This window comes from Grus americana, chromosome 11, assembly GCF_028858705.1.
Source record: "Grus americana isolate bGruAme1 chromosome 11, bGruAme1.mat, whole genome shotgun sequence".
Classification (NCBI taxonomy): Eukaryota; Metazoa; Chordata; class Aves; order Gruiformes; family Gruidae; genus Grus; species Grus americana.
Window position 1 is genome coordinate 1,215,667 of NC_072862.1, and position 576,716 is coordinate 1,792,382.

The following is a 576,716-nucleotide window of genomic DNA, read 5'->3' on the forward strand; positions in this document are numbered from 1 at the left end:
GTGGGTTGGATCCCGCTCTGGTGCAGAGGCAGAAAGTCGCCTTTGACATAAATCCAGGTATTTCCCACGTTCGCACGGCAGCTGTAACTGGCCAGATGGGAGATTCCCTGTGTGATGCAGTGTCCTGGTGCCGGCCGGGAGGAAGGGAAGGTGCCTTCCAGGGACTGAGTCGGGCTTGGGAGAAACCTGGGAAGTCTGGGCTCTCGACAGGCTGTACATCCCTAGCTTTCACATACGCTGAGCGTGAATATCAGCCTGTCAAAACCCCATAGGAAAGAAATCGACCTCATTTGCAGGTAGCTAAAAAGAAATTTCTTCTCAGGCTCACAATATTATGAACATTTGTTGTTCACAGAAGCCATCAAATGTGACACAAACTGTATATACGTAGGAAAAATCGCTTATTTTTCATTTTCTTCACCTAATTCTTCCATTTTTGCTAGATCAAAATGCGAGTGGAATAAACAAATCCTGTCTGCCTGCCGTCAGGGCTGGATTCGGGGTATGGTGTGAGTCCAGACGGGACTTACCCTGCGTTTGAGCATTGCCCAGGTGGGCCCTCAGGCACCCGGCAGGAAGCCCTGACCCCGTGGCATTTACTGCGGTGGGAGCACGAATTCGGTCGTCTTCTCCCAGCTGGCTGATATTTGTATCGAAGCTGTCCAAACCTAACAACAGACTGTAATAACCTAACCTCTGCTGCGTGCGACAGAAGTTGGCTGCAAACAGGCAGAAAGGCCGATGCTGCCTGCGGACATACGTGTGAGCAGCGAGATGGCGTCTCCTGCATTTCCATAGGAAACGGGCTAAATAGCTCTCTGGTGTCGGTGAGGAGGACGGGCAGAAGGTCTGAATGGGTCACAGGGATTAACCTCTTTTCTCAATTGCAAGAGATTCTTCCCCCAGACCAGGAGTGTGTTTGGGGTCTAGGAGATGCCGCTGTTTCCAGAGTGCCGTAAATAAGCCCAAACAGGTGGGTGCCTGTGGGACCTGTTGCTGAGGTGATAGAAATGGTCTTTTGCTGCAGCTGCTGAAGAGGACAGGTCAGCAGGAGGTGTTCAAATGGAGCTGAATTCAAACCTTTTTACATTCCTTCAACCTGAAAGAGAAGATAAAGAATTTTGTGTCATGTTGAATAAAATGGTTCATAAACACCGATGTGTGAAAAGGCACTAGGTGAGAAAGTTTGCTTTTCTGTCATTGCACTTTGTAGCGGTTAGTGTAGTGGATAAGGCACCTGGCATAAACACCTGGAGGAGCAATTCTGAAAGTAGTTCAATCTTCTCAGGATTTTTTCGAGGCTGGATCACCCTTGGGATCCTTTAGTTTAATCAGTTACTGGGAGTTGGACTCGATGATCCCCAGGAGTCTCTTCCAACTTGAGACACTCTGTGATTTACTTCTTGAAATACTGATAGATAACCTAAACTCTCACGTTTCTCCTGATGTTATGCTGATTGACATGAGGCAAACTCAGAGGCAGGAGGGCTACCTTTGGGTAGACAGCTCTGCCTACGTGGAGTCAACAGAAGGGGACAAGATGGTCAACTCGAGATCTATAGGGTAAATTCCCTCTGTACTTTCCGTATGTCTAGAACTTGCATCACTGCTAATTTTTTTCCCCAAATAACTTGTGGGTTATGGTCATAGAGCAATTGGGACATGTGAAAATTTAGATGATAACTCTGTAGCCAGTTGGTTAGGACTTTCATGTGATATGTGAAATATGAAGATTAGCAGAATTAAATATCAAATTTGCCACTAAAATATTGTTTCTAAAAAGCTTAAGATATGAACAGGTGCTTAATTCCAGAGAAAAAAAGCATGTTTACTTTGTGAATGGAAATGGCAAGATTGAGTCTTTTTGACTTAGAGGGGGCAAAGTAATTTAAAACAGAAGGGTGAAATTTGGTTGCTTTGGGTTAAGTGTAAATAAGTCTAGTTTCTGTAAATAAGTCACTGTTACAAGAGCTTAAAAAAATCCCATGATGTCAAATGTTTCAGAAGCCAACATCAAATCATTTAAAATATTGAAAATCTTTTGTGATCCATACTGTAACCTCCAGACATTGAGCATGCTCAGGATTTGTAAGATTGATCCCAAAATGGCATAGAAGAACAAAAAAGCCAACAACAACAACAACAAATAGTCAATTAGACATCGTGAGATGCCAGAACAAAATGTTGCAACCTTGTATCTTGGTCTTGTGTTGCCGTTAATTGAAAGTGTGTAGATGCTTTTAATGTTGGTACCACCTCATCCTGTGTCCATTGAAGGTAACACTGGAACTCTCTTTTGACTATAATGCTAGAGGAACAGACTAGAAACATGTGTTCAGATGTGTATAACTGTAGCAAGATTTAAGATAATAAAGTAGAATTAGTCAATTCTGAATCATCCATATAGCAAATGAAATATTTCTAAATGTAGAAATAGCTGCTGAAGGCAGCCCCTGAGCCGGGGTCCCTTCTAGTTCAAACAAAAGCATGATTCTGTGCATCTGCAAAAATGTCTTTTAAAATAAGGTGGTGCTTGAGAGAGGAAAATTAGTCTTACACAATGTATTTCCTTTGTAGTCTGTTTTTTTGTGCTTACTGTGCAGTTGTAAATGAAAGCGCTGAGACGGAAGGTTTCTAATGGTTGAGTTTATCATATATTGGAAGAGTAAATTTTTGATGATTCCTTTGCACCGTGTTACCACTCAGCTTTGTCATGTTTGCCATCTGAGTTACCCCGCTGGAAATGAATGTTCTTTCAGTACTTGAACAAATAAATAACTACAAAGGCGTGCCAGTACATTTTCTTTGTTTGTGGCATGGCACTTGACACTAGCTAAGAAGTCACCTTCCTCTTGGCAAATATCTGTTTAGTTTTGCTTATCTTAAAGCTAGGCAGAACTGCAGGAAAAGGTAGTATCTTTAATTAGGTGGAACCGATGTAGTTGGAAAAACAGAAGCACTTTCAGGCTTAGGTCTGATGGGACTATAAGCCTTAAAGCTTGTCCTTTTGCTCCAGCTGTCTCAGCAGTTTTGATATTAGATATCATCTCTCATCTCTCCTTCCCAAGCCTGACTTGTCTTTTAGGTTGTTTCAGATAGCCGGGTTATTACTTCTATGCCTGTCTAAGTAGGAAACCAGATTTTTTTAAGGGGTTGCAAGGTTCTGGACACACACTGCTAGTTCTGCAGTGCTCATACGGTAAGACTGACGCTCCTCACCTTGAGCCTTCTGCATCCTGGCGGAGAAACCCCTGGGAGCAGATTGCAGGTCCCAGGGCTCAAGACTCGATCCCATACCCATGCGCAGTGTCATCATTCTGACTAGTGCTCCAGATAGGATCCTAAACCGGTGTAAATTAGTGCAGCTGCAGTAATGCTACCTCAGTTGAAACGCTGCATTTTGGTTTGCTTGTTTGTTTTTTAAAGAGAAATATTTTTATTACTTATCTTGAGATGCCACAGGGCTCCTGTTGTACTCTACTTGGAAATGAAGATACCTCCACGTAGTGCAGTCAGATGCAAGCTCTCGTCCTGAACTCCCGGTGCGCCACCGTGACCCATGCTGCCAGGAAAAAGCAATGCTGCTGCCTGCGTTGCGGTTGATGCTCTCCGTTTCTCAGCAGGACCTCGGAGGTCAAGCACGGAGCCGTGGTGGTGTGGCTGTCCAGTTCCAGGATCTGCGCTGGCTCGTCCAGAGAGTTGGAGCATGGCCAGAATGAACCCCTTACTTACAGACCTACCCATTCTCACTGATATATTGTCTTCATTTTCTGCAGCAGCACCACAGGCTCACGTACTGGCTCCATTGTCAGGAGATAAAATTTGCTTTTATTTATATCTTAGCTGCATGACCCAGTGAGTCTGCTAGTCTAGTGTCTGTCACACATAATTCAAAGTAAATAGATTCCAAGGTAGTTAATCATATATTGGGCACAAATCATTTACAAATTCAAACAGAACGTTCCCTTTTTTGAAGGTTTAGCAATGGGGAAATTTAAAACCAGAGTATTTGAGCTGAGTGTCAGGTTTAATTTTCACTTACTAAGAATATTAGTTTGGATGATATTTATTTAAGAAATTTGACATTAAGAATTTATTCATAGCAAATGCAAGTACCTTTGAAACCTTTGTTCCCAGTTGAAACAAAATGCTTTGTGGGATTACTAAATGCTACTCTGTGAGCTTTGAATTTCAAATAAGAGTTGGGTTCAAAAGCGTCCCAGTGGATTGAAGAGTAGATGGAAGAGAGCAACCACAGACCTGCTGTCTGACCTTGAACAAGTCGCTTCAGTGCGTGATGCTTCAGTTTGCACCTTGATCTGTGCAGTAGAGATAATTACACTTACCTGGCTTCGTAAAAGTGAAACTAAAATTAATTTTTATTCCCTGCAGCATAACTTTAGAATACTTTTGTTGGTATCAGAAGGAGTATATGAGGCCACTTTGCAGTTAGTGTTGTACATTAAAAACTGGGCAGTCTGGATTTGATCCTTGATTCTTCCCCAGTTTTCCTGTATGACTTTAGAAGATGTCTGATCTTGTCGTATCTTGATGCCCCTTGGTGTTTTTTTTCTCTTAATCTTCCCCTTTCTTGTTTCTGGAAACTGTAGAAGGAAGGGAGATGGTTGGACACAATTTGTGAGAGCAAAGTTGATGCTACCATGGTTTTGAGTCCCCAGGCACGTTATTAGTGTTGAATCCAGTTCACCTCGCAGTTTTGCACTTCAGTGACCTCCTCTGTGTTATTACAGTACAATTAAAAATGAATAGACTTCTCCTCCCTCTTCAGTATTAGTTAAATTCTCCATATGCTGGTAGGTTAAATGAGTATTGAACTGTTTAACTTTAATTAAACAGCAAAGTCTGGGGAGAAGCCAGGAGCACACTGTCAAATTAAAGCAGTTGCCTGTGTAAACAGCTGCCCATAAATCAGATTCTCTTGTATACATAACAGTTGTTAATTGAATAATTACCTAAATTTCATGTCTTAATTTTTTCCTCAGGAAATGCATTACACTTACTTGGAAGTATTGGATTTTTTAGCATGTTTTGTATCAGCAAAGCTTAAGGTGCAAGGTACACGCTGGCAGGTATGCAGAAGTGATTGTGTCCTGCCTGCTGTTCTGCAACGGCCTCCGCAGGGCAGCCCCTATCGTGCTCCGGTCCTCGGGCAATCCCGGCAGGACACCGCTAACAAATCTGTGGGATGCCTTCTCTGTCCAATAGAGTCGGTCATTCGGAGGGGTCTGTGCGGTACGGGACCTGATGAAACACGGAGCCAAATGGAGTCTGCTGCTACTCGAGGTTGGGTAAATCGTGAAGAAATGCATTAGAAATGGTGGTGCCTGTCTGGTGATGGGGAGGGGGCTCGATGCAGCTCTCCACGTGGAGTGAGGAAACGTGCGCTGTTTGCAGTGCGGAGCAGGTTTCACTTGTGCGGCCGTGTCCCTGCCTGATGGCAGACTTACGGGGTTCTCTATAGTCAGACCTACCTTGACTGCAGAAATGCTCAAAGATATCTTTTCCTAAAAATAGGAACAGCTTAACAATTCCATTTCAGGAGTGGAGTTAGAAAACAATCACAAACCAGTGCTAGTATGGGAAACATTTGCTTTGTATTTTCTGCACTAAAAATAAAAGGGAGCTGAAAATGTTTGCCTTGCTCTACTGATATCCCTCATGAACTCTTCCTGGGATGAGTAAGACCGTATCTTCCTGCAGAACTGTTTTAAGCAAGCTGCTACTTATGGGCTGCTGTTTCCAACATGGACATCATCTCGCTTCCCTGTGCATCTTCAGGTGCATAGGTAGAAACCAGCACAGTTCAGCTCTATCCCAGCCAGAACCGATACAGCGATGAACTCCCATAAAGGGAGCCTGGCTCATCATGAGCGTGACTGCTGGAGAAATGTCCATCTGGTCAGATGAATCCCATACCCCGTGGTTTTTTGGGAAGTGACTCAAAGCAATCCATCATGCTGTGGACCGTGGCAGCTCAACGTGGGCCTGATGTTTTCCGATAGGTAGCAGGCAATTCTCAATGTGCACAAAAATATAAAACCTGATCTTTATTGAGCAGTTCATGTTTGCTGTTTTCCCCTAGACAGAGCAACAAATCTGCTGCTCGCTTTCTGGTCAAGAGGAGAAAATACATGTCTTTGCAAAAGCCTCTTGCCTTCTCCAAGGCTCTGTCTGTATCCCGTGGCTTTATAAACACGAAGGTGCTATGAAATCTCTCTCTCTCTGGGGAGATACTCTTCTCTTTGCTTGTGTCTGTGTGCCTGTGCGTCAGTCCTTTGCAGGGATGTAGTCTGGCCATGAAAGCCGCAGCCTTGGGGACAAGATCTAGTATTTAGCTCTGCCCGCGGTTTCACTGAGTCCCGCTGGCTCGCAGGATGCCACCTGTCCCTCCTGCCTTAGGGCACACCGGAGCATCACCACGGGTTTCCTTCCCCGCCAGCCCCACAGGTTCAGGTCAGGCTAAACCGTCTCCAAAGTGTCGAGGGGAATTCTGAAGTTAGGAGCGTGCAGCCCGACACGTGTCTGTGAGGTCCTCGCCATGCAGTTGTGAAACTCATGCAGCCTGAACACAGCTCGCGTTGCTGCCTTGAGGCTGTGGAGCTGTGTGAGTAAATGAGAGACAAAGATCTGAGTAGCTGTGAGAGAAATCAATAGGGTAGCGCTCCTCAAAGCATCGGGCACGCAGGGTAGCATGGCCTTGGGAAACCAGCTGAGAAGGAGAGACACTTGAATCTGCAAGCGAAGTAGCACTCTTGCTTTGCCATTGTTTTGGGCACCAAAAGCAAAGCGACAGGAAGGAGTATAAGCTTAGGAAAAATGACTTGTGAAGGAGATTAAACAAACTTAAGTTCTTTATAATAAGTGAAGGCAAGCTGGAGCAAAGTGCGGAAGGCGATCGGATGCCTAAATACTTCAGGAAGAAAAGCAGCAACCTCTCCACACCCCTGGTGAGGAGGGTGAGGGGCAACACGCTTTGCAGGAGATGTTGGGAAAGAGAGGACTGGGCCGAACGAAGACATTCTGAGTCTCCAGCACGAGGGCTCCTTGAGCACAGATTGGGCAAGCGTCCGTCAGGATTGACAGAGGTATGGTCTGAGCGGCCTGGGGTGGGAGAGAGGGTGCTGGGGTGGCGGAGAGGGTCTCCAGCCCCCTTTGCTACAGCTGTGTAAGTCTTCTGCAATCAGGTTGGCCGAAGGTCCTTCGGTTTTCAGTGCGCAGCTGAAATCGTACACCTCAAATGGCGCACCTTTTGCGGGCGCACAGCAGAAATCTCCTGAGCTAACCTGAGAGCAGCACTCTGAAGCGCGGATAGCAGAATGCTTTTAACGTATGATGGAAATAGCTGTCTCATGGAGCATAACTGTGCTCCTAGGACGGCTCTTTTGTCAGGGGCAACGCGGCGTCTTTGTAGCATGCAACTGCAGCAGTCGGTCTGACGGTGTGTTCCTGGCTGCCTCTTCGCACAGCCAGCACCCTCTCCTCTTGGGCTGGGTTTGTGCTTCGGTGCGTGCACTTAAGAATCTCGCACAGCAACAGAGACTAATAACTCTTATTTCAATATATTGACATGTCCGGCAGTGAAACCTTTCCTTAGCCAACCCAGGCAAGATTTGACATTAGGGAAGTGTCTCAGCTCCTGCTATTCAAACATGCATACTTTTTCTCTGTCACTGTTCAAAAATTCTGAGTTCCTTTAAGCTCAGATTCAAAACAAGGATTTACCATGTATTTCAGTTTTTTTAATGTGATCTGGGAGAAAAGCATCAATTTCTGTTTGTTCTTGGTGTGCTGGATATGGCTCCCTTAGGTATGTCAGTGAGCCTCTGGCACTGTGTGGAAGAGCACCCCAAGGTTAGTAAAGCTTTTATCTGTCCCATTCGTTTTAGAATATAAAAGAAAAATCTGAGTCTGCATCTTTAGCTGCCTTAAGTTTGTGGAATTCCTTTGAAGTTTGCTCTCTAGTATGCATATATAAAGAATCATGATGATTTTAGTGAAAATCTGCTAATACTGATGTCTTCTTTATAAGAATAATGATGAATTTTGATCAATCCTAAACAAAATCAAAAGATGTCACCCTCTCCTCTGTGTTTTATCAGTATAATGAAAACACAAATATACTTAAAACACTTCAAATGATCGAGCTCACGGTAGCTGAAAGGAACCTCAACTGTCTGAATTATACATTAGTATCCGAGCTGTAATAACCCAGATTGTTTGTGCTGTATGTATTTTGCTGAAAGGGAAAGTGCTAAGATGGCTACAGTAAATTCAGTAATGTTTTCTGCAGCACTTGAAATAGTCAATGTGCATGGATGTATTCAGCAAGCAAAGGTCTCTTTCTTGAAACCGCCCAGCAATGGCAAATAAGGGGGGGTTTCACTTCTAACGGGGGCAGCAAAAATACATGCTGCTGGTGGTGACGGGCTTGTAGCGGCATGGGCGGCATGGCATGGGTGCTCATGGATTCTGACGGCGAGGTTTGGATCGGGTTCTGGAACGTCCTGGCAATCATGAGTCGAAGAGTGATGGCTGGTAAAGTGCGGGGCCAGCGGACATCCAGCCTTTTAGCGCTGGTCTTACCGCTCCGGGGGAAAGTGGGTATTCATAGACACTGCCCAGAAACATGCAGAAAATTTTGCACTGATGCTCAGGACAAATTTTGAAAAGATAAGGTCTATTCTTCCTGTAAAAGTTTGGAGCAAAACTGTACATTTTCAGTCTTGAACAGCAGATTTCCCTTTTTAGTTATTTTTTACTAATTATTATACAGTCAAGAAGAGCTGTGCAAAACAATATGCACACACTTATTTTTTGTGTTTATTTTTATGAACAGCTGAGAGCAGTGAAAGGTAAGCCATACTTAAACTCATAAAGCAAGATCGTAACAATTTTATACAATTTATAGGGTTTATTTAATGAGCTTGGGTAATACGGAATGAAAATTGTTCCCAAAGGGCCTCAATCAACTAGAATATTGAACTGGAAAGCAGACTGTAAATTGTGGTTTAACTAATGTCATGCGGCTATATACTTTTTATGGAACACGGTTTCCTTCGTGGAGAAGCAGCGTTGCGCAGTGGCGTCACACACACACCTTGGTGGGTCTGACCCAACGCGTTTCGCTTGGGCTGAACCCATCCGGGACGGTGCGAGGCTGTGGCTCTGCGTACCTGGTAAGCGGTGGGCTCGAAAGAGCAACGTGTCTTCGGGGATCTCTCAACTTCGCCTGTGCCCTTGCAGGTTTAGGCTGTGCGTGGTGAGAGGAGGGGAGGCGGGGGGCTGCCGGGCTGTCGCTGGTCCCGGCAGAGGAGCCGCTACCCCGGCTGCTGCTTGCGCCCCCAGGGACAGCCAAAGGTGTTTCGGTTCCCCAGCGGGCACCCCTTACGGAGCAGGCTTCGCCTGGAGATGGGGCAGAGGGAGAAGGGACTGTGACTGCAAATCACAAAGCCTTTACCTTGGCGAACACGGAGAGCGGTTGACTTTTGTGGGCTTCTTAAAGTGTGACTTCTTTTTTTTTTTGTGCTAATGCTGGAAAGACACACGCAGTAGCTGTGCTAATGAGGTTTTATGCCTGAGAACTTGACTAGGACAGTATATAAAGAAGGGTAGTTCTCTGGGCTTTTTCCTGTGATAAATATGAGTATTTTACTGAGAAAGGTGTTTTTTTCAGCAGTGAAGCTGTAGCCTCTCTTTATTCTGGTCTTCTCCCAAATCCCTCACTTCTCAGACTTGCATCAGGAACAGTATGGGAACACTTCAGTGTTAAAAAGTGCAGGAATGGTATCAGTCTTACACGTTAGTATGTGTTTAGTGTTTAAGTATAAAATCTCATAATCATGAGGGCACAGTTTGAAGGATTTACCAATCTGAAACTCTTTTCAGATCAGTTTTCCTCAGTGATGTGTTTGATTATTTTTTTTAATCTGACTTTTGAGTTCAGCCAGGAGATGTGAATGTGAATCTTTAGGAGATACAAAGTGTAATTCTAGCAGTGTTGGTTTGTGTTTGCATTTTTCTGACAACTTACTCTTTGTAGTTGTTCCCTTAACTGATGACAGACACTGAGAAACAAATTGAGTGAAATGAACTTGTGTGAGAATTTGAATGAAAGAAGATTATATATTATTTAGGTCTGCTGATATTTGGGGACTCATTGTTACACAGCTATCATCTCAAAATGAGTAAACATAATCTAAATAATCAAGTGTGCAATTCAGGTCTGATTGAAGGCAATGAAACTGAAATCCCGTTGGCTTCAGTGGATAGAAACAACAGGGCACTTCCGTGCAAACGGAAGAAGAGCAAGAGATTTCTCAAGGAGTAGGGTGAGCAACAGGAGTAATTGCGCTGCCGTCCCAATAGCGTCAGCGCAGCGAGGACACGGCTCTGGCTTATTTTCCCTGGAGAAACTGGAGTGTTCTGAGTCCTGCCCTCTCCCCCATTCCAGTCGTGCTCTGTTCCAGCGGACCCGCAGCAAGGCAGGACAGCCGTACCTGGGACGGCGGCGTTCTGCCCCTGCCTGGCCAGGCCAGGTGCCTTCGCAGAACAGGAAGGACACCACGGTCCAAAGCTCGTGCATTTTGCTACCTGGAGGCTGTCCAGGCCCGAGGGAAAGTCTTGGGAATGAGGCAAAGCACCAGCACTGCTTTGTTCTGGCACAGCCCTCCTCTGGTTTGGGTGTCGATGAATCGATGCGACGTGGTCCCAGGCAGACCTGCGCTGGCGAAACGGAGCTCTGGTTGGTGGCCAGGCAAGATGGCAGCATGGTGGGCCTCTGAAATCCCATCAGGAGGGATGTCATGGCATTTATATTTAATATAGACACGCTGGACTGTGCTGGCGATAGCGAACTGAGTGTGGTGGAGGAAATGAGCACAGGGACGGCTGCATGCCAGGTACCCGCTGCAAATGCATCTCTGTCAGAGAGACAAGGCGACTCTGTCACCCTTTCATCAGATGTAATTGAATGCCTACAGAGGTGGTAATTACAAATACCATCCAGGCTGCACAGACTCATTTGTCTTTGTTTATCATCAGAGCAAGTATATTGATCATTACTAAAGCATTAAGTATCTTTGGAGAGGGACAGGAAAATCAGATTAATAAAGCCTGATGTGCATTGTAAAATGCACTTCCCCATGAAAGTCAGGTTTGGTAAATACACAAATGACAAATGAAATTACTCTTTTAGCACTCCGTTGACCTAGTAGTGTTATCCTGGGAGAAACGGCATCTCAGAGAAAGCCACCCTGGATTTTTATTACTCAGGTCTGTCTTTGTATTTTGGAGCCAACTGAGTCACTTTGTGTTTAACTGTGTATGTACAGCTTTGAGATTTAATATACTCTCTGGATTATGAACCTGACTGCAGTGGAGTTAGTGGTATGAGACCAGTGTGATGGAATTGTAATGAAAAGCTGGTGAATAAAACTCTCCAGTAGAGACTGTGGCTCAAAGCCTGTTTAAGAAGGCAAGGTAGTACGTGCTCGAAGGATGGCAGACCCGTCAGGAATTCAAGGGGCGAATTACGGGAATGGTTGCCTGTTTACGTTGGTGTAAACAAATGGAGTTTGATCTTTTGCACATTGTTCTGATATCAGATGTTACGCTTTTATCTCAGGCAGCAGAACATGGGCATTTTTAGTCCAAACTGGTATTTCCCTCACTGCGCTCTTAGAAACAATTTTGCCAGTAGTTTCACTAGTACCTTTTAGCTAACAGCTAGTGGTTACCAATTTTCCTTATATGCTCCCTATTACCTAATAACAATATTTTTAGAGAAATGGGCAGGAATATACCATGCAGGCTCAGTTTTTCTCATGCTGAATTTTGTGAACTGTTGATGTGCTATAGCAAGAACAAAGTTTCTCATATTCAGTTCTAGTGAGCCTTCATCAGTGCTATATATACAGAAGAATTAATTTACAGTATGTAAAAGTGCTTTGAAATCTGGCTTAGCTCAAATACTCCTTAGAAAAAATTTGGGTGGTTGTCAGATGCTTAAAGTCCTTCGTCTCCCAAAGTTAAGACCTATTCTCACTAACATCTACTGCAATCTGGATAAAGTTGTTCATGCAGATATTCCCATTTGATAGAGCAGTCTTCTGTTAGATTATTTGTTTGGCATGCAGATGAATCCAGCAGATGAAAATAAAGATATCCACTTGTTAAATTGGCAGTTTCTTAAGCTTTCTTTACGTTACAAAGTAGGAAACGTTAAGACACGTGCTCAGCTGGTAGGTAGGTAACATCATCTCTAAGTTGTCCTCAGTGGTTCTGTGTTACTTTACGCTTGGCTGAAGATTTGGTACATTAGTGTTCCCCCGTGGGCTGGTTTTATGCACGCTATATCCAGTTTGTCTTCCTTCTCAGCTGTTTTTTAACAATTTGGGTGTCGATTTACACATGGACCCAAGTTAGTGCTCTTTCTTCAAATGAGTCGTGAGATTGCATGATACGCTTGTATCACTTCCAAAGCCACCCATTATTAACGGAAATAAATTCAGAGGTTAACTGCCATATTTAGCATATTCCAAGCTGACTTGTAAATGACTTCTCACAATTAGTCATGTGGAAATGTTACAGGTGTTCAGTGGGCACTCAGCATCTCTTGGAGCCCAGTCGTACTGTGGTGTGGTTTATCTGGGTGGCCACGTGAAGATCAGACGGGTTCCTGCAGCTCTAGAACACGTGCCGACCTGCCAGCGTTGTCAGAGTTGGAGAGACGGCTGACCTGCGCATCCTTTTTTTTTAATATGGGTACCTTCTTTTAAAACTCTGCTAAAAATCTCCAGATTAGTTTAATAGGATATTTCTATCTCTATGCAAAAATGTGTACAAAGCAAGGGACACCACCAAAGAGCTAATGGGAACTTTACCAGCCGCTGCAGCCATCTTTCCGGCTTTGATTTGAAGTGTGGCCTTTCATTTCTTGAAAATACGTGGAGTATTGCTAGTGGGCTCAAGTATTCCCTAACAGATTGGTAATTATAAGATATAGAATCGTTCAGTCAGGTAGAAAAGACACTACCCCTAGCCTGAGGCTTCTCTTCAGGGGAGGCTGCTGTAAGAGCCCATGCGGCAGCGGAATGGTCAGAACCGCCTGTCTCCCAGGACGGGGGCCCAGCTTTACAGACGGAGTTGCTTTCAAATATCCATAATCAGCAAAAGACTTTAATCACTGAGTTTTAGCCTCAATTTGGATTTTCATGCATGCCAATTAGTAGAACTTTGTTTTCTAAAGATACGATCTTTCCTATTTTGAAAGCTTGACAGTTCTAATGCTTTAAAATTATTGAAGCTGACACATCTCCTCAAGAACTGTTTAATCTGTCAGATCCTTCATTCTTTTATCGTCTCAATCATTTAACGACTAAAAAAAAAAAAAAAAGAAAAACCTCCCAATGAGTTATTTTTTGCCTTCTTTAACTCGCCAATAATTGTAAAGATTTTTACTTGTGGTAGGAATTTCTCTTCAGACACAGAGAAGAGCTAATTACAAATGCCCAGTATCCTAAATTATGAATGATGGTGGAGCGCAGAGCAGTTTGCAGGTGGCAATGTCAGCGTGGGCTGGGGGTAACGATTTGCTTGTCAGAGGGATGCTGAAAAGATCAGACGCTCACAGCCAGCTGACTGCTGATGCTGGCTGCACCGTGCACTGCTCCTCCTGGGCCAGGACTGGGCTGTTGCAGACCTGCACGGACTCTTCTGGAGAAAGGGCATTTCTGGTTAAAACACAATTGTCTTTTCTTTCCAGAGATACCCAACTCCAATGCACTGAGATTCTGATTTGTGTGCTCAAACACGGCATTCTGAAGGAGGTCTAAAGTACTTTGTTTCCAATAATTGTTAACTGATTGAATAAATAAATAAAATCCCTCATACTGACACAGTTTAAATTATAAACTGGATTTTTAAAAAAATTTGTATTAGTGTTTTCCTTCATGTTCTTACAGGCAAATTTCATTTTTCTTGGTATGGGAATCCTAGTAATTTTGTTGAATATTCTTTTTCAGTTGAGTTCCCATCAGTTTGTTGGAATGAATTGGCAGATTTGGCACAAACGGGCAATCTTTTCCCTGGGGAGGGCCAAAGATGAACTAGCAGAAATGGCGAAGATGGGCATCCCTTGGCAACACGGACTGGACAGCTCACACAGCGTGGGATGCGAGCAGCACCTCGCTGCGATGTCACACTGTCTGTGTGTGAGCTAGACGCTTTCTTTGGTGCGGGGTGAGTCACGTCTTCCTCACAAGACTATCCCCAGAGCAGCGGGAGCTCGTTGCGGGGCAGGGCTGGTGTGGGTTTGAGCCGGTTCCTGCCCCAAGCCCTGATGAGACGTCGCTCGCTGAGCTGGTGGTGGATGGAGCGATGGCTGTGCACGCGGCGGCTGCGGCGTTTGACATCCGCTCTGCGGTTTTACTAAAAGCAGTAAACCGTGTAGATTATGAGTTAGAACCTTATAACTTCATAATCCTTCACACCGATTCAAAGCAAGGCTTCGGGTTTAACCGTGCTTTGCAGTCACCTTTGCAGTCCTTTCTGACTGCTGTAAATTGCTGCAGGAGCACCAGCGCAGTACTGGGAAGATCGTAACACTTAGTGGGATCTGCTGAGATGAAAGAAAATACACGAATGGATGATATCAGCACCGTTAGTTTTCTTTGCTCCTTAAGTGAAACCAATTATTGATTGTAGTGGGAGTTGGACTGAATAATAGATGATGTGAAGTGGGGGAGAGTAAGAACATCCGGATTTGATTTTAGCACGCTCAGAGAACCAGTTGTCGTTTACATGGTGGTTCGCTTGCTTAGTCATAGCCAGAAGACTGTATTTATTATTCTGTGGAGGGATAGCAACGGATTATTATGCATTAACAATCTAGATTCCTAATTAAAAACAAACAAGAGATCCAAACTCTCACAATCAAAAGCGTTTAATCTGTGGAGGTTTAATTTTTCTCATGCTTTTAATCCTCTACATCTGCATATATAACGGCAGGTAAATATCCCATTGTAAATGACTGATGTGGCAATATAAACAGAAGCAACTTTGATATATGACTTAAAGTACCTTTCAAGTGATTTAAAAATAGCCTCTCCAGTGGGCACCTTCCATTGCAAAGGCACCGGCACAGAGTGCAGGATTCCACTGGAGCTTCTCATTGCTGTTTACAAAAATAAATAACTTGACACAGTTTGCCCTCATTCATTCCTTTAATTCTAGCGTTCTCCGCAGAAGCAGAGGCTCTTACAGATCAGGTGGTGAGAGGATGGGCAGTAGTGCCCACCTTGTCCCTAGTGCCCTGAGAAGACGTGGAGGCAACGGGTACCTCTGAAACGCTGCTTTGCCAGCAGGAGCATCTGGAGAAGTGGCAACCGCTATGGTGTCCTGCCTGTCCCTGAGCTGGGACCTGGAGTGGGCACAGGGGGAGAGGTGGGAGGTGGAGATGGGAGGAAGGCAGGGTTCCCTGGTGGTCCTGTCCTGGGGGGGCGCGTGGGGGTGCGGGAGTTACAGGCTTTGGCTGGAGAGCAGAGCTGGTGGCGAGGAGGGTTTCGGCTAAGTTGCTTGTATGCAGGTGCTGGTGTCTTTCCATCCTAATATTTATGGTATGTCAAGTGAAATGAAGCCTTTCAAGGCTTTTTTTGGTATTGTTTTTTAAATAGAAACAGTATTTAGTAGAAACAGCTGGGGGGGCTGCCAGAGGACCTGCCTTAGAGAAGAAACAGAAAAGCCGGGTGTGGTGGCTTCAGGAATGGGACTTTTTTTGGCATCTTGTTTTGTTTCAGAGGTGCTGGAAAAGGGCAGGGGTGTCTGTCTGGGGGTGTCTTGCCTGCTGCACTGCTGCCATCCAGCGCCAGCCCACTTTCCATCTGAGCTTTCCTTCCTGAGAGAAAATTGAGGGAGGAACCCTTGCTTTTCAGTTCATTCCACCAAAACCGAAAGAATCCACCTGCTTTCGTTTTCACTGGGCTTTGTCTGAAAAAGACGATGGTTTTTACCGGAATGGTGTTTGGGTATGGCAGTGGATTTATTTGCACGTTTCTATTAATCGGTGGAGCTTTCCTGGCATGGGCCAACCTCTTACTGTCCCTTGCCTGTGCGCACGGTCCCCAGTTCTGGTCTCACGGGGCTGCCCGGTGCAGGACCGTGTTCTAACTTGTGGCTGGGTGGCTCTCACACCTTTGAGCATGTTTCCCCAGCATGTTGCAGAGCCAGGGCAGTTGCAGGCGCCCCCGGGCTCCGGTGCCCGTAAAGTCCCGGTACAAAGCCCCTGGCCTGCCCCTCCAGCCCTTTCCTCCCAGCCGCCGGCCTTCCCCGCTGCTCGTGGCCTTGCCCCCGTGGGCGATGAGGAGTCGGCCACCCGTGCTGCTCACCGGCCCTCCCCATCGATGCCTCGCAAGTCCGTCATATTGTCACTCTGTACGTTTGAAAATTAACATTTTATTTTCAACTCCCAGTTTCAGCCTGAACCTCACCTCACCACGCAGGGTTGCCGGTGTTTTCTAGCTCATCCGCCTTGGCTTGGTAGACCCCAGCGCTTTGTGGGGAATGGGCTTGGGGATGGAGAGGTGCTGGAGATGTGACCGCACGTTTGCACACTTGTAGTCTGCTGGCTCAGCCATGCTGTGAGTTACCTGCCAATTTTATTTTCAATTAAACTTTCCTCTGGATCTTGTGCTGTTTAATCCAAGACGTGTTATCAAGCTTTATGCTGTCCCAGACAGCTCCCCAATTACTTTTCCGCTCTCCTGAGCCTTCTACTGGAACTGTAACTAGTAGATACGCATCCTTTAAATACTCAAGAGACTTTCACCATCAACTCCCATGGTCTCCAAATCAGACCCAGGATGAATAAGGCATTGCAGTGTTATCTGCTAGATTGTCAGTGGATATAAATGGGTGTAGTCAGTGAATTTAGCCTCACATCACCTGAGGATCAGTCCTTGTTTGTTCTACAAGAAGCTGTATTCCATGTTTACTTACTAGAAACAACAAGGAATGTGTATAGTGGGACAAAATACAATGGCACAAAAGTTCAGAGCAGAATAAACAATGCTGAGCTGTGTGATGAGCATGTACTCAGTTGGGAAATGCAAAATGATAAAGACATTTATGCTAAGGAAGAATCCTAATTGCTAAGAGCTGCTGAGCAGAGAGTATAAATAACCAGACCTTCCCACCTCAGAGCTAATAAAATCTTCATCTGCGCCGAGGGAAGCCCGTATGCAGTATGCTCGCTGCTGCTCAGCAGGTTCTAAATTTTTGCCTTTGAGAACAAAGGCCAAGCACTATGTCCTTTGGAGTAAGCGGGGAAGTTCTGGTCACGTACTGATGCAAGGGGGACCAGGGAAGGTAAGCTTGGTGGATTGACTCAGCAGCAATGGGATGTAGGCACGGCCGTCTCCTTTGTGTGCACGCCTCTTGTTTTCCTGCAGCACCGGCGCAGTGAAAGTGAGGTTTAAATATTTTATGAACATGGACGTTAGACAATGGAAGTCTATTAAAACAGAAATTCGCATCACTTTGTATGTCACTTAATTGTGTAACGGGAGTCATTCTAGGTAGTAATAAGCCATCACTGAGCAAAGTGTACATACTCGTTTTGCATACTGGGGCCCAGGGGAAGAGGACTGATTCTACTAAAACTCTATGAAAGTGATTCAGGATTAGATCCCAGAGAAGTGTCCTAGAAATAACCTGCAGGACAGAAGCTGTCACAGTTCAGCAACCTAACAGTAGTGAGAATCAAAGATCTGTGTTTTCTTCCTAGGTAGATTACTCATTGCTTATTCTTTACAGTTATTAATGATGCTTGCATTAATATGACAAGGTGCGATGGTTTAACTCGGCCAGCAGCTAAAACAACCACACAGCTGTTTGCTCACTGCCCCTGGTGCGATGGGGGAGAGAATTGCAAAGGAAAAAAAAAGGTAAAACTCATGGGTTGAGATAAAGACAGTTTAATAGGACAGAAAAGGAAAATAATAATAGTAACAATAATAATGCACAATATACAAATATATATACAAAATGTACAAAAATAGTTATACATATATACAAACCAAGTGATGCACAGCACAAGTGCTCACCACCCAAAGCAAATACTCAGCTAGTTCCTGAGCTGCGCTGCCTCCCGGCCCAGCCCCAGTTCTATAGGGCACATGAGGCCGTATGGTATGGAATGTCCCTGGGGGCACTTGGGGGCAGCTGTCCTGGCCGTGTCCCCTCCCAGCTCCTTGCCCCCCCCCCCCCCACCTCCTCGTTGGCAGGGCAGGGTGAGAAGCTGAAAAGTCCCTGACCGCTGGGCAACAACTAAACCATCCGTGTGTTATCACCGTTATTCTCACCCTAAATCCAAAGCACAGCACTAACCAGCTGCTAGGCGGAACGTTAGCTCTGTCCCTGCCGAAACCAGGACACCAGGCAAAACCTGCGCTCTACAACTGTAAGCAAATCGATCAGCCCCACTACTCCCGAGGCTGCGTATAACCTCACAGTGCCAGGAAGCCGTGTCACAGTGGCTACCTCTCTGGTTTTTCACCAGCATGCCGTGTGAAGCTCCTGCTGGGAGAGCAGTGATTTACTTGGGCACATTCAATTTCTGGGTTCTACTGCATTACTTGGAGAGAGGGAAGTTGGTGATATTTTAGGGCTTTTTGCCCCCCAATACTCATGTTTAATACAATGGCTGACAAACTCTGCGAATATGATGTAACTCATGTGACCAAAACCAGAAAATGATGTGGAGTGCAGGTAGCACCAGTGCAGGAACATCCAGGCGCATGACTTGGTGCTCGATTGTAGTTTGTAGTGATGGGATCCCTGCACACCTTCATGTAACCTTCTGACCCACCCCTTTCAGGTACCGCGTTTTATCTCCTCCTGAGTGTGGATCCTTATGGTGGGGTCTGATAGCCAGCTGCTGTGAATAGGACACTTGTGAGGAATTCAGTGCAAGCTCAAGAGTAAAAACAATGGAAAGATTTGGAATAATGCAGCTGTAAATCATTTATGGGCAAAAAGAAAAGCAAATGATGCCTTGCTTCCCATAACAGTCTGTGGCAGGAGGTACTTCTTACTATTCTTGTATTATGAGGAGAATGTGGTTCAAGGTCTGCTAATGGAGTTTTGTTTGTGCTGCCTCTTCCACAGAGGTGCTTTTTGGAATAATTTGCTAGATTCTGCTCCTGTTATTTGCAAGTAGAGAAAAATAAGATTCTGAGGCTTACTTTGAGTCTGATGCTGCAGGGAAAAGGAACACTAATAGCATATGAATAATTAGCGTGTTGTTCTGAGTTCATATTCTGGGTTAATGCCGTCAGCGCGTGTCTGTGCTATCACAGAGATTGTATGGCAGCTCTGATAGCATTACCTCTTGCTAAGGTTGCCTGACACCGCTCATTAGAAGAATATCTTTTCAGAAATAACACTTAGTGATATGAATTGCATGCCAAATGTAGGCATATGTGATATTTTCAAAATGCCAACAAAAATGCATTTCCTGTACAGAGTTTTCTTCCCCGCAGTACATCTTTCAGCTTGCACTTCAGTTGTAAGCCGCTTTTGAAGAGTGGCTTGGTCAGGAGGGTTCATTTGCATAAGTGGATATCACAAATACTTGTGTCAGGTGACGGCACCAAGGCAGACACTATGAAAATGTGTTTTAACCAATTTCTCAACCTGTTGTTATGGATTGCATTAAACTGTACTAGGATTGACAGCTTTTTGTGGAGGAAGAATGTGAAGATCAGGTATACCTTCACTGAAATACAGCCCACTCTCAAGAAAGAGTACCGTGCCCTCTGGGGCTAAGGGGCTCGGCTGGTTAATGGGTCGGTGAGAGTGAGTGGAGGAGGAAAGCAGAAAGAAACAGCAGAAAGAAAGTGAGAAAGGGGCCAAGAATGGGCACATGGCCTGAGCGAGTGGAGGAGCAGCCTGGAGAGCAGGCTCTGCAGAGTGACCGGGGGTGGCCCTGGGGAAAGGACTTTGTACACGTCTTGTATTCAGCCTTCCCAGCCACCTCAGCCACGGACTTCTGCAGAGATGGAGTTTATCTTCTTGGCTTTTCCCTCATAAATGGGGAGTTTAATTAGATGTACAACTCAAGCACAATGAATGTCCAGATGGGAAGTGATAGGAAGTTTCCTTGGTTTATTTGATGATATTTCCTTAAAGAGCATGGGCCAGACTGTGTCCTGAATCTGTAGTGCAGTGCATCTCTGCTTATTCCCTTTCTGGACGCAGCTACAACCCCTCTCCGTGCAGGCTCCTGCCTTCCAGCTGCGTTCCTATTGTGACCAGGCTACTCATGTCCCCCTGTCCTCTTCAGGCACTGTCAGCGGCTGGTGTGAAATCACTCCTTTGCCTTTCTTAACTCATCGTCCCCCCAGTGTAAGAAGATATCTCAAGGTCAGGTTGGTGCACGCGGTGGTGTGCAGCTGTGCACCACCTCCTCTGAAGCTGTGCAGCGTTTCTCAGTATGAGCGAAAGACTGGCTGATGCTGTTTGGCGTTTCTGCAATGAATGCAAGGTGACATATGGAAGCGACTATATTGAAAGAAGCTTATGTGCTGGACCATAACGGTCAAGCTGACTCTGCTGCTTGGATTCTGTAACCCTACTGAAAATTAATTGTGTGGCAGCTATCATCTTTTAAAGGCAGAAGTTCCTTGTCAGGGTCATCATCTTTTCAGTGACACAGCCTGCCAGTTTTGGGTTATGCCTGCAAAGCCCTCCGAGTCACGGTCAGACGACTGTGTTTGTCACACTTAACCACACGTGCGGTATGAAGGGTTAATAGTCACACCAGAGCAAATCAGTCCAATCGCTCTTAATCGTGTTTGGCCAAGCAATTACGAAAGCAGATGCCTGACCCTCATGGTTGTGAGACACAGCTGCCAGCTCTGTAGTGAGCAAAGCAGTTCACGTTGGACAAAGTAGATACCTCAGAAAAGCAGTGGCAGATAGATGTAAGAAAATAGTTGTACAAGGGACTTAAAGGCTACTTGATGGTTTTTCACCTTTTTTAAATGCTAACCTGAAATGTGATGTGTTGCTTACAATTGTTTGTAGAATCACTGAATTTCAAGCTGTATGTTGTGACCAAATATGCCAGCAGTGTAGTACCTGCAACCTACATGCACCAGCCTTCTTCAAAGAGTGACAAGGTTGCAAGCAGAGCTCGGTTGGGTGTCTGTGCAGTGTCCACTTAGACCTCAGATGTGCTGTATACATTTTACCATAGTTTTTAGTTTCCAGGCTTCTCTGGGCTGTTCATCCTTATGGTCATCTTCATCTTCTGCAACTCAGCCTCGTGTCCTATTTTTGTCTCGGACACTGATGGCTGCACGATTCGGGAAAGGGGAAAGCAGAGTGAGGTGAACATCAGATGAACAAACAAGTCCGCTTCTCTGTCGAGAAGGTGTCCTTGGCCACTAGTTCCTCTGGCTGTTTTAGAAGGCAGACAGGCCTTCCTTTCCTTTGAATTGCTATCAAGTGAGGGAGGTAACTCCTGAGGGTCTTTGGTGTAATGCTACTTCACCACCTCAACATTCAGTAGCTGTACTATTGCTGTAATTCCTATTTGTGCTTTAGCTTCCCAAGACTCCTTACTCATCACAGCTCCTAAAACTGTTTTTCAATTTGCCCTCTTTTCCACCCTCATTTTGTATTTTCATGCTGATGGAAGGCTGGTGGTTCTTTGATAGTCTCCAGCTATTTACTCTGAGGTCCAGGCTGAGAGCAGTTCACCCTCCCACTCCTAGTCGTCCCTCCTTGCCATCTAGCCTCAAGCTTCTGGTTTTGCTCTTGATCCTTATTTTGAAAGGATATAATTGACACCAAGATCATCTGTCAGTCCCTTACTTAGGGAAAAACCTGAATTTGCATTGGGATACTGAATTGATTCGTATTCGGTTACGCTGATTGCTCTCATCGAATGTATTTATTTATACTGAACAGTGTAGTCAAAAGAAAATGAAACTGTTCTGATGATGTTGCTATTCTGTTTAAGCAGGAGTTCTTACACAGTGCAGGCATCGCTAGGGGAAGCCCGTGTTACGTTGCCTTAGGCTGGTTCCCTGCCCCAGCCCCGTCCTGGTGTACATGACCAGTAGCTACAGGGCTGTGCAAGCCGTGTTTGTGCCAGCAGAGCGAATGGTCATGGTTCTGCACACGGAAAGCAGCTTTACACTGGGGAGAAGGCATCAGGTACAAAGATCAGCCGTTGGGTACTGCCTGTCCCACAAATAACCAGCTATGATTTCCTCGGTTCGAGACAAAAACCAGCAGCAGTGATTAAACATACTTGTAAAGTCAGAGAAGGTTACGTGTCTGGGTAAAAGAAGCAGGGTGAGCAAGCCCCATCAAAAGGGATGGAGAAGAGGAGGTAGTGCAACGTGTAAAGGCTGATCTATGTTATCTTGCTAGATAAAAAACCAGATCATCTGCAATTTGTTATTTACAGTTCAGCACTGTGAAATCAATTACTGAGATGCAATTTAATTAAGACAGGTTAACGCTTAATCTAAGGCACTAAACCCATAACACATAATTTCAGTTTACTAATCATTGTAATGTTAATGGCTATTTGACATCTGTTCGGTTAAATTGGGCAATACATTTTGGTGCCAATTTACTCAGTAATTTTTTTCCCCCCAGTTCACTAAGAACAGTGCTCTTGATCACAGTGAAGAATCGCACACTACTAATGGAGAGTCACTTCCTTGTTTAATTCTTGTCTGCTGATGTTTCGGATAAATCTGGTCCGGGATACAGTTAACCTTTTTATACACTTAGATTAAGTCATTTTTCTTACGAGAGAGTTGAGTGCTTCTCCAAGTTGTGTCATTGACCTGCTGGGTGACTTTTGGCAAGTTTTTGGCTTGTAATTTATTCAGTAAAGACTTTCAGCTTGGAACCCAGTTGTGTCTTTGTTCTTTACTAACTGTGTGAAGGACCTCCTGGATCGAGCGGGAGTCTGAGAAAGCTGCTCTCCACTTCATTGTTATTCTGCTTTTGTTTCTCATCATCCTGAGGTAGCCGTGCTTTAATAGAAACAGGAGTGAGGAAGACATTGGGAAGTCTTAAGTACAGCAATGCTATGGTTGGGAGAGCTGAAGAGAGGACAAGCTGTCACCTAAAGGGCATGTTGGTGGAAGGACACGATGACTGTCTCTACACTGTTGTGTTAGTTCTCTGAGAACGTATGTCTGCAGGAAATACCCAAAAAGCTGCTTGAGCGAGGCCAAGGCTCATCCTGGCTGCATGGGGCACGTGGGGCAGAGCATCAGCCCACAAACCCATCTAGCACCAGCTCCACCAGTCCCACCAACATAGCACTTAATACAGCCCATGGCAGTGCCATACCTCGGTCTCACTGTTCTTCACTACTATCTCGTAGCAAAAAGCAGGGAGGTGTAAAACTCAAATAGGCGGAGGATTCTCTGTGTATCAGGAATCTTTATCAGCCAGGTCGAGCACTCTGAAGCAGATGTTTGCAGAGTCTCTAGACACTTAAATAGATGTGTGCTGCTTCAAGCTCAGATAAGCTCTGACAATTCACGCTGGGGCAATTTCAGCTGTCTGCATGTGTCTCTGTCAGCCAGGTATTGTTGTGCAAATAGCAGAGCTTGAAGTGTGCCCACTCCTCCTAGTTTGCCACCCCATAGATGAGTTTGAACTGGGACGGGGATCTGGGGACGGTGCCCTCTCGGACCACCATGGCACAACTCACTGGAGCTCCTGAGTCAGAGCCTCTGGACTGCGAGCGATCGTGCCTGCTCCAGCACAGGCTCGTATCCAAAACCTGCGTTCTGTCTCACTTGTGAGAAGAAATGATCTGCAGGTTTTATCTGTCTGAGCGCTTGCTTCTGTGGATTTTAAAGGCACTTACTTGCTATTGAAATAGAAGACTCCACAGTGTCTTGAGTTGTTCTCCTGTAAGGGCAAGGATGTTTATGGAATTTTTTCCTAAGTTTTCTCAAATATTTTGCTGCAAAGAGCAATGGAGCTTGAGCACTTTCCTTGACTTTCTCCTTTCTTCCCCTTGGGATGCTACTGAAGAGAAATTCAAACACAGTCCTCAAGAAAAGTATTTTGTGTGTGTAGGCCAGCTATTTGTCAATCAAGGAGCGTGTAAACCTTATGTGTAAAGAAACCCATGAACTCAACTTTTGCCTGCTTTTTCAAAATGAGAAGGAAAGCCTTAAGAGAGATTTGAATGATGAGAGCTGAATTTCAGGCGATGATTTCAGGAAACTGCAGAACGACTGCCTTTGCCTTCTACCATATCCGTTCCGAGGTGAACATCTGACCGTGGCCGGTGGAGCCCCGATGCGAAGGTCGCCCGTCGCCCCGTGCCAGGGGGTCAGATGCGCGCGTCCGCCCGCTCCTCCCCGTGAGAGTGAGCCGTTCTGGAGCACCGCGGGTGCCGACACCTCTCACAGGTGTATTTTAACCTGATTCCTAGATTGTGCGCGAACTGTAGTGTTAATGAAGACTATACGTGGCTTAAAAATGTCTTATGTATGTCCAATGGTATTTCAAGGAAAAGTTAAATGTTTAACACGCGGTAGCAGAATGTTCGCTAGAAGATGCTTGCAATTTAGTGGCTCTAGCAGCAATGTAGCACAGTTAGAAATACTGATAAAATACCAATGCACGAATATCTATTTTTCCAGATTATTAGGGTGGATCTTTCAACAGGGCTGACTAGAAAATCTTCCCTCTGTGAGAAAGCGGACAAGATCAGTGTCATCCAAAAGTGTTTTTATTTTTGTCTTGCTTGTTCAGATAACTTCTTCAAAGCTAGAAAGATTTCATTGTCTTTTCCCACACTAGTATGATTTAATACGTGTAAGAGTGGCTATTCATTCAAATGTAAGAATAATGAAAAATGTCTTTAAGGTAGAAAGATAACAGCGCTTAGATTTGGGACGCATTTGCCTGCTTCTGTGGGTAAGGATTTTGCATAATCCTAATAATGTTTTCTTTGTTCAGTGAAATCACCTTTCATTAGCAGCATAGGCCTCAAAGGTGTTCTGCAGGATTTTCTGCAGAGCAGCCTCTCTAGGTGAACCACGTATAAACCTGGTGTTAGCTGGTTTTTACTCCATGGAGATCTCATGGGCAGTCAGTACTTATTTATCTTGTGCTGAACAACGGTCCAAACTATTGCTGTTATTTTAGGGTCTCAGATTACAAAGGTGAATTCTTCATTTATAAACATAATAGGTATGTGTATGCATAACGCTAAGAGCGATTTTCCCAGTTAAAAGTCTGGCTGTACCACTCTGCAGAGCCACAGGAGTCAGGCTGACAAACCTTGCTGTGCGTAACCGTGTGCATCCCTCCCTTCGCTAATCCCAGGGTAACCTGTTCGTCTTCTCAGACCCAGCAGAATTATCTTTTATTCATGTTAATGAAACCATCACTGTCACCTGTGATGTTTGTGTGAGTGGGGACCTAGAATTGGAGCTCTTCCTAGCTTCAGAAAGTTTTTATATTATAATTTCAGAACTGGCATTTGTAATTACACCATAAAATAAGGTGCTATGTGAAAAGAGTTCAACTGCTCTTTCCAGGACAGAAAATATATACTGTAATGCATTCAGAAAACATTCCAAGGGTAGAGGATCAGGTTGTATTTGATTTTCTCATTTTCTATAATAATCTTTTTTGTTGTCTTGCAAAGCTCCAGCTTTGAAGTGCAATGCATTAAAAATTCTGCAATACCAGCAACTGTTTCTCTTTAGTTATTTTCCAACTGATTTGATTTCCTCAATAGCATTAACTATATGGAGGTCTAACAAGTTGTAATTAATGTATTCAGACATTTTCTTTTGTGACAGGCTAGAATGTGAGTGACAGCATGAAGGGAAAAAGCAGAATAAAATTGGATGCTTGAGAAGATTATCATAACATAAAAACTGACAACTCTTTGGCTCTTGAATAACATATTGTATTACATTGAAAAGGAAGGAAAAAGCTGTTTCATGAAAAAAACCCCTGTCGCTTAGAAATTTTGTGAGGAGGGGAAAGATTTTCAAAAGCCTTTTTAATATTAGACAGATTTGAATATTAAAGTTCACGAGTAGTTTATCGCATGCCACAGTGTGTGTAAAGTGGAATACATGTGTACATGATAGAGTAAGCTCTCCTGTGGTTTCGCTGCGTGCCCTTCGCTGAGCGTGGGAGCGTTTCCTGTGCAGCCTGCAATAGATGCTGGCAACCGGCACCGAGGAAGGGTAGGAGGCACGAAAGCAGGTACGGAGCATCAGCTCCTCGGTGGAAAACAGACTCCCCAGCTCACACGTTGCAAGGAGTTTTGACTACAAACTGCAGTTTGGATCTTTCACTTGGTCATTCTTGCACAAACGTTTGCAGTGCAGGAAGAATCAATTGCATGCTTTGGGAAAGATGCTCATCAGGGTGTCGAAACTCAAAACGTTTCATTGCATGCCTTGTTGCTTCACCCTTCTCATGATAAAAAGGCATGAGAATGCTTTGAGGAGATAGTCTGTTTTTTACGAGACACTTAGATTTGCTTTATTTTCTGTTTTGAAAAAGCAGTGTCAAGGAGTATGCACAGAGAGACAGCACAACGGGCAGGTGACAAAGACGGCAGCTCGTCACAGTTTGTTGAAGGGCAGCAGCAAGATCAGAACCACCCTGAATCAATACGGGGTATTCACTTCCCCGGTCTGCACTTTGCTCAGGCCACGTTTCACAAGGTCTGGTTTGACTGGGCATTGCTTTCGTATGGAAGATGTTTTCTGAAGCTTCATGTGGAAGGTCAGATATTCTGGTGATGAACCTGGCTGAAATATCTACATGGAACAGGGGGAAAAAAAGGAGATTTCTGTGCAGGTCACCTGGATCTGAAGATAAAGTTGGAAAGCCAAGATTAGAGAAGAGTCTTACTTCCTTTTCTTTGAAGAACTGTTTTTGTCTGCGTGAGCAGCCAGTCTGAACTAAGAGTGGGAAATGCATGGGCAGAGTCATGTACTTTTATGAAGAAGGGGTACGTTAGGAAGGAGGAATGATTGAAGGAAAGCAGCAGGAAGGTCTTGCCTTGCAGCTATCCTCGAGATACGTGCTCCACCGATGAATGGAGGAGGACTCCCGTCCCTGGGGCTGTTAGCCAGGCAGTGGCCAACACCAAATTTGGAGAAACGGGCTCAAGTGTTTGAAGGGTTCTGCTTCCAACTTCAGGACAAAAGAGTTTGGATTATTTTTACTTAGTTTGAAGTTGCTTGTTTGGCCCTAGAGCAGTAAAGCATAAATAAAAACAAAGCCTCTACTACTTAGCTTTTACTTTTTAGGAGTGTTGGTGGAAGAAACCATCCTAACCCTTATTTGCCTTGGTTTGTAGGTAGCTTCTAGGAGAGGGAGATGTGTTGAGCAGTGTGAATCTGAATCAGGTCTGAATGCTCTGACAGAGCCTTATTCCCATATCAGTTATGGGAAAACACAGTCTCAGCAAGCCTTCCTACGCAGTGGAGAACCACTGCTCCACATACTTTCCTCTGTGCCCGTCCCAGGTGGCATGTAGGGGTTTCCTGGCAGTGGCCACCAGTCACTCTTCCCTGAGCAGCCTCAGCCCATCCCCTTGGGTCCAGCACCAGAGATGGCTGGTTCGCATTTCGGAAGCTGGGATTCCTCCTTGATTAGATCTATTGGATAATTAAAGAACGTCACCAGCTGCCTTTCCTCCCTCACTGCCATCCGTCCCCTGCAAGGTCATCTGAACGCTTGCCCCTTCATGTTTATTTCTGAGCCAATAAAATTCCCATTTGCTCTGGTACATTTTGTAATCCACAGCTTTCAGGCCAGAGATTGATTATCTGTATTCCTAGATAAAATCAAAGCACAGTACTTAAAACAGATTTCCACTCAATTATTTTCCCCAGACAGCTTAAATGGGGCTGTGAAACCCAAGATTAACTCAGTAGTGGCTGAGATGGGCATTTTCCTTCTGGCCTTGCTAAATTTGGGTTTTAAAGCAATTTTAATGCTGGTTCTTTAATGTCCATGAAACAGTGGACTAATATTTGAGATTCAGGCTGGAGTCTGTGCATGATATCTGAACCAAGGGAACTTCTGTCAATCAAAAGTAACCTGGCCCTCTCCTTGCAGAAGTCGGTGCAGCGCTGCTGGACCGGAGTCTTGGCGAGTGCAAGTTAATGGCTTTGTTTGCCGGGGAGGTCAGCCAGTTCCCAATGAATTTCATAAGCTGTTTGATAACAATTTGCATTTGCTGCAGCGATGGGGATGAACACGTGTTTTGTGGCACAACTAGAGCTGCCTTCTCTCCATTTCACTTAAGCAAGAACTGAATCAAATACATTTTATTTGAGCTTCCCTCAGGTTTGTATTTCCTGCAGTTATTGGTCACATGTAGGTTTCCTTTTTTCCTAAGTAACCACTTCACTTTGGTTTTGTAAACTAAGCATATACTGATTTTTTTGGAAAGCGCTCGCCAGGAACAAAAGAGGAGTAGACTCTGGCAAATCCAGCAAACACGGTGCCTGTCCTCTTGTTCCCTGCTACTGCATTCTTGTGCACTTCCCTGGTGTTAAACCAAACCGAGAGAAACACAATGAGTATTATTTTATTGCAGCTTGCCTCTGCGGGATGTTCCCACACAGCCTGGCTAATAACTGAGGACTTGGCTTGACTTCGATCTGTCTCATTTTCCAAAATTTCTTACGCTTTTTCCATAGGCTGCTGTAGACCTACAGCACAACGCTATCACGGGTTACCTGGCTTTTGTCTTTCTAAGATCCTACCAAGCTATCCACATCCCACAGGAGATATGCTGGCTAGCAAAGCGAATGCTTGATAAAACTGCAATCTAAAATACATTGGCCGAACAGTTAAATACAGTTTAGAAATGCAAGCACAGGGTTCCTGGTGGGAGCTGTGCCTCTTCTCCCAGTTTTCTCTGCATCACTTTCACTTTGGAGCAAGACCGTATTCAGGGAGCCTCAGCTCAGCCATTAGATCTGTGGAAGTGACATTCCTAAGGATATCAGGATGGAAAAACTGAAGTTAAAGGAGGATGTTAGAAACTAGGATCTGAGGAGAACTTCTTGCTAGTATTTGTTCTAATATTTCAAGTTGGGACTGGATTACGTTTTTATGCAAAACTTTTTCAATGGAAATATAAATTGAATCCCAGCATGATTTGAAAAATACATTAATTTTGAGTTATACAGCAGATGGAGGCTTTAAAAATGTATTATTTTGCTTAGGTTTATTGATGTCTTGTTTAGAACTATCTTTTAATTGCCATTTTCTTCTGAAAACATTCGGTGTTACATTGACAGGTGTAAGATTGAACATTGCCAAGATAAAAAAAAAAATATATTTAGCCCAAACCAGATATTTGAACTTTTTGATTCATCAGTATGTTAACATTTATTTTAGTTAGGCTTTTTTTTTCTTTCTTCCTTTTTTTTTTTTTAACACTTCTCAGAATGATCAGTGAATCCAGAATATCTCTTCCTTGCTGCCGTGGTTTAGCCCCAGCCGGCAGCTCAGCCCCACGCAGCCGCTCACTCGCTCCCCCCCGGTGGGATGGGGGAGAGAATCAGAAGAGTGAAAGTGAGGAAACGCATCGGTTAAGATAAAGACAGTTTAACAGGTACAGCAAAGGCCGTGCACACAAGCAAAGCAAACCAGGGAATTCATTCCCGCTCCCCACGGCAGGCGGGTGTTCAGCCATCCCAGGACAGCAGGGCTCCATCGCCGTAACGGTGGCTGGGGAAGACAAACGCCGTCACTCCCAACATCCCCCCTTCCTCCCCCAGCTGTACGTGCTGAGCGTGACGCCATGCGGTACGGGATATCCCTTGGGTCACTGGGCTCAGCTGTGCGGCCGTGTCCCCTCCAACCCCTTGGGCACCCCCAGCTACTGGCTGGTGGGGGGTGAGGAGCAGAACAGCCCTTGGCTCTGTGCAAGCGCTGCTCAGCAGGGATAAGCCATCCCTGTGGGATCAGCGCTGTTTCCAGCGCACACCCAAACCACAGCCCCGTACCGCTACTGGGAAGAAGCTAACTCTACCCCAGCCAAAACCAGCACGCTTGCCCAGCTCTCCTTGAAACCGGGGCAGCGTGAGTGAGTTCTTCAGTTCCATGGGGACGGTTCCCTCGGCCAGCCAGTTGAGATGCTGGTCAGGGAAGAAGACATCCTGGGTCTCTTCCTTGCCGGTATCGAAGTGCGAATTGACACTGTGACAACAAAGTCCGGTATCGGTTATAGCAAACTGCAGTTGTAGGTGGTGTGGGATGGCTTCAGAGCTCACAAACAGCTCACAGGTAGCAGATTAGAAAAATAATTGGCAAAGAAGTCTACAGCCAGATCCGCCAGCTGCAGCCAGTTACATACAGTTACACTGTAATTTCAGTGAAGTTACTCCAGCTATTCGGATTTACAAGTACTATTGAGATCAGAAGACTTTGAAAATGAATATGATAGAATCAAAAGAGCTGCTAAAATGTGCGAGTCATCAAGGAGACCAGAATCCCCTAAAAGGCATTATAATAGAGGATGATGACATGTCTCCTTTGGTGATTTTTTCATCTTGAATTTTGGTCCATTTTCTTTTTTCCTTGGAGTGCCATAGTACAGGTTAAAGTGCACTCTAAAAAGCGGCATGTGGAATAACTGCATAATTTTGCAATCTCACGTTAAAGCAGCTGCATCTGCAACTCATTTAATGGAAGTTTTGCCACTTTTTTCCTTTTACCATATCACATTCGAAGCTCAATAAAGATAAACTTCAAATAATGTCTGTATATCGTGGAAGATTCAGACCCCTGGAACTGAACCCGTATTCCCTGAAGTGCTGCTTGTGAGCAGTGTTATTTCAATCTACTGGTAGAAGTAAAACCAAACATTCGGTAGTGTTTATATTTGCACCCTTGGGACAAATGATGAAGGAGTTATTTGCTCCAGTCCTTAATCAATTTTAGGTAAACAGCGCTAGTATACCTTGAACATCCATATTTTCTAATTGGCTCTTTTAAATGTGAAGTCTCCCATAATTCACGGAAGAGATTTACAACTGAGGGGGAGAGGGGAGCAACCAGCACTTTCCAGTTGTTCCTTTGATGGATCTGATTCAGCAGTGAAAATGGCAGAGCCGAGTCGTGAGCTACAGCTTGTTTGCAGATCAAAATGCAAAACGTGGGCGATTTCCCCGGCTGCAGTTGATTCACCGCCCTGCAAATCTGTATCTGCACTAACAGCAGAGATGCACAAGCAATACTAATACTTGATTTAGCGCAACCAAATCTATTTATTTTATGCGTGGTAAATTCTTTGGACCGAGCCAGTTTGTGTTATTCATACAAGGACTTCTGGTAGGGTTCAAAGAGTTTGATGAATCTCGGTTTTGCACTTACTGCAGTTGGTGAAGTGAGGTGTTTGTGCCAGCATCTACAGAGAGCACTTACAGTGACTTACGAGATGAGTCAAAGGTGGACATAAATCTTATTGTAGGACTGCATCCAAAATTATACAGGACGTGGCAGACAGTACTGAGTGGAGGGAAAGCATGAGAAGAAAAGATTGATGATAAAAAATGGACTGGGCCTTTTTTATGTGTTTGATCCTGTTTGGCTTCACTTGGAGTCTCCCACAAAGCTCTGTAGACCTCAGACTGAACCAAAGTCTTGTGTTCATGTGCGTAAGTAAATTTGAAGGAAGATGTAATGACAGAGTATTAACAACAAAAGGCAAGTAGCTGAGGGAAGTTTGGAGAATGATGTTAGGTACACAGGATTTGAGGTTACAATCACAGAATCCTTCTGGTTGGAAAAGACCCTTAAGATCCCCAAGTCCAACCGTTGCCCCAGCACTGCCCAGCCCACCACTAACCCATGTCCCCAAGCACCACATCTCCACGGCTTTGAAATCCCTCCAGGGATGGGGACTGCACCACTGCCCTGGGCAGCCTCTTCCAGGGACTGACAGCCCTTTGGGGGAAGAAATTGTTCCTAACATCCAACCTGAACGTCCCCTGGTGCAACTTGAGGCCGTTTCCTCTCATCCTATCGCTTCTTACTTGGGAGAAGAGACCGACCCCCACCTGGCTACACCCTCCTTTCAGGTAGTTGTAGAGAGCGACCAGGTCTCCCCTCAGCCTCCTGTTCTCCGGGCTAAACACCCGCAGTTCCCTCAGCTGCTCCCACCAGACCCGGGCTCCAGACCCTGCACCACCTTCGTGCCTGGTGACGATATACCAGGATTTCATTAGACCTCGCCTGTTGACCAAAGGTTTGTCCTGAGCGTTGGACCCATGTAAAATTGGTTCAGTCAAACCACAGCATTGTGAACTTTTGTCCCCTCAAAACATTCAGGTATTGATTCCAGAGCATAAAGCGTGGTCAGATGTCTGGAAGGGAATCTGGCAAGGTTCCTGTGGCTCTGCTACTGAGGTCATTCGGAGAAAAATGAAAACCGAGCGTGCTGCAATTGCATTTTGCCTTTATTTTCAGTGAATCAGTGACTTGTACTGTGATATCAAATTAACCAGCTGGCTAACCATCAGGGGACATATGACATATTGCAAAAGACATTATAATACCAAAGAACACTTGAACACTACCTTTTTGTTTAGATGATGTCCTTATGTTGGACATTTCCAGGTTGTTTATTTTCATTATATGAAGCCATTTGATGATTTTTTTTTTTTTAGATATTTCTCATTTTTTGATTTATGACTACACTAGATTATTCCCCCCCCAGTAGGATACTTTCTAATGATTAATCAAAATAATGTATTTGTGCTTATCAATATTGATTAAAAGTCTACTGTCTTGTTTATTATCCAGTGAGGAGGGGGCTGCCTTTGTCTTTTTTTTTTTGTCATGGTTTACTCTGAATTAGTGTATGTGCATGCTGTGATTCTGAAAGCTGAACAATGATTCCTTACATATGTGCTTGTGTATTTTTCCATATTTGAAATATGTAAATACAACATTCTGTTTATGAAGTGCACAGTTTAGTGATGTACCTTTTCATTTGATCTCCAAATGTGCTGAAATTCATCTTTAGTGTAGAAAATAGCACAATAAATACTGTAGTCTGACAAATGTTAAGTATTTGAGGTGCATCCATGCAAATTTAGGTGCAGGGTATGTAAAGTAGCTATGCAATGAATTAAGCTTAATGATGTTTGAAGCTAAAATAATTGCATTAAGGCAAGTAGTACGAAAGGTCTGTGAAGTTAAGTACAGTACCTTCGTATAGCTGGAGGAAACAACGTTTAAGTGTAACCTCTGTAGTGGTTAGTACTTATTGGTTGCTGTGACCAGAGTCTTTATCTTCTCCATGCTGAAAAATACTGAAATAATCCAGGAGACAAAAAAATAAAATTTTAATTCTGTTTCTCTTTTAACCTCTGTCTTACCTAAATACAGTAGGGTCTGGAGCGGGCAACATCTGGAGCAGGCAACATCTGGAGCCCCAATTCCAGTTGTGATGCCATGTCTTTGCTCTCCCAGCCTTGACCTCGCCTCTAGTCTCTGGATGCCAAACAGTGACCACCATGGTGATGGTTCCTGTCTGTGCCGGCTATCAGTCCTGATGCTGCAAAACCAAACACTCCTCTATTTTCCTAATTTTGTACTTTATGTATTTGTGTGAGTCCTGGGAGCCTGGCAAACCCTGGTAACTTAGAGATGAGTTTTTGTTAAGAGTCGGGTTTCTGAAGTGCAAGTAAGTCTTCTCAACTCTTCCACCTGTGACAGTGCACACAGCTCGCCCCTCTTTAGCTCATCTTTCTTCACAATATTCTGCATTTTCAGCAGGATAGGACACCCTTTCTTAAGATTCAGACTTTATGCACTGGTTACTTCTTCTCTGCCATGGCTTAACTTCTCTGGCATGGCTTAACTTGGAAACCAAATGAAAGAAAATCCAATAAAGATAAATGAGATGTCTGTAAAGGATCCAAAAGGAAATACAGTAGAGTCAGCAATTAATTTGAAAATACAGTGTGTTGAGGAACTTGAGGATAATGCTTTCTTTATGAGGTTAGATCTCTTCACAAAGCATTTAAGATAATGAATTGCTTTAGGAGCAACACTTTCCCAAACTAGCAGGGCTGTGATTTTCTACCTGTTCCTGTCTAGCCACAGAAGTATTCTGAACTGGATGCATAAAATAATAGTTTGAAAATTATGCCAAGCAGCCTGCAGTAAGCATCGACAAAGAACAATTCAGCTTCCTGTAGAATTCCTCATGGAAACCGTGTTTCATATGCTTTCTCAACAACTGAATCTGTTTACCTTTTTTAGGTCTCCTGCTGCCAGTGCGTGAAACCAGAAGTTTCTACCGTTCCTGAGAGATGGGTAAGTCTCTTGAGCTATTTATTCAAAATAGGTTGCCAGCGGTCGGATCAGCCAGTTGTACATTACCCAGTAACAGTCATCTTCAGGTGTATTCCCTGTATTTTAGAGGAATTAATTCCTTCCGGAATGTGGGTTGTCACTGTTGGCTTCAGTTGCTGTCGGGGTGTGCGCAGGCGAAGAACCAAAGAGCTGTTTCTTCTTCCTTGCTGGGTAATTGAAGCCCTGTGAACAAATGTCTAATGAATCACAAGTACAGAAACCAGTGTGGACAAACAGACATTTGAGTGAGTACTTGGAGTTGCACGGTGGTGTACCTACGAGCTAAAGCAAACAGGTTTTATGTACCAAGACCGCTCCTGTTCGCGTTGTTGCGGTTTTTCTCCTGGTAGAAGCATCATGATGTTCCATTCACCCGGCCGGGGTGAGCTGAGCCCCTGCGCGTGGCGGGTCTGCGGCGCTGCTGATGGCGTGGGGCCGTGCCAGCCCTGTGCCAGTCCTGCGCCAGCGCCGCTCGCCTGGCTTGGCGGCACTCTGCTCGTCCCGCAGCCTTGTGCCCGCAGAAGAGGACAACGTTTTCTATCACTTGCTCAGGAATCAGGGCTGCGATTTTTAGAGCGCTGCTGCTTTTTTAGAGAAACAAAGCGATAGTTTAACACAACCTTAAGGGTGGCTGGTCTGTAAAATGTCAGAGGAGTTCGGTTGACGTTAAGGGGGAGGTAACCCTGGTGGTCAGTTCCCCAAAGCCGTGCTGTCAGCGTGCCTGACGCGATCAGCGTGAGCGACTGAAGACTGCCCATCCTCTGCGCACAAACCGTCTGCATTCACATCCGAACAAGTCCGGAGGACGGGGCTGTTTTACAATTATGGCGGGGCGATGGGCGCACAGGGATTTGCGCAGAATTATTTTAAACACCCATGTACAACATTGCAGATACACGATCGCTTCTTTGACGTTCGGTTCTGCCCGAGTGATGTAAGTGCCGTGGTGTTCGGTGCGAAGGCTCGGACTTCCAGCTCGAGCTGGGTCAGACCCGCAGAGTCTCTCTCACCCAGCTTCACTATCAAGCCCGTCTAAGCTGTGTGTGCAAGGTCAGAATTTTTTGTTGGGCATTTAATGATTGTTTTAAGGAAAAGTGGCCAGTACTCATATAAGGCTTGTTCCAAGAGGACTATTTCGGATCTCAAGGTCAACCGCTCTCGGTGCAGACTGTGACATTTCAGCAATGAGTCACAACACTTTGGGTTTCACTCTGTTCGCTCTCGCATGGCATGTGGCTTGAACAGCTTGCTCCCTGCATGCTACTTTATAATTCTCTGTCCAAACTTCGCACAAATATCCCCAATGCTAGGACTTCTTCCTTTCTTTATAAGCCTGTTTTACAATATCTGTTTAATAAGATTTGTGCTTGAGCTGTCATTTCTGATTACACGTTACCCTCAAGTTTATATTGCTTCCTTCCCAGTGGTCAACGGTACGAATGTCTGTGTGAATCTTAATGCATTTCCTTTTTCTTCTAGTGTATAAATGTCTGAAAACTGATCAAAACAACCATCCCACTTTGATTGTATATTTTATTTCTGCCGAAAGGTTCAAATGTAATGAAAACAAAATGTTCAATGAGCATAACACGGATTTACCAGAAGAAACAGGCACATTTAACTTGTTTTGAAAGATGGATGAACACTATTAATTTTGATATTTTCTATATATATCTTCTCGCTTGACAATTGTTATTTAAAGATTTTGTTCTAGGTTATTGCCGCACTTATGTTGTAGAGTCATTTTACTCCAACGCATGGATCAGTAACTTAATTATAAATAAGTGGGTTTAAGCCAAATGTAATGGAAATAATGTTTTCTTACTCAGAGTCTGCTTAGTCTCAGATAATGATCTGGTGGCGTGATGTGTGTTCCACTTCCATATGCCGCACTGAAGCAGAATATCCTGCGTTGTTGAACTTGTGAGAGTTTTGCTTTAGGTCGCGTTGCCGGAGCCGTGCAGCTTGGTGCAACGCAGCCTGAAAGTTGTGACAGGCAACGCCTGTGCCAGCCGTGATGTTTTCAGAAGCTATGGCTCTGCCCCAAAAGTTACAGTGAAGATCTGCCGAAACTTGAGCAAAAATGTAGATCAAAATTAGAGAGAAATTATAAACGAGGCTGTATACTGAGCTGTTTATTTATACCGTGAACACTTTGTTACTCTTACCGATATCAGGAATATCCACATTTAATACCCGATCAACGATGAGGTCGTTTGTAACTCCTTAGCCACTCATGCCCATTGAATTTCACCCCTGTGCGAAGGGTGCTCTGTGCTCAGTAACATGGTGAAAAGGGGCCCAAACGGCAGTTGAAGAGGCCGAGGCGGCTGTGCTGACTACACCCGCAGACCTCGGCTGCTCTCACCGACCAGATCTGCACCCAGGACAAACGTTCACTGCCTCGCCAGACTGCTTCTCAGTAAATCTCAGTTCAGTGCGAGTAAGGAGTCATAACTTCGGGTTTGCCATCGTAAAGCAGCGCCTCAGGCTCCTGGCTGAAACTCTTCTCCATTGAAATCCAATGAAAATCAACAACATAAATCCAAATTTCCCCGTGGTCACATGCCAGAGGCAGCACATAAGGTGCTGAGTGATGTATAGCACCAGGATTGCCTTCGATCCTTGGGCTCTACCTCCATTTGTCTTGGCTTCCCTGTCTAATTGCCGGCTTATTAAATCAAAAATGAGTTGGGAGTGCCATGCTGGGAGGAAGCAGAAGCCCGATGTCTCTTCTTGCCGGGAGGCGGGCGGTGCGGAGCTGGCGGCAGGCGTGCTCCCAGGAGGTGACCACCTGCGGGTGCCCGGTGTCAGGAAGGTTCACCAGAGTCATGAACTGATGGCTTGACGTGAACGTGGCAGGAGGATTGAGAGCTGCTGGGCACAGCTATTCGGAGCTGTCTGCATAGCCTAGAAGAGTAAAAAGGGATGCTGGTATAAAGTATTATAGGGTATTATTTTTAGTCTTTATTCTTAAGCAGAAAAAGTGATAGGTATTGTTCAGCCCGAGCCCTTTGATGCATACTATTGTTAACAGTAATTTTAGATCCTTTCAAAATCATCTTCGAAATGTCTATTAAAATATTTAATTGCAAGGTGCTATTTCTTCTCTTCTTGCTTCATCACTCTCAAGTGTATAGTTCTTTATCTCGGAAAATGAAGCACTTGTGACTTTGACAGTCCATACAGCGACGGGAGACGATCGGACAGTGCAAGAGGGTGAACAGCAGCAAATCGTTCAGAGCCCTGAATTTGCGAGGTTAACTTTTGTTTATTAGAGGATTTGTAGGACTTGGAAAAGAAGCTGACTGCTTGTAATTCAGAATTAGTACCTGAAAGCTTCACGTTATCTTTATTGATTGCAGTTGTTCTCAACATAGCAGCAGAGGGGGAAGGAGCAGGAATATTTACTGGCATCTCACCTGAAGGAGATTCGCCAGGCTACGAAGGCTGTTTAAGTACCTGCCTGTCGTTGACTTTTAATGGTAAATAAACACCGTGCCACTCTTTGGGGCTTTCAGAATTTCCCCTCATACATTTATCCCAGTTTTCCCCTTTCCGCACACATTGGATTGATTGTAAAAGCTGCAGGACACCCTTGCCTGGGGAGTTTAATCATGGGGCTTTATGAACCGGAGGGCCCGAGGTTGGTGGCAAAGGGGCACTTGAGCAGCTCTGCAGTCAGGGACACCGTCGTGCCGCGTTGCTCGCGCAGGAGATGCGTGCCATGGCCCGCGCAAGCCACCTGGTGCCATCGGGAGCATCGCTTATGGCCAGCGCTGAGGCCAGCAGATCCCTGCAGAAAGACCTCCTGCTTTCTGCTGCAGAGGGAAGGTCCTAGGAGGAAAAACCCCTGTCATCATTCACGGGACACGAATACCTGTGAATCTGGATGCCACCTTCTGTCCATGGCGCCTAAAGCTACTCAGGTTGCACGTGTGGGGGATAACACTGTAACTGCTCCCTGCCGGTGGCCGGCTGAAGGGCTTCTGGCCATGGAGAGAAGAGGAAAAAGGTCTGTCCTCAGCGTAGTTCTGATTGCGGGGGAAGAACTGGTGGAGAACTGGAGGTAGATGGGAAATTTGGGAGAGAGTGACTGTGAAATGACAGAGGCTGCTCCTGTAGGACAGGAAGGAGCATGGGCAGCAGTTGAAGTGTGATAAGCTCTGGGGAAGGTGACCTCCACACGCACAGGGAGCTGGGAGGTAGGAGGATCCCTTGGGTGATGGTCTGAGGGATGAGAAGGGGCTGGGAGAGACCTGATAAATGCACGGCAGCCGAGCATCCTCCTGCACGGGGGTGGCAGGAATATAGTAAAAACCATTAGGGCAGAATCAGGACTTTTAGGACTTGAAAATCTGAAGAAGTGGTACAAAAGCAGAGGCACTTGACAAGAACTGAAGGTGAAGGCATAGCACAGGCATATAATGGTAAAATGAAAAGCCTAAGGCAAAAAATGTGTTTCATTTAGCAAGTGAGATAAAACGCAGGAGGAAGTAGTGCTATAAATACATTAGAAATAAGAAGATAGGAGAGGAAATGTAGATCTAATACTTGACAGAGAAGTGGCTGCTTACAGAAGTGTCTATAATGCCCCAATAATCTGGTTAATTTTGACCAGAGTGTAGAATAAGGGGCCAGAACAGAGAATGAACAGGCAAGAGTTTATTTGGGTCTGCTAGAGAGGTCAGGACACAGGATCTGAGGAAATTCTCCTTAGAATTAGAAAGAATTAATCAAAACTATTTTTGAACAAGGAGCAATTATTTTTAACAGCTTGTGGAACTCAGAGGAGGTCTCAGAACTATCAAAATGCAAATACGGATCCTAAGTATAAAAGGAAAAAATACAGTCTAGTGTATTATTGACTAAAAAGCCTAATGAGTTCTTGGAAAGGCTCTGAAATTAATTAATGAGAAAAATCAATCCATAACAATTGGAAGAGGGGACTAAAATCGAAACAAAGCAACCGTCATGGATTTGTCAAAAGCATGTCAGATTAGTCTAATTAACTGACCTGGCAGGTAAAGGGGGAACAAATAGTTATGATATACTTTGACTTTTGTGTTTCCAGGTAAGCTAGAGAGACATGTCTAGGTGGAAGATGCACGTGTAGCTGTTTGAGAAATTTAAGTAGTAGCTATCATTATTTGCCTGCAAATCTGGGAGAGCCTTTCAAGTGAGAGTCCCAAGGGGACCTGTCTTGCTCTCGAGTCTGTTCTCGGTTTTAATTAGAGCTTGGTATAATGGAGAACTTGTAAAATTTGCAGATGACATGAGGGCAGGGAGGGATCACAAGAACTCTGGAGGACAAAATTGAAATAGGAAATGATTTGAAAGGAGGAGACGTTTCTGAAAACCCCAGGCTGAAATGCAATGAAGTAAAGTATGAAGCAGTGCAGGGGAGGGGGGAAGACAGAAAAGGACTAAAGGACTTGGGCGTTTGGAGTGGCCGACAAATTAAGCATGAGTAAGAAGTGCAAAGCTCTTGTCTGGGAGGGAAACTCCACCTGGAGTGTATTAACAGAAGGGTCATGGGAGAAGAGACCTGGGAAGTCGCCCTGCCCTGCCTGCGGACGACCCCAGCCTGGCTGCGCTCTCCGGTCTGCGGAGCGCGGCTGAGACGGGGAGATGTCTTCTGCTCCTTTCTTATTTGACCGGTTTAACTTATTAGAAGTCTGGACAAGGAGAGATTTATTTACCATCATTGGAAAGTGTGTGACAAAGATCCATTTACAAAATGATACCTAAATCAGCTTCAGAAAGATCTGCTGCTGTGTTTAATGTGCAGCATCAAAACATGGGTAAGAGTCCATAAACAAAACCAACAAACCGCAAGCAAAAACAAGGGATCAAAATAAAGCTAGTTAGTAAAATCTCCTAATTAACTTTGACCTGCTATAACTAATAACTCGTTACAACTTTAACCTGTCTGTGACTGTTTTGCCGCATTTCAAGGCGAAGCCAGTCTTCATCACCGGTAATGCAATGTACAACGAGTAGCAACAAAAATTAGCATCTTGGCAGGGTGATATGAATTCATCCAGAAAATAAAAGGGGTGTCATTTGCACCATCTGCTGCACATGAATCAGGAGAGAGGAGAACAGCTGAAACCTGGAGACGTCAATATTGAAATGCCACTGGGAGGGGAGACGGTGGCCAAGTGAACAGAGGGGCTGCCTGGGCAGCGGGCTGGGACGGCGAGGAGACGTGATTGGGCACGGCTAGAAACGCTTTCCAAACATTTTCCTTCTCACTTGCCTTTCTTCCTTTCCATATTTTAGAACCATTATGTTACAGGCATGCTGTAGAAGGTGGAGGTGTAAGCGTGATGCTTCCTTCAGGGCTCGGAGGGACAAATCCTGTGGTGTGGCTGGTCTGTGCCCTCCAGAGCTGGGTGTAACCACAGTAAAAGTGGTGTAATTTCTGTTCTCTGGGGCAGGATGAAACTGTTGCAGAGGAAGAAGTATCAGACCAGGGTGGCTATTTGGGTGCCATTTGCCGTATTGCGTGTTATCACAGAACCCCAGCCTGGTTGGGGTGGGCAGGGACCTCCCAGCCCACCCAGTGCCACCCCTGCCATGGGCAGGGACACCCTCCACTAGCCCAGCTTGCCCAAAGCCCCATCCAACCTGGCCTTGAACCCTGCCAGGGAGCCAGGGGCAGCCACAGCTTCTCTGGGCACCCTGTTCCGAACACACAACATGTGTGTTTGCACGTAAAGGAAGTGCAGACTGCACGTCTGTGCAGAACGGGCACGGGGTGGTGTGTGCCGAACCTACGTGCTGCTGAACGTACGGCCAGGAGAGCCGGGCACTGAGCCAGCCAGCGGTTACTGAGCTGTTTTCTTAATGAGTGGAAGTGATGGGCTGAGAAACGTTCATGGGCCCTGTGTTGGTACCGTGCGTTCCCGGGAGGACGTGGAGTGTGTGAGTGGCGTGGCATGGTGTGCTGTGGCGTGGCACTGCATGGCACTGCGTGGCGTGGCGTGGCGTGGCACTGCGTGGCATGGCATTGCGTGGCGTGGCATTGCGTGGCACGGCGTGCTGTGGCACTGCGTGGCGTGGTGTGGCGTGCCGCCCTGCCTGCTGCCTGCAGCCAGGCTGCTTAATCACCTTAATAAACTGATCAAGCATACATTTCCATCTTAGCTCCCAAAAGCTTTCCCTGGCCAAGTTAGAAATCTCTGTGCTTCCAGCCCAAACCCACTGAAGGCCAATTTATATTTACCCATTCTTAGCCAATATTGTCGCAGGATTCTTCTACCGTCCCAGGGCTCATCCCTGGCGTGTTTGCAAAGAACAAACATCTCCCCTCGAAGCCGTCTTTTCTCTGGCTAAACAAGCCAAGTCGTGTTATGCTTCTGTGTTGTCTTTAAGGTATTGGGCTCAATACTCTCAATCTCATTTACATGAGATAAAACTTTCCTGCACAGTTGGCTCTTCTAATGCCAACAGGACAGGAGGACAGGGAGCAGTAACTAATGGATAGGTCCGCTCCAAAGCCCCCAAAGTCAATAGGAATTTTATTTTTATGTCGCTGCATTCTGGACTGAACCCTGCCGGGGGGTGATGGGAGGAGCTGGGCTTGGGAGTTTATAAATGCACTTTTCACAGACTCTGAATTCACGTGGGTGAAATGGAGCTTGGAGGAAAGCAGATGAAGCTCTGGCATTTTAAAATGTAATGCCAATTTCTAATAGTAACTGGCCAGCTGAGTTTTGGGCAGGATCCGGAGGAAGATCTGCCTGAGTAATCATGCCAGAAGGGGTGAATACCCCGCCGCAGCCCCCCATGGCCCCAGGAGCAGCCCTTCTCACCACAAAAAAACCAGTTCTTAGGAGTAGCTGACACCCAGTTCTCGCCTGAACTTCTGGCGACGCCAGCTCTGGCGAGAGGCCGTGGGCTGGCGACCTCTCCTCTTCCTCTGCAAGCGTGAGGAGCCGCAGAAAATGAGTTGGAAACCGGGGAGATGTTTCTCCAGCTCAGAGACAGAAAACCCAGCTGCAGAGGGGAGGCTTCGAAGGCAAGAAAAGCCCTGTGTGAGCAGTGCTTCCCCGGGGCTGGCAGCCCGCGCATGGCAGCGGTGCCGTCGGATGGCGCGGTGCGTGGCCGGCAGCCCTCGCCCGCCTCCCCTTCCGCAGCACGCCGTGCAGCTCAGCCCCATCCTGCTCGCTGCGGCGGGCCTTCAGCACGTCCTGGAGTCGGAGCGCGTTTTCCCTCCCCAGCCTGTCTGACCCTCTGAGGAGCTGTCCTTCCTCCGCCAACCGAGGGACAAGGGATATGCGAAACTTGGCAAGTCATGAAATCTATGAAAAATGGAATTTCAGTCAGAAACCTGATGGAAACAACTTTTAAAAAATGTTAAGCCCTTGGTGCTGACTTCTGCAGCAAGGAACCTCTTGCCTTGATGCTTTGAAGTGGCACTTTTCTTCCTAAACACTGCCTTAACTTTTTATAGTGAGAGCATGGTGACAGTTAACTGACCCGAAAATGAAGGAGAAAAAAAGTGATCTCATGTGGAATGAAATGTTTTATTTGATTAAAACACTGAAGCCACAAGATTTCTTTTTGCATTTGGCACAAACCAAGTGCAGCTTCAGAAGCTGAACCCGGCAGGACGAGCCCTTCTCAGCCGGCGCTCGTCGAGATGCCCGTCCAAATACTGATGTCCAGCCCCACACGCACACGGGGACCTTGGCTTTCCCACCCCGGGAATGTTCTTTCTGCGTCTTGGACTGAATCACCATAAATGGAATATTAACAGCAATATTTGGATTTACTGGAGGAAAGGGGACGCGCATGTCAGCCTCGGTGGGTCCTGCCTGGCCCTTTGACGCTGCCCGTGCCTGGGGTGGCACGTTGTGCTCCCGCCGGCCGAGCATCCCCGAATCCCGGCGGTGCCACGCGCTGCTCCCTGATGGACAAGGCGTTTCAGATGGGGCAATGGGTGGGCTTTGTACCTCTGGAGTAAAATGTGAGTTACACGAACAGTTTTGTATTTAATTTTCAAATAATTACCTCTTACACAGACAAAATCATCTCTGATTGAAAGCCAACAAGACAAATGGTAACTGGAAGTTGGTATAATTTTTTTACCGGTTCACTGAACCATTTAAAACAGGTATTGACTTCTACATTATCATAAATTGTTATATACAGTGAAAGAGCCAGGCTGTGGGGTTGGATGATTAATGGTGAAAGCTGGGACTGCTTCAGACTGAAACTTGATATCCAGGAGAACATTTATTTATGTTCAGTGCTGTTGGTATTGATATTACTGTTCCTGCTCATAGCTCCTTCCCGAGGCACCCCGGAGCGGGAGGAGGTGTAACGCCACGAGGGCTGGCTCTCTGTAACGCTGAAGCTGGGATCGGGGCAGGAGGTGTGCTGGAGGCAGCTGCCTCCTTCCTCTGCGAGTTTTCCTGAACGCACTTCAGGACAGCATGTGGGATTAAAAACGTGCAGTAGATGAGAAAACTAGGATTCATCTCCCATGGCTTTCGCATCCAGAAGATTGGCATTTTATCTTCAGTAGGGACTTTGCTCTCCCTGTAATCATGGTGGGAGACGGGTGAATCACCAGGTGTGGATCCCAGAGGGGGCACGGGGCCAGGAGAGATGCTCCGTCCTGGGACCAGGAGAGATGCTCCGGGGCCAGGAGAGATTCTGTCCTGGGGCCAGGAGAGATGCTCCATCCTGGGGCCAGGAGAGATTCTGTCCTGGGGCCAGGAGAGATGCTCCATCCTGGGGCCAGGAGAGATGCTCCATTCTGGGGCTTGCCCTGCCCACATTGGTACCTTCTCTGGGCTTCGCTGAAGTGACATGGAGGCGTGACTCTGCGGCTCCCCGGCAGAGGACATGAGCCGCTGTGCCGAGCATCTGGGACTGTTTGTACAAGCCACCACTGTTACTTTCTCCGGGACGCGTTGCTGTGGGAGCAGTATGGGCGGGCAGAGCCGAGCCGAGCTCCCGTGCTCCAGCTGCACTCTTGCTCCAGCCCGGGAGATCGGGCTGTGCCGGCCCCGTAGCGCTGGGCACCTCTGGGACCGGTGTTGGCATCTGGCAGCAGCTCGCACCTTGGAAAAGCTCTGTTAAAAATAATCCCCGCTGCCCGGATTTAAGTATTCCTCCTGCACCACTCGCAGTTACTCGGGGATCTGAGAAAAGTCAGAACCATGGTCTATCCTCCTGGCGTTTTAACATTACTCTTATGTTCATAGGTCATCAAAACATTCATTTATAAATAAGCTTTTTACCTTTGCATTTAAATCTTTGCTTAAGCATACATTTTTCCCCAATTCTAGACCTTTAGACCTACACTTTGTTGTAAAATTTGGCATTCAGTTTAATAAACCTCTAAAGTACAGAAAAGAGGAAGAGAGAAAGGAAGATGCGGGTGTGACCTCCATCTGTAACTGGCAGTAGGAACATCGCTCGTTTGTGTCTTCTAAACTGTCTTAGGTTAAGCTAAGAAGTGCTTAGATTTATTTTTATGCATTTCATTTTTAAATGCTTTTGCTTGGAAAATGTTACTTTTAATTTATGATTATTTTTTTGTGAAAATCTGTGTCTTCATATTTCCTATGTTTTAAAAGCTGTTTACTCAAGAAAAAAACACTCTGATGCCACAGAAATAATGAACACTATAAAACCCCTAGATAAAGAGACTTTTGAAGACTTTAAATTTTGTTCTTAAAATTGCTGATATTGTCACTTATTTTTCACTGCTACTGAAAGAACAAAAACAAACAAAGGGGAGAGCAAACAATGCCCTGCAAATACTAAAATATTTGTACGGGAATTAATCTATCCCTGTTCTAAAAATGAGAGAGAAAACCAGAAATAATATGAAATCGGTAGGAGAAACCCCACAGGTCTGTTCCTACCCCCGTCCCCATCCCCGCCTCTCCTCTGCGCAGGGTCTTTGGGACGTCCCAGACCCTTTCCCGGTCTGCGGGGCAGCCAGCGCACCGAGCAGGGCCACTCCTGCTGACGGCGAAGAAGAGCTGAGCGCAGCGCGCGTGGGCAGTGAAAGGCGCAGAGGGAGCGTTCGTGTTTGCCGTGGGCTTCGGTCCTCGTGCAGAGCAGCAAAATGCAGGTGGTTCCACAGGACTTCAGCTGCCGCGTTACCGAGCCGTGCCTGAGCACACGGGGCTGGTCCCGCTCTCCGGATCCAGGGCTCGGGCACTAATCCTGCTTCCCACACTTCCCCGGACGTTCCGACACCGCCGGTTCTGGCGGCTGGTGCTGTCCTGGGGGGTGTCAGACCCTCGGCCTCCCAGCCGCTCGTTTCCTCGGGTCTGGTGCCTGTGTGCCTTTAGTCCTTAGCGACCGTACAGGAGGCAGGTAGTGAGTTCCTGCAGTCGCTGAGAGGGGCACCGTGATATTTACCTTCTTCAGATACATTGCAGAGTCCTCAACCGGGCTAATTCCTCACGGGGAGAACGTTCCGTTATGCGGGTCCTGGAATCCGCAATGAATACATTTAAATTCATTACTTACGCACAATCCCCATCAGCCCACCGACTTGATTATTGCCATTATTGTGACACTAATGTTTCTGTCAAATTTCAGTTTACTCGGTTTCAAAATCCAATTTAGGATTAGCATAGACGTTTCCTTGCCTTTGATTGAAAGTGACAACTTGTGTGAAAATTGCTTTCAAAATTCTGGTTTTGTGAATGTTATCTTGCAGCACTTTAACAAAGATACCACCGTAGGCTCATAGGAGTCTACACATATTTTTAAAAAAGTCAATGGGTTGCTTTTTAAAACATAAAACAGTTAATCTGCAGTTTTCCCTACCTGTCAGGTTACCAAGTACTTTACAATGCGATGGTAGTCAGCCACACTTTAATGTTAAATATCGAAGATTTGGTTTGGTGTTATTATAGAATATTTGGCTTTTTCTTTCATTATTCATTGCGTCCCCATGTTTAGTAGTTTCTCAGTGGTCCCAGCTTCTCCACGTGGGCAGGTTTGATGTGCCTGGCAGAGCCCAGCGTCGCTGGTCTGGATAAGGTGATGAAGAACGTCAAGGTTGCTCGAACGGGGGGAATTCCAGAGGCATTGGTGCCGAAGGGATGGGGACCGCGGGTGCCCCATGGCCATTTCTCCAGCTCCGTTTTCCACATCCCTCGCAGTTCGGATCAAGAAGCTCACGGCAGCCGAGGGCACCAAAACAGTGTACCTGAGATGATGAATTGGACATTGAGAAATTAATTCTGTGCAGTTTTGTCCAGCAACAAATTGTAACTGTCATAGGCACGGCCCCCAAAATATTTCCTATCAGTTCATGTTGTAATTTATGTTGGAGACATTTAATGCTGATGAAAATGTCATTGTAATGGATTATATTGCTGCTTATCAGCCCGGCTTCTCGTGTGAAGAACACAGGCGACGATAATTTAGATGCTGTGAACAGCCGAGTGTCCACACAGAGTACCCCTCGAAGGGCTGTGTCTTATCCCAGAGGGGAGGTTTGGATGGGAAAATCCCACCAAAGCCTCGCACCTGAAGATCCAGGTGAAGAGAGTCGTTACTGGTGCAGGGTTATACTTATTTAAGGAGGTTTGAAAACCTGGTAGCTGCTGGAGGTGTGGGACTTCTGCAGGCACAATGGGGCTGTGGGAGGCAGGGGACCCTCATCCTCCTCTGCACTGGTTCGTCTCAGCATCCTGGTCCTGTCTGCCCCACTGGTGGCAATTCTGTCTCAGCTGCTTCGGCTCCTGCGGGGACACGTTCTGCAGTTCCAAAGTTCAGGCTGGCGGTGTTGAGGCTGGAGAGCGAGCTTACAAGCCTCGAATCTGACCTCTTGCAAACTAAGTTACAAAATTCTCCTGAATTTCTGAATCAAGACTCTAATTCTCTTTGGCCAGAAATTTAAAGGCAATCGATAAAAAAATACAAAGCAATCCAAACCCGCGGTGTTCCTTTTGAGTGATTCCCATGGTACATACCCCTGCCTATTTCTAGTCTGGTTTTGTTTAGTTTCTGGTCCCTTGTGCCTTGTTACGCCTTTTACTTTGATTTTAAAAGCTACCTATCCTCAGAAACGCTTCTCCTGTGTAGATTTTGGACTCAGCTGTCTCTTCGATGAACTGGGCAGTATGAGATTCTCAAGTCATAAGTCTTGAACCATTTTTTTATAACTCATTTCCTATGTCTTTTGCTGATTTTTCCTTCGGATTGCTCTTCTGAGTGCATCTGTGCTTTTAGCTAAGCAAGTATCCAGAGAGGTTGTTCCAAGTCGAACAGGTGATGTAATGCAGCAGACAGGAAAACACAGATGCAGGCAAAAGCGGTTTTGCATTTTAGAAAATCTTCGAAATGGCAGAAGTCCAGTGAGATAAAGGATGGCCAGCATTAATTTTACATTTTACCCACCCTAAGTCCTGTGCGTGTATTAATGCATGGTGCCCGAATATCTGATTAGAAGTCGTAGAGAAATGTGTCTGCAGCAACATCTTTTAAGATGACAGCTCAACAGCTTTACAGTTGGTCAAAATATTTTCAGTGCTTGTAATTAAAAAAAAAAACTCAACCCACAACAATTTTTTTCAAAAGACTTTCACACTTCCCCGCCAGCAGCTGTGAATACTCATCAGGTTCAAAGGAGCACGTCTGAGTGCTTGGCTGAGTGAAATCTCCATCTAAAAGTACACCAGATGCCCGGGGAGAGGTCTGCAGAGATGTGAATAATTACGCTCACAATTAGTTCAAAGTGTTTCCGTGTGCTTTCTGGCGAGGACGTTTCCAGCGTAATCTGTGCAGCTCTCATCTCATCTCTGACCGAGAAGCACAAAACCTTTGGCTGTTCTTCCGTGACCCGATGGGGACAACCAGCGGTGCTTTGGGCTTTGCGTAGTGGCGGACGCAGCCAGAGGTGCTCCAGCGCTCAAAGCCGTCCGCGTGTTTGCACGGGCAGGTTTTTGCCCTTCTCCGCTGTGTTCCCCATACTCTTCTCCGATTCATTTTTTCCCAGTGTTCCCTGGTTTCTTTGTTTCTTCCTTTCAGACTCAGATTTGTTTTCCTTTCAATTGTAGATCACTGAAACTGGCCGAATTTTAGCAACCTTGAAATTTGGCTGAACCTTTGTTTTACTTTGGCTTCTCATTCTGGATTCTGTTTGTAAGGTCAGTTCTTCCCAGCACAGCAGAAATTGCTTTCCTTAATAGATTTAAGTGCCCACATTCATTTTTTGTTCCACTACTTTTTACTCAAGCTGGACTCATTTGAAGTGTTGTAACGGTGTCTCTGCACATATAGATTTGACGTACGGAATGACAAAACCCATTAGGAAATTATATCCCCTCTGCAACTGAAACGTGTACAGTTCTACCAGTAATTCCGTTTTGCGGAAGAGCCTGTTCTCTTACAGCAGACACTTAGCAGATGGTCGAAGCTATAAAGCAGACGATGCCCAGCCAAGTCTGGATCCCAGATAACCTTGATGAGTCGTCTCGTCCGTCCCCAGCTGCGCAGAGGCCAAAGGAATGCTTTCTCCCACGGGAACAGCTTCCTTCTCGGGGAACCTGTGCTGATGGGGCTTCACGGCGCAGCTCCAAAGGAGAGGTGGGGATGGGCGAGAAGAGCGAAGGAGAGGAAAGGAGAGGACAGGCACGGGCGTTCTGCCGCAGGTACAGCCCGCAGTTTGCCTGAAAGACTGGAGTTCCTAACGTGTGTGTGTCCCCGCCCAAACACCAGATAATTTTGCACAGTGAAGCTTTTTATGAGATTTTTAATTACTCTCCTGGGCCAGAAAACAGTGCAAGCCCAGCTTTATTGTGATAAATTGTCATTGCTATCCCCAGTCGCTAATCAAATGGGATTTATAATTAGGGATTTCTTGAGTTAACTATGGTGAAGCTGAAAGCTTTGAAACGACTGGCAGAGTTTGTCACTAGAGATCTTCCTGCTGGTGGAACGGCACGTGCGGGGCGCACATGTAGGCACGTTTGCTTCCAGCAGCGTGACTGACTGCAGCGATTTAGCAAGCGGTGTGCTGGGCGGCTTTTAGGAATACAGGAAGGATATTTCTCTTATTCTCCGTCAGGCGTTGCCCTGTGTTCTTACCGTCTTTTATGTGCCTCTAATGTGCTTTGATTTTATTGATACAAACCTAATGAATGGTGCATGATTTGTGTAGAAGGAAGGGAAGAATAATCGCCGTCCCTTTCTCTTTGTCTGATTCAGCGTTATGATGCGTTAGTGACAGATCATTAACCCACTTCTGCAGATGCTGCAGAAGCAGAGAACCAAAACACATCACCTACCCCCGCGCCCCGCTGTCGAACAGCAACAACTGGGCATAGGCGGGACGGGGGAGACCTCCACGGGCTGGGGACACTGCAGGCCATGTCAGAAACCCCGCTGTCAGCAATAATCTCATGGTTGAGGTGCTTTTATTTGTACTTTACAAATGCAGACAGTTGGTTTCTTTGCCTGTTTTTCAGTGGTTTCATTCAGGAAGGGCTTTGCATGAAATCGTTGGGTTATGTGCACAGGAGGAGCGACAGGGAGAGCGGTTTGATGGTCGTATGTGGAGAAAGGAACAGCCACCAAGAAACCTGAAGGTAGAGGTGGAAAGCAGGGCGTTGAAACAAAGGCTGCGTCTGTTTCCTAAGGTCCGAGCTGGCGTTTGCAGCCATTCCAAGTGCTATGGCAAGCTCAGCAGGGCCCACCGGGGACTGCCTATGACTCCTCCGTTACGGTGCCAGGGTGCCCAAGCCATATTCCTTCAGGCTTCGTGCCTGCCGGTCAACTTGGCTTGTCGAAACTGTCAATAAAAAATTCAGGCTGGTGTGAGCAAAGCTGAGATGTTTGTGTTGTCTGAAGTGACAAACATCCTGTTTCTTTACCTAACTGATGTTCAGAAGAATAGCAGGTCGTTCAAACATCTAGAAATGGCGATGCCAGAGGGTCCAGACTGTACAGCTGGCTGCTACCTTGAGGCTGATACTGATAAGTAATTTTTTTTTTCTTTAAAGAGTAAAAAAAGCATTTTTCATTGGGATGATCTATGAGCATTTGTACTCGCAGAGCTTTCTCCAAGCAGTTTTTGAGAACCATATGTTCTCAGCATTTCTGCTCTTGACATCACCCGAGGCTGGTGCTTCATTTCCAGCTTCCCTGGCAGGCTGCGTGAAGTTACCACATCAACAAACACGCAGGCGTGTTAGATGTTACTTTTTGAACCATCTCTCACAGCACTCTATGGCTGCTGCTAATAATCTCGTATTATTTCGTGATGGAGTGTCGCAGAGGACGCGCAAGGAGCGCTGGACAGCAAAATCGCTAATTCAGCTGCCACGCTTTTTAAAGTCCAAATAAGCCAGGCCAGGAGTCACAGGCTTGGCGCAGGGACCAGTGTAATTGCAATTAGCGTTTTATCTGGCCTATTGATTCAACCAAAATTCTGGCATCAGTGTTTGGACACTCTTTAATTTGCAAACAGATGCCTCCACCAGCTGCTTGCCCTGCGCAGATGTCTCCACCTCCAGACAGCGACGGAGAGGTCGTACGAGTTGTGGGAGTGTCGGGCTGCCCGCACGAGTCTTAGGGCACTGCGCAGCGCCGGAGCGCTCAGAGCACACCCGGGGATAACGCTTGGATCGGTCCATTCCCGCGGGCAGAGCCCAGCACGCCTCGGCGTGTGCAAGCAGACGTGCCCGCCTTGCAAGGGACGGGTGCTCGGCGGCGAGCGGCAGCGTGTGTCTGCAGCTTGCGAGAGCCCCGCAGCCGGACGCCGGGGCTGAACGCCGCTCTTGCTTTCTTGGCACACAAAATTATTTCTGTTTCCCCGGGAGAATAGCGGTAAAGCCAGAAAGTCCATTTGGAGACGGCGCTCCGTGATGGGGTTGATGCCTCGGTTCCGGAGAGCGAGGCGTCCAGAGGGGCGGCTGCGATTCCGGTTCTGAGCTGGAGCGAGCGGGGTGTCCCAGGGCAGCAGCAGCGGGAGTCGGGGTGGGCACGCAGCTGCCTGCAGGGTCGGGAGCACCGCAGGGGCTCCGGAAAGCTTCGCTATTGACAGCTGGAATCGGGATGGAAAGCAGACCTTGTGTTAAATTCCAACATCCCGTTTTGCTGACACACTAGTAGGATGCATTTTTAAGAATTTTCTTGCTCTTCAGTCTTGGTTTTAAGTGAGTTTAGGTGAAATGAAGACTTAAATTAGTTATTCCTTTCTACCTTACTGATAGGTTTCCTTTTTAAAACTTACTTACATGTCATAAGACATCGTATTTGCATCTGATGAATTTTCTGATTGGTTATTTTTTCTCTTAAATCAAAGTTATATTATTATTGTCCAAAGACAGCCGTAAGCAGACCTGAAGTATCACTAGTTAGTGGCATTTCTATTTACAGATTAAAATCTCACGTCAGATACAAACGCATCTGCCTTGTGAAACCATCCCAATGATTTTTGCTAAGCATCATTTTCAGCTTTTGTAACTACAAACACGTTGCCTTTAATTCCTTCCAGATCTTTCCAAGTAGACAGCCGTACAATAATAGCGGTGATGTGGTTTTGCATACCGCAAAAAATTATTATTATTTTTGTCTGTCTCTCTGCAAAGTTTTCTTTTGCAGTCGCTATGAATAATCTCTGAAGTCTGTACTTTAAATAAAAGAGGTCATTCTGCTTTCCTGCCAACATAAACAGGAGTATGATTTGCATGTCTAAATAAACAAATCTGTTATGCATAATAACTCCTGTCAAACGATGCATTGCCCGTTCCGATTTCCAGCTAGCGATCGCAGGGTAAATTTACTGATAAATTGAGAGCTCAGTCCTGAACGGGTGTTGGGATTTGAAGTCTCCGCTGAGTTTTGCTGGAGATCTGAGGATCTGAAGGCTGACGAAGAAAAGTGAATTTCTGTGTTCAGCCCAGCAGCCGACCGGCAGCCAGCGTCGCCGTGTCCGCCTGGGCGGAGGAGCCAGCCGATGCTCCGTGCTGGCGATGGAAGGGGGAGGAGGGCAGCACGGGTGCAGCGGGGCAGGACAGCAGGACGGCGGGGGGTGAGGGCTCAGCACGGGGGACCGGGGTGCTCACGCCGCTGAGGTTCCACCTGCATGGAGACGGCGAGGCTGCGCTGCTCCCAGCCCTGCCTGCGCCCGCGGCCGTGGCCGCTCCGTCGGCAGGGATCCTGAAACCCTGGAGCCCCACGGGAGACAGGCAGGGACACGAGTGGAAGTGACAGCGCTTCAGCACGGCAGGGAGCTCGTTCGGCTGTGGGGTTGGCTTTTTCCATTGATACAGTTCTTTACTGGAAGGAATGCAAGTAAAAATAAAAATCCCTGCTAAGTCAAGGGCACATTCAGCCATCACTTTCACCAGCTGAGTGTCCCCCTACGCCAGGGTAAGTCTGGTGAAGAAGCTGTGAACCTTGTCTAGAAATAACCCAGAAGTGGGAAGAAGCTATTTTACATGGCTGTTCCCTCGTGCCTTTCCAGATATTCAGGAATATTCACACCGTTTTGTTGTTTATCAGCCTAGAAACTGTGTATTCATTTAAAATAAACTAGGAGAGCTCTGCTGCAGTGTTTTCATGTCGAGGTGGGACTTTTGTAGGCTTCGTTGTCACGTCACAGTATTGCAAAGGAAAAAGGAATATGAAGAAATTACCCAGTGAAACAGAAGAAACCCTTTTATTCCCATCAGTTTTGATTGAAGGTGGGAGGTAGTGGAAGCAACACAGTAAAAGCTAATTCAAAATATTGCTGCAGATGATAACTCCCAGCCTCATTTTTCTGCAGAGGTAATATATCCCCTTAAAATCCATAAATACTTCTAAAATCTTAGCCCAGTTTATAGGCAGACAGCAAACGAATGGGAGTGGAGGTCTGGCTGAGCTGAACGGTCTGCAGAAAACGAAACGTGCCTTTGCAAATGAGCTGCGCTTGGTTTAAATTTTCATGTTTGAAAAATATCAATCTATTGGGCAAAAATTTGTCGGAAGGCAAAAATGCCCATTTATTCTGCAAATACTGACTTTGGAGAATATCCCCCAAATGGCAGGTTTGGCAGAAAGGGCCGAGGGTCGGTGCACGCTGGGTGCCGTGTCTGGTCTGACCTCCCCGGGGCAGAACTTCCATTTCTGAGGAGGTGAAGACAGAAATCTGATATTCTTTCCTAAAGAGACATTTGGTCACTAATGGAGACACAACGCTTTTCCCATGTTTCCTCTGTCAGGGTATGGAATTCGGCTGCAGCGCCCGTCTCAGAGAAACAACCGATTTTTAGACAATGGAGTAACAAATGGACAAATAATATCCTGTTTTGTCTACTGCATCCTTCCTCCAGTCTCCTCCTGATAAAAGGCAGTCTTGTCGCGTGTCCTAACGCAACGCATAGCTTCTGTATCTTGGCACTGAACGCTACGGAAGGGTGGCTGACAATCCCTTTGAAGTGCTCGCTCATTTGCAATTAAATGTAATCAGACTGCATGCATGTTCTCTATGGAAAAACAGCTTTGGGGAAGTTTCCCCTGAACTTTATGTAACAAGGGAAAGAAAAAGGGGATCATGAAGGGATCCAGGCAGGCTGCTCGGTGGAGTCATCCTGGGGGGGACAGGGACCCACCGCACAGCCGCTCTGCACCGGCGCAGGGCTGTGCTGCCTGCTCGCTGCTGCTCCTCAGTGCTGCTCCTCACCGCTGTTCCTCACCGCTGTTCCTCACCGCTGCTCCTCACCGCTGGTCCTTACTGCTGGTCCTTACTGCTGGTCCTTACTGCAGCAGCAGGCAGAAGGTGCAGAGAGGATGGGGACATCCCGGTGTGGTCTCTGCTCTGCTGGCGCCCAGTCCTGGCCAGTGGCAAGGCAGAGGAAGGATGGGAGAAGGAGAAATATTATTGTTTGTGTTTTGTAGGTGGGGTGCAGAAATTCAGGTACAGAGCTTCAAGTCCAGTAAAGCAAAACACTATCCCGCTGTTGTCAGCGATGAGGTTACGCGTGTCCCCTCTGTGAAGTCCTTCGCCTAGCAAAGGGGTGCAGGTGGGTGAGGAGGTGGCTGCCTGCCCGCCTCTGCCCTCCCCAGCACTGTGCCCAGCGCCTGGCAGTGAGTGGCAGCATCCTGCCCTGGAGCCAAAAGTAATTAGCAGGTGCAAGGCACAGCTATGGGACAATTCTGCAAGAAGGGGAGGAGAGAGGGAAAAACAGCTCTTGGAGAATATACCGACACAGACTGCCCAAATCCATCACTATATGCGTGACATTATTAATAAGGAATATAAACTGCATGCGAGGCCATCATGATTGATAAGACAATAAAAATCTTCCTAACAGCTTCTGAGGTCTTGCTGCTGCTGTTAATTATAGCCAAGCAATCACTGCAAACTGCTCTCTTGGGTTGCAGAGCGTGCCCTCTCTTGAAATGCAAAGCCAGCGCTCCTGCGCGGTTTCTTTTCGCACTGGGGAGGCAGCGAACAGGGAGCCGGCTGAACTGCTCTAATCTGGGAGGAGGAGAGTACGTGAAAAGCGTGTGGGTTTGGGATCATTTCTGTGCAGTTATCGACTGGAATGGGCTTTGTTTTGGACAGAGGCATGGCTCCTGGCCTTGAGAGGGCAAAGCTCTGGCTCAGGAGCGGGGTGGTGGTTTCCCTGCGGGGATGCAGCCCAGGACTTCCCTGCTGAAAGCACCGCGGGCGCTGGTGGGTCCCCAGCCCCGGGAGGAGCCGGACGCCTTCCCGGCCTTGAGACACGCGGTTCCGTCATGGTCTGAATCATTCAAGGGCCAGCAATAATAATAATAATAATTTAAAGTTCAGTAATAGTGATGCTCAATGTGTGCTGTTACGATTTCAGTTGTATCTACTTGAAACTTCTTTTTTTTTTGCAAAACCCACAAGCATTTGGTTTCGTTGTGTTGTTTTTTAATAAAAGAGTGTGTTAAATGCATACATTGTGAAACTCTTTTACATAAAAAGACTATGCTTGCTCCATGAGCTATTCCTGGGAATAAATATACTTGTCCTGAAATTTATTTTTCTCTAAGTGCTTTGAGACCTCCAAGAACATTAAACCAAGAAGTGGTCATTAAGGGCATCGGCTGGATTTCCCTGTTCCAACAGTAACCACATGGGAAGAGGTTAAAAGACGTTGTGGACTTTAAGCCCGAGCCCGCTATTCAGAGCTGGGCTGGCGCCAAGCGACAGAGTGAAGCTGGTCCCGGCTGCAGCGGCTGGGCTGGCGTTTAGGGACCATCTCACCCGGGACCGTGCCGCTCTCCCCGACACGCTTGGTTATGGTGGTGCGGCCCTGCGCACGTCAGCTCGTCTTCACGCAGAAGCGAGCGCGATGCAGGAACGAAGGCGAGGGGTGGACGTTGGGGGATGCTGCGGCGATGCTGAGACAGTTTGCGGGGTTAAAGCTTTCTCGGAAGGTTTCACAACCCATGGCAAGCACCATCCCCTGCTGCTACACGAGCCCAAAGGCAGCAGCCTGGCCCTGTGACCTGGAAAAAGCATTGCGTCATTAAAAAAACCCCATACAAAGTACGGTACTACTACACGTTAGCACCGCTGTATTATTTTAGTCTAAAGTCTGAATCAGAATGAGCGAAACATTTGTTGAGTGACACGGGGAAGCAGGAAACCAAGCCAGCTTGACCGTGATGCACTGGGCCGTTCAGCCCGCTCTGTTCTTCTCTGACCAAAGTCTCCGAAATCTCCGCCGCTCCTGGCAGAGAACGCAAAATCTGGTAAAAAGTGTTTGCTTTCTCTCTGTAAAGATCTGCACTGTTATTTCCCTACCAGCGTCGGAGCCTCCCGTGTCCCCAGGAATGTGTGGTTCTAGCTGAGCGTATGGTTGCTATAACTACCAGCCTAGTTTGCCTCTGACATACTGTTCAGCATGGCATATGTCTGATCTAGCAGTGAGCTTTGCACATAAATTCATACCTCCTCCAGTATATTTTATATTTCTGCTTGCTGTTCGAAATTATAATGGCTTATTGGTTACCTGCCGCACAGAATATTTATTTATTTATTTATTTATTTATTTATTTATTTATTTATTTTAATTCCAAATTGGATGGTATAGGACTAAATCAGGGGATAAAATAATAAATTAGAGAATAAATCAGGTATTATGAGCGAGAAGTAAATGAATAATAAATCAGAGGATAAATCAGACATTTAGACATCAGCAGTGCTCTATCATCTTTATATGAAAAAGCATGGAATGAATGTCGTTGGAGTCTTTTGTTTGCATAATAGTCCGAAGAAAAAAGCCTCATTTGCAAATACCAAATCCTGTTGCGCTTCGCGCATAATTTAAAGATCTGAAAGTGAAAGAATCCTTTGATTTTCAGAAAAGAGAGGGGAAATTACTAACAATAGTGAGCCTAATTTGAGCTACAAACGGGGCTCCGGTGAAGCTTTCCTTGGGCTTGCTGTTTTATCAAATTCAGATTTTACCTGCCAGTTAAAACACCAGGAACATTTTCAAAAGAAACGCCCCCCCCCCGAACAAATAGCAGTTAGTCATCTAACTAGTCACCAAGGACACCATGCTAGCAATATTTACATGAATTCTCAACATATGAATAATTTTGAGGTTCTTCCAGACTGCCGTAGAGTTAATTCATCGTCATCTGCATTGTTTGTTCCAGAACTTTGTTTATCGCTGGCTCGGATTTCTCGGAATTGGGTTCGCACCCGTCAGTAGGTATTTATAAAAATATTGACGAATCACAGACATCGTTCAGATTGGAGTGATTGCACAGCCAAACGCTGATACTTTGCCATGCACTGCTTTACTCTTTAAAAGTTTTTGTTCTCCAGTCTGTATCGTATGGCTTATGCAGCCAGCGGTGCACGGCGAGCACTGAGCAGCTAGCAGAGCTGGAGAAGGGCTGATGGCCCTGCCGGGTGCTGCCCTGTGTGGGCATGGACGTGGGCATGGACATGGACGTGGGCATGGACGTGGGCAAGGGTATGGACATGGGCATGGGCATGGATGTGGGCACGGACATGGATGTGGGCAAGGGTATGGACGTGGGCATGGGCATGGACGTGGGCACGGACATGGACGTGGGCAAGGGTATGGACATGGGCATGGGCATGGACGTGGGCACGGACATGGATGTGGGCACGGACATGGACGTGGGCATGGGCATGGACGTGGGCATGGACGTGGGCAAGGGTATGGACATGGGCATGGGCATGGACGTGGGCAAGGACATGGATGTGGGCACGGACATGGACGTGGGCATGGGCATGGACGTGGGCACGGGTATGGACGTGGGCACGGACATGGACGTGGACGTGGGCATGGGCATGGACGTGGGCAAGGGTATGGACGTGGGCACAGGCATGGATGTGGGCATGGACATGGACGTGGGCACGGACATTTCAGCAGACACTAGTGAGGAGTGAGGGCATGAGTAGGATTCAGGAGACATTTGAATGAAAAAGGGGGCTAGATCTACATTAATATAGTTGGTTGGTACCTTACCCGGCGTGGGTCCATCCATACCAGGTGCTCCTGGCTGCCCCTCAGTGTGTGCAGAATTGTCTCATCTCCAGCTCGTCTCTAGCTGACTCAAAACTTTGGCCACCGTTCCACCTGTGATGGCTGGACCTTGCCCAGGGTCAGATGTCTGAAGTCTTGGCCAAGCTTTGAAAAGTCTTTAGCAGCATCTAGGAAAACGTTGAGAAAAATATGCACTCTGCCCAGATGCCAGAGATCATTCCTTGGGGACAGCCGTTCCTTCATCCTGTAAAAATGGATTTGTGTTGACAAAAAGCCATACTCTAATATGGTGGTGATGATCATCATAGCCTCTGCCCTAAGGCAGCTTTGACCTTTTGCTAAATTAGTGGTTGTCGATATTTCCTAAGTTAGTTCCATGTACTTTGCGGCTCCGTAATTTCCTACCCATTTGTTGATACAGTTACTGGCAGTATATTTCTGCTCATCTCAAAATAGAAACACATGATACAATCTAAGAATTTAACCTTAAAATCGTGGAGGAAAAATTGTTAAAAGCAAATCCTCTCTTTCAGAGGTTTCAGCTGTGTTAATAACATTAGAAATACTAGCTGAATAAATAACATGACATTAACAGTCTTAAGAGGTGGTAATGTTGGGCCAAACGTGTGGGTTGATTTCCTTCTTTTTCTGTTTTTTCCCCTTAATTAGACATGATTAAATACCATGATTTTCCAAATAGGTTCATTGTTTTTTCCCCATCGCTCTGTATTGCTCATGGTCTTGTCCACGCCCTTTCTCGGGAGGACATGGAAGTGCAGAAAAGACAGGCGTATCAGGTCGGACCCGAGTACAGGCGTAGCTCCGGGTGTTACCCGCGGGTGACGCACTCCCCACGGCGCAGCGACAGCCTGCAGATCTGCTGCTGAAGTTCCTGGTGGACCGACGTTGGGTCCGGCTGGTTTTGTGGGGTTTTTCTCTGCGCATTTAATGACCAGCTTTGCACCGTCCCTTCAGCACAGCGAAGGGCAGGGGAGCTGCCCTGGGAGGGAGGGGGCTGCCAAAGGCGCCCGCCCTAACGCTGAGCCCTGCATCACCCCGCGAACAGACCCTCCCGCTGGTGATCCCGCTGTGCTTCTGCACCACCACGGGGCTGGTGATCCCGCTGTGCTTCTGCACCCATCGCTTCTGAAGAAACAAGCCTCAGCCAGCTTGCAAAAAGAACGCTCTTCACGCAGCAGTGTCGCGGGCCGTCTCGGGATGACGCACGGAGAAACGGGAGTTTGTACCTGCAGAGAGATACAGGACAAACGAGCAGCTTGTTACTATGTGAAACTCTCAGAAATAAAGACGCCAGTGTGGAATAACACCTACTAGAAACGATTATTGTGACAGCGGAGCCGTTTCGAAGCGTTCCACGCTGTTCAGCACACCTCACGTCTCTACGGTTCTGCTCGTTTGTTCGCGCGCCCGTCGGAGTGAAGCTGTCGGAGCTGTCAGGCTGCGCAGCCCTGCAGCCCTGAGCCTTTTAATGCTCGGCGAAGCGTGCAATCGGCATTACACAACATGAATACAGTCTTTCTTGGGATATGTAAATAAAGGCACAAAGAATGCCTTTATGTGTAATTCACTTGTTCCTAATAATATTTGTTTGTGTGTAATCATTGTTAAATTCGTAAATGAAGTTAATCCCTGGTATCTGTCATAAATATGGGAAGATTTTGAAAGCTGCTGAATCCAAGGCTGGATTGTAAGTGTAAGAAATTCTTCCCTAAAGGCTCAGGGCGACCCTGAGGACTCGGCCCGAGATGGGCGAAGCGGCGGGGCGGCGATGGGGGTGCTGCCAGCTTTGTACACGGGGCCTGGGGGCTCTCTGGGACGGACAGTGTGAAACGTCGTCCTCTCAGAACCCCGGTCCTAGGACAAGCGTGTTGAAAGCGATGCTTTCGTTCATGGTTTATAAGGGCAGAAGAGATCCATATACCGTTTATCATGCGTTCTCCATCACAGAAAAGGTCTCATGGCTCACCCTGTAGGTGTCTTTGGTGGGAGGTCCCCTTCCAGAAGGGCACCCAGCTTGGTCTGCAGACTGCCCAGGCAGTCCTGCCAGCGCTGGGCCACCTTCGCTGTGCTTCTGATCTGTGTTTGTCAGCTTTCAGCTTCCAGAAACTGCTTCTATTCAGGCCTTTCTTCATGAGATTAACCCCCTGCTTGTACCCCGTATCGGAGGGGTGGGTTCCTTCATGAGCAACCTCAGGGTCCATCCGTAGTTTCTCACCTGCAGGTGTAGGACACGCTCATCCCAAGCTGTGGAGATGTCTGTGGAAGAAGCCTTGCTGGGATCCAGGGGATCGGCAGGAACGCCTGGCCCTTGCCCAGACACGTACTTACAGCGCTCTTTGATTTGCACTGAAGTTTGGTCATATGCCTATTCTTAGCCTTTAATAAAAAAAGCTTTAGGAAGCTGAACAATAATATTTTCAACTGTTTCGCTTACCGGTTTTAATTGCTAACGCACAAATATCCAGATGGCCACAGGTACAAACTGAACCAACTGGAGCAATTAGAGGCCCCCGATACCCTGCAGACTCCTGCTCGGAATAAATCCCAGCCCTCCAAGGCTCCGAGCAGGTGGCTCGCTTCCCTCTCGTCATTTTTCATTTTTGTTTACCTCCGCGTTCTCAGATACAGGCCAGGAGCGAAACTGGAAGAGCTAGAAGTATCGGGAAATAGGGTTTAGTTGAAAAAGATGGTTAAGACTTGTCCTCTTCCAGCACAAACCTCTCTGGTGATTTGCATGTACGAATAATAATGAGCACAGTAACATATAAAAGCTTACTCTAATGAGTAAGTTACCTGTGGAAACGCGCAAGTGCTGGCTTGTGCCCGCTCAGAGGCGATGCACTCTTTGGGGTCTGGGTCACACCACCCAAAATCTGTCCTGCCCACCTCAGACACCGTCCGTGTCTCCGACCTGAGCTGCCCTCGGCTCGCTGGGCGCGGGGCAGGGGCCCGGGCTGGCCGGGGGACGGGTGGTGCGCTGCCCACGCAACGTCTCTGCTCTCCTGGGCATCGTGGGGCCGGCCTCGGGCTGGTGGGGTAACGCTGCGTCTGGTACCGAGAGCCTGTGAGTATTAACAAAACTTCCCGCAGCTGTTACATCTGAGCAAACAGCACTTTGGGCAAACGCTTAAGGATTCGGTGAAGTCCATAAAGGGAAAAATCTGCTAGTGGTTTACGGAAATCAATTACCCGTCAGTTGTTTAATTTAAATGTACATTTACATATACTGTATTCTAAAGCTGTGATGCAGATGCCGAAGGAATTAAATGAGCTGGGTTTTTCTACGCTAGTATGCCAGTCAGAGGAGAAGTCTCATATTGTGCAAAATTAGCAAAATTAACATAGCAAGGGTGAGGTTTTTTCCAAGTTAATTAAGTTATCATCATTAAATGCAGACGACTGAATGCATAGGGTAGTTTTTGGTTTTCACTAAAAGCTTTTCCTTGCTCCCCCAGATATGGAGGGAGATAATCTCCACATTGCTGTTAAAAGGAATCTTGCATAGTGAACATGGGTGTCATTAAATCCCAGCATATACCTGTATGTATATTTATGTATATGTATACTTATATGTGCACACGCATGTCCGTACCGGGGGCGTACACTTTGATATTCTCCCTGAGAGCAGGTATGCATATGTTCATGTAGATTATCAAAGAGAAAGATCATGAGTCCACAGTTCAGGGAAAGTCCAAATCTTTCCCTGGCTTTCGTGTATTGTTTATCATTTCATGGGACCGAAACAACGGGCTGTTGCATTCGGGGACAGGTACAGAAGAGACGGAGCGATCTCCTGCGGTGAAGGTCACGCGCGGGACCCCGATGCCGACGAGCTGAACCCACGCAAAGGGAAATGCAGAGCGGGGGTCCGCCCCGCGTGCTGGCGGCTCTGCCGGAGGAAGTTCATCTCGCTGCGGTGCTGAGTACACGTCCAGCCATGCAGCCCCGGGAAACCCGCGCGGCGGGCGCTGATGGGGCGCTCGTGGTTGCGGTGGGGCCGCAGCCCCCGGATGCCGCAGCCCCCGGCTGTGGCCGTGCTCCGCTCCCTGCAGCGAGGGGTTGCTCCGCAAGGTGGGAAAGCCTCTGGCTCTCCTGCCTGGCACCCAGACCGAGCGGGGAGCAGCCACGGGCCCCGTGCTTTTCTCCAGAGGTTGTTTAGTTTCGTCCGTGGCTCTTTAATATAGGATGCTGGAATGGTCAGAAAATCATATTAATTTTCACTGCTTTTTCTGGCCCAGTGACTATCTAATTAATTGTATCAGCAGTTCTCCATAGCAACAACTGGTACATAATGTGATCAGCTTGGTTTGGTTTACTGTGCAGACATTGGACCAGTTTTAGGATGAAAAACAAAAAATCAGATTTTGCATTGTTTTGATGGAAAAGACGTATTTTTCACCCCCTTCCTGGGTACATGAAAAATGTCCCTTTTTTCCTCACTATAGATTGGATTCATCACCGGCCGATGGCCGATGTCATGGTTACAGTAAGGAAGACTGTAAGTTATGTGATCACAAAAGTTTGGATTAACTCTACTAGAAACACCTGACTGGCTAATCTGTAAGGAAAAATAATACTTAATTCTCCTACTTGTTTGTCTTTAAATAAGTGCTAAGCAGGTAAATAGAGAATCTGGTTTTGCCCTTTAATTAGTTCTCCCCGACAGAATATGCAAACCCAAGCTGTAATTCAGGAGATGATCGGACCCCCGGAGCCTGGACGAGTGTGCCAGGAAGACGCGGAACAGCTCCTCTCGCCAGCTGGGCGGCACTGGGTGACCGGGATTTACTAATCTGGTGCTGAGTGGACACCCTTTGGTACCACTTTCTGTAGGAATAAAATTTTAAGAGTGACTGACCTGTTAAGCTTGGGTTTCTAAACTCTCGATTCCCTCATTTTGTATTAGCTTAAAATTTTGCATTTCAGAATTTAAAAGCCCCAAACAGCAAGGAATCAGGTATACGTAAGCAGAAGGAAATCTGTCATTAATGGGGGAAGATACTCTGAGCTCTGTCATTAGGCCGCCACTTCACCCAGAGCCATGATCTCAAATATTATTACCCTTTCCTGATACTAACCTGTATTTCTTTTCTTTTTGAGTGGTATTTCACATGGAACATGGTTCAGATGTTTTGTGTGTGTGTACATGTAATACACCAAATGAAAAGACAAGTGTACATTATAAAGCAAGATCACTAGGAGGCACGTGACATTAATAATCTTCACTGTCCAGAAGAAGCAAATTCCCAAATACATTTGAGATTCAGTAAAATACTAAGAAAACAACAACAAAAAAATCTGAATCCAGATTATCTGATACTGTGAAAACCGTAAACAATCTTAGCTGTGCTCTTTCAGTATGACCACAAAAGACTGACAAAAACCAAGTCTGCTTGGGAACTTCTGGAGTAACCTCAGAAGACCTGGGAGAATACTTGCAGTTGGGATTTCAACCCAGTTCAGTAGCTACAGCCTCTAAAGGCAGGTATTGTAGCAGTAACAGGAACTATAATAAAACTGTATAGCTATTTACATGAGGTCATTGTAGAATCCCCATGAATTTTATAAACCACAAAGAAAATATTTGCTGCAGGGGCACCGTTATTATTATTATGATGATGATCATTATTATCATGGGCTGCGCACAGACGTCCCTTTTTTTCCAACATGACCTTAGGATCTGACAGAGCACTTCAGACACACACTTCTCACTGAAATTATATGATCCACTGAAGATTAAGTGAGATGCCTAAATACTGTTATGGTGCTTTAGCAATTACTGTTCTTGCAAGACTGTGCTGTGTAAGTCCAGAGGGCAACACAAAATTATACTCTAGAGTGGGACAATGAAGAGGAATGGATGCAACACAAGCAGACAAGCTATTAATGTCTATATTAATATTTTTATTCCCACTTAATTCCATAAGTAATCTTACTTGCTTGGTTATACTTCCCAAGGAGTATATTAATAGTTAGTGTAAAAAAGTAACTTCATCCGTAAGTAGCTAATTTTAAAGTAATGTGGTTGGGACCCTGAGATTAGCAGCCCGGCTGCAGTGAAAGAGCGTGAGGAGTGAAGAGCTGGAGCTGCCAATACCTTTCCTTGACACCAACAAACACCACTTGTGTTGGTATTATTTTCTGTGGGAATCTTTTCATGTGAATATACCTATCGTGGACCTTTGGAGGAGAGATGAAGTACAGTCGGCAGAGTCGCAAATAGAATAATCTGGCAGATGTCATGTACCGTTGACTCAACGTAACCCGGTTTCTGGAGTCCGTCACCACGAAGCATTTGCAGGAAAAAGAAGCGGCCGGGTTTTCCTGCCGCCAGCAGCAGGCTGGTGTCACGGGAGCCCGGGGATACTCAGGTGTTTCTGGGCTCCCGCTGTGGCTGGAAGGGAAATCTGCTGAGCGTGACGAAATACAGAGAAACCACATTTGGCCCCGAAGGTGCAAGCGGGAGGCTGGGGGAGCCGAGCGTTGGCAGAGCATCACACCGGTGTGCTCCCCTTGCTCGGCAGCCTCCCGTGGCCGACGGGCAGCGGTGCCAGGAGGGATGCTTTGCTGCAGCCTCTGCGTGGAACGTCAGGAGTAAATCGCCTTTGGGAACCCAGTAAAGACAACCCCGGAGAGGTGCTGGGTGTCCCTGGGGATCGGGCACCGCCTCCGAAAGGCCGGGGCGGGTGGCGAGCCTCCCTCCTGCCTCCCCAGCACAGGGTCCGTCGCCGGGGGAAGGCTGGTTCGCTTCGCATTTCTTGGTGAGGAAAGGCCGTTGGGTCCCTCCCTGGAAATGCAGTTGCTCTCCCCGGGATTTCACCCCCGGCTCTGCAGTGACAAACGTCGCTCCCTTCGGTCTGCAAGTAAGGGAAGCTTCCCCGCTGCTACGTGCACGGACATCGTGGGCTTGAGAAACGAGTGTGTAGAACAGGCTGGCTGTGATTTATTTCATCTCAGGTGGTGAGTAACATCCCAGCGACTTGGAAACTGAGGTCGTTTGCTAGGCACGAAAGGCAGCCTTACCTGGCTAAATATCACCCCCAGCTGCTATGTAACCTTTGGAAATAGATTTTACAAGTCACAGCTAAGAAGAAGCGCTAAGAGGTTTTCCCTTGTTTTGCACTGTGCTTCTGGCAGTAAAGGAATAAGCTTCATCTAGGCAAAACTAATACGGACTTTGCAGAGACAGCACATTAATCTCCTGACATTTATATAGACACCTCAAAGGCCTTGGAAAATGGAAGTCCGTGCAGGGGAAAAAAAAAAAAAAGCTGTATGCAATGAGTCTGAGTTTTAGTGGTGGCGGAGCTGCGGTACCCTTGCAGCTGCACCCCCGTCCCCCCGAGAGTCAGCCCCGCTGCCCCGGCTCGCCCGGCCGGCTGGCATGGGGGGGGGCACAGGCATCCATCAGCGCTGCTGCGGGCACAGCCCGGCACCGGCCGCTCCTCCGGCTTCTCCCGCTCACGGGCATCTGTTTCCTGAACCAGCCCGCACAGCGCCTTCACCTGCACTGCACCGCTCAGCTGCAGCAGCACACTGCGTTGGCGCAGGGTAAGTATCTAGTAAGTAGTGCCAAGGAAACTGCAGAGCTCTGCGTTTCTTTTCTCCCGCTGTCCCTGGCATTTCAGGTGTTGGAAGTGTTTTGATGGGAGCTTTGTTGCTGGTGCTGCTCCTCTCCGGGCAGGCACCTCTGCCTTCAGCACGCTGTCCTGCAGCAGCCGGCTGCGCGGGGCCTCCACGGAGGCAGCATTAAGTAGCTTTTCTGTCGCCAGCAATTGTTCTGTGTGTGTACATGCATGTATATATTTTTATATATATGCACACAGGTGTGCCCACACCCATGGAGGGGTGTGTGTGTATATATATAAATACATAAATATGCTAAAGCCTTGCTGGGATTTCCATTTGTAACTTTCCTGCAGGGCGAGAATTAATCTGCACCCAGAGAAAGCCCGATGTGCACGTCTGGAGTTGTGATCATGAGTTTGCAGCTCTCCGTGGCACGCTATAGAATGCAGTATAGAAGAAGGGAAGAGGTCCCGTTGGGGGGGACCTGCAGCCATCACCTGCGTGCTCAGCAGCAGGTTAACTTCTCTCCTGCAGAGCGGCGGAGAGCCGGGCACCCCGGGCTGGGCAGCACCAGGCTCAGCCCCGGCACTGCCGGCCCTGCAGTGGGGAGGTGGGAGCGCTGCTGCCATCCTGGGGGCTGTGGTGTGCGACACAGGGTTGTGGCGTGCGACACAGGGTTGTGGCGTGCTGCACGGGGTTGTGGCATGCGACACGGGGTTGTGGCGTGCTGCACGGGGTTGTGGCGTGCTGCACGGGGTTGTGGCGTGCTGCACGGGGTTGTGGCGTGCTGCACGGGGCTGTGGCGTGCGACACAGGGCTGTGGCGTGCGACACGGGGCTGTGGTGTGTGACACGGGGTTGTGGTGTGCGGCACAGCCAGCCGGCTCCTCGGGAGCAGGGGGAAGTACTGGGATGAAGACATACAGCCTCAGGTTTCAGGGATCTGTGCAGGAATTACAGGGGAAATTATCTAGCCTATTTTATGCGCAGGATTAGACTGCCTGTTAGCAGCGATCCCTTTGGGGCTCAGTGATTGCTAAATGAGCTCCCTTTTCCTGACTTGGTAGCTCCCGTTGAACGCCCTGGGCGGCAGTCGCCGACACGACTCGTGTGCCTCGGGTAGGCACCGTCGGGGGTTCTGCACCAGGTCCTCCCCTGCAATCTGCCCATCCGCGTTTCAGGGCACAGTCCATAAAAGCACTGGCTGTGCTCCACCCCCTTCATGAGGTACTTTTTCACTTTCTAGCCTAAATGAAACCGTTAGAGCCTGCCAAGTTGGTGGGAAGTGAAGCAGCGGGGGAATTTGTGTGTCATCCCTGCTGAAAGCCGCCTTGAAACTCGTCTGTGAATATTATTACCTGCAAATTGTTTTGCATTACTTCTGATCCCAGCTTGCTCCGTGTAACGTTGCATCTCACAGCATTCAGCGATAGCCTAATGTGATAAGACATAACACAATATGATGCTTTCTAAGTGATTAAATGCACACAGGGTCATAAATTCAAAGTGACACTTCAGAATTACCATTTGTTGTATTCTTTTAAAGCACAGACCTGATGGTGAGCATCACTTGAGCCCAGGTGCTGTTAAGCTTGCTATTATTTGTATGTTCCCGGGGCTGATCCCCGACACGTTTGTAGTGCTGGTGGGTTTTGTGGGATGGAGCATCCCGTTAAAGTGAGCCTGAGGCAGAGAGGGAAGGGTCCCCTGGGTGGCTGAAGCAGCGTCCCCATCAGAGACGACCGGGCCAGCACGGTGTCCAGCTTTTGTACACGCGGTTGCTGTCTAAATACTGCCTTTCACGCACAAACTTGGTAACTTTGACAGTGTGTGACACAGGTCGTTAGTATAATTGAAACAAAGTGATTTCTTGGTTTAGTTGCATTTCAAAGAAAGAGGATGAGAGGTTGGAATGTCTTCCCTGAAGCTGAGAGTTGTGATTTCTCTAATATCTCATATGCAATGGAAATGTGTTATTTTCCCTCTGGCTTACGCCCCTTGCCAAAGATCGTGGATCTTTAACCCACCCCGTTAACCCAGACCATCGTCCTTGGGCGAGGGCTGCTCTGTGCTATGGCATTATGCACGGCCAGGGCAACCGCAGTGGTTCCTCAGGACCTCGGCTTGCAGTGCTGTGATTGACGTACCGGGGTGATTGACAGACCTGGGTGATTGACAGACCCGGGCAATGCATCTTGCCTGCATGAGCTTTGTGGAAAGTCTGACAGCAAACGCACGGGGTTACAGCGGGACGTTCCCCCAGGGGACGCGGCGGTGGCTGGGGACATGGTGGTGGCCCCAGCTGGGGACGCGGTGGTGGCTGGGGACGCGGCGGCGGCCCTGGACGTGCCCGGGTGCCTCCCTGGCAAACAGCGCGGGCGCGCTGGACTGCGGCTGTTGCGCTGCAGTGCAACTACAGTCGAGCACCGCAGCTGTAGAAATTGGAGGGGAGGTGTTGGGGGGGATGTGCCCTGGAGGTGCAGGACAGTGGTTGGCTCCGGTGACTTTTTCTTCTCTCTCCCAGCCCACCTGTACAAAGGGGTTTTCTGTTCGGGTGCTGGTTGCCTGTCACGTGCATCCAGATTATCACATAGTTGGTGCGTAACCAAATGCCTCTCACCAATTCTTTCCTAGACATCCTTGAAGAAAGGGGCTTCTATTGGAAACTATAGACTCAGTATAAGAAAAAGAATGTGGTTACATAATTGTACGGTGACAAGTTTAGCTCCTAGTTAAAGATCATTACCAAAGGAGGTAATTAGCCACAGGAACAACCTGACAGGAGAGTGATGGATTCTGACCTCACTCTGTTTGAAGTCAAACCTGAAGGTTCCTGGAGGCGAGGAGCGGGCTCTGTCCTGGGCAGGGACACGGGCATAAGCCGGCCATCCCTGGAGGACCAGCTTGGCACGGCGAGCCCGGCTCGGCCACGCATTGCTGGAGGGCTCGGGTTGGGTTGGTGGCCCACCTTGAGTGGGTGGTCTCTTCAGTCATGAGCTGCCTGACTTGATCCAGCACCCTCACTACCTCCTTGTGAGGTCGGCTATGTTTTTGGCACCTACGTTAGAGCAGGGTTGTGCGCTTTATGTACACACTGATATTTTTGTTCTTGATGTTTTATTCTGATATTTATGTTCAAATGTATATCCCAAAGGACATTATAGGACAATACAGAGCAACGCAGGACTAGATCTTCCACTGGTGCAACGCGTAGTACCCCCATTAACTTCAGTCAAAGCAGTGGTTACTGGAGGAGCGCACAGAAGGACACGCCAGTACTGATCGTGCTCATCATAGTGAACTGAAACACAGGCTGGGTCCTAGAAAAAGCTAAATTAAATGAGCATTCTCATTTTAGATTACCTTAAACAGCACGCATGGAAACAGTTGAATTTTATTTCAGATAGCTTGTCTCCCAAATGAAAGCCATTTGACATATTTGCTCTGTGTACTTTTAGATTTAAAATAATGTCTGCAGATTGTATATATACCATAAAAGCATGGCTTTGCTATTTTCCTTGGAAGAAAAAATTCTTATTTAGTTCTTACTTTGCCTGATCCACCCCCAAAAGATAAATGTCAGCCTTTGTTCTCTAGTAGCTCTTCTGCCCTTCCCACTGGGATGGTCTGCAGGAAAGATGTTGCTGTGGTACAGCCACCGTTGTCCAAGCCCATGGAAAGGATCTTTTTGGAAATAGGGTCGTGGAGATTATCGAAGCCAAAGGAAGCAAGGGAAACTCAAAATTGAGCCGGTTGCTTTGCTGTTTGTCACGTCTCTTGTACCTGAACGCCGCAGGGAGTCCAGGAGCAGTAGCTGGTCTGCGAGTGACCTGATATTCTCCGTGTGGATTCAGGTACCTATGCTGAGTGGAAATGGCTCACTGTGGATTGCCAGTCTATTCAAGACTAAACTCAGCTGCCGTTTAAGGCCAGCTTGGCAAGAATAATCGTTTAAATCCAAATGGCATTGGACCAGTTAAAAGTGGATAGGATATGACTGGACAGAGCCATTATGATCCTTGAGACAGTATCGCACACCCACCCGGCTGTAAGCTGACGCGATTTTCAGTGTGCTGTGTCAGCCTCAGCTCCCAAGGGGGCCGGGCCAGACAGATCTTGTAGCCTGGTTCCCAGCCAGGATCTGTGGCTGGCAGCGTGATCGGATAATCTTAATTTATACAGCTAATTCTGGCTGGGAATCCGTTTGTTGTACATCGTTTAGGCTTAACATCACGGTGCCTCCGTGAAGCAGGCACAGGGCATCGTCCCCTCTGTTTACGTGGGAAATGCTTGTTGCAGCTGTAGGTCTGCTCCTGCTCTCACTCAGCCCGGGGAAGAGCAGCAGCACGTCCAAAATCTCTGCAGCAGATTTGCTCCTGCATTTCCCAGTGGTATCTTGCCTGGGAGGAGGGACGGGGTGATGGATACCTCTGTCCGGTCCTGTCCTTCTCTTCCTTCCATTTTAGGCAGCAAAGGGTTTACCTGGGTGAAGCTTTTTCACATAAAAATCTCAAATGCTTTCTCTATTCCTGCATATTTCTGCATCCTGTGCTATTGTTTTCTGCACATTATATAGCCAGGGTTAACGTGTCGCCAGCAAGGGCTCCTGGGGAGCAGATGCTGGGTGCAAGGTCCTGCACCTCCTCGCTCTGTGCCCCGTCCGTCTGCCGATGTGTCGGGCACTGCCAGCATCCCGCTGCGGCTATCCTCGCCCGCGGTTGGTTTTGGAAGACACGGGCATGTCTCTGTCTCCTCTGGCAGCAGAATAAGCGCAGCAGTGACGCAGGGCTTGCAGCCCCCAGCGTGTCCCCCTCTCAGGGGGAGGCCCTCCGGAAAATACAAGATCCTTTGAAATGAGTCTCCTTCTTCTCTCAAGTGTAGCAGTTTACCTTTCCAAATCCATTTGAGTTCACAATGGGACAAACCCATCCATTTGCTTATCTTCAGGTTTCTGCTGGGCTCTTTCATCCCCGAAATCACAGAACTGCTCTTTTTTTTAAGTCTGGAGCAGCCTGTGCACTAGCCATGCCAAGTATTTCACACAAAGTCTTGGCAGAATCACTTTGCTTAAAAATATTTCTATGTGTTTGCATTTATTAAAACAAGCAAGTACTGTGAAATCTTTGTTTAGTTATGTTATGAATTATTTGCTTATTTTGTTCCATATTTGTGCAGCTGCTGATATTGCATATTCATAGTTGAGGCTCAGAACAGCTTGTGTCATTCAAATAAGTAATGCTGGTAAATTTAATTAAAGAAGTTAATATTCTTTTTTGTCCTGACCTGACATGGTTGTTCCACCTACACTGCAAGGAGCAAGCTGGTGCACAGGGGAGCTGAGGGACCGTGAGGCTGAAGGCAGCGGAGGAAGAGCGCGGTGAGACTCAGTCCGACTGCCGGTGGCCGTGCACACCCTCTGCCCCCGTCCAGAGGGAGAGAGGACCGTGGCACACCCCGCGCTGGCAGATGCCAGGGTGCTTTTAGTGCCTTGGCATCTGAAACATGGGCAAATCCTACGCCGGGGTGCATTTACAGAATGGCTTCTTGGAGCGGTTTGCTGACAAGGTGTGAAAATGGGCTGTGGTAGCAAAACGAATTACAAAGCAGTGTGATCTCTAATCCCAGTTTGGGATAAACCGCAGCTACCTTTAGTATATCGGTTGTATTTCATTTCCGAGGGTTGTAATAGCGGTAAATAATTTGTTGGATTTATGCAGGTAAACCTGTGTTTGGAGTGTTGAGGGGTCAAAAAAGGGGGAAGGTAGGAAACCCAGCCTTTTCTCGTTGGTTTTGTTCGCTTGGGTTGCAGACTCACTGACTCGGGACTGGGCTGTCTCTCCCTCGGCCTTTTAATGACACGCACCAGACTGGTGGTCAAACGAGAAGGAGAGGCTAACGCCTAGGAGCAAGGATTTGTATTGCCTTGGAAGAGTGCTGGATTGGTCCAGGGAGCAGAATCGGGAGATCTCTGTTCACAAAACAAAAATCCAGCACTTTCTATTTCTTCCGTATCTTCTTTGGGTACAGAATATATAGTTGCGTCTCCCCCAGTAATACAACTTGAGGAGTCAGACACTTTCTTAGCAAGGTCACCTCTCTGGGCTAATAAAACCGATGACTTTCTAAATGAGGCTGGTGTGCCAGCCTTGGTACGGACTGAGCAAGCGCTCGCAATGCGCGCCTCCGAATCCAGCGGTACCCGGAGGAGGCTTCAGCCTGGAGTGAAGCGTGATGTGATGGGCTGTGAAGAAATGTGATGGGTATCGATGCCACGATTAGGGGCATTATATGCTGGGTAAATAACCTGGGGGGGTGCGTACAGGAATTTTTTCTGCTGTGTAAAAAAAGTCAAATTCAGATTAGGGAAAAAATGGGTACGTCTCAGGTGAATTGTTTGTGTGATTGTCTCCAACATTTTCCTTGGGCACAGTTTCTTTTTCAAAATTGGATAGGGTGGTTTAGCAGGCATAAAAGTAACCCAAAGCAAAGTTGAATCAAATTCACAAGCAAAAAAAACCCCACCTCAAAGGCTTAAAATGTAACCACAAAAGACCTTCTGGCTTTGTAGCAGTATAACTGAGAGCATGCAATAATCTGGTGACAGCATGACCAAAATAATAGACGTTTAAAACAAAGGAGAGAGAATGAGTGAAAAGAGAGAAAAAATTATGAGATAAGAGATTTTACAGTCATTGCCTGTTGTTTTTGTTGCCGTGGTTGTTTTCCTCCTAGTACCATTAAATTATGTTTATACTGGATTATCATAAGCAAAAAGGTATCATAAAGTTTTATGATGAGAGTCTTTGAGAGGATAAGTATTTGCAGGAGGCTGCTGTTGACTGTCTGAGCAATTCATTTCGTAGTGGTTGTCTAAGAGGACCTGCTGATAGAATTGCTATTTGTAGGAGGATGTCGGGGAAGTCATTTTGGGGAGGACAGGCAAGGTGATACCGTCAGGAGCGACAACCTCTCGTTCTGGGTGAGCATATAATTCATGTGCACCTTACGACTTGACCTCATCAAAGTGATGTAGCTATAAATTATTAGGAAGATTGATCTACCTGAGGTAGTGCGCTGTACTGATCACTTGCCCAGGAGATGTAGGCGCTATCACAGTGAGGCCCCAAAACACTTCTGCGAGCTATTGTAAAAGCTGTTGTAAAAAATAACTGGCAGTTCTCCATCAGTCATCCATGGCCAATAACAAGTTTCTTATCACAGGACTCTCTTTACTGGTCAGCTCAGGCTTCCTTGTGAATGATCAAAGATCCCTGCAAGGTCACAGCGGGGTAATTGAGAATTACTGCTCAACAAAGACCTGCCCTCCGCTGCGCCTCAAAGGTGGATATTGCTCTTTAAACCATGCATCATCACAATCAATCATATGATAAAATACACGCCACTCAGCTCCCTAATACCCTTGGGATTATCAACAATTGAAGACTGATTTGGCTGCCCTTGTCCTAATGGCTCTTCTCCTTCCAGTCTTGCCGCAGAGGATAGAGATGCACCTTCGAGCGTACTTCCAGTTGCGCAGCTTGGTGGGCATGGGAAATGCGGATTTTAGGGGCCGGTTCTCTGCACCACTTGGAAGAGCTCAAAGTTGAAGACTGTAGAAACCGTAAGGGTTTTTGTCTTGAATCCAGATGCCTACGATTGTTCTGCCCAGGAGCAAATGGGCAGTCTAAGGCAGTAGTTCTGCCCAGGGCAGTCTGGCAGAGAGCAGCACTCCGGCAAGGATGCTTCACGGGTGGAGGAGCCCCTTCCCATGGCAAGCTGCCCATCAGCTCCAGCAGCTGTTTTCCTCCCAGGACCCCACACGATCCCCCTGGTTATCAGTGAGATTGAGATGAAATGGGCCGATCTCTATTTCTTTGAAGAGCGAGGGTGCAGCGGATGTTGACCGGCAGATACATTAACCGTCCCAGGTTTTGTAGTGGCTGTTTATGCTCTGAGAGTCAGTGAGAACTAACCAGATTTTTGACACCAAGGTAGGTCCCCAAGGTAGGAACAGCCGCTTTTGGGGAGAGAGGAGGGAGTGGCTCCTTCAACAATAAATACAAACCCAAGGCAGTGGTAGGGGCTGAAAGGTTGAACAGATTCTGGAGTGTTTTTATAGGCAGCATCTATCTTCCAAAGTTGCAGTCAGGCCAGTTATGGAAATCAGCATATTTAGTGGTAGTTTTCTGTGATGATTCAGGAAATAAAAGCTAAGTCAAGTGACCTTCGCACAGTACAACTGTCTGTCACTTACTGGAATTCATCCTTCCAAACTAAGCACATCTATGAGAAGAAAAAGTGACATAACCTGGCCATACCTTTACGTTTCATAGATAGCATATATTTTCCTTTCCTTAGAAAATTTTCTGCATTTCGGAGACTTTCTGCATTTCATAAACAGCGATTAAAAATCTCATGTCTGCAGTTATTTTTCTCCGTGTTCTCCACTGGGCTGGGACAATCACACGACGAGCGTTAAGGCTCAGAAGTTATTTCCATCACTAACGCACGGCCAGCAGCCAAAATCTCACGCTCGACTCGCAGCGCCGGGCACCGCGCATGCACAGAGCAAAATGACAGTCCTTGATTCCATGAGATCATGGTTAATCCTGACAAAAGATCATAAATAAAAAAGAATTAAGGTTGATTGACCCTGCACGGACTGGGCTTATCCCACCCAAAAAGCGTTAAAATTTTGTAGCGGGGAGGATTTGAAGAGCGCGGGGGAGGCTGTGTGGGAGGGCTCGCCAGCTCTGCTCTGCGCAGGGTGCCCTGCTCCGGTCGTTCAGCCCAGCTGGTCCCCGCAGGAGGCATCTGCAGCAGTTCCCAAACCAACCGAGGGGATGGTTCGACTCCCACGACAGTAGGTCTTCGGGCCTGATCCTTGCCCCATAGGAGCTGCACTGAATTTGGTGCGTCTTTACTGGTGTCATTGGCAAAAGGACAGGGCCTCCGTACTGGAACGTCATGAAAACAGACCGGGTATGCTTAAATTTGAGATAAATCACAGAGTTTAAAGGATCAGAAAGGAAAGAGAATTGTCTAATAACCTGATTGTTAAATTTCACTTTCGGGGTCAGAGGGCAGATAACGGAGGTTGAGAGCAGTGTCACGCGTCCCACAGAAAAAGACATCATCTAGAAATGTCCCGTTATTTCCAGATTACCCTCGTGAGAACCATTTCCATGGACACAGAACTTTTTCTACCGAGCCCTTCACAGTGACGAGCTCCCCAAAATACCATACAATCAGCTTTCTAGAATGATGCCTGTAAAAAAATATTTAAAAAAATAAAAATTCCCCTGCAACTGCAAAGACTGTGAACTTAATTTACCAATGCAAACAAGAGAAGCCTGCCAAGTTGCCAACACAGTTACCTAATTTGTTGACATAGAGATCACAGGCAACGCTTTAGTTAGTTCTATACATCTGCATGATTGCCATCTGATCAGGTCGATAATCCAGCCCCTTCTGCATCAGGGCAGGTTGCTCGGTGTCCTTCCCAGTTCTCTTAGAGCAAAGTGCAGCTGGGATATTTTAACGCATTTCTGACTCTTTCCGATGCCTAGATCTGTGGACCTGAAGGGCACGTTGTGTAGGGCCGTTTGCTTTCAGGAGCATTTGGGGAAGGTGGCGGCGAGATGTGGAGAGACGACGGTCGCGTGGAGGTGCCCACACTGTCAGTGTGAGTAACGGGGTCCTCTGCGCTTCGAACTTGGGATGCCTTTCTATGTGATTTCTCCATAGAAATCTGTGTCTCCGTGAAATCTGAGCCAACGCGGCCGGGGCCAGTGATCAGTCGGGCTCCGGGCTTTGGCTCCGTCACCATGACCCTGCTCACAGCCTGGGCTGCCCGGTGCGACCCGGGGCCCGGGAAACTATCCCAGCGCCTTAATATTTTGCCCAGACAGAGTCAGGGAGGTGCGTCCCCTGCCCAAGAGAACCTCCCTCTCACTTTCAAAGTTAATTGACCTTTTCCTTCTGTTCTTCCCCTTCCATCTGCTCGTGCCCGTCCGTCTGCCGCTGCTGTCGATTCTCGCATCTCGCCAGGTCCGACACCGTGCAACCACATACTGAGAATCCCCCAAACTCTTCAGCCCAGCTGCTGTGAGGTCCCTGCACTTTTCTGGCATGGAAATGGGAGATGGAGAAGAGCAGAGAGGTCACTCAGTCTCTTACCTATTGCCAAGGCAAGTTTGCCTTCAAGAATCAACCTATCGTACTCAGGAAATCATTTTGCGTGTGCCCAGATGACACGCGGGACTGGATGTGGTCGTTCTGTCTCAGGAAGAATCTCATCTGGCATTAAAACATTGTGATCCTAAATTTGGTCTCCTGACCTCTGAGTAATTCTTGTCTCGTGGTGATATTTTATTCTTTTCCCGATTCTCTCTCATACATATCCTTTTGGTGACCTCTTTAAAATCGTCACTCACCTACGCCGTACCAAATTTACTCCTTATATTCTTCCTTCACAAGACAATATCCCCAGTCACTTAATCATTTTGTTGCTTGTCTCCAAATTCTCTCCAATTTGTCAAAATGAATGGCTCCTAGCAATTGGTGATGATGAGAGGATAGAGGGTGTATTTAATCTGACAGTTATTTACTCCGCTGAGAAAACATCTTTGTTTTTCTTTTCAGAGAAATAGGGCTTTACATTTTCATCACATTAGAGGCACAGCTATCTCGCATACTTACGAGACGTTACAGAGAAATGCTTTTTATTGCAACAGTTTATTCTTTATTCTTCTGTTGCATCTGCTCCATGTCTGGTGGCAGGAAATGTATGAAGTGTGGGTATAGTTTGTACGGTTTAGAAGGTTCCTTTATTCACAGTTAAGGTTTGGGATCACTTTTTACTATTTTCCTAAAAATTATCAATGTATCATCACCTTTCACAGCTAGATAAGTATATATTGAAAGCATTTGCCAAATTAAATCTCAAATTTGAAAAATGTCTCATTGATTGTCAGAGTCTAAACGTGACATAAATGTGTGTCCGGAGAAGGACGCTCACTGTGTACACGCTCAGAAGGTAAAGAAAAATGTTTTCTAGAAACACAACTTGAAGGTATTCGCTGTTCTGTGTTCCTTGCAAGAAAAGCCGAGGGCATAAATTTGGGAGACTTACTCCTTCTAACCTGTGCCCATGGGGTGGTTGGATTTCCCCCTGCAACAAGCGGGCTCCGGCCGGTTTTGGCGTTAATGAAGGTTTCGCTCTTTTAAGCGAGCACGTGGGCAGGTAAGCGGCTGCTTCCCCCGCCCTTCACTCTGCTGACTTTGGGGAGGGAAAGCACTTCCCACCACCAGCGCACACATCCCTTGGCATCTGCATCCACGCTGGTCAGCACCGGCTGTTGCCTGGACGGAAAGATCTTTGAAAAATTATGAACTTCATTAATAAGGTAAGATGATTTCTGAAGCAGTAAATTCACTAAAGGCCGGGTTCAATTAAAGCAAAGTACGTCTTTCCAAAAAATGTCTGGGTCTTTTGATCTCTTCCTAAGGGCTTTTTGCCTTTTTGACCTCCATTTGTTATTTAATCTGTCAGGGCAGAATAAATAATCTGAGCACCATAAAGAGCTTTATCCTTTTATATTAATAAATTTGAATAACTCTAACTTTTTAAAATGTAGGATGATATTATTTAGAACTCTCTAAAAATTTGTAAATGACACTTTCACCCTAATGACAGTTGGTAAAATGAATCCTTTCAAAACCTACAATGCATTTTAAAACCCCCGTCTCCCACCAGCTCTACAAACACAACGAACTGAAGCCCAGAAGACCCTTTGTCCGTTACAGCTCCCCCGACGCAATCCGCTGCGTTCGGGGCAGGAGCGTCTAAGGATGAACCGTCCCGTCTCTCTGGTTCGATGGCCGCACCCCCCCGCCTGGCTGCTGTGCCACATCAGCACTTTTCTGACGTTTCCTTCTGTCGCGCAGCATCTCTGCCAGGTCACGCACACGCACGTGGGGGTGTCCCCGGTTTGCTGGGGACCCCGAGGGATGGGAGGGCAATACGGGGGGGTGCCACGAATGTGCTGTGCTCTGCAGTGCTGCCGTGGTCATTATCATCGCTCTGTCTCAGCCTTTATATACCTGAGACTCTCGTGAAGTGTTGCAACAGTAAATCAAGACCGAGTAATACTTGCTCGGGATCCCTGCCAGATGGTGTTACGGAGCCTGCCTCGGCGAGCAGGGCGTTGCTGCAGCGGAGACCACGTTGCTGTGGAAAGCCCCGTCCTGCCACAGGGAATCCTGCACTGCACCTGGAAACTGGGCTTTTGGGGCTTTTTTAGGGAAACCGTGGTCTGATGCTCTCCAGGACTAGGAAGATGCACCACTGAAATGTCTTGGCGGGGGACGGAGCTTGCCCAGCGCGAATCACGCAGCCTCCGACAGCCAGCAAGGAAGAAGAGGATGGAAGTCTCTGATGTGAAATCTCACGGCAAGTAACCTAAGCTTGCCTAAATGTTCGCTTGCCTGGAAGCAGCAGGCAGGGACGATACCGTTCCGAGCTGCTTCGCGCGAGCCGTGCGGCAGGCGACGGAGATGAGGGGCTCCGGCTCGCCTGCCAGCCTGGTGCGACCCTGACCCTGAAACCGATCCAGGGGAGATTCGGCTCCCCAGTGGGATGAAGATGAACCCCATGAACCCCAGCAGCGTGCTGTGAAGAGCCTTAGGGCTTCTCGATGGTCCTGACTCATAAATGACCTCAAACACTTCCTTCTGATACCCGAGCAGTGTAGAAGAGTCCCCGAGTGATCTCTGCCTAGGACATCTCTTCCCTCCTTGGGATCACCAGCAGCACCCCAGCACTGGGTACCTGCATGTTATTAGTAGGTGTTAGTTCAGGTTGTGGAGTGATTGCTCATATGGAAAGCTGCGGTAATGTCTCAGGTTTTTATGTAATGAAAACAGATTTTAACTCTATTTTCCTGTTAAATATTTGATAAATGAACTCTTATGTCTGCATAATATTTTGTGTTTGAAAGGCAACATTTGTTTGAATTTCCTAAAGCAGGGAATTTATTTTAACAGCTCATTTCACAACACTGAAATATTACTATTCCTACTACTACTACTACTGCTACTGCCAATAACAATACCACTTAGTTGTTAAAGTGCCTTTCATCTGCAGGAATATCAGACTGTTTTACAAACTCCTCCACCCCGGGAAGGTTCCACCGGAGAACGGGAAGAGCAGGTATCGGAGTCCCTCGCCAGCGCTACGCTGCGTTCTGGGGCAGAAACGGGACCTGTGCTTTCCAAAGGACATTGCATGGGAGTTTTACATAGGGAAAGTGAAAATACACCTTCACAGCGCCTTTTATACAGTGGTTTAGGAGGCGCAGTTTGAGAGTTCTGCTGACGATTGCCTTGCTGCCCTTCGAGTTGTTCACCTGGTAGCTGTAAGGTTTACTGTCGCCTACCCTCTTCTTGCTGTACTACAGCGATACGTCTGATGGTGTTACTCGCCATTTACCTGCGACTCCTGCGATCTGTCCCCGTGCTCCTGGTGGATGCAAGAACAGGCGAAGCAATTGGGGCAGGTCTTCAGCACAAATATATCACAGCACGAATATATTGATTATTTGGCTGGAGAATTTGCCCGGGCTGGAGACTTTCTGGGCTTTCTTTTACAGCTCAGTGAAGCAAAATCCATTTGTTTCATTGATGCTTAGGTTGGACCTCACCGATTTTCCAAATATCCATTAAAATACAGCCAATGCCTTTCTTTTCCAGAAAACCTCCATTTTGCTGTGTCTTCTCCTTTTCTCTGATTGGAATGATGATGTCAGGCCCAAGTATTCAGGATTTCCAAATTCCCTGCCACAAAGTAGAAGTGAGCTAATTAGAGGGACAGGCAGGCTAATTATAGCAGAGCAAGCACTTCTATTTATTCCCAAGTATCTTGTTAATCAGCAATAAAGGAAAAGGAAATAGCAAGAAATTACATGGCAGTTAAGTGAATTTTTGGTAAAATATATATTCTTTAATTAACCTAAGTGTCTTTGAATCATGAGAATGTAATTTCATTTAATCCATTAACAATATGAAACTTGAATCCTGTTTCCCATCATATTTTCAAGAGTGGAAGTAATGAAATGTTTAGTGGCGAGTAGGTAGTGTTGTTATTATTAGAGACTTAATTGCTCAAAGGTGGAGTAATATCCACCCAAATATTATATTTTCAGGGGTATAGTCTTTTTTAATGGCGCGGTTGAAAGAGGATGGGAAAGAAGTGCGGGGCGGTTTCTAGCGAAGTCCAATGAAATGGGTCACGGTCTGGCGCATGAGCTGCAGTGAGGTTCATTGGGGTGGGAATGGGAGCGGAACCTGTCCAGCAGAAATAAATGTATAGAGATGCTTGTTCCTGTTCTGTGCGGTTGTACCGCAGGAACACGTATACAGACACCAACATTAAAAAAAAGCCATTACATTTCAGCCAACATCTGATCCTTTTACAGAAAGGGACCTAAGAGCAGTAGGAATATTAATATCCAGGATGGTGGCAGGACCGAGCCGATCGCCTCTGACAATTGCGTTGCTCTGCCCGGCTCTGTGCGTCGCCAGGAGCAGCCATCGCGTCATTGCTGGTGTTTTGGGAAGCAGCAAACGTTGTGACCCTCGGTCCTGTTCCTCCGCATCAGCCCCATCCCTTTGCCTTGCCCTGCTGCTCCCGACGTCTCTCCTCACGGGGAACGGGACGCAAACAGCACGGTTTGTTAACGGGGCACACAGCAAATGCCTCCTTTCTGGGGGGGGGATTATCTCAACAGCCAGTTCTGCAATGATCTCCCTTGTGGGCAAACTCCCTTTCGGGATCAAGACAAGAGTCTTCAGCACGGGGCAGAAAGCAATAGGATTTGATCTTCATTTTGAGTCTGTTTAGGGAGGTTTATGTTTTTATACCGTTTCCTGACTGGGGAAAAAAACCAAAGCACTGTTAAAGATCAAACTTTGATCCCCTCGAGTGACATAGAGACAGGCACTAACAAACATCTTACGAGCTGAAAATCGAATCTTACAGCACCTCAACCAAGCAGTCTTGGAAAATTAAGATTAGGACTGGAAATAGGAGAAATGGACATTAATGCTATGTGTATACGCTTTATGCATCAGCCATGGCGACCGAAAACCCCTGAATTTTTTCAGAGAAGAGGTGCGGGGGGTCTCGGCGTGGCCTCGCGCAGGGGCTGGCAGCGATCCGTCCCGGAGATGGGGCACGCACCGAGGCGGGGGAAGCCAGAGCCCCGGCCATGGGCAGAGTCCCGGGGCGGCTGGGCTGGCACGTCACGGAGTGGCACCCACCTCGGGGTGTCACCGGCCCGGGGCAAGGGGGCTGGCACCACATCCCTGCTGCTCCTTCCTCTCTGCGGGAGGGTTGGGCTGTTTGAGAGCCTCATGGCAAACAGCTGCTTTTCTGCAGTTTTCTCATATTTTTGCTGTCATCCCTCACTCCCTTTGATGCGTAAAATTTATTTTGCTTAGTTGCATTTTATTTTAAAAACTGCTACAGATTCCATTTGACCTACTGTGATTTCAGAAGAGCAGTGTGGAACGTTAATCATCTGGTTAATGACTGTCTAATATTCATGTGAAGCTGCTTTCAAAGTCGGTATCCGACTTTACAAGGAGAAGATCCTGCTGATTTGCCCGCTGCAGCCGGAGCAGCGACGTGCCTTTGCCTTGACTCATCGATAGGACGGAAAAGGGTCCAAGCGGCTGCTGATACCTTTGGCAGCCGCCTCGCCCCAACCACACAGACATCTTCAGAAAATAGTTCTTCAAATATTCATGATTTCATCCTTTCCCTTTCATTTCTGATGGTGCGATGCTGTTTGGAATAACATCTTCTGTGAGGATAACCTTTAAAATTCAGTCGAGAAAGAAGAAAGAAGAATGATGCTTATAGAGGTCCTGAAAGAAAAACCAGCACAGACTCTTTTGTATTTGTATCAGGTTGGACTTTTAAGTAACCTGCACACGTTTCCTAAATATGCACGCCAAAATGTCCCGATGATGAAAAACCTGCTTGTTTACCCAGGACGCAGACGGACGCGTAACTCCCTGGCATTTAAATCCTTGCACCGGTAGCCCTTTGTCTGGGGAAGGGCAGCCCATTAACTCCCACCAGCAGGATCCCCAGCAGGTCTTTCGGGGTACGCGGGGCCGGGCAGCCCACCGCTCGAGGGGGACTCGCTGAGCTGGCGGGTCGCCGGTTGTCACTGGCACAAATGTGCATCTCTCCGTGCCTGGGATGGCTCCGGCACAGACGAAGAGACGGAGAATCGGCCGAGAGTCGCAGGCGCCGGCGGGGGGAAGGGTCCGGGTCTCGGCCGGCAAGAGGAAGGAGCGGGTTGCCCGCGGCTGGCCGCTGTCCTGCCGGGGCTGGTGGCCAGGCTGTGGGTGGCACGGACCCCTGCCAGAGCTGGCGGCTGCACCGAGCCCCGGGGCCGGCGGGCAGGCCAGCACGGCCACGCTCCGCCTGGTCCTGGCTACCGGCTGGACGCCTGGGCAGAGCGACCTGCCGCAGGACCAGGCGGGCAGCGTGGCCGAAAGGGGTGTCTGCGGGACAGGCCGTGCCCCAGCGCAGCACCGCTCCGGGTCGTGCACAAAGTGAGGCTTCGCGGTTTGTTACGTGAAGCCCACGGTGAACGGTGTCCGAGCAGCATAAACCCCCGGGGTTCAGGGGGCTTAGGCAGCTGCTGTCACCCCCGGTCCCTGCACACCCGTTCGTTATTCAGGAAACCAGACAGACTTTGGTCCCTTTGGGGCTCTTTCAGGCAACCTTTTCATTTTGTTGTCTGGGTTTTTTTGCAATTTCCGTTGTAATCAAGCAATCCAAACCATTCTCAGCTTGAAGATACAAAACCTGAGCTGTTACACGAAAGCTGTTATTCTTGAAAAAGGCTGACAACTTTTTAAGGGTTGTTGACGTTTCCTGTATCAAGAATAACAGAAAGCAGCAACATTCAGCAATCCTGCAGCGGTGATTCCTCTTCTCTTCCTGATCGGTGCTGGTGTATTCGTACGTACTTACACGAACAAGCACGTTCCTCGATGCTGGGGACGGGGGGGCCCAGGGCTGGGTGAAGGCAACACTCGGTGGGTGCTGCGGGGACTGGGACGTGGCCGGCGATGCGCTGCTGCGCTGGGACACGGGCAGCACTGTGGTGCTAAAAACAACGCCATCAACCTTGCTTTGCAAGTGGTAATGCATGGGTACCGTGCTTAGTAATAGAGACCCTCTAATTGTTCTGGTAGATCTGGGTTGTAATGTTTTATTTCACTCAGAAGTGGTTTTTCGTAAGATAGAATGAAACTTATGAAGCTTAATGTCCATGTCAAATATAAAATTTTCCTTTTGACATATTTTATCTCAATGCCGCCATGGAAGGTATTGGATGATCCACTTCTAGCTGAATATTAATGAAGTAAATTATCTTAGAAAATGTCCTGCTGTGTTCAGACTACAGGAACTAACATGCCTCATTAGATGCCTGTTGATTAGAAATGTTAAAGTGCCTTTTATTTCTTTGAATTGTAATTAAAATTAATTTGATAGACTTAGCCCCCATCCCTGTAACTGGCTATCCGCTGCATCTTGCACGTTGGAAGAGAAGTGGAGCTTTCCTGCCTGCGGTTTGTCTGGGGCTCGGCTTTGCCCTTGCGTGGCAGCCAGCGCACACGCGCGTGCCGGGGCGGTGGGACCGGTGTCCCGACACTGCGCCTGCGCGAGCGGTGATGGAGCCGGGCCCGCCGGGAGGTGCGTGTCTGCAGGGAGCCGAGTTCCCACTGAGCACCCAGGCCAAACACAGGCGGAGACCGCTCAGAAACGGGCGCGTTTGGTTCATAGCTCAATTACAGCGTGATCTCGCGCCAGAGCTGCGTCTCAAATCGCTCCTGTCTCCATATCCTCTGTTCTGCAATCCGTATCCTGCTGGTGCCTTTGCAGGCGTGCCTAGGATTGTGCTTTCCTCCTAACCCTTCGTCAAGTCGGGAAATACCGTTTATATCGTTCATGCAGGTAGAGAGCCAAGAAATGCGCTGAATGCAATCTTGCCTGTGCAGCCTGGTACGCAGCGGTGAAAGCTCGTTGTAATAACAGAGCGTTGCCCGTTATCGTCACCAGATGTACAGCACAGAGTGGTTGTAACTCTCTGAATCACAGGCACACCAGGGACTGGAGGGCTAGAAAATTTATTTAATCACTGGTCCCTTTAGGATAATAGACAAGGCGAGGGATAATATTTGTAATAGATGATATCTTTCTGAGAGCGGAATCTAGGCGGATTAAGTACTGTATTCCTTACGGTTGTTTTTGTTCTCAGGATGTGTACTTGGGTCAGAAAGATCCTTAATGCTGTAATGGAAACGCATTATATGGTAGAGAAAGCTTTAGTCATCGCCGGTAAAACGAGGAAGCAAGTCACCTCGCTCTGCTCCCTGTTAGGTACCCGAAGCTGAATTCCATCACTGCTTGGAGCAAGTCGAAGCAGGTGGGTAACGAAGGCGGAGGAGCAGAGGCCGGGGGTTTCACGCTTTCCGCGCTCAGAGCTGTCGGGCTCTGTCTCTGCGGGCAGCCCTGCCCCATCCCGGGAGCCCCAGCGCCGGAGCCAGCCCCTCCGCAGCCTCTCGCTGCACAGAACGCAGACCCCGAGCTCCGCAGCAGTTTTGCCCGGTGATGGGGACAATTTGAAGTGCTGCTTAAAGTGTCTTGGACTTTTTTTAATATATGTCTACAGCTGTCCCTGTTTCCTGGAAAGTTCCCGATGTTGGGGGGAGGGAGGGGAAGGGGCCCAACAACAGATGTGTCCAGCAGCAAACTTGAAAATACTGTCTTAAGGAAGGTGACAGAGAGGAGCTACTCCATGGCTCGAGACTGCGTTTTAATTCCTGAGCTCTAATTTCATGCCCACTACATGTATTTCTTTCATGTTACGTATAACATAGCACAATTCTTGTACTGAAAAGCTCTGGGAGAATCACTAAAAACCTGCCCGGAACGATTTGCCACCCGGAGCTGGAGGAAGCTCCCTCCCAGGCAGAAGAGCGGTGCCCGGCTTCCAGCCCCGCTGCAGGTCGCCGTGTTGCTCCTGCCCGTGCAGCCTGGCAGCGCTGCTCCGGCTGCTCGGCTCCTCGGAAGGGCTCTCCTCCGCTGGAGCCGCCGGCCCTGCGGTCACCTCTGGCGATGCAAACGAGCCGTTACAATGAGAAGGGCTGAGCCGTGAAACTCCAGGTCAGGTCAGCACTGACGTAACCCACTTCAGCAGTGACACTGAAGATGCGCCTGTTCATCCGTTCCCCGGGTGCTGGCGGCTGGGGGTTTGCAGGCGACGTCAAGAAGTCCCGCGGGTTCTGCGCTCCAGAAACTTCCACTTCCCGCGGGAGCAGTCGTTAGCACAGCCCCGATATCATTCCCTCTGTGGACGGTGCCATGCTGCTGGTTTTGCTACAGGCTTTCTCTGGAATTAGGGACTCCAAACCAGAAGGCTCATGTCAGTGCATCCCTCCAGGGAGCTGCTTACCTTAGGCACGGCGGTGTTTTCCCTGAACTGCCCCAGCTCTGGAGGAGGCTCAGGGGGCAGGCGGGGAAAGCAGCGGCTCGGAAGCAGCAAAACAAAGCGATCCAGGTGCGAGCCTAAGGGCCAAATCCTGTTTTCTCTGCAGGGCCCTTACAGGGACCAGGAAACTTTGCAAATGGCTTGTAACAGCCTGAGGAGATGTCCGCTTCTCTCATCATACACGGCGTCAACGTTTGCTGCCCACCCTGTTTCCCTCCCACGTCTGCCGCCCCGGTGGTGGCGGTGCTTGCAGGAGGGGCCGGCCAGGGACTGAGATTTCGGAGCCCTGGCCTGGGGCAGGACTAGCCTGGACCTCAGCTGGGCTCCTTTCACCAGCCTAGCTAAACAAAGCAGCATTTCTTACCCGGCGAGTAACTCTTCACATGCACCTGGTTGGGATTCAAGTGCTTAAGAGCGATAACGTAGAGGAATGCCATGTGGCATGCCCTGATCGGGAATGCCAGGCTCGCTACATTTGCAAGCCAAAATCCTTATGCAATTAGCGCAGCCTTGGCCAGTGGCCACAGCCAGCAGATGCCTGGCTGCGTCCTGCGCGCTCCTGGAGGAACGGTGCCCGAAGGAAGAAGAACAGATTTTCTTTAAGTAAAATGAAACAGTAAGATTCGTCTCCTAAATGAGCTGTTTATAAAGGGCTTACACGGTTAACTCGCGCTCCGTGATTTATTCCTCCATCCCCTCCTCTACACCTCTTCCCTGTACTCCCAGCATCTGCTAAATGTCTAAATTAAATAATTGTCCTGATTTAGACATAAAGAAGTTCTCAGCTGTCTGCGGCCCCAGTTGGGCATCAGGATTCCTGGGAAGGGATGAAAACTCCTGCAGCCACAGCATACAAAGCGCTGATTTGGGAATGAGCTCTCCCCGAGAGTTTCAATATGCTGATGAACGTTGTACCAGCCAGCCCTGTGCCAGATCCAGCCTGTCTGCCCTGCTCTCCTTTGGTGCTGTAATTCTGTCAGCGAGTAATTTCCTGCTTTGGCGTTTGAATAAATCACTTGTGGCTGCACAAGCGAAGGGGCACGCGTGCTCCGGCCCTTCCCCGCCACCGCAGTCCCCAGCAGGGACCCAGCACCCCCATCTTGTCTTGAGATTCATCAGGACCCATCTTCCTGAGTCCCACCTGTGACGTGCTGGCGGTGCTGGGTCAGGATTAGTCCATCAGCCATAAGCTGACCACTGCGGTTCGGTTCTTCGTGCTTTCTCTGGGCTTTCACAGTGGAGAGCGGCCGGAGGGAGGCAGGTGTGCTGCAGCTGGAAGCTGTGCGGATCGGAGCGTGCTACGGAAGGATGATGTACAGGAAAGCTGGGAGACGAGGAGAAAGCGGAACGGAGTAATTAGCAGGAGAAAAGGGAGAGGTACCAGGCTCTGCTCAGAGCTGAGCTCTGCCTTAAGGACTGCAGGTGGATGTCACGGAGGTGGCTGGAGAGCAGCGTAGCCAGACAGCCACGGTATGGGCTCTGCAGCGTGTCCCTGCAGACCCGTCTGCAGCAGGAGCTGGAGGACTGGCTACGGGGTGAGCGTCACCCATCCCACAGCAGCGTGGGCACGCCTGGGGTGAGCAGAGACCGCGAGGAGCTGGGCTGGAGCACGTGCCCTGCGGAGAAGTTGATGTATTCCCCAGATTGGTGGCCCTATTTTTTCATTCCTGACGCCGAAAGAGCTGGGTTTTGCAGTGATTGCATTAGGATGGGCTTGGTGAGAACTGCTCCTCACCATCATCCCGGTACCAACGCCACTACAGCATTTATTGATTCTGTCGCGGTCGCAGCTCTCACCGTACGCACCCGCGGCATTTATTACTCTTCCATGGGAAGATTTTCTGCCGGTTCTCACCGTTATCACCTTCACGTCATTAACAGTAATATCTCCCTGTGATGTCAAGGGCTAGGAGAATTCTGCAGGGGAACCTCCGCAGAGACCTTCCTGCCCCGTGGCGAGGGCAGGGGAGGACGCGGGGTGTTTCGGTGTTGCTGCAGGGAGAGCCAAGGCTGCGGGCGATGCCCGGGTGCTCTCGCTGCATGCACTCAAGGTGCGCGTCGGCCGGCGCAGGGGGAACGGTTGCTGCAGCGAGCGGGTGTGAGTTCCCGGGCTCCAGCCCTGCACAGGACCCTCGGCTTTCCCAGCTTCCAGCTCTCAGCTGCCGCATTAGCTCTGGTTCTGCAGAGGCTATCGCTATGAAAAATAATTCCCAAAGTAAACACAAAAAGGAAATTTCTGTCTCTCCATCGCTGTAATTTGCAGGCAAAAAATAATAATCCAGGCATTGTGGATGGATGTTACTTAGGCCAAATTGATTCACCCAGCTTGTGTACTCCTTTCCGCACCATATTTGCAATCAAAAGTCCATACATAATTAACCAAACGCACATGAAAATCCGCAGGACAATGAAGACTTCTGTGAAGCGCCTCCCCGGTGCCGGCAGAGCGGTTACTACCAAGGCATCGCCAAACGCCCGGGCTCATCTGGCCGGCGTGCCGACGGGAGCTGTGCCGGCACAATCGGGGCGGTGCACGGGGACCTCCTGCCCGCACACCCCGCTGCCGGCACCCTGCTCTGCCCCGCGGTGCTGGCCTTCCTCAGCTCTGTCATGGAGACCGGACAGAGGGGGGAAAAACCCGATAAAGGGAAAACCCCTTATCTTCCAGATAAGACAACCAAAGCGTGTTTTTAGAGCAACCAGTTAGATGGGTTTAATAATGTGCTTCGGCTGAATGCGCGGCTCCACCTCGGGAGGAGCAGAAAGCCTGCGCTCATCTTTCAGGTTTATTCCTCTCATGTCCCACGTGCACGAGGATTTCTTACGACTGGGTTTCAGGACACCGTCCCCTCTCCCGAGAACATAAACAATTAAGCACCACCGTGTAATGGCAACATAAAATTGTTTCTGCAGCCCGTGTAGGCGCAGTGACAACAGATATTATTCACTGTCAGCCGGGTCCCCGAGAGCACTTTATTAAATTGCCTCTAAGACTCAGGAGTGGGGTTAATTATTTAGGTACCTTAATTTTCAATACATCTCTGTCTTTTGCCTGCAGTACCAGAAATCTAAAACTTTGGTTCCAGAGACAGAAATACAAGAAACCGTGAGCAGTTATTTAAGTGCAATCAGTGCCATGCGAAGGAGGTGTGATTTACAACGATTTTCAATGCCTAGGATGCAAAAATGAATATTTAAACACCACCAATAAGTTCTCCTGGATGTACAAGACCCCAAATTCTCACCAGCTGCTTTTGTCTCTCTTAGCTAAATGTTAATGCACATCCCAGGTGATGCAATTCATTGCGTTCCGTGCCGTCACGGCTGCGCAGCAGCAGCAGCAGCACGTGCAGGGCGAGATTCTGCGCCAAGGCTAAAGGAGGCTCCAGCGGGGCCGGGGGGCCGCAAGGCCACAGCTGATAAATGGGGATCATTACCGAGAGCGCAGGTCGTGACTGCGGGCCGTGAAGCGGATAGTGGGGGCGTGCTGCTCGTTAATCCCGCCGTGACACCGGTTAACGGGGAGCGATTGCCTCGCGTGCGTGGGTGTTGAGCCCAGAGGCGCCGTGCTCAGCGCTAGCATGCTCTCCGGGGAGGCTGGGGGTGCCCCCCTCCCTGGGGAACGGCCGGGGCTGCGTCACCCATGGGTGCCGGCGGGAGGGATGTGCCAGCCTGCCCAGGGCCCCCCAGCATCGCCAGCCAGCGGGACCTGTGCCCCCCGCTCCTGCCCCCCCCCGCTCCTGCCTCCCCCGGCCCCCGACCACACCGGGCTTCGCTGGGAAGCAAACGAGGTGCTGTGGGAACTGCTGCTGCTGTCCGAAGCCCCTTCGAGCTCTTGGAAGGCTTTGCGGTGCGCGTGGCAGGGGGTGCACGCCTCGCTCGGCACGCGTGGCACACGCGTGGGACGTGCCCCCGCCCTGGCCGGCGGCTCTCCAAACGGCAGTTCCTGGGCAGCACCTTCACTGCCTCGCTGCCGGCTGCCGTCCGGGATTTGGCTATAGAAAAATCCCCTACAACAGTCTGCGCTCACCTGGGCCTTTGCTAAGCAGTTGTAACCTGGGGTTCGTGAACGTAAGGAGCAGCATTTTAATATGAACGTGCACTCTGGCAAAGTGACAAGAATGATTTTTTTGTTTTCATTTTATTTAATAAATAATCGCAGCGATGGAAGAATTTGCCTGACTCGGTCTAGCAGCATGAATTAAAACATCCAATTACACCAGTGGGGGAAATTTAAATATTTACTTATCCTTTAGAGGATTATAAATTAACTCTAAGGACCTCCATAAACCTTAGTCAAGACATTGACAAAAAACTTGAATTCAGACCCTAATTAATCTCGGGAAAGCAGAGCGGAAGCCCCAAGAGACGCTGGATAGGGAACACCCCAAGGGCCGTGCTTGCCGTGCAGAAATCGGCACACCCCGCTGTAAATAATTCAGGTTTAGCGAAAGCGTGTGGTGGGGATAATTATAACCCGCCGTACCTGACACGTTTTGTGATGGTCCCTGAAGTGGGAGCCTGGCTGTTGCTGTATAAATCAGGTGCTTTGTGGGCCCATTAACATTTCACGATTCGGAGATAAAGTCCTTCCCCTTGGTGGGACGTGTGCTGTGGATCTCCTCTGGCTGCTGCCGCGGGCCGGGGATGCTCTAACGCCGACCGCTGCTTCGTTAACCTTCAGCCGGGAAAGCGCTTGCTTGTAAACAGATTTGTGATCTCCGTGAAGTTGCCTTTGCTCTTCCCAAAGGAAAAATAGGAATTGAAACTTGCTTACCCAATATATTCATTGCCGTTCTCTAAGGAATTAAATTAGTGCCGTCAGAGCGCAATAAATAAACGAGAGAGAGTTTTGAAGAGAAAACAGCAGTACGGGGAGGTGGGGTTCCCAGCGAGAAGAACGTGGAGGGGCGGTTTGCATTTTGACCAGACCTCTGGAAGTGCTCGGGTTTTGTGGGCTGGAAGAGTGTGATTATCAAAACGATCTGCTCGCTATGATTTCCCTTCCCGGTAATTCCTTCCAAGCAGACACATTTCTCCGAGGCAGAAAAAAGGGGCATTTGCTGAGATCCCTCCGGGGCGCTTTGGGAGGCACTTGACACCCTTCCACCCGCAGCGTGCTCTGCTCCGCAGGTGGCAGCTGATGGGCTATTTCAGGAGAAAAGCGAAATTCTGCGTAAGAAAAGTTTGTGCCGCTTGGCCCTCGTTTTGCTAAGGACTGACGCTGAAGTCCGTCTTTGATTTGGATTTATTTTCTCGAATTATATTAATATATGGCAAAGCTGTTTTGAAAATCACCTTCTCTCTACAGATTATCTTGTTCTGCAGCCACCATGGAGCTCCTGAAATGAAGGCTCCACATCTCCGCGGGGCAGGTGAACCTCTCAATAGAAAGGACTGTAAATGGTGCTGGTCCCGGAGGGAAAGCAATTCCAGGGATAAAGGCAGACGCGGTAACTATACTTTAATGACCTACTTTTTCCCAGCCTTTACTCCCTATGCAACAACTCGCATGAGCGAGAAACCCATCCGTGTGTCCCGTAGGCATGAAAGCGGTGTTTCACCTGAGCCAAACTGTAAAAGGAACAAAGTAAGTGGCAAAATTCGTGGAGCTGGGGATAAGAAGGAGGACGTACGACTTCCCGTGGATTTCTGTAGGCTTCACGGAGGACCCGCTCGCAGTGCCCATGCTGGCCTGGGCTGAGCTGGAAGCCAGCACCTTCTGCCACCCCGCTGCCACTGGGGCAACTGCAAAAGCAAGGGATAGAATTTGAGGGGAAACGTACATTTTGCAAGCTGAATTTCCTTTTGGTTTTCGTTTTTTTTTTCATTTGTTTGCCTGGGTTTAGGCAGCAGCAGGCAGAGCCCTTCAGTGCTCCCCATGGGCCACCCCGACAATAGGCCCCCCACCTCTGCCATAGCCTAAGTGAGGGCGGTGAATTTTATTAGAGATACATACTTCAGTGGTGACAAAATGTCTAATTAAAGCAAAAGTTTGCTGGCACCGGGCAAGGGCGGTCTCGGTAGGTAAACAGCAGCTTATGTGGCTGGAGCTTCAGGAGGGCCTCTTGTCCCTTATGGGTTGGAGAAGATTGTGGTTCCCTCCCCGTTGAGTACCAACAAGGGTTTGTCTCCACACAGGACACGTTTTGGGCCATGTCCCACCTCCCGGGTCAGCGGTGCCTGCCGGGAGCCCACAGGCAGCACCTCTGCTCCCAGGAGCATCCCTGCTGCAGGGCCACCTCCTCCCAACGGCTGAATGGCCATGGAAGTTGAGAGCAGGCACTAGCGTGAGGGACAGGTATTGATTTTCCTTTACTGTGTAGACCAAATTTCAGCTGAAGAAGAGTATCTGTTGTGTGGTATCTGAGCATAGCCTGCCTTCAGATTCTGAATTAAAATGGTGCCAAATATTTTCCTTTAAACTTGCATCCATTCCTCCTGTTCACTGTAGCTCAAGCCAAGTTCAGAAGACCTTCCCAATATGAGATGACAGTTGCAGCTTCATCCAAGTTCATGCCGTGTTCAGAAGGCGCTGCGTACTCCCCGGTCATGGCATCTGGCTCAGCAGCGTGTTTGCTTTGCTTCCAACTCTTGTGAATCAAATATTTGCAGGATTTGCATGGCTCTTCTCTTGTTTAAAGTCAAAGGACATACATTTCCTTTTTCTCTACTCTTTAACAACCTCAATAAATGGAGTTAAACCCACCTAATTACATATGACTTTAGCAAGTGAAGTATGGTCATGTGCAATTAGAGTCTTTGCCGCGCTACTGCCTTGGTTCTTCTAAACTCTGTTAATGACTTGGCCGGTTGATTCACTCTTCTGCACAGTGTTTTGGTGAGAGACGGTAGAAATGGATGGCGTAGAGATGCTGCCTGGGACAATGGCAAGGAGAAAACAGTCGGTGCCAAAACCCCTTTACTCACAGCCTCACTTACTGTCGAGACAGCTGGTTCTGCAAGTGAAATCAAACAGCGTTTGGTGGCAAATTTTCTGATGCAAGTTGATTTAACACCTTTCTGTTAAATATAAGCTGCAGTCTGGTGCATGTTACCCGCCCTGGGCTTGGACTCTGCCACCCTGTCCCCCCGCTGTGCCACAGGCAGCCCGAGCAGCAGCCAGGTGTTACGACGTCCTTTGCAGGCTCTCCTGGCAAGCGCTGCGGAACCTGATCGTGTGGAAAGAGGTGGAGCTGAGAGACTGAGGCGACAGAGCTGTTAGTGCCTCGGAGCAGGAGCAGGAGGAGGAGGAGGAGAGATGCAGCTGGGTGCGATGCTGGGCGGTGGCTGCAGCAGGGCCGGAGCTGGGCTCTGCTCGCCCCTCAAGCAAAAGGCAAACACAAGGCTGGATCCGCATGTGCGTGTGCTAGCCTCGGCTTAAAGCAGCGCCGCGTGCAGGTCGTAGGCTATTCTGGCAGTTAGGACAGCAACCAGGTTAAATCCAAGGCTAAGGGCGCAGTGGAGACACGTCCTTATCTTTGCTGGTGACACTTTCCAGGTGTTTTCATTCCTGCGCACTGTATCACGGCATACCTGACGGGGCCAGTGCTGTTTGCTCAACAGACTCATCAAATTCCTGTTCTGTGAAAACAGGCAAGGTGGTGAGAGAGAGGGAGCTAGTAAAAATTATTGTGGGGTCTTCTTGCTGGTGGACGCATTGCTAGAAGGAGCCTGCAGGCTGCCCTGAGAGCAGAAGGCAAATTACTGCGTCAGCTTAGACTAATATTTACCCTTCTGTCTCTCCTGAATCCCCGTCCTCCTTATCAGCACCCTTCCTGCTGGAGCCGGTGGCAGGAGGGAGAGCCCAGCATTAACTCGCAGCTGGGCGGTGAGGAGCGTTTGCGTACCTGACACTGGCCTCCTCACTCCCAAAGAGCCACCGGCATCCGCAGTCGAGGTCCCCAGGGCAGCTGGCAGCTCTCAAACTCTGCAAAATCTGGCCCTGCGAGGAAGGTGGTTCTTGTTCGATCTTGAAAAAACCCACAACACCCCGCCCACACCTCACTGTGTGTGTCCTGGTTTCGGCAGGGACAGAGCTAACGTTCTGCCTAGCAGCTGGTTAGTGCTGTGCTTTGGATTTAGGGTGAGAATAACGGTGATAACACACGGATGGTTTAGTTGTTGCCCAGCGGTCAGGGACTTTTCAGCTTCTCACCCTGCCCTGCCAACGAGGAGGTGGGGGGGGGGGGGGGCAAGGAGCTGGGAGGGGACACGGCCGGGACAGCTGCCCCCAAGTGCCCCCAGGGACATTCCATACCATACGGCCTCGTGTGCCCTATAGAACTGGGGCTGGGCGGCTCAGGAACCAGCTGGGCATCGGCTCTGGGCGATGAGCACTTGTGCTGTGCATCACTCGGTTTATATTTTCTTTTATCATTATTATTCTCTTTCTTTTCTGTCCTATTAAACTGCCTTTATCTCAACCCATGAGTTTCACTTTTTCCGTTTCGATTCTCTCCGCCATCCACAGAGGGGTGACGGGGCAGAGGGCTGTGTGGCTCTTTTAGCTGCCAGCCGGGTTAAACCACGATGCTGCATCTGAGGTCACAGGCTTTTAGCTCATTGCACTCTAGGGAGAGTTTTATTGTTGTCAGGTGCAAGCAGACATTTATTAATTGAGCAATTTCTCCTGACCTTGATGGAAACCATCACTAACAGTCAAATAAATAGATTAGCATCATAATTTTTCAAGGCTAGGCTTAGAAATTAATTGCATTTATCTGATTTTGGCTGTTTTGCCATGGCAGTGGTTTAAATTTTTTTCACGTTTTCTTTCCAATTTGCACAGATGCATATATCATACTGAGGACAATGCTACACCTAATTTACTTCAGCAAATGAGACCAATTAAAAATAACTCAGTAAAAATGATACTGAATCTTCAATTACTTGGGGAAGATGAGGAGCAGAGCATTCTGTAATTGACTTGTTCGTCTTCTCGTCCTCTAAAACTCGGGCAGGAACAGTAGCCAGCGTAGTTCCCTAGCTGGTGGCCATCAGTACCCACTACTATTTCTATTCTATGACCAACATAAATTACATACCACTGTTTTGGTTTTCTGGTTGGATGAAGGTTATTACCTCAATCTATGGGAGAAGTGGAAGATGGGGCATTTTTTTTCATCGGAACTGCTGTTTTCTTCCAACTCTGCTGTATATGGGGTATTCTGACACCTCCTGCTGACACCGGCGTACGCAGCTCCGGAGGGGTTATTATGATAAAGAAAAAACTAGTCAATATAAATGAAGCATTGTGCTTTCACTTCAGGATTGGGAATTGGGGATGCACCGCACATTACGCCTGTTTTGCATGATTTGTAGGTAAGATCATATTTCAATAAGCAGCAAAAATAAAATGCCATGAAAGTGATCAAAACTCCTGCCTTTTGCAGATACCTGCCTCTCCGATAAGATGCTCCCAAACTTGCTGTGGTAAATTCATTTCTACCAGAGAAATTAGCTGCTCTCGTGTCACTAATTACAAGGATTTTACAGGGGATGCACATCTCTAATTAAGGCCGTATTACACATGCTACTCATTCACAGCTGAACTCATGCTGATGAATAGCAAACAGCTGTTGCTGATAACACGAGATACGGATCCTCTTCCTCTTCATTCTGAGACGTGGCCTCGGCTGGGCCTCTGAAGGGCACCAGCGGGGAGGTGGAAAACTCCTGTCAGCGTGGGCCAGGTTTCCAGCGAGGTGGGGGATGCCCGGCCCTGGGGTCAGCGCAGCGATGGGGCTCGGCTCTGGTGCGCTCGGTATGTTTTATGGGTCAGAGCCTGCCGCGGCTCAGCAGTAAGTTGTGTTTTCCCAGGGCCGGTGAAAGAGCTGGCTGGTTTTGGGAACCCCTTGCGCAAGGCTGTCGCTGATTCTCAGTCGCAGGGGCAGATTTCTCTCGTTGCAGCCCGTACGTTTGAAGTCTGTATGTGTTCCTGCTGGGAAACTGCTGGGCAGGTTTGGTTTTGAGAGCCTCCTTTCCTAGAGCGGCGTGCAGCCAGCCGGTTGGCATCTCTGCTTTCTTATTCCACCATTTTTCTTTTATGCTTCGCCTGCCCCGTGAGAGGTGTCAAGAAGTTTAATTGATGAGCGGGTCTAAAGCGCTTTGAAGTCCTCGGATGGAAGGCACTATACGTGCGTGATGTTCTGCAGTTGCTTGTTCGGATGAGCGTGTTTACTCCTCTTTTTCTGTTACTGAAGTCGTGTCCCTTTGTTCACTTCTAAGGCAATATTTCAAACTTTGCATAAAAATGAAAAAGTTGCTTTCATATTTAATGCATAATAAGAGCATGTAATTAGAAATGAGCCTTCATCGTGATACATGAACGCTGTCAGTACAATCACCGAGGACTCTTTTCTCATAGCAGCCAGTGTAATCTTCAGGCCACTGTATATATTCGCTTCCTTTGATCAATAATTTAGGGTAATCATTTTGTTCTGTAAAATTTCCAAAGTCCATATACGTCGCATAAAATGCAGAATAGCAAATCCCAGATTGGATTTTGAAAGCTTTTCATGAAAGGTTTAGGGCTTTTTTCAACTGAGAGCGGAGGAAAGAAGTGGATCTAGAGATGTGAATAAATCTGTTTGTTCGGGGACTTTGATTCCTGAAGATTTATTTTCTAACACTGTTGAGTAGAATTTCGACTGTCTCCAGCTCCTATGAGCTTACAGAAAAGCTATTTTCCTGCTTTATTTTAGCCTGTAGGCTTCCAGTCTCAGTCAGGAGAAGTGGGGTTTGCACATCGTCTCGCACGGTGCCGGGTAGGGAATACGACGCTGCGAGAAACGGCAGCGTGAGCTCTGCTCCGTGCGGCGGCGTTACTATGCAGATACGCTGAAAGTTGCTGTGTTGTAAATAGCCGTCAGCCCGCGTTCTCCACCTCGTGTGGCACTGGGGGCAGAGGAGAATGTGTAACTTAAATGATTGCTTGGTGGCCGAGGATACGCGTGTCTGGAAAACAGCTGAGATGGTTAGGTCCAGAGCTTGCCTCTGCGTGGAGCAGTGGGCATCGGCTAAAGGACAAAGCTGGGTGGAAGGAGGAAAAAGATCTGTTAAAGGTGGGAATTTCTGCGATGAACATCAGGCAGAGGTGAACAAGAGAAGGAAGAGAAGGATTTTACTTTTTTTTTTTTTTTCGGTGGGGGAGGCTGATTTATTTGCAGCGTTGGCTAAGGACAGAGAAAATAGGTGGGGAGCTGCATTCCTGCTTTGAGAAGCCTCTGCGGCAGGGGCAGTCTTGGGACCCTGCTTTATTTATGTATTTTTTAAATTTTGAAATGGAAGGAAAAAATATCACTAAACAGCAGTGGGGAAAACATTCATTGTACCCGTGACTCCGCAAATAGCGAGGCATAGGATTATAATAGGTGGGGAGTGAAATCTTACTTGAGTCTAATATTTGGGGACTTTCAGATTTTACTTCCAAGAAGAAACGTTTAAAAATGGCTCGGGCAGTGTGAGCTGATGTCCTACTCCCTCAGGAAATGGAATGCAAAATCATATTTATTGCTGCTGGTAGGCAAACTGAGCCTTTCTCTATGCAAACGTCTCCACCTCCAGAGGTAAGAGGGTTCCAGGGCACGTTTTAACCTCCACGTGCACGTCTGCGTACGAGAGGGGAGATCGTGCCGCAGAACGTCTGGCCGTGGGTCGGTTTGGAGAACCAGCACCAAGGGGATTAATTTAACGGCTTTGGACTGTCAGGCAGAAGTGAGGTCTTCGTGGATGCTGTTGCCTCGGAGGCTCAGCAGAGTTTCCCGCTGGATGGATGGTGTCTGGAGGAAGGAACTCTTGCCGTCGGCTGCCTGATGGAGGTCTGCAGCCTCTGCGCCTGCCACGTGCCCGTAGGTGAGGCAGGGCCGGGTGGCGGCTGACGGGGTTCTGAGGGGTACGTTAGGTCTGTGTGACACCACGAGTGCTGCTTTATGGTGTGTAGTGCTCTGAGCTCAGGGAAGGTTTGAGAGCGGCTTTCAGCAGGGAAGGCAGACCTGCTCTGGTGCCAGCAAATATCTTTTGCTGAGTCCTAAAGGGTCGTCCTTGTCTGCCTACCCTCGCTGCTCCTTCAAATCCAAATTTCTGTCTAATTGTAAATGCTTTTGTAGCTGTTCCATGAGCGAAGGGCAGCAAACGGCCGAAAGGATTTTGCTGGCAGATGCCAAGCCTTGCACGAGCCTTCTGCTGCATCGGGACCGTGCAACTGGTGCTTCTGGCCGAGTAACTCTTTTTGTGAGGAATTACTCATACCCAGGGCTTTCCCTGCTGCGCTTTTCGTTGCCGGCCAGTTCGCTGTAACTCACAGTTCTCTCGGTGACAAGAACACCGTGAGAAACGGATTTGTCACCTGGGTGTGAGTCAGCTTCTCGTTGCCAGGCTGGGCTTCTTCACGTCGCTTCTGGGTGAGCGCACGTGTCGGCATGCGTTTTCCCGTCTGTGTAACGCTGTTATTGAAGTTGAGTGACTCGAGCTAAACAAAAAAATGAAAAATTGTTTCCCGAGGTAACTTAATGCTAGAAGATATTTATGAGGTGTTATAATTAAAACCAAAACATTTATACCACAAAAAACTTCGTATTGCTTTGCTGTTTTAATTAAATTATGTTCAGATGGCCACACGTCATCTCTGGGATAAAATTGTTTGCTAACAGAGTGTTTTCAGCTCTCTGAGGAATAGAGCTATTTTACAACTGAGACATTAGGCAACCTCTCTGCGCATTTATCAGGTAATGAGTGCTTATTAGGCAGTGGTCAGGTCTGCTAACGCTGGTGCTCTTACGCGATAGTTTGTGTCCCGCTGGCGTGCTCCGCTTAGTGGTATTTTATCCTGGATCTTCCATGCTCCTGAAATGAGAGAAAAATAAACCTCTGAAAGGGGATGATGAAAGGAGCCTTGAGAAACTGGGAGAAGGGGGCAGAGGACAGCAAGGACGGGGCAGGCGTTTTCCGTTGCTAACGTGAGAGCTTAGCGTGCGTTGGCCAAAAAGAAATGAGTGTAACTGTGACTTTTTCAATGAACCACAGCACAGAAAATCATTAGTCATTAGGGATACCACAGCCTACACGTGTTGAAATTCCTGCCATGTTCAGCAGTGAAGAAAAAAGTCAGATGTGGAGCTACGATCGTATATAAGGGCAGCCGAGCTTGTGCCTGGCGATAATCCATATTCAGCGTACCCCGTGTTCAGTGGGGGCCGGTGAGTTTTGACAGCCGTTCTGACACACACACAAACCCCCTCAATTTCTTGAACTTTAAGTAGGTGTTTTTCCTCACCTGTACTTCTGATTCTGGAACCTAGGAGGAAAAATAATTGGATATATGGAGAAAATAAGAGTCTTCAATCTAATGTTACCGTAATGTACTCTGGCAGTTCAGGCAGCGTGTTCATTGCTTAAATCCTGAAGCGTATGACTAAAGCATAACGATACATCGCACAGTTGGCACGTGCTGGAAATAGAGGCAGTCTCTGGGCAAAGAGCAAGGCAAAGGTGGTCTCTGTAAAGGCTACCCAACGTTTTGTCTTCTGCAGCGCCAGCCTGAAATCTTCAGTCGCCTCTCAGATTTCTGGTAGCGTCTGGTGAATGCCATGCTGTCTCTCTGATGTGCATTCTTTCTGAAGATTCAGTTCAGTGCTCGAGCTGTCAGAGATATCTTATTTTACTGCCTGTTTGCAGGGACCGGTGCACAAGGCAGCTGTGCGGCAGAGGAGAGGCTGGGGGCCGTTTTGGGGAGGTGGTGGCACCCCCGCTCCTGAGCGTGCCCTCCAGAACGGGAAGGGAAATCCGCTCAGCCCCAGCGTCCAGCCTGGCCCTTAGGGCTTTCTGCTGCGGCAAAACGGGATATATACTATTTTATATTATATGTGTGTGTATGTGTATATATATATATAGAGAGAGAGTACTATTTGGTCTCTATTGCAGAGTGGACTTAAAAGATTTACCTTAATTAAATTCAGATGAACATCATTCATTTTGAGTCCTTTTGTCTGCCATTTCTCTAGTGCTACAGAGAAGATGACAAAAAAAAAAAAAGACGTAGCTAACAAGTTGCAATAAGTAAACGATGCTGTATTGATCGAAGCGTTCGGAGCAGGCTAAGCAACCAATATGTTCATTACGCTTCTTCCAGGCTACTTCCAAATAACGCTTACTATTAAATATGAAATGTGCATTTCCAGTACTGGATCAGCTATTAAATTATGCTCATGGATATTAATAAAAAAGGGCCTAAGGCTTGTCTTCATGTGGGCAGAAAAAGAGCACCAGTTAAGTGGCAAATGGGATGGAGAATATATTTTTATGGTACACTTAAAATTTATTCCATTTTAAGATATGTAGCTGTTTAAGAAGGGAGCGTTCTTAAATTCTGACCTTTCCATGCATAGGTAGGCATCTTTGCTTTTCCTTTTCTTTTTTTTTTTTCCCCCCTTACCCTAAGAACCACAATTGTTGGCTTTTGTTTCCTCTCAAAGTTTCCAGCAGATTAATGGCTTGAACTTTTGAAACAGGTATGATGAGATTTCAGGGGGTTAAGGGAACAACCTGATGAACTCATCTGTTTTAGTCAACGCTGCTGAGCTTGGGCTGCGCCGCTTGTCCAGCGGTGCTCCCCCTCCATTTCCCAAGCAGGTGATGGATGTGGAAGAAGAGGCCTATAGCTCTTGTGTTTCCACTCTAGATAGATAGCAGAATGAGATATTCATAGCTTAAATTATTCAAAACGGAGAAAGAACATCAGCCCTTGCAGCCTCCGTCTAAATGTCTGTGGCAATAAGAGAAGCGTTGTGCGGAATGACAAGCATGAGAGGTTCTTGCAAACTCAAAGGAGTCGTGTGAGATGTTATACGGACCGGCCAAGGGTGCTGGGGCTTTGCCCTCTCTGTCCGAAAGGACAGGTCACGCAGGCAAAAAGATTCATTTTTACTTGGCGCAAAATAAGAAGTTTCATTGCATTGTCTGTGCAGGAATGGTAGAACTTCGCCTGAAGTTCTAAAAGAAACCTACTGCGGTATTTGAAAAGAGGCAACATTTGAGGAAATACTTTAATGTGTTAGATCTTTAGGACAATGTATTTTTTCACGTTTAGAACGACAATTTTGCTATATTCTTGTCCATACCTGATGGGCTCAGTTGTATTTCCATCGGTTGTGGGGTGTCCTGGGGGTGGCCGGTTCCTCTTCCCGTTGCCATCTGTACTTGAGCTACTGAGTGCGTGAGGGGGGTCCTTGTTCTCCCCTGCTCTCCTCCCACTGCCACTCTTCCACAACCGACTTGGTCTTTCTACAGTTTAGCCCAAGGACTATGTGGCATAGTTACAGGATGATGCGTTTTAAATACTGTTTAAGTACCGGGCAGTATTTAGTAGGGACCAAAACTAACCGAATACAGCAGGAACCCGAAGGAACTGAAGGTCACCTTTGAAGTGTTTTCCAGCCTTTAATTCCAGTAGGAAGGAAATAAGGATTTGACCCTCCATTCTGCAGGCACATCTCAAAAGTTTTACTCAAAATTTGCTCAACTTCAGATACGGTATCTTAGCAGCCAGTGGGATATAGCTGTGTACGTGGAAGTCAAGCTTAATTATAGAAAACTTTCACTGTTTTTTAAGGTTCCTAAGAATCTTGTGGTAGACTAACACCATCTACAATCAAGAAAATCATATTTACAGGTCAAAACAAAACTCCTGCTGTTTTTCAGTCTGCAGAACTAATCTTACTTTCTCTCCTCAAGCAATTTCCCTGAAATGGCTGTAGAAACCCACCCGACATACAAATGAAGCTATAATTGCAATAAGAGGCTTTAGGACATAACTCATTGTGCAATAACTCACGCTCGGGTGTTTTTCAGCCAGTATTTCGGCTTTATTTAGTACGTCAGCCATGGTCATTTCGCGTGATGACAGTTTGCTTGGGAGAGTGTCACGGGAGAGTGTCAAAGCCTTCCTAAAGCCAGTGCTTTACGCTGAGTCTTGGCTGAGGTTTGCTTCAGCATGAAAGGCCAGCTGCATAAAGCCATGGCCGGTCTGATCCGGTGGTGGTAGCTGCGAAAAATGAAGCTTTTGTACAAACAGCATAGGAAAAAAATATATCTCTAACATTTCCCATATTTCTTTTCTATCCCTCGGTGTTTGTTAATAAGAGAAGCAAGCACAGGACATTTCTAGTGGAAATAAGTATCTTGTGCTGATGCTAATCAATTAATGGGAGAGCGCAGCTTCATGGAGGCTTCGTGAGGCTCGCTGCCAGAGGAATAGCTATCTGCCCGAGATACAAATCTACCTGGAAATAAGGAGAAAAATGGCACTGAGAGAAGATCAATACTGAAGCAAGAAACTTTCAAAACTCTGACCTAAGCATTAAGATTTGTGCAGAGACAGCAAAGAGAGGGTTAGAGGCGGAGCATGATTGTACCTGATAGGGCTCTCGGGGGACGAGGAAGCTTTCACCCGGATAAAGGCTGCCTGGAGAGGCTCAGGAGGAGGACAGGAGCAGGGCTGATAGATGGACGATGCATGCAGGTCTGCTCCGGCCGCTGCTGGCGAGGGGCTGGCTAAGCTCCGTTGTCGGACCCCGCGGAGAGGCAGCGGCCGTGGCGTGCCGCAGCCAGCGCTGGCTGAGCATCCCTGCCCCGGGCACAGGCACAGGGCAGCGTCGAGCTGCTGTTCCCCGCAAAATCAGGAAGTTACAGATCTTCTGGCATTGCATTTTATTTGTGGCTCTGCATTAAGCGAAACTGAGCCAACCCTGGGAATCTGGCTCGAAAGCCTTAACGCGGCGATGTGTGATCGTCCTGAATTTTGGTAAATCAGGAGTCAGTAGAGATAGAGGTGTGACCTCAAAGTGAGAACCGAGTCAGAGCATCCTGACTTTCAGGAATTGATAAGGATCAAACGTTCTCTGCTTCCCTTAGCTGTCCGTTTATGACTACTTCTACTTTTCTTTTAATAGTGCATTCAAACATTGCGTTGAAAATGTGCTATTTGGGGTTACTGCCAGGTATTCTTGTATTTCTTATTTTGGATACAATAAATACCAAATCAGATAAAAATAGGGAAAGGGTGAGCACTAGTGTGTATAGCATGACATGATAGCGTCTGTCTGGTATGAAAATTGCATTTCCATTTCCACTAATATTGAGGCAATATTCTAGTTTTCATTTTAAACCCTTATTACCAAAGACTTGAAGATCAAGCAGATCGAGCTATACTGCCTTGAGCTCTAACCCCGGTATTTCTTCCCCTGTGCAATATTCTACCAATGCTGCTTCATCACAGCAATGTTTTACAGTTACTGCGCTGCAGGTTTTTAGCACGTGAACATTTTCACTGTCGTACCATCTGTATAGTGCACAGTGAAATCTAAATGTGTGTGTAAAATCCATTGCTGGGCAGTGCTGCCACTTTAACTCCAACGTTTCTGTGCACTTGTAGCACTTCTTAAAATAGAGTATTTTTTTATATCTCTTACCTCTTTACTGTCTATTACAGAAATATGACTGGTGGCTGTGTTTCACCCAGCCTGTGTTTTGCTGGGCGTGAACATGGCAGAAACATGACAGCCAGACCTCTTACCCGCAGGCTTTACACCTTGGTGCACTTCGGGGGTCACTCTGCCGTCACCGTGCTGCGTTGCACCTAGATGTACGGGCTGAGCTGCTGGCAGGGTGAGTGTGCTTTGTTAACTCTCAGATGCGGCTCTACATTAGGCTGAAAAAGGAGAGCTGGAGCTGAAACATCAATACCATCTGAGGAATGTCGATACCTGTCGGAGAGGAGAGCTCCAAACGCTTTGGAGCTGTCTTTGGGCATTAGAGTTATCCATTGCCGGAGCTTTTGAGTGACCTTCATCGTTCCCAGCCTTCGTTAAATATTAAAAGGTTAAAAGAAAGCAGGCAGCAGGTTTGAACTAGTTCCTGTTGAATCCCTGCTACCGCTGAAGTAAACAGGCGTCTGTGCTCCTTTGTGTGTCTTTCATGTTGCCCAAAAAAAGACAAACGCTTGGCTTGGGTGCACAACATGGTGGGCACTATTACACGTACGACTACAAGCTGTGTGATGCCTGTGATGAGTGTGCTCGTGCCTCTCGTCTCCGTTCCCATGCCTCTGTCCCATTTAGTCGCAGCAAATAAATCTTCTCCCGATGGGAGAGGCACGCTGGTCACTGCTGTGCGTTTCCCACCGCATCCTGCAAGTTTGCATCGCTTCAGGCTGCTGCAGCCAGCGTAGGCATCCAGAGAGATGATGAGTACTGCGTCCAGCTCGGGGGTCCCCAGGACAAGAAGGACATGGAGCTGTTGGAGCGAGGCCAGAGGAGGCCACGGAGATGATCTGAGGGCTGGAGCACCTCTGCTATGGAGACTTCAGGCTGAGAGAGTTGGGGTTGTTCAGCCTGGAGAAGAGAAGGCTGCGGGGAGACCTTAGAGCCCCTTCCAGTCCCTGCAGGGGCTCCAGGAAAGCTGGAGAGGGGCTGGTGCCAAGGGCAGGGAGTGCCAGGCCAAGGGGAATGGCCTGAAGCTGCAGGAGGGGAGATGGAGATGAGATGTGAGGCAGAAATCCTTCCCTGTGAGGGTGCTGAGGCCCTGGCACAGGGTGCCCAGAGAAGCTGTGGCTGCCCCTGGCTCCCTGGCAGGGTTCAAGGCCAGGTTGGATGGGGCTTTGGGCAACCTGGGCTGGTGGAGGGTGTCCCTGCCCATGGCAGGGGTGGCACTGGGTGGGCTGGGAGGTCCCTGCCCACCCAAACCAGGCTGGGATTTATGATCTGCCACAAACATTGGGGAACTGCAATCAGCAGCCCTTCTCTCTGCAGAGTCCATCTGAAGTGCAGTGGAGTAACTAGGCCGTTATTAAATAATGCTCTGTGGCTGATTATAATGACAGAAGCTATACTTGCAATCTCTAGGTAGATCCGATCATCCGTCATCTCCAGTTATTAAGTTGCTAAGAGAGATGAGAGTGCATTTAGTTCTTCCCATTTATAAGCCCAATTACCAAACCATTTCTGCCCGAGCACAATGCTTGTCAAGCTTAAGTGAGAATAAATATTGCGGGAAGAAACAGAAGATGGCCGGTGACAAAAATATCAGCCCGCTAGCAAGCCCGAGTTAAAAAGCTAGCAGGTGGGAATTCTGCGTGTGTGTTGTTAAAGGCAGGGGACGTTCGACCAGGCGCCGGTTGGCCATCGGCACCCAACGGCATCCCCCAGCAATGGTCCCTGGCGCCTCCTCGGGACCGGGAGGGCACGGGGCTCCCCCTCCTTTCTGTACGCTCGCGTCCTCTTAGGGTGTTCAGTGAATTAATTCAAAGCTTATCACCAGACTTTTGAAGGTATTTAGGTATCTCTTTGTCCTTCTTCAAGAGGAAAAACGGTCCAGGTCCAGCGTACCTGAGACATCCCCTAATGTGTCCAGACGAACACTGCAGTTGTCAGTTCCTGTTCTCTGGTTTTTTGGTTTGTTGTTGTTTTGGTTTTTTTACGCCACAGTTTGCTATTTCTTTACATTTCGAAAAAGTATGTTGTGTTTTGGCAGTAATAATTTGAGGTTGTTTGGCTGGTGCAGACAAAGAAATGAGAGAATGGAGTGACTGACAGGTTAGTTAATCCTGATTTCTGATGAAGTGGTCAGGTCGGCTGGATAGCAGCGATGGGTGGGTACAGACCTGCTCTGTCTGGGGAAATGGGACTCAGCAGCCACAGCGGGTGATGGAGGTTCACACGCGATGGTGGCCATCGCGCTATCGAGAGGGCACTGCACGGCCACGTCCCTGGTGCGTCCCTGCCTAGCGCAGCAGATGTGACTGTGGTGGCTGCAGACTTGCCTCATTCCAGCTCCGATGTGCTCATCCGAAGGACGATAAATCAGCTGAAATCCAGATGTATGACTGCAGAGCGACCCCCAGAACCTGCCACGGGTGGCCGTGGTGTTCCTGCTCCGCATTTCGGTGTGAAACCACGCAAGGGTGGGCAGCGGCTCCGGCGCTGGGCTCTGCCCCGTGTCCTCTGGCGTGGCACCGGTGAGCGCGGAGGCACAGGTACTCTTGACGCTGGCTGACGGCGAGCATTCAGCATTAGGACAATTGGCCATTAAAAATAGGGCTAATTATTCAGGAAAATATGTTGTGTAATTAGACATAGCTTGTTCCACTCTCCTTTTCTGAGCAGGGCTTGGGAAGAGGTGAGGCCGTTACAATTACAGATGTTTATACCTGTGCTTATCGATCTCTAGATTCAAGACCATGATCTAGAAAATAATAATTCCCAATTTTCTTCCTTCTTATTCCAAAATAATTCCTGTGAAAAAGTCTCAGTTAAAGTATTCTGTGCTTCTTAGCTGTACCCTTTAAAATCAGAATATTGACAGTGAAAATCTGTTTAGTTGGTTTTAATCTTTATGGATACCCTTCTCCTGGTGGTGGTTCGCAACTTGGAAGAGAGCTTTAAGTTGCAGAAGACTGATCAATGTGTGAAAACCTTCACCGGTACGGCTGGTCCAGGTGCCCCGATGCCGGGGAAGCCGCGGCGAGTTGCCCGCGGAGCAGCCAGCCCCCGGCGTGCCCAGGACTCCTCTGCCCTGGCCCTTCTCTCTACTTCTTGTGTTTCCGTAGCGCAAGCGCTCGTTGCATTTGTCGGTTGTCCACGCTTACTCGCTGGTGGCTCTGTGTAGGCAATTAACACATTTCCAGATAAAGATTTTATTTTTCTGCCTCTTGGACAAGGGGCTGGGATGATTTAAAACTTTAGTTAAGTTTTCCAATTCCATATATAATTAATGGCACCTTTCCCTTGCTCCTTACTCATGTCTAAAGCAACAAATGGGCTTCCTTGCAGGAGCCTATAACCGAGAGGTTTCCGTGGCGCGTTGCCCACCGTACACGCCGCGTACGGAGGGTGATGCTGGACCTTTGCTTTGGGGTCATTGCTGAACTTGTCCCATAAGTCACGGAGCTTGCATCGGCGCCGCAGGACCAGTGCGAAGAACCAGCGCCCAGCACAGCTTCACAGACCGCAGATGGCAGAGAGAGGGGGGAGACATCTGAAAGCAAGAGTGAAGTTTTTGCAAAAAACGCTCCAAAACCGTGTCCCCTCCTCCAGGCCAGCACCCTCTGCTCAGGTAGCGGCCATGGTCGGTGCCCTGCCCCGTCCCTGCCCATCTGGTGGCGGTGCGAGCAGCGTTTGCCCAGCCAGATTCAAGTTGGGTCCTTCTGTCTTCAGCTGGGGCGTTCAGGCTCTGCTGGGCTCATTTACTGGCGTTAGGTTTAGCAGATTAATTGCCGCAGTGGGAAATGCTGCCTTTATTGAGAGAGACAGGTCTGAACGCTGCCCGCACCAGTGGGGGAAGGCAAGCTCATGCTCGGGCACCAGACCTGAAGGAGTTACTGTACGCAGTGTTTGGATTGAAGCTCTGCATTTGCTGTCTTGCACAAATATAAATATAACTGCAACCATCATACCCCTAATTTACCCAGGGTACGCCGTACCTAGAATTAGGATCAGGTTCTGATTGCATAACACCCCAATCAGCGTAATTACTCGGTAGAGCCAAGATTAATGGGAATGGCAGCAGAGATTTCCTAAGAAAGAAGCGCTCGCTCGTTTTTGGAGAGGTGCCTGGCTCGTGCTCTGGTTGTGTTGCCCCCGCTCCCCGGGTTTCACTCGCATCCTCTCGCAGGTTCCTGTCCTGCGATGTCTGTAGGAGAGGTGACTTTTTCATTTGGTCAGCTTGGCTTGATAGCATCAAAAGTATTGTTACCTTTATTTTGTTTAAAACATATTTAATTTATCATTCAAATAGTGCTTCAACTTCAGTATATTAAAGAAAGTGAGACTTCATCTCCCTTTCAACGCACATTTTAAATACTCATGCTCATAACAAATATCAAAGCGTGCCATTTGAGTAAAGAAATGGTTAACTGAACTAAAATGGTTAAAACAATCATCAGGATAGAATTTAAAGGTGCCACTTTGCTGTCATGACAGTAGAGAACTGGATACAATAACTGCTTTCTAAAAATGTTTAGGGATTTGCTTAGATTGACTCTGGATACCTGCAGATGGTCGTGTCGAGGCTACCTGGGATAAAACGCGTTCCCCCTTTGCTGGCTGGTTCTGGCTGGCCAGGTTTGGTGATGGGACGATGGTGGGGACAGCAGTGCCGGCCGGGGGGCTGCGGAGGTCTGGGCTCTCGTGGATGCGCGGGCAGGGAAAGCGACTGCAGGCAAGTTGGTAGCGACGGCTCTGACTCAGAATTCAGAGATGGAGAAAGAGATAATTACCTGCTTTCTGTGCACCGCGGATTTCTTCTACAAAGTTGCTAGCAAAATAAACTCTTTTTTTCCCTTCCCGCATTTATACAAGAAATACTCAGAGTAAAAATAGTAAATGGAGTAGAACAGAAAAATAAGACAGGATTATTTGTATCCTCATAAGAAGCCTAGCACAGTAACAGGCAGGAAAACATCGTGAGTGGGAGAGGCGAAGGCACAGTAAATATCCAAAACTTCTCCGCGGTTCAGCAGCTGTTTCTGTGTTATTAGTCCCAGCCCTTCTGTATTTATTTTCTCTCTTTCTCTCTCCCTCTCCCCCTGGTGCAGTATGAACAAAAGCAATTGTTATTGCCTTTTTACGAGGGAGTCAAACTCTCTGCAAAGAGTAAACAATTTTTCCATCAGTGGTGTTCATGATTTACGACATACAATGCCAGTAAATAGTTCTTTTGGTAATCGGCCGGGTTGTTTCCCGGGGTTAGTGCTTTCCTGCGCCATTGCTCTCCATTATTCTGGTCGGGAGCCGTACTCCGTCCTCCCGCAGCGCTGCCTGCTGCAGCCGGTTGTGTATCACAGCGACGCTCGGCGCAGCTCGGGGGCGGGTGGTGCTCGGTCTGCATGGTGGTCGTAGTTCTAAGAACCCGGGAAAGCATCTCCCGTGGAGGTGACGGACCTGACGCAGGCATCTGTGTCGCCAGCAGTTGTGTTACTGCTGGCATCGCTCCGGCGGCGCGCTGGGCGCTCCGCAGCCGAGCCGCTAAACCAGGCTGCCGAGTTGTAAGAGCACGCAGTCAGAATCCAGCACTTCTCTAGCGTTTCGTGACTTTGTAAATATTGATGATTATAAAAAATACGTGTGGGAAGGGAAGCAGGAGGGGAAGCCGCCTGTGCATCGCAGCAGTAATGTCAGGAAAACATCAGCACCCTTGCAGCTTCGTTTCTCGTGGTGTTTGCTTGCCGCCACCTTCCCGTCGTCGCAAGAGGCTGACGCGTGAGACTCGGGGATGCGAAGAGGCACGTGGCGCAGGCTGGGTCGAGATGGAAGTGTGTCCTGTGCGTTATAAAATGTCCTTCCCTATTCATTTCCATTAGCATGCTTCAGACTGACTGCCACGTGGCTTGGCCTCGGAGAAAGAGCCACGTGCAGCCTGCCAGGGATAGCATTAAGTCATGGATAATATTATAATTTAATTAAATTCACAGTGTTCCCTCTCTGCCGCTGCTGGAGATGCCCTCCTCTGGGGGGGTGGGCAGTGTGAAAACAAGGTCTCACCTGCATCTTATAATTAAAAACCGCACAGCACTTTTCACACCATGTTAAAGATGTTAATTGGGGTGTTCTGGCCAAGGTCCAGCTGGCTGGTGAAAGCCCTGTCTGCTCCAGTGTTCCCTGGAAAGGATTGCTCTGCTTTTTTTTTTTTTTTTTTTTTTTTTTTCTCCTAAAGCGTCATGGAGTTTTGAGAGTGGCTTTGTCAGGTAAAGCACCTCTACAAGGTGGAGATTAGTGAAAATACCAGATATTGCTGCGTTTGCCATCCGTCTGCAGGGATCCTTCCCATGGCGAGGCTCCTGCACTGCAGCTCTTCCCTTGGTGAGCCGCTCGCGTGGCCGCTTGCTGCGAGAGCACCGAAAATACGTGCCACGTGTACGGAATGTGGTCAGGCTCCTCGGGATCCAGTGGGCAAATCTGCTTGCATTTAGCACAGCTACTGTTAAGTGCATTTTGCTTCATTAAGGCAGTTGTAATTCATTTACGACGCAATGAAATTAACTTGATGGACATAAACCAGCAGAAAATGTAAGTAATGTAGCAATGACTCAAACGGAATAAAAGTAAATATTTCGATACGCTTCTTATCGAGAGTTACAAACAGAACAGATGTGGTGCCCTCCACTGAAATCTGTAATTGGCTTTGATAGTAATATTAATATCAACACATTCAGCTCATAAATTTCTTTCTTACTGCTGCGTTTGTCCGTTGTCTTTGTCTTTATCTAAATCTGTCCCTCTTCTCCGGCGTTACTTTTCCCGCGCTAGCACCGGAGCACACTGCGTGGCACCGCCGGGTCATTTCTGCGTGCCCCAAGCCAGCTACGCCGCCTACCCCGCGCTGTTTCCTTTGCAGTGCAGGCACGTGGGCGTCGCGGCGGCTTGCTTGTCCCTCGGCTCCTGCCTTGAAGCCAGCGAGGAAGACGCTGACGCCGCGGCGAGCGGCAGCGCTGGGGGACCCCCCGCCCTGGTACATGTCGCAGGGACTCGGGTGATTCCCCTCGCAGACGGGCTTCCCCGCGAGGAAACGTCCCCGTGCACGGAAGCGATGAGTCTCCAGCAAAGAGTAAAGCTTGCACCTCGTCGGGGGGGCCGTCCTGTGCCCTGTCACTCCGCCGGTTGCAAACGCGTACAGATTACACGCACAGGAGAAAGGATTTTCTTTTGTGCTAATTTTGGCCCGGCCACCTGCACGTTCAGTAGTGTTGCATTTAATCGCAGTGAGATGAATTGCGGCAGGTTACGCAAAGTGGATTTATTTAACTTTTGCACTCTTCTCCCGTCTTAACACCTTATTTCTGTTTTGTTGGTGCGTGCTTCAGATGTTAATCAGGTATTTAATGAAAGGCCTAAATGAAAGTTCAATTAGATTTCATTCACCTCCTAATCTGATTCTAAGGAAACCCAAAACCCATGGGAAAGTGCAATATAATTGCAAAGTCATCTTTTTTTTTTCCCCACATTATTTTGCTGTCCATATCACTTTATACTTACACGTGTTGCGTTCACTTGAAGGTTAACTACCCCTAAGTTCTAGATAACAAAAATCTCTGAAACTCTGTGTGACTTTGTTAGGGCTGATTATTTTATTTTTAAACACACATTTTGGTGGTGTAGCGTTTCCATCCACGTGAGTATCGCCTCCTACTTCTCCCAGCGTTTGCACAGGTACAAAATGACTGCCAAATACTGGCTGCAGGATGGAGATGTGATTTCCAAATAAAAATTTGAACGTACACCCTGTGGCAAGCAGGTGCCTCGAAGTATTGGCGATATCAAGGGGAGCGGTGGCGAAGAGAGTTTCGGATGTTTCGTTCGTGCAGGAGATACGCTGGTCCATAAGGGCGGTCAGAATCTGATGTAAGTCTGATAGTTCATTCGCAGTTGGCGTTGAACGTTACCGACAGCCGACGTACCTCAGGTTGGCAGAGGTGCAAAGGGAGGGGGAGTGACAGAAAACTCGGTACTTTCCTCCCCGTCGCAGAGGAAGCCTCGCTCTTTGCTGTAACGCTTCGGGTCGGTCTGTAAGTGGGCAGGAGCCCGCCAAAGGAGCGACGGTGTCTGGCACGGCTGCGCTGGCGTGGGGCCGGTCGAGGTGACCGAGGGACGAGCGCTGCCCCGAGCATCCCTGGGGCCGCAGCCGAGCGCGGCGTGGGGGGACCTGGTGTGCCAGGGTACCACCTCGTCTGTGCAGTCCGTTAATTAGTTAATTAACGAGCAGGCTGCCCCAGTGGGAGCGGGGTGAGCTCGGCCCCGTGGCAGCATGGGGCTGGCGGGCGGCTGTCTGCAGAGCCGGGCTCGGCGGGGTGATGTGTCCCCCCGGTCGATGCGGGAGGGAGGAGGATCCAACATGATGAAGGACGGCGGCGCCCAGCCGGGGTTCCTTTCCCGGGGGATGGCCATGAGCCAGTGGCACCAAACAGGGACCTGGGGGGGGGTTCCCATCGTGATCTAGGCCAGCTCTGGACGTTGTGCAAGGGAGCCAGTATTAAACCACCCGTTCTTTCATTTTAGGGAACACGCGCGCTAACATTGCACCTTTGCGATATTCAATCCTTTTGCCTTTCAATCAAACTCTCGAGATCAAGGAGGTCTTCGTTCTAAAGTGGGCCGTTTGTCCAGCCTTGTAGTATTGATTGCTGCCCCGCAGTTACGTGTGAGGAATTTCTTTGGGTTTGAGAATCGACTGCGTGTAACTGGACTGCATTTATGAATCCTCCTCCTGCCAGAGAACGCGTGCCTGAATTGCCTTTTTTTTTCTTCTTTTTTTTTTTTTCTTCCACTTCTGTCAATTTGTAAGTAAAGGTCATTGTTATTTTAAGATCTCTTGGTGTTTCAGGCAAAAGACCAAGTATGGGTCAGGCTTGACCCATTGATTGACGGCCCAAATACCGGGTGATTGTATGTGGTGTATCGGTTGTATGAGTCGTGGCATTTGCCTCTGCCTTATTCCTTGAGATGCACGCTGGCTTTAGCAGCCTGCGCTTGTTCCTGGCTGCGTTAAGAACAGAATTAACGTCTCCTCAGTATAAAATCTTTCGTCCGAATGACAAGGCATGAACCCACAAAAAGGAGACAGCTTCCACAAAAAGGAGACGGCTTGCTCTTTAGGTTCCCTGTCGTGTTTGTACCTAGCACAGGGCGCACTGTCCCCTCGTTAATCTTAATGAGAAGTAACGAGCTCCAAAGCAAAGAGCCAAATGTTTAGAGCAGGACCACGCTACAGTGGGAGCGGGGAATACTGCTGTCAGGGAGGCAGCAGCTGAAACAGGCTGGTTTTATCTTTCAGCATGCAAACATATGTTTCAGCCAAGTGGTGGCCAGCTGAACTTACTCATAGTTTAAGCTTTGTGTAGAAAGAAGACGTAGAATTCACTCGCCTAATCACAATTGTCGTGGTTATTGGTACGATTCGTTAGGATCGTTCCAATGGAGGTGGCTGGATTCAAAGAGAACAGCAAGAGAATTTTTTCTATGAGGATGTGTACATGGAGGTGAAATCTCAGTATTTCAAACCAGTAAATCATGGCAAAGTTCACGACAGCAAAAAACCCAATGATGAGCGTTGTCCATCTGTCATGAAGCCGAACAAATAACACATCTGTGTCACCCAGTTCTGTTCAGCTCTTAAACAGGCAATAGTCCTTCCTCTGTAATCAGCGTTCACATCTAATTTCGTGCTGCGACGGTCCGTTGTGAGCTGTTGTGACTGAGGCCCGGGCACGTCTCATGGCTCTGTCTTTCCTTCCACTGACACCCAAGTGCAAGCCCCTCCCCGTGCAGAGCACAAGCCCCCCAGCACGTGTCCCAGCCCTCCCAGGAGGGTGCGCGTGTCCTCGGCTCCGCGCAGCGTGCGGCGGGGGAGGCGCAGGCACGTGCAAAAGTTTATAGGCAGCACTGGCAGAGTTCCTCGGAGAGCAGTGTGCAGAGCCTGCACGGGCAAGCCTGAGCCTGAGGGGGGGCTGAGCGTGCACCCAAGGTGTTAGATGGATTTATCCGCAGCGGTAAAGACCCCTCCTCTGTTTCATTACGGAGCCGTCGAGGCAGGACCGATGGAGACATGCCTCTGCCTTGGAAGGTGTTTCATGGGGAGAACACGTGCTGCGGTAAGAGCTCTTCCACATCACATATACGGGCACGGCGAGAACCAAAAGCGGGAGGCTGAACCAGAGGAGTGTGCAGGTTTAGCAGGGTGGGTGATCGATTGTTGGAATGAAATACCAAGCAAAAAGTGTGAATTTCTGTTTTCTAATCAAGGCTCTGTGCTCTTCTGGAATATCTGTTTTGCCTAGCTTTGTGTTAGTGGGTTAAACAGAGATAACAAATTCTGTAGCTCGTGTTAACGCAAGCAGCCAGCAAGCAGATTAATTAGAAAGTTAGATGATCTGCCTTTGAAAATTTTTCATGTATCTTTTTTTTTTTTTTTTTTAAAAGGGTGACTTGATTGATCTGCTTCCATGCTTTGGCTCCAGCCTAGATGGAAAAAATTGCTGGTTTAGGGTGGCTTGTGCAGTATGATCGTGGCTTTGAAACGTGACAAATTGGTGTGAAGAAAAGGGTCTCTTGGATTGTTCCTGTCTTTAACAAAAATCACCAGCTGGGTGGTGATGGTGAAGAGAAAGCAAGAGACGTGGCTTCGTTCTTCTTTTTATTTAGGCAATTCTTATTAACACCTTGGCGTACTAATCGAATTCCTCATGTTCTAGGAAACGGTCATTTTGCATAAACAATTCTCCCTCCTTGTCAGGACTGAAAGCTGCTTTTCCTTCCTCGTCCGTGTTTTCTGTTGACACCCCATCACCTGAACCTTGTCCTTTCGGTGGCTGCTGGACCCTGCCCCAGCCCCGTGGTCGGCCTCCTGGAGAAGAAAATCCCGTCAAGGAGAGGGAGGTGGAGCGTGGTCTCTGTGCAGTTCCTCAGGGGAGCGACCAAAGAGCGATGCCGTGTGATTGCATCTCCGGGGAGCCCCAGCCCAAGGCGGAGGGCCGGGTTCCCGATGGCGCGCCAGGACATCACCCGATAGCAGCCTCCTGCCTCCCGCGTCCTCCCCCACTGAGCGCAGGGCTTGTCTCCGGGAGAATGAACGTTTACTCGCTCACTAAGGGAAAAAACGCCTAAAACCACTGTATCTGGTGCAGATTGCCATAACAATAGCGTTACGACTGTTTTGACAGTGATTTGCAAGGAGAGGGTGATATTTGAGAATATGAGTCAGAGTTCCCAACACTCTGAATATATTTTTCCATGAAATTCTATCTGGTTTGATAACAGGTGATTATTTTCTTAGGAGGTATCTTTGCTCCAGGAGGAAATTAATTTTTTAATTTTATTTTTTGTAAGCAGTATCTACTGGAAATGTCTCTTTCCCACAGCACAGCAGTAAGAGTAGTTTGAAGCAAGGACAGAAAACGAACGCGTGATCAGATCTGGACATACGCTTAGGAGATGTACGAGGAAAAGAAGAGGAAGATTCATTATTGGATGACTCCATTTTTATCTCAACTTAGCAAAGTTATGCCAAAATAAAATTGGAGTAATATACTGCTGGCCCCGTACAGAGCAGCTAATAGGAAGGGTGTCTACACCCATGTGTAACTCTGTGCTTGGATGTGCAGAGGATCCTAACAGGGAGCAAAGGTTTGCTAAGGAGGTGACCAGTTCAGCTCCCCATGAGATGCCAGCGCGGTCCTTGCTCCCTCTGGGCTCCCTGCCTTTTCCCTTTCTTTTTTGTTCTTTTTTCTTTTTCCCCAGTTAATAACAGATGAAGCAACGTTCCTGCTTGTTGGTTTATATTAGGTCTGCCCCGTCTCAGTTCTGTGGTCACCCACGTGTGTCACCAGACTGCGTTGCATCACCGCGCACCCTTTATCTGGAACGGGGCAGGCTACGGCGAGCAGCACCCCTAATCCCCGACGCGAGTGCTCGGGGGGGGCGAGTGCTTTAGTGCAGCAGGTTCAGCTTTGCAGCTGATTTGCTTCCCCTGCCCCCCGTGCCCGCCGTGTAACGCCGCAGGTCACCCGTGCTTTGTGCGCGACTTTTTCCTGGGGTCGGCCGCCGGCACATTCCCAGCCGGTGCAGCACGTGGGGTCTGTACGGGCGCCCCGACGTTCTGCGGCTGGTTCTTTTGTCATCAGCTCTGAGGAAAGCCTTTAGCGTTTTAATAGCACATTAAATTCTTAACCCCCAGCAGAAATGGTGCCAGCGAGCGTCAGAAGTAATGAAACTGCCACAGGAATTGTGGAGTTATTAAAGAAAGCAGCAGTAGTGAATAAATTTAGACATCCTTCAATAAAACGGAAAGTAATGAATAATAAATACAGGAGCTAGTGAAGATGTCGGTGCGAGGTGCCTGGTCCTTCCTCCCTGTGCCCGTGTGGCTGGTGGCCCCGCTGCCCTGCCTGCCGCTGCCTGCGGGCAGCGGGACGGGGCCCCGTGCGCCCCCGGACCTGCAGCTGCCTGGGGGGGCTCACCGCAGGGGCGGGAGGGATGCCTGGCCCCTGTAAACAGGTTATTTTGTCGGCATCTCAGCCCTCAATAGCTAAAAAAAAAGGAAATTATTAACGGCGTGGAAACCATTTGAGCACTTCAGGTAATTAGAAAATATGTTGGGGCTTTCAAATAAGTTAAATTCAATGTGCATTACATAAGTACCAACAGAAAAGCAAGTGCCAGGCGTTAAACGTGTTCCGAGTAAAACATCTCTGCAGCGTTACCCAGTAACGGAGGTAACTTCACTCGGTGCGTAGGTGGGAAGGGGTGTTGACTGGACAAACCTTTAACGCCTTCCCTGAGCGTAAAGCGGGGGGGGTGGGCAGCCCTGAGCTGGTGGGGGCTCTGTCGCTTGTCCCCGCGGGCACCAGGCCACGGCTGATGGCGCAGGTGGGCTTCCGTCAGCGCAGCGCTTGCGTTGGCCGTGGCCGTGCTGCCCGCAGCTGGAGGGGCCAGGCAGGGCTGCCCGTCCCTGGGGAGCCCCCCCGAACCCGAGCGGCTCCTTGAGCACAGGAGATGTTGTAGCCAAACCCACGGACGTCTGCCTGCCCCGCGCGACGCAACGCTCAGCAAGGGGCACCCGCAAGGTGGGGACCGGCCCCGGGGCAGGGGACGGGGATGCAGGGCGAGGAGAAACGGGGGGGGAATTGCAGACGGAGCCCGTGGTTTTCAAACAAGCTCTTGCAAAGCAGTTCAAGTATTTTAATATTATTATAAATATTTAAATGTGTTAAATGAAAGTGTGCGTGGGTGTTGGTTCACTGAGCATCTTTGAAATGAAAATAATGAAACAAATGACCTCTGCTAAATGAAATAGCGGCCCCAAAAGCTTTGCAGTGCACGGTTCAGCTGTGGAGCCTTTTGATAGTTAACACTAAACGAAGGGGCGAACGCTGGGGTTGGGGCTAATCCTCGGGAACAGAGCGCTCGGAGTTTGAACATGCATTTGATTGCTTCAAAGGCAGCTCTTGAAAGAAAAAAGAGCCCTCCTGTGCCCCCTCCCCTGTCTTTAAATGTGCTTTTCACACTCACTGCTGCCCCAGCAGCTCTGCACCAGCCCAGGGGTAACACACGGGGTGCTGGGGTGCTCCAAGGGCCTGGTGCCTGCGGGGAGGGGGATGGAGGCAGGCAGGGAGGGATGGAGAGAGGGAGGGATGGAGGCAGGCAGGGAGGGATGGAGGGATGCCTTGCTGTCCTGCAGCCCCTCCCAGCCCACAGTGGTGGGACAAATCCCAGGGTTTTCATAGTTTTTAGTCATTTATTGGGCAAAATCACCAATACCACCTGCTCCTGTGATGCACAGCGTGATCTGAATTTGTGCACCGCAGCCTGGGGTCTGTCCCGGCGACCCCCAGCCCTGGGGTCCCCTCCCTGCCCGCTGCCCCAGGGCCGGCACCCCGATGGGGGGTGGGGGGACGCAAGGAGCTGCCGTAGGGGCCTGGGCTGTGCAGTCGCTGGTGCGTTTGCCTCCGACTGTGGAGCTCGTTTCGGTTCACGCTTGCTTCATCTTGGCTGCCTTCCCCTAATCCAATTGCATTCGATGTGTGACTTGTACCATTTTAAAATTACCTCCATGTCCTCCCCAGACTTAACTAACCAGTAATGAATCATAATTTTATTGTACATTGGGCCATAAAAGTGTATTGCATCTTGCCATGAAATATCTTTATAAGCCTCGGCAGCTGTTTCGTATCCCCTTTTTGCTTTATTTTATTTCATTTCAGCAGCAATCTGTACAGAACGGGCACGCCGAGGAGGCAGCACAAAGCTGTATTATCTTTCACCGGTAAATATTCCTTAACTAATAATTTGATTCCTCCTACGACTGTAAAGCAATAACAGAAATTAAAAGAAAAATCTGATTAATTAGAGGATGAACGGCAGCGAGCAGGAGCAGCGGCAGCGCCCGTCCCTGGGCAGGAGCGGGGGGGGACAGGGATGCCGGGCACGGCTGTGACCTACGCACGGCCACTGCAGCCCCGTCTTTTCTCTTTAAGTGTACCTTAAAGGTAATTTTAAGACTTTCCCTTTTCCTAACTTGCTGCAGAGTGTATCTCCTCTGTTGCTCATTTCCAGCGATCTTCCCCAACTCACATTTCTAGATTTATATGTAAATGCAGAGTAGATCAATTAAAAGATAAACCCAACTTTTATGTGGGAATGTAGAAGGAATAAGCTCAATAGAATGTATTTCTCATATCCTGATCTCTGTATACAGTGATCAGAAAGCAATTAATCAGATTAATTTTTATGCCCCAATAATAATTTTCCACTTTGTGGTCATTTTTTTGTCTATAATTTACAGTTATAAAATATTTTTATATCAACAAAGGTAAGCTCTGTGCAGAGGATCCGTTTTGATCAAGGAGACAGACTAATGAACCGTGCCAGGAAATACAACCCAGGGTGACCCTTGTATGAAAAATACTGCCATCGACACCACGATTCCTCTCTGTGGTTCGTAGCGAGATCCCGCTTTGGGAAGCACCGGGCTTGCTGGGCTGAAGAGAGCGGCAGAAGCGAAGTGCTCCGGGTGCTGCCCGGGCACCAGCGTCTGCAGGGGCTGCCCCGGCGAGGGGAAGGACGCGCAGCCACGTCGGTGCGTTTGCTAAGAGCCGCGGCCGTGCTTTGTCCGGGCAGCGCCGGATTCCTGATGGCGCGCGTTACGGCCGGCAAGGGCGCGGGAAGGAAGGTATGGCCGCTGTGTCCGGTCCTGCCGTGGGGTGGTGGAGCCGCCCGCCTGTCCCGCGGGGCTGGGGACCCGCTGCCGCTCCCGGGACTGTCGGCCGAGCCGCCCGGGAACCCACGTGTGCGGGAGGTCAGGCTGGAGCCGAGCCCGCGTCTGCACCGTGCGGCTGGACACGATGCGTTTGAAATGGCTGACGGCGGGACGCGGGTGCTCAGCGGGAGAGACGGTGGTCAGTGTGAATAAAGTAAACTGCATCCTGCTGGGTGTAACCCGCCACGTCTCCTGCCATAAACGACTTTGGATTCTGTATCTCACCGTAATTCTCGCGGACGCTGGGCGCCGAACGTGGGGCGGGGGACTTCGTTTCCTGGTATTAGGGCGCTTGGCCTGTAGCCAGTAAATTGCCTTTGCTTTGCAGGGGTGGTGTTGGGTTGTGCTGTACTGAAATAACATTGGAAATCATAATTAAAAAAAAATCCATATCTCATCACCATATAATCACAGAAGCTACCTTTTCTTCTGACGAAGAGTCCTGCAGGCAAGATAAACTTTTCGTTATCCCTGAACTTTGCGTGTGCTACACGGTTCAGAATTTAACTTTGGCTGAGATGCATATGCAACCTAGTCTTGGCTTTGTGCGATATAATACCACAGCACAAGGGTCGCTTGGTCCGTACGTAGCAGCAGCATGTGAATAAAGGCCTCCCAGGCTGACTCCCATTAGGGAAGCCAACATATTTTAAAAATAATATAGGCATAAGCATCTGCTGTACTTGAAAATAAGATGCTGGCTCCCCAGGCAATGAGAGACCTGAAAAAAAAGAGTGCCTGAGTCTGCTCCCAGGTGCTGTGCACCCAGCTGCGGGGAACAGGTAAGGAGGGCTGATGGGGGCAGCTCATACTTGCCTTGTCACGTAGGAAATCAATGGAGAGGAGGAAGGCACAGGGTATAAATTAAAAATAAGCAGCAGCAACAAAGGAGAGGCTGGTAAGGCGGCATTTCCCGGGAGGACAGGGGAGAAAAGAGGAACTCGTTTGGCCGCTACTTAATTTAGACATGCTTAGGGACTTCTCTCACATACGTTTAGATTCTTGTGACTGTTTGCTGGAGAATTTTTAAGAGGTTCTTGCTGAGTTGCCATGGCAACGTCTGTATTGCAAACGCTGCATCCGCTGCCCGGACGGTGCAGCCGCCTTCCCGGAGAAACAGAAACACACTTGGATTTTTTTTTTATTCTATTTTGTAGCTTTAAGGGTTGAAAATATTTGCTAGTTGTAAGTGTCAGCCCAGCGCGGGTCGGGGTGGTTTGTAGGCTCCCTGCAGCAGTCCCCGTCTGTACAGGGCACTGCAGTTGCCGGGGGGAGCAGGACTCGCTCCGTACCCCGCGCGCCTGAGCACAGGGAGCAGGATAATGGTGACCTGTTACGGGAAATGTTCGGTGTGAGAGCTGAAATAGCATTCACTTGATAAACCCTAATGACAGGGCATTTGGGGGAAACCAAAGGATTATATAGAGTTTTTCTTTTGCTTCTTTAAAGTGGGGGGCACAGAGGTGCTGTGTCCGTAGAGGAGCAGACACGGCCAGCCCGGTGCTCGTGCTCCGCACCCATTTCTCAGCTGCTGTGCTGGGCTGTTCCTGGGCACGGGCACAAAACGTGAGACCTGTGACACAAGAAAACCGTGACATCTTGAGAAACTGCCTCCGCAGGGGGGTCCCCGAGGGGAGCAGGGGCAGGACGCCAGCAGCCCGCGCCGGTGGGCACGGAGCTGAAGACAGCGAAGGCTTTTACCTTCTGCACAGCCTGGCCACCGGGTCTGGAGCTGCCCTTGGCTGCTCAGGTGCAGAGGAGGAATGTGGCAGCGTCGGTCAGGCCCCCAGCTCGGGGGGAGCAGCCAGGGAGTGCTGGGTACCAGCGCTCAGCGCCCGGCAGCACCCCCTCTTCCGCACGCCCTCCTGTCCTTTGCGGAACCACTGGGGCTGCGGCGAGGGCTCCGACCGACGCCGTTAGAGCGCGGGTGAGGCTCGGAATTACTAAATCATCACAGTTTCCCTTCCCCTGTAAAATAACCGAATCCACCAGGAGGGCGATGTCCGGGATGTCCAAATTCTCACTGAAGAGCAGCTGCAGAAACACCCCACAAGTTCCCCAGACCCGCTGCTGCTCGGACGTTGGACTGCGAACGCTGCGGCTGCTGCAGCCCGTGACTGGAAACCTTCCTCTTGTTGCATGGAGCTTTTTGATCCCCGCTCTTGACTTTTATTTCAATTTTCAAAAAAGTCCACTTCAGCTATTTATTTTAATGCAGAGAAGATTGATAAATGTTCAGTTTTAACTTCTTTTTATCTACTTCAAAAGGAATTTTTTAGTACTTTATTGTTAAAATGTGTGATTTTTGGAAGTTGTAAGCAATGTTTCGTGGTGGCCTTTAACAAAAGGTTTTTGCTTTAATTTTTCAAATCACCACATAGAGATCTTGTATTGGTATGAAAAAAAAACCCCCACAAATAAACAAAAAACAAACAACAAACCCCTGTTTTTGAGGAGTTGTTTTGGAAGTCGATAAAACCACGTACATCAAACAACTACATACAGGTGGTGGTTCATGTGCTTTACTTTTATTCCCTACCAGTCAAGCCCACCAGAATATCTTGGGTATCAGCAATACAGCGTGTTCAACTGTAGAAACGCATCTGCAATTATATCACGGCTATCGATCAAAACTCAGTAATCCGGATCTCAGAAGATATTAAAAGTTCAATCTGAAGATCAATCAATTTTCTTAAGATTAACTGTGGCAAAGTGGCTCACTGAGCAAACTACGGGCGTTGCACTAATCCCAGCAGTACTGCCGACCGGCGGGTTTAGGGCAGGAGAGCACAGAAAAGCGGGTGCTGAGAAGTTCCTGGTTTGCCCGGCGCTGCTGGCTGCAGGGCTGACAAAATGTGTCCCGGGGGCGGGAGCAGAGCGGGGCGGGCGCTGCTGGGGCGCGGGAGGTGCCGGGGCTGTGCCCCCTCCCTGCGCGTCTGCCGCTGGGCTCCTCTTGGTGTGACCCGCAGTGCTGCATCTGGCACGGGCCCTGGCGCAGGCGGCACATCTCTGAGCACGTGTACAGCAGCAAGCGCAACTCCAGAGATGCTCCGCGACGCTCGAGACCTGTGCTAACGCGTATCAGCCTTCGTAGCTCTGTCTTTACTCGGGCGTTAGGCAATAACTCACAGCCTTGAGTCACACCTCCTGTTTTTGTTTTAACCACCAAGCATCGACAGCGGCACTCGAACCGTCGTTTCCTCTAGAACTGCCTTTGGAGCGTACGGCAGGTCCAAGGCTTCGAGCGTGCGAGTGCGCGTGTCCCCGCGGGGCTGCCTTGATCCTGCCGCACGCACCGCGGCGGGTACGGCCCTCACAATTGCGTGGCACGGACCGCTCCTCGTCGCAGAGAGATCTGCAGCGTTGAGGGAAAGCGTACGTTGTTGCTCCTCGGGATCGGAAGGATTTGGCAAAGGGCCTCTCAGATCACTGAACAGTTTTTCGGGCAGACAAACACGAACTTATCCAAAATCCCGTTGGTTTTGCGCCACCCGTAAGACTGTCCCAGTCCCACCCAGTAGCTCCTGCTCCGCGTCTGTGCTGGGCAGGTTCCTCGGAGCCCTCGCCCGTTGCTGCTCCGCTCGCCGGGGCCGGGCGTGCTGCGGGAGCTGCCGAGCGCTGGCTGGAGCGCGGGGTGGCCCGGGGGGCCACGGCACGCAGCACCAAGGGCCCCCGAGGGACGCCTGTGCAAGCTGCAGGAACAGACCTGTCTGCCTCCAGCCTCCCCCGCAGCGACGTTCCGCAGCGGCGCGGGGCGCTGCCTGTCTCCCCTTCGCTGGCACTCTGATTTAGAGTTCATTGGTATTCCCAGTGACGGCGGTAGGAAAACTTTCATTTATCATGAGTCGCGCCTCTAATGAAATATCCATTTCCCAAATCAACTGCTCAAATTTCCTGTCACTTGAATGACTTGATATAGCATTGCGAGTATTGCTGTCGAGCGCTAACAACCGCTGAGCGCTAACGCACGGCGGAAGGGCTCTGAGCCTCTGAAAGCTGAGTTTTCTTGCCAAAACAAAGGATACGACTGGCAGGAAGAGTTTTTCTACAATCTACGCGCTCTTAATGGTGTCGCGTCTATGTGCTTATAGGTTAGTACTCTCCTGCCGTAATTTTTCCTTAAAAGAGCTCAAAGTATGGAAACCGCACCTTGGGCTGCTGCTCTTGATGAAAGGAGTCCTTTCCACCTTCTCCCCTGGGGTTTCCACCCCCGGGCTGCCTGTCCCTGCCCTTTCCCCGTGCTGACATTACGCGGCTGTTCCTCTGCGTGTTTGTACTCCCTGGTGTCCCCCCACCCCGCTGCCCTCCGTGCCAGAGCCTTTTACCGAGCGGTCAGTGGCATTGAACCGCTCCGAGCGTCCCAGGATTATTTCATTGCCCTCGCAGAGCCGTTGGCAGCGCTCTCAGAAAACCCTCTGAAATGATGGGTCATCCTTCTGACTTAACGCTAAAATGCGGTGTTTTCAGGATTTTGTTTAGAACGCGGGGCTTTAAGCCACCGCTCGTTCTGCCTGGTGGTTAGTTTCATCACGTCTGAGCTCGGTTTAGACGGCGTTTGCAGATTGTGCCACCGTGGGCTGGGCCGGGCTGGCTGTGCTGGCGACGAGCTGGGAGCACCGCGAGGGCATTGACCGGGGTCTGGGAAAACCTCCGGCGACGGGCAGTAAAGAAGATGTTTTATAAGAGCAATATTGGCTCACGACGAGGATGCAAAGCCTGACAAAACCCACCGAGCGAGCTACGGAAACCAAAAATTGTGTGAGGCGCATTCGCTTTGGAGGAACTAGAGGAAATGGTAGAGATGCTTGCCAAGGTTGCTTTGTAAGTGATGGGGAGAGGAAGAATAGAAAGCTTTTCCTTTAGGAGATACCTAAGGGAAACGGGAGGAACCACCATGCGGCACGTTTCCTTCGTGGTTCCTAGCAGTGAAAATATTCCTAAGAATATGAAAAAAAAATTAATAATTGCGGTGTGAAGAAGGGCAAAAATTAAAGACATTTTTTCTATGAGGTTATATTCTGTATTCTAGTTACTCTAAAAATAAATAATTTATTATTTGTGATTTATGTTGTTAATTTAAATTACATTTTTCTTGAGTATGAGGCTGCCGTAGATTATCATGTTTGCAGTGCCAAGGGCTGTGTTACATCTTTTATAGAAGACAAAGTCCTGGCCTGTGTGTTTTGTGATTCGAGTTTCAAATTACATTATTCACCTCTGCCTCTGTGGTTTTATACGTATTCAAGAGACGTGCTAGCGGTGCATTCTTGTACGCCAGTGAGATGTTTCTGTTCATCGTCTCTGGGAACGACCACATGATTTATTTGGAATACACCAAACGCCAACAAGTGCTCACGCAAGCAGCAAGCAAAACCTCACAGCAAACAACGTGACACTAATCTGCTGTTTGTGCTAAAATACAGAAAGGAAATTACTGCTTGGCTGTCATGAAGCTCATAAAGGAAAAAAAGAAAAATGCCACTGAAAAAGAATAAGCTTCAGAAGAAAGTTCCATTATCAGTTTGCTTCATGCCTTGTAGCTCCAGCTGCAAACAATCCCTTTCATAAATGCACCCTCGAGATAAATGGCAGGGCAATTCCGGTGGAGTCGGGGAGATAAAGCCCCCAGTCCTCTCTGTTTGGGGGCGGGAAGAGCTGCTGAGACTGTGGCTTTATTTTGTTACATCTCATCACCATCTTGGGGGAGAAAATGAATATGTATCGTCTGTTATCTTGTCATTTTTGAGCCAAACATCTTAAAATACATTTTCTGTGAAATAACCCTAGGGATTTCAAGACCAGAATAAATTATTAGAGCAATTTGAGCTTGGAGTCCCGGTACTTGCTTTAAACACGGCAAAAGCTCTTCCTAGTGTACGAGACTTGCTTTTGCTTAGTAACCACGGAAAAGAAAAGAGGAAGAAGAACCCAGAGCACACCTAGCCTTGGTGCTTCTGCCAAAGCAGGTAACAAACCTAAAATGCCCAAGTGATGGGAGCGCGAAGTGATGCTCCCCGAGGGCTTGAACTGCAGACTGCGTAGGTGCGGTGGACAGCGCAGATGTCGGACGCCCTTTCTGACTGCAGCCCTAATCCTGTTTAACAATTTGTGCTGGAATTTGTTAATGCTTTCAGCGCATTGTGTTTTCCTTAGGCTCAGTGACAACTTTACAAGGAGACGTCTCCCTGGGGGAGGCAGCGGATGCCCTTCCCCGGCCGAAGGATCCCCCGGCCGCCTCCAGCAAGCGGTGCTGGGTGCGGCGCCCGTGCAGCACCACCCATGCAGCACAGCACCACGCGTCGTACAGCACCACGCAGCAGAGCACCATGGAGCAGAGCACCACGTGTTGTACAGCACCACGGAGCAGAGCACCACGTGTTGTACAGCACCACGCAGCAGAGCACCACGTGTTGTACAGCACCACACAGCAGAGCATCACGTGTTGTACAGCACCACGGAGCAGAGCACCACGTGTTGTACAGCACCACGCAGCAGAGCATCACGTGTTGTACAGCACCACGGAGCAGAGCACCACGCATTGTACAGCACCACGGAGCAGAGCACCACGCATTGTACAGCACCACGGAGCAGAGCATCACGTGTTGTACAGCACCACGCAGCAGAGCATCACGTGTTGTACAGCACCACGCAGCAGAGCACCACGCATTGTACAGCACCACGGAGCAGAGCATCACGTGTTGTACAGCACCACGGAGCAGAGCACCACACATTGTACAGCACCACGCAGCAGAGCACCACGCGTTGTACAGCACCACGGAGCAGAGCACCACACATTGTACAGCACCACGGAGCAGAGCACCACGTGTTGTACAGCACCACGCAGCAGAGCACCACGCATTGTACAGCCGCCCGTCCCCAGCCTGCCCTGCCCAGGAGAAGTCCAGGCCCCGCTTAGTCTGGCCAAGCGTTCTTCCCAGACGAGGGTTCCCGGCAGACAGCTCGGTCTCGTCTGTGAATGCTCTTGTGAAGATATAGTGATGATCTGACTTCAGGGAGGTCACCACGCTGCCCCTCGAGTCGGTTCACTGTGAAATGGCTTTATGGTATTCAAAGTGAAAGCAGATTGATAGCTTGTGTCAGCGGCGGTGCTGCTATAAATTCCGTACGGTGGTACGGATCAGAATCCTCCGCAGCCCCCCCGCTCACCTGGCCGGGGGTCCCGCGTGCAGCCGGTTGCCCAGCCCGGGCAGCACCAGGCTCCTGCAGCCCCCGGGATGCTGCCAGCAGCTCCGCGGGGTGCCCCAGCCTACCGTCCGTCGGCAGTGCCACCGGCCCCGGGGGTCCGTCCCTGGGCTGGGCAGGAAGCGAGCGGAGCGCTGGAGGTTTGATGCGTGTCTGTGGTGCAAGGGGTGACGCTGGGAACTGCGTTACCCTGATAATTATAAAACCCCATTTTGAAGAGATCTGTTCTTCGCCACCGCGTTGTGTCTCATCGCTGAGAGACGGTTTCCAATCTGAAAGCACTTAATGAGATAATTTGCAGGGAGCTTTAACGAGTCTCAGTCATTTGTTGGCTCACTCCCACCGTCACAGTGCTGACTCCCTGCAGCCACTTTCACAGGTGGAATTTGGTCCTGGAAATTGGGTGGTTTTTTAAAAGCACTGCAGTCTAAATCATGTCATATTCTCAGTGAAACATTCAGAGAGTAAATGTAGAGTCCTGGAGAGAAAAATGTTATTCCTGATTTTCACATAATGGAGCTGCAGCATAAAAATGCCCAGTGCTGAGTAATTCTGAAAGTAGAGCCAAAAATAAAACCCCGGATTTTTTCCCCAAGTGAATTTCAGTCTCCCATGTCCACAGCAAGAATAAAAGTTTAATATCCATCAATATAAAAAGATTACGGCTTAGATTTGCATAGATTGTCCTACTCCTTGGTTACACCAGCTGAAGGTTCTGGATCCCGCCTCGGTGCAGGCGGTTGGCCCGTGCAGTCAACTGTAATAGCACGAAACGGTAAAATCTAAACCCCCACTTTTTTTCCTTTGTTTTGTCCTCACCACTGCGCATATTGAGTATCATTTTAGTTAGAAATGGCACATTTACCAAAGGATTTATTTCTTTTTCTTCCAGTGGCAGTGAAAGAGCTAAATCTTGGACCAGAGCCACTGCCCGGGAGCTCCGCGGCCGGTGCGGGATTCAGCCACGACGCAGCGGCGCAGCCTGGCCCCATCACCTGTGGGTACCTTCCCGGCCTCAGCTTTGGGGTGACTCTCTGTACTGCGGAGTCTTTAAGACCTATAAATTATATATGACGAGAGATACTAACGGTACCAGGTGCTTTGTATAGAATCTCTACACGGGGCAGCACAACAAAAGACTACTTGTGAGGCGTGTTGCCGGGACGAGCGATGCTCTGCGCGCTTGCATAGACTCGAGGGAAGTCTGAATTGCAAACGCAGGTCGCGGTGATTTTCCCGGTTGCAATGCAGGAAATTCCATTTAAAGGTAAGAAAAAAGCCTTCTCCTGCGAGGGCAGCTGAATGTCGGCGTGGGCTGCCCGGGGGGCTGGGGATCCCCCTCCCGGGACGGGAGGGTGCTGTGCCTGGCATGGGCTAGGGTACGGCGCGACACCAGCCAGGGCCGCTGTAAACCCGGTTAGAAACCTGCAGTGTTTTGGAAAGGTACCGAAGGGACGGATGTTTCTGTGTCTCCCCAGGAGCCAACGGAACGTTCCCTAACAGCTATTACCTGTTGGTCGTGAGCTGTCCTTAGCTGAGGTTTGCAGTTCACAGGTCTTACAGGAATGGGTGATGTTCAGATTTATTTGAAGAAAAAATCCTTGTTTCTAGGAAAGCTGTTGGATTTAGATGTGGCTGTGATTCTGTGATTGCTAGGAAGTAAAGTATCGGGGTTTACGTTTGTAGGTTACCGTATTTTAGGGACAGATAAACAAGATCAGGTCTCAAGGCCAACAGTATTTATTCTGGAGCGCATCTTGGGATGTTTGCTTTGCGTGGCTGGGGCTGGAGAAGAACCAAAAGCCATTTATTCCGAAATTTCCCAGACTCTCCCCTCCCGCCCGCCTCCTCCGCAGCATCCCTCTTTTCCCTCTGGCCCTAAGGTGCCAGGACCTCTCCTCACCCCTCTATTTAAAAATGAGTGTTCTGAACAATTTAGTACATTGGAAATCTTTGTTCCGTACCTCCAGACTGATGTGGAAATTTGTCTCAAACTTGAAGGCTATCTGAAATCAATAATATCATCAACTTTACCCACATTTACAAAGATAATATTTCCATAATATTGCCTGATTTCACAGGGAAGAAGAAAGGCTGTGCAGTAGAGAGTCATAAAAAGTATTGCAGTGAAACAGCATTAAATTTTAGAAAATTTTCCCAAGACCATTAATTGAACTTTGTTACAAGATTTAAATGAGATATTGAAAATCAAACGCTGTGGCCTAGTTTTAATTGCCTGTTCTCCGATAGAGCATAATCTTAGAGATGTAGTTTCTGGTTTGTATCTGTAAAGAAAGATTCAGCAACCCCCCGGAGAACTGGTGTCATCTGTTTACTGCTTCAGAGATCGACATAGCATTTAAAATTATTTATCTTGTCTGTGCGCTGGTTTCTCAGCCGAAGTCCCGTGTGCCAGCACACTTTGGGGAGCGTTCCTTGTCGGTAGTTAAATCCTGCTCCGTGGTGCTGCTACAAGCAGGTCTTACTGTAAATATCATTAGGAGCATCTTACCGCTGAGCGCTGCTCCGGTTCAGCACTACCATCTCCCTGCCAGCAGGTTCCAGCCCTGTGTGCGTGTGCGCGTGTGTACACACATCCCCATTAGAAAAGGGGTGTACGTGCGTGACCGGAGCAAGGCTGGGGTTCGGGAAGCTTCAGAGTTTTTAGTATGTCAAAGTAGCTTCACCTCCCGTCTGGCCCCGTCCCAGGCCACTTTTTCTTGTTATGAACTTGGTATTTGACATTGTTGGGTTTGTTATTATGCTCGTGCTGTGCGAAAGGCAGACATCAGCAATAAAAGTATTCTAAAAAAGCATGTATTTAATGGCATTACTTCCCCATACCCTTCGATAAGCAGCTGGGTCTGTGTCCCCGGAGGGGCGGATTGCTGTGTGCTGTCCCGCCTGGACACCGACCCCAGAACCGCGGGCTCACCCGGGGTGCGAGGGTGCCGGGCAGAAAGCCGGGTTTTACCCTCTGCCTCCCTGAGAACGGAGGTGTATCGTTTGCTACTACTCGCTGCCTTTAGAGAAATCTTTAAGGCGGGGGACAGGAGTGTTCCCAACGGCAGTCACTGGAGTCGCAGCGATCGTTGGGGATCAAGCGCAGCGAATACCCTGGCATGTGCAGACAGGGCTTCTCGAAGGTAGGCGGATGTGGGACCAAAGCCAACACAGAATTACAGTACCATTTAACCCCGTAGGGTCTGTGTCCAGAAACCCCGCTCCTTGCCACCTTATACACAGACTCTGCTGCATTTCGGTGCCAGTCTGTTTATTCAGACAATAACTCCTGAATATTTTATCATCGGAGTTCACCAACCTCGGGTTTTTTCGCCATCACGCACGCTAAAAAGGGGGATAAAACGTGCAATGGCTGAAAAGCAGTTTGTCGCTTTGTCAGACCGAAGGGTGCTGCTGTAACCCCAGGCAGTCTGGGGGCTGCATTTATTTGTGATGATGTGAAAAATGCCAAAGGACACGCGTGCCGTGCCGCTACACGCCGAGCCGCGCAATGTACTGCACACACCGGTGTTCTTTGGCGTGCGGAGCATGGCTGCGTGGCACACGCTCAGGTAAGGACCGGTTCCCAGCACCTTAAAGTATCTCTTTGGTCCACCAGCAAACAGATTTAGAAATACTGACATTAGAAATTTTTTCTTGGTTATTTTCACGTTTTGAACTGACAGCTTGTAGCAAGGGAGGAAAACATGAACTTCATAGCGTTCACATTGTGGAGGTAAATGATGGTAGGAACCATCCTGGCCTGAATCACGGTCGGTGCGTTGCACCACAGGCGGCAATCCCACCCCACGGAGCACTTGGGAATGTGACAAATCGGGAAGGAAACAGCCCATTTTTCAAGTTCGGTAGTTCTGTGCTCAAGGACTCTACTGGCATTTGTTCCCTGTCCTCACACAAATGGTTGTGGCCACGTAGCCAGATTTTTTGAGACAAGGACACTTGAGATGATAAAAAATACACGCTGTCTTTTAAACTTCCACCGTTTCCACACGTATTCAGCAGTTCGTTTGTCAACTCGGTAGCTGACACTTAGGAGCAATTCCATGATAAATGTTCAAAATTGTTTCACCAAAGCAAATCGCTGCAATTTCCTGCCGTGTCTGCTGTGGCATCTGCTGGGGGCACGGCTGCTCCCCGGCAAGAGCCCGCGTCCTTCCTTGGCTGCCGCAGCAGAGCTCAGCACCCACCCCTGCGGGCTGGGGGCGAGGAGGGCACGCTGCCACGCACATGCTGCCACGTGCACGCTGCCACGTGCACACTGCCATGCACACGCTGCCACACACACGCTGCCACGCGCATGCTGCCATGCGCACGCTGCCACGCACACACTGCCATGAGCACACGCTGCCACGTGCACACTGCCACGCACACGCTGCCACGTGCACACTGCCACGCACACGCTGCCACGCACACGCTGCCACACGCATGCTGCCACACACATGCTGCCACACACATGCTGCCATGTGCACGCTGCCATGTGCACGCTGCCATGTGCACACTGCCACGCACACGGTGCCACGCGTACACTGCCACGCGCACGCTGCCACGTGCACACTGCCACGCGCACACCGCCACACGCAGCCACGGGCAGCAAAGGTCAGAAGACATCGGCATTTGCTACGGCAGTGAGCCGGCAGTGTGTGGTTAACCCCAATTTCTGCACTGGAAGGGAGGTGAGTGGGCTGACTGTAAGTGTGGCAGAGGAAATACGGTGTCCCTGGAACTCCGTAATGAGAAATGACCAGACATAAGCATTAATTACGCAGCAGGAGGGTTTCTGCGTTAGCCTGCCCCGATGCTGTTCAGGCTTTCCGTACTCAGAGCAAAGCCTTGAGCCGCAGCTAGCGGGAAGGTGGCCGGTAGTTCTCGTGGGCTTGGCATCAGAAGGGCGCAGAGTAAGATACAAAAAGTAAAGCTGAGCCTCAGCTGCATGCTGATGTTACGTATCTCTGAGTTAACAGCCAGGTTCTGCTGTATAATAGACCTTTTAGCAGTAAAACAATTCTCTTCTGCGTGTGTTGTCTCCCACTGGTAGCGGAAGATACATCTTTGTAGATAGAGCGTAGATAATGTTTGAAGAGACTGAACTTGTGCTTTTATATTGTGAAATAGTAGCAGGGAAGTGATAAACACAGCTTTAACTTCTTTTTCATGAGAGTTAGTGGCTGGCGAGAGGTGGGGAGAAGCAACGGCCTGTGTCTGCAGGAACCACCGCGCTGTGTCCTCCTGGGCTGCTGCTCTCGGCGTCTGACTGACGGGAGCTGCTCGTCCCGGTAAGGTCTGCGCACAGCGCAGCAGTCGAGGCTTGCCTTTTAATATTGCGCTTAGGAAAAGTTGACTCTCAAGTCATTTTTCTATTTTAAATTTTCATAAACTGCTGAATATTTGATGAAAACAAACCCGGTCCGTACTGTGCTTCCTGCGCGTATCAGCGAGTGGCTTGCTTTGGGGTCTCGGGGTTTCCTTATAGGTCTGCGTTTATTTGAAAAGAAATGCACCTGCAGGATGCACTTAATCCTATTTTTTAAATATTGTAGAAGAAACTCCCAGTACTGGGGACATGTGGTTCATGGTAGAGAAGGTTTAATGCAACTCGGTAAAAGTGAATTTTTGATGCAGCAACAATCCGATAATAGCCATCGTGTCTCACTTAATGGACAAGTGAACAACTCCAGAGAAATTAAAATAATTCACTGTATTAATACTGCAGGTTGAGCCATAAACAGAACACATATTCATGAAAAAGAGACCAATTTAAATCCAAAGGCTGTTGACTCCGTCCTTTGGAGGAGGTGTACAGCTATTTATCGTGGGCAGCTGGCAGCACCAGTCTGGTGGAAGGGATCCTGCGTGCCGGCGTGGCAGAGCTCGCACAATTTCCATCTGCTTTCTATTCCCAGCAGAAGCAGGAGCCACGGCAGTATTCATTGCAGTATTCATTGCCTGCGCTGCGAATCGGCGTTAACCATCGCTGGAGAATGGGCTGTTCCGTGTCCCAGTTACTACTGAGTAACTGAAACGCACCCCGGGGAGGCTTAGCTCTCGATTTATGGGGCATATGCACGGGGTTTCGTATTGACTTTTTAAAATCTGTTATCTCTGTATGAATCACATCCATACAGAAATGGGAACTTCTGACCCAAACTTAAACACGCACTGAAAAGCCCCAACCAGATGAGAACAATAAATTGGATAGCTGAATGCTGTGTGTTGGAAATGGCAGATGCACAGATGGCAGGAGAGGCGAAATGTATATAAATCTGGCAGTTTGGAGAACTATGATATTTACACCTGGTGAATGCTTGAAAAGAGTGGCTCTAATGATATAGCTGTGTTCCTCACCGCTGATCGCTCTTCTTTTCTCCTTCTTTTTTTTTTCCCTTTGGTGGGAGAATGCCTTTACAGAAAAACGATAAACCCGAATCGCTTCCCACTGACGCTGGAGAGCCGCAGCTGCAGTTCCCAGGGGACTGGGTAGCCTGCCTCGCTGGGTTTGAACCGATTCCTGCTCGCTCACGCTTCCCTCCAATTTTTAATCTGGGCATTTTAATCTACCAACGGGCACTGAATACTCCGGTTTCTCTCATCTCTCTCCTGATACACTGGCCAAGCTTTCCATGCCGCCATGTGGCTTCGTCAGAAGGTTTGCGATTATGTAGTATGAGTTTTGCCCTTAACGAGCTGGTTGGGCTAACACCGGTGACCAGCAGCGAGTACCAGGCAGGGGGAAGAGCTGGAGGAGGAGGAGGAGGAGGGTGGACAGCGCGGTGGAGAGCAACCCACACCACGGCGTGCCGGACCACGGGGCGCTGGGTCCCTGTCCTGCTGCTGGAATGTGTGCCTGTGCCTAGTTTGTGGTACAACCTGTTGTTCGTATGATTTCACCTTAATTCTGTGTCCCGACGGCATCTGCGTGCCCGTACCTGATGCTCCTGTGCTGAGCTCGGCAACGAGCACGTGGCCGGTGGCTGCGGCCGCGGGGAGGGCGCTGGGCGGGAAGGGGACGCCGGCGCTGGACGTGGCACCTCCACCGTCTGCAGCGTTTCGGTGCCTCTGGAGGGAGGAAAGCGTCTGGAAAATCTACTGGCACTTGAGTCAGACCTGTGTAACTGTTTGCCTTGCGAGCGCCTCTTCACGCACGAGAGGCGGGAGGTCGGTAGCAGATCCCGGGTTTGTTGATAAATTACCAAAATGCCAGCAGGACTGTACGTATACCACATGGATGAGACATCTCCAGGCTTGCTTACCCTCACGTGTCAGGCCTCGCGTGTAAACCAGCTCCGATGAGGTCAGGAGTGGTTTTGTCACCGATGTGAAGAAAAAAGGATTGCACCGGTATGCTTTTATTTTCACGAGACAGCGCAAACAGCGGCAAAGAAATCTGGGCCCCGGGCCTGTTCTGTGTGACTTCCCAGAGAGGAGGCCGCTCGGATGCTGTCCTTTCGGTCTCCGGTGCTCTGCTTCTGTGAGAGGAGGTCAGACATCAGCCGTGAGGCCACCCTGGCGAGGCACACGCGGTGCTCCCCATGCCCTGCCTCGTGGGACAGCGGACGCAGCAGCAAACCTGCTGGAAACAGCAAGGTGCGACGCCAAAACAGCATCAAAACAGTAAACTGCAGTGCCTGCGTGGCCAAGAATACAATTTTCATTTGGGGATTCTTTGAGATGCAGAATTTTATTTTTTCTGGCATTGCAGTTACGTCACGCTATTTTTATGTCCAGTTCCCGCAGGTCTCACGGGGTTAATGCTGCCAGGATCGGGATGCTGGTGGAGGGCCGAAGGCTTCTTCTACAAAGGAGAGGGCTTTGCGACAGCCGTCGGCCGCGCCGGCGGAGCGCTGGCAGGATGCTGCCCGTTCGTGCGTAGCGGCTTTTTTCCCGGGCGTGCCGTCGAAGGGGCAGCGCGGAGGTCCCGTCTCTGGCTCTGGGTTCAACAGCCTTGTTCTGGATCAGCAAAGAGGGAGCGTGCGACCGGCGTACCCAAAGTTTCAAAATGAGACCGAAATCCTGTTTAGCCTTTCCCTGTTGCAGCGTGTGCGGTGTGAGGCGTGAGCAGGGGAGGACTGGTGAGGCAGGAAACCGGGAACGCCGTGGGAAACGCCGGTGGCGGTTTTCGTGAGTGGGGTCGCTGTGAGCAGCAGGAACGAGTACGTGAAAACACAGTGTCAGAGGCTGCATTGCCTGTGATAACGTCCTTATTGTTTTACATTACGGAGGTGAGAGTTTCACTCCGAATTTAAAACTGAGCTGAATTTCACTTTTTAACGCATTTGTTTTTCTTTTGAGTTTAACCTTGGTGCCGTTAACCCCGCTCAGCCTGAGGATGGATGAGTAGTACCCGTCTCTGCATTGTTTTTCACCCCGGACGGTGTTTTCTCTGTATCTTAACTTCATCGTACTGTAATTTTTGTCTTGTTATATGCACACGTTTATTGACGTACCGGACCGTGTGTACTTATGTTTGAAATTTCTTCCCTTCGTAAAGGGAAAAGAGATTGCATAGTCATAAAACCTGGTGAAAATTCAAACCACAACGGTTACTTGTGCCTGAAAGTAGGAGCAGAGAAGAGTCTTCTATGCAGAAGTGCCCGGGCACGTGTGCCCACACACTTTTTGCACACCTCAGCGGTGGTACGACGGCACGCTTTGTGTCGGAGTGGAGGTCCTCACCGTCACGCAGGCTCCGCCAGCACCGAGGGGACGCCAGCTTCTCGAGATGGTTTGCACCCAGGGCAGGTGCTGAATCACCCTCGATGGGTCCTGCAGGTTGCAGTTTGGGGAATGATATAAAGTTATAGCCGGGCAGGAAATCATTATATTGCTATCGTGCGCTGTAGGTGACTCTGTGAATAATTGCAATTATCCAGCGCATTGCTGTACATCAAAGGCTGTCAGATAAGGGTCTGGTTCCAGTGTATGTTCTTCTAGAAGCTGTATATGCTGTATCTTTCCCTTTTCTTTTAAAAGCTGTAACTCGTGCAGGAGAACTCCTTTGGCGTAGCCACGAGCTCCTCGTTCCGTCCGTGTCCAGTGAAATTACTGCTTAATGTGAATCAGCCTAAAAATTAGCTACCCCGTTAGACATCTTGAGTGACCAAGATAATCTGGTCTCAGAGAGCGATTTCGCCAATGACAAAATATTTTACTGTGAAATTGCATTAGATGTGTGAAGGCTCCGGGTCTTTATCAGTGGCTGTGCGTTCCGTCTTCCACCCTACACCGACACCCGAGCAGCTACAAACCGTTCTTTGACAGACATTTAGTGCCCTCTGGGTTTTACTGCAGTGAAACCGCTGGACGAAGCCCGGTGGGAGCTCCGATGTGTGCTTTCCCAGCAGCGACCGCGCGTGGGTAGCCCAGCAGTTATGCACAAAGATGAGGTCAGCGCTGTGCGCGGAGCGGGAGCATCCTGAGGAATGTCAATACGTAGTTAGCCGCCTCTTCTGATTAATTAAGTCGTTGTTTGAATACTAATCCCTGTTCATTACTTACCACTATTGCCATAATTTTGCCTCCGGGGTATAGAAGATTAAAATGCCCAGGAAGCATCCTGAACCACTGAAGATACTGGTGGGAACTGAGTTACTTTGTAGGCATAATATGATCGAAAACATTTGTCTTCCCCCATGATTAATAATAAATCAGTCCTTTTATGATTCCTACTTTAGGCTTTAATTTTAAACAATCTGTTGAAATACAGCCTGTGTGCAAGAAAGGGTTCATAACAGGCTTTGTTTGGATGGAAACCAGAAGTTTTGTACTTCTTGTCTTGGAAATTCAAAAAAATGCAGCTCTATAAAAGTTCAGCCTCATGCAATAACATATGGTCGCTTTCTGGATTTGTTGAACAAGGAAAATTTATGTCTGCAATCACACTATCAATCTTAGCAATTGTACAGAGATGAAAAACGTAATGTCGATGAGAAACGCGCCAGTCGACAGTGCTTGATAGTGTCAGCTCCGGGTTTCCCGAGGGGAAAGTCTGGTCCCGTCAGACCAGGACAGGAGGAGTCTGTCCGAGTGTCTGCTGAGACGGAGGGTGTGAAGAGACGCTGATGGTGCGTTTGCAATGAAACGTGATGCCACGGACTGAGGAGCCACGCGACGGTCGTAGTTACAGTGGTGAAGAAAGTGTCTCGGTAGAGATGCGGTTGGACTTTCTCCAAAAATTCAGGTTGGGCTTTGCCCTTCCGTGGAGGCGGCCATGCTGCCCAGATCACCTGGATGAACCCGGGGCTCAGCCCCTCCATCCCTCTGGGGCGCAGGGGTTCATTCCCGTGGGCTTCCGTGACGATTGCAGCCTGGGAGTAAATATTTCACTTCTACTCCCAGAATTAATTTTGCCATTGTATGTGATTTCTTCATTAAAAAATGTGAGCAGAGTACCAATTTTTTAATGAAAATGGATACCCTGCACAGATATCTTAGTGTGTGGTTTCAACCAAGGGACGTTCGTTACTTTTTCTCTGTACAGCTCAGTGGTACTCAGGAGTTTATTCATTAAAAAAGAAGTGCAACAGGAGAAGTCACCGGTACTAACAGCACACTAAAGGAAAACTGAAAATTTAGCCAAGTGGGTGAGTGAGCAGAGCGCCAGCCTATCCCAAACTGCACTGACGGACTTACGGATTTTTGTTTGAATGGAACAAGATTTTACTTTCTGTAAAAAAAAAATAAAAATATTTTCAGGGTATTGGTCAAGATGTTTCTATGGTAACTGATATAATTTAATTTTAGTGATGGATTACAGAGGAAAACTCCAGGGACGTTTGAGGTGTCAGAGTTTCATGTGACGGAGCCTGGCAGACTTTCTCTGGAGTCATTAGGCACTTCTGTTATGCTTTACATTTACCGGACGTTGCTTGGGGCGGCTGTGCACAGCTCTCGCAAGAGATACGGGTAGAGCTGTTCTGCTCTGGCAAGGAGAGGCACCGACGTGCGTTCCCCACCCGTGACGGTGTAGTGGTGGTCAGCAACTGAATTCAGTCCCTCCGACCCCAATGCCCACGTACTTTCGTTCCTCGGGCCCCGAATTTCCCCGGGCGGGTGTCAGTGCTTGATGAAATGAACCTGCCGTGGCACCGGGGGATGCTCGGGGATGTCCGCGGCCGCCCTGGCACGACTGTGCGGGGGGGTCAGACCCGGCGGTACCCCCGCTGTAACGACCTTGTCTGCAAGCTGGCATTGGGTAAACACCTACTGAAAGGTTTTCGTTGGAAAAAAAAATAGCTTATCCAGGGGTGTTACATCTGTCCCAATGAAGTCTGAATAACGGAGCTCGAGACGTGGTGGAGACCCCGGGGAGCTGGGGTCAATGCGCTGCTCGCTGCTGGCACGGGGCGGATGATCGCCCGCGCGCCCCGGAGCTCTGCGCTGGTGGAGACGATGCCGCGGAGCTCCCTCGGGGACAGGTCGGCAGCCTCCCACGCCGCTTTCGGATGGCTTGTGGCCCAGGCATCGTGGAGGTTAAGGTAATTTGTATATAAGTCATATTAATTTATATGTATTATATTAATTTATGGGGAGAGAGACAGACAGACCAAGGGAGAGCTAAAGGTGCTCAAATAGTGGATATATTCTCATCTAACATCTTTTTCTTCTTTCTGTCCTTCCTGCTTCTAGTTTTCAATGAGGGAGGTAGGAACCTTGATATACAATTTTTTTTCTGATCTGTCAGATCCTGTTTTTCCTTAGTACCGGGGTCCGTGGAGTTACTCCAGGCCTGTGCTAGAATATTTGGGAGCAGAATTTCCCCATAAATTGTGTACAAGGTAATTTTTCAATTCTGAGCCATTTTACTGCAGCCATGCAGCGCAGGAGTGATCGCATTGGTTTTGTAAAGAATCAGCAAGCGACAAAATTTGAGATCTTTGTTTCTGAAAGTTAGCTATTTTTACTGCAGGTATGAACCACAGGTACAGATACAGCGGGCAGAAGAAAGCTATTTTTTTTTTTTTTTTTGAGGGGATCAATATTCCGCAGTGGGAAAGCTATCTATTCCCAGCTCTAGCTTTATAAACAACATTTCATTATGCCTATTATCATAACAGCCCTTTTTATCTCCTCTGTCAATATTTGGCTCTATCAGGCAATGTCTTATCGTTACAGTGAAAAATCCATCATCGTGGCAAAAGGGAAAAAACCCACATTAACGGCCCATCTGCTAATTTATATCTGAGGCTTGAGGCCCAAAAGTGTTTCAAAGACCTCCTGCCTAAACCCAGCAGGTTTTGTATTAACGGCACGTTAGAGGTGTTCCAGCGAATTCCCACGCCCGTTGGCCGGGCGGTGTAGCAGGAGCGCGGGCAGGAGGAGCCACGGCTGCCGCCTGTCTTTGCAGACAACCGAGTCTGCCGGTCCCCGTGGCCGACACCGTCTCCCCAGACCCTCTCCTGGGAAAACGGGGGAGCGAGGAGGCGGCAGGAGATGGAGACGGGGCGGTGGGGAGAGGCAGCCTGCAGCTCTCCACCTGAGTTAGGAGGTGACCCCAAACTGCTCTGGCTGGACCTGCTGACTCGCGTGCAGATTGCAGGTGACTTTGCCTTCAGTAGGACTTGAAATCCCGTTTGTTGCTCTCTAGGCTAATTCTAGTGTAGACTCTACTTGCCTTTGCTCCAGAGGTGAGTTGTTACTGCAGAGCTGGGCTGGTTCAGCCTGGAGAAGAGAAGGCTGCGGGGAGACCTTAGAGCCCCTTCCAGTCCCTGCAGGGGCTCCAGGAAAGCTGGAGAGGGGCTGGTGCCAAGGGCAGGGAGTGCCAGGCCAAGGGGCATGGCCTGAAGCTGCAGGAGGGGAGATGGAGATGGGATGTGAGGCAGAAATCCTTCCCTGTGAGGGTGCTGAGGCCCTGGCACAGGGTGCCCAGAGAAGCTGTGGCTGCCCCTGGCTCCCTGGCAGGGTTCAAGGCCAGGTTGGATGGGGCTTTGGGCAAGCTGGGCTGGTGGAGGGTGTCCCTGCCCATGGCAGGGGTGGCACTGGGTGGGCTGGGAGGTCCCTGCCCACCCAAACCAGGCTGGGATGCTGGGATTTTATGATGTGCTGTCTCATGGAGGTCTCATGGACTTGTGCAGCCCCACAGAAGTGAAAAAATGAAATGTACACTTGAGAGTCTCTTAATATATTAAACCAGTGTTGAAATTATAATAAAATTTCGGATTGGAAAGATGCCTCTGAAGCCACACTAGTGCCAAACGAAAGCTGGGGCTGGTGTCCCACCTGCTTGTCCTGGGAGGTTTTGCAGCAGGAGCGATGCAGGAGCTGTACCTGCAGTACCAACCCCCTCGCTCTTATGGCTTCTTAGCACTGATAAGACTAATCAGTATTTTATCCTGACACGTCACTGGTTTGAGTTTTGTGAAATCAGTATCCTTATAAAAACATTGTGCATCTAGTTAGTGAGGGGAGAAAACGTCATTGTTCATTTTAACCGTTTCTGTTGAGAAAAAACACACGAGGTATTTCAGATAAGTATCATGTCCATGCTAATTCATCTTGGGAAAAATACGTGGTATATTTTTATTCCATTTTGACATCGTACCCACACTACCGTACTGCAGACTGCAGTGGTAACTGAGCCTCCAAAATTGCATATAATGTGCGTAATACCTGGTGTTAGAAGAGAAATAATAACAGTGCTTAAACTCCATGGCAGGTGTCAGGAATAAAAATGTTGCTTCTTCCTCATTTAAATACGCCGGGACAGCGTGCGCGGAACCGCGTAAGTACCAGCACGTCAGCCTGAACTCTCTGCTGCCTTTGTGGGACGGGAAGCAGTCTCAGAACCAGATTGCTGACTGCACGCGGCTGGGGCATACGCCAATAACCGTTCCATCATTTAACAGAATTAGAAAGGAAAGGGAGACTCAGTCGTCTGTGCGTCACTTTTATTTGCTCGAGGGCGAGGGAGGTACCTCGGCAGACTTACAACGTCGGGCCGATACCCGTACGGGGCTCTGCGCCCGGGCTGGTGGGGGTTCACAGGTGGCAACATCCGTACGCTCGTGCCTCCGCTGCGCTGGCCGGTGCACGCCTGCGGCACTACGCTTGCACGGGCAGTGGGGCACTCGTCTTCCCTCTCCTCTGCCGAAGGGCGTCTGGTTTTTAACCAGGCGTTACGTGGTCTCCTGGCAAGAGCTGCCTGAGTAGCGCGTGGCATCGCTGCGCGGCAGGTGCCGGGTGCTCCCCGGGGCCGATGGCCGGAGCAAGGCTGCGCGGTGGCGGCGCGGGGCAGCTCAGGACGACCGTGCAGCGGGCAAGGGCTGGCGGCGCCGGCTGCTCTTCCTCGCCGTCAAGCCGATAAACTGGCTCTTCGTTTCAGCCAGCGGCGATTCGGGCGCTTGCTCTCTCAGCCTGCGGTAGCTGCTCCGTGGTGTAGCGGGGTGGTGTAAATTACTTCCTTCATCTCAGCAGGGAGGAGTGGAAAGGGTTAATGTGGCATCTGAAGCGGCATGAGGAAGGGGAAGGGGAAAAAGAAATTGAAATCAAGAAAATGTCTTTAAAACAATGAATACGTGTCGGTACATAGCTCATCAAATGCGGCAGATAGGTAAATTGCATCATTTTAAAAAGGTTAACACCTTGGCAGAGCTAATTGCTGTTCTTCCTCTAAAATTCCATTGTAATTTCTGATTTCTTGTTCTGTTGTTTATCTTTCAGCTAAGTAGATTTTAAATAAAACAAATATTTATGCCACTAAAGCACTATAGCTTAAATATTTAAGGAAAGCTAAGCAAACAGAACATAATAGCATAAATATTTAAGGAAGGCAAACCAAACCAAACAAACCCAGAAACCTACACGGCTGAAGGAAAGTGCCTTGAAAAATCTGAGGAAGAAAACAGCATAACCAAAAAATTGTAAGTTAATCATTTAATCACCAAGTTGAGTGATTTTGTGTATTAAACCTTTTTCCTGCAGGTGTTGGGGTTCTTTGCCCTCGCTTTCTGCTGCCGCCTCGGGCTGTACATCCCTCCTCTGCGCGTGCAGAGCAGCGTCTGAACCTCGGGATTTCCCCTCGGGCGTGTAACACATGCACGTGTCTTTGCAAAGTATTACGTATCACTAATGTTTGTGATGCCAGATCCGTTCCATATATGATCTATAAGCAGGTGTGTGGTATTTGTTATAGCAGTAGTTATATTGTCCTCCTCCATCAGGTCCAAAAACGTGTTTCTGTGACACGACTCTTCAGGCCAGAAGTACCAGTTTATGTATATGGCACAACAAAGCTGTAGATTAGACAGGGTGAAGCAGCCCAGATGCAATGTATTTAGCAGTTGAGGTACAGAACCATTTCAATACAGCCGGCGCTCCCATGGGACAGCACGTAATTCAGGGAGACGTACGGGGAGTTACAGATTTTCCTCCCGGTTGCGCAGAGGAGGCTGGGAACACGCAGGGCTCTGGCTCTGGGCCACGAACACACGTACCTTCCCCTACCAATTCTTTACTCTTATTCCATTTACGTTTCCTTTTGATGGGCAGAATCATGAAGGCGAGCTCAAACGCTTTGAAGGAGCGTACTTGGGGAAAAATTATCTGCCTTTGCATCTCGCCTCCTTTCTCCATGCACCTCGACAGGCTTTAAAGTCCTCAACTTGAGCGATGCCTTGTGGCACATCTTCCTCCCGGCACATCTTCCTCCCGGTGCTTTTTCCCCTCGTGAACAAAACCCAAAGTTTCTTCTTGTAAATAAAAACAACCTCTGTAGAATTTGAAGTGCATTGGCTTTGAAGTGATAATTGTGTTAAGCAGGGTAACGTGGTGGAAACACTCCGTCAAATTACCTTCCTGGTGGTGAGAACAAATGCCCGAGTATCTGTTGCTGCAGTTGGAGTGGTTCTTAGAGAAACCTGGAGATAATCAGTTTGGGAACTGGAAAGGACACTGTCTCCTTTCCAACGCCACTCTAATCAGAGAAAAACCTGCTGGAGAGGGTGGGCATCCCCTGAAATCCCTCGGCAGCCGTGTCTCGCCTGCCCAGCAGCAGGGTGGTGCGCCGGCTGACGCGGCGTCCCCGGGGTGTCCCTGACTGTCACCGCTCGGCTTGGAGAAACAGGCTTTGCACAACCCCCTGGGATGCCCGAGGTGTTCCTGCTGTACCGCTGTGCTGGGTTTGCGTGGCAAGGGTTTGGTAGTGGGGGGCTGCAGGGGTGGCTTCGGGAGGAGCTGCCAGAAGCTTCCCCTGTGTCCGACAGAGCCAAGGCCAGCCGGCTCCAAGATGGACCTGCCGCTGGCCAAGGCTGAGCCCATCGGTGGCAGTGGTAGTGCCTCTGGGATAACGGAGTTAAGAACGGGGGGAAAAAAGCATCAGGAGCAACAGCAGCATGAGAGGAGGGAGAGCACGTGAGAGGATCAGCCCTGCAGGCACCAGGGTCAGTGCAGGAGGAGGGCAGGAGGTGCTCCAGGTGCCAGAGCAGAGATCCCCCTGCAGCCCATGGAGAAAACCACGGTGAGGCAGGCTGTCCCCCTGCAGCCCATGGAGGATGATGGTGGAGCAGATACCCACCTGCAGCCCATGATGGTTGATGGTGGAGCAGATATCTACCTGCAGCCCATAGAGGATGATGGTGGAGCAGATATTCACCTGTAGCCCATAGAGGATCCCATGTTGGAGCAGGTGGAGGCACCTGAAGGAGGCTGTGGCCCTGTGGGAAGCCCAGGCTGGAGCAGGCTCCTGGCAGGACCTGTGGCTCCGTGGAGAGAGGAGCCCACGCTGGAGCAGGTTTGCTGGCAGGACTTGGGACCCACGCTGGAGCAGTCGGTGAAGAACTGCAGCCCATGGGAAGGACTCACATTGGAGAAGTTGGTGAAGGACTGTCTCCTGTGGGAGGGCCCCCAGGCTGGAGCAGGGGAGGAGTGTGAGGAGGCCTGCCCTGAGGAGCAAGGAGCAGCAGAGACACCGTGTGAGGAACTGACCACAGCCCCTGCCCCCTGTGCTGCTGGGGGGGCGATGTGTGTGGAAATGAGGAGTGAAGTTGAGCCTGGGAAGAAGGGGGGGGAGGTGTCTTGAGACTTGGGTTTATTTGTAACTTCTCTGATTTGATTGGTAATAAATTAATGTGCCCCAAGTTGAGCCTGTCTTGCTCATGACAGTGGTTGCTGAGTGATCTCCCTGCCCTCCTCTCCACCCCGGAGCAATGTCGTTCTGTTTCCCCTCCCCTGTGTGGCTGGGGGGCACCCGGGGTCCAGCCGGGGTCACCCCCCCACCCCGCGCAGGTTGCGGCCGGATGCGGAGCTGACCCTGCCCTGGTCCTCGCGTCTCCCGGCCTCGATGCTCTCCCTCCGCAGCCCGTTTGCCGTCGCGCCCCGGGGCCAGCGGTGTTTCCTTTGCTTCCAGTGAGCGCGGGCATTAACTGGTCTGGATGCCCTGTGGCGTTACTTGGAGCTTTCGTTAACAAAACTAACCCTTGTTGTTTCAAAGCTGGTGATTTTAATATTTGTAAGATTTATTTATAATGCTTATAAGTGATAATTATAATTAGTCCTTCTCCACACTGGAATTCTTTTTATTTATTAAGCAAAGGTGATATTTACTTGCTCTAAGACCGATGCTGATTCCCCTGTTCAGAAAAGTGCGCTATATCCTCAGTTAGCACCCGATCTAACCAACACAGCAGCATTCACGTTCTTGTTATTCACTTTTTATTGTACTAGATTTCTTATTTATTGGATTAATTAACTTTTATTTGTGATTTGTGTCAGCTTTTGGATGGCAATGAAAATTCATTTAAAAAGCAGATCAGCAGCATCTTAAAACTCCTTTACTACTGAAGCAAAACTACTTCAAATCTGTTGAATGCATCAGAAAAGTTCCTGACAACATATGGTTTTAATTTTGAAATCTTTTCTGTACTAAATAATAGAAATACAAGCAAAAGGTCACAGACAGAATTGCTGGCTATTGAATCAGTTTAAGACATTACAGCTAACTGCTGTGAGTCTCTCTTGCGTAGTTCCATTCTGTTGGGAAGTGGGAAACAAGTTTCCCTGGTTTTTTTTGGCTCCCGCTTGGTTTCTGCACGTTGAAGGACGGAGCTCTGGAGGAGAAGCCAGCTGAACAAATGGAAATTAAAAAATATTCTCCCTGCGCCCTCAGAAGAGCCTACAGCTGATTCGTAATTCCCCAAGCCGCCCGTAGGCGTGGAATTGGGAATTTCCCCCAGTTCAGCAGTCTAACCACCTCTGAGGCCCTGGAGCAGTGACTGCTCGGTTATTTATTTGTTTAATGGAAATAACCCGAGAAAATCTCAGTAAAGTTTGACCTGATGTGTTCTGTCATGTTTAAGTTTAGTTTTCAGAAAGGAGGCTTGGTTACAGCTAATTACAAGGTCTTTTATGGTTGTGCTCTCTTAGATGAGCTGTTGGACAGACCTAGATGTGGGTGTGGCTGGTGACCTGCTGTAAAACCAAGTGTGCTCATACAGTTATGAATTGCATCATGAATCCCACGTGCAAGGGGGTAATATTTTCAGCATCTCTAATGCATCATGAAATGAGACATAAAATTAGCATTGTGTGGCCACTGTGGTGAATCTTCGTTAGGTAAGCTGGCCGCTCTTCCTCCTGCCCCCCTTTCTACCTCGGGAACCAGAACACGACTACACGACGTCAGAGGTTTCCCCTGTCGAGGTGGAGCAAACTGTTGTGGCTCTGGCTTTAGGTTCTGTGTGTCAGTCCCAAGGTGACTTTTTAGAAATTTTCCTTAGGTTTTTTTTTCTTCACGTATGTAGTATTTATCTCTTTTTGGCCAGATAGTAACTGAAGCTGATGAATTGCTGCTTTATCTTTGCAAGGGGAAGCTTTTTTTTAGTGGATTTACTTTACAGGTCTCCTCTGGTCATCTCATGACTACTGTGGCTTCTTTGATCTCTCCCGATTCCTTCTCCTGGGCAGGTATGAAAAGGCGCCCGCTGTGAAAATTGTCACCTTCAGCTTTGCAGACAGCAGATTTCCCTGTGTCGTTCCCGTGTCTCGGGCATACCGATGGCATGTGGCTGCGTTTCAGACAGGGCTTTTCTCGAGGGCGGCGAAGGAGAGGAAGGGTCCCAGCAGCCAGCCCTACCCACGCCTCCAGCTTGGTTCACATCTCTGAAATTCTGACCAGGGCTCCCCAGGAGATGGTAGGAAAAAGAAAAGCAACATTTGTCATCAGGATGCTGTGATACTGTCTGAGAAGGTATCAGAAGAGGCATAAAATGAAGTTGTCGCAGGATGAAAGAGCCGGGGCTCAGCACAGCCCCCCCCCAGCACGGTTGCTGGGCTCCCTGGGAAGGAGCTCCCTTGGGACTGGAGAAGGCTTTCCCTTGGAAGGAGCGATGTGGAGCTCAGCACTGCCATGTTCTCCTCCACCAGCTGTAACACATGTGAACATGGAAAAAAGTCTTAACTGTCTACTCTGTATTACAAGAGGCTTATTTGCCCTGTGGGGGTGATGGGCAGCCTCTTCCAGGCCAAGAAGCGTTCCGGTTGCCCTGTGCGGCACCAGGACTCAGCCTTGCGGAACAGCCACGGGACAGAAGTGTTCAGATGGATGTGGGCCTCTTCTTCCCTCCTAACTTTCGTTTCCAGCTCTGGCTAGCTGCCAGACGCTGAGCCCTGGGTCTGTGGCTATACATCAGCTTTTAGAAATCTGAGCTATTTATTCTTCTTCCTCTGGTCACAATAACGTGGGTGGAAAGTTGTCCCTCCTCTGGCTGTAGCTGCTGGTACCCACCAGAGAAAGTGGAAGCCCCTCCACGTGTCAGAGGACACCTAGTTGGCAGTGTGGCTGGGCCCTTGGACTGGGCTTTAGATGGGCTCTTGTCAAGTACAAAACTCCTAAAATGAAACACGTTTGGAATTTGGTCTTTAGAGAATGAGCTCGAATGAAAAGACAAAGGGCTGTCATGCAAGAATGGTTGCTTTGGTTGCTTCTCCCAAGTACTATGAGGAGCTCGGGACATTCAGGGTATGAAGGGTCAGTAATATCATCTGGTGTCAGGGGAAACCTCTGGAAAAAGCCTACTGATGGGGGTAAAAGCCACAAACTAGAACAGAGAGCACTGAAATGCTTGAGGAGGAAGGTAATAGTTTTATATGAGTTATTTGGTAGTATGTTATATGGATAGTTCTATTCCGAGAAGGTTTTGCGTAGGTCACAGCAAATAAGGCCTGGGGCTCACCTTGAATGATGTGACTAAAATGAAATGTGGGAAGGTTGCTAATTAAGTAATACCGCTCTGCTAGAGTCTCTTGGGGGGGAAAAATAGAGTATGCTAACATCTAACTGAAATTAAAGAATGTCTAATACCCTATCAAGGGGCCAAATGAAGGTTGTACAACCAACCTTCAGCCACTTCCAAAGCTCAGAGTGATTCCTCTACAGTGTTATCATCCTTCAGTGCAGCTTTGTGTGATACGTACCGTTTACAGTAAACAATACGACAGTAAACATACAGCACCCCGTGGGCCGGTGGTCCTACACACTGACACACAGATCTGGGTATAGGTACAGACCAAAGTTGAGGAAACTATCTGGAGAGTGAAATATCAAACTGCCCTGGCAGCGGTGATGGGGGACTTCGGTAAGTGACAGACGTCTCTGAGGGTGTACGTGTCACTCACGGGGGCAAGGAGTGATGGAGCCGTGTGTAGGGCTGGTGTTTCGCCTTCTCCCGGGTGCTACGCCCAATATCTTGTGCCCTCCTCAATAAATTTGTATACATCCTTGCCCTCTAGTGTCTGCATGTTGTACGTCACCCTTGCTTAGTGTAAGTAAACACGCCTGTGCGTGTGTGTAAGGAAACAACGGTTCTGGATTATTTCATTACTCGATGTGCTGCTTATTTCCAGATAAGAAGATAAGGACCGTGCAATGGTACAGTGGTGAAAAATAACTGAGACATTTCTGAACAATTCTCCTTTCTGAATTTATTCCTAAATGACACTTTATTTTGCTTTCCTAATCTCTCATAGTCTAGCTTTTGGTTTCTGTGTGTCACCACAGGCAGATACTGCTGGACAGGTGACTCCATGCACAGCTGCTCCAAGAAAGGATGCTTGGTGTGGTCCTCCTTAGGGGCAAATGGCACCGGTGGTGACCTCTGAACCATGGCAGACCTAAAGCTCAAAGCCTGCAGTCCTTTTCCTTACCAGCTGTGCTACCAGTGTCAGTGGTCATATGTGGATGTGGAAGACCTTGTCATCTGAAGGGTGCCTGTAAGTTTAACCCCGTATGGGGTACGCAGCCCTGGGCTGGGGATGGCCAACAGCGCCCAGGACTGTCACACTGCCACTGGCCTGTATTTGAGAAGAGGAAAGATACCTTTCAGGTTGTAATTAACCCCTTGGACACTGCAGAATGCTTGTAACATCTGAACTTAATTGCAGAGAAAAAAAGTAGCTCTTTCCAAAACCAGACCTCCATAGAAGAGGAGCTGGACTGTTGTCCCCGTCAGACTGAACACAGGGGTGGGCTGAAACATCCGTTAAAAAACTTGATGACTCTGAAGTTTTCATTACCAAAGTACTGCTAATTATCATGTTTTTTCCTCCCCTTTCCTACATCTTTCTAGGTTTTTCTGAAGTTGTTCTTTCGCTCCAGTTTCCTACGGGCAGGTCCCAAAGCACGAAGCTGGAGGCCCTTTGTAAATCCCCCAGGTCTTACCGTACCCGTTGAGAAGGACGGCAGCCTTGAACGGCCCGCGGCAGCCAGGGAGCTGTAATGCTGCCATCATTTCCTGCTTTGTTTCTGAGTAACCCACAGCTACGTGCAGATGCAGATAATACACGCGCACGTAAAGTCATCACTCAGCTACGGTTGCTATATATAGAAAAGGCAGAACAGCTTGCCTTATAAAATCCAGCGTCTTGATAAAAAGGGAGAGGGAAACTCAGGTGAAGGAAAACAAAGTAAAAATAGTTCTTAGAGTTGTAGTTTTGCCTTTGTTGGCTTGTCTGCTATATCTACTTAATTTCATCTTCTGATCTAAAGAGGTAGAGATGTTTGTAGAAGAAAAGGGTGTAAAAATGACAAAAGAGGGATGCGTTAGTCTAGGTGGAGAAACTGACGAGCTCTGTGCACGGAAAGTGGGTTTTGTTCCAGCTTAGATCTGGCTTTCTCTAAGCAAGTGCTTTCATTGTTAAGAAATCTAGAATGTTCACGAATAATAAGAATAAAGGTAAAAAAAAATCCTTGCGGCTACACAGTGTGATTTATTGTGTAAACAGATTGATCAGCCTGTTTGCCTCCAATGACATAAAATAAATAAATAAATTTGCCATTACAGGCTTCCTGGTGGTTTCACTTCCTCATCGATGACAGGTCCTAAGAGAAGCAGAAGAGTTTTGCAGTGACTTGCAGCATGAGAGGTACCAGCCCTTCCTCCGGCTGCTGGGCCGTACCGCACCGAGGTGTGCGCTGTGTTGGCGGAGGGGCGACGGTGGGATTCCCTGCAGACCCGTGTGGCTTCTCAGCAGTCGCATCCTCCCTCAGCGAGTCTAAGGGCCCACGGGTGCTGGCTGGTGCATGCCGTATTTCTTTTGGGTTCCCTCTGTAGAACCCTCCAGGCTTGGTAGCAGATGTCATTCCTCCTCTGACCAAAGTCTGTTTGTGTATGAATTTTGTGGCTGTGCATCTGTATGAGCCATACATCCCATACACACACATTTCCCTGTCATTCAGCTTTTCCTTCTTTACCATGTGAATATTTTAGATTTTTTTAAATTTTTTTTTTTGCTGCAGTTTCAAATCATGTTTGTTTGACGGCACATCATCATTCGCTTCAGCAGCAGACACTGTCTTCCAGACTTCACGCAAGACACGAAACTGAGAAGTATTTTTAGGACAGGGAATGCTTCTGAAGTAGCAATTAGAGTGCTGGGATCAACTTCACAAAATAACCGGGTAAGCAGATGTACACGAAGGCAGATGTACTTGTGAGGAAATGTATTTTGTGCTGTACGTGTTCCTGTGTCTCAGAGTCACTCGTTGTCTACAAAGAGATTCAACACGCGAGGCAAACCTCCGTCATAAGAAGCAATACAGGAGAAGGATGTATCGGGAATACCAATGGCTCGGGTAGTCCTCTTGTACCAAGAGGAAGCTTTGGCCGTGATAAAATCCAAGGAATTCACTGTATTGGTTATAGCTGTTTCGGCTTTCTTTTTCTTACCTGTTTATCATTATGGTTTTCCCAGGTAAATAATGTCTTAAGCTTATGCATGGCTCAGAAGAATTAGCCTGGCTGTGGGTAATTCTGACCACTCATCCGTGTAGTGATGGGAACCCCAAAAAGAGTGTGGAAGCACCCAACAGAAGACATGTAGAGGCCAGAAATGCTCCCCCTGTTCCTTTGCAATCTCTGCCGCCTGGCTTTCAATGCCCAGTAATCTCTACCAATTCGCTAACTCTCTTTTCTAGCCCCTGGGAAAGGTGTGTGCGGTATAATTTATCTGCTCCGAAGCCACATGTGAAAGAGCAGATACAGGATTATACCAACGGAAAAGTGAGAGCAAGCCTTTCTTATCCTATGATTTAATATAGTAGGAGACAGCCATTTTCATAAGTTAAAAAGCAATAGATTGAGATACATTCATCACAGATTAACTGAATTTCTTCCTTGAAGGGGCTCATTGAAATGTATGTGATGTTCATTGTTGTGCGAGATGCTGTTTAAAACTTTTAACAACAAGAAAAGAGCTTGTGACTAGGAGAAAGAACTGCTGTCGTTGCTGGATTTAATAAATCTTTGGCTGGGACAATAAGCCTGCGATAACACCAGAAAAAACCTATTGCTTAAAAGTTATTTTGGCAGGTGGAAAGGGAAGACATCCTGTCATTGTGGTTCAGGGCAATGCATATTACTGAGCGCGCTAAAACCTTCCTGGGCTCCAGAGGGAGGAGGTGGAAGCATCGTCTTTCCCTGACGATAATCATGGGCTGGCAGGAGGGCTGGGGCTGGAAAGGAGAAAACGTCTGGCAATCGTGGAGCCCATCAGAAAGCCAAAAAAAAGGCTTGGAGCTGCGAGCAAGGAAGTAGTCACCTGTTTTTCTGTCCTTCCTATGCCCAGGAAAATTGCATTCTTTAAAAGAAAAACTGTGTATTCCTTATAAAGAGACTGGGTTTCTTCAGACACCGTCATACCAGTTTATCCTCTAAAGCTGGCAACCTAGCCACATACTCCAAAAAGCTGTAACTAGAAGCCCACGGATGATGGAATTTAAAGGTGACAGAACCTGAAGTTTTTGGAATCTAAGGATTTAGGTAGAGCATTTCTTGGTTAGGTAATATTCTTAAAAGACCTTTAAGTTCCACCAAAAATCTCCAGTTTGCATTGAGATTATTGGATACAAAGAACTAAGAGTCAAGAGCTGATATTAAATTGAGAAAATTAGCTTTTCAGGAACATTTCCGCTTTGCCTGTAGTCCCAATGCAGCTCTGAGATGGACCTGTGCAAGAGGATGACTCAGGTTGTATCACGTTTATCCACCCTAAATGAATTAACCAGTGCTTACAAAAGAAATCCGCAGTTGTCAAAATAGAAAAAAGTGTATCTGTATGTGTATATCTCTGTACTGTGTGTACACATACAATTTATATTAATGTTCATGTCTGTATGTTAAGACTCAGAGCAGAATCAGGCAGGACAAAGAAGCAGCACTGGCTTTGGGACACGGGAAAGCAGTTTTCTCTGGCTGCGTGGCTTGATCCCCTGGTGCCTAGGGAGGAATTTGGAAGCTCTTCCTGTAGTCGAGACATCTTCAGAGCAGCATCTCTCCCTGCTCGCCCTCTGCTACCCCCACATCCTTTCCTCTGAGCGGTGGGTACGGCCTCTCTGTGGACCCCGTACCTGCGTTAAAACCTTTGGAGATGTGGCTTCGATATTACTGTAACCTGGCAGACCCCGTCGCTCTGTGAGAAGCTGCAGGTCAGCGTGAAGGCGCTGTCGTGGGCAGCGTCCTCTGCTGCGCAAACATCTCGGCCGGTACCGCACCGAGGGGCCGTTACCCAGCGGTGCTGCATCCCTGCGGCAACAGCCGCAGCTACAGACGGCTCTCCCGAGTCGATCCCATAGCAGCAAACACCGTTATTGCCTAACAAACCTGAAACAAAAGGCTGATTCACGCTCCGTAGCCTAATTGTCACACTTTAGCACTAGTTGTGAATCGCAGCTAACCAGCCAGCGGTATCGAGCTGTCCTTCCTGAACCACTTGGAACGTCAGTAGCCGTGCTCGGAGTCTGGGACACGTTGTTGGGGCCTGATTTTAAGACCTTTCCCACGCTGGTCAATACTTCACAAATTGTCTGTTACCAGTTCTATGGGACTTGCTAGGGGTCAGATCAGTTGTTGAGATTTACCCCTTCCAGCAGGTAAGAATTAGGGAGGAAAATCGGTGTTTGGCAGAGCATATGTGAGTTGTAAAGAGGCCACTGAGGGAGGGACAGCCTTAGTTGTCCATGTGTCAAGTGCAAAGGGATTTAAAAATGGTGTAAACTTTTCTTTAGGTGAGGGTTGGAAGGAAGAACTGGGAGCTGCTGAAGTCCGTGGGACAGAGTAGATGACACTTTATGACGGATGGAGCCATAAGATTAGGATAACTAAAGATTTTTATAGCAGCTAATGGGTTCAGAAAAATAGCTAAAGCTACTCAAATACATTTTGCACAGACCATTAGGCTGCCACGAAAACCCATTTGCTCACTGAGTAGCATCAACAGTCCACGTGTTATTCACATTGTGTAAGTACTATGAGATGAATTACACATAAAATTAATTTCACTGCTGAAGAAGGAACTGGGGCAAGAAGTCACATTTTGGTGAGTTGTTTCAGAAAGTTATTTCTTTTACATATATTTGTAAATGAAAGACATCAGACAAATACATTTTCTACTCTAAATGAAATATTCCTTAAAAGAAGCTCACCTCTTTAATAAAAGCGGCTTGGCTAGATGAAAAGTTCTAGCTGATTGAAAGCAATTAGACTAGACACCAATCAAGTGCCATTTTGGAGGAGTTTTGTGTTTTGCATCCAAGTGTTGGAGTGGCAAGTTTCTGCTAAAGCTTAGGCACGATGAACAGGGCCGATTATTTCATTTGCCTTCTGTACTTTCTACTGTTCTGCTTTATTCTATTAATAGGAATTAGTTGGTAAGCTTCCTCGAGATCCTCCCATCTTAAAATTTCATAAACAGAATAAAAGTTAACACTGAGTCACTTATCTATGAGCAAAATGAGTGTTTATGCTTTTCCATATGTTTTTGCAGTGCATAAATTCGTACTTCTCTAAGCACTACCCACATGTACCCCAAAGGGTTCATTTTTTTCCTCTTTCACTAACACATCTTCAACAGCTTGAGTCAACAGGTAAAAAAGTTATAACAGAAGCTGTGGTCTAAAAACCCCCAGCTTTTAAGGACAGACCTTTAATTTATCGTTGGCTAATTTGGGCAGAAGGTTGGATGTTTTATTTTCAGATGTGCCTCAGAGGCAGGTTTTGGGAACGTGCCCCTCCCTGGGGTGTACGGCGGCCGCTCCGGGGCTGCTCCCCTGCACGGGCAGGCTTGGGGTGCATCGAGCACCCAGCGAGGGCTTTCCAGCCAATGGAGTAGTTCGTGGTTTTGGTCTCCATTCTTACAAATCTGAGAGTCTTAAGCAGAACACAGCCACAATCCCTTTCGATGGCATGAAGCCATACAGATGCACTCTTTTTTTTCCGCTTTGTCTCTGAGATTAAGGAAGATTTTTACCAACTTTGGAGGCCAGCAGCAGCATCAGGGAAGATGAAAGAAAAGCCAGCTCTGTGCTTAGCAACACCCTTGATGTATCTCTGTCAGCAAGGACCGAACCTGGCGCTTCGGAGCTGAAACTGTCAACACCTGCCCAAGTTAAAAAATAAAATCTGACAGGACGGTCGCAGCGATGTCACAGCCCGCGGCAGAGGGGCCGATGTCACCTGGTGGGAGCAGGACGTGTGTGTGTGTCCTTGCAGACGCTGGACCATCGGTAAGAAGTGCTGCTGAGCTCGACTTTCCAAACAGACAGCGAGTCGTCTCTCTTCCAGCCGTCTCTGAATTACTTCAGCGTGGCGAAACTGGGACCTGGTGCAAGGGCCTGGCGCGACATTGCTGTTGCATCACTAGATCGGCGCACGGTGGAGCAGCGTCATTTGTCTCTCCGTCATGTCAGAGAGACGCAGTGCTTTGGTGTGCAGGGACTTGGCATTCACCGCCTTGCTCACCCCATTCCCTCGCCCCAAATTTATTTGTGACAGAGTCCCACAGTGGCCTGAAATAAATGATCCACGCTTAGAAGAATTCCTGCTGACTGTAAGTAAACATTTACCATTTTAGCTTTAAATAATGCCAACATAAAATCATAATCATTAATATTCACTATATGATTTTGCTGTCTGCAAAATTAATAAAATGAGTATAATAATCCAGGCAAAAAAATAGTATGGATGATTTTATATGCATTATTTTGAAAAGGCAGGCTTTTATATCAGCATCCTGTTAAACAACGAGGGGGTTGTGTATGGAAGCGTATCATCCTTTATGTTATCCACTTAGTGGCGAAGGTACGGGAGAGAGGTTGGCAGAATTTAAGACGCATCCTGGCAGGCAGAGAATAAACAAAGACCCTGGATCTCCAGCTCCCACAGTAGGGAAATTACCCTCAGACGGATGTCGCACCCTTCTTTTACAGCCCAAGTCCTCTGTGCCGTCCCAGCTGCCCCATGACGAAGCCCGTTGAGGCCGGAGGACTCCTCACGCCCGCAGCACTGGCTGACAGCGGCTGGCCGCGCTGACCGCTGAGCCCCCTGCACCTGCGGTTCCTGCTGCCCAGACCCTGAGACAGAACGCAGAACGGTGTCAAAGACAGGAGTTAGCCAGGCTGGCAGACCAGGTTTTGGTCTCCGTGGGCACAAGGGAGCAGAACCCGCTCTCTGCCTTGGCCACAGGGTTTTCCTGGTCTCCTGCAGCTACCACTGTAGGATTTGGGATCCCTGGTGAACTCCTTCCAGGAGGGTATCATCTCGCCTGCAGCTGCCAAAGGGGACAAGATCCTTTCCTTTCTCTTCCTTCTTTTGCAGCTGTAACAGCATAACCAGGGCTCAGATGCACGTTTCCCCCTATTTTTGTGGAGCATGCCCGGGGCAGTGCCCTCAGCTGCAGCACTAGGGAGCCCCAGGGTCAAAGCCAGCATTGTGAAGCTGCTGTTTGACGATGTAGTGGCAGTGGAGCGTCAGTAAGACCCACACTAAGCGAGGGACGTGGGACTCTGGGAGACCCGATACTACCGTGATTTCACGCGATGTGAGCAGAGCAGTCCCACCGTGCTCCACCTGCACGCTGCTGGCACGTCTCTGGAACCCAGCAAGGTTTTACAGGGAACAGTTCCTTCATCTCAAGAAAACTTTGGCTTAAAATGAGTAAATCCCTGTACCCGTGGGATCTGCTAAGATCTGCTCGAGATTCGGCCCAACCCAAAAGATATAAAATAAATGAAAAACCAGAAGCAGACAGGAGACCCCAGGAAACCCTGAGGTTTGTGCCACAGTGTTTTAACCCTCCCGTGCCACCACAGAGCAGAGCCTGAACTGACTCGGCACTGGCAGAGCTGGAAAGCTGCTGGGGAGGGAGGGTGGAAGCTGATTTTACAAATGTCCAACTCACGCAGCCCGTTTTCCCACTGAAGCCACCCAGGGCCCGTGTAAAAGCTTTATCAGTGCCGCTGAACAAGCGCCTTTTCTCCGTGTATGCCAGGGAACTGTTGGCGTCTCAGAGACAACCTGCCCCCGCTCCGTGCCCGTATCTCGCCGGTTTGCCCCTCCTGGTGCAGCATCCTCGGTGAGCGCAGCCTCCTGCCGCGCGGATGGGTGCTTCTGGACGAGCGTCCCTCCGAACGGTTACTTCCCGAGGGATTCGAAGTGGGTTTTCTTACATCCTTGCTGAAAATGGCTGATTTTTAATTTCATTGTATTGCTTCATAATATTTAAAGTCTACCAAATCTGATATACGGAGGCAGTGTCGTACGCAGATTATTATCCTTTTCAGCCACCTGTCCACGGACATCCAAAGCTCTAGTCTTTTCTACCACTTCCCTCAACTCTTTTCTATCACTTACCTCACCTCGTCACTTCTGTATGTCCAGACTGAAAAATAACGTCTTTTTTTTCTCACCTGCTGCCATCGGTCAGGTTCTTTTACCCCCGCATTCACATTGCATGGTGTGAAAATGATTGCGGGAACGTGTGCTTATTCTCTGTCCCGATGCCAAGAAGCAGAACTGGGGCTTTTGTTCCATGGATTTCAGGGACTGAGCGTGCGGCTAATAAAATGATGGGGAGGGAGGCAGAGGAGGCAGAGGGAGATGTAATACACTGGTGACTAAGTATTCATCAACAACAACGTACTAACAAGTTACGGCAGGTCCCTCTGCTCTCCAGGGAGAGGAATCAGGCCAGCTCTGCGCCCGCTCTCCCCGCTGCGTCCCCGCAGTGGCACGGCTTGGTCTGGCTGCTGCCGCGCTCCTGCCGTGCCTGCGGCTGCAGCGGTGGAGGGGCTTTTGAAGCCTCTTTCCTTACATCACCTAACATCTTAAATCAGGACTTTTTTTTCTCTGTCCTGATGACCAAGAGATGATTAAAGGCGTTGGTGTGTGCTGCTCATCGGCTCTTCTGCTAAGCTGTGCAAAATGCAGCCGAGGTCTTCTAAGCGAGTTCCAGCAGGACTTGGAAGGGAAAGCTGGTACTGTTCCCTGGAGGTCCATTTTCTGTACAGGGACTAGTTTTGGCTTTGTACATTATATGCAGCCAAGTATACTACAGGCATCAAAAACACTGGAGAAAAAAATACAGTTGAGATAGTTCTTAAGGGAAAAAAAGAAAGAGTACTCTTCTTGGGCAGTAAAAAATAAAAGCAGTTACTGAAAATAAAACAGTTACTGAAAATAAATGTGTGATACAAAACCAAAGCTTGGTGGCTGTGTCGAGACAGTGAACAGCAAACAGACCTCTTGGAAAAGAAATGCGCTCCTATGCACAAGTTGTTAACAGTGGTTAGGGCAGTAGGACCCCTGCCCCCCTGGAGCTCTTGCTTTTACTGACCATGATCTAGGGTAGACTAACGCCGAGCAGCGTTACGTGTATTGCTGCTGCAGACACCCTTATGAAGGCTGGATCGCAAATCCTCGCCAGGCACACGGCCAGAGGGGTCTTTGCAGAACATTACTGAGCTGGGCTGAAAGCAAACCCACCCCGACCGCAGTGCGTGGCTGAGGGAGAGCTTGCCGGTGCGGGTGGCGGGGAGAAGAGGCAGCAATGTTAACACGCACCAAGGCGAGCGCTCTGCACAGTCCAGCAAGGAGAGCTGTGAGGTGAAGGGTTCCGGCGCCGAAGGCTGTGCGGAGCAGTAAGAGCAATGCTGGGAAGCCTGCCCTGGATCCCACCATTTCCCAGGTAATTCCTAGCAATATGCGATGACTTGCTCCGTGACTAGGAAGCATCCACATGGACGGGCTTTCCCAAACTGCTGGCAGGAGCAAACACGTTCCTCTTAGCAGACATTGCCGCTGCGACGGGGGAGAACCAACGCGGGTCCCTCCGAGGATGCTGAGCGCACCGGCGGGCTGCCACGATGTGCCCTCAAGAGACTGGAATAACGCAGCTACTTGCTCAGTTGCCCCCGTAACCCCTCTTTCTTTGTTTCCTCAGTAAATATTAAATTAAGCTGCGATGACTGGCAAGCTTACAATAAAATAGGGAATTGAAGCTGGCAGCCCCAGATGTGGGAGGTGTAAGTTCAAATCTGTTTCCTCCAAAGTGTGGGCGGAAGGTGAATAACTAATAGAAACAAGCCCACAGGGCACAGCCCAACCCTGCTGGCACTGCGGCTTTTGCAACTCCATCCATACAGCCACCCTCCCCACATTCAAAATTTGTCTCTTTGGAAGTAGTTTTGGGAAAGGCCGGGGACGCTGACGGCTGGTGGTGTAATTCTGACTCCGTGGGAGTCACAGGCAAAGCATCCGCCGAGCTGGATGGAAGCAGCGTCTCACCCTTCGGCTTTTATTAATTTGTTATAAATAATATTAATTATGCCTGTAGCACAAAAAGCAATTATCAAAATATTTTGCTAAACATCTTATCAAAAAGGCTGTTTACCAAAAAACACTCGACTGTATCAAAGCCTTTACAAAAAGCTCTCTTAGAAATTAATAAATATGTTTGATTAGCACTTTCATGGATGCACAGATTCTGTATATGGAAGCATTATAGTGCATTTAATTATATATAAAGGCAATTAATGTCACAAATGAAGACTAAGCTCTGACTCAGCCTAAATAATTGTCATTATCTATCATATAGCATGCCCAGAAAGCTTAATTCTGCAATGATATTTATGAACAATAAACTTGGCATTAACATACCAAAACAATTTGGGTATAATTCAGGCTAAATAATAAATGGCAACAAAAAAAATCACTGCCATTCTTCATGACTTTTTCCTAGTGTGATCACATAGGCATTTTTCACAGTATGTTCATCACAATAAGTAAGTGAAAAAATTTATTTTCTTCAGCGTGTGCTATCGATTGCATGCCAGAGACCGAGCGTGAGTACGTGTGCGAGTAGCTGCTCTGCCTCCCCGTGTGGGCAGCACCTCGGGGTGGTTAGGAGGTTGTTCCCATGACTTGGGTGGCTAAAGGACCATGGAGGTGCAAGTCCATGGTCAGCTCTTGCCCTACATACGCTTGCCTCAAGCAATCATCCCTCTGCTCCACACAGCCTGAGGTCTCCGTGCTCGAGCCAGCGTTAGATTTACGTGGGTTTTGCAGCACCTACTAACACAAGCTAATGTTTTTTTTGGGGGGGGAAATCCCACCAGCTGTCCTTGTCCAAGCTAAATCCTTCCCACTCATGAAACGCCCCATCGTTGACGGCTGCCGTTTACATGACGTAAAACTCGCAGTCTTTAAGGCAAAGGGCCAGCTGCATTCGCATCTGTCCAGCTCACAGGTATAGTAACACACTCACAGGGACCAAGCCCGGTCTCCTAACACCGGTGTGTAGTCAACGGGTAATAAGATGAAGATGTTATGAAAACAACGGTAGTGCTACACTGATGCTAAGTACATGCAATTGTATAATAAAGGACTCTAAATGGAGCTAAGGGCTCATTTTTTTGTTTGAAAATGTGCTGCGTGGGTGTAATAGCATGGTGTAGCTTGTGGAATGAAAAAAAAAGATCAACAGTCTACAATGCAACATCTTCACCTTGTGCAAGCTGTTAAAACAGTGCCCTGCTCAGTGACTCGCTTCAGAGTTTTAATCCACACATATAGAGAAGTAGACGTGATTCAAAAATTTACTATTGCATTTATATTATTAAATATCAAAATTAACCCATAAATATCTTACTACAACAAGCATGATTGTATATTGATTATATATTGTGTTTACATATGTATGTAACATAAAGCAATTATCTATCGATGGAGATACGTACATCTACAGGAGAGCTGTTAACGCACTTTATCATATACTTGGTATAGCAGAGATTGGGAGTACGGAGAGGCCGGTCATAGGCTGCACTTGCGGTTGTCCCAGCAGGGGAACTGGAGCCGTAAGACCTCGTCTGCACCCGCTTCACCAGTGATCCGGCAGTGGAAGGCGCCGGTGAATGACACAAATCAAAGCGAGCATATTCCATGTAGTACTTTGATATATGAAAATATTTTCAGGGTTTTCATGCTTCCTCGATTGACTTCCTTTTTCAGGCAGTGATCAAACTAGAAAGCCATTCAAGATGGATAAATCATTTAAGACTGACTGGGTGGTAACCTGAAGTAAACGAGTAGAGAACTTTGATGTTGAGTCTGTGCACGTTCAGAGGAAATTCGGCCCCGACTGCAGTCAGATGTATAAAACATCAGCCAGCTAACCTTTAACGAACGACGCGCATCATGAACCAGAGGCTTGTGGGTGCTATACACACTTTGTGTGCGTGTGTGCGAGTGTGTGCGTGTGTGCCCACCCACCCCCCCCCCCCCAAAATAAAATAAACAGGAAAATGAAAGGCTCAGGTTTTATTCTGTGTTGGATCTAATGCAACATGAGCTGGGAGAAGAAATTAAAATCCCCCAAACCCGCATCACTCCCTCCCAGCAGCTCCCTTTCCTCCTTCAACCTCATTCCCCCCCCTTCTCCAAAAAAAAGTGAAAAACGAACCAACAAACCATTTTTTTGCCCACTCAGAAAAAAACCTAGGGTCTTTGAGGAAGACCTACTGTTTGATGGTGACTTATTTATTTACCCAATGCTGGCTCTGTCGTGTTTGTAGACAGTGCAGAGAAAAAGGATAATGCTGCAGAGCCGCCGCCTTCATTGTGTGCTGGGCTGATAATTTGCTTCTTGCTAACAAAGCCTTTATTTGGTTGGAATTTCATCTTTTGGCTGCTGTAATGCATTATTACATCTATGAATATTAAAACAACAAGAAGGCCTTGCGAACATCTCTCCAGCCCCCGCGCTTGCACGCATAAAGAGTCAATCAAGGTCTGACACGGAGGTCTTCATCACTATGCGCTGTGGCCCATGCTGCAGCTGTCAAATTTTCTTTTGATGCTGATTAACTTCATCAGTATAATTGATCAAGTTGTCTAGAGAAAATGGGAGGCTAAATACTTTCCAAAGTAATCGTCACACTGCACCCAAAATGCCGTTCCTATGCCGAAGGCGGCACGCAGGTGCTGTGCTGCAACCGGAATGAGTTTCCTCTCACCTCTTGCCTAAACTTTTCCCTTTTTCCCCCCAGCTCACTCAGCAGTTGCCTGGCAGATTGACTTTGATTAGCTGTTCATTTAATTGCGTGCTGGTGTGCTGTTGAACATGATATCCTTCAAAGTCCTAAAGAAGACTCAACAGCTGAAGACAGCTTTGGAGACCTTCAAACAGAGACAGAACGGCTTTCTCTGACTGTACCTCGGCTTTTGGGGGTTGTCACACATCCCACGGCTTAAAAAGGCGCCTGCTTTTTTTTTTTTTTTCCTTTTGGCAATTAGTTGCCAGGTCCCCCAAGACCTTCCCAGACCCACTCTTTGTGCACAAAGCCTGAAGAACCTCTGTGCTGGGTTTTGGGACGGCCACGTCTGACAACGTCATGAAATAAACTTTAGTCACAAGGGGGGAGGGGGAGGGAACAACTGAAAAAATATATTTATTGGAGTAAATAAAAAAAAGTTAACCAAAATCCTTTATTGGTACATTCTTGGATAATATCACAGGATTGAGAGAATGGAGAGGAAGGGAGGAGTTTGCGGCAAAGATTGGTTTCACTAAATTGGCACATAAGCAGCAAGATTAACGAAATTACTTATTACAAACAGTATAAAACATACATGCTTTTTTAAGTCCTTATCACACTGGTCAATCATGGTGGGGCATCAACAAAGAAAAAAAACCTCAAGACATGTAAAAGCCATATTCTTTCCTCCAAATATCATAAGAATTATTGAAATTATTGCAAAATAGTCATATACCTTAAATAAAATAACAAAATAGAACACAAATACAAATATCAAACATAAATTATTAACATGTACCATAAAATACATTACTGGCATGCATTCCAAATATCAAGACCTCTACTAAAACTCAGCAAAAACCCTTTCTGCTTCCTCTGCAGCCCATCAGAGTTGTGAAGGGGGGGTGGGACTAACTTCGCCAGCACAGTTTTTGGTCTTTAAATTCTTTTTTTTGTTTGTTTGTTTAGTTAAAAAAAAAAAGTTTATGGATTGCAGTGATACAATAGTAATCGTACAAGTCACGTGTATGGGTCTGTTAAATCCTTAGTTGTTGGGTTTTTAGATGTGCTAAGTCTGAGAGAATTGGGCCTCAATGAAACTGTGCATTCAAAAAACAAACAGTGAACTCGAAACAACATGGATGGCAATATGCAAAAATCCTCACAAACTGTACAGAAAGTTCAAAAACTTGCAGTCTGGAAGTACATAGAAAGACAGAATTAGCCCCTTAAAGTCCTTGTAGCCGAACGCAGCCCGCCCCGGGGAGCCGGTGCTCCCGTGCCGCAGCCGGGCGCTCGGGCACGGCGGCTCCCGCGGCCGGAGCGGGTCCAAGGCCGGAGCCGACGGCAGCGCCAGCGACGTACTAAGCCGAGAGCGATGAAGGACATTTCAGGGAGCAGCCGTTGGGAGCGCGGGGCTCCTCTCGCGCCTTCCTGCAGCATCGCCGTGCCCTCGCCCCCCCCGAGGCGGACACCCCGTGGCTCGGGAGGAGGTCTGCGCCAGCGGTGGATGAAAATCCTCACCCGTCCTCCGCCCCACGAGGCAAAACGGACTAGATAACCAGGTTGTTATAACTGACGTACTTCTTTTTTGCAGCAGGGCCTGCAAGAAAACCGGAGAACGGTCAGAGACCCCCGCAGCCCGCACCCCTCGGGAAGGGCTGGCTGCTGCTCCTCGAGCGGCGGGCGCGGGCAGGGATGCGCCGGCGGCTCCCGCATCCCCGTGGGCACCTTCCCTCTGGGCAGCACGTGCCTACGGACACGACTGCAGGCAGACGGCTGTTAGAGCAGCCGAAGCGGTGTCTCCGGCTCTAGCTATTACTACAAACAAAATTACCCCTGATTGATTTTGTTATACTCTTGCAGTCTGTATGACTTCACTGCTGAGGCACCGTAACTACATCCCATTAAGATTTCTTTTCTTTAAGAAAACAGTGACATTCTCTCCAACCTCTTAAATCTCCTGGGCTAAGCTTGGTTGCTCTCATGGATAAAGTGATTCTTATTCAAGTTTTATGACTTCTGAGAATTTTTCAATGTGGGGATCAAGGTACCAGCTTTCCTAATTATGTCCTTCAAATTAAATCTGTTTGCAAGCAGAAATGAATAAAACTAGTCAGTAACTACTTTGTGAGCAATGCTCCACACTTCTGTCAGTAAAAACTGCAAATATTTGCACCTGAATACAAAGCAAAATATTCTGCAGTACTTTGGCAACACTGACAGATTAGGGACGTATCAACCGATAACATGTTCTCCATGAGGCATGTTAACAAAAACATCACTATTTATATGCAAATTCTGTAACTAGGATATAACTACTTGTACTGGGCTTATGAGATTTTATATTGAACTGTGTTCCAATGAATACAGAAAAGGCCTTTTCCCCTCTTATTCACTTTAAAAAAAAAAGAAAAAAAGGCAAGTGTATGAAGTATGTATGCTCTTGCGATGAAGATTAAAATCCAATATTCTAACTGAATTATCACGAGACCAGTTTAATGGATATTCTCAAAAGCTGAAATTACCAGGCGTTGCTGTTATTATCAACTATTCTTATTTGGCATTTGTGGTTTTCTGAGTAACTCGGATTCAACAAAATACATTAACATGAATCATAATCAACCGTGCATGGAAAAACTGGATATATAAGCAAACCTGAGCCTCAGCGCATCCCCCAATAAAATCCACATTTGAAAGATAAGTAAGAGAAAGGGATAAGGCTGATTTTCTGGGATTACTGCAAACCTTCTGCTCTTCTCGCCTCTGCCGCTGCCCTGCCCGGGGCGGGAGAGGTCCGCCAGCCCTTCGGAGCATCCCTCGCCTCGGAGACCTCGCGCCCCTCCCTCTGCCACCCCCAGGCAGTGCCTGTTTTCCCTTGGCGTGTCCAACAGCCAGAAAGCATTCTTAATCAGAGACCACTATTAATTTTTCAGGTGCCCTGCTTTTCAGAAATACTTGTTTAAATAAGGACAGGCTCTCCACCAACAATTCAGAATATTTTGAGAGTATAATGCATGAGAGTGCAGTGAAATGTAAATATTTTTCATGGTGTTCACTATCTTTTTTACGGACAAAGGAACAATTTTACTCCTAGGTATTTTCAAGACTGTAATTTAAGGACCTCCTGTGTAACTCCAGCGCTTCGCAGTAGTATTCTGAAACCCTAATTCAGATGTTTCACCATGTTCCGTGCAAGAATCAGAGCTGTCTGTTCAATCAAGCACTGATCCTACAAAATGCTGATCATCTTCAGTTCCCATTAACTTCTCTTGGACGCGAAGGTGTTCAACACATGGCGGGATAAAACTCATTATCCTTCAAGGCTAGACTGCAAATATTCAATAAACTGTGGTATGGTATTAAATGCTGAAAAGAGGTAAAATGCAGCTGGAAAAAAAAATATCATCATGAAACAGGTTGCAAAGTAATTACATGTATTATTTTGTGATATACTTCAGCTTTATCCATCACATGCTCCAAATAGCTTTCAAATAGCAGCAGAGCTCCTATGACAGAGAAGGCGATTTTGATACTCTCTGGGGCAGGTTCATATCATGTCAACCCCTCTAATGCTTACAGGGGTTTTGCTCCAGCTTTCACAGCAAACCTGATATTTTGCTTGATGAGTTTTCTCACAAATTCAACCACAGTAGCTCATTTCTCATTTTCAATATGACAATGAACTACCAGTGCCAAATGAATTCAGCCAAGAAATGTAGTTGATAGGGTGTACTTCTGTAACCTCTCTGTGAAACGATGGGCTCCATGCATCCGAGCCTGAGACAGTAAAGTTATCTTTGGCAGCGCTCTGCTTCACAGGAATAATGTAGTTGACAAAAGCATCATCCATAATTTAGATAAAATGATCAATAAAAGCTTCATGGCTATTTTAGGAGAGGAAAGACAATCTTCCCTGGTTCTAAAGGCTCTTAGGCCAGAGGAGATCATGTCTCTTGTTAGAGACATTTCACCACTCTCTTCCTGCACGAACTCCAGGAACCTGGAGCTCAACTGACGTGTGACTTCCAGAAGCACTCCAGTCTTCATTTGAAGACTTCGGGAGAGAGACCGTTTACCTCGATAATGAATCTCTACTGAGTCTCAGCTCACCATTATCATTGGCAATTAGCACCAGCTATGGATTTGATTTTCCTCAAAGAAATCAATTTACATGAAAATGGGGAATGCTAATGAAACACCAGCATTACTAGAATTCACCATGCTCTAATCCACGCTACGTGAGCATTCCCTGTTCTTTACCTGGAAAACAGATACAGATCTCATACGCTCTGTTGCTGTTAGTGTTAATGGATGACGGCTTTCCAACAGTGAAAACAGACTGTCCTCCCGCAGATAACTTGTTAATTAATATACATATAATTATGACAACCTCAGCTGGCCACTGACTTAGACGTATTGGAGGTGAGCCACGAGCTGTGGTATGCAGGAGCCGAAGTGCTGGACGGTGCCTTCTGTACAGAGAAACACAGACCAACTGCATCCCCCTTGCCTGAGGTCAGTGCAAAGCAACGAGCAAACAAGCCCTGGGATAAATGTGGGCTGCTAGCTATTTTTAAGTACAAAATACCGTGTAGAAAGGAATCATCCCAGATATTGACTGCCTGCCTATTTGCAAATACATGTGCTCTTGAGGTATTTGCATCATATAACTTGTTGGAAGAAAGGAGACTTTTCTATTTAAAAAGAGGTCACATATCTCTATTAGTGACAAGCGCCCTTTTCTGCTCATTAGTGGTGAAGAGTGACAATGTTAATAGGAGAAGAAATTAGTGTCAGGAATACCTGAAGCATACAATCTCACATATACGGACAGGACCGCTGCACTTGGTCCAGGCTCAGGTCCAGCCGTAGGCAGCCACATCCCACGCACTTGTCAAGCAGAGCACAGCACAGGATTCTTCCGCTCCCATTATAGTTTTGCCTTAACTTTGCTTGAAATGAAACGTGTTTTGTCCACCTTATGGTGGAACCCGGCCTGGGCCGTCACACTTCCAAAAGGCCAGGAAGATCTGCTGCAGGGATGCAGAGAGTGATGGGCGTTGGGTTTCCTGGCAGCTGGACTGACGGAAGCATAAAGACGGCACCTCGGTCATCACAAACCCGGGCGCTTCATAGCACGGCTTTAATTTTAAGGATGCGACTGTGTACAAGATCCTGACAACCCACACTTCCACATGAGCTATGAGTTGTCCTCTTGTTATGTGCTGTGCCTCTTCCCATTCTCCATGAACGGATCCCACCCCCCTCCCTCGCAAGCATCCATTCCAAGACGCCCGCACACAGCCTGCAGCAGCACAGCCCCGCAGGAAGGATGCGCTCATGCTCGTTGCAAGTTACAGAGACGAAGACAACCTCTATATCTGCTCATGGAAAACAAAAAACCATTTCTTTAAAGCGCAACAATTAATTAAACCCCCTTCCTTTTCAGCTATTATCCGACCTGCCCGACAGGCGGTGGGGGGCAGTGATAGCCTACACTCGCCTGCTGCCAGAAGTGAGTAACAGGGTTTGAAATAATGGCAGCTCTGTGCCAACAACATATTAAAAACAAATACACAGAAGCAAAAATCCTCTTTGGATATATAAGTTTCATCACTTGACTGGTTTTCATTATCTTGAGCATGGGCCACAAAGAAAGAAGCTCCCACAGCATCCAAAAGCAAGGCAGATCTGTCAATACTTGCTCAGCGTGAGATTTAATCACTTTCGCTACAATTTTATGCACATTTGTAACCTCTTCCATGCTTAAAGAGAAAAGATTTACAGTGCAAAAAATGAATTTTATTACAGCCCACAGGCATCTCAAGCTATCAAATGTATGAAACGTGATCTTAGTATTTCCAGCACTGAGCAAGAACTGACATCGTGATGGCTACGAGTCGGGAACTTCTGCTCTGATTTCCTTTGCAGTCACCGTGGCAGATTATGCTTACCTCCTCTTTTTCAGTTTCTTAATTCTCGCTCAGAACCCTGTATCATTCATGCCAGGCAAAGCAGAGGCTGATTATTAAATCCTGCTTCTAGTCCATCTAAAAGGGAAATGGATGCACGTGGCTCCTCCTCCGGCTCCGTGCCTGAAAGACAGAGCTATCCACATGCTCTGTTGCCTTTAAATTGGGGAATATATATGAGAAAGAGGTGAAAGCAACAGTCCTAAATGATTCTACATGCTTGCCCAAAACCCGACAACTGGAACGAAGCTTGGAGAAAATAATATAATTTTAAATTTAGTATCTAAATGTAAATAGATTGTTATATCACATTTTCACGTCTCTCCTGCTGTGCTCCCTACTGTAGTATATTGGCAACTTATCTAGTACATAAATGCCTACAGTTGTATGAAAAATACTTCATTTTATTGCATGTGTCGGTGGGTAGTTGCTTGTTGCTGAGCTGCAGCCTGAACTGCATGACTTTTTATGCAGATCAGCTCACAGAACCTCATGTTTTAATAATAGAATACGAATATATTAAATTACAAATATAACATTAGTAAAAAGTCTGTTCCTCCATAATTGCTTTACAGCCTTCTCTTCTCATAAATTATATCATCTTTAGCTGTCATATTTCCTCGTCACTCCCAGTAAAGCAGCGACAATTAGCGCCTCGGTGCCGAGGACAGCCATAAATAGCAGGGGTGTTCGGTCGCCCCAGAGGTTTGCCAGCAGATCACAACTGACAGCAGGGAGGGAGAAGTTGCTAAAGAGATTGTTTCTGTTTCCCGATTACTAATTTATCTGGTACGTAAGTGGCTTGATGACAAGCTCAGAGGGGACGGGTCATTGTCTCCTGCTGCAGCACACGCGGCCGCCCCGAGCTCTGCGTAGTCTTATCAAAACCGAGTCAACAAAAATACAGCAGTGAGTCTAACGCAACCTCCAAGATGAACAATACTCGTGTTGAGGCACTGACTGAGGAATGAACAACCCAGACAGACATCTCTGAGCATCCCTGCATCACTTCTGATGGGCACGGCCCTCCAGCTTCTGCACGTGGGATAACCGGGTTGATTGTCCTCAGCAGTTACTGAAGAACACGGCGGAGGGAGAGGTGGGAAGAGCACATCATATAGAACACCGTAACGAGAGGCAAGGGCTGCTTACAAACAGGAATCACACCTTGGAAAGTAATAGAAAAACAATTACGTAATAGGGTTGTATAGATTTATACAGTCATCACTCATAGTCCTTTTGCCACTCTTGTGACACACTGTGTATTATGGCACGTATTACTAATATGCTGCTGCTAATCTCCATGAAATGCTAGAAAATCAAAACCAGAATGAAAGTGGGTGGTGTCAGTTATATTTTAAGTTTGTCTTTTCCTTAACTTTTTTTTTTAATATGTTTCAAATTCCGTAATAAGATTTCATCCCTCTGCTTTGCTATTATAAAGTGCTTTTCTTTCTTATTTTTGTCCAGCATTGAGAGTGATGTCACCGTAGAATCCTGACAGGCATAAGGGCAATGACTGTATTTCCCGACAAACGCTAGACCATGGCAAGGATCTTCTCTGATGGGGAGTTAGCCAGACGAAACTCAAGACGTTTGGAAACCCCATCCTGTCACGATCTCTTTGTGAGAGATTTGTCTTTATAAAAAAAAACCCCTTTTCTCTAATTCGGGTGGGTATCACACATTGTTAATGCCACTGATTTCAAATCCCCCTTTTGCAACTGCCTCACCCCTCCCGTCCGGCTCTGCCCCATCAGGAGTTTCACCTGACCAGTACTTGGGAAATGTGGGTTCGGATTTTGGCAAAGGCTGTTCCGCACGTTACAACAGCAGCCAAAACACGTGGAGTGAGAGAGAGAAGCCTGAGGTTGGTTAATTCTTCAGAAAAGCCAGAATCTGTGAGCAGCGTAATTAGTTCATTAAATGGCGTCAAAGAGCGCTGCAGGAGGCTGGCAGGTGCTTGGGGGGACAGACCGGCATTAGGACGGTACAGCACGGGCTCGGGAGCGCCTCTCCGGCAGAAAACAAACCCCCGTTTCCATTTCAGTTTCACCAGCTCCAAAACCAAATGGGATTTTCAAGTGTGACAGTTGGTACGTTTTGTGTGAATCGGTATCCAAGGCACAAGGCCCTAAATTGTCACTGCAAATAGGATCACATTAAGCAGCCCCAGACATGGCACATAAAGCTGAGAAGGAACTGAAATGACATAAAAAGAGAACGGGGACGCGTCGCTAGGCAACCATCACCTTTTCGGGTGGATTATGCGAGTCCGGACACATTTGCACCATTGACAGTGGTTGCTTGTAATGTAAAGGAGCTTTTCCGTATCTCCGTGTGACAAGTTCAGTTAGGTGCTGCGGTGGTGAGGACCACGAGACCGTGTCAGGCGAGCACCAGCCCGAGCGTGACCAGCATCCCGGTTACGGCAGGGATGACCTGCTCCACCGCAGATCTGCTCCAGAGCTGGGCTGGCGAGAGGTCTGAGGCTGCTTCATTGACACTTCTGATTCATTCTCCTACAACCGGTGCAGCTCACATGATTTAAGTTATTTAAGTCACAAGAAAAGCTGAATGCTGTGGAAGGCTTAGTCATCCTCTTCATCCTCACTGATTCTTTCTCCAATAGGTTTAGGTAACACCAAACCAAAACCTCTATGCACACAGCATTGGTTCTTCCAAAACCCCAGTCTGGGCTTGCAGGGTCGTTCCTGGGGGAAACAAATAAGGTTTGTATCTCCGTTCTCATCTATGGGTGGAGGATGTCAATTTACAAGGTCATCAGCTTTTCACAGAGACTGTATTTACTGACTTGCCTTTGCTAATGAGTAGACACTTTCCTGGATGGAAGTGCCACGGCTGTCTGCAGGGCTGCCAAAGCCATCTTCCAGCCTGTCAGAGTGCCACCAGTTCTGCAGGTTCCCCCACTGCGACGCTGTGACCGCTTTCCCATCACCGGTTCCTGTCGGAGCCCCTCTGCAAGTCCGAGATGCCACCACCTGCGATCAGGGCGAGCTCGACCAATTCTGCAGAGGCACTAGTGTGTAAGGGAAGTTACACAATCCGCAGCCACGTTTTGGCCTTCAGCTCAGTGAAAGGAACTGCTGGAGTTTAATTATGACCATGATTGTTTAAATTGTAGCTTTGTTCCAGTGCCCTTTGGTAGAGCAGCCCCACCTGTGCGGTGCGTCTGTCCCATCCTTGCTCTGTCCCTGTGCACGTGATGGCACAGAGACGGCACATCTTGCTCTGTGTGTTGGAGCTCCTTATACAAAAACCTTCTCTTGAGGAGGAGAGAGGCATTCACAACTGTGCTGCTACACTATGGCAAAAAAAAAAAAAAGAGCTGTTGCAAGAAGAAAAATTAATTTTCAAAGCCGCAGCTTGCCTGGAGTACACCTAAGCCAGACCTCCTTCCAGCAGCTCTTCCCCACCACAGCCTCTCCTTTCCTACTGCTGATGGCTCGCTTCCTCGCATCCATCCACGATCCTTCTGTGGAGATAACATTAAAATCTACTTATGTGCTGAACTGATGTTTGCCTTCGCAGCTTGAGCTGGCAGCAATGGACTGCAGCCCCGGGGAGAGGACGATGTTCTCCTCTCGCTCGGCTCTGATGGGCAGGTCCTGGAGGAGCTCCTCCTGTTTGGGGTTCTGCCTTTTTTAAGAACTTAGAGAATTTTTTAGCGCAAATCTCTTCTCAAGTTTTATTCATTTAAACTGAAGTGCTGTAGGTTGTCAGGCGATGGCCACCAAAATAATAAAACACACCACGTATTAGCAGCAACTTTAAACATCTGCCAAAGGTAATTGGAATATTTCCTTCAGATGTTCCTTGAAAGATGAGTTTGCTATCAAAGAATTTCCAGTGCCATTATGGTACTTGTTTTGGCTTTGCTGAGATTCCTTAGGTTGGCTGAAGTATTCAAAGGACAGCACCGAAAGATGCTTGCCAACCGCAGCCGGAAAATTGCCCCCCTCAGCCATGTCTGTGCACATCTCCATGGAGGAGCCGGGTCTGTCCACAGCTGTTTCATACGGAATACAAAATCTGGGAGATACCTGCTAGCAGGGAGGAAGGAAAAAAACCTCTCTGTAGCCAGGAAGATTAAAGTCTTGCATGTGTATAAATATACATAAAGAGCAAACAGCTCTCAAAAAAATCATGGAGTAAGGTTTCTGAAGCCAAACTCTTTAAACTCATTAAGGACAGCTGGTAGGTGGATATGAGGAATAAAAAAGTCCTGCAGACTTTAAATGGAAAAAACCCTAAGCAACTAGGTTCATTGGATAAATGTAGAATAATTTGCCTGGCTTTAAAAATTATAAATATATATTCAGATATTTCCTTCACAATATAACTGTCTTGTTTTCTGCTTCTATGCATTTAGAAGCTTTGCAAGAAAATGCAATCACATTTGCAGACCCTGATTTGCTGCAGAGGCCGTACTGCTCTGTGCAACGCAAAGAGAGAAAAACCAAGCACACCGTCCCCCTGCGACCTGTCGTCACCGTGCAAACAGGCAGGAACAGCATTGCCAGCCTTGGCTTCGGCAGCGCTGTCTCAGCCTGGCAGCTGGGAGGGCGACCGTTCAGCTGACTCCCTTGGGCTCAGACCGGGTCAGTAACGTGCCATTCTGGTCAACACCTTGAGCCAGAGAAACTGCTGCACCTGAAACCACTCCGACTGTTTGCCAGAGATACGTTCCTGCGTTGTGCTGTGTGTCCTTCAGGAGGCTTGTTTCCGTATGTCACCTCCAAATCGCAGGCTGTGCCTACCCTGAGTGATGCTGAGCCTACAGGAACGCGCCAGAATCTGCTGGCAAGTCCACGCCGAGCACCGCTCCCACTGCAAGCCGAGGAGAACTCGGCTGACGGCATTTGACTGTCCCCTGAGGTGGAAGGAGAACGTGCAGAATGAGCCCACCTTTACCTGGAAAGCAAAAGCACCTTGGGGCAGCAGCTTTTTAAAGTGTCCCACAGTTGTACTTCACCCGTTGCTGCTAGGAGGACCCACGCGTGTGGGATTCAATACTGCAGAATGGGAAGTGGTGAAGGAAATCCCAAAGCTGGCTGAAATCATCACAAGTCAGGTTGGGTCATATGGACAAATTTTTACCTAGTGTACACACACAATATAGTGCTTAACGTTAGAAGTCTAATGAGCTGTCACAAAAATGTCAAATGCTGCAAAAGAAAAACCAAACGGGGCTCCCCCACGTGCGCACACACTAATTTAGGAAGACAAGGCCAGATTCTCTATTGGCTCAACTCTGCTATCGGGAAGGCGGTGGCTGGAAGCCAGACATCCAACCGATCTATCCGGTTACATCACCCAATGCCACTCGGATGTCTTTGCTTCCCATCTGCAAAACGCTGATAATGTTTGTAAGCTCCTACCTCAGAGGGAGGTCACAAGGTGAACACCGGCGCCTAGAAATCGCGAATAAGTGATTCGTGCCAGGAGAGCAATCAGGGAAAGAGCCTAAGCACGCTTGCACTTCAGTGCTGCTTTACGTACACTTGATAAGCTGGATTCACCCAGGTCACCTCTGTTGCGCTCAGAACGCAATTAATAACAAAACAATTACCTCAAATTATTAGAATAATTATGTTTATGCATATGCATGCAAATGTATCGTTCAGAGCAGGGCTGGGCAAAGGCTGCGGGCGTATTTCTGTCTAAAGCGCGTTCACCCGTCTGTCACTTCACACAGCTTCCCCTTCTAAATTCCTCATATTCTAACCAGGGCTACGTTTTACCTTTAGGGCTTTCTTATTATTATCCCTTTTAGAAACAGATATTTTCCCTGTCTATCATGCAGCTCCTAAGCAAACTCAGACTGCAGAGCTAGTCAAGTGAATGATATAACTACACTTGAATTGAGCCTTGAACCCAAGGGACTGGCAAAATATCGCACGGAGTAGTACCAGGGCCATAAGTAACAATTACAAATATCCAGTATAATGGGTTCTTTTAACGAGGATTGCTTTGAAGTTCCCAGAAGGATTTAATAGGAAGCAAGAGTATGACCTTGCCAGTTCCCCAGGGCACACTGAGATTTGAAGTAGGTTTTTCTTTAAACAAAATTTCATTTTAGCTTATAAGGCTTTCAAGTAGTAGCTGCTATCAGAGACGTATGTTTTTAATTCATCAGGTTTTTTCTTACGATGCACTTTTTGTAAGAACAGAGAATGTATCCGGTAGGAAGAGTAACAACAGCAGTTCTTGGGTGAGATAATAGCATAATGATAGAAATCAGTTCAGGTCAAGGTGGCAATGACATGGCATTCTTCTAGAGTATGACCCTTGTTAGGGTTTGAGTACATAAAGTATGTGTTGGCTTTGTCACTCTGCAAATGTATTAGATTGAGACCAATCTGCTGTTGAACTTTTATCTCGATGGGGATGAAGAAACTCAGGCAACGTAGGGAAAGTGATTGCATTAGACAGATGCTTGCATTACAGTACAAAGCTAGAAAATTCTGACTTCATTTCGAGTAGAATAACAGCCATTAATTTCAGTGAAGCAGGCTTTCCCACAATGAATCCCAGAAAGGATGGGAAGCTTATCACACCGATCACCCTAAAACCCGCAAAATGATGTAAAGATTATTCTGCAGAGTCACTATGCACCATTGCACATGGCACTTACCTCTTTAGAAAGAGAAAAGAATGAACTGCTGATTTGCAAGTTGGGCACATTTTCCTACAGTGTACTAGATAAATAATGAAGTCAGTGCATGACTAGAGTCCAAGGCCACACTTCTCTAGGACAGGAGGAAAGAAATACGGCTGTATGTGGCTGGAAGTTCTGCCTAATGGCACGGGGTGGCCGTTACACCTCTCTAACGTTGCTCTGTGGACAGCAAATTTAAGCTGTCTTTGTAAAGACAAGGAAGGAAAGGTCCTCTGGAATGTAGCACAAAACATGCACTTTCCATTTTTAAGCCAACGTGCGCAATGGGGAACTCTGCAGCCCAGCTCCACGTCCAGACAGCAGTGCCACTGCACTGAAACCCCAGCACCGCTCGAGTCCAGGGCGAGGCACCTGCTGATTTCAGCAGAGCCAGTACTCTTGCCGTAAAAATTTACAGTTCAGTATAAAATAATGTGGAAAGTTATTGGTTTCTTATGACAGTACTAGAGCACTTTTCTGCTTGGACACAGGGAGCTTTTGCGTTTCTTGGTGTTTGCAACGCTCTGCTGCAAGGAACCGTGCGCCCACGGCCCTTCTTGCCCACCGACAGCCCGCCGTCGCTGGGATCCGGGGACCAGGCGCCGTTCCTGGGCAAAACACGTCGCTGAGGAACGTGACCAAAATAAAATGGTCTCTGACGGGAGACGTGCCTATGGTAAGGGCAAAACTGAGTGTCGGAGGAAATTCACTCCTCCGAAGGATATTATGAAGATATGCACCTGTATTAGTTCTTACAAGCTCTAGAACAGGCCACAGATGGGATGTGTGATACGTGTTCCCCCTCTGCAATGGCGAGATATGGCGTTCAGCATTATGAATATTTACCAATGGGAGCGATAGTTCTCTGTAAACAAACAAAAAGCATGCCATTTATTTCTCTGCCTCTGAACTGCTTATGCTGGTAACTCTGTCAGCATCAATAAACTCCTTTTGTTAAGCTGCAAAGCTGATCTAAACTACCTGTGGTGACAGACGCTGCTTTCAGCCTCCTCAGGACTGGGCTAAAAGATAATTTTTATCAGCCACGTCTTTGACTACTTTGCAAGGTATTATTAAGGCAGGTGCCTTCAGAGACAAATTCAGAGGTTGTTGTCAATATTAATTTTCCCATCTGAGCCAGTAAAAGAAAATGTGACTTTGAGTCAAAGAACAGAGCCAGACACGTACTGTTTAGGGCCTGAAAAATAATGGCTTTGCCTGAAAAACAACTATAAGATGGAAACTCTGACTCAGGTAATAAGATTGCAATAGCAAAGGATTAGTGTTACCCTCCTAAATAAAAGCTAAAATCAACAAAGTATTGTACTGCTGAAGAACATCAACCCTGAGCATGTCTGGCTGCATCTTTCTCCTGCCTCCTGCTTCTGGGTCAGGTGAAGTTTGGAAGTATCTGCAACGCTGGGGTCAATAAGAAGGAGCAGAAAGGCTTATCAATGCTCCCAGCCACGGAGAGATTGCAGGGAGGCTTGAAGCAGACCTGGCACGAGGAGCAGCCACGCAGGGGTGAGATGCAGGTGGGGGGTGAGGCCAGGGAGCAGAAATCCCCGCTGGCAGGGGGGAGGCAATGGGCAGCACCCCCAGGGAGCCCAGGGACTCACTGGACGGACCTTCTCATACCCGAGCAATCAGTGCTTCACTGCGGGCAGGAGCGCAGGATCTTAGGAAACGGGTTTCCAAATCGGTATGAGGTTATGGCGGGGAAGAAACAAACCCAATTCACATTACAGTACAGAAAACATACTAATTTAAACTAAATTTAAAAGGTTTCCCTTTGAACGCTGTGGACTGGAAAGATAACAAATAGTAGCAAATTATTTTCACCTGCTTAAAACAAAGCAATTAGCAGTACTTTGGTTATCTTACCTGGAAAGCCGGGCTCTGTTGAGAGCTGTTAAAGCCAAGTGTGAAAACAGTTTGCATGAAACATAATTAAAATTATGACCTGAGTGATCTTCTAAAACATCCCAAAGGAGTCCTGAAGTCAGAGCTATAGGAAAACGGTTCATGGAATCATAGATAGAATCACAGAATGGTTGGGGTTGGAAAGGACCTTAAGGATCATCCAGTTCCAACCCCCCTGCCATGGGCAGGGACACCCTCCACTAGCCCAGCTTGCCCAAAGCCCCATCCAACCTGGCCTTGAACCCTGCCAGGGAGCCAGGGGCAGCCACAGCTTCTCTGGGCACCCTGTGCCAGGGCCTCAGCACCCTCACAGGGAAGGATTTCTGCCTCACATCCCATCTCCATCTCCCCTCCTGCAGCTTAAACCCATTACCCCTTGTCCTATCATTCCTCTCTAGCTCTTGACTTTGATCCTGAACTGGCTCCTAAATGTCCTCCACCGCCTTGTGCCACTGCCACTGCCGCCTGCCCCATGCCGTGCCGTGCCATGCCATGCCATGCTGTGCCGTGCCATGCTGTGCCGTGCCATGCCGTACTGTGCCATGCCATGCCATGCCGTGCCATGCCATGCCGTGCCGTGCCATGCCGTACTGTGCCATGCCATGCCATACTGTGCCATGCCATGCCGTACTGTGCCATGCCATGCCATCCCCTGCTGCCGCCCGTCCCTGCCCCGCGCACGCTGGGGGCTCTGCAGCTGCTTTCTCTGCCCAGCATGGAGGGATGCTTTCCACCTGGGTGCACATCTCTCCAGCGTTTGACCGGGAATCCTGCAATGCATTGCTCTCTTCTCTCCACCCACTGAGGACCAATACAAAAAAATCCCATTTCTGACGCTCTGCCTAAAGAGCGCTCTTCCTCAGGCAGCCCCTATCCTGGCAATACCCCGGCACTCCTCCGGGCAGATCCCTGGGGTCTGACCCAGAAATACACAAATAAATACATGGTTATAAAGTAATCACGCAAGCCATCGTTTTCTTCCTTACACCCTCATTCAGTACCTACAGCTCTACAGGTCTAGCTAGTTTATCCATTCAGTGACTAAAAACTGAAAACGTTTTTTCTAATTAATCATTGTACTTAAAAAAATAAAGAAAACTAACATTCTGTGCAGTTGCCAAACAACAGGAACATAGGACTGAACAACAATTTTTTATATTTTTTTTTCTCCCAACAGTATTCAGTTATGGGTTTCATACTGAGTTCGATTACAAAGGTATTTTCAGTTTACTCATTTAATGAATTACAAGCAATTCCATTATTCACTCTCTTTATTTCCAGCTCTTTTCCTACAAACTAGAGCACTACCCTCCCAACAGCCCCCTGAGTGCAGTGGCTGTATCTCTGCGCCGTGCCAAGACGAAAGCCTTGCTGGGGGCCTGAGCTCAAACAAATCAGCCCATTTCAACTACACAGCTCAGGCACGCACAGAGTCAGAACCAGATTCCTGTGTCTCACAATTTGGAAACACGTACTATTTCTCAATAGAAAACTGAAACCAAGATGACACCTGGAGAGAAAACTTTTGCAGAATTCAGCTTTTGTCTAAATTAAGCTCCCAGTCAATAAACTGCCCGTTCACGCCATCAGCCACGTTTCTGAGCAAACCACAGCTCTGCTGCTGACGTGCACGACGAGGGAACCAGGCAACGGGGAGAAGAACATCATCTCACCAAAGGACCGTAATCTGAAGGTTTCATCGGACGTGAATGGCAAAGTTACACCGAATACAACCTCGCTGCGTTAGAGAAACAGGTCATAGTTTGATTTTAAATAACCATAAGTGTCTTATTTATTGCTCCGTTCGTTCTTTCCAGGAAAACACAACAACAGAAAAGACAGAACAAACACTTCAACGTCCCGTGGGTAACTGGTTCTTACTCGGTACAGCTTCTCCTCTGAAGAGATGCGTTTGCCTTGATAACCCCCTGGATACAAAGCTGTATTTCGTACAGTTTGTCATGGAGACTTTTCACATACCCGCGCCCACCCTGATTGCTCGGGGCAGTGACTATGTCCTCCATGAAGCACGTTGCACGCTGGGGCCTGACCCACGACAGGACTCCCCATGGCTCATACTTACATGGCACCAAAACCTCCTTCCTGGGTCATCCCCGTGTCTCTGGGTCAGCACAATCCCAAAAGAAACTGGTGCCAAACCTTTTGCCAGGTCATTTCCTTAGGAAACCCGCTGTGATGCACGTAGAGCCCGGTGGGGACTTTGGTCAGCTCCGCTACTCATCAGGTGTCCCGGTACCCAGGGATGCCCCGTTGGCTGCATGGGACCTGTTCAGCAGCACGGGTGGCTTTGCCTGCAAGACCTGGACTCTCTTAGCTCTACCTCCAGAGAGCAGGTCTGTAGAGCTCCAGCCCGGTGATGCTGCTGGCAAGATTAAAATCATATAAACGGGAAAGTGTGCAGTAGAGGGACGTTTGGCTATGGGCCATTTCTGGTGAGATCCACCACTGGGAGGATCACAGAATCATAGATTTGCTTCTGGTTGGAAAAGACCCTTAAGATCCCCAAGTCCAACCGTTGCCCCAGCACTGCCCAGCCCACCACTAACCCATGTCCCCAAGCACCACATCTCCACGGCTTTGAAATCCCTCCAGGGATGGGGACTCCACCACCTCCCTGCTTACAGTGCTTACAGCACACTGTCCTCCTGCCCCCAGGGAGACGTCCAGGAGAAAGTCCACATGGGAGGGGTGACCGGCCACGGTTGTCGGAGAGCAGTGAAGACACTCTTTCAAACATTAGACTCTGCTGCACGTGTAAAAACACATTTTAAACTGTATTGCCCTAACGCTTTATAATTCGGCACACCAGCTCAGAACCGAAGAATGATGCCACGCTAAACCGCAGGTCTCGTGGCATCAGAAAGACGCGCAGACACCCGATTCTTCCGCAGAGAATGCGTGTGTGTGCGCGTTCGTTACTCCGCATGGGTATTTGGGGTATGTTTCCCTGGAAAGCAAACGAGGACACGTGCACGTGCACAGTGATCGCAGCCTTCGTTCCTCTCACGTGGGAAGTCTGAGTTGCTCCGGTACGGAGCAAACGCAATGCCGTACCGCTGGCGGGATGCGGGTCCTCCCCTGAAAGGAACTTCCCCTCCTCTTCTTCAAGTTGGCCTGCTCGAACTAGTTGGCAGAGTTGCAAGTAACAAACATCTTAACAGAAAAAATCAAGAATGTTCATGAAGTGCAGAGAGGCTAAATTCACTGGAAAATTTATTCATGGTATATAATTCTGTAATAGAGTGTCTAACAAAATTACACTCTGAGCTGCGTGGTTAAACAGGACAATTTTGCTGCAATCAACATTTAATTTTTTTTGCGGAAAGTCTTGATTTCAAATATCCTGGAAATGTTTAACAGCTGATATTAATAAGAGTACAGATTTAATGTAAGGCTCTTTATTCCACAGACATGATAAGCATCATGACAAGCGGTGTAACTATGGCAACTATATTTTTTTTCTTTCTTTTTCCACTGAACGGCAAGAACAGACATCTCACTGGATGCGGTGCCAGACTCTTCTCCCAGGTAGGACTCAGTGCTCTGACTTACAGAGGAGTCACTAAGCCAAACACCAGATCCCGGGACTGGAATGCCTTTCTTTCCTATTACATGTGTCCGTTGTGTTTCATGGGCATTTACATGTATTTAGCTGTTAACTTAATCTCCCTTTCCTTTTTTCTTTTTTTTTTTTTTTCACTATGGCTAGAAAATAAAACCATGCCTTTGTTCCTTGCTGTCAGACTGAGTTCAAACCCAACAAACCAAAGTCAAAATACCTATTTTCATGAACAAAAGAATGCTCTCCTCTCTAATGTATCACCATACATCACTGAAAGAGATGCACACATTGCCTTTCCTGAAGCCCATAAAGAGAAAAAAGCCCTTGTGATGTTTTGCAGAGATGCTGGGTGTGAAAGTGGTGCCTATTTGCAATAAGAGACAAACACTGAGAAAGACCAATTTCCTACGTGCTATTTTTTTTTATTTGCTGCTGCTTACTAGCCCCCAAAACCAAACAAACCCAGGCCCCTGCTGCACAAATTTATTCTCCGTTTGCTACCTGTGTCAACATAAAATAATATCTGTCTCATTTTACAGTATTATTTCATGTCAGTGACAAATGAATGCTCAGCTGTGTCTCACGCTCATTTTACTCACACGCTCCTTCGGTTTATCAGCACTGTCATTTCCGAGCGCTACACTGAAATTTTCTATGGGTTTGTTTTCCACAAGGTGACAAAATATATCAAGGCTTGGGTAAAATCACCGAAGGCACACAACCGCACGCAGGGACCGGCTCGTGTAACGCCGGGCCGCCCGTGCCTGGGCGCTGCAGACGCAACGACCCACCGTGCCAGGAGCGCGAGAGCCGTCCTGCAAACGTGGCTGGAGCCGGCGGTTCCTGGGCTATGCTCCATCCCGTGACAGCCATCCTTTCTTTTCTGATCCTGTTGCCTGTTGCCCACTTCAACACACTGTGATTTTCTGCCACCGAGGGTTTTTTCTATTCTTATCTATTACAGCCTTTGAACAGTTTTCTTCGTGCTTGTAGTCATGCACACAGGCAACTGCATGGGTTCACGTCTTTATTTTGAGAACTCCATTTACCTGTAATATTGCTTATTTTCAGTTTCCCTGGCCTTTTTACTCCATTATTACTATGATTAGCTTTTTGAACTCCCTATATTGTCAATAGGTTTGTGAACAAATACTCTTTCAGCTAGCCCATTGCCACTGGTTCTGCCTACTGGTGGAAACACTTTGTACCTGCTTGTACCTGCTTGTACCTGCTTGTACCTGCTTGTACCTGCTTGCACCTGCTTGCCTGTGAGCTGTTCCGCTAAAGACCAGACTTCGATGACTGCAAATATCATTAATCTCAGAAAAATACACAACAGGAAAAAAAAAAAAAGATCTTTTGTTCTGAGTAAAAACGCAGCAGCAGCCATGCAGAACTGAAATCCCAATAGATGAATTTGAGAGGGACGGGCTCCGCTCGTTCCCAGCCAGCCCCGGTCCCTTTTTCTGCAGGAAATAGAGAGGGAGCGTTCCCCGGTCAGATCTGCCGGCGGGTGCTTTGTTGACTGAACCTCACACACGTTCAACCCCGTTACCTCGCTGGCAGCTATGAACACACCTCCTGTACACCTGAGGGGAAAGAAATTGAAGTGACTCGTTTAATACAGGTTTTGCACCTAACCTTATCGTCTATATAGATTTCATCACAACTGTAAGCGACTCACTTCTAAACCAGATGTTAGATGTCCTTAAAGTGATCCACTTCGCTGTCCTTTGCTCCCTGCAGCGTGCGACAGCTGTCCCGGTGCTGGTGGCTGCAACGCCGTTGTGCAGGAACCAAGGCAGAGCTGCTTCCCAGACGTTTTAATTCAGTACAGAATTATTTAAGGAGTGTTGGGTTGTTGGGTTTTGGTTTTTTTTTTTTTTTTTAAATTAAAAACAGGAAGCATTATACCTTTTCTTTGACAAACAGGAAAATAAAATGTCTGCCTCCAGGCATGTGTTACCGGCTGCTGCTGGGCAGAGCTGGGCAGGACGATGCGTAAGGGAAGAAATCCCTCCCCGCTCTCACCCAGCTGAAGTAGCCGGATTGCAGCAGGGAATGGCCACCGAGCAGCGAATTTAAGCACAACCACTGCACTTCACCGCCCACTAGAAATATTTTCTCTCCCAGAACACTGCACCTCAAGCACGCACTGAAGGCCTCTCTCATCGGTCCTGCCTGCGTACCAAGCCCCAACACGTGGGGGGGCAGCACGGCGAGATGGGGAGTACTCGGGGCTTGTCCCACCCGCACTGCCGCGTGGTGACGGCTGCTCGTCTAACTGTTAATAATAACCATGTCATAAATTCAATTAACCGATCGTAATAACCACAGGCAAACTAAAACGGCTGCAGAACAGTTTTCTAGCCGTCAACAATCACCAACTGCAACCAAGATCGAGAAATCCTGCAAAGACTCTAAATCGTACAGCCTCCAACGTAGCTTCCGTACCAGCTCAGAGGCCAGAGCACGGTACGAAGTTCAGCGGATGCTTCCCTCAGCCTTTGACTTCATGGCCGTTAGTTGTTCTCTCCTCAAACCCCTTTCCTGCCTCCGGTGGAGCTATCCACGCTCTGAGCCGCAGTGGCCAGACAGCATCCTGCGTCTGGGTGGTAAATCTTTGGTGGGCTTGGAGGATTCCCGATTCTATCGAGTCAGGTTTTGCACCTGAGGTTCCGGATCATGGCTGCTCCTGGGGACACTTTTGTTATAATTGTAATAACATTAACGACTAAAAGCGTCCACATCCCAAGAGCTGCAAGATGCAATTGCAATGCTTCCTATTGCTTGGATAGGGGGACAAAGAAATACGGCCCCAAATATTGCAATGTCCCAGCCTGGGGCGATTTCAGTGACGTTAAGCTGAGAATGTCAAGTGTGATTTCGTAATCCTACAACTCTTTATCTGAGTCACCTCATTAGCACAGATGAGGATGTGAGTGCACGTAAGAAACTACAGCAAGCTACCACGTGAGAGCAGCATCAGGTGAGTCCTGTCAAGGTGACATTTACCCTGCTCAGGAGAAAGGCAGTCACCATAAATATATGGAAGACGAGAGCCAAAAGTCTTTGTCTTTTCCCTGATATTACAATTTATGAATTTGACAAATTCTCCCTGAGAGGATGTAAGGACTGATAAATTAGTCAAAGGGAGAACTCGGTGCTACTAAGAGTTTATTAGGCAGAAAAGTGAGAGAGGGACTGGTCCATGAGGTATAACAATATATGCAAAATTTACAGCTCACACTCCTTCCAAATTTCCTAGGAAAAAAGATCACATGAAAAGAAAAATGAAACAATGGAACAAAAGAGGAATACTAATACTAATATACTAATTAACACTCGTGTCACAAAGACGTTTATCTAGCTACCTAGCTTTTAATATCCAAAGCACTTATAGCCGCGAATAATGTGTTTTAACTAGAACTAGCATTGTTCAAACATCAAACTACAGGGTGATCGTTTAAGTGCATAAAGAATTTCAGTTTTTAAAAAAGGAAACAGTCTGACACTTTCCTGCGTATTTGCAGGCCTTGTATCATGTAGGTCATGAAAGGTGTGAGATGGGCTGCAAAATAATTAATATGGGAGCACGCAATTATGTGAACGTATCAAAGCGCATCATCACATCCAGTTACTCCGAGATGCAAAAAGGAAGTAACCGAATCCCCGAGCGTCCAGACAGGAGGGGACCTGGCTCAGGCTGCAAACCCCCCAGGGTCCCATGGCATCTACCGGCTTGTTACTGCCACACTTTGAGTTCTTCCGGCAAAATGTCCTGGCCATATAATAATATTTAAAAAAAAAATTAAAATCTCATCCGTAGCTGAGTCCAGCTATGCTTAACAAAGTCAACAGGACAAAGACTTGGCTTCTCCTGACCTACCCTGAGGTCTCATTCAAGCAACAACTGCAAGAGACTTATTTTGGAGAGGTTTTAAATGAAACCTTTAAATGACATGTACTGCTCTCAGCCATACAAAGTGCTGTCATGGTTTAAAAAAATATATATCCGTCGTAAGGAAAACCCTTCACAGTTTGAAATGTCGTGAGAAGAGTCTGACCCTGCATTGCCAAGAAGGGTAATTGCAAACCCCCTTGTACCACTCACGGGACGGTTAGGGAGAGAATAATTTCTGGCACTAGTTTGGCTGCTGGGCAACAGGATGCTGTCATGGATATATAAAACTTGAAGGAAAACATTGATTCAAATGGATATTGAGACCTTGAGAAACTGGTAAAAATTAAAATGCAAATTGAACGTGCAAATGCAAATGGAGGGGGGAGGAATTACGTTCTCGGAACAAAAGTCCCGTTTTTTCCTTTTCTTAAAGGAGAAATCTGGAGAGAGCAGCTGCCATGGCCCCAGGCTGGTCACCGCGGGGACGGGGTGCTGCGCCGTGGGGAGCGGGGGGGCTCTGCTCTGCCCCGAGTCCCGGCCCCGCCGGCGGCAAAGGGCTCCGAGGACAGGATGGGAAAGGGAACTCACCAAAACCACCGAATGCGCCCAAAACGTCAAACAGCACCTTTAGGTTTCACTCGACTTTCTTCAGAGCATACCAAGTTGTGTTTTCCTTTCCAGCATATTGGAAAAACACAACGCAAAGCCGAGCTCCTGCAGAGGAAGGGGACCAGCCAACTCCGCAGCCCAAAATCACATTTCGGCAGTTCAGAGCACTCACGTTTTCTAACCCAAGGGAAACTGGGGGAAGTCTGTGCCCTTCCGGAGCCGAGCCTTCCTCCAGGAGGGTGAGAGGAAACCGATTTTCACTGCACAACTTGCCAAAGAGGGCAGTCAACTTGTTTGTACATTTTATGCTCGAGTGCCTCCCCTATCACGTGAAATCTGTTCTCCGGACGAAGTTTTACAGCCTGCGGCACAGAGGGTGCCACTGCGGCGGAGGCGGGTGCCATCGCTCCTGCACCACTTCTTGCACAGCCCGAGGGCGAGATCTGGGGCTCCACACCCCCACAGCACCCGGGCGGCCCAGGGGTCACCCCCAGCGCGACTCGTCCCGTGGTCAGCCAAACAAAGTGGAGTCCACTGTGTCAATAAAATCATTTACAACTTGGGAAACAGGAAAATCTGGATTAGAACTAATTTGGGGTGCTGCACGGGCTTATGTGGATGTATCTCCGTGCAATAATTTCAATATAAGCAGATCATCATCAGAAGAAATTTATGATAAATGTTGTTTTTCAGTAAGCCATTCTAGAATAAAAATAGATGCAGTGAAGACCTGTCAAAGTCTTTTGCTTATCAATTTTGGCTGTAAATTCTCATTTCTTAGCAGTCTCCACTGAATAGAAAATCCTTCAAGTGAGGTTGAACACAAAGCACTTTCTTGGGATGAAACTAGTCAGATTTAAAACAAAAATGACGCTTCAATCCAGAAAATAATTATTCTACACCACATACTCTAAGGCATGACGAGCTACAGTACATCACACAACTGGGGCCCAAAGCCTTCAAGGAGTTGCCCGGTCCCCGGTGATGCCGCTGCGGGATGGTGCAGGGGGCCCCGGGGGTGCCCCGGGCTTCGGGGACTGCGCGCAGGAGGAGCACGGGCACAGAAGATCCTGGGCACTAGAGAGTAACTCGAACTATTGACCTCTCAACATAAGCTCCAGATCGGTTTGTAACCATGTCATGACTCACATCACAACAGCTTCATTACAGCATAATCTAAGTGATTGCATAGATATTCTAGGAGAGGTACGACCCAGAAACGTAACGACTTCACGCAACCCGGTGCTGCACGTACCTTACACATGAGCTCAACGCTTTGCAATCACCATGGAAATTTCTCTGCATATAGATCGAGCAAAAAACGACTTGTAAAGCAACGACAAACCTTTTGGAAGCAGCGCACTGTGCCCGAGCCCTGGGAGGAGAGCCCCTGCCTGGACTGTGCCCGAGCTACCTCCCTCCTAACACGACCCTAATTGCTCAGCAGCCTCAGCGGTGCTAACGGCCTGCTCCGTACAAAAGCCAACCCTGCCAGCTCTGTCCTTGCAGAGACGCACGACCATTGGCATTTTCACATTAATCCCGTTACTACTGGAGATCTACTCGTTGCCCAAAGCGGAGCACAGGACCGGGTTAGGGGAAACCCAACGTGAATTCAAGAGGGGTGCAAAGCTCAAGGGTCTGCCAGCTGCGGTACGAAGTTCAGAAAGCACTTCTGCTGCGCAGGCAGCTGCTCCTTGATGTGTCCTGAACCCCTCGCAGCCGAGCACCGCGGCACATTGCTGAGGTGGAAAGGTTACCTGCCGTTTGAAAATCTGAGGCAGGAAACTCAGCTAATATCAATTGATGTTTCTTCTTCAAAGCAATGGGACCACTGCGGTTTAGAGGTACTCAGCATCTGGCCCAGATCGAGCCGCAGTTCAGCAGGAACAACAGACGAATGATAAAAGGCTGCTGATGAGGTGCAGCGTTTCACCATCACCCCTGCTCAAACAGCTTTACGTGCTGAAGGACTACCTTAACGTCTTGTTGCAAAAAGCAACCGAAATAACAATGCTCGGTAATAGTAATCCAAGCAAAAAAGCAGGGGGTCACTCTCCATTCAGTCTCCCCTCGACTGCTTCTATCAACGTTGTGAGAGACTTGAGAGCACAGCAAGCTCATGGGCACCACTCAGGTGCCTCCTGGAGCAAAAGAGGCCCCCGTGCCACGGCTTCCTTTGTCCTTGGCACAAAGCGTCAGACTGCTGCCCTCAAAACGTTACGGGCCTTGCTCTGGGACTTACATGGTCCCATCTGCAATGCACGAGCATCTCACTGTCCTCCTCCACGGGACGAGGCGCGAGGGTAAGGAGCACGCCAGCCGCGCACCCGGAGGCTCTGAAAGCCCGAGGGACGGATCCAGGTCATTCAGATGTGGCAAGCGCTTTACTCACGGGACTGTCTTCTCCTCCTGGCCTGTAAACATGTCGCTTGGAGGTGGACCAGGAGAAGAGCGCCGCAGATATTTCTACAGTACCAAATGGGACGCTGTAGCTCTACGAAAGCACTTGGTGTTTTTTCGCCTTGTCCGGGTGATGGACAATTTTTTCCCCCTGACTCAGATACCACGTTGAGTTTTTCAAGCCTTGTATTTCCATCAGTCCCAACAGTAAAGAAGTCCTATTTGTCACTCCCAGGAAACAATTTAAAAGCATTATAAATGCATCTCTCCGTGCATCACACAGCAGAAATTGATACAGTCAAGGAACGGCTTAAGCACTGTGTTCATACCCACATACAAATATGTTACTAGCAAAACAAGTGTCAATTTACCACTCAGTTGATGTTTTCCTGATATCATTGCTTTGCTTTTAATACAGTATATTGTTTCTTGCTGGTTTTTGTTTTGCATTCCTGGAAGAACAAATCAAAACATCGCAAGCAGAGCTCCAGCAGTGAGCTGGAACAGAAACTCGCGGGCGAGAAACGGAAAACGATACCTGATGCAGAAGAGCACTGGCGTGGGCAAGACTGTCACAAGCCCAAACCACTCTCAACGGTAGCATTTTTCATAGCTCAGCATGGCCCAAATTTTAAATCTGCTTAAAGAATCTGAATGGCCAATTGCTTCTTGTAAGACTTGGATGACAAAATTACTTGTGTGCCTTTGCAGGTAGCAATTCCTTCCATTATACAATAATGTTACATGGAAAAAATAAGTTTTAGAAATCTGAGCTCCTAATTCTTTAAATTCTAAATGGTTTTTACATTTTATATAAAAAAAGTGATTTCTCCTGAGATTTAGGGTGTCTTCTATCTCTTTCCTATTCTTCTCATCTCCTGCCTTTAGCAATTTTGCCTTCACGTAGTCGCCCTTTACTCTTTCACATTTGATTTGCAATAACACTTTGAGTGGCCCCTTCTCCCCTCCGACTACTTTGTTATATTTCCCTCGACACCAGCCAGCACCAACCTTGCTGACTCGGGTGAGGCAGGTAATCCTGATGTTCCTAAAGAGCTTCGCACCTTAAATAAGGCTTTCTGCCTGAGCTGTGCAAGTTAGAATAATGGGCATGATTCAAATACAATAAAAAGCAATTTGAACACTTCACAAGAACTCGAGCTGAATTGAAACTGGAGCTGTGGCAATTTACACCAGCTAAAGATATTAGTATTTTTTTTCGCTATGACTCAGAGACTCAATTCAAGCAACATTCCTACCTTTGCTGATACAAGTTCTCACCTATTAGGGCTCAGCTAAACATTTGGAAGGCTGTATACAGCAATTTCTTCTAGCACCAGCTGCGCAGTACGGCGGCAACCAGGCCAGTACCTTTGGTACCCGGGCAAAGCCGTCTGAGCACACCCACGGAGCTGCAGCTCTGAGAAATGTTTATTAACGGTTCTCCAATTCCAAATGCTTTCTCATTCCCCTCATTTCACCAGAAAAGCAGTAATTCCTGGCTGATGAGGCCACAGATACAAAATTAGCTCACAAGATCACCACGCAGGCAGTCACAACACTCAGAAAAAGCCAGCCCTCAAAAATTGTTCACTCGTGGTTATTCAGGGGTGGACACTGGGATCACCCCCCATGAAAAAAATACCTTGCAAACGTTTTTTGGGCCATTTATAATTTTAGAGTAAAGAAGATTAACATGTGAGTTAGCAAATGTTATTTTGACGCTGCCAGGCAACCCTGGTAGAGCTGCTAGAAATGACTCAGAAAGCATTTTGTTAGTTGTTAGATCTGATTGCCATAATTAACTTCTGATCATTTGTTTGTTCCTTTTTAAAATTGTTATCAAATATCTACATCTTCAGAGGCTTTATTGGGATCCGCCTCCAGTGGTGGGAGGCAGAAGACCCCCAGTCCCTTGTTTCGCTGGGGCGCAGCACAGGGACTAAAATCACCAAGTCCTGGGTCTCCCCTTTTCAAAGCAAGCCCTTCACAAGGGAGCTTTTGGTAACGGATGCGTGAACAATTTTTAAGTTAGATACTTGTTTTAACACAGCTGCACTATTGCACATTCCTCATTTATTTATGTATATCATCATAATAATTTGAGAATAAAGCAATAAGAAGCTGGATTTTTCCTTACCTTTTTGGAAAGCAGGCAAAAGCTATACAGTAGGTGGAAGAGTGTACCAAGTAACAGATTTTTGAACACTCTTTCTTACTGGTGGTATGCAGTCTACAGGAAAAGTAAATACATTGGTATGTATAATACATCTGTTCACAATAAACTCTTCAAATTTTGCCCTGTCATGGAGGCCACCACATTAATCCAACTGAAGAGCTCAGATTAAAGCAGCGACAGTGGAAAGCTGAGAGACGCCAATATACAGAATTAACTCTGGGCTGGAATAAATGAACCAGTTCACAGAAGTTCAGGTACCTCTGAACATGGGAGCAGCTGCTCAGAAAAGAGCGGGTCTGGTTGAATTATTATTTTTTTTTCCTCTCCCCTGAACAAACTCTGGAACATTTTGGCTTTAGTTTAAGACTCCCCAGTCCTTCCTCACCCATTTCAGGCTTTTTCCTCCAAAAGCTGGACTAGGCAACGTCATGTCAGTGATGTTAAGGACGAACACGAGTGAATACACAACAACACCAGGGCACAGCACGGGAGCTTTTGCACAGCGGTGTCTGCACATCTGTCCGAGACAGGAGATGCCTGTGGTCCACATACACCACCCACCGTTCGCTGATGGGAACCCACAAATCAACGTCCGTTCTCAACGCAGGGAGAAAAGCGGGGGTGGGCGCACACTGCTGTGGGTGGAGGGGAGCTGACAGCGCGCAGGAAAGCACTGTTTGACAATGGAGACATGCAAACGATGCCTGGGCTGTTTGGGGAGAGCGGGCAGCGGTTGCACTTCGCTACTGAAAACTGAATCCACGGCCACCTAAGTTCTGCTTAATGCTAAATAAAGGAGAAAGAGAAAAAAATTGTCTTGAATATGCCTGCACGGGTCCTGAGCCCTCAAAGCACCTGCTAACTTAAAAGTCCACAGACTTATAACCCTACTAAAAATTAGACTGAAAATTGAAAGTTTTTAGACCTTACAGTTTTCTGGCTAGCCCACGGGGACACCTCTCCTTCGCCACTTCTCAACAAATCTCAACTAAACTCCTCGGGGAGAGCGGTCTCCTCCCAGGAGCTGCTCTGCCTTTCCGACAGCTGTTTGCCACTTTGCTGCGCTCGGTCTTTGCCACAGAGATGCTGCACGCCTCCTGTTCACTACTGTACGCCGCTGGGCTACTCTGCACTACTCACCTTCATCTCAGAGCTTCCTTGGTATAGCAGATAAAAAAGGAAAAAAAAGGGGGAACACTTGACCACAGCCATTCTCACAGACTGGGCGATTCTTCCCGTGAGGTTGGAAATGGGGACGCTGGAAGACCAACACTCCCTGTGCTGCCAAGTCCTGAAAGACCCCAGTCCCCGCAAGAGCGCATCTTCCCGGAGGATCCGCTCCCAGGAAGCAGCGGGCAGTTGGGTTTCCTTCTCATGGCTGCTTCCAGGGGGAAATGCGTGAAAGCAAACGCCCTTCCAGTAAGGTCTGCTCGTCCAGCCTGCGAGCAGCACAACCTCCTCATTACCAAGCAACCGAGACGCTGATTTCCCTGTCGCTCTGTTTGGTAAAACCATGAATTAAAACAAGTTGGTAGGGAAAAGGAGTAATTACATGTAAATCTCAATATAAGTTAAGTATGGGTTGGAGGTTCAAATGTTTTTCTCATAGTCTGACACTCTGCTCTTGCAGACACAAGCAGACAACCGAGCAGGAGCACTTGCTATCTGTTCAACTTCAGACTTGATGAGAAGCGTCTTCTCAAATAGCGTGAAATTCAACCAAGGACACATGAGAGCAGAATGAACTCGTTACACGGATGGAAGCTGCTGTGCACCAAATTCTGCTCATCTGAGTCTGCCGCAAACAGGCATTAGCAAGAAAAAGCTGTTGAATGAGTAAAAGCATGCACATGCCAGATGGCAAGCCGGAATGATTAAGAGAGTTTTCATAAGTAACACAGTTTTAGACTGAAAAGCTAAAATATATCCCATTCAGCACGAAATCCCTCCCAGGTCATGGCTGGGGAGCTCAGCTTGTGAAACTTCTTGCTTCCCATATGTCCTAACAAAAAAGCTGCAACTCAGCGAGTCCCTGCTCCTCCCGATGGGTGGGACAGGAGGTCACTGCATTGCGAGTGATTTTCCTCCCGTGTTAACGAGTTTCTTCCTTTATCCTCGCACTGCAACGCCAGTGCTCGAGCCCAGCTCTCCTAAGCGCTCTGCACATTTTTTCTGAGCTCAAATCCCTGCAGCTCAGCTGACAGTTGTGTGCAGCATCTCAGCACGATGCTCAGCGCTGCTGCTGAGGACCGCCCGCCCTGAGGAAGCCCCCCAGGTAATTTATAGGCCTTCCAGTTCTACGTGCACATCTGCAGTTCATTAGGCATTCCTTCCAAGGTAATAATAAACCATGGGGGTTTGGTTCAAGGCTGTATTTCTGTAAAAGCACCCAGATTTTGCTTTTGGTTTGGACTCTGGACATGGGGCGTATATGTAGGACAGGCCATAAATTTGGGCTTAGTCACCAAATTCCCCAATGTTTGGAGGTACGTGAATCCCATGCTGTGTATTTTCCCATATTTATGTATTTTCAATAGAAATGGCAACTCCAGTCTCCAGTACCTGAGCAAGCCATGAACAGCAGCATCACCAGAAAACATAATAGAAAATCAAACTGGAAAACCCAACTGTACTTTTGCACTTAGGACAAAACACTCGGTAGCTGAGCCAGATCTGCATCTAAGCTGGCTTTGCACAGTGCTGATGAGTCTCAGACTCATCCTTTAATCCCCTTCAATTAATCTACTTTCAGCCTAACGCAGTGAGTTTCAGAGGAGCCTGGCACAGAACTAAACCAGGACTTCCCATCCCTGTGCTCCTCAGTTCAATTGCTATGAAAACATCTAAACCTTATTTATTTTTTGGAGACCGTTTTCAAAATTTCATTGAATATGTGGAGACTTTTGCTTGGATGACACTGCTTTTTTTTTGTGCTCATTACTATTGTTTTCAATTTTTCCACCTAAAAATGGAACTGCAAACACTTTTTTTAAACAAAATATTTGATTTTTTTTTTTTTTTAAGAGACTGAATTCAGGTATTCAATGAATTACTTGTACAGACATACATGCCGAATGTTGCCTGATTAGGGGGTTGATTGACAACCTACTGAACGCTGTAGGAAAGCTCCCATTAACTGTAGTAGTAGCCTACACTGGGACTAAACGTACCCAAATACTTTAAGTACAGCAGTAGTTTATTTCATTTGATTTTCTAATGATTTTTATCAACACACATATCCAGGGAATGAAATAGCAGTAGTCGCTGCAGCTGATAATACGAACAGATGGTACTCTATATATGTATAAATAATTAAAAGATTTAAAATAAAATTTATTTTTGAAACCATAAGAAAATTTAAAAGCCCAGTACTTGGAGAAACACATATAAATTAATACTATTGCACATTTCCTGACTGGCTAGGTTGAACAAACAGATTTATAAGCTTTAGAATCCTACATGTAAGCAAATGAGTTCACAGAAGGCATTCTCCCTCCACGCACACTAATTTCCAAGTTGTGAGGGTTTCGCTCCCGGTGGGCTTTACCCCGGCTTTAAATCCGTGTTCAGAAAAGCCGGGCGGAAGGCTGGGTGCTTAAGGCAGAAACTGGTAGGTCTTGGCAAGCAGGAGGACTCTGTCCCTTACGTCTTCTCCTGCCTCTTAAAAACATATTCTAGTATATAGTCCTGGATGGAGAAAAATGTTGCATTTTACCAGGAATATGGTGGGTTGAGCGAGCAACATTTCTTTTTAATAAACATATCTCCTTCCCAGGGAAAAATCTGACTGTTCTTTGGGGGGGGGGGGGGGGATATTCTCGGAAGTCTGAAAACAGCGGTAAGATGCAGCACAGGAGAATGAGACCGGGAGGGGAAACCCAGCGTAGGAAACCCCCAAGGTGGAGTTCCCACGGGGCTCTACCTCTGCTTCTACATTGAACACGTCATCATCAGAACTTTTACATTTTTCTTGTTGTTCAAGTATTTGAGTGGAAAATTTTTAGATTTTTATTTTTCTGGAGGAGAAACTAATTCCAACCCATTTGAGCAGAACAGCAGTCAGTGCAATGCAGTTCAGCAACACACTCACCTGCCCTTTCCCAGCTGCCTTTCCAAATCCCCGTCCTTCCTCCCCTTCCCTCCTCCTTCCTTCTCTCCCCCCATCCTCAAAGGCCTTTTCCGACCCGGCCGTCTCAGGCAGCAAGGCTCCCCGCTCACCGAGGAGCAGTCGGACCCTGCACGGGGAGGCTGGACCTCAGCAGCAGCAGCAGCGAGGAGCAGATTTTGGGATGAGAGAGAGTGGAAGGGGTTCCTTCACCGTGGCCAGTACCACCCAGCAGAGCTTTGACTTGGCAGAGGAACTCTCGCTCTTGCTGGGTGATACCCCAACGCAGGAAATATATTTATTTCCTCTTGCAGTGAGGGCTCTGTTAGTATGACTGGAGGAGGCATAACGTGCTCCTTAATTTATCAGAAGCATTTCTTTACTGTCTTATGTCAGAATCATCGTTCACATACTTCAGCTAGCTCAGTTTCCGAAGACAAATTTTGTTTTTCCAGTTAGAATATATTTTGTATACCTGCATGATAAGACATCAGAGAAAAATACTCAAGGGGTGAATAAAGGGAGGAAAAGTGCTGCGTCAATAATTCGCTGGCTGTTTCCACTTTGCTTTGACAGCAGAGTTTCTGCTTTGAGGCAGATACTCAGACGGCGGTTAATAGACAAGAAGTGGCAGGGATTTCAGCAGCAAATGGATGAACGGATCATGGGCAAGGAAAGGGCATTTCTCCACATTCAGATCTGTTTTTCATAAAAACTGCAGACATGCCTAAACCTTTCCAATACGCTACAAAGTTGTGCAGCTGTCTCCTTCCTCAACTCCTTCCAGATTCAAATGCAAATCAAATTTGATGGCCTCAGTATGTAATTTTGTGCTACAATATACCATGCTATGCACATTAAGGAAACTGGAAGCATCTTTTCGATCTATTTTCCTTTTAAATCAGTGGCAAGATTTGCATTCACTTTTACAGGACCGGATAAAATCCTTAAATGGGTATCTTCAAGGATTGTGAGATTTTTGCAAAGAAACCTTGCAAGAAACAAAATTAGCCCTCAGGTTAGCAGAGCTACCGGTGAGTTTGGTCCTCGTCCCTCCATCCGTCCTGGGCGCTGCCCCTGCTGGGCTGGGGAAGGTCTGAGTTTGCCACGGGCTGAAGGGTCCGGGACTCAAGGATGCTGCCGATCTCTCACTCACAGAGCGGGGAAGGAGGAGGAGTTACTCACAGCTCCCAAACACTGCGTGAGGAGTTGCTGCCAACTGGCACAACTCAAAAAAGTGAGGAGGAACTAGAGAATTTAAAAGAATATATGGGAGATACCAAAAATCTTTCACTGGAAAGACCAAATAATACAAAGACCCTAAACCTCAGATATTGGTCAACGTCTCCAAGACCCCCAGCCAGCCAGCGAAGAGAAGATCAGCAGTACTCACTGTTTGGGTCTACATTCTCACACAGCTCCGTTTTGGCTTCGCCGTTGGGCCTGTCGCTGGGTTTGTGCGAGAGCCGTGACGACATGGTCGCTGCTGTCACCACAGCCTTGAAGCTGCGTTTCCGTTTCTGGACGTTTAGCTCGGGGTGGAAGATGATGATGTACACCTTCGGCATGTAAAGCATCCCCAGGGCCACTGAAGCACTTAAGTTCATGGATATTGTAAGTGTGGTAGTTTGTATGTAGAGCTAGGAGACACAACACATGAGACACTATTACAAATAAGATGACTGGGAAGCCGGCTGTACTACTTCAAACATTAAGTAACCATTTAAAAGCATTTTTTAATGAGTTTGCAACCAAAGATGCGTGAGCCGAGACCTTTGCACTGCAAACCGCCGTGAGGTCCGACACGCATCAGGTACCTGTTGTACCAGCTGCCTCCGCAGAGGCTCAACGCTGGAAACTTTCAGTGTCCGTAACAATAAAATTTCTGCTGTACACATACGGTATAGTTTCCTTCTGTTTATTTAAAGAGTGATGATCAGATTTGGATTTCAATAATGCTGGTATAAATTTAAATTTAGGTCTACTCTAAGTTATAGAAGAGGAACTATAATACAGCGGGTTAGTAAAATAATCTTTTATTATTACTTTTTTAAAAAATTGAGGAAGGTGGGATATTTTTGTTTTTACTATATTTTAATTCTCTACAATTCATTGAAATAACTTTGCAGAGAACACAAATGATTTGTGTGCTCCTGACATTCAGCTTATTATGAAAAAATAGGATAAATGGAAGAGAACAGGTACTGCCATGAGATGAGTATTCAAAGAAACCACAAAGATTTATAAACATACTCTGCAAATACACAGGGGTGAAAAAGCTTTTTTTTTTTTTTTTTAAATTATCTTTTCAGAGGATACACTTAATAGATAAACCAGAACAATTCTCGTGACTTGAGAGGATCAGGCACAGTTAAAAGTTAAAAAGCACAGAGACAGCACAATAACGGTGTGAGGGAGCTGAAGAGGGAGCAAAGTCTCTGCGGATCCTCCTCAAAAATTAAATACATGGTAAATCCATATAGATGGGAAAATCATTACACACTGAGGGTGATTTCTTCAGACACTATTTCCTCTTCTCCTCCCATTCAGTGCTAATCAGTCTGAATATCTGGTGGAAAAGCTCCATGAATAAATATAATGGCAGAGTAAAATGCTGACTCTGCCCAGGTATTTCCAAATTCCCATATTTAGAGAAATATGAATGTCCCCGGACTTGCTAGTTATAGCTACATAACAGTTGCTATTGTGGTGATTAAGACTACCACTGGAAGCAATAAAACGCCTTACAGAAAACATAAAAAACGTGCTGTGCGCGAATGTGTCTCCGTACGGATGCAGACAAGCAAAAACTAAAGTGCTTCCTCCGTTTCTATTTACTCATTATCAGAAGGAAACGACACCGATGTTGTCGGAAATTTTGCCAAAGTCAGGACGTTGGGACATGACATAACCCATCTCGCCCCGCGAAAAGATCCGCCGGGCCGAGTTGCCCCATTTGAGGCTGGGAGGGAGCCCACGAGGTCACCTCGGCTGAGCCCTGCCTACGCACGGCCCCAGGCCCTCCTCTGACGGGCTGCTCCAAGCCGATGCGGTGCTCTGCTGAAGCCTCTTTGCTGGGGGATTATTTTCTGAATTTATCTTGCAGCGCTGCGGTGAAACACGATGTTTATTTTTGGCAGTCAGGTAGCGTTGTTGCCTGCTGCTCTTCGCTGCAGAGTTACTACCTGGCTGCTATTCCTCACCTCATACCTTGCAGTTGAATGTTGTTACGCTGCAGATACATACTCTACACCTTTATTGCTATGTACATAAGCACCACGTCTATTTATCTGGTAAGAACATTTAAAAGAGAGGACAGTTCGCAATGCATTTGCTTCCTTGGAGCTGATCCTCCTTTCTGTTATGTTCACATAAATCAGCTGTAAGTCAGACGGGGTCAATATATATAGCACAGATTTAAATAATTAATTAAATTCAATAGGGCTTTGAAAATTGGAAATGAAACCTATAAAATACAACATTTAAGGGCTGAAGGATAAACAGGAAGATACCCTTCTTATCTTCAAAGTGTTGTAACTTACTATCAGCCTTTGTCCTTGCTATAGTAAGATGATTATGATTTCCGTGTTGCAAAGAGCTGCTGCAATTGCCATAGGAGCTGCGGGTACCAGCCCCGCTAAAGGCCGGGAAGATGCTGAGGACCGCACACTTGACAAACCGCATCACACCGAGGGACGGTCCGGTTCCCAGTTCTGTATTCAGACCACACACCTCCCTGCTAGTACCGGGGAAGAACGTTTGCTTAAATAACGCCCGCAGTCCTTCTGGTTTAGTCTGAAAAGGATGCGGCTCTGTAACACGCGTTTAATAAGAATTATCTCCGTTTCTATATAGACGATAGGTAACTAAACCTGACCGGCACTGAGTACCTACTAAGCAGCGGTACGGAACCAGATCTACGTGGCTACAAGGTTGGAGAAGACCTCTGTCAGTGAGGAGCTCTGTCACAAACACAGACATCGGTACTTCCAAGCGCCGTTTTGCTCAGCAGTTATCTCGGACAACTCGAACTCACGGAAGGGCTGCTCACGTAGCCATGCGCTGAAAAAGGCACAGTAGTATTTTGAGACTGACTCGTGATTCGTTTTCCTGGAGAACATAAAACTCTTTATACAGAAAGCAGGAATTTGGACCACAGTGGGAAAAATAAAAGGGGAAAAAAAGTTAACGGCACAGCGCTGCCAGCGTGACACAGGCAACTAGCTGGTTATGTTCCACAGACAGAAATAGCATATTGATGTTTGATTACAGATTTTCTCCACCCAAATCCCACTTCTTCAGCACGTACAACAGCTCGCCATAGCAATTTTGATGAACTTGTCAGCTAGGCAAAATAACTTTACATCCCCACGCTCGCAGACACTATGTCAGAGACACGCTGTGTGCGACAGCCACAAAAAATCCTAGAAAAGCAGCAGGAAAGGTGCGTTTTGAATAAGAGCTACTTCCAAAAGCACTACTACGTAGCAAGAAGTTTTCGAACGGATCCTCAGCAGAAGTATTTGGTACCTACACGTGGCATTTTCTGAATTTTGGCCCAGCTGAGCTGGATATGCTATACTAACGCTTCTTTCAGGAAGAGAAGATAGGGACAAGTGAAGGTGGCGCACCCCAAGCGAAGAAGGGGACCCTCTTCGCAAGCTCCGCTGGCACAGGACACGCAGCCCTCGTCCTGCGCAGCACCCGGATCACTGCATTGGAGGGGCTTGAGCTTTGCAGGTCTGAGCAGCCGCCGGCACAGACCTGCCGCCGGACACACGCAGTCACTCGCCGTCCTCGGAGCCGCCGCTCCTGGGACGGGTGTTTCGGGCAGGTGGGCACAGGTCCCCTGAGACATCGCGGGAGATTGCTCCCGAGGGCGGATTTACGTGGGCTACGCCGGTGGGATCTGCCTTACCTGGGGGTGACCTGCCCCGGGGATGGTTGGACCCAACACTTCCCCTTAATCTGGGGCTGCCATGACTGCAAAAGCTGCACCCAGCAGAGCCAGTAACACTTTTACCTGGGTGCACACAGGTATGAATTTTTATTTCCTCTTCCCATTAAGGGGTTGAAGGTTAAATGATCATTTAGTCAACGGGGTCTTTTGCAGCACCACACCGGCCAAGTTTCCTACCTTGCAAATGCTGATGGGAGATAAAAGGCAGGGGAGAAAAGAGCTTTTGTAGAACAAGGCAAGAAGAGTGACACACAATGCTTCTCATGACAAATGGGAGCTTTATAAAGATAAGGGAAACTAATAGATATGCTTATTATGCAGAGCCTTAGTTTTATGTATTTTATCTCTGCTTTGTGGTTTTACCAGTCAAACATAAAAATGCAGTTTACACGAAACTATTTCATTTCTTATTTCACTTCTTCTGATAAACTCTCTGAAAGCATTTTAGATGAATGCAAATGGCTGACTTAAAATACAAAGGATAAGATTTAACCGACAATGGGAGTCTAATAATTCATGCATGCCTTTTACAGCTGGCTGGTGAAACCTGGTAGTTTCCAAACCCGAGATCAAATTAAGGAATTAAGATGCAGATTTAGTGAGATTCTTGAACTTGACATGAATGAGAAGTGGGATAGAGCTAAGTATTGCCAGTGGAAATCAAAGCTTTCTAAAAACAATGTCGTGCTGGTCTCTGCAAAGGTTTGAAGCCACGTTTGCTACGACATAAGGACAAAGTAATTCTGGAGGGTCATCCTCACTCACATCTCTCTCTCTCAAGCAGACTCTGAATTTTCATAAATTTTAACTTAATGCTAAACTTAACACACTGCCGTTACAAATGCTTCAGACTTTGAAGCAGTGCATTGGAGAAAACTCAACCCTAAGGATATCATTCACATGCAAAGGCACCTAGATTTTATCATTTATTTTACAGAAAGGATTTCCATTTGAATTTTAGATTTCTATGTTCTCCAGATTTTTGCTTTATTCATGCAAATCACAAAAATTACCTTCAAAACCTTGAGAGAAAATTAGGCTGGTCCTGAATACGCACATCTAATAACCAGCAATTTTTACAGCACACACTATATCCCTGGATGATTTTGCATGAGCTAGGATTGCCCTCAGAAGCCAAGCGCTGCAGGATCAGGCCTGCCGGTCTTCGCTAACCCCGCGGACAGATTTCCAGCTGCTGGGCCATAATAACCGAAGTTATAGCTGCAGATCTCAGAAAAGTCTCTTTAGGAGTCAGAGATACTTTTTGTAGGCTAACGCTTTGCATTCACGGTCTAATCAGGAGGAACCGCTCCTTTTATCTAATTCAGCTTTCTAATTATGCAGTGAATTGTGTTATTTTGTAATATGGAAATAAAGTGGTAACTTGAGATATTTTTGGACTTGTGTTATCACAAACCAATTTATCTCACTTTTATATGGGAATTAAAACAAATGTTCTTACATACAAAGTAGACAGTTTATAAGTCTCCCAGAAGACTTCCAGGTCATCTGAAGATTTCATCTCATTCTCTACATTATGTTGTGCAAATATAAGAATGAGAAACATTTTTTAATAAAAATTAAAATTAGCTCCCACTGCATTATATGTTTGCAAAAATACGGAAAGTAAAAAGACTTGAATATAAATGTGTGCTCAGACACCTTAGTGTGTAATGCCCCTACCCACCGAAGTTACCACGTCATTTGAAAGGCAAATAAAAAAAGGAAAATACCTGTTTTCCAGTGAAACCCGTGCTTGTTGTACTTTGACTTTGAACAGGCTTTGCTTAGGAAGAACCGCTGCCCTTCTCCCTCCAACGGCGACGCTGGCCATGTGTGACCCAAACCGCTGCGCGGGGCTACGTGGCATTTCGCACAGGGCCGCACCAGCACCCTACGGCCAGGACCCAGGGCAGACGGCACCGTACAAAACTCCCCACTCACAAAGCGCCCCTAAAACTACGCCAATTCAAGAGAGACTGAAGAGTCAGCAGCTGCCTGCGTCCCTTCTGGGACCCCTTCTGCCCCTGCGACCGAGGCTTTGGCTGCGGGCAGGCTGTGGCCACAGCCCTGCGTGGGCTACGTGGGGGTGACGGTCCCCCCAGTGTGACCCCCTCCTTTTGGCAGCACCATACCCTCAACTGAAAAAAAAAACCAAACCCCAAACAGCTGTTAAAGCAAACACTGCTCTCATTTCCTTAGACAGCTTGATTTATGGAAGTTTCAGGCAACGGCAACTTTATCCAGGCAACCATGTCTTTCCACAAGGATTGGACACTTCTGTTGTCTGAGAAATATAAAATATTATGTGTGAAGCAGTTCTGCCAGCTCTCTTTACCGACCTGGCTCAGTAATCCTCTTTTCATGCCCCACTGAGGCTTTCCAGCAGCCCATGCACATCCCGGGTTCCCGCCGCCGGCTCCTGCGGATACAGACACACGCTCGCTTTCTTCACTTGGATGGTACCGGTTCAACCGCAGATAATACCACACCGCCCTGAAGCTTATCTGCTGATGGCTTCCAGGACCCCTGCCTCCATCCCCATCCTTTTAAGCGTCGTAATCTGCTCAAGCTGTCATTTAGCAGTACCCTTTGGAGAATAGAGCAGTTTTTGAAAAAACAAAACTCTTTTCCTAGATTAGAAGGTTTTAGTTTAGCAGCGCTTAGGGAAAGCATTTTCCCTTTCTCTTCAGCTAACGTGATTTTGAAAATTAGAAAAAAAAAATCACAAAACCCCCTGTGGGCACCAGGGTCCAGCATTTTGGACAAAAGGGGCAAACATCTGGCGAACGATCCAGAAGACATGGGTTTCCAGTTGCAGGAGGTCACTTAATAGATGAGAGACGGTGACTACACCACTTATCCGCTGTTCTAACCTACTGCTCCTACCGGTATTAACATAATCCACACTATAGCAGTAGTTCATCATACTTTTATAGCATTTGAATATTTTATAGGCAAAAAATACATGCGCTTGCAACAGACACAGTGTGTCCTTATGACAAACGCCAAAGGCTGCTGCGCCAAGCAGTCAAGTGCCGTAATGCCAAACCAGGGCTCCCCGCGCTACTCCACTTTGGGCTCCCGGTACGCGGGCGCTACGACACAGCCATCAACTACGTGATCACACGTGCTCCTTCCTCAGGACTCCATTCATGAATGATTATTTAAGACGCTCTTTCCTCCTCACTTTTCAACCTGTTAATTCCATTGCTCAGCAAGTATAACCTTTGCTCCCTGTTGTGAAGATATAACGCCTACTTTCTTTGCAGGGTTTTTAGAGAATTTTGCCTATTTGTGCTGTTGGACTGTTTGGTGCGTACTTTTCACTGCGTGTGGAAGACAACCGTGCTCCTCTGTGGAGGTGAGCATCAACGGTGCTTCAGAAACACAACTCAACAGCAACGTGAGACAGGCAGCGGTATGTAAATCATGATGCTCACAAAGTTTCACAAGTGACAATGGAAGCCACCCAAGGGACGTTTGATAAACAAATCACGGCAGTTATGCTGATTGCAGTTATTACTGTACAAAATAGCAAGGCACGCAAATAGCCTTTGCGAAACGTCTATGGGAATGTCACAGAATCAGTCATACCGTTTAATTATAAATTCTGTGCTTAGTAATTACACGAAAGGTGACACTGAAGGAAATGATGGGATTTTAGTTTCAGAAAAATTGCCATTAATGGCTGGTTGTTTTGCAGGCTGACAGCACTGGGGCAGCTTATCAAACCCGCGCTCTGAGGAACACCCCTGGCTGAGCTGCTCCGGGCGCAGAGGCCGGGCTCAGTGGATGGGCTGTGCATCCCCAGCACGCGGGGGTACGTGTGGCTTGTGGGACACGGAGGCTTTGGGCACGTCTGCAGCCCCAGGGCACTTTCTTCCCCCCCCCCAACTGATTTTCAAGCTAAAAACCCCATGTTTGTTCTACAGCTCAACAAGGAGCTTTGTGTGTCGGAGAGGAATCATTTTAGTGGCTGGTTGCAGCAGACCTGAGGTTGGGTGGCTTTCATCAGAGAAAATCGTTGGTCTGTTAAGTTAGTGTCCTTTGGAAATTCTCGCCATATTACATCTGGTAGATCAGAAAAAAACTGCAGGTTAACTTTGTGGATATATTTCAGTGTAATGGAAAAACAAAAATAGTTCCACGGGAACAGCGAGTACCCACAGAGTAACATCCCAGTTCTCTCGGAGATATGAAAGTAAAGAAGATTAAAGTTTGGAAAGCAGCTCCCCAAATTACTTTTCTTTTACACCCAGTAATGACAATCACACCTCACTCTTCCAAGAGGTCATCAGCTATCTGCTGGCCCTCACCAAGCAAGAGCTGATACCGGCACAGCGTGAAATCCAGCGACAGGAGCAGTAAGAACCTCGTGGGGGCAGCTCTGCAGCAAGGCGAAGGGATGCAGGACCCGGAGCCTGGGCAGGCACCCTGCCCCCGGCCCACGACACCAGCAGCGGGACGCTGGAGAATTCGGTAAGCCCAGAAGCAAACCTTCTCACACAGGCAGGGAGAAACATTTTGCCTTTAAATTATTTTTTTTCTCGGGGCCGTTTAAGACAAGTCTTTTTTCCGACAAGTTCATACACCTTTGAAGGCTTTTTTTTTTCTTTATGAATAATGACAATTTCACAGACAGTTCTGTGCTTTTTTTTTTAGATGTTATCTCTGTGTTTCTCCTTACTAAACACAAACGTAGAGTTCCAAATAAACTACAGAAGTAATAACGAATAGATCATCGCAAAAACATTGTGTGCCTAGGTGAGTTTCTTTCATGCCTTTAACCGGAGACAATTCTAATTCCTACTCAGAGAACAAGGGGGGAGCTGAGAAAAGATTCCGATTTGAAGAATAACCCCCGCCGAAGCAGAAAACAAAATGTCATTAATCTCTTCAGGAAATTAGCCAAGCCTTGCATGTTCTGTACACTGCAACACGGACTCGTCAGCTAAGTGTCCACAGTTTCATCTCCAAAGGTGACCAAAAGCAAGGTGGCCATGACAATATCCAGTTGTCCTGGACAAGTAAACGCACAGGGGACTCAGTCCAAAAATTACTTGTGTAAATGTTGGCTTCGAGGACTACAAACAACCGTGTGCTATTGCCCGGTTCTGCTCTAGTTCTGGGAGGGATTAAAATTCCGTGTTTGCGCGGGAGCAGTGAGCGCAGCACGTGGCGTGGGGCTGGGTCGGCAGCGGCGGCAGATTGAAGATGTCACTGGCCAGCTCTGCCTGGGGGTTCGACAGCTGACACAAACGTGAGCGTGCACACAGCCTCGCTGCTGAAGCTTTGCACAACGTATGGCCTCAGACACCCCCTCAACCTGTGGCAAAACGTGCACCTCCGTTAACCTCCATGTGCAACTTTACTGCCACGGTCCTCTCTGACACGCACCAGCCTCAGAAAACACCTGCAGAGAGGCAAAGGAGATCTTTCTGTTTTACCCAGCGAGCCCTCAGAAACCGCCCCAGCGGAGCAGTCCCGGCGCGGCACGCTGCTTCCACGGCTCACCCGGGGACTTCCACGGGCGCCTTCCTGAAGCATCTGCGGAGCCGCGATGCTCCGTGACAGCAGTCGGTGGAAGCTGCGTGCTCAGTACTCATACCAACAAAATGAGAATGCCTCAAATAGAAGCAGCTAAAAAACCAATGTGCTGAGGGCAAAATCAAAGTCAAATCAAGGAGCTGGGTGCTCCTGGAGATGTCACCATCGTAGCTCCAAGCCCACCTCGCCTCAGGACCGTACCAACTTGCTGTGAACAGCATTTCCACACAAAAGTGTAACACCCCCCCCAGTTACCTTAATTATCCTGTTGTGAACCGTCCGTGTTCACGTCCAGCACCCTGCACACCTGCACCCCAGGGACCTTGGCCCCGTGCACCCCTCCACCCGTCTCCACCTCCATGCCCTCTCCAGCACGTGTTGCTGCCGTGGAGGGGGGGGACGGCTCGGCCCCGGCTCACCGCGGTGAGGACGGCCGTTCTCAGGCGCAGACAAGGAGCACCACCATCGCTCGCAGGAGGCCACACGCTGCGAACAGCAAGTGCGACCTGCGGAGTAACCACGGCTGCTTTAGAAACGGGTTCTCCCCCGCCCAAAGAAACCGCTGACGGTACGGTTAGCAAACGCTAAAGCAAGCTTTGATGTCGGATCTGATCTTTCTGGGTGCCTGACGACAGCCTGTGATGTTCTGGAAAGTTGCTCTGAGTCACGGCACAAAGTGCAGAGGCTTGGGAGAAGAACATGCCCAGAGCAGCGAAATTCCCCTTGTCACAAACATGCCAGATGGGATCTCGTTCCCTCCTTACGATACGGCAAAACATGACAGACACCGATGCACAGGTATCACGCTGGGGGAAAGAGCGAGAGTGTGATAATGCTGATAAACCCTTAGACGTGCTGACAAATGCCGTCACGTTCGCTGCTCCTGGTGGTTGCTAGCTCGGCGATGACAGCATTATACACCAGAGTTATGCAGGTAATGGGTGTGATGAATTATGTTTCAGTATGTTTCCAGCAGCAGGAGGCTTAGCATACCAAAGGGAAGATTGGGGTCATATTCTGAAAGATTACCACCTGCGGAGGCCAAATGCAAAGGCAGACAATACAGCAGTAAACAGGTCTAAAAGGACTAATTTCCAATTCCCTCTGCCTGCACTATAAAACTGTTCCTTCTAATGTTGCACTGCCAAAGCCAACTTAGATTTTCACATCCTAAGAGCACCCAAGACGTCTGGTTTTTCAGCTTGCTTGTCACAGGCAAACATGCAGAGTAAAGATGAAGTAAATGTATGTATTTTAAATGTATTGTAGCTATTGAGCTAAATATTTTATACAGCTTGTTCCATTATAATAGGAACTTTCTTATGCAAGAAATGTGCATACATCAGAAAAAAAATAATTTATGGATTATACCCGTAACTTGTACAATAATTCAAGATACCAAACGTTAAAGCAGTCGCTCTGAGGGTTATGATGCAGATACAGAAGAAGGAGGAATTTTGTCTCTCCAGCCTGTGAGAGAAACTCTGGCAGCTTATCTAGAAGGAAATTAAATTATTCAGATAATTGGACAGAGCAGCGATGGAAAAGCATGTTGCTGCTTTCAAAGGGCATCAAATGGCTAAAAGAGAAATTGAAGCAGTATCAAAGACAATCCCACAAGTCAGATGGTTTATACAGACTATATTTGGCAGAGATTCCACATCCGCTGGAAAAAAAGAGCTGTCTCTACTTTCTGTATCAGTTGCAGAGACAATAAAGATGCCCATGAAGCACTTAGAATCATTTGGGAGTTGCTCAGCCAAGAAATGAACAGCGATGGCCCTGGCTTAAGTCAACAAAAGATTAAAGTCGGTTTGAATTTGTGACTCCCTGGAACTGACTGCATCCTTGGACTTTACGAGGACATCTCTTGGAACTAGAAATTTGGCACCAAAACAATCTTCTTGCAAGGATAGCAACAACCGAAGCGAGGTCCATGCATTTCCACCACTGAAATAAGACGAAGTTCTGTCTCTTTTTGGATTTACCTTCTCTTGGTTTTTGCTTCTGGACACAGAGCACATGGCATGGTGATGAGAAATGTGGGCCCTGCTGCAGATCCGAGGGTGGTGGGTGGGCAGCCTGCGACCCACGTCCAGGTTACAGCGAGGATGAGCCCTCCCGGTCCTGTACCCATTAACACAGGTAACGGTGGTGGAGAGCCAGGAAACAGCCCGACATACCTCTCCTTACTTTTTTCTTCTATGCTAACTACATGCCTGTCAGCTGGTGGGCATAAGCATTTGAAGCGGATGAGGATTTCCCCCAGGGACCTCAGCTGTGATGTGCTGTGATCCAGCACGGACGCCTGTCCACAAGAGAAGTGTCCTAAGACCCACCAAATCATTTTGTGTGGGCCACTAAAGGGTCTTCAGGTGATAAGAAATTTCAGTCACAGCTGAGTTTGGCTGTATTTTAAGCACAGCATAGCTCAAGAAATCCCATTATCAATCCTCAGAACTGTCTAATATCTCTTGCTTGACATTCATGTTTGTTGTAATAGCTATAAAACAGGTTACACATCACTAAAGGAGACAAACACAAAGTGCAACAGAAGTAATGTACATCCTTACCTTCTATTATTAAAATAATGGCTTTTCCCTCTCTCACTGGCTGAGCACTTAGCTTTTTTGAGCTAGAAATAATTCCTCATCTGTCATTTTTCCCAAAGATTACATCATCGGAGAAAGCCATCATTTCATTCTTCACCTTCACCGCTGCACTGCTAAATTGACTGACATACAATCTTGGCATTTTAGGGTATTCGGTACCAGACTTCAGCTGCTGTTATAAATCATATTTCTCCACACTTATTGCATTTTATTCATTTTATACATGACCAGAGATTAGAGTTCAAATGAAATAGATTTTGCTATCCTTCTTAAATTCCAAACATCACTAGCCTAGAAATCTTTAATTTTACTCACTTCAACTACTGAATTCAATGTAAAAGGAGGAAAAAAACCAAACCCGCAATACTCAGTGTGAGTTTTTGAGCAAAATAAAGGGAGGATAGTCTGACTGCCGCGGCTGGGTGTCTGTAGCCTGATGCGGATGCACCGCAGAGCGCTGGGTACCGTCTCGGCAGCGGGGATGTCTCCGCAGGGCTCCCGGGAAGAGGAAACACCGGCCGATGCCAAAAGCCGGGCATGCTCAAACCCTCGCCCTGAACGTTGGGATTTGAGAAGGCGTGATCATGAACTGACTCTTTGCAGGCAACGTAATATCTGCAGTTACCAAAATGACTATCTTCTGTCCTCAGTTTCCAAGAGGAAATTGGTGGGAGTGTTACAAAGCCCTCCGTTAGAGAAACGCTGGCAGTCAGTGGGAAGCCAGCGCAGCAGCAATGGCCATTGCGAGGCCCTGAGCTTCCCAGAAACACCTTGGGGAACAAATATTGCTCGTAACGGTAAAGGCCAGGCAGCCTTACCACAGTTACAACTTTTCCTCGCCAAATAGGTGCTGAGTGAACATGAGGCAAAGCTTTCTCACAAATTTTCTTAAATTATTAACGTATTCTAGAATAAAAAATAAACTTAGGTTAAATGATTTCAAGACAATTCCATTTATGTTAGATGGAGGAATAAGCAAGAGTGAATATGCAGTGAAAGGTATTGATTATAAAAAGATAAACAAACTGCAAGCTAATGTCTGTATACATAAACATATAGATGGGGAACTAAAAATATTATGGCCCTCATAAATAGTCATGCATAATAAAAGAATTTAAAAGAAAACTTTCATCCAGAGAAGCCACCTAATTTTCTAGAATTTTACTTTGCCATCAATCAGGACAGATGGTGCTAATAAATAGCTCAAGAAAAAGAAAAAAAAGTTCTTCTTTTTTAATAAAGCAACTTTAGATGCTTAATCTCATGCTGAGGTGTTAAGGTAAACCCTTCTCATCACCAGTCTAAGAAATAAAATGTTCTTAGAAGAGGTCTCTGTCAGACCAAAAGAGGTGCTGCCATTTATTACTCACGACAGGAAAACCTGAGATAATGCTTAGGTTTATCTGTTTTCCCACGCTGGAGATGCCTTTCCCTCTGGAGTGACTGTGTTGGGTTTGCGTGGCAGGGTTTTGGTGGCGGGGGGGCTACAGGGGTGGCTTCTGTGAGAAGCTGCTAGAAGCTCCCCCTGTGTCTGACAGAGCCAATGCCAGCCGGCTCTAAGACAGGCCCGCCGCTGGCCAAGGCCAAGCCAGTCAGCGCCTCTGTGATAACATATTTAAGAAGAAGAAAAACACTTAGAGAGGGAGAGCTTTTGCAGCCGGAGAGAGGAGTGAGAAGATGTAAGAAACTCTGCAGACACCAAGGTCAGTGCAGATGGAGGGGGAGGAGGAGCTCCAGGCGCCGGAGCAGAGATCCCCCTGCAGCCCGTGGTGAAGGCCATGGTGAAGCAGGCTGTCCCCCTGCAGCCCATGGAGGAAGGATGAGGGGGTGTAGAGATTCCCCCTGCAGCCCATGGAGGAAGGATGAGGGGGTGTAGAGATTCCCCCTGCAGCCCATGGAGGAAGGATGAGGGGGTGTAGAGATTCCACCTGCAGCCCGTGGAGGAAGGATGAGGGGGTGTAGAGATTCCCCCTGCAGCCCATGGAGGAAGGATGAGGGGGTGTAGAGATTCCCCCTGCAGCCCATGGAGGAAGGATGAGGGGGTGTAGCGATTCCACCTGCAGCCCGTGGAGGACCCCACGCCGGAGCAGGTGGAGACACCTGAAGGAGGCTGCGGCCCGTGGGAAGCCCACGCTGGAGCAAGTTCCTGGCCGGACCGGTGGACCCGTGAAGAGGGGAGCCCACGCCAGGGCAGGTTTGCTGGCAGGACTTGTGACCCCGTGGGGGACCCCACGCTGGAGCAGTTTGCTCCTGAAGGTCTGCACCCCGTGAGAGGGACTCCATGCTGGAGCAGGGGAACGATGAGAGGAGTCCTCCCCCTGAGGATGAAGAAGCGGCAGAAACACCGTGAGATGAACTGACCGTAACCCCCATTCCCCGTCCCCCTGTGCCGCTGAGGAGGGGGAAGGTTGAAGCCGGGAGTGAAGTTGAGCCCGGGAAGATGGGAGAGGTGGGGGCAAGTGTTTTAAGAGTTGATTTTATTTTCTCATTCCTCTACTCTGTTTTGCCTAGTAATAAATTAGATGAATTCCCTCTCTAAGTTTGGTCTGTTTTGCTCGTGCCAATAATTAGTGAGTGATCTCTCCCTGTCCTTATCTCGACCTACAAACATTTCGTTATGCCTTTTCTCCCCTGTTTAGTGAATGAGGGGAGTGAGAGAGCGGCTCTGGTGGGCACCTGGCCTCCAGCCAGGGTCAACCCACCACAGTGACAAAAATAAAGTTTGGAGAAAATGAAGAGGAACATCCACACGTGGCCACGGTGGAGACCGTCCTACGCTGCCCGTGAAGATCTGGCTACATCACTGTAGCTCAATCACTTAAACACGCAGAGAAAACCTCTTAAGAAAATAGTACCACAAATTGGTGCTTGCGTATCACACGAGGTACTAAGTGCAAAGTTTCGACAAACAGAACTCCAGATGTGCAAAGCATCAGTTGCCTGAGGCTACGCGACGTCCTGCATCAGCCCCAGATCTGAAGCCCAGAGCATCGTTTTGTACCGACAGCATGGCCCACGAGCTACAGCTTTCATGTGCCCCTGGACTCACAGGGGAACACAAAATGACCAAAACGAGAAATTACCTGGAATAACCACTGAAGCTAATAACACATGCTAATTTCTCAAATTCTAAAAATTTAAACTGCAGAATAATAATTAGCAAGTAAATCTCATTTTCATTTCTTCTCAAATGTTACTTTTCTCTGGTGAAGCAAAAATGTCTACGTCCTAACAACGCTGGCTTGCGCTAAGGTTACGCAGATGCCGTATCAGCCCAGCAACCCCTGTAGGTAAATAACACCCGCCTGTCTGAGCACGGCTGTGCTAGCACGGCCCGTAGGAACGACACACGAACTGCTGGACACGTGTGGTCGGAGCAGAGATGCGAGGCGCTGCGGGTCTCTCCCACCTGCCCTCAGGGCAGAGAGCGGCCAGGGCAGCCGCATGCCGAATCGCTCCCCTGTAGCGGATGAGCTGGCTGCCTTGATTTGCCTCCGTAGAAGACCGTCTTGCGCTGTTTCCTTCTCTACGTGGAAAGCGCAAATACCTGTGGAAGAGCAACTGAATGACCCTTCTATTTATCTAGAGGCAGATGTTCTCAACTGGGAGTAAATTTTCTGTCAGTGCTGAAGTATGCTTTTATTCAGCCAAACTTCCACTCACCGCTCTCCAGCCCGTTTGAACACACAACTTACAGCATTACGGCTATCCCTTATTTTTGGGCATACAGCTTAACCCCCCCACAGGCTGCCCGACCCCCAGACACAGCCTGAGGGCTTGCGGGAAGTCGAGGCTCTTCGGAGGTGCCACACGTTGGGCGCTCGGAAGCACAGGACCACAAGCTCCAGGCACACCGCGCTGTGCACCTTCCCACGGACCTTGTGTGCTGACGGTGAAAACGGACCTGCCAAGGTGAACACGTTCCGACCTCGTTGTGATAACTTATCAGGACGCACAGGCCAGAAGGACCAAACGTTTCTCCCGCACCCTTTGCACGGAGCTACGTGGAGCCTGTTGGAAGCTGCATGAGAAAGGCAAGGTGCGAAGCATCTCGACATGTGAAGAACTGTCCTCTGAGGAAAGGTGGGATGGAAATCCAGAGACAGCAGGAGCTTCTGAAACCCCCTTTAGTTCACAGGTTGGCTCTTTACGCTTAGCGTACTTTTATCTGTGCGGGCAAATGAGATAACAGGGTATGTCTTATGCAGGTAGGCTCTTTTGTCAAGCTGCGGGTCACAACTGACGACAGGCTCGACAATCGACAGCGGCTCATGGATCTGCACGAGGTTGTCATGGCAATGAAACCTCTGCGAATGCAGCTGATAGGAACTGCTGCTTTGCCTTGACAGCACTGAAAAATATTGCCAAAATTATTCATAGCCTGGAAATAAGAGAGGCGCAAATGCCCTGATGGCTTTCTCCCCACTATGTGCTGTTAACCATTTTGGGGTTTGCAATTTTCTTTGTTTTTATTGCACAGTAAATCAGTCAGCCTCACGTTATGATGGCAAGCAGCCCTCTCATTTAATGTATTCGGGTCTTGCAAAATTAAATTTATAATCCAAAATAAATATAAGCATTTCTATATTTTTATAATCATACACAGTAGCCTAGTACACTAATACTGAAAAAAACCCCTCAAACTCCAAAAAAAAAGCAAAAGAAAAGCATCAGGCCCCAAACCACCCTTACAAGAGGGGCCAATCTCTGCCAGCGCTGCAGAGCAGCTCCCCAGGAGGGGGTTTCTCCAGGTTCGACTGGGGGTTCAGAGGGAGCTGCAAAGGACAGTGTGCATGCACAGCGCTGTGCCACGCTTGCTCTGGGGAAGCTAGGTTTTCCCGAGCTGTCAATTCGGAGTCTTAACAAGGGGGGGAAGAAAAAAAAAAAAAAAGAAGGTATTTCAGCCCATGCTATGCTCCTAATGAAAAGGAAGGCTCCACGCACAAGATTCATTTTACAGAGCAAGCTTCAAATTTTTTTTCTGTCCTTTCACCTTCAATTTTGCCTCCCCCAATCCAGCCATGTAAATGTTTTATTTATATCCAGTCACTTTCTCCCAGTTGGAAGGCATTCTCTGAAACAAAATTGCTCTTTTTCTGAGACAGTGCAGTTAATAGATTCCCTTCGCATCCGCTCTCTTCAGCAACTGAACCTCCTTGATCTACCGACAGACCAGGCTTACAAGAAACCCCACCCCAAACCATCCCCCCTCCAAACAAAGATCCTCTGGCCCTCCCAGAAGAGCAAGACTTATTCTCCTCTACAGCTGGGTGTAATATCTTTAATAATTAGAGAATTCTGAACGTACACGTTGGTGATACTCTCTTCTGATTTCTCAAAAGGATCTCTATGAGGCCGCACCCAAATAGGATTTAAATAACGTGCTGCTGTGCCACACGACCGCTGGGTCGTTATTTCACCTGCATCACCAGGTCTGGGAACATTTTCTGGAGAATTTATTTGATTTCCTCATAATTCTACTGGCTTCTTGCTTGTTAACTCCTCTGCCAGGCTATACGTTTCTGGGAGCATCTACTTCATGCTCAGAGTCGTTCTGTCCCTCCGTTACCTTCTATCTCGGAGCAGCACCCACCTGGCTGACAGCGAGGGGCGTCTCCATCTAATGCTTTCCTGCAGGTTGTTGAGGCAACCAAGTAATTCCTCCACATGAGAGCAACTGCTGTGCAAAACCTCAAACCAATCCCAGAAAAAGCACCTTGCTCATCTAACACATGGAAGAGCTGAACTGTGCCAACAGCCCTGCCCGTTCCCATGCTAATGACGGTCATCTCGTTTCCTCCATCTCCGTGGCCCTGCTATAAACCCTGGAAAAGTCCATGGGAATCTTTCAATGTCAGTGAAGTTTGACCCAGGCCTATGTTGAGAATATAGTCCATATATTTGCATACAAAGTAAGAACTAATTCTCTTGGGAGACCTTCCGGGGAATTCAAAGTACAAACTGGTCCAGCGGAGGAGCGGGGAAGAAAAAAGGTTAATCCTGCTTCTCTTTAGAGTAGAACACTGGTTATTAAAAAGCACTGACAAATACATATATAAAGAAGCCAGCTTTTCACTGACTTTTAAAATTATAATGTAATTATTATTTTCAACAGAGCATTTACATATTGCTTTTGCTACTTAGAAACAAACTTGTTATGGCTGGAAGTGTCCTTTCTATTTAACAACGCTATCACAGTGCTGCACAGAGAGTGTAGGTGACTGCACAGTTTGAATGGGATCTGAAGGTTGCATTCAAGTAGAAAGACCAGTCTGTAATTCTAGCCAATCATCAGTTAATTTTACTGGGTTCTGATTTATTTATTAGCATGAAAATGATTTTACGTTCTAAAGCGTAAAAGTGAACAGAGAGTGAGTTAGAGCTGCAGAAAAGAATGGTTGGAATGACGCAAGGATAAACCATGGCAGCAAAACCTTCATTCCTGAGCAGCCATCATTAGGAATTGAAACCCTAGCAAAATAAAGAAAAATAATTCCTTATACTAAAGAAAAAAAGTTAAAATTTTTCCTTTTCTGTGAGTTACCTGAGGATACATCACTATTTTGATGGAGCCTAATTTCTCCAAAGCATCGACAGGCAAAGAAAAACACTGCTGGACGAGACTGCTCCAGAAAAGCTGTGCCTGGGCTGCTGTCTTTGCCAGACTCGTGAAGCAGCCCAAAACTAAGGGGCTTCTTCACGTATTTTCTGTTTCCACAGTCCACAAGGAGAAAAGTTTCTGCTGTTCCCGAGGACACAAGACCCATCCTGCTGTGTAACCCTGCCAGAGTTACTCAGGGGCAGAAAACTGCACAGGGAGACTGAAATATTTTTGTCTTCCTTCTGTTTTGACATATTGGTTCTCAAAGCACTATATTCCTCCGTAACTGCGGAACGGTTAAAGCGTATTGTTTTAAGAGTGGCAGCCATGTACTGAAACCTTCTCATCCTCAAAAAAACCCTCAAAACCAAAACACCGAACAAAAACCCCCTCCCAAACCAACAAAACTCAAAAACCTCAACACCCCCCCCCAAACCCCCAAACAACAACAGCAAAACAATAAAAAAACAACAAAAAAAGGATTTCAGCCAGAGGACGTGGGCAGCAAAGCCCCACACAGGTTTCATCCATGCATGGTTGCTGACAACAGCTCAAGCCAACCATCCCTGCAAGAACCATGAACCCAAAGAGTCACCCTCAGGCGTAACCCTTAAATTCTGCCAGCAAACCCCAGCATCTTCCGTTCTGCAGATGAGCCTGGGCTTTCTCTGATGCTCGAACCTACTCGTGCGAATACAGAAAGGTTTGGGCCAGCCCCTTCCATTCCAAACCCGTCCCCTCGCCCGTCGCTCCGAGTCGCGCTGCCCAGCCAATGTCCAACGCTGCCCCGACCCAGATGGCCGCCTTCCCCGGCCCCTCGCACCCTGCCTCGGCAAGCACTTCGCAATAAATCATACCGCATCCCACGGGAAAACACGCGCGGCCAGGAAAGACGCGTCAAGAATACAGGAACGCTTTGTGATTTTTTTTCAGGCAAATTGTTCACGTTTTACAGGTGTGCACTAGTAGGTGTTAATTTTCTCTATTATTCCTTCAGAGCTGTCCAAGTTTGCATTTAATTAACTAAATGACTTGAGCCATCCAATTCTTGTTGCTACTAATGTATCACAATTAGAACAAACTGTTGCCACGGCAACTGCTCAATCTATCATAATTCATAAACTCAGCTCGCTCGCTTTGTGGCTTACGCAATCCTTGGGTCTCTGTCACACGCAGATGGGCGGTTTTTGTTATGCTAAACTGGGAATGGGTAATCCCAGAATACAAGATGATTTAGGTGCTCATTTAAATGAGATTTAATTACAAAAAGTCTATCATTTTAGGACCTGCCAAATTGCAGTCATTCCACGATCTCCTGTACTGTTAGGGGGCATCCACGTGTACCTACGCGAATCCAGAGCACCAGGAAAGAGCTGCCTCTCTTAATTATCAAACATGGCAGTTATTTTATTTTATTGTAAGAATAAACTGAATCCCCGTCTCAAGTTTGATGTTGCAATGACGGTTTCCAGCAATACCCAAACCATTTTCCAGTGTGGTCTAACGAGGTGATACCGCATCCTGTTTCACCCTCTGACAGCTCACAATTCCTCGTCACCAGCACCAAGTTAACTCTGAAATTAACTCCTACACGCCGTGCCTCAGAGATAACATTACAAACCACCATGAATTATTTAGAGCTCCTTATCAGCAGTTTCGTTTGGCGTACTCATACAGAAAGCAATCTGGAATATTACAGGATGAGGAAAACCTGAGTTTTAAGCCAAATCAGCTCACACGTTTAACTAATCCACGACCTGACAAGGTTAACGGCCCACAGACCCAATTCTGCATCTACACCTTGTTAAATAAGTTTTTGACAGGATAAGAAAACCAAACGCTGTTTATTGCTGTCTTCATAGTTGCACAGCACACCTGCTTTTGTATTTAACTGAGATTTATTTACTGCCTGCTATATGTTATTATGTAGCAAGAAATTAATATGGAGTACCCAGTCGTTCCCTTATCTCTGCAGGAGGAAGCCCCACGGCAGCTTGTAAATACAAGGCTGAATCTGTGAAAAACTCTCCCTTCCGTCAGTGAATGGAAGCCCTGGGCCTCAGGGCAGAAAAAGCATCCAAAGGAGGAATTTTTCTGTGTGTATGATTGCAATCAAATCAAGCCAGTCCTGCTCCCACGGGGAAGTTTACTTTCATAAAGGTTGTTTTAGGCAACAGTGACGCAGCACCGGGCACTGAACCACCCCGCCGTGCTCCGCAGCCGCTGCCCGGGCACTCGCCCAGCAGACGTGTTGAGTTTTTCCCAGGCAAGTCCTTGCTCAGGTCCAAGTTAGGCTAAATCTGGTGCTGGCGCTGGGCTGGAGCGCGGGGCTCAGCCCGCCGGCCAGCAGCGCTCCGCGCAGGGAGCAATTATCAGCTGGGATATTTAGAGGCCCCAACCTTTCTTCCTTATCTTCAGTCATTAACAGATTTCATCTTCCAGTCAATAAAATACGCTAAAACTACATTGATTCTGAAGTTCTGGAGAATCAAATCACTTGATCTTTCTGCTTAAACTCCCCTGGCCCTCCAATTAAGTTACCAGAATAAATCTTAACAACTACCTAATATCAGTTTTCACAAGACTTTCTCTCCAGCTGTAATCGTGTTTTAAGCACCTTGGCTAAATTAATTGATTTTCATTCCTTTCTGTTAGCATCACCTAACACGATCTAGTGCTAAGCTTTTAAATGCATTTTACTCTTCAACTTACCGGCGAGTTACTGTTGCTAGTGAAGTTTGTTAGCAGGATCTGTTCCACTACTAAAAAGAGCTATCTTGTCTTCAAATAATATTTAATCATCTCGATTAAACATTACAGGTTGCTCTGATGTTGAAAATGTAAATCACAGGGAACAAGAGGAAGATGATAGCATATTGTTCACCACATATTTTGTCCTCCTACTCCCTCTGCATTCTTTTAAATAAAAGTCTCTCCCCTAACCGTGAGCGCGTTGAAGATCTTGTGAGAGATTCAATGTACAACACACACATAATTCTGTAGTTGTTACAAACACCACATGCACGGTACTTAACGGGTGAAACCATATGGCTCAGGGCATGGGCAGGGGTAAACCTCAGGTTTCCCTGGTACCGGCCTTTAACGGGCAATTAGCAGCGTAAGAGCGCGGTTATTGCCGAGCGAGTAACCTGGGGTTTGTAACCAGGACTTTCACCTCGTACCCCCACTCCAGGTTTTGCCACCACAGATGGTGCAGCCATGGAAAGGCCAAACGCCACCGCAGATGGAATAATCTCCTGGTGAAGCCCTGACAGCATTAACCGAGGAGCGCTAGGCCTGAAAACCCCGCCATAGAGCCCCGACCGCTGCAGAGCCCGAGGAGGCTGTGCCGCCCCACAGGTCTGGCTGGGAGGTGTCTGCCGGCCGGGGGACCTCCTCCGGTAAAACACGCTTTGTACCGCTACAGCTCCCTGGGGACGTTCCCAGTTGCTGCCCACCCCTTTCCCCCCCCCACTACTCAGTCTGGGAAAGAAAACGTGGATCTTCAGTCCCTGCTGCGAGAGAATACAGAGACGGGCACACGAGAAATAGCAACGCAAATTTAAGATGGAAGCGGTGTCAAAGCACCAAAATGCAGAAGGAAAAGCTCTTCCTTGTTTTCCCCATCCCGCTCCCGGACAGACCATCACACCCACCCGGCAGTGACCGCCGTGGGTGGCTGTGCCGCAGCCGTGGGCAGGGGCAGAGCTGGCTCCCGCACCCACCAGCCCCCCGCAGCGGTGCCATGGGTGCTGGCTTCGGGACGGCTCCTGCCTTGTTAAACCTCCCAAAGCTTCGCTCAGACACGTTGAGCAAAGCACTTCCCCAGCAAGACCCCTTCTTTAACAGGAGGGAAAAACAGCGAAAATATAATCTCTCTCTGATCTCTTCCCCTAGGCTCCCTTTTCGCTTCCAATTTGTCTCCTCGCCCATGCATCAGAGCAGCTCCTCTTGTATATGCTTGTAGGCATCTTTGTTTTGGCCGTCGCGGACTAACCTCTTTCTCTTTGAGAGGCTTTTCATTTGTCATAAGGTATTGATCCTCTGACAATAGTTCTCAGCTGCTTTCTGCCGTATAAACAACATGATGGATTTCTAAAGCTGCCTGGGACGCGAGGGCAGAGCGGGAGCCGGTGACACCTCTGTACCAGGCACGGAGGGGGCTCCGTCTCTGCTCGCTGTTGGACGGGGACTCCTCGGTCCCTCCACATCCAGGTTAAATGGTGTCGGGGCAGCTCAGGCACTGTGGGGCGAACTGACTGGGGACCACGGGACGTGTCCTGCGGGTGGCTGTGACCTGCGGGTGGCTGCGGTCCTTCCCCGGCACCCAACACCCCACGGAGCGACAGACGTATTCGGCACTGGCACGGCACAACCGGGTCTGCAGGAGGCCCCCAACTCTGCTCCATGGCAAGGAAGGAGCCTCATCGGCTTGTTTTGCTGAATTGTTTTTGATGAATACGAACACAGATTTTAAAAAGCCATTATTTCAACATGCGGAAGTATAAACATGCCCCAAATCACTTTTGACGGGGTACACTTGGGACACAGAATTTTTGCTTCAGTCTACAAGAATTCATTGTTGTTTCTTTTTAACCTTCTGCTAAGCTTATGCCTCAAAGACAAAATACAAGGCAATTTCTTTGACTGAATATGATGGTTTCTACTTTTATTATTATTACATGCCTGCTTAAACCATTTAAAACAACAAATAAATCCTTCAGGTCAATATTTTTGTGTTCATCTCTTATGTATAGTGAAACCTATTTTTTTGCTTTGCATTAAACTGGCCTTGCTAGACTGAAAAATGCACTTTCAAAATAGCTGTTTTCTTCCTCTGCAAATCCAGCTATATTTAGCTCACTGGTATGCACAGAGGACCTGACATTTTTGTGTTAGAGGATCTTATTCAGAGCAAACTGCAACCGTCTTCATGATCAACAGAGGTTTTGCTTTGCGATGGGGGAGCTTTCCTTACCAGTCCCTGCACCTTTGGATTTTTTACTGGTTTTGTAGAAGAGTCATTTTGGCCTTACTCTCTCGGGTAAAACATCTGCTGAATTGCTGGCTCCCGAGTTGTGCGTTCTCTCTGCAGGGTAATACACTCGTACTACACGTGGGAAGTCGCCGCTCTGCGACGCCCGTCCTGCGAGCCCACTCCGACCGAGTCAACGGCAAAACTACAACTGACTGACTCTCTCCTGGCCGGCTTGTTTTCTGCTTCCACTTTGTTTCTGTTTACTCTAAAATGAACAGAAGACAAATTTGGCTCTGAACGTGTGACCCAAGTGTGGGCAGCACAGGCTGCGCCGTCCGTGCAGGACTGACTCGGGCACTCGGTTGCGTGCCCTTCCGCAGGCTGCTTGCATGAGCCGTTCACACGCAATGACAAAAGTGCTTAAGGACCCATTCTTTCTGCTGAAGTGGTTTGATCAAATGAAACTCTGACTCCGGCATACAAGTTGAGCAAGAAAATTGAGAAACATCTGCATAACTTACATTGTATTGAATAAGCCCTTCGTGGTTCTGTCTTTGTTCCTGGATGAGCTTAGAATCAGCAGCCATTATTTCTTACTCAAAATAACATTATTATGTTTCTACAATACCCGTGGGGTTCAGAAACTGGTTATGATCTGCTCTCACAAAACGCTACTTCAGTTCCTAGTGTTTGGTTGACAATGTTAGCCACCATCGACAGGATTTTTCTGAAAAGATGATTAACTCTTGTTCAAACAAAGGAGCATTAATGGGAACTGAGGTTTTCTGCAGCAAAAATCAAACTGCACTATACATCACACAGACCTAGCAGAGCACACCAGCCTCTGGCCACCTCTTGTGGAAAAATCCTACAGCCTTTAGCCCAGGGAGTGACCTCTCAATGCAGTCCAAAATCATCCCACCTGAATCCCTGACACTGGACTCTTCCAAAAAATGCGTGCCAGAAGAGAATCGGGGTTGCAGGAATATATCAATACTTCTGGGAAGCCACATCATCTTTGTAATGTACTTATCTCAAGCCTTACACACAACAGGAAATTCATAATAACCACTAAAATACATTATCGCAAATTGAAACTATCTGCAAAGACATTCAAATAAACTTACCCTCCTCTGTTCTGAGCAAATGAGATAATTTTATGATTACTTCCTTGCAAGCTGACTTTGAAGAGCTAGCATGTAATTACAGCTGCCCCTCGTTTGTATCTGTAGGTACCTCGAGGTGCATGTGACTGTTCGCGCTGTTCGGAAGTGCTGTTCACAAAACGGGGGGTTGCAAGATGGAGTTTTTACTGTTGCTAGCACAGAAATACAGCGAGCTTGAGAAACCCCCCCGCTAACGCCCAAACAGCAGTTGCATGGTCGATGCAACAGCTCTGCTGGAGAAATTATGTTGTCAGCTCAAGTGAGTTTGACATTGCCGAGATATCAAAACGCAAGCAAAGAGAAAAGTTTCATCAACAAAGTAATTACTCTTCTGGACTCAATGGAACCGCAATTATTTCACGTTGAGGTGTTGTCAGTTTATGCCGCAGATAAAAACTGTTACGTAACACTGACAGGGGCCTGTGCAGAGATTGCTTTTCATATGTAAAACCCTCCTGGCAGTTCTACGTTTTCTAAAAAAAATAAGGAACCAAAAAAGTACATGTCAACACTATGCATTAAACACCCACACGTTTCTCCCTTTAAAAATGATGTTGCTTTTTAGCCAGAGGCAGTTAAGTGTGCACTAGAAGTGACAGAGCAAAAAGGTACCCTTCTTCCTCGCTTGCCTTGGCACCTTTCTGAAAGCGGCTCCGTGCTCGTGTGTATTCACGGGCCAGCGACGGTCGGGCACCAAACCAAGCTGCGCAGAGGCGGCGTGCCCGGAGAGTTACGGGCAAGTGAACGCCTCTGCTGCTGCTGGGGCTCTGCACGGGCAACACGAAAAGGCACCAGAAATATTGCTAAGCCTGCTGTCCCAGGCAATTTGAGATTGTTCTTACCTTCGCCTCTTGGTTAACTGGGCAACATCGAAACACAGAGGGCTGAGGAGGAGGAGGAGCTGGTTTGGATTCCCCGCTGCGATGACTGGGTGCAGCAGTCCGGCTGCACCGGCGGCGTGGAAGAACGGTTCTCCTCAAATGCCAATGAAAAATTACTGATTTATGGGTTTGCCCTAGAACATCCCCTTCCTGCCCTCAAGATGCATCCCCCTGCCGTGACACGTTCTCAGAGACCCGCAGGTTCTCTTCAAGGGGGGGGGGGTATTTTCAGTCGTACATTTTTGGTCTGCTTAAGTGGTCCAGAGAGGGAGACCACAAGCACAGCAGGGAATCTGGCAGCCCTGTCGCATCGTGCCCCTGGTCCCAGATCTGGTGACTCTGTCCAGCTTTGGGTGGGGGCATTTTCCCCTCTATACCGCGCACTCCTTTCTGGGTGCCATTTATTTTTCCATCTTTGGAATCAGATTTTTTTTCTCTCTCCTCAACACAGAAGGGAATGGAAAAGGCTAGAATTATCATAGCGAAGAGATCCCTCACTTTCTACATCAGACATCAAAGCAGCATGCTCGCAGGCTTCAAAGAGTCCCTGGGAGACTGCAGAACTACCGCGGGGTTGCTAACTTAAAGTAATTTCTGCCTAAATGAATACACCTCTGTTATGAGACAGCCACATACAAATTTAAATGTAGTATTATTACTCCATTATGAAGATACCTGCCTCAATAATTGAAAATTTCACAAAATGAACTGATTGTTAATTATCTTTTCGCTTTCACCTATACCTTCCTGTAAGGCTATTGCTGCATAAGCGTGAACACAACGATTGCACCGCTTATACCTGGCTAACGGTTGGTGGCATCCCTTCATTGGAAATGTACAGCCTCCTCCTCAGGTAATTATGTGGAACATGATTGTGGCCTTGGGCTCTGCCTGCTCAGTGTTTTCAATTAGATTTTACTACAAAAGTACATATTAACATTAAAGGAGCATTACAATGCAGCAAATGTGATAAAACAGATCGATGTTAGATGTACCTTATGCTTCTGTTGTTTCAAGAATCATAATCACCATTAATTTATGGTCTTCTGAGGAGGATCTAATTACTCTAATCATCTCTTATTTCACCCAGAGTATGCACTTTTTCCTGTTACCTACCTTTAAATACCTGCCTTGACAATATAGACAACACAGACCCGCAATTTTAGCGGTCCCACAGCCTTTTACTGGCCTGGCTGAACTCAGAAGGTGCTGAACCCCGTCAGATGCTTGGGTGGGAGATGCCCCAGAGAGGACGGGGTGCAGGCAGAAATCCCTCTTCTGGGAGACGCCTGACGTGGGAATACGACGCAGCATTGTGGGCAACGCGCTTATCACCAAGTTCTTCATTCTTCCAGTCATTAAAGAGGCCTCTTCAAAGAGCACAGGTGGCAACTCCCACATCCCGGCCAAATCCTGGTGATGATTTTCTGCCCAGCTTGAACTGCCCAATCTCCCCCTTGACTGCTGATGCCATTATTAATGTGGTTAATGCAATCCTGGTGGGCACTCAGCACGCCCCAGTGAAGAAGGCAGCCTGAGAACATAGATGGAATTACACACACCTGCCCGCCTTAAACTATATTTCTGAGTGCTGCTAAAATTGCTACATACCAGCTGATACAATGCTCCTAACTTGTAGTTTTTAAATCCATCTGTAAAACGCTTTAGGTTTCTTCCGCATGTGAGGAACTGTTATTACTGTTATTATTGTATTCATTTCTGAAACGCTCCAATCTTTGCCTGGCTGAACATTATACGAATTAGTGGTGGATAAAAATCCCGAATTGTTATATAGTTCCATAAATAAGTGAAAATTAAAGCTTTTAAACCGCTTTTAAATATACAGAGATATTTTCCCACCACCCATTGTTTTCTACCCAGCGTAGAAATGCAATTACAAGAAATTTCATGGCAACACCTATTAATATACCATTTTAGTCTCACTTCAGAGAGCAGCAAAACTTCAGGAAATATTTAATACTTTACAAAAGTGATGCAAAGTGCTTTTGGAATACGGATGTCAAATCCGGAGTACAGAAAAGCAGCTCCGTCCGTGTAAAGGAGCTTGCAGTCGGACGTCCCAGAGGGAAGTTCCGTTTCTCACCCAGCTGCTCCTCCCAGCAGAAGGATTGCACGCGGTGCAACGCAAAGCTGCTGCCTGCTTTGCAGGAGAGCACGCAGGAGTTTGCACAGCTGAGGAATTAGTGCAGGGACCAGCACCATCTCCTGCGGCGCTGGACACGGGCTGACACGTCAGGGCACACGCAGCCGTGCCGGAGGACAGACCCACGGTCTTTCCTTTCCATGCACAACTCGTCCCCGGCAAGCGGGAAGATACATTTACCGCTCGAGACGAGGCAATGAAATTATAAACCTGTCTTTTTTAGAGATGCTGCCTCAGGCACATCCTGCATAGCCATGAAGTAAAACAGCTTCGAGTTTTCTGAAAAATACAACCCCCACCCAGAAGTAAACCCATCTCCCATCACGCATCTCCTCACGAATCTCGGAGCCGAACAGCTTTCCCCGACCCGTCTCCTGCTACCGAGAGCCAGCTCGTCCTCCACGGGAGCAGGTACAACGGCACGGCACGGCAGCCCGAGCCGCGAACGCTCAGTCATCCCCCAGCCTCGACCGCAGAGGGGGAGCAGGGCACCGGCAGGATCCATCCCCCATCCTTTTGGCATCAACCAGTCCAACGACTTTTCCTGTCTAAGCTTTAACGTGGCTTTCTCTTGGTGAGCCCCAAGGCATCTCCCGTCAGGTCAAACAGAAGTGACAAATGCCCACACTTCTCCCCGCTGTACCGAAGTGGCAGGGTACGGGATATCCAGAAATCCCAGGGACCCGAGTTTAGGCCACTATCATTTTGCTTCACTTTTGTATTTTTTTTCTTTTTTTTTCCTTTTTAATTTTTTTTTTTTTTTTTTTTTTTACAGCAGCCTACTAAGCAGAGGGAGATGGGGCAGGGATTCCTGATGTGGCTGTCTGCCCCCTGAAGCGATCGGTGAACGCCGTGAAGCAATCCGGTCAGTAACGTTAGATTTCTCCCGAGCTGGGCTCTCCCGCAGGGGCTCTCGAAAGCAGCTCTACGGCCCAGACGCCAGCTCCGTTCAGTAAGCGGAGGGTCTGTGCGTGTCTGTCTGTGCAGGGAGGAAACCTCCCACCAAAGCTCCGGTGAGAGAAACAAGCGTGTGGCAAAAGATCGAGCACTCCCGAACTCAAAATGCCTGCAGCACTTACTGCTTCAACGACACCTATGTAAATACTGATTTTTAATTTCTCCTAGGGTTGTGTCATTAGTAGCGGTGACATGCTACAAGCCTTTTGTGCTATTTTTTGACTAGTAACAGCATCCCTTTCCACTTGGAAGACAAAATGAATGCAGAAGGTAATAAAATAAATCTTATTGAGAACTTTACTGAGAATTTATATGTTTAAGATTTTTGATTAGTTCTACAGAAATTAACTTAAAGGTACTAATAAGGTTTTTAATATACTTTTGCAGTAGTGCTCTTATATGTCCTGATAAAAATACAGGCCACCAGGATCATTTTTGTAATAAAGATTATCACAACAACAACAAAAATTCCACGGATTATTGAATTTCTAGATTTCAAAGAACATTTAACTTTCTCTCAATTAAAACGAAACACTATGCGCTCACTGTCACTCGCCCAGCACTCCACAACAGTGGACCTTCCTTTGTAGTCCTTCCTTGCAGGATCTCCAGACCTTACAGCTCCAGCCTGGAGGGCGTTAACTGAAATTAAGTGAAGCTGCTTTTCAGTTCAGGCTTGTCTCCGGAGAACTCTAACGTCAGACCGTTATATCCCATGGTCTTCGCTGAGACACAAATGTGAGGCTGCATAAAATTAAGAACCTCAGCATCTGAACATGCAGATCCCTGAGATAACGAAGCAACGGGTGAACTGAAAGCATACCAGTGAGAGAAATTAATATTTGTGGTTAATGAGTTTTACGTGGGTGCTGTTACCAGAATGCTTCTTTAAACAAAAGCTGCAATTCACGACCGTCCTTGTATGAGCCTCAAATTATGGTAGACTCAAAGTCACATTCCCTGTGAGCCTCAAAGCCTGATTTTCTCAACCATCCAAGAGCATAAAACTCCAACAAATGTTGCATTAAAATCCTCATAACTCCAAAATCCACATATGTACAGTTGCTATAGCAACTGTCATCTCAAGCCTTCCCAGGGGAGAAAATAAATGTGTGTCCTACCTGGTTAATCAGTATTTGTGTTACAGAGAATTGAAGGGTAACTCAGTTTCACCAAAAAATAGAACATATACTGAAGTGCCACCATGTTAATGTGACATTATTTAATCTGAATAAGAATGCAATTTACATGTGCCTTCAAATTATAGTATTTATGCAATATTCAACACAATAAGTAAAAATATTGCTGCCAAATATACCTGACTCGCTCTGCTTATTGATTTGAATAAAATGTGCATTAAAAAAATAATAGAGAAACAGGACGGAAGGTGGCAGAGTAGACGGGATTAAGGACTTCAGATTTCATAGTGGTTGTACTGCCGTTAAGAAAACCCACAACCAAAGGTTCGTGCAACCTGGATGCAGAAAGAAGCTGATGGAAAGCAATGACTGCACGGGCAACTCTTCCCCACTTCTCCTCACGCCAGGATGAATAAAGCTCCCAAGCAGGAAGACCACACTGGCTGAGAAACCATCGTCACTCATTCAGAGTCTGGATTATAACTTTTTTAACTTGAAAAGAGTCCTGAAAATACTTCAAGAAAAAAAATCCCATTTGGAAAATATATTCAGGAGCGTGTTGACAGTTATTACTAGCTTGTAGACATATCCAGAAATGTATTATTTTAATCTTAGCAATTACTAAATAAAAATAATCACAGCTACAAGGCAATAAAATCTTTGTGAAACGTAAAAATATAATGATAACATATCCCTCTATATTAGTTCAATGACACAATTTGAGAAAATAAGATCTTAGGGAAATATTCAACATACACTACTACATCTGTACGTAGTTAAAGAGTACAGATACGGACTTCAAACCTGCGGAGACAATGATTTCTTTTAATCTAATGGTTATAGCTCTGGCAAGTTTCCAAATTGCATTCCTCCTTCAAAATCTGAGGAGCACGCTTGCAGGAAGCTGTACATCTGTACACACTAATAAGGGCTGCCCTCAGTCTGCAAAACGCCAACCGCGCTTGTACAGCAATGCGAAGCAGCGTTTGGTTTCTGGGCAAGCCAAGTGCCCGAGTGGATGCTGGCATGCCTGCTGCATAAAGCAGATTGATGTTCAGGTTTGCCGTTAAAGGGATCTAATTTTTCAGTATTACATTCTAGGGATTCAGGAAATTTAATTTAAGCAACAGTATATAAATATATATGGCAATGCTAAATAACTGTAGGAGAAGAAAATAGCTTGTGATCTCATAGTGCTTCATAATTAGAGCTAAACATTGTTAGAAGAAAGGAAGAACATGGTGGCAAGAAAAAACCCCACCCGAACCAAGGCTGTTTAACACAAACCCACAGGCAATCCTCCTGCCCTATTAATCTCCATGCACCACCACCGATACACCCGAATTCAACATTTCCGTCGTCTCCTATCGCATCCTTCCTGTGCAATTTTTTTAAAAGAAGAGATTATTTCCAAAAGCTTACTGTAAATTTGGGATGTGCTTTTTATCTCAGCTACCTTCTTAGGAGATTCTCCCGCAGACAAGGAGAAGGAGGGGGATGAAGCACCTCTGGGAAGGCTGCTGCTTCTTTAGGCTTTGCCGACGGACTGCAAAGAGGCTCCGCTGCCTGGCTCTGCCACTTGCCACCAGCGCTGGTGGCCAGGGACCCCAGGGTCAGGGACCGACAGCCTTACGGACCGGCAGCCTTACGGACCGACGACAGCCTTACGGACCGACAGCCTTACGGACCGACAGCCTTACAGACAGACAGCCTTACAGACCGACAGCCTTACAGACCGACAGCCTTACGGACCGACAGCCTTACGGACCGACAGCCTTACAGACAGACAGCCTTACAGACAGACGACAGCCTTACGGACCGACAGCCTTACAGACCGACAGCCTTACAGACAGACAGCCTTACAGACAGACGACAGCCTTACGGACCGACAGCCTTACGGACCGACAGCCATACAGACCGACAGCCTTACGGACAGACGACAGCCTTACGGACAGACGACAGCCTTACGGACAGACGACAGCCTTACGGACAGAGCCGCTTCACCTCGGCTCCGTCGGAGGATGGTGGAGGCGAGTTTCTGTCCGCGTTGCTGCTGAAGGACCTGGCTGAGGATGGCACGAGCAGGTCTGGGAGGTGTACTTCTACCCGCCTGTCTCAGCCATCTTTTAATAGTCACTTCATCATAAATACAACTATGTTACACTAAAAAGCTTAAAAAGGTGGTAATAAGAAGTGTTGAAAAGTATTGTTTTTCCTAACAATAAATTGACTTTTATATACAGAAAAAGAAAACCAATATTTTCAGAACTCTACATATCACATTGATCTAACTACAGATGCTTTTCCCCTTCACTTTGCTTTTACCATGAAAGTATTGCCTCCAGAAATCCACAACGGTCTAAGTTTTGAAAATATTTACATTACGAGAGAGACTAATAATAAAACCCCCACCTATTACTGCCACCTATGAACTGATGTTTCCAAGATGAGTTAGAGCGTATCACATGCTCTGCCACGCTGCTTACGACAATATCCATAAAAAGACAAAAAAAAGTGACTTTGTGTAACCAGGTATCTCCTGAAACCTGGCTCCGGCAGGAAGGTGCTGCCAGGGACCAGCCTTCCCGTGGAAGGAATCACCTCGGCATCCCCGAGCAGCGACCTGCAGCATCCCCCGGCAGCGGCCAAGCCCGCGGTCCCGAGGCTCCATGCGAGGAGGAGCACAGCCGGGACGGGGCAGGGGGACACGGCCCTGGTCAGCCCGGCAATCCCCTGCTGCAGGGCCCTGCCTCTGGAAAATCTGCAAGAGATAAGTAAAAAGTGATTAATAACTAACCAAGAGGCTGCGGGGACTAATGAGTCTCCGGTGCAGGGCTGTGCGGGGCAGGGCGCGAGGCGCAGCTTCCTGCAGGATGCGTTCCCACATCACCTGCATCCCTCCACATCCTTTCACTTTTGTACTCTAAAATTTTGACTCAATTTGGCTTATTGATTCAGCCGTGCTTCGCCTGACCTTACAGAGCAATCAGTGCTCTTTTCAAGTGCCACTTTGTATTGACTCTGCCGTGGAGCTATGACTCCTATAATTGGTTTAACAGCTCTTTGAGGCCACTTTGTTTCTGATAAGATACCCACACATCCGTGGAGAATATAAAATAGTTTTGTTGTCAAAAACAATTACACCAGGAGCGTAAAAGCAGCGTTTCGTCCCTACAGTCCGTCTCCAAGCGGGTGGGTTAAGCTGAGCAACACTAAGGCAGGAGCAGGGCAGGAGATGGGGATGGACACTGTCCCCTGTCCTCAGCCCCAAACCCACCGACCCTTCAGCTGATGATGGTTTTGATCATTAGGAGCTGCTCAGAGTTGAACGGCAAGTGACCCCCTCTTCTCTGTAGGGACCCCTCTCTGTATTTAGTGGCTTTCTAGGGTCTTTCTGAGCAAAGACGTGGCACAATTCCAGTCCCCAGTACTGTGTGCTGCTCCTCAAGCAAAGGTTACATCAGCATTTTAGAATATATACTGATAGTTATAGGAAAACTCAAAAACCCCACCCCAAACCACAAGCCACAAGCCCTAGACACCAGCAGCAAGTCGCAGGCACGGAGCAACGGCTACGTGACCATTGAGTCAAAGCCGAAGCAGCTCAAAGAATGGTGAAACACGGTAAGGACAACCATGTTCCATCCCACTGCGAAACCACACGCTTCGTTACCAAACTAAGCCTATAAATTATAACTGACCATGTGTTTTCTGAATTTTTAGATAGCGGACAGAGAAACTGGCTGAGTCAATGCAAGCTGTAGACAGGTCAGGAATTTGCCTTCTCCACGTGGCACCTCCCATACACTGAATGTTTTCTCTCCGTCCTGTAGCACAAACTCCAATATCCAGCCTTCCTCAAACCACACCACCTCCCTCCAGTCTGATGCAAATGCTACTGCTTGAATTTTTTACCTTTTATGAATTACTTGCAGCATACTTCTAGTTCTTTTGTTGTTATTTTCTACACTGAACAAGGTAGGTATTTTCAGTATGCTCTCTACCAAACAACACTATGCTTGTATTTATCGATAAAATAAAATAAATCCATGCAGTGAAAATCAGAACATTATATATAACACCATCTCTCAGTTTAAAAGATTGTGTTGCATGAGATTTTCAGCAGGTGCAATTTCCATTTCAGCAAAGAACTGTGTGGCTAAGCTTAAACACAATATTTTCCAGAGAAAATATCTGACAGGAAATCACTAGCAATCACTAAAAGGTACAACCCCTGCACCCCCACTCAAAAAAAAGAGAGATAGAAAAGAAAGCAAAGCAGCACAGCTCCTGCGGCTCGATCTCTGCGTAGAGCAGAAGCGGGGGAAAGCCCCAAGAGCAAAGCCGTAGGGATCGCACTCACATTTGGCACAGCGTCCCGGTCGAACGCGCTCCAGCCGATGTCTGCCAGCGCCGAGGGGTTGGGGGGCCGGACGGGCCATCTATAGGGACTGTACGTCGGTGCACTCAGGCACGTTGCGCGCGTGCCCATTGCACGGGTACGATCACACCGGGCGGCGTGTCGGACAGAACGCAGCAGCTTTCAGGCCAAGGAATTGCAGCAAGGCCCAGCAGCACGTGCGGGGTTTGGGCTGCGGCAGCGGGCAGATGCTGACGTGCCCCGTCCCGGCGGCCCCCCCGGGGGCTGCAGCCAGCAGAAGGGGCCGGTGCCACCGGCTCTGTGCAGCGGCGTGGGGCGTTCCCCTCGGCTGGAGCGCAGCAAAGCGAAGGGCTGCGTGCTTTGCCCAGTACCCTCTCCTGTGCGCTGTGTGAAATCGAGTTCGTCAGCATCTCTTTCGCTGTCCTACGTGCATTTGTCCAAGCATCTTACGCCTTCAAACAAGTCCAGGGTAATTCAGCTCTGTGACTACGTGGAAACCTAAAGCTTTTGCTGCTAAATGATTTTCAGTGCTGGCAGCAGCCTTTGAAACTCTTTGGGTCTTTCTATCATCTGGTTAAATCTTTGCAGACGACAATTTAAAGCATTTCGTCTTGGTCACCTGCAGGCCTGAAGCGGTGCCAGGCAGGAGCACAAAAGCTGCACTGTACTCCCTGCATCAGACCAAAGTCACAAACGGGCCCAACTGTGTTTAAAGCCGCTTATGCTGTTTCTTATCTCTCCCTCGACAGGGAGAGCAGAGGTGTTTGAAGCGTTTGTAAGACTTGGCAGACCTCCTTTCCAGTTGAAATTAATTCCCTTCAGAGATGCAATGTCTGCCCGTAAAGCCCATTGCATAGGTGGGGCGATACGTGAAAACCTCCACACCCTCGGCTTCCTCCTGGGCGATCCCCTCTTCCGCCGGCCAGTTGAGGCCAAAACAATTGCAAATCTCTGCACAACCATCCTCTTGAATTGCAAAGAACAAAGCTCTGGTGCAGGCAACTTCCTATGGAAGAGACTCACAGCCAAAGCATGGACCTGCCCGAACGACTCCGCTGTCTTCCTGCAAATTTACTTTAATAACTCACAAGTTTAACAACTGCAAATTTGAAAATTATATCCCTGGCACAAAATGAGATGTGTTAGCTGGGATCTGAAATTTGCTCACTCGTTTAAAAGACGCAATGATTTTATCCACAGCAGTGAGCTCACCCGAGTCTCGTGTTAAAGAACCAACATTAAATGAAGATCGAGGGGGGGAAAAAGCAGCAAGAAGCCAAAGCTCTTTCCTGCACGAGGCAGTTTGGGTTCAGTAAGTGGGGATCACTGACAGTAGGCTACTAAATCCACACAAGATCTGTGGGAGAACCTTTGAAGTGAGGTCAGCGATGCCCAGATTCAGCTGGAGCACGCCGCAGGTAAGGGAACGCGGCAGTGGTTTCCTCGGGGCTGGGGAAGTAGATGGGGTCAGGGCTGGGGAGGGTAAAACAGTCTGACCACGGCTCAGGACAGGCTCAGAGTTTCATTTCTCCCTGAAGACTAGAGCAGCAGGTATTTGCCGAACCACTCTGAAACGACAGCTGCCTCCAAACACGGTTCAGAGAGAAGTAAACTCAGATCTCGACTGTAATAGTAGATGGATTTTTCACCTTTTGAATGCTGTTTACTCAGAATGCAAGAACAACTGAGATTCTCCCTTTTTAAATACCTTAAGTGCAAATCTGAAAAGGCTTTTTCTTGCCCAGAGACCTTCTGACAGTGTTTTGGAAAGCAAATCACGCTGTCCTCTGGCTGTTGGTTATAGCCTGCTTTCTCCAAGGCCACCATCCCCACCAATAAATATAATGGGAAGAAGAGAGCGACTTTCTCCTTGTTCCTTCGTGTGAGACGAAAGAAAGGCTGTTAACGTTTGTACCCAAACCATCACAGCGTCAGCTGCAACCCGCTGGGTTGGGATCCCAGCTAGCTGCTGGTCCCAGCAGAGCTGATTCGCTGTATTTATAAAGAGCACTTTACACCTGATGTCCGTGGGCAGCAAAGCCCAAAGCTGACCGAGTTTTGCATCTCTTCGCGTGCACGTCTGCTCTGATTGCCAGGGCGTATTTCCCCAGCTCCCTTCCTCAGCTGCCCATGCCTGCGCAGCTGAGAGCAGGGGTTGGAGGTGACGTGCACACGAGCTCTGTGATGGGCATGCCGCAGACTCCTCTGCAACACCTGAAGCCTCTCAAAGCCAACGGGAATCTTTGAATTGAGTCTGACAGCAGTTTGCAATAATTCATTTTCATAACAGTCCAACTAGCGGGTTAGATCCTAACGTCTGGATGCTTTTTCTTAAGTCGCATAAGTGTAACAATTGGACTGGCTTTTGGCGAACGAACTCCATGGGCTTAAGTGGACCCCACTTATGAGGAGAAGCAACCTGACATTGCCTCCAGGACTCTGGCTATCACCTTGCCATGAGCTATGGGGTAGGTCTACCTGGGCTAGTTTAAAAATAACCCGTGCAGATAGCAGCATCAGACTAGTCTCAGCAGCCGGCACTCAGGACAGACTATTTACTCTGCGGTGTAAATGTGCCCTGAGGCTGCTGTTTGTGAAGCACAGCATTCATCAGGCTACACACTGCCCTCAATGCTGAAATCCAGAAAAGCAGGAGTCTACTTGACTATTTTTTGACAGGTTTTTTTGCTTACATCTTCTGTTCAAAATGATTTAGTTAAGAGATGCCTCTCTCTGGACAATGAGACAGCTAATTCCCACTTATCCTACTGAAAAGATACAACTGAAATGGATGCAACAATAAAACTAATGGCTAATATGATTGCTATTGATCATTTGCCAGTTTATCAAATGAATAGCCCACCAGCTAAATGGAGAAGGAAAATAGCACTATATATTGCGCATGTCTCAGTAACGAGCTAACTGGATAGCTCATTTTAAAATCTATGTAAAGCTGAACATCAGCACGTAGCTTATAACCGAAATGAATCCTGACATATCAGATGCACGTTTGTTCATTTTCACCTACCTTTTCGGCTGACTGAGCAGTGCCAAAAAATATTGGAATGAAGGCAAGCCATACTATACAGGTAGTGTACATAGTGAATCCAATGGGTTTAGCTTCATTAAAATTCTCTGGGACACCCCGAGTCTTGATGGCATACACAGTACACGTAACCATTAGAAGAATGCTATAACCCAAGGAACAAATGATTTGTAGATCCGTAATGTCACATTTGAGAACTCCTCTGGCTTGATCAGGGTTCATAGTTTTCTGCTCATCATAATCTATGATGATGTTGGGTGGGTCAACTGCAAACCAAATAAAGACACCTAGAAGCTGAACAGATATCAAACTCGACGTGATCGCCAGTTGTGATGTGGGGCTTATAAGCCTAGGTGCTGTCACTGACTTTTTGCCCTGTTCAAATATGCGGTAGATGCGGTTTGTTTTAGTTAACAGGGCTGCATAGCTGATGCACATCCCCAAGCCCAGGAAGATACGCCGGAAGGAGCACACTGCAACGTTTGGTTTGGCGATCATCAGAAACGTGATTATGTAGCACAGAAATATCCCTGTTAACAGGACGTAGCTGAGTTCCCTCCCAGAAGCCCGGACAATGGGAGTGTCGTTATATCTGATGAATGTTGCCATGACAAAAATGGTGGCAATAATTCCCAGCATAGCCAAGAAGACGGGTATCACAGCCCAGGGCGAGTGCCACTCCAGCTTGACGATGGGTATGGAACGGCATCCCGTTCGGTTCTCGTTGGGCCGCTCGTTGTACGAGCAGAGCAGACAAGTCACCTCGTCCGCCTGGTACTGGTAGCCATCGCAGAGCTCGCAGTGCCAGCAGCACGGCATCCCCTTCACCATCTTCTTCCTCTCTCCCGGCTTGCAAGGCAGGCTGCAGACCGAGGACGGGACTTCACGCACTCCTTTGCCCCACTGCATTTCATCGATCTACAAGACATGTGAAATAGGAAGAGGCTGGTTATTTAGACAGTACTGTCAGACAGCGGGGGACACGCACACGGAAGGAGGGGGGACCAAGGAGGAACCTACAACAGAAAAAACCAAATGGATAAACTTTACATATGGCAGACACTTTTTCTAGGAATCGCGCGCGCTGGTGTCTCTGCACGGGACTCTAATGCACGACTGTATTTACTGCCTTCATTTTTCATTTTTGTTAGTAGTAAATTCTGGTAGAATGACACACGACATCAGATAAGACCGTAGAGTGTAAACCTCTTCCTTGTTCCATGAAAATTAGTAAGAACACTGCGAAGGCTTGAGGGAAGGAAGCAGTTACATTCACAAAACTGCTTTCCATGCATCTAGAGCCTGGGGCTTCCTACCGACACCAGAACAAGAGATCTGCCTGCTTGGAACTACAGCTGACCAGGTTTATATTCTAAATGAGGTGGAAATGCATCTTATATAGGACATGGAATCAGTGAAAACGTGGCAAGATCTGCAATATGAGCCATGTGAGAAATATGAAGGACAAAGAAAATAGTCATGAATGAAAAATGCAATAATTAGATAATATTTCATTTCAAAGCTACATTCTGCTTTTGAAATACCACACGTGCTTCTAGGAATGCAAATTATAAATGATTATATTAAATAAATGAAGTCTCACTTGTTCTGCAGTCTTAAGAAACCTAAACTTCAAAGTAGGTGCACAAAGGCTCCCAAGTACTGCAGAACATTAGATTCACAAATCCTTTCAAAATATTCCAGACTAAAGCCCCTAACCAAGAACGTGGGAGGCTTAGCATTGCAGCCCCCCCAAGCAGTCCAGACTGGAACCACTGGGAAGGTCCTGACATTCCCAGCACCGATTCATTGCACCAATCTCCAACTCAGCTGCCCAGCAAAATTCCAGTGGCCCCAATAGCTACTCTGTGTGCGTGTCTGTATGGCTTTTCCAGATATAAACCCTCCTGATCTCTGGGATAGATGTGAGTGTTATTAAAAACAAAATTTCAGCTGGCTTTTTTTTTTTTTTAGGTTACTTAAATACTTACAGGCTCCACTATTTTCCCTACAAGTAAAAAATTCTAAGATGAGTTTCTTGAATCAGCTGCCTTGATTATTAATATATACAGGAAGACTGGGGTTTGCAAGTTTTAAATTGAAGGATTAAGTTGCACTTTCCTAATTTAATTCAAAATAGATCCTGTATCATCTTCATTTCACATATTTGAAAAAAACCCCTAAAGTCACACACTGCTCAAATACTATACCACCTAGAGTCTCTGTCGTGAATGTTATAAAAATAATCCCTCAATAACAGATATTCCAGAGGTCTGCCACTGCTTGAGAAACTTCATTAACCTTCAATATTCACAATTTACTCTGGGGGGAAAAAAAAAAAAAAAAAAAGACCCATGAACTCTTCTTTCATACTGCGCTGAGCTGAAGGTACGTGGCTGACAGAAGCCGAAGGAATACCGGTGATGAAGGCGAACGCAAAGACTCGTTTAATTGCACTGGTAAATGGTAGTTCAGTCTTACTGGGAGCTCTTAACAAGGAGCCAGGAAATCCATTTCTATGCCCGACTCTGTCACTGCTCCAACTAGTAAAGGCTAGCAAGCCCTTTACAAACCTGGAGCTGAATTCCTGGGTTGTGCATATGCGTTGCAAGAGACCTGGAGTAAGGTGGCACGTGTCCGAGTAACTTACTCGTTAGCAGGAAAGGGAACCAAAGCGATGGTGAGTAAAGTGAAACAGGACCAAGATTTCTGACCTGTAAAGCAGGTGTGAAAATTTCATCACAATTCCTTAAGAAACCGACTGACTAACGGTTTGCATCTGCTTTTACTCTTCTGAATCGCTGATTTCTCTCTCGCCCTTTTAAAAAGTAGCCTGAGACAGAGTAACCATAATTACCTGCGTTTGTACAGCTGGAAAGTCAGACACATCGATCCATCGTGGAGCCTCCATTTTCTATCATAACTATTAAACCCAGAAGTTACTTGACGCCCTTTTTACAGCGTGCATCGATACGAAATGAGAAAGGCATCCTAACTGCATGGATTTTGCAAAACTTACTACATGGATTTTGACCCAGTCTGCAGTAATGAAAGGATTCTCACCAATTTTCTGCCTGCTAATATCTCACAGAACCATTGAATTATTAATGTGTTACCATATCCCCACACCCCCCTTATGACCATGAAAGGTGAATTTCCATATTCTCAAACGTATCCCACGGCATTGCTGGATAGTTGGGACAGCCTAAAGATACTTTATTCTGTGCGGATACTGTGTGTAAAGGCATAAACAGATCAGGCAAAATTATGGAAAGTCCTTTTTCTGGTCTCCTGGGACAACACCGTGATAACTCTGTGTCACTGGCCTCAGAAAATTTGCAGCGTTGTGCTGTTTCTGGGGAGGGAGTTAATGATGAAAACCGCCTGTCAGATAAACCACCCGGCAGCAGAGCCTGGCGCTGGGGGATGAGCATCCGACTCAAACTGCAGACACTTTCCCCAGTCAGAAAAGAATATTTTGGAAACATTTTTTTCTTTGAAGTAAATTATTGTTTCGTAACTCCTTTCAGAAATGCAAACAAAAGCAATAAAATGCTCATCTGCGTATTTGGCTGCTTTAGGATCGAATAATTGTGCCTGCTGTACTTTTGTTCTGTCCCCCCTTTTCCCCTCCCTCCTTTTTCCATCTTTTACTGCAGTTTCCTTGAAATAACTTAGCTTTTGAAAACCTGGATCTGAAAAAGACTTCTATTGTGGCAAGTAATTGTTATATCCAGCCATCTCTTGCATTTACTTAAAGCTAAACCTGCTTATATTCAATAACTTTTTCCCAGTAATTTTAGTCACTATGAACTGGAAACTGCTTACTTAAAGATTTTGCTGAGTTCAGGGTTTCAGGATCAGGATGATAAAATCCTGATAAAACAGCAAGGATAACTTTTGCCCACCACTACTGCAAGAGGAGCTTCAACAGAAACAAACCAGCAGAGCGTTTAATTCAGCACAGCACAGAAATCTTGGAGATCCATGGAGGAAGAGTGCTATATACTTACAAGTCCTATGTTTCTATAAGCAAATATAATAAACTCTTATCCCATAATCAAAAAGTGATTATCCGAAAATGCTAATCATAATCAAGAAAGCAGTAAGTAAACAATTTCATAAATGATAAGAAAGTACTCTTGCAATTAACACAAATGTTGCTTTTTTTAATGTAGAACGTTCCATTTAAGTCATATATAGAAATAGCACACAGAGAATTAGGGAATTTATTTTCCCAAACCAACACCACTTACAGGTGCAGCCAGACACGCTGCACTCACAGCTATCCAACAGTTTTGCATCTCGAACTTAGCACTTGACCAAGTGAGTACCGAGAGACACAATAAACCCCTCCATTACAATTCTGCAGATTTTGGAAGGATGCAAAGCCGAGACTGCACTAGATGCTGTAGACACGTCTAACGTCTTGGAAAATCACACATGTACCCATCATCCACTTATCATCATTTTAAGTGGCACATCTTCAACAGTACAACGTGCAGACTGATGCTATTATAGTTCATCCACTGATGAATTGATCTGATAAATGGGAAAAAACCCCACAACGGTTCATCGTAGGACATTCAAAACAACTGATGAGAAAAGAACTTCAAAGTTGGCCCCGCTCCGTGGTGCTTGATCCAGTAAAGCCACTACGTTACAGTGGGACACTCTGTTTTGCCCTACCACCACCGCACAGGGGAAAAACCCCAACCCAGGGCAATGCAGCGTCCCCCGGCGAGAGCTGAGCTCTGACTCTTTATCCCCAAGCTCTCCCAGCTCCCGCAGTTCCTACGTGCCTCGAGCTAGAGGGATGGGCTCCATTTCCAACATAAAATCTCATTATGTTCACTACAGAACAAACATTAACAAGAAATGCTTAGTCTGTCTCACAAGGCCTAACATAATTGTTCATTTTAATGAATAAAGTAACTCGATATACGTGTATAATTTAAACATCGCTGCTTTTTTTCTCACCACCACAAACATTTCTGTAATAAGCTATCTGTTCTGAACTAAATTGTTTCATGCAATGTTTGATTAAAATAAAAATCAGTACAAAAATAATTACATTAGTGATAATTAACCTACTCGGGGAAAAAAATAGCCACGTTCCCTGATACGACTTTCATAACAACTGTGCCATTAATTTCACGGACACATTAGAAAACAATTGCGGAGGATTGTGCTCAGATTTATTGCCACCTCGCAGATTGCTTTTAGGCTCCAGTTACTAAGTCAGCAGTTCAGACAGTTTTTGTATATTCAACTTTACAGATAGCAATATTTGCATGACTTAGCTCTCAGGGCTTAGCTATTAATGTCTTGTAATTAGTTTCTAAATCCAGGGCTTTAACATGATAACGGTTTTAAGCTAAGAATATGTCAATAACACATAGTCAACAGAGCCTGCTGCAAAATATCAACTAAAATCCCTTAAGTAGATCACAGCAATGATAAGCCAAACTAGCAGAGAAGGATGCGAAGCTACTCCAGTGACTTGCCCGGACACTGCCAATAAGGGGTTTCACCTCATACTGTAACATTTTAATTTCGCTGCCTGCAGGGGATTGATAGAAAAGCCTTAAAATGAGCACAGAGCCTGCGAGGTGATGGAGGCTAAAAATCCCGATGGTTTTTGCTTGTGACGAACAAATCACTTCATTCTGAGCAGTGCAGGCTTAACACATTTTCAGGGCAGCACAGAAGATCGCCAGAAACTCAATCCCCCTCTATTTAAACAGAATGATTGGTTTTCTGAGCAGCAGCATACCAGCTCCGGGAAGCGGCCGGTCCCCTCCCCATGGGACGGAAGCATCAGTCCCACCCCAGCCCCTCCGCGGGACCCTGGCAGCCCTCAGCTTGGCTTGGAGCCCACTCACACCCCGGCACCCCGAAACGAGGTAAAGACTGAGCTCACTCCTTCCTCTTCATTTTCTTTCCGTTTTCTTGTTTTAAATCAAAGTCAAAATCCAGCTACTTCAAAGCGCCTTTTAAAATCTGTGCAGGGCAGAAGTAGGACAGGTTTAACCAGCAGCCCCGAACCCAAACGGTGCCTGAACCTGATCCCCAGCTGCTGTAAGAGCAGCTCTGCTGGGACAGGGGTGCTGCGGCCCCGGCAGAGCTCGGGCACCCCTGCTCCCCACAGAGCACCCGAAAGCTGGTCCTGAGCTCTGCAGCTCACCCCTGCCTCGTAACAGCCATTTCCCCGCTACGTTGAGTGCAGTTCCACAGTATGCTTTATCAGACGGAGCGTCAGCCCGGTGCTGCCTCCGTCCCGACACCAGAGACGATGCGGCTGGTGCTAGGAGTGGTTCAGGTGACTTGGGATGCTTTAAGAGAAAGCTACTTTAGAGGAAAAGCAAAATCCTCTAAGCTTTCCTGTTCTGCTGTATTAATTATTTTAAATGCCTCCAGTCTATCTTTTTTATAAACAGAAGTTAAACATCCTCTTATATTTTTATGTTCTGGTTTCTCCTGCTGCTGCCCCCCTAACACGGGCATCTCCATAAACAAACAGAGGACAAGCGAATCACAACTTCCTAGTGAAGGTGATGGAAACTCGTCACTTCCCAAAGCCTTACAGCCAAAAACCTTGCAATTCTTCATTGTCAGCACAAACCAGAGACGTCAAGAAATCGTGACAATGTTCCTGTAATGTCAGACCCTCATCTTGATAGGACGAGAGGAAACGGCCTCAAGTTGCACCAGGGGACGTTCAGGTTGGATGTTAGGAACAATTTCTTCCCCCAAAGGGCTGTCAGTCCCTGGAAGAGGCTGCCCAGGGCAGTGGTGCAGTCCCCATCCCTGGAGGGATTTCAAAGCCGTGGAGATGTGGTGCTTGGGGACATGGGTTAGTGGTGGGCTGGGCAGTGCTGGGGCAACGGTTGGACTTGGGGATCTTAAAGGTCTTTTCCAACCAGAAGGATTCTGTGATTCTGTGATTCACACCTGCTGATTCAGATACCTATTAATGAGCAAAATGCCCCCAGGATCAGTCTCACGCAGGAACTGCACAGCTCCTTCCTCTCATTAACGTTGTGACAGCTCCCGGGAAACCCCAGCGTGGGCAGGGATCCCACAGTGCCAACTGCTGCATGAACACGTGCGGAAAATAGCTTTCCTGCAAGCTTTTGGGAAAAGTGGGACTGGCTCGCTCGGTTTCTCCCGTGGGAAGAGGACGGGGCTGCTCGGCCCGGCACCCTGCGTGGGGCTGCGGGACGTGGGGACGCTGCGGGACGCGGGGACGCTGTGGGACGCGCGGATGCTGCGGGACGCGGGGACGCTGCGGGACGCGGGGATGCCACAGGACCCGCCCCGGGGCTCTGCCTGCATTTGCATCCCTCCTGCCTTCTGGGCTGGTGTTTCACTGGGGAACTGGTGGAGGCTTAAACTGAAATCCTGGAGGTCAGTCTATCTGTACGTTTCTCTAGTAAGAAAACTCTAGTTTCATTTTAACACCTTTAATACCTGTAGGTGCATCCGGGAGAGGCTCGCTCCCGCTCCGCTCTCCTCGCACTGAATGTTCAGCTGTGTATTACCTGTCATGGGTAAAAATTCCCCTGGCACTGGTTCTTGCCACCTAGAGTAAAGGACAATGGGTATTTGGGTACAGGTATAAAATCGGCTTAGCATCTGCATCACATTTTATTTAACACATTAAATTAATTATGATCGAAACTTCAATTAAAACCATCACTTTTGTTCCTGCTCTGTAACTCGTTTTTGGTGATCTCATAATAAGCAGTTCTTAACCTACATATCAGCATAATTTATTTTTCCTCTCTCCTCTCCTGATCTTACTTTTTCTTTCATTTAATATTTGTCATCATTTTCTACCAACCTTACCTGCTTTAAGGACACCAGAAGCAAGTTACTGAGCACTCGTAATAACATCTTTAATGAGATCCAAAGGCTATTTGTTCTACATTAAAGCAAGGACATTTTTAGCACAACACCGACGTAGGGAAAAATGCTTGATCTACAATTTTTGCAAAAAAATGCTTATTATCATACATTTCTGTTGACACACAATAAAACTGAAAATTAATTATTTTAATGCTTTTATATTTGGCTACAGCTTTGTGTTGTCTTCTCACTAATGGAAGGGGATGGACTACGCATCTTCAGTATTCATCCTGCATCCCCTGCATATTTTTTTTTTTAATTAGAAAAGAGCGTGTACTTCCAAACGTGCATTTATAATACACAATTCTTACATTTTTAAGTTGACGGGTTAGAGCAAATCTATCTTCTGAAAGCAGAGGTAATCTAAGACAATTTTTCATCCCTAAGTAAGTGGCCGCAGAATCAGAGTTTCTGTGATCAGCCCCAAGGCCAGGACCGCGTGCAGGGCTCTTGGGGGTTTAGGTTGCTGCCGCCCGGTGTGGAACGCCTCGCGTTGCATTCCCAGCACATCTCGCTAAGTGGTCAAAAGAGTCCGGTCTAATCGTCGTCTTCCATATTTCACAAAATAGGCTAAGCTCATGGTGCTCTAAATATTTTACATGCAGAAAATAACATCTCCCGCATGGGGAGCAACACTGCCGTCCTCACACGCGGGGCTTAATTTCAGAATATCACGTATTCATTTGGAAATTAAGAAAGCCAGACCTTGTTGTCTGTTGCTGTTCATTCTGCTGCAGTCATTTTTTCCCCCTTCAACCACCAACAAAAATTTTTAGGGGAAAGTTTGGTCTCCAAGCGCTTTCCTTCATTTCCTGCCACAACCTCGCACAGTCCAAACCTGTGCAGCACAAGTTATCTGATTTTTTTGCTTTTCTTGAAGGGTGCTCTAAAGGCAGCTGTTGTTGGGGGGTGGGAAAGGAAAACCTACTGCCTGGCATTAAGGGGATATTTACACATCAGATTTCAGCTTCATGCAGGGAAAAGGCCAGCTCCCTGTGGGACCAGCCCAGAACGCCTTAATCAAGTGACAGTCCCACTGATTTCAGTTGGAGCTTTCCTGCTGTGAGGAACGACGGCTGCCAACCGTGTCCTGGGCTGCGTGTCCAGCAGCGTGACCAGCAGGGCAAGGGAGGGGATTCTGCCCCTCTGCTCCGCTCTGGTGAGACCCCCCTGCAGTGCTGCGTCCAGCTCGGGGGTCCCCAGCACAAGAAGGACATGGAGCTGTTGGAGCGAGGCCAGAGGAGGCCACGGAGATGATCTGAGGGCTGGAGCACCTCTGCTCTGGAGACCTCAGGCTGAGAGAGTTGGGGTTGTTCAGCCTGGAGAAGAGAAGGCTGCGGGGAGACCTTAGAGCCCCTTCCAGTCCCTGCAGGGGCTCCAGGAAAGCTGGAGAGGGGCTGGTGCCAAGGGCAGGGAGTGACAGGCCAAGGGGAATGGCCTGAAGCTGCAGGAGGGGAGATGGAGATGGGATGTGAGGCAGAAATCCTTCCCTGTGAGGGTGCTGAGGCCCTGGCACAGGGTGCCCAGAGAAGCTGTGGCTGCCCCTGGCTCCCTGGCAGGGTTCAAGGCCAGGTTGGATGGGGCTTTGGGCAAGCTGGGCTAGTGGAGGGTGTCCCTGCCCATGGCAGGGGTGGCACTGGGTGGGCTGGGAGGTCCCTGCCCACCCAGACCAGGCTGGGATGCTCTGATCAGTGTTGAATTACACTATAGATCACCTTGAAATCATCAGCAGGTTACCTAAGAGACACAGCTATGTGAGAGAGAGAATTTATCCTAAAAAGTGCTAAAACTCTTAAAACTTTTTTTTTGGGGAAGATGGTTTTCCAAATGTTTCAAAAACATTCTTCTCTCATATGTGTAGAGAGGAAAGATCAACGATTTAAGATTGGCAGTGACAGACAGAAGTGAAAGCATCAGACATTTTGTACTACCAAGCAGTACCATAGCCTCCATTCGCCGCAGTCTCTGAAAGCTGGTTATACAAGCAAGACGATAAGCACCGTGCCTCAGCAGCCGTAAGGTGCAAAAGACGTGAGCGCTCAGAACGAGAGCTCTGCAGAAACACCTTTTACACATACTGTTTCGGTTCACCTTTACAAACTTGCAAAGTCAGGACTCTTTGATTCAGCCTACAGAGCTAAATATTCTAGGACATCACCCTCCTTCATCCTTTGATATTTAGATTAGTTCAGACATATCATTTAACTAATGGCCCAAATGAGAATCCCTGAACAAAACCAAAATGAAGTTAACCATGTTGTGCAGAGCAAGATATATATGTGCTTTACTCTGGAGGACACAAACCCCTGCACTCTCAAGGCTGAGAAAGCTCCTGCCGTTCCCCTCTTACGTGGTATTTTATCCAAAGAATAGTGCTAGATCCAGTGTGACTCCAACCCTCAGCATCTGCATCTCAGAAAAGACACGAGGAGAGCCGTGCCGTGGGTGCACGTTTGCCAGCGTACCCCCCCGCACGCTGCCCTTGCTGTAAGCCATGCTCCCAGAAACCTCAGGCCGTTATGCTAGAAAAGAGCAAACCACCACAAAATACTGAGACTTATTCAAACTTCTGCAAAGGGACACTCAGAGATCGTCACATTTCTGGCTATGAAGCCAATCCCAGTGGCTGAACCAAGCTCAGTAATTCACCAAACTGGTTTTGGACTTCATTAGCCTTGTTAGAGAGCTGCACCGAACTTCACACACATCAGCCTCGTTAGATTGCTTGTGTCGTACGGCATTTACAGTACGAAGGAGATGTGAGCAATACCCACTGCACCCTAACGGCCAGAGCAAATTTTCCTGCTTTAAAATGATTGATCTGCCAGCTACAGATTTCTTAGAAGAACTAATTGTGGGATGTGGGATAAAAATAGTGATGTCTCGACACAGATTATATTCCTGAAAAGCGGGTACATTTCTTCTTGATTAATGACCGCACAAAATCCAAGTAGGAATTAGGATTTTGACTCAGAGGTATTTAAAGCAGAAAGTGCCTCCATACATTCATAGGAATTTACGTAAAGCAGTCCATTACACAATATCAAGCCCTTTAAAAAAGCTCTATGCTTTCAGCAGACGGGACGAGGACCAGGACGGTTGTGCCACTTGGCAAAGCTCAGGGGAGGTGTCGCTGGCAGAGCTCAAACACCGCAGTTTCAGTCTGAAAAAAACATCCACTCGTCCCACTCATAACCTGCACTTCTGCCAACTCCTGATGTTTCTCTTGTTATATATAAGGAGATAAAATTCTGCTTAATTAAAGGAGCAATTTACAGCTTGTCTGGCCACTACCTGGGACAATGAAAGCAGACCTACGGAAACAGGAGCCTGGACTCCCCTCTCTCAAGCATTTAATGCTTTTTGGCATAGGCTGGCTTGTCTGGTAGTGTCACGACCTTCAACGCAACACAGCTGAAAATGAAGCCTGGCACCTCTGATGAACGAGAACAGTCTGCAGTGAGGAACATGCTCCTCCACACCAACAACAGGTCACCGTGCCCAAGTGACCCTGGCACTGCCACTTAACCCGCCTCTGGGTCTGCCCAGCACTCAGCTTCTGCTGCCAGCGAGATGAAGCACCAGACCGCGTGGCGTCCCCAACCATCCCGCGCACACCAAACACCGGCATCTCCATAGGAGCGGTCTGATCGCAACAGGCTTCACGTACCCCGCCATACAAAACAGAAAGGGAAGAGATGAAAGATTTCATTTCAAAGTGAGGTGGCCCAGTTACATACCGACACAAGAAAAACCGTTCAATATTTTACTATTCTGGTGGAAAGAGTCTTAACAAAGTTGCTGTCAATCAAAAGTATTTCAGATCTTTACTTTCTTCTGCTTTTTAGGTTGGTTGGATATGTTTGCATCTATCTTATTTCAAATCCGAAACTTAAATGTCATGACGTATACAGGAAATAAGTAGATACGGCTACCTTTTGTGTGACTCCTAACAGAGCAGGCTTCTATCTGAAGATCTCGGAGTGGTACACGATTGCAGCAGTACACAACAAATAGGATGAAGGAAACTATCAGGTGCAATAAAGCCATGGCACGGTGAGTCGAGAGGCCAAAGCCATCAGCACACAGTTTTTAGTATGTGCCCACTGATTGTACCAGAACTTCCCACGTATCTGTAGTTCTCTATTTGCTCAGAGCCCGTCCTACAGCATTGAGACTGAAGGGTTTCATTGTGCAGAATGACGAGAAACCCTCAATCCAAAGCACCAAAGCACCTAAAATATACTCGACATTAGGGCAAAGCAACTGCTCACAGATTTAAATGTCTCTTTCTAACATGTTCACCATTCTCAGCAATTGGCAAGTTTAAGTCCTAAACAACAAGACTGGATGACAATGGCACATCTAGAAGCAAATCCAGAAATAATTCTTTTTTCCTGAAAACTCCTTTTCTGAGTTATTTTTCACGGTATAGCCATGAGTTGACCTTACCCAAGTTTTGAGAAGAGTATCAGCCCATTATGTTTATTTATCTCTGCGTACGGGTGAATAACGTCTTTTTTCCCCATTATTTACGGGTATGAAAAAGGAATACATCTGCCAAATCCGATATACTACTTTCAAAATGGAAAGGGTAATAACTAGAGATGTACCAAATGGCATGCGTGTAATTTGGATAGCATTTATCTTGAAGTGCCTGCCAACTCAAAATGCTTTAGTTTATTTATCCTACTAATTCCCAAGCTGATTCAAAGACCAGTGTTTGCTAGTCAAATTATTTGGTCCCAGTTTTCCCTTTTTAAAGAATCAGCATCAATAGTACAGTAATTTTCTCATCATGTCTAGCGTGCATGGCATAATGACACAAGGCCAGGGAAGCAAGATGAAAGAAATACAAAATTCTGAGTGAAACTCAGTACCTAACTCATTTAGGCCCTAATTAGATTGCTGCAGCATTATTAATGCTACCAAATTATCTTGCTCAGGTTATACTCAGTCAATCGGTCCCTAAAAGAACTGTAGATGGTACACAGAAAATTAGGGTTGGCTGATGGGACGTTAATTATGCTGCACTTGGGGCCACTCTTCCATCAACGCTGCAGTCACATCATGCTGAAACTGAGCGGGAAGAGGAAGAGGAAAGTGATGTGGTTGTGATGGGCGGCTGCTGCAAGGGAAGGAGGCCGAAGGCTGAGGCTGGCAGCTGCTTCTGCTCCGAAATCTGCGTGGGACGCTTGTCTGCAGGTGGACTGAGACGGCATGGAAAAACCCAGCAACGCAGGCTGAAAGTGAAGGTCATTCCATGGATTTAATATCTAAGTTAATAAGAATAAGAATACTGGCCCTCCAATCACACCCTGCCTTAAATGATAGTGGTATTGGTCTAGTTGAAATTCTGCTAAAATTCAGGGGGAAAAAAAAAGATCAGAGCTTTGGTTTTGGGGTTTTTTTGGATGGTGGTGGTGTTTTTTTAAATTAACCTTGCAAAGCTAAGGAATTTTGTGCCTCATCACCTTTTTGCATACTAAAGCAATAACAACACAAAACCTTGCCTTTCCCCGCCCCCACTATCCCTTTCCATCTCTTTGGAAAGGAGGAGGAGGACTGGGACCGGTACCTCATTCCTTCCAGCCGAGCACCCTGAATACGTCACTGTGAGACAGAGTCCCAGTCGTGCGCTTCCCTTCCAGTGAATTTTCCTCCCCATTCCTTCCCACAAACGGGTTAATGAATTCATTAAAATCGCGGTGAGCATCCTGGCGCGCTCCCCTCTCCCGGGGAACAGCGGCAGCGGGGAGGTGGGATTTGCCCCCAGGTGAGGGGGGACTGGGTGTAAAGCTCCCATGTCCTGGATTAACTCAAACCTCATCGAGGGGATGGAGGAGAGAAGCCGCTACCACCTTTTCCAGTTGCATTTTTGAAAGGAAAAAGGACGCAAGGTCTGCTTTTGCAAAGGGAGGTTTAAGTCTGAACTACCCTTCACGAGCCTGTCTAAAGGACAGGCGTTGCAAGAATGGAATAAAATATCTAATTATAGTTACCACTGGGAGCCAGATGCTCGGATGCTACTGTTAATGGTAAATATGTATCCTCCACGCCACTAAAAGCCGCAATTAACAAGTAAACAAGGTTGTTTTGTGGGAATCACTTAATGCAGCATTTTCATATAAAATGTACATTTTCAGATCAGTGGAAGAAGAAACAAATAAAAAAGGGAAACAAAGCAAATAAAGGCTTTCCCTCAAATTTTAAGAGCAGGCTAAAGACCCTTTTCAGCTGTTTATTTGGGGCCATTATTGCCTATCATGCGAACGATTAGCTTGAGACACATTAAAATGCACGCTATATATCCAATATTATAGTCTTGCTGCAAACCATGTCAATTTTCTCGAGAAATCAGTATTCAGGGACATTTAAAAAGTGATTATTTTTGACCCACTCAATACATGTTCTCTGTCAGGAACCTTTATGCTTTGCTTAAATGTTGGAAACTCTAAGGACTGTTCACATGGTCCTGATGTGTGCAGAGCTTTTTAAATACCCTTTATGGGATTTCTTTCTCCCCTCTAAAGCAAACAGGCACAATATTATGCCATCATCATAATTTCTACTCCACTATCCTTGGCACTTGCATCTGTATGGTGGCAAAATTTAATTTTGCACAGCACAGCTGGATTATGCCTTGGACCTACAAAAATAGGTTTAAGTCAATAATTCCCCTATTTGTTAATACAATACATTAAAAAAATTTACATGCAAAATCGATAAATAAAATTGGAGAGAAGCGAGCACGCCTTTGGCTGCTGTTAGTAGTCACGGGACTGCTGGCGTGACCGGCGGATGCCAGCCCACGCCTGCCGAGGATCCGCTGAACCGGACTCTCCGGCAGGTAAAGTCCAAAAGCCTGGAATCCTGCTCGCTCCTCTGCCCCCAGGTTTTGCACACGGGAAGCACGCCTCAGCGCTTGCAACAGGAGATCTCAGCAGAAAACACTGTGTATTTCATTCACCCTCTGCATTCAAGAGTAATAATAAAACTCTTTTTGCTCTTTGCGTCAGGATGCACTGTTGATTTGCACTTCCCTGGGAGATTTTGCTAGACGAGCGTACCAACCAGCCCTGCGCGTGCCTCGCGGTGCAAAGCGTGTGCTCTGCTGCGACCCGGCCCCACCAGCCCCCAGCTGCATCCCGACCTCTGGAAGGGGAGCGCCAGGCACTCACGACACACAGGGATATTACACAAACACCTTCTACCTCACCAGGCAACGTGGAAGAAGAAATATAAAGTGGGTAAGAAAGGAGACGCCAAAGAAAGGTAGGTGACAAGCGTCTCGGCGGCTGCCCTGCTGAGCTCGCTAGACATGAACCTCCACGCTGTTGTCCACTACCTCCAGGACAAAAGATTACACTTATTTTGCAACGGAAAAGACAAAAATTAAATGCATTTGATCCCAGAAGCAGAAATTCAATCACTGGTTGCTGATACTTCTCCCTCTTTTCCAGGCACAGCCTTGGCTTGCCGTTGCCTACCGTGCCAATCACGCATCCCGTGTACCTTCAGCCAGCAATTCAAAGACTTAAACAGAGATAATATTTTCTGTCAAACTTCCTTTGCCAGGGCAAGGATGGGACGCAATGCTAGTGCAGCATCTCTATGCCGCTGGAGATGACCCGCACCAGAAAGCAGCCCTCCTCTGACTGAGGGTGACGAAAGCAGCCGCAGCGCCCGGCCAGAGCCACCTGATGCTGCAGCTCTACAGCAGGAGTTACAGGGGTCCTGCTGGGCTGAAACAAGGGCGGGGAAGGATGGAAAAGTTCGGCAAAACCACAGCTAAAGACCACCGTGCATCTAACTGGAAACCTGAATTTTCTGCTGCATCACCTAACGGGTATTTGCAAAATGCCGAGCGTTCACGTGCTGTTGGACAAGTTGTTGTATCCGCCTTTCTGCTCGCAGAGGGGTGGACGAGTAGCTGCGTGGTGAGCAGAACAGCAGCTTTGCTGCACGTCTGTCGTGTTTTTCTTTACATAGCTGGGTGAACTTCTCCAAACACAACAAAACACACCTGTCATTGAAAAGCATCTTTCCATTTTCAGGTATTAAAAAAAGAATATTATGCCCTCAATAACACACAAACCGACATTATTACTTCTGCCAAAAGCAACCAAACTTGTTAATTATCCACAAAATATCCCAGCAAAGTATTTGCTCTTGAATATATTTGCTGACAAAAATACATTAGACTTGCAAAAAGGGATTTAAGAAGCAATGTGTAAAAGCGAAAACATCACCTATTTTAAAAACATAGTGATTTATTTTTGACCTTCTATTTCTTACATTACTCATTCTCAGAGCAGAAGTCTGCCTGCCTACAGGCTCATGGACATTTAAGAGAACAACACAAGATGAAGCAAATTCTGAAGCCACCAAGTCTTCTGCTATGTAATTTTTTTTCATTACAGCTTTTATGAGCTCCTTACCTTTCGTTTTTTTCCTACCTTTGAAAAGATATGTAATACATCTCAGACATTCTCTCAGCCTGGTTTCTCTTAGCATTTATATCCCTACAAACATTTCACCTTGTGACATTCTCAGACCTGGAGGAAAATTATACTGATGCTCAGAGTTGCCAAAAGCTGATATAGCTTAATTCACTTTGCTTTGCCTAAGGTAGCAGAGCTCACGCGGTATATATTACCACCTAGGCAAAATGGGTCAATAACAAAGAGGAAATGACATTTCACGTCTTTAATTCCAAGTCTGAGCTAGTTTTCAGAGTGAGGTGTAAGATTTAACCATTGCCTTCCTATTTTAATATAGAAAAATCTATATAGAAAGCTCAACTTTTCTTTTAACCTTTCTTTTTAAAAAAAAAAAAACAAAGCAGGTTTCATGATTATCAAGTATGGCAAGTAACAGCCAGGAAAGGGGTCCACACCGGTCTGGCTCTTCTCTTTGTGGATTATTTTCTAATTCTGCAGAGGGCGGTGACCGACGGCTGCAGGTACTTGTTCAGCTCTACGGATCTGTTACACTACTCACGCCCAACTTATCAAAACCTCCTGACGCTTGAATTCTCCAAGTTACTTTCCCCGTACCAAAACCTGCCACCCTGGCAGGATTTCTGATTCCCTTCACACAAGACCTCGCTGCAGACCAACCGCACAGGACAACCACCTGGGTACCCGCTGCCACAGCACACGCTCAGACGTTTACCAACCTCACGTACCCCTCAGCTTTCTGTTGCGTATATGCGGGTGCTAATGCAGTCAACATCACGGTGCTCCCAAGATTCTCTGGCTTCATTTGGCACTACATGCTAGATGTTTGGCACGAGTGTACTGAAGGGCACTTTGAGAAACACTCTGAGATGCTCTGGATTGCAACGTGCACTACCTGAGACTTTTTTCAAAGAAAGCACAGGTACAAACGGGATTATCTGCATTTATTGATGATTTGCAATGAGTTGTGTAGCTCTTTTCTGTGCTACAGAGGAAGTGCCACTCGATTCACGCGGTTCCTATCATGTATTTCGAGGTTGTGCCCTTATCCGAATAAAAATTATTTACAGCAGCCGTTTCTAAACCGAATGCGTCAAAACCATCTGCGGTACTACAAACTGCATCGGTTTTATTCCAAGAGCACTTACCAAGTCAGGCTGTAATCACAGCTTGTGAGCAGGACCTATGTGATTTCAGCCCTGCTGCCTGTTAGCATGCATTTTGCAGACCCGATGGAGGACTAAAGAATTAGCATATGGTCGTTCAGCGGGCCAGTGGTTTGAAAATTTCCCTTCCAGTTGGCTGAAAGTTAATTCTGCAAGTTAGGATAATTAAAGGTGTTCGTGCCGGTCATGGTTGACATGAGCAATGAAAGATTACAGAATCTAATGACAGAACAAAATAAACAACATCTATTATTATAGTATACATTATAGCTGTTGACATGGTGGGCACGGTAACTCGCTTGCCAAAACACGTAATTGGGATGTATTTTAGTAACGCTGATGTAATTATTCACCTTTACATTTCTAACTGGACTGCGTACAATTTGGCTGATGGCGTAACGGAGACTGAGCTCAGAAATGCCCAGCTATGGCCAAGAGCTTTGCAGACAGGCTGTAGACCTTTCTGGAAGGACTTTGCATTTAGGGATGTTTGTGCTGTGAGCTAATTCCTAGAGAGACAGGCACCCGCGGCCCCACGAGCGCGACTGTCGCTGCCCGTCGTTCGGTCGGATGGCGAGACCGAAAAGCGGGTGGAGGGACGGGACCAGGGTCGGGGGAGCAGAAGATGCCGAGTGCCACGGGGAGAGGGGCTTCAGTCAGGTTTCCCTCATCTCCATGGGGTGTAAATGGCTGAAGACGCAACTCATAACATTTTACATAACATAAACCTAGCTATTTTGGGGCAGAATAGCCTTTCCAAAGAGTGCCTGGAGAAGATAAGGACCACCGCTACACCTGGACACAGCCCCAGTTCGGAGCAGAGTCAGCAGCAGCTGCGCTTCGCCAGGAGCTGCACAGGCTGAGCAGAGTTTCCATGGGAAAGAAATAGCCCGGATTAAATTCCTTTCCAAAAATGTCAATGAGGCAACAGTGGCTAAAATAATTCATCTTTTTTCAGCTATCAGAAACCCAGTTACTTCTGGATACAACTACATCTCCCTGTATGCCAGTATGCTGTGATGTACGGCTAATTAAATCTAAGGGTTTAGCCAATTTCATTAAAAATGTAAAAGGCGGTGATTTTCAACAAGTGGCTGCATCAGCTGAAAGCTCAGGGTTCTGCACTGACATATGAAAACAAAACATACTAATCATGCTTAATACTTAAAATCTTAATTTTAAATAACACCCTGACCTCATTTGCTGAATTTGTTTAATGAGACTGTCTAGCACCTGAATAATGCATACCTCCTGTCAGCCTGTCAGCTCACAAGATTTCAGGCTCCAGGTTGCAATATAGATGTATTATCTTTGTACCAGCTACTCATTACAGTCTGTAACAGGAATAGGAAATGACACTACAAGGGCCAATTTATGTGGCAATAACTGAAATGAGAAAGGAAATTGATACCAATTTTTATCTGTCTTGACGTAATCTTTGAACCATGATTTTGAGCTTACTCAGATACTGCAAATCAACAGAAATCTTAAGGGTTATATATTGCAAAGGTCTGTGCATGTATATACATCCATCCGCGTAGACACATGTAAAGGAATGTAAACCACATTTTTTATATATATTTGCAAATAGGGGTTTTGTGATTATACATTATGTGCATACAGGAGCTAGAACTGATAATGCTAATAATTGTGCTTTCAGTTACACGCAACTTCACAAAGGTGAAATTGTTTAAGGTGAAAGTTTCTAGGTGGGGAAACATAAAATTTCTATTTTTCAATTTCAGATAAAATACTTCCAAATACTGGTTCAAATATGTTCTTTTAAAAGAAGCGTCTAAAAATCCCCAATATAACCCTATGGTCATTGTGGTGAAATTCTCTCATCACTTGCTGTTTGAAGCAAAAACTTTGAACTGGCCAGATACGTGCCCTTTTGCTCTCCTGCTGCCAGAAACTGGGGAAATCCCAGGCTTTCAATAAACTGAAATTTGCACATGCTCCAGAAAGATTTACCTTTTGCTACAAAATATTCTGGGGAAAAAAAAAAATCCATCTGCTCTGAACATGCTCTACCCCCAAGAAAAAAACCAACACAAAACCAATCAACAAAACCAAAACCCAATGAACAGATATAAATCCAAACACATTAGTTTCGAAAAATACCATCTGTTGGCAGCGTATTCCTGAGCATCAAACTTTGCTGAATAGTTGTTTGGATCTAATTGCCATTCTGAATATTTTACCAAAAAAGTCAGGTACATATAGATCTCTTGCCAGAAGGTTACACATTTAATTACTCTTTCCATTAGCTTGCTACTCGTAACATTTATTTCCAAATTCTATAACAGAGATGTTTACGGCATGTAAATAGATTAGTCTGAGCCCAAACAGATTCGGTAGGTGTTGAAGTGTGCAGGATCTGCATAAATTGCACAGACAATTACAAAGTTATTGAATACATTTCTATTTGTGGGCAAAAAAGAATTGCAGCATGAGAGTTGCCTCATTCTCTTTGTCAGTGACTTGCTTTGAACCGCCCCCCGCCGCGGTGGCTCCCCGTCCTCTGCGGGGTGAAAGCTGCCCCTCAAGCCGTACACACTCTCGGTTTGCTCTAAGACCAGAGACACTCAGGTACAGGAATCACAGAATCACAGCATCCTTCTGGTTGGAAAAGACCCTTAAGATCCCCAAGTCCAACCGTTGCCCCAGCACTGCCCAGCCCACCACTAACCCATGTCCCCAAGCACCACATCTCCACGGCTTTGAAATCCCTCCAGGGATGGGGACTGCACCACTGCCCTGGGCAGCCTCTTCCAGGGACTGACAGCCCTTTGGGGGAAGAAATTGTTCCTAACATCCAGTCTAATGTTACTTTCTTTAAAGCAAAACTTCCCCCCGCCCCCATTTTTAATGTTCCTCTAAACTACTGGCCCAAACCTACAGTGAAGAAAACAACATAATATATCTATTTCCCCAAGGAGGCGGGAGTTATTAATAAGTACACAGCGATTTCCTTCGCGCCGTATAACATGAGCCAGGATTTATAAGGGGAGTTAGATCTATGTAATGTACGTGTTTATGGAACCATATTGATAATTATCAATACTATTAATCTTCTAAGCACTTGTTTAGAAAGATTGCAGCAATATTTCAGTTATTGCTGGAGGAAATTAATAAAAGCGCAAGGAATTGCTAAGCAGCCAGCCTTCCCGATGCTGCATGCAAAAGACTCCATTTAACCGGCAGTCATGTTTCAAGCTGTACCCTGCTCCATGCGACTAAACGATTTACAATTCAAGGGCACATCTATAAAACAATACAGATTTTTTTGTTTATCTCCACACACAGTATGTTTAGGCATCTTTAATATGTATTTGTTTCTGTTTGAAAACAAATTAATTAGAGAAATGTTTTAATTTTATCTGGAGCTTACAGTTAACCCTGTCCGCTGCTTTGGAAGTGAAACATGTTTGAAGTAAGAACTACCTGAAATCCCTACAGTGCAATAATGAACAGGACATCATGTTTTCCATCATTGCTCTTTATCAGCCAAGGATACACATTCTTCAGCCACCCTGAAAATGTGCTGCAGCGTCTGATCAGCACCCGGGTGCCTGGTGGCACCTTTATGAGCCATAACATCGAGCTGGAAGAGCGCACTTGACAAGTTGGGGATGCTGATGCAATTAAAACAACATGATGCACCCTATGCGGACACTAATAGGCTAGAAGTACAGCATTAATTAGCCAAACTGGGGAAGAAAAAAAAAAAAGCTTGCTGTAGGAAGATATCCCTCTCTAATGGTAAATAAAGAGGTCTCCTGTAACCATTTCACTACTCACCAACATGAAGGTGAAGGTGAAACAGGGCGTCACGTCCGCCACCGCACTGCAAGTTGCAGAGGGATGGTACAAGATGAACGCCACATCTCATCTGGGTGCTCCACCACTCAACGGAGGTGAGGGCACTTCCCCCACGGAGCGTTTCCTTCGTGGTGTTCAGTCAAGGTGTCTAGGCTGTCATGCAGGATCTCAATACCCCAACTACTCACTTGTTGCTAGATCCGAGAAAGCAAGTCGCGTCCGTACGCAAGAGCCCGGACAGGTCTGTTCAGCCTCGGCGATGCCGACACATCCAAACCAGGACTGAGCCACTCAAACTGAAAACTTTAAATGAGCTCAGCCTTTTAATGACCCCCAAAAGCTTGTCAGTATGAAAACAGGATAGAGATGGAAAAAAAGGCCAAAACTCTGGCTTTTCGGTCAAATGCAAGTCTGCTACTCATTTCAGTGATACAAGAGATCAAACCGGTATGCCTACTTGTCCAAATCCAATAGCAGTCTGCTTACTGGGCCACACTTTTGTGTAAATCACATTTTAAATAAAAATTAACAGCAAGGCTAGCTTTACTTTCCTTTTCATTCTGCAAAACTGTTGGAAATTTCTAAATCTTGCTATCATTTTAGAAGAAAATTTGATGGAAGTGGAACATATACACGTTCTGTCTGCCCATCCACCTGTCTGTACCAATTTCCTTCCTAATAACTTTTGAACTTGCTGGCCAACTTGAAGCACATTTGCTACAAGCAGAGATTTCTGAACGTTGTGTCTGCAGGATTGGTAAGACTCAGTGGATAGTTAGAAGAAAGATCCACCAACACTGAGCATCTCTCTCACCCTTTTGGTTCAGCCAGCCAGCCAACCGGTTGGCACACGTGTAACTCAAAGACAGCCACAATACAGGCTGTCGCTTGCACAGCAAATGATGTAGGGGTGTGGGAGGGAGTTCAGGCACTGCGGGGAAATTGCGGAGACAACTATGGGAAGGAGTCACAGGGAACATGATGGAGAATGCTGCTGTGATAGGGTAGGCAGAAGACAAATCCCTGGGAAAATAAGATTCGACAATTTCACAGGGATTGTTTTCTTTATTTTTGATTTTGACAGTTCAGGGATGCTTGCAGAGGTTTGGATGTGAAAACATAATAAACCTAGGACCTGCTGAGTTAACTCTATATAGCGAAAGAGAAGCAATATCACCAAATTTCCCAGGAGATCCTGCAGTTCCTCTAGGAGTGATCCATTTCTTTCTCCTTCAGGCACATCAGTTCCTCCAGGAGAGCTGCGTTTCTGGTTTTTTCAGGCACTTCAAAGCATTGGAAGTTGCATTCAGAGAAGCCAGCCATGAATCAGGGCTGACCGGCCAGTTCCTCGCATTCCTATAGTGCGTCCTGTTGAGCAACCTCAAAGTGCTTTGCAGAGACTAGCAAACAAAGGCACACATGTCAAGAAGACATCCATTGTTATTGGATCTATGGTATACATGGGGGTAAAACAGAGCATGGAGAGTTAACTGTCTTTCTAAAATTCAGAGTGAAACATCAGGTATGAAAACAGAACCTGTGTCTCCTGACCACTCTGCCTTCATGCTTAACCCACAGTCATCCTCACTATTTCCTATTGCTTGAACAGCACAAGCATTGGAGATCTACTTATCGCTAAAGCAAAACAGAAAAAGAAACGTTACCCATTTGAAAAGTAAACCAACCAAAAAGCATCTGGTACATGACACAGCTCCTTGTCCCCATGGTAGATTTCCTTCCTCCTTTTCACCACTAGCACTTTTTGCTTTTGAAACACATCATTAAAGTTAAATACAGTCAAAATAGTTCTCATAATGATGCAACTGCCTTGTAATACATGAGTCTACCCTCAACACTAGCATAGTAAAATACAATCCTGGTTTCAGATGGTAACATTACTGTGGTCAACAGTTTTACTGACTAATTGCATTAGCTGTATCTTTGCTATTCAACAGGCTGTGGGGGTCATGATGCTGGATTTCAGTGAGGATGCAGCTGGCCAAATTTCTGATCCTAAAATTCAGAGCAAAGCATTTCAAACTGCAGGAGGACATGAACTATAAATATTGCACACTAAATCTGCATGCGGGGGGCCCAAAAGGGGCTGACAGAGCTTGACATGATCTTCATAAAAGAGAGGAAGGCAGGAGGTGCTCTTCCATGCCCTCTTAAGGGAGGTAGGTGGGCATCTTGTAATCACAACTTCACTGCAGGGAGAACAAAGCACTGCAACACATTTGCATGGCACACTGGCCAAGCCGTTTAAAATTAGACACCTGCTTATTTTATCCTGGCATAGATATCTGTGAAATGCAGCCAAAACCATTACTAAATCATGCACTGGGTACTAGGCAAAGCTGTGCTGGGTTGCTTGATATCAAGCAAGCAAAAGGAAGTTTGGTGATTATACTGTCCTTACATAAAACATCATTACGTCCCAAGTTTGCTGCAGTGAAAAGTCATGAAATATTTTCTCAGTTATCAACCAAATTTGACCTCAGATACCGAAAAGTAAATCCAGAGTGAGTCACTTGCACTCAGAGGAGACACTTTGCATAGGAACTTGCAAAGGGAGAGCAGAGTCTGGCTCCTGCGCGTGCAGGGAGCAGACACAGAATCACAGAATTCCAGGTTGGAAGGGACCTCAAGGATCATCTGCTCTGATCTTTTTTGGCAAAAGCACGGCCTGGACAAGATGGCCCAGCACCATCTTAAAAGCGTCCAATGTTGGGGAACCCACCACTTCGCTGGGGAGATGATTCCAATGGCTGAACGTTCTCATTGTGAAAAATTTTCCTCTTGCACAGTCCGAAGGGACTGTGTGTGAAAAGCTTGCATTTATGTATATGCTTTCCATACTGAACATCTACTACTCTGTTTTCTCAGCCATCGTGTTTTGGGCTGGTCCTCTTAACAAGACGACTGGCAGCAGAACAAGTAAGTTTGTATGTATTAGTGGAAATGAATGAGTTGATTTAGTTGGTGGAGAAAATGACAACGTTCTGAACAGAACAGTGGAAAACCAGCTAACTACAATTTCTGCCTTTACTGAACATTTCTGCCAGACATAAAAAAGCAAAGGTGATACAAAGATGTGGAGAAGCAATCTGGACTGAAAAAAATATACAGTCTCAGACATCTTGTAAAACCAGGTTTATAAACTCATGACAACAAAAAGAAAAAAACTGATATAGCATATTTCAAAACTTGCAAATATGCTATTAAATATCTCTTCAGTCTATCTACTGTCAATAGAAAAAGAAATGTAAAAAGCTATTCTGTAACTTTACATGAAAAATATGGTACAGCTATCGAGATTAATAAGCCCTGTGCTCCCCCACTTCTGCCTCTCACTCCAAAATACTGTGAATGCGAAGGTGACGCATGCCATTAGACTGACGACAGAATGAACAGTAGCACTACTTCCAGGGAAATGAAATGGCAAAATGTTCTTCTTTGTCCTTCCTTGAATGAGGACAATGACAAAGAAGAAAATATTTACTCACCTAAGATAGTCTTTGACACTTATTTGCCTACCGCCTTTGAGATCTGGAGTGTCCTTACCATTACAGCCTGCATAACAGGGCAGAACAACTTTTCTCTTTTGTAACTAAGGAAATTTGGACACACAGAACTAAACAAGACTGCCCAAAATGACAAGTCTCTTGGAAAACAAAGCATCACTTCAGCATTTTCTAAATTAAAATTAGCACTCTCACCAAACGTCTTTTCTTTTATTTCCCCTCTTATGTTGGTATTAAAGAAATAAGAATTGGGAAAATATATCTTGAAGTGTTAACTCCACAATAATCACTGAAGACAAATTGTAGCCTTTGGCAGTTTTTCCTGGGATGTATTTAATAGTAGCGATTATTCTGGTTGCTTATTTCAGGGCATCCTTGACTTCTCTAAACTCCACAATTTTCTTTATTATTTTAAGAAAATACAAACAGGAACTATCACAGCAATGCTAATCCTGTGTGAGAAACTAAGACCCATAAGTGAGTAAAAGGGAAGTTACTGAAAGAATCTCAACTACTGATAAAACCCTGTAGCCATGAGGATATGAGCCTGAGGAAAGCGTGCTTTTTATGGAAACATTTAACGCAACAACAGGAATACAAATCAAGCTCCATTAATTTAGCTTTAAATTTTAATGAATCAGGATGTGTAGTTTATATAAAGGAGGATTTACTTATAAAATATTAATATTTTTGCTAAGAGAACGGCAAATTGCAAGTTAATATAGTTTTCCTTAAATAGAACATCAAAAGTTGAAAAACACTGAAATAGCATATGGCAAATGAAAATGAGCCAAAATTCAAGAAGAGCAAAATATTGTGGTCAGTCTCAAAGACTGGACCCTAGTAATCCATATTAATTACTTCGTTTAACAAGAGACATGAAAACATTAAAGATAGAAAGAGAACGGCTACACTCCAAGCGATGGTGTTCTGATCTACCTAGGCAGCCCATGGCTGGCATCCCAGCTGAAGAGATGTGTGGCTGGAACAGTAGCTCGGGTCTCCCTGCAACTAACGGGTCTCATCCCGAGTGCAGCAAGCACGATGCTGGGTCTGCACACGCAGACCCGAGGCATGAGCCGCAGTTGCCATGACCTCATACTGCATGCCAGGCATGTCCTGGCCACCTCTCGAGTGTGTGTCAGGACTGGACCATGCTCACACAGCCTTCCCTTTCACCCTGGACATTATTTTTACAGGAAATGTGGCAGCAGAGGCAGGGAAGGAGCCATAACACACCAAGGGTGGAGGACACGAGGAGAGGAAGCTGGTATAACCTCATGTGGGAACTTGGACTGAGAGAAGAAAACCATCTTGTAGCAACTGGCATTTCACTTCAGGAATACCTTGATTTTGTCCAGGCTCTGTTGGTGAAGAGCAGTCAAATGGAACTGAAAACACTGTCTCTGTGCTTTAACAACTATCTACAAGGAGTCAAATAACCATGAGGTTAAACCAGCACTGTTTCTCCATGTATTTGAGGCTCAAGCAACTTGCACAAAGTCGAGCAGGAAGCCAGAACCCAGATCTCCAGAGACCTGTCACAGACCATCCTTGTATGGATGAAGCTGACAAGAGTCTCCAGCTTTCTCAGCCACCAGACATGTTTTTTCATCTGGGAAACATCAAAGTATCTTGAGGGTCTTTGATCACCTGCTCTTACGTGCTTGTTTTTCTTTAGGCGTCATTACAAAAAGGCCATCTCATTCATATGGATATCTTTGCTACGTGCTTAAAAGTAGCACCGGAAAAGTGAGTCATTCAAAAAACATTTAGTTTCAGCTTTCCTAAAACTAGAAAAACTGAAGAATATAACTGGAAAAACTGAAGAGAATCTGCAAACAAAAGCCCATTGGTTTCAAACTACAACACATTACTGCTTCATTTTCCAAGTTGGCAACGAGAGACTTCAGACACACAAAAGTAATAAAATTTGCATGATCGCCTAATGCCTCAATTAGTCTAAGGAGCTTTGGTACTCAAGGTACAGAGAAAAGGTTGCAGGATAGAGTAAAAGAAGACAACATGCAAAAAAAATGCATTATGTAGCTGCAAAGAAATAGCAAGGACAGCTACTAATTTTTGCAAGACGAAAAAAACCCCAAACATTTAGTGACTGTACCTGACAAAAGAGTGTAAGCAAAGAATAAAATAGACTCACGTTGAGCTGGAGGTCATCTGTCCACTGGCCGACGAGGCGGTAGCCCGGGGTGCTGGTGTTGGTGGTGTGGTACTGGAAGATGTCATAGCGCCCTGGTGCATCACCATTTTTGTTGAACATCACTGGAGTGCCAGCACTGCCTGGGGGAAGAAAACAAGACAAAATCCAACCAAACAACCAACAAAAGCTCAATCTTTACAGTATCTATTTTATTCAGTCACAGTTGAGAGCTTTTGGACTGGCAACACATTTCAGGCAAAGGTCATCTATCACCCCAGCCATCCAAATAAAACAGATATTTCAGGACACAGTGGTATAATCCCAGCCCTCTTCCAGTGATTAATTATCACTACCCAAACCTACTGACTAAAAATAAAACAAAGAAAAACTAGATCAGTCTTACTTCACTCTCGCTTTGCACAAAGCAAGAAATATCAGAAGGCTTTTCTTCCTGCCCTCCAGCCTCCCTCCCATCTCTCCTCAGGGAGTTCTTTAGTGAAAATCACTCCTGTGAATGGAGCCTCTAAATGATTTTTTTTTCCCCCCAGAAAACGTTCCATCTGCTTCTGAGAGATACTGCTGTCAGAAGTCAGCCCAGGTCTAGTGAATCTTGACTAGCATCCAGAAATAGCTTCCTCCTCCACAGTATGTTCTTATTCCCGTAATCAGCATGCAGTTGGGATGGAAAAGAACAGACTAAGCTATAGGAAGACTGTTCCTTGTGTACTCCCTTGTTTAGACTCTATGACACTGACACAGGCTGAAAAGTATCTCAGTCAGAAACAGTTCGGGATCCTGAATTAACTTTATTTGTCATATACTAAGGTGACTAACGTGGGTAAATAAGAGGAGGGCAAGCAGCGAGGCAAGAATAGCCCCACAACCCTTCCTTAGTGCCTGGAGCTGAGCAAAGCCAGCCTGCATCCTGGAGGTGCTCCGATAACTGAGCGATGGCACGGATGATTCCTGATCCTCAGGTGAGTTCTCACCAGGACATCTGCATTTTAATTACCCTGGCATTAGGTGTGAACCCTTTCTTAGATGAGAATTCAAAGCAGTGTTGCATTTCCTCAGATCCCCTGGTGAAAACTTCAAGGGTGACATTTATTTCAAGACATATTAAAATAGGTTTCAGTAGGGTAGAGTAATATTGTGTCAGATTGAAGATTATGACAATACTCCAGCATATCTATATTCAAAGCTTCCTCCTGCGTAACTTTTTTTTTCCCTAAAGCAATGAAAAATCTCTCCTGTTGTAGCATTGAACTTTAAGATTATGGTTTTCTTCATGATTCCCACTTTTCATTGAATTCCAGTGAGTGAAAAAAAGATTTGAAGGAGTGAATTAGCATAGTTTCCATTCTAGCCCTGGTAAATTGTTTCCTGTCTACCCTACAATCCTCCGAGATCAGATACAGATTCAGTTCAAAAGCTGGTACAGAAAATCTTCCACTGAAATCTCCCCTCTCTGGTTCCTTATGAGCACTAGGCAGATATTTAATTGTCATTACAGATTAATGTAGCCAGAATACATTTACAGTGAAAACACTTAAAGTGAATAAGAAGAAATGGCTGTAATTCCTAGGCTCTTTCAAAAAGTCAGCACAAATGGTAAATGGGATTTAGCTAATCACGACTCTTAAAAGGCTGTATATTATTAGTTAAGCTTGGTTTTGTCCGAGCTGACAAAAAAGTACAATTGAAAGGGTAGGAGCTCAAGTGAGGCTCCCAAAATGCAACACAGACATTTGTGGATTCCCCATATCCTGACAAAGCCCCAGCATGGGCAGGAAGAAGCATCCATGTCTGCACGTCAGGAGGCAGACCAGGAACAGACACCATCGTCGCAGCCATGCCAAAGTCAACAGTGCCGAGATAAACCCTGCTGCCCCGAAGTCTTCTGGAGGCTGAGGGGAAGCAGCCAAGAGCACGTCTACGGTCACCTTCACAGGTGGGAACGTTGCCCAGAACCCTCCTGGCTAAGCCACGGCCACCCCACCGTGGTGCACAGGGTAAAGCCAAGTCTCTCCATCCCCAGTGGGGCACCCAGAGCAGGTTGCCCACCTGCCTGCACAGGGCTGGCAGGACCCCATGTCCTGCCCGAGAGGTGGGCAGCGGACAACAGGGTCAATAAGCAGAAGGCCAAGGTGAAGGATAGGTGCTGTTACAGACCTAAGAGGTCCTAAAGTGAGAATGGATCAAGAGCGATCACTCAAAACCGCACTGTTTGTGTTTTGCAGCAGCAAGAAAACTTTTCGCAGGTTACTGCTAATTATTGCTTTGTGTAGCTGCACACAGACAGCTTTTAAAGACTGACATTTAAAATAATCCATAGCATACACTTGGATGTGCAGACTCCACAGCAACTCTGCGTGACACAGCATTGTCTGCTGGGTCATCTCCAGAGGCCTAAAGGCACAGTCCCCTGGGACATGGATCTTGGGTCATGCATGGATATGGATACCTGATAGTCAGTAGGAAACACCTGTTGCTATTTTCAAGTACATCACCATTTACACGTTTAAAATTATACAGAAAAAAAAGCTGTGAAAAGTCTGGGATCTGTAGGGAAGACGAATATATATAGAAGCACAAAGAACTGTGATAATCTCAGGTCATAAGTCAAGCAGAAGCGTCCCATTTCCTGACTTTGAAGTTGGAGTAACTGGACTCCCAGCCAAGGATCTGCTTAGTAAGTGCAAAGCTTCTTTAACCTTTGTGCGGGCTCTGGTGCATGTTTTGGTGCTCTTCTCACACCATCTGTCTGTAGGGACCCTTCAGTCCTGTCATAAATTGCTACAGCATTTCAGTCTCCACTTGCAATTCAAGTTTCTCTGTGCACTTATGAAAATAATAAGAAGTAATGTATAAAAATCTCATTACAGGGAATAAACAGTATTTTCAAAAATGATCCTATTTATTATTTGATTTCTTGATCTTCTAATTACTAAAACATATGGTTGTTTAGTTGTTTTCTGATGATTTAGGATTTATTTTCCTTCTACTATGATTTGGAAAAAATTTTGCTCAGCTCCAGTGAGCACTTCAGAAACTGAGTATTAGCCTCTAGACTGCAACGTCTTGCGCATTCAGAGGTTATGACAATTTAATTCATCTTCGGTTCCCAACAAATAAGCTGCCTTCTCACTACACAGACACAGGGAGTACGTGACACCCTTTCACCTGCACGATGCATTCAAAGAGAGACACAATCTGACTGAATTTGTAGGATTTCAATCCCTTAATCACCACAAGATGAGAAATGAATTAATAGAAGGACAGGTGTAACTAGCTCAGGTGTTGCTTTACTAGTCAGTTCACGTTTGCTGCGGTTTAAGGACCCAAAGGGCTCGTACGAACAGAATCTTTATCTTTTTCACTGGCAAAAGCACAACCGCTTTGCACTTTGAGATTTTCTGAATCTCACTTGCATGAGAACTTGAGGTTTTAAGTTTTCCAGATTTTGGGCCTTTTTGTTCTCAAGGTAGTGTGACGATATCAAAATTCCTACTGAGCGCCTCGTACAAATCCAGTCTCTTCATTAAAGAATTGCTTGAGCTCTTCTGCGTGAATGTCATTACGTTGATGGAAGACAAGACTCCAAAAGCAGGCACAGACAGGATGATTTCAACTGCACGGTGACAAGGAGATCAATTACATGCAAACAGGATCTCAAGCTCAGGGGCTCAGGATGCTTGAAAACAGCCTACGTTTTTTCTCTCTGGCACACAGTTTGGACAAAGCACTCCCACTGCTCTACTTTCTGGGGGTTTTACTACAAACTTAGGTAGAAGACTGGGAGAACAGGATTTTAAGCATAGATTAAATGCTGCTTTCCAAGTCCTAACCTTCATGAGATGGAGTTGCACGGCTGCACCGGTGAGTCAGGGAAGGACAGGTTAAGATCGAGGCTAAAACCAGGACAGCTGACACAAGCCCAGCAGCACGTTTATCCGTCCCTGCCCTCCCAGCCATGACATGACGGCTGAGGAACACGTAGGCACCAGCACCCACGTCCCAGGAGCTCGCAGGCTTTATCAACAGGAGTACAGCACCCAGACCAACCAAAGCCCCTCTCATTGCTTCTTCCATTCCCTCATCCCCCTGTATTTTTCAGGCTGGTGAGTTATATGATGGTTGTTTATCCTGTGCCGCTAGGAAGACTGAATCACAGCAATTCTGGGAATTTACTTTTATATAACAACGAGAAGAAACTTGGCTTCAGAGCATCCTTCCATAGCCCGAGGAACGAGCCCCAGGGGGGTTGCAGCCAAACACGGAGCCTAGGCACGCAAACACGTGTGCAGTTATGCACTACGAATATGACGAGAAAAAGCTAAACTGCCCCTGGATATTGAACCTTAAAAGGTTCTTTTCCCACCAAAAATGCCTAAACCCAGATAGCCAAGTGAAATTAAAAAGCTTTAAAGCTATCTCAGTTTTGCCACTGCTAAAAAGCAAACCACTGCTTCAGTCCCCGTGCTGGACATAGTTACATGTATACGAGCCAACAAAAAACACCATACAGCCATGTAAATCAAAGGGAGGAAAAACCTCATCTTTTAACAGCCTGACCAAGGAAACATAAATAAGGAAATCGAAGTTGGTGCAAGCCAGTTCTTGGGGCCGGACAGGAGGCAACATTAGCTGGACACCCAATTTCTCCTAAGTTATTTCTCCGCTCTATTCAAATGATTAGATGACCGCATGTTTGCATGCAAGAACTGTCTAGAGATGACCATGTATGAGCTGCTCTCCAGCACTAAAATGGCCCAACTGCAATACCGTACATGAATGCTGTACTGCTACAGGAGCTTTGTCCTTTATAATTAACCTTCCAAAATGAAGGAAGTAGAAGTCTCCAGACCTTCTCAGATCATTCATCTCAAAATTTGCTCCTGGCTACAGTTAACACCAATTACTTCAAGGAAAGAAATTAAAATGTCCTCATATTCACCTTGCTGTTTATGAGATGATTTACACAGGAAGGAAAAATATCCTTGGCACAAATGACCAAGCTTGACCATGAAATACCATCTGCGTGCCTGCCTTTAAATCTCTCGGGTCCTATTGGCTATGTGTGGGTTTTGTCAAGTTTATTAATAAAAATGTTTATTAGCAGATCGCAGCAGGGAACGCCTCCCCGTGCTGCCCAGCGACAACACGAGGCTTGTGCAAACTCCTCTTCCCAGGCAGCCCCGCACACTTCAAAGGGTATTTTTTCAATAGTTCCCTAAATCTGTTCGAAATATGGATTTGGAGGTCTAACTTTTGGTTAAATGTCGGTGCTCTATCTTATACAGAGCTAGGGCAGAGCAGTGAGACCTCCCGGTAAGCACATTAGCAAGGTTTATGAAGGGGAAATAACAGGTCGCTGTAATGTTACCTGCTGTACGCGATGTGCTCTGGTGCCTCTGGGCTGGCTGCAGGCGAATGTTTGTTAATGAAACTAATAAAATTACAGTAAAACATATAGAGACAAGGAAATTTTGCCAATATTCATACACTGCAATGAAGAGAAAAATACATGAAAGCCCATTGTACTGTATGAAACAGCGGGCTGGTATTGCAACCGTCACTGCCAGGCTCGGGAAGCGTAGGTGGATAAACGATAAGCAAAGAGATAAAACTCTCCCATCCACATTCTCTGGATGTTTCGTCTCCTCTGAAGTCTTACTAGAGGAATGAAGGTTGGAGTAACTACTCTGTCTAAACCACATAGTTCTGGCTCTGCAAGCGGACCTGGCTCTTTAGCTGTCCTCTCCCTTCTCTCAAGCACGCAGCTAAGCTGGGTTCAGGGTATCGGAATTTCATCCAGTCAGTTTTCTCCAAGTACAGGAAACAATATAAAAAAAGTGGAAGAAGGATGTGTTATGCTAACAAACTTCTGGGGTTTCAATGGGCATATTTAGTCAGAGAGAAGCTGAGGCTTTTACCCAGCTATTTCTCCCACAGGAAATCAGTTTTCTGGAAGGTATCCTAAAACAGCAGCAGCGATTTCTGTCTTTGGACAGTAGTAGCCTATTTGCCTTGGCTAAAACACGATGTTTTCAAACAGATACTAAACAAACATGGTCTTCTGCCACAAACTCTAGCAAAACAATAAAAAAAATTCTTGATCTGCATTGAATTAAAAAAACCCCCTGAAATTAAATGGCAAAAAGCCACATGGGTCAATGCGCTACTGAAGAAGCGGTCTCAGCTCACCGTTGAAGTTGACGCTGCGAATGTACTTGAGCAGCTTTTTGCCTCCCGCATGCTCCATCTCGGGGCAGACCCCCGCGTAGTCGGCACAGAGGTCCTTGTTCATGTGGTGGAGCGCGTGGGCCATGGCGTACACGGCATCGATCACGAACTGGACCTTCCCCTCCTGCTCATAGTGGGAGTCTTTGCCAATTCTCTCCTGTCCTGCACGTTAAAAACAAACACACACACATATACAGACACACAGAAGGACAGTAAGGAACAATATTTTCCTGATATCAAACACAAATAAATCCTCTTGGAGCACATTTAAAGAGCTGCATGTTTTAGTCCATACAATAAAACCTTTTGAGTTATGGTTTTACTAATCAAAGCAAACCCAAAACTTCTTTCTTGATAGTAGAATCATCAACACTTCTTCTTGCAAATTATTCTACCATAATCCAGAGAAACAAATCCCACCACCACCACAAACTTGAAACTCTAACCTACAGGGACTATCCTGGAGAGAGAAAACACCAGACTCCGTATGCTCCCAAAGTATGTCTTTGAAAGAAGAAAGCATTTAAAATAAAGCACAGCTGGTATTTTAAAGTCTGCTGTTTTGTTCTGCTGCAAATCCCAGTCTCTAATTGAAAGACAGAGCCAGATTGAGGGAAGAAAGAATCACTTCAGAGATGCAACCGAAGAGGCACTCCAGAGAATTGAGCGAACATGCCTGCTATTAACACCCCCTCGGGAAGCCCAGCATGTTTGCATTAACTATGCACCCCCTCTCCCCCCAACCTGCGGAGACTGAAATGTCCTTCAGAATCCACCGATTGCCTTTAAAATATTTTAGCAGGGGAGAACTTAAGGAATCCCAGCTGCAATGGGGGAAAGCAGTGCTTTGAAAGTCATTCCTTGATTGCTGCAGCGCCCAATATGTTAGAAACTGCAAACTCTGCCTCGGAGATCTCCTCATCCGACAGGCCAAGGCATAAAAAAAGTCTGAGAGAAGGACGGCATTCTGCAGGTGGAAAATCGGAATACAGAAATTAAACCACAAAGACCCAAAAGAACTCAATAGCAGAGACAAAAAAAGGTCAATCTAAACATTTTAAGTGGTAGGCCTTAACCGTTCCCTCCCTCTCAGACCTGAGATGAATATGTAACCTGGTAATGTGGCCGTAAAACCAGGCAAGAAGGTGGTCGTCTTGCTTTTATTGTTGCGCGAGCAGGTAACTGCAATTAAGCAGCCACCCAAACAGTGCTTTCAGAGCCTGAAGCAAGGCACAACAGATTAAGAATCAGGAATCCTTGATTTTTTTCTTTTTTCCTGAAACTGTCCACTAACTTCTTGCTTTACCACGGCCAAGTAACACCTGCATGATTCAATCTGTCCAGCTGCAAAATGTGTGATCATACTCACCTACCTCACCGGGGTTTCGTGAAACCTAATTACTGCTCGTGAAGTGTTCTGAGCCACAACGATGAAAGCGGCAGAAATACAATCTATTATTTTCCAAGGGCAGCCACACCACATCCCACTTGTTCCACCTGCAGCAGGACACTTCTTTCTAACCTCACGTTGGTCTTGATCACCATCCTGCAGGTCTGGGCACTGCCAGGAGCTCCAAGAAACCAATCCTCAGAGGCATCTCTTGCAAATATTTGAGAGACATTCAATCAAAGTAAATGCTCGGTTGGTGGATACAAGTGGGGAAAATTCCTTTGCTAACAACCTTAATTAGAGATAGGGATGAGTGAATTTAAATCAGCTGATTGATACCAATAAGGAAATTAAGTTGTTAATGACTGTGAAAACTAACGATTCTAAGAGGCCAGAAGCCCATGTCCCTGTTGCTGCCCAGCTGACACCTTTGCGTATCTCCTGCCCTCGTGAACAGCAGCTTTGCCGGCCCTGGACCCTGCTGTCGGGGGCAGCCTGAGACCCCTCCCCGCACGGCAGCGCTGGGTTTGCAGAAAGCCGTCATCAGGGAGCAGCCCAGGTCCTCTCCAGCCTGCCTGCCCTTGGGGCACTGTCTTGATTCAGCTATCCGGCTGAATCATTTTGCAGCCAGCCTATGAGCAAAGTTTTTCAGGGTTTTTTTCAGCTCATGAGAAAAAGACAGAGTCCCAAACACTTTTTTTTTTTTTTTTTCCTTTGAGTGGAGAGGTGGTGGGCCAGAATTACAAATAAGCACAGAGAGATCACCATCTTTTTACAGAAATTCCACAAGCACAAAGAATGTTGTAATATGTCCACAAAAAAGATTCACTTGAAGATAAGCAAAAATAAAATCCCCCTATATGAACACCTTCAGTTATTGACACTTTTCCTCCTTCTTTGGTTCCCTCTGTAATTACCAAACTGCACCGCTGACATTTGATCCACTCAACCTGCATACCATGTTTGAGATGCCCTCTACCAAAGCCCCTCAATTTTAAATCTCAGCTACACTGGAAACTTTGAGATCCTGCAAATAATTCAGCAGGGTACGAGAGTTTCCGGACTGTGAAGATCCACGCACTGTTCTTTTCATCATTTCACTCCCCTCTCATTGATTACAGACCTTGTTACATTTCCAGGCCCTGACAAGGAAAACGCTTTTAAGTGGTTTCAGCTCAGCTACGTAACCAAATTAGCGATGCAACTGAAATGCATGCCAAGGGAAGTGAATCTGGGATTGAAATGCTGCGCACAAACAATACTGATTAGGCATATTAAGTTCCAGAAGCATGGCTGGCCAGATGCACAGCAGAAAGGAAACCTTTAGCAGTGAAGACATCTGTGAAAGGAACCTGAGCAAAATCCACTTAAAAAACCCCAAAAGCAATGTTAAGAGTGCAAGTATGAAGATAATAAAGATCTGAAAAGCTTAACAGAATTTCCAGTAACAAGAATGCTTTCCTCTACTGAAAGCAGGCATTTAGTTCAGTATTAAACATCAAGAATTTTTGTAACGTCCAGCTATGGAGTCAAATGTAACTGCCCTTCTAAAGAGACTTTATTGCAATTAGAAGTTCAGCCCAAATTTGAACTAGCAAAGAACCTGCAAAGCAATTGCCATATTATACATATGTCAAATAGTCTTCAGATTTCAACACTAAAAATAATAATATTGAAAATATCCAAATCAGTGGGCCTGGCTGCACAGAGTGTTCCCTCTAGTTTAGTTCAAACTACCATCGTAGTAACCCAGTGAGGAGCAAATCAGGCCCAAAGTCCATTTTTAGACAGGGTTAAACCTAAGCGATGGTCACAATTTTAATTCCAACTGCAACATTAGTGTGGCAAGTGTTTCCCCCTCTTAGGTTTAGCTGAAGAAGCCAAGCAGAAAGTTTTACCGTGTGCTTCAGGAATAGCTCCTGCGTATACGGGTGTACAGAAATTCAATTACTAATTACTCCTGGAAGGGAAGGAAACCCACAGAAGTCATTAGCTTCCTGCAGGTAAAAGCAGGAATACCGGTGCTGCGTGTGCCTCCTGGCAAAGGGGCCGTCCTGAGCCCCCAGCCCAGCCCCGTTAGGACATCGTGGGGGTCTCGGGAGTGAAGCTTGGTACAAGAGAAAGGACCAACAGCTGAACTCAGGAGGTGGGTGGGTGCAGCAAGGAACCACGCAGCCCTCTGTGCTGTCAGAAGACACCGAAAGCACGAGGTAAACATAAACCCCGCTTGCACCGTGATGTGCGAATCTTCTGTTCTTCTCATGCACTCCTGCTCTTTCAAGGTTGCTTTTTTTTTTTTGTTTTAACTTGGTGATCTTCATGAGCCGTGCAATAACATTATTTTCTTCAGCAATGAAGTAGCTGACACCCGATACACAGGCACACAAAGTGATTTCAAGAGAATGCACTTTTGTTCCATGGATTTGAAATGGAGTACCTTGGGATGTCAGAAGGATGAAACACAAAAGCAATTTATTGACATGAGCATTTTTTGCTTCCAAAAGATCTATTTGAAGGTGATGACAAATAATTTAACCTCACTTCCTACTAGAGTCTCAAGTGCTCATCATCATGATTCCTAAGAGACTGAGCAGCTAGGTCTCTTGCTTCAGGCAAATCTTCGCAAGGGAAAAATACTGCAACAAAGAGAGGAAAAAAAGCCCTAAGCCCAGAGTAGTGAGAAGACAGAGAGAAAGAAGCCCTCTTGCACAGCCTCCTTCAGATGACATAGGAATGAAATGCAAGTTTAAGAACTCCTGGTCACACTTTTTGCATCTCCATAAAGGTGATGCCTGACACCTCCTTGTACGGAAAAGGACCTGACAACTTCGTTTTTCACATTCTATTTTCTCAACATCTCCCCTTCAGCTGGTTTTTCTGGACCCATCGTTCATCATCACATAATGTAGGGGATATGTTATGATGTATAAATAGTCTTGCAAGGGCAATTTTTATGGCATATAATTCATACAGACAGACATCAAAATCCCACTTCATTGGTGCTTACGTTAGATGAATTCAGACACGGGTTCAGTTTCTGAAGGATTTAACACATTTTCAAAGGAACTCACATAATAGTACTGCTGAGAACCCGGTGACAGTCATCATTAACAAGAGATTTAATTTAAAGATTGCAGAACGCTCGCAGTCTCAAACAAGCAGCTATTATTTGTACAAGTTAGAATTCAGCAGCTGGTTAAGTGCTGACAGAAAAATATATACTCTTCATCCATCTCCAGCATATTTAGCATCATTAGAAACCTGATGCCTGTGAGCGAAGAGACATCCATGATGCTCCAGCTACCATTATTAGTCTGTGACCGTGCAAGCGCCACACATGCTATTTCATAACGGCACTGAGGCTTCCTCCAGCTACAAACGGTGCAGAGAGCTCAGCCTGTGCAGCTGCAACCGCTGTACTCGTGGCACTCCGGAAACACGCACAATAGCACCAACCAAACGGATTCATCTTTAATAGACAAGTACATACGTCCAGGGCTCTCCAGAATAAGATCAGAGCTACTACTCCTCGGATATTCGCTCATGGCATAGACACTACTGTACACACCGGAGGTGTAACGTCTGGAGGCTTCTCCAACAAAGCTCTTTATTTGAAAGTAGCTGAGTACTAGAGCCGGAGAAAAACTAACAATGTGCTAGAGTAAATATCGTAATTTAAACAAGCAGAGTATGACAATCAGGCCTCTTTGCAATATAATCCATGTATTGTCATTTTACAAAGCAATACAAGATCCAATAATACAGCCATGTAGTTACAGTCATCTATCCAGCCCATCCTAATTAGGAAGATCTCATTATAGAAAAAAGCCTTTATCTCAAGACCATCAATCCAATCCCCACGGATTTTCTTGGGGAAAGCAGATGGACTTTCAAGTTTCTACTGCTAACCCCACAAGAACATCCTTCTGCGCTAGGGTAAAATTCCAGCCTGAACATCGTCCCCGCAGGCTCCTGCGAGCTGGCGGAGCCCGGGCAGCGGCACAGCCCGGGAAGCGCAGAGCACCCGGCTCCCTAATGCCGGTGCACACCCCTTCTGCCTTAGTTCTAAGGGCTACAGGAACCTCTGCCTCATCTCCACTGCGATCTTCAGTGTCAGCACAGCTCTACAGCCTCCTGCAACCCTGACAGAGAGAGATAACATCGTATTGCACAACGAATTTGGAAATCAGACCACTTGTTCTATGCCAATAACCAGCAGGGAAGCCTTTTTTAATTAGAAACGCCTTTTTTCTTCAGTTGGTATGCACTTGACCCACAGTCAGAGACCTGCAGCAGTAGATACACAGAGACACACCAAGATACAGCTGTACTTGGTGACTGTAGTAACACCACCGATACCCGCTGAAAGCAGATGTAGTCAGCTTTCACTACGCCTGATCAGCTAACATTCCCTAACCAAACTTTGGAAACCAGGCTGTCACAATGCCTTACGACGTATTCCTCATCGGGGAGAACAAAAAAATCCTGTACTGCAACGGGTCTTCACTCATACGTGTTAAAGTGAAAACCAAAAGGAGCACAATGCAGCAGGAAGTCCTACTGAATATTTGTTATTCCACCACCAGACATAGCAATATTACATAATAAGGATCATCATCGTAATTCAACAGTTTACAGGAAGCCTTATGAAATGAGTTTTTTGAAGCTACATCCACTTCAATCTGTCAGACAATGATTTTTGTTCTCAGTCACACTGATTCAATGCACTGTAACAGTTTCTGTTCTCAGGTGTGTATCTAAGGGAATAAATTTTAGATTAGAAAACTGACCTAATTTTCTTACCTGAGATGTTTTCTGTGCATTCAACATTCCTATTAAAACATATGCAATAGGTCTCATTTATATGCTGATGCTGAAGTACTACAGTCATAAAAAAAAAAAAAAATCAGCACCAGGCTAGCCGACACTGATGTAAATCAGAGACACTTTACAGCTTCGTACTGCTAATGTGCAAACGAAAAAAGCTTTCTGTAGCAATAATTGCCAGCGCAGCAGTGATCAAGCAAATGTATAGAAGCAGCACTTTGTAAAGATTAGAAGGCCTAAACTGGAGCTACCTTTATATTTGAGCATTTGGATAAAAATGCAGTTTGCAAATAGAGGAATATGGACGTAAATAGCAAGACGACCGTCACTGAATCACGGGGCTTTGTTGGCAAATCACCTGGCAATCTGGAAATGGAAGCGATTCTGAGAAATGTATTTCTGAAAGATAAGAGAGTTTAGAAATCCATAAAACTGGTTTAACTTGAGAATAAACTCTTCAAGGTTGGTTTAATGTTGGTTGAACCAACCATCGCAGGGGTCTCTCAGGAATTTCAGGTATATATATCTTGAAGTACTATGATGCTAAATGAGATTAACTTTTTGAAATGAAAGCAGAGAGGTCATTAAGCTCTAATGCATACTTGGACAATTTGATATTATATGGAAAATATTTTGTTTAGAAAGAGTTGCGCAGAGCCAGTCAACTTGCGAGCTAGTGCATAACATGGTTCATCTGCTCCTAAACTTGTGCACATCACATTTTTCAGAGAAAAAAGTGGACTTTTCTTTCTCACGGGTGTTAGCATTGGTATGTTTAGGCAGTCTGAAGGTTGTTGAAGTATTTACAAAATAAGATGCAATGCAACCTAGTAAAAGAACAGAAGCCCTGGGTTTCAAACTGAAGTCAAGCATTGGCTAACCATGCATCCTCACGTAAGTCTTGGTATCTCTGAGCTGCGGCTATAGCTGTATTGGCCCAGAGACGTTAGAGCAGTCACCCGAAGATGAGCTGGACTTGGTAAAAAGCAGTTTATTGGAGAGCATATTGCTTCGTTCATGAGATGCATCTTGGATTATTTTTTTTTTTCCCCCTCTTGAACATTGCAATTTGAGAGAGAGCCTATAACCAAGATCACAGACAACTTGAAAGACAATCACCATTAGAAAGAAAAGAAAAAGCAGAAGTTGTCAATGGAAACATGTTACAAAATTACAGATCAGCCACTCGCTAGCAAGGAAACATTGTGTAGGTGTCCTGAGAGAGAAGGGAGGAAGAGGCAGGCCATACTAGCGAAGCAGGAAAACAGCTACCTAGACACCCTGTTTACCTGCATCAGAGCATGGGCTGTAATTGAGAAGATAAATTTCCCATCCTGGTCTGTCCTTTGACCTTATTCGTAGCTCGCAGGGCAAGCAAAAGACGATCAATTTTGCACTGAAATATTATACATCTTCACACACACGCATTAACACACATTTCGTCCCTCAGAGCTGGAGGAGAAAATGCACAGAGCAATCTCTGTAACAAGAGCTAACCAAAAGCTTTTTGGCTCGTGCCTATGTCATCAATCACACATCACAAAATCCTGGGTGAAAATCCACCCCGAGTCACGGGCAGGTAAATCCTGCTGTGTCCGGCGGCTGAGAAAGGGCACCCAAGCCGAGTATCTGGCTTAAAGCAAATAATTTGACAATTTGTATACAGGATTCCTGACAGCCAGCCTTATGCTAAGCACTTCTGTACGTCAGCACCTTGACTAACCACTGCTTAGGACTAGACTACAGTTTAGGACTACTGCCTAGGCAGGTCATCTTATAGATGATGACAGTGGGCATCAACGAAAGGACTTGGTCGAGCAGAAAGATCTAATATCATTGGCCAAGATTTAGCAAAAAGAAAAAAAAACTGGGTTTTTTAATAAACTTGTTCTGTAAAAAACCAAATAGTAAGAAGGACAGCAACAAAGCCTGGACCTCCACAGTCTTAGCTGCTCAACCACAGAGCTTACAACTCAGTCAACTTGTCTTTGCATTTTGCACAGAGATGATAAGGTTCCCCTGCCTTTAGGAAGCAGAGCTGCAGAAAACATTCATCTCGATGCACGGAAAATTGGCTGAAAACTAAACGGAGCCGACTGCACCGCTCGGCCCCTGTGTAGCTTTGGAAAGGCATTTCAAGGTACGCTCCTGTTGAGCACGCCTGCAACAAGAGAGAAGGTTTTTCAAGCTGCAGGTTCTTGCACAAAATAAAAACGTACCGTGGATGGTTTAGACCCTCCGAAACCTGCTTTTTCTGAGGAATTCTTGCTATTTGCCATAGGACCCAGATGCAGCAATACGCACGAGCCTTAGCTCGAATAGGAAGAGGGTGCCGAGAAGAGCCGGGAGCAGCGGGCGTGCAGCCCTGCGGCTGCCTGCGAGCACCGGGCAGCTTCCTTCGCCCCTGCGCCAGCTGTACAAACCTGCCACCCTGAACCCTGAGCGGCGCGGGAGATGGAGCACCTTCCGCACTCCCAGCCTCAACACCGTCAGCGGGAATCAGTCTGAATTCAGCCCCTCTTCCTGACGTGATTTATACGGCACAGTGAACGGTTAAGCTCTTCTGACACCCTCAAGTCCAATAGATGCTCGTCCTAATGAATACCATAAAGCTGTTCTCATAAAAAGTGAATCACACACACCGTGGCTCCTGGCATTTGTTTTTAAAAAAAATGCTTTAGATATTGGCCATCTGCCATTAAGTTGCTTGAAACATCTCAGACAATTTATTTTTTTTCCTGAGATGTGGAATTTTGATAGCATTTTGGAAACTATTTTTCTTTCCATAGTAAATTGCACTTTGCTAATCTATTAAAGCACTAGATCACTTTTTGTAGTCAAATTATAAATAATATTCTGATATCCTCAGGCTCTGCTATTTGCTACATCTTTTGTTTGTCACTATTTTTCTTTCCCTAACATATGGCCTCATAGTGCAAGCCATCTTGACTGCTGGTGAAAAAAAGACAGGATATTGGTATTAGCTTCCTTTTCCTTAAAAAAAACCAAACAAAGCCCAAACCCCCCAAACAAGCCACTCCTCCGCTCCCCCCCCCCAAAAAAACCCCCGACAAAAACCAAAACCTTAAAAAAACCCCAGCTACTGGTATCATTTTAAACCAAACCACAGATAATTAAGTGGTTTGCCAAATTATCTGTCCTGCCTTCTGGGGTGACATGCCAAATCCTGGCTGCCCAGACCTGGGCTCCCAGCGTTTCAGACTCACGATCCGTTTCCAGACACCGTTTGTTCTGCGACAGCCCCGACGCAGCGCAGCTCTCGGCACTCCCTGCTGCTTCTTCCCCTTCCAAGGGTAAACCCCCTGTACGAAAAGCAGTTACAGGAAATTCTGACAGACGTACGGCACACGTGACAACTTTATGGTAAAATATAAACATATAGGATAACTATCCCTTTGCTACTTCCACCTTTTCCTGTATTAAATGGAAATCTGACCCTTCTTCCCTGCCTGAACAACAGCTGTATCCAAAGCACACTGAGACGCAGCAGGACATTCGCCGAGCTCATATCGTCTCTGACGCACGTCAGCGCATGAGGTATTCTCTCCCCAGCTTTAGAAGCAAGAGTATGTGTATATACACCCCCAAATTACTACCTTTTTATTATTATTTTATTATTTTTACCCAAGACACCTCAGTCCTTCACTGACTTTTAATCCTACCTTGTGACACTGTCAGATAAGATAAACTCAGTCCTTAGAACAGCCTTCCCTGATTGATGCTCCTTACATTTTAAAAGGGATTTGGCCTCTCTGAGCCACCAAATCTTCGTGCGGTAAAATCCTGCTGATGGGGCAAGCCCCCCCAGAGCATCATGCCTACGGGATGAGCATTCAGCAGAGTTCTGACACTGCTCCTGCCTACACACTGCCCAGGAAGGGGAATCTGGGTCCCTTTGAGGCATTTTCTCCTGTTCCAATTTAAATTCTAAACACAACTGGCCCTCTTTTTCAAACCCTTTTGCTAGATTTCTGTCACTTCAGCTTGCAGGGAGCTTTCTCCCAGCATCTTCTTTAGAGCCAGTCATTGTCTGAGCCATCATCTGGGCTGTACCTTCAGACTGATTACACTTGCAGATCATTAGAAAACCTCTCCAAGTAATCTACATTCTGATAAATGACATCCAAGGTGACATCACCCTTATATCACTTCATTAAGTCTCCTTGAGTGTAAAGCTATCTGAATTAAAAGCTATGTTTAATAAGTGAAAACAGTCAAGTGTTGCCATTTCCTTTTCAGGGGGAGTTACCCGCCGAGGCGCTCTCGGCAGAGCGGATGCCTCTGCGCATTCAAAGCGCTTACATTTCTCTTCGGGGTCCACCTCTTCCTGCCCCAGGTGAGTGCAGGTGCTTCTGCTGGAGCAGGAAATATTCTGTACCCACGGGTGGATTTGGAACCACCGGAACCGGGAGCACCCACGGGGCGACCACGCCGACGGTCGCCGTCAGCAGAGCAAGCTGCAGGCAGCCACGCGCCGGTACCGTGCAAGGCTATCAAATGCTCAGCACTGCGTATTTCATTTCGAGAATCACTCTGAAACTTATGAACAACCTGGTTCGTGACAATATACACACAAAAGCCTTGTTTTATCATCTGTTAATTCTGAGTCCCTAAGTCTCGCGGCACTGGCAATATTAGTACCATGTGGTTTTGTACAGGAAAATATCTTCAGTGGAGCTCCCAATCCAAGCCCAGACGCCATCGCTGCGCGCAACGTGACGCAGGCAGAGCGTTCGGCAGGGCTCCCTCAGCAGAATCACAGCTATGAACTACAGCACCATTCTCTTCTGCAAAGACAGTTGTTTTCTTCCGTTAATCCTTTCCTATAAAAGCACATTTTCACCATAACGCATGGTACGGCAAACTGCTTTTTTCCCAACGCATTCCCACATTAACCTGACGTGGCCTGTTACGACCGAAGTGAATCTCTCTAATATTCCTAAATGCAAGCACCAAGAAGTAAAACAGCGAGCTGTCTGAACGCAATGCTTGTTACGGTCGTGCTGTTTCAGCGATTCCATTAGGTTCCCCGTACGGTTTGATGAGGTCTCCTCAAAAGCAAACCACAGCAACCCTCCAGGGCAGAGGCAGCAGCTCCAGGGGCTGGGCAAGCCCAGGAGGCAGCACCCCAATGAAGTGACACCGCTTCGGCGTAAGGACCCGGCCCCTCTCCTCTCTGGGGAAAAGCCAGGGACTTGGCTGCTCCCGCCAGCCTGCATCCCGGCGGAAAGTGTCTGCGCAGCACCATGGGCGTCCTTCCCAGCAGCACAGCTCAGCAGCGCTGGATCCTGCCCGGAACCACGCCAACGCAGGACACTCGCTAGAAACGACATTGTTAATTACAGAGACGGGTCGTATTTAATCTTGTCTAGAAATAAGGTGGGGTGGGCTAAATGTATTTTCATTTTCTCATTCTATATCTTATCCATCCCAACCAGGGAAATTTTTTCCATACTTAAATAAGTATAAATGACGTTAATGAAGTTCTGCATGTAGAAATATTTGAGAAAGTTGCGGTACGAAAAGGTAAGTTGCCCGCAGGGTGCCTTCTTGGAGAAGCTTTTCTTCTTGCTCACAGTCTGTGGCCACGAGCACCGAGCTGCTCCCTGCTCCGTGCAAGCATTTCCATGCGGAGCGTGAGCCTCCCGCGCCTCACGCCGGTGCTCAGGAGCACTACTGCTGTCAGGAGCCGATGGGCTGTAGCCTAGCACCTCGCTGCATTACAAATTACCAATCAAATTTTAAAATAATGATGATGATCATTCATAATGTTATTACTTCAGTGGGACATTAAGACTCTCATACTAGCAATATAATTCAGAGCTAATGCTTTTTCTGATGCACAATTTACTTCGGTTTGTAGAAGAGGGAAGGAAGATGTCGGGGCACGTCATTTGGTACAATATCGAGCTATAATGCGGCATTTCAGTTCGATAGGGTAAGTTAGCCATCGAAAACAAATGTTTCGGCTGAATCTACACCGAGGGAAGGCAGAACTCCTTTTTCACGTTCACATCAGAAAGCACAGGCTGTGAGCAATTGTAATAAAATAATGGCATAAACAATAAGGGTGATAAGACACTTTTAGAAATTATCTTAAAGATCTTTTATCAATTTTTAGTCAAATTCCAGACTTTGGGGGAGATTCCAAATGCCAAATTTAACGGCAGCGTATTCCCAGCGGTAACTGCACTGTTTCTACGCACAACACTCCTACTCCCATCCATGAATTGAAACCAAAAGCAGACGATATGAAATATGGAAAGTTTTCATCAATTTTCAAAGTAAAACATATCCTCCTATGAACTAATTTCCTTTGATCAAAATTCAAGGCAATTATTCCACATAACTTGTTTAAACTGCTGCTGTGAAAAATTAAAAGGAGAGGGAAGGAAAGGCAAAGGGAGCCAAGGGCAAGGCGGACGTCGGACGGCGTTATTGCCTTTGCCATCTGTATTGGAGCAGATACGTTCTGGCTGAAGCTTCTCCCCTGCATTTTAAGCCCTGGGCAAATGCCCCGACCCCACGGTACAGACGCCCACGCCACAAACGCGGCCTCCCCAGGGACCCGGCGGTTTGAGGGCAGGCTCCCTACATTTGCTGAGTTTTAGAAATATTCTTTCTAGCCAGGTACCCTCAATCTAATACCTTAATTCAGCATAAGATCATCAAACTGGCAATGCTGCTATTGTCCCCGTGGATCATCTGGCAGCACTTGGTCAGGCTCTGTCTGAATGACTCCGAAAACACGCGTCTCGCCCATCATTTCCTTTCAAAATAAACTCTCCAAGTTTAATGAACCGTATCACCCCGCATCGTGATGATGGTTGCGCTGAGAAGTGCGTAACTCAGTTAAAAACGAAATCGCCCCCATCATTACCTGCACATCTCTCTAACTAAAAATAACTCCCTGAATCTCCATGCGATCAGAAGTGGGAATTCATGGAAAATACGATATTGCAAATGGTGGGCAGCACCTCATAAAAGGAAAAGAGGAGTGAATCTGTCAGCCACCAGAGAATAACAGAGGTCAAACAAGATGCTGCTAACGGTGATGATCCTCCGTCAGAAACGCAGACAACATGTTTTCCATGTCACTAAGTTGAGGCTGCAAAAAATTATTTAACCCCAATTTCTTAAATAACATCAGTGAGAATAAAAATCTGATCAACAATTTCGTGCTACCTAAAGTGAAAGCATTTCACTCTGTCCTAATACTTCCCTACAGGTGCATTTCCTTCAAAAGCTAAATTCAAACGCGCATGGTTGTATGTGACCGTGAGCAGACGGCGCTTTGATATAGAGGGTGGCCAATTTGTGATTTGCAGATGGGTGACAAGGCACTAGTTGTGGAAATATTCTCTCTGTAAAGCAAACTAACAAAAGACCCCCAAGCCACCCTGCACTCAAACGAAAGCACTTCTGGGTCCTATGGAAAATGCTGGCTGGACAGCCAGAAAGAGGAAGAAACAGAAGAACGTATTTTTTCACTCTTTCCATTTCCTTCTCTTGTCCTGCAAGGCTGATGCTGCTGTTCCATTTTCTGTACAACCTACAAAAACTCAATTTATTTTTTCAATCTGTCTCCAGTCAAGCCTCCTTACATCAGCTGTGCAGTCATTCCACCGAGGCTCGTGTCCAGCGGCACGAGGAGGGTGAAGTAAATGAAGTTACCTGTGCATTTACGGTCTGTGTCCTCCTTCTTTGACCCACTGATGGTTAACTTGCAGTTGAAGTTCTCCTCCCAGTACTCTGCAAACCACACGTTCCTTCTGTTGTTCTCCAGGGTGCGGGAGGTAAAATAGGCATCAAACCCTGGAGAAGGAGACAGGCAGAAAGCTGAAGTCTAGCTCGTACTGCACGGGAAGTATTGCAGCCTGAAAAACAAACACTCTGTTTATATCTTCTTCAACACCCAGCGCACGTTCACATCTCTATCCACACCAGATGACCGTGGAGGGAAAGGAAATCCATCGCAGGTTTTATCTAATCGGCTGCATCTTGCAAGTAAATTACTCTGCGACTAAATGTGAGGCACAAAGCTAGGTAAAATATATGTAAAACAGAGATTACTATCGAAAAAAGTTATGAGCAAAAACCATGGATTAGATATTAGATACCAATAAGGAATGAAAATGAATTACACAGTGCAGCTGATATTAGGCTGAGCTCAATACAACTAATTTTGTAATTAACCTCTCCAGACCTCCAGAGAAGGCAGTTTCATGGAAACTGGCCATTTCCAGGACACCTGACTGCGTTTGCAGCGTGCATTTCCCCCTTAATTTCTTTTCACAAAAGTAGAGAGCAAAACTTCTGAGAGGTAACTGTGAATCACCACAATTTACCGGACACTTGGATTAGACATCCTGAAGTGGGGGTAAACAAAAAAAAAAGTTTCCTTCCTTAGACCTGTGAGATTCAGTTTGTTACTGAAGCCATGTAGCCACAGGCAGCCTGCAGTCCTGCAAGAGTAAAATGACATAAATCTCCAGTATTAAAATAATGGGGGAAAAATTACAATTTTTAACAGCTGAGTTGAAGCCCCTGAGTCTTCTTTTTTTTTTGAAAATACATAGTCCTCTATTCAGTGAAAGAAACCACATAACAACTGTCAAATAGCTGTGTGGCAGCGACACGTTCATAGTTTTCATATGGCTCAGCTATATTCTATCTCTCTGCAACACCTCAACAATTTGCCAGAAGAGAAACATATTTTGTTTTGGCTTTTTTTTTTCTTCCTCAGAAATGTAAGTCACTATATACACACACACACGTATACATACAAACACAGTCGTGTGTGTATAATGATTAAAGAAAAGGAATATCTAAAGGCTTACAAACCAGGAGGGGAAAAAAAAAAATAATTCAAACTCTACTACAAAATTATACAGTTTATTAAATTCTGACCACCAGTTAGACCTGCCATAGCGTAGGGATTTTCTCTATCAAGTTTTCAAATTCTGTAGTTTAAAACCGAGCCAAATATCTGTTCGCAGTTCAGACAATACCCTTCAAAAATCACGCTCATTCCAATGGGTTTTTCTCACACTACAACACAGAACTCTGAAACAAGTACTTACCTTCCCAAGAAGCAGCGGTAACTTTAGACCAAAAGGGACATCGCGGTACTGACCACCCTGGGCACCGCTGCCTCGCTTCGCTGTACTTAAGCGCTCTTCTCCGTAATTCTCTTTAACGTTGAGAAATAGCCCCTCCGAGCCTACAGCAGCCTTTGTGCAACCAGCCGATGGCAGTGACAGACAGGTACCCCAGGTACTAGCACGATGGCAGAAGTCTGACCTCTGTCACTCCCGCCGGAGCTGGCGGTGACAAGAGACCCGAGGGGCAGCGGGTCCGTGGCTGGGCACCATCCCAGCGGGGGAACCTGCTCCCGACAGACACCGGTGGGTCCCCAGGAGCTCGAGAGCAGGGACGAGCGGAGATCACCACCCTCCCACAACAACATTTTTATTTTATTCCTATCCCTGTATGGTTTTGGTTTTGGCAAACAAAAGATTTGCGCGAGGACCGATACATGAGCGCGTGTCTATGTACAAACATAAGGGCCAATATATTGGTGCATGTCTATGCGCTCATACGTGAAGTCTTTTGTCTTTTTTTCTTTTTTGTAGCCGACAGAAGCTGTGTTCTCTCATCTGTTCAGAGGGAGGAGCACATGGCGTGGCACAGCCAAGAGTTCCTGGCATAGAACGTGGAAGAGGCGGATCAGGGCTGCACCAGAGGTGCCAGAACCCCAGGCAGGGGCTGTCCCACCCCCTCAGCCAGGGTACAGGCTCCCGCCAGCCGAAGCCCCTGCTCAGTTTTACAGGCTTGTTACAGTCCCTCTGAAGGGAGGGGGCTGTGCCCGTTCTCTTCAGAGAGTTACATCAGTCTTACAACAAGCATACTCGAACAGCGGGACATCCACCACTGTTACTAGCGCCGAGTAGCTTTCCTAAGTCTTTCTAGCTACCGGTCTTCAGCCTGCAATGAGCAACATCAGAGCTTTTGCCTACGGAGAGAGTTTAGATTCAGTATTTTTCATGTAACCTTCCAGAACTGCAATCCAGTTCAAGTTCAGGTTACGAAAGAGTTTTTCCTTTTACTAAGAAGGCTGTTGCGACATTCAGCCTATACAAATCTGAAACCTGGATAAAGCAGATGAATCGTAAAGAGGACTTGAAAATGCTGGTTGCACACTGAGAGGCTCAGAAGTAAATTATCTGGCATCCGAAAAGCGCAAATCCATTGAAGATGCAAATCTCAGAATATCTGTTTTGTCCCTTTCCTCAGCTTTACAGCTTGTACTGGCGTTGCAGAAGAGGGTGGAAGCACAGAAGCAGCGAGCTCTTACAGATACTAAACCATCTCTCTATATTGCATGATCACATGGTTCCTTTTGATTTTGCAGTTAGAAATGACAGTAAATACATATTCCATTGAAAGAGAGAAAAAAGTCCCTTGCACCATAGCCAACAATTCCTTTCCCTGAAATAGGTGGGTAAATTGACTCAGTCTGGCACTCCTCACAATGAAATTGAGTCAGAGGAAAAACATATGGCATCATTAAATTAGCATAGCAATCCATCCACTGCAGGATAAAAATAGACAGCATGTAAACAGATGTTTCCAAATAAGAAAGAAGATTAGGAGTGGGGTCAATCTGTCTCCTTGTATTAGCTTCGTGTACTATTGACCCAGCTATAACGTATAGTTTCCTAATTCTGAGCCGACTGCTCACGACTCGCATCCAAAGCCCACTGCTCATTAGCACGGTGTACATCATCTCCAAAAAACAAACTAGAAAAATAAACACTGGGGTCTTCCAGAAACAGGCTGAAATCAAAGCGAAATTTTACCTGCAGCCTCACTAGTAAATACGCGTAGGTCTGTCCTCCAACAAATACACCGGGCTGCCTCGGAAGGACGCCGAACCCTAAGCTACGTGCCGTACCGAGTCAGTGCCCAGCACCTGAAGGACTGCAGCCACATCATGGAAACCTGCCAGCCAGCCACCTGAATGGGACGGGGGGGAACCCGCATCCAAGCGCTGTCGAATACCTGAGTCAAGCCCATATCTCAGTATGGCTCGTCCAGCCCCGGACGCGGTTTTTGCAGCTTGAAAGGAAAACCTCCAGAACAAAACTGCACGAAGCTGCAGGAAAAGAGGGGACCTGTGATGGCAGAGCCCCCCGACCCCCTCCCGCTCTATTTACGCTAAGGCGGAGACTTAACCTGGGTTTCCCATGTTTTAGGGAAATTGTTTAATAAACCCCCCCGCCACAGCTGTTCTGCTTAATTCATGACAAATTAGTGACTTAGGAATGTTTCTATGCACGGTCTCTAGAAAGGACAGCACAATTTCTGCATTTCTCAGCTGAAATTTCCTAAGGAAAATATTCACGTGGATGGGTCAGAAGAAAATTTAGAAAATACTCCTAGATTTGAGGTACATACAAGCTAAACCAGTTTTCCTGTAAACCTATGTGTATTAGTTTTACTTATAATTAAAAGAGCATTTCAAAGGGGATATTCAGTCACAAGATCTGCCATATATATATGGCTCAGAAAGAGAAACAGTATACCTTACCGACGTGCCAAACTAACTGACCTCTGGGAAAAGTGCTCTATAACTTAATAAGATAAAAATCAATCAGTCTTGATAAAACTGTAATAGAATTCCATAAGAATTACTCTAAACTTTTACAGATTTAATAACAAATAATAGCATTCTCATTGATTTTTTTTTTTTAATGATCCCTCTGCATTCTCAAGAAGGAATATAGATCCCTATTAAAGAGGGTACATTTTTTATCGTTATTTCCTATTGATCAAGACAAGCAGGCAAGTGACTGACTGACAGAGGGATGGAGTTAAGCAGCAGGCCAAATTTCTATTAATTCACAGAATCCCAGCATCCCAGCCTGGGTTGGGTGGGCAGGGACCTCACAGCCCCTCCAGTGCCACCCCTGCCATGGGCAGGGACACCCTCCACTAGCCCGGGCTGGGTGATGACTAGCCCGTACTGGGTGGGTGACTAGCCCTGCGCACCCACTCGCTGTTTCTGGCTGCGTTGCAGATCGCAGCACTCGGGTCCCACGCCCCAAAACCCTGGAGAAGACCTCTACTCGGCATCGCTTTGTGAATCGCCCTCCTTCCCCACGTACTTAGGGCCAAGAAAAGTCGCCCATAGGCAGGACCAAGCGGAAAGAGCCCTACATTGCTCCGTAGGAGCGAGGCCAGGCGCGTGCTCGCAGGTACCAGGTTTTATTTGATAAATATTCACAACTTCTGCACAAAGGGCTGGCACACATGCACGGCGGGGGTACGATACACCAGAGGAGAAAGCCTGGGGTGTTTCGTACCCTCTGGTGCAAACCTGTGCACCTCCACTGAATTAATTGAACCGTGCCAGTTCACAGTGGATGAGATTTTCATCCAATCTAAAGGTTAGTAAAGAATGCTCAGTGGAATCTCACTGCTCCTAGAACAGGGGTTTGTTCCTGCTTTTTCGCTATATCGTTCCCGAGAACACTGTCGGAGAAGTTATTACGACTGTGTGAAATACACTGGTGAACTGAATACACACCACACTTGTTGCTCTGTGATTTGAGCCAACAAAACACCACCATTTCATTTTTTCCCCACCATTATTTTCAGACAGTAATTGTGCTAGATTACTTTAAAGCAACTTATAAAAAAAAAAAAGAAAAAAAGAAAACTACAGGAAAAATATTTTTCAATTAAGAGAAAACAGGATCAATTTAAAGATCTTGCTATTTTTAAAGTTCATATTTGATGCATGGCTAATAAGTAAAGCAAACCCCAAACATTCATTTCTCAGCAAATGCTGATCATTTGCTAGGGCGGCAACGCCGCCGCCACGCAACCGGCCTTGTCAGTGCCCTTTCGGAAACCCCACGTTGAGTTTCATGATTTAAGTTCCTGTTAAAGAACAGTTTGTACAGTAAAGTAGTTACATATCCATATTACTGCATTTTGAACTCTAATCGCGAGGCTATGATGGATCCACGCAAAGATTAGTGCCACGCAAACGTTGTGAGCTAACGCGCAAGGAATTGTGTCACCTGAGCTTACCGCTTGTTCCGCTGTAGATCACACGTGACAAAAATAGGTGGTTACCCGCTGCACAGCAGGTTCCAACCCGCAACCCCAGGTTGGTGTAGAGTGACGGAACTCCTGAAATCGCAGGAGGATTAACATCAGCAGCAGTAGGTAACTTTTCACCGTGTTCAGACTGACCCGGGATTTGTTAACTCTTGGAAAAAGCCAATGCTTGTAATTGCCTCAAAACCCCCCCAAATACACATTGTCTTACATCTCTTGTCAGTTATGACTATTTCTACGCTTCCCATGTGCCACAAAGCTGTCCTGCAAACACAATCCATCCTATCAGAGTCAGTGGGCTTGAGTCAGAGGGACATCTTAAATGCATACCTAATTTTAGATACTTTAATTAATATGATTCAAAAACATTGAAGTTGAAATGCAGGAAAACGTATTCTCTATAATGACGACAGGCTTAAGCTCGTGCTTAAGCTTAGTCTTTCTGAACTGAAGACATTAAGACAACTTGCATGCATAGTGCTAAACATAAGAATAAGCGCTTTGGGTTCAGGGGCTCACAGAATTAGATGACCCAACCAAAAAAGCTGGATGCTTAAATGTAAAAGTAGGAATAATCACTTCTTACTCTTGTACGTGGCCAAGTACTACACTTGCGTGACAAGATTTAGTGATTTCCCAATGTTCTCCATATATCATACTTAAGAAAATTACTTTTTTCAGCAAATACCTCTAAGAGATATAGATAGTCATTTTATGAGATTTTACAAATTAAAATAAATCTCTTATTACTTTAAATCACTGTGATTTGATTAAATCATTATTCTTACACATAGAGAGACGATACTATCTAATGGGTTCATTTATTTTCCACCCCAGGATTAATATATGAATTAACTACGTAGCGATGAAACAGACTAAAAAAAAAATAAAAAAAAATAAAAAAAGAAGAGGGGGGTAGGGAAAGGGACCCGATCCTGAGCACCACAGAGGGGTGGTGAAGCCCAGGGGAGGACGGGTGTACGTCACTTGGCTGCGATGCCACCAAAACCCGAGCACCTTTGGCTGTTTCCAAAGCCAGCGGGACACTCGCGGCGCCAGCCTGAGCAGCCCTTCCATCAGGACAGGAGTTATCAGCGCTGCTCGAGTGGCTGAAATTAGAAATTACCGGGGCAGGATGGGAGCCGGCTGCAGTCAGGCTCTGCATGTCAGATTTTATCTGGGTGTTCTATTCTGCGCCATTGACGGTCCATCACCCGGACGGAGAGTGCCAGCACCGCACCCAGCCCTGCCCGGAAACACCCTCAGTGCTCCAGCCTCGCCCCCGCTCTCAGAAATCCCTCTCGGCTCCTCTGGGACCGGAGCATCGCTAAGGAAGAAGGATCCCACAGCACCGAGGAGCCGGGAACGCTTAGAAGAGCGGCTCGATTCTCAACCAGAAAATGAGGCTTGCTCACGCGTGGCTGCTTTTTACACCACCCCCCCCCCCCCAAAAAACCCCAAACCAAAACCCAAGTGATTTATGTCTAACATTAATCTCGCATCTCTCCTTCCATTTGATGTTGCACGTTGCCCATTTTCTGCCTGAAAGCATAATGCTCAGCTTCCCTGGCAGAGATGGCCGAGGGAATTGTACGTGCTTTGGAGGATAAACCGGGCTCCAGGAGTAACGCCGCGGCGTGCCACGGTCAGAGGGCAGGTGTTTATCACGGGGACGCAGCCGGGCGCACGTCGACGGGGAAAGCACGGGCTGCAGGCAAGAAAGCTGCGCAGAAGGCAGGGAGGTACCCAAAAAAAGAGCAATCCTCTAGGAAAAGGAAGAGATAAAAATGGGGGAACCAACGCTGAGCTGGCACCAGTGAAACCAGTAGCAGCCAGGTGAAGTTTCCAGTCTCTCCGGAGCTGAGCCGCGGGCGGGTGGTAGATCCACAGCGATAACGTGACCCAGGTATTTTTTAAGAGAGACTTCTGGCACTTGTTGTTTACCAAATCCCTAGTGCACGCTGTGAAGCACCTATTTCATGTGTCAGCAGTGACTTCGAGGGCTCTGGGGTTACTTAATAAGGAAAATAATTAAGCCTAATTAAAACACAAAGTTGCTGTTGACCTACTGCTTTTCTCACGTGCTTTAAGCGTGTTCATTCTCAGCCTACGTGGCTGTGAGCAAATACAACATACGGACCCAATTTCATACGGGTAGTGATTTTATCAGTTTATATCATCTTTATTCTCTATTTTGTCCAAAGTACGTCCACACTAACGATTGCTAGTCACGCAGATTTTACCTACCCAGCTAGTAAACCATCGCTTCCTGTGACTACTGATGCCAAGTGAGTTGAAAGCAGTTTCTCAATTTTCTGATTTTCCTAGCATTCAAGCCAAAATAGTTTAATTTTCTGACATTAAATCTGGGATAAAAGCATTAGGTGTGAATGGCAAGATCAATTTTAAGACAGCTAGTCTTTTTTCAGATTTTATTATGTTGCCCACTACATTGTATTATGGAGCCGTTAAGATAGTCTATGGATATTTTCTTGACCTTCTTACTCAATAAAAAGGCCATAATACTAAGTGATTTTATTAGCTTCCTTCATGCCATAAAAGTGCTTTGTTTTCTTTTTTAATAGTTGTCGATTATAACAGTGAAAAAGGATGTTTTAGTTGATGTCACATTTGACTTTTTATATACACGACATCAAGCACATGCAAAGGAAGTCAGCTTGCCACACTTAGGGCAAATCTGGGATTTTAAGCTATAAAGCTTCTATTACGGAAATGGATATATATTGGCTAAGTATCATCGCTATCACTTTTATAAAATTATACGGCTGCCACAGCAATGAGATCATGACCTAGGTGGTGTCTAGCCAGTGCTGTAATAGAGAGGTTAATACAGAAGTGTATTATTATTCATTATTCCACATTTTATTGCCGTCAGGCACTCCTTACTTTCACAGAGCTCCCATTTATATCAATATAAACAGTAGAAACCCCTGAATTTATTTCTCCTGTTTGTTATTTTTATTGCCATACCAGCTGGAGGCCTCAGCTGGGGATGATGCTTTTCCCGCAGCGGCAGGCGCTGGACACACGCGTCAGGGAGCTCGTCCCCATCCCCGGTTTCTCCTGCTGCCGCGGTCTTCTGGGTGGCACCAGGATCATCCTCGTACCCGAGCGGGAGGCCGGCGGTCTGACCCAGAGGGATCCACTGTTTTCTTTATGAACAACAAAAAGACCAAATCCATGCCTTGGAGCATCGAGAGAGTTGTTACGGGGCAGAAGATGAAGAAGGCTTGTGCTCCTCTTCCTCCGAACGACTGCAGACTTCACACCGCGTAAGATTTTTGCGTTTCCAGTCAGAGGGGCTTCCGAGGCTGACACCAGCATCAGTCACCCGCGGTGCTTAGCGCGTACGGTGCTCTCCGTTCAGCTGAACACGCCACTTCTTATTCAAACGACTCCTCTGCTGCATGAATCATTTCTGATGAATTGCGATGTGCAGAGTCCCAGCCAAGGGAGGAACGCTGCGCACATAAGCCTACTCTTGCGACTGAGGATCGGTATCTGCTGTAAAGATTACCACCAGAATCAGGCCAACAGAACAGATTTAAAAACACATCCAGAAGCAGAATGTCTCTCCCACTAATTTATCCTTTCCTGCTGCCCAGTTATTGGAAATGGGCTGTTTGTCTTGCCAGGACCTTATCCATGAAGTACTCTGGTTGGGTTTTTTTCCTCCCCCTTTATACCTGAAGGTGAGCAAAAAGGGGTTTTCTGGGTTGGTTTATTTGTGGGGTTTTTTTAAACTATGTATCACAAGGCAACAAAATTAATAGCTTGCTTTTCCTCTCATTTACATACCCAGTCTTCTCAAAATTATCTGTTGCTTTCTGCTGTGCTGAAAAACAGATCAGCTTCTGCAGGAACCTCAGCCGGCAGCAGTAAGACTCAGGCGGCGGTAAGCAGTGGCTCACCCAGGGACACGGAGCAGAGCGGTGGCACGCCAGGCCCACGGCTCGGGATGCAGATCACTCGTCCCTATTAATAATACTTACCCTCAAATTCTGAGCTGTTATTTCAGGTTTTCATTTGCAATTAACTATTTAACCAAATCCCTTTGTAGGCATCGACGCCTTCTCCCCACCGGTTTTCTGGGTTCTTCCTTCCCACCCTTCTTGACTGCACGGGAGAAGCTGCTCCACAGCTGGCCTGTTCCAGCTGAATAATGCAGAGCAGTGCGATCAGAAAGGCACGGAAGATCTAAATGCAGAACATGAGAGTGGTTTTCTTCCCTTCGATAGCCGCGGCAGACAAAACGCACATTGCGTATCCTTAAAAGCATTTAAGCTCCAGTCATCTGTTTGCATAATGTAAAATGAGGATAAAAATACAGAAATCCATCTACGTGGTAACGCAGTGACCCTTTAATGTGTTCAACAGGTTAAAATGGATAATAATAAAAAGTAAAAATCAATCAGGACACATAACGAGCATGCCAAAATAAACCACAGGGAGGGTCAGAGCTGCCAGGGCTGCGGGGGAGTGCCGAGGTGAGGTGTCCCCAGCGCACCCCAACCTCTCGGCACCCCACACCACCCCTGCCCCCGTGCTCTGATTCGGCAGAGGAGCCAGGAACAGGACCAACAGCGATGCTACACAAAGGTTAGCGTTCCATCCTCCTGGGATACACGACCTAAATCCTGAGCCGTAAAGTCACAAATAGCCCCGGCGATGGTCAATGCACCCCCCCGGCCGTGCCGTCCTGGCACACGCACTCACAATCAACGTGCAAAAACCAAATCAACGCTCGGTCGCACTGTTAGACCTTCCCAGCAAACAAAACGGGAAAGAAAAATCAAAGCCCGTCCTCCCGCTGCCTGCAGCGGGAGTGGGCGAACAGGGCGAGCCGCGTACCGAGGGATGCTGAGACGTACCTGGCTTCCGCCACGCGGGAGGGGAGCGCGAGGGGCTGCTCCTTCCCCCCACGCACACGGGCGGCCGCAGCCCGAGCCCCAGGCTGCAGAATTCACTGGGTTTCAAATATATCCTGCATTCAATTCCTTCAATACACAGAGTTAATTTTCTTTCTTCCTCTGTATACATTTGCCTGTGCCTCGCTGAAGTGTTACCACGTCAACAGGAATAATTACAGGATATGTAAATATATTTGTGTATCCTAAAATTTACATGCACGCTCACAGACCCGTACTTATACACAGCCCCCCCAAACCGGACACGGAGGGTTGCCACGTTTTTTACCGTTGACATGGTAACACTGGCTAGATGAACCTAACAAGGCTCTTTGAAAACGCTGTCGAACACGATGCCTCTTTCTGCAGAGCCCTCATTTCCGCGGCACACGCGGCAGACGCTTGCGAGCCCCAGCTGCAGGCAGGCGGAGCCGGCACGGACCCCGGCACGACAGCGGCCGTGCAGACACGGCACTGGGGACCCGATATAAGTGTGCACGGCGGAGTCACGTCTCGGGTTAAACCTCTACATACGCCAGCAATCTTATTTTCAAATTCCCCTGGAGATAACACCCCTAAGGAAATATTAGCCGAAAACTCCATTGCATTCTTCCCTTCCTTTTTTTTCTCAAAGCGTTTAAAAAAAAAATAACTAACTTCCTTGATTTTTAACAACTGACTTCTTGATTATAAGGCAGCTTTAATAACGCCAGCCAGCCAGAGCGTGCTAGGATGCGAGACAGAGCGATACGATTACCGTTCTCTCCCTCCAGTCTTCTCAGCTGATGCTGCCAACACAAAGTTTCGGCTTCCGCTCCAACCGTGTGCGTTAACGACATCGAACCGCAAGGTACTATCCAGAACAAGCGCTCAGACTTGTATGGGAACAGACAAAGATAACGGGGACGGTGTCTGGGGCGGGGGGGTCGGTACAATCACTCGGGCTGTCCTCGATGCCCTCGGGGCCGTGGAGCCCCGCAGAGGAACGCCTGCGTCGCCCCAAGCACTTGTCATCGAAATACCCTGCAGCCTTCAGGGAAAGGAAAAAGCTTTTCACTTTGACTGAAACGCTTCAGGAGCGGGACGCCCTCCAGGCACCCATTCCTCATGCCCTCACCACCCCCGCGTTTGCTCTCTCCGTTTCAGGGGGCTACCCGGTCCCCAGCTCAGCAGCCCCTCTGGGGTCCCGGCCAGCCTTATGGACCACCAGGCAAGTGCCCTCTGCCCGTTCCCGGCTCAGAGCCCCTCCGCCTTTTTCTGCGTGTCCGCCGTGCACCCCGGAAGCCAGGAGGCTGCAATGAGAGCACCTGGGGACCCCCGAGCCTCATCCCCAGCAAAGAGCACGCCTCCTCCCGGGGACACAAACGCCCGGCAGTAAGAGCCCCGCGCCGAGCGGAGCTGCTGGCAACGGGCAACCGGCAGCGACGCTTCCAAACCTGGCAGATTTGGGGGACCCTTCTCCTCAGAGATGCCTCAGGAGAGATGAATAAGGCAGTCTAAACATAAGGAAAGTTTTAAATGGCTCTCAAGTTGCAAGATAATTTGTATTCCCCTCTCTTCATACCAACACATTAACCAAATACATTATTTCCATAATGAGGAGATGAACATCTGTGTGGCTTCCCAAAATTTCAAGTGGCAATACTCGAGACAAGTATTCTCTCTTCGGGGATTGACACATCAGCATTTTAAATAATTGCCAAAGCTAAAAACATAATTTAAATTCTAAGGAGACATTAAAGAAAGAGTTCAGGTGTGATTTAGGTATTTTTTTTTTTAATTAAAGCACACCAATTTAATTCCACAAATTAAAGTTGCTGCAGTATTATATTAAACTTTGCATCGGCCCCATGTAAGTGAACTGCTTATTGCAAACTTTAACACAGCATGAGAAACATAGATATCCGAAGTAGCACTACGTTGCTGTAAGACAGCGGGGGCTCCGCAGCGCTCTGGCTCACGCACCCCCGCGGTGCAGAGGAGCGTCCACGGCCCCTGCCAGCCTGATGCCACCTCGCCAGGCAGAAATCCCACGCCACCAGCCAGGCGCAGAGATGCGCTCCCAGCTAACCTGGCTTCGTTTCTTCCTAGCTTTCATCTCATAAATCTACTGGCTCTCCAGGAAAAAAAAACCAAACAACCCACAAAAACCCCCAAACTGACAAAACTAGGCTATTGCGCTACTTAATTTCTGCCTTAAGTAATGGCTTGCGCAGCTGGAAAGCCTCCGGAGCCGTTTCCAGCCGCAAACAACGCCCACTCCTGATGCGCATCGCCACCCCGGCGCGGAAGGGCCAGCAGCCACACAAACCTCCTGCTCGGAAGCAGCCACGCCACCGACGCCGCGTCCCTGGACCCCAATGCCTCAGCCGCGCGTCACCGCCCATACTAACACACAAAAATACCTTCGACATCTTTCTTTGCACAGCACCCCGACCGCTGTCCTGCCGTCCCTGACTCCTGCACGCAGCAGCGGGCTGTAACCGCCACGGAACCACGACCGTTACAAGCCAAGGGATGGAGCCAGAGAGCGAACAGGCTCTTTCCGTGCAATATATCGTCAGCAGCAAAGCCTAATGCAGCAGCCTCAGCGCCCCGACATCGGAGAACAGAAGGGATGTCAATAACTTCCAGATGTCATTAGCAACTCCTTCCATGAGATCAGAAAATATTTTTCTTTGGAAATTTATGCTATTTGAAGTGGTAATTAAACTGAGAAACACAGAAACTTGAAAACAAGGATTAAAAGTATTTCCTCATTACAAGGGTAATCGAAGGCCACTTTGAATAGGTTAACCACTACAAGTACCCCAGGAAAGAAATTAGGGAGAGAGAGAGAGAAATAAAAGTTTAGTTTCACTTCAGAAATACCTGTGGGAGCTTACTGCGATGCGAGCGCTCGTGTACGTGCCGTGCTGGAAGAAAGCCAAGACCCTCGTCTCCTCGGGTAGAGAAGCAAAGGTGCTGGTACCGCTCCTCCTCGTGGGCAACGCACTGAAGCCTCAGCACTGCACGGGGCTAGCGGGGGCCATCCGCAGCAGGGGTGGAACTGGATGGGCTCTAAGGTCCCTTCCAACCCCAACCAGTCTGGGATTCTCTGATTATCAGTGTAATAGCAAACCACTGACTCTAATTAGGCTTAATCATTAATCACCAGCAATGACACCATTCTCTTTTCAGTAGTAATAACCAACTTGAGGCCACTCACTTCATACTTCATTCTTACAAATTCTAACAATTGCTTTTCGGAAGGTGAGATGCATCAGGACCGTGCGCAATGAGCTGCTGCTGAACCACCAGCAGAGCTGAGAGAGCAGTGACAGGTTTTTTCTTTTTCTTTTTTTTTTTTTTTTGGCCCCATGTTTTTTATATATTGCATTAGTAGGAACCTTTAGTTTGCCTGGTCCTTCTTTAGCTTGTATGATTAATCACGTTATTAACTGTGTCCTAACTTAGTTAAGAGGGAGGAAAGACAACAAGTGTAAAAAGCTTTGGCTGACTGCAGCCCGATGCCAGGGGTGTACGGGAGCTCTCGGCACCCTTCACTGTGCACACGCGGGAATTGTAAAGAGAGGAGAACGGCTTCTGACTTCACAAAGCACCTGCTGCTGCGGGGGAACGGCAGCGGGGCTGGACACACAGCGCCTGGGCTGCACCAACAGCCCCTGCTCCCCCAGACCCCATCGCCCAACAGAAAATGGAAGTTTTCTGGCAGGGAAAACGCCAATTAATTTGCCCCACCTCCCAGCACGCGCAGTGCTCAGCGTCCCCGGCAAGCCTTGCTCCCCGAGGGCAGCAGCGCACCGCTGCGCCGCTGCGGAGAGATGCTCCAGAGCGCGCTGCCCACCTTGCAGTAAAGCCGGCGGTCCTTCATCAGCGCCGCCGGAGGAGTCGACAGAGCTGCTCCTTGCTGGAGCTGGAGGCAGCATCAGGCAGGAGGGTGGCAGGGAGCGGCAGAAACAGAGGGTGAATAGAAATCGGCCGAAAGCTCCGTGGAGGGGATTAGTGATCACTGACGGCTCAGACACTGAGCTCGTGCTTTCTCTTTCTACATCTTTTTCTTTCCTTCCCCTAGTTTTAACAGTGGTTTGAAAGTGGTCAGGGGGATGGTGACAGCCTACACCAGAATCTCTCCGTCCTGTCCCATCTCATAGTAAGGGGGGGTTTCCCACGACCGCATCCTTCATCCCCTGTCAGCCCCAGAGCGGCAGCCTGAGGCAAACTGGAGCGCACTGGTTGCGTTACAGCAACCACGGGAACACACGTGAATTGCCGAATTAACTTCCAGATGGACTACGGCATGTAACTGAAACAAAGACAACGGCACTTTCAGGACACGTTTCCTTAAGCTGCACAGAGGGTATCTTTACTGGCAAACACAGAGGCCTTCACCATCCTACAATTATACTTTAACCAGGAGACAAAAGGTTTGTGTTTATCCGCCCTTACCAAGAGATCAAGATCACTGACCTATTGACTCCTGCTTCACTTTACTAAAGAGCTAGCATATGTGATTACAGGGAGGATTTTTTTCTAAATTATTTTCCATTTCCTTTGGTCGTTACAGTGTTGTCGCGCAGTCAGTCAACAAAATGAAAACGCATTCCCGAAGCAGATTTGCAAACCCAGCATGAGTGAAGTGGGCACTTTAGCATTCATCGTATCATCTTTAAGGAAATGATGTGTATTATTATGTGTATTATTCCCTAAATTATTACTTTCAAAAGCCTACAAGCATTCAAGCATTAACAATGCAAACTAAAAGGAAAAAAACCCAACAACCCACCCAACAAGAAAACCCTTTGAAATCTCTGTCCACTTCCTAAAATGAGCACATTTATTTTTGTGTCTGAACCCGTCTCACCCAGCGGAGCTCAGCCTGGTTTGGAACCACACAGCTCACGTGTGCTGGTGTGCACGGAGCCCCAGCAGCCCGCAGAGATCTCCCGGGATGCGCCAGGTCCCCACGGCGAGAACTACGACAGTTAATCAATAGCTACTCATGCAGGAAAACACAGGCACTAATAAACACGTATTTTTAACCTATAATGGAAGCATATTAATCCGCTACTTGCAAACGGGGATGCCATACTTGCATTTTACTCTAATGATGAAAGCCTCAAACATTTTTGGTTTTGCTTTGCTTGAGAGATTGTGAAGTAGTATTTCTTTTATGGCTTGCTAATAAAGAGAAAGAATAAGTCATAGAGGATTTCAGAGACTAATTTTAACTGGTCTATAGACAGAATCTTTTTAGGTCGTAGCAACAGAGTCAGAAATACCAAAAGAAAACAAATTTCTTTTGAGAACTCAGGAACTTTTGCTTTCACTACCTTTCAAAGACAGAGAAAAACTGACCCCAAAGAGGAAAAGAAATATTAAACAAGTTAATACTTATTACCATTTGTAAAGCGTAATGGAAAAGCTGATAAGATAAAGAAACGTTGAGATGTATGAATTTAAACAGAGTGGAAGTAATGCGTTACTGTAAATATATTAAAGTTATCCTGGTGAGGATTTAATATAGATGAATGAGTTACACATGGGATTTAATAGACGTTTCTGATATCAGATGTGCAGCAGAGAGGGGTGCTGAACATACCCACTTGCCCCTCACCCTCCAGGCAGCGGGGTGGGGAAGGGCACGAACGGCACGGACAGATTGACTGAAACGAGACCCGGGAGTGACACAGCTGGGCTGCTGGATGCCGCGAGGTGCAACGCATCTCCGCTCCTCTCTGCGACCGCCCGGGAACCTGCCTGGCGTCACGACCCATGCGAACCCCACACGAAGGTGCGCGCAGGGTGGCTGCCGACGGCGCGATGCTCCGGGAGGAGCAGGAGGTGAGGGGCTTTCCATCTTGGCTTCTGCCTCTCCCTCCAAGGATGCTCCTCCAATGGGCCACACTGCTATTTACTTAGCAGATGGCAGGGGGATCTTGTTTCTTTCATTTTAATTTCTCATGTATTAATGTTATTTTAATTTCTTGTTGCAAAAAATAACCCTTGTAGAAAAGACTGATGACTGAACCTTTTATTTCTTCCATCACCTTATGGCACGAGCAGATTGTATTTGTATTGTGCGTTTCGCTGCCCCCAATTTCAGTGTCTAAAGCTTCCCAAGTTAAAACACTGTAATTATTGTAAGGGAAAATGGTCACCTAGTATCCATGGACCTAATCCCAAAGTCCTTACTCAGAGCTCTTTCTTGAGCCCAAATTCGTCACAAACGTGAACAAACATTAAGAGAGACTGGTCCTTCTGCTCAAATACGTGTCATTCTTCATTGCCTATTTTGTACCATCTATGGGTAGTCCACCAGGCACTGGACTGGAAATGCTACTTACTGTATTAAACTCTTTTTACTTTGCCAAAGCAGTATATCAGAGATGGAAAATTATCTGTTCCATTAGGAGCAATCTGTGGCATTTCTAAAACTAGATATTTGGGTCTATTCATGGGTACTTCCCCCCGTTTATTTCAGAAAGCTCCTGCAATTTCTTTTTTACGTGAAAAACACATTTTATAAACACATGTAATGGCAAACCCAGTACTCTGCCAATATACTTCCTGTGAATTAGAAAAATGTGTTAACCTCTCAATTTATAGTATACGAAACGTCAGGCGAGATTCAGCTCTCGCGCAAAGAGGAGAGGAGAGCTCTTCCCCTCCCTCCCCGTCCCCACAGCAGCAGCACCAGATCTGGGGTTGCTGTGCTGGCAGCCGCAGGGTATGATGCTTCAGAGGGACTAGGGGAACACCTCGCCACCCACCCCTCCTAATTCCCTTCTCCCGCTCCTTTCTGTCGGCAATGAAACCGCTCATGCTCCCAGCTCGGTACCGTAACATCCTCTCGGCTCCCTGCATCGGCTGGGTTGAGTCGAGGCAAACACAACGCGAGCGCTGTGCTTGGCGTGGTGTCGGTGCCAGTACTGCTCCGAAGGAGTGGGAGAAGGTGGTAAAATCTTTTCTTGACTTCTGTTTCTATGCCTAAACAGAATGCCAAACTAAAACATTATTTTGTTATAATTCTCCATGAGCCCACCCTGCTTCAGCAGCCCAGAAGGGTCTCGCTCATGCGGGGGCCAGTGAGGTCCCCACAGCTTCTTCACTCCACCGATCCTGGAAATCCTGCCAATTTTACTAGCAAACAGAAAATGAATTCCTATCAACAGATGAGGCTTGAAACTCTGCACAGAAGCAAAGACTAACAGCACTAGAAAGCACAAGGGTTTCCTAATCTGGGGGGCTCGTAAAGGAAACAGGCATTTGCCGTCTTCGCGTGCTCGCTGTGTGCCATCCACGTGTTGCTGAGCACCCCTCGCGGGGACGGAAAGTTTGGTTGCCAGCCTAAGCTGCCCTTGGCTCTGCTACCTCGCAAAGACGCTGGGAAGCAGCATATGGCTGGCTGCTGCGCGGAGGAAGAAATGCTCCCCCGTGAAGCCGCTCTGATCACGGATACCCATTAACGCCCTCTGCGCAGAGCAAACCTGCAGAGGAAGGCTTGGAGGTGCCTCCTGATCCCGTGCAGATCCGGAGCTGGCACACAAAGATAGCAGGCTTTCTAAAAATAAAACGCTTTCTTTCTGGGTGGAAATACGCTGCCCAAATGCGCCCAACAGGCAGCTCAGACAACTTCAGTGTTAGATCACTGAGAGGAAAATTGTTCTTCAGAAGATGCAATTCAGGGTATTTCGAAACAAAGACCACTGATGATATATCTGAACAGCGATCAATAGCTAAATATTATTCTGTGAATTACCTCTTCTTACCGCACCAACCATTCTAGTTTGTGCATGCGCGCGCGTGTAACACATCTCTCTCTCCAAACGACCACCCACACAATCTCCGGTGTCCTGAAATAACAGTTAAATATGAGCATCAACGAGAAAATACCAACAGAAGCCCTGGGAGCACTACACAAAATACAGAAATATCGAGACACGCACGCATACCCACAGAACGAATAACGGCGGGCTCAGATCAGAGAAGCACCTCGGCTGTTGTAGGTTGGGTGAGCACTTTATCTCATTTCAAGGGGCTGAAGAGAAAGCTCCTCAAGTCTTTCTTTTACAGTGGTTCTTTATGGTCCAATTAGAGCTTTCTACCTAATTGCTTTGCTAGGAAGCAGCAAGGCCGTTTGGAAAGGTACTGGTTCAAAGCCCATTTGTGATGAAATGTCTTGCTAATGCTGCTGTGGTTATGAGCTGTGCCTTGCGCTGAGCAGGGGCAGGTAACTCTCTTTAATACTCTAGAAAGATCACACCTGCAAACTGTCTACGAAATCCCAGAAGAGCTCCAACAACTGAACACCACAAACCAGCCAGATGTGTAACTTTTGCAAAATATTACACTGAAATGACGTGGAAGCTTACATTTTGAGTTGCAAAAGTATGTGGCTTTTTGAAAGCATTGCCTCATGGGAGCTCAGGTTTGGAGCACTACGGGGCATTTCCTTCGAGTCTGCGGCAGCACAGAGATTGCAGCTGGGACTGTATTTCTCAGTGACTAACACTTACAGGGAATCTTAAACAAAAGGAAAAAAAACCCTGAAAGCTTCAAGGCCTTCATTTAAAAGAAAACTATAAAAATAACATTAAATTGAAACTTTATAAAAATTGTGTTTCTTAGCTTCCCTATATCCACATATTAAAAAATAACGCTACCCTTAAGCTACTGTCTGTTTGAACTTACTAAACCTCTCCGCAAAGCCGTTTAAACTCGAGCACTGCATTGCTACTGCCACACCACAGCGAATGTACGCTGCCTGCCCGCCGTCGGGGAGCAGACCCTGTTTGCCTGCATCTGCAGCAGCACCACATCTGTCCATCCCAGGAGGCTGGGCACCGCCGCATTTAAGCCAACATTTAATTGCAGCACGCTTTACATCACGAAGCTTCAAACTGGCAGCGCACGGAAGAGCGTCCAAGACAAGCGAGGCGCGATGCCTGCCTCGCTACGCACCCCAGCTGAAGCGCGCTCACTTGGGCAGCGGCCAGCCCAGCCCGTACGTCTGTCCGGCCGTCTGTCCTCGCACGCTGCGCTCCTGTGGCGTGAGCCTGTACGTACACAGGCAAGAGGCAATGAGAGGAGGAATCAAAGCTAATCTTAACTCCCAGAGTGGCTTTTCAACAGGCTGGAATCAATACGCAATAGACTTCTCAAGGCTGCGAGTGTGTCTTGGATTCCCAGGTAACCATAGTATTAATTTAAATTCAATTAACGGCTTCGTCAGCGTTGGGAAAGATACATTCCCAACAAGTTTGCAGGTAGAATGACTTTAAACACTTGTGATTGATACAGAAGGTAAATTCTTCCTCTACCTGCGCTTGGCCAGCTAACGGGTTTTCTATAAGGAACATGAAGTGCCGTTTGGAAGCATCTTTTCAACAAAACGTACTGGATAACAAACCTATCTCAGCAGATGATACCTTTCTGTATTTACTCAATAACATGAGCACACAACACCCTTACCATTTTAATTTCAAAGCCGGTAAAGACAATTTACTCATGGGGGGAAAATGCAAATAAACCTTTATATAAATTGTCCTTACTTGTAAGGGGTAAGTATCCAAACCAGAGTCGCGCTCTCAAACTACTGACCCAAAAGGGCCGCGAAGGTTATCCTGATTGCTGTTGGTTGCAATGACACTAATTAAAACCCCAGAAGCTGGAGACGAACATGCTCGTGCGCCCCCTCCCAGGCACCGGAGCCCGCTGCTGGCAGTGCAGGGACGGGGAGACTGCGGAGCTGGTCCCACCGCCCTCAGGCAGCCGCCCTGGAGGTGCCAAGGAAGAAGGAATCCACTGATGCCGGAGCCTTTCAAGCCGTACAGAAAGTAAAACAGGTCAGATGGGCGGTGGCAAGGAGATGGGAGGAAAATTCAGGGGAGGTAACGGGAAGAATGAGCAAATTTGGGAGCAACGGTCCCTGCTACTTCTCTTCCGTCTTTTCCCTTATGAGGGGTGTCCCCTCTGGCTTTTGGCATCCGCGGGCTCTGCTATGGCGAGGCTGCAGCGATCCCTGGCCCCCGCAGCCCGGGCTGAACCAACCCCCCCCAGCCAGATCTTTCCATCTCACTTACTCTCTTAAAAGCACACGCTCTCGCCCCAGGGACACAGGGAAAAAGCTGGCGAACAACAGAGCACTGTAAAAGATTCTGAAGCAGGCTGAAAACAAAAAAGAATCCAAACCTGATTATTTTACAAATATTACTATGAGATATAAGGCTGTTCTGTGCAGGGAGGAGGTGGGTAAGTGCTGCACAAAGCACATCTTTCCCAGAAAAACATCCTGGGGTAAAAGCAGCCATAGCGAGACACAAAACAGCATGCCGGTATTTATTAACGTTGGATGAAATTCAATACTCTCTCTAACACAGAGGAAAATGAACCCTGAGCTCCTTTGCTTTGCTGGACTGGGGACGTGAAGGTAAAATATTTGAGAGCCACTAAACAGTGAGATATAATTTCATTCTAATTTTTTCTTAAATTGCTATTCTTTCATTGTTTTTTTATGGGTTTAATACTGCCCAAACAAAAAAGAAGCAAATCAGCTCTTGTTGGAAATAAAAACAAAACATTAAAACCACAATTCACCATCTATTTGGAAGACGAACAACTGAAAAATTCAAGGACAGTTATGCTGGTTTACAGCACTTGCAATGCTTCTGGTTTTTTTAAATAGCTATGCACTTCCTTGTGCTGGATTTGAGCCATCCTTCAACCTCATAGCGGAGAGCTTCACGAGATTGCAAACCTCGGCCACAGCCACAGCTTGCTGGAATTGCATCATCAATCTTAAGTGTAGTTGAATCCCACTGTTTAGTTGCATCAAATTCTGATCTCAGACCATAAAGAATATTTTTTTTCATCGTTGGCAAAGCATTTCATCAGACTTTCAAAATAATTAGCATCATTTATATATATATATATATTAGCCTCTGTATTTCTCTCACAGCCATTCCTCTCCTTGGTTTCATTTCACTGTGAGCTGTTGTCCATGACAACAGATCACATATAAGTAAGAAAGATAAGTAAAAATATTTTGAAAGAAAGAAAGTTAGAGGAAGAACCAGATATCTGAAAGTGCTAAGTCAGTAGCATGGATGCTAACGACATGAGCCACAGTATAACAGCCCAATTCGAAAATTTTCACACTGAAAAGAGGCATAGGAACAACAGAAAGCAAGAGGTAAGTAGACAGTTGTTCATCTTCTTTACAGTTGAGGTTAAGAGCAAAATAATTTCTAAGATATCCCTGAACAGAGAGACATTTTTAATTACAGGAAATTATATATATTTATTTTTGAAACTTTGTAAGAGCTACTGGAGGCATTTGGACTCCTTAAAAAATACGGCTACGATTTTCAGAAATGACTTATCTCTGTTTTATCTCTAGGTCTTTTGAATGATTCATATTTCCTAAAAGAAGGTGTCCAATATTTTCTACAGATCCTGCAAACCTCAGTGTATCAGAGCGGGCAGATGACAAAAGAGCATCCAGAATTACCACCGTCTCTCGAAAATACTAGTTTTCACTACTTCATACGTGGAGCTTAACAGGACACTAACAGGTATTATCCAGGGCTTACCAGGTATTAGTTCTTCCTGTGCTGAGCCTGGAGCGAGAGGTTGGAGGGAAGCCCAGGGCTACCACCTTGGCTGCAACGCCCGGGCAAGCTCCGAGCACCTCACCCAGGTCTGCACGGGACCAGTGGCGAAAGGACAAATCCGGGCGTTGCATGACAGGAATGTTTTTGCAGAAATAAAGCTGCTTATTTCCGCATTTCAGTGGCGACACTGCATTTGACAAAAATATATTGCGGGGCTGCCATGCAGAGAGTTGTGGCCACCTTTTGAAGGTCCAGCCAACATCCTGAATGTTACTGTTCCACCTATCACGCGCGCTCTCTGCTGCCACGCTCCTGAAGGAGCTTGATGAGCCTTTTTTGATCTGAACAGATACTACAGACTGATATAAGCAAATTTAAAATCTGGAGTGTAGCTATGGCTTAGACTAGAAGAAAAAATGGGAAAGAAAAAAACAAAAAGGGGAAAGATGCTTATTCTGCCACAACCATCTGCCTGACCCTATTCCTTGGACTTGAATAACTTCTGGACAGGCACTGTCTAACAGCTTTCTGTGTTGAATTCAGCAAGCAAGGCACAAACCTGCTCCAGAAAGATCAGGCTTTTCCATCTCTTATGCCACAGGCATCTTCTTATCACTGGCAGAAAGATCTGCTTTTCCTCCAGGAAAGAATTTAGGAACTCCTGACTTTGAATCTGCCTGCTAGGGAGAACTTTAATTGATGTCTGGACCAGTAATGTTATCACCTTTAATCAGAGGGTCATCCAGGTAACTGTTATATACATCTGTATGGTGTAATAGAGCTACCCCAGTCAGTTAAAACATATAATTAGATTTGGGTAGGGCAGTGATAACGAGGAGGAGAAAATGCTCTAAAGTTTATTAAACCTACTGAAACACGAAGAGGTAAAGTGGCAGTGGAATACTTAAAGGTCAGTTTGTGATTAAAAAGATGAGTGTGGAAGAAGTTAATTTCCATCTACAAAGAAACAGGGTTGCAGTTCATCCCAGCCGTCATCTGGGGAAGCTGCAGCTGGAACAATGGTCCAAGCCAGGAGAATCCAGGGGGTGTTTCCATGCTTTGTTTCTTGCTGGTTTGGATGGTCTACAAAGCTTCTGGGACTTCAAATGAAAAATGCGACAAATGAAACACTTTCCCTTAGACTATCACTGCCTACGGAAAAGACAACCATGTACAGTAATTTGCTAGTCTGGAGGCAAGTAGCTCAGCTGAACTGCAAGAACAAAACACTTGTTTTTTGAAATCTCGACCTTTCTTTTCATTTTCCACTGTGTTTCCATTTTCCCTCTGGCACTTGAAATTTTGGGAACTTGTTATACTTGCCTTAACATCTCCCACTTTTACCACGACCCTGATCACATCATTACTCCATAATAGCCTGCTTTTGCTTGCCCGAAATCCTCCTGCAGCTCCCACTTGCTCCTTTTCATGGCTAATCCCGCGATTAGCCAGGCACTCTTTCTGTTCTTCAACACCAAAGTGACACAGGAATCTCCCCCCTGTGCAAAGTTTATCCTTCTGTTCAGGTGAATGAAGAAGAAGAAGGGTTTCTGGGGAACAAAGCAGCGGTAGGTAAAATCCGACCAAATACGTTTTGGAGAAGAAAGACTTTCTGCAGGTTTTTTTCTGTTGTGTTGCTGTTTTAATGAATGTCAAATGCATGCAGAGCCACAGATGTTCATCATTTCTGTGTTATTGTAAAATGAATATAATAGTAATAATAATACTACATCCCATTAAAACTTTAATTAGAAAATACATCTTTTGTCTGTTGTTTAAACTGTTTAATTTTTCTCATCTTCCAGCACTAACACTCATTCTGTGGTTAATTACACCTCTTCACAAAAACGTTACAAGGATATACTCTGCGTAAAAGACTACCCAAAATAAGGCACAGGTCTGCAAACCCTCACACCCACGGGTACTTCCAGTTCTGCAACGCAACACCCTGTGCTTGTTCCCCTGAGCCCACGCCGAGCTTCAGGACTGGCCTGAAGTTTTAGTCATCTTCTGTGGGCATGAGGACACCCCATCACAACCTTGTTTTGGAAGAGTTCAAAGTAACGATAAGCAGAATACCATACTCTGCTGCCACGGTTGTTCTAAAAATAAATACATTCTGCTCTTTTTCCCCAAAAACCTTGCAAAGCCTTTCAACGTCATCGACACCTGGTTAAGTTGGCTATGGAGCTTGTTTCAAACACAAGTTTTCACAAAGTGATTACTATTTAAGTGTGCACTTCCTCTGGCTCACTGTCTACTGCAATTATGCAAATAAGATGCAACTTTATCCTTTCAGTATAATCACATCAAACACAATCGGGCTATATTAAGACTGACTTCAGATGAATGAATTCAGTTCATGTAATGATCTCCTAAATCACCCCATGGGACTATGGCAAAGAAAAGTTTGTCCCAAGGGTGACATCAACTATCAAGACAAATCACTGCGTATCTGGGGGCTGATTCTACAGGAGACCGAGCGCTTCAGACTCTCAGTGGAGTCTCTGTGCGCTGCTGGGATACCCACCGTTACTAAAACCAGGACCTGCCCACAGCATATGTGCAGATAGGTGCAAATGCACCGACACACCCGCGTTTCACGTCTGTGTTTTGAATTGAAGAGTCATGGCTGGGGGAGAAGCGTTATTTGAAAAATGTCTTTTTCTGTATAATGACTGTTTTAGTTTAGCACTTACGTGACCAATAGCTTTACAGATGTCAAAAATCTGATAATCCAAAGGGTGCCATGTACACTTGAGTGTGCAGGCACATTAATTTTCAATGCAACATAACATCTCCTGGCTTTTTAGCCTAACATCTTTCCCTGAAGCGTGAGAAGAGGCTAGCAGCATCACGTATTTCAGGTTGAGGTATGGGAGCTGCAGAGCTCTCTGTTGCCAGTGAAGTTTGCTAGGAATCTTTTTCTAACGCATTACAAATACTATTTAACACAGCGATAAAAGGAAAGAAAAAAATGAAGATGCTCTTGAGGAGTGAAATAATTATTCATCCCTGCTAAAGAATTCCTCACCAAACCCAGTGGGAATTAAGCTGTTGCCTTGACCCGGGGCCCGTGAGCCGCAGGCGGCAGCACGCTGCACACCACTGCACCGAAAGGCGACTGCTAGGCTGGGAGACTGCTCAAGACACGGTCCTTCAGGGCAAATCGAGTTCCATCCTGCTAATTTAGTTTGTTTCCATCGATTTATAGGGAAAATCAAGGCTTCTTATTTCATTTATTTTATGTATTCATCAAAAGAAATGCATTACTAAATTTTAGGAAGCAGATGTTCATTGCTGGATGATAAAAGAACAACATTAAAATGTCTCTTTCCAGTTCTCTTGGATTCGTAGCCAAATGAAATTACTACAACAACAGAAAGAAAAACAAAACAACATCCAGCAGTCTAAATGCAAGAAAGGCAGACAATCCATACAGAAAACAGCCTCGCTAAGCAAAGAAATGCTAATACCTAAGGATTTCTTATTTCTGTAAGTAACAGATTTCACTGGAGGTTTCTCTTAGCCGATGAAACAGAAAAGGATTCATTCCGAAAGGGGAAATGTTGAGTTCTGGAAAACTGCTTCAGGAGAATGGGAATTTGCTCCGTGTTCTTAACCACCCCTTTACCCTTCCTGCTGACAGCTCTAAGCAGATGGCAGATACAGATGGCGATTAGGGATGGATGAACGGGGCTGACAAAGGTAAGGACCAGCCTGAACCTTTCCGAGCGGTCACAGAGCAGCCAGGAGCCATCGGGTACTGAGTGCAGCTGCTGTGCCGGGACCTTCCCCTGCCTCTGCGCTCCTACAAGCACTTCCGTACCTACTTCTGGCTGAGGGGTTTCCCCTTTCCGGAAAGTAACACGCAACTCACGGACTCAAAATGCGTACCTGCTGTATGGCACCCGCTCTTGAAGAATGAACGCGATTATCTACCCAGGCAAAACGTAATGTAAGCATCGCAAACACGTCATCGCACAACCTACGTGGCTGCGAGTGCCAAATGCAGCCGGCCAACTTTTAGGCAATAGTCTGATATATTCATTGAATCAGAAGGTATTTGCGGGCTCAAAGGATGTATTTTTTTTTTTTTGCAGATAGACTAAACACGCTGGCATTTGTTATTTAACCTACTTCCTATACCTGAACCCTTCCACTCTCTGGTTGTCACTTACTGCGCCCCAAAGCAAGCCTCATGTTTCCCATTTTGTCCAATGTGGTTAATGTGTAATATAGAAAGAAAATATTTTAAAACAAACAAACTTGGAAAGTTTTTATTTCTGTGTACTGTTGGCAGGCTTTTTGTTTCTGTGTCAGAAGCCCTCAGGGATGAATACAGAGAATATGAAAAGATTACTAAAATATCCTGGTGTTCAGAAACAAAACACTTCATTGTCTATCAACTTTACGTATTTATGGAGAAGTAACATGTGAAAATGCCTCCAGGGTTTAAAGAACATAAAAAGATGAAGCATATTATATACCTGAGAAGAATAACTAACGACACAGTAAAAACGAATGTAAATATCTGGTTTTCCAGTGAATGAAGACATCAGAACCTATTTTAATGTGGGCAACATGTTCGAGGACTCTTTGGAGCCCCTGCCCGACACAATGCCACGTCCCAGCTGAGGAGTGGGTTTTTCTTTACTCAGCGCCTCCCGTGTAAAGAACATTTCTGTTCATATTACAGAGAACACGGACTCCAATCGGTGAGTTTGGTTTGCCCAGAGGAAGCCATTTGGCTAGTTAAGCATCCATACAGAGAAAAGGGATAACAATTGAGGAAAGATCGGACAACAAACACTTCAGAAGACAAAGAAATGTGTTATGTGAAAAAAAATTCTCGTAATTTTTATATACACATGTATATGTGCAAGTACACGTATTTGTGAAGCACACAAGCACTATGTATAAATAAATATAGTGCTTGATCTGAATGAAATCAAACTTAAGCTAAGTTTCAATGGAAACTGCTGATTTTAAAATGAATTTTTACTTCTTCAGTAAAAAACTTATCCACTGCTTCAGAGATGATACATAAATTGCAAAAAATTTTCTCTTCCTACATACACGATATGATAAGATCATTTCGGTTTACTTTCTTTTAAGTGATAAAGGCCCTGTCAGATCCCCACAGCTGAATCTAAGCTCTGAGATCGTGCCTTTAATAAAGAACTGCTGGTAGCTTCTCAGCTGTGGAAGTAACGTACCTTTTTCAGACGAGGAGTACAGACATTTAGGAAAATTTCGGGAGATGAAGACTTACTCAATGTACTTCATACTCTTTGTATCATACCATGTCTGCACACGTTTATTCACGAAACACATACGAGAAAAAATTACGGGCAATGGGTTTTGTACCCCCAGCGTTTCAGGAAGCAGGAGAGAGTCAGGAGAGCTCTTACCCTCGATGGTTGCTCGCTTGGGCAGGATGGTGATGGCTCCCTCGGCGACATCCTCCTGCTGAAGTAAGGGGCTCACCTTGGAGCCCCACGTGTCCGAGCCCACCCATAGGAAATGACCGACTTGATCTGCCCTCTTAGCGGCCGCAAGGATTTGCCTGCGGAAAAAGAACATTTTGTTCACAAATTAATTTCATTTAAGCATGTAATCGCTTGGGAAAAACGGCGTGTTGCAGCTGCAGAACGAACAGCAACAGCATATTCCTGGAACCAACAGAGCAACGCGCCGTGCAGCGCAGCTTGGGGCTCTCTCAGTTCACCCTATGTCCTCAGACTGAAACCCTGATTCCAGGAAAACTTATCGTTTTGCCATTGACTGTACTGAAACGTTACCCTCACTTTGTGTCTCGTTTTGTAGAGCTGAGCCTCTTGGCCATTGGCAATGCTATCAAAATTTTAAGCTACTTTAAAGTAGCTTAAAGTAAGCTTAAAGTAAGCTTAAAGTAAGAGAGAATATGGAACTCAGGCAAGTGAGAGATGAGGGTCACGCTTATAAAATAATATAAAGAATATTTTAAGAGCAAGTTGGATGTGGTTAAACCTAGTGCGCTTTACGTGGCTGAACCGCGCGTGTCCGAGCCATTTCATCGCTAGCAACCACCAGTTGCCATAAAATAGAGCCTGAACTACTGAATAACACACAGCAGCAGGAGCTTGGAGAGAGCGGCGTCTCCTTACCGCCTCTTTGAGAGGTAAGGTCAGCTCTGCCACCCAACGCGTGAGTAACCCCGTGCCAGGAAAAGCTTCCAGGGCCTGATCAACATCCCCGTTCCCCCGCCACCGTGCTGCACGCTCCGGGGCACCATGCGAGCCAGGGCGGCCAGAGCCGCATCTCCCTGCCTGCCGCTGCCCTCCGCGGTGTCCCCTCCACACCCCCACGCTGCTCTGACCAACAGACACTGCCACTTCGTTACGCCTGCTCTTATCTGCTTTCTCTTTTCCGCATAGCTATCAAGCCCAAACGAATTAATTCCCTCAGCCATCCTTACTTTATGTCCTCATCATTGGCAAAAATAACGATGGCCCTGGCATTGGGAGTTTCTAGGAGCTGCTTGATAATTTTATCGAAGTCGATGGTCTTGTCCTTGCGATCCTGGGGGATTTTCAGGGACTGAGCAATGCAGAGCCCACCTGTCAGAGAAAGGAGAAAGAAGAAAAGGATTCTGTCACTGGAGAGCGCAGGAAAGGCAGCAGGAAATACACAGGGCTGGAAGGGGAGCCTGGGAGGAAGGGAAGCTCCCCGATCGGATCGCTGCCCTTACGGAGCACTTAATCTTCACGTCAAGCTTCCCGAGGGATCCGTGCAGTTAGAGGTTTGCCCAGAGCCCTCACTGCGATGCACACGGTCTGCGTGCCTGGGTCACGGATTAAACAGACGGGCAAACCCAATATCATAGGAAAGCAAAATAAACAAATCAACCAGTCAGTCAGCAGAGGGATGAATAAAAACAACAACAAACAACAGCCTGAGCAAGCTTAAACTGATTTAAAAAAACCAAACCCAACAACAAGAGGCTGAAAGGCAAGTGGTGTTGGCAAGAGCTGAGATTCTTTTTAATTTTGGAAGTGAAGGATATTGAGGGAAAAGGCTTCCACTGAAACAACTTATCTGGAATAGGAAAAGCAAAGGAGTTGAGATATCGGCAAAGCAAAGATTGTTCAAGAAACTCCTTACTAATTCCAATATCCCTCACCAAATGGGATGGAGCTGCCCATCTCAAGATAAAGTACATGGCTGTGAACTGAACTTCTCATAAATACACAGGCAACATTGAAAAAAAGTAGTATCAACACAGCAATAGCGATAAATATATCCGTACAGCCTATACCGAGTTTTAGCACGGTTTACATATTACAATTGTTTAGCTTGTTTTAGGGAGAAAAAGAAAAAAGAAAACAACAACAACAACAACAATCCCATCTCCAGTAACATTCTGCTTGTCATTGTTGGCAGATGAAACCACACTTTTGCCTTCATTATTTTGTTTCCCAGTGATAGACACTTTCATCTTTTATGGCATCTTAGATACCAACTTCCTCAGAATATTGCACAGTGTGTTAATTAATAAAGTATCAGAGATGCGCAATAAGAAACAGCAGCGGGGATGAGTTAATTAAAAGACAGCAGGACAAAGGAGATATTCACAGATATGAGTTAAAATACAGATTTAAAAGTACCGTTAAATGAGGTAATAGAGAAGGTGTGCTCAGGGCGAGAAGACAGAGGAGGAGGTTTATCCACCACCAGCGCACGCTGCCTGCGCTCTGCCAGACGATAACATCGTCATCCTGAACCAGGCAAAGCAGAGGCACAAACACCCGGAGGAAAACCACCGAACAGTCGGAAAGACCCAACGCACGGCCTTAAAATTGCAAAACGTGGCTCTTCTGCAGATCTCTGAGCACTTTTCAAAGTAGGTCAGGATCATTCTTCCTTACGTTAGACGTAGAGAAGCTGAGACGCAGAGGTTGCCTGCAGTCAAGCCAGCTCTGTTGGTACTAGGCTGATCCAAAAACTCCGGGGGGAAAAAAGATTGGGTTTGGTGGGAAGAAATAAAATGGTGAAAAGGAAAGGTTGAGAAAGAATAAAACAGAATAATAACCCCCAAGTTTTTCTCTGACTCAGAGTGTTTAATTGTGTTTTACAGTTATTACAACCCAAAATTATTGCAACCTGAATTTTTTTCTATGCAAGAAAACAATACTGATTTTTAAACGTCAACATTTTTAAATGCGGGAAGTCGCATCACTAGCAAGTTCAAAAAGCTTAAACATTTCTTAAATGCTCTTTCTTTTTACTTTCCCCAGTCAAAACAAGACAGAATCAACTCAAATCCACGAGCAGCGTTATCCAGCTGAAAAGCCCCGTTCGGCACGGACGACATGCCGGTTAAACCCCCGCCTCCCTCCCTAGCCCCCCAGCTCTGGTTTTGAGCCCGAGCCTCCTGCTCCACAGCTGGGCCAGGGCATCTCCCAAGCGCAGGGCACCCGCAGGCAGCCGGAGAGGGGGGGAAGCCATCCGGGTGTCTCTCTTGGGGAAAAAAATCTCTGCACCGAGGCATCATGCCTGAGTTGATTTTAAAGTTATTAGCTGCTCACAGAAAGTGCCCGTGCCCTCCCCGGCACTCCATCACACCCAGCCAAGCTACTTCGAATCTCCCACGAGAGACTCTGATGTCTCTTGTTAAATAAGGATGTGGCAGCTTTGGAGAATTCATTGAGAGAAGAGAAAAAAAAAATCCCAGACCAACCTGCAGAGTGGTACGAAGCTCTGAGATTTGTCACTTGAAAATGTATGCGTTCCCTCCGCGGTGCCCTGTCAAGAGGCTCCCACTTTGACACAGAGAACAGGAGAGGATATATTTTATAGTGTCGAGACCAAAGGCCTTTCGCATGCCGGATGGAGCCATTATTTAGACACCTCTGAAGCTGCTGCAAAACCCCTTTGCAATCCTTCATAACTCTCTGCTGCTTTCATTCAGAAAAAGCTGGCTCTCCCACGAGAGGATTGGAAACAGCCCCAGAGAGCAGACACCAGCGGACGGGCACGCAGAGCAGCGTTCCCCAGCACCAGCAAATGACTTTAGGAGCCTGCTAGATCAGGACAGAAGAATGCCTCCGGGTGCTCACCCCCAGATACCGCGGCTCCACCGAAGGGGAGCGACCCCCCCGCCGGGCGGGCAGGCAGGAACAGACGCAGAAGGGTCTCAGACCTGGCACCCACGGCAGAAAGATTTCTGTAGTTAAGAGTCTATCTACATTAAAGAACCCCTGTATCCAGGGGAAAAAAAAGAAAAATAAACACCCGAGATCAGGTGATACGTTGTTGTTGTAAAACTATTATTAAAAAAAAAATCAGTATTTAATATTAAGTAATTGTGACTTACATGATTTAAGTGCTTGAAAAAAAGGCTAAACTCGTTGGGAAGGCTGCTAGCTCAGCAGCCCACCCTGACAGTAATTACACCTTTTGTGTGGGTCACGCAATCTCTACTGCCTGGATGGAGAAGCCAAAAATCTTATTATAGTCGATAATGATTACAGCTGAACTGAGCATCTTTGGACAGAGAGACAGCTGTGGCCAGGCTCTCAATAGCGAGGAAAAAAAGCCTCTAATGCAATGTACAGCTTCGAAGTATGTAATTTCCACGGGTTTTTTAAAGAAAAGAGGACCCAGGGTGGAGAAAGGAAACAGTTTGACCTTCGGGAGGGCAGACTTCAGCTCCTTTTTGTGACACAGCTCTCGGTTTCTCCCACTGGCGAAGGGGAGTGACAGAGCCCTTTTTTAACACGCCGATCCAGCGGGCAGACGCTGCATTTACCCCGAGGCAGATGGAGAGCTGCTCCTACGGCCGGGATGGTGGAGGAGCTTTCCCAAACGGAGCAGATGATGCGACACCCTGATAACCCTTGTGCCATCTCGGGCACGAAGGGGTTATGGATAAATGGTAAGCAGGAATTACGGATAAAGGGTAAACACCAATGATTAAAGCCCAAATATTTTATCTACGGTATGGTAGCTAGGATACTTTCCATGTCAGAGCAGCAGGAGAGACCGTCATTACCAAGCAACAGCTCGAGCCACACGAGGCAGACCAAGGGCAAAGAAAAAAGGCAGAGAAGTAAGATGCAAAAGGACCGAGACCCAGATAATACAATTCAGACACGGTGATGGATATTCTGATTTTAAACTGCTAGTGTCTTTTCCAGGAAAGCGACACTATTACAAATTGACTAATATGTGCTCCCAGTCACCAAAACGGGTCAACGTGTATTATTTTCTTATTTGCTTTGTTTTGCTCAAGTCCACACCAGGCAGCATTTGACATCAGAGTACGAGCTCTTACTGTAGCAGCAGGGTGATCCATCCCAGCCACCCGACTGTACTCGCCGCATTAGCTTCTGTTTACATCCAAGCTTAGGAGCTTGAATAAAAGTGTTTCCATCTCTGTGGAGGACCTCATGGCAGGCAGAGGCACGCGGCATTTTTCATTCCCTAGCAATAATAGATGCCCGAGGAGTTGGGTGTATATTGTCCAAATGGCACATATAGAATAAGTTTAACTTGCATATTCTCATCCTGCATTCTTATTGCAATAGGAAACATGTGCGCAGTTATTTAAACTGTCAGGTTAATTCACAGTGCTCCCGAGGTAAAAACCTCCAAGGGAATTAAGCTGTAAAAATGTGAAAGTTGCAAATTAAAGATTTTGTCATAGGATTTCTGCAGTAATACATCACCCTTGACGGACTGGAGAAGTGGCAAACGCTCTAACTAGCTACAAACTGCGCCGGCAATGAATGGCAGTCCCGGAGCCGAACCCACGCTGCACCCTGCGACCGAGCCGGGGCTGCTCCGCGCATCGCCCGCGGGCTGCGGGGCACCGGGAGCCTCCCAGCCGCCCCGGGACCGGTCCCACCAGCAGCAGCACCACGCTTAAACCAGCTGGCTACGGAGCGGTCCCGTTGTTTGCTGCGGTTATTTCTGCCCGGTGAGCAAAGAGAGCAGGTAACTGCCTGAGGTTCTGCAACCAAGTGCAAAGGCCATTATGAAGATAACGGATACTGGCGATGAATAAAAGAGACGTGAACTGCGGTATATGTAAGACACATCATTCAAGCCATCCTGCAAGCAGATGCTTAACTCTAACGATGGGATTTTAGAAATTCACGGGAATCGGTATATGAAAGGTGGTCACCACGACGACGATGAGGCAGTCAGTTCCATACCACTCTACCCTTGAAACAATATCTCTTCTAGGCTATGTATCGAAGTCTAACATTGGCATCTTTTTCATCCTGCCCTGCTGCCAGCAAATGTTTTTGTAAGAACATCAAATCTGGGACGCGAACACCAGGAGCAGACCTGGTGGGTTCAGCCTTTCCAGATGCGCCTTTGTCCAACAAGCAAGCCGTGAAAACGCACAATAATCTATGAAAAGGATAAGACAACAAGGCAAACCATTTCCTCAAACAATAACTTGAAAATTATTTGGTTTTACAGCATCTAGTTTTCCCAGTGGATTGTGCCACTTTGGCAAACTGACCCGATTGTTTGGGATTGTTCCCGGCATTAAAATTCCCCACGCCGCGAGGCACTGGCAGCACCCTGAGAAAACACAGAAATGCCAACGTTTCGAATTAACAGCACCTCCAGAATTTTTCTCGCAAACAAAGAAAATGCAAAGTGAAGTTGGGTCCTTTCTCCCTGGCTGGTGAAAAAACAATTTTCCCCCCAGATTTTATTTCTAGTAGAAAAGCCCTCTGAACTTCGTTAGGTCACTGACAAGACTCAATGCAGCAGAGTTGCTGTCTCAAGAAACCTCATTTCTAGTTAATCTCTGCACAAAGAGAACCTTCTTCAGTTTCACTTTGGTCCTTATAATGGCCCCTGCGTTCTCACATGCTCCTGCAGAAGTTTTAATTAAGTGATGCTGGAGACGGAGGAAATTTATCTAAGGTGCCGCTCAGGATGCTGGCAATTAAGGATGTACAAATATATGATTTTTTTGGTTTGGCTGCCAGACTGAAAAAGAAAATTTATAGATTTTGTTGTTGCTAGATCTTCAGTTTTTCTCATTAAAATAGAAAGTCATATAATTAATTTTACCTAACACAACAATCTCCATTTAATCTGAACTGGAAACAGTCATTAGGGACCTGTAGGCAGAAACAAATGAGGAGCTACACAGGAGATCCCAGTGCCCCCCCCCCACCCAACGATTAACACGGTCATCCAAAACCGTGCGTTTCCTCCTTTCCCAGAGAGGTGATGAACTGGTACCTCAGAGTGCCGAGTGTCCTGACCCAGCCATCGCCCGCTGATACCCCGCGGGGGGCACGGTCCCTGCGCCCGTCCGCAGAGCTGCACCATCCCCAGCGGGAACAGGGGACGATCCCGACGTTCAGCCGAAGACCAGCGTCACACCCGCGGTGAGACCCACCAGGCACAGAGGCGAGTTGCTCTCAGGTGCAACAGGGACCCAGCTCTGCCGCACCGGCGCGGCCGTCCCCGAGCTCTTGAGAGCAGCGGGACGAGATGCTCCTCGTGTTCCCCCCCCACTCTCCCCAAGCCAAAGCTGCAGACCGAATTCAGTCTCGGGTTACAAATAGATTTAGGAAGCATGAAATCCCATTTCCCCCCCAAAATTAGTATTCACCAGAAATTTTTTATCCTTCTTTCCAGAAAATTACTATGCAATTAGGAACAGAAGGAAACAGTACTGAAGCTCAGAGAAGGAAAGAGCTGTGAGGGTGATAGAAAAACCCCAGAGGAGCAGGTTAGCGAAGGCAGATGAAAAGGACCGGTTGTGCAACAAGTGGGATAAGACAACATCCGTTTCTTGGTTTCCTGCTTTTTACTTTTAGCAAAATGGCTTACAGGAAGGATTCAGTTTCTTCAACTACTGTCAGGAACGAGGGACCAAACCCGTTCTTTCCCTGCCTGCACAGGGCGCCAGCTTCCTTCTTTTTCCCCTTTCCAACAGATTACGCATGTAAGACTCTGCTTCACAAGCATCCTCAAAAAATATTTTGCTATGAAAACTTTTATAGAGACATTCAAGGAAGTTGGTTTTGAACTCTGGTAATATAGAAAACATTTTGCGAGTACCAAAAAAGCAGAAAAAGGAAGAAAATAAAATAACGAAAATGGTAATTTTTTACAAAAGATGAAAAAATGAAAAGTTTCCTATCTTCAGGCTCTGGAATCGTATGGCACGTTCCCGTTCGGAAAGCACCCATGTTGCAGGGATGGGAAGTGCAGGCACCAAGCCCGGCCCCGCCGTGGGCGCAGCAGCAGACCCCCACCTACCACGCTGTGCTGCCTGCTCGGGTGCCCTGCGAAGGTGCTGGAGCCACCACGCTGCGCTCACGGGTAAACCACCACACTTCCAAGGCTCGCTATCAAAGCGCTTCTTAAATGCCCATTTTACTTCTTCCCTGTTGCGTTTCATTTTCTCATTACCCACGCGAGGAAAGAGGGCTGGATCTGTTCATCCACGGAAAGGAAAAAGCCAGGCTGGTGGCAGGGGACCCTGCGTGGGGCACACGAGTGAGAGCCCCCCGCGCCCCTCTCCTGGGCTGCCTTCGGGACCCACAACAGCATCTCTGTTTTCTGGGGTTCCCATTCCCGGAAAATGGATGAAAACAAAATGGAGAAGTCAAAACGCTGGTGAAGAAATCGTGGCTTCAGCCTCCTGATGGATCCTATGCTGTGAAATAACCAACGTGCTCATCTTGCTGTGATAAAAGGTCTGGTGCTGTGCAGACACAGCATCGAGCCCATCCATTCGCTGAGGAGCGAGTCCCAACAGCACGAGCACTGTAAACGATTATTATCATATGACTTTTTTTTCACGGGAATCCCACTCATGTGTCATAGACGTGGGATAGAGATCGGGCCACATCACGTAATGCTCCAGTTCCCAGGCAGCTCGAGGACAGGCGGGCGAATTGAGCCATCTGGGCGGCAGCAGTTGCAAAGCACACAGGAACTTGGAAGAAGACAGAGAGTCTTAAAAATATCATAGCTGCCTTCCTCTTGCCTGCTGATGGATTCTGTGCCGTGCCTCTGAAAGGCAAAACCTCAGGAGAATTCCCTGCGCAAGTTCAAGCAGTCATGCATTAAATTGTGCGGGGCATTAAACACCTAACTCTGGTATTTAAGGGTAATGGATGTATCTAGTAATCAAAGTGTTGCTTCAGTATCCATGGATACCCATGATTATGTGGTATTTTGATTCTGGTACAACACTAAGTACATTATTCTGCTTCCCTGAAATTCTCCAAGAGCTATTTTTCTTATCACCACTTAATTGGATTATCAGGTAGCAAAAGAGACAGTTTAACACTTTTTCAGATGATTTATCTACAGAGATACTCTTTTGGGGGAATCACTTTTAGCAATACTGAAAACAACGCTTCAGAAAGTTATGTTTGCTATTGCTAATTATTAGAAGGAACTCTCAGTTAATTTGATTAATATGTTACTTTAAAATTAGCAGCTGCCGAAAGCTGCCTCCTGGATGTTTATTACGATTACGGGAACAACACACAAAGCAAGGGGCTCGCACAGTTTCCTTCTGAAAGAAAGGAGCTGATTGCTTTTAAAGACTTTCCGTGCCCCCCCCGGATTTCTCACGCTCACAAGGCTGCCGGCAGCGCCATTACGAGGTCTGGCATTTGTTCCGTTTTGTACCGCAGCAAAGCTGAGCCTGCAGCCACTGCGACCCCGGCTTGGCTGGGGAACGCCTCTGGATTCTCCTCCATTCTTCTCCTCTTCCTCCTGCCCCACTGGAGGGCAGCCCGTCCCCGACGCCCTGCTGCAGAGAGGTGCATGGCACGACATGGCACGGCTCGGCATGGCTTGACACGGCACAGCTCGGCATGGCTTGACATGGCACGGCATGGCATAGCTTGGCATGGTTTGACATGGCTTGAGATGGCACAGCTCGGCATGGCTTGGCATGGCACGGCATGGCACAGCTCGGCATGGCTTGACACGGCACGGCTCGGCATGGCTCAACATGGCATGGTTTGACATGGCTTGACATGGCACGGCTCGGCGTGGCTTGGCATGGCATGGCACGGTTTGACATGGCCTGACATGGCACAGCTCGGCATGGCTACTCCTCTACTGGCAGGGATTTGAAGAGCTTTCTCAGTGCGCACCAGAACAGAAACACTCTAAAATTGGGATTTTATGGAAGGTGAATTGCAATTTAAGTATAGATTAGTCCTGGCTTTTTTAATCTAAACAACAAAAATATCAACTCCTCAAGCGCTGAGGAGTTCAGATAGCCCTGAATGACACCGACGCGGTCCCCCGGTGCCCCTGCCAAGGGACGCGGGCTGCTCAGCCAAGCCCTGCACTGACAGCTCTGCCAAACGAATCCAATGAGCAGGAACCCCCACGTTTCACAAGGGGAAATGAATCAAACAGTTTGACATCAGTTTGGGACAGACCAAAGGAGAGGAATTAATTGGGGAAGAAACAAAATAAACATCAAAGGCATATATTCTTTTTGTTGTACATTTTACTATATATGTCACTGCTGGATTTTGGCATATACTTATATATCCTGCATATACAATTTATTAGCTGCAATGAATTTTACTTCTAAGCCTCATATATTCTGTAGAAGGAAAAGAAACTGGTGGCAGTAACACTGAAGACTGAGTTTAAAGAAGTCACTATTCTCCCCATGTGGAAACTTTGATACTACAATTGAGGATATTTCCCTGAAAAAGCAGAATTACATCCTAAGGGAGGGGGAACGATAAAGATTATTTCATATTCTTGAAATACAGCTGGGCCTGCCAGCTTGCATGCCATCAAACTCCTCACCAGTAAAAGAGTTATTCAAACAACTGACAAAAAAGCCACAAAATCTTCCAGGAACAATCACTGGAAAGTCAATACATGACTCACACCTTTGCTTTAGAGAAGAGCGAACGTTATGCAGCAGGAGCCCGTGTGTCAGGTAGGGTTTTTAAGGGGATTCTTTGTTACATGTGGGAATTCTCATTTATTGTTTTAAATAAAAACCAGAACAACCCCCCCAATGTCCACTTTACAGGATCTGTCATCAGCATCACACAAGAAATAGTAAGAATTTCAGTAAGTTAATCTAGTGTAGGAAAATTTCCAGTCCCATTCCCAAACCTGTAAATTCACAGTAAACCAAGCTAGCAGAACAAATCCTGACCACATTACTGAACCTCTAATGTTCCCCTGTCCCACCAAGGCGAGAAAGTTCGCTAGGAACTGGTCCGAGGCCGTGGGTACACTTCAGACGCCAGCTCTCGAGCGCTCACCCAGCTCCGCAGACACGGTACAAAGAAACTTTAATCTATTGAAATTAGCTCACTGTTAGAAAAAGTTCCTGCCAGCCAGAAATGGAAAGAAATTAATTTTTTCTGACCCCCAAACTTAAAATAGACCCAGGCATATTCAGAGAGAACTGTTTGGACTTCGTTCTGACTGCAATCGCCAGGCTAACGTAGCCACAGCTCCACCCAGAACAAATACACACCTATGGAATTGAAAATTCAGGAGCGTGGAGTTATTGTATTTCAAGGAAAAAAAACCCCACCAAAGGAGGCTAAATCAGCATCGAGTCATCATGCAATATCATCAAGATAAAAAGAACTTTAAGTCAAAAAACCTGACTTATAGACAGATCCAGAAATGGCAGTTGGGTCCATACGTCCCAAATCAAAGTTCTAATGAGGCTCTGGATCAGGTTTTTGTTTCTTTACTAGTAGTTAATAACCTACTTACCAAGAGTTATGAAGTTCTTGCGTATGCCAGTAAAAGAAGTTTACAACTGCACTGGTGTGCAGACGGGCTAGAATTTAAATTACGTCTCCATAGTATCATAATTCAATTGTAAAAATAAAATGTGCACCAATAATAAAATTACATTAAAACATGAAACTACAATTTATCCAAGGGAAAGCATCCTTCTGGATACGCAACAGCTTTAACTTAGAACCTTTCTATACAGAAAGATTCTACTGAATCATTTTAAAATTCGATTTTTGCTAAGCTTGTTTATTGTCTCATTTTTTCACATTAGACCTCATCATAACCAAAGAACAGAAGACCTAAACTGATACAGAAGACTAATACTTCTAGTATGTTATTCATTAATGCTTAATTCTATTGTGTCGTAGCTTTGCTGCATATTTAATGACATTCCCAGTGCATTTTATCACCTCAAAAATTGTCCTTTATTATAGCAGTTAAACTCCAGCAACATACAAAAAAATTAAGACTCTCTCTGGAACACTAAATTAAATTGTAAGAATGGTATAAGATCATCATTTGCAAAGATTTAGAAAAGCTCTGTTTGCTAGACAGAGAATAAAGCAAACGAGGATATCTTGTTAGATCAGCAGCCCCCCACGTCACGAGCTCACGCGTGCTCACGCCGCAGCGCTCCAAAGCATTTGAGAACAGGCGCGGTCTGCGTATTTACAGTAGAAGGGACGTGAGATTTATTGGCTTCCTAAAACCTGTGCTACAAGAAAGTACATTTGAGCCATACAGTGTAACCGTGTCGGGGAAAAAAAAAAAAAGCAATATAAAATAAAAGTTCCACTTCTGCTTCAAACCTTTAAGCGGCTGTTGCTGTTACACCTTTACGACGGCGGTGCTTGCACCCCCCCCAGCCGGTAGCGGGGCTGCCCCGCCAGCCTCCAAAGGTGATAACCGCCGCGCTGAAGAACCAGCTGAAGACCCAGGGCTGGAGTCCGAACAAGCAGATTCCCGGCTAAATAACATTGCTTGTGTTCGGAATGCTGCCATTTCTAACGAGAAGTGCCTGCTATCGAATAGAAAAGGGAGACTCCGAATCCGGACGCCGGAATTGAGCTGAAAGGCGTGTAATTCTGCGCGGCAGCGCCGGGCGCACCTGCCCGTCTGCGGGACGCACAACGAGCCGCAGGGGTGCGGAGCGCTGCCTCTCATCTCGCACGGCGCAAAGCCCCGAATAACGCGGCCCTCCCTCTGTCTTCTAAGAGCCCGATTTAGTCAGACCAAGACCGGCTCTGCTGCTTTGTGCGTAAAAATAGCAAAGGCAAAGTTCTCAGAAATAATGTCAGAACACTTTATAAAACACCGGTTCTTTAGGAACAACTGTAGGCGGTAAAATCCCTGGCTGCGGGTAGAGACGGAAACAAAGCACCAAAAATACCGTGTTTAAAAGCATAATGCACAGCCAAGCAATGATACAAATTAGAACCATGCTCAACACAAAACACCAGCTAAGTATCTTCTTAGTCTTGCAGCTGGTTCGTAAATCCTCAAACCCGGGAAATCCCAAGTCCTGAAGTGAAATGTGCAGGGAGAAGCAAACGAAGCAGCCGCTGACGAGAGCCTGCCCAGGGCTGCGGAGGAAGCCCCTGGCCCCTCCGAGCACCACGGTGGTACAAAGGTTTTCCTGAGCGCAGCCAGCGGCACACGATGCCAGAACCCAGAGAGAGGAGCGTAAAACGTTCCTGAAAGCGGAACGCAACCAATTTGAAAGGAGACTGGATTCCCGGGAATCAAGTCAGAAATAACCAATCTGCTACACATGCCCTGTTTTCCTGTAAATAAGCGCTACGGTTAAGACACATCAGACAGTCAAACCCGAGTTGGACTCCGAGCCCTTACGGCCATTGAAACCCAGACCCGTTCCCTGCCCCGGGAACTCGGGCTGGCCGCGTGTCCCCTCCCAGCACACCGTAACGGCGGGCGGCGAGGCTCACCCCCGCCCGATCCCCAGTTATTTGTTCGCTTCCCAAAATGCCCGAATCCAAGGCTGCTCACAAACAATATCTTCCGAGCTGGGGCTGGCTCCCTTACAAAAAGCAATTTCCTGCAACCTTCACACACTCTAAAGCATCCTGTGCTCTGTGACACGGTTTTATTTGTCTGAACTGCCTCTTGGAGCTCCACACTGTAATTTAGGAGGCTGCTTAGTGCTGTGCTGTTCTTGCAGGGATATTTCCCCCCTAGTAATAACGATGCCACCTCTGGATAGTGAATCATTATAAACTGCAAGCACAAAATGATCTCTAATGACGAAGTTTTTCTAACTACAATTTGGAGTGTTCCCATGTTCCTAATTCATTTTTTCTTGGAGAGGTAACATAGCATTTTAGCTTTCTCTCAGTTAATGGTATTTTCTTGGTTGTTATATATCTGTTAGGGCAAGTAAAGACTTGTCAGTTCTTCAAAGAATGAGAAATCTGCAAACCAGCAATGACACAATGACAAATCTCGGTGGGAAGGGAGGGAGGATTAGAAATCTTCCAAGTATACTTTCGGAAGGAAACCTGTTTTCTAATTTTTCCACACAAGAAGAGACCAGCAATTACAACATGAAAAAATTCTTTCATGAACCCAGTGTCGGGCTTGCAAAGGCTCCGCAATGGATGAGGAGACTGATAGGATCTCCTGGGCTTTGAGCTGGTGAGGACAAAAAGCGGGACGTGGGGCCAGAGCGCAGCACTGCTCAGGTAAGCACCCAAAAGCAAACAGGATTTGGCATTCGCTTATCTTAGCTAGAAAGACCAACACGTGTTTTGGTAGGAAAACAAGAGAAAACAGGACATCAGGCTGGGGTACACGGAGCGTCAGAGGAAAAGAAGGTGGCTCCGTAACGTTTTGTTTCACTTTGGGTTCCTTGTGTCTAATCCGAAGGAAGGCGAGAGAGATGCGCTGATTGCTCCAATACGCTTCTAGCAGGATGAAGGTCTCTGCGTATGCTTCAGCAACCATCCCCAACCCTCTTCTGGGGAGCTGCTCTCTAATTAGCACACACTACTCTGCTTGCTGCTTCCCAAGTTTAATTGAAGCTCTAAGGGATGTTTCTCACCCTCAGCTCTGCAGAACCGCAGGTCCCTTTCATACAGAGGTCATAACAGAAGCAAACTACATGTGGTCTAATTTTACCAAAAGAAAATGTCATTAATTATCATTAGCAAATGGCCATTATATTACGTACATTCATGTTGCACAGTATTTTGGTAAAAGCTGAAGAAAAGTCTGATTCACGTACACGTTTGTTAAAAGCATACACCAGCACAGCGTTCTGCAAAGTCTCGAGAGCAAATCACCTCCAGTGATCGGGCGGGCAGATGGCAGTTGGGACGACTGAAACATGAAAAGATAGTTTTTCTGTTAGGTCCTACCTTCTGGGTTTCCGATCAGTCCTCAGCCTTGCTGCAGCATATTATCTCGCATGAGATTTACACGCAAGGTCATTACTGCGTGCTGGTACGCTGGCCACTGCCTTCTGGGACTCAAAACCCGTAAATTCAGCAAAGCTAAGAATTATTTAAATAGAATATGTTTTCAGCCCTTGGATAGGGGAAATAAAAAAGTAGAAACAAAACTTTAAATTCCTTGGTCTTTTCTTGTCTTTCTCATAACCTCATCTCCTTCACACTGGAGCAATGTTCTTAATGTACAATACCGTGCTTTAATAACCCTCTCTCAAATGAGTACTAAAAATGCAATATAGTTCAATAAAATCACTATCGCAGCATTGCAAAAACCACCCTCCCCTACACTGCCTCTGGATAATCAGTTCAATTTAATGGAGTTCTGCAACAAGACGTTGTAACAGGCGCAAAAGCTAGGAGCAAACTCTTGGAAGGCAGTCCGGATTTCATCCTAGCAGCACCGTATCTCACAGGCAACAGCCGCTGTCATGTCATAGAGACAGACCAAAACTCAGCCAGGAGCTCTGGGGTCTCCGATTGAGAGGGGGACGTCACAGCACGGTAGGTGTGAGGTGACCGTCGGCCGTACGGGCAGGGATGCCCTGGGGCCACATTGGAACGTGCGCCCAGCAGCACGTCGAGGGCAGGAGGCTGCTGGCAGAGGGGTGGTCCTGGTCCCCAGGAAATGAGAACCGACACAGCGACCGCAGGCACGAGTGCTGCTGGGAAGTAAACGTGAAGGACACGGCGCAAAGATCACCTTCTGTCGTGGAAAGCAAAGCTTTGCTCTGCGGGCTTTGAACCGCGGTCATGGTCTAGTTCCCGAAGTGCCTGACTACACGCGCTCTCAGATGAAATTTGCCGTAGCTCAGTGACCTTCACATAGTTCGTGGCTGACCCGAGACCCGGCCTCTGCCCAGCAAGTGCATTTCATCTCTGCAATTCGCCTGTAATCCCATCTGGGCAAGCCACAAATACGGGCGTGCGGGTTTAGGAGCATGAAGAACTTAACAAGCAAAACACGTGCTTGACCCAGCAACTGGGAAGCACCCCCACTCTACGAACATTTGCATTCGCTTCACGTGGGAACCTCGGAAGATGGATTCAGTATGGTTATACCTGAGTTATTTCAGCACAAAGTTCTTCATTGACTGTTTTCTAAAGAGGCTTTGCAATGAACAGCCCATTAAAGACAATGCAATTCTCTTAATTTGATGCTGAATTCAAGAGGTGTATGAAATATTTGTCAATATTTGGACTACCTAATGCGTTTAACTGAAAGAAAATGGATTGCTGCAGAAATCATTCCGCCAGTGAAGCCCACACTGCCCTACAAAGTATCCAAAACCGTTATGAATCTTTACAGTCTTCATTTTCCTTCCAACAAACGGAGTCACGGCACTGTACCTTTGGCAGGGCAGTTTTTAAGAAACGATCCTTTCCCTTCACAGAAGGATGAACAAAGGAAAAATAGACTTTTGTTTTCCCTTTTGCTGCATATAATAAAAAGCCCAAACTCAAGTGTTAGGATTTAGGGGAATCAAACACACAAATCCAAATCTTTCAGGCTGCTGTGGAGGGATCCTGAGAGATGCTGGAACTACCTAGCCGAAAGGCTCACGGGGGAGAGGGGCAGAGAGGACTTTACAGTGCATGTTCTTATGACTTGTTACCCGCTGACTCAAAAATGTGACTTATTAAAATGAGTGAAACCAAGTGAAAATGTACACGAAAATAGCAGCAAACGCATAAGCCAAAGTTTTCAGGGTTTTGGGGTAACACTTCATTTCCAGAAAACATTTCTTAAGCACCAGTGTCAAGCAATAGAAAAAAGCTCGTATTTTCCTAAATTGAATGCGTAGGGGAGAATATCCACCACCCACAGTGTGTCACGATTTACTCCTCGTGCTGTACACGTTAAAGCCCCCAAAAGCTTGCACTAGTACAGCGAGCATCCCACAGGAGGAGGGCGGGGGCAGCGCAGCAGGCACCTATCAACGTTAAGAACTCGGATGCTCTTACAGAATTTGTCTTTGCAAACCTACAGACTTCGGCACGTATTTTTTCACCGCGCGAGCAGGAGCAGGATTGAGTGTCAAGTCTGTCTGAGATCCGTCTCCTGCAGTCCCGATCCAATGAACTGCGCACCCGGAGCTGCTACGGGGTGGGACGCGCTGTACCAGTTTACCGTGCTACCTTAGGAAAGAATAAAAGCAAGGAAATTCACTTTACAGCGAGAACTCTGGAGAGTCAAAATACTTTCATCTTCTAATCGTTGGTACTTGAGGTAGCAAGAAATGAGGTCCCACCCTCAAATCAATACATCAATAACTATTTAAACAGTCTTTATGCCACAAAAAAGTTTTATCACTAGACCTTTTGTGGAAATAATATGGCAAGGAAACTCCAGCAAATCTGGAATTGGGAAGACCAGAGACACACACACAAAGAAAGGGGAGGAAAAAATGGATGTGCTGAATATGCCCCTTTCCCTTACTGTTGGGGCACTCAACGTATTAGTCTAAATTTAATTAACTTTCCTTATATTAGTTGCAGATCAAATTTCACACTCTTCCACCTACACCTCATGACACGCACCTACAGCTCCACTGCTGAGCAGCCCATTATTTCAATTGCCATTTATTATATCTCATGGGAATTTAAGAGATAAAAAGCTCAACTTGATAGCTGAAAACGTACATGTGTAACTAATTAGCATGAAGAGGAATTTTTGCTTGTACTATAAATCCCTGTGCTTCAGGATGCGGCTACAACAGTGAGTTCTCCCGTGCAAAACCATCCCAGCTCTACCGCTCCGCGCTGTCTCATCCAGCCGGGGGGCTACCTGGGACCGGCTAAAACTTTCGACACCTTCAATCTGCACTGAGCGATAAGGGGCAATATATTTTCTCTTGACGTTGTTAGGCCTACTACTTGTATGAAGGAATTGAAATGATGTTCTGGTAGTACATAAATTAAAAATCAGTGAATCAATGTAACTTCTAAGAAAAACAATGTTAACTTTCACTTCACATAAAACATCCACTTTCTTTATTTTTAATTCATTTTGTGACCAGAAAGATGACCGAAGTTATCTTTATTGGGCATAAATTACTGCCACACGTGTAGGAGAAATTAATGCTGAAAATGAATTTAAAATATTCCCCTCAGTTGCACAGGTTTTAAATTAATCATTCTTCCCAATATTTTGTCATATTGAAAGAACTCGATTAGATTGATTCCAAAACAATGACTGAAGAGACAGCTCACCAATTTTATTAAATTTCTCTCCGGCATTTCATGCCTACCTACTCACTGAAAGCTTGCGCTAACCCCACAGAAAAGCTGCTTTACTATCAAATCTATTTGAACGGCGAGCACTGAATTTTTCTATTCAAAATTCTATTTCTCGAAGCTGACACACACACCAGTTCATTTCACGGCTCATATCTCGGCGTTATAACATTTACAGATATTTTTCAAACTTTGTACATCAAAATCAAGGTAAGCCATTATAGCCATTTGCTACATGCGTCACTCATGCGGGAACGTATAACCCTACGTAGCGTTGGATAAAGGGCTCTTCTTTCAGGAGTAAGGCAGCTCCCCAGCGTACCCAGCCGTCGGACGGTGCGGCGGCGCAGCCGGGGATGCGAGGAGCAGCCGAGGGAAGCCGCCGTGCCCGGCCCCACGGAGGCAAGCCTGGGACCCCCGAAAGGGGTACGGTCAAGAGGAGAGGTGCTGCCCCAGCGAAGCACAGGATGACATCGGATTGCTTTACGGAGGGCTTTATCCGTTCCTTGGGTAACACGTAGAAGTAAGGCACTAGCACTGCAATTATTAGAGAGGCCATGGCCCCGAAGGCCTCGGGGCTGGGAACTCACTCAGCCGTTCAGCAGCAGCACTCCGCTGTCTTTCATTCCCATTTATTTTCTGTTTCTTTTAAAAACTTCCCCAAGAAGTCTATTTAGCTCCCGTGACCCCAGCAGTGGGGCCGTAGTAACTTCTCTGGCTGTGCAAGACTGTGCAGAGACAGAGCCGGGCATCCGATCGTGCCAGAATACTCCTCCCCTTGGGCGTCTCGTTGAGCAACGTTCAACCACTGACAGGTTTGGAACATATTTGTACAAAAGCATCAGGTTCTGACGTACGCAGCGCAGCAGCGAGCAGGACTGCAAGGCGCCGTCCTTGAAGCAACTTTGCTACCTGCCTGTGAGCGAGGCAAGGGAATAGAAACAGAAACACAAACAGTCCCAGTCTTAATTTTGCTCTTTCTGCCACTCATCGGATGCTGCTCCAGGCCAGGAACGGACCCTACAGCCGGAGGGGGAGTCTCCCTAAAAAGAAGCTCCTTTTAAAAGTCAGTAAGCTTACTTCTGTATGCCTTTCTGCAAACAAGGCAATCTTCTCTGCATAAAAAAAAAGGATAAAAAGAAGAATATATAGACAATTTCAGCGAGTCTTGTTTAATCTGCTTGGTTTCATTTGTTCTACTGACTTCTTATTTTGGGGAAATAAATGTTTTTAATTAAGTTGACTGCATAGTTACTTAGGTAATATCTGACTGTCAAATATTTTGAACAGTTCCACTTTACTCAAGCTGCATATCCGCACCAATAGCTTTAGTTTGTTGTGATAAAGCAATTTGTTGAGTCATGCTCTTTTTCCTTCTACATCCCATCTTGATTCCCCAGACAGCGTCAGTTCTCCATTTGTTAATCCGTATTTAATTTTTAAATCACAAAACACCATGGTTTTAAAGATAAGCTTTTAAAATGCCCTCCTACACAGTCTTTCTTGCTGTCTCCCGGGATATTGCTGATAACAAGCAAAAATCATATGCTTCAAATATTAATGAAGAAGCTGCTACTGAAAACTGGGAACTTAGAGGCCAGGTGATTATCGCATGGAGACGTGATGTAAAATCAAACCTGGAGAGAAACAGGGCTAAGGAAAAAAGAGTACTGAAGGCAGGGTGGCAGTTTGCAAGTGTCAGGTATGGATCTATCAAAATAACGCTCCTCTTCAAGCCCGCGGGAAGGAGCCCTGCTCTCACGGGCGGGGACGGGAGGTCCCCAAATTCCTCCTTTTTGGGAACACGAAAATGCAGAAATAACCACCAAGCTGTTGGTTTCTCTTGCTTGGAGAGTCCTTGGGCCACACAAGCAATTCACAACACAAGACGAAACCTTTCATCTGCAAGCTGCCTCACGAAAATCCAAGCGCTTATTAAAAAAAACCCTTGAAAAATATTTACCACGGAGCTATCTGTCTGCCTTTGTTTTCAGTGAAATATCATTTGTATGGTAATTTCCCGAGCACCTCGAATCACGCCCGAAAGCTGCTGTCGCCTGGAATGAGAGCTGCTCCAGGTGTGCGCCCGCAGCTCCTGCTCCAGCATCTGGCGGGGGATGCTGGGGTGCGCGACGTCCGCGGGGCTGTCCGGCGCCTGCAGCAGCACCTCACCGCCAGCTTCCGCGCCCCTCAGGCTCCCAGAGAATAATACGAACCTTACCGTATGGAAGAAGACTCTTATTTTATATCTTTTCAAAGAGGCCAGAGGTGAGATGGGCGCAAGCACTGCGCCGAAGGGCTCGTCTCTGCGTAACGTGATGGGAAGCGATTGCCGGGGCGTTGCTGGAAATCTGCCCTCTCTGCTTGTGTGAGCACCCTGATCCCCTCTTTCTGCAGGCTGTCAGAGGGGAACTCTGTAAGAGCTCCGGATTCACCTGGAAACACCTGGCTGAGAGGGACGACCGTGCTCCACGGTGCATTTTTCGGAGGAGCGCCATGGGCTGCACTAACCAGCGATTTCTTCGGGCTTGCTAAGGCACAGAGCAGCGCTGCTTGCACCGGGTATCTCAATAAAGCTTTTAAATGAAAACTTGGTTTCTGTTACACTGGAAGAAGATTTCTGTTAAAACTAAAAGGACTTTGATGATAAATTTTAATTAGCAGTACTATTCACAAAATACTAAAATAATCTGATGGATAAGGAGAATTCCAGCTGAAACAGCAGAACGTGTAAATCCTCTGCCTGATTTACAGATCTTGGAAGCAAATCTGGAGTCGTTCCTTCAGCCTTTCATTAAATATTTTTTATTTTTCTTAAAAATAATACACTGCCTAGGGGACTTTTTTTTGGTAGATCCTTTTTAATTACTAGTGCTGGCTGATTTCCATACGCCTTTTATTAGGGTTAAGGTCACTGTCACTAGATACCTTTGTCTTTCAAATATCAAACCAGTAATATCTAATTCTGAGCTCCTTTATTAAAAATTACTCTGATCTCCCTTAACAACCATGTTCACGGTCACAAATGAGGTCCAGGAGCCAAAGCTAAATCCAGACCTTGGGTCTAAGGTGCCTCATTAATTACTGTATCCATTACACACATTAACCACTGTATCTACCTTCCCCATATATTGGCCAGACAAACCCCAAAGCCATAGGCTGCTCAGGAACCGTTCCCTCTGCCTGCCGCCCCGCAGGCACACGTCCCTGAAGCCCTTCTCCGTGAGGATGGTAGGACAGCAGGAAAATTGACTGATAAGACATGGCCAAATGAAAGGTGGATCGTCCTGCCCCATCCCGACATAGAACTCGGCGGCACTGTCATCATCCACTCCCAACACAAGACTTTCTCCTTGACAAAGTCAAGGAAATAATTCCCAAATACTCAATTTAAAAACAAAATGCCTTATGATCTCTCAAGATCATTGACATTCTAGCCTTTCCCTCCCCACAGACTCTTAGAAAAAAAAGGCTGTTTTGTTCTATTATCATTACTTTAACTTTACTCAGTAGTTTAGAAACATGATGTACTGTTTGCTTGATCCAGCGAATGCAGAGTTCAAAGATCTTCATGTCTTCTGACTGGGTTTAGAGAATACTAATGCAATCTCTATTTCGAGGCACTGAGCTTGTGTGGCAGAGGATGGTGTAGAAAAAGAAATTTTTTTTTTTTCCACATTTCAAGTATATAATGAATGTTCCCACAGGTTTTTAAATAAGTATAAGGGCTTTCTTTTAAGACAACTCTTGAGAACTGGGGGCACAGTAGGAAATATTTTTTATAACACGCTTTCATTCCTTAAAAAAGCACACGGATGCTGCTGAAAGCAGGAGAAAAACTAACATTCAGAATCCCATTTCTGAACCCGCACATCATTACCTCCCCATCCCACTGTAAAGTTGTGTTGGGTTTGCGTGGCAGGGTTTTGGTGGCGGGGGGGCTACAGGGGTGGCTTCTGTGAGAAGCTGCTAGAAGCTCCCCCTGTGTCTGATAGAGCCAATGCCAGCCGGCTCTAAGACGGACCCGCCGCTGGCCAAGGCCAAGCCAATCAGCGCCTCTGTGATAACATATTTAAGAAGAAGAAAAACACTTAGAGAGCTTTCTTTTGCAGCCGGAGAGAGGAGTGAGAAGATGTAAGAAACTCTGCAGACACCAAGGTCAGTGCAGATGGAGGGGGAGGAGGAGCTCCAGGCGCCGGAGCAGAGATCCCCCTGCAGCCCGTGGTGAAGGCCATGGTGAAGCAGGCTGTCCCCCTGCAGCCCATGGAGGAAGGATGAGGGGGTGTAGCGATTCCACCTGCAGCCCGTGGAGGACCCCACGCCGGAGCAGGTGGAGGCACCTGAAGGAGGCTGCGGCCCGTGGGAAGCCCACGCTGGAGCAAGTTCCTGGCCGGACCGGTGGACCCGTGAAGAGGGGAGCCCACGCCAGGGCAGGTTTGCTGGCAGGACTTGTGGCCCCGTGGGGGACCCCACGCTGGAGCAGTTTGCTCCTGAAGGTCTGCACCCCGTGAGAGGGACTCCATGCTGGAGCAGGGGAACGATGAGAGGAGTCCTCCCCCTGAGGATGAAGAAGCGGCAGAAACACCGTGTGCTGAACTGACCGTAACCCCCATTCCCCGTCCCCCTGTGCCGCTGAGGGGGGGAAGGTTGAAGCCGGGAGTGAAGTTGAGCCCGGGAAGATGGGAGGGGTGGGGGGAAGTGTTTTAAGAGTTGATTTTATTTTCTCATTCCTCTACTCTGTTTTGCCTAGTAATAAATTAGATGAATTCCCTCTCTAAGTTTGGTCTGTTTTGCTCGTGACAACAATTAGTGAGTGATCTCTCCCTGTCCTTATCTCGACCTACAAGCATTTCATTATGCCTTTTCTCCCCTGTTTAGTGAATAAGGGGAGTGAGAGAGCGGCTCTGGTGGGCACCTGGCCCCCAGCCAGGGTCAACCCACCACAAAAGTATAAGACACTCTCGTGAATTTGATGTAGTGTCGTGTCAGGACAAGGAAAGGACATGAGAGGTTTAACCCTCTACACTGGTTTATGTCCCGTTCTGCTTTGTCATCAGAGAGATAACTTCTACTAAAGTATGAGTTCCCACCCGCCCTGCAGTAGGAATGTGCTTCAAATGGTTACTTCTTTTTAAATAAATAAATGGAATTCTTAACATGATTCAAATGACTCCCTTTAAGTCAGTAAAATGGAGCATCAGAAAAAGGATATTATGTTGCAACACTCAATCTCATATTTCTTAATATCCCCTGATAAAAACATGCTTTAAAGCTTCATCAAATCTCACTTATCAGATGTCCTCAATAATTTCATTCAAGTTCATTAAAAAATGCTGCAGTTCACGATAGTATTTGAATTCAAAACACAAGCTACTTAAACCCTCTTACATGTACACTGACGGAATTGGAAATGCACTTTGAGAAGATAAACAAGGGTATATTCATACCCTATTTATAACGCTATTGCTAGTGGCACCACTATGGCTACGGCGTGTCAGCGTTTAAACCATTAAAACCTTTAAATCTCAGCTGCTAACATTCTGCTTCAGCTAAAACGTTTCAGATGGCAGGAGCCTTCTTGCTTTTTCTTGTAACCGGAGGACAGAAAAGCAGAGCAGTGGGAGGACTTTCTGGTTGGAAGAGAAGGCATGCTGGAGCGTGAGCGTGCAACTCCAGCACGCGTGCTTGAATGGAAGGGATTCAAAATGAATCATTTCTACATGTATGCCTTTTGGACCAATAAAGCGATTTTGCACAAAAGTCGTGAGCATGTGCGTCTAGCAATGTATCAGACAAGGATATTGAATTTAGTGTGGTCATATTTAGTGAGCTTTTTTTTTTTTTTTAATTCAGATGAAAATAAAAATTGGATTCTCTGTGTTATTACAAACTTCACAAAACTGCCTATAAAATCCCATGGTAACAATGAGAGAGACACGCAAAACGTAGCGCGGTGCGGAGCTTCATGACAAAGCGCCTACACAGAATTGAAGAGGAACGGAAGGGATTGAATGTCAGACATCGTGTGAGCAGCTGAGCACACATTTCTGTGGTGCTTTCCTTCTGCCCCTCTCCACAGCCGAGAACAAGAGCACAAGAGGGAAAAGCAGGAGCGCACATGGAGCGCAGATATTACATTTCACAGTACAACCTCACTGCTCAAGATTTCACACGAGCTGTGACTCTTTTCTGTCTGATAGACTACAAACGATGTACGAAGCACGATAAGCATGATATACCATCTGATCTCGCCTCAGAATCTCCAAGTTTTACTTAGCACATGGTCCCATCAGGGTGAAAGGATGATTTCTAAAAATTAATTTTCCTTAGAAACCTTTTCAAACGTAAAACATTTAAAGGGATAATTTCGGCTTCATCCTCCAGGAATATTATTTACCAGGGTTATCTCCATCAGGGAAATTATCACCGGCAGCTGAACATTTTTATCTCGCGCTGCCTCATTAGGGAACCGCTCCGACTGGGCTCCCTGGCTTCCTCCCCTCCATCCCCTCACCTCCCCACTATTACCTCGGCATCTTCAACCCAGTATCCTCAAGTCTGCTTTCCCTTAAAAAATATCTACTAGAGTCACATATCAGGATAATACGAGGCCAAAACCACTAGACAATGCTTTCATCCCCAGGATGTGCTAGAAGGTGAATACAAAAGTGAGGGAGGGGTGAATTAAAGGAGGAGTTGCAGGAAAATGTTTTCAATTGTGGAGCAAAATTGTTTGAACATATGTTTTCTTCTTTGCATATCTGGGGTTTTTTTCTGCATTTTTTTACCTTCCTCTGCTTGTTTACTAGGAAGGGAGCTCAAATGGCTTGAAAAGAGATAAATTAAAAAGAATAATTGGAAACTGAAAGGGAGGGCGAGATGGGTAGGGGAACGTAACCGTGAGAGACAGATGTAATTAAAAACCCCACGTCACTTCAGTGCCACGCCAGGAAAGGTGCGATTCAATCACGCTGGCTCAGCCCCAGTGTCACAGGAGCCCCAGCTCTGCGGGACAGATAGATCTTGGTGATCCGGTGGCTTTGGGAATTAAAACCCTTTGTGATACCTGGCATCGGGAACAGGCTCCTTCCCCCGAGCATCGCTTCGGGTCAGCGTAGCCACTGTTTTGTTGTTGGGTTGGTTTTGTGGGTTTTTTCCTGAAGAAGACATAATGCCTTCTGCATACTCTTTAAAAAATAATGATTTTAAATATGCAGTAATAACTTCCTGGTAATAGAGTTACTCTCTCTGAATAAAACCAGCCGTCTTTCACAGGAAACGTTCACATAAACCAGAACGGGACACCCAATAAAACCCCTTTATCAAGACCTCTGTGAGATAACTAGAAGACAATTTTTGGACTAATGCTGTGTTTTCCTTTGCTATCTTTATTAGTACCCCACTTCACCTCTGACGTGCGCCAGCTCTTCTCCTTCAGGAGAATTACATTTTTATGCTAGCTAGGCTCAAATGCGTAAGGACTGCAAATCTTCGTGCTTCGGGGTCTAGAGGAGCCTTGGCTCGGGGTGGACGTCTCACCATGGGGCAGTTCTGAGTAGCCAAGGTGCTACCGTGGGGTAAGGGCTGTTTCTCCGTCCCTCCAAACACGTGGGACCCAGCGCCGGGGCAAATTTCTTCCCAGTTACTCTAGAGTAAGTCAACGCATTTAATTCAAATCTCCAGCTGTTTAATTTAGAATTTATAACTGTCCATTGCATTAACAGATTAGAAGTAGACCTTGCAATTAGACTTTGCGTGGCATGATTTCCTCTGCCCGTGCAGGAAAACCACAGGTTGCACTTCAGCAGCTTCAAGAGAGCCCATGGGCCACGCCAGCAGCATCCAGACCTGCAGGATCCGGACAGGCTCTCCTGCTCCAGCCCTGTTTCTCTTTCTACGCTTGGAGACGTGAGGTACCCATTCGCAACGTAAACTGGATTGCTCCATCAGTTTTTCTCCCTGGCTCTGACCCAGCGCACCCGCTCCCCTTAACGCAACACTCCTGGTCTGTTTTTGTTGCTAAAAACCCTGGTGAGGCACCCGCACGGCTGGTGCCAAGGCATACATCACACGCGTCTTCACGAGCACTGCCACAAAAGCTCCTCCCCTGCAGATGAGCTCCCTGCACATCTGACACCAGATAAAACCAGTCAATAGCAAACTGCAACAAGATTTCCGTAACGGTGCAAGTCAGACAGACACTGGAAACATTAGAAAGTCCAGAAACCTCTGAATGAATTCATCACGTAGTCAATTCATCTACCCAAAAAGAGAAACTTTTTTTTTAAAAAACAAAAAAACCACCACAATAACTAATAGTTTCTAACTGAGAAGGAAGATAAAATCTTATTTCACCTATCAGAGAGCTTTTTTCCCCCTGTTTCTTTTTTCTTTCAGTTCACAATAGCCACACAGACCTGCTCTACATCCCATCCATAGATAAACTTCGGTTATATGACTTCACCATCCAAACCCCAGGTAGCTTGAGGGTAGAAACAGAACGCTGTCCCCAGTCCAGAGCCAAGTTCAGGTCAGCTGTGCAAACACGTGCCACTTGCTGCCTGCATCCTGCCCGGCTGTGGACACGGTGCTGAGCCCCGGGGAGAGCCTGTAGTTACTGAAACGGTTTAGGAGCACGTCTGCACGCCCCGGGTTAGTTCTCCCACTTGTCCTCTTAGGTCTCTTGACACTGCTACAGAGCAACCCGTCAACATACAAATTTGTAGGCAGAAATGCACAGTACGATGCAATCCTATTGGAGTTACAGCATACGAATATTCATCGTATGACTATGATGGGACTTTTTTTTTTTTAATCTCAATAATAGCATTTCGCCAATAGTTGAAAGAGAAACGGAAACACTCTTTACCTACCAAAATATGGAGTTCACTGTTCTGTGTTTCCCCTGCCACAGCTGAAGACATCACTAACACCTAAAACAGAGCAAAGAGCTGCACTTGCATATTAAATGTCTAACGACACGATGCAGAAATAAGTGCAGTTTATAGCATCTCTCTCTCACGGTACATATTCTAAAGCAAGTGTAAAGCTTAAACCCAAGGAAAATATCTCTTTTTCCGTACCCACCAAATAAGTGTGGGGCAAAGATTGTTTTCTAATACGCATTTATCAGGGAGAAGTGAAACAAAACCCTCACGGGCAGCTTGGGCTGTGCCAGAAATACACATTTCCCCAGCATTTTTACCCAAAGACAGTCAAAATTAAAGCTGTTGGGCAATAGTTGAAATATGACTATATATTCTTCTGCTTCAGAAGTAGCCGACAGCCCACAGAAAGTGCTGCTGCCGGTTATTTGTGCTGCTGAGAGGCTACGGGAGCGCAGAGGGCTCCGGCGGGATGAGGAACCCGGGCACTGCACGGTCTAAGTCGCGCACAGCGCGCTGTTAGGTCTGCAGGAGATTCTCCATGTATTTCAGTGAATGTGTTGGCACAAGCCAAAAGAAAAGATGCGGGAACAGAAACAAACAAGGAGAAATGCAGAAGTGGAAGGAACAAAACAACAAAACATTTCTGTTAGTGCAGATCAGCTGCAAATACCGGTGGCTGCTGGGAACCAGTAAACAGCAGTCCTCGCTGTTGAAATGTATGCTGTCTGCAACTTCGCCGAGCAAATGGATCACAGCTTTTATGCATGCTGAATAATTCTTCTTTATCAGTTCTACCTTCTGAGTGGGTTTGATATTTGCCAATATAATCAGATTTCAAAAGCAGATGAAATAATATCTGCTTTAAAACAACAGATTGCTTGACACTTTTTTTTTTTTAACCAGACTCCCAGAATAGCTTGAAATTTCTATCAAAACTAGATAGGAAAACAAATTAAGAGAGATAGCAACGTCCAGGTGAAAAAAAGTACAAACAAGACTTGTTTGAGGCCATAGCTTTGCCTTGAAGTTGGCCAGGCAAAAACACGTACCGATCGATACTTTTGGAGACAGGTTTATCTCATGAGCATCTCCCGGTTCATTTGCTGCCCTTTACACCTTTCCTCCCAACAACTTGCAATACTTTGCAAACGAAAGCTACCTTTGGTGAGAACAACGCCCAGAGAATTTTCCTAGTACTCGGGTAGAAGCCAGATGCGACGAAATGCTGCTGCAGACTGCAGCAAACTGCAGTTTTCTCCATCGCCTTCACGGTTTAAGGAGCCCTGAGGTGGCCCCCGTGGATTGCTGACTTCTACCCGTGGCGTTGCTCTAATGCTGCCGCGTGTTGGCTGGAAAGCAGCCACGCATGAAACGCAATGCTAAAGAAATTCGAAAATAATAATAAATGGAGCCATTCCCCTTTGCGGTTGATTTTCATTTAGCTGTACCTGCACATAAAAGAGACATCAAAGAAAGCTATCTGTTACTTGCCAATTCAAAATGACTTCAGAAAGCAGTCCCCAAGCTTCCAGTGATAGATGTCCAACAAAACAACCTCCTAATCTCTGCAAATTGTTGGTAAGAGCTACATTAAACCGGCCTGCCATCAATCTTTGTTCTCTTTGCTGTAACTCAACTGGATGTGCTACCTGTAAGTACTCAGGAGAAACAACTGCAGTCAGCTGCTATGCTAAAAGTAAAGCTAGCAACACAAATGAGAGCTTTACGTCCAGAAATTCAGCACCTGCATTCTACTGCTATTACACCAAGGGGAAATGTAAGGAAGGAAATACAATTAATACTGACAGTGGTTTCTTCTTGTCATAATTTCAAAATTCACTGCTACACAATGTTTTCCCCATTCTTACATCCAGCAAAAAATAACTTCCTTGGATAAACTTGTAAAAGCTTTTTTTTTTTTTTTTTTAAATGAGAAATTAATTAAAATCAGGAAAAAACAAAGCCCGACCTACTGTAGCGCTCTGGCTCCAGGCTAGCTCAATGCCTGAATAATCAGTGTTGAATCACATTCAATTTATCATGAATTCTTCAAAGGTGAAAAGGTTGAAGAAGTAAATGGCACTGACCACAACTTCCAAATTCTAGTAAATGTATTTGGATTTTTGCCTGCCAGCTGGAATATGAGCTAAAGTGAAATTATAGCCCTCCTGCTAACAGCTAAAAACGACTCCCAGGACTCAGTCCAGTGCTACTGGAATGGTCTGCTGGGTTAAACTTCACTTGGTTTTCACGGTGCATGGCCACTTATGCCTGCTTATTTCATGGGAGGATTTCATCTTTGCTACTCTGTATTTTCTACAGACAATTTTTCCATCCGGCCTTTCCTTCCTTTATTTGGCAGAAATAGAATTCAAAATTAAATAGCAAAATACCCACGATTTTGCATCAAGTTTCTCCAATAATCTTAAAAGCGGTGGCTGATCCAGCCAGTTCAAACTCTGTCAGCCAGTTTGGTCAGGAGATGCGCTAGAGCTGTGATTCAGGGACCTCCTGTTCCCATGGTAAATCAGGACGAACAACACTGAAGTCAAGGGAGTTAAATCCATGGGAAAAAAAACATTCTGGAGAAAGGAACAGGAACTGCACAGAATTAGGCTCATTAAGCTATGAATGCGTATAAAAGTAATCAAATCTACCCAGCTGTGACTGAACGCCCAGCGGGGCACTGGGAAGGGTGGGCTGGCCTCGTCCCTTCCGTGTTACCTGGAAGGGATGCTGGCTCCGAGCAGCCGTGCGTGCTCCCCGGGGACAGCTGCGAGCAGGTATGGGCATGTCAACATTGCGCCTCACCATTTTCTTAGAAATTGCTGAATTGTTGAACTCTCAGCTTCCTGATCCCTCAAATTCATCCTCAAAACCAGCGTTCTGGCAAGACGACTCACCTAGGGGCTGAAATTAGCCGAGACCACAGTGAGGTACAGTATGTAATAGTTTTGATGATCATAGAGGTCCAAGCTCAGTTTTCAAGTAGAAGACACCTTCTTCATCTCAGACAACTCATGGAGAGCAAGAGAAGACAACTTTCATGATCAGGGCCATGATTAATTCCTTCACACAAGTTTGTTCTGCTTTTTTAGACATAGTTATTGAGCTGCCTTGACAGAAACTGTCTTCGCTCTGAGATAATTTTATGAAGATTTAGGAGATTACAGTAATCCGGCTCTGGTCAGTACATCTGTTCCACAATTAAGTATTTAGAGATGTGGTGAGCGGAGCCAAACCAATCTGCACATGGGTGAAGGTTATGGGCTGTTCATTGAGGGAATGGTGCCGAGAGCATCTTTCAGACAACGAAGGCTCTTTAACAGATGTTATCCTGTTAAAACTCAAGAGGGGACATTTTAAGTAGGATACTGCAAACATTTAGGCTGTCATTACGTCTGTTATAAATTTCATAATTACCAGTCATCCTAAAAAGTTAGTTACTTGGGCTTTCCAGCTTCGTGAGTCACCATACGCCGGAGCTAACAGCACCTGGAGGACTGCGTGCCGCCGCGGTGCTGAGGCCAGCTGCAGCTAATATACGAGCGGTGTAATCACTTTGGCTTTACAACACTGGCACCAGTAGACCCCACAAAAGACAAATAAAAGGTTTACACTACTCCACAGGAACTTGGTGCTCATTAGAAACTTCTCCCTTAAGTCTTACTGCATAATGATGACACGGAGTAAAACTTTCTAAAGTTGAAAATTAGGAGCCTTTAGAAGAATGTTTTAGTCCTTGAAAGAGTGTCTAGAAGCTCTTCAGATAGGACTGACTCTATCATGCATGAACAGTTAATACAAATCTACATTTACGATAAGCAGAATGGGTCATACTGCACAAAGTGACTTTTGATGGAAGTTTTCATCTACTCTAAGAACTCTTTTTGCCAAATCTGAAGAGGACATAAGAACTAATGTTCAGGACAAAGGACTATGAGGCCACAGGCAGCTTTCAACTTTGGTTAAATCCAAACACAAGCGAATCTGTTCATTAACACAACGGCTGTTTATTGAGAATTTACTTTAGTTGTCTCAACAGAACTTCCCCCAAAAGGAAAAGAAGAATGGGATCATGCACAAGAGAAGCACGAAATCAGACGTTTCTATTCCTTCATTAAAGATCTATACGCCCGCCTTCTTGAAGTGGCGACTGATTGCATCTGGAGCATCTGGCATGGTGAAATAAACCCTAGAAAATCATTCAGAATTGGTCTGAAATGACAAATGTCAAGGAGGCTCTACCTGTGTCTTTGAAGAAGCCAAGACCTGGTGTTAGTGGGGAACGGAACCAACAGGAACAGTTTGTTTCCCAGTAAAGTTAAAACTTATTCTGGTTGTGTTAAATACGCTTGGTATTTGCATCTGAAATCCAATTCTAGGAACGTGTTATTCCCGTCTCTAAATCTATCCGAGGCCTGAGGCACCACCAGCGGAGCAAATGCCCAAATCCCAACGTACAAAGGACAGGACAAGACCGATCATTTTTCCTGTCTCAGGAGCAGGTGATGCAGACGAAGCACACGGGCAGTGAAGCATGTGAGCACTCACTAGATTCAAAACATGATATGCTGAAAGATCTAAGAATTGTTGACAATTCCTTTAATGTTTCAAACATTTCCTTACTTACTTTTTCTTCAAAGAACTCATTTTAATAGATGTTAGCATATCTTATATGACTAACTGCTCCATCTTTTCCAGGTGAACCCCCACGAACCCTCCTACTGTCCTTGCAGCATCTCCTAAGACGGTGTCATCAGCTTTGTCCCCCGTTCAAGGGGGAGCAGGTACCAGGTCCTTTCAGAGCTCGATCACATCTCAAATTTCTTGAATGGTTTCAGAAAAGGCAGATAGTTTTCCAAAGGCTTCAAAGGATTTCCAAGCCCAACCACTCAGGCAAAATGAGAGATAAACTAAAAAAAAAATCACACTGAATTTCCCATAAATTATCAGCATTACAGCAGTTATCTATTTTTATACTTCTTTAACACATCTATTTCTTTCTGGTGAATGACAATTGGTATTTTTACCACCATTATTTGGTACAGAGTCTGGAGGTGAGGAAAATATAGTGCTGAAGAGTGCCTAAAGAATCATTTCTGGATTAAACACAGAGTCGGTACCTATGATATTCTTATTCAAAGCTTCTTTTATTTTCTGTTGATTTTTCTTTGGCAATGTCGCTTGTGATAACAGATCCAGATCCTAGCTGACCTACATAATAATACTTCTAGTACAGAAAGCACACACTGCCTTTCACAATTTTTGTAGAACATAAATGTAAATATATACTTCGCTTTGTTAGCATACCTCTCCTAAACTGTAAAAATCAAATTTGAACAAATCTTCCAAAAATGTCCAATTTGTAAGCCAAATTCACAGATCTATTCTTTTTCAAAAGAAGGACACAACAATTATAAATAAGCTTGTTATTTCATACCGAGGCATAAATCTTACTGGCTTTACGCTTATATGACACTGAAGAACTTGAGCCTACAGAGCTGGCCATTGCTGACCTACAGGAAGGAGACAACAGAACTTCTCCTTCGGTCCCTGTCAGTGTTTATCAATTTAGCACAGGAAGCAAACATGCTAAGATAGGAAGACAGGTGCATCAAAATAATTTCAAGCCTTTTCCCTATTATTCTGTTACCCTCTAGTTGTTAGAAATTAATCCTGTGAAATGACAGACCCCTTGTTTTTGTTTCTGGCCATCTCACTGCCTCTTTCCCTAAATTTGAATGGCAGCTCCACGTGCCTGCCATTTCCCAAACAGCACCGAGCCATCGCTTTCAGGTCCACGCTTTAAAGCAGTGTGGTGTAAGTAGAAGAAAAACTTTGGTTATTCGGTTGAATCATATCCAATTTTAAAAAAAAGGTACAAAAGATGTACATACAACTCAGCTGGCAATCCTAGAACACGCTATTTGCAAAACAGTCATTTTCACAGCTTTATCTTGCAACATCCTTCCCACAGACCCCCATTTCCATAGCGATACGCAACGTGTGTCGCGTCGTGTTGAGAAGGGTACAAACAAGGTGATGGCTCCTCTTTGGCCGGGGAGGGACGGATAAACGGGGCACGTCCCCCAAGCGCTGGATGCACCCAGCGAGGCGCTGAGCAAAGCCAGGGCAAACGGGATTCTGCAGCCCCGGCAGGAAAGCAACGTACTACCGAGAAATTATTCCAAATGGCGGGCGTAAGAGTAGCGAGAGCCTGGCAACGAGCCTATCCCATGCAGCTCGATGCCCACGCTCATTACCCGTACCCATTTTAAGCCTTGCAACTGTGACCCCAACTACATTATGTCTCAAGCGCCAGGCACCGTCTCCTCACATTAGCTCAGTGTGGCTTTGTCTGAACAAGCCATCCCCTGATGACCTGCAGATCTGGAGGTGAGCCGTGCTCACGCGCCTGCCTCAGGATGGGCTCTCTGCTATAAAAGTGGAAAAAAGCGGAGAGCGGCAGCAGGAGCGTGGCAGAGGGCGAGTCTGGGGCTACAAGGCTCTCCTGATAGAGCAGGAACTGCTTGAAATAACAAGACGACGCATCGTAAAGAAGGTGGTCCCCCCACAGCCTGCTCCGGTCATCTCTGTCCCTTTCACTGTCCACACTCCAAGAGCAGAAAAGAGATTAAACTGTCCCAGGAGACAAAGCTACGGACTTACAAACACGAGATCCAAATGACGAGCCTGGAGCTCATTCCTGGCTTCCAGCGCTCTGTCCGTATCCAAGTTTTTCATATTCAGCTCACGATTCAATGGACATTCCATAAGTTCAGAAGCTTACGTGTTTATAGACATTAAGAAAAAGGCTTTTCTCAAAAAACCAAGAACTAAAAACTGGCTGTGCAACTAACTATGGGAGATGTAAGACACAAGAGCAAAAGAAATCTTGAAAATTAAATTACTGCAGAGCTTAAAAACGGGTATTCTGCATATATTCTGATTTGTTACAAATCTCGAGGCTGTAGCCAATAAATGTATTTCATCACTGGGGGAGCAAGCAACGGCACCAAACACCGAACTACGGCTGAGCAGAGCCAAAGAATCAAGAGAAGAGGAGAAAACTATTACCTGCCATCACCCAGCCACTCTGCTGTTTGGGAGGAGAGAAGCCAAAGGGGATAAACCAATTTGGAAGCAAACATCACAAAAGGATATGCTTGCCAAAATAACGTGTATACCTATTACAATGCACAAACTTTAATCCATCTCCGTTTATCTCCGTTTCCTTACCTTGGCATTGCCCATCCTTCCTTTTAATACTTACAGAGAAAACATTTCTCCCTGTCAGTAATCTTGTTTATTTTAATAAAGTCACTAACTACAACAAAATCCTGTGAATCGACTGTTGACTCAAAACTGAAGAGAAATTCCCACAGGCAAATCTTTTTAGTATTCTGTAAGCGTGACTAATTCAATTAACACCAGCCAGAAGAAGATTATGTAAAGCTATGAAGTTATACATATATATCTATACACTAAATAAAAATTACATGTTAAGCAACACTCTTTATTCCAGGTAAGAGTTGTATGGTTTGTACTTTGTATTTCAATTACTGGTATAAAAATCTGACTACGCTCAGAGATCTTTTCCAAATACATCAATGTTTCATGAATCCGAAAACACTCACGCTCCTCGGGTACAACTTTACCTAAAAAAGTAGTTTCTGGTTTTACCTGCACTCCAGCTCCCAACTGGAACACAGCCATTTCCATCACCAACATGACCCACCGCATCCGCACCAGCTGATGGCAGCTTCAGGGAAGGAGCATGCAGCAGGAAAGAAAAGACTTTTCCTCCAGTTTTGGAGGAAAATAAGTGCTTGTGATGTGAAACATTGTGAGAACTCAGGATAATGATGAAGGTAATTACCTCTTCATTTTTGCATCTTATCTGCAGATCTGATTGGGTCAAAAAATTCCAGAGCCAATAGGTACATGGTCTATACCACACGGAGCACAGCTAGGGAAAACGAAGTGTGTGGGAGTGGTGCACGCTGCATGATTTCTCCCGGGGTACGGGCAGCACTTTGCAGAGAAAGGTGTCACTAATGAGGCCCAGGAGGACAAACCCCCAAAGCCTCCCCGTTACAGTAACTAGGCTAGCAGGCCCAGAGTTAACAGCACCATTCGGGGCTTAAGTGCTTTATGAGTTTGGGTTAATGAGTTCGATGTCTCGTAGGACCAATCCTTCCGTTTCCCTGCACTGCCATTTTTATTGCCAGTTTGACTCCAAAACACGTTTACAAACATTAAGACACACGTGAAAATGAATTTTTAGAATCCTGTGCATTTAATTAGTTTTTCTTCATTTAAATCATTATTAGAAGTTGTTACGGCAGAATTATCTTTGTTAATTAGTAACCACATACATGCAAAAAATACAGTGTGAAATGAAAATAAAATTCAGGTCTAATTTAAAAAAAATAACACAATAACACCCTTTACCCTTCTTTTCCCTATGTACTAAATGCAACTCTTCATAAAGCGCATGAAAAGAAAAACACTAGAAAATCAAGGAAGTAGAAAGAAGCTTGTCTTGTGGTTCACCCATGCAAGGAGAGAATTTAGGATTGCCCCTGAAAGACTTTTCCGAAGACATCACAAACCGAGAGCACAATTAAACCAACTGTGGATCTGAAAGTTCTTGTACCAGAAACACCTTCTTGTACTTTGGCTCAAAAACCGGAGCTTAAAAAAACCCAACCAACCAAACAACCGAAGAAAACCCTTAGCCATTTGGACATGAATTAGAAGTTGAAAATGTGAACTGAAATGAAATAAATGGGAATTCTTGGATTAGCAAATCCACCTAATCTGTCGGGTTTTGTTTCAGAACCCAATCGTGGCAGCCTGGGTACTGGAGACAGCATGACTTCACCTAGCTGGATAGGTTTAAGAATACGGAAAGTTTTCAGAACAAGTCTCGTCTTTTCTTTCCTGTAAAAAGCATAAAAATTTCCTGCCTTGAGCTTTCCTTCAGGCTAATTTAAAATTCAAGATCAGCCAGAGCACAGCTAAACTTTTTCATCAACATGCATTGAGATAAGATGAAGTTCCACATTCACGGCATTTTTGCCTGAAAAATGAACTTACAGTAAAAATGACATACTTTTTATAAACGTGTGAATCAGGGATAACTAAAACTTAAAACTCAAAATAAAATGCTAGTTAAACAGCCATATGGATGGATCCTGAAACACAAGGCAAGGCGAGGACCAGCGCATCGCGCAGCGCTGTGATTTCGCACGACCCGCTGCGTTTGACCACACCTTGTGTCTAACAGTCCCGTCTCACAACAGCAGCTCTGCTGCTCGGCGGCCTCTCCCGAGAGGAGAAAGCTTAAACAGCGTGGCGAAAAATTTCATTGACTTCTTTTGACCTCAACCCGCCTCGGAATATTGCGCGAAGACCTTGGTGAAAGCCCTGGATCTACCCACGGCAGAGCTGCAGATTCAGCTCTCGCCAGCGCCGGAGGTTTGACCGCACGCTGTTGCTGGAGCAAGCCCAAGGATGTTCTGAACAACACCCAGCACGTCATTTCAAAAATAACGAAGTAGAGGTTGGGGGAGTTGCCTTTTTTTTTTTTTTCCCAAATGTTTTTAATTATTATTTTAAACATAAGGGTAACATCTGTTCCAGGCAGCCTGCCAGGCAGCAGGCTGAACCAACAGGGTGGTCTGCACACGAGCTAGGCCAGTGGGTACGTGGTTTTGACAGAGTAACGGCATATTCTGGCTGCTCACGTACATCCTTGCTCAGCAGCTCGTTTCTAAAGATTTCATACACCAAACAAATTGGTTACAGCAGCATAGTAACAAGCATCTACTCAACTTGCTACCCTTTGTGTCCACGGCACTCAGCCGCTCACCATCCCTCATCCTCTCTCGTCGGGTTTGGTTCGAAGCCTGGCCGGTGACACCCCCCTCGCCTCTGCCACGCCGACCTGCGCTCGGTGAGGGGAGGAACCGGCTGAGCTCGGCAAAAGGCACCACTTCTGCTTCGTGCGTTATTCACGCAGGAAAACGCTGGCTTTGGGGAGTTCGCACGTGCAACTGCAGCAAGAGGCCAGCGGCCACCGCTCCTTCCAAAAGAGAAACGTAACGAGGGCCGGGCAGCGGTGCTGAAGCCCACAGCGTGCCGCGGCTAGCCTGGCTCGCCCACACTCCGGCCGCCCCTCCCGCTCCGCCGCCCCACGCGCAGGGATAGCAACCCTCGTCCTTGCGCTGGGGCCAGGCAGCAGCCTGGAGCAGTGACACCATTCACCTGTGAGGTCTGAGAAACATGCATGACGCTGATCAAGCTGAAGATGCTGATCTTCGAGACACATCATATAACTATACATATGTATATAAAAACATACATATAAAGATACGCTCCTATGTATGCACACAATCACGCACACGGGCTTTGAGGACCGAAGTCACTGTGCATCACCGTGCAGAGCGGCTCTGCGGTGGTTTTAGCCGCAGCCTGTGGAGGAACACCTCCACCCCCAGGATGATGTTTATGTCCGGGTTCAGCTAGAGCAAAGGTGAATTTCTAGAGGTTTTTTTTAATTCATATCCTTGAAGGAATAATAAATACATAAATCTGCAGAGGGGAACAGCAATCCGTACAGCCTAACGTAAGTGTTAGAGTGTCTTATGTAAGTCAGTAATAAAAGCTTACGGAGAAATAGCATTTTCAGTTCCTTGAGATAAACGTTGCACATACCGTGCGACTGACTTGCACAGTATTCGAGGCAACACGAGGACTCGCTGCCATAGAGTCACTGTGCAAAGCTGCAAGCTGTTGCAGAGAAAGCTGGAGACCTTATGGCAGGTCTGGGTTTTATCTGGGTCTTTTTCGATCGCTCCTTCCTTCCGTCAAGATGCAATCTCTATGGCCACTCCGCCCTTTCTCTTTCCAGCGCCTATTTGATCTGTTTCAGAGTAAATCATTTATGCTAGATTTAATTTCTTGGAACTGATAATGAGTGTAGCTAGATATGGATCCTTTCATTTGAAAGTCTGCTTTGCAGTTTAATCAGCCTTCTCAGCCTCACCACCAGCTTGAAAGTAATGTGGGATGGTTGTAACGGCAAAGAAAGGAAAAAAATTAGACAAAAATTAGATTAATGATTTTATCAGAAATACTGACCTGCTCTCTATAATCAAGTTTAACTGTAATGCTCTCTCTCAACACACTTGTACTTCTCTGGGGAAGGATTACATCTCTGTAAGCAACCTGAGGGTTTGTCTGGTGCTGAATAATCACATCCCTTCCTCCCCGACCAGGCTCGTTTCCATCCCGCAGCACAGGGGCTCCTAGCCATACGCAGCAAATCAGGAGAGAAACACCACGGTCTGCATCGATTTTAGCACTCCCATCCTTCTTAAACCCATTTATGAAGGATGCGACACGACGTTCACAGCTGCTCAGGCAGCCCGGCAGGATTCATCCTCCCTGCCATCCCGGGTCTGCCCCGTGCCGCGCAGCTCGGCCGTCACGGAGCCCGTGTCCTCTCCCCGCTGCTTTCTGCTCTCCATGGACGCCCGAGAGGCTCACACCGCACATCCCCGCTCTGCAGAAGGACCGCGAGCCGTGGGGCCATCGCCCCCAGAGACAGGAGCCCCTGGGAACGTGCACCCCTCTGCCCTCCTGCTCCCAGCAGCGTTGCATTAAACGGGCCATCTCCTGCTCCCACCGCCCCACGCAGCCCAGCTCTCAGCCCGAACCGTAACACCAACGTCCCGTTCAGGCACTTTGGGTTTCTACCTGGTGTCCCTGTGACAGCCAAACACAAAAACGTTCGCAAATAGAACAAATAAAAACCCCGTTATATATCAAGAGCAATCACAGATCTACCTTTCCATCAGCGGCGTGTTATTCCCAGTGTTGGAACCCTTCTCCCAGTGACTGGGACTTTTTGACAGAGACAGAGGATTTGGACTAATGGAGACGGAAGGTTTAGTTATCACAAAAGACAGACTACCTCTAGGAACTTTGGAGAAATACCAAAAGGGATACGAAAACCCCAAACATCAGATTTCAATCTTGTCCCTTTTCCCATTAATATGGTTCTGCATTTGACCAAGTTCCATTTTGCTGCCAATGTATTTCCTTGTTTTATCTTTGTAGAAAACATGACTCCTTGAATGTTTACATAAAAATTATTGAAAATAATGCGTGAATGCAGAGGAGAATGGTATAATAACAATAATATTTTATTTAAATAATATGGAAATTAATGAAGTGCAGTATCTAACTGATGACCGAACAGCTTCCCCTTAAACGTATTTGATTTGGGGCTGGAAGCTCAGAAAATGAACTGACAGAATCAAATGGCTTATCTCACTGAAAGTACGTCATTTTTACAGAAGAGTTAATTTTTCAAGAAAAACGTCAGCTGCCAAAGCAACGAGACATTCACACTTGATAAGGATGTTTAAAGACTCGCAAAGAAAACTTTCACCATTCCACTATAATAGGATTAGAAATCTCTCGAACGGCTCCAAGAGCTGGAATTTTGCCCTGCACAAAAGAAGATATACCCCCGGACCTAGCGGAAGAGAAACTGGGTTGAATTTCCACAGCTAAGTTACTTAGGCGTGTAAGAGCCATTTAAAAAAATAACTCACTGCGCGTCCCTGGGACTCGGCAGCGCCGCAGCTCACCGCTCCCAGGGATGCGGGGCACGGCATCGTCTGGCCCCGGGACAGCCACGTCCGGGCTGCCTCGGCCTCACCCGAGCCTTGAACTGCAACACAAACGCTCGGCGTTTGTCGGTGCTGCTCCGCAATTCCCAAACTTCACCCCGAGCGTCGTTAGGCGCTGCCCAGCAGCCAGGCGGGCGATGCCGCAGGCTCAGCCAGGCTCCAACAAGCACCCTGCCGCTGCCCCGGCTCCAGCACGACTCCTGCCACTGCAACTCAAACCCACCTTCCTGTGCCGGTTTTTATAACAATGCATTTTCATCAGTAAGAGATTTCTTGTCTTAAACTTACAAGCCGCAAGCTTTTCCGTCTCATGCTACTGCAGTTTAGAAAAAATTCTGGGATAGCTATATCCAAAGTCTTTATCAGCCAAAAGCTCTTAGTGACATCCTGAGAAAATCATTTAGCTCCTCCACGTCTTACTTCTCCGTCTCTAATACAGGTGTACGAGTACCCAGTCACATCAGAGGAAGTGATGTGTTACGTCATAAATGAGATCTTACATATATACACATACCATATATACCTAGACACCCACACACTTTTAGGCTGTGTGATGCTGGAGCCTGAGAAGCAAGACGAGAAACCCCAAGCCTGACATTGCACAGTGAAGACGTTGCAAAGGGTGCACTGATGACTTAAATGGTGGGTGAAGAAGAATCACTTAAATGGTATTAATTCTTTCCTCCTTACAATTAAAAGGATATTAAAAAACCACACATGACTGGAAGGGAAGAAATTGCTCTTTCTTTCACATGGGTATGTTTCTATGAAAAACAGTAAGAACTTTCTAAACCCGAGATCCAAGTTCAGGTGTTGGTTTTTATCTGCCATAATTCCGCACAACTGTGCAAATACAATCCCTGTTCCTCAATGTCACTAATTAGGCCTTAAGAATTGTTATCTAAAAACTCAGTGGACTTCTTTATTTGAATCAATTCTGAGAAGCATTTGGTCTTCCCTAAGGATAGTCAGCATATAAACACAAGAATATATGTTTCTGTTGACTGAAGAAATGCTAATGCTACAAGGGAATGAGTTATACTCACAGCAAACAATTCTAATTAAAACGATCATGAGATCAACGACTGCGCTGTAGGTTGTAGTTCAAGCAGGAATAAGAAGAGAAAGAAAACCACGGAGGGGCACACACCTGCTAATGATGATCTGGAAATGATGCGGAAGAGGAGCCGTTACCACTGGCGTCAGCATCACTCCTCGCTCAGCCCCCTCCAGTTAAATGGAAAGGCCGTCATTAAATAACCCGCCTCACCGACTGAATCAATCTGCAGTGGCTTCATTTCCAATTCGCTTTAGCTTCGAGCTCTCCATCCCTTTAAGGATCTGGCCCCATCACTTCTCTGAAGAAGAAGGGAAGCCCCAGATCACACCCACCTTTCTCCCTCAAGTGTCTCTGTATTATCCCTCCTTTTGGCAAGAAGGAACCTTTCTGATGATGCTTCCTCTCTTTCTAAAACTCTTTAAACTATTTTAAGAAACTGTGTCTGGCAAGAGCGATGGGAGGTAATACCATGCACCGCTCTGTGTAAAATCCACTCAGACTCAGAGCTTTGCACGTCGCTGTCTACCATCTCCTCCTTCATCCCCCTAACTAACGTATCTCCTTTTGGCCAGTCTGCCACAAGGAATGGATGTTCTGGAGTGCCGATGGTATGCCAGATTACCTGCCCCTGGGACACAGACTGATTAACAAGGCAGGAGGGATTTATTACTGGTGATGTCCAGAGCAGACGCTGCCCTTGCTTTGCTGCATGCAGGCGCTCCTGCCTACCCCTCCGCACATGCAGGGAGATTGTCCCAGGAACGTGCAACTTGCAGCACAAACAGCTACGAGCTGGCCTGGAACACAACCGGTCTCCCCTTCTGCTCCTACCCCCCCAAAAATAGCCTTAACCCCAACAAACAGGGTGACAAAATATTTGGCTTTTTCTTCCCCTCAGCTGCACGTACGGAACTAGGGGCCACAGGGAGGTCCGTCCCGGCTGGACTCCTGCAGTACGGGCGGCTGGCGATGCATGAAGGCGGATCCTGATCCACCTGTGCCCACAGCACAGAAAACCGGCCGTTGGCTCTTCCTTTTACACTCTGTATGGCTCTTGAAGTGCTGGGGTTGCACGTGCAGCTGGGCAGCGTCACGGCCACCCTCTTTCCACAGAAGGTGCTAAATTTTAAGAGGCAAATTAATTAGATTGTAAAGGAACAGATAGACTAAAACCTTACACTTTCGTAAGAGACGTGCAAGCTGCTTTTCTGTTTTCTGTTCGTCTTTGAGACAGCATAACATATTACCTTTATTGACTTGGCGTCAGCTGCTGCGATTTGCAAACGGAAATATATTATTTCAAAGACCCACGGTATCCTTTATTCATAAAGTTATCTTTATTAAAGTTCAAAGGTTATTCGGGGAACTGAAAGATGTTTTTTCCAAGTATGGTATATGCTTTGACAATTGCAGACTTCCTTACGTGCCAGAATGGCAGCGACCACATCTAGGAGCACTTACTGCCAATTACTCTTCATGCTTTTCCTCTAATTAATTTAGCCTGGCAACCTTTCTGTCTCCAGCCACAGTGCCCAACACTTTACAGTAAGTCATATTGATGTAATGACAGTGCTGATCTTTGTGCTGAGATTTCCCCAAGTCCATACATTGGATCACGAAAAGGAGAAGTCGAGAGGGTAATTCATTTCTCTCACTCAGGCAGACTTAGCTCCCCAGAAAACGTTCTCCCAGGCTGTTCTAAATATGGCTCTTAGTTAAAATAATGTGACTCTTTGTCTGATCATGTCATTGTCATATTCTTCGCCTCTGAATATTTCAGATTTTGCACTTTTCTGATCCCGTCTCCAAATCTTTGGTTTCCTTCATATGACTTTATTTGCATATTTGGAGCTGTCAGCCTGACTTTTGCTAGATTAATTCCCTAGTAATGCTCTTCCCCGTAATTCAGCACACAGTGAAATCCTGTCCCACGGTAAACAAACCTACAGACGAAGCATACCTGTTAACCTTGAAAAAGAAATTGCTAACCATCTGTGTTTCAGTAATAAACATAACAAGGCAAAAGTGTGATTTTTTTTTTCCTTTTTGCCTGTATTCCACACCACCTGTTTTACAGACAAGGCCGAGGTACGCATCATTTGTGAGTCACAGCTGTCCCCTCTGTCCCACACAACAAGCACATTTGGGGGTCTCCTGCAGGAGCACCAAGCGGTATCTAACACATATTACATCACAGAGATGCTCTTGAAGCACAGGATAACGTAATGCATTTCAGAAGACATCTTTACTGCTCGTGCAGAGAGGAAGGGAAGCTTTAAATCTACATAACTGTACGCTTTCTACTTAAAATTGAAAGCTAAATTGGAGGCAAATCCCTTCAAGAGATCTGAAGACCATGGCCAATATCACTAAGCCAGCCCCTGACCTACTGGAGCAGCAGCAGTGGAGAGCAGTGATTGATACCCGCCGGTGCCTGAGCAGTCCCACGTCCCCATCGGGGGTCCCCAGGCAGCACCCCCTGCCCTGACCGCCCGCAGACGCAGCCCTCCACCAGCGTGCTGCCGATAGCCGGATCAAGACCTGAGTTAGCTAGGAAAGGATTTTCTTACATGCGCTTGCCATCGCAAGCAACAGTACGTGTATGGATTGGCTGGTTAAAAGAGAGAGAGAGCGCCTCTTGGATGGAGATCAATTCATGACACAACTCCTTAGATGAGCAAAGGACATATCTGCAAATAAGCTTTCAATACCAGACATTTTCAACCATTTTTGATATAGGATGGGGCAGGAAAACATCCTATATTCAAACCCAGCTGTTAATACACCTGTGCACATTCATGTACTAAAGAGAAAAGCAGCTCAAGTACTAATGACATCCAAATTACATCTTTCCTATCTTTAATGTTTATGATTCTTGGCTCCTTTTTAAGAAAAGGATGTCATTAGAGCTTAATCAATAGCATTCTGCTTTAAGAAAGGCTTTCTGAAGCTGACAAAACTGCATAGGTTTTGCTTTGAAACCTGCTTGAATTTGAAAAACGATAAAAAGAATGCGTTTTATTTTTCATGCTAGGGAGGTCATTGAAATTTCCCAGTAAAAATCAAACAGCAACTACAAAACACAACGTTCTCTTGCTTTGTTTACGTGCAACGCAGGGCTCAAACCAGGGAGAAGAGCTGCATGTGCCGACCGTGGATGCAGCTCTCCGCTTGCTGCGGGGTGTGCTGCCAAGCAGGAGCGCTCCCCGAGCTCAGAAACGCTCAGAAGACAGAGATTAATAGAATATAATAAAATATATTCCACTAAAACCTGGGAAGATGATTATCTTTGGATTCAGTCATTACTTTACTCGGGGCCACGCTCTGCTCCCTCTCACCGACACGGAGCAGCCGTCCGTTGGCATCAAAGGGCGCCCTGCTCAGCCGTCACAGCGTGGGAAAACGCGGGTCCGCAGCTCGGGTGGGAAGTGTCGGCGGCTGCCTGGGGCTGCTGAGGCCACGTCAGCTGCTGCCTCCACGCAGACAGGCGGGCAGGAGGCAATTGGCGGCCAACAGGTTACTTGTGCAAGCCGTAAATATTAATAAAGCGATTCATAACCCAACGGAGCGCTGCACACGCACTCCAAAGCCTTTGTTTGCTCCTGGTCAGCTCGGGGCATTGCAGCTCGGCATCGCACCGAGGGCCTTGCACAGATAGTAAGGCCCTTGAGTGGATAATCAGCCCTTGGAGTTAAAAAAATAAATTAATTAAAAATTCACACTTCTCCAAAGCAGAATTTCTATAGGGGAGGGTTTTGGCACAGTCCCAAGCTACAGCAATTGCACAGTCTCTCCCACCGCAGGCAACTGTTGGTTGGTTGGTTTTTAATTCCTAGAGTGCCAATGATTTTTTCCTGTTTCCCAGTGCAATCTGAGGAAATGGCTAAGATGGCCTAGAAGATGTATTTGTTCTCAAGTCAAATGAATGACTTTCTCAGACACCAAAGTTCCTGCTGTCCTTAATCCAGGGTCTCAGAGGCAGTAACACAAGTGCAAGGAAAGGAGGAGGAGTGAAGCAGAGAAAGGAAGTGAAGCAGAGAAAGAGCACGGTGCGGCATGAAAAGCAGGCAGTGCCTTTAATGAGTTTTGAGGTTCTCAAGGAGCAGGATTGGAAATCACTGCATTGACTGCACTGTAACTCCAGCTCCTGCATTTATTCTTGGAAAAGACTGAGGAAAAAAAAACCGCATCAAAGAAACCTCGAGTGAAACAGCATTATTTGCCAGCGCCTCAAGAGGCAGAAGACTAATAAAACTTTGCAAAGCACTCAAAAGTGCTAATTGCTTTTTTAGTGCATCTTACAGAGTGGTGGCATTATAGGGCATCTAAGTGTGAAGAACCTAGAGAGGGGCTATACTTTCCGAGAGCTTCTGCAGAGATTTTTCAAAAGATGTTTATTTCAAGGAACAGCTTGCGTACTGTAGATTTGGCTGCAATACTGTGAGGCTGCTTCTCTGTCTTCCCTCCTGATGTTAATAACTAGAAGTTATTTGATTACAGCAATTGGAGGTCTGAGATGAGTTCTGGCTGCAGTGAATATTCTGAGCTTTCCTAAGAACGAAGAACACAAGAAATGAACCGGTTCAGGGAATTACTAAGACGTAAAAACTCGAACCTGGGAATACCCAAGATCAAAATCATCCTGGCGCAGGGTAAACAGGACACTGTTCTTATCGCTCAGTTTGAGCTGGCAAAATATTTTTAACACACAAGAGTCCAAAGAAAACATGCCTCATCCCAACCTCCAAATAAATGCTGCTTTTTATAAACCAGCCGGCTCAGAGCAGAGATGAGTTATTTATCAAAGCGAACAGTATTACTCTGGGAGCACGACGACTCCTGGGATTTTGTCTCTGATAAGACATGTCACCAGGTTACTGCACGACGGCGCCAGAGCTGCGTTTTTCAGTCTCCCACCTTACGTGAGTGCTGAGGCCACAACATCGAGACACAACTCTTTAAGGCTGGATTGATTTCTGTACGTACAGAGCAATCGCATCTCCAATCAATCTGAATGGAAACCACAAATGCTCAGTACCTTGGAAAAAAAATCAAGGCACTCGGGTTCCTTTATATAGATTCAGATGTCCAAATGTAAGACTTCAAGTGACATTGAAATAGTCAGATATTAAAAAAGCCCTCCCAAGGAATAGCAAAAGAAAGCTTGGCAAGAGACACAGGCTGCAACAAATGAAGGCCGTTTCTTAGCCAGAGTCCACACGTTATCCAGCAGCGACATACCAGCAGTATAATCTTAATTAGCCAATAAAAGTTTTTAGACAATCTGTCTAGACTTTCTTTTGCCTGAATATAAAACTGGCTTTTAAAGAAATATATAAACAGCAATGAAAAGTCGATGAAAAGCTGTCAAAAAAAAAAAAGCTTCCTGCTGTTTCACATCTGCACCCTGCACTCTTCTTAAAACATGATCATTTAAGTGAAATCCCTCATTATTTAAGCAGAAAAGCTGCTATATTTGGGATTACTGCATTGCAAGCTCACAGTCAGCTTCCCGACTTGCTGATGTTGAACTTAACCAGAGGACACCTCTCCTAGAAAGCTCTGATCAACGCAGCTCGACACGGGCCTTCGTCCTGAGGAAGCGGAGTCGTTAGAACTAATTATAACAGCACAGGCAATCGCGCGGGCACGCTGCCCTCGGCCCTGCTTGCTTTGCAATGGTCTTTGCACTGATGCAGTAATACCGCCGATGCCACGAGGCAGGGCTTTGGGTAGAGAAGACGCCATGCCACAGCAGAGCCAGAATTTCACCAGCTGAAGGAAACGACTCCTGACTCGCCCCAGACGGGCGGACAGCAGGAGACCTGCCTCTCCTCCGCGGTGGTGCAGCAGCAGGCACAGGGGAGCTCTGCAGAGCGGACGGGCAGGAGCTCAGCGCTCTGCTCTGCTCAGCCTGAGCGTCAGCCCTGGCCCGGGGGCTCCTGAACAAGCGGAACAGGCGTGGGACCAAAGGGCAGCGCTGGGGACGCTTGTGAAGAAAGAGCACAAAATGATGTCAGGGCGGGGAAAAAAAAATACTAGGCTGGAAAAGGAACAAAATACAGATATAAGATAAACTAGGAGTTAATTAAGGGGTTGATTAGACATGTGGATTAGTGAAATTAAGGGGAGAAACAAAATACATTCAGGGAATTAAATTATAACTTATCTTTAACCAAAGCTTAAAGAGAGTATTTTCTTGATCGTAGCCTGAGATAGCTACTTCCAGACTTTTTGCATCTGGATAAAATCTTCCATTGTAAAGCAGTCTACTGTTTATTTTTCACAGGAAGCCACTTTCCCTTATGCCAGAGCCGGGCCATCGGCAGGAACGTGCTGGTACCCAGAGACCCGGCTCACCCAGCACCATCACCGTTCGGACGTGGCACTCGCTCTTGCAGAGCGGCACCAGGACCTGCCAACACGCCACAGCTCACGCACAGAAACGGGGGGACGGTTGATCAGAATGGCTCCCCACCACAGGCAGGTAAGCAGAGCAGCCTGACAAGCTCTGAGCCGCTCTTCGCCGGCTCTGTTAAACCCCACATCAGGCTGTGCCTAAAGGGAGGCAGCGAGCTCGCTGGGGAGAGGAGCTGGAGCCCCCAAGGGACCCACACTCCAACCACGTCTCCTCCGAGCGATACACGTTTCACAGGCTGCAAAGACAATCTGACTCTAACCTTAAGCAGAACTTCTTATTTTAAAAACAAATCTAGGCTGTGGTGCCTGCTCTCTTTGTCAGACCTGGGCTCTCCCAAGCAACCCAGCGAAGCGTTGCCGTTTGTCACGAGTAAGGAGTCAGCTTCAGTACGTGTTGCAGCATCCAGCGTCAGCACAAAATCCAACTCAAATTTCAAATGAACATCTGCATGTTTCCATTGCCTTTCTATTACCCAAAGTTTAATCTGCTTCATCTCTGTGTTTACACAATGAAATACACGCTAAGAGTTTTGATAATAAAATAATTGAATAACTTGCTTTTTTACCAACTTTTTGTTATTAACAGGCCAAAAATGACGTGAGCAGGGAACACCGAAAGCCCCGTGATTCGCACAGGGTGCCGCTGGCACGTCAGGTTACACGTGCCAATGTACACGCCTGCAGCATCGCGTGATACAGGACCGGCCGAGGCACCTGCCTGGAAAGAGGGAGGGGTATTGACAGCATCGGGTTTTTGTTTAAAGAATGAGCATTGGTAAAGGGTTAAAATAAATAATGTCCCCACCATGAGAGCAAGCTAGGTGGCCTCCTGATTCCTCGTAGATTGAAAATGTATGAACTTGAAGCACCAAAGGGAAAGGAAACAGAACAGTCTGCAATATAAACTGTGTATATATATCTTCCTAACGTCCTGGCTAGATGTGTAAACCACTTAAAATGCCGTATTGCAGTTCATATTTTCAGCTCAGGTATCTTGTTGAATACACTAGAGCAAATAGTCCAGGTATTTCAAACACTGCCTTGATAAATAACTTTCCTAAGAACGCGTAAGAAAAGAGTACAAACTCCATTGATCATCATTTACTACCCGCTATGATTTTGCAAAGCAGGGTACACACACCAGGTTGGAGTGACTTTCTCCCCTCATTGATCTTTTTTTCTCCACAAGGAAGCTGGGCTGAGGAAGGCTTAGATAGCTTCAGAGACAGCCCGGGCAATATTTTTGGCCTGCCCAGAAGATCACTAGCAATGCATGAAAGCCATCTTCCAAGAACGGGAAGGGTTCAGGACGTTTGTCATCCTCCGTTGTCTGAGGAAGGATAAGGAATGAAGAAGGCAGGGGAGGGCGCGTGATGGAAGAGGCATCTTGGAATTATTTATGTGCTGCTACTCCCCCATGGCTATGAAAGCTGTTCTTTGCATTAGCACAAAGTGAAAAGGGACTGTGAAGTATGGAAGGTACAAGATGAGGCAATATTTTGTATTTCCCCCTGGGATGCAGGATTTCAGTGACAGAAACTGGAATAACTTACTGCATTCGATTACATATTACCCTTCAGATGCAGAAATGCATTTAGAGCTGGTCCCAAATGACGTTCCAACAAATTCATCCTACTTTGCAAAACAGACATATCCCATGGGAAAATCTCAGTGTAATCACAATATTTCTGTTTTCCATGGGGAAAGTCAAAATGACAGCAGGGGCTTCCTCTGCAGAAGGTTTTTATGAAATTCATTTTATTCCTTCAGGAAAACTGACAAGACACTTCACACCACACACTGGAATAGGCTCTGTAGGCGGAGGCGAATGGGAGCCAGGATTCACAGATCTCCCCCTGGGTAGGTTGGGAGGCAGGAAAAAAGGCGTAGTGAGGAGCAAAGGCACTCAGATGCAATCATCTAGCAAGTCTGGTTTCACTGCCCCCTGGCAGAAAAAAACAGACCTTGGGAAGAATTTCTATCTTATCTTCCAGAAGTTTTATGTTTTCACAATCAAAGTCAATTCTGTTTCTGAAATCATTAATTTTTTTGGTGGAACAAATGTGATTTTCTAGCCCACTCTTCATGGCAAGTCTTCCTTATCCATAGATGATTTTTTTCCCTGCTATGCTGCCATGGCTCAATCTTTCCAACCCCAGCCACTTCTATGGACTTTCATTTTATGGCTTTTCATCTCTCCTTCTCCTAATGCTCATACCTGTCTTGCTGTTTCCACAGACTTGTTCCTTCCTTTTATTGTTCAGTAAATCTGAACTCCCTCCTTTTCCCCTACTCCTCCCCAAACAACAGCAGCTTCTGCACTTCGATAGGACCTCAAGCTTCCTCATGCACATTAACATACCTTTGGTGCTCTCCCCTAATATCTCCACCACTGTTTCTTTGCAAACATCTATTCTTCCCGGCAGAAGATGGATGCAGATCAAACATGAATGCTCTTGCTGCCCCACTTCTGCTCCATACTGCTGTCTCCACCAGAACATATTACCCCTGAGACGCAGAAAACCTTCCAGAGAACAAATGGGGAAAAAAAACCCAAACTAGATCAGGATGAATAACTTATTGAATCTGCACCAAACCAGCTTCTTCGCTTCTACATCATGGGGCATACACATCACAAAATGCAGGAGCATTCCCCAGGGGTGTCCAACTTTACTGGTAAAAATAAAGGCTCAACAGTGCATTTTTCTGCTTTGAAATAATGAGAAGCAAAACCAATCACTTGTTTTCAGCTGATCCACATGATACATTTCACATAACCACGAAAGCAATGTTTTATTAAATATGGGGCAACATTTTTAAAGGATGCTGGCAGTTATTTTCTTAGTAACAAGAATTGCCTATTTCAATTTTATTCTGTCCTTGAAATGCAATCTCCAAATGTTCAATATATGCCATAAAAAGGCAGATATTTATCCTTAAAGTGACTGATGCTATAACTGTGACAGCAGCCTGTTACAGCTATCCAATAATACTTCCCCAAGACACCAGCCGTGTGAGATCATTCAGGACAGAGTGCAAGTTTCTGCAGGTATCAGCATGGAACTGGTCTCAGATTTCCCACAAGCAGAGGCGAAGGTAATCGTAACGTCACATCTTTACCTCTTTCCTTCTCCCCAAACCCTATTTTATCGATTTTTCGTGAGTCTGTCTGAGAAGGAGGGACCACTCAGAGCCCCGCTAGTGCCGTCACAGAATTACAACACCCTTTGGGCAGACAGGCTTCTGGTGCTGCTATCGGGTACGTACCCAAACCACGTGTTCCTAACGCCCATCAGCTTCACTGCTTTCCTGAACGAGATTGTAAGAACCCTATAAATCTACACCAAGGATTTATCTTCAAATGATGACAAAAGATAGGAAAATACGTATATCTCATACATACCAATAATTGGATTTTTTTCTTTAGATCAAATTCTTTAATGACATGCTTACATTCGGTGCCTACACTCCCCGTGTAGTCAATAGAGAGAAACAGTCGTCTCAAAAGGGCAACTCGGATCTCCTCGCTCTCTGTTACTGCAGAGGGAACAGAGCCCACTAGCTTAGGACATCCGTTACGTCTCAGGTTGGAAGACGCCTCGTTAAAGAGATGAAGGTTGCATTCACAATGTTTTGATAACCTAAAAATACAGACAGGTGCCTAGAGGGTTTCTCAACATCTAAGCCAGGTACCTAATGAGTTTTGCCCAGTATTACAGGGAAGTCAGAAGTCCAGTCATTGCCTCAAGACATCACCCATTCACTCCGCTAACGGACACCGCTTCTCACAAGCTATTGAAAAAAGCCACAGAGGCATAGACCATGAACACAGAGTAAGAGATTTACTTTGCAAAGACACACTTTGCTTTTTCTTTTCCACTATTAAACTCTAAATGCAATCCAAAATACCCTTGAGGATCAAGTCCAGTGCATCTTCTACTAGATCAGTTACAATTAAAAGAACATCCTATTAAACCTGACAGACTGCAGCACGCCACCAAAGTTGGTACAACTTTAGAAAGCAATTTTTCTTGACTTTTTTCTGAAATGACAAAACAGTTGTTATTTGACAAAACACAGGAAAGAAAGGAATAGATTTCATAATGTTGTTGTTTAACATAACATCACTGAACAGCAAAAGGGACAAATGTATGAATATTTGAGAAAAATAGAAAGAAAAATGGAAAGCACTTGAAGTGCTCGGATAGAAGTGACTTGAGTTCATTAGTGGTTTATATATTTGTTGTTGCTATACTTGATCCAGACAACAGGCTCTCGAGTAAATGAATCAAGGCCATTCCCATCGGAAAGTATAACCATTCAACACAATCAAAGACAACGGCAGAGCCCTGCACTGCTGCCTCCCCATCCCCCTGAGACCTCCGTCCCTTCCTGCGGGCACTGAGCTGCCCACCGTGCAGAAAAGCACCCGCGGGAGTGGTCTGCAGGACCAGTAATTCGCTGGGAAAACCCCATAAACCTCAACCCACGCTCTATACCCTCAATCTCCATAAAAGCTCTGGGGTCCGTGACACCCCCGCAAGCTGCTGTTCCCTGAAGCGACAGCACCTGAGACGATACACAAACAGCACTTCGACAATGTCTGGTTTGCTTAGGATGCTTTCTGGACTGCACTTCAAAAACACAGTTATAGACCAATTTGTCAGCACGTAAGCTCAGCTGTTTGCTCTAACTGAAATGCCGTAGAGGGTTTCTGCCCCTTGGGTCACGGCAGAGGGAGATTCAATGAACACAGTTTGCAAAACGCTATTCCTCTGGCCAGATAAATAAATAGTCATCACAGTGGAAAGTACAACACCTTAGCCCATCTTCTTCCAAAACAATGACTCATTCAAATGAATATTTGAACAGCGACTCTGTTAGAAGTCGGGTTCTGTCAGCTGCCCCAAAGAACAGAAGCCATAGATCATCGACGTTGGGCAGCACTGGATGATGTGTGGTATCACTCATCGCCAGTATGTTTGCAGAGCTTCACTAATAAATAGTAAGTATTTGTTATTTATTAACATAGCCAATGCAATCTTCGCCCATCACAATGACGTCATTAACTTTTTTCACCTTCCTTTCTCATTTTTGGGCTTCTTTTAACCTTGGGTTGTGCTGTAAAGTGACTGCTCCTTGTAATGAGCACTCTAAACCCATTCAGTAGGGCTTTAATGGATAAGAAAAAAAAAAGAGAGATGTTTCATTAACATCAGAATGTAAGACAAAAAAAAAATCAGGCTATTCTGTTTGGCAAGAGGAATCAGTACTCTATTTGAGATATACAGACAGAACAGTCTCCCTTGGTAAAACAGACAGTTGTACAGCTCCCTCGTAGCAATGATTTAACTCTCTCATGTTATCCAGCGCTAATTTGTGCTAATGGAATTCCCAACAGACAGCGTAAAAATTAAGTTCTATTAGAAAAATGCAGATTCAGGATCACAGCAGGCAGTTGAATAGACCTACAGGAGCCTACAAAAGTGCTGTGTGAATCACTGAGGGATGATATAGCAGCTCTTGGCTTTTAACAGTGTCAGCTTCCATAGAAGATAAATACGGAATTAGAGCACCGTACCATGATGTACCGCATTGAGGATTTCACAGACGGTATCATGAGATGATTCAGATCACCAAAAGCCAGAATCAAAAGATTCGGATCTTTTTGGAAACACAAGTCAGTGAAGAAAACAAATATCAAAGCTTTAGGAAAAGCTCATATTTCCATATTTAGGTGGCTAAAGAGGTTTAAAACAGTCTTTGCTGCAGATGATAAACCCACAGAAAATATTTTCGGTCAGAGGTACTTAATTGTATGTAGCTAATTTGTAAAGAAAGCAGTGCATCAGGAGATTATACTAGTTAATGCACAGGATACGATGGCATGCAAAAAAGTAGTTCACCCAATTTAGGTGGAGTGACACTTGTTAGCAGTAAGGGCAATGGTCTCAGAGGTATATATGTGCATATAGGTATGGTTTTTTCAACAGCAAATATAAAGCTGGAAAAAACAAGATAAAAAGGAAATTCAAGTTTAAATTGGGGGATAGAAAAGAAATACTGTTCAGTATCACTGCCGGAAAAAATTTTATTTATGAGTATAAGAAGAAGGATTCAAAATTTCAGGGGTCTCTTCTTTGCCCTGACAATGAATGGTTTTTGATGTTTCTTCTGTTTCTGAGGAAATTCAGCTCCTGCAGCTTGTGCATCTAGGCCGTCCCCGCTGCATGCAGATGTTCTCAACCTTACGTAACAGACGTCTGCGCAGCACTCGAGGATCATGGAGAGAGAAGAATTAAAGAAATGAATATTTCAAAAAAGTCTTCAGCAAAAAAAAGGAGAAAAGAAGATAAAGAGACTGTGCAAGTGTTGTGCTTCCTATGTTAAAGTGGCTTAAAGTTTATTCTGCTTTTTTGTTCCGTCAAGGTGATGATAGCCTTTTACCAAATATGACACCGCAACTAAAAGCCTTCAGAAGAAACTTCAGTGTATATAATCATATCAGCACACTGGGACAAGAGCTTTAATCCTTTTTTTTTTTTTTTTCCCATGTCTTTAGTACACAGAGAAAGACAACATGCTTTTCCAGAATTTTTCTTCTCCAGTCCTTCCAAATGGTTGAGAACATCATCATCTAAGCTAATGAATTCTTAGTTTGTAGGTTAAGGTACTCTATTACTGACACACTGCTCTGTACAACACACCGGGTCTAGTTTGTGCAAACAAGCAGACCTGTGCTCAAAATCAGCCTTGCTGAGTGGCAATACTTATTTCTGAGATGGAGTTGGATGAGGGAGCTGCGCACGGGCAGAAGAAAGAGGCAAAGGCAGCAGACGTGCGGGTTGGGAGGTCGGGGCATCCCTGCCTTGCACCGTTTGGGCTGCAGCCTGTGCACTGAGCACCAAAGGCTGCACAAGCAAAGCAGCCAGTGTTCGTCTGTGAAAATGGGTGATTTTTTGGAGAGAAAAAGATGAATAAACGCATATTAGATCTTTCATTTCTCCGTAAGAGGCATTCAAGTGGTCTTTTGCTAACGACTTCAATATATATATTTCTTACAGATAGCAATTAACCTTCTGGTACAGATTAATCTTTAAAAAAAATCAAAGATGAATTAATCTTTGAAATTCAAGTATCCAGTAGTTTCATTAATAATCTGAAATTGTCCTTTAGATTTTCCATAATTAGACCATTCCCCTAATTTATTAATCCCACAGACCGCAGAGCATGTTTCAAATCTTCATCTCCTGCCACAATGACATATTCAAACTCGCTTGAAGTACTCATAATAAAAGTCACTTTGTGAAGAATTATTAACTCAAAGGATCAAGCAAAGTCTTTATATACTACAGCATATCTGAAAACTAAGCAAGGATAGCACTTTCTACTCATCTTCACAATTCCTGAGATCTTGGCTGAATCAGAAACAAGTTTGGATAAAACACTGAATTTAGGATAATTAGCTGCTACAGATTTGAGGCCAAAGATAATAAACGTGCTGGTACCTACGGACTAAACCTTCTTTTCTGCCAAAATACCCTGATTACGAGATGGAAGGCAATTGTCTGAGAGCTAATAATGACTGCTTATTGCCGGTGCGCCTCAAACTTTGACTAATTACCTCCGCTCCGGGGCCGTTCCTGCCCCGGGCAGATGCGCGGGGTCCTGCGGGGCCACACAAGAACCGACACAAGGACCCCCCGCCTTCTGCTCGTTGAAAGGGGGTGACGGGGGGCAGGACTCACGCCAGCTCTGGCATCCCTGCAGCCAGCAAAGCTCTCAAACAGCAGACTGCAGCCAGCACCGCATCGCCCTGTGACGGCCCGGGCAGCACGAAGACGCCAGGACTAAACAAACCCGGAGCTGTACGTGCGCCTACTGCAGCCCCGTTTCACCAGGCTACGGAGCTTATCGTGCCACGACTGGTGTGCTGGGCGCCTGGGTTTGGGGAGGGGAGTAGCAAGTCTGCCTGCACACTGACGCGGCGTTTCTGCAAAGTCTCGCTCCAGCCTTGCCGGGTTCTGATGTCTGCGTCAACCACAGCATCCAAACCTGAACCGGACCAAAGCCCAAACGCAGAAATTAACTGGACAATACTTTAAGCATAGCACAACTCCTCCTGAAGAACATCGCACGTTTCAATTAAGTGGAAACTGAGGCAAACCGTGCCCTCTCCTGTGCTCCAACCTCCCCGCGTCCCTGCAGGGTATGCTGAGCCTGGCCTCCAAGCTGGGAAGAAGAGGTAATCCACAGCCTCACTGATTTCGAGAAGAAACTGGATCTTTTGACTACGGAAAAAAAACTTCCTCCCACTGCTGTTGCATTTCTGTTGCTTCTGGCATGAGTTTTCTAATTTAGCGTGAGTTTGATTGGCATCCCAAGCACCACATTAATCTGCTCGCACGGCAGCAGCAGGAACATCACGAGCGTGCTCTCCCGTCCCTTCCTCCCCATCCCTGCAGCGCTACGACGGCACAGCACGAACGCCGTGCTTGACTGCTTTTGCGAAGATACTGCATAATTACACGCCTCGGTCAGGCCACGTATAGTCGGACCCATTTAAATACATTTAATACGTGAAGTGCACTGATCCTGGTAACACCTCTCTATCTCGTGAAGCCTCCCGTCCCTTCCGTTCCTCATTAGAGAGGACCGCTCACTGCATGCGTTCAGACACACGGCTCTTGACCACTGAAATGTTTTTAAATAGGCAGATCAAGGAGCTACTAACTACACCACAGCCATGAGTCAGTAAAATTATTGCTGCTTATTGCTTCTTCAGGAGGCTCTTTCCAACCCTGATATTACAGCAATCACCTGACAGCCTGGTTAATAATTTCTTTTGCACCAAATGTCCCCAAGGAGACACAGCCACAGCAGGCACTGGGAAAGCAACCCCAAAACTGCTGCACCCTCCACGGCATGTCCCCATAGCACAGGTAAGTCCCCCCAAAACGGGACCGGGGGGACGGTCACAACCCATCCCCGAAGTCGGGGACAAGGTGCCGTTTCCCTGTCGGGGATCAAGGTCAGGACCCATCTCCAGGGCAGCGCTGCCCAAGAGCGCGGCGGGTGCTCCATTAAATACCTAGACAACAGGACTGCCTTACGCTTCCCGGGGCTTTAAAAAGCCAGGGAACTTGTTGACAGGTATTAAATCCCCTCAGAGCTTCACCTCAGCTTTATCTGTGTAACACAAAAAAATTCAGCGCAGCCCTAAGACGGAGCAGCAGCTGTGCTGAATCGGAGGCAGCGCTGGGGATGGGATTATTCCAGTTCCCAGACGAGACAGGCTGCGTATATGAAAGCAAAGTTGTTTTAAGAAGGGTATTCTTTTGTTCTTATGCTTTATTTTTTATGAGGGACATCGAATTACACATTGACTACATGAACAGCCCCTATTATTAATTTACTTCTGCAGAAGGTCTATAAAATGGTACAGTATCATTCAGCTAGAGTTTGTCCTTGACATAGAGAACACATTTCTGGTATGATTTTGCAACAGTGGATATTTGCAAATAAAGTCAATTTTAAATTATAATGAACACTGGCATTTGTCACTTCCTGCGGTATTAAATCCAAACCCATTTGCTTTAATACCACATAAATATGCATTCGAACGAACAGACAAATTTATGCAAATATAGGTTCCTTCTGTGTTATCAACGTAATGAAACAATTCCGGATTCCTCTCTTTAAAGCCCCTTTCTTTTAAGTGCAGCTGCCTTCTCCGCTCACCCCTTGGATGACGCTGCCAAGAGCGATCCATCAGCAGTTTGGGAGCCGACGCTCCGCCTTGCAGATAACGCAGGCGATTTGCAAAACAGAGCGTGTGCTGTGCAACCAGCTTTGCAACGACCAAGGAGATGGAAACCTCCGACAGCTGCTTCAGAGCAACGCCTGTCCCGTCCCAGTCCTTCCCATTCATCCGCTCGCTAATCTGGCTGGCGGTTTATGAAATTCAGTAAGTGAACTGTGGATCGCGTTATGCTGGTTTTATTTAACGCAATGCCAGGGAAGTTACAGGGTGGGAGATCTGCGAGTTTGTTTTGGGAATACAGTAGAGCTTACTGTGCAATGATGATGAGTTCCACATCAGGATGTATCACTGAAGGCTTCTGGAGACGGGCCTTGCGTGTATCACCAATAACAAATAACATCATCTGCTTATTTTTCCTTACCAGCACAGGAAACTACTTTAAATATTTCAATTTTCCAAGCCTTTATGATTCTGGGTTGCAAATCAGCTTGCCATGGATTTATATCTCTATTCCCTGAAGTGCCATCTAAAGTCCTCCTACGTTCTGGCATCTCTGGGGAAATTTAGAGCTATTTACCCTGAAGAATAAGTTACCGCGATAAGGGTACGAGCACACTGCCACAGCAGTCACACCTTCAAGACAGGTCTGCTCTATGTTTTGTACTAGAACAGGAAAACAAGCTGTGAAATTAGAGATTTCTGTCAACAAAATTATGATGGTTCGACTCAACACCGTAAGCCTGACCCAGCACAAGGCACAGCATCTCCCTGACCTCTTGGACCACCTCTGACAATGACATTGTCCAACACAGGTTGGCCGTCTTGGGACACCCCTAAATGAAACCAGTAACAAGAAAAACGTGACGCATCACACCAAAGGTCTGATGTGCCTCACACCACACCGTGGAGTTTGTTGCCTCCATATCCCAGGCCAGTAATCTTTGAGCCTTCAAGTAACAGATTGTGAATTTTCTCAACTGAATTGGTCAAGAGAAATGCTAAAGAAAAGCAGTACAAATCAGGCAGCGATCTGAAAGGCGAACAGCAATATGTATGACACAAGTCAATGTCTGGTAACAAGCAGTCTTCACAGAATTTCTAGCTGTGGGGAGATAAAAGCTCAGCATTTTAAAATCTGTCTTCTACCCATGTCAACATAATATAATGCCGTCCAGTGGAATAGTAGGAGCTTGATAAGACTCAGGGTTTTCTATTTTCTCCAGAAATGATTGAAAACCACTAAGGTTTCAAACTCTCTGAAACTCCATAAGCAATTTAGGAATGAGAGTATCTAGGAGCCATTACAGAGGCATTGCAAAGAACCAGAGCACCTTTAGAATCAAATATACGTTCTAGAAAAATAACATAACATTTGGTACAAAATAACATTAATTATTTCCATAGCGTTTGCTGGAGGGAGGATGGGCGTTGCCTACCTGCCTCTCTGGAAATTTGCATGAAGGACTCGACTCCTTTTTCTCCATAATTCCCTTCAGATGCCAAAGTGGACACATAATTCCATCCCAAAGCTTTCACAATGTCCACCATTGCTTGTGCTTGGAAGGAATCTGGAGGAACCACACGTGAGAAGAAATCATAGCGCCTGTCATCACTCAACTCTGGTGCAGTTGAGGCATAACTGATTTGTGGGATCTGTAGAAAAAAATAATTTCTGATAAATATACATATTCATATACTCATTGCACTTCTTGCAGCAGTTAGCTAAAGCAGTTAGCTCCAGCTGAGCCTCAGTTCATCTTCACCGTAACCATCTATATTTCTCCACCGTGTCCCTTTACAACATGCAAGTCAAAGAAACAATCTTTTCATTGATTTCAGGTTACACAAAAAAAAAAATCATTAACCAATTGAAAACAACTGTATATGTGCACATTCATAATTTCTTCCTTTCAGTCAATCTTAATCAAATACAGCACACACAAACCATTTTTCTCACTATGTCCTTTTTATTGGCGTTCTGGTTTTACTAGCACCAGGTTATTTTGGGATCCCGAATGCAACCGAGTTTAAATCTATACCTGTTACCACTGGCTGAAAGCCAGCGGGACCCTTCAGCAGTTTTTGGAGGATGAAGCAGCTCTTAAACATTAAACCTTGACTCCAGATTTAAACAAAAGGATGTTTATTTTTGATTCTTTCTGATGAAGAACAGTTGTGAAGATCGCTGAGCGTGGACATCTCTGTCCCGCAAAGACAACCTGGTCACGATTCGGCTGTGTCCTAAAACTCTGCCTGCTGATGACAAACCAGCTCTTGCTTTTTCTTCGCAGGGCAGAGTGTGAAGGAGACTGGCGGTTACTTTTTATAACAGAGAGACCAGAATACTGCTCAGGGCTATTTTCTCCTTGATAACAAAGGTCCCCAAGCAGTTACCAAGCTGACAGCATGTTAATCCCCAAACCCATTATGCAATTGTTTGAGTAACAGTCTGGGACTGCTCCTTAAATTAAGGAAGCTGCCATAATTCTCACTTGAGATGCCAAGGAGGGGAAAAAAAAGATTTGCAATATACACAAACATGATCGTATATAATGATTTGAGACTTCCAGACTGCAGAAAGGTCAGTATTTCATGCCTCGCTACAAGCATCTTCTGCATTCTCATATTCTGTCTCTGCACAGCAATTCCTACAAGTATTTCTTAGCTCTCCTGCCCTCTCAGAAGAATAAACACTATATTTCCCCAGGCTCAACACTGCAAAGGGCTCGGCGCCTTCGGTTCCCACAGAGGTCAGTAGCAGATGAGAGCAAACACAGCAATTTCCACAGAATACGCCCTGCATCTGTACATCTGTACATACATTAACAACTACTGCAGCAGAGTACAAGCAGACCTGTAAAGCAAAATTGCTGCTGAAGACCCAGCAGATAAGTGACTTTATCCAAACCACCCAACATTCTTTAATACCCCGATATTTGTTGAGACGCGTTCCTGTTTGTAAAGGCACTCTCTACTGTTTCATTCTAAACCACAACAAACCATCACGCGTGACTTATTTAAGACCCATTTAGCTTCACCCAGCATCAGCCTGGTGCAGAGCACGGCTCGTGGCCGCTGCTCGAAGCCCTGCGCCGGCGGGACCCTGTGCAGGGAGCTTGCTGAATCAGGGCTCGGGCGTAGTGCCGCTCTTGCTTGCTATGAATTATTAAACCTAAACAAACACTGCAACTTTGAGCGGGTGCTCGGGCTGTCACTGTGGATGTCAGAGAACTGAATCCCCTGTCACTTGGCACGGTCTTTCCTTCGGATGCATCACGTCGCTCCTTTGCATGTCCGCTGGTTTTACAACCAGAGAGGTGGCTGATCAAGCTGAAAGCTGGGATGCTTTAGGTTTTTAATGCAAGACAGCAGTCCTCTACAAAGCCTTGCCAGATTTATTTTAGATCTGTGGCTTGTGGACAGCACGTTGCCAGCAAGACCTTCCAGTGCTCCAGTCACAGAAAATTAAAAAAGTTAAAATTGAGGCTGCCGGGGAGAACGCAGCATGGTGTTGACCGCTGGTACGTGATTTACTTGCTCAGTACTTCGCCTAGGGGCCAGCAAAGCTTGGGGACCACTCTCAAAGACAAATAGATCGATTACACCAATTTATCAGGGTTCTTTATTTTTAATCTACCTTAGGGATGACTTTCAGCTAACACCAACTACTGTGGTTGCACAGAAAACGCTGGGCACCCTGGCTGTCAAAAATAATTGAAATTCCTAATTTGTCTGTGCTTGCAATTGCTGTTGTAATAAATGATTGGTGACATTTTAGGATCGCTCTCTTCTCATTTGTACAAAGCAGTTAACGGAGCTTGCTCAGCTGCTTATCAGCTTAATTCATCTATTCATTGGACGGTATTGTATGAACAGTGAACCAGGCTGACTTTATGGGTGCTGTTTACCCGTTATTAATTAGACAAGCACGAGGTACACAACATACAGTCCCACACGCAGAGCCAGACTGAGATAGTCGAGTGCTGGGGTTTTTTATTATAAATACAAGGATGAAATATGAATTATCATCTGTGGCAAGTGTTTGTATTCCAACTTGTCAGCAACTGCTTTTTCAACTAAAAATCCAAAGGAGTACATTCTGCACATTTACAAAAAGCAAAGCTTCTACAGAATTTGCTCCATTGTTTATATTACTTAGGAGACTTTTTGGTTTTCTAGTGTTTTTCCTCTGTCAATAAAACTATTTCTGGCTGTTGCAATCACTTGCAGTATAAAAAGCATATATTGGGGTTTTTTTACTCACATTTCTTACAGGATACCTAAAAGCAACATGAATTTATATGTATGAGGAGTAGAATTTTCATAAGATTTTGTCTGAGTACAGGGAGAAAAGTACTTCAATGGATACAATATAGACTGCAGCCATTAGAGTTCAACATCAGCATTGTCCAGTGTGTCAGAGCATGTTACAGACACCTACAAGAGACGTCTTCCCTTCCCACGTCTTCCCGTGCACGCAGGCGCCATCCCAGCTGTCCAAACTGAACATCTGTTTGCATCGGCTCAAATCTAACAATTCGGCATTTCCTCTTCTCTCCCTTTTTTAATGTTCACATCCAATTGGATGTGGACAAACCTCTCGCAGACTCAGCTGGAAACCTTTCTCCCGTACTTCACACCCTATGTTCCTCCACGTTACTGTTCTGTTATTACTGAGAGGGACTTTAGTTTGAAAAACACAACATTACGCTAACTCCAGTCAAATCCCAATGGCCGGGCACCCTCTCCTCTCCGAGATCTCTCCACAGGGCTTACACGAATCAGACCAACATCCCAAAGACAACAGACAGGGCTGCTGCGTGCTGATGGCTGTGCAGGGAAGCTCACAGCCATGCACATTCAGCTCCTGGGAACACTCAAGTGCACTAAAAAGTAAAACTGCATTGACCCTATTCGTCAAGACCCAACCCCAAGCTAGCCAAACCTCAGTTCTCTGTTCCCAAAGACGATGACGATGGTCTGACTGTGCAAGGGAGTGAGGGGAGGCCAAGGGAGAACAAGAAGAAGGGCTATGATTTGATTACTCTTTCTGACCATGAAACTCATCCCCTTGGTCCACCTCTCTTGAGCACACGCTGGTGCTTCTTGAGACTGGCCTGGGCAGCATCTCCCCCTCGGGGCAGGAGGCTGGAGCCTCCCCAGCCTCCCGGCGCACATCACGCAAGCAAACCTCCTGCCCCAGGGCCAGGAGGGCAGTGGCTGGGTGCACACAGACTGGATTTCAGTTTTGAAGGTGCAGACAAAGCCTTAGTAAAGCTATTCACATAAACCCGCAGTTAAATAGCCAGGCGTTTAATAACGAGCTCTTCTGCACCCTGATCAGTTTGCAAAACCATCATTTAGCAGCGCCGAAAGGTGCTGAACGACCAGCCCTGGAGCGGGAAGTCTCCTGTTCATGCGCAGACACGAGATGAATGAAAGGCAGAACAAGCTGCAGTACGACGCCAGGGATGCCTGAGCAGTAAAGACACCTTAAATGTAGTCCTACTGCTACCTAGCGTGTCCCCCAAATGTCCTCTCAGATGTACCAATCATTGCCAGTTTTCCTTCTGTTTTGGTTTTGAAAGCTGCTGGTATGGTTCAGGCTTGCAAAGAAAAGCCATCGGACAGTACTGGCCAGCCTGCACCATGCTCCGACCACACAAAAACCTGGAAGTTTACCCAACTTATGCACTAAATAGATAGCACCTAAATAAAAAGGTTTGCACTTCCCCTTCCCTATAGCTTTCATCATTTTTAGAATTTTTTAAACACATCACTCATCTTCTCTTAAGCCATACTCATTGTGCTTTTGGTTCTGCAAGGGTACAGTTTGGGGTATCACGTCCTGCCGCCACGGGAAGAGCTGGGATGTCCACAGACCCAGCAAGCACTACAATGACTTCATGGCAGGATCACACCACAGTATTTTAAATGAGGGGTTTATTTAATTAAGCAGATAAATATTTCCTGTCTCTTAACTGATTTATTTTTCTTCCATTTTGGTAAAATTGCTACTTGTCATTGACATCTCACATTCAAAACTTTGGTTTAAAGCAGCAAGCTTTCTCTTCCATCACATTTTTCTGTTTTCTGTTCTGAAACGTATTCGAAACATCAAAAAGCTCTAGGGAATTATAGCCTGCTTTCCAAATGGCTCTAACATCTTGGCAGAGGAGTTGTGACCCATAAAGCACAGGGGATAAAAATCCCCCTGGTCCTACACAGCAAGGCTGTGAGCGAGAAAAGCCCGTGGTCCTCCTTCACGTACTGCATGGCAGCCAGCGCTTGCAGCAGAGGCATCCTGCCTGAGCCTTCACCACCGCTGCAAGACCCGGTTGTAGCTGGAGCCTTCTGGAGGACGCCGAGGTGTCGGCAGGTGAGCAAGCAGATCACTGATGCGGGAGGCAGGTTTTCCTGAAGGCAGTCTTGGTGTTTACAGGACGATGGCAAACATCACACTCAGGAGTTTTACATGTCGTTTGCCCGGCTGATCTTCTGATTACAGTAAGAGTGAATGATTAATGCTGGGAACATTGCATTAGTCAGTGATTAATTAATGTTAATTTATTTTTAACATCAAACATTATTCTTCATTTATTTCATTTTCTTCTGCTAATGAAAAGCGGTCTCTCACAGTTGGTCGTCTTGCTTGAGAAGCAGGGCCCGTTTGTGAGCAGCTGCACCAAAAGCCACAGCAGGAAACACACCAAGAGCCAGCACGTGTCTCTGATGGTCTCCTAAGTCACTCTGCAGCATCAAACATCTTCCAACATCAGGTTTGCAACTGCGCATTTCAGAGTAAAAAGCAACTGAAATACAAACTTGTTACTCCAACTCTTCAAACTTATTTCATAGTATTGCCTCGTCCCGTATCCTCCTCCTCCTCCCGCTGTTCAATAGACCCTTCTTCTCAAGCAAAATGACAGAAAGTGGTGAGCTCCTTGCTAATAGTCACGTTTCTCAGCTGGAAACTCGCAGGAGACCCAGTGCCAGACGACAAACCAAGTCTCGTTGAAGCTGCAGTAACGGCTGGAGGCGTTGGGTGCACTGCCCGCACCCTCGTCACCTCCGCCCGGCTCTGCCTGCAAATTCACTTGCACGGCCAAGAACCTTGTAAATCAGTGGAACCATAAAAATAATAATTGCTACTATGCTACTTTAACCGTGATTGAGTTAGGCTGCCTTCTCCTCAGTAACTTATTAAAAAAGATTAATAAAATGGTGCACCCGAACCCAACTCACCAAATGACAGTAGTCAGAAGACTTCAGAAAAGGCAATTTCCCTAAGGACCGTGTGCAATTAAGATAATGCATGAGTATACCTGTTGAGATATTAATGAGCTCCCACCAGGGTAATATTAAGTTCACAGTTTGCTGCATTTTTACTTTCAACTTCCTATTAAGTTTTATTGATATGATTTCCTGACAATAGAAAGAACCTGAAACCGCTACTTTGATAAAGCCTCTAGAACTCATCTCATTTGGCAGTGCAGTGTCAGTCTACACAAATTGCAAAATCCTGCCAATAACTTAACTTTACAAAAATAAGATGCCTGAAGACTTTTCACTTGGCTGCAAAACTCTTTGGTGTGAACTGATGGATGACTAACAATCTCGAATCTGTTTAGGTCTCAGGTTTTATTCATGTAGAAATTTATCATGTCAGGATTTAATCACCAGTTAGTACAACTACTCTTTGTTCACCATTTACATCTCAAATTGCATAAGAAACAGCTTCAGCATCCTGTGAACTGCATATAATTGTTTTCATTGCCTTGAATTAAAATTATTTGAAGTTTCTAACTAGCTGTTTTCTCTGGGCAAAACTGCTCTACGCTTTCTTTATTTTCACTTTGTTCCGAACAGGAAGAAAATTTTACCCAAGATACAAAATAAGATCAGATGATGACTCAAAGCTTGCAAAGATAATAGGAATGAACCTTCCTGCTGATTGCCACTCGGCTGGAGGGGGAATTCGAATTCCCTCCGTTTCGCCAGGAGCTGCCATCCGCGGGGCGGTGCCGCGGATCTCGCCGGCCCCGCAGCCGTCGGTGGCCTCACGGCACGCCAGCCAGGCAGTCGGCGTGGGGGTATGCCTAACAAACAACATCCCTGCCTTTTGTTCTCCTCCTCGCCAGCCCTTCCAGAAACTAAATGCTGCTGAATCGGTAGCTTTGGGTGGATTTTCTGGAGGTGTCAATCTAGCAGCGTGTGCCCTATTTCTGTCCCGAAAGGTGCCTGTGAAAACAAGTATTACTGCAATTCTTGCTCTAGGGCTCTTAAAAGACTAGGGAATAATATTCCCAACAGTCTTAGGTAACGATGAGAACAAATCCTTCTAAAGTGCTGTGATGATAATCCCTCCTTATTATGTTTTATGATGAAATTTTGGAAGTAGTGCTTTTCAAGCTGTTTTTTATACTCGGGAATCAAACGCTGACAATGAGAAAATGAGGCGACACAATTAACAAAAAAAGTTTTCACGTTAATCAATTTCAAGAGCAAGGGCAAGTATTTTTGTACGGCTCTGCCACAGTCTATAAGGCTTACAGCTGGCAAACCTGTTGCTGTGTGCAAAAGTTACTCCACAAGAGGAAATTCTTCTGAGAAGTGAACGAAAGCAGCACATCTAAAGAAGGGCATTTGTATAACAGAAATTTTTCAGAACCATTAATCTATTTACAGTTCACCTCAGCTTCTCTCACTCTGTTTACCAATTACTAAAGCTACCGGTGTTCAAACAAGGTCCTGTTTGCTCACATCGCCACCTCTCTTATTTTATCCCACAGTGAATTCCTAATGATGTATTAGAGATCAACACCATCACCTGCAAGGGAATTGGATAGATATTTCATAAGGTACGGAAATACAAATATAAACAACATCAAATACAAATGAGAAGCTGAGCCTGGAGGAGAAGTACATTTAATAAAACAGAAATATCTTCAAGAGCAACAAAAGAAACACTAAGAAAATAAACCAAGTCATTCATTCATGTACACTAATTTTGCCTATATCCCAGCTGGCCCATTCCACCAAACCTCACCACGCTGCGTGAGCTCCGTCTCACACTACTTGTCCAGTACTATGACTTCAGCTAATGGGTGAATGGATCTTCTCTCAACTTGACCTTATAGACCACAAGGACCATGAAGATGTCAATCAAAGTAAATCCCACTTTCCAAAGCATTTTAAAGGACACATTTTCGAAGTCCTCAGCATCTGCAGTTGAGGACCTATGTCAGAGCTCCCAAACCTCACGTAAGTTCCTTTTTTTTTTTTTTTGTGGGAGTTTTCAAGCAGGATGGCAAAATTCCGTACTTATGGAGAACTATGGGTATCCTTGACAAAGCGTCAGTGAAAAACTGGACAAGGTCACTGTTGTGTGGACCTCTCAGTATCAGATAATTCAAGAGTGTCAGTGACAGGAGAACAAACCAGTGTCAGAAAGGGTAATGGACGGACAAAACACGGGGAACTACCAGGAGAAGTTATCTCTAATTTCATTTCACTGAATTGTCTTGCTGTGCAACATAGACTTCCGTTTTGATACACGGTGAATAAACACCAGAAGTTCCGTGCAGATTGTCGGGTGGAAATTAAGAGGGAAGGCCAGTCCTGTTACAGGACTTACTGTGATGGAACAGTGCAGCAATCGACCCGAGCAGAGCTGTTACGAGAGCGACGCACCGCTGGTCTGACGTCCCGACAATACGGAGCAACGCAGTGTACCGGCACGCTTCCAGAGCGATGCTTCTGGTTAATAAGACCTTTTAACATTCACAGCTCCTTGATTACCAGTATTATAATACATGCAATCCATTACTTAAACACCTCCAATGCTACTTTGGTTTTCTCAGGTACAAAATATAATTGCCACTGGGTTTCTAATTGAATGCATTTATTTTATTGGTGGTTTTTTTAATTCATTTTAAACCTGAAAAGAGTATATCAAAGAGCCCATTTCCAGGCACATAAATCAACCCTCATCCCTAGCATAAGTGTCATAGCACCGAAGTGGAAAGACATCCTGAATAATATTGACAAGCTGGGAGTATTTTCCATAGCTACAAAGTCTCTCCTGCTTCCTTTTCTAGAATAAGAGAATACTTGTATGAATTACTCCAGAAAAATAATTGTAGCAATTAAAGGAACAATAATGACAGCAATTAATACTGTCCACATGGCTCATGGGAGCACTTTATCAACTCAGACAGAAAGCAGGAAGAACAAAATTATAAACACGTAGTAAAACGAGAGGTCTCCATAAATATGAAATATCTCTATATATCATTTTGATGACCCGTGCCTAGAACTAGGTCTACTTGTGACAACGATGAGCTTATGGCGCAGCTTGGGCCTTTAGAGCTGCAAAACAGGAGATGATCTCTTAGCTTTCAAACACTAAAAGACCCTTGGATAGATTACTTGAAACCAGAATCCACAATTTTAATAAAAATTAGTCTTAGCACAAAAATAAGGCTGTAAATAATACTGTTGTTCTAAGAAATAAGGACATAAGACCTGCCTCAATTTTACATAGTGTGGATTAAGAATCACCCATTTACACTTCCATCATTAACACTTTCATTTCTCCAACCTGGGCACTAGGGTGCTCAGGCACATGAAGACAGGCACCTGCAGCTCACTGAACACATTCCAAGTGGCTAAGATCTACAAATTCTTGTACTGAGTCAATTCATAATGAACCCACAGGCTCACTTCACCTACACAAGCATAAATGAAATTAAAAAAAAAAAAAAAAAAAAAAAAGAATATTTTCCATGGCACTGCCTCTCAGAGCAAGGGTCTCCCGTTCCTTGTGCTCCCACCCGACCAGCGAGCTAGTCCTGGCTCTTCCACCCCGGCGCAAGACAGTAAAGACACTGGAATCAGTAAACTGCCGCTCCTTTTAGAGAAACAAAAAGTCACATCAGTCATGCTTATCTATTACCCAGTAGAAGGAGGTTACAAGAGTGAAGCGGGTAAAGCGTGGGTTGCAGTTCCAGGTTTTTGTCCCTAAGGCAAGGCCACCTACATTACCTTCGTGTGAAAGACGTGGCCACCCAAGACCTGGGCAAAGATCTACTGCAAATGGAGAAGCAAACAGAGGCGTGAAGCAGCAATATAGAGATAACCCACTTTGCTGAATGTTTTGAGATTTACAGCTCCAGTAAGTTCCTTTTTTTGCAGTTGTCTACTAACCTTTTCCATGGGCAAAGAGCATTCTTTATAATCAAGCTCCTTTGAGCAGGGTCTATGAACCAATTCAAAATGTTTCTGATGCTTAAAAATAATTCATTCAAACCTTTGGACCAAGCTGTGCCAGAAAGCACAGTTCCCGCTGTACTGCTACGACCAAAATAGAACACCTTTGAGGAAGGCAGAACAGGATTTCAGCACCACTGTCAATATTGCACGTCATTTTAGAAATAGGTGAGGCCCAAGTGGAATTCAACTGTTCTTTCACTTTGTGTCCTTTAGAGAATTACTTAAATCAAAATCTCAGTCTATGCTGTAGCTTGGACACAAAAGCTTCATCCATACTGGAGACTACTCCTTTAAGAGATAAAAATATGTCCCCCTGTGTAGCAAAAGACACCATGTTCTTCAAGGTCTCTTAGCTGTTGTGTTACAGCACACCTGCAACAACTGAAAAAACAGGTTCTTTTTGTTTGCAGTTATTATTTGTGTTTGCAAAACCAACTGTTATCATCTGAATTGTTAATTTTTCCAGCAAATTGTCGTACCTTGGGACATTTTTTGTTTCAAAATATTGCTTAAAAAAAAATTGCAAAAAATGACCAGAAATCAGTATTTGAATTTACAATGAATTGGAAAAAGATTTTTAGATACACACTTGCCCTATTTGTGCATACAAATTCCTCTTTGGGCATAAAGTTAAGTTTATATAATCACGAAGAGGATCACTTCTAAGCCATCACTTCTCAGAAGTAAAATTAATATTTATTTATACTACTTACATTTTAGTTTCTCTTCGGTTATCTATATTTTGATTCAATAATATTAAATTCAAAATCTATTTTATACTTTTTTATTATTATTTCTAGCCCTAGATACACAAAGATCCTTCTTTATTTTGAGGGAAGACTGCCTGGAAGCCGGTCCCCCCCCAGCATCGCTCACGGGCTGAGACGCCACCTGCGACGACGACGCGCGGGGGCGAGGACTGGCGGACTTCAAGCTCCCCCCTCCCTTTGCACATCGCCGCGACGCATTTGCACGTCCCCTGATGCTGGCAGGCAGAGGCACGAGGTCCTTCCCCACACGAGCTGGGTCCGTTCTCCCTGACATACAGACATGTGCAGACAGACGGAAGCCAAAATTTCCCCCGGCTTACACAACCAACACATCCAGGTATATATGGGGAACCTCTTACAGCTCCCTTCCACAAACAGAAATATTTACCTGCTGCGCCAGAGCCATTACTGATAGTAAAGACAAAGGAGCAAGTACTACTATGACACTTCAGCACTTAATGTTTTTAAGTGAAATATTTAACTTGTTAAGAATGTTAGCTGGCTTGCTCATAAACTAGCAAGGCAACAAAGCTCTACTGGTTTGCAGATCTTGTGGATGAGATATGACCAGCACAGCACGTTTATATATACCAGTGCATATTCATTGATTTTACAATATTAACTAGAATATTCCTCCTAGGATACATCAGGTAAAATATCAGTGGTGATTGCCCATCCGTTGCAATGCAAGAATGCACAGCTCTTCATATTTTAACTCCTGCCCTGATAGAATGAAAGCTTGAGAGCAGCATTAAAATAATAGATGGCACTCTGCTAGAGGTAATTTGAAATCTTAACAAAGCATCAAAGGATCTTGTCTATTATGAGCTAATACTTCAAGCCAATTTTTAGCTGAACTCACAGAAGGTGATGGGAGTACGGGGAGCCTATAACCTTTCTAATGGCTACATTTCTGTAATCATATGGTACAACAAAGCTGCTTATGCAGCAATAGCCTTTTCAACCTCATGCTGTGATTTAAATTCAGCCAACAAATAACATATATGGATATTCTGTCACGCTTTCATCCCATGACACACCACAACGTCTAAAACATAATTACAAAGATACTGTATGCAAGAGAGCATGAGCAAGTTTAAAAGAGGCGTATTCTGTATTCTTTGAGTTTGCGCTAAGACTGAATCTACTTTTGGGGCTGTTTACTTCTAGCACAGCCTAAGATAAAACAGGCAACGGTATTTCAAAGGGAAGAAACCAAGGTCTGTCCATCAAATCCTACAGATAACAAAACAACTTGTGTCAAAAAAACCAACGGTATTTGTACCCCATTGCTAAGAGTAAGATTAACGGTTGTCTAACCCGTTTCCCACGGGAATGGGAAAAGATGCTCTCTGTCTCAGGTAGGTTCACATTTTGGAGAGGCTGACATCAAGGCTTTCCAAGTCCTGCCCAACGAAGCAGAGGGAGGCAGAAGGCATGGCTGCCTCTCGCACGGTCTGCACACGCGGTTCAAGATCTTCTAGATGCCAAGAAGCAATCCCTCGAGCGCTGGAGCCTACTGCCCCTGGCATGCAGATTTACATCAAGCAAGGCATTCTCAGAAGGGTCATTTCAACCATTCAGAGAGGTGCTGAGCCGAGAGCCAGAGTCCTACACTCAGTTATGGGACATGACAGCAGTAGGTAGATTTGTTTTCTTCCCCCTTTACTGTGCCGCTCCCTTGCACTGTCTGCGTTTCCAAAAACCAAGTCAGTCACTGTGAACAGATAGAGAAGGGCTGTATGTACATCAACTGTACGTATAAGTATAAATACTTATACTTTGGAGCTCACACATCCAAATATGGACTCACAAATCCTAATTATTTTGAAAATAAATCAGAACCAGAAGATAAACACAGCAAAGCAGTTTTTATGTTTTATTTATGTGTACACATCGCTCCATTCATCACAAACATATAATTGAACCTTCTATTATCTATGCATATTTTAAAGGGTTTTTAATCTGCAATTATAAATCTCATTGATTTTGAAAGTAGTCCAATAAAGACAACAACAGTAAAGACTTATTCAGCAGACAGGCTGAAATATAGAAAAGCTCAACAGCATAACGTAGTTTTCTGAAAGTAACAGGCAAACACAGGCACACGCAAACCCACCGCGGTGGAAACAAACTGCAGTGTGGTACGACGTGGAACAATCATCCTTCAAAGCCGACTTATGAGACTAAATGAAAGCTGTTGAGTTAGTATTTGAGCATATCTCGTAATTGCATTTCTAGACGAGCATCCGTGTTTATGTTGTGGAAAATAAGGCTGTGATTTGAATATTTATTCCTAAATTTTCAATAAGCAAAGTATCTTAAAGTCAAGGAGAATAAAGCCTGTGGCCTTCTTGTCTTTACAGAATAACACATCTAAAACCTGTCAATACAAATTTATCTATATTAAGTGTTTATTTATTATTTCATTGTAAAGTTAAACTTTCGGCAAGCAGCTGAATAGCACAATGAGCAAACCCGAATTCCTGCGAATGCCCTTCACCGATCAGATATTGCAAAATTAAGAATCTGAACTCACAAAAATGTCTCCAAGTGGTCTTCATTTTAACGGAGATTCTTGTGGAGTGAAACTTCCTCCAGCTCCCCCCCCCAGATCTTCAAAAAACCCCACAAGGGTATCAGTTGCATTTCAAGCAGTAAAATGGTGTTTTAAACAGGGTTTCTGGAGCTCACCTCTTTCCTTCTTTCCTGTCACATAATATTAGAAATATTTTTGCATTTAAAAATGTGTCAAATAATACAGAAAACTACGTTTTTATCCTGCTCACACACTGTGGTTGTCTGAATGGTTTTGTTTAAGCTGAAACAATTTTGCTTTGGATTGGCACATTATTAAAAGGTTGAGGCAAGAGCAAAACTGTGGGTTAAGAAGAATATGTACAAGGTCACATTTGAATCCCTCGCTTCAGTTCTGCTCATTCGTACCTACGTGCTCCGACAGGGTTTTTTCACTTCTTTCTCCTGTCCTGGAAACGGCTCGCTCTGCGGTGACGCCGGCATGCCCAGGGTGACGCCCTGGTTAAGTAGCTACCACTGGAAACGATGAATCCAGAGCTATAAAACCAACCCTTGCTTGTGACCAAAGCGATACACCTCCCCGTACCAGAACATCAGCCTGTACTTATGGGGAAATCATCGCTTCCCGTGACGTCAAGTAGCGTGAATTCCCCGCAAGCCAAAGGGTCTCGCGTCGAGCCCGCGACGCTCCGACACGCTGCCGGGGAGCGCGGCACCACGCGCAGGGTAAGGAAACACGTCACGGCTACTGATTAACATTCTGGATAGGACACAAGTGTCTAATACTTGGTGGCAGCAATCAGGATGAGACTGAACACATAGAGCAGATTATCCCATCTCCCCAGGAACGGTGTTAGCTTTCCTTCCTGCCGCAAATTGGTCCCTACAGCTGCTAGGGACAAGTTATGGATGGCCTAAACAAACTCAAGGATGGAATTAAACTTGTCCTTTTTTTTTTTTTTTTTTAAATGACAGAAGTTGCCTTCTTTTCCATTATGAAATACAGAAGAGCATTTTGGAGCACCCAAGATGCACAGAGGTTCAGTGGCAGCCAGAACGTACAGCAAAGAACTGTGGCCTACAGTAAGTGGAAAATACTGTGTGTGGGGAAGAACACAACTACGTATTTTTATCTCATGTCCCTTACAAATAACATGGTGAACAGGGTATTCCTATATATAATTTTAGTAAAGATATGATACAAATACATTCTCAATTTCAGCTCTCTGGAGCAAAGTCTCCATTTAAGAACAGGGCTTACAAGCCTTTTGTTCGGATCTGTTCATCAGTGCTAAAGCAGTAGCCTGGGATATTAGAGTTAGCCCCTCTTAGAAAATCCTTGGTAAATTATTTGTATCTCTCTATTATCGCCCGCTGCAGCAATGACAACTCTACCAGACAAAAAAAAATCTTGCCGTTAGCCCATAGCAAGAGAAATTTAACGTAAAAGGGTTTAGCGTAAACAGATGAGCTACATAAACTGCAGCCAGGACTAACCTTGAACTCCGAACTACCCGCTGCGTGGGAACGGTACGAGTATGATGCCAGCCCCCCACCTCTCACTAAACGTGACATTTATTTCAGAGCTCTGAGATGCAATCGGGTGAAAGATGCTGGTTTCCAGCAATCTTACACCTGTTCTCAGCTTTCACAGTTTTAGGGTTTTTCAATCAAAAATAGTTACAGCAGGATCCGACCGGCGGGTGGGAAGTAGTGGGGAGGTGCCGGTGCCAGCAGCCCCGGGGAGCCCACACTGCGCTCCTGGCCAGCCTCGGGGTGGGCTCTGCGATGCCCTGCTTTGATCCCCACCTCCCTCCCGGGACATAACGCAGCCGCATCCCCGCCGCTCCGTAACCCGCAAAGCGAAGGCAGGAAAAGCCCAGGCACCAGGCTTTGGCAACGAGCTTCCCGTCACCCGAAATCACTGCAGCAGGGCCGGGTGTCTTCCTAAAGGATATTCTCCCGGTGAACTAGAACTTTCCAGCAGTGGCTGACACAGGCTGTGTCAGGGAGGAAATCAGATCTGATCATGAGGACCATAATCCTTCCCGTGGGAATCTGTCATCTCTCAGCATCTCTGATCATGTCCCCACCTGGTTTCCCTCCTCCCGGCCCCGAGAGCTTTACCCTTCGCTTCCTTGGAAACGCTCACAGGTCTGCTCTCTGCATTGCTTTTCCTTAAACTTGTCATCTTCAAACTCCTCCCCAAACACACCGGGTCCCCGCCCCAGCAGAGCTGTCTGCCCCGAGCACAGCATCCCTTCCTCCCGCACAGCATCCTGCCCAGCCAGGAGGGACCAGCACATCGACCTCTGCAGTCTCTGCCTTCTCCTGAGAGCTGCTCCATGGTGCGAGACCCCCCAACACCGCGGGGGTGCCACTGCCTGACCGGCGTCTGCAACTGCTTTTCCTTGGCTTTACACCCAAGGCATCGCCTGCGCTTACCCCCAGGGACGAGCACAGCGCCGGAGGCAGAGGGAAAGGCAGGGACCGCCGAGACGAGCGCTCAGACAGGACGAAATGCTCCGCTTCCCCTTCGCTGCCCACAAAAGAAAATTTACTCCTTTGAAATAAAACAGTCACGGGCAGCGTTAAATATTCCTTTGGGAAGTTTAAAAGGCACTTCTGTAGGGACACTGTGCTGACCCGGGGCGTGGGGATGGCTTTCACCAGGGAGACTGCGTCATTACGTTTAGGCTGCCTTTGATTTCCTCTTTTCTTTAATCCAAAATCAACAGTATCATGAGGAAAAGGGCCTGTTGTGTCCTCTGAGCATAAGAAACCGAACAAGGACCTTCAGGACACAGACTTCAGGCATCAAGGAGAGTGAGGAAATGCGGCAAGAAAAGATGTAAGTGAGAATGGATTATAATTATGGGAGAAATCTGCATTTGACATTTCTTCGACTACATATACAAGAATTATAGGGCATAGCGAAGTTTCAATGAATATCTATACCTTTTATTTCCTTATATTTCATCTCTGGCCTTTTACAAAGTGCATCGTCGCCATGTAATTCTACATATATAAATATTTATGTATTATTACAGGAAAACCACAAGGCAATCACACTTTTACCTTCACTGGTTTTCTTCACCTCAACATTAAGCTTGCCAGCTAAATAATTACATTTCTTCTTATCTAACTTGTGGGAAAACAAATTTAATAACAGAAATACAGCTAGAAAGACAAATACTTAGGGGAGAATAATTTTCAGACTTGAACTTCACAGGCTCAATAGATTATTCTGGACACTGGATAATTACTCGGCATGTCTTTATCATAAAAGTGCCCGCACATTCTAATTAATCCAAATTACTTTCCAAGGGCCATGTTATTAGACACATGCAGAAGCAACCAGATATAGAAATATACTATTTATTTTTTAAAGGTCCCTAACAGCTCTGCCTTTCGGCAGCCCGATGAAAACCACACCGCAGGGGCCACCAACTCCTTCCCTTGCGTTGCAGCGAGCCCAGAGCAGAGGAGAGGGAAGGAGCCGATGGTGAACTCTGCAGCAAGAAACGTTCAGAAAAAGCTGCACGGCTTGGGTCGTGGAGTCTTTTTTAAAAAAGATATTGCTGGAACAGAGAGAGGGGATCACTTTTGTCCAGCTCCCTGACGTGGCGAAGCTACTGGTGGCAGAGCCCGGCGCCTGCCAGCCCCGGCAGCCTGGGCACGGGGTGCCCATTCCACCCCCAAACCCCCAGAGGCACCGGAACGTCCCCTGCGTCACCAGGACCGGCCAGGCTGCGGGAAACGCCTCTTGCCGTTGGGGCAGCTCCTTGCAGCACCCGTGCTGCGATTTCACTGTCGTAACCCCACGGAATACTTCTCTTTTTCGGTGACCTCTTTTTTATTTCTCTTTTTATCTATCCATCTATCTCGCCCTCCTCCTCGTGGGAGATTATACGTTCCTAGCTCTTGTTTCACCTCCAAGTGAAAAGAATTTTGAACTGCTCTCCTAGGCAGTGCCACCCCACGCAGGGCTCCTTTCCGAACTCTGGCTGGTGCCTCAGCCCGCGTCTCAGCAGGATGCTGAGTCCCAGCTCCCACTGCCGGGAACCAGCACCCGCGCGGCTGGTGAGGCACCGGGCGACCCAACAGACGTAAGCCTCTTCCTCACCTCTCGCACGGCAATACGTCGCGGACGGGGACTAATCCCTCGAGTCAGAGGAGCGCTGGTAAACTGAGTCGCTTAAAGGATTACGGAAGAGTGCAGAAATCTATGTTCCTCATGCGATTATTTTTATCGTCATTCGTCCTCTTTACTAGCCTTGCTAAGTATGATTTTCCTTGAACCAAATGCAAACTGTCAATTACTTGAAGTTTCTCTTTAAAAGAAGGCAATACATATGATTTGGGGCAGCAGTTTGCTGGAACAGAAACATTTCTTCCCCAAGCAATTTTAGGCATTCCTATAAAATCACATAGATGACAAACATTTATAGGTACATGGACCGACAGAATGGTACAGAAAATTTCTCATCCTTCAAGAAAATGCTTATCCATGTCTACGATGAAACTGATCCTAGGTAAAATGTACCAATAGCCGTTTTCAGTGAATAAACCCACCTTTCCTCGTCCTCATCTGCCTTTCTCTTCCCTTTGCTGACCTGGCCAAAGTTAGTCCATCATTAACATAATTTTCAGTCATTACAAAGGATCACAATTCTCTACCAAGTGTCCTTTTGAAGTTTCATGTGTGCAAATTTGTTCCAAATTGCTGTTAGTATTCAATGTACAGGATATTAAATGCAATTGTTAATCAAAGAAAATGCCTATGCAAGTGCACACCTAAAGTAAATTAGGTCTATTTTGTTTTCTCTCCTGATACCAAAATTGCTACAATGGGCTTGACCTGTTATCTGCTGTCACAGCAGTATACAGCTGGGCTCGTTTAGGCTTTGAAATGAAAGGAGATGAAAAACGAGTGCAAATAAAGCTACTTTTACCCAGATACTAAATTAGTTTCAAACCAAACTTGATAGTTTTCTTCTTGCAATTCCTTTAGCAGGAAAGACACAGGTACTCTGGAAATTTGAACGGTACCTGGAGGACCCACACGTCAAACTTTGGAACACCTTCTTCTTCAGCAAGCTGACAACTCGAGCTCTCTTTGGCACGGGATGGGTTCTTGGCCGGTTCATCGCTGTGCCTACAAGTTGGCTTTAAGCTCTCAGAGATCAAACTAATGGGCTCCCTGGGCAGGCTTGCGTTTTTGTAACCTTTCTTTCCGTGTTTGACTCTCTCAGTCGTGGGGATTTTGCTGGCAGTTATGTCTTGAAGTTTTGCATAAGATTTTTTAGCTGATCCGTGCACAGGGCAAGCCAGCTTCGTCAAGATGAAAGAGATCGTTCTGACCCTGAAAAGCTCCGAAGATAAAAGATACAGAACCCATTTCTGGAAAGCACTAAATATTTCAAGATCCCTACTCTATCTAGCAGGCTGTTAATGCTGGAATCCTTGCGCTCATCATTATTTAGGGTTTGATCCTGCAAGGTGCTAATGCACCAAGAAAACAGAGCGGAGAAACCTGTTTACTTTCAGGAACCACGTGATGTAAGCAAACTATGGAAGCGGAGGAAAAGCTGCAGGCAAGAAGGAATGATACGATACCATACCATATATTATCCCTTTTATGAAATAAAAACTGTACATAGAGCATCACATCCTCAGCTGGTGAAAATTGCCATTGGCTTCAATGGAGCTCTACCACGCTGCACAGCTTGAAGATGTGATGCACAAAATTAACGCTGCAATGAATGGCGCTCTGCAAATAATCGTGCATCTGTATTTACCGTATTAAAATGAGCATCATGGCTTTGGAGATCACTCCATGTTTATGCACGTGCAGTCTATACCTTAAATCACTGTATTTTTTACCTCTCATTGAATAGACATTTATAAAAGAAAGTTTCTGCAAAATGTCGGGTGTCAGATCATTTTGAACAACTGAACATAACGGGTCTTCATCAGCTCTCACCAGAACAAATTAAGCAGTGCCGGAAGGCCCGTAGGAAGGGGAGCTCGTTTTGATGGTGGTGATGGGATGTGATTTTCCTTATTAGCCCCTGACCAGCAGGGCAATGCTCAGCACATCATCTTGCTGACAGAAATTAGCCAAGCTCCATGACCCATGTTTACAGAAGCCTAAAGCCATCACAGTGGCTGAGCTCACTGCAAGAACGGGTTGGCCCTTCCAGCCCCAATTCCACAAAATGAGAGGAGGGGAGAGAAGGGGGGGAGAGAGGAGGAGGAGGAAAAGGGGAGAGGGAGGAGGATGGGCAGGGGAAAGGGGTCTGTACTCTCCACTTGAAAATATTTTGAGAATTTTGAATGAAAAAAGTATCCACATGAATGCTAAATGTCAGTTTTCACCACGTGAGCTTTCCCAGACAAGCAGCAAACTGAAACTGTCTTATTTCTGTGTGATAAGCCATAATAAAACATGAGTGACAAATAAAAACCCAGATTTTTTTTCAAACACTCAGCATATGAGTTCTGTTCCTTTGTTGCACCTCCTGCTCCGACTCCGTGGCACAGCAGCATTTTTATCAGGATGCTGGTAGCTTTTTAAACACCACCTTCTACACTTAGATCTTGCAAGTGTCTATCAGATTCCTAGGTGTCAGCTTTTGAACTAAGCATAGGGGGTTTTATTTCCTCCTCCTCCTTTACTTTTTTTTTTTTTTTCCCCCCAATTCCCTTCCCTCCAGTTATTTATTCCTCTGGAGGGTAAAAGAAGAGCGCAAAGGAACAAGCCCCTTGTGCATACTTCATCAAGATCTGTAGACTTGCTACTAATTACTGCAGTCACAGTTATCAACCTTACAAGCGGTTCAAAAGGATGGAGCCAGCGCTCCGTCGCTGAGGCTCAGCAGGTTATGCTAACCCTGCAGTTTACTGAGGCACTGCATCACGCCACATTTTCGGAGCTGAGAAGCACGGGAATTTTTGAAATGCTGTGTTCTGGTATCACAAGCAACCAACAGGAAAATTAGCATTGTAAAATGGCAACCTAATTTAGATAAGCACTATGTGAATCCATCTAATTCGTATACAGAGTCATTATATGGTCACAACTGAGTGACTCAAGCCTCTTTCTTTTGTCCTCCCCCCCCCAAATAACAGTGCTCTGGGAGTATCCTTACTTAGTTATGCATTGCTGCTAGCTGACAGTTCACTGGCAGGCATTAAACGGCAGGAACATTATTGTTAATCGCTGGGGAATGACAGCTGTCAGTCGGGGAGGGCGGGGGGGCAGCGGCTCTGCCCTACACCCGGGACCCCCAGCAGCCAGCCCCCCTCAGCAGCAGGGACCCCCCCCCCCCCCCGCAGCAGCCCTTGCAAGGACAGCGGCCACTGCCCTGCGCTTGGAAACTTCAGCGATGCCCCAAACTTCCCTCTGCAGCACCGAACGAGGGTTTTTCTGTGATTTTTCCGGAGCCGCTACTCAAAATGGTCGGCAGCCACTCTCCACTACTACAATACCTACTACTTAGATGCTCTCGTTACTACGCATTCGGGCACGGGGCAGGACCTCGCCGTCGCGGCAGGGGTGCGCACAAAGCCCTCGGCCGCGGGGCTCCCCCTGCATCACTCCCCAGTGCTCCCCACTCACTGGGGCTGCTGGGCAAGCGCTCAACACTTGTGCGCTTGGAAGTACTTTTTCATAGCCAGAAATGCCAGAAGATTTTAACATCCATGCTGACAGCTTGGAAATCACCATGTTTAATAACAGAAAGCTGAAGGGAAACTAGATAAACAGAAATACTTTCCACTTGCATACTGTCCCGGTCCATTTACATTATTCCAGACATGCAGGAGATTTGTATCTATCCAGGTGCTTACACCGATTCCATCACCATGGTATCCAAGCAGCTCGCAAGTCTTTAAAAATAGAACTAATAGCATTTTCTCCTTATTTCTTCCTTCAAGCTTTCAAGAGAAACGCTCGCTTTATTTATTCATTTGTTTGTGAAAGAGGTTGAGAAAAGCACATAGCTTCCCTTTCGTGTCAAAAAAAAAAAGGGGGGGGGGGGAAATTTAAAAGAATTGTCGATGTCGTTGCAGGAGTCCCAGTACCGGTGGGTGCCCAGACGTCCTTGGGGGCTCTGGCTCCCTGCCTGATCCCGACTGCTGCACCTTACCCCGGTGGGATGGGAAAGCAGGGAGAGAGAGAATGAGTGCTGCATAATTTAGAACAATCCTATACAGGGCTTAAATTAATTAGTGCCGAGATCCAGACTCAAGGAAACAGTCACTGCAACCTCGGTACTGCATTTTTTTAATCACCTGCGAGCCCCGGACAGCGTCTGACAAGCACGCACCAGGTACAGATGAGAGGGCTTTCTGCTACTCCGAGTATCCGAACCACAGGGAAATGGCAAATCGGTGTAACGCTCTAAGGAGAGGTGCCTGGCACGGCACGGTGGAACGCAGAAGAGACAAATGGCATTTGGATCACCTTCTATTTTTTCCCAGGTTAGAGAAACAGATTGGGGTATTAGCTGTGTTTGCTCTTTTACCATCCCTCTCAACAATTCTTTTTCTAAATAAGATGGCAAGAGCCTTGCAGGTCTCTTGATGAGTTTCTCTTCATCCTACAGCCTCCTGAAGGTACCCCAGATACAACCCCAACCACCAGGATCGCGGATGTGACAGACAGGAGCGCGTTCCGACCCGCCCGAGGACACGTGGGGAATACGGCACGGGTGCTTTGGGGCTCAGCATTAGGAGATGAGACTCTATTGCCATGGGTTCCTCGGGAGGGGAAACCATTTGAACCTCTGCTAGAGACCACCTAGGCATACAACGTGCCTCTCTCCTCCAGCAACGTGTCCCCAAACCCGCTGCTTCGGAGCTCCTCGCCTACAGATACATTGCAAAACACAGCAGAACAAAGCAACAAAATACTAAATAATGCGGTAAGTGAAACAGCGATGACTGTCCCCGTTCTGTTGTCCCCCGAAAGACGGAAGCAACTTCACTGCATTCATCTTACAGCTCTCAATGAGAAGAAAAAAAAAAAATAAAATATCACAGCAAAAGTCATTAAACCAGGCAGGAAAAATCCAGTTCTTTCATTGGTATCTTCTAGGAGTATGGAAATTAGAGATGGGGGGGGAAAAAAATCGTTCAGACCACCTATTCCACATCTAGGCCAATGCGGAGGAGTATTCCCTGCAGATTCCCGGCCGCTCTCTCCTGCTTACTGCAGAATAATTACAGAGAACAACGTGACTTCATGTTTCCCCAGAAGCAAACTTTCACATCCTTCTCATATCCACGAACTCGTAGGGCTCCCACGGACAGCCTCGCTTGCCCTCGGATGCATCAGCAATTCTCAGTTCCAGTAACGATGCGGCTTCCGCGCGCGCCGCCGGAAACACTTTGCGTCTCCGACTTGTGACCACGTTCAACACAGAAGTTAACCTCTGAGATTTATTCTGTCCCATTTTGCCACATAATAGAGAAGGAAGAGATACTAATTAGCTCAGTGCTGCTGCAGGAATGCATGAATATTAATGCAACCATCCAAACTAATTTCACCAATTACTACTATTACAGCAGCTCTATTACAATTCATAAACTGAGGATTGATATGAAGATCACTCTTATTAAGAGAGTGAGAACAACTGTTAGTAGAGCTCTGTCATGCCTCAGATGACACTACCAAGGTTAGAAACTTTTTTTCCCTACATAAAATAATAATAAAAATCTGCAAATATCGTAAGAATAAAAAAAAGTCTTTGTCGTTCACTAGGAAAAAATATCCCACCCAGTTTTCAGAGATGCTTTTATAGCCATTAATCAGAACGGTAGGATCTATGACCTGGTGTTTTATTCCAGCTCAACGAGCAACGGGCATTGCCTTTCCGCTTGTGTCGACCGGTTACGCTGGGTCTTTACCCGAAGCACTAACGTGGTCTGCCTCTCTGATCAGACACACGCGGAGCTTCCTCCACCACAGCTTGAACGCAGGGAAGTTTGTCATCTCCTGTTCCTAAATTCTCAAGCACGGAGCGTTTAGCGCTGAGGAGGACAGAAAGACCCATCAAACCAGTGAACCGATTCCTGATTTGGGATCTTTATTCTCTTTCTAGATTTCACATGGATACTCCCCTTTAAATTGTTTGATCTCAGAAAGACATCAGTATATGAAATGGCTGATTGATTATATGACATGTTAAAGCTTAAATGCACTTTCATTATGCATATAGCATTACATTTTTGTATTTATTTCCTTCTGTAATGGTTCCCCCCCCCCCCCCCCCCCCCCCGCAAACACTGCCAATACTTGGAAATTATAAAGCTAGAGTCTACTGAAATTACAAAGGAATTAAACCATTTCATGGGGAAAAGAATCATGGTACACATTTAAATTGCATTATCAAGTTATACTGATCCAGAACAACAGCAAATTATCACTACCATTGCTTTACAACCATCCACCATGATTTAAATAACTAGCACCTATACACATGCATAATTTTCGAGATTCACAGTGCTATGAGACATCACCAAGTACCCGACACACAAATCAACGCATCAGATATTTAACTCAGAAAACAAGCTTATGTGAAGGCAGCCTGGGCTACAGAGATGAACGTCCAGTTCTGACTGACCACGCAACGTCACCACGACTCAAAGCCCACCTCGGCCCCAGGACCACAGCTCGGTATCCCAGCCCTCCGGGGAGCCTCGCCGCGAGCAGGGCTCTCCCGTGAAAAAATAATTTCAAGAGAGATATCACAGGGTCCTAAACAACTAAATCTGGTCTTGATGCTCCTGACTTTTTTTACCACAGTAGACTTGACTAAATATTGAACCTATGTATCTAACGTTGCGCCAGATGCTTAACAAAGATCTTTTATATTTCAGGGAAATAGGAACTCAATTTAATAAGTAGCAACGCAAAATACAGGGTCTAAGCACAAATTTGCTTTCCTGTTGCTTATGATGCATAAAAGTAGGGAAAAATGAAACAAAGAAAAAACCCCACTGGTAACGATCAACGACAGAGGAAGCTGTTTGAAAAATCACGCAGATCAGGCTGTTATGGACCAGATGCAAGACTCACCAAAATTATACAGTATTTTATATCCCCTAATGGTTTGCAATTTTAGAAGAAAACAGCTTCTCTCTGAACAGCATGGAAACAGGCAAGAGCCTTTGAGAGGTTTTTTTTCTCTGCTTCCACCTGCTGGTCAGACCACAATAATTTTCGATCAAGACGAGCACTGCAGACCGAGTTAAAACCTCTCGTGAACTGATAACGGACGGGTCGTGCCTGCGGCCAGAGCCCAGTCGCTGCGTTGAAGCTTTGCGGACATTCCCAGAGCGGCTCGACGGGACATCGAGTTGCTCTTTACTTTCTGTAAATGCAGCCACAATATCACGTTTTACAATTATTGTCTGAATCACAATTCCTTTATTCCCTTGGTGGTATTGACAAATTCATGTGCAAATACTGGACAGAGTATTACATATAATATAAAGTAAAAATGAAAATAGAGTCTCTATGACAGTGCCATGATTTCTACGGTAATACCAATGAAGAGGAATTTAGCAAAGAATAATTATTTGGGTGAAAAACGGTCTCAATATAGAATCATAGGAGGTTGTTTTTCCAGAAGGGACACGACTGAACATTGGAATAGACTCATGAAAATTGTTCCTAGAGATAATTACTATTAATGACTTTCATCCAGGATGAATATCAAATTAGAATCAAATTCTGTTGTGATGTGCACTCAAGTACATAATACAGAATTTTAATGTAAACCTACTCACTTGCTAAAAATCAGATTTATCTATTGCAGTAACCATCATTGTAAACATTTCTATGCAGGATTCTTCTACTCTTGGATGACAAACCCTGTGGATGCTGCCCAAAATGTACGTATGGAAGCAATGCTGATGAGATGAGACAATCTCGTTCATCTCAAATAAATGCAAACCTCATTTTCGGAGGAGAAGATACTATTTCAAATGGCATTTGCTCTATCGCATTGAACTTGGATAAACATAAAGTATATCCTAAAATCTGTCTCAAGTTCAGTATTCAAAAAGGACAAGGAAAGCTCCATAACATTGGAAACCCAAGAAACAAGCACCTGGGCACGCAGCAGCTCTGCTGGGGCATCTGCCTGGTGGCCACACAGTCACTTTTGGACCCCCCACTGCCCAGCAGGGAGAAGCTGAATGTTGCTGAAAACCTGAACATCCTTTCACATTCTGAAACACGTGGGGTAGGTGGGCACCAACCCATGCTGAGGTCCATTATGAGACTGAACACCTAACCCTTCCACGCAGATCACAGCCCTTCCCACCCCCTCGAGCTCTCGTGTCCAGCCCAGACTCAGACCTGATGAGGTTCAGCACCATCACCTGAATGTCCCACCACAAAAGAGCTGCTCGTGGCCGGGCGATGCCCAGGTCAGAAAACCCTCTCCTGCGCATGGAGAAGACCTGACCCAGCTGGATCCAGCAAGGGTCCCTCCAGCACCGCGGGCCTTCAGCTCTGCCTCCAGACAACCATTGGAGAAACACTCCCAAAGCCTCGACACCAAGCGACTGACTTCACTGAGAGTTATGAACTATTTATGCGGGTCCTTGGCCAAATGTTTCTGTACAAGATTGGAAAGCATCAAAACCAAGTGATGTACTTCAGCTATTCACACGGGCCTTCCTCATCCTCTGCATTAATCATTCAATGAAATTGTGGCACGCCACATACATATACAGTCAAAAAAGGAGCAAAAAATTACTGCAAAGGGTTATTTCAAAACAAAATCAGTGTGGTAATGTGAAAAGACCACTTCAGAATGAGCCCTGTCATACCCTTCAAGCAGCAGCTTTCATTTACTTCCTGCTTTTTATTTTTCTTTTTTTTTCTTTAAATAAAATGCCTCTCACAAATATTGTTTATGTCACTCCAAATACAAAGGACATCAGTTCCAGCAGCGACAGCATTATGCAGAAGCATCGCAGGAGGTGGCATCAGTGGTAGCCAACGATGAGGATGAGATGGACCTTGAGTTTCTCTTGTTTTGGTGAACCCAACCAAACAAACGGGTCCCCAAGAAGCCACTATTTACAAATGCAATATCATCAGCTGCGCTCATCTCAGGGTGGCAACGCGCATACCCTCAGCTATGACGTACATTCGCAGGCCCAATTTACAATAGCTAACGTGAAGAACAATGATGGTCTTTCACAGAAATTGCAATTTTCTTGTCATCCAACAAGACAGAATCATTTGCATCTTCTCATAAGGAATTACATCAAAACACCAGTTTTCAAATGGAAATTGCCAGCCAGGGGTTGGAGCAGCAGGTGAAATACTGGAGAGATGCTCAAGTCCCGAAGCTGTCGGGTCTGGAACAAGCAGGGAGGAGCAGCCCACGGCGCATGAAGTGGGGAGGACGGGGAGCAGAGCTTCCCAGGCCAGGGCACAGCTCAGGCAGAAAAAGGAATTTGTTTCTCATTCTTCTTATCCTATTAGTACTGCTGCAGCTTTGATGAATAAAATCGAACAAAAGTGTTCAACAACAGTAAACCGGCCATATTTAGACCAAAAACCAGTACTGAAAACGTTCCGACCTGCTTTATAGCTAACTGCATCCTTTGTCATGGCTCCTTTTATGTCCCTCTTTCCCACCAAGGAGCAGGTCTTCGGTTTCTTACCCTCAAGGCCTGTTAAGCTTTTCTTTTCTCCGGGTTTATCTTTAAAGATATTGCCTATATTTCCAAGCCTTTCATATTTCTCTGCTACTTATCCCTGCTCCATCTGGCACTTGCAACACCTTCCAATTTAGATTCATCTGGAACGAATCCAGCAACAGCTTCAGAAATACTGAAACAGATGCCTTAAACAATGTCTCTTCAACATCTCTTCCACCTTTTGCACTGATGAAGGGAGCTGTCAGACCTTCCTGCACTCTCCTCCGCAAAGCAGCGCTCTGGACTCCTGAGTCCGTCGAGTTCACCAAGATGTCTGGAGAAAAGCGCACTTGACTTTCAGGCCGTCATGGCTATTTGGGTGGCTCCGGGCTCAGGCACCGAGTGAGTCCCACAGGTCCTGGGCAGCTGCCGGTTTCCTCCGTGCATCCTCGTCCCAAATCCACGCCACATCCTCACTCCCCTCCAAACAAAATCCCATCCGCTCTCCAATTATCTGCTGCCACCACTTCTCCCTCCATCTCTGCCTGTAGCTATATTGTCTTCTCCTTCACCACATCCATTGCCAAATGGCTCGAGTGCCACCAGGCAGGGGGGTCCCCCATCCCTGAGCTACCTCAGGTGCTGCAGCCGCGGCTGGGGACGGCAGCAAGGTGTCACAGGGACCCTTCTTAATTCTCAAGTATCCCTCAAGTGCGGGGGATGAGGCAGCGGCTTCCCCCCGGAGCCCCGTACCCAGAGCCGTGGGCAGGGGCAGCACCTCGGGGTGCGGTGCCGCCTGGGCAGATGCTCAGCCCAAACCCAGAGCGAGCCCCGCAGCGTGCTGGCACTCGCAGTTTGTTCCTACATCCTCAGCAGCACCCGTCTGCCTCCAGTCCTGCCCTGACGCTGCCCGGCGAGGATGCTTTACTCCCGAGGAGCTCTTGGATTTACAGATCTGTAGCCACCTCTGAAGCTGCTGGCACGACATGTATATACATACACCATAAATATTTAATTAGCAGAGGCGTCGGTCACATAGATTTCAGGTCCACATTCACAACTACCTACTCGGTATATACGCCATATATTTATTTAACCAACTATTTTCTTCTTTGTTTTCTTTTCATCTTCATGATTATTGCCTATCATTCAGTAGGAAGTTACATCTATAATTCAAAACAGACCTTCTCAACTGGCTCCTGTTTATAATGAGGGTGTAGTGTAGCATTGATCCGGCTTCTAGTAGGCTGTAATAAATATAAATCAAACTTGTAATCCTTCCCATTTTTAAATGCAAACCTATCATCAAGTAGCCAACCTTATTTCAAGATTTTTCAAGTGTCGCTAATTTTTCAAGTACACACATAAACTAATTCTTTATCCCGCCTACAGCTTAAACACACGCTGAACCCAATCTGTAACTGGTTTCCGACTGTACCTCGGCTGCTGAAGAGGATAAGTTATCCACCTTCCCACAGAGCATCTTCAGGTGTGGGACTGCGTCGACTTGGGGCGGTTTGGTGCAAATTGGGACATACGGGCTGCGCAAGGGGCTGGCTGGACGAGATTTCACACACAATTAGGAACCCCTGCAAGTTTCTGTCACTCTGCGAGGACTTCTATAGCAACCAGCCCTCGCAGGGAGCTCTTCGAGCAGAAACGCCACCTGAGAATACGAAGCGTCTATGACCGCTTTCTCTTCAGATAATAGAGTGATTTTAATTGCCGAAACTATTAAAAAGCATTTGCTCTTTTTTTTAAAAGGATCATAAAGCTAGAGCATAAAATAAGCAGGAAAATTAACAGCAGTCAAAAAACCGCAGAAAGATTGCCGTTGTCGGCAGGCGCTGCGTTCCCGTGCCGCCTGCCTGCCTCAGCGGAGGCACCTCCCCGGTGGGATGCTCTGGAGCACCAAGGCGTCAAACCTCGTCCCCTTCAGCACCCACCCAGACCTGAAAAATCACCCTCACGCCTGATTGCAAGCCAATCGCAGCCACAGCGGTAATTTTTATTAAGTAAATTATTATTTATCATTGAGTTTTAGCGGCCGCAGGACCCCAGAGCATTCGTTAGGTGTGGGGGCCATGCCAACCTGGCCCCGGCCAGCCTGGGGGGCTGATGCTGGCACCAACCCCCCTGTCCTCAGAAGAGCTCGGTGACGGCGCGCAAGTCGCACTGGGCAGATCCCAGCCCCTCTCCCGCCCCCGTGCCGGCACGCTCGGCAGGGACAGTGGGGGTGACCCCCCCCCAAGCGGGGCAGAGTCAAACCTCCCGTCCGAGAACACTTTGGAAATTTATTCCATCTCTCGCACGGTCTTACCAGAGCCATCAATTTGCCATCTTTCCCAGTCGCTAACACGAGTTTGTTCGGCAAACGAAGTGAAATATGGCATCTCTCGCAAGCCGCTGCCATTTCAGGGTGGCAGGAGGGAGGCACGGCTAATCCATCTCGCCGGCGCCTGCACCCAGCACTGCCAGGGGCAAGCCAGGGACGGAAAATAACGTCCCTTATCCAAGCAGCATCAACATGCCTGAAGGTACACGGATGCCTACCTTATGAAATCAGAGGCTGTATGCAGCGGCTAATTGTGCAAGACGTGTGAACGAGGCATCGTGCATTTAAATGCTGAATTAAGCTTTGAGAATGGAAAAAATCACATTCCATTTACAGTACAAGACAAAGCTGCTGTAAAAAATCTCCTTCACAAAAGTTCTATATCGGAAAATGCCTTACACGTAATTAAATGATACAGTTAATAAAAACCAAGTATCAAAGGGAAGGGAAAATAAAGGTTTCAAGGCAAGGAAGAAGATGTTTTCAGATCTGATTTCAAAATGATGTCGCATAAATGAGAAAGCAAATTTAACGTTATCATGCTCTATCATTAGGAGAAAATGAGAACAATCTACTTATCACTAAACTGCATTTTTTAAACAAAATCCCACATATTTCATTTTAAGTGGTTTGATATAAAGACCGTAAAAGCTGGGTTATTCACAACAAACCAGGCTGAGAGAAGGTTTCAGCCAAGATGTCCTGTTTCACACGCTGGGTTCAAACCTGCCGCGGTCCAAGCGAAGGCAGGTGCCCCGGCCGCGTGGGAGCAGGGGGATTCCACCGCAGGAAGGGGAAGGCAGCACCTGACCCGAGCAAAAGGGCACCCACAGAGGCCACTTCAGGCAGAGATTTTATCCGCAGCAAATCCCTTGGTCAAAGGCGTAAGATCCCAGCGGGAGCTAACCGAGCCACGGCATCGCTGCCGTGCTGTTGCAGTTACAGGTTCTGGGACATCCCAGAGCGGGCTCAGAGCTGCCCTGCTGTCTCATGAGCTTCAGGAAACGGCAATGGAAGCGAGCTGATGCTCATCATAACATTTTATGGCTTCAATATAGAGAAAGTGCAAAGCAGCTTGTGCTGTCCGTAAACTTGCATCATGACTCCGATCTGCACCGTGTTCTACCTCAATATAATGTGCTCTCTCATGGGAAATAAAGAAATTGCGTAAGTTAAACAGTGTTCTCCTGCTCAGGCTCTGAATGCGTGGTTCCCCCATCAGACCTGTGGGTTGAGGACAGCCTGTCCCCTAAATTCTCACTGCAGGATAAGAAATTAGATGCATTTGCAAACACAGAATTTGGTCTTGTACAAACAAAGGAATAAAAAAAGTTAGCAAGGTGAGTTGCCAAAAATCTCCATTTGGTACCAATTCTCTCTACTCAATAAATTTATAAGCCAATAAACCTCTTTTGGTACAGTCTCACGCTACAATCTCCCTCAAAACCCAGCGAGGCCAGAGGTTCCACTGGCCCCCATAAGCACCACTAGGCACCAGCTTCGGATTCAGTCATTTCCAGCCCAGCTTTACATTAATTAGAAATTTAAAAATAATTCCAATATATAAAAAATTTTAAGCTCTCAAAATGATTCTCTTCATATGGTGGCTGAATTATTCTTCCAAAATTTACCATTACCACTGAAGTACCAGAATCACAACTAGCACCCAAAGTACTTGGATGCACTGGAAGCACCTTGAGCAATCAGTTTAAACGCATAAGAATCACACTGAAGTTCACTGCAACGAATCAAGCGAAATTAAATGTGCTCAGCTACTTAACCGAACCCATAGCTACGATGATATCAAGGACTTGGTTACTCTGCCCTCTGTGATGTGAAGAAAACCAGGGGCCGCCCCTGACTGAGACTCTGTTGTAGTTAGGGGAAAGCTAAGTAAAAATAGAAATGCAATTTGCAAAGCTAACAGCACGCACAGCCCAGGACACTACTGTCCTTGGGGAGACCGGGAGCAGTGAGTTGGTCTGGGAACAGACACGGACGTCCCTGGGCGGTCAGTGCCCCGCACCAGCAGCCGGTCTCTCTGCTCTGTCCACCCATCAATCGCTGTCACCCGGTGTATTCCAGGGACAGACCCCACACGTCCCACAGGAACATGACAGCCGCAGCCCTGCTCAAGTCGCTGTCCATGCCCCTCATCCCTTACGCTTGTGTGCGGAGCTGGTCACTGATGCTGAAAAATGCAGAAGATGCTCTCCCTGCTGCAGAACATTCATAATGTAACGCATGCAAAGCTAACTACTGAATTGGTTTACAAAACCAGTGGCTTAACTCCGCCGGCTACGCGAGGGAAAGCAGGAATGCTTGAACACACAAGCTTTAAGATACGTCAGAATAAGAGGAGCCTTTTGATATATATTTAATTGCAAAACTCAAAGAAAATCCAAAAGCAACCTGAGGTGAATAACCGAGATGAGAGATTCAGCTAGGAGAGCTCAGAGAAATGCAAAGAATTGCACATTTTCCCCCAGCTGAATCCTTTAGACAACACTTCAAACAAGGAACAGAAATCTAGAAGTGGAAGTGGCTGCTCAGCACTCTGACAATCCTGGGCAAGGTGTGCAGCCTGAAAAATTCAATCCCTTAACAACTGGGAGAAGGGTATTATGTATTATCACGTCTGTTTTCAAAGCAGAACAAGATAAAAAAAAAAAAGAAAAAAAAAGAAAAAAGAGAAGCACAGCAAAGGCTTAAGAAGGGAATGCTTTTCCCACATCTAATTGTGGGAATGCTGAAAATTTATGCTACTTCACTTTTAGCATCCAACAGACAGGTAGACTCTAGCAGCCCCATAGCCAGCAGTAGATTAAGCAGTAAAACTGCTGAAAAAGAATATGTGCTACAGATTTCTGGCACCGGTGAACAGACTGGATGAATCCACAAATCTGGGAGGCCTTTCTCATTGACTTTTCCCTGAAAATTGCGGCAATGTTATTTTTTTCTCCTTCTGAGCATTTTTTTTTTTTTTTTTAAATCTATAACTCAGGAAAGGAGGAGTAATTTTTTTTCCTCCAGCAGGCAAACTTGATACAGGTCATCTCTATCTGCTTTAAACCTACTGGAAAACACCGTCCTGGGTGAGCCGCTCTGCAACGGCCAGCCGAAAACAGGAGCGCCACCTCCACGGTGCACCTGACCGCCACAGAGCTGTAAGCCATTCAGTAATTATTTTTCTCCCTTGAAGCAGCAACCCCATCAACTCCTAGTTTATGAACAAGGATGCTGTGCAATGGAAATACGAAGGCACTAGCTACGCAAGCGCTTCTGCGATTTTACACTCGTGCGATGTGTTTTCCGCTGACGCTTATTGGGACAGGCACTGTCTTACTCGTGCGTGCTCAAGAGATCGCCGCGCAGAGCGGCTCACTCCAGTTCTCCTGCAGTTCCAATAAATAATGCCTTACTCCTCTACTGCGTCCAGGAGGAAACGTGAAAGACGCTGAAGTTGAATAGCTGGTGAGGTAAATGGAAAACTGAGAAAAGTTTTGTCTGGTTTGTCCTAAAACGGCAGCCAGCCGTGCCAGATGTGTTTCTGCATTGGAGCCCATCCACAGAGCCCGACATGAGACACCCCTCAACAGAGTAAGGTCGGTGTCAAAACAGAAGATTGGTATTAAAAGATGGAGACAATCAAGCGTCTTGTCCTTTATACAACTTTATACCCAAGTTGTACTTCTAAATCACCTTGAGAGATACCGTGTGTATGTAATGATTACCTATGCACAGACCTTACCCTGGGCGCTGTTGCTTGCGGTGTTCCCATCATCGTGGCATCACTCCCCGCACTGTCCTGTCCATGCATTTATCCCGTATTTCTACCAACTGGGTAGGAAATGGAGAACCAAAGCAAAGGCACGATGAGCCCATTGCTCCGTATGGAGCCAAAATCCAGGTTCCCTTCTGCTTCCCCTCCACTGTTCCGCAGGGTTCGTGCCGTCCCTCCCAACCCAGCCCTGCCTCTCCGAAAGCATCTGCCAGAGGAAACACAGCCTGGGAGGTGTGAACTGCTGAGGGCAGCTGCCCAGCACCGGACACAGCGTGGCTGAAGACTTTTAATTAAGAAAACTGATCCAATGGTTTTCAAACCCAGAGCAACGCACCGAGCAATCTCCTGCGGCGACAAACGGACACGGGGTTTCCACAGCACACGCGCCTGTGGCTCACCTAACTGTGGAACAACGCACATTGAGGAAAAGAAAAGAGAAATAAAGAACAAGAAACCGTATAGAAAGAGGCTCCCACGCTGTGTTTTCAGGACACGAAACGCAATTTCATTTGTAACGGCAGAAGATAGGACTGCAGCTGGTGCCAGGCGAATATAACAAGCAGCAGACTTCGGCGCCCGTGAGAGCAGAGCTGCTCTGCTGGGTTTGACACGGGCTGCTGCGCTCCCAAAAGGTAAAGTGTTGAAAATACGTTGGCATGTAATGTGACTGAGATCTTGGCTATCTGCTCACTGATTCAGAACAAACCCACCCAAATCTCCATCGAAGGATAAATTATGTCACAGTTGAGAACAGATGCTCGACTGTACAGTGACAAAAACTATAAATACCTTATGGCTGCATATTATATAAACATACGTACTTGAGAGCATCGTGCACTGCACGACACGGCTCAGCCTGCAGCCACAGAGCAGACAGAAAACGAGGGACTCGTGCCCGAAAGGGCTCGGAAGAGCCGCCCAGCTCAAGGAGCACTGCGGCATCGCGGCCACCCCGTCCCCTTGGACACCGCGGCTGCGTGGAGGCTGTCAGAACAGCATCTCTCGCGGCATTTTATACGCCCCCCCCTTTAATTTACCTTGCGGTAGTCAGGGATTACCTGGTCAGCTGTGATGCTCTGAAAGCTCTCGGGCCTGAGGAAGGAGGGACTAAGCAAGTACTGCTCCAAGAGACAAAACCCCATGGCTCTTCCCAGAAAGCCCTGACCCGCTGATGCTTTCCAACCCTTCTCCACGTGCCACCGCTCGTGAGGACAAGCTGGAGAGCGGCCAGGTGAGCCGCACGCTGCCCTGCACCACGCTCGCTCCCGTCCCTGCTCATCTGCAGTGGTTGCACGCCCAAAAGGACAAGCTCATTCTGCAACGTTGGGATCTTTGCTTGACAAACCCTGTCAAATTAACTGTTAAAAAATTAACTACATCAATTCATGTATTCCTTTTTTTTTTTTTGGTTAATGGAGCTTTTCCTCTGAAACTTAGACAATACAATAATTGTGTTGTTGAGCAATGTTCCTCATTTACAGATCTCGAAGCACTGAAGGAATTCATTAGAGTATTTTCTAACAACAAAAAAGTGTTTTGAATAAACTCCCCAAAACCCAAAACAAGCAGGATCAAAGAAGAACAGGAGTTCATGCATGAGAGCAGGTGACAAAGGAGGAAAAACTAACAGATTTGAGGGGATCATTCTCTCCCTCTAGTCTCGACCCAGGCGTCACACAGGCGGCAGAGCCTGCCCCGCTGCCGTACAGCGATGGTCTGACCACTCCAGCCCCGGCCAAGCCTCAACGCGGGGCGGCTGGTGGGACCGCGCCGGGGGCACCCGAGGCCAGGCGTGGGGAGACGGGAGGGAAGGCGCCCGCGGTGCGGCCGGGGCGCCCCGCTTGGGAAGCGCTGTCCCACACGCACGGGCTGGCTCGGGTTTGAAAGGCTGAGAAGCAGAAAGGTGAGAACAGGTAAGGAAACACCTTGTTCTGCGGCCGAGCCTGATCCTGCACATCTGCTCTGAGCACCCGGAACGCTGGCGCGTGCCAAGCCCCGCAGCAGAAGAGCAGAGCTCCTGTGCAACAGGTCACAGGCACAGCAGGAAACGCTCTAAAAATCTGCCCTTCGGACCGCCGGTGCTCCAGCTCCCCGCCTGCAAACCCGGGCGGAAGAGCAGAGGCTGCACCGTGCCGCTGCAGAGAGGAGCTCACTGAGGGCCAGCGACCCGCTCCGATACCGCGGAGATGGGCAAAACGGCGGGGAGGCGGCCACAGGGGCGTGTAAGAAAGATGCACGCATTTAAATACACTTTCCTGAAAAGTTAGGAACTCTAATTCAGAAAAGGAATAGCATAAACTGTCCTCCTGAGGAGCGTGTAACGCTAAGGCGGAGAGGAACACTGAGAAAGTCTCCTAACGAGAGCTGCCTCCGCTCTGTTCTTCCTGCCCCCAAAAGATTATTTTTGAGTTGGGGGGCAAACAAACAGGAGATGCAATCTTTGTTTAAGGAGAAGAAGCTTTATCGTGCCTTCAGGGAATACATATTAAAATTTAATTCTCATAAATATCTTTTACAGCTTACAGAGTTAATTAGATTGAATCCATTTAGTTTTCAAACCATTAAATAAAGTTTTTCATTGATTTACGGATTATAGGTTGATATATCACGGCAAAGCTCCTTCCTGTTTTGTTATCCTCCTTGAACGCTTTTTAAAAATATTATTCAGTCTCAAATCAATAGCTACCCTTGCAAAGAAATAAAAGACATGAAAAGGTTTCCAAAAGCAAGTTTTAAACCTGTGGGTGAATCTTACCCAAAGGACTAAGAAAACATTTTGACACCACCAAGCGCGAGGAAGGGATGCGCTGCCTTTCCCCAGCCCCGGCGGCAGGATCGGACCTTGGGAGGGGGGACGGGCGGCGGAGCAGAGCGCTTGGACACGTCAGCAGCGTCGCAGCAGAACGAATACCCACAGCTATACTGACGAAAATGGGACATTTTGATTTCCAGACCGTTTGACCAAAGCATCTCTTTAATTTGCACTCTCTCCTGATTTCATTTCCCACAATAACTGTTTTTCAATATAAAGAAGATGATAAATAGCTACAAGGCTTTTTCATTTACAAAACAAAACACACCTAAGAATTCTGGTCACTGGGTTTTGTACCCATTTTGATGATATTTTTTACATGGTTTTCAAATAAGATCAGATTAGTGTAGAAAGGCATGACATTTTCCACAGAAAGTGGAAAATACATCAAACATGATAATTATGTTGTAAAGAATGTATTTTGAAAATCATTCCTCAACAAGTACATTTTTTTCCAAAAGCTTCAACCAGTTCAACAGCTGATGAGTCACCCGTCTACTCAAAGATGTTCAAGAATGACTAATTTAAATTTTAAAAGTAAAAGTACGAGCGTTACATACTTGGAGACGCAGACCACATTCACCTCTAACAAGATCTCGTAGATGAGAGTGAAGTAAGGAAACAATTTCTGCTAGAACCTGGGCGGAAGGACTTTTCCCTCGCTGCTGGCAAGGTCCCTGGGCTGCACATCCCGCTCCCTCCCAGCGCGCTCGCCCGTGCGCTCTTTAATCCTGTTGCAACCCAGAGCGATCGATAAGCAGATTGCTGAGACAATTACAGCATTTTGCACGGGTGCTTTCATGGAGTAACCCGTGAAGACGGGCAGCACTGCCAGCACGTGCAGACGAGCAGCGCCAGGACAGCGGCTTAGCAGAGGACCAGCCCTCTTCAACAAGTGGTGAGCGCATCCCATAGTCCGTACGGGATGCTGGAGGTCCGGGGGCGCGAGGAGGCGGCGAAGACGTGATCATGGGGTTAGCACATGAAACTCTGTCAGTTAGGAATCACAGTTTTCTCCATCATCAAGGAACAAGTTAATAAAATCAGTGGATCCGTTATTAGATTCAGTTGCAGTCGCTTTGACTGTGTTCCGGCAGTGATACTCCTACTGGGAGTATGCAGGGTGGAGGGAATAAATAAATAGCTAATTTTTTACCCACTTAGCTCCCATACCCAGCAACGTCTGCCTAGCGAGTCAGAGAAGATTGAAATATATGAACCCGTGGCAGAGCTTTTTTAATATTCCCAGAGCCAAGCTCAGGAGATCTGCTCCTCCTGGGGTGACAGATTCATCACAGGCAACAAAATTCAATTTAAATACTTCCATGGCAGAAAAGTTATAAAGTATAAAACTTCAGTATTTCTGATCTACCCTTTCTTAATCACATTTTTTATAGCTGTGAAGAAAGAACATTTGTGTTATTATTTTAAATCCGAAGGACTGAGACAAGGCACTGGCGTAACTGGAGATCCGCAGAGGAGGAGCAGAGCTTTGCTGGAGCCCCGTGGGCCCCCTCCTCCCTCCCGGCAGGGTCCCGTGCCCTCGCCCACTCCCTCAGAAATCCTTTTCCTCCAGCTGTTTTACGCTATTTGTAATACCAACTGCCTCCGACCTGTGCTGCAGTAGTGTGAGACTGGCTGGAATTGCCTGGGAAGACATCAGTGCTGAGGGACCTGATCCATGAAGAAAACTACACGTGAAGATACATTTTAAGGTTAAATTGGAAAAAATCTCCCCCGGTGAGCTAGCCGTACGCTGCCAGTCACCCGAAGTATTTATTTCTGGTGCCAGCACGTTCTTCCTTGTAACTGGCCGCAGCGCGGCATTTCACCAGCTCACGCGACGTACCAGGACTAAGATGGTCACCACGGGCTCGTCCAGCTTTTGCCCCTCTGGCTCGCGTGTAGAGCTGAGATTTCACTTCCCTTTGCCAGAGCGGGTGCTCAGGGCACCCGCACGACCGCGTCGTTATGATGCGGTTATGCTGCGTTGACAGATACTCTCCTAAACCAGAGCAGCTCCACTGATTTCGGAGCCGTCCCTCGCTGGCCTGGAAGGTCCCGTTTAGTCACAAATACTCGTCCCTTAGGAGATGACCTCATCTCCACGCTTTCGTCTGTCTCCTCTGCGCATTACGCTCGTCTATTGATGCTGACAGCGGCTCGGCTGCACCTACCATGTCACGATCTTGCTCATTTGCTCTTTGCAGTTAATAACTATTTTTTTCTATATTCTACCTGAATTTTGGTAGGTTTTACATACTGCTTTTATTTAAACAAACCTAAAACTGTCCATCCTGCTTTTCCCCAAACCGCAGACCAGTGAGCCCTTTCTCCCCCCATGGCAGCCGCCTGTTTCATCTTTTCATTACCTGAGTGCCTTTGCTTTGCTGCTTTCCTCCACCCTCAGAGCCCTCCGTTGCTCCTTTTCACACGGTGCCCCACGCATTTAATCTCCCCTCTTACTTTCATTGTCTTCTCTCACACACACACGCACACTTTGATCTAAGTTTCTTCTGGCTGATTCTGCTGCAGCAAATGGATGCGCTTCAGAGAAAGCGTCTCCAAAAGACCTTTTTTCTCCTACCTTTATCTTCCTGGATGGTTTTCTGTCCTGCTTTGCTTACACCGCTGCCTCCCGAGCCCCCATCTCTCTACAGCAGCCACCAGTGCCTCAAGTAAACTGGTAACTCGTGCATCACATCTGGATTTCTGATCACGAGCGTAAAAGTCCCTTCATTACAATTAAAGGGAGAGAAGATTCTCTAGTAAGAAAAAACAACTTTCATTGCTCCGACTGGGCGTTCAGGGTCACAGTGGTCAGGATAGGAAACACACAACTCGTGACAGCCTACGAGAAAAGATACGCTATGGCGTGAAGGATGGAGGGAAGGCTGTGCTTACTACATCTCTAGCAGAAGAAATAATAATAATAATAATAATAATTTCAGAGCTTTGCTGCACGCAGCAGGCAGAGATAAAGGCAAAACTTCAGTTCTTCCCTTCCACCGCCCACGACCCTGTTCGCTGCTGCTCATTACCCGCTCAGCCCGGGCAGGGGAGAGGGTCGTCCTTCCTCCTCACTGCTTGCACCAGCACACAAAACCGCTCAGAGTATTCTCAGCAACGAGCTCGCTTGGCATTACTGAGCCCTCATTGCACTTTGTAGCTTGCACATAACAAAGTGATATTATAAATAGGAAAATATCTTATTTTCCCTACCTAGGGAAAATCATTCCCATGTATTATTATACACTTCAGCTCAGCCCAACTTAAAGAGAAAAAGCTATTACTAACTCACACGATAATGAAGGTTTTTCTTTACCTGAATCCACTTCAGAATAGAATAGAATCAGAAACGGCACTTTTCATCTGAACAGTGTTTTGCCAGAAAACGTATACTTAAAATCCCTATAAAAAACAGTTCACTTAAACTTAAATCAATTTGCTTTCTACTGTACTCCTTGCCCGAGGCGTTAATTTGTTTAAAAAATGACAGAGAACACGTTATCCTTGCCGTGGGTACCGCGGGACGCACCAGCTCACAAGATCTGTGTTCTCACGACACTCCGAGTTGGTTCCTTGGAAAATTTCTGTCGCAGAGGCCCCCGTAACCCCCCATAACTATCCACGGCAGCTGTCAGACATGCAACGCGTGCATCTAAATACCAGGCACCATCTTGTGAGGCCCCTCGAAACAAGCGTTTGAGCTATCAGCCGTGCCCCAAGGTTTCCCGGAGCGCAGACCACGCACTGACAGCCCCTCCGCTCCGGGTAGGACTAACGGAGGAGGGGGTGCAGCCTAAATACGGACCGAGAACCAGCAGCTTCTCGGTTGCCCTCGTGGGTCCCAGCTGCCCAGGGGATGAGCCATCTTCTGCTCACAGGACCAGTAACACTCTGCACCACCGCGACAGGGACCGTGTCAGCTGATACTTGCAAAGCTCCAAAAACCGCGTTGTTTGAGTTATTTCCATTTGCTTGTTATTTAATTCTGCTGAAAGCAGCAGTTACGTGGCGGGGAGGAGAAGTCAGAGGAGCTGACTTTATAGCATTGTAGTGGGTTGGATCCCATCTCTGGTTATTCTTTCTACCACTGAGAAACACATTTTAGGAGAGTAATAAATCCTGGTTCCTTGCCTGCATGCACTGCTGGTGGAAGAGACAGCCCAAGATGAAAGGCAGCGCAGAAATGCCTGGTTTTAGAAAATCATCTTCAACGTTCGTAAATATGCAATATGAATACATAATACGTAAAGATCAGGAGATACATCCAAGATAAGTTGCATTGCCCACACTTACTATAGAAAATACCAGTGTGGGTACAAAGACCTGAAAATATCAGTGTGGGTGCAAGGACTTGCATGCAACTATATGCAGCTATAGTGCACAGCAGAGAAATAATAAGGGATGATATAATACACAGCTATCTCAACAGCATCCTCGAGGGAAAGAAGTTTATAACTTTACCATCTAATAGAGTCTTTGAAACTTCTTACCAATTCATTTCCCTCTGAAGTTTCTACAGCTACTCTTCTTTTTACTGTGGTGAATATTTCAAAGCAGATGTTATGCTTTTATTTCAATTATTCTCTTTTTTCCCCCCTCCCTGCTTCTCAGGCAATGTCAGTTTTCTACGCAGAATGGTTTACTTTATATTTTCAGATAAGCATTTAAAGAGATATTATACGGATGCTAGTCTGTAGCAAGCTCGTCACACTCTCTCCAGTGTTTGATGCTGTCCTACTTTAAGGCTCCTCCACACGAAGCTGCGTTGCGCAGAGACTGTGCTAAGCACATGCAGCCAGAAATGCTCTCTGTAATGTCTGGGTGCCTTTGAATTAAACAAGTGGTAAAACAATGCAAAATAGGACACACCTTTCAGACTGACAAAATTATCTCCATCAGCTGGGGCAAGAAACCTCAAATTACCTCGTTGATTAAAATCATATCCTTCATGCTGATCAAACAGATAACGCACCTTATTTATTGAAAAACAACTAACTCTGCCAAGCAGTACCTGCTGAAATTGAGGTTTCACGATGAAATTAATGCCATTTGCTGTTTGAAACGGGAGGAAGGTGCGTGTGAAATAGCTGTCTGGGCATCCAGAAGAAACATTTAACTTGGAATTCATAAATAATCCCCCGATACCAGTAAGCTCAACAGCAAGCTCTTGTCGAATGCCAGGTGAGTCCTTTAAAAAAAACCAAACCAGAACTTCAGTGGTATTTAGGTACCAAGGTCTAAGGCTGCATGCCTGAAAATCCTCTCTCAGCTGCCGCAAGCGTGCCCCATCCTGCCCACGGGAGCACCCCGGGGAGCCCAGCCGCCCCGGATTTCACCCCCAACTCTAAGCGTTAGTTGCGTGACACTGATCTCTCAAACCCCCGAGTCCCTTCTCGGATCCGGTGCTCAGAGCCAAGCAGCTCCCGCGCTGAGTGTCCTCATGGATTGCAGCCAAAGCGGCCTCCCTGCCGAGCCAGAGCCCTCGAGAAAGACTGATGATAGTTTTATACACTCCAGTCAGCTGTGAACCAGATGATTTTTTTCTTCTCATGAAGAAGTTAGAATTCAATAAGTAAAACCATAATCATCGTTAGCTTTTTCCATAATTTATAAACTTTAATACCTGCTACCACCATTGGTAAACACGGGCAATCCAGGAACAGCATCCCCATCTCCTGCCAGCCCAAGATCGATATCTCTTCCCTTGAGGAGAGCCGCCTAAATGACGTAAGCCATCTTCATCTTTAGAAGAACAAAGAGCTCTCTAGACTTGGCTGCTGAAGTAGACCTACACACAACATTCAAGTCTGCCTCTCGAGCTCAAGTGTAAAAGCGCAGAGATTTTGCTCTACAGCCATTCTCAAAGTCAAGACCGCAGAAAGTTTCAGAGAGAGAAGCAATTCAGTGTATCAGTTTAATGGAGGAAACGGGGAAAAAAGAAAAAACAATGACTGGTAGCCATAAAATTCTGTAGATCAAATGTCAAAGAGTAATTAAAAAGAAAGGAGGATTTCTATGGACCTGAATGTATAATTAAGAGGGGAGCTACTGTTGAAGTGACACTGCTTAATAATCTCATTGTAAAAGCTGACAAAAGTTGTATTCAGGGGAATTATTTTTGAATTATTTAGAATTGGTAGTTTGAAAATGAAATGGAAAATGGGTGCTTGTACTGTTAAATGCTGCTAATGTACAAGTCTCCTGAACGAAAAAGCTTCTCAATTAAAATACTTGCAATATAGTGCCATTACTTATCAGCTGAAATGCATTTTGTACTGCCATTCTCTTCGGGAACGCAATTGTTCACTGAATTGGGAAATTAACAGCCGAATCCAGCAAAGTGCTGTGCTCTCTCCTGCTACAAAGCAAACTCCCAGGGCTTCACCGGGCTTTGAGTAACGCTCCAAACAGAGCTAGGTTTTTAACCTGGACCATGATATACAGCCTCTGCCCCACCCATGTTATCTGAAAAGAGTAAACGGGTGCTGGGAGATTGAAGGATTTGGTTATTTTTATAATACGTCATTTTCAGAATAGAAATCAAGCGCGACAGTGGACCTTAGTACGCGGCCAGAAAGGGATTTTCCCCCAGCAAGTTTACAAGGCAACCACACAGCAAGTAAAAGTCACGCTTCTAACAGATTCCCACGGACTGCAGAGGTGGTGGAGACTGCATTGCTGTCTGCCCTGTTTACAGGCAGAGAGAAAGGCTTGCGGCGCATGTTGCCACTTCCACAGCTCTAGAGAAAGCAAATGGCTTTAAACACTTAAACCGGCTGCTAGGAGATGCAGAGATACAGATAGGGGATGGGCCAGGCTTTATCGTGACTAGCGCTAGATACATCAGGCGTAGACAACCGTGGGTGAGCAAGGTTCCCGCAACAGTCAGTGGGAAAAACAAGGCAGATCTGGGGCACGTTTCTTTTAGATGTCTAGTTGAGGATGAAACACCTGCGCCCTACAAGGGTCTGGAGAAATCCACCTACTACAGATGATGAACATCATCCTTTTACACTCAGCAAAGAGAAATAGGAAGAGTAAGTCCTCGTTCTTTCCCAGTACTTGGCTCAATGGATTGGAAGGTGACGGGTTATGACTTTGGCTCACCCTGCCACCCTCAGCAGGAGCCTGGCTCCTCAATCCACCCAAGAAAGATTAAATGGAGAGGGGTAGAGCTGGACAGAAGATGTAGCAAGAGTCTGCCCAATGGTAGTGCTGGGATTTTTGCAGAATAAGGGGAGGAAGAGGTACCCCTTAACCTATGCTTCATTTTAAATCCATGTTTAATTCAGTTCACACAATCTGTGCTCAAATTCTGCTGGCATTAAGCACTGAGGTAGAGCAGCTCTCAGTGGCTTTTTCTTGATCTGGCACCTAAATGCACATCACATGCAGACACGCTTTATTTTACCTAACGTTGTAGGGCAAAAGGTCAGATGCGACTCCATGAGTAACCAGGAAAACCTCTCAAAGAGCCGGTGACTACACCATGGAGCCCAGTCACTTTGGTTCACATCCAGGGAGCTGCTCGCTCCCAGCCCGGGGAAGATCAGCTCAGCTCCATATTTTCTCAGTAGACTGCACACCTGAAATCCAGAACTGAGCCTCACCTCACTGTCAGATGTACTACTTCCCCTTGCACTAAATTATAGATGTTAGACGATTCCGAGATAGGAGTGTTAATTATTAATAGGAATTATCTGAATTGATTTTCAATTACAGAATATTATTTTCTATTACGTTGCAATAAGACTGCAGGAATTCCATTAAATTCAAAATGAGGATCATCAATTTCCATTAAGACACATGTAAACTAAATACATTATATCTCTGTTGAAGCCAATGATTTCCATTATCCATTTCCATTAATTTCCATTCATTTGAAGTGACTCCATTTGAAATGGGCTTTAACGACATGATGGCTTATCAGTATTCTGGGCTCTCTAATTTGGCAGGGACATAACCTAGCTGCCATCACCTGCTCCTGCACATTCACGAGTTGAAAACCTCTATTGAACTTCGTGATTGACCGCAGCGGGCAGCCAACTCCTTCAGACAGTTGTCCAAAGACAACCGCCACTGCTGCCCCTGCAGCGAATCTGTCTTCCGAAACCTGACACATTAAAATTGACAGGTTGGGTTTCTTTCTCCTGATTAAAAAGAGGGGCGGGGGGGAATGTCCTTTTTTTTTTAAAGCTGATTTGTCTTTCGACCACTTCTGGGGCTGAGCTAAACCCACTGATGCCAGCACTATTCCACTGCTCCAGACAATCCAAGCAGGGAGAGGACCTTCCCTAAAATTTGTATAACGTTAACTTCTGTTTGTAATACTGCTGGAAGGGAGGTACAACACGGGGAAGCAGTTTGCTGACCAAATGCCAGCCGAATGATTCTTCGCCTTCTAGACAATATGATGTGGAAATTTAAAAGCAGAGTCTGCCTTTAAAGAGAAGGAAATACCTTCTAGGCATAGAATGTTGTTAATGAGGTTACTTCTCTACAAACCTGGCCTCACTTGTATCCTTAGAAGAGCGTGTGTACAAGTGTAATGCTGTTAGAACACAAGTATCATTTTAATTTCCAAGCATTTCTCGTAAGTACCCACCAGTAAACACACAAGACGTCTCCCCTGTGAAGGATTCCTGCAATGACAAGGCTTCTAGTAAACCTTAATCACGCTTCATTAATACTAGAGAAAAATCATAGGCTGGGCTCCTTATTGGGACCGAGTGCCATCACGGTGCATATACATTCTTGCCAGTTTAAATGAAAATACAAAGTCCGAGAACATGCAAATGTGGGTTTTTCTTCTTTTTGTGCAACTTCACTTCAATTATATGCTTTTAAATGTGTGTGTATGGCCTGACTCCTGGCCCATCCCCAGATCAGAGTACAAATACTAGAACCTGACATGAAATGCTTTAAATCTCAGCTTCCCCCTTCCTTCCTAGCTCATGAAGTAAAGCATGATTTTTTTTTTTTTCACTTTCATCTTATTTTTATTCCATACCTTGATCCCCCTCCAGCTGCATGAGTGGGGACAAGTCATTTGGTCACATTTTTCTCCAAAAACACGAGAGAGTTGCTGAGCTCCCTGCTCCCGCTGCAGCAAGTTCAGGAACCATGCCCCTGGCAGGCAGGGCTGGCCCAGCGCTGGTCCCGGCATCGGGGATTCCTGATGCACTGCGACTCGTGCACCCAAACGCATCAGGTGGTGTCCACTTGCATCACGTAGTGGACCATGCCGAGATGACCTATTTACTCCTTTCTATTCAGGAGCGAGACGAGTTATGAAATGAGGAAAGCTGGGAGTGCGCTGCAGAGATTTGGAGGTGCCGGTTGCTCTCGGTGCTCGCAGGAGCCCTGAGACACAGACCGACGGCCAGGGAGACCAACGAGAAGAAGAGCACACCGACGGAGGACCAGGTACGTTACACCCATGCATCACCGTCGGGTAGCAAAGAGGTAACTGCTCCGTGGGGCTGCACACCTTGGGCAGTGCTTTCATATCCACTGTGGGAACGAAGAAATACTGCTAAAGATCTAAAGCCACTAATTACTGCCGTGGTCACAACCCTAGGAAGTCACCTTCATAGCACAGAACCACAGCAAGAACAGGAAGAAGGAAGCCCCGCAGCCAGTCCCCTGGATGGGCTGACATTGCTCCCCAAGCCCACAGCACCCCCGCTCCCTCCACCCCCCTGCTCGCTCTGCTCTTCCGAAACCGCCCCGGGGCTCTGCGCTGCTCTGACCTCAGCAACCCCTTTCTTCCCCATGTGCTGGGCTCTCCTCCTCTCCCACTGCAGACACTTGGCTTTCCCACCCCTCCCACCTTCTGCTGCCCCAGCATTCCTCCTCCACGCCCAAAGCCAGCCTAGCCTTCCCTTTTCAGCCCTTCTCCCATATTGCTTTCTCTTGCTCTTCACCATGCACCAGAGAGCAAAAATATGCGTTGTGAATTTTTTTTTTTTAAATGGAAAACGTGACCTATCCGGTGCATTTCCATATGCTTTTCACATCAGAGACACACTAACAGATGCTCAGTACAACTCAGTCATTCCCCTACATGGATATTTCCTTCCTTGAGATTAGAAGATATAGAGCATTTCATGCATGAACACTAAAATAGTCATTTATTTCTAAGCTTTGAGCACTAAAATAAGCATTGGCTTTAAACAGTTTTTTACCATCATCTTGAAGTGGGGAAAGACAGAAGCAGGGTCTTTCTCTAACGAATAGGCCATATAAACCATACACAGGTGGTAGAGCAGAAACATCCAGATGGCTATTGTTTTTTGGTAACATTCTTCTTTCTACTGCTTCTGATACCCATTTTTTAAATGTTATTATCATTTTTAAAGGGCTTTTTCAACATAAAATGAATAGAATATACAGGCCAGCATTCTAAAGACAAAGTCAATAGATTAAAGCCCAACTAAAGTAAAATTTCTCCCCCAAAAACGTAGTGGAAGCAATCTCTAATTTGGCTACAGAAGGCAGCTTTACAATAAACAAACAACATTATTATTGCTGATAAAAACATGATGCTATCTACAGCTCAGTGAGTCTCCACTACATTAGATACTCTGAAAACATCAGTAAAAGTCACAACTCACACATCAGGGGATTTGCTAGCTAAAAAAAAAAATTCCCAAACCGATGAGGTAGAAAGATCACTCATATTAATTATGTTTGCATCAGAGAAAGAAAAAATAAAATCTAAGAGACAATCGCCTACGTGCCGTGTGGGGTGCAGGGTTTGGAACACTACGGTATCGGTACGCAAAGCACAAAGCCTGCCGAGAGGCCGGCCGCGGCCATCGTTAAATTACCGGACCACGCGTGCCTGACCGCGGCACCGGTCCGTTGTCTTTAGCCGTCCTTTCCACAGGGATTTTGAAAACCCCGTGCGACGGAAGGCTGCGATGAGCGCCTAGCACCGGCGCTGCTCCCGCGGGTTATCCTATGTTTTGTGTCCCTGCTTTCATCTGCTGCCGGGAAGCGGCAGGCGTCGCCTCGCTGCAAGCTGCGGGGGAACTACTCCATAATTTTGCTGCCGGTTTCCAAAGCGCTCGATTAGTCCTTCTCTTAGTAGAGGCTCAACGTACAACTAACGTGGGAACTTCTCTTCTCCTGGTGCTGTGTCCGTAGGGGAGATGAGCACCAAAGTCCCTGACCTGCCTGCAGAGCCCTGCAGAGTGCTCATGCTCAGGGGTTTTTTCCCTTCCCGAGTCCTTTATCATTTTTTTCTCCTCCCTGTGTAGGAGGAAGAGTTTTATAATGACTTGGAGCAGATGGATGGGATCTGCGTGTCCTATTCCGAGCTCCACTCCCTGGTACTTGTCTGTGCAGACGGGCAGAAAACAGGCGGATGTTGTAAGAAACAAAGCTTGATGCTGACCTGAATGTTATTCCCTGCTCTCGTTACTGCCTCTTTTTCTCTTATCACCCTGTTGTCTCACAGGACAGAGCAGTTTCTGGTAAATGCATGTAAATCTGTGATTTAAATACGTTTTGTGACTTTTAATAATTACTAATCATTTTGAATTGCCATTTGCTGAACCTGAAAGTCTCGAGTTGCATATCCTTCGATCTGACATTGCTTGGCATGATCGGAGCAAGGGTGGGAGGAGGAGAAAACCAGAGGGAACAGATAGACACTCTTAAATGGGGCACTGGGGGGAAGAGAGGGAAACGGAAAACTGAAAGGCGCCGAGAATAGGACACGGTTAAATTGAGAAGTCCCTTGAAGGCAAAAACCAATGTAAAGATCATATAAGAAATCAGGAAAGGTCACGGAATGGCTTTGAGCAGGGGACAGATGGTCGGATTTGTTGGAATGACTGGTTTTGGATGTTCTGTTAAATCTGGGAGACCATTCCTGAACAAAAGCTGACGGGGCAGATGAAGACGAAAGATTGAATACGCACGGAGAGGTCAAGGCTGAACACGCAGAGGCAAGACTTTCCCTAGGAGAGGTTACTAACACTACAACTTAATTAAATTGCCCAACGATGTCAAGAATTAATAAACCAGGAGTGGGCCAAGGACAAAGCTTTTGTGACAGATGCAGAGACTGGAAGGGAAGGAGGAAGACACCAGGAGAGCTGGTCCCAGGAGGAGGATCATCAGTATTAAGTGCAAAACCTGAAAAGTTTAAAGGGATGTAGTTGATTAAAAAATACTATTCTATGTATTATTCTAAAAGCCTGCAGATTTAGAATTCTTCAGAGAAAGCAAGTACTATGCACAAGTTAAAGGATTCACTCACAGATTTAAGATCTCTATTCAGTTTTACAGAAATCCATCATATTTCCCTACAAGGCATTAAATACAGTAAGTTTTAAAATCCTTTAGAAAAAAAATCATTTTCTGCTACAAAATGTTTAAGTCAAGCCAGGCCTTAATGATCACCTAACCTTGAGAAATTGCATCTTTTTTTTGGATGGACTGTAATAACTTCTGAATGACATATCTGATCCACTCAGAAACATCTGGGAATTAAGCAGGCGTCAGTAGGCAGAGTCCAATTGATTTTGGAGAAAGCCAGGAAAAGAGAAGAGTAAATGAGCCACATATTACTCTCTTTATCTGGTTAGCAGATTAATTTCCTCCAGCATCTATATAATCATTTATAAACAGTTGATGGCAGCTTTACAAAAAAAAAAAAAAAAGAGAAAAGAAAAAAAATCAGTTCAAATTGACATCTCGCATGCCTTCCCATGTGGAAGAAAAATATAATGGGATCAGAACGAGGGCTAAGAGGAGGAGGAGGGGAGGCAGGCTGGGGGTGCAGGGCCAGGGGGGACATGATGGTGGCACACAGGTTGGTTTGGGGGAACTGGGCTCACTGGGAGGTACAGGGGCAGCTTCCCGGGAAAGCCATGGGCTGTTGCCCCAGTGCTGCAACATAAAGACCCTGAGCCAACTGTATTATTTTTAAATTGCTATTTGGAAGAACTGCAAGTACAATCTTAAAGAAATACATAGTGTCCACTATCTCTATTTTACTCATAAAATTAGCATTGCCCAGTCTATTTTTACAGCTTGCCTTTCTTTGCTTTGGCATAAGTTGTTTTTTGGGCAGTTTTATTCCTTGGACAAAAGAAATAATTATGAAATCTTCTTCTTCAATTGTTTGATGTGAATTGACCCTTGAGATAAGACATCTGTTTATGTAAAATTAAAGTTATATTGAACATAAAATGCTTCTTTCCTTTGAGTGAATAAGTGTAAGGAGCCTTCACAGTCCACACTGTTGAAAAACATTAAGTATGCAGCGCTTGTATCATTTATGTTGACTCAAAGATGTTCTTCCACCAGAGGAATATGTTATTCTGAAGGGGCACTAACTTGCAAGAAAATTTACTGTATTATTACAGGAATATCATAATGGATGCCACAGTATCACATAAGTATTCTCTATTTCACTTGCTGAGATTTCTGGCCGTGGCTACACCTTCCAAGAGCATCCTTCCTACCTCATGCAGATCATTTACTTTGTTATTTACTATTTGCCCATACGAAGCCTCCTTCCCTGAGCAACCTGAAGCCAATCTTGCCGGCTTCCGCTGGCAGAAGTATCTCTCCCAGAACTCAGATGTCTCTTAAATACTAAGAATGATCTACTAATGGTTTTATGGGGTTTATTAACTGTTTCTTTTTAGAGATAATAGAATTTGCAATGAGGAACATCGGCATTATCTTTAGTGCTACCTCTACAAATGGAGAATACAGGATAATTGGTGCTGCCATGTATTGCCCATTATGCACAAAATTAAGGCAGGGAATTTACACATAGTGATTACCATTCGTATTTTATTACCTTCAATTCTTATAATAGATTGCGATTCACACAATAAATGTGCAAAAACCTTGTTTCTGTCTTTTACTAAAACCTATATATTCTGCTAGAGTGCCCCCATCACTTATTTCTCCAGGTTTGGGGTTTTTTTTCCCCCCCTATATGGAGCCCACATCTCTCCCAAACCCAGTGAAAGTGTTTAAATGCATTCTGCATCACATCCTAAATACTAAAGGAACATTCATTAGGGTATGAAGCAATGCTCTATCAATTTAGGAGATCAAAAAAAACTTTTTAAATTTCTTACACTACAGTTAAGATTAAACCTTTGTAAGGGACTGACACTCCAGTCCTAAGGTGTTCACACGCAAGTCAGATCACAAGGAAGAAAAGAGAGGTGACAGGAAACTAGGGATGAAGTAGTTTTCTCACCAAGTGCAGGTAGTAAGTGCACGAGCAACTGTATTCAGAGAGTCACAGACCGGTTTGGGTGGGCAGGGACCTCCCAGCCCACCCAGTGCCACCCCTGCCATGGGCAGGGACACCCTCCACCAGCCCAGCTTGCCCAAAGCCCCATCCAACCTGGCCTTGAACCCTGCCAGGGAGCCAGGGGCAGCCACAGCTTCTCTGGGCACCCTGTGCCAGGGCCTCAGCACCCTCACAGGGAAGGATTTCTGCCTCACATCCCATCTCCATCTCCCCTCCTGCAGCTTCAGGCCATTCCCCTTGGCCTGTCACTCCCTGCCCTTGGCACCAGCCCCTCTCCAGCTTTCCTGGAGCCCCTGCAGGGACTGGAAGGGGCTCTAAGGTCTCCCCGCAGCCTTCTCTTCTCCAGGCTGAACCACCCCAACTCTCTCAGCCTGTCTTGATAGGAGAAGAGAGACTCCTGATGCTGGGAGTGCAGTTTCCTGCGCCTGAAGTCCTGCGCTTCTGTACAAATCTGTACTTCCTCACCAAAAAACCATAAGCTTAGTTTTTGCTCAGTAAATCCTGAAAATCAAAACCTTCACTAAAAAGAAAAAAGTAGCCATGGCACTGCTCTAACAAAAGACAGATAATCTCCAATCTTATGATGGGCAGAGCAGGTTTGTGAAGGAATGAGTCACACAGGCAGAAACTTCAGTGCTTTCCAGGAAAGAAACCTCAGCGACGTGCACGCTCTGTTGTAAAACATCCCTGTGCAAAAATCTCCCTGCCTCGTGCTCAGCCTTTCCCCCCCCGCCAGAAGAAACCCAGGGGTGTCCCCAGGATGCTCCTAGCACAGGCAGCCCTGGGCCCCCTGGGCTTTCCGACAGCTGTCCCCAGCACGGGGGGAAGGTGCAGGGCTGGTTGGGGTGTCCCCCGGGCTGTGCGCCCCTCGCCGCAGGTCTGGGTGCAGGGGGTGCCAGCGCTGGCTTTGCCCGGGGGGAGCAGAGCCCCGGGACCGTGGGGAAGCGGCTTCATTTCCGCAAGGCTCGACTCTTCTCCTGCCAAACAGCATCACTTTGTCTGCATCGCACCAAATAAAAAGCAGGCTAAAGATGCTGCTTGCTCCAGGAATACATCTGGGTTTATGGACTTCTTTTTCCATGAAAAGCAATAACATGAAACCTGAATGTGATCTTCTTCCTCCAGAAAGCTGATTTTTCACACTTGGTCTAATACAATGGAATTTTACATCAATATCCATTACTGCAGCAGAAGCTCTGCCATGGGCACGGCAGCCTGCAGCCGTAATTCACAGAGTGATGACAGATACTGCAGAGTTTTAGTGCTGCCTCTGAGTTTACATTGCCGCTCTGGTTGCGAGACTGGACCATCTTAAATGCAAATATTGTCCTGGTCCAAGAATTTGCCTTCGTGTCCGGGACCTAGCAAGGCTATTTGGGTAAGAAGTGACGTCAGCTGGGTGTGAGATTCCTGCACTGGGAGACCAGCGGGGGCAGAGGAACGCGGCCCCCGCTCCTGGAGCGGGCAGCTCTCCTGAGCCCAGCACAGGAGCTGAGATCGTGATGCACCATGTTCCCTCTTGGCCTCCCTGCTCTGCTTTAGCTGAATGCATTTCTTTCCCCCATCCGTAAAGCACTTTATTCTGTGGCTGCAAGGCTGTTATCATTCCAGTCTGTAGTTTGGAAAAGGTTTTCTTTTTCACCAAAGTGACTGCAGCTTTTCAAACTACACAGACAATGCAGGTATCTTCTCTCCTTCTCCCTCCTCTCAATTAAACGTGAATCCACTTATTAGATGATGTTGGCAAACATCGGATTCACCAGAGGAATCTATGAAAGATGTCCTCCTCCTATTTTTGGCGTTATCTGGAATTTAAGGAACAAACATTTCCAGCGTGATGGTGCAAAGCAATCTCAAAGGCAACTACCCAATTCCAGCAGTTATCACGGACCCTGCAGAAGGAGCTGCACCTCCCAGGTGACTTCTGGGCCTCAGCTCTCCACCCTTTTAATCAACAAAAGCGTTCCCAGTAATTTCAGAGGCACGGCCCTTGTCGACACTGAGACTTTTTAGCTAATGGTTTTCACCACACGCGTGCGGCGTCAAAGAGCCCGGGTTTGCACAGCCATTTGTCACTGCCTCGTGAAACAACAGAGCACAGCAAAACATACAACATCTGCTCGGCCTCACGCCGACCTCGCCCTTGCAACAAGACGAGGTTCTTTATGGCACAAAGGTACCTATTGCACGTGCAATGGTGCTCACAGCGCAGGTTTTAAAAATGCCCTGGAAGTCTTCAACTCCTGAGCATCCAGAACGGGACCAGAATAATTGCTCCTCATTGAACCAGACATTCACAAAAAGGGCATTAATAAAACAGAGCAAACGCCTTCCTCTGCGTTTAAAACCCCGGAGCAGATGCTACCACCTCCTCCCGTTATCCTCACTCACAAAGAGTGAATGAGAGGAAGCGAGCACGCGTGCATGCGTGTCCGTGAGACCAACAGACACGATGTTTCTTTGGAGTAAATTCCGTTCACAATCGCAACACTTGGGAAAATTGTTATAAACAGTTTCTAAGCCAAACTGAGTCAAATATATGCAATTTGTTGTACTCCTCCCTTTATTTAAAGCTTTATATATTCTTCTCATCTTTGTCCCTCGACGACAAAGATGGCAATGAAGCTACAAAACAACGTTGAGTGCATTGTAACTAAAACTAAAGGGTCCCAAATTAAATATTAGCGGTGTACACTTTAATCTGCTTTTTTCCCTACGACTCGTAAAAACTCTTAAATTGTGCTTCTGCAGCTTAGGACATCAGCAAATTCTCTAATTGCTTTACAGAACCATTGTTATTTTATGAAGAGACTCTCCATCCTACGTGTTCTACAGCCAGCTAATTAAATTACTCCTTTATGCAAGCGAGGTACGCAGGAACCGCAGCCACATTTCCAGTACAACCAGCCACGACTGCTACTGCGGGACCAGAAAAATCCAAAGGGATCAGGAGGTGCAAGGACCGACCTCCAGCCATATGAACCCCCCTCTGGGCCATCGCACCGGGACCGAGGGATCTCGCAGCGCGTGCGGATGGAGAGATGCCGCCTTTGCGCGGGGCTCGCGGGCTGCCCTAGGGCTGGCACAGGGGACCCGCATCCCCGCTGATCCCAGCTTCCAGCACAGACAGGGATGACAAAGCGCTGCCAGGAGCGGGTACGGGGCTGCTGTCCAGTCCCCAGGGCTCATCCCTGGTGCTCAGACCGTCCCAAAACTCAAAATGCAGGTCCCGAGATGTAAGCAGAGAATCCATTTCAATCCATTTCAAAGGTTTTCAGATCATCCACTTGTGCCTTGCGCCAGACAAATCAAATTAACAAGACTGCTGGGAAATTGTTGGGACTATTAGGAGTCTAATTCCTTACTGGCAAATACCGGTCATTTGCAGATAGATACCTCCATTCCACTTTTTGCTTTTTCAAACTAATCATTTATTAGCATTTTCCCTGCTCTCTCACTACAAAGTGTTAATTTTTTGAAGACAGCCCCACGCTTTTTGCACTCTGACCCTCGTTTGCCCTGGCAGGGCCGTTACTGCCCAGTCTCCATCCAGCCACCGTTCCCTTCTCTCGCGATCTTTTTTCCACCTCTTAAGTGGTTTTGCCCGTTATGGGGACAGGCAATACATCAAGTCTGCGGACCTCCCTAGAACTATTTGGTGTGGCAAGCCTCCACTTTCTGATTGTTGTTTATTTGCCTTCTTAGGCACCTGCTAATTTTCTCAAACTCTTTTACGTTTTTAATCGTATATCAAACTCTCCCTTGATGTTGTCTCATTCTTGAAAGATGCGCTGCTTTTGCCATTATGCATAATTAACTCGCTGGTGACAACTGCCCATTGGACAAATTTCTGTATCCTCCTTTGAGTCTGCCTAACAAATAACTACAGTTACAGTTGGCCTTAATTAATACAGTTGGCCTTATTAATTTACTAAAAGGTGTTGCAGCGTTCTCAAGTTTGAATTCCGTTATATTAATATTACTACATCCTTCACATGATTCTGATGCAATAACTGTCCATTAATTTATGTAATCTTTATTTTTAAACAGAAGCTTAGGGAAATATGCACAAACTTAAGTGTGTCATTGCAAATCTTTCCAGAAAATTCCTTGATCAGATCCTTATAAATCCTCATCTATGCTGCCACTTGCAGTAGATTCATTTGGAGTTTGTGCTAATTCACTGGAGCGTCCTGTAATCCCTTGTCATAAATATGAAGGATTTCACCCAGGCTATTAACAAGTAGAATTATAGATTGTCAGAGAGTAAATCATCCACCCTTTTCAGGTCATATCAACAATGGATTGAGAAAAATTACTCATTCATTTTTATAATCCTTTAATTCTTGCAGATGTTCCTTTGAAAATTGATTTAAATCGATGAATCATAGGGCAAGATTGGTGTAAATTTTTCAAGCTGAAGACATTGCCTTCGATAGAGCAATCACAGCGCGCACCCCTCTACCTACCATAACTCATCACTTTTGAATGTTTAACACTCTTACTTAAAGCTCTGCAGTCAGCTCCTGGGGCTGTAGGAGCAAATGGGTTTTAATTAGATGAAGCCCAGCCTGTTCTCATGCCTTTTTTTTTTTTTTCCGTTTCTCAGATGGAAGAGAAGGGCAAGAGTAAGTTCACCTTCTTTGGAAGTCAGTGACCGACTCGTTTAGTGATCTGCTCTCAGACGACACCAGTGAGACCAGAGCCCTGACCTCATGTCCTGTGCTCCTGGCAATGCTTCATTTATGGGTACAGGTAAAACGTGATCCACAGCCACATACTGGAGCTTGGCAGAGGGAGTCTGTCCCCGTGCCGGCCTCAGCAGACGCCCCGTGCCTATTAAACATCTCGGGACAACATGCAGACGCGAGCATCTACACCAAAATTCTCCCATCAGGGAAGTCCCAGGACAGGAGGTAACCACGCACAACGTGACGTCACATAACCACGCACAACGTGACGTCACATAACCACGCACAACGTGACGTCACATAACCACGCACAACAGAGATCCTCAGAGCTCAGATCCAGGCTCGCGCTAGAATTAACCATCTGAAAGGATTCCGCATCAGCCACAGAAGTAAAGCGCTTTCCAACTCTTTACATGGTCTGTTCTGTAGAAATAATCACAAGATAGTTTAACCTACTTTGGGTTATTGCTGGTCAGCTGCTTCAGAAGAGATGTTTGCCTGATATAATTTGTACAAGGGTAAACTCAGCTAAACCCCTGACTTGATCATAATTACTCTTTTCCTTGTTTTGTGACTACAGAGGATCTAAATTTCAGAAAAGATGATGCAAAGCTACCAGCTAAGCCTGGAAAATCTCTCTCTTACAGAACTAGAAGAACGTTAAAAATAATTTCGCTGTCAGTACAACATGAAGTTACTACCCTCTACTGATGAGAATGGACTTAGAGCCCGTGCAATAGTGAAAGCCAAGAGGAAAACACACAAAGATTTACGTGAATCTATAAAAATGTTTTAAAAGCGTCTCAAATTGCATTTGGCCAAGTTTTAAAATCTAGCTTGGTTATATACATGTGTATACATATATACAATTTCCATGTAGTATCAAGTACGCCCTTTGCATCCCTGAGGAGAGACTGACCAGTAGCAAAAGAAGGTAATACAGCTCCCTACAAGCATATAAGCAAGAAAAAGTGTGGGGTTTGATGCCGTTGGATGCAGGACACATCTCCTGCAAGTTTTGTTACTTTTGACCACTGCACATGAAGGATTCGGAGTGAAACTTGCACCTTGGAGGATGCCTGACATCAGAACCCTGCACCGTGCAAGTGTCCAACCAGTCCTGGACCTGCACTCAAGGTAATTAAATAAAATCAGCAGAAATTCTGCCCTCTTCCGAGCTGACCAGAGGATACTGTTGCTCTTGGTGTGCATGGCACCTGCAAGGGGGATGGCTCCTTCCATTACTGGTAACAGCGTGATACCAAGTAATTATTTTGCAATGCAATTTGAACAGAGAAAATAGGAGCTTGTATCTGGGTAAATAGCAGCCACTGGTTGTAAACAATTATTTAGAAATGGAATTTGAGGATCCTTTCAGAGCAACAATTTAAATTGGTTGGAACAGTGCGGGAGAGATTGTGTTGCTCTACTGGAAGTACTGTGGTCACATTCAGAAAACTTTTCCTGCGTAATCCCTTAAGTGCATTAGCTTTCCACCAGAGTGCGATGGCTGAGAACGGAGATCGGGAAGAAGCGATTGGTGCTTTGCTTGTGTGATATACTTACCACTGAGTTATATTCCAAAATAAGGCAGATTTCATACATTTAATTTAATCCAGGGCTGGAAATCATTCCTGGTTTTATTTTTGAAATATGTTCACCTTGCATTCATTAATAATACACAGAAAATTTCAGGGGGGGTGGGGGGGGGGAAGGAGGGGAAGAGGAGAGAGTTTTTAATATTAATTGTAGAGAGTAGTGCATGTGTTACCACCCCCACCTTCCCGCATGCTTTAGTCTTCTTCAGGTCCTGGGACCTTGACCACAGAACCTTGACAGAAACAACTTCTAATGAGAGGGAAAAGTCCCTGCCCTTGTCTATGCTTATGGTTTTTAGTAATCTCTGTGTTTGGACCCAAATCAGCGCTAAACCCCAATGCAATAGATTGGAGGGGGGCTGGAGGGGGTGTCCAAGTGTTTTGATTTTCACGAAGGGAGACCAGAATGGTTAACTGCCTGCACAGTAACAGCAATTTGTTGCTCCCGCAGCCCTAAGTCACTTCTGGATGAGGACGAAGGTCATCGCAGAGCATCGGAGCATCTCTTTCTTGAAAGAGAAGTTTAGGCTGCGACAGCAGTGGCAGCAGGTCTTTGGTAGCAACGCACATTGAACTAACGCCTGCCCTGTGCAGCCCTTGCAATTCATCCCACATGAGTGTTTTAAGAAATAATCCGCGAACCTCACCACCACACTGACCTAGCCTGGAAAACAAGCCCCAGCTCCTTGAAATTAAAGGGAAACAAAGAGGTTGGAAAAGATTTTAAGCCCAGACAGAAAGCCAGAGTGGCTCTTCAGAAGCTGGAGGCACCAGTTTTGGGGCAGCTTCATCTACCCCATCACCACAGATCCCCTCCGGGACACCCCCCCCACGTCCTCGCAGCCCCCCGGGCACGCTGCCTGCCCAGCCTGGCTCGTCCCTACCCCGGAGGCTGCCACGAGGGGAAGGTGTCTAACTTTCTGCTTCTGTAGAAACAACATTACTGCTGAATGTTTTGCCGAGGAAGGCCTTCTGGGCTGCTTAAGTGTGTGTATGATGTCTATTCTGCAGTAATTGTTTCTTTTCTGGGGGTTAGAACAACTACATTATTCTTGCAGATGACATGCCTTTAGTGTAAGGATGTAGTGCAGTTCCCAAACAAGGGGAGCTCTGTCAAAGCAATGAATGATTACTGTTTTCAGTGGTTCTCTTTCCCTGCAATTGTTTTTTTAATAGTAAAATGTTCCTAGGGGACTATTTTTTTCTTCTCCCTCCTATTGTTTTGGAGTATCAGTAACAGAAAAGCTTCTCATCCATCTGAGAAGGACAACATGACATCAAGGGCTCATTCAACAATGAGATTTTAACAAACAGATACAGGGAGATTAAATCTGGACCAACACCAAACTCAAGTGAAAGACGGTCATTCCCAAGGGAGAAGAGAGGACAGCAATTTGAACTGAGAGAAGCAGCACTAAAACCCACTTGCTTTCCTTGGGCTCCTCACTTTCCCCTTCCACATTTATGTATAGGACAGCAAGAATGAGCTGCACCTTCATCTTCCCAAAGAACAGATGAATTACGTGATTTATTAGAACCCAGGCAGTCCCTGCAGTTTCACCTCTCTGTAGCCTGTTTGTCATCAGCATGTCCACTGCTGAGCTGGGAAGCAGATAGGACATCATCTGGACACCTCTAGGAAAATCTAGTCTCTCCAGACACATTGGGTTAAATTCTTGTATGTATGGAAAGAAAGAAAGAGGCTTTCTGGAAAAATCAGGTCATTTCAAACAAAAAAGACAATAAATTGAAACTGGCATACAAGGGGATTTATAATTAATATTACCAAAATTTTAATTCCAGATGTTGCTTGAATATTCAAACCACTGGCATTAAGTTCTTTGTAAACAACAGCTGACTGTGCTTAAAGTTCATATTATGTCAGTTGTCTTCAGCACAGATTTCCTGTGGCTGTATCTGCTACAAAACGTACAGGACCAAGACCCAAGCAAAGACCTTGTCCACCAGCACCCCCCCCAGCTGCAAACGGGGCAGCTGTTCCGTCCAAACCCCAGAGCATCGCCCCGTCCCCCGCAGTGTCCGTGGGGGACGGTGACACGCTCTCCCAACACCTCCAGGTGCTGGCCACAATGATTTTCTAGTCAAAACCCTGCAAAATGCTGGGAGCCCTTGAGGTCCAGAAATTAACTCAGGGCTCTCCCTGAGAGTACAAACCACTTTTATCAAGCTATGCACTTGGAAACACAGTTCAAACTCCTCTTAGCTGAATATACAGCCTATAATTATCATCAGCAACTGGGTTCTACAAGAGAATCTTTTCTATTTTTATTTTTTTTCTTGTGCTGAAGACCAATTCATTATCAGATGGACAAGAGCAGTGAAATTCCAATTAAATATGCAATAAATTTCATTTTATTCTTTCAGCATTATTTTAGTAAAGGGAGCTGCCACCAGTCTTAACAGCCAGAGCAAGCTATGTTTCAAAGTGGAAGGTCTCTACCAGTCTTAGAAATTACATTACTAAATCAAATATATGTGAAAGCCTGGTCTATTCTCATTGGAGTCAATAAACAAGTAAAAATCCCACGGTCTTCAAGGGTGCGCATTTAAAGTCCTGAAGGCTGAGAACTAGCTAGGCAAGTCCTCCTCCATCCCTGTCTGGTCCTGTTTCTCTGCTCACACAGCAAGCCCTAGAGTAAGATTTTTGTAGATCACAGCCTCAGACACGTCGAAGGATGAGCTTTGCTAAAGAAGGCTTGCCTAAGGTGCATCTTCTGACACAGCGTCAGACACCCTGCCTTGCCCAGCCCTCCTTCTTGGTCGTGGGCTGAAGTCCTAACACAAGGCTGAGTGCAAAGACTGGGAATGGAGGAACGATGAGGAAAAAGAAATTAAGTAGCACATGAATAGCTTACAGAACAAAGTATGCACCTGAACAAAGATGCAACGCTTTGCTGTTGTGGTCAATCATACCCTTTCACAGCCCGGCACTCCGGGTGCCCACCACGGGCTCCCTGTTAGTCTGCAACAGCAGAGCGTGGACACCCTGAGAAGTAAGCTCATTATAGCCTGGAGCAGCACACAGTTCATCATGAGGAGTTTACTGTGAGACAAAGCACATGTATGAAAATATAGGACACCAACCCAACGGGAACATTAGAGGACCTGACATGAAACCACTGACAGCTTTAGCAGAAGCAAATGTTAATGCGTATCCCAGGAAATATTTGCCCCTCCTCCTTCTCCCCTTAATATGGTTTGGACAGCAATTCTTCCAATTTCACACTAGGTCTTGTAATCCAGCTGGAGTCCCAGCAGACCTGCCTCTGCTGCTCGTCAGCGCGTGCGGTCGTTCGCCAGGTCACCAGGCTGGCCTCCAGCCCCTCTCCGCGCCAGCCCATGGGCTGCGGGGCCAGGTCTGCCTCGGAAACAAACTGCAGCATCCTCACCACACATTCAGCTGAAGCTATTTGGTGAAAGACCCCAGAAAGCTATCAGAGGAAGCAACACTAGCTGTACATCAGCAAGATAGCAGCCAAGTTGTTTCCAGCAGAGTGCTCCAACACAGCCCGTCCTGGGCAGGAGCGAGCAGGGGCTGACGGAGCACCTGGGGCAGCTTTGCAGCCCTTCAACGCGTTGGCATTGGTAAAACCTGCCGAGAACATGTCCATTTGTCAGTAATCCTCTACAAAATGCAGCCACTGATCCAGATTATCTTTAGTCCTCTGAACGCCTGGCTCACAAGCCTGCACATATCGCAAGGCGCGCTCTGACATTTTGAAAGAAACAAACAAGAGAGTCCAAACCCCAAGTACAACGTATAGCTGGCTTAAACACTTTCATCAAAGAGTTCAAAGGAGTGGGGAGAAATATTTCATGAAACCTAAAGTACTCTGCATATTAATTCACTGTGGAAACAACAAGCACCAAAAATAAATGGAAGTGACACACGGACTCGTGACGTGCCTGGGATCAGGACATATTACACAACAGCTACTGTCAGCTTTCCTGGGGAATCAGTGCTCATGTCCTGCAATCTTCACTCTCCCACGCAATCTCCGGCTGCAGTGGACACACAATTGCCTGACAGCAAGGGGAAGAATCAACCCAACCGCTAGTCCTTTCTGTTACTCAGGAAATCAGCCAGCCTTCCTAAATTTTCTAATAATTGATAATAACTGAATTAGTAATGTGCCCTAATATTTTAATAGCTCCCAGCCAACATCTAGAGGAAAAAGCCAGCCAACGCTCTCCACCACTCTTTATTTTCCAGTCTTTGATTTCATGTAGAAACAAGAGATATTCCAGAGTATACAACGTTGGAGTCCATTAGAGTATAGTGTAAAATAAGGCAGTCTGGGAAGAGAAGTCACTTTTTCGTAACCTTACTCTAAATCAATAAAGTTCTTTTAAAAAATTATCTTTCAAAACAGAATTGTCTAAGTTACATCTAATCTGAAATCCTATGAATGCAATATGGAAGAAGTATTTTGTGCATTTGATACCATGACTCCTAGATGTAACCCCAGCACACTATGGAAATAATTACAAAGTTCCTGATTAAAATTAAACTTGCTTGCCTAAAATCCTTCTCACAAAGACCACCTGACAGCGTTACAGCTGAAAGACAATTTCAAAATTGCTCCACGTGGTAAAAATGTTCCCAGGATCTGAAACCATCTGATAAGACCCAACCACTAGTCGATGGCTGCCAACTATGAACAGAGACAATAATTCTCCTTTTGAAGAATAAGATTTATTTAATGGGGCTGATTTGAGACAACATAAGTAGGTAAAAGACAGAAAAACGGGGAAGAACAAAAAGAGAGACTCTAGTGCTGGACCGAGTCCGTGTCACTGGAGCATCGCTCCTCAGGTGCAACTCTCCCATCCTGCAGCAGCTTCATCAACACGTTAAACTTCCCATCGTTGGGAAAGTGAACGGAGCTTACAAAGAGCAGACGAACACATGACGAGTGCCCATGTTTGGATCAATCTGATCCAACAAAACCTTTCTTAAGAGAGCTGTTCACAACAGCTCAGGACCTGCAGTTAATCCCAGGCACCAGGAGATTGCTTTTGCAGGCAACACAGACCTATTTAGCACTCAGCCTGCAGCAATGATAATGCAAACAGATATTTGGCCTACAGACTTCATTGCTAGAACTGACTTACTAGCAGGACACGCAACAATTTTCAATAAATCTAATATTTCAAAGTGTTCTTTCTGCCAAAGTAGCACTTTATATTTCTGTCATTTACAAAAAAGTGAGCCATGATGCATTTTAGATCTAATAGTCCCTTCAGCAGAGGGATCTCAAAGTGCTTTGCCAACACTAAATAACTACAATATAAGGAAATTCACATTTAAAGATCACTTTCCCCCCAAATTAAAAAAAATGTAGCTGCCTCCATACTGAAGTCCAAGACAGAACAACGTACAACACCCACCTTACACACCCACATAGAAAAATACATGATTCAGAAGGAAAGTTCTGCAGAAGATACTTAAACTCCTTTGAGCTGAGATTTAGCAGAAGACACCCAGCAAATACATCTGTTCTTCAGCGAGCAGCCAAGAGCCTTGAATGACTACTGTGATCATATAAAAGATAATAGCAAAAACTTGGGAGTCTAAAGTACTTTCTGGCTGTATTGGTTTGCTATTGATTGAACCGTGAAGTCACTAATACTACAACTGTAGCATTTAAATACTCCATCCAAAGCTGGAGTGGCTTGGCTTAACAGAGGTGACAAAAATAACAACATCTGCATCACTTCAGAGCCACCCTCTTCTTCCAGAGAGCATGTAAACGTTACTGGATTTGATCTATCCAAACCATGCCTCGCTAGCTGTTAACAGAGACAGGCGTATACCCCTAGCATATTAAAATACATAATTATATGGTTTGTACTTTGTTAATTTCAAGTACATGGAATTACTTTTCTTAAATCAAGGAGCTGTAGAGCGAGGAGCAGCCAGCCAGCCGGTTGAGCTGCCAGCCAGGCTTGCAAAGTGCAGAAACCCTGCACGTGCATGGAGGGTATCTGACGACTGATGGAATGAGAATCTGATCCATGAAATGTGACTGGGAAGTGACCATTCAACATCTTACATGCTGGCTATCTGTTTGTGCAACTTTCTGGGCTCCCAGATTACAAGAAATGATGTATTGGATGAATCTATGACCATTGCCTCAAGCACTTGACAACTGGGAAAAAAAACATGTGACAGTTTATCATCACTAGGGATGTCTGCAGTGCAAGAAATTCAGGATGGCCAGAGAATAATCTCCAATTCATCAGTGAGCATTTCAAGAACCAGAGCAGCCAGGGAGAACAGAATGACTTTTGATGTGCATTGACTCTCATGCAGCTTTTCAGTTAGAAGGAAGAATGGATTCTTATCCTATTTGATTTCTGGATCAGAAACATCCTTACTTACAAACTTTTCCTTTAAGAGCTGCATCTTTTGCTTTGTCTTCTGCTTCACCTGACTTTCCCCTGATTTTAAAGCATAAAAGATTTTTTTCTCCATCTGTAAAAAAGTATTGGCAAAAATATTTGACCAGAGAGCTTGCCTGCTTTTCCTCGCAGAAGTTGCTGTGAGCGTCTACCTGACTTAAGGGTGCTTGTGCTGAACCGGCTTGTGCTCCGGCCGCCTCCTGCCAGGGGACAGTCCCACCAGCTCTTTGGCTGCAGGACCGACACTGCAAACACCGACGTGAAAGACTGTCACAACTTTATTTTTGGCACATCAGAGAGCATATTTCGATTGCTGCCTCCAAAGTTTTAAGGGGGCATATATCCAGCACAGGAACGATAACCTAAATGACGTGATCCGTAGCAACGCCTCTCTTGCAATGTCAGCTAACGGTTCCCACTCAAAACTTTCTGGAGTGACTTCATCCCCAGTACAGAATGCAAAACAAAGTGATCAAGCAAAATAGCAAGTAAAAAAGCGACTAAGTTAGTAACGACTTGACTGATCAACAATTGTGTGCAACTGAAACCTGACTGATAAGGACCAGTAACAGGGGATGAACTGATAACATATATGCACTGCATGCTCAGAAGCATATGGGCTGCTGAAGTCCTTACTTGCGATGTACTAAGATATGAAGAAACAAGATACTGTAGATGTAAAAAAATGCGAGTCACAATCTTGGAGCCTGCCAGCTCCAAGACCAATGGTGACAGAACATCCACAACATGGCCGTATTTACTTGCCTGCGGAGGTGGCACGGCTGGCTTAACAGTCACGGGTTAAGACAGGGAAAATGAGTTACCTCTGTTCATTTGCAACTCTTGACCTAAAACGTGTCTCAGTCCAGAACTTTTCAGTGTCCTTGAACTTAGTCAATAGGCTCTAAAACCTACATTAAATAAATTTTGAAAGTTATAAATGGCGTATTCCTACTTTTATTAAAAAAAAAAAAAAAAAAAAAAGACCGGAAGTTCAGAATTAGCACAACCTTAGAAGTCAGTCCAAAGAGGAGAGGGGCACTGAAACCAAATTCTCTAAAAACTGTACCTAAAATAAGACAAGTGTCTTATACAGGGAGGACACCTGCACTGCGACTTGACATCCTGCATTCTGGTTCAAGGATCACGTGGAGAGCATCAAGCCCTATTTTTCCAATCTCTTTAAAGCATTCCTATAAGTTCCTTGCTTTCGATTGCCCTCAGACATAAGAAGAATCTGAGGTTTTTTCTACAACACTGAAAACATGGGATGAAAATTAGCTTGGTTAGGAAGGGAAATCTTCAAAGAGAGAAGCCCAATAAAATGGGCTTTGATGAATTTCTGTCAAAAAAGATAATTCAACCACCCCTTTTTTCCCCACTGATCTCACATAGATAATTTACATTAGACTTCACAGTTTTCTTGATAGAACAGTAAAACATTTTTTCCACAGTGTGTCTCCTTTTCTAATCACCACAGAATAATGGTATCTTTTGCCAGAAGTTAGGATATACATCATTACACGGTGCACGACAGACCATTTTAGCACTAGCTGATTTGAGTTTCATGACTTCGGCTAGCAGGTTACAGATCTGCAACATATGTGGTTGCGTGAAGTTTTACAATACTGGGACTAACAGATGTCAGCAACCAGATAACTCATCTTTCGCTTCTCTCACCGGTCTCCATACGACTAAAAAGTTCAATATAAATAGCAAGGCAGTGGAAAGCCTCCATGAGTATGAAGTCCTGCTTAACGTGTAGTATACACAAGTATTTGGCCACACTGATGCCAAGATGTAATTCAGCAAGAAGAGAACGAGGCCGTTGATGGCTCTTGTTGTCCAGCAACATTCAAATTGGACCAAAATGGAAGTATTTTAACTAAAACTGAATGATCTCTATTCATTAAGAAAGCTTCACTGATGTAAGATATTACAGGCTTTACAGGTGAAAGATGCAAAAATAAACAAGTGTGCTCATACTGCCAGAGTTTCCATAATAATTACATTTATTTCTTTTCCTCTACAGTTGACCTTGGAAATGTACTACTCCAACTGGCTGATGACTGCAAAAGAGAAGGACACAGTTTAAATCTGAATGATGATGCTTGAAAATAATTATTTTCTTGCGCTACTGAGGTATCAAGATTCCCAACTGCTTAAATGAAAGGATAAGTGACAATCTTCATTAGTACTCCAACACAGAAAAGCGGTAGTTACTGGAGAGGGTCTTGATGACTGGAATAGATGTCATGGCCATCTTCAAACAGGGCAAGGAGAAGGATCGAGGGATCTACAGGCTGGTCGGTGTCACCTAAGTCCTGGTAAGATTATAGAGCAAGCCCTCCTGAAGAACATTTCCTGAAGCCTGGAGGACTAGCAGCAGGGTGGGAACACCTAGCATGGCTTTACCAAAGGGAAATGTGGTTCCCTCCACATCCTCTTCTCATTAACTGCATGGGCTTCTGAAGGCTTGCTGTCAGTCATGGAACCCTGCAACACGAGCTTAGAGAAACGCCCCTAGAAATGCAAAATACAGGATGGATCTTCATGTCAAGCACAAGAGAAGTTATCTGGGCTGGGTGTGCATTTTCAGCCCCTCAGCACATTTCTGGACTTTTTAGCTTCCATTTCCTACCATTTGGGGAAACCAGGTGCTTCCCACGGATTGAACTTCCCTTTATTGCCTCCAGAAATGGATTTAGAAAGGCTACAGGAACTGCTGGATTGTTTGCACCGACTACAAGTCGGCTGAGTGTTGGGAGCACTCTTTTCGGTCCTCGTTAGTGTAGGGCATGGACACCACCAGACAGCTGCTGCTAACTGCATGAAACGTTGGGAAAAACCTCTTCTAATCGGAGCGTGCGCTTTTTTGGGACAAGAAAAACACCTTTACAAAATTTCGAGTTCACTTGATGGGTGCAGGGGCATCAATTAAAACCTTGTATTTAAAATGCGAATCCCACCTTTTGTAATTCCACAGAAATATAATGTACATGGGAAACTCTGTGACTGGTGTGAGGGGAGATTGGTAAATACAGCCCTGCGAGACTGCTAGCAGTTTTGATCACTGGTTACTGTTATCATCTTTCCATCTAGTATTACAGGCTCAGCTACTTACAGGGAGCTTTTTCACTGCCCTGCATTCTGGAAGAGCTGCCTCAGGTCTTAAAGGAAGGTTTAATCTTTAGACCCATGAGAAAGGCAATGCCACTTGCCCTCCTCCTTCCTTCAGAAGGTGGAATCCTAGAAAATAAAATGACTGCACTTTTCCGAGCTGCACAGGCATTACCCTGGGCTCGTTGGGGAAAAGCATTCTGCTTTGGAAGCGGTGCAAACAATTTATTTCCACCGCTACTGTCATAACGGCAGATCTTCCTGTTATTAATTTAAACCAGCTAGAGTAATTAGTTGCCAAAATCTGCAAACTCTTTCCCCTCAAAAATTAAATACTTTCATAAAACCTTTTTCCAGTCTTCGATAGCACGGCTGACAAAGCACAGTTAAAACTGAGAAATGCAGAGACGTATGCTCCATATCCCAGATAGATGGGAGGGTGAGTCACGCATACAGACTTCAAGAGAGTTCCTGATGTATTTCTATTAAATAAGTTTACTGCTGAGATAAGCAGTGATTTGGGGTTCATTTGAGAGCAGCGCATTTGAGACAGTTAAGTTTACAGCGAGTTACACTAATTAGATAATACATTACAATGGGGTTAATATCTCACTCCTGACACTATTTTCAGCTATCAACAGCCACATTTCCCTCACTACAGAATATCACTCACCACTTTAAAGGGCACTTTGATGCCAAGGAAATCAGAAGTGAGAGAGGCATGTGAAGCACAAAGAGGTGCGTTAGGAGAAGGGAGAGACTATTTCTTGAAATGTCCTCCATCATCATCTTGCTAACGGCATTAGATTGGACAGAGGGGGGCATAAAACATTCAACACACAACCAGAGGCACCAAGGACCTTCCCAGCCATATGTCGAGTCTTGTCCTAGATGGCAATGTGTACCAAGAACTGCTGATGGCTCTTTCACAGCTCAGCTGCCTCAGGAGGAGCACAGCCATGCAAGCACGAGGTAGTTAGGCGTCTCTTTGTTTTCCAAGCACTCAGGATTCACCAACCTCTGCTGCTGATAGCTGAAACCGGTGCCTCCTTCCACAGCATAGCTGAGTGTCCAGCAGGTACCTTTCCATGCAAAGGGAATGGGGTACACCTGAGTGTCCTACCCATATAGGTCCCATATGCATTTTGGAGAACTTCTGAAGACTTAGAAATCCTACATTAGAAGCTGAACAGTGATATCTTTTTTTTTTTTTTTTTTAAAAATTTCTTTTTTTAAACTGGAGTCTTCACAGTCCATGTATACAGGGCTCGTTAGAATGAACAATTACATAATGAAAATAAATCGAGCCATAAGCTGCCCACACATGGTAAAAAACCTCTCAAAATTACACAGGAAGAGCCTTAACCACATTAGTACTTGAAAAACACTTTTAAAGACACAATTTATATATAAATTATGGTATTTTACTCCGGTGTTTCTCAACAGGTAAGAATAACACCTCGACGCGCACAACGGAGGAGCACCACAGCCCCGAGGACGTGCACATCCTCAGCACCTGCAGACCAGCACACCCTGGATCAGGCAACCTCCACAACTAGTAAGCTTTTAAAGGCATCACGATGGCAAAGCCGTGTGACGAAGCAACGGGCTTTTGAACAAGGATGCTGACATGAACTTGAAGAAAGGGCAAAACAATTGCACCCTAGCAATTTAAGTACACTGCGAGAGAATTTAGCATATTCAGGAGGCTCAGAAATAGCTGGTGGTTTCATTAAGTTTGTGTTATGTGTAGAAATGTTGAGTGCTAGGTCAGACTTTTCTCATTATCTTAATGGGGATACCACTCACGGAGAGAGATATGATGCCTGTCTAACTGTCACAGCGGCTCTAACGAATTGTGCTGGAAATACAGAGATGAGGGGGAGGAGACACATACTTAGACTGCCTAAACTGAAAGTTGTTACAACAAGATGATGATAGGAAATCAGATGTCCCTGCAAAGCAAGATTCTATATCAATACAGCAGTGTAAATTCCATCAAACCTTACTCTGTCCCTCTGATGAACTGCCTGAAGCGCTGGCCCTTCATATGCCCTGGACCGACCAGCTCGAGACAGGAGCTGCTATAGCTTTATCTTAAGCCAGCTGAGCTCGGTGTGACTTTCTGCAGGGTATCTGAATGGCTAAGTACACAAAAGCAGCTGAAATCAAATTATTATCCACTTGGATTCCTGCCAACCTCCAGATTAAGTTGCCAAATTACTTTCCATTAACTTTTATTTTTCCCACAGCCATTCAGTTTTCCTCTATACTTTAGCCCTTTGCCAGTAAGTATTTCAATTGCCAACTCTTTTTCTTCCAGCTATCTCAGGGTGGTCTAGCAGCCCTGCAACCCTGTTTGTCCTCTGTGCGTTGGCATACAGTCATGCCTAGTACAGAAACTGCCTCATGCCTACAGGTTTGATGCAAAATCCACCTAAGTCTAAAAATAACTCTTCCATCAACTCTCACGATCTTGAAGGGAAAAGCTATCTATCAGACTACGCTGTAGAAACACTATGTTTATGTTTATACATCTATAAAGCTATATAGAGCCATTAAGGAAAACCTTTTCTCCAGGAGGACAGCCAAGCTGTGGACAGGCTGCTCAGAGCCGCTGTGCAGGCTCCATCCTCAGAAGTTTTCAGGACCAGGCTGGATAAATCCCTGAGCCCCAGAGCCCCGCCGGGAGCAGAGCTGGACCAGAGACCTCCTGACCTTCCCACCCCAGTTACTCTGGGACTACAACCACTCCTATTTGCAACTCCACTCTCCTTCCTTGCTTCCCCAACTACACCTCGTGTTTACCAAGCATTAGTACATATTCTCTCTCATGTGATGTCCAGTTTGGTATACTTTGAGAATCCGCATCAGTCTAACTGAGAAAAAGAGTGAGGAAGATGGAGGGAGAGGAATGAAAAATGCTAGAGGTTTCCAACCCAGCCACTAAGGAAATTTAAGTGGTCTGATGTCAAATCATCACCATTTCCATAAGCAAGAAGCTGTCAGCTGATGGATGAGGATGTACAAGCATTTGTATTTTGCAGGCAGAAATGGGACTAAGGGTAGAAACATTACTGCATTTGGTGTGACATTCTCACTTAAAGTCAGTGGGTTTTTAAATATTTTACTTTAGAAGGCTTGTCCCACAGAAACCATTTCAGTTATTCAGCCTGGAAAACTGCCTTTCAGTCATTCTGCTGGGACTGATTAATTATGCTTCTTCTAGTGAAAGCATCTGAGAAACAAAGACCTAACATCTGATTTACTTGCTCTGGGTAGAGTGACCTACCCCCGTGTTGGCACTTGTGCTTTGGTTAAGAGCTCTCCACATGAGAAAGAGGAGGGCAGCACAAGCAACGCTGAAATAACTGAAATCCTGCTGCTGGGCACAGCAGAAACATGGCAAGAAATGAAGGTTTCACCATGTAATTTTGGTCCCGTTAAAGTCAGCTTTTTTTTTTCCTGGGGGACATTTCAATCACGGCACTCGTAGCACATTTCCAACATACAAAAAGGCCTATTGAAAAATCACACTTCTATTAATGAATCTTCATTAACCTGCAAATTTTCTGCTTGGTACTTTGTCTGCCTTGTGTTTATCGCTGCAATGGCAGAAGCTTGCGACGCGAGTGGGATGCGGACCGACATGTTTATTCAGATAATACTTGTGAATCTATAAATACGACTTTGAAATATCCTCTTTGATAACATCAGGCCAGATTTCATAACTTATTTACTCTGAACAGCAGCTAACTCCACAAATAATCCTGCCGACTGCAGAAGGATTACTTCCACAGTAACCCATGCGTACGACGGGTGGCAGGCAGGCCCGGGCGGTGTTTTAGGTTCGGTACCACGGTACAATTGATCCGGTTCACCCGAGGTTTTTCACAGCATCTTGGGTGAATTTCATAGCTGTAGCGTGGGCACATCAGGATGAACTGACCTGCCAAAGGCTTTCGGGACCGAGCAGAGGAACCTGCCCGCATCCCCCACCGCCCCCTTTGCTGGACCCTCGCTGGATTGATGCTCACCCAAACCAACCCACGAGCCTCGCGTGGCAGAGATGAAGAAATGTGAGCTGTGCGTTGCCATACGCCTCTGCAAACAGCTAAAAAACACCACGGGGCACGTGGCTGACGTCTATGCCGACAGGCAGCAGTCGGGCCCCACTGTCCCCCACCAGCATCCCTTTTTTCACCTAAAGTCCACCATCTCAGCTAGCCTGGCACACAGGCTGGGCGTTTTCTAACGTTGCCTCCCCACAGGCGGGTATCCAAGTGCTTTCACTTTTATTGAGCTATTAAGAAACGGTGTGCTGGCATCAAACCCAGAGGTTGTTCTTGCACAGTGGATGCCAAATCCCTTCCCTACCGTCAGTCCTTATTGAAGGAGGGTTAGGGCGTGCGGAGGAGGCAGACGCTGCTCCTGCACTCCAGAATCCCCGGCGCTGAGCTCATCCCCAGCTGAACACGAAGCACCCTCCTGGTTACACCAGGACCAAAGGCAGAGTCACCTATTCCCATTTCGTAATATTGGTGATCTGCTACTAAATACCACAGACTCCATCGCCAAACACCACGCTAACTACCCAGACGAGGTCCCCTGATGCGGCACCATAGCAAACAAAAAATTTCCAATCTTATAAAAAAAATCTAACATTGAAATGTACGGTAACCCAGATTTCAGTACTCAGGAGCTCTGTAATTTGCAACGTTCACTTTGATTTCATTCACAGCGTGCTCCGCTCCTGCCCAAAATAACAGCTCCTTTCCGTTTGCTGGTCACGGAGGACACCGAGCTTCAGGTCAGGCACAGCAGGGTCTTTCAAGGAACGAAAGGACCCATCCTCGCTGCGAAAACCACCACGTCTCTTCTCACGCTCATCCCATGGACTCGGCAGTTAAAACCCTGTGAACCACTCCAGGGAGCGGCGAGAGCCGCTGGTCCACGCACAGACACAGGCACGCACCAGCCTCAACGGGTACCGTGCTCTAAAATGCAAAATTCATGACTCCTCTAGGAGAAGAATGTCACTGCTTTCTGTAATGTCGCCACTTTCTGTAATTATGTTGACAATTTCTCCTCTCCTTTGATGTTGCTTTTCTTGTAAAAAGAGGAGAGGGTGGAGTTTTATTTCTGTTGTTTGTGCTTGAGAAAGACTCATTAAAATGTGCTTTGGGATGTAGATGTTTTGGGGGGTTTTTTCCCAAGTATTTTTCATTATTTTTCAGTTTAATTTACTTGAAGGATCATCAGGAGACCAACCCACATGTACATTTTATGCTATATCATTTGTTTTTCAACCATAAGCAAGATTTTAAACAAAACAGAGTGATTTATACTATGCTGAGACATGTTAATAGATGCAGCAGACGAGGGTTGGATCCCAAGTCAACTACAGATCTTCTTCAAGCCAAAGCCTGCACCAATTACTCTTGCAGACAGAGACACGATTAAATTCTTTTATCAGAAAAACAGCTTGGGACTCAAGTCTACTCTCTGAAACCCCAAGTCCTAGGGAAGATCAGAGTTAAATTGCAAAGCCCAACGCGTTTCCCTGAGCACAGACGCACGGGGGGCATGGCTGGTGCCTGCCATCTGCACATGCCGGAGATAAGAGAACACCACACGTATTTGCAAGCGTGAACGTGGCAAGAAGAGGGAGTGTTTAGCAACTGATACACTGGAGCAGCAGCTGTTCAAAGAAATTCCTTCCTTTAGCCTGAGCGTGCTTCTCCTGGCTGAGGCCTTTCAGGACATTTTGGATAAGCAAGCATTACATTAAGGCATCACTGACCTATATACCACCTTAACGGAGCTGGCTCCGGAAACTCCCGAGCCTTTGCTAAGTGCCCAAGCAAAGGAAAGTGCACAGCGTAATGCTCAGCCCCTCCTCAACCCCAACCATCTCTGGGACCAGGCAGGCTGCTCGCTCCTGGTGGGAAGCGGGAGGAGGCTGCTTGCAGGCTTGGGTAGCTGCTTTGCAAGCGTGCACGTGGAGGTTTAACGGCTCTTTTATCTTTTGCTCCCTTCTGGTGTTATTTCAATGTTGATTTGCATAGTCAATATAAAACTCTTTACATATAAACTGCCTGCAAGGATGACACCATCAATCCGCAGCTCTATTCACAAAATTTATTATTTGTTTCAATTTAAGAGATATCATTGCTGGATTACACAGTCGCTGATGAGGATTTATATTTACATTTACAGCAAACAAAATACGCGTCCTACTTTTTTTTTTTTTAAGTCATCTACACAAAAGCGAAAGAGGGAACAAAAAATAAAATCAGTGCGTATACACTCATGAAAGCTTGCAGATCATGTTCTGCGACTTATCTTTCCTTCAGACCATATTGCAAATTAGTCAGCATCTGTATAAGATCAGTAGCATGAGCTTGATCATAAGAAAGAATTAAAGGATATTATCGAGACAGTTCTTAATCTTCTGTGGCTGTGAAACCAAACACTCATATATGTTAGTTTAAATGAGATGCAAAAGGCATCTAGTTGTGATTCCGTGACATCGCATCAGACATCTGAAATCCACACCCCTACGTATTAAACAAGTGTATTAACTTCCAGAAATGGATTCACCCATATAGAAATGTCAGGTTTCATGAAAAACAGGACTGTAAAGATTAAGGGAAGAAGAAACAGAGTTTCAGGAGACATTACACTTATCTAGCCTGACCTCTTGAGCAGCATAAAGCTTGTAAAGCAGCAGACTTCACCAAATAAGTCTTTTGACATAAACCTCATGGGATGTGGAAAAAAATCACCAGGGATGCATCACAAAACCAGCTGAACTCCCATGTAACTTGGGAAAGAAGATAACTTAGCTGTGAGACTCTACATCACCCATGGAAGAAGTTCATAAAAGTTACAGCTTCTCTGAATGGAAAGGATGCCCGAGCGTGACATGATCCAAACAGAAGCTGAGTGGTAAGTCCTGCCTTGGAAAAACTAAAGCAAAATTGTTTTCCAGGACAACAGCAGGAGAAATGCTACATCTCTATTGCCCCGTTAGCAGATGGATGTTCCTCAGAGGGTTGGTGTCATCGCACCAGGAGTCTGCTGCCCGCGCGGACCTGCCAACACCTCCACCACCACCTTCCACAGCAAGCACAGGCAATTTCCATCCACCTCCAAAAGCCCCAAAGTGAGAGCTGATACGGTTATTTAAATTCATGCGCAAAGCAGAAAACGTGCTAATACACATCAAAGATCATTAAACAGACCAGCAATCTGCTCAGAAACCTCCCAGCTCTGGTTTGGATACATCTGAGCCTGAAATGGTGCCACCTTGGGATCAAGGATTCATTTTCCTGAATTATCACCTCCAGAAGATTACAGATACTGGAATGATTGATCAATGAATTAAACAATCACTACATGATTGTAGAGATGAAAGAAGCTTTCTCACTTCAGACTTGCTCAAACCAATACAAACACCGGCCTCTCATTAAAGGTCTTATCTTAGTGAAACACATGCAAATGTGTCCTCCTTTCGTTCAGCTGGCTGCCTGTAGTATTTTCCACCTCATTTTCTTTTCCAGTTCCCTGTACTTATTAAGAGGGTGTTATAATTTGCACACAGAACACCCCAGCCAGCTGAACGGTCACCCCAGAGAACGGGTGTGCATCACAAGAGGTGCAGCTCTGCTATTCAAGCAGCATCAGCTCCCGCGGTCTGTATTTTGTCACTGTTACAGACGATCGGAGCATGAATCAAAGCCCAGCGGAGGAGTCCGACATTTACTGGTTTCACTGGCATCTGGATCAGACCCTTCAGCCTGATATAAACTCACTGACTTCAGTCAAGTATTGTGTTGGGTTCTGTGTGGCAAGGTTTTGGTAGCGGGGGGGCTGCAGGGGTGGCTTCTGTGAGAAGTTGCTAGAAGCTCCCCCTGTGTCTGACAGAGCCAATGCCAGCTGGCTCCAAGATGGACCCGCCCCTGGCCAAGGCCAAGCCAGTCAGCACCTCTGTGATAACATATTTAAGAAGGCAAACAAAAGAGTTAAAAAAAAAAAAAGCTTTTGCAGCCGGAGAGAGGAGTGAGAAGATGTAAGACACTCTGCAGACACCAAGGTCAGTGCAGAAGGAGGGGGAGGAGGAGCTCCAGGCGCCGGAGCAGAGATCCCCCTGCAGCCTGTGGTGAAGGCCATGGTGAAGCAGGCTGTCCCCCTGCAGCCCATGGAGGAAGGATGAGGGGGTGTAGAGATTCCCCCTGCAGCCCATGGAGGAAGGATGAGGGGGTGTAGAGATTCCCCCTGCAGCCCATGGAGGAAGGATGAGGGGGTGTAGAGATTCCACCTGCAGCCCGTGGAGGACCCCACGCTGGAGCAGGGGGAGGCACCTGAAGGAGGCTGTGGCCCGTGGGAAGCCCACGCTGGAGCAAGTCCGGGCCGGACCGGTAGACCCGTGAAGAGGGGAGCCCACGCCAGGGCAGGTTTGCTGGCAGGACTTGTGACCCCGTGGGAGAGACCCCACGCTGGAGCAGTTTGCTCCTGAAGGTCTGCACCCCGTGGGAGAGACCACGCTGGAGCAGTTCGTGAAGGACTGTAGCCCGTGGGAGAGACTCCATGCTGGAGCAGGGGAACGATGAGAGGAGTCCTCCCCCTGAGGAGGAAGAAGCGGCAGAGACACCGTGTGCTGAACTGACCGCAACCCCCATTCCCCGCCCCCCTGTGCCGCTGAGGGGGAGGAGGTTGAAGCCGGGAGTGAAGTTGAGCCCGGGAAGATGGGAGGGGTGGGGGGAAGTGTTTTAAGACTTGATCGTATTTTCTCATTGCTCTGCTCTGTTTTGCCTAGTAATAAATTAGATGAAACTCCTCTCTACGTGACGGTAGTTAGTGAGTGATCTCTCGCTGTCCTTATCTCGACCCAAGCCTTTTGTTACACTTCTCCTCCCCATCCCGCTGGGGGAGGGCTGAGTGAGCGGCCGCGTGGCACCCAGCTACCGGCTGGGCCTAAACCACGACAGGTATAAATATCATCCTGGAGTTAATGCACCAACCATTTACCCCTTCCTACCTGTTACAAAGATTGCTTGAATCAGAGGCAGTGCTATAGATCCCAACGGAGGAACATCCAACCTCTCACTTATTCTGTAAGACAGATTTGCCTTTGGCAGCTTTGGTGCACAGTAACAGCAAGCCACTAATGGAAAATAAAGTCCATAATAGTCAGGCAGAGTAAAATTCAAGCCAAGGAGGTCCAATCCCCTTCTTTTCATAGCTCAGTTTGAAGTCTGAACCTGCATCCCACTCAGTGCCAAGACAGTGTGACTGCTCATCACGGATGTCTGTCGAACATTACAGCCAGGTCTTCCAAATAACACGCGGTACCGCATTATTAATTAAAAAAAGGTGTCAGTTTCCTTATATATACACATATATATATTTGTTGTTGCTTTTTAATCACCGAGTAAGATTTGTCTTAGAAATTACTTTAATTGGATGTACATCTGTAATCAAGGAACTGCAAACATCTCAGTTGCAGGGTGTCAACAGCACCCATATTTCTTAGGGCGATGCCCTGTTTCGCTAGAAGCACAGATTTGTTTATATGGACTGTACGAGGGTTTACAGTCATTTCAGACTGGCACAAACTTACTCAAAGATGAGTCAGAAAGAAAAATAGTGCCCAATAGATTAAATCAGCCATTGTGAAACCCAATCTGTTCAGAAGCCATTGACACAACTGTCTGAGAAGGCTGCCAAAGCAGCAGATGTTGCTAAAGCTTCCACCACATAGCATCTGGATTGGGCACTCGTTATTTAAGCAAAAAGCAAAACAAGGAAGCGGCGTGCTGTAAGCGTCCAGGGAAGCCGCTGCTCCCTGCGGCTCTCGCCGGCTCCTCCAGCACTGTGCCAGACACCAGGCAGCCCCGTGGTAACACACAGCCAGGGGAATGAGAGAGCAGCTAATTCCATGTTCCCTGAGCAGATACTGATACAACAGGGGTGCAAACGCTGTAGTTTGCCACTAAATGCCAACATCATCTTAGTTATTAAAAGGCACTACATTTTACACCACTTCCTATGGAAAAATAGCTGTGCTCAAACTGAATTGCTGACTTTGAACTTGCTCTACAAGCATCCTCTTCTACACTACAGGTGTATGCAAATTATATTTTTTAAAAAATACTCTATCTAATCCAAAGCACATCTTTTCATCACTAGATTTCCAAGTACCTGGGATGGGGTCGGGAAGGCAGTCACCATTTTCCCCATTTCACAGTAAAAGAAGCTTAAAAAATAAATAAAGCAGGACTTGTCTGACATATCCCACTTCCCTAGTGACAACATTTGATGGGAAAAGAACAGACTGCGGCAATAAATTTTGTCAAGATTATGAACAAGACCTCCACTAGTAGATAACACTCCTGTAAGGATGTGCCTGTAGCTTATAGTACAGCTGCTGTTCTGCCCGGGGCACCGGCAACGTACCGCTCCCCCACCAGCACATCCCAGCATCCAACAGCGTGCGACCGCTGCGGGCACTGGGGCTTCAGCAGCTAGCGCCACGCGTTGAAATGTCCAGCAGCCCAGGATCTGCGCCCAGCAGCCCAGGATCTGTGCCCAGCCCTGCCCCAGGGAAAGCGTAATTTCTGATTTGCGTATGTGTAAAAACAGATTAAATACTGCTCAGTCATTTTTCAAAAGCAATTGGAGAAATGACCCAGAAATTAGTTGGAAAACATTACATGTATTCATCATTGCTTCTACAACTAGACATGGGTGAAACAGTCACCAGTAAAGAAAAAAAAAAGATCACTGCCTCCCTCCTTTGCTCTCCTTCTCCTCTTAACATGAATTTATTTCTCATTAAGACACTAGCACTGTTTTGCAAAGCTTACACACACACACATATATATCAGCAACTCTGCTGTTGTGATCTGGAAGTCAGCAAAACGATCTAGGACTTGCCCACGAGGCAACAACTCAAATACTAACTCTGTCAATGCAGAAACGAAATCGCCTCAATTCAGCCCTTTGTATATCAGCTACTCAGAATAAGGCTGAAGTAGGCTTAATCCACGTCCACTGTGAATTAAACTAAACCAAACTACAGTGAGTTCTGCAGAATGCTTCCACACAAAGACCTAATGCAGCTTTAATAATCTGAGCCAGAATTAATTGATTTCCTTTAGTCTAGTCTGTGTGTGCCTTTAGTCTGAGCCTATCTCTGCTGGAACAGGCCACCCCCATGCCAAAGGGGAGATGTGCCTGAGAACATGCAACAGTCTAAGGTTAGATAAGAAAGTTTCATCCAATAAAGTTTACAAGGTTTGGTTTTTTTTTTAATGTAAACAGTCATAAGAAACTCAGCCAAGTTAATGCTAAAAAAAAAAAAAGAAAAGAAAAAAAAGAACCCCACACCCATGGAATACCCAACTCATTTCATTTTAACATTTCTTCACTTGGTTATATTTCCAGATAGAAAGACCCAGTAGGAGCATATTTAATCTGAACAGCATCTTGTGATGATTTATGATAATTGATATTTAATGGTATAATTTTAGACTGGTGCAGTTAGCTTTGAAACCTGAGAGATTTGAAAAATCTTGCAATGGAGACTCTCTGTGTATGAAGAAAACCACCGCCTTGTGAAGCCAGAAAAGCCTTAAGTCTCTAGAAAACATTTAGCCACAGTCGTCTTCAAAGTGGATAAACAGATATCCCTAAGAGACAACGTTTTAGTAATCTTTCCTTATTGCAACGGACTGATGGGGAGAAAGGGGGGGGAAAGGGGAAAAAAAAAAAAAGGGGGGGCAGAAGTACGGCTGTGGGATCTGGGAAGCAAGCGTGGGCACCAGGGCTGGAGAGGACACCCGGGGAAGGGAGTGAGCATATCTGAGCACAGACACAGGGAGGGCACAAGAAATCCAAGTTGTATAAGGGGGTGAGGATTAGGGGTGAGCTCACACGCGCATCCCAGCACGGGAACCGGCATGCCAAGTAAGCCTCGCCATCAAAGAAACCAGAGAAGTAAATGAAGCTAGGAACACTGAAATTCGATTTTTTTACTTTTCTCTCCCTTGGAACAAGAGAGATCAGTAAATCAGATGCTACAGGGACTACCAGCCCAGGAGGCAATTCCACTTCAAAGTGCCCGTCCTGAACAGGAGCCTCCCTGTGCTCTACGGTACTTGGTGAGACCCTCTCACCGCTGCCTCGCTTCTTAGAGGTCCACCCTGGACTCATTAGCTTAATTGTGTGCAAGATTTTGTCTTCTCATTATCTGTAAGTCGTGACATTTCTGATCCATTTCTTTTACTTAATATCTCCCTTTCATTAAAAGTCTTTATTCCCGCATTCAGCTACTTGTTTCTCAAACCCCAGCATCCCAGGTGGATAACAACATTCGGAAAGCATCCTTAACCCCTCCTCCCTCTGGTTGTCCAAAATTCAGTTACATAAGAATATCCTCAGACACACGGTGACTGTGCAAACATTTCCCTGCTCTCTCCAAGATCCCAGCTTTAACTTTGCAACAAGAACGGAACAAACCAAACCCAAGCCAGCCCAGCAGCTGAGTCCTCGGGGGTTTCGTTGGTTCGGTGAGGACGGCTGAGGCCGAGTGGTTTGGCTCATTCTCCTTCTCTTTGCTCCCACCTAGACAAGGAAAACCAAGCATTTCTCCTCGTCCCCTCTCACGCATCCGCACACAAGCGGAGCCTGGGACAGATGCCAGGCTGGGGACATCCCAGATGAGCACGCAGCATCCCGGCTGGCATCGCCCCCAAATACATTCCTTCTTTCCCACTTGGGACTGACGAGAGTGCGTTCCTCCCTCAGCACGCGTGCACGACGTATGCAAGAGAGCATGCAGCTGATTTAATTTGCCTTCGTTTCCCTGAATTTTTCAAATTCCTATCTAAATCCGGCGAAGCGATGCCTAGCATTAAGGCAGCACCCATCTCCTGCCCCAGCACTTCCCCCGGAGCCCCCTGCCCGCAGCGCTGCCCACGGACCGTCCCGGCGGGACGACCTGCCCACCCCCCGAGGCGGGAGGTGATGTCCCCCGGCTCCAGGAACTTCCCCCCACATACGTTAAGAAATAACAAATACATACCCAACCGCGCATTATCTTGGGTTTCTACGAATCCCCGGCTACCTTGATAATTATTTCTCTTTCATACTGTTTTAAAACACAGCAACGTGGGGAACCCCATCTTTCGGTGCCAGCTAAAAGCCAGCTTGAGGCACATTTTTCTGCTGCTGTGCAGGTCTGTAGCTGCTCCGGGTCTGGAACAGCACCCAGAAGGGTTTGCTCCTTGCTTCAGGAGCGGGGAGTTTACTGTAGTCTTCTGCTCCTTGTTTTCCTCTACTGCATTCAAAGATCGCCTCGAACTTTTGTATTGCATAACGACAAGCCTTTCCCTTCTCACCAGCCTCTAACAAGGATGGTTATTTAAAATGCTTTTAAGTCCCTTTGATTTATACATTAGTATTCACTAGGCAGAAAAAAAAAATAGGACAAAAATAGGATTTGCTCTAATGCGGTCTCATCTTCTTGTTTATTTCTTATTTTTTCCACCCTGTGTAACTATGTAGGTCAAACAGATCAAATTGATTTCAGTGCATCTGTCCCAACACCAGTAACATGTAGGTTAAATGGCACTGATGCTGGGCGCTCTGAACAGGAATACGGCTGCGTTAGCTCCCTAAACTGGAATAAGTTTGACCCATTTATTAAACTTCAGTTTTACAGCCAGCATTTCATAATCTCCTTATAACTGCATACCTGATCTCATCAAAATTCTCTTGATGCTCCTAATTCCAGGCCTCCGGCACCCTCAGACAATGCAGAAGACAGACTACAAGAGCAGGGCGTGAAAAACAGTCGCCACAGACAAGGAGGTGGCAACACACGCTGGTTTGGCATCACTGCGGCTGCAGCTATTACGGTTCAGTCTGGAAATCTGTCCTTTCTGTGTGAAATGGATTTGCAACAATATTTAGATAATTTACTGCTAACGGCAACGTATCTGTAAGTGCTTTCTTAGGGCAGTCTGGCCAAAAATTTGGCTGGCAGAAACGCACAGAAGCCAGGGCACTCCACGGTCGCCTGCCGTCTTTGAAAGCTGCCAATTCAACACAAAACCAATGTTGGCTGACACTGGCATTCCCAAGCCCATTCCTTACACAACTTGCTTAAATAAAAAAAAAAAAGAAAAGAAGAATATTTTGGGAAACAATAACCCAATACCATTTCTTAAGCAAACATTACCGGTTTTCAACAAAATTTGAATCCAACTCACTCTGAAGATAGAAAACCCCCAAAACTGTAAGGATGCAAGTCCCTTCCTTCCCCTGCTGCCACTTGGATGTGCTTGAGTGAGAAACCATCCGTCTTATTCCCCCCCCTGTACGAGAGCATCCCCAGAAGCTCGAGGAGAGCCAGCACCCCCATTCTCACACAGCAGAGCTGCCGCAGCCCAGCACCTTCTCCCCGGGAACACGGGGAGCAGCTCAGCCCCAGCATCTCCTCCTAAGAGGTCCCACCACCAGCCCAGCCATGGCCTGGGATCCTCACCCTCTGGGAGGCTGAAAGAGAAAAGCCAGCACAAAGGACAAGGGCGTCCCAGATGTTCCCCTCCGGGATCACCTCTGTTCATTTTTAATGCACTTGGAAAGATTTCTCATCTACCCACTGGACAGAACCTTATTCATCAGGGAGAACCCAGGAGCCAGCTGTCAGACCTGTTTACCTCTTCCTTCTGAATAGGCTGGAAATTCATTACGTGTCACACACAATTCATTTCTATTTTTCCTCAATGAGCACAGATTTATCTGAATTATTGCATCATTCACAGAAAACAAAGATATTATTATGAAACGCAGTTTGGAAGGAGAAAGGCTTTCTGTGGATGAGTGAGAAATTCATGGCCTGACAGAACTCCAAATTCAATGGCCTCCTTGTAGTGAAAACCTCAATGCATCATTTTTCATCAATTGTACTTTCAAGTCATTTTCTTATTTATGGGTGACTGAGAAGACACTTGAGCTAGCAAAATAATTCATGTTTGTTTGCGCAGACAAAACCAAATTTAATAACGCAGCCCTTTTTAAAATAAAGTCATGCATTACAAAAAGTGCATTTAAAATTATTCTTTATAGAAAATTCACAGCATGAACTCCAAAGTGCTCCTTTTCTTCCTCTTAAGTGAAAACCTTCTCTAAGGTACATGCGATACACTTCATACTCCACTAAAAAGAGAGCCAGTACCTGAATTTCTGTTGCAGGTCAGGAGATTTCTCCTACCAACTTAGATTCATTAATGCCAACCAAAACTTCCTTTCAGTTCCCGAGGCCCAGGACAAGGTCCTAGCAAAGCTGCACAGCAGCGTGCAAGAAGGTGACTACTGCATCGAATAAAAGTTTCTTCCGCCCATCCAAGGGGCTGTTCAACATACAGATTTGTGGGGTCTTAAGAGACAGAACGTGACAGACAGGAATTACTGGGGAGAAATTCAGGTCTCAGATACTTCATGGCAAGAGAGGAATTTTCTTTGGGAACTTTCAACCTCTTTTAAGTTTTAAGAGCACTGGAAGTATCTCTGGAGAGAAAAGCTGAAAGGCCTTTTTCACTGAGCTTATCTTCTGATATTCCTTTCAAAGAACATACCCCGTAAGTACAGTATATTACAGTGTCTGAATATTCATCTTGCAAGCACAGCAATTACCCCAAGCCAGTCTGGATTTTCACTCACCTGACAGGAGCGTGATCCTCCCCTCGTGCTGCTCCCCTCGTGCTGCTCTCCCTTCCCCTCAGCCAGCTCCTATCCCATTTATCATCTTCCTCATTTGCCTCCCGATTGATCCCATCTGTGTCACTGTCTCCTTAGCTCATCTCCTTTCCCATCTGCTGTAGCCCTGCTCCCTCCTTGGACACCCTGTAGTGCTACCCTGGGCCGTTACTTTTTCTTCCTTCCCTTTTTTTCTTTTTCTAAAGAGAACGGCATTAACTTCCTCCTGTACTGATACCTTGATGCTTTCAGCTTGGCACCCAATTCTCCCAGTAAACAGCAACAGGTGCTTAAGAGCGACCCTTTTCACCCACTGTGAATCTTTATTACCTGGTTTACTGTCAACACCCTCACCTGGCAATAGGAAACCTCAGCAGGCTGGGAAAACAACCCGGGTATCGCAACCCGCTGTTCCTCGGAGGGAAGGCTTTCGCCCTAGAGATGCTAGGAGCAGTGCGGAGGATGCCAAGGAAAACGGTGCGTGATAACACAGCCCTAGAAGCAAGGAAGAAGGAGAAGAAGTTGCGTCCCATCGGAGCACGCTCCCTTCTCCCCCATCGTCCGGATGGCGAAGGATGATTTTGTGGCCGCGGCTCTCGTGGGGACTTACGTTACCGAAGTTCAGTGCGCAGCGCTCACAGATTGTCTTAAACGATCAGAGGCAATTCACTTAATCTGTTATGCCGCTCAGTCTCCCATCTGCAAGAGGGAGATAATACATCTTTCCTCCAATCCCTTTGTTTTTTTCTGCTTAGATGGTAAATTCTCTAGAGCAGGGACTGTCTCATTGTGTCTTTAAACAAAGCCTTGAAGAATGGTTTTGGTTAGGGTCTTTCAAGTCGATGATAAACCCCCCAAACAACCCCACCCACAGGAAAATAAACAAACTGGCACCAAACCAGAATTCTGCCTGTTCTCCTCGAGAATAAACAGCATTCAGATGCTTTTGTTTACCTTCCCTACGGTCTTGGAAATTGCTTTCAGAATTATTCTTGTGCTTTCTTATGACTTTAAATAAAAACCGAATAATGACAATGTTGAAGTCATATATAATCATTCATATATATATATATATTATTTTTTTAAAAAGTATTTTGTGTGTGTGCTGAATTTAATTTTGACCAAAAATGTTCTTAGGGGATTTGTGTAGTTATTTTAACAGTCCTAAATTTAAATCCATTTAAATGTATTTATGCACCTTTAGACCAAACTCATTCAGGCATTTATACTGCAGTAATGAATTGTATGACAGCAATATATACACAGAAAGAAATCCTTTCCTTTTGTAGAGCATATATTAGCACCGATTTATAAATTCAATAGTTAAGTTCATTGGCATGCACAGAGTCAAGGGACCTTTGTCAAACTAGGACATTTGGCGATAACTATTTGAGAAGATGCACATTGAGAAAGTCTTTCCTATTTTAATGTGAGGCAATTAGAAATATTATAATGAATTCCAATTTTTCACATCTTTCATCAAAGCCTTTGAAAAAGGTCAGTATCTGAACTTGTTATTTTAAAACGCCTCCTGTAATTTGCCTTACTGTGGTAATTACAAGGAAAGTTCCCATACCGTAACACCAAAACAATCCTGGGGGACTCTTCTTATTCCCAGTTGTCAACAAATTTCAGCAGCCGAAGGAAAAAATCATTTCATAGGCATGATGAGTATGATGGTCACAGTAGGCATTACATAAAGTATTTACATTTCATGCTTGCTCTGAACTGGGAGCTCCGTAAAGTCTGGGGCAGCCTGAATATGCTGAAATAACTTTTGGGTTTGGTTTTGTTTTATTTTTTTTTTACATTTTCAAACTATTCCTCTACTTTCTTTTTTTAGACAAAACTATTTCAAAACTATTTGCTGAATTTGACCCACATTTCAAAAAGGTTACGCTGCGCTACCTCCGCTTTTCTTGCTGCGGTGACTCCCAGCTGCAAGAGCTCACTCACATCCAAGCTTTTAATCTCTTCACTGCTTATTCAGATTCCGTCCCAGCCCCAAGAAATCGGGAGCTGTTGCCGTCCCAGGGATGTTTGATGGCTATGAATAACACTGACTTCATGCAGAATAATAATTAGCAACCCGTCTCCAGTACAGTGGTTTTTCCAGCTTCGTGGTACTCCAGCGGAGCTGCTGGGGCAGGGCACGCTCCCGTAGAGGTGATGCTAACGTGACAGCATCGGTGAGCCATGGGCGAGGATGCTCCAGCACCGGCAGCGCTGCCTGGATGAACCAGGTAAAGCCAGAGGGAAGCGGTCCACGGTTATTTGGCTCAAAGCACGGAGCCACTGCAGTTTAGGAGAAGGAGCCGTGCCAGTACCATCTGCTCAGCCTGTCCTTGTTAAGGACCACGAACAGGGGGCCAGGTCCGACCTGCTCTGCTGGGGAGCATCTCGCTCCCCACCCAAAAGGAAGTGTTTTGTGCTCACTACGGAGAAAATCCACCTCCGGGTGTTTTTGAAGCATCTCTCTCCATGCCACTACCAAAAGACTTCATCCCTGCTAGGGTCCTGTAGCAGCCCTGAGAGGTTAAGGGAGCGTTCCTTCTGATTACCAAGAAATAACAGTCCCTGAAAAATACCTACCAGATATTCAATCTACATTTAAAAGTCGGGTTCAATCTTCCCTTATTACAGTTGCAAACCCCCTTGCTATCTAATTCAGATAAAGTAACAAAGCTGCACTTCCAACGATTGTAACTAAATGCAGTTAACCTTAAAAAGTCACTGTTACAAACAGAGCAGATTTATCTGGATTTAAATTTCAGTTCTTGTACAAAGACTTAAGAACAGGTTCCTCCCCATTATTCAATTTAACAATAATAATAAAAACCTCCATGACAACTATAACAAAAAGACTCTGATAAAGCCTGAAACCTTTCTGATAATGAAACATACAATTTCCCTGTTTGAAGCATAATTCCCCAGAGAACATTTTAAAAAAGATATAGAAGAACCGTCGTTTCAAAACTGTTAATGTAAAGAACGGCATATGAGAACAGCCCATGTAAAAAATAGACTTTCAGAAAAGCTAGAGAAAATACAGTGGGTGGGAGAGACTAGACAACTTAAATGCAGTGTCTCATCAGGACAATTACAGGAGTCAATAAAAACTGGCAAAATTGAAAAAGATTCACTAGGCTGCTCGGTTCAATTTCCATTTAATTCAGCGACGGAGAGGTCAGCTACAGCCGGTAGTCATCCCATTTGGTTCCTGCGGTGCAGATGACTTAACCGTGCTGGTAACTACCTTTTCTCTCCTGCCATCTAAGCATACCTTTTGTTGGTCATGACAGCTACTCACCGTTGCTTTTTTACACGTCTATAATCACGCATCTATAATGTACTCCGAACAACATTAATTAAGAGCAGATAAACTGTCATACAAGAAACAGTAACATGCATTAATTAAGGTTAGTCCTCCTCTTGCTCAATTCAAGTCTTAATCTTCCAAGTTTTCTCATCAAGACCTTATCATCCTAAGGCCAGAGAGGAATTAATGCACTGAGAGGATGGCAACTATCTGAAGAGGATCAAGCTCTTGGGGTGCCAAAATAACCAGCCAGAGCACTGGATTAGGGAACGAAATACCAGAGAGAGAGTCAAAAAGTGCAACATCCATCAACGCGACAGGTCCACACGGCTCCACAGCTGAGGTCACTGGTGGGACTCCAGCACACGTGAATTATCCCTACACGCTCTACTTCATACACCACACGAGTACAGGGTTTTACCATGTAAGATTTTACTCACATTTCAACAGCTTTTTGTACTAGTGAGTATTGTTAAATTGGAGACCGTGAGACCTCTTTATTTTTAACGTGTCTACCTTCACTTGTCAAAGCGCTGAAATCTACTGAATGAAAATTTTAAAATTGCCTGCAAACATACTTTTTTTTTTTTTTAAAGTTTAGGTTGTTTCCTGTGCTGGAGAAAGTCTTGAGAAATGTCCTGAGCATCGTACAGCATATTTAGAACTTTGTAACTTTACTGCCATTGCATTTGCATGACTTTTTAATAATTCCAGCTCCTGTAGCCATGACTTACTGTGAGAATCTACAGTCCCATGTTAAATAATAGTGTTAAAACTTCCCAATGTTTTTGAGGTTTGAGCCTTTTGGGCAGGCTTATGTCTGCAAGTTTAAAAAAAAAAAAAAATCTGACATTTTAAGTGTTTTTTCTGACTGGGTAGGGGGATTTCTTACAAAAATGCCAGTCCCCGAAGTCTCAAGAGTGTGATCACATCTTAAATAAAGCATCTGATTGCATTTCTCCTTTTATCTAGACAGCTCTATTTGTTGCTTTTTCCAGTGCAGCGCTCCTGTCTCACCAGGACCTCACGGATGCTGTTGGTTGGACACGTTGCCAGCAAAGCTGTGATCACTGCTCCCCAGAATAATGTTCTTGTCAACAAGGTGTGAATTTCAAAACTCATTTGGAGATACATAATGATAAAGTGCAAAGTGTGTGTGTGTGGGAAAATCAACTAATTAACCTGAGAAGTTAATTTTGACACAAAGGAAAATAACAAGAAAAACGAAACACTAGAATATATTTGCCTCCTCTTTGGATCTATCCCAGCAACACCCAAAATCTCGATGGGCTGGATTTTCACAGCGCTGAGCGCTCGACAGTTCAAACTGACATCAGGGAGCTGGTCCTGACAGAGCTCCGGTAACAACCACCTGCGGCTTTGAAGCTGCAAAAGCAAGGTTTTACTTCTGACACTTCGGGGATAAGGTTTCTTACGCAGAAGTTAAAGATATCATTGATTCCCTTTGTACTGCCAAGAAAAAGGCACTCATCCTCACGCAGGCTGGGGCTGAGACTCGGTCTCCATCCATACCGCCTTTGGTTCTCACCCAAAGCTGCTTTAGGCACAAATATCAGTCAATGCAGAAACCAGATTCCAGCACAAGTCTGTCCATCTGCCATCACATCGAAGCTGTTGACAATACCAGCACACCCATCTGACCAAAACCAATACAGGCAATAACACCGAACTGCCAAAATAACGTGCGTCGTTCTCCTGAGCAACTGGGATTCTCAAGCCAAGGCATGGTACGTTGAAAAGTCAGCAATCCTGGCAGCCAGAGAGCAAGCCGTGTTAAAAGTGGACAGGAGTTTCTTCTGCGTGAGAAGACACTTCACTCTGTTAGTCTGTTAGACTGTTGGCAGGGCTTCTCTCGTTTCAAAACCGTGGAAGAAAATGTTGACTTGGTTATTTTGTGTTCATCTCTGAAATACAATGTGCAAAATCCTAAGGTAAGGGCAGTCTCTGCAATTCTGCTGACAAATTCACTCCAGCCAAAAAAACCAGCTCTTTATGCACTGTCATGACAATAATTTGTATATTTTTGGTATTATACTGGCAGTTAGAAGCCCCAGTTCAGGTCAAAACTTTGCTGAACAGCTTTCTGGACACATCTACTTAGGATAGTCCTCATGTTGAAGGCTTTATACATTAAACACAAATTCTGCTGAGTTACACCCCGATTTCTATGTCAGGGTATATTTTATAGGTCGAAAAACCCCCAAACAATGTCTTACAAATATTTTTCTTATATCTGTGATGCCCAAAATTAAGATGAGCAGCATGCCTTAAAAAAAAAACCCAAAAAAAAGTTAAATGCTCTGTGTGTTTCGCCCCTGCCAATGGATTCAGGTTTAATAGTACGTACTACGCTTTGCCAACTGTTACGGAAAACAGCTTCCAGTTGTACTCCATTTTGCTTAATTTATGTGAACACTGGGAGAGAGCTGAGGGGAGAAAAACGACCTGGAGAGAAATTTTTTTTCTTTTTTTTTTTCTTCTGTTCTGACAATAATGTTTTTTGCCAAGTTTGAGAGGCTCCAGATTGCTCCTCCGCACGCGAGCCCAAGGAATAGACGGACCCTGCCCATCCGCCGCGCACCCCTGGCTGCAGGAAGCAGCGGGGAGAGGGGCTGAGCACCCACGGGGGATTCCTGGGTGACGGGGCGGTCACTGGGCCAGTCCCGGGGTAGGAGCAGGTCCCTGGGGCTGCGGGGGGGCTCGCTGGGACAGCTGACAGGACTGAGAGCAAGGAGCGTGCAGTAGATAAAAATCACACCCCATCTTTCCTAGGCTTACGGCAAGTGCTCCTCTGCTTCACTCGGGAGCCAGGTCATGTATTGCCTTTTGAACTCAGATTTATTTAATCAAGGCCAAACAGATTTCCTGTGACGCAAGCTTTTACAAAGCGAAGCAAGTCCTACAGAGCAGCCGTGTTTTGGCGGTCGATTCCCCCGTCGCACCCGGCCCGGCAGCCAGCAGCCCCTCGCAGCAGCCAAACAAGGAAAAGCTCAAGTCTGAGGGAGTTCTTGGTCCGAATTGGGAATAAAAATGAATTTGATAAGGGGAGACATATGAGAGCAGTAACTCTGCTCCCACCTGCAGCTAGCTGCCCTGGCTGAGCTCACAGCCCTCCATCCCCAGCACAGCTCCAGGCCCATTAGGACCAATTCCCGTCTGTCTGAGTGCTATGTACCTTCAAGTCCATTTTCTCCCTGGTTCCTATTTCTAAAATTGCTGTAGCTTGTAAGAGTATTTTGTTCTGTGCGGTGACAGGCTGTCATTTAGCCTGAGCATGCCCCTTCCCTGCAATAAGTATCCCAGGTAATTCACTAAGCACACGGACGCTTCCCTCAAAGGCTCATGCTGTAGGTTTGCGATGGAGTCACTGTGACTCCCACGTCATCCCCTGTCCCAGTGTCACCAGGGGAACACCACGGACCGTGAGAAAACATTCCCCCAAGCCAGGAGGGGCAAAGCGTCCCTACGCTGCCCACTGCTCGCCCAAAGTCCGCGTGGATCCAGCCATCCCGGAGCAAACTCAGGAACTGGCCCTGCAAACAGACCGTGGGAAAGTTATCACTCACAGAGCATAGGTGCAGTAAGAAGGACGACCGCAAACAAAGGGTTTGAGTAATCCATTGTAGCTTTAATTTTCACCATCGAAACACTCTCCAAGAGACCATCACCAGTTAAAAATGAAATGTCTTATTACGTTTTATAGTAACAATCAATATAACGATTTGGTTTTCAGACACAGGCTGGGATAAAATGAGAATGGGAAGAACTGGAAATGTACTTTATTTCCACTTACTGGCTTTGACAATCCCCAACCTCTCCAAAGCCCAGGGTCCATTTCCACCCTCCCCAGCTAGTGCCGCAGCAAACCAGCCCAGACTTCGTCTGGCCTCTTAGCAAACCACTGGGAAGCCTTCAGGATACCAGGTATGATGCAAAGCACAAAACTGAGACTGCAAGCAGCACAAACCTCAGTGCAATTTTATTTCATTAAATAACTGGCATTTTTAATTTGTCCTCATGGAGCACATTAAAAATAAAAAAAAATCTCAGTCAACAAATATGACAAAAAGATTCATGAACAGTGGAAACACAGTTCAATTGAGAAAGATCATGTTTTCTCCCAGCTGTGTGTTTAAACTATACCTCATTATTTTTGTTATTTTTAATGTGTACCATATTTATTATAATTTAAGTTATAAGATTTAACATGCTCTACGCAAACAGTAGGAAAGACAGGAAGAACAGTTTGCTAGTTTTGCTAGTTCGTGATACCTTTATAATGGCACATGAGAAAAACTTCATTTCATGAACCCAATAGCACCTTATCTAAAATTCTCCCTGGAGATTAGGATCAACTGTCAGACCAATCTTCCAGACTGCTTAGGAGCTGAGTGAGGAACAGCGGAGGGAGGCAAGAGGGAAAAGCACACACATTTATTGCTGAAAAATTCAATTCAAAAAAGTAGCAAAAGGAAAAACAAAGCAATATGTATAAATAAACCATCGCAGAGAAATGTACATCATAATTTGCCACACAGAGGTACCACAAATCAGCTAGTTCGCCCCGTGGAACAGTTTGCATTTTTTATAAACTGTTGCAACTTTTTTTTGTCATAGTTTAAAGCGTGAATGATCTCCCTCAGCTACCTCGCTGCCGCGGGATTTACTTGCTTGCTAACGCGCCAACGCGCCCCGTCACCCGTCACGGAGTGCCCAGTCTCTGCGGTGCGATGGCTGCCGGCCCTGCCCGCATTCTGCTCGTGGCGCTGTCACTGGGGCTGAGCAGGGGTTTGAGCCGGGACCAGCTGCTGGGTTATGACAATCGGGAAAGAGTCGTTACATATTTAAATTAAGTGCAGGGTCACAGCACAGCTGCATGCTCAGGAACAAACACGGGCTTTACTTCCCATACCCGCGTTCATCGTAAATGTAGCCCTGTAACGCGCGTTTGAATAAACAACTTTTATTTCACTAACAGATGGATTTCTTCGAGAGCAGCGGAAGCTTTGCTTGTCTCGAGCAGGACATTTTATGGAAGAGTTATCAGCCTCATTCCTCAGTGCTTTTGTGCTTAGAGGCATTTATTTTCTTTTGAAATTTAAGAAGATTCTTCCTGAGAAAATAAGCACAGGGTTTGGGGACTTTTTTTAATAACAATTTGATTCTCTAGCAAAATACATTTATCACGGGTGGGAAAAACTATATTTGTGATTTCTTTCATTTCTTCATGGATTTACTGCCCTTCACGGTTTACCATGTCACACCACAAAATGTACTCGGGACGACGGGAAGCTGCCTTCCGAGGGAGTGCGGCACCCCCGCTCTGCAGCCCTGCACGCCGCCCGCCCGGTCCTGCGCCGAGCTACAGCCTCGACGTGTGACAGACCGACTTCTGCCGGCGCATCCCCACCGAGCCCGAAGAAGTCAAGTCGTTTTGGGATTTCCACAGCCCCGGTTTCGCTAATGAAGTGAAAGCAGGCTCTAACTCCCTGAGGGCTGAGGCCATCACGGTTGCTGCCGGCAGATGGGAAATTAATTTTTTTGTGTCAACTCCCAGATTCGCGTACAGTACACAAATCACGTTTCCTAGGACACTACCATTCCACTACAGGAAATGTTTTCAAGCACTGGAACAGGCAGGGAGCTCCCAGTTGCCACAGACTTGCCGAAGAATCAACACATCAAAACAGCCTTTCCTAATTTTGAAAATCCTTCACTGTAGTAATGGTATATGCACCTTAAAAAGATAATTTCCTTTACATCGCTAATACTCTGGGATTTTCGGTACTGCTGTCAGCTAGAAAAGCTACAAAACCACAAAAAGTCATCTAATTAATTTTTATTGTCAATATCCTGTCTGCGCATTCAAGTACTGCTGCAAAATTACCTTCTTTACAAATCACTAAAACATCTCTATTAGTGCTAGATTTTATTTCTATAAAAATAACAACTTCCAGACAAATTTGAGTTGACAGTTTCCCTTTAACTTTTGATTTATTCCTGCCATTTTTTTATTAAATAGGATTTGACCTTGATCCTACCTATTAGGACTCCATCTTGATGGGATCAGCACGGGAAACAGCTCGGGGCACTGAGTCTCTTCTCCATAGCGGCAAGGCGCGAGCACAATTAAAACTGGTGGTGATGCTGTCCGGGCTCTTAGGAGGAGAATTTATTAGCTTTCAGCCATCCATTAGGTTAACCGGTATCTTCTTGTTTCAAATTCACCTCTTCATTATGAGATGAATATGAGAAATGACCGCGCACTAAAGCATCTCAGCATAGCTGACGCCCCAAAGGTCACAGAACTGGGGAACGTACCCGTTTCCAAAGGGAATAAATCCATAGAAAAGCAAGCCACCGCCTCAGCTGGTGTAAGCTGTCAGAGCTCCACGGGCGTCCATCAGGCGTGAACTTGGCCCCAACCAGACAGAATCACTTTTTGCATTGACTAAACCCAGCTGTGCCCTCAGCCCTCGCTAACCAGGAATAGGTGGGTGCTCCTCTGGGCAGCCACGGTCCCAACGTATCCCGGTGCGAGGGCAGGCAGGGCGGGAAGGGTTATCCCTGCGGGCAGGGATAGAAAATGCAAGAGAAACGGCAAGTGGAAACGACACGCTAAGGAAGGTACCATTAACGATACTCCTGAGAGGCCTTCATCAACTCCGTTTTATAGGACAGGAGGGTGAGGAGGCGACACAGGCTGTTCCGAGCAGCTGCAAGCGTTGGACGCAGCCAGGCTACGTGTACAGCACGAGAGGGGTGGTTATGGACCTGAGCATCACAGAACACACAAACGCTGAAGGCTGGGGAATCAATGGAGAACGTAACACAGAGCATACCAAACTGTGCTGTCCTGGAGAGACGCAAGATACACGGTGATATGTGGGATTTGACCAAGTTGCCTTTGAATTTTTATTTTTTTTTAACATGGAAATTAAGTACTGAGATACACGGGAAACACTGTCACAACTCAAGATGAGCATGAGAGATCTATCAAACATCTACGGCCAGCTGAGCTCGAAAAAAGATGATCTTTGTTTCACTTTCAAATTAGAGAGTACACGCTTATACCTATCCTCAGTGTTTACAGTAAGTACGGTACACGGGGTCTTGTACTACTGGGACTAAACATCAGTGGTCTCTGATACCACGACTGAAAACAAAAACTGTTGATTAACGCTTACCAAGTTGGGTTGGTCAAGCAGAGGTACTGAGAAACCAGCAAATGCCATGCTCACAGCAGAAAGGGAATTTGCTGTCAGACTCGTGTCAGCCCAGGCAAGCTTTCATCGGCAACGGAACGTCTAATACTAATTATCTGTGTGTATCCCAAGATGTCTAAAAATAAATTTGTCTTAACAAAAGGTACAGGTTCATCACAAAAATAGTTTATAAATTTATTTCCAACATCAATTTGTGTCACTCTTAGCAGCATTTTGAGAGCCCAGTAAGCAGCGGTGGCTGCAGTGGGGCGCGCAAACAGGGCTCCCGGAGTGCCCCCCCTCCCCAATTTCAGCACAATCACATCAGCTGTGGCACAACTGGCATCTCTGCATCTCACAATTTGCATTTTATCTGTGATCTCGTATTACGGAGCTCATCGGCTGTCATTGCTGGAAATAGAAACCTGCTGCGCTTAAGGCCAAATCCTCCATTCTCATAGAAGAAAATTTCCTGCTGTCCCGCTCTTCTTGTTATACGGAACATGCCAATAGCTGGAGACGACGATTCTGCAAAGATGTAAATTCCTCCTGTGTCACCAAGTGCTGCGATACGTTTACAAAGCAATTGCACTCAGTTTGTACTGTGTGCAAAAATACCATGCATATAATTATGAGGCTGAATTTAATGACATTGAAACAAATCTCCATTCTGATGAATGCATAATTACTGTTATTAAGATATTTATGAAATAATAAATTTATTAGAAAAATCTTCTGCATATCAGCTTGCAGAATGCTTTACACAAATTCTAAAATGGCAGCAGAGAAAACAACCTTGCAAGGCACCGAACCTGAGCGGTTCCATCAGAGACAACGTAGGCACAAAGGTCTCCTGGGATCCTGAACCCGCTGTCCTCTCCACCAGAGATATTGAATAGTGAGAACTGGGATTTTATTATTTTCTTCATTTGGAAAATTTTCAGTTCTTTAAACAAGAGCTATTGTGGAAGCAAACTTCTTGTGGGATTTTTTGTTTGATTGGTTTTTTAAGACAGGGAGTCTAGACGAAATGCATCACTGGGATGAGACAGAATTTAAAATAACCACTAGTACCCATCCAGACCATTGGAAATTTAGGCTAACATCGCGAGCCTGAATCAGACAGAGATGGAGTTTCACAAGTCCCAGCTGAGTGTATGTTAATCTTGTGGATAAATCTCTCCCACCAAAGCATTCAAGAACTCTGCTTTTTGTACCTAACTTCACTTCCAGCACAGAAGGGAGAGAAAAGTCCTGCTTTAGGAAGATACCTGTTGCATCTTGTGTTGCACTTAAGCCTCATAGCCTGCTGTGAAAGTACAGTCAAAACAAAACCAGGAAAATTTCCAGCAAAGAGGATAAAAGCTGACTGTTAAGAGGGAAAAAATAGTCTCTTCATGGAGGTTGTAGAATATTCTTCAGAGAAGTTTATAAAAGAATTTAGGCAAGCATCTGCTAGGACCAGCCTGGCTATTATGGGTCCCATCTCAGATCAGTGACTCACACGAGTATGGAGAACCACCGCTGATGGAGTCGGCGGCAGGAGCCACGCCGATAACCTCTGCCCCCCGAAAATGGGAGGGGAGCACCCGAGGGGGCTGGAGCGGGAGGTCGAGGGGACGGTACCAGGACAAAGGGATGCCCGACACCATCCAGGTGAATCAGCTGGATCCCTGTCCAGCTTGCTGCCTTCCCACCAACATCAGCCAGTGCCAGAGCATCCAAAGAAAATGCTGGAAAATTGTGCTAAGACAAGCGTGTGTTTCCATCCTCTACGATCTTTGGATCTATAGTCCTATTTACGTATAGGCACTCGTCTAAGAAAAGTCAGGATTGGGGCCTGCGTGTAGGATGGTAATAAACGGCTGCTGTAAAGATCACATGCAGGGACCTATATTCACTTTTACAGCATCATTTCTACAACTGAAATTTGGGCTAGGAACAAAAGGGATGACTTTTCCAGCTAACCCTAGAAGGCCCCATAACCACGCTACAATCAACTTCTTCACGTTTCCAGTGACAAGGGGCGTTCGCGGGTGGCGCAGAGCTCGGCTCGCCCTCCAGCTCCCGCTAAGGCTGCAGCACGGACCGTGGCGATGCTCGCTCACTCCACGGGGCTCGTACTGCTGAACCCCACCGGCTGCGGGCACCCCAAGCAGCGCTGGGCTGTTTGCTATGTCCTGCTATCGGCCACAGAAATGTGCCACGTCCAGCAAAGGAGGTGGAGATACGGGTTTGTATCAACCCAGCTGAGGAGAACCTGGATCAGCGTAATTTTTCACGACAGCTACAGCTAAAGGTTTCGGCTTTGTCAGCAGTTGTTATACCCGCAAGTGAAAAGCCAAAAACAGTTGTAAAACTCTTAGAGCAACATCTAAGGGCACATCTACAGCATGTGGTAGAGCACAGGGACCACACCAAAGCCAGGTCCAGATTATCTGCCTTTTGAACTGGAAGCGGTAAAGCAGCTCCAGCAAGGCATTGCCCTTGGGCTGAGGCAAGCGGCCCGTGCCAGCTACCCGCCACATGACGTGCCGACAGGGCCGTGTCCTCCTGGGACTCCTGTGTCACCGATCTGGGCTGTGCAGACACCAGACTCGACCGCAGCTGCTTCCAGCTGCCCCTACCAGGGCAATGCAGCGCACAGTGACCACTGCCAGCTCCTCCACCTTGACCTTGACTCTCCCTTTGATCCGTCAGAGCAGCCTCTCAGCAGAGACCAGGGCAGCAGGCACATGGCCAGTAGCCCGCCACAAAGGGAAGAGCCACCACAGACCTGTTGTCTGTCCCCTCTGCCCATGCTGGGGTCCAGAAACCCACCCCAGCTGCTGCTGGGAGAAGATCTGAGGCTCCTGCTGGTGGGAGGAGAGGGAGAGTTGGTCCTGCAGAGCATCCTCCTTCCAGCACCCTCTCACTCTGCACCAGCCACATGCTGACCTCTCCAGACTCTTCCCCCTGTCTTCCATCACGGCTTTTGCCCATCGTCCCTTCACTCACTTCCCGGGTAGGAGCAGCCGAGCCTGAACACAACCCTGTATTGCTCGACGCCTCTGAGGTGGCTCTGTGTTACTAAACCACATCTTTTCTCTATTAATCACACATCATTGATTCTTCTGAGTCCTAACATCGTAATAATGTGAGACAGACAGAATCGAAAAGCCCAACAAGCAGGTGACATGGCTGTTGGCACACTGACAGCAGTGGCAGGCAACGAAAGCGGAGGTGTGCTCCATCCCCTCCTCGCCCACCGTGGCCCGGTGCTCGTGCCTGCTCTCCCCTTCCCAGCCTTACCCCTGAGCAGGACGTTAAAAGACAGGTCACTTGCGTTTACAGATTAAGTATCCAAAAAATATATGCAAGCGTATGTATATTTATATATATATATAAACACCTGCATACACAAACATATTCAGAGACATGACGCAGAACCATCATCAGAATGAAATCTTGCAACCTAAGACTGCTCCGAACTGCCCCTCCCACCCCCACAGGCCAGGCTATGCTTTTACCAAAACCAGAGCTATTTGATGTGCCCTACACGTGAGAAGATTTTGCCTGTGCCGCACCAGGCAGCGCACGGCACGGAGACGGGAAGGTCTCCCAACTCTGCCTTCTCTTCCCATTTAAATCAGAGGCCGGGTAGTCCGAGTGCTTCACACGATCTCAACGCAAGGAGAAAGGCGATCACTAATTAGGAGCACTTCACGAGGGTTTTGGCACGCTTGCCAAGTTCATTTAAAAGTGCTCGGAGGTGAGGCATTGGCCTGCATTACCCGTCAGCCGAGGAGCAGGAGGACATACGCTTTGCAACGCTCCCGTTCGTACAGCATGCTAACGCCTCTCCCGACCATCCCAAGTGACGCAGCAAAAGCATCGTTTACCACACTAGGGACTACGTTAGAGGGAAGCCGGGCGATACTGCTGGGGTTACGGCTTCTCTGGAAACATACCGCCAGTTGTGAAAGCTTCCCGAGTGGAGGCACTTCTCCCCGGAGAAGGAGCGAGGCGAAGGTCCCGGCAGCCGCCCCGCTGTAGGCGTGCTGGGGGTGCACCATCCTGCGCCTGCCGCCACCGCGTCCGCCTGTGCACGGCGCTGGCGAAGGGCTGGGGTACAAAACACAGCGCAGGGAGGCTGAACCCCCGCCCCAGTACCCGCTCCGTCACGCTCAGCAGCCCCCGAGCTGCCAAAAAAAACCCGTGCTACGGCAACCTCCGCTGTGCTGTCTGCGCAGGGGTGGCACGACGGCCCCGTGACACGGGGACGCAGAAACTAAAGAGCTTTTAGACCATTCCTACCTACTAGTTGCTGTCATTCAAAGTCTCCTCCCGATGCAGCACAACTGCACAGAAGAACCGTGCCAGCTGTGCAGGCACGAGAGTTACTCCGGCAAGGTGAAACGCGTGGTGACCGAGCACGAGTGACCGCCGGCCTGGGGCAGGGCTGCCGTATTTTAGTGGTCCATAACAGGACCGTGCGTTATTCTCAGCTAAATCGGCGATGATTCAGAATACCTCTACTGCCTTCAGCAGAAGGGCTTTATAGGACCTTGTGAATCATCAGTAACGAGGAAGGCTTCAGAAATACTTGTTTTTCTTCAGATTTCTCTCTGCCTGGATACCCACTCCACCACACTAATGACCTGACTATATTGGATTCCATGCTCTCCAAACAGCCTTAATTACATGCTTCGCATCTTCCAATATTATGATAAAATTCATCACAGTCCTATGTCTGGGACAGTCAGCACTGTCACTCATTGAGATTAATTTGAATATCACTATAAATAGAAATAACAACATCTGATGTTAGGATGCAGAGTATTGTGTTGCATGGTTTTAACGCCTCTGAGCAAAACTCATTTAATAGAATAAAATACATAATATAGTACGTGTAGTTTTACAGTATTAGTGTTATGAGATTCAAAATCAGATCAATATTTCTTTCATAAAAAATAATGCCTTGAAATGATCCCTCCATTTGTCATTCCAAAGAGGTCACCTTATTTCATTTCAAAGAGTAAATTGGGAATCGCACAAATGTACTTGCTGAATATATGCTTTCACCGTGCAAGCTGGCACGTTCCAGCATCCCCCTGTGCTGCCCCCACGCCAGCCCCAATTATCTGCTAATCCTTTGCTCACATAAGCAGCAGCATCCCTCTCCTGGCAGAGCCAGTCTTCTTCCACTTGACTCTTTGCAGTCCCTTCTACCTAACGTCTACAGAGAGACGCTGGAAAATAGATTAAGAGCTGAGATTATTGCTAATATTGAATTTTGCCTTGTCAAGAAAATAAATTTTACCTCCAAAACATTGTGTTCCAGAAAAATACATTCCAAGGACCGCCAGCCTCCCATTAGTAAGTCCACATGGAAACACGTGAATTCTTGAAGCGAGGATTTTCCTTTCCTTTTGATTCATACGGAGGAAATAAGATTCCAGATCTGTTAACTACAGCCCACTATTTCGACAACAATACAGTGGAACAGCATGGCTCAGCTTGTTGACATCTATTAGGTGCATCAGTAACAACAAGGACAAATATTTAGAGGCTCATGAAAATGAAAGCTTGCTGAGAAACACAAAAGCCATTTTTTTAAAAGAGGCAAAGAATTGAAGTTTTACTGTTTCCTATTTTTAGCTTTTTGTTAAATTCTCTATAGGAATCTAACTGAAAAATGTATAGTTTTCCTGAAATATCTTTTAAAAAATGAATCATTACTCCACTTCCTAAACCCAGTATTGTCTTATTAAAAATTAGAAGCATCCGACTCAGAGCCACACTTTTAAGCTGTATTCTTTTCCAAACAATCACATTTTGACTGGCTTCATTGTGTCTAGAGCAGAAGGCAGGATTGCAACTTTCATCTTTCTCATTTAGTAGGAAGGCGCCTGCAGACGGAAAACACAGCCAAAAGGCCCCAAGGGACAGAAGGGAAGTTTCAATTTACACTCCCAATCTCGTACTCCTTTATCCCATGCTGGTTTCTAAAAAGTTCCCTGAAGGGGGGTGGTAACGCACCCCTGTGGGCCACAGGAACCATCGCTGGTAAAAGCAAAAAGGTATTTAGACAAGAGAACGATTGTTGATTGACTATTTAAAATTACATCCACTGAGGACAGAAACCTGAAGCAGTAATTAGTTCACTATTAAAGCTTGTAATGAGAAGTCTGTAGTTCTAAGGGAGTCCAAAAAATTAGTTTTCCAGTATAAAAAAAATCAGTGTGCTGATATTCCCTATATTGCACGGTTCTACTCCCAGAAAATATGAAACAGATGAAACATTTGGCAATTTTTTTCAGCACAGTTATTGAATTTCATGGAGTTAAATTTGTAAGGAAAGCTATGACACTGTGAAGTAACAATATTTTTTACAATGCAAAACTAGCAGCCCAAAAACATATTGCCTTGAACTCCCTGATGCATTTGGAAACAGCTTTCCAAATTGTTTCTGGTTTATTTTTAGAACAGATATTTAATTTACAATCGGCATACTATTTATTGGCATGCTCTAATAGAATTGTGCTTTGAAATAGTCACTGGATTTGACATACTTGAATATTCACGCATTTCTGTCTCCACGGTCCACCACACATTATATTATCCCTCCTGTTGCACGGACCCGATGCCCCGCAGCAGAGGCAGGGGCTGGACAGCACACCCTGCGCCGCGCACCCCGCGCCCACACTTCGGGGCTCGACAATCCCTCCCCGTCCGGGACAGGGATGGGGCAGGACCCCTGGAGAACAGCAGGTCTTGTCTACGGAGGGACGTAGTCAGAAGGGGCTCCCTCACATGAACTCCTGCCAGGGCGCTCGCATCCCTGCTTCTGAAGAGGATGCAGTTAAATAATAGATGCAAAAATAAAGGATCCAGCCCCCGAGCCACCCCTCAGCTCGACCCCTCCCAGGGAACCATTGCCAACTGGAGAGAGCTCGTCTGCGTCGTCTTTAAAAGTGAGTCGAACATCCGACTGTGCTTCAGTACGTCTCAGGCGTGGGGTCTAACTTGCTGCCGAAGACGGGACCTTGGTGCGCAGCTGGGGGCTCTGGGACGTTTTAACTGGAGCAACTCCCAGAAGGTCCCACGTGAAGCTCACGGCAATGACAGACATTGAACTCGGGTGCACAGTCTTCCCCCTTCCTCTAAACCCTGCAGGCAGGAGCATCTCTCGTAGGTTGCAGTTTTGGAAGAGAAATCCTCAGGTACTTGGCCTTAGCAGACGCACTGCCCTCATTGGCAATTCCTGCGCCCACCTCCAACGCACGGCCACAGCCTGTGTGACTCAGAGAGCAATGACCTGCTCTGACTACGCCCGAGTCTCAGCAGCCCCGACAGCTTCACCCCATCAGCGTGAGCGCGTCACTCAAAGGCAGGGTTGGGGTTACGGCTTCCCTCGGCTCCGGCAGCAGCTCTGCACAGCTGGCACTCAGTGCCATCCCCACGGCTCCAGGGAAAATGCCCCCGCCCTGACTATTCCCATCACCTCTTATCAAAGGTGCAATTCAGGGATTAGCGGGGAGAGAGAGAGAGGCAGGGGGAGGGACTTTTTCTTTCATCACACAGGAAAAAGCCCAAGTCTAATGTAGAACCTTCACATCATTTTTTTTACAAAAGGAAAGCTTCTACAAAACTTCAAACAGTAATTACATGGATGAATTCAAACCAGAGGACGTCAGAGGACTGCTTTCCCCTGCTGATCCACCTGTTGGCATCAGCTGAAGATGCTCCCAAACCTCTGTGCTGGATTGGGAACAGAGAGGTGAGCTGCAGGGAGAGATACCGTAACTTCACACACAGAGCATGAGATGAATAGCCTAAATCTCACCCAGCCCGGGGAGAAAGCCCCGTAAGCATCAGTAGCTGGCTGAGGAAACCCCACCGTGCGCTGGATGGGTTATATATATGTATATATATATATATTTTCTCCCTACGTTAAGGTAGAGTACAAATACTTCTCTTCCAAGATACTGTCAGAGAAATGTAAACACTAGTGAGTAAGATTTCTTTGCAGAGGCCTCCACAGATGGAAAGAGATTTCATCTACGAGATGCCAGGGAAAAGCCAGTTTGGGCATGAAAATAAGTGTTCAAGAGCCATTCACGCACCCTTCACCACTGCCACGGCCAGTAAAACCTACAGCGACCCAGGAGAAGCAAGCTGGCTGCAACAGCTCGTGCATTTGAGAAAGTATTTAGGCTAACAAGCTTTTTTGCAGTTGGCTAGTTGGTTGTTTTTTTCTTTCCAATAACTCATACCTTCTCACCCACCCCCACGCAACAGTACTTAAGTTGTTTAATAGGTCCAGTTCTGCTCCTCTCTTAAAATAGTTCTTTATTTCTTATTTCTCTCTGGTTGGTACATGTTCTGAACTGCGTTTTGAAGGAGGAAAGGACAATAGGAAACAGTTTTATTGCATGAAAAATCTGCTTAAAGAAGGCAGAACTGAGCTGTAGAATACATATTCAGTAAAATTTCTCTCAGTATGTACCAGTTCGTGCTTTCTGGATGATTTGGTTAAAAAGCAATTTTGAACAGATGCTTAGTCACAATACATTAAAATGTTTAGAGTTATATAAATATCTCTACATGCAGAAACTGCCCAAATGTCTTACTTTCTGCAAACTCCATTATGTAACATATCACCAAAGATTTTGCAGGTATTGTGGCACAATACAAAAGGCTCCCGTGCCCAGGATTTCCTTCTGAACGAGAACTCAGTAGACAGTGCCCAGGATTTGCTCTTGAATGCGATGCAGTATGAAACAGCTGCCTAATTTCAATCTACTGGCTGGTGGAAGTCTACAGCAGATCAGCGTCTGCTGAACCAGTACTTCAGCAGAACTTCAGCACCGCTCGCATCCCTCCAAGCTTCTCGGCTCCAGCTCAAGCAGAACATGAGATCATCTGTTTTGCAGCCCGGGAAGGGGTGTTCGTAATGCAAGAAGTCTCGAACAGAAATAAGCACAGTGTATCTAGCGATGCCAAGCTCGCTCGCACACGCAAGCAGGGCTGCTTTCTCGGAGGCAGCATTTCAACACGAAGACCCGCATGTTAAAGCCGCACAAATTGTTAGAGATTCAGTACACTGCTGAATCCAGAAGCAGCGCAAGGCGCATTTTAATTTGCCAAGACAAGGCGAGCAAGAAGAATAAAACCAGATCCTTAATGTTCTTTCAGGAAAATGGACAGGACCGAGTGTGGCTGGGCAGCGCAAAGGGCAGCGATGGGAGAAGGCGCATCGCTCTGTCTTGCATGTGACGGCCGTACCTGGCACCGACAGCCAGATGGGAATAAGGAGGAACGACGACTGCTGACAGCAGAGAGTGGATTTGCCGTGAAAACCTCACAAGTTTCCAGCTGGGAAAAGCGGGGGATCTCTCCGCCCGCTGTACAAAAATAAAAATAAACCCCACCACCACCTTCCGCATGCGAAGGCGTAGGATAGGAAGCGAGAAACTCCGCTGCTCACGATGCATCTGGTGGCGGTTCTGTCACTGCACCCGCGATCGCTGCCGAGGAGCACCCGGTGCTGGCTGCCGGGCCCCCGCGGCTTCACCCAGCGCCCCGGGGGGACACCCCCACCCCCGGGCCTTCCCCGCCGGCGGCCCCCGCCCCCCCCCACGCTGCCGGGCAGCCAGACCCCGGCTCAGCCCCGGACAGATGCCCTCTCTCGGACTTGGGGCGCCGGAGAAGGGCGGGAGGATGCAGCCGGGGGGGGACAGGACAGGTCTCCGCGCCCCGACAGTCAGCGAGGCTGAGCCCCGGCGCCCAGAGGGGCACGATCGCAGCGCGCCCCGGGGGGGGGGAAGCGGGGGGGGGGGGCGCGGAACGGGCAGGCGCTGCAGCGCTTCTCCCCCGCACACGCACACACACGCACACACACACGGTTCTTTAATCCGCCGGCTCTGCTCATCCCTCGGCGCTTGCGAGAGCCGCCTGAGCTGAGCCTCGGCCGGCGGAGCGGAGCGGCGCTCCCGGGCTGCAGCCGGAGCCCGGCCACTCGCCCCCAGCCCCCGGGACGGCCGCGCTCCCCTTCCCCTCCGCCGCCTCCGTCCAACCGGGGGTCTGGGCTGGCTCCGTACCCGCCGGGAGGGCAGAGGGAGCCCGGCCCGAGCCGCCCCCGGGAAGCGGTGGGGTGCCTGGAGTTGCCCAGCGCAGCCCCGTCGCCGCCAAGCGCTGCCGGGGAAAGCCCCCCCGGTCTCCCCCGACCCCCGGGACGGGGGCGGCTGCGGCGCTGCCAGCACCCAGCACCTTCTCCTCAGCACAGCGAGGAGATTTCATGCGCGAAGCCCGTCCCGGCCGTGCCCCCGCTGCCTTGCGCCCGCATCTCTGCCGAGCCATATTTCTTTCTGTCTAACGCAAACCCATCTCGATCATCGCCTTTTCTTTCCTTTTTTTTTTTCTTTCCTCCTTTCCCTCCACAGATTGCTTCTTGCAAATGGGGCGATAAATCCAGAAAGTGCCATGCACCGTGCAGAAGGGAGACGGGGGAGGATGCTCAAACAGAGAGGGTGGCTGGGAGGGAAACAAGATGCTCCGGAGGGGAGGCAAACGAAGCACCTGAAGGGGTACGAACGGAGTTCGAAGCGGCGGGCAGCCGCGGGCGCCTCCACCGCCCGTCCCCGGCGGGCAGAGCCCCACGGCACGGCACGGCCGGGAAGGAGCTCCGCGACCCGCCCGGCCCGGCGCCGCGCAGCCCTACCTGGAAGAGCCGGAGGATGTTGGCCACCATAATGGACACTGAACTTCCCGACGCCCCGATCACTCCAACTACTTTTTCCGGCTTGACGAACACGGGCGGCTCCCCGTTGGTGCACCTCACGTCGGAGGTGTCCTTCTGGATGAGAGCCTGGACGAAGGTGAGGGACTGCTCCAGCGCGTAGGTGTCTCGGGAGCAGGTGTCCAGGATGCGTGCGCCCAGCGTGACATTGGGCAGCAGGTCCGGGTCGCTGTTGATCTGGTCCAGGGCGTAGAGCATCGCCTCCAGCCTGTGGATGCCGTTCTCCTTCTTGATGTCCCCGCAGGGCACGCCCGGGGGGCCCTTGGCGTGGACGGGGAAGAGGCCGCCCAGGGTGATGTCCCCCTCCAGCCGGATGGAGTGGGGCGCGTACATCTCCTGCCCCTGGGCCGCCTCCGAGAGCAGGAACTCCAGCAGGCAGCAGGGCAACTTCATCAGAGTCAGGAGCCGCAGGAGCCTGCCCAGGCGGACCATGGTGCTGCCGCTGCCGCCGCCGCCCGGGCGATGCCCCGGGCTCCCGCCCGCGCTCCCCTGCGCCTTCATGCAGCCCGGAGGGGCCGGGGCGGCGGGGCGGGATGGGCGGCGGGGGGTGTCGGCCGCTCCCGCCCGCCCTGGCCGCGGCTGCCTCCGCCGCGCTCCGCGGCAGCACGGCACTGGGGAGCCGCGCCGCGCCGCTACCGCTTTAAATGGTGGCCGGTCCTCTCCGCCTCCCGCCCCCTCCACCGCCCCGCCCGCCGCCGCTGCGCAGGATGCGGCCGCGCCGCCTGAGCCGGGAATGGGGATGGAGCCGGGCGGCGGCGCCGGCCCCTCCACCGGTCCGGCCCCGGGGTATGGGGGGGCTACAGGTGGCGCCGGGGCCGGCCAGACCCCGACGGCGCCGGGGAGGAGGAGAGCCGGGGCTGCCCAGCTCCTCCGGAGCGCAGCGGCAGCGGCCGGTTGTCGCCGCCGGGAGCCGGAGCCTGGCGAGGGGGTGCGGGGCTGCCCGCGGCTCGGAAGCACCCGCGAAAGGCGCCTCCGGTGGGGGGACGGCCGCTCAGCCCCGCCGGAGCATCCTCCTGCTCCTCCTCCTCCTCCCGGCGGGGAAGCGGAGCGCTGCCGGCGCCTCGGGCAGCGCGCGCCCCCAGCTAGCGGGGCCCGGCAGTGCGGGCAGCGGGGCGGGCGGGGGGATCACAGCGGGGACCGGCGGGCGCTTACAGCCAGCGCCCCAAAGCCTGCCGCCGAGGTGCGGGAGCATTCTGGCAAGCCTATTGCATCAAAACCAGTAATCCGGATTTTGCCATAGGAAAGAGATCCTCCTCCCAGCTAAGGTGGATACCGATGGAGCCAGTGAGGAGGAGGAGGAGTTTGGATGTAAACCCATACTCCCAAAACCAAAGTAACGCAGCTGTTCTGGTTCTATTTTAAGCTCTCCAGACCCATATTTGTTCGGCACACCGAGATCTCAAGGATGCCGGAACATCCTGGGTTTGTTCCCTTCATCCCAAAGCTGTAATATCCAAAGAGACAACACCTGTTGCCATTCCCTAATGACCAGCAAATCCCTGCCCTGTCACATCCCCAAGTCAAGAGTAATGCAAAATGCATCTCTGACAACTTGTTCCCACCAGACCAAGCATATTTTTTTGGAGACGACCTTTAATTCCTTCTTCATAAACACCAGATCGAATCTAGCTGCTGTTCATCCTCTGGCCCCTAACACACGCTGGACCAGCAGCACGAGCCCTAGTCCAGCCACAGCTCCGAAGGGTTTCTAATAGCTACAGCGATTGCTTAATTTCCAATACGTTATATTTCAGTGAAGTCAGAGTAACACAACTTTATTGTTGTAACAGAAAAAAAATCAGTAAAAACTGATGGTTTTTTTATCTGTTTGACCTAGCCAAATTTTTTGTCACAACACTGAAATGTTGCAGCGCAACTAGTTTGGCAGACACAAGTGAGTGGCTTTGCTGGTAGGTCTTGACTGAGATGGAGCTGGCTAGGGGTTAGCAACACATCTTCCGATCATTATTTAGGCATTTTAACACCTTAAAATCCCTGTATTTTTTAAATTGCATCCTTACCATACTTTTCAGCTTTTCTTTTTCTTTCCCTTGAACAGTGATTCTCTGTGTCCACTTGTGTTTGGCAGAACTTACTACGACCAAGGTTTTCAAACTGGTGCTATTCAAATACCATCGTGACCAGTGAAGGCATATGAATGTTCCTTGGTGAAAGGGGACGTTTGGAGAGCAGCAGCAGAACTGGACAGACGTAGCAGCTCTGAGGATTTTACAGTAGGGCCAGGACATCATGAGCATAAACAACAGTAAAAGCAGCTGGAGTTGTCCACTAGAAATTATAATTTTTGGGCTTGGGACCAAAATTTGTTTTTTCCATGGACTGAATACATCATAAGAGATTATTTCATTGTAATTTGGGTATCGTGAGCCAGCTTGTGCCATCACCCAGGCCTTGTCGTTTGTCGTTTTTGTTCATCACTGGATGAAAGCACAGCCATACTTTCCTGACAAACCCGTCCTTGTCCACCACCATCATCCTGAGAGAGGAAAGTCCACGTGCAGGACGGGGCACACACATGCTGGGGGCGGGGGGGGGGGTGTCACAGATGCTGGTGACTTGGCCGCTGCCTCCCCACAGCCCTGGGGTCAGACACCCAAACCTCTTCCAACCCCTGCCAGGTGAGCTGCAGGTTAACCCGTGCCCTCAATGCATGCACACTTAACTCTCGACGTCAGTTCATCCACTGCGCAGTGTAAGTGAGCTCCTCCTCAGCTATTCCTTGGTAACATCAGCTCCATCCCCCTTTTACAACTGAATGTGCGCAGTTAAAGTGTAAGCTCTTCAGCGTCTATTTACCTCTTGCCCACTTCAAGCTCCTCTTTGAGAATCTTAGCTGTATTTATTATTATTATTAAAAAAAATCTGACTCTAGTGGTTGTAGAGAAGAGTTTGCAAGCATGGCTGGCTCAGGTTCGCCTTAAGTGCTCAAGATTCAGAAAGGATGCAAATATAAGTCACCTGTTCTAATAAGTCTCATTGTTTTGCAGGAAGGTACCTCGTGATTTTGAAAGCTTCCTCTCTTTCTTAATTTTTTCCTTTGAGCAAATCTGCGGTTACATTCAACATGTTTTTCCTCTCAAAATTACAGAAACCCCATCTGCTGTCTACTTCATCCTCCTTTTCCTCTCACCCTGGCTTACCTAAAAAATTAGTCTGTATCTTCCACGCTGGGTTCCCTGAGGGAACACAGAAAATGACACAGCTGATCAAGGCGGACCCAGGGTCCATCCTAGCCCAATATCTTGTCTTGGAATAGCAGCAGATGTGGCGGAAGAAAAGGCAGGAGCTCTGCAGTATGCAGATGGCTTTAATCTGTTCCTACCATAAGTCTCATCCTGGTCTCTCGTATATAGAAATTGGTTTAAGCCCTGAAGCATGAAAAATTATTCTAATTACATTACAAAAATTGATATAGTTAATCATTACTCTGGATATTCTTGATATCCATAAAAGTGCCCAGTCCCTCTTCCACTCTTGCTACGTACTTGGCCTCAGTGGCCTCCCGTGGTAATGAGTACCACATTTAATTGGACATTGCCTGGAAAAAAAAACCTTCTGTTTATCAGTTTTCAATTTCCTGCTTTGTAAGTTTAACTCTTAAAATAGCCAGTAATCTCCCTTTCTTCGTACCTGATCTCCATCCACTATGTGCAGTCAGCTACCTACATTCAATCTGGCCCTCTTAGACACGAAACTAAATATAATAGCCTGTGCATCTGTCACTGCCACATTTTACTTTGAAGAAGCGTTTCATTTCGGTTTGGATTACTGAATACCTGGAGGTGAGACAACACTGACTAAATACCACCATGAGCGTATCACACCTGCGCTGCGTAACAGCCCGTATCCCACTGAAGCTAAAATAATCCTCTCCTCCCTTACAGCCCACCAGAACAGCTACACTAAGTGGATTCAACAAGCAGTTCCTAAGCAAAAATTAGATTATGTCCACTCAAAACCAAAATCACCCGCTCTTAAAGCCATCGGTGAGAATTTCGAGTTACGACATACTAAATCGTGTCAAAGTTGTAGCCCTAATCTGAAATGATTCTCAGAAAGCAACGTTATTACAGTAAAACAGCATTTTATGCGTTTAATGGGAATATTGACAGAAGCATATGGAAGTGGTGGGAAAGTCAGTTCAATGTGATGTTTTGTATTTCACTGCACAGTTAGTCGTTCTTGTCCCAGATGAAATTCCCCGCACAAGTCGCTCGCTAAGGTCCCAGAGATGGCCAACGCTTTCTTTAGATGTCCCGGCTCAGCGGCGGGAGCACCGCGCTCACACCAGCACAGGCTCTAGACCTCCTCTGATAAGAATCTTCTATTTTTCTCTCCTGAAGAACGACACGCAGGGGAGGTCAGTGTTGGGTTTTGACGCACGTGAGCACTATTACCGCTCCAGGTAGGACCAGGCACCCAGAAGCCCACCCGTGCCCCTGCTGCCCACGGGCACACGTCCCCTGTCTCCACGCTTCCCACACTCCGTCTCTCCCAGAGAAGGTTTGCTTCACAAAAAACTCCAAACACAAAAACATCAAACTGCTCAAAAAAAAAAAAAAAAAAAAAAGAAAAAATAAACCCAAAACCCCAGCCTGATCTTTTTAGCAAGAGAATTTGTCTGGAAGTAAACAGTGGTTAAACACATCCAAAAGTGTATTCAAAAGCATTTCTTAACTTGTCTGTCAGATAAGATCGTGGATTCAGCCAAATTGCTACTGGATAACCAAAGACTTTGCCAGAAAGAATTGAGCATCATAGCTGGCATCCTTCAGGGGAGCTACGCCGTTTCCCTCACAGGAGGATCTTACCCGCATCTACTTTCAAAGATGCTGTATAATTGAACATTGCTTTTATGTGGGCAACTGGCAGGGTGAACACAAAATCGTGTTACAACAGACCAGCGGAAGCAAAACAAAGAGCAATGGACTAGCAGAAAAGAGAAATAAAACAGTATTTCAAATTTTGGTAATGTAGCATGTTGCTGCCGCGCACAGTTGGAGGTCATTTTGAACAACTGTAATGGACATAGTACAAGCAATTAATTTGTTGGGTGAAGTCAGTGTTGGGATAGCAGCCAGAGCTCCTGTTTATCTGGCGTTCAGAAAATAATGAATTTTTGGAGCAGAGGCCAGCGAAAAACTCTGATCCTTAACTTGGTGCTTTGCTGCTGCTGTTTACAAAGAGAAGGTGTCAGTGTGGCTCTGGTTTCCAGGGAGGACAGGGGACAGCAAATTCTCTTCAAGGATATAGTAGCTAGGAAATCATACTAGATCTTACTTCAGATAAGATAAAAAATATTTCTATATTTATATTTTTTTATAAATTAATAAATGATGCCTTCTTAAAATATATTCTAACAGCTAAATAAATTATAATTTATAATATATATTAAGTTAGTAAATATAAAATATGTGTTATGGATTGTTTCCAAATCTATGGGAAAAAAAAGCAATTAATACTTTGTGCTCCAACAAAGTACCTGAGCCTAATTCTCTGTTGCAACATGCTGGTGTGATGCCTTATGAAACCAAAGCAGTGCTGCTCTGGAGAGAAACATTTATCCTTTTTTGATGCTTGAAAAAAGTCCCCAGATCTGCACATACACAGTTATTTTCCATTTTCAGTCACCTCCTGGGTCCTGCCTCCCGTGCACAGACTGCTCCTGCTTAAAAAAGAAAAAGGCTCTGGGAGGACGAGAAAACCCTTGGCCGTGAGTTGAAGCCAAGCTGTTAGATGTGGGGACCGGTCCAAGTCCTTGACAGAGAGATTTCCTTCCTCGTCGCCCGGCCGCGTCGGAAGCAGGTCACCGCGGCGCCGGCAGATGCCACGACCGGTTGGGACCCCACGGCTGACGTGGTGCACGGGTCCCCGCGGTGCAGCGTCACGGGGAGACCTCCCCGGCACCCGGCGTGGGGTGGCAGATGCTCCGTGACCCACCAGAGCAGGCACAGGCTGTGACGGTGCCACGTCCCAGGGGGTCACTTCCCCACCACTAAGTTCTCCCGTGGGGGAGGGACGTGCCTTGGTGCGGGGACAGAGGAGCGCTCGCCACGCCTGCAAGGGAGCTCCGAGCTACCAAGGTACGAACCTTTCAGAAGTCATCCACGTTACGAGAGGCTCGTTGCTAAAAGAGCAGCTGTAACAGAAGGTGCCAGTGTGCAGTAACAGCGACTGCTCTTATTTTTATCGTAGCTTACACTATGATATACCAGATCCTGCGTATTAGGAGCTCAACATAATTGGAAAGATAATTTCCCATAATACTATTAAAAAATAATCACACTGTAAGTTTTTACAAATGCGGAGATGGTGAATTTTTGTAATTTTTATCAATATAGGTTATTTATGTAAAATACCACCAGACTAATGTATAGAACCTGCAGGATAACCAGGGGAAAATATTGTCCACAGGCCTTGGGATCTTGATTTGAATTTGTCTGGGTTTTCAAACCCCATTTGTCTCCATCAAGAAGCCAGTTTCAGGAAAGACCAAAACTGAAATCAAATGTTTTCTAAATACCAGCATGCACTCAGTTTTAAAGCCAAACTTGCTATATTTTGGAAAACAAAACATCACGAAACAATCCCACCTATGCAGCGCATGTTTAGAAAAAGGAGTCGCAGCGCGGGGGTCGGGTACCACCTTCCCCACTGCCGGGGAGAGCTGAAGACGGTGGGGGAGGAAAGCCCTTGCTCCTCCCAAGAATGAGTTTTGGGTCAGTTCTGAGCAATTTCCCCTTTCTAAACAGGAACTCCCGTTCGTGTAGTCACCTCTGCTGCTGCCTGCGGTACGGGAGGAGGTTGAGGCATTTTTCCCACCAGACCGTGTAAAACACACATCCCCCTCGAAGTCCCATCAATACCTGTCCCCTGGCTCTGAAAGCCATCCGAGCATTTGAGAGGAATGGATCAATCAATTACGCGGGAGACACTTTAAAACTGTTCCTTTGAGATCACAAATATTTCAAATAGGCAGCTCTATTAGAGGGGCACTTCAGCCAAATCATTAAAATCACTGCGATCCACAGAGAACAATAACTTTTTCTTTTCAAACACTTACTATTCTCTTGGTTTCTTATTTACTAAGAATATTTTGATTCACTTAATGCTTGGAACATCTCCTTCAATGCTGAATTAAAAATGAAGTAATTGCACGTTCATGATAATTAAATAAGATGGCTTTCTTGAAATAATAATAGTTTTGTAATGTCAGACAATAAACTGATCCAGCCAGCGCAGGCAGGTCCCCTCCTCCCCGGCTGTCTGCAGTGCCTGGAGTTTTCTAGGGGACAAAGTGCCATTAAAGCTGTGGGCTAGGCTGATGGAATCCCTCAGGATGCTCTTGAGAGGCTTCTTCCTCCCAGTCACGAGCCCCCTTTTCTGTTCTTTACAGCTTTGCCAAATTTTAAGCAAAAATACTTTAAAAATATTTGACCGATTCCCCCCCCCCCTACAGAATTCAGACAGAAAATGGTTCATCTATTTCTGAAAAACACCTTTAACTGGTAACATCTGTACCTGCCCCCTGGTTAGGGCACGGCATTTGGTCCCCTTCAGAGGACACCAACACGTAACACCTCTGTGTGCCGTGAATGTGCTCCTAGTGCCGAGCAGAGCCGGGCGTACAGCGCCCGTCGTGAGCAAACCCGGCATCTCCGTCCCGCAGACATCCCAACAGAGCTGGGAACATGCTGCGAGTGGTGGGACCATGCCCTCGCTGCCTCCGGCGGCCTCAGGACAGGCTGCTGGGATGCTCCAGGGCAGCCGAGACAAGGAGGAGAGGAGTTGCAGGCATCCTCCTCCTTTCAGCCTTCTGCTTGAGTATTTCCCTGAAAAAGCCACAACGCCTACTTAAAAAGCAACGCTAAGCACGCAGAGCCCACCAGTGACAATGCCAGAGCCATGATTGCTTCCTCAGCCCCTTCTGCACGTGTTATGACGTAGCCTTTAACTGAACAATCAACCATTACTTTATTTGCTGCCGAGCCCCTACCTCATTCAGCTCACAGAATAGGCAGCGCTCGCTTAATCAACAGTTATTCAACACGTTGCTTTATCCTCAGCCTTCAGCGTGTGTCCCCAAGACTCCCACCGCAGAGCACTCGCCGCATACTGAGTCAGAATTAATAACTTTTTCCTGGGTTTTTCTATCTTGATCATCACCATAGTGTCTGGGTGTTTCAAAACCAGTAATTTATTTTCAGGAGATAAGTGGTATTATTACCTCTGTTTACAGAAGGGCTACTGGTCAACAGGCTCAGAGAGATTAAGATAAAAAATACCATTGATTTTAAGGTGCTGAGTTTGAGGGGATTTTTTTTTGTTTGGGTTTTTTTAAGACTTGCTTTCTATAATCATTGTTAAGAGCTGGCGGCTCTCTGCCCGTGCCGAGTGGTGCTCCCACGCGTGCCACGCTGCAGCCCGGGCGCTGCCAGGATAAAGCCAAAGGCGTTGGGATGGGCAGAGCCGGAGCCCACCCTGCTGCCATCCTGGTAAATGAGGCTCCCATAGTTTTACCATTGCTGCCCAGAAATTAATTACTTTTTTTCTGGCAGTAGGTTGCACAGAACCGTGCATAGATTATATCATGGATGACTCTGCCTGTATAAAATATGGGTCAGAAAAGTTTTGCTCGTCAGCTACTTCCAGGGGTTTATGAGCCCACCGGACTTTTCACATCGGAATTAAATCGGGCACAAAGTCATAACCGCGTGCAGCGTTTTCCCACTCATACCTTCCTGAACTTCAAGCTGTGGGGTTTGAAAATTTGGTTATTTTTATTTAAAGAGAGGTGGCTTACCACAGAAAAGAAAATCATACATGTAATTTAATAAATTTTGTTGCTTGCTTGTTTATTTTAATAGAGAGTTACGGAAAACTCCGTTTCATGTAAAGGAGCAGCACATCCGCAGGGGCTGCTAAATCCCTTCGCCTTTGCAGCAGCTCAGACCACGGTGAGCAGCAAGCCGCTAAATCGCTGGTCGCTGTTAGCTGATTCTGTGCGACGAGCTATCTCGGTTGAGTCCCCACCGAGCAAGGTGCCATCATATCAAACGCTATCCCAGCTGGCACTCTTCTTAATTAGTCCTGACAAATCTTGATAATGAATCATTGAGAATACGAGTTAAGCATAAAATAAACAGCAAGAATCTTCTGTAATTCTCCCTAATTCAATGGCTGCAGAAACTGAGTCATGAGATTGTTTTGGAACGTTTTATGACAGAAATCAGGAGCGCTCTTTGTAAACTAAGTTTTAAATTTTTTTTAAGGTCTCTTCATGGCTGTGCACTTTTTATAAGAGTGCAGATCTTTTCCCCATCTATTTTATTTATTCCCTTGCTGTCTCTCCCCATTCATTTTGAGGAAAGTCTGGTCTACGCAAGATTTTATCCCTGTGTACAACAATAAGCAAACTCAGGCAAAATACAGTGACGAACTGATCTCCCCAGCTAATGATGTCAGATTCTTTTCTGTTGATGTGGTCTTATGTTATAGATTTTTACCTTTATTCATTCGCTTTGGTAGACTGAGTATTAGGCATTCACCACTTTTCCCCCTTTTTTGGTACTTAATCATGACTTTCTTTTATGCCGTATTATACTCCTTTCTGAAGGGAATCTTTTCCTTTGCTTCACCTCTCTCAATATTCACCCTGTGGCCCGCTAGACCGTGGCGCTGATCTCCAGAGAAGCCAGCAGTTGGGTCATGCTCTGCCACGCCGCATCGCCGCCTGCCCCCAGCCCGCCCCGCTGAAGTTTGCCGTGGCACAGAGAGAGCTGGGTCCTTGACGTGGGTCAAGTTCAATGCGATGTCACTGTACGGGGCTGGAGGAGCCCTGAGGAAGCCAGCGCAGGGCAAAGCCTCTCCACGGCACTTCCACGGGTGGGAGCGCGGTCTGGGGCCACGGGGTTTAGATCAGGGTCTACACGCTGCAGAGAAACCTTCTTCCCAGTCCTTCCCCCTCTTCCTCTCCTGTGTCCTGTCAATTGTCCATGACAGCCATTTGAAAGCGCTTTTAAATAAAATCAAGATGTACTTCAAGCTGTGTCGTAACGGATCCTCAAATATTGAGATTTCTCCATCCTGGGTGAGAGCCTAGCAGTTTCAGAGTCTCTTCAAGACTTGCTGCGTTTTCCACAGAAGAAAAAAATTTTACAGTAACTGGAAACATCTCCCTCACCTATGAGCTGTTCCAATAATATATTTTTGTTTGGGATGCTTTGTTATGTAATTACTGAAACAAGATTTTTCAAATCTCATTTAGGGATTTGGAAAATGCAGGTGCTGAATTCCCTCTCTCAGGAAATCCTGGGCTAATAAGAGCTTTCTAGACCGGTTGCTTGAGCTAAATGAGTATAGAAAGGAACCAAAAATAACATGGAGTTACTGCAGAACAACAACAAAAATTTCTTTATTAAACCCCTCTCCATCTGGAGCAGCAGGACACAAATGGCTGCTTTAACGAGATCCAAATGACACGGCTTCAGACGATGCGCTCCAAGGTGCCGGGCTTGTGTGCGAAAGTAGGTGAACTACTTTGAGATGAAGCACTGATGAGGGCAGCTGGGTGGGCTGACAGGCTCGGGGCTGATCCACTTCCACGGAGGTCGATGAAAACTCATTAATTTCAAAGATTGGACCATTAATTTGAAAGCTATTGACAGAGCAATGGGAGCAGGTCTGAAGAATTAAAGAATGCAAGGATGGAGGACATCCTTGCAGTCTCATAATACGAATCCTATAGCTGGGTACAAGCAGAACCAGGTTAAATCCCTTAAAGAGGAGATTAACTGAGCCGCAAACGATACGGAAAGGTGCTGTGGGCATATCGATATTTTTACACCTAAGAGAAAATGGATTTTTTCCTCAATTAGTTCAAATCAATGACTTTGCCGTTATCGGTGCAGCTGAACGGCGTTACGATGACTGAAGATTCGACTCGGTACAAATCACAATGCCCCAGGGTTAAATACGGGTGCTGGCTCAATACCTTCACAGAAGTCCCAGCCAGACTTTGGGTATCCTGATGATTCACTTTGAGAGACAGTTATTGTAAACCAGAAACCTAGTGGAAGATGCACAAACAGTTAGAAAAAGGCTTTTACTCAATACGGCATGGACAGAGTCAGTCGTGTCTGCACGTAGCCGTCATTTTCTGACTTGCTGGCAATTCAGTTTTGGTAGATGCTTCAAGTCAACCAAAACACTTTGTCTAACCCAAACCAGACATGTTTGAATGAACATTTTAAATGTTTTTTACCATCTTTTTCCAGTGAAATTGAAGCAAATATTATTATTTCTTGAAATTATTAGGACATTTTGTTGAAAAAATTATCTCAAAATGTAGATGGTTTACATGCAAGCTACCCCTGGCTCAGGGGGGTTTGCTTTGGGCTGGCTCTGCTCTGGACTGGATGCCAGTGGCTCGTGCTAGGGATGCTGCCGGAGCCCATCTCCCACGTCATTTCGCCAAAATGACCCCATCTTCCTCACTTGGAAGCCCCGCCCCAGTGAAAAGCAGAGCACGGTAAACAGAGACAGTTGGGAGACGTGCCTATGAAGGTCACCCCCCCCCCCCCCCGGGCACCGCTCCCTGGTAACTCCGTCGCTGTCCTCTACTAAATACATACACGATCCCCCTCTGAGGCACGGAAACATGGCAAAACTACCAACTCTTGTATCAATTTCTTATTTGCAACCATCATTAAATATCGAGGTAATAGTGTAAAATACCTAATTTCATAGCCCCCCCTTTTCCCAACGTGTACACAGATGGAAAGCATCACAAGCTTTTAGAACTGCTTCGTGCCAAACAACTTCAGCAAGGATTATTTTATTGTGATGTGCACAGCTGAAAACCAAATCTGATATAGATATTGGATCAGACCTTGTACTCTGTGGCAATCTAATTTTATCCTGACATGTTGATTGCTTGCTCTTCATCTGCAGTTGCTGTCCCAAAGGGTGCTAAGTGAGAGAAGCTGTATTTTTTTTTTTTCTGTACGAAGATGACATGAAATAAATTCAGAAGAACACACAAGAACAATGTGGGTTTTGTTATTTACCAGACAGCTTCAAGAAGGGAAAAAAATTGCAGCTGAGATTTTTGAGGACTTCCACACAGACATGGATGGTACAAAATATGATGGAATCTCTGACTAATAAAGCCTATAGAGCCATTCCAAAACAAGGGAATTGGGGCACGTGGGGGCTTTTGAAAAATCCCTCTACATTGCCCTCACTGCTTACCATCAGCTGGGAAACACTGAATTTCTTTGGAAAGCTGAGCCTTTGACGTGTGCCATCTATGGGGGAAGGACACTTAGGAATCTACAGCCCATAGACCAACCAAATTCAAACCCAAAACTTAGGTGCAGATTTTACTCGGGGATTTTGAATTCTTTAAGTAAGAAATTTTTTTTCAGATGCACGTGCAACACATTTAGGAAGGGACACTGAGCTTTGCTGCAGTGTATAATTAATTACCTGTTATTTAAATAAAGGCTTGCAAAAATTAAGAGATTTTTCACAAACTTCCATGGATACAAAATTACAAATATAAAGCTAAGCAGTCCCAGCAAGGGATGGAGCATCAGACCCAGCTAACAAAAATAAGAAGATCCCTTGCCCACACGTTAGCACCAACACAAAGGCAGATGCAAGGAGAAAGGAGCCCGCATCAGCCCGAAAGGCACGCTGTCGGCAGATATTTCGGGACACTTCGCCCGAGTTGAAAAGAACGTCTCTTGCTCAGACGTTTGGTGTGTTTCAGTAGAAAGGGTCCGTTATGAGACCATTTCCCCCCCATTTAGTTCTACTATAAACACACAGTGTAGAGCTTCCACGCTGCAGTTTGAATATGAGCGCTTTTTTTCGGCGACAAGATCCCTGTCAAATCTGTGTATCTAACCTGGGCGTCGCGGGGCCAGTGCAGCAAACACTTGTGCTCATTTACCACAGAACCCCAGCCCGGTTTGGGTGGGCAGGGACCTCCCAGCCCACCCAGTGCCACCCCTGCCATGGGCAGGGACACCCTCCACTAGCCCAGCTTGCCCAAAGCCCCATCCAACCTGGCCTTGAACCCTGCCAGGGAGCCAGGGGCAGCCACAGCTTCTCTGGGCACCCTGTGCCAGGGCCTCAGCACCCTCACAGGGAAGGATTTCTGCCTCACATCCCATCTCCATCTCCCCTCCTGCAGCTTCAGGCCATTCCCCTTGGCCTGTCACTCCCTGCCCTTGGCACCAGCCCCTCTCCAGCTTTCCTGGAGCCCCTGCAGGGACTGGAAGGGGCTCTAAGGTCTCCCCGCAGCCTTCTCTTCTCCAGGCTGAACAACCCCAACTCTCTCAGCCTGAGGTCTCCAGAGCAGAGGTGCTCCAGCCCTCAGATCATCTCCGTGGCCTCCTCTGGCCCCGCTCCAACAGCTCCGTGTCCTTCTAATCCTTCTAATGAAAGGTGAAAACCTGATGTGGATATTTACAGGACCAAAACACAGGGGTTAATTTTCTTGTAAATATTTAAGAAAAACAATCAAACACAAAGTCACCATCCCATTAAAAATATCATTTGCACCATATGACAACTCGGTATTTCTTTCTGAACCTCACTCACATGTTAGAAATCCAAACTTTGAAGTGTTGCTTAATTTTAGCAACTTTTTTTTCTCTCGACCTAGATATAAACAAGCTTTTACTATTGGGAAATGAAATGTTCATGCAGCAGGACTAGTTTCCCCATCATTTATTTTTGAATTAAAATAGGAGATTTTTTCTTCTTTCTCTTTATTTCCCTACCTCGATAGTGTTCTGCACTATCTATAAGTTCAGAAGTCTTCTTATATTCCTACTCTGCTTTCTCCATTAACTTAGGGTATAACTCTGGCTAAATCAAATTGAAAATTTTAAAACATATAAATGGTGGCTCAGGATTGGCACTAGTGGACAAGAATAAATCCTCTTTTTATAAGGTTTTTATTAAAGGCAATTCCATTTGGAGAAACAGAAAATGAAATTAAAAGAGCGATGCTGGAACGTATGTTAATTTCAGACAGTTAATTTAATCGGGGGGACGGCTGATGAGTGCGAAGCAGTGCTAACTGGAGATGCGCAGTGTGGACTCCCCTTCTAGCTCTGCCACAAACATGAACTAAAATCAGTGTCCTGGGCAAAAATCATTAACTTTTCTTGTTTTCCTAATTCATTAGCAACTTTCCTGTTCTTTCTCTTTGAGGAATGAAAAGAAAAAATGGGATTTTGGAGGAAAGAGGAACGAGTAAAAGACAGGTAAAACCATAAAAGCACTTAATGAGTTAAAAAAAGGCCTCTTGTGTTTCTTCTTGTAGTTTCTTCTTAACTTGTACACTTACACTTAGGCATTCCAAGCGAAGGCATATTACGTGACAAGTCCCACACTCGCAGAGGTGACTCCCAGCTGCCTGGATTTCCAAAGGGCAAAGCTTTCGCCCTGGCTACGACAAGGCAGACGACGCTGCCGACAGCCTCTGGCTGGTAGGAGACCACCTGAGTTTGCGTGAGGTTTTTTTGCTTTTTAACCGAGGTATTAATTCTAAACATTAATTCTGATTTAAACCCATAGATCATCAGCTTACCATCAAAGGAATGTTTTATAGTCGGCAAGATTAAGATGTGTTGAGCATTAAAGCTACATCGTTTGAAATCACAGTGACTGCTAACAATCTTTTTGAAATAGAGCAAATTACCTCTACTTTTTATTGCCAGAAAGGAGAATGTCCATTTCCAAAATATGAATTTTTACTATCATTTTATATCGCGCTCTGTTTTTATGAAGCAAAAGTTATGAAGGCATTTCAAACATAAATTACTTGAAACTTCTCCTGCTTAATTCCCACTAGAACTAAGCTCAAATTCTCCAGATCAAAGTATTTGGGAGTTCATTTTCTACTTCTATACCAATACAATTATGGTATTTTTCACATCTAAGGAACACAGTCTAAAAATCAGGAGAAGGACAAAATGGCCATTAGTACAATCCTTGCGGGAAGCAGACCTGTCCCACCTCCACCTTTGCCTTCGGTGTGCAGGTCCTACCCCTTGGGTTTATCAGCAGGATCTCAAATCTTTAGTCAGACCTTTGCCTGGTCATTTTGTTGTGCATTTTGTGTGGAATTTGGAGAAGATTAAATCCCCTCCGTGGGCCAGATTCCGTGTGTTTACAGACAGAGGAAGGAACTGCACCCTCTCACGCCTGCGGAGGAGAGGGCTCCAGATCGCACGGCTGTGGTGGAGAAGCAGGACTGCGAAGAAACTGGTATTACCTAGCAAAAGGCCGAATGCTAAAAAGCCGATAGCCAATCCAGGCCAGCCTAGCAGCTGCACTATTTAAAATTATTGTACTGACAATGAGTGGCTGTATAATTTAAGTCTTCAATATAAGCAAAAAAATACTTGAATCAAATTACTATGACAAAGTCATTTGACAATTAATCCCCAAAGTATACTTTTAATGTCAGATCTAAAGACTTTAGGACAATGGCCCTATTTTTACTGTGCCACATCATATTTTTCATTTTACAAGTGCAGTTCTCATTCAAGAACCATAATTTCCTATTTGGTTCACCCTGCAAGTCACCTTTGCCTCCTCCTAAAATATGTACATAGAAAAGCATTCACAGAAAGGTAACAGCCAACAATGAAAACAATCACCCTAAACCCACCGTCGATTTGGGGCATTTCCATCAATCCAGATCCTGCTGATGCTCCCGTTGGAGCTCTGGGTGTTAAATGATTTCTCACTTTCATTCTCAATCTGAAGCCACACAAAATTCTCACATTTAGCCACCGCTGGAAGCAATAGAGAGAAAGCTGCAAAGCTCCTGGGTCTCCGTGAGAGGCAGGGAGCATTTTGCCTAAAATGTGCCTATTTCCCCCAGCATACTTCATGCTAATGGACTTTGAAGACTTGAGTCGCGGTTCCTGGCACATAACGCCATACATTTCGGGGACCATTCTGTGCCTCCTGGGACCTGGGTTCAGTTCCAGGTTTTCCATAGCTTTCCTGTGTAGGGCTCTGGGGAATGATCTCATTTCTTGCTAACACAGTTCATCTTCTGCTCAGTAATAGCATATCCACTAATTCGCATAGCTCCAAGACACTTAGAACTATAGCGATAAAACTTGCAAACGTATGAGAAATAGAAAAGCATGTAAATATGATTCAGAACCAATCTGAAGTTACTAAAATCCAGTTGAATTCAAATTTCTCTTCTTTCACTTCCCCTAGCTGATGTTTCCCCAAAGCTACTCTCTTGAATTATATGTGCATAGTCACCCTTACCCCAGACCTGCATTTCCATGTCAAAAAAACCCAACATCTTGCATTGCTTATGGAGAAAATGCAGTCCATGCGTGTTTCGTATTTATGAAATGACTGAACAACTAGGAACACGTCTCTGATACTGAAAAAATCTGCAGGAATGAAACAAAGAAGATGTCTTACCACTATTTTCAAGGGATACGAGAGGGCTTACAGAAGCGGACCAAAGGGTTTGAACAGCTTAGCAAAAGCGACCACTGTTACCACTGAGCAAATGAGTATAAATTGGGTTTCAATAAGCTCAGGGGAGAGTGTGGGAAGTTTCTCACCATCAGAAGACGGAGCCTTCCTGCCGGAGCCATGGAGGCACAGGCAGCTAGTCAAAGGGATGGCGTCTGGTAAACTGGCCATGCTGTGATGGCACCCGCGGTACCGGATTTGGTGAAAAACTGGGTGTTTCCAGTTTTTCAGCCCTGGGGAACAAGGTGGCTGTTGATTAGACTTAGGGAATGGCATCACTGTCATCTGCTGCTTAATGCCAGAGCAACATGGATTTATGGGAAACAGCTTCTCCAATTAATGAGTTTCTTTCCATGAGATTAGAAAATTGGCTGATAAAGGTGGCAGTGTTGAGCACAGACCTTCCAGTAACTCTAAGAGTAAACTCTACGTTTCAGATAACGATGACTAAGAAACTGCTACGATACGTGAAAATACCTTTTAGCAAGCATGCAAAATAGCTAATTTATTTAAACAACCTACATCTTCCAGGTATCATTCCTAGGAGCCACCTACATGGGGGTGGTAATTGTGGTGGCAGTGGCTGCAGACACGGGGGGTGCCACTGTGCAGAGACCTGCCTGGTGGCTTCAGCGCTGGGAGCCGGTGCCTTGCCGCGATCAGGGTGGCAGCACCATTAGCTATATCCTAAATGCAAAATCTCATCTGCACTACATCAGACCGCGTGGAGGCCTCTTTCAAAAACAGCCCTAATATTTAAAATTTAGAAACACCATCTGTTAGAGACTTTGTTAAATAAAAATATCTCATTACTGAACATAGATCTTGGAGAGGGATCACTTTCTTTCACATACATCTGATTTTCTTTAGCTGGACAACCACAAGTAGTTGTTGCCCAGTATTTCTGAACAATTTCCAAAGGCTTGGAGACACATTCCTAACCTGTAGCAAAAGAAATAACTCTACTATTAATCTGGAACTGGTAATAACTCATGACATCTGAATTATGTTGCTGAAAGGTGTCTTTTTGCCAGCTTTATCTCTGCTAGTAAATAACAATTCCCCTAATTGCAGATATAAATCTGTTGAGTTATGAATGCACAGTTGAAAGTGATGAAAATGTTTAATAAAGTATGTCCCAGAAATGGAGAATGTGATTAGATTCAACGTGTTGACCACAGGTTTTTTGGATATGCTGATAGAACCGCAGACCCTCAGGATGGCAACACACTCTTCATTCGAGTGATAAATGTAAAGGGGGGGAAAACACTTAGTCTGGTGATCATAATTGTTCCAAGAGATCTGAGCAACTGATGAGGCATAAAAATCCTTTTTAGGTCTACAAGTTCTTATGGCTTCTTACAACAGGGAAGAGCATATATTATACGCTCTGCTTATAAACAGTCGACCTTTAATTATTCTGTTTTTCAAGTGAAGTTTTATGAAGACACGGTTATCTTTTGTGGTCTCAATTTGTCACCTCTGTGATTCAGACTCATATCACAGATCTCTAAAAACCAGAAACTACAGTTTTGAGTTGTTTCCAATTTATTAAAAAAAAAAAAAAATCCTTGTTTTTAAAATTCTATCCTAAGTCAACTATTTTGCAAAAGCCATGGTATCTTTATTTGAAATGACTTTTATCTTGGTGTTTTGTTTTCAGTCTTTTATAGTATTACTCTTTTTTTTGGTTATGTTTTGGCAGTGGATAAAGACAAAATCTTTCAATTAAGATTGATTATTCTAATTGTAGCCTCACCAAAAGTCACCAGCACAACTTCTCAAGTGTCCCAGAGCTCCACAACTCACCAAGACCAATACAAAGACGGCACAAATACCTGGATGGCAGACGTCTCCGAGTTTGGCCCTAGTGAATACAGGTTGTAGAATGGATAATGACCTTTCTGACCTTTTAGATAAAACATATGATAGCTCAATACAGCATAAGGTTGGGTTTCATAATTCATAATTATTAGACAAGCATGCAATTTCATCCCAAAATTTCCATCCCACTTCTAGATATCTCTTTTCAGCTGAGTCGGAGAGGAAAGCCGACAAGCTCAGCCTCTCTGACCTTCTTCAGGGAATAAGAAGAGAAGTTCATTATCAAGCTGCCAGTCTAGTTCCCTTCGCCAGCGCTACGTTCATTTAACAATGGAGCATAACACCGAAATTACTCCTTTTTAATATCTGCAAAGATTTTCATGTCACGCTAGAGGTGGTTACGTCTCATTACTGCTTCTTTATTTTCACATTATTGATGTACATGCACTTTCCATACAAATTTTAATTAATAACTTGCATTCTTAATCCATGTGTTCCCTTGAAAGGAAGGAATCTTTGACATATCATCTGCCTATTTATGTTCCTATTACAAAAATGATACTCTGGTTCTGATACCAAGCTTTCTCTCATTGAAAGGATTTTCCCACATTTTATTTTTCCAGACTATATATACAAACAAAACTTCGTATTTCCTAGTTTTCTCCAGCAACAGGCTAGAGGAGAATTTGCAGTAAATGGCCAGAGTGAGTGCTCAGGGCTGCAAGATCACAAGCGGAGCTTGTACCGTGCTGCCCAGCCGGCCATCACATCCTGCATCCTCCATCCCACATCACAGGGCTGCACATGAGACTTCTAAATCAGATTTTTGGGGCGTTGCAATAGCAGCTGAGGAACACTGACGGCACACTTCTCCACTGGATAAAGAGAGGTCCTACGAGGTAAATTTTCTTGATAATCAATGTCTCGGTTTGCATCCCATGAGGAAATCAAATCACAAGAATCTTCTTAATTCAGATCTTAATACAAGCCAATATATTACGTGGTGTTGAAGAATACACCGGTAGATAGCACTACATATTTATGGTGGCTAACACCAAACCTTCCTGACAGACCTCGATGACACATCAAAAACAAACCCCACCAGCAAGCATTAAAAAAAACCAAACAGGAACCAAAAATCATGTACAGGCACTGTCATTTGAAAATCAATTCTCTGGGCTGGGTACCACTGAAGATTAAACCAATAAAAGGGTTTTTATGAGGAAACTTGTATGCGAGAGGAACAAATCGGCTGCAGAACCCAGAGCTGGCGTGCAGTCCTGAATTAATAGCTTAATGTAATTCAGTTCTTACTGGTTGCCTGGAAACTAACTTAGAAAAAAAAGTAAAAGCACAAACCATAATGGGTGTAGAGGGCTTAATAGGGAATTATTGATGCCACCAGACTGTTAGACAGTCTGATGTATTTCTAACAAAATCACTCAAAATGCTCCTTTATTATTATATGTTATTCTGAATAACAAGGTCCAAGGCCAAAGAAGATAAAATATTACATAATGCTGGTGGTTAATGCAGACAGAAGAGCCTGGCACGCTGGTATTTGCCATCATACCAGCGATAGACTGCCCGTTCTCCTCGCTGCTGCTGCTGCTTTTCTCTCTCTCTCTTTTTTTTTTTTTTTTTAACATAACGTAACTAATGTTCTCTAACAGTAAAAGCAACGAAGCTCTTGTGTATTCCTCACAAAGTCAGCTGTCTTGAATTAGTCCTATAGATCTGCTCAAACAAGGAGACGAGTTTCTTAATTTCAACTTAAAACAAATCTGTTTTCGGAAGCAAAGACACAGCTGTTTGCCAAACACTGTTCTGGGGAAAGTTTTAGTGAATAGTTATGTTTGTTGGGGAAAAAAAAACCCAACAGCACCTGATCAGTTCACTGTCTTTCCAAAGGCTGGCAAGTCCTTTCCTTGGGTGGATGAGTCCCACCAGAGGTTACAGAAGACACGTCAGCGATGACAGGCAACGCCAGCAGGACACGGGGGACGGACAGCAGCGTTGGCTTGCAGCAGGGCGTTAAGGGAAACGCTCGTTGCAATGGAAAAGTTCCCGTTAATTCCAGTAAGGACCTGGTTAATTTGGGAATGCATGAAGTTAAATGACTGGACTAAAAATACATCTTTTTCCTTAACAAAGAAAGCAGCTTCACGATTCTGGCATCACAGAGCAAATACTGTTTCGATAGCGGTCTCTGGCACGGGTTGGAGCTACGCACGCGGTGTGTGGCTGCTCACCCGGAGCAGCTCCAGCACCCGGGCTCTGGTGCCCAGTTTTCCATCTTGTAAGAGTTGCTTTGGGAATGCAGTTTTTATCCTAATTATTTTTGCCAGGAATTAGGTCAGTTTAAGTCATTTAAAATTCAGCTGAACAACCACCTCTCTCCTAATTACTTTTGGATATATAAATAATTCATTTGCAACACCGAAAGAGAAAAATGACATAAAAACTATCATCTTCAGCCTGTTGGACACCATCCAGAAACACACAAATAAAATAACTTTGTACTTCAAAGACAAATCCTGGCAGGTTTTCAGGGGGTAAGAATGATCATATGTTAGAAACAGCTTTGAAAACAGACTATGTCTCCCTCCATATCTAACGTGCAAGTGTACAAGGGACGTATAACATCCACCATAATATAGAACATATTGTAATATATAACAGTGCAGTACTAATTTTGAGTCTGCTACTGATTTATCTGTTATGTCAAGATATTCAATAGATACCTCAAGAGCATTTTAAATAGTCTCTAAATGAAGCAAGTCATTATTTCTTACTAAAAATGGAGCTTTTAAATGATCCAGTTACTGAAAAACCAACAAACCATAATTTGTTTTTAAATTTCACAGTTCCCTTTCCCATTTCTAAGCGATCTACAGTAGTAAAGTATCAACATAGAGATCAAATGTCACAACAAAATATTTAACGACTTATAGATGGTACATTAAATCCCTACAACCTAAAATAAGACAAACATAATCACAAACCCGTTTTATTGCAATTCCCTAGATACTGCAGATATAAATAGAATTTAGCAGGCCAGTTAACTTAGTTTTCACTATTACCCCATTACCCACAATTTCTGTTTTCCATCTCTCTCTCTTCATGGGTCCTTAAACCAGCAAAACCAAAAGGTGAAGCCACTTCAGAGCCTTCAGTCAATTCAGGTATTTATATATTTTCCAGAAAGAGAGGAAGCGAGGACAGAGGTTTCAGGCTAAGAAGTTGAAAAACGTTTTAGGAACAGACTGTGCTCTGAAGTAGCCCAGATGTCTAGTAAAGCCATCTTTGCATGAGAGCTCTCTACCTGCTCCGTGCACGTCTGCTTTTTCTGGCACGGACTCCAAGCACCCGGAGCGCGATGAGCCGATGAGCCGACGCACACTTGTCACTGCGAGGGACCTTCGTTGCACCTTGTTAATGACGATGTTGTAGGCTATCTGTGGAAACAATGAGTATATTGTCTCCCACAGGTATTTCTATGAAAACAATCTCTGTAGATTAGGACTACTGTGAAAGCATTTGGTGAGAACATCCCCCCTGCCTCCTCACGCTTCCCCAAGCCATTAAACAGAGCGATAAGGATGTCCACCGCTGCTGAACGAGCTTGGTACCCAACACCAAGCACCGAACTCGCAGGACTACGTTTCAGTGATAGTCTGCAAAAGTGGAAGCATTCAAATGACTTGGTACTTAAACCAGCTGAATGTTCAAAGTTATTAACATGCACCTTATTTCAAGTGGATTTCACTAGAAAAAGCAAGTATGGAGCACCTGGACATCAATCATAACTATTTGAAACACGTTTATGTATTATTCCACTGACAAGCTAGGCTTCGTACGGACGGCACGCTGGAGTCAGCCAGCTAGGGAGCGTCAGGGGGTTTATTCTGCTTCATAGCATTTTTTAAATCAGAAGAATGTGATGTGAGAAGCAGAACTAATTTGACTTGACATTATTATCTGCAGCCCAGTTCAAAGTCTTGCAATCACCAGACTCCTATGTGACCTCTACACTGACCAAAATGGACCGGGAAGTCCTTGAGATGGGACAGTTGAGAGCAAACATGGAAGCTCAATGCTATTTTTGTACATTCATTTCCCTGGCTACAACCACGCTACAGCTACTGGAAGTATATGTGATTAGCCTGGAGCTATTATGCCAGCAAACTACAGCTCAAGACAACTCTCATCAGAACCTTTTAATGTAAATTGCTGTCTCCTTGCCATCTGTGGAATTAAAGTGATTTACTTCAGTTCAGGAACTGTCTCTTAGTTTGTAAACTTTTTATGGTGGATGTAATTAAAAGTATTCGTAAGCCTTTTCTTCTGGAAAGAGGAAGATGTCCTCCTGAAGTTCAAAAATGTCAAAGTCTTATTTTTTTATAGTTGCTGGAATAAGTCATTCATAGATTGCTACTCTGCATAATAATTCACAGACTACAAATACCGATATTTCTAGCCAAAACAGAAACTCCTAAAATCTTGTGGTTTTAATGGGAATGTTGGCAGGTCCTTTATTATGTCACAGTGAGCAGTGATGTTAAAAATTCAGGTATCAAACTATCAACGCATGATAAATGGGTGGTGAACTGCTCATGTCACACCACTTATTAAGTTGCTACACAAATTATTACACTGTAAAGATCAATGTTTACTTCAGACTTTCTCTCTTTCCGTATTGTTACAGCTATTTTCTAGAATTAATTTAAAAACTACAAGAAGAAACAAAAAAGCAAAACCAAAAACACGTGAAACAGGAAAATTAATTTTCTTCATTCTGAATTGTCCTCTATTATCTAAACGAAACAACAACTGAAGGTGTTGCAATTAATAAAACCCGCTAGACAAGAAAGCATGACTTGGAGCTGGATCACACTATGGAGTTTATGTATTAAATGAAAATTCCAAAAGTTGAATTAAGAAAAATAAAAGGGCATATGATTTTTTTTTTTTTGAGAATGAATCACTATTTATCATCCAATTTATACTTTCTGTTACCAAATGAGAATTCAAGGAATGCAGTTAGTGCCAACTAAGAGTCCCTTTAGTGTCAGGTACAGCACTCTAGAGCTAATTCTCCTCGATTTTGCGCAAGAAAAGAATATCACGTTTTTGAAAATAACGAAGTCCAACAGTGCAGGCTTGCTCCACTTCTGCTGCTGGACACCCCCCTCGGCTGACCCCCACCCCCAGGATGCTTAAAGCTGTCAAAACCTGGCTGTTTAGCGAGAAGTGAAGAAATACATTTCTGATGACTTCTGTCTCAGACCAGTGGGTTGCATGGCCCTTCCATCCCCCCCTAAAAGGCTTCAACCGTATTTAGTTCCTCAACCCACTCGCTGTAGTTTCGAGTATGTTGCACAGTTGTTAACTTCTGCTGGAAAAAGCCACGAGCAGCAAAGGCAAACCCAGATTTCTGCAGGAAGACACGCTGCCTCCCTGCTTGCATCGCGCAATTAAGCGTGCGATCAGGATCCTGCTGCACCCATCGCTTGGAAAAAGATATCCCATGCGCATTTAGGAGCAGCATGACAGATTCGATTAACAGCTAGGCGCAAGAAGAAAAAAATAGGTTTTCTGTGTTTTTGCACTCAGAGTGGGTTTTTTGAAAAACCTTTCTACACGATGTTTCTGCCAGTTTGATATCAGCTTATCCTTGGCAGGAGATGCACGCCAGCAGTGATTACCCTGCTTTGCTTTGGATAGACTCTGTCTCCTAAAACACAAGCTATTTTGGTTATTTATCTCCTTGAGCACAGCACCTGACCACTTCTAGTGCTTTTCTGCATTTCCTGAAACCGAAGGTAGCATTTATCAAATGCCACATACAATGTACAAGCTGGTAAAAAACTCACTTCTTCCAGGATGACCACACCACCTGAATTTATTGCTAATATGTCAGAGATTTCACAAACAGCAGCATCAAAAAGCACATTAGCTTCACCTCTGAGTTTGCAGTACATCCTATCTTCTATGAGATTTTATGACAGATGGATTCAAAGGGGAAAAATCAAGAGGCCTCAAAAGCTTTTATGGCTTTTCTTACCTCATCTGTATTTGCAAAACATCTTAAGCCACGTACCGCCTTTGTTGTTATGTTTGGTTTTACAGCAGAGTACACTGTTTGCCATAAATAATAGAACTGAAGAACAGAAAGTTATCAATAAGGCCTATATGGCTAAAAATGATAAGACGTATTTCCAGCGCTCACAGAGTCCGAGGGAGATGCTCGGGTCCAGATGAGACAGGCAGCAAAGCCCGGTGGTTGGGCAGGAGGAGTCAATGGGCTGTCGGTTTTAATCATGGTACTGCCATTGATTTGCTTGATGGCCATCTGCAAAGCTCCCTCCTGCTCTTTGTCATTTTTCTTGTACATAAAACGTACATAAAATCCATGCTTGCCCAAGAAGGGTGCTGAACTGACGGAACATCCAAAGCTTTACATAAATGCTGTGCTTTACGGTGGTAAGGTGATGTCACCTTTTGGTTGGACAATTTCTTCATGAAATAAATCTTTGCTATGTGAAATTCCTTCATTCCCTGACAAACATAGTTAGGAAAATTTATTTTAACCTGAAAGCAATACATTAAAAAACCCCCAGCTCCCCCCCAACCCCCAAAGGGGAGCAGCAGAACCCGCATGCGGGCAGGGTGCGTGCCTCCTCCCAACGGCAGCTTTGGAGGCGATTCCTAAGCGTTTTCCCAAATACTCACACAAATCAGCAGCATTTAAAAATGCTCTGTATCTTTGAAACCACCCAGGATAATTCACTGACCGATAACCGTTGCCATTTGATAAGCAAGCACTGTGTGCTCTGGTGAGGCTGAAGGAAGGAGCACGGCACCAACCTGCCGCAGCCCGGAGCTGCTCCCGCGGGTGCCCCCCAGCTCCCTGCGTGAGTCTAACAGGAAAGCTGTTTCAAAACAGTACCTCCATTTCAGCCAGTCTTTTTTATCGTTTTGGGAAGAGTTGTCATTATCACACCCATGAACACGTTTTTTTCCCTTCTCTCTGACAACACTTGATGAACAGCACATCTTCCTAGAAATTACCTTTATGAGGCTCAAGTGGGGAATACTCCACACGCTTTGCCATCATATAAATTAGGAGAGCTTTACCAGCTTATCGTTGGTTAAGCTTAACAGAGAGGCAATGCCTCTCGCTTTCTTGCCGGTTCGCAAGGATTCTCTTTAAATGAGCCCTGTGTTGCAATTCCAAATGACTGGTTTGGGTCTGTTTTCTCTGTAAGGAAATCTGTGATAGATTGCTTCTGGAGGAACTTAAGGGTGTGAGCACAGGATCAGGAAACCAGACAACCAAAACCACAAGTGCAGGAAAAATGATATTGGATTGCTTCGTGCAGCATGACGGTGGCCAGCATCACAGGCTTCAGCGGGGACTGCACAAACTCGTCAGGGTCTGCGACTAAATGCCAAGTTCTGGCTCGGAAGAAGTTTTATGTCTCTGTAGATTATCTGCTATTATCAGCTTAAAAAGAACTTGCAAATCAGCACTGCAATGAAGTGTGATGATAGCAGAGACCCTCAGTTACAGAAAAAATAGCATCACTGTGTTGGGGGTGAAGGGAAGAGAAATAAGAAGGGGGAACTACTAATGGCTTTCCTTGGTTTATGGGCATTAGGTGGCTGTGCCAAATAAGATGCCAAAGCCACCCTGTTCCAAGCAGCGTTGCTGGAGCTACCATGTTTAATTCAGCTCGTTATGCTCATCGCCGCCACTCAGGGATTCCTGCTCCTGTTGAACAAAACCGTGCGCAGGGGAGGTCTGATGGTGGAGACCAGGGCTGGAACGGGGACACTGGCTGGGGGAAAAGAGAGGTTGTGTCTTCTGAGGCTGAGCGTTCAGGGCATTCGTAATGCTTAGCTGATGGAAGGACATGTTTTTGCAGAGATGCTATCACAATTTTACTTAGAAAGTAAAGTCTAAATTTTGTGAGATACCTAAAAGTTCAAACATTAAACTGCACCTACCCTTTTAAAAAATAACAACCCTAAAGAAGAATGTACGCCTGCCTATAATTTTAAGAACTTCATCTTGGATTCTATTTACATATTGGAAAAAGGCGGCAGCTATTGTAGGTCTCCCGTGCAAGTGTCTCAGAGCTCAGGACAAATTCTCCCAGCCTGCAGCTGAAGAAAGGAACATGTTTTAACCCTCTTGTTAGCCATGCTACAACCTATTATGGGGTCCTAAAGGTTAAAACCTCTGCGTTTTTTCTTGCATGATCATTATAACAGCTCTCCCAGTCAAAAGTCAGATGGTAATTTTGCAGAAGATGTGCTAACAAACTCATTAGTCTCGCAGGTTTAAGGTGCTAAATAGCATCCAAGTACAAAATATAATCTTCTTTCATTCCACACTCTATCCTATTACCTCCAATTTATGTCATCTTCCTTGTTCTACATAAGAAGTCTGCAGTGTAAATCAGATCCAGCACAACTACTTACTGTGGAGACTTACTCTTCAAGTACAGAGTGTGGGACATGAAAAAATATTTTTGCATTAAAATCAAAAGAACAATCTCTGAGGAGTCTCTTCTCAGCACTCAGACTGTCGTAACAACATGGCATGGTATGAAATGAAAAAATCATGCCATTTCCTTCCCTACACAGTTGGAAAGGTTTAACTAATTAAACCAATTGTTTTCTATAAAAATATGAAATTAAGTTTTCTTTGCTTAAAAAAAAAATAGAAAACTGCAGTCTAATCCAATCTTGTGTTTAAGTCTATATGAAGGATATATAGCAGTGCTTCTTTAGAGCAGATCTCGATGAATTATTGAATAAGATACCGCATGCATCGGCTGTGTTTGTATTGCATATTCTATCTATTCTTTACCTATTTTGTTGTGAATTGTTGCCCATCCCTTGATGTTTACGTATGCAATAGTCAAACACTTCACCTACACGCGCGTATTTCCTAACAGCCTGAGGAGGCGGGGGAGTTTTACCAATTTCGGTGGTTTCCAGAATCCACGTCCGTGCAGCAGAACCACCGCTGCAGATCTCTCTGGGCGCAGCAATTGCTGCTGCCCTTTGGCTGCCTCTCCCCAGACTGCGGTTTCCTGTCAGAGGATGGATTTCTGTGCTGCTGGAGCCATGGAAGCAGCACAGACCCTACAGCCGGAGGAAGGCAGCTTCCCTCTCCATCCAAAGGGAAAAAGGCGACCTGGTCCTCATCAGCATCGCAGGACTTTTGCCCTTTTCATAAAAAATGAAGCAAGTTTTGCTTTGTCTTTTGGGAAAAGATGGATGGGGTAAAGCAAAAAGAGTGTCAAACTCCAGGATTTTCCATCTAATTTTTGTTCGGTGAGGTGTGGAGGTCTAAAGGGACATGCTCACTTGGCCTGGGTAAGGCATCCTCCAAAAATGGGCAGCACCGCCGTACAAACATGTTAAACACCGGAGTTTCCAGCAATGTTTTAGATGAGCTCGGATTTTATTCATGTACTCTTCCTTCTACCAGTCTTCAGCATAGTTTTTAAGGGTCTGCACAAATAATGACTACAAGACTATCTATATACCAGTCCCCTTTGCTTAAACGAAGGCTGGGGGGGTTTGTTCTCTTAAGCAGTTGTTGATGCCTGTACTGCAATTAAAGTTAAAAGAAAGTTGAAAAATTACAGATTTCTTAATGATTGTAGCCGACAGGATAACAATGGCATTATTGCTTTTGCTGTCACAGCACGGCCCAAAGTAACACACTTTAACTATGGAAAAGTTCTTCACGTGATCAAGGCTCAGTCACAAATCGCTGTAGGTATATATATATATATATATATATATATATATATACACCGCCCCCCCCCCCAAAATGAGCTTCTCTGTCTGCACATTCTTCGTAGACAATCACTATTGAAAAATCTTGTCTTCAAAGCATGCTTGCTAAAAATCAGAGCTCACACACAGGAAGGCAGCTCCTGTGTCCCAGGAATGCTGAAAAAGGGACATAATTTGCAGGAAATTTCCCATTTAAATTAGGTTTTCAGATTTCATTGGCAATTTTAAACCTGCTTCCCCCATTTTCCAATGCAGCCTCTTCTCGGGTACTCACGCAGTTGTCCTACAGGTGCTTCTGGCTGTTCCTGTCGTGCTCGTACCAAAGCAATCAGCTCACAGAGGTTCGGTGCCCATGCACGGTGTGGTGTCGGGCTAAAACAACCGCACAGCCGCTCGCTCACTGCCCTGCCCCAGTGGGATGGGGGAGAGAACTGAAAAGAAAAAGGTAAAACTTGTGGGTTGAAATAAAGATAGTTTTAGGACAGAAAAGGAAGATAACAACAACAATAGAAGAACAACATACGAAACAAGTGATGCACAGCACAACTGCTCATCGCCCAAAGCCAATACTCAGCTAGTTCCTGAGCCGTGCTGCCTCCCAGTCAACTCCCCCAGTTCTATAGGGCACACGAGGCCATATGGTATGGAATGTCCCTGGGGGCACTTGGGGGCAGCTGTCCTGGCCGTGTCCCCTCCCAGCTCCTTGCCCCCCCCCCCCCCCACCTCCTCGTTGGCAGGGCAGGGTGAGAAGCTGAAAAGTCCCTGACCGCTGGGCAACAACTAAACCATCCGTGTGTTATCACCGTTATTCTCACCCTAAATCCAAAGCACAGCACTAACCAGCTGCTAGGCAGAAAGTTATCCCTGCAGAAACCAGGACATGTGGGCACTCTCTTCCTTCAGACTGCTTCCCCTTAGGTGTGTCGTGGCACAGCTGCAATGACCCGGAGCTTGGGGACGAAGGACTGTCCTGTGGGTTTGCTCTGTACTTCCTGGGATACCCCATGGCAGGGGCTGGGAAATCATCTCAGCCATGGCAGCCACGAGGTGACACAGCCTCGCTGAAGGGCCACCACGTAGTGCATGTTGCATCTCCCCATTGCCAGCTTGTGGCTGCCAAGATGCAGCTCCAGGTCTGAAGGATCGGGAAACCACCCCCAGACAGGCTGTACCTGCTTCTCAAACTGACGTGCACAAACGCCCTCTTCCTCGGCTGTAATTTTACGTTTTAACCTTCACTGAGGTCCTCTCCAGCTTGCAAATTGAATCGGATTAACACAGCAGTGCATTTACGTGATTACCTGACAGCTCCCAGGGCTTTCTTCTCCTTTTCCGCTATGGTCTTCGCTCGCAGCCACGCGTGCACTGAGCGTTGTGCATCAGATACACAGTGTGTCCAGGACAAAAGGCATCAGGACAAACAGCGTGGGCGTCTGGGAAAACCGCAGAGTGCACGAAGGAGCAATTTCGCCTACAAAGTCTTTTCCATAAACCTGCAGCACGTTTTTACCAAATATAACTTTCTTACAAAATATACTTACATTTTTCAATGCACCTGTATAAATTTATCTGCGTCTCAGAGTTACTAATTTACTTATTGCATATTACACACATTACATTTTAAAAATACTGTTTATGCTTATATTATTTTAAATTAAGTGCAAAATTTTTGTTGTTGTTGTTGTTGTGACCTTTGCAGAACAGTGAGCTTTGCTAGCAAAGCCCATAATGTGCCCATGCTGTACAATGGTGAATCTGACTGCAAAATAATATTTGTGGCATCTATTTATAGCAGATGGAAAATCCCCACAGGAAGCTGGTAAATCCCCTTCTCTGTATTTAAATATTAGGGGCCAGAACATTGCTTTTCCAGTGCAGGAATCGGGCTTCATTATCTGATACTGGTGATTGATGCTATTCCCAAGTAATCTTTCAGATAAATGATCCCTCCCCATCTCATTTACATAACTATTTTATCACAGTGTGAATTAGTTCTTCACACTTCTGCATAGTTACGTCTCAAACATGAAATTTTTTTACTGAGTAATAGAAACATCTATCAAATAAAAAAGATCTCTGAACTTCATAGGAGACAACTAGTGCTAAAAATCTCCTAATAAGCCTCATATTGATTCTCTTTAAGCACTTAAAATATACAGGTTTTTCCATCAATTCCTTCACAATATGAATATAGACATGAAAATCCAAACCATGAAGCCAGGACCAAGCGGAAGGTAGGGCACCTTCTCTAGGCCACCGCAGAGAAAAGTAACCAGTGGTTATCCAAATGTAAAAACTGAATACATAAAAAGCTCCCTTCTTCAGTGTCTGCAATAGATTCCGAAAACATCTTTCTAGCAAATAGCTTCAAACTAAATTTAAAAAAAAAAAAACAAAAAAACAAAAAAACCATAGATTTTGGAGAATTTGGAGAGAAGAAAAGCCATTTACTGTCAAGGCAATCTGGTCTTGCTTGGATTGCTTCCTTCAACTCTAATCTGAAGAAGGTGTGAAAATAGGTTAAAACGGGGCCAAGATTTCACTGGCCTTGATGCTGTGCCAGAGCAGAGGATTAAATCTCTGGAGGATCAATTCCAGATGACTTTCTGTATGTGCTAAGACTCACTATAAAACCATTTTTTCAGAGGTCCAACATAAAATCTAAACATACTCTCACACCAAGTGAAGCTTATAACTAAAACCACAGTAGGATTTTGCTGACATGACTGCAAAGGTCTCACAATTCACCAGTAGTACATATTTAAGGGTCTTTCTTCAGCAAAATACTTACGTTTCTTCAAAAAAAAGAAAAAAGAATATACTTGAGGCCTTTTCTTCAAGAAGAATGGAATATGAGATCGGGGGGAAACTAGGTACATAAAACAGTGAACAATTATTCAACCGTTCAAATAGTTCAATATAATTTTTATTTTAAAAATCACTGTTGCTAGAAAAGTTTTCATGTCAAAGAATTACCCAAACACACGCCATATATAAAGAAATTTAGTTCAGAATTAGTTTAACCACAAAAAATGTTCATAAATCAGGTTTTAAGTGAGTCCCTAATGCTATTATTTAGTTAGCAGCTGTCAGCAGCAGAGTATGGAGAAAAGAGCAGCGAGGTACAAAATCCAACACTTAGAAGGAATTTAATTTTCACTTAATTTTTCATTTTCAGAGATTTCCACCCAGCCCCACACCAGTAAGATCAGAGAGGGCCGCTGGCTGGCGGCGCACCGGCCGCGGCTGTCAGGGCTGCGATGATTCACGTTTTCCTCTGTGGGAGCCAGGATTTGTCCCAGAAGATGTGTCAGCGACAGCCCCTCACACCCCGCAGCGCTCTGCCGCGACTCAGCACCTCTTTACGTTCCCCGTTTCTAAGCGTGGTGCTGGCCAGGGACGGCGGGGCTCCCGGGGCTGGGGCACAGCTGGGCACAGCTGGAACGGCCGCAGAAGGACCCTGGGAGGAGCCCGGGCAGGGATCCTGTGAGATGTAATTACCCGCCGTTAACAGTATCTGACTTAAAGTGTTTTTTAAATATTTGATGGTGGAGACGAAAGGTAATAGAAGGTTGTGGATAATCATAAATTAGAAGCAAACCTCTACGTGCATTTTTTACGTCTCCTCTTTAATGAGCAAAGCTCTACCATCAACTCACTTTACAAATGTTAGCTGCCAGAGGAATGTCCTTTTTGCGATGAGACACGCTGGCGTTCAGCCTAGTTTTTGACTGAGGTCATTACGAAGTTTTCAGCAGCACATCCCAGAAGAAAGTGAGGACTGTGATGTTCAGATATTTATATACCGCGTGCTTTGCCTTGTTACCATGACACCGAGGCGCCCAGTCCTACCTCCTCTCTCTATATACACGCGAGCTGGAATTTCATCTTTTCCGCACAAGCACACGCACGGTTCCTTCGTTATCCGATAGAGAATATTGGCATCGCTTCACATGACCTATACACGGCCTTATGTCAAAGTGCCTATGCTCTTAACATGTATGCTGGCATCACTGGGGTGTTTTGCATAATTTGCATTTCTCCTGTACATTATATGTGGTCTCACATAAAGGCACGGCATTCAGTGGGACATAAAAAATAGAAAACGTAGCCACAGAATCCTTAGGTCCCCAACTAGACAACTTTGTTCCTTGCAATAACATAAAATTACAAAACTTTGTGTCAGCATCGCTATCTCTCTAGTTCAGTGGGAAAAACAGCTCTTCTAGACTTGTCTTTGCTGGCAAACAAGGCTGCGCAGTAAGGATACATTAATCTACATTCCTTTCAAGCCGATGCCAAAGTGTCCTTCTTGTAACTTTCTAAAAAATTTGGTGAAATTTGCATAAACTGTATGAAATTGCCACCTCTTATAAATCAACATTTTTATTGAAGTCAAACCTGTTTCCCTCCATATCCTGGGGCCTTGTTCCTCATATCCTGTACTTGTTCCTCACCCTCGGGACGATGGTTCTGAGCTGAGTTTCTGTTGAGATGTCTTTCAAGCCTTAGTGCCCTCACGTGATCTTTGTTTTTTCTCTAAATATAGAAAATATTTATGTTTAAATAAAAGCGCGGCAGTTACCTGTAGTGCAGGTGGCATGCAGGTGGAGCTCAGCCTTTCTGACCCTTCTGGGGTTTGTCTTCTGCAGATCTCTGAGCAAGGACAACGCTGTCCATGCCACGTGGGAAGAAGGACCCAGCGGCTTTCATCATCTTCCTCTTCACCTTGAAGGATTTTCCTTCCTTTGGAATGGCCTATGTGAAACAAAACAAACAGCATTCCTTAAATTCAATTTATATTTTTTGAACAACAAAATAAAACATATGGAAAATATACTGGGGTTTATTATTTGAAAAACTCACACTGGACAGCCTTACCTCTCTCCAGAAATAAAGCTGTTTTTCTGAGCAATATCCACCAATGCTGTCCAAGGTGTTTTACTGTTTCTGTCGGTGGCTGGAAACCGCACGTCCCTCCATCAGCTGTGCTGAGTCACGGGTGTTAGAAAGCAGCTCAGAGCCCACGGGCAGCTGCCCGTTTCCCTGTTCTCCATCCCGCACAGCTGGGTACCCAAGCCTCACCCCAGCCCGTCCCACCGCCCTCCATGGGCACAGCTGCCAGCTCTTTCCTAAAGTCTGGACGAACTAATTTACCTGTCCTTTTTTAAAAAAAAAATCCATATTCTGGAGTGAAGATGACAGTCTGGAGATGGGAGAGGCTTGGATTCAAGGGATTTTTCCTCCTCTGCCTGTTTTGCTGCAGCATTTTACATCCAAATCCCCCACTTCCACCACTGCAAGGCATCGGGGGACAAACATAAAGCATCCAGGGGACAACCGTCTCCATTTCCCCCCCGAGGTCGCTGCACTGCGCATTAGCAGGTAGTCAGCCATGTGTAGACAGGCTCAGGCAGTGGTCTTCAAGCCAGAAGCCTTCACCTGCCAGGCCCTACAGAAATTGTCCTTCTCACTCTTTGACCCAAAACCTGCTTAATTACTTCTGAAAAGTAAAACATTTTCGGTAAAAGCAGTTGGGAGAGATGGATCCCTAGGAAAACCTCCCTCTGGTCCTTGCATGAAAGCACAACAAAAACTTAGACATAAATTTAGGCCAAGCCTTCCTCTTAAAACCATCAACACAACCACAAAACAAATAAAGCAGCACCACTCCACACTGCAAGCTGCTGGACTCTTCTCTCAGCCTTTATGCTGAGCCAAGAACTCCCACAGAAACGTTTTTGTATCTCAAGACTACTTGAGACTAACCTAAGTACTGCACTTTCACTGCCAAATTTAATTTCTTCGTGGAGCCTGTTAGCTCAGTTGAAAGCTCGCCAGCCTTTCCGAGGACAGAGAGCTCTTCAGACCACCGCCTGGCCTCTCCCGGAGAGGCACAATTAACCACGAGAAGGGCTGTGCCTGCGTGCCGCTAACGAGTCCGCACTCGATGCCCCGTCGGGTTTTCCCATTCTTCTTCTGCGTTTGCAGAGAGCCATTCAATACCTGAAGTATGTCTCTTATAGCAGCTGCAAAATAGCACCCTCCTGCAAGAGCAGCACTCTGGGATCCTCTCCGATGAGCGGGGGGCGAGATGCCCTTTTGGCAGCTGGGTGCCGGCTCACGGCGAGGGCAGCGCCGGCGCTGCCGAACCGGTGATGCCCAGAATGGTGCAAGTCGGGGGCTGCAGCCGAAGCACAAACCTACGTAGGGACAAGCCAGCAAGAGAAAATTGGCCAGCAGGTTTGTATACGTGAAGGTGAGAGGGCAGATCCTAGTGTGTGCATGTGGGTGTGTGTGTATATATAGGTTGTCGTGATAAAAATCTCAAAAAAACAGAGAGCGAGAGAAAGAAATAGATTTTACAGTACTCAGAGTAAATTAAAGGCACAAAATTAGAAACAATCTGTGTTTCAAAATGTGGTCAACAGAATGCATCACCATGACAATTCTTGCTAGAAGCAACAAGGGATGCTTCCTGGCACTACTGAAGGAGTGCTCTTTCAGTGGTGAAGAATCATCAAAATGTAATTCACAGCACCAGAAAAAAAAAAAAAAAAAGTAGCCTGTAGTGGCATTTTGTTGACTTTTATTCTTAAAATGTGAGAGCTAGGCTGGAGAAGCATTACCTCCTGCTACATTCTGTGAAAATCCTATCTCAGTTTTAATGACAGAAAATCTGAGACATCTTTAGCATTTTCCTTAGTGATTTCATTACAGACAAAGCTAAAATAAAGAGCAAAGATTTATACCACAGATATAAAATGAAATGAAATGAGAGTCTCATAGTAAGGCATACAGAGGTGGGCTTTAAATAATAAAAACGGTTCTAAAAGGAAATGTAAAGAAAGGATTAAAATACCTAAGCACTGAAAAATAAGAATATTAATTCCTTTTAAAGGTCATCATCTAGTCTAAAATACGTAGAATATGTAGCAACAAATTAAAGCATAACAATGCTTGCATAGGAGCTAACGATCTCACTGAACTAACTAGATCAGCAATGTATTCTCTATTTTGCCCTACACCAGGTGTACTGATGGAGAGCAGGGCAGGAGTAGCAGGGTTACTCAGGGCCGCGTTGTCCTTGGGGATACCTGCCTGCGGGGGAGCGAAGAGCTCGTCTGCCAGCATGGAGCTCGGAGGCTAGCACAGCTCACAGCGGCTGGAGTCTTCATCCTCCTCCTCTTCCTCTCCTTCCAGCTCCCACCACGTCCCAGCCACTAGATAAGAGCAGAAGCTGATGCCACTTTAACGACGGCTCTTTCGAAACATCCATTCACGAGGTTGGATGTCCCGTCCCCACAGCAGTCCTTGCCGGCAGGTTGTATGAAGATCAATAGCCAATAAAAATGGATTGGTTTAATTTTGGGCAGCTGAGAGACAACAACAGAGCTCTTGTGATAGATGAAGTCATACAAATGTGTTCATTCTCACTGTGATGGGGAGAAGGCTCAGCTGAAAAATGAGGCTCAAATCTACCTGGAGAGAAAGCCAGGGGGCTTATAATATTAAAAATAAATTAAAAAAAAAAAAAAGAAAAAAGGAAGGGAGAAAAAAAAAAAAGGAAGGGAGAAAAAAAAAAAGGAAGGGAGAAAAAAAAAAAGGAAGGGAGAAAAAAAAAAGGAAGGGAGAAAAAAAAAGGAAGGGAGAAAAAAAAGGAAGGGAGGAAAAAAAAGGAAGGGAGGAAAAAAAAGGAAGGGAGAAAAAAAAAAGGAAGGGAGAAAAAAAAAGGAAGGGAGAAAAAAAAAGGAAGGGAGAAAAAAAAAGGAAGGGAGAAAAAAAAGGAAAGGAGAAAAAAAAAAGGAAGGGAGAAAAAAAAAAGGAAGGAATGCTTTGATGACATGAAAAAAGAACAGCTGTGGCTATGGGGAGGTGGGGGCAATGGAGATAATCTATAGTTTGCTGTCCCCACATGCAAACACAATACGTGTACTTCTGGTGGTTAGCATCGCAGTTACCGTACAGATAACAGAGATCATCCAGCTGACTGTTCATTATCTCCACATAACATTGATAATACAATCGTTACTTATCTCCCAGCCCTCCTTGGATACAGCAACAGCACTGCCGTCAGTGGAAATCACGCCCAGCACCTCCGGGGGCTGCACCCGGCCGCTCGGCTTTTCGGGGTTACAATTTACTACATTTTAGGGAGTTCAGGCACCGAGGATAAATTTCTTCTCTTAAAAACATAAATCCATACAAGTCTGACAACGTAAAACGTGGTCTACACAGCGTGGCAGGCGCTGACCTTGAGCTGCAGAAAAGTTTGTTAAAAAACTTCTCCCTTTGAAGAAAACAGAAATGAGGCTGATCTAAATGCTTCACAACTGTCCATCAATTTCAGCAAGTTGTCTTAATTTTTTAGAAGTGCTTAAGTAACGTTTCTTTTTCATCAAAATACTTTGTGTCAAATATTTCATTTGGAATGTTATTTTATGTTAAAAAATAGTAAATTACTTAGCAACTAAAATGAAATATCTGATGTGAGGTCAAATTGAAAGTTGATTCTGGGATGAAATGCAAATTTTTAATCATTTTTGTTTTAAACAAAGCTTTATTTCCGCCCCCCCCCCCCCAGGCAATTCAGAATTGCCAGGGAATAAAATATATTATCGGCAGCTAGGTACCATATAAGCAATATATAATAGAGTTACAGCAGAGAACACTGAAAAACACCATTTCACTCCCATTCCTTTGTCAGAGGCAGAACCGCCTGGTTAGAGTAGTGCTCGTGTATCTAAGTAATATCTAATTCTCAAAGAAAACTTACCAGCAGGGAAATCAAAGCTAGCAGTACACAACCAAGACAATCAAATACTGTCAGAAAACAGATTATTCATGTAACTGGGGGGGGGGGGGGGAAGGAAGAAATGGGAAAAGAGACAATGCACATAATATTCATAACTCATAACAAAACAATTTTTACTTTAACGAGACAGTATCCTTCCCTGTACAATTCGACGTATGGCATGAAAATGGGGATCGGACCTCTCTTGCGTGGCACTTTGGGTGATTTCAGCAGGACCAAGCAATCTCCCCCCGCACTGGGATTTTCAAGGGAAAAATGCCCGTGACCAGCATCCTTGCTAAGGATCCGGCATTCTGCGCTCTTTCCTACGCAGAGGTTTGATATCGCACCTGCTAACCGAACGGCAAACTCTTGTCTTGTAAGCGGAAAACCATAACGTGTATGCTGTGCAAAAGCAAGACTATTGGAACTAACACTCTGAATCCTCTGAAAAGTTATTTTTCCATAGTGTTGCTTACTAAAATCATAAAACATTTAAGTAGATCTATGGCACAATATGTATGTGTACGTAATTAAAACAACTCATCTTGGTCAGATAGGGATTATCTGATGCATGCTAGTCCTCTTTGTCACCCACTATTGTTCTGAACAATGTTATTAAAAGAAAATCAAATTAAGGATGAAAAATAATTGCAAAATGTATCAAAGCATAAATCAGATGTTAAGTGCATGGAATAAATAGCTGTAGGGAAAAGCTTTAAAATATTGTAAGAGCTTCAAAGAATAACTCGTATTTCAAACACATTTTTATCTCTTATTCTTCTCCCACACTTTTTTGGTGTGGAAACAGGCTTAAAACTCAAAGATAAAGAACAAATAAATGTCGTCTTTCATTTCCAAATATGAGATGGGGACCTCAGTCTCTTTAAGTTGCAAATACTAGATCTGCTTCCTTCAGAGTTTGTCTTACCAGAAGCCCGGTTTATAGATAAAAAAGAAAGAAATCGTATCAATGCCTAAGCAGCTGCACGTTGCCTTTTGTTTCTCCTGGCAATGTTTCATATGGTTTGCTCCTCCTTTACGTAAGCGGCCCATCAGACACAAACTGACTGTCAGCACGGCTGGATCCAGCTTCAGAAATTATGCTCGAGCATCGGTACTAGCCACGTATAACTGTGCATCACCGGAAAATTAAACCTCCTTCATCCCGGCGGGACTTGCAACCAGCGGGATGCCCTTGCGCTGGCGTTAGCAAGGGAAGAGCCGGGCTGTGACCCTGCTGCTGCCCAGCGCATCCGAAGAGTGAGTGCTTTGGCACTAACTGCCCAATAACGAGATATCGTACCTTTCTACAACGCTTTTCCTACCAAATTACCCGACACTGCTTTGTGCACTTGATCCTTTATGTCCTCAGCTGATGATGACAGCAAAGGAAATTGAAGTTCTCAGAGCCACACAAGGTGCAAATTTGCCTCTCGTATCATAAAACACTTCTCTAGACCTCAAAAATAAAACCCAAGTTGTCTTTGTGGTGCTCCTGGGAACAACGATAGCGTGAGGCTCTGCGAGGAAGGGAAAACAAGCCAGGGTTGTGTACCCACCTCCACGGCCGAGCTCCTCCGCTCCGCCCCGCAGCTGGTGGCCCGTACGGACCAGGGCTGAGACCCAGCTCTGCTGAGCTTTAATGGAAACGTATAGCTTGGGTGACCATCCATAACCACAACTTTACTCTGTGTGAGTCATTTCACCCAACCGACTAGTACAGGCATTAAAAAATAAAGATGATGTTTACTGATGCACAGCATCCTGCTAAGTTATGCCAGCTATTCCCCCACCCAGCACCGCCGGGTGCCGCCGTAGGTTGGGATGCCTGACTAACACCCCGCGCTCGCCGAGGGGAGCCTGGATCTGCGTCGACACGAGCAGTTGGGACCTCTGCGTGGTGACTCACGTCGTCAACTGCTGAAGTGACAGAGTGTTGAATTTCCTCTACACCCCGTGTCACAGTGCATCACTCAGCGAGGGGGCACAACTCTCCTCTACGCATCCTTCCAGCTATATTTATTGGTGAAAAGACAGAAAAACATGCTCCTGTCACATTTTAAAATAAAATAGATGTGAATTTTATGAAAAGCACCAGATGACTGCACGCAAGGATGAAGAGATATTAATGCAGACAGTGACATCTCCAGTTCCTTTGTGCTGCCTGGAGAACCAGGCACCAGCGGAGCCGGCTGGCTCACCGTCGGGTACCTCGTTTCCTTCTTGCTCAGACCCGGCTGGTTTAAGCAGAGGGAGGGAAGGGCAGGTAACACGTGGGAAACACAATGAGCACTGGGGGAAAAAAAAAAAAAAAAAATCACAGACAGGCCAAATTCTGGTCTAACTTTTAAGACAAGCTGGCAAAAGGTACTGGGGGTAAAAAGAAACACTGGGATATTTCAAAACATTTTCATTTTACAGAAATTTAAATTCTATTAAAGCCACATTGATGAATTTTAAACAATTTTTACTTTCTAATATTTCTTTAAAATAGTCATTCTTCAAAGTATTTTTACAAGGATGTACACTCTTTCGACTGAAACCATACATGAGCAATTACAAAATGCAAAAGACAACACTACTCAAATAAGAGAGACCTGAGGCACAGAAAGGTTTTAGCTGCTGTAAACCTCATTTGTAAGCAGGGGTAAAATGAAAGAGTAAATGGAAGAACTTGATAGCTTCATGTCAGAAAAGACATGAACCGTGACACAGCAATGTCAGCGAGACTAAAATGAGCTGTTAAAATACCCAGAGTGAAACAACACGAGGTTTCTAAAGTGGCAGATTAAAAAAAACAACTGATAATGGGTCAAGAATGATGAAATCTATGCCTTGTTTCGGCTGTGCACTGGGACTTCCACTTTAAAGTTTTCACTCAGAACATATTAAATTGCCTCCAAATTAAAGTGTCAAGGTAAAACTCAGCAAGCGTAGTTCAACAGCTCCGTAAAAACATTGGCAGTGAGGGAAACAAGAAAACAAACCTCATTCTGATTTTACTTGTAGCACCTGCACCTGAAGAACATGCCTTTCAACAGAGGTGCTCCAACAGCATAAATATGATTAAAAAAACAGGCCCTGTAGCAATGGTATATAAGGAAGCTTTAAGTGCCAGTCAAAAGGTTTTAAATAAGATTTCTGGAGCTAAAACATGATTTAGCTTTTCCAATATCATATAAAACTAAAAATAAAAAAAAAAAGGTGAGGTTTTTTATTGACCTTCAGGAGAAAAAAATTCTTGATAGCTGACGGCCGTCGAGGGTGGCAGAGAACAAGCAGTTCCAGCTCGGGTGATTATTGAGCAAACTACTTTTTCAACCATTTTTTCCACTACTTCAAGCAATGGCTCAGCACAATTTAACAGTTTCCAATTCAGTAACTAAAAAAGCTCAAGGGTCTTTATTTTTCTAGGGTGAGAAGGGCAAACGACAAAACAGAAGCATTCCTGCTGTCAGGGTACCATAACATTTGTCTAGCACAAAATGCGTCTCATCACAGACTGTGCGACTGGGCGCCCACCTCTGCATTTTCAAGGGCTCCTGGGATGGAGATGGAAAGCTCTGTGTTGCTTTTAAATATCACCAGTAAAAGACTTACAGGCAGGAGGAAAAGTAATTTTTCCTCCTGACCCCAAAATGAGGTGTCTCTCAAAAAAACCCAAAAAACAAAAAACAAAAAGAAAACACAAAAGCCCCCCAACCCAACAAAAAAACCCCAACCAACCAAAACCAAAAAACCAACAAACCCCAAACCATCAAAAAACCAGGCGTGGGTTAATTATGTCTCAGGAGATTCAAGCAACAGTCGATCGATCATACCGGGCGTACCCCCGAAATGGCTTCCTCTTCTCTAAGAGTTTATTACAGCTTTTTGGAAGTCTTATCAATTGAAACAAGAGATCTTTCTCGGATCATAAACTCTGAGGGGAATCAGTAGATTCTGCTATTTTATTATAGCGACCTTTAGACCATCCTCTGCCTTTTTACTCTTTGGTTTATATATCAGAAAATATCATGATGAATTGAAGCATGCATGCTTGCATTGCAGAGCGGGTCCTTCCCACCACCAAAGACAGACCTTAAACTCGTTACTCATTGAACTGGAAGTTACATTTTTTCTGAGTGACTGCCTGAAGCAATGGATAAGCAGGAAAAAAGCCCTTACTTATAAACCACTTTTAGCTGGTGTCAGCTATCAAGATTTTGTTATTTCCTTACATTATTTACTTTTAAAGGCATATTTTCTCTGCTTAGACTATGTTTTGAAAATTCTCTGGCATTTTAACTGGCTTGATATTTCAGTTCTCTTGTCAAAAAATAGACTTGCTTAAAAAGCACAGCCTGATCTCTCTGGATCCCTCCTCCTTACAGCCTCCCAGAGGCTGCTCACTTTCTGCAGAAGTTCGCAGTCCACTGGCTGTAGTTATTACAGCAACTTCTACATTCGCAACAAGTCTGGAAAATCCAGTCATCTCAGACGGTGATCGACCAGTAACAATCTGCCTGTGGGCGACTTGCTCAGAATTAGAGATTCCAGACCAAACTTTTCATTTCTTCTTTTCAACCAAAAAGCTACAAAGAAAGAGCCAGAAAAGCAGCTACAACTGGCTGGAGATCTGCCTAGCTAGAAGTAAAGGCTTCCTGTGGATGCTGCAGTTTAAAATTGTACCTTCGGTCTTCAGTTCCTCATTTTTGGCCATCCTTCTTCGCACAGTTGGGATTGGAAGGTCAGGATTTTCTCCCTTAAGACTGGGCTACCTGGAGAACAAAGAGGAGGCATAACGTGATGGAGCTGCTGCAAGGACCGCCAGCCAGGAGCATCCAGGCGCTGCTCACCCTGGACTCGGTCTTCCTCCAGCCTGACACACACGTTTATCAACATGCAACATACATATTACTAGGAATTGCCTCGTACGAGGGAAACGCTAGCAGATAACAGTTATTTCCACTTAATTTAGTAGAAGCACTAATAACATTAGTCTCTTTCTGTTCCGCTCGCTCTGCATTTTCCTTGCAACACGCTCGCGCACCAGTTGGGACTGTGGGAAAACCAGAGGGGATGTTTGCCAGTTCGATCCCCCTGCTAAGTGTTCTCCAGCTTGACTTTCTGCAAGAAATAGGTTTCTCCAGTCTGGCACAGAAAGCAAATTATGATGCTTCTTGCAGCACTGCATTTGCCCAGTGCTACCCAGAGCTGCTTCCAGGCACCAGCTACCTAAGGGCTGGGCTTAGGGTACCCCTACCACCCCCCCAGAAACAGGCGGACAAGGGCTTCTGCTTTTCAGTTTCCAAGAATTTAGACAGATTCAAATTTTCTGCTAAATTTCAGTCATTTTGCATTATGTAACCAACAGCGTGCATTTTTATTTTCTTGCAGTATCTTATGCAGCTTAGAAATATTAGGATCTGATAAAGCTTATCCAATTTCAGATGCTTCAGGAGAAAATGAGGAAGGTTGGGATTTTTTTATACCAGCAAAGAACAGTTTGCCTGCCTCAGTAAGTTATAGGTTAATGGCTCTGCATGAGAAAACAATGATAATGGCCGGTTCTCAGTAACGTTCAGTTTCGAGTTTCTTGAAAACCGAAAAGAAGGTCAGCACACCCAGTCAGGTTCCTCTGCGCTTTTGTTTTATTTAGCTTTGCAAATCACAGTTCTCTTCATTTCCCAAGACTCTAGTGTGAGAGTAAAAAAAAAAAAAAAATAAAAATGAAGTTGCAACAGTGAAATTTTACATTATTATATTCCCCATCTTATTATCTAAATTGCTATGCCATGAGTGAATTCAAACCGGAAGTCTCTATTGATCTACATCTCTGTGACTAGAACTACTATTTTTTTTAAACCCCAGTGTGTTTACGTATGGCTGGAATAATTTGGAAATCTGTTTACAAGCTGCCCAATGTAATTGAGAAGGATTTTTCTTATGTCTTTGAGGTCACATACTTACAAAGGTGAAACTTGCTGCAGTAGCTATTTTAAAAGGATCAAGGACAAAGAACAATTACTTGTAGACTGGGGACCAATAAAGGGAAATCCACAGAGAACTCTAAAGACCTGAGAAATAATCTAGGCGATGCACTAAGAATAGAGTGAGTCAGGAGAGGACAACTTGAAAAAAAAAAAGTTAATGTAATTTGAACAACATGCATATTATTAGATTGAAAAAAATCCATAATCTCAACAATTTCACTTACGGCTTTTTCCTTCTCCTGCCTATCGATTCTGACTGCCCTGGGCTCAGGTCGGTGTTAGCCGAGGGGCTGCCGCCGCCTCGCCTTCCATATGAGAGGCCTGACCCACAAGTGTCACTGGAAGGTGAGAACTCATTATATACTCTCCCTAGATTTAATGTGTAGGAATTTCATTGTGCAGCCTGAGCTCTAGCATTTAAAAAAGTTCAGCAAGCGTTTCATCAGGCAGAGAAGTACAGCGAGGAAGTCGGAGAGGTCAGGGTACAAAGCGTGGGGCAATTAACAAGATATCATTCTGTAAGTACATTAGTAATAAAGGAAGACCAAAAAAGGAGTGGGAAAGCCATTAACCAAGTAAGCTGAGTGTTTAATGAGCTTTCTTTGCTTCAGTCTTCATGAAAAAGGCCAACTGAGAGCAGATGGTCGGCACAATAATACTGTAACAAAGAGGGAAGATTGTAATCTCATAAAAAGCGAATGGTGAGAGTGCCTAGCTAATTTAGATGTTTTCAAATTGGTTATGCTGATGAGCTTTATCTTCACATATTTAAGGAACTGTCTGAGGCAATATCAGAATCTTAAGTATCATCATGGAAGACTGAAGAGGGGAAGATGGGGAAAAAGAAGCCGTGTCTTTAAGAAGGAGGAGAAGACAGTGCTTTACATACCGGCTCACAAACCATCCATTCACAGAAAAATACTCAATTTTTCTATAAAAGCCACAAGATACCAAAGGCACGAGCAGCATTAAACAGCATTTGTTGAATCGCACCATACCGATTGCATTTCCTTCCATGGGACGTTAAAGAGGCATAGCCTGACTTTAGCCTTAGTTATTGACATGGCATTTGGTGACATGGATACAGGCTACAAAGTCTGATAGAAGACCATCCATTTCCAGAAAATGGTTCTATTCAAAATTAAAGGATGAATCAAGAACAGTTTCAGAGAGACCTGCCTTGAACTCAGTATTATTAATTTTTTCATTAATGACTTGGATGACAGAAGAAGGAATATGCTTGTTAAACTTGCTGATAAGACTGTGCAGGGAAGGACTGCACGCACATGAGAGGACGGGATTAAAATTCAAAAAGGTCTTGACAAATTGCAGAAATAATCTTTAAAGAAAGCATGTTATTCAGGAGAGACAATACAAGATACTATACATGGGCAGAAATAATCAATTGCATAATTACAGGCTGGTGAACGACTGCGCGGGTTGGGGAAGGGGAGCTGGGGAAAGCTCCTCAGGGGCAGCTCCGGCTCCACCGCCACCGGCCGCTCCGCTGCCGCCGCTCTGCCCGGTGAGCCCGGCCGGATGCTGACACCAACGACGCAACGGCCCTGCAAACCATTTACCAAATAAATCTTTGAATATTAAATGAAAAATTCAGGTCGACTAATCTGTTCATGGATATTTAATAATAGGGAATATAAGAAAAATAATCAAATAAATTACTTGTTCTAAATTATCACTCAGTTTTACTGGTAGCTCATTACAGACTCAGATTAATGAATACAGAAAAGATATTACCCTCGTATGAATATTCAGACTTTGCTACCTGATTGCAGAGTTTCAAATGAAAAATGCAGTATATCAACTCTTGATGAATTTTTTAAGAGTCAAATGCCAAATGCCTTCAGAAGTAGACCTATCATTTAAAGAGATCACATGGGTATAATAGGCTACGCAGAAGTTCCCTGCTGAAAATACAGGACACCAAACAATCATTAACACGGGGAAATTAACTCAGGAATGGAGCTCAGGCTGGCGCAGGAAACGCACGCACTTCTCCAGAGAGCTCACCACACTTGGGCTGCTTTATGTTATAAATAGTGATGACTGTGAAAAGACCTAACCCTCCCCTCAGTGTTTTGTGGGCTTATTTTATTCATTTGCACCTTCAGTAAAGGAGCATTTGCCAGGGAAAATGCTTTTGTACTTAGCAAAAAATAAAACCTGTGAATCACCAGGGAAGCTGGGTGGGAAAGGTCACCAACTGGCTTCTCTATAGCAGCAGACGTTTATTTTATCGTTGTAGGACCTGAACTCGTTCATGTGATCATCCAGCTTGAGATTTTAATAGATAGGATTTGGTGAAGGTGAGAATCTTATGTTTCTTCAGGGAGAAGTAGCAAGGAGGTGACAAACCGCGTGCTGTTCAGTGCCAACGCTGATTTACTTACCCAGATATTGCTAAATGAGTTTATTCCGTTTGCTTAGCTCGGGAAGTGGACCAAACCAGAAACCCTGGGATGAGTAACTGTGGCATAGCACACCCCGGGGAAACTCCTGAGGAGCCCAGTAAAGGTTGGTTTATATCTGTCACCGGCTGAGTTTAACCCTCTCTGGGTGAGGTGAGCTCCCTGCCCGGGAGGGAGTCAGACCCCTTCTGCTGCAGACCTGTCTCTGCTCCGTCAAGGACAAGCCCCAGACTCGGGCAGCACCTTCCTGACCAAGTGCCTCAAGTAGAGGATGAAGAGACCTCAGAAGGTCCTAGGAGATTTGCAGTTCGAAGCCGACAGGGAAAGCGTAACACGTAGCTCCTCCAGAGCAAGAGTGTAGTAAACTTCCTGCAAAACTTCCACCCTTTTGTGCAGGGTCACAGCGCATGATGGCAATACCTCCCCCGTCGCCTGAGATTTATTTAGCTATGGGAAAATTATCTTTGCAAGGCATGCTGTTCATTTATTTATGTGGAAAGCCAGGTGACTAATTTCCTCGGTTCCTTTGGAAACCCCAGTCTGCTCAATAAAGGCAGCCGGCGCGTTTACGGCTCTGCAACAGCTACACCTTGTAAACCGTGTCCTTCAGCGCCGCGCTCACAGGTTGGGCTGCTGGAAATAACAGCTCTCAAGAGTTACATAAGAAGCAAAATTTCCTCCTTCAAAGCATTATAAAGAAAGATAAAATGACTTACTTAAAGCCAACCTTGTCTTCACGGTGATTTAAACTAATGCGCTTCCCAACTGGAACTGGCCGTGAATACGACACAGCCACGTACTGCAGCGTCGGGGATGCAAACTCATTCATAAAGCCTCAGTAACTCGATGGCCTTGGGCCACGTGGCCACAGCTTGCTTTGATGGACTGGCCTTAGGAAGAAAAAGGCTGAAAAGGAAAAAAAAAAAAAAAAAAAAAAAAAGTGTTTACCAGTCCTGTTTTTCCATCCGATACCTGAAATGTCTTCAAATTCTGCAAAGCCAGATTGTTCTGCCCTCTAAGGTTTTTAATAACTTCCATTTGTTATTGAAATGCTGAGTTAAATGGCAAAGCTATTTAGTTCAAAGGCATTTTAAACTCATGACAGTCATCTTAGACCCTTATCAGCCATTTTAGAGATATAGAGCATATTCATAGATAATTACATGCAGAAACATCCATAACTTGCATGCGTGTATATATACATACACCCATTATCTACTGAGCAATTAGGTAACTAAATCTCTGCAATAAATATGTTGTGAATGTCTTATCCAATTACTCTGCTGCATAAGTCATTTGTTCACACAGGGCTTTTTCTTACTTTCCTACCTTTTACATTAATCCTTCCCCTAATGAAGAAGAACTCCCTAGAGCTCAGCTCATACAAGTTTGGAGTCGGGACCGAATCCACAAAACCACCTTCATTCGCTACTTAATATTCTCCAACTTGTAGATTAATAACAAGGAGTCAGGCTCCTTCCCCTTTTTATTCTTTGTTCTTATTTTATCCTTTACCTACTAATATTTCTACCGCGTAAGGTCCCTCCTTTTCTCGTACCATTCCAGATGCTCAGCAGATCCTGTCGGGTACTGCGGCACACCCAAATTTTCCCATTTTCTGTGCAGAAGGGGATGTATACAGATGGGCAGACGAGTGCGGGGCAGCGAGGCAGAACGGGGGGACCAGCCACGCCGCCTGCACCTTGCACGGTGCCGCAGGGCAGCGGGCTTTGGAAATGAAGCGGGGCTTGAGGAGCAGGGCAGGAGCACAGCTCTTGTGCCGAGCTTATTCCTCTTTGCCGCACTCAGCCCAGGAGGACTCGGCTGAAATCGCTTGAGTGGTTTTAATCACAGATTTATTTTTATTTTATGGCTCAGTGCAGACTGTTCTTCCCTCAATCCAAACCTCTTGCCCCCAGACCTGGCTCTTCCAATTACTGGTTTAGTACCTTTCCTACAGGTGAGGGGACAGCTTGCAGAACTGCAGCTTTCAGAACCGCTCAAACCCTCTCTTTACTATACATGTGTCACAGCAGCTTCTTTTTCTGTTTGTTAAGATTATTTTTTTTTTGTGTGTATAACTGCTCAGGGTTACCCATTTCTCCCTCTCCCAGGCCGTGCTATGATGTCATACGCCGGGCATCGCTGTGCCTGAATCCCCTCTTCTGCAGCCGTCTCACTTTGGCCAGTATTTCATTGCTTTCCTCCCCAGAGAAACCAGTACAACCTTCTGGCATTTGGCTCTTATTCCCCGTTTTCACACAGAGGCACACCAAGTTCACTCCAGTTTTGTCCAGAATTACCTCTTTTAGCAAGAAATGAACTTCCATCACCCAGAAATCAGGTGGTACCTCTCGCTTCTTTGCCACGTGCTGAGACCCAGCTCTCTTTAGTCCGTTCCTCTTCCTCCGTTGCTTGCTCTTTCTATAGAATTGAGTCTGTAACGAGTTTTTCCATAAGCCTCACAATTAACAAGACCCCACTGCACATGAACTGTTTTATGATGCTGCCTGGTGCCCAGATTTCTCCACCTGCTGGTTTCCTTGCCAGATGCTGCTGCAAAACAGTTTTTCATGTCCAGGTTCTGCCTGCTTTGCTTTAGGACAGCCCTTTAACCAACTTCTTTTTAGTAAGTATTTTAGTATTTAATTATCTCTGAGTTTTCTCTCCCACTGTAACATCTAGTTGCAAAAATAGATGCAAAAGACTCAGCGTTTCTGCGGGTATCACATGAACCTCACTTAAAAAAAAAAAAAAATATATCTACAAAACTAGGCCAAAGAGAGAGCCAGGGTGGGTGATTTGTGGTTGCACAGGAACCTTGGGAACACGGAGAGTGACGGGGTCAGATCCCCCATTAGGAGGCGTAGGTGGGCGCAGCAAAGCTTGCATCTTGGAGCTCCTTAAAAAAGAAACGGGGACATACAGCAAGTCGTATTAGTCCACATCCAGATTCGGCCTAAGCAAGCACAAATTGCCAAAATGGGAAAATTATATGCTAGCTCCTTAACGGTTGGGATGAGGTGGAAATCGGTCTGCCCGTTTCTTCCCCGCTCTGCTCCACACACCCAGCAATTCCAAGAAATTATACTTGATAAATGACTTGTTTTCTTCATGCTGGTGTTCAGGTGTCGCTGAAGTAGGAAAGCAGGGAATTACAGCCCGCGCTGCTGCTGTTATTATTATTATTTGGCAGTAATTCCTCTAACTTTCTTCCCTGGAGGAAGACACAACTAGCTGGTCTCCTACTCCCAAGGTCATCCCACCAGAAAATATTAGCTATTTGCTTCTATTAGTTTCAATTATTGAGAAAACCAAATAACAGTCAATTTACAGTATTTCATGGCTTGCCTTAAGTGCAGGACTGGAACACTTACCCCAAAGCACGAGTAACTATAAGACAAAGTTTCCAAGAAACCGGCTGGCACCAGGACAAGGATGGGGGGGACCTTCCTCCCGCACCCCACTCCCAAGGCAGGCTTGGGGGAGGCTCCAGCCATTCCATTTTTCTGTCTTTCCTGCAAAAAGGGGCAACTCAACATACTGAGGGGCCGAGCGGATTAATTCCTCGTACAGTTACCACTCTTTTGGCCTCCTTTATAGTCCTCAGAAGGTGTGAAATAAGTAATTTTCCACAGTTTTACAGGTACAATATACACACTCCCTATAGCATTCCCATGATACTGCTTCCCTTTCGACTGCATTATTTAAATCCTTTCTGACTCGCATTGTAATACAACATCTGTCCCCTCTGCCTAACCAGGCAGTTAGTGGCGGTCGGTGTGTTACTGGTTTAAAAGGCGAGGGATATCTCATTTCACGGCGCGAGCAGTGATGGTGATACGCTGAGATAAATTACCGCACAATCTCTGCAACTTCTCAGCCCAGACAGACAGCTCTGTGTCACAGCCACAGAAAAGGCAGGGTTAGAGCGAAGGACCTGTCCTGCGGAGAGCAGACATGGTGTCCAGCTGGGAGCTCCTCGGTGGGAGCCCTGGAGAGACCAGACGAGCATCGCTGACAGCCGAGCCGTGAAAGATAGAGAGAGGGTATCAACGAGGGACACCGAGTCCTCCAGGTCTGTCATGGTTTGAGTCTGCTGCCCATTAAGTCAGTGCCTTAAGGCCAACTCAGAGTATCCGGTCTCGGTCTGGAGCTCAGAAAACATCAGAAACACTTGAACATCTCCAGATTTTAACATTAAATGGTTTTGAAGTTCATTTTCCTTTTGGCTTTATCTTTCATAACGTTTACCCTTGCTGTTCCCATCTCCCATGGCTTACCTGTGATCCCAAAGGCTGGAAAAGGTGCTGAAAAGAAAGGGTGCGGGAGGGGAGAAGCCCCTTTTGCACCTCCTTTCCCCAGGAGCCAGAACCTGGTGAAGAAGCAGCACGTTAACAGCCTCAATATTTGCAATAATATGGTGCAAACCAGCAGCGTCAGCAAGTGAGGCTGCCTTTACATTTCACACGGCGAAGAAGCACATGCTAGCTGCTTGATGCCGTCATTTTGCTGCAGGAAAGACTATATTCACTGCAGATTATCTCCTGAGAAGTGCTACGTGAATACAGTAATTAAAAAAGAAACGTGACCTTCTTTGGGAAGAGTTGCTTCATTTTGCACACTGTTTCTATGAGCACACAATCGTGAAAAGAATAAGGTTTCTGGATACATCCCTGAATATACATTAATACAAGTATTAAATCAGCTGTGAACTCACCTGGAAGAGGCTGCTGCCCTGCCCCACTCCTCAAAGTGATGATATTCTCACACAGACAAAAAAGGAAAGTAGTTTTTCCTGAAAATTCTCAAATGGAAACGTTTCACCCTTTTCCTTCCTTTCAAAACATTTCCCTCTGTTTTCTTGCAATGATATGAAGCCTGCCTCTAGAGTAGGCAGCTGACTATCTCAGGCAGCTGGAACAGAGACTTTCGGGATGTAGTTCAGACATATTAGGCAAGAGCCTGAAGACCCGCTGGACACCATGACCTGAACCTCCGTCCTTTTCCCCAACCCTGCACACACCCGCCCTGTTCTGCTGCTGCCTCCCTGCAGCACTGCCCTGCTCCCTTCTGCACCCTTTTTTTCCTCCTTGTAAGGTGATGTATTTCTTTCCAAGTTAAAAAAGGCACCGGTAATAAACTCTCTACCTCTCTCCTTCCCTCTCAATTTCCCTTTTGACCTTTTAGTGAAGGCCATTTTGTTTGAACTAATGGGTATTAAAAAAAAACCCCCAAAACCAAAACCCAATAACCAACAAAACAACACAAAAACAAAAAAGCCAACCCACAACAAAAAAAACCCGCACAAAAAATCCCAGAAAAATCCCAGCCAGAGAGAAAATATCATCTCATCTTCAACGAGTCATCCATGTGAAAGATGCGTTAACGAGCACATGGTGAGGAGCTCTGCAAAAGTCACGCACGCCCCTCCACTTTGAAGTTTTGGGGTTTTTTAATGGATTCAAAATCAATCTTTCTGAACAGATTAAATTATAAGAAGAGCTCACAATGGGAAACATCTGTTTGGTCTTCATGAAACAAACTCGAATGATGAGCCATCGGATGCCAAGGGATGTCCCACTTCTAGATGAAGCTCAGCACCGAACCAGTTCCTCCACGGTTTGGAAGGTCATGGTTCTTTGTAGAGGAAGGGCTGGGTTGTGTTTGCTTCTCCTGGCACAGAGGAACGATCGTCTTGCTACATCTTGCCCTCGGCTCCCTGGCATAGCCCGGCACGGGGCAAAGCCTGCACATCCCACTCCCTCCGCAGAAGGGACCTGAGCAAGGTACGGCAGCAACCCTGGAAGAAAAGAGAGGAAAAAAATAAGAAATCAGGTCAACGGAGACAGCAGAAGACACGAGATGCTGATTTGCGTTACAGCCACGGTCAGTGCCACCGCGGCATGGTGCTTATGATAAGCTGGCAAAGGTTATAAATCCCCCAAGTGCAGGGCTGCGGTGCCAACGTTTACACGGGCTCCTCTCAGCCTTTTCGCTGTTGATCTCTGGCATGCTCACGGGCTGCGTTGGGTTCCTGGCAGGAACAAAGAAACCCGTGAAATCGCACCATCACCTCAACAGCAACGCTCTCCAAGCCATAACTCAAGAGAAAACGGGGAAAAAAAAAAGAAAAGAAAAATCATTTAAAGCGCAGATTCCATAGAAAACACCAAAAGTACAGGTGGAAGGGAGGTGATGGTGAAGTGCTCCCTGTGCTTTGTGGGGTTTTTAAAATTTTACTCCTGAAAAATTAAGACTCACCGGAGTACTTTGCTTCTGCGAGGTGCAGAGGAGCGGGGCAAGTCTCTCAGATTAGCCTGAAGGTTTCACGTCTCAAACACTTTGGCAATCATCTCTTTCAGACGTAATCTGAAGCATTCTGTCAAAACGGCTTTGAAAGTCAGGATTAATTATATTAAACACAGGGACAAATAACCATTAATAAAGATAGGTTTGTGCATGTAGAGAGAGGGCAGCTGCAGTGGGGAGAGGGAAATCATTCTCAGCTTGTCTGGTTGAATAGAAATATTGGGATGGGGCCTCAAAGGTGCTCAAGATCAGGTAGCTGATAAACTGTTTACCCTACAATAAGATTTTCCATTTTAGCGCTGAAGGTATTTTTACCAGAGAAACAATAAAAATGGGCTTTTAGCCTCATTTATCTTCTCTATGTTTAGACATTTTCAATTTTTTTCCCAATTTTTTTTTTTTAATTTTATTGTTGCTTTATTTTCTTTTATACAAACCAGTTAGAAATCCCTGCAGGTTCTGGTGAGCTTACATGGCCATTTGCACATCTTCTGTTTAGAAAGAGGAATTCTGAGTTGCCACAAAACTGTAGAGATTATACTAGTTTTCAGCAATGCCTGCCCTTCAAAATAGTTTTCACTTGGCTTTATAACTCTCCAATATTGCCATAGCGTTCCCACCATTGCCACACTACTCCTACTGCAAATATCACTGCCATCATTATCCAGTTTGCAACAGCAAAATTCAGTTTCAACCTCTCCCACAACGTGTAATGGATTAGAATAGGTAAAACTTTGTAATACACCATGAACATCAGTAGGAGTTTGAGGTAAATTTAAGACAGGAAACATTTAGATTACACTTTTAGGCAAAAAGAGTGTGCAAATAGCAGGTTTTATCTCCCTACCCAAGAATTTACTAGAGGAAATGGAAAAGACCCCAAACCTTCAGGAAACGGAAAACATACTGTGGCTAAGGGAGAGGAACACATCAGAGGGAACAACCCTGAGCTGAAGCTGATGACCTTCAATTCAATATATTTTTTTTTAATTTCTAGGCTTGTTAATTCTTGCCTTCTTTGCGTAATGGAAAAATGCAATACTGGAGGTATTGCTAAAGTGATTTTTCTCTAAATGTTATTCAAATTATCTGCAGTCTAAGCAGTGTGATGGATATGAATTATATCTCTTAGTATTAAAATACCAAAACAAATTATTAGCATATAAAAATTGATATGATCTATTCAGATGCGTTACTTTGAAATATGGTACATTGCACAGTGCACCTATCTTGAATCATAAAACTTGTCAAAGGTACCAAAAGTTTACTGCCGTAGAAGATTCATGCAGCACCACTGGAACACTTGATTTAGGCCTGAACGGCCTTTTATAATTCTTGCAGGCATGCAAGCATTTCAGAAGATTTATTTAAATACAGAAAAAATAATTTCAGAAGATAAAGCAGCCTTTTCTCCTAATCAGATGAGATAGAAATTCTTTCAAACCACTCTAAGGATCAAATTTTTCATTTTTCTTCCTATAATTGTATATTGCAATAAATCTTTCCACGTGAATTAATTTCTTCAACATAGCAGTTATTTATGAACGCAACGAAACAGGCATACTTTCACCATAGCAATGTACAAGCAAAAAGTGTATCACACCCGAGTGCTGTAATGGCAGATATTCGTCCAGCTGTCTGTGCAGTATAAAGTTGTGGAAGCGCGTGATGCCCCCCGCTGCCCCCCGCGCTCCCGTCGGACCTCCTCGCTCTCAGACGTGGCACGGGTTTCCCCAGACCTGCCACCACCTGCTCTCCTGCAGCGGGGACCCGCGATAGTTTGGAAAAAAAGAAAAAAAAAAAAAAGCTCAGGGTTTTTTTTGGTTTTTTTCTGTAAACGAGGGGGGAAAATTACAATAGGAAAATTTCTTAATACAATAAAAACGTGAAACGGAGAGAAACAGCAGCAAACAGAACGGGCCTTAATAACAAAAGCAATTTCTATGCGGCTTGCAACGTAATCGCGGCTTCTCCTGTAACAGCCTCAGCCTGGGAATTACCTTCCGTTCGCGTAACTTTCAATCAACTCTCAGACAAACCAAAATTCAAACTGCTATTCCTACAATGCGTATTCTCCAAATACACTGTTCCAGCTTTTCCTAGATCTGGACGTGCTTCCAAACACAGAAAGCCAGTGCGTGTTGAGCGGGATCCGTTCCAGGGTCCGTGCCTTTTTCTGCAATGATTAAAAAGATTAAGTTCAGTTGTCAGTAACTGCAGCGAAAAGCACTGAAGGCTCAGCTCTTAATTACAAAGGGAAACACAAAAATGTGGCAATTAACCTTTATTCACACCAACAGCAAAAAGGCATGGCTGGAGGCTTCTGTGGTTATTACTGAGAGAGAAAATCTTTGGTATCTGCAGTGAACTTTTCCCTCGGTGCTGCCTGTGCCTAAGAAAGGGGTTGGCACGCTGGTGATTTTATTGCCTGACGAATCGCCGTTCTCAAAACCAGCAAGTTAGGGGCTACAGAGAAACTCCAGTCTTTAACGTCGTAACATTACCTTGATTTCATCTGTCTGCGGTACGCAGACGCAGAACACGGAGGAGACGAAGCATCGGTACCGCGCTCAGCTGCGGCTATCGGCCACCCAGCGCCACGGCTGCAGGGGCCCCGGGGACGCACGCGGAAGCCAAGTACGAGCCGGTCTCCAAGTTTCAAAGCACAAGCGTCTCATGTGAACCTGTGTTTGACACACGCGGCTTGATTCAGGTGCCCAATAGAGGAAATTGGTTTTTTTCCCCAGTTTGGTGGGGGTAGGATTCAGGCGGGATGACTTCAGATGACCCGTTGAAGCTCGTTTAACGGGTGCTGGATTCATCGCACTCACGCTCATCCGCAGGATCAAGCGTGTAGGACCGCGTCTGTAGCAACGCACCCAGCTCCAGCTGCAGAACATCCCTCGCTGCTGGGAACGCCAGCAGCCGTACATGATTTATTTTACCAGGACCTGAACTGTAAATAAAAACCTAAGGGACCTCCAACACACCCAAGCACTGCTTGTGAGAGCGTTACAAGGAAGCCAGCTTCCAGGAAGAAAGTAAAACTGTCAGTGTTTATTTCGAGTTATTGAAGCCCACCGGCTGGAGGAGGGTTCGCAGGGGACAGAAGCCCTGGGCAGCCAGCTGCCAAAAGTCACTAACCCCAGTCTGCGGAGAAGTCCTAAACAACGATCGGGAGCTAATTCAAAGGTTTCCGTGTACGTAAAGGGTATAAGGTAGCAAAAATCTCTTTTTTTTCTACAGACTGCGTAGCTGTAAAGGTCTTTAAAATTACCAGGACTTTATATTACGGTGCAGAATCATATTGTACCTTTATGTTAGACCTGTAAAATCGGGCGCACCATCACAAAAGATACATATTTAAATACTATAAAAACTAAGAGAATCTGTCAACAGTTATTGTTTTGATGCTCTCTTATAACAACAGTATGGTGTTACCAAACCCCAGGATATACCTCTACCAGAAGATACTCACCAGAAGTGCCTCCAAGGGATTCCAGGTTTTATTTCGGGTGGTTGGGTCCTCAGCTTTTACAACAGGGCACAGAGCACTGGGATCACCGGAGATGACAGAACTGATGCCTAGTGCCGCGTCCGTCCTCTTCTGTTTTAACCCGAGAGGAGCTGCCAGAGGAAGCTGAGAATTTCCTCAAAGATCAGAGCAAGTTTAACCACAGAGTGTTGGTCTGGGGCCAACTCTTGTTCTTTCAGGCAAAAAAAAAAAAAAAAAATTTTAGCGCCACGCATACGGCAAATGCAATCTCCCTCCGGATCAATGCGTTATCCTATCGTTACGGGAGTGAAACGTGTCCAACCTGTCTCCTCAGGTGGTCACAGAACTTCCCTCGGCTGCAGCACAGCTCTAGACAGCCACGTCTCCACGCTAAAACCAACTTTACAGTAATGCAAGCACAGCTCTTGACAGATTTCAAAGGCTAGCGTAAATTCATGAATATATGATTATTTCAAAAGTCACTAGGAAACTGCTTAACATTTGGCTACAATGGACTTTTCTTTGGTCAGTCTACTGAAAAAGCTGTACGTTGGAACTGTTCCAATGCCAGCTGATGTTTCTGGGAACCGCACCACGAGGAAATACGTCACCGCGTCTCCCTCTCCCTTTGGGCTGAGGACGTGAGCGTTCCACAGTTCGCAGCAGCGGCCACGGTGCGTGGCCATAGCACAGCAGTTGTTGCACCAAGTCTTGGATGAGACAGGAAAACCTTTTCAATGAGTCTGCAAATATCGAATCCTGAGAGACACAAGAGCACCTGTGAGTCTATACAAACTTTCCAAGATCTTCTGGGAATAAGAGCTCAATGTGTAAAATAGAAAAAAAAGCGGACACTTTTCTAAAACACATTTTATTTCAGTGATACTGTTGTGCTTGTTATCTATCAGAAGATTATAGCGATGGTCCGATCCTACAGGACGCCGATCCGGTGCTGCTGCTGACGACGGGCACACGTGCACACCCAAGCCAAGCTGCGGCAAAGCCTTTGTGGCCTTATTTTGTACGTGGAGTCACACCTGCGCTCCTTAATATCTCGGTGCTTACGTTGATCTAAGGACACCACTGTTTGTCACAAAGAGATAACTGGTTTCTATAGTAGAGCTTTAAGTACTTTGAGGTCGCGGAGGGTGCTATATACAGTAAATGCACAGTATAGCACTAACTAATAAGTAGATTTGGCATGATTTTGTCCACCCTTCCCCCTCCCCATTTTTCTATTCATCTTTGTGGCAATTCCTTAAGAAAACGTAAATGTTCCTCTCTTTTTGCAGCTTAATTTCCATATGTTTATCAGCTGCAATTGCAGCTTGGTCACAGTAATTAAAATAAACGACACCTACTTGTTAATGTATGCAAGAAAAGTTATTTTCTCTGTCATAATTTCAAAACATTTGTTCAAATTGTAGCCACAAAGAATACACACATGTTAATGTATCAGGTGCCAAACCCCCCCCCCCCCCCAGTATGACTCAGGAGAATCAAACACCAGCTTGATCCAGCAATGAATTTGGTGGATACAACAAAAATCTGTCACAGTAAAAGCCAACATTTGTTCTTTCCTAACGTATAACGAGTTGTAGTACGATAAATAGTAGATCTCCTTGCTGCCAAGCCAGCACCCTTTCTGACCTTTAGGGACACACAGAGCAGGGCTCCCCGGAGCCCCTGGGCACCGCTGCCCGCAGGGTCAGGGCACAAGGAAACCCAGGGCTGAGTCAGAGACCCCCCCCAAAAAACATTTTCTTACCCTTTCAACAACCGCAAAGGTACCCAATCGACTGATATTGCATGGAATGCAAGTCAAAATGAAGATGGTAGAAGCTTTAGAGTAAATTAATGAACCAATTATATAAACTTTTGTCTGAAGGAGGCAATAAGACCTAAATAAATCACAGCTTGAACGTACTCCTGAATTTGTTCATCTAGCGCCAGACCATATTTACCACTGAGAATAAGGTCAACTTTAAAGCAGAGTTTTAAGAAATACAAAATAAAAGGATCTTTATCATTTGGTCATGCTCAGGAGGCTTTATTTGCTGACACAAACCGTAGCCCAGTGGTTTTGCCAGACACAACGATCATTACTCATCTCCTGGGTCACACCGCATTTTCCATCCTTTTAGGTAGAGCCTTGGGATTATTGATCCCGTGAATCAAAGCGCTGGGGCATCGCCGCTGCCTCTGAGCCGCTGCCGCACCGGGCTGCTGGGTGGGATGGAGACGGATGGATCTGTCCTCAGGCTGCTCCCAGGGACAGGAGGAACCAGGGAAACTGGTGAATGTTAAGTATTTTTCTAGATAGCTGTCAAATCGCTTCCAGGGCGCAAGTAACGAACTCGGTTCTCTCTATGGTTTTTTATTCAACCTGAATGGTGGTGAGCTTGAGCCTGGAAATATGTAAAAGTCCAGCAAACTTGGGGGGGTGTGTGTGTGTGAGTCATTGTTTAAAATCCCATCAGAATAGAACAAAAGCTTAACAATTGCCCTATAGCACATCTTGTCCTGCATTAGCCTCTGAGCTCAAACTGTGCCTATTTAAAAAAAAAAACCAAACCCCGACAAAAACATAATATGAGGCTTAGAAATTAAACTTATTTGAAATCATGTATTTTGTGTCATCCTTTAATTTGGCTCTTACAAACCTGGAGTATTTCATCTTATGTAAAAGACTAATTTTTTTTTTTTTTTTTCAAATGCCCAAGGAAATTTAAGGACTGGGAACATAAAACCCCAAACAAATCACAGGCGTCTCTCTCTTTGGCTGAGAACAGGATATACAGAGGAAAATTAACATGAACTACAAACTAATGATCCAAGATCCGTGCAACCCCGTAGATTTATCTAACAGGTCTAATTAGATAACGGTAGCTAGCACTTCCAAACGCAGCACCTCCTGGTAAGGCGCAGCACACACCACTGAGAGCAGCAGTCAAAATCCCAGATGTGTTTGAGGCTCAGCATACAGCAACGCAACCGCGAATACGCTGCCCTCTGTATAACACCAATGCCAGCTATGAGATGTTTACAGGGAAGGGTGAAAGCCCGCCGATTTACTGAGGAAAGCAGAGGTTATCAAATGCCATCTCTCTGACAAAAAGACTAATCCTTAACAAGAGGGAGAAGCCGCCTTTTGCTGCTGCTTTGATCTGCGAGGAGTCATGTATAATGTAACAGCGTTGTGGCTAATAGCAACGAGAAATAATTTACTCCTCTTTTAATGGAAACGTACCCTCTCTCTTTTCTCAGCGTATCAGAAGAGCTCCCAGCAAGCGATCACTCCTGCCTGGAGCATCGTCATCCGTTCCCCGGCACCGCTGCCTGGGGAAGGTTTGCTCAGAGGCCCTGGGCAGACTCGCCGGGATCGACACACGGTTGCACGGGGGTACCGAGCGCTGCTGGCGAACGCCTGCACTGCTGCCCCGTGCACGTGCCCTAGGGTTTCTGGAAGCATCGCACCTCTGCTAAAATAGGTTAAAGAAATAACAAATGGAGCTGCTAACCCTTCCCACCACCAGCAAGCGATGCACCTTCTTTCTCCTCCCCAAGCACTGCGGTAAGCAGCGTGACTCGTGGGAGGATTTTCTTGCATTATTTTTGTGCGCATGCGGATACCTTTCCTCCTTTGAGTTCGGAGCAACCACTGGAACGGCGCACAAGGCAGGGATGCACCTGGATGCACGAAGCCGGTGGCTCTCCCGTGTGCCACGCCACGCGTGCCGGCAGCGAGCTTCAGCAGCGCAATGGATTCTGACAGCTCTCACAAACTTGTACCTCGAGGAGCTCATGAGCAAATGGCTGGCTGTTTCTCTATAGCGCAAAACACGTTACCTGAGGAGATAAATCCCATTAGGCAATGAAACGTGCTTCATTTCAATAGTAAAAACAGATTCCCAGTTTGTTTTCCTTTTCACACTTTTCTTTTTATAGCATCTCTTTTTGGGGGTGAGATGGCCTTCCTTCACTCTTTTAATGTTCCCAAGGAGGAAATAAAGCCTGCAGTTCCCCGAATATTAAAGTTAAGCGGGTGAAGACACAGACCTGAGTAGGGGGACTGTGCAATCTTGCGGCTATAACCACGTTACACGATGCAGAAGCGCACAGCAGCTGGAGCAAAGGGTGGTGACGGAGAAGAGCGAAGCTCCACGAGCGCTCCTGCTGTCCACGGCCGACGTTAAGATCACAGGTAAAGAATCTAAACCCCAAAATGTACTACCACCAACAACCGATGGAAATAACGTGGCTACGCGCCTGCTGCTTGTCAAATATCAGTTCCGAAACTTGATCAAAAGCAGTTTCAATTAAGGAAAATAAAGAAAAAAAAATCCTTTCTGTCAGCGTCACGGGGCCCTCGCCTTCGTGCGGCATCGGGGACGTAACGCGCAGGGAGGACCGAAAGCTTGAAGGATTTAGCGCGAGGACGCGAGGTTCTTCGCAGGCTCCCCCAGAATTTCGTTTCCTTTCGTCTCCTCTGCTCTCCCTCTCGCCAGGAAGGGGACCCCCGCCTCAGGCCCCCCCCCCCGCCTCAGGGCCTCCCCCCCGCCTCAGGGCCTCCCCCTCCCACGCCTCAGGGCCTCCCCCCCGCCTCAGGGCCTCCCCCCCGCCTCAGGCCCCCCCCCCCCCCCCGCCTCAGGGCCCCCTCCGCGCCGCCAGGTGGCGCCGTTGAGCAGAGCGCGGCGGGAGGCGGGGGGAACCGGGGGGGGGGGAGGGGGGCGACACGCCGCGGGGGCACGCGGACACCCCCAAACACACCCCCACACCCCCCCCGAGGGGGGCCCCACGCAGGGCGGGGAGCCTGGATACCCACATGTGAATTTAGATTCATTGCTGGGCTTTTCTTAAAAAAAAAAAAAAATTAAATTATTTTTAATTAATAATTTTTAAATTTTTTTACTGTTTTAAATATTTTATTATTTTTAATTATTAATTTTTTAAATAGCTTAATTGTTTTAAAATCTTTTACTATTTTAATTATATTTTTAATCAGTATTTTTAATCCATATTTTAAAAGGAAGTCCCCATAGTTAATACACGTAAACATATTCCTTCCCAGACACAAGGTGTTTGAACACATTAGCCACTCAAAGAAAAATCTCTGGCTGGCTTTGGGGTCCGTACCGCTGAAAACAGCCAGCTATCCCCTACCCAGCCCATCAGGGATTTCTGGCTGAGCCATAGCAAGGTCAAGGTCTCTTTCGCCTCAGAAACAGACTGCAGGCAGCAAATGGCTCCATAACCAGCAGTGCTGATATGCCACACTACAGCGGGTATTTCCACTGAGGATATAGGAGGTTTGTTTGCAATTCCACTTGTAATGAGATACAGTCGAGATTGCTACCAAGTACAAAATCTGTTTAAAGTATATTCTAAGGCTTATCGATGAAGTTACATTATCTCAAGTTAACATCCCATTAAAAGCACATAATTCACTCTTAACCCTCACAGTCTTAAATGCTATAGGAAAGCCACAGTCTATTTCTTGCTATTTGAGAGTAAATCCATGCCCTAGAACTCACTATGCAACCTATTTTTCAATAATAGGGTTTTCACGCTACGCTAACACACAGCAGGGTTGGGGGACACACACACACACCCCCCCCCCCAAAACAAAAAAAAAAACAACCCTAACCAAAAAACAATCCTCGTTTATTTTACCAGAGGGAAAAAGCCACAGACTGAAACTCACCCCAGCTCTATCATCATTAGATGCATTTCAGCCAACATATTTGAAACGCTGTGCAAGTTCTTTACTCAGCAAGCAGCACGACAGTCTCCCTGACCGACGGCTACGCAGCGCCTCGCTGCAGGGGCCAAGCTCCCAGTCTGAGTCCTCCGACTCCATGAGGCCGTCGTCTTAATTACCTCACTGATATCTCGATGCAGATTAAGGCTTGTACAACATTTATTGCTTCTCTACAAGGAAAAGGGAAGAGTTATGCACATCTTAGGCACAAAACGTCGGTGCACGTGCTCGAAGAAGAGCAAGACCCCCCCCCCCCCCAGCAGCTCGTGGACCAGCAAAGGATCGTCCAAAACTACCCCAGAGAGACCGATGCTCTCAACCTGACGGAGGTAATGAGTTTAATCACCACAAATGGCTACAAAAGCATTTTACTTATGGACATTTCGATTTCCTTGGCTGATAAGAAGGGATGTGTAAACGCTGCTGTCGTTTGTCCTGCCAGTGAGAAATGCGGAAAGTGAATCTGGGTTGCTGCACCGCTGCGGCGTTTGGAGGGCACCGGCGCCTGCGCCGCTGGAATCGGCCGTGAAAGGAGCGTGAGAATCACCAGGAGAGACCCCAGCCAGGTCTTGGCCAGATAACCAACAGCTTCAGACATTCTCCTGGCTGGTGAAACAGAAACCATTCCATTTCCTTTTTAAAGAAAATGAAGAAAATTTGGCTCTCCATATTCCACAAAAAATACACACACACACGATCCAAACAGCCCCCAGCAGTTTTGTAGATCTTCTCCTGGATTGTTCATCTCATATCCAGAATATTCAAAAAGTATTAATTGACCCAAAATCTGAAAAGAATGTCACAGTGACTGGCAAAGAGTTTACTATCCCCCAGAAACAACGCACTTGGAGTTCTTACACGGGTCCCACAGTTACTTGCCTCACCCGCCCTAGATGCGATCACAAGCAAAGCCTGATCATACGGACAGGAAGCACATAATTTTCCTCTCATCTGATCCTCAAACTTAGTGATTTTCTCTTTTATAACGTTTTATGAAGAGGAAGGAAGATGATGAGTAGAGGAAAGAAGAATAGGTAACACAGAAGATAATAGTAAAGAGTCAGAAAAGAGGTGATATATAATTTACTACAAATAGCAGCAGCAGCAGCACAAGGACTTCAGGTATTATATAGACAAAGCACGAACAAAATCTACGCTCTCAATATGGACATTTTCTTGCATTTTGTGTCCTTTCTTTTCACTTATTTCAGAATATATTTTTTAAGGATTCATTTCAGTAAAAGAAAAATATCTTCCTTTATAGAAGTACGGCATGTTCCCCTGGGTAAAACGATATTGTCTGGCCATTTGATGCAACAGTTCAACAGTTTTTGGCAACGCAGAAAGGCATAACGTGGTGGAGAAATGAGACAGACAGAAATAAGTGCTTAACAAAGTTAGCTTGTCTTAATTAAAAGTTCTATACAGCGGGCTATATTTTGACACGTATATGAAATCATAGCAACAAAAGACTAATTATTGTTGGTTCCTCGGGCATCACCTACAAAGTCTGACGTACAATTATATGAATTTGCTTGAAACTGATACAGCACTATTTCATAGCTATAGCGCATCAGGAGTAGGACTGTTAGTTGGTCTGTTCTTTTTAGAGGAAATTTTTACTCAATGCTGTAATTTGCAACAGCTTCAGCCAGTTCTGACCCTCCAGCTGTGTCAGAGTGAACCAGAGATTTATCCAGAGACTCTTTCCATCACCGGGCTATTCTCAGCCATGTGGGGGATTTGGGAGAGTTGGTATTAAAAAAAAAAAAAAATCTTTTGGTAGGAAAATACACGCAGTGAAAGATATTTCATCTTTCTAAACACAACGTGGAACCTAAATACAACTGAACAAACATAAACTTTGTCTTATTCCCCGAACCCTCTTTCCTTACTGTTGTTATGAGCATAAAGGTGAAACTAATTTCTCTTGCCTAATAGAACTCTGTTTACTGCTGGGTTTTTACAGCTGAAGACTGCCTCAAGGCTGGATCACACGCTCTCTTTAAAGATCTTAGTCAACCACACCTGCTTCTTATCTTCCTTCTTCTCGTGGTTACTGCGAACAAGAGGACACCTTATTTCCAACACTGGGAAAAACAGACTTTCGGAAATCGCTTTCCTGCTTATTTGTCACGCGAATATCCCACCCAAAGAGCTCGTGTGGCACAAGCACAAACTGTTAAGCAGGCAGGTGCAGAGCCCTTCCGCTCACCTCCACCCATCCTCCCTTGGATGCTCAGGTGGGTTTGTCTCAGCAGGAGAAGACATCTCCCCTCTCCGACTGACTCCAGCCAAGTGTCCTGCAATGCGTTCATCCAACAGCAAGGACGAGGAGGGTTGTACGCTCTGTTGTAAAAGGATTTTATGTGAAACAATGAATGAGAGCGTGTGAAGGGATGTTGGTAAGATCTCATTACCTGTGAGACCTGAGACAAGTCTTCAACCCGTCAAGCTCTAATAAAATGTTTATTGTTGAGAGTCTTCTACTGTCGCTCCCGTGGCACCAAGGCTTTTGTTATCTGATCACAATATTCATGGCGTGAAGGAGGAGGAGAGGATTTCCCATCAACTTCATGGTTCCTAAAGGAGGTTTCATCCTTGTTGATGTCTGCCCTGACAGAAAACTACCCGGGGTTGTGCAGTTAGGGATCTTACCAAAGAACATCTTCCACGGTCTGAAAGCTGTAAGAGCTGGATTCCCATCAGAAACCCCTTTCTTTAAATCACACACAGCAAAAGATTACAGGGTTTCAGACTGGCAGAACAGGCGTCTAAATTAGCTTCTTTGAATGACATTCCAGTAGATCCTGCCACTCCAAACTATACGGGGAGCTTACGGAGCTGAGCCTCCTGGTTTTGATGCGTCAAGACCAACACTGTAACTAGACCTGGAGCTCTTTAAACAGCCCAAGGTGCAGGGAACTAAATCTGCAGCTAGAGCAACCTCCAACACCATTATGCACACATTAGGTTGCTAAGAATGGTAAATAAATATGAATATTCTGATTACCATTGCTGCACTCATTTCGAGTCTCCAAAGACACCTAGCACGGCCATCCCTTTCTCTCTGAATAGCTGATCAGCAGATTAAAATACTTTCATTAGACTCCTTTTGTTTGAACGTGAACAATTGTGGCGATCTCCCAAGGACTGCAGCTGAGCAACAATATCGCACAACCACCACGTAGATAATTTCTCAGTCTTGTGCGATAGGATCATTTCCAATTTATTTGAATATTTCTTCAATTTCCCTGTTAATAATACAAAATGAATAAAATTAAGAACATTTGGTTGGTAAATTGATGTATACGGACTGGGAAAGGAGAGGTAAGAGGAGGTGGGGAGAGTGGAGCATCTGTGTTGCCTGGAGCAACGGGATGTTCTTCAGGGATTTCTGGGAGGACCATTTTGCTAATCCCCCGCCCTGATTTCCCAGAGGGACAAGAGAATTTCTGCAACATGATAACCAGTGAGAGCCAAGGTATCTAGCTGTGGTTTTTGTGATTGAAACAACACAGCAAAATATGTTATTTCACTGGGCAGTCAGGAGAGTGAGTCTTACTTTGAGAAGTAAGAGAGGTGGCGCTAATCAGGGCATGCTTTGGCCAACCACGAAAACAAACCTTAACAAACCAAAAAAGAAACCACGCACAGATCCTGGTGAAACCATTCCATGCAGCTCTGATTTCCACGGTGCAAGCCCATGTAGATGGGTGTGAGCGTGCTGGGCTTGCTTCGAAAACCTGAAAGCTACAGTCCCCCTTTTCCAGCCAGGGACACAACACCTCATGAGCTGCGGAGGATGGAGGACCACGAGGGACGGAGAGCAACGTGCCGCGGGGTAAGTGCGAGTGTCGGAGCCCACGGCAGCTCTGCTGCCCCAAGACCCTGAAAGCCTGACAGCCTCAGGGGAGCCGTGTGCCCCCAAGGCAAACCTGCTGCCCACTTCCAGACCCCAGTGAAACCAAGCCCAGGTTTCGCTACACAAAACTGCACGTACGAGCTGCCGGCTCAGCAGGAACGGCACTCACAGCCTGAAAGAGATGTGACCTCCGGTGGCAGGACACTTGACCTCTGGATGCAAAAGTCTCCCTGCCTAAAGCTCTCCAGAGGAGCATCCAGACCCATTGCAGCAGCTGATCCCACTCGCTTCACCTGAAATATATCTGGGGGTTCCCATTTTTTCCCTTGGTATTTACACCAGACTCGCAGGGAGGTGTCCTTTCAGAATTTAGATTCACGCTGCTTAAAGTTTTTGTTTCAAGTGTTAGCTGTACAACTTCAAGCCTCTTTAAATTATAATATACAGTTTTTCAGTGATCTCGGCTGGTAAATGCTGGGATGTTTTTGTGTTTCCATAAAAAAAATGAGATTTCCACATGGCTACAAGTTGCGGATGTAAAAAATCCCAACAAAACATAAACCCAAACATTTCCCAGAGAAAGCCAGCATGCAATTTTTTTACCACATGAAAAATTATCACAATCAAATTCCATTGTAAAATACACTTCAGAATTTGTTTCGCCAACTTTACTACCGAAACAACCGGGATACTTTTATTTTTCCCAAAGTAGCAGCAAGTATCTAAATGAGAGGAAAATTGATGATATACAGCTAGCAAATGGTTATGAAAAATAAGGGGCCAAAATTTATCTCTATCATTACTACACAACGAAGCTCATGTGCTATAAACAGATACTATAATGGAATAAATCAGAACGGCATCAATGATCATAATCCTTATTCTTTATGGCACAGCCTAGAAATCAGGATTGGGGATCCCATTTTTCTTGGCATTGTAAGAAACAGAGCAGAGGAGACGGCTGGCGAGCTAATAACCCGGGCGACAGACAGGATGCTACAGGAGGGAAAACCAGAGAGCGGCAAAGGTTGGGAGACGGGGACAGCGAAATAACAGGGAGCAGAGGTTGGAGCTTGTTATTTACCTAACCAGTGCAGAGGGGCGAGCTGCAGCCGCCGGAGCACAGCGGGATTTCAAAAGGGATTTAAAGGTTAATATAACTGCTTACAAAAATCATCGGGACTCTTGTCTTTCTCCACGCACAAGGGTGGTGTAACACGTAAGGGAGTTGAGGGAGGCAGGCACGGAGGTGATGGAAGTGCCGGCGCTGGCAGGGCAGGACGTGGCGCGGAGAGAACATTTTTGAAGCGCTGCTGGGAAGGAAGGGACAGGATGCGACCCACAGGGACATCCGCTTCCAGCAACACGTTTACTGCACTTGAAAGGGAAAGAAATGCATATGGTCTGGAAGAGGATCAAAATAGCCTGGAAAAATTCCTCTCGGGTAGAGCTCAGGGACAGCTAAACCGTGCAGGCAAGGTGAGGAGCAAGGTGAAATGCCAGAAAGAGCATCTGGTGCGTAGTTGTACGGAGTTACCTGGGGCAGCGCAGCTGGAGGAAAGTCAAAGGAACAGATTAGAGCTCCTAAGGAACGAACAGACCCTGGGCTGACGTGCAAAGGAGCAAGATTTATATTGGCATTTCTAGGAAGGAGAAGGCTACGATATAACTCCAGACCTCATTGCGTGCTAGGGAATCCACACAGGAAAAAAAGCTTCTCACCGCTGCCCTATTAATGGAACTACCTTAACCAACAGTCCTTCAAAGGTGAGGAACCCATTGTTCAAATGTTATTCGTATGTCATTATTCATCCATACACTCAAATTGAGATAGAAAATAAGAAAAATTTCAGGATAAGCAATCTCACTGAAAGGCAACATACAATAATGCTTAAATACAAGTCATCTTTAAATGAATTACAGGGTTTTTTTAATACATGTAGATGCCCCTCTCAGAAGGGGCGTAGCTATGGGTGGTAAGTCACTCGCATAAACCGTATTATCTGCAAAACACGTGGGACCAGCCCTCCCCTCTCACAGCTCCCGGCCAGCAGAACCCACCAGCTTCATGTCTCCCTGGGGCCCTCGGCGGTGCTCGCCCCTTCTGCCTTGCGCAGACGCTTGCTGGAGGTACGGCTTACGGCCAGAGGGTGTCGAGATGCAACGCTCACCGAGGCTCCTGTGCTTACGGGACATTTGACCTCAGGGAACAAGTTACTGTGAAAAATAGGCCTGGTAAGAGAGAACATTTCTTTACTTGCACAAATAAAGTCATAATAGCAGAGCAGAAGCTGGCTCGCAAGCTGAGGGCTGCCTGTGCTTTGGCTACGGCATCCGTCTTGCTGTCCTGACAAGGTCAAGGCTGCAGCGAGAGCATCCTGGTCTGGCAGCACCCGGCAGGTCCGACCGCCAGCCCCTTGTGCAGCAGCGGGGGCACAGGCTGACAGCCCCCCACCGCCGGGACCACCGGGATGGAGGGAACAGAGCTGCGTGGCCAGCCAAGGTCAAGGTCCCTGTTGTTGCCTCGACGATGATTTTCAGTGTGGAACTTGCCAGCAGCTCCAACCCGGGCCGGCTGTGCCGGAGCATGGGAAACCACAGCCCTCAACCCTGGTTGTAATTTAGCCTGGCTCAGCCTCAGCTAAAGAACTATTTAATTTTTAACTATTTCACATTATGCATTTTATATATTTAAATTCATGGAAATGTTTACTTATATACTTATATTTCATGGACCATAAAACAATAATAACAAACTCCAAATTAGTCATTTCCTTTCAGATAATAAAGTCACAATGAGAAAAATTTGTAGCTTCCAATTGTTCCAACCAGTGCTTGAAAGGACATGAAAATCTCTTCAGCAGTCATTACCGCCTAATTGTTTTGGAAAGCTGCAAGAGAATTACCACAGCTTTTTTTTGTTGTTGTTTACTTTGCTAAAGAAAAGTTGATTTTATTTAAAATTATTAACTATTTCAAATCTCTCTATTCTTACAAACCAAACAGATAAGTGAGCTGGGAAATCCCGTTGAATATTCTATCAAAACATTTTTCTACAAAATAAATCATACAGCTCTTTTTCCCTTGAACCTTACAGAGAGTAACTCAGATCTGCCAAAATAGGTTGTCTTAAGTTCACTGCCAATGTCTATTTTGTGGTAAACCGAACATCCACATGCAGTTTTGTAATCCCAGTTTAGTACTGGGAGTTGTTAAGATCGTGAATTATGCATTTCATGCTGTAAACACAAAACTGCTTACAATATAATTAGCTTATTTGATATTTTTAAAGATCACTATATTTTATCTAACAATTAATAAAGAGACTGTATCTCATGTATGTTATTCAGGGGCTACCCTCGCGTCGCTCTCGGGGGCTGATGTCGCGTAGCACGTGGGATGCCAGGGGAAGGCGCGGGATTTCCTTGGCAGCTTTAGGCAGCGCAGGTACGACAGAAAACCAAACGTGCAGTACTCGACTGGAAGACAAAAGAAACCTGATGTTCAAGCACTAGTCTGAGACTCAGAACATCTTGTTCCTAACTCTGTTACAAATTCCCTGTAGCAACCTGGAACAGGAGCAAGACAGGCAGCATCTGCGCTTCCCTGCCTTCCCCAGGTTTCGGGCTCTGCCAAGCAGGAGGTGGTGGTCCCTGTCCTCACCCAGCACCGATGCGCTCCCGTTGCAATCTCTGCTGGTCCTGCAGGCACTGAAACAACGACAATAAAAATATTACTTTGCTCTGCAGACGTGATCCCTCAAGCCTTCTCTTTACACTCTGTTTAATAAATACGATCTATTTTCAGGACTGCCCCTGGACAAATTCCTACGCATCGAGTCCTGCGTTTTTTCCCTGAATACATCTGGATCCAATCTGAGATCGGTGCACCAGAGCTGAGTTTTTCAGGATTAAATTATTCATTCTTATGTCTCATCTCAGGCTTAGCAGATGCTTGGGAATCTTTAGTATCTTAGCTTTAATTAGTTTATCGTTTTTGTATTGTCATGTCTCTTACAGAAGCTGATCGAAGTTTATGAACAACTCTGTAATTAGGGTACACACATCAGGAACAGGATAACTTTTCACACCTCCAACGGTTGTTGTTTTCATCAGTGATTTCACTGCATCTCTTCTAAAAGACCTCATTTCAGTTTTTAATGGTCAGGTTCAATAACCATCAACACAGTCTGAGAGAGAATCACATCTGGCTGCATGCTTATTCTAGATTTCAAATTATACTAATAATTTGCGCAGTAGATAAACTCTAGGCCCATTCTTTAAGTACCGTAATCGTGATTACAACCAAAAATCCAAAGCTCCTAACGCAATGCACACACGTGCCCGCTGGGGCACGGTCCAAATCATTTGTTCATACCGATAGCTTAGTCTTTTGGCATTCCCAAAACTGGGCAAAAAGGGATGGCCAATGCCTATCTGCTTCTGTCGCATCCGTGGTAGCTCTGCAGCTGTTACAGACACACGGTCAGCAGGCATCGTGGTGGCGCAAACGGGTCATTCTTAGAAACCCTGTTTTGCTGGAGGTTACAACCCCACGAAGTCGAACCTGTTCGTACCCCTCCCGTTGCATGCCAAATGAACCCAGTTAGCAAATAAAATGCCAAAACAATATCGCTAGCCTCAAGTGTTGAGTACAGAACGCTTCTATGGTATAGAGATCTCATTATTTTCAGTAAGAAAGAGGAAAATGCACGCTTGGCTTTTTTCTGGTGTTTGTGCATCATTGCCATTAGATGCCTTATACATCATGCAGTACCACAGGAAGTGCACGGAGGTGATGCCCCCATGCCACTGCTTCTTCCATGTGGAAGAATACTCCCTCACTTAAAAAATATTGAGGGAAAACAAAAAAAGTTCACTATTCAGCCAACATCCTGGTTTCTACAGAAGTGTTTCAGCAGCAGCCAGCACCTAAGTCACTATGATTCATTGGATCAATAATTCTAAGGTCTGTACCTAAAAGGTTGAAAAATGTGATATAACCTGGCAGAAGAGTAATGATTGCAATGTTCAGCAAAATGGTTAATGAGGCTTGGAAAAAGCAGACTGGGGTGGGGCGAGGGGGAAATACGCACAGGTTTAACCTTGCACACTAGCTTCAGTAGAACATTCCATCTTTTAGGTTAACTCTGAAGTCCCCATAGACATCTTTATTTTCTTCACATTTTCACTCTTTTACTGATTGGCCTTTTCCTTTCCCCATTTTCACTCGCTGGTTATGGGAGGGGGACATTGCCTCTTTTCCAGCTCACAATATGCCTAACTGTTGCTTTTGATAGCACAGTTACATAAAGGCATAGAAAGTAAGTTTCTTTTCCTTCTCCCCTAACTGCATGTTTTGGTTTTAATTCCCTTTTTTTTTTTTTTTTTTCATCCATCGGTTACTATCAGACTCCAAATAATAAAATCCTTTACCAGATCCCTGCTTTCTCATACTTTCACTTCCCTCAGATGATGTGATACCATCCTATACACAAGTATTTGTGCTCAAAATAAGCCAAATAATAGTAATACTGAGACAGCTGATGCTAGTGTTATTATTTTAACATTCCATTATTCTAAGAACAAAAGTCACTGGCAACTATGATTTCCTATCATTCTCTCTCACTCCTTGGGAAGGACCACCCGGTCCATAAAAGCATTTCAGCACAAGCTGGCCCCATTTTGGGACGTGTATGACAGCATGCACCTCTGTGCTTTACCTGGGATAGGGATAAGATACCCACCAGTAGACCAACCAGGACATCAACCTGAAGAACAACGAATTAGATAAACAGTTTTAAATCATCTATCTAGAGAGTCAAACCTCCACCTTCCTCCTCAGCAAAGCACCTGCCCTGCATTATCACCAATACAATTTTTCATTAAAAATACAATTTACCATTAATTCATTCATCTTCCAGAAGATGAACAAAGGGAATGCACTTTGTAATAGCAGCGAAACATTATAGAACCCCAGCCCGGTTTGGGTGGGCAGGGACCTCCCAGCCCACCCAGTGCCACCCCTGCCATGGGCAGGGACACCCTCCACTAGCCCAGCTTGCCCAAAGCCCCATCCAACCTGGCCTTGAACCCTGCCAGGGAGCCAGGGGCAGCCACAGCTTCTCTGGGCACCCTGTGCCAGGGCCTCAGCACCCTCACAGGGAAGGATTTCTGCCTCACATCCCATCTCCATCTCCCCTCCTGCAGCTTCAGGCCATTCCCCTTGGCCTGGCACTCCCTGCCCTTGGCACCAGCCCCTCTCCAGCTTTCCTGGAGCCCCTGCAGGGACTGGAAGGGGCTCTAAGGTCTCCCCGCAGCCTTCTCTTCTCCAGGCTGAACAACCCCAACTCTCTCAGCCTGAGGTCTCCAGAGCAGAGGTGCTCCAGCTCTCGGATCATCTCCGTGGCCTCCTCTGGACCCGCTCCAACAGCTCCCTGTCATAGAAAGCCACCAAATTTGTCAGGCACGATTTGCCCTTAATGAAGCTATGTTGGCTGTCACCAATCACCTCCTTATTTTCCATGTACGGGAACATAGTTTCCAGGAGGATCTGTTCCATGATCTCGCTAGGCACAGAGGTGAGACTGACCAACCTGTAGTTCCCTGGGTCTTCCTTTTTTCCTTTTCTTTAAAAAATGTGAGTTATGTTTCCCCTTTTCCAGTCAGTGGGAACTTCACTGGACTGCCAAGACTTCTCAAATATGACGGAGAGTGGCCTGGCCACTTCATTCGCCAGTTCCCTCGGGACCTATGGATGCATCTCATTAAGTCCCATGGACTTGTGCATCTTCAGGTTCCTTAGAAGGTCTTGAACCTGATCTTCTACAGTGGGTGGTTCTTCATTATCCCAGTCCCTGACTTTGCCTTCTGTGACTTGGGCAGTGTGGCTAGAGCACTGGCCGGTGAAGACTCAGGCAAAAAAGTGGTTGAGTATCTCAGCCTTCTCTATATCCCAGGCAACCAGGTCTCCTGTTTCCTTCCAGAGGAGACTCACATTATCCCTACTCTTCTTTTTATTACTGACATACCTATAGAAGCTTTTCCTGTTGCCCTTGACGTCCCTGGCCAGATGTAATTCTATCAGGGTTTTTGCTTTCCTAACCTGATCCCTGGCTGCTCAGACGGTTTCTCTGTATTCCTCCTAGGCTACCTGCCCTTGCTTCCACCTTCTGTAGGCTTCCTTTTTGTGTTTAAGTTTGCCCAGGAGCTCCCTGTTCATCCATGTGGGCCTCCAGGTGTTTTTGCCTGATTTCCTCTTTGTTGGGGTTCATCACTTCTGAGCTTGGAGAAGGTGACCCTTGACTACTAGCCAGCTGTCCTCGGCCCCTCTTCCCTCCAGGGCTTTGTCCCATGGTATCTACCAAGCAGGTCTCCAAAGAGGCCAAAGCCTACTCTCTTTAAGTCCAGGGTAATGAGCTTGCTGTGCGCTCTCCTTGTTGCCCTGAGGATCTTGAACTCCACCATTTCATGGTCACTGCAGCCAATTGCGTCCCATATTTCTCAGTCTGCATTAACAAGAGATCTATTCGCAATCTCAGTGCCACCAATGATACCGCAAGCTGCATGCTCCCTCCATCTGTAAAGCATCATGTCCATGGTGAAGACAATTAGATGTTTCTGATCTCTTTTCCATAATTCACTTTCCTATCTAATCAACAATTATCCATAATGAACTTTCCTTTGCTAGTTCAAACTCAGCAGTTTCTCTTGCCTAGTGCAAGACCATAAAGGAAAAACTGGTGGCAAATGGCATATAATTTTTATGAAGTGATTTCTGAATAATCACACTTTAATTTTAAAGCTGTTTAACAGCCATAGCAAATGGCAGACAAAAGAACTGAAGTGAGCAGTATGACCTATGAAACTGATGCAAATTCATTTGGAAAAACCCTTTATTAGAGAAGGGTCTCCTTGTCACAGGTCTATAAATCATGCAGTAAAAATGCAGCTCAATTGTAGAAACAAGTAGTTTTATAATTCTATATCTTTGCAGTCGTGTGGGTGGTAATAACGGTGTAAGTAAAAAGAAATATTTTTGTCATGGATGAAGTTGCATGGAAAGTTGAAAGAGGTTACAAATTGACCCTGTTATTCATAATCTCTCAGACAGAGAAATAACTCAGAGATTGGTTTGTGTGGACACCTGAATTAATAGTCCAAACTAAGGTCCTTCTTATCAGAAATCCCACTGCTTTCAGATGCTTCGGAAGTCTTTGGAGAAGCTCCTTGGAGAGGCTCTGCTGAGCAGGAGCAAACATCTCCAAGCTTTGTTGAATTTTCATGCAAATAGACCCAATCTCACCTCAAAAACTTGAAGGACCTCAGTTTTGATGGAAGCCTGGAACGGCTGCTGTGTCATCCCTTTCCTCTTGCCACGCCAGCAGGCTGGAGGCTGCACACCAACGCTCAGAGCTCACAGACGAAGAGAGATACAGCCTAAACCCACCAGGATCCAATCCAGTATAAAATACCAAGAGCCATATAAAGTTTCCAAAAGCTTTGCTGTTTTATCTCAAAGGAGAAAACATAGTTGTCAAAGGTAAATTAAATTAAAAAAAAATCAGAGATGCTGTTATTTATACAATCATAGAATGGTTTGGGTGGGCAGGGACCTCACAGCCCATGTAGTTCCAACCCCCCTGCCATGGGCAGGGACACCCTCCACTAGCCCAGCTTGCCCAAAGCCCCATCCAACCTGGCCTTGAACCCTGCCAGGGAGCCAGGGGCAGCCACAGCTTCTCTGGGCACCCTGTGCCAGGGCCTCAGCACCCTCACAGGGAAGAATTTCTGCCTCACATCCCATCTCCATCTCCCTTCTTTTTAGTTTAAAGCCCTCTGATCATCTTCGTGGCCTCCTCTGGACTTGCTCCATGTCCTTCTTATGTTGGAGGCCCCAGAGCTGGACGCAGGGGTAATCGTGGCTCTTTCAAAGTGTATGGAAGCCTCCCGCTGTTGTCCATCCCCAGAACCCAGCGGTGGGATGCGGCACTGTCACGAGAGACATGCACACACCCCCCAGCACATTGCCCGGAGCCTGTGCAAATAATTTAATTCTTTCTGTCACCCCCGTTGCCAGTTAACAGCTGCAGCACTCAGCGAGGAAAATATTTGACTTGGAAACATCAGAATGGTGACTTAATGACTGAATTAGTCCGTGTCAGATTTTCCTATCATGCTGAAGAAAAAAGCTGGTGCAACGTAACTACCCTAAGGGGAGAACCGTGCCCGGGGAAGGGCTTCTTGTGCCGCAGCATCCCTTCGTCTGCGGTTCTCCAAAATTTCTGGACCAAAGCAGTCAAAAGGCGGCAAGAGCTAAAGGAAACCCTTCACAGAAAACCATGCATTTATCTTCACTAAAACTGAGAAATGACTGCTTCCCCTCTTGAGAAGAATTTAAATAGTGAAAATGTTTTAAATTTGTTGAAAGTGTTCAGGCACTAGTTGCAAACCAGTTATTTTATCTACAACACAGGGGTTTTTGAAAGCGAAGAGAGCAGAGCTGAGTATTTTTAAAAGAATTACTAGTTGTTTTGCTTTCTCAGATACCCCTCCTGGAAGCACACACTATATGTATTGTAATGTAATTACCATCAATTGTAATACATCAAAAATGTATTGCAAATATTAAAACATTTTGTAAGTACAGGGGAAAGAAAGCGTAAACTACTCCTTATATGAATTTGTTTTCCCATACACCACCCTGCAGTCCCGGGTACGTCAGCGCAGCTGAGACCAATGGATTATCTGATCAATAGCAAACAAGAATGGAAGTATTTTCAGTTCACTGGAAAAAGTCAAGGAACAGAGAAATAATAAAGGAAGCAATGATTCGATCAGAGGGAGCTGTAGTAGGTGGCACAAAAACGTAGGACAAATGTCAAGCACGCAAACAAATAGCACTGCTGAAGTGAAAAAACATGAGTTATCAGAGTGTCTTTTCAAAGGGCTCCACGGGTCAGCCTCCTCCTCCTCCTCCCCAAGAAGCAGTCTTGTTGGTAGAAAAAAAAATATTCATGGAAGTAAAATCATGTGAGGCTGCAGCATTTGTCAAATTCATGGTCCCAGTTTTTAAGCCACAGTCACGTCGACCTTCATGTCATTTTTAGACTTGAAAACAAAGACAGGAAAAAACGCGGGGCTTAGGAGCAAGCAAGAATAACTGTTTTCGAAATCCTGATGTTTGCAAATGCCTCTCTGCTTAACAAAAAGATTTTTCTTCCTGTAAGTTTAAACTAATGAAAAGACAAATGTGTTTCAACTGGTAGGAGCGAACTGACAGTCTTGTAGGACTGTCAAACATCACGGGAATGGTTCATTCTTTCTCCTGTCAGGCAAAAGACAAGTCAGAAGCAAGAATAGACTTTTTTTTAGTCCCAGATTTACTCAGAAATATTCATTTTACCATTCCTAACTAGAGATTAAATTTAAACTGCTCCTGTGCCGACATCTACTGCAAACAGCGTTGCTGACCGCCCGGCACTAGAGCTGAACCTGAGCACGGTGGTACCCAACCTGGGAACGGCCAGACCCCCCCTTGCTGTATAAAAGCTGTTTTAGGGATGTGCTTGTTCCCCAAGACCTCAGCCCAGCTGAGCTCAGCTTTACTCGGGGGGAAAAGCCTGGCTCACCCTGCCCACCCCAGGACCTGGCAGCTCAGCCCATCCCCGGGTCAGCGCAAAGCCCCATGTCAAGTGGAGTGAGGAGATGGAGGTGGAAGAGAAAAATATCATTCGGCTGCAAAAGTCATGAAAAATATATTGTGGAGAAATGCCCGGAGGGGTGAGGGATGGTAATAAAGCGTGGTAACAAAGAAAAGCGCTACAGTCCAAGAGCAGAAAGTACCAGAATTAATCAGGCAATGGGAGCTGCAGAGACCTACCCACAGATGGCACCGACCGACGTGGGGACACAGTCCCAGCGATGCCACCGCTGCCAGAGTTTGCCGGGTGTCGTTCCAAAAAACCCCAAACGTGTGTCTCAGCCAGCGGTGTCAGCTTTGCAAACACAGATGTTTCTGTCTCCGGCTTTCACGGCAGCTGACAGGTTATCAAAGCATCAGGAATGAGTCAATGTGTGACTTACCTCCCCAGAACTTCCCTCCAGTGCTGGAGCACCCATGCCAGCGGCTGGCAGAAATGGTCACAGCCTTCCAAATTACACCCGCCCTGCTGATTTCAAAAGATGCTCTGTTAGATGATAGGAATGAGTTACCTGTCTCAGGAGCTCATCTAGGACCTTGCTCAACCCGATTGCTCTGAGAAGCGGGGTAGGAACAGACGTGAAGGTCCTCACAACCTCCTCGTGCCTCTGCCAGGGCTAGTACCTGGCATAGACAAAGCAAGCGCCTGCCAAAGCTGCACGTTGCTTGGGGCAGCAGCAAAGGCACGTCCGCTCCTGCCTGCTTCACGGGCAGAGGTCTGGGCTGCGGGAGCTGAGCACGGGCTGGGGCAGCTGCCCCCGTTCCTGGTGGTGCCCCCCCCCCCCTCCAACAGGAGCACCCTTGGCTGATCCCCAGCCCCTTGGCAAAGGGGCGGCAAAATCCACACGTGCCCCCCGCTCACCTCGGCAGCTCTGCAGCAGCTTGCTGCTTCCCAAGGGTAAAGATAAAATAGGGGTCGATGCTTAAGAAAAAAGGAGTTTGCTTCAGTTCCCTGGGTAGGGTGCGACCTTACAGACAGTTCAGAGATTGAAGGGACTCTATTCTGGACAGGTAGGGTCCCTTGTCAAGCCCTCCCAGCCACCCCCAGATCTTTTTCCAAAATTATTATTAGATACCTGCACAGGGTCATCCATTCGTTTCTTGTGGAGTTCCGGTGTTTCCCCACTTCACAGGGTATCAGCGAAAGGGCTTATCTAACCTACGGAAATCCCCTCCAGGCAAGAAATCCCAAATGCATCGGACGTCAGGATCTGGGAAGCTGTCACTCAAAGACTTACTGGATGAACGTTTCCTAAGTGCTTCACAACCTGGTTCTCTCAGAGTATTTGGGTCTTACTGTACAGTAACAGACATAAGGCCCATCATTTTATCCAGGTGTATTTGTTTACTCCTTCGCTTTATAATTTTCTTAGTTGGATTAAGCAGTGCTGGTTGATTAGGTCCTTTCTTTGCATCGTGCTTTGAAATGTACTTCACAAAAAAAAAAAAAATCACAGTGCCGTAAAAGTTAAAATCTTCAGTGAAATGATCTTCCCAATCACTTATAGGGTGTTTCTCTTATATCTGCCTCTCTGGATTATTGCTGATGATAAGTCTTGCTTTAATCAAATGTATTCACATGTGTGATATGTACTCTTATCAAAATACCGTATTCTCTAGAAATATTGCCAAGTGCATCCAATAACAAGAATGAAGAAGGTCTTTTCTTCCGGCACTGCGCGGGGGTCCCACAGGGGTGCTGTTCAGCCCTTTCCCAAAGGACACGTGGGGAAAAAGTCTGAATCCAATCCTGGGATGTGCTCCAGTGAAGGCAGCGGGGTTCTGCTTTAGCGAAGGCTGCGGAGTTCAGCTAATTGTTAGTAATTTTCTCCTTTCTTGTAGAGCATGATGAAAATGCTGTGGAAAAGCTATCGGACTGCTGTGAAATTACACGCTGACGAGAAAACGGAAGATTTAGTTGTGGGTGTGGGCCACATTGAGGGGTAGCTCTAGTCTTGCACAGATTTAAAAAGGGAACCTTTTAAAATTGCTGCTCGCTTGCCAAGCTATTATCAGCCAGCACCTTCTTGATTTCTTCCCAGAGCCCTGGGAACATGATGGCTCTCACCACAGCCTCAAAATACACTCACCTGCCCGATGTTCTCCTTGGGGACTTGGCCACACTGGTAGTGTAAATGCATCACACACACACAAAAAATTATCAGTGCTTTGCCCTCCCCTTCCAGTGCCTCAGTCCTTGAGGACACTTTAAGATTTTTTTATTAAATTTTGCCCTATCTGCTTTTTATTCCACGTGGAGAGAACAAATGACGCCTCTCCTTATTAGCAAACCACCTATGCTGCCAACAAAGGGAACAGACTGACGGGTCACCTGTCCGCAGTATTGTTAACCACCAAAACTGCAGGGCAGACCTCTCAAAAACGCAGTCTAGCTTAAAAATTGCTGTAGAGCACAACTCCAGCCTGGCTCATGGGGTCCCTCGCTAGCACAGGCGACCACAACGCACCATTTCCTTTGTCAACTGGTGGGGCTCATTGTGTGGTCTGTTCCTACAGAACGGGGCTCCAGGTCCTCAGCATTCAGTGAGTTTTGGGCTTAATTCACTCAGGACAAATTTATGCTGATCTGACTGCACGTCACCATTCCTTTGGTTTTGTAGTCACCTCCTGGTATTTCATCCCGATGCATCTGCAGAAAACAAGTTGACCTCTTCTCCAGCTTTGAATTGCTGGGCCGTTTTAACAGAGTCCTTTTGGGATCCCACTGAGACAGGCTGCGATGCTGATGGGGAAGATGGAAAGTCCTTTTCCACACCGGTTCTGATTAACATTCGTTTTGAACAACTGTGACCAGAATTGTAAACAGCAGCCTCCATGCCATGGTTTGCATAACTGCACCAAGTTCTGGTTTATAAGCAAAGATCTACAAGAATATTAAAGTCCTCCTCTTCCTCCATCATCTAAAACTGCAATTTTCCAGTTATGGCAGAAATTTTTCATTTCTAAGTCCCAAAGTGCACAATCTTGTACTTTTTATTATTTTTCATATTATTTTCATTACTGCAGCCCTCCCAGTCATCTATTTCTTCCCATATAGCAAACCTCCTCTGTACTGGTAAGCTTTTGTGTCACTGGCAAATTTCGTTAGCACATTGCCAAGTTAAGCACCAGTCTCCAAACTGTTCCTAATGAACTCTAATAACTCCAGTCCTACAGAGTAGTTCTCTTTTAGCATAAACCATACCTAATTATCTTGTGCCAGTTTCCTACCGTCCTACAAGTAGGTGCTAAATATAAATTACTGAATATACCAACTTACAGGTCCTTTTTATTTTGACCTTGTTTGCATTTTGCAGCTCTTACCACGCTGGAAAAGGGAGCCAGCACGGAGCTACACATGCTATAGGTGGTAGCACGCTGCAGAGGTGGCCCCGGCAGCACTCACTGCTCCATCACCGTATGGTTTTGGCATCAGACGTAACCTGGTCAATTAGTTTTGTTGCAAACCAGGACGTACAAACCGTTACTGACTGATTCATTAACATTACTACGATGCTGCTTTGTAAACAAGCACATTCAGAATTAATTTGGGTACCTTGTTATGTAGGCATACTCATAAAAGCATTCAGGGGTGACCTGGCACATTAATGGTGCTGTAAAATACCAGTTACAGTTTAAAAAAAAAACAAACCATCCAGAGAGGATCAGTCAAAGATCTGGATGATCCTTTAGTGGCACATGGCAAAGTGACTTCAATTAGCTCATTCTCCTGGGAAGCAAGAGGCTGAAGCAAACTGTAATTACATGGAACGAGGTGTGGTCGGGTCGCCTCCCTCTGTGTCAGGTGTTAAATCGAGTTCAGGATTTTGTGTCTGCTGAAACTTGCCATAAAGGAGAAATATCCTTCCGGCTGTGGCACGAGAGGAACGGGCTGCAGGGGCCAGCATCAAATCAAATGAACTTAAATACAGCTTTCAGTGTGCTTTCCACATGACCTGCCCTTGCTCTTTCTTACCGATATCTGTGCCGTAAAATATTTCTTAATTATTAAATTGCACAGCGTTGGGCCAGAATGTGACTATTTTTGCTGTGGAGCAGAATAAAGTACTGTAGAGTTATTCGCACCCTCTCTACATCCTGGGAGCAATGAAGGAGGTGAGGGGGAATGGCTTTGCAGAGCAATTCAAGAAGTGCAGGTTTGTCCTGCCCCCAGTGCAAACCATCGAACTCAGCCCAGCTTTATTCTGGAAGCTGTGGAGGTGTGTTAATGCACATACACTGCTATACTTAAGCTTTTAAAAAGCACATATATATAAAAGCAGGACTTAATATTGCTTCCTTCCCGCATCAGCGAGGCTCTTGCAATGCTCCCTGTGGAGAGCTCTGCTTAACCTACCCCAAGACAAAGTTAGCACAAGAGAAAAAACCTCATCCAGAAACCTCTCCGTGCAGAGCCTGAGCTGCCGCCTTTCCCGCTGCTGGGTACCGGGTTTCCCCCGTGGGCACTGATTTCCGCAGGCACACCGTTGTCTTTGGGCATCCTTTGCAATACAGCAGGGCACATCAAATGCGCACACCTACACGCAGGAGACAGCAGCCTGTGTCTGCGGTTCACGGTATTAAAAAAACCCCAAACAAAAAAAAAAGTGCCAGAAAGCCGTAACTGCCAGCTCTGATACATTGCGCTTTCCTGCAATAGCCTTCAGCAAATTCTAAGCTTAATATTAAATCAACTGATAGTTATAATTCAATATATAGTATTTAGCAATTCACTGAGTAAATTTCAGTATTACTCTTTGGAGAATAATTACTCTACTGCAGCCCCCCCAGCCTCAAAACCCCTTGCCCCCCCCCGCCGGGAATACAGCTACCCAAAGGAGTGCCGGGCAGACTGGAAATCCAATGCATTTCTTTTCACGTTCTGAAATGGCTTAGGTAGCACACAATTTTTCTTTTTGAAGAATTTCCTCTCTTTTGACAAGTAAATAAATGCCTAACTTTCTGCTCCTTTTAGCGCCAGAAAGAAAAAGAACAAAGAGAAAGAAGGGGGGAAAGAATCTGCAACAGGTTTGCTGAATATTAGTTATTCATTTTATGAAACACAACAAGGATACTTTATATAAACTAATCCAGCTTTACGAGTGCAATGTTGCCTTCAGTTCTGTGTTATTGGATAATTTGTCAGCTCTGGCACTTTGGCAAGTAATAAAGGAACAACTACTAGAAGCAAAAGAAAATTATCAAATCTGGTTCTTCTTCTTCCTCTTTATTGTATTCTAAACATAAGCTAATTTCAAACAAAATAGAGTTGGCAGAAACAAAATAACTTTTAGTATTCATGAAAGATGCAGCTCTAAAATAAGATGCTTGTGTTTAAGGGGTTTTTTGATTTTGCTTTCCCCCCCTCCCTCCCCAGATAGATCACTTTCCATTAAGCGGTTTGAGCCAAACATGAGAAATCCTAATCCCGACTCCGGTTAAGCTTCAGTTTGCATAACTGGTAGCTCTGAGGAGAAGGAACAATACAGTGACTTCAGTTCAGATGTGGACCACCGAGCACAGCCACCTCGATACGGCTGCATCTATTTACAATGAATTTGCTGGAACCTAGAATTAAAACCGTCGTTAAAACCCCATGTACCTGCCTTGTCTCACTCCATCTCAATCTGTTGATGGGAACTGGGCAGACATTTCCAGCGCAGAGCGTACAGCAGAAAACTGATGCTCTTGTTGGCTGCCTGCTCCAGGGAATCCAGCCCTCCATTAAAGCTGGAGCCTGGGACACTGCCAGCGCATCCCCCAGGACACGGAGAGCCTCTGCTGCCCCGAGAGTTGAAGGGATTCACAAACAAATCAGTATTTCCACACGTGCAACTTGTATAACGCACCAGAGACGGGGGGCAACGTATATAGCACTCGTGTCCTAATTAGATACAAATTAATTGGTGGCTCACATCACCAAACCTTAGTGGTTGGAGCCAGAGTCTATTTTCTCTTACAGATTGTCCTAGAAATGAAGGAGGCACTCATGAGGTCTTAACCTATTAAATGTTCACGAAAGATTAGGAACTAGTTCCACGAGAAGAAGAAAGCCATCAAACGATGAAAGCCCAGCTTCCGCATTAGGTGCTAATTTCAGTCCTCGTGGTTGGTTTGTATCTCCATATGTTGCTACTAACAAAAAGAGAAACCAAGAAAATCTAGAATACAGATAGTGAACATCTAACTATCACTGCGGGTCCTTGATTAAGGAAACAAATTGCTAACTATCCAAAATGTATGGAATTGACAAAGAAACAGATGTTTAAGTGTTCTAGGTTTAATTTGCTGCTGAATTATTGTATACATTCACTAGTTCTCAGCAATACTTCACCCTTTAAGATTGTCATTGGCAGTGAGAAGCAGAGGAATGTTTTTCAGTAATGTCTTTGAAATTATAACTTTTTAAAAAAAAAAAAAAAACAAAACAAAACACCAGCCAACCATGTCTGTTAGTCAGATAAAGCAGCTCATATTTAGGACAAGAACACGAGGAAATAAATGCCAAAAAAAATTACAGAAGACACTCCAGCTCTGATCAATAAGCTGGCTGGATTTGTTTCAGTTTGTTGTTTTATAGATTCCAATGAAAATTATATTGAGCCTGGATTTACTATCAAAACCCACGGTAGTAGGTGGAAACATCACTTTAATGTAGAAAAGATCTTTCATGGTATTAAGCCCCTCTCATTACCTAGAGCCCCAAACTGCCCTTACGATCCGCGCTTTGCTGGCTTGAGGGACATGAACTGTTAACACCGTGAAATAAAAACCCGCTGAAGAGTCCTGTGCTCTGCCCGAAGAGGAAAGAAAGCAAATCTGGTGCATTTGTTAGTATCTTACTGCTAACAATCTCTGTGAAGAGACAATGTCAATATATCATTATCTTTTCTCAACTTGTCCCACATACAAATTACATGAGTTTAAGATGATTTTTGGAAACTGCATAATTAATAGGACATTAAGCAAAGGAGAAGTTCATGCACTGACAGTCACATGTTTCATTTAGCATCAAGTTTTACCCATTTCTCTAGCCTGTGCATTTCTGATATCGCTAAATTGGAAGAGTGATAAATGGACACGTCTCACACGAACCCCACATTTCCCCCCATAACCGACAGGCACACCAGGGACGTGGGGAGCGACAAGTTTACGCACAAGCAGTTGAGCAGACAAAAGCAACTTTCAAAGCCTGACTCCGTGGATGGCGTTGCCCTAAACTTTTTCCAGTTATATTAAAATATTTTTTTGGCAGGTACATCCTGAATTATCCCTTAATCATGAGGTGTTTTTTCCCCTCTGGAGAGCAGGTTTGCTCCAGAGCAAGCTGTGCTTTCAGCGGAAATAGGCTTTAGACAAATAACTTGTGTGTCCCAGCAGCCATCCTGGTGGGCACTGCCCGTTAGCGGCAGCGAGGTTTGGTGCAGGGCTGCTCTTTATCTCCTACTCCCTTCCTCCTTAGAAATAATCACCACTTATCTGCTTCTCACAGAGGCACAATCTGCGATGGCAAAACTGTGGGTTTTAACGCGCCCCGAGTCAGATGCACGTAGCTGCGCTGCCCGCGTGGCTCTTGCACGCCGATGAGCCGCTCCACGGGCTCCGGCACATTTTCTGGCGCATCCTATTTCCCCCCCGTGCCGGCACAGCTGTGCTGGGCAGCGTACGTGGAAACAGAGCCAGAGCTCTACCTGCACCTCCTGCTTTCCTGCACCCCTACACGGGAGAGGCGTTAATGGCCAAATGGGCAGCTGCCCAGGCAGTAATGGGCAAAGCAGCGAGTGCAAAGGAGAGGCGAGGAGATCTTTAGCGTCCATTACTTTACTGCATCATTTCATCCCCAGGGACAAGATTTAGCTTGAAACGCTTGTTGTGGCTTAGAGATGTTACTTTTGGACTCTGCTTATGCAATTTTGCCTTTTAGTGTTCTCTTGCATGATAATGATTCCACCTTTGCCGCTAATTAAAAAAAACCTACTCTTTGTCTGATAGTCCATTTAAAAAAATGAGATAATGGATCTCACTTAAAACATTTTTGAGAGGAGTGTACAAAGCGTATAAACCAGCCACAGTTGTGTGGTTCTGCAGTTCCGTACAAACAGATGGTTCATGGTTTCCTGGTCATTAAAAACTACCAGCTGAGAGGCTCAGGAAAGGACCCTATAGCTGTGCAGGGACAGCCCAGAAGCCAATTACACACCCAGATACCATACATCGTCAGGAAATTATATTCCACAGCTTGGCAACCGCGCCTGCCAAGCAATCTCTACATGAGCATTGACCAAGAATGTCAAGGTCATTGCTGATCCATGTGGAGGTGGAAATGGAGTTGAATCATTGCTGCCAGAAATATGACTATGTTCTGACAATTTAGTAATAGAATTGCGTGGAGATGATGACACTATTTCTTGTTTTCCATTGAAACCCAGCGTAGGGAGGAAAGTGTAGTCTAGGAAGTGTAGCTAGTGCAGCAAGGCAAAAATTATCACTTTATATATACCTTATCTAAAACTTCCAAAGGTCTTGTTATAATTCCCTATTTTGTTATCATTTTTATTTATTATTTCTTATTTTAGTTTAGTTTGACAATAATAGTAAAAAACCCCAAACTTAAATATCCTATCCAAATAATTTTCCTAGCCAGACAAGAGAAGAAGCAACATTAACTGAATCTCTCTTACAAGCCTGAGGACCCACAATAAACGAACTGTCACAGTACCGGCAAGCTCGACAATTTGGAGAGAACCAAGTTCTTCGCAATCCCTCATGGTAAAGATTTTCCACAGAAAATCTGCAGAACAAGTCCCACATCCTCTCTGCCCCCAAGAGCTCTCCATCAGGTTGGTGGTCACCTCCGTCAGGTGGTCACCCCTCCTGGTGGGAGCTGAGCACGAACACAACGGCACTGCCCTGGCTTCCATTAGCCACAGGGGTCCCCAACAGCCCCTCGGGTGATGGTGCCCATCCCCACCCCACCACTGCCAACCCTCCAGCAATTCCCCATCCCCACAGCAGGTCCGGAGGAGAGGATGGACACGCTACGTCCAGCTCCAGCTTCAGTTCCCGTTTTCCCCTTCAGAAGCCCATGGCTGCACATGGCTTGTGTTTTACTAACTATGAAATTAGTACTGAGTTCTAATGTACCAAAATGATGTAATCCTGGAGCAAGGGTGTCTCAGTACGCCTCTCAAAGCAGCTGGACAGACTGTGGTAATCTAAAGGCGCCTGGTGCAATTAAGCTGCTAATCAGTCATGATAATTACAAGAAAACAGTTTTAATTTTTCATTGGGGAGGGGGGAAGGACAATCTCCAGCACCTCTGTAAAAACAAACCCATATTCTAATTAAATGAATTTGAACATGAAATGCCATAATGACAAAACCGATTTTGGCTCTTTCCTGGCTGAAGTGCTGCAGTAGACAAAGAGCAACGTGATCTTGCAGGTTTGAGAAGACAGAAAACTCAGCAGACAGTTACCCAAACACAAGCAGAGTCTTCTAAATCTTAATGCAGTGCTAGTGCAATCAACATCAAGTTTCAACACCTTTCCCAACAGAGAAATGAAAACAAATATTGTCCCTCATAAACTTTTAATATAGCAGAATAAGAAAGTGGACTTTATTGTCGTTGCGTCACCACCTTTACTGAGCACTGACAAGGGCCTGAGGGTTAGATATGGGCTCCTGTGCTCTTCCCTCTCCTTTTACCTTTTTTGTTTGGTTGGTTTTTTGGGTTTTTTAATTTCTGTATTGTATTTTTTTCCTGCCCTTCTACAAGGCAAAAGCTACTTCTGCTGATTGAGGTGAAAGCTTCAGCAGCGCCCTGACCACCCGGAGAGGGGGACTGAGCTGGGAGAGGGGCACAGCTCGTTGCTCCAGGAGATGGGTACCTCCAGGGAGACTGACCCCGCACACCGCAAGCGCCACAGAGAAACGCTCCCTGGTTTCTTTTTTTTTTTTTTTTTTTTTTTTTTTTGCATCTTTTGTTCGTGCTTGTTTAGCAACAAGAACAACCTCCTCAATTCAGGTAATTTCCTTTCTTCACAAAGAAAACGAGAGCTTTGATTATTTTTAATGTTATACAGATGCAGCTTTTGTTATAAGTTCTACAGACAGAGAGAAGAGGAACAGGAATGTTGTTAAAATGAAATCCTTTCTTAATAGTCTACAAATATTTTACCTATTTCCTATTCTTTTTCAGTATCTTTATATGACCTTTAAAAATATTTTCAAGCACAGCTGTTGCAGCCACTTCCATCCCCAAACCCTAAAACCAAGTACAACTATTTATTGTTAATGTAAATACTGTTCAACCGTTATTCCAGTGCTCCTCTACTAATCACGGTTACTACAGTACCGCTCCGGGAGAACATACGGAAAGAAGAGACCGTAGCTTTGAAAAGACATTTTCGGGCAGATTGAAGGAACCAACAAGTATTTTATATTCACCCTGTTTTCCTTCACCTTGTTTTATTACAACAGACAAATCTGCTTTTAGGAGAGGTACTGACAGACAGTACCGTCCTCAAGGTCTTGCGAGACCTATTTACTCAGTAATTGTTGTAAATCTGATCAAAAAAGCCCAAAGCAGGATATTTGGCTTACCTGGGGACAGTTTCTAGCTGGGCTGCCTGGCTGCCGGATAACATAAAGCAACGCACCTTGTTCCTGAAACACCTGCAAAAAAATTGGCCATTAGCATCAAATTTTTAATAAAAGTAAATGTAACACGGGTCTTAAAACTTTAATTCTAGTTGCAGCTCCAGCACAGTAACCATAGAAATAATCTAATCCCTTCCTACTAAAATGCTGTTTGTCCTTGATCATTATTTTCCTTAATTGAAATATTTTAGATACTTGGAACAAAGTTGCTTTGCAGCACAATATATTGCATATAAGTTGTTTCATTTTGTAACCTGCTGGTACACTATGTCCTACATTTTAACAGTTTTCTGGGAAGCTCCTTAAAGGCATCTTTAATTTTTAATAACTCCCTGGAAATCTGAAACGGAAGGAAAGGTAGGTCATATTTTTGGGCATCCCATTTTTGACAGAGCTCTTTGAACTATGTAGTTGTGATTGCGTATATACATTCTCTGTGACTTAGATTCTTATCTAATGAAATTTTAAAAGCAGCGAGTCTAATTCCAGGAGGAATAACTGGTTATTTTAGCATTTTCTTAATGATAGTAGCCTGTGACTTCTGTACCTTCCTTGCATACGAGGGTGATAAGGACAGCACCCCGCGTATCCTACACCAGAACTGCCCTTCCTGAGGCCGGGATTTGGGTCCAGCCCATCCTAGACGGCTCGATTTACCCTTGAACCCACGTTAGAGAAACCCCTGCAAAAAATACCTTCGCTTGCATTTTGGGCGCGAGACTTCCGTGCGAGGCTGCTGCTGCAGAATAACCGTGAAGCCCTTCAAGCCCACCGCTCACCCCCACTTTCACCTCGGGCGTCGAAGGCTCCTCTGCAGCGCCGCTTCGTTTGTAAATTAAACTGGCACAGCAGACCTGCGGTCAACGGATGAAGTTCGTTTCTGGCCCGAGACCCGATTAATGCTACCGGGATGTGTGACAACTGGATTGAATCCACAGCAGCTCGAGAAGGGGTGATTAAGAGAAGAAACTGCTGAAGAAGAACGGACAGCGTGAAAGCGTGGGCTGTGTCAGGGCTGGGGGGGATCCTCAGATGCACGTTATGTTAGCAGGCCTATAGCCCATTTATTTTAATAGGTTCAGTTTACTTATAGACTGCAGTCGGAGGTGGTACATTTACTGCCAGATTTCTAGCCCAAAGTCTTCCTAATTTGCTAGCACAGATCAAGCCTTTTTCTGAGATTATCCGCTCATCCTTCCCCTGCGTGTGAAAAATTCCCCCCAAACCAGGGTGTGCGTTATCAACAGACGCAGATAAGCTCAGCAGACAACAGGGCACAAAGCGCTACTTTACCCACTTCTGCGATGGGCAGGCTGGTCCGACGTTCCCGCAGCGGCTAAAAGCGATCGATCCCTTCCCTGCAAAATGGCAGGGAGCGAAGGGACCCGCCACCGCTGCTTTCCCAGCACTTCTGGTACCACACATTTTCTCTACCTGTTCGATCCTAGCGCACAGGAAGGCATTTGCCGGAGCCAGCAGGCGTTATCCCAGGCCCCGTTAGCACCGAGCAGGGGATGTCTGTGTCCCAGCCCATCACTCACCCCAATTGCTGCCGTCTCTGGAGCAGCCGTTCAGGCTGTTTTGAGGGGACCGGCGTGCCGCGGCATCTCCCTTCAAGCAGTGACAGGATATATCAGAGCTTCTTGATATCGCCCTGAAAACCTACCTTCCTAAACAGCCATCACAGTCTTTCCTGACAACTTCCTAGCCCATTTACTTGGCGTTCCATCACAGGTTTTGAGAAATTATAGCGGTCCTCTGAAAGCTATGATTCCCAGAGCAGCTAAAGAGGATTCACAGAGTTTAATCCCCTAACGTGCTCTGTGAAAACCACCACTACTTGAAAAATAATCATATATGCTATGTGCATTGATGGTATGCGTACATACTCCATAATGGAAATAGACAAAACGCTGGGACATCAGACACGACCACCCCACCTTGCTTTCCACATCTCCAGCTCTGCTCCGAGTTCCTCGTTTGCCACCGCTCTTTGCAACACCCATCGCTCCCACAATTTTCCCAGTTCTTGGTACCATTCAATTCTGCCTTTAGTGAGATTGGTTTTTCATACATATACAGGGTACATCACAAGTGAAATCCGATTTCACAGTGCAAAAACATTTCCAAGGAATAAGTTTCCTATCAGAAGGTGCTTTTCATGCATTGCCATCACACTGTGCAGAAGTGCGATTCTTCTCCCTGAATTCTGAAGATACATACTGACGCTGTGGAAAGGAGAGCAAAGCAAAAGGAAGTGCTCACGCCCCTTGGTGACAGGACAACCCGGGCTGACAAGCAGTTGAGAAGTGTTACCTGGTTGCTAACGTATATACAAACTGAATGCCTGGTGAAGGATGGGTCTGAGGGAACCTGTGACCTGGCAGATCGGGAATGGAACTTGGAGGAAAAAAGTTAAAGTTCTTCCGTCTTCTCTCGTTTTCAACATTAAAAGTACCTTCGAACCCTTTGAAAGGAATTCAACCTCTATCTGCCATGGTTTCCATATCTGAAATGGAGATATTGGATTATTATTTTTTTAACATGTTGACATTTCACCACTGTAGGATGGGTTTAATACCTTCAGTCCATCATGAGGAATTCACACAACACCATTTGTGAAAAGAACACGTTGGTTTCAGGAGGGAATACTACGTAGAGATTCATAACAAATGACATTTTCCGTTTTCTCCCCGTTAGACCTGTGGAAGTCTCCTAGCCATACACGAAATGGAGCTTGAAATCCTGCTTGTGTCAGCCTTTCCCTGGTCTTCCCAAAATAATTAAAATCCATTTATCCCCTTCTCTTCTTCCTCTGATATGTGCAGAAAAGCACCACTCACAGCTGAGCCCACCAGTCCTTTAATGGGAACCCACCCCCCATCCATCCGTACCCAGCGACCCGCCCAGCACTCACGGTACGCTAGGTACGCTACGCCCGGTTTAGCTACGTCCCGGCTGAGGACGGTCTATACGCAATATTGTCACTGTGCGACTTCTTCACGTGCACCACTAAATTCATGAATGGGAGTAACAAATAGCTCCAATTTTTTTCTTTATACGCACTGAAATCCCAGTCTTTACAGTATTGTGAATACAATGAGGTTGAAACCCAGCATTTAACAGCATTTGCATATATTTAACAAGCAATGAGGGGAGTTTGATATCAAAGTAACCACTTCCGCTAGAGCAATCTTCAGCTGTCGAATGAGAAGTGTATTGGCAAGGTCTGTTTAAATATTCAAAGTGATCTGCAGAAGATCCCAGTATCGCTAGAGATGACACATGAATAACAGTGGATAATATGATGTAATTACAGGGATTATCCCACCCCTGGGACAAAAAAAAAAAGTGAAATTCAAGCACTCTTTAATCTCACCGGGACAGAACGAACTTGATGATAACCATATTTTGTTCAAAAGAATTACTTGTACTAATTAAAAGATGAAGGTGGCAGTTCAGAATCTATTCCTGACTGTCATTTCAGATGTCACATCAATCTATTCCACTGAGAAAATAACAATCAAAATGCTTTCGCAGTCCCAGCAACCCAATTTGTACTATAAAATCACTTTTACACAGCTGATTATTATGGTTTTCTTTTAGGTACTCTAGTGAACCAAGATTGCCACCTATATTGAACAAGAGCAAATGTATTTATAAGAAAAAAAAATATAACTTTAATAGATGTGCACAGTCCATGTAAAGTCAGACTGCATGTTTTAAATTGCGATACAATGTTCAAGAGCTGGACTGCGCAAGTTGTATGCATTTCAAAATATTTGAAATTTACAAAGATACAAACACAGGGCCACATACCTAAGTCCCAAGGGATATTCATCTGTGCTCTTGGGCACCTAAATACTTTTGTGTATCCCTGAGATATTAAAAGCAAGAAATGCATACAATTGCATGAAAAGATCATACTTCTTCCACTGACTTTGGCTGCTCTGTTTCCAATAGTGAAAAATAAAGATGTATTCTACAAATGATTTGTGGAAACAGCCTGATACTTAATTGTGGCTTTATCCCCATAATTCAGAAGACATCACGTGTGCTCACGATTAACTGGGAATGTGCTGCAAGAGCACAGCACCGAGATGGTTAGGCTGAACGCGATTCAACATTTGGCAGCTGGTTTCATCTGAGTCATGCACGCGACTCCCATTAACAAGAACAGTATTGATCCTTCAAGTGCTATGAGCAGGGAATTACAATAGGTTCCCTGACGAGCTCAGAGATCTGCTGCAGCCTTCTCCTATTTACAGCCCTTCTGAAGAAGGCAGATGACAAAGGTGCTTTGGGTCATCACAATTCCTAACTAAAACTAAAAGTGAAAGCTATTGGCAAATATTTATCTACATATCTAAAGTATAAAAATAATATTGCAGTAACGATATATTGATATAAGTGCATTGCAAGCCAATGAGAGAACATAGGCAGTGTTGTTTACCTTACTTCTCCAGCCCCTCCAACTACCTTTCTTTACACACTTTTAAGTTCTGACACAAGGCAATCTAAACCATATGTGCATAGCGCAAGAGAATTTACACATCATTTCTTGGCCTTTTGGCATTTCTGTAGAATAAGCAATAAGAAATTAGATCAGTTTAGGGAGTTATGCCATGTATTACTTATGGCAGAAGTCCCTATGTATTGCAGTATGTCCAGCTCGGGGGTCCCCAGGACAAGAAGGACACGGAGCTGTTGGAGCGAGGCCAGAGGAGGCCACGGAGATGATCTGAGGGCTGGAGCACCTCTGCTATGGAGACCTCAGGCTGAGAGAGTTGGGGTTGTTCAGCCTGGAGAAGAGAAGGCTGCGGGGAGACCTTCGAGCCCCTTCCAGTCCCTGCAGGGGCTCCAGGAAAGCTGGAGAGGGGCTGGTGCCAAGGGCAGGGAGTGCCAGGCCAAGGGGAATGGCCTGAAGCTGCAGGAGGGGAGATGGAGATGGGATGTGAGGCAGAAATCCTTCCCTGTGAGGGTGCTGAGGCCCTGGCACAGGGTGCCCAGAGAAGCTGTGGCTGCCCCTGGCTCCCTGGCAGGGTTCAAGGCCAGGTTGGATGGGGCTTTGGGCAACCTAAGAAACCATGATTCTAAATCAACACCATCCTGATGGACTAGAAGAAATTATGAGGTCTGAGTAATGCATCAGAAAAAAAAAAAAAAAAGGGTGAACCATAATAAAGGTTGCAATACTTATAATCAAGACTTAATGTTTTACAGTAGACAACAGGAAAGACTAAATTAAAGGGACATTCTCATTACTTCTGTAGAGGTCAAAAAAATTACAAGGGACACTCTATTCACCAAGAGCTAATAAAAATATTGGATAATCTATGACAAGCTTTTGAATTCTTGCCATCCCCAGTGGAGTAGAAGACTGATGTAGTTATTTTTTGCTAAGGGAAAAATGTTGTCTAAAGTTTTGGTTGCTTAATCTATAAAAAGAATTCATCCACCTTGATAGATAGAGTAGAAGTCCCATGAGAAGGCTATAAGACATAAGCAAGTCTGGTGGAACATTGATCCTGACTTTGTCAAAAATCAGACAGACAAAATCCTCAAAGCTGTCAAGAAAAAGAAAAAAAATCTCTTCCTGTGAGCTAAATTGTTTGTCAGTGGCAGGGGGCCAGGGTGGACAGAGAAAGGCATTAGAATTTTTCTGACCAAGTGCATCCATTTTATCACCCCTGAAATGTCAAACAATCCAACTCCCAAAGGTATCTTTTCTGGCAGCTTTTAAAACAAAACAAAACAAAAACCCCACAAAGAAAGCAGCAGCTGCTTGAGTTGCTACCAATCCATTTTCCCTTTTTTACTCAAGTCTAAAACATTGTCACTTTTCGACACATCACTTTTCCTCTTTCAGGCCACCATTTGAAGGACCAACAAGAGATTTTGCTCCCCTTTTGGTCTAATTGCATCTATCCTATTTCAACAGCTCATTTCGGTGTACGGTTTCAAAGCAGCTACCAAATGAGCAGGAAATCTATTTTCACTGGGTCAAAATAATTGTTTTAATTAGCACAGACAGTTGGGATAAATATGGACAGCCATGGAAGCTGTGCATGAAGTAATAACAAACTAATTATTTGAGTGAAATAACAACAAATATGGAATTTGATTAGCAGCAGTAGCATATGAGCAATCCTTTTCCCTCCTCAAATTCCCTGGGTCATGTAAAAGTTATTAAATATATGATTTACTAGACAGTATCTGTATATAATTACTTATCCACATAAAATGGCATCCATGGTTTATGAGCAGTTAAAATGCTACTATTTGTTATCCCATTTCACAGAGGGGTTCAGTTTTGCTGCACATACAGATGTTTAAGTTGCAGTGCAATGTTTGCGATATCTTCATTGGGAAAAAAAACCACACCACAAAAACCACTCATACATTCAGTTTTCATATTCTTGTTTGAGTTTAAAATTCACCTTCCATAAATACTCTCCATTGCCTGCTATGTTGCGGTGCTTAGTTGCCAGCTGGGGTTATACCACGACATACGTCTACAACTACTCTGCCTGATAAATTAGTTGGCTTTGAAGATGACAAATTCAAAGAAAGTGATAAAGCAAATTCTACTTGTGTTTTTCTTCTTTTTCACCCCACTTGAAGATACTCACCTCCACTCGAAGATACTCACCTCTAAGAGTGATATTTTATAATTTATAGTCTGCCTGGGGATGTGCCGATTTCATGATGTGGAAAGGGAAAATATCCTGAGGTGCTGAACATACAGAATACGGAAATTAAATGATTTTATGTTCTCATTGTGACTCAATAACACAATAGTTATCAGATAACATGATCTTTAAAGCTGCTTGATCCTTAAAGCTACTTGTAAATCTTTTGTTGAGTAGAATAAATCACCCCAAATTAAACCACCTTCTTAGGCATTGGTTTGGAGTATCTCTGATTGATTAGAAAGAAACGATCTTATTGATAACTGTAGGTAGACTTACCCAATTTTTGGCATAAAACTTTAACTCTTTTCTATGAGTTAAACCATTTCCTGTGAATTAGTGTAAACTACACTGCTAAAAGTATTGGTGAAAGAAAGGCAGACAGAGGATGCCCGTAGTTCCCATAGGAACTGCGAGGCTGTGGGATGGATTCATGTGGAATCATCTCTTTCAGAAAAAAAACCCCAAACCCAACCAAACTCTAACCCCCAAAACAACAAACTTTTATTTCTTCTTTCTACACATATCATAGTGTCATGGTTTAGCCCCAGCCGGCAGCTCAGCCCCACGCAGCCGCTCACTCGCTCCCCCCCGGTGGGATGGGGGAGAGAATCAGAAGAGTGAAAGTGAGGAAACGCATCGGTTAAGATAAAGACAGTTTAACAGGTACAGCAAAGGCCGTGCACACAAGCAAAGCAAACCCGGGAATTCATTCCCGCTCCCCACGGCAGGCGGGTGTTCAGCCATCCCAGGACAGCAGGGCTCCATCGCCGTAACGGTGGCTGGGGAAGACAAACGCCGTCGCTCCCAACATCCCCCCTTCCTCCCCCAGCTGTACGTGCTGAGCGTGACGCCATGCGGTACGGGATATCCCTTGGGTCACTGGGCTCAGCTGTGTGGCCGTGTCCCCTCCAACCCCTTGGGCACCCCCAGCTACTGGCTGGTGGGGGGTGAGGAGCAGAACAGCCCTTGGCTCTGTGCAAGCGCTGCTCAGCAGGGATAAGCCATCCCTGTGGGATCAGCGCTGTTTCCAGCGCACACCCAAACCACAGCCCCGTACCGCTACTGGGAAGAAGCTAACTCTACCCCAGCCCCCACTGCAGCTGGGGAATGTTTTGAGGAGAGCGAGGCGGATGCACGTTCACACCAGGTACCCAGAGACACAGGCGTTCGGATGCCTCTGCGCTGTTCCTCACCAGCCTACGTGATGGCAAAGCCCCTGCACGATGACTGCTGTCCTGGGAGGGGAGAGACCAACGCTGGCATACCCGGCACCGCGCACACCTCATACCCCACCGCCTGCTCCGGCCCGCCTGGAGACTGCGCCCACTTCTCATAGGCCATTTTCTCTGCTCTAAAGACAGGCATGAAGCCAGATTTGTATTTAATTTTTCCCTTTTTGCACTGTGTTATATCTTCGGTCTTCTAATTCGCTGCTTCACCCTCCGTTAACATTATGTTGTCTCGTTACGGTGTCCTCAGTAGCACTTTTCTAGACTGTACTGCAAAAATGATCAATTTCAATTAGCATTTTTGTACATTATCATAATTTTTCTTCTTCAACAGAAAGTCATGACTGCATTTCTAAGTTCAAACAAGTGCGTCTCTTCATCTAAAGTCCAGGCGAGTTCCCTTCTCTGACAATCTATGGTGAACACGAGGACCTTAGGTACGCAGGTAGTCATGCCTGTGCAAGCTAGCAGCAGTCTGGAAAGGTCTCCTGCAAGTGCGTGATGTTAGACATAGGCTATTCCAGCAAATTATTTCTTGACCTAAATTACTGGTTTAGAAGAAAGAAAAAAAAAAGGGGGGGGAGAAGAGAAGAAAACATACATCCGTGCTCGTGCATAAGTAGTTTAGTCTAAAGGGCAGGTGAGGCTCAAACAACCTCCCAGAAATGGCAGGAAGCAAAGAAGAGGAATGCTCACCGCCTTCCCATCTGTGCAACAGATCCCGCCGGGATGGAGATCCACGTCACACAACGCCTCGTCATAACTACAGATCAAGGGATTTCAGCAACAAACTCCTCGCTGGCTCAGAGGTCTCGCTGGGTGGGGTAGTTGAGATGCGCTGGATTTCTGCAGAGCCTTTGAACTAGAAAATTCTCTTTAAGATGGGCCCACGGGGAAGAGTTACCTGGCAGAGGAGCTCAATTAATGTCGGTGCAGAAGCATACAGATGGCAATGATTCCAGGAGTCTCTCCCCACCCTCCAAAATAGAGGATTTAAAGGCGAATTGCTTGTGATTGGCAAGGGTCTTCACAGAGCTACCTGCCCTGAAGTCCTCTCCTGAGTCTACCTCCATGGCAGGGAATGTTCTCCTCTGCTGCTGCTCAATACGATAAACTAAATACATGTCTACATGGATCCTAATTAAGATTAAAACTTAAAAGGAAAATACTAGGCAGGTGAATGGTGCACAGATGTTCAAAACTGTTTTGAAGGACTGCAGGAAGAAGACCTGCCAGCGTTTGACAGGAACGGAACAAACCACTCTCCAGTCTAAGAGGCAAGGAAAACCGAAAAGATAAGTCTTGCCCACTTCTCTTCCTTTTGAGACCTGCCTGACACCAGCACAGGACAGAGGTGACACAGTAAAGCATTTTTAAAAACTGCAGCCGGCAGCACATTTGTAGCTTATTTAATTGTCTGAACTAAATATTAGCTTTATCTCCACGTTGTTAAATATGAATAATACCTTTCTGTACTTGTGAAGGATCTTTTGGGATCATACTTCATAAACAACTCATCTCGAAGCATTCAGTGACGCTCAGAGGACTGACGTGACCTATAGCGACAAGTAGGGAAGATCAAGAGTACTTAGAAGAGCGTGATAACGCTCCTGTACGTACAGTGCATTAGCAAGTTCATCTTGGTACCTCTGTTGAGAGGGTAAGGATGCCTCAGAAAGCAGCCATTAGACCCGCCAGAATTTTAACCTACAGATAACACCGGAACCCAAGCGTGCACCAAGCGGGCGCGTTAGCAAAGGCAGCACACGTGGCGGTGGGTTAACATCACCTTCTTTGCCATAGACTTGATGTTTATATACGGAAAACTTCTATACTAATAATAGAGCTCTCTATGTTATTATTTGATTCAATGGATATTATTTTAAGGTGAAAATATTTAGCGTTAAAGCCGTGACAGTTTTGCAGAAATATTTTTCCCTTGGTGAGTTGAAGTAAATACCAAATTCTAAAAGAAAGTGAGGTAATTGCAATACTGAAAGCAAACACAATTATTTGTCATTATATCTTTGCCTGTGACAGAACCTCTTTCAGATTTTAATTAATTCCACTTAACATTTAAGCATCCTATATATCTACAAACATGAATTTAATTCAAAGTTGGTGTTTATTAGCAAGATAATTGTGCTTATTACTTAAGCGTAGTGCCTAGCTGGCATTCAGCCCAGATTGGACTTTTATCTCTATTGTATCTGCAGAAAGATTTGGACCGATTATCCACAAAAGCAGATGTTTTACCAATTAGGAAGAACTGCACCCAAGCCCCAAACCTACTCTCCAGCCTATTACAAGTATTTTGCGATGAAATGACCGTGCACGGAGCCCAGGAGATGTGAGTCACAGCCAGAAATGGAGCGCGTGGATGTGGAAGAGCACGGACGAGGGTTTGACCAGGGGCCAGCGGAGATGCAGAGATTTGGTTCCCACAGTGAAGGGGCACTGCAAGTACAGAAGGCATAAAGAACTGATTTTGAGGTGATTAAGACCAATTCTGGCTTTTTGTTTTCATAGGTAGACACATATATTTTAAATATTTCACCATAAGCTGAAGGCCAAAGATATTGCACAGCCAATCTTGTCTATAAACACATTTGGGCAGATTAAAAAAAAAATCAAAACAGAGAGAAACAAAGCCTTTTATACTATTAAAGTGGTAATATAGAATTTCAGATAGGCCACTATACTGGGATTTTGATGAAATTGATTTATTTTGAACTTGTTTTAACTTTATTAAAAGCAAGTATCATAGGAAAATCCAGTTTAAAATGCCAGATGACATCATCTCACTTTCCATGTTGTATACATTGTAAGCACACATAATACCAGACTGTACTGCTGTTATGGTTTAAAATAGCTTAAATATCCACTTAAGTGCGATAGTGCCCTAGAGAAGAAATCAAGCTTTCGAAAGGTGTGTGACAGACTATTTTACTCTGAAATTAGTTTATTAATATTCTAACATCTTTATGTTATTGGGATGTTTTCAAAATAACGGTCCATCATCTTACACAGCTACAACAAACCCCAAAGTTTAATTTTCTACTTCCTATGATCTTCCAAGGAGCTTTCTGTAAATACTTTCTATGTATTGCATTAGAAATTGGGTGCATTAATTCCTTAGGCTACTTTCACAGGAAAAGTGGTTTTGAAGCAACTGTTGAAAACGCATCAGTATTTTTACAGAACTGACTGCCTGGTATTTTTATGCATGAGGTGGGATGGGAGGAGGAGGGAAGGAAAGTTCACACGTATCGGGAGTGGTTGGTTTGCAAACATGTGAAAGCCCTTAAATCCTATTTCTGAAAGGGTTGGTAGCCAACATGCCAGCTGGTTGGAGCTCTGCCTAGAATGGTTATTTCTTAATGGTTTTTTAAGTGAAAGCCCTGAAAGACTCAGAGCTCATATGGAGTGCAGTGAATTTGGGGGTTTATCCAATGCCTATCAAAGTGTATCAGCACAAGCCCTTACAGCAGACGACGAGTAGCGTACTTAGTAAATGCCTGGTATTCCCCCACACACACTGAATACGGTTTCCATAACTAAAGAACTATTAGATCACTATATTCTTTAAAGGCATATTTCATTATGTTTTGTTAACCTAAGTATGTTGTTGCCTCACACAGAACAATTCTGCTCTGTAGTACACTAGCTTGCATCACTCCCTATAGAAATGGCTTTAATTTGATGAACAGATCCAACATGGCACATAAATCAGTAAACCATGCAAAACCAGAAACAAATCCCAAAACTTCATCCTCTTGGCCTTCTCTCCTTTGCTACCTGGCAAGAAAAGGCCATATTATTCCCTAAAAAAAAAAAAAAAAATAAATAAAATTTCTTTCCATTACTTATTTTCATTTGTTACTCAGCTGCATATTGATGAAGGGCCACAGAGTTTGAGGAAAACTGACTTGCTGCCAGTTTGCTGTGAATGTTAAGAACCATCTGCTTTTGAAATGAATCTTCCTTTCCCTCTTTAATAATTAACTTCTGGTGATCAAATACATCCTTCAGTCTGGTCTATAAAGGGGAAAGAAAAAAGTGCGCTCATCCATAAAAGAAGAGCTAACACACTGAAAATTTTTCTTTGTAATTCAGTGCTGTGATTAGACTAACACAGAGCTGGACCATCAGACAAGGATTCCTTGTACATGCCTTGTTGTGTGACATGGATTAACATGAATTCTAGCTGTAAAATCACTTTCACCAAAAGGCTAACTCGAATTTGCATCTAAGCTAGTCCGTGATCAAGACTGTGAGGAAAACCACAGCACAGACGAAACTCCAGATGTGTTTCACGAGGGATCGGCCCCCTTTGAAGAGGGATCTCAACTGCAGAAATAGCTCCATAAATCTTTATTGGCTCCTCATTCACCTGCACCCTTTGGATCCCAGACCATTTCTGACAAGATAGATGTCTGCCTTATACAGGCACCTGATCTGCTCTGTCTGCCGTGAGGATGTCAAAGGTTAACTGGTCTCTGGGATTTTAAATAATTGTCTTTCTGGGTCAAGATCAAGGTGCACAAGTAGTGAAAATAAAACCTGGCTGTTCTGTAGCTAAGTGGAGCGTTAAAAGGAAGGCTAAAGGACTGGGAAATCCCAGAGCTGCAAATTGCTGGAGGCTGGGAGAGCCTGTGACTGCAGCGACAGCTTTTTTTTTTTTTTTTTTATTAATGCCCAAAGCCCTCATCTGCGTCTCCTTTCAAATAGACTTATCTCCTTTTGCCTGCTCAAACAGGCAGGTGTTAAGTCTTTCCATAAAAGCCAAGCAAAATTATAAAAAAAATATTTAGTTGAAGAGCCAATCCCCATCACGAGTTTTCTGTTGCAAAGCTTGTCAGTAAGAATCGGGATGACCGGATAGTCACAAGCACTGAATGCATTAAATGGTTCCTATAGAAAGCAGCTGCCAGGGCCCTCAGTAGGTTCTTTACCTTTATCTTTCATAATTAGAGACATTAACATATTTTACTATCACCATACAAAATATACTTAAAGATATATTTGCCTCTTTGAAAAAGATATAATAACTAAACATAAGCATGCACGTATCCGTACACACGGGGTGTGTGGTCAGAAAGACTAGTGTTTGCAATGGAAACCTTTAATTTCTGATCAAAACGAAACAAAACAAGAATTGAAATCGTAATGTCTGGGGATCAAACACAGGAAAGTTCCAGCCAAGAGCTTTTGTTTGCTTGTTTCAGACTAGGTGAAAAATTTGCATTCCAATTCCTAATGAACTCCACAGAAGCAGTCACTTGAATTCAGCTTTCCATTAAAACGAGTTTCCCTTGCAGAACCGTGGCTTCCTCTGCCAGGCGGGCACCCTGAGCACGCACAGAGCCCTGTTCTTGCCGAGCATCTCTGTGCCCCGCAGGGTGAACCAGGAGCTTCGTCAGGAGGAGCATCTCCCCCCATGCAAACAGAGCAGTCCGCAGCCAGACTGCCCAGCCAAGGGTGGCAACCGAGAAAATGAAATGGCAAAATTACTCAGGTAGGGAACAGCTCAAAGCCCCTCAGTGCTTTATTACTACGACTACTTTATGTGAATGTATTACTTGGAAATGCAAATGAATTACATAATAAGCAGTGAGCCCCTATAAGGTATTTAAATGCCAATATACATTTTTGAAGAATGGACAAATTATGAGGGAAAAATATACCAAGATTGCACTTAAATATTTTATGGTACAAGCGAAGTGTGAAGAGGTCAATATTTCTTAGTGTTTATAACAATTCTGAATTGGTAAGCTTACTAGTAGTGCCAAGGAAAAGGAGTCGTAGTGAAGACAGAAAGGAACAACCACGGTTTGATAAAATCAAGGTTCACGTTAAGTGCTCACGTTCCAAGTCAATCCTCTATTACAGTACTCCCAGGATCAGGCCCTAATCAGCATTTTCCACCCTCCAGCGTTAGAAATACACCCAACGCCAGAGATTAAAGAGTATTTGGTCACATTAAGGTGAAGAGAGGCCATTTCTAAAATACATATCCTATGTTCATTTAAATTAATATTACTCTGTTGAATGATTAAGAGATTAATTTCAGAAAGCAGCGTAACAGCTAGAACTAAGGATAACCCTCCCCCTCTCCCCCAACATACCCATGGAAAACACCAGAAGAGTGTGGCTATGAACTTTTTTGGTCAATAGCCCTTACTGTAATCACAGACATCAGTCAGACTGAACATATAATTGATCAATTTCATTAAATAGATACATGTCAACTTTAACTTGCCAAATTAATGAGTTTACACCAGCCTCTCTTCCCCCGCACAAGAACAGTATTTGCACGTTAATCTGCAGCATTTGCAGGTACGTACATACCATTGATCAATAAATCGCTCAACGGGAACCCCCTCGAACGCCACGTGCCTTGGCGTTAACTGCAGCCTGCTGCCTGTGGCAGCGTGCGGGTTGCTGGGAGCACCGCGTACCGTGGAGCCCAACTTCTGAGATATTTACACATCGCGCACTGGAAGAGACCTATCAACGAGCTCGAATGAGGATTCATTTACAACTGGCAATAAATAATATCTGAAACCTACCTCTACAACACCCTGTAGCCACTACGTGCTATTAAAGAGATGCTTCCCCCCGTGTTTATCACTTTTACGTAACGCCGTCAGTCCTCAATTCAAAGACCTGGTACCAACACACGCTGGTTTGTCATTCTGAGGGTAAAACCTTTACTCGCACTCACAAGAATAATCCATCAAGCATTAGGTACAGCCAAACAGCGACTCGGTTCGAGCCAGTTTTCCGCTAATGAACGGCTTTATACAACACTTGCTCTTGCCCAGCGTCTGACCCACTTGATGTGTGCTGTACCGAGAATTTACAGGTAAATTACTTATGCAGTTCAGTACAATATACCTTTGTTCCACATAATATAATTCACAGAAATTATTTCCCACAGTGATTTACAGAGTTATATAATGCAGTTATACAGTTAACGTAATGGCAGAGTAAAAAAGAAATTAGGACCTATAACCACTGAAGAAGAAATATGTTTTCAAACGTGATTTGCAAATAGACAGTGAATCAATGAGGCAGAGAGACGAGAGGATACTTCTGTAGGAAAAACAGCCAGGGAACGAAGAGCGGGGCATTCGACGAGGTATTGCGCTCCTTTACTGCCGCTTGCACAGACTGGCTTCACCCGTTATCTCCAAACTACTCGCTGTTGAATCCTCAAAGGTATTAGTATCAGACTTTATTTCTGCTGGGTTTTTTGGTTGTTTGGTTTTTGTTTGTGTTTTTATTTTTGTTGTTGTTGTTGTTCTACTCATCCTGGTTTACTTATGCTAGTCGACAGAATTACTCACCCGGGTACCGCAGGGGTGTGTTGCGATACGAGGGACTGGTGCCAGCAGCAGCACCTGAGGGTTACACCTGCAAGCTTGGCTCCGAACGCACCTCTCTGCTTGCCCACGCGTTCTGGCCTGCGCGCGTAACGCATGAGCGTCTGCCCCTTTGCTTTCCAATATCTGTTTTTCACTTGGGTAATTACTAAAGGCTTTCTTCATGCAATGCAATTTGAATTACACTTAGACTTTACCTGTACTTCCAAATTCATGCTGAGAAATTTGAAATAGTGTGTGGTAATTGCATATTAAAGAGGGGTAGACAGGCAATGACAAACTCAAACATTATAGGTACCAGAGCCTTAATAATGGTGATAAAGGAGTAATACAGATAGTAAAATTAATTTCAGTAAATCACATGTGCTTTACAGAATAACTTCACTGGAGGCACAGCAAAGGCCGGTCTGACAGAACATATTTAAATTTCAGGGGAAGTGTACTGAATATTATTGGACAATAACAGACTAAGTGTACATCTTTATATTGCTAGCTGCGTTTAACAATAAATATTCATTCATTCACAGAGAGTAGAAAGTGCTGGGAATAATCATGCCATTTTCAGACTGCAAAATACTTCCTAGTCGTGTTCATCAAGGCTACTTAGAAGTCACTTCTATAAGCAATGGAAATAGTTGTTCTCGCATCACTGCTCTACGCACTTGAAATCTGTGGGGCCACGCTGCTCTCCGTTCAGAGGTGTGAAAGGTGAAATCCCAACCCTACAAAGCCAATGGCAAAACCATCATTGTTTTGACCTCTGCTGCGTTACAGAACATAGGTATAACAACATAACAGAGACCGGCCTGAGTCGGTCTGATGGACTGGAATAAATCAATCTCAATAGTCCTCCTACAGAATAATAATAATAATAAAAAAAGAGAGATCTTTATCTTCTTTTCTTTATATATTTAACATAAAAAAAAGGTACAGCTCCAGGACACTAGAAGTCAGCAGTGTTGGGTGTTGTGCTTTCCAGTGGTCCTGAGAGCACGCAGGAGCAGCAGTCTCAGCAGAGATTTCCAGAACAGCATTTAACAGTGATGTGACCTCTTGTGTGAAAGGTATGAGCTGGTGGAAAGTCAGGGACAGAGTGCCTGACCTCCAGAAAACACAGATGGATTATTTAGTTAATGCACGTATTAAAGGTCTGTACGTCTTAGCCAGGATCCATTCACTTTGGAGTCAACTTCGTATTGCATTCAAGAGAAGTGCAGGGGAAAGAAAACGTTAAACAGGGTAACCCCTATCAGAAGGGTGGAAAACTTTCCCCTGTGTGTCAAAGACACTGAGCTGTCAGTAGTCTAAAAATAATAAAAGACAGATCTCAGTTTCTGTCAAATTAGACTGACACAAAAAACTTGGATATCAGTGTAAAAGAAAAAATAAAAAAAAAATCAATGTCAATCCATTTCTTCACTCAAAAGCGACAATCTAACAAGACAGATCAATCTTTAGCACTGAAAATTATTTCAATGCATTCTTTGTGTTCTGGAAGAAATTGAACTGAAGGGATTCTGTCCAAAACTACCATTTTCCTAACTGAAATTTCCATAATTCCTCTATTATTTGCAAAGACAACAAGCACAAACCAGCAATGGATCCTCCAGCTAAAGCTGCTTTTTTGGGAAAGGAGAAAGCAAGTAAGACTGTCATAGATCCAAGTCAGAAAGATTTCTTCTCAGGGCAGAATAACTTGTAGGGCAACCTACAGCCTCCACCATTATTTTTTTACAGCGATGTCCTTTTAGACAGGAGGGTATTTTTCAACTCAACGAGAGCTGCTGAAGCTTTGTCTAGCTGATATTCCATAACTGATGGAGAAAGACAGGCATCACTACAGGAAGTTTCTTTCCTTTATCAGCCAAGAAAGCCAAGCCAAAGTTAGGCTCAAAAGAATGAATCCCATCTTTAAACACTCACTAAAATCTCAGTGATACCCAAGACAGACATGACTCCGCAGCTGCGTCAATCTCAAAAATAACAAATATAGTAATAAAAAACCCAGCAAGAGAAGATTAGCAATTTAATAACATATTGAGAGTTGAGGACACCAGGAGAAGCCTATTGATTTCCTGAGTTTTAGAGCAGGTCTTGCTTCAGCATAACGTGAGAGGCATTCAGCAGTTACAGCTCCTGACAGCCCAGTGCTTTCAAGGGATTCAGGCTGCTCTTACGCATTACACAGACCAGAGGTGGAGCGCACAGGCTACCCATTCCACCAAGTACCATCAACTCCTGAACAAAAGCATCAGTCTCGGCTGCTTCTTCCCCCTGAGCAGAGAAGCTGGAGCTTTGGATGGTCTGACTTCTGCACCTCCCGTCGCCTCGAACAACCGCCTGCAAACCGGGCTCGTGAGCACTTGTCCCTAACTATCCCACGGCACCTTTCCCAAAGGTTGCAAGGGATCGCTAGGTACCTACGATAACCTTTACAACTTATTTGCGTTGAGGGTAAAACCTTAGGTTTCACTAACTGGCTTTGAGCAGTGAAACACAGCAAAGTACTGCTGTGCGTAACTGGCGTGGGAGATTACAGCTTCAGCAACCCCCGTGGCTTTGAAAACAAGTTCAGACTGAATAAAGCTTAAGAATGAAAAAAAAAAAAAAACCAAAACCATAAGGGGAGGGGGTGTTATTGATCGGGCAAGCCAAGACACATATATGCACTCAGTGGTTAAAGTTCGCATTAGCTGCTCAGAGCTCACGCGTCCTTCAGCTCGCCCCTCCAGCCGTCCCGCGGTGGATCAGCATGAAGCGCACAATAGCTCGCAGGCTGAGGTGGCCAATAATTCAATTAGCCTGACCAAATTGAAAGTTGTATTTTATCTCAATAATGCAGTACTTTGGACTATAATCATCTCCTTTGGCTGCCGAAAAGGAACTTGTACATAATAACATAATGAGTGGTCAAAATAGAAAAGTGATTTTTAACTGGATTGTAGAGAAAATGGTAAAAATATTATATAATTATTTAAAAAAAAAAAAAGAAAAAACAGTGAATTGCATAACTTTGAAAAGCCTTGCTCAGCCAGGATGGTGGTTTTATCTTTAGCCTCTTAAAAGATACAGCTCAATATACCTTAGTCCCCTCACAGGGGTCACAGCATTAAGTGGTGACGTAGAACCCCGTCTTGAGTCTAAACCTTTGAAGTTCAACACAAAAGCTATTCTAGTGCTTGACTGACAGCTAATAAAATAGCAAACAAGTTAAAAAACACATGGTATCATTTATGTGGCTACAATCCAGTGAAAGAAATGGAAAATTCTGAGTAAACTCTTCAGAGTCGCATGCAGTATTGCTCCAGCCATTGTAAATCATTTTGTATTCTGGCACCAGGCAAGACGTAAAATGAAAGTTACACCAATGGTGCCCCCCAGTTGACCAAATAAAGGACATCTTTCATTGCTTTATTGCTAAAAGCAGAGATCAGTACAGCAGAGCAGAAAGCTTTGGTGTGCTTCAGGTTGAAAACCCAACTCCGTTTACAGGTCAGCTCCTCTACACACATCGTGTAAGCTCAAATGCAGTTCAAGAAAAAAAAAAAAACAACCAAAAAAACCAATGAAAAACCCATCCTGTCACTGTCTACCTCCATCAGAGAGTTTCCTCTGATGAAAAGTAATTTGAATGCTCCATATATATCTATATCAATATGGACAGTGAGAAACTTACTAATTTAATTATTTAATTTTCAAATCTAAATCTTTCCCCCTGTAGTATTTTGAAGATCTAAACCGTTTTGCACTGTGAAGCTACACTGAAATTGTTTTAATGGTGTATTTTTGACCATGAAAAGGAATGGATTGCTTGTTTCCAGATATGTTATCCAAAACATTTAGGGAAGTATATCCATGAAGCTTGAACCATGACATTCAAAGCCCGTTTAAAAACTAGTCCAAATATTTATTTTCATTTAAGATAAAACCACTACATCACCTAGAAAAGATGCTTTAAATATATATGTGTATATACTTATATTTTAATTAAGTTGCTTTAATTTCTGCTTTAGAATCCAATGTGAATCAAACTCAAACCAGAAATGCAAAACCCCTTTTTGCATTCAGACCCGTATTTAACAAGGTATATAAGCCCATGCTAAATAACCATTAGTCCACTGGTTATTGCACTTTACCCCTTCAGGTACGCTGAGCATTAATACTTCAGGTAAAACATGCATGTAGCTGGAAATCTTGAAAAAAGTTTAATGTTAGGAACACGTGTAAACGTCATGCTGAACTAGGACCTAGCTTACAGTTTGTATTCAAAATAAGGTGAGATTTAAATGGAAATATAAAGCACTATTGAATTGCTGTTCCTGACTAAACTCGGTCTCATATTTTAAACCATCGGAATCGGCGAGCAGACGGTCAGAGAGCTTTTCACGCATCTTTGTTATAAGGCAATGCTGGAATCATGAATAAGCAAAACCTGTGGTACGGTGGTGAGCAAACAGCAGAGATAGGATATTGCAGACATATCGCTCTTGACAGGGCTAAGCAATAGGTGATACAGATAAGTGAGGTTGGAATAAAATATGATTAAACCAGTCTTTCCCATTCCATTTTGATTTAAGAGAACAAAGTGCAAACTATTCATCTTCTGTCTAGAGGCAGTAAATCAACTGATAAAGAAAAGTGAAAAGTAAGTGGGGTGCCAGGAAAATCAAATCATCATGTGCTGGTAAACTGTTTATGGAAAGGAGGAAAATAGGATTAAATAACAATGCCGAAGTATTGACCCTAGGCATCATCAGAATTTATGCAAGGTTACTACAGGCACAAAAACTACCATCAACAGCCAAGCACAAAAGGAGGGAAGGACAGGGTAAATATCAGTAGAGACAAGGTATTACGGTGCAGCAGAGGTCGTGTCACCTCTGGGTCTAAGGCAGGTTCCCGGTTTATTTTTCTTTTGACTCTGCCAGCGTATCACAGAAGTGATGTGGTTTTAAGGAGCAGCAGGAAAAGAGCTGCAGTGCTGCCAAAATACCACCCCTTGAGAGACGGCCGTACCGCTTCTGGGGTTACCGAGAAGAAAATGCACCCGCAGCTGGCTCTGTGAAGGTGGTTACAACTAACGCTTATTGCCATTTGCTACTAGTTTGAAGGTCAGGAATTGTCACTCTCAAGGGTGGAATCCACCACTCTAAGGAGGGTAAGCCCAGGTAGGTATCACCCAGCAAGAGTCAACCTGCGTAAACCCAGCACGCTTCCTAGTTCTCACTATGTGAAAATAACTGAGAAAAAACCCCAAACCAAACCCCATACTTGTCCGGCCCAGTTGCAATTCCAAAACAAATGCATAAATAAAACAACTTAATTTCGAACTGAAAATATTTTATAACCCAATCCTAAAACACATTTTCTTTCAAAGATTCTACTTTTTCACGGTCAGTTGCACATGATTTTGGTTTTATTTGTTACATGGTAGACAATTTATTCACAAAGTGTTTGCCAAATCTGCAGATAGGTAGATTTTTTTTTTTTTTTTTTTTTTACCAAAAACAAATGGTAACTAAAAGTGTTCCCATCTTTATCAGAAGACATGGTTGAAGAGCCTTTCAGGAAAAACTTTCATATCACCTTAAGAACTGTAGGAAGATCCACACCCACACAGTAGACTTTCCTCCAACTACTAGTAGATCCCCCCAAAAAAAACTTCCCAACACTTTTTTTAATCACTTTTTCTCTTCCCAAGCTTCTGGGTTATGGGGTTGTACTTTGAACCCTGACTTCATGCCAGCCCTTACCGTGTCCTAACTTCCTCTGCTTTGCCTAAGCACGCGCAGCGATGAGCGGTTCAGGAGATGTCCATCACCATCTGCAGCCATATCATGGCGCAAACAGCTGGTCCTAGGTCAGGGATTACCAGCCGTTTCTGTCACACTCACATAGCACAACTCATAGTGCCACGTACTTGACCTGGGGCACAAAGCCTCCTGAATCTGACAAACACCCCTACCCAGTACCGCTTCCATTTCCGCGCTCCCAGAAAGCTTCCTCCTCTTCCTCTGAGGATATTTAAGAAAGAGAATTCACCTGAAAAGTCCAGATGCTGCAAGATACACCACTATCACGTTCCCTCCTAAAAAATAATGACCCTATTAAAACACGCTGCTTCATACTGCAAGTGTTCCCCATTCACTTCTGCTTGCGTTGGGCTGCTGAATGCAGGCAGCACCGCGGCAAAATGTAGCATATTTTAAACTCGTAGGATGAGAAAGTCTTAGTGTTTTAAATGAAATCATTATACAGAGGTTAGAATATAATACTGAACTACTGTGGAACACAGTACGGAGCCTCCTGAGGAAGGATCAATGTGTCAGCCAGGAAGGGATGGAGTCATGAAGCAGAATTGGCATTCTTTAGAGAAATAGCAAAGCAAAATGAGCTAGAAACAAGCTGAATGGGTGAAATGAAGGGGATAATCCCGCATTTTTCACAAAAGCCTACAAGGAGATTAGTTGCCAGCACTAGCTATATTCTTGCAGCACGATGGTTAAAAGGAACGCTCGATGAATAGTTGGTAATTATTTTTCCTTGACCAATATTGTAAATCAGTAATAATAATAAAAACCTCTGTACTGTCATCTCCACGATACTTTTTGACCTTAGATTTTAACCGCATTATGAAAGAGTTATTTGAGGGACTCGGCTGATGAAGCAAGGGGGACGTGCAGGCAGGGTCACGCATCAGAGCTGGCAGACGACACCCCACCTTCTCAGAGCAGCACAGCACACCGCTGACTGGGACATGCCGTGTCCCCAACGTCAAAGGCGCAGTCAGAAGAAGAGGTTCGTTACCCGACAGTTGTGTTTCATGAAGCAGCGTGGGAGCAGCGGTCCGCGGCCACCGAGGAAGCAGACACAAGTCCACAGCTGCTTGCCCGACTCGGCAGGGAAGGGGCTGCGATGGCGAGGGCAAGAGACACACTTTGGATAATCCCTCAAGGCTGGAATTTCTCGACCTGTGAGGCCACCTTATTGCTGGAAATAAACGGGGCATAAAGTGATTCCCAGTCCAGGATCCTTCACTAGGGCAAGATACAAAAAGATCCTTAATTGACTGAATTGGACCATAAACTGTAAAGCTGGAGAGACGCTGCCTTGGGCACTGCTGCTGCCTGACGTGAGATCTAATCTGCTCCTACCGCCAAGCAGAGGACCCAGACACCACTGAGAGCCGTCCCATCGTTTCACTGTCCTCTGTGCTCGCTGGAGAATATAACACATTTCTCTTACAGTTGCATTTTGCAGCTGAGGTGAAATTTTTCAGAGATTGCAAGTCTGGGAAGGCAGGCAAGCCTCCTTCAGGTATATAAATCCAATGTCATTCGCACACTAGGTCTGTGAAAAAAGTATTTCTCCTTGCTGTTTCAACTGATGTCAGCAGTTACAGTGGATGGGAAGAGAGAGAAGATGGAAGAAATAGAAAGTACAAGCATATGTGAGCCTTTCTGATTTAACTTAAAATCTCTGCTTCTACTGGAGGAAAGAGTATTAGGGTTAATATGAAAGTAGCTGCACTGGATCTTAGTTAGGAGGGGTTCTCTGCTCCTCAGAGCCAATTACACAGAGCAAATTAATCAGTTCCAACAAACTGATGCGAAGAGGCGGGTCCTGGTTCACAGCTGGATCTTCTACCAAGAACTGGTCACGTGCGGAGTTACATGCGCAGAGTCGGGGGGGTAATGTAAGAGTGTGAACAACAACAGCACCTTTAAAAACCCAACTCACATTGTGTACATTTATACAGAAGGGCTTCTATGTATTTCTTTCTTTTTCGGTGGTAGTTAAGACTGTAACCTGTGTCATTTCCAGATTCGTTATGTTACCATACGGTTTCTTTGCACAAATGGGCCCAAACTGAAGCTCTGCATTATGGAAGAGCCACCGAGCTCCTCTTCCTCAAAGCATCTTTCCTGAAAATGAGTAGGCAGCAGTAAGGAGAGTGACAGTCCTGCCGCTCCACTTTCCCAGCTAATGTCTGCTCAGAAACGCCTCCAAAAACCCTCCTAGAAGTATCCTCGTTACCCTAATCGGATTGCGACATCCCCAGGCAAGCTAGCCCTCATGGCGCACATCGTCGCTAATCCTCACCCATCGACCAAACGCTAAACCCGACTGACAAGCCTGGAGAGCAAACTAAGGTTGTAACGCGGCTAGAAAGGGAGGCGCAACCACGGGCGTTTTTCGGCAAAGATTTATCGCAGAAGCCCGACCGAGAGTTATCTCAGCTTTTCAAGGGAAAGGAGCAAGAGCTCCTGCTAACCGGAGCCCCGCGCACCGTCACCAGCCCCCCGCACAGCCGGGGCAGCACCCGTGCCGATGCAAGCCCAAGCCCAAACACAAGCGGGTCTGCGCGGATAGGTGCTTACGTTTGCACCGTATGTTATCAAACGGCCTCGAAGGAGCAGAGCATTATTTTCAGTGATGAAGTTAGGGGTTTGGGCAGTGAAGAGAGCTTTCAATATTTTTTCCCTCTTTGTGTATCGAGAAACTTCTGGCTGAATAATCCTACCCTAAAGCACAGTTTGTGGAGTACTTGGCATTAATTCTGCAGGCGTGTTGCCATGAGTATTCAATCAGGCTGCTCAATTACACAGTAACTGAATGCTGACACCTACTGACACACAAAACAGACTATAACGACGCTGCAGAAACCCGACTGATGCACATCATGCACATGATTCAGCTTTTCCCTCAGCGGTAAGGATGGGACCGTACACCTTTCCAAAGGGATTAAAACAGCTGCAGTATTCTGACAACTTAAACAGCAGAGTTTTCACTAAGTTTGTAAAGAAAATACATGTATATGCGTTGAAGTCACGCGCAAAATTACTCGCATTAATAAGTATTTGCAAGTCAGTACCGTATCAGGCTGGGAAACCTGAGAAAACACGGTGATTCAGCTACTGCAGTCATTCAAAGGTGCAGAAGCTTGAAATAATGATGTCATTTAGGCCACTCAGGCTGTGCCACCCTGCTGCCTCCGAGCGTGCTGATCCCCAGCCTCCGGGCTGCGTTTGAAACCGGAGCCCATTGCAAGCAGAACGGAGCCAGGGGAGATTGGCATCATGAAGAGATGCATTTCAGTGGAATATTTACCTTGAAATGACAACATGGTAATGTAGTAGTTTATATGTTCTCTCAGGAAAAACGTATTTTTCCATTATGTATGTACTCAAAGATAAATAATAGTAGAACACATTAACCTCATCATCATCAGTCTGTACTTGAGCAAAACATCTGTTGACCTCAGCCCTTACTCCAGCAACTACAGAAAGGTCTTGCTGAATCAGGTCTTAGGGAAAACAGAAAAAATAATTTCAAATATTACCAATTTACCGAGTTGGAACTAATTTTCGCCATATTGCACTGTCTAAAGAAACGCAGATTTCCAGAAGAGTGTACATAAAGAAAAAGCAAAAATGGTTTAGAATGAAGTTTTGACTAGACTTAATGACCTGATTTTCAGAGATCATTTAGGGACAAATAAACACAGAGTATATTATTTATTCTTTCATAGAATATACTCTTAGCCTTTTGGTGAGCTAATAAGCTCCGTTAGCCATGGGAGGAAATACCAATCTTCAGAAGGATAGATATAACTTATCACGCCTGTGCCTTAAAAGAGGAATTGCTCCTCAGGCCACTATCGCTTTTCTGTTGAGATTTGTGCTTGGGACCCCGCTGTCTTCAGCGGAGGAGAACGACCAGAGGCACAACGGGGTTGGTGAGCGCGGCCACGAGTACCGTAAGGAAACGACGACCCACTTCATTCCATTCTTTGTGACATTTGGGAAAGTGCTTCCACAATAAGCACTATTAAAAATGGTTGTCATTCCTTTATTTCACCAGTCCTCAGAAGGAGGAAGATCAGAGCAATACAAATAAGTTGAACTGTGTTAACAGGGTTGCCCTGATCTAAATTATCTTCTGTTGTCAATAGGGTGCTGGAGCCTTTATCGTGGCTGCATGTGAAAAGCAAGTACGCTAGAGTCACTGGCTGATTGCTTCCATTTTCCTTTATGCAGTGGCCCAACAATGCCAATTCAAAGTAGTAATAATAATAATAATAAATAATAATAAATTATTAGTATAGGAGCATAGAATTGACTGTTAACTCTTTATCCGGTTTGGCTGTAATAAGAGCATTGCTCTGGGAGAAAAAAAATGCTATTACAAGAACATTGAAAATAATCAACTATAATAATTATTTCACATTTCTATACAAGCATACATGAAAACTTCTTCAGCTATTGTATGGGGTTTTGCTATTATTACTGCAAGCTGCAAACTGACATAGAAACACACACGAACTCCTTTTTTTCCTTTCTTGAAATAGAACGGGGAAAAAGCCCTCTCTGTTCTCTAACACCTCCTTAGCAGATGGCAGTGAAGCTGAACACCTCCCACACCCAGCTGGAAGGTACGTTACAGGAAAATTCCTCCCCCGTGTCCAGTTTGAAAAGAAACCCGCAGAGCAAAGCGGGGAGGTGGCGAGAACCCCCGCGGGGATGCCCCCGGCACCGCCACCACCTCTCCATTTCCGTAGGAGCCTTTAATG

At 46.0% G+C, this 576,716-nt stretch overlaps 1 protein-coding gene across 5 annotated transcripts; it reads right to left on the reverse strand.

Moving 5' to 3' along the window:
* Nucleotides 1-159,288: 159,288 nt before the first annotated feature.
* On the reverse strand, nt 159,289-465,481 carry GRM7 (glutamate metabotropic receptor 7). 5 transcript variants are annotated; one of them, XM_054838816.1, is made up of 11 exons: nt 464,559-465,479; nt 361,656-361,872; nt 304,356-304,497; nt 303,310-303,464; nt 275,896-276,036; nt 261,945-262,145; nt 255,738-255,877; nt 228,671-229,606; nt 191,647-191,893; nt 186,110-186,202; nt 160,389-160,493 (listed from the first exon to the last, which is right to left on the reverse strand). In XM_054838816.1, the coding sequence occupies exons 1-10, from the start codon at nt 465,135-465,137 to the stop codon at nt 186,132-186,134; spliced, it is 2,829 nt and encodes a 942-aa protein (XP_054694791.1). In that variant the 5' UTR covers nt 465,138-465,479; the 3' UTR covers nt 160,389-160,493; nt 186,110-186,131. The 5 variants fall into 5 exon arrangements, 4 of the variants coding, with proteins under 4 accessions (XP_054694793.1, XP_054694792.1, XP_054694791.1 ...); XM_054838817.1 differs by lacking the exon at nt 186,110-186,202 and having other exon boundaries at nt 160,297-160,493; nt 464,559-465,477; XM_054838818.1 differs by lacking the exons at nt 186,110-186,202; nt 191,647-191,893 and having other exon boundaries at nt 159,289-160,493; nt 464,559-465,480.
* Nucleotides 465,482-576,716: the final 111,235 nt, after the last annotated feature.

Coding starts and splice junctions, on each gene's coding strand:
- GRM7 (XM_054838816.1), bottom strand. CDS start 465,137: ATGAAGGCGCAGGGGAGCGCGGGCGGGAGCCCGGGGCATCGCCCGGGC. Junction 361,873..464,558: donor ACATCCTCCGGCTCTTCCAG/GTAGGGCTGCGC, acceptor TTTTTTCTACAG/ATCCCACAAATCAGTTATGC. Junction 304,498..361,655: donor GCAAATTTCCAGAGAGGCAG/GTAGGCAACGCC, acceptor TTTCTCTGACAG/GTGGGCTCTGCATTGCTCAG.